Genomic DNA, 576,716 nt, shown 5'->3' on the forward strand with positions numbered 1-576,716 from the left:
AAGCTCAGAGTGTTGTCCAGCGCCGTCGACGATGCCTGTAAAGGGTTCTTTCTGCAAAATTTTGCAGCCGGAAGGCGGTGTAGAAACTGCCGCCTTTTGAATGTCAGGGACATAAAATGTCCAGCTGAAACTTCTCCAGCGTGTTCTGATAATGACATTGTTGCCTCCATCACTGGTGAAACGTCATCCAATGCAAGCGACACCGAAGAGGAAGCAGAAGACAGCCCAGGGCCCTACCGCTGTGAAAAGTGTGCACGCGCTAGACATGTTTTGCCTGTTTGCCATAACATGGGCTTTAACTGAGCAAATGTAAACAGTTCAAATGCCTTCAAGGCTCCACCACTAGCTGCGAGGCCGCTTTAGCAGCAGACAAAATTAACGAATTTCTGTGGTCCTACATGAATAAAAGCATCCGTATGTGCCTTCCTTCATGGAACACCTCAGGTATCATCATATACCAGGTCAGCAGATATATTTAAGCTGTTTTCGGTTAAAGCATACTGCAACTTTCCCCGTAGTTTTTTCATGGTCCTGCGAGGTACGCCTTAACGAGGTTTCACTATCACTGCAGCAAGACAAAATACATACTGAATGGGACCAAAAAAAGTGAGTAAAAGTGGCAAGTGTAAAGTAGAAAGGTGTAAGAGAATAACCCTCTCACGTGCTGCATATGTTGCTCTCATCCAACCTTTCCACCCTCCAAAAAACCATCCAACAAAAAAAACATGATATAACTAGAAAATTTATCACTGTTTTGCATAAATTTTTACAGCATGCATGCCAGAAAACATGAGCGTCGTTGCCAACAGTAGCTTATAACACAAAGCAGCAATGAACCCTATGCTGCCGCAGGCAGCATGCTGCATCATGACTCATGTGTGGCTCTTCACACATTTCATTACTCCTGAACACAAAAAAAAAAGGTTGCTCTTTCCAGTAAGACCAACAACTAATTACACACAACAGGAAGGCTAACTTGCACAGGTACCTGCTGGTATAACCAGCAATATAAAACATCGCTACACTTGTGTTAACAGCAACAAAAAAATGCAATGCAGACACCGGCACACACACGCATACAATGCACTGTCTGCACATGTTGGCAGCAGGAGTGCCTCAGACTAGGAAGCACGCAAGTTTCCAACACTGCACCACACACACCAGCCACTATTTCTTCTTTCGCTCACTGGAACATTTTGGACAGAACCATTTTCCCTTTGGTTTGCTTGTGAGGCCAACACAGGTGAAATGGAACCACTCGATAGGGCACTGGAAGAGAAAACAAAGAGATGATTAGGAGTGAGTTGTTGTCTGTGCATAGTAATAAACTTGTGAACTACGCCCACACAAATGAGTGCATCTGGCATGAACAACATGAAAAAGACTCTACTGCTTGCTGGAAAACAATAAAGCTGGAGTATTCATGCAAAGATCTATCAACATTACACGTGTGCACATATCACATCAAACCACGAAGAAATTGTCATGCGCTAGCCAAACAGCTTTGCTTTCTAGCCCAAAACGAAACTGAAGTGGTAGTGAGCGCGCACAAAATCCGCACCTCAAGTCTCGTGCTTGCACTTGCACGAACTTGGCTTGCACGATAACAGCTTATCTTTTTGTCCGTGCCAATATCACAGGCTCTTTTCTGAAATGCCAAACTGCCGCTGAGCAGCCATGTTGCCACTCACTTCGGCGAACTCTAAAACTTCCTTCTTGAAAGCCGCTGTAAACTGCCTCCGCAAGCCTCTATTCATTGCTAACAAGGGATGCACATGAGGTTGAATGAAACAGCGCATGCGCAAAGATAAGCACGCCAGCAAATGAAAAAACAAAACAAAACAATGGAAGTACCGTATAAACGCGTGTAAGGGCCGCACTTTTTTTCCCAGATTGGGGGGGCAAATTTCGGGTTGCGGCCCATACACGCGATTTTCGAAAAAGATTTTTTTTTTTCAAGTGAAAGCAAACCAATCTGGAATGCGCGGCATTTATTTACCGTTCAGGCATCACTCACGGAGTCTTCAGACTCCGAGCTGGTACTGTGTTCAGGTAAATGTTCAGCCCACAGAAAGTCGTTTTCGGTCCCGTCTAAACTTTGAAATTCCGGTCACTTTGAAACTCCGGGTTACAATGTCGGTCGACACGGAATTCCACGCGGACAAAATCCATCCAAGCACAGTCGCGAGCGGTGCCCTCTTAAGCCGCCCTGTCGGCGTCTTGTCGTGATTGCCATTGGCCATCCATTCCGAATAATGCCTTTGAAATTCAACCTTAAAAGGCCGATTGACGCTTACATCCAGGGGTTGCAGCATGCCGGTGAGGCCGCCCGGTATCACGGCCATGTCTGTGCGGATACCGCGCAGGCGTTCCTTAACCCTACTTGTCAAGTCACCGCGGAAGCTGTCCAAGACGAGGAGCGATCGTCGGGCCAGCATGGCGCCTGGGCGCTTCTCCCAAACGCTTTTTACCCAGTCGAGCACAAGCTCATCGTCCATCCAGCCCTTTTCTTGGGCGCTAACTACAATTCCTTTGGGGAAAACGCCTTTAGGAATCGTTTTTCTTTTCAGGATGACATAGGGGGGCAGCCGTTGTTCCACACTTCCATTGAATAGCATAGCAGCTCTTCTTCTAGCTCAGGAAATTTGCATGGCTTGCTTCGGAAAGCGCGCTTTTTGGAGCTGGTATTCTTCAACGCATCCCTTTGTCCGCACCACCGTCGGACACACTTCTCGTCCACGTCAAATTTTCTGCCCGCGGCACGCTTGCCGTGTTCGAGAGCGAACTCCACTACTTTCAGTTTAAAGCCCGCCGTGTAGCTGTTGAGGTGCTTGCCCATCGTGCAACAGTGACAATGCTCGGAGGCAGTGCATGAAAAAGTGAAGAACGACAGCGCACGAGAGCAACAACTATGCCGAGCGACCACGCTAACACAACCACCAAAAAACGCATGCTTTGACAGCCTGAACAGAACAAAGTTAGACCTGGCGATACCGATGCCGATACGGATAGCGGCAGTACAGTAGCAGAAGCTCGCGGCAGAAGAAAAGATGATGATGATGACCCGCGGTCTCGGGCGCCATCCATGGGCGGCACCTCGAAGCTCCTGTGCGCATGTATTTCGAAGGCTATTCTTGCGTGTTTCCTGGAAAGTTTGGGTGCGGCCCTTACACGGATTTTTTTTTTTTCAAGTATTTCCTTTGGGAATACGGGGTGCAGCCCTTACACGGGTGCGGCCCTTACCCACGTTTATACGGTAATCACGTTTCGATGTCGATGTGGCTTTAGAACTCCCTTCACGAGCAAGCATAGCACATGTTCCCAGACTGTGCCTGACATTCTGCTAAAGACCACTATACAAGATGAAGGGCGACTTTATCTTGCTTTTTCAAGAAAAAATCTCAACTTATATTCCTGTTTATATGGTAGCTGGCAGTATAGAGGCTTGAGCGAGATGGCGGCACATCATTCTTGAAACATCACAAAAAAAGACAAGGTTGCAGGAACAGACGTACACACAGGCACTCACTTATACCTCAGGGTCAGCACCTGTGTGTATGTCTGGTCCTGCATCCTTGTCTCGCTAGCACTGTTTCAACAAGGAGGTAGCTGATATGCAGAGTGGGTTGAGTGCACTTACTATACTCACCAACAATGCACACCAGCACAGCTTTTGCAGTTCAACCAGGACCACGATGGCCTTTATAACATAAACCAAAGAATAGAGCAACGAATCGCAGAGGCATGCAGACCTTCTAGCTACAGTGCACGTAACCAACAGTACAGTGGTGGAAGGACAAAGCGGTATCCTTCCGAACAAACCAATCGACTGCAGTAACATGCGCTATGGGCTTGCCAAACTCACTACACTAATTACCAATACATCATGAAACATTTTTGATGAGATCGAAAGTACATCTGATAATTCACCAAGTTGCTCTTGACACTGGGCTCTGCAAATCCTGAATACAAACACTGCCTGCCAGCCAACAAGAAAAATATTACAAGGAAAATATGTGCACAATACACAAGAGAGCTAGCTAGTTTTCTCTTTCTGTACCACCATGCATTTTAAGTTATTTTTACCACGAATGTGACAGCACTCTAGTCAGAACTACAGCAAAGTTGCTTTTTTCCAGACTGTTTTGATAAGAAGCACTCTATGATGGTGGGCAATGCTGTTGAAATCAAATGCCATGATTTCTGCACTACAATACTACCTCCAGTTCTCATAAACTGAATGTGTATGACTAGGCTGTGACGAGAGAATACTCTAATCATTCTTCACTTCATATTAAGAAAGCACTACTGAAGCTGCTCAATGATTAAACACCACAAGCAAGCAACGGTGCAAGGAAACTCGGCTCTAGTATCACTTCCAATTCGTTTTGTGTAATTTTCAAGGTGGGTTCACACTGGCTAGTCGCGGCAGTCGCGTGACAGGTTTAGATTGATTTGTTACGCTCGCTCCTCACTTTTCTAGTGCTTGAGAAACCGTAACTAAATGACCGAAATTCTTTGTGCGACGTTTCCGACTCACCAGTACGAACCCACCTTCAGTACTCCCTGACATACGATAAAACTGTCCTCGTGACATTACTGTCTCCCTGCATGCTCAGAACTCCCCTCACACTTTCAACATGAAACAAATACAGGTTAACAGCGTGACTTTGACGAACTAGTTACCTAATGGTTAGCATATGAACCACAACAAGCGATAAGGAAAACGAAAACAGGGCAATCAGTAATGCAAAACTTACATCAGGATTGTCACAGCCAATCATTTCGCCGTAAGACACCTGATGGCAGAGGCAGTAGGTGGGCTCGTTGGGGTCCACAGGCATGTCGAGGACATCAGACGGGTGTGAGATGCTGATTGACTGCAACAAGGGCACCTCCGCCGACCTGCGCACATAGCACAAGGCAGCTTATTCCACGTGCTCATGTCGCAAGAGAGCAAAAGAGGAAGCTCATCCGTCCAACCACACTAATACACTGTGAACTGATGCCACAAAGGTCACAGTTCAAGACAACACTGCATACAGCCCAAGGCATTGCTGGACTTGACCACTCTTGTCCAATCTGCTACTTCAACCACTCTTTTACAACCAAATAGGCCCATAGTCAAGTGCAAATACTGCCTGGGGTCAAAAATATGCTGTGCACATATGCTTTCTTATTAATGCTGTGTGTTGGCACCTTAAACAAATGTACTATAAAGGCAGATTGGGATAGTTGGTATGACATAGGAATGGGTAAACAAAAGTGATATATTAAAGCCGTTGAGTTCAAGAAAATCCTTCACATTATGTGCTTTATGATGAATGCACTTCTAATATATAAGAGCAGAAACAACATCAGTGCTCCAATAGTTCACCTCACATGCAAGCCCTGGTAGAAGCATCGAGAATCCACAATTTCTTTTTTAAAGAGCACTACGTTGGTGTTTGACTCTTGTAAAAAAAAAAAAAAATTCAGGGAAAAGGTGCCACACAGTTTCAAATGATGAAGTTTTTTGCCACTGCTTTAAAAAAATAAAAGCATTTTCTCATTAAAGCCCTGTGCAGCAGGGGTGAGACAAGCAACTAGCACCTCCCCATTTTTTTACTCACTTTTCCTTTACAATATGAGTACAACCAGATAGTAGTGCATGTTAGCCAAAGCAAGAAGTTTCCAAGTAGAACCAAAAAGCCAGTCAATGCCTGTTGGATATGAAAGCAACTTACACGAAACTGCTGAAAAAGAAAAAAAATTCTATCTTTGTACATGACCAGTGTTATGGGAAAACGACTTTTACTGCGCCCAAGTGGAAACCTATTTATCAAGTCTCTAAGCTCCAGCCTGCAGGTGCGGGTACTAAACTAGTGTGGTTCATGCTTTAGGCTAGCCTGGTATTGCAGAGAACAAGAATACTGTTCAGTGGACTTGCTGCCTCAGTTAGAGGAACAATGAGTGGCTCATACCCCTAAGTGCTAGCACACAAAAGCCACATAATTTGAAAAGCATTACACTCCTCAGGTGCACAGAGCCGTAATATACTGCCATGGGAATTACATTGCCTCTAAACATTCCTCAGCAGTGGCTACTTGCAATCTCATGCTCACAGCTGCTCACAAAATCAGAGCACTCCAAATGTCAGTTGTCGTGGTCTGCCATGTTGGACATGAAATGGAGAGGCTAGTATAAAATTAAATCATGTCAGGACTTGCATTATGAGATGTACAGAGATCTACTGACGATGCCCTTGGTGTCTGCATGAACTATACAGTGTATGACAAAAGGTCAAATGTCACGGCTGTCATAGTGGCTAAATTATATTGTCAACTATTGAAACCCATGCTGTTAGCCAAGCCAAGACCATATTGAACAATTCAGACAGCTTCTATTTGTACAAAAACAATTTCAAGCTCAGTAAACAGGGCTTTTACATTGGCCACACAGATGACGAATACGAACTACTTTATGAAAGGCATTTTTCTAGCCAAAGAGCAAATATTAAAATATATATGAAATTAAGCAAGCACAACAAGCACAATCAGAGGCTCCATACTCTCAAAGAAAAAACAAATGATTCACAAAATTGTTGTCAGTGCTCTCGCAGAAAACTTCTTTTCTGAAGTGATAAGGCCCACAAAAGGTTAGGGAATCAACGCAAGGTTAGTTTCCGTGAACTGTTGAGCTGCTAACAAGAAAAACCTAAAATAAAGTAACGTCCATTTGTGAATACAGGAGTCAGTACTTACTGGGAAACTTGACCTTTAAGTTTCTTGCGAGACGGCTTGGGAACCTCATCATCCGAGGACATAGAACGTCCACGCTTGCTTTTTTTCTTCTCTACTTTCTCTTGTGTTTTTCTTCCCCGCTCTGGAATATGGTGCGATGAACACATAAGCCAGATGTTAAAAGGACACTGAAGATAACTCCATCCAATTTTTGCTCTCAGTACAAATTGATTGCATGGCTCTTTCTGGCTATGTTGATATTTGTCCTACAGCAAAAGAGGTAGTATGTATTACTGAGGAAATTGCATTTAAAAACTTTCCTATCAATCAATCTAAATTTATGTCAACACCAAAAAGTACTCTGCAATCTCTGCTATGAAGTGAATGGCAGTGTAGCATAGTCTTTGTGATACATGTCCAAAAAACTGTGTCAACACATTGCAGTTTACTTGCAAAATCAGTCAGTGAAGGTAAAACCTGTATTTCGTTCCTCAGCCTTTTCTAGCTTACAAAAGCTCCATTTTTGAGTGAAAGTAACGTCTTTGTCAGCAGAACGCAGCAATCCATCAACACAGGCCACCTTCAATTGGTCTTCAGGGTACTTTTTCACAAACTTTGCACAAGCCAATCCTTCCTCAGGCCCCGCTTTGTCAAATTCATTAGATGCCTAGTCAACTAAAATTTAACTAAATTAATTTAAGTAAACAATGCAAAAACTGCAGCTAAACTGGGCCAATTTTTAGGTTACAGCCTGTGTAAGCGATGAGTAAAAAATAATTTTTTTAAAGCAAAAACAACACACTAATCAGGGAATGAGCGGCATTTACTCTACGCTCTAACTTCGTCATTCACTGAGCCTTCAGACTCCAAGCTGGTACTGTTCTCCAGTGCAAGCTCATCCCACAAGAAGTCGTCTTCAGTGCCTTTCAAAAAGTCTGAGATCCCAGTCACCTTGAAACTGAGCGATACAATGTCCATAGGCACAGAGCTTCACACGGAAAAGATCCAGCCAAGCACAGTCATGAGCGGTGCCCTCCACACCTTTTGGTTGCACCATTGTCGAATGCACTTCTCAACCACATCAAGTTTCCTGCCCACTGCATGATTGCTGTGTTCGACAGCAAACTCTGTGACATTTAATTTAAAGCCAGCAGCCGTGTAGATCAAGGTGCTTCCCATCGTGCTAAAATTCCAACACTCGGCGGCAGTTCATTAAAAAAGTAAGAAACAGAGCTAGAAAGTCACACTACATGTGTGGTTGACAGCCACGAAAAGCCTGGTGATACTGATGCTGCTTTGGATAGCCGCAGTTCGCGGAGCAGGAAAAAGGTTGGTGATGATTATGACGACCTGTGGCCTTGCATGCTATACGTGGGCAGAACCTGAAAGCTCCTGTGCGCGAGCATTTCGAAGACTATTCCGATGTGGGTTGTAGAAAGGTTGGGTACAGCCTCACAAGGGTCTTTTTTTATTTTTGATGTTTCCTTCGGGAAAACAGGGTGCTCCCCATACACCGCAGCAGCCCTTACATGCGTTTATACGGTAATATAACTAACAAAGTTACTGCCTTACTGGTTGTCACTGAAAATTCCTGCCTTTCACCAAGAAACTGAAATAACCTAAGCAAATGAGATGCACAGCCATTCAACTCACTTTTAGTCCCACTCTCTGAATCGCTCCCTTGGAGAGTCAGAGCCTTGTCTTTAAGATCGGCCTCAAAGCGTGCCAGGTCAGCATCAAGGTGCCTGATGTGTTTATCAACCTGCAGGGACACCAAACACAATTTGACACACTGGTAGTAACATGAACAACTGTGTCTGAAAGCTACAAAACCAAATAATTAGAAGGAAAGATAAGAGAAGAATAGTTGAGGGAACAAGCTAAGGTAACTGCAGGAAGGGTACAGTTCAAAATAACTGAAAGAGGTCTCTCTCAAGCAGTGGATATGATGTAGCTACAATTTGCAAAGATGATGCAATGGAAAAAAAAAAATCAAACAACACATTCACAATACTCATCGTGCACTAAGTGCATCCATTGCCCAAGTTAAGAAAAAAATTCGTCCCTTACAATTTTTCTCACAACATTCTGCTTGCTCGAAAATTAAAACCGAATGTTGGCAAAATATTTTAAATCGAAAAGAAAAGCAAAGTTCAGTTACTGTTATGCCAGGCTAAACAACAAAAGAGGACCAACAGGATAATTCCCAAGTAGTAGTTAGTGCGAAAAATGCATTGCGATGATCAGACATCATGACAAGTTACAATTACAACAAAAGCTAGTGTACTGTCAGCATCAAATGAAATGCGAACAGAATAGATGTAATAAAACATACACCTAAAAAAATATCAGCTGCTGAAGTAGATTAACACTTCCACGCAGCAATCTTTGCATGCATAACTGAAGTAAATATCAAGTGAGCTGGTGTCCTGCTTCCCTCAACTAAAACCTAATTTTGCTGTTCAGCTTTGAGCGGCGCCCTTTGCATTTTGTTTGACGCTAACAGTGAAGTTAAATTTCAAGTCAAGGATTAGATGAACAGCACATACTAGGCCGAAAAATTGAATAAATTACCTACCAAAACAGTAATCTGAAAAGCCAAAACCTTTATAATGTCCTTTATCAACAGAGATAACTAGATGCATTACCAAGTAATGTCATCTTATCAACCAAGCAAATGAGACACAGAGAGGACAACAAGATGAGAGCCTAAAGAATCTGTAGTATCTGAGCTAGTTGGTTCATAGCTCAAACACAGCAACAGCCAACAAGAAATAACACACATGGTACTTGAGGTTTAAAAGAGTATACACATCTTACTTTTAATTGGATGTTTTCTTCGTTGTATTGATGCTTGAGACATTACTATACAAGGATAACCACAAGATAACCGCTAAATAATCTATATCATTTCTTTTCTCTCCTTTCAGTTTCTTTTTTCAACAGCCAAGAAATGGCTATGACATCAATGATGGGTATAAGTCATGTCAGGCATGAAGAAAACTGAGATAGAATGTCTGCTTCAATGTTTCAATTCAATACGACACTAAAGCAAGCCTGCCACAAGAGCTGGAATCACTACAAGCGAAGAAGCAGTGATTATTTTGCAGTTTTTTTCACGCCTCATGCGACCTATACAGACCCTTGGCATCATAGCCACTGCTGAGCTGTTGAAACCGAAACAGGCGAGAGAAGAAATTCAACTATTACTTGGCGATTGTAGACAAATACTACGTTGTGATCATGTATACTAATGAAAATCATTGCAAAGAAGAAAACATGCACCCGAAATATGGTGCCGATACTCCTTTAACATCAAAGAATGACATGGGCTTTGAGGAAAACTGTAGTGGAGCGCTCTGGATTAATTTTGAGCACCTGGGGTTTTTCAACGTCCACCGACACCGCACAGTACACACGAGTGATCCGTGTTTCCCCTCTACTGAAATGCTGACGCCGAGATCGAGCCTGCATCCGCAGGACCAGCATTAAAACGCCCTAGCCACTGAACCAAAGCAGCGGCGCCAGGAGAAAACATATAGAGAGGAGCACCCGACACAAGGTTGAGTAAATGAGCACTGGTACTGCACAACTTACCATCTCATACGTCTGCATGGCCAACTGAACCTTGTCATCACCGTACTCTTTTGCCTTTTCAAACATCTTTCGGATATTTTCGAGATGCTCACACCGTTCTGACGCTGTGTAAGTCTTAGCATGGTTCATGTATGTCTGTGACAACTTCTCAATGTTCTTTGAAAGTCCCAGCACCCTTGTGTCAAGATCACGCATCAAGTTGAAATTCCTCTGGAGCTCAGATGGCAATGTCTCCAAACCTGAAAAGAGCAACGATATGCAGGCATTATACTCAATCCACATGTAAGCCCATGAGACATCCAAATTTCTCTATTTTGTTCATGCAGAGCGAAGCTTACAAGGCGATTTTGATGACATTTGCAATGTCATACAACAGACTTCCGAAAAATAAAAAACTGGCACTTTGAACACTTAGGCTCTTGAAGAGTTACACCATTATGGCTCTCTGCACAGCATAAAAAATAAACCGCTGCGGCAATTTTCACTATATTTTATATACATATTTTTTTTATTCGCCAACAGAGGGTATTCGCCTGGTTTCACTTTCACGTGGCTCTTTTTCAAATACAAAACATAAGCACAACGCTATAAGAGTAAAACACAACAGGCGGCCGCACGGTTTCGCACAGTAACAATGTCACGACTTCGCGGCACGTACTGCCTGTTGACTGAAAGAAAAATCCCTAACTGCAGTGGTTTGCTGCTCTCTGAAATGTTGCGATCCGATCCGAAAGTAAGGCAGCAATTCGTCGCCCCTCGAAGTTTACTAGGGTAGCAAATCGAAACGTAATAAGGCCGCAACAAACTGCGTTATGAGCATGACGCCAAAACACTGCAGTCACATTTTATAGGCATTTCTTTCAAGAAAATCTAGTTAGGACAAGAGCTGCCAGTTTTCATATCCGGTTGTTCTAATGCACTACACCAAACAATGTATACAGAAAAACTTCTCAGCGGCTAATATTAACTTGCGATAAATTGTCTGTTCCCACAGCAAGACAACGCAACAGCAGCACCAAAAGCTATAAAACAAGCACAGCAATACACGTAAACAAGGACTGGATCATGGATGGAGTTGCCGCCAAAACGATCCCTGGCTGATGCATTTAGCGTCGCACGCATAACCACAAGACGACATAAAATACTCGCTACAAAGCAATAACCCCACAACCACAATATAGATAAACTAATGAGAACATAACGGGGCACAATAAACACGTACTGTCAAGGTAGTGCTCCAAATACACAGCCGTCGCCATGTTTTCATTCCTAGATACCGCTGCTGCGGCTGGCAATGGAGCTGAGGCTCGTTATACGAGGCGACGGGGCTTGAGAAACCCATATGCCTATATCCTACATGCCCATAAGTAAAAAAACTCTGACCCACACATCCGAAACAGTACGACGGGGTGGAACTTTGTTTAATACAGAATTAATTTTTTAATTCCTAAGTTCGTCTTGTTTCGCCCGCTTTACGAGCCGAGCGTAGCCAGCGTGAGTGAAGCCAAAGAAAGGATGGTACTAGCCTCTATAATGGTACTAAGGTGGCCCCTCTAACCACCTTAATAGCACTAGAATATTGGATAGTGCTAAGGTGGCACCCTAATAGTGCGCTCACAGGCACAGCTTGACCCGCCGCGGTGGCTCAGTGGTTAGGGCGCTCGGCTACTGATCCGAAGTTCCCGGGTTCGAACGCGACCGCGGCGGCTGCGTTTTTATGGAGGCGAAACGCAAGGGCGCCCGTGTGCTGTGCGATGTCAGTGCACGTTAAAGATCCCCAGGTGGTCCAAATTATTCCGGAGACCTCCACTACGACACCTCTTTCTTCCTTTCTTCTTTCACTCCCTCCTTTATCCCTTCTCTTACGGCGCGGTTCAGGTGTCCAACGATACATGAGACAGATACTGCGCCATTTCCTTTCCCCAAAACCAGTTATTATTATTATTATTATTATTATTATTATTATTATTATTATTATTATTATTATTATTATTATTATTATTATTATTATTATTCACAGCTCGGGGTGACAGATACGGGTAGAGGGGCGAGGGAGGCGAAAGCAACGGAAATCTTGAGTGGCATGTTTGCCGGATGCCTGCAGTTTTTCCACGTGAACGCTTCGCGTTGTGTGTGTGTGTGTGTGTGTGTGTGTGTGTGTGTGTGTGTGTGTGTGTGTGTGTGTGTGTGTGTGTGTGTGTGTGTGTGTGTGTGTGTGTGTGTGTGTGTGTGTGTGTGTGTGTGTGTGTGTGTGTGTGTGTGTGTGTGTGTGTGTGTGTGTGTGTGTGTGTGTGTGTGTGTGTGTGTGTGTGTGTGTGCGTGCGTGCGTGCGTGCGTGCGCGCACGCCGAGAGATAAAATTATGAGATGAGAGACTTAGACACTGAATGTGATTGCGGAAATTCAATTCACTTCATCCTAAACTTTTTTTTAAAAAGATGAGAGTATCAAACACTTCTGCAATAACTGATTTGAAGAAAAATATGTGGCAGCATATAACTTGGCCTCACTTAAAACTTTCCAAAAATTTACATCCTGAACGAATTGCCCTTCAATGTGCACAATTCAGCCAGTTTGGATATTCACATTTCTGGCGCTCTTTTTTTCATCAATAAAAACTACTCGAAAAAAAATTTGGCCGTGGTTTAGCTCTGGTTAATCCTAGTTGCGAAAGCTTCGTTTCCTCGGCACGTCGTCTACACAGCTACAATGCTCTAGAGCACTGTAACACAGCGTCTGATTCCGACACTCTCGAGAACTCGAACCGGTCTCTTCCGCAGTTTAAAAGTCACTTTGGGACGTGGCACGACTTCTAGCCATATCTTCGCTACGAAGCTTCTCGAGTCGTGCAGCGCGTTCTGGCGTCTCTTCAGCGCGTTGTCTCTTCCTCGCTGCGTTTGTCATTGTTGCGTCTCTCGCGCGGTGACTACGACGGCTGCGGCAGCAGCGACCACCTACGCTCCGCGTGACGTCACTCGGTTTCGCGTATGCGCAGCTGTGGCAAATCTGTAGTGTGGCTCACGCGAAGCCGTTGACGAGCCCTAGCGAAGCTTTCCGCTTCAAATTACATATGTGGCATACAGTTATCTGCATGCATAGCCTGCAAGCTAAGTTAATGAACTTGAAAACTGCTAGAAGAGGTTTTGAGAGAGAGAGAGAGAGAGAAAAACTTTATTTGGGTGCTTTCAAGGGCTTGGCGTCTCGAGGCCTCCGTCGTCTTCACTGCGCTGGCGACCTGAGGCCTCTTCTTAAGCAAGGTTGGGCCCCTATTCCAGGGCTCCACTGAGCCTAGCTACCTCACTTGCGTGCTGCACTAAAGCCCTTTGGGCCGTGAGCTCGCAGCTGGTGAGCCGACTCTCCCATTGCTCCGCACTCGGGTTATTGTGTTGGTGGAATGTTTGGTTGCGTTTACATTCCCATGTGATGTGGTAGAGTGTGGGTGCATGGCCCCGCACCAGGGACAGGTATCTCTGTACTGCGTCGGGTACATTTTGTTTAGGATGTATAAATTTGGGAAGGAGTTTGCAGTCTGCGCCAAAACGTTGCTTCCTCTTTCGTCAGGGCTTTATGCGGTGGGGGTTATTTAGCTCTCGTCCCCCTGTGTAGGTTTAGGATGTCTGTATATCCTCCCTCACACGCGCGTGGGCGATACTCCGGGGCATGCGACTGCCCGGCTCGGAACGTGATTTCTCGAGCTAGGCTGTCTACCCTTTCGTTGCCCTCTATGCCTGCATGTGCCGATCTCCAGATTAACTTGTGTGTAATTAAATAGTTTTTAGGCGCAAAAAAGGACAAGACACATAGGGTAGGAGACAGGACGAAGCGCCATCTCCACGTTTCATTGATGATTGTATCACATGTGTCGTCGCCAACACCTGTCGTGCAAGAACAGTCGCCTTTTGCATGTGTGTCATCTCCACGTTTCATTGATGATTGTATCACATGTGTCGTCGCCAACACCTGTCGTGCAAGGACAGTCGCCTTTTGCATCAAGAACGGCTTGGTCCCCGTTGAAGTAAGTGCGCTTTTTCGCCCTGTGCTGGCGCTTCGTCCTGTCACCTACCCTATGTGTCTTGTCCTTTTTTGCGCCTAAAAACTATTTAATTATGAACCAAAACCAACTAGCCCAGCAGCAAGTGCTCTTAGACCATAACTTGTGTGTAATGTCTCTCCTGGCGAGGCAGTTAAGGAAGATAAAGTACAAGAAGGGGGTGGGGGTGTATTCACACCATTTACAATTCGCGTTTTGCACTGAACAAGGGGCTGTGTGCAAGCCATTTAGACATAACAGTGACTTCATATCTATTTGTAAAGCCATGCAGCCATGGACTGATTTTTGAAACAAATGAGGCAGATTTGTCGCCACTGCATATATTTATGCTCGCTCATTTTGCCTCTTTTTCCTTCAACTTGTTCTATCACTTCAGAGCAGCAGCGTTATCAACGGCTCATTTTAAGGTGCTTCGTCCGTTTGCGTTTTCTGCGTTTTTTTTTAATTAACTCGTTTCACATAGCACTTCTTTCTGCAGTCTATCTTCTAACAACTTCCAACATATCAAGAATGCTTTCGGAATATAATTCATTGGAGCTAAAATATTCTAGAAGAGGTTTCCAAATTTCAACACAAAGCCATAAAGCAGCGCAGATTGGTACGTACAGTAGTCCACCGCGGTCGCGGTATTTTGTCAGACTCGCAAGGAAAAAGTTCAATCGTGAGACTGCATTGGCCCAGTGCGGCCCAGACTTCTGCATCACTGAACATCTCGTCCGGCTGCGGGTTTGGTTGTCCCGAATATGATGGGCAGTGGCGTAAATCCATGCTAACTTCAGGGGCTCTCCAGCCTCCTCCCCCTCTCCGGTGGATGCTCTCCGAAGGGGGGATATCTTATCCTGCATTCTACGAAAAGCTGGCTAACTGAAGACACTGTGTTTTCGGACAACCTCTGCGCAACTCACGCTGATGTGACCCTTGGCGTTTCGAATTCCTCTCTTCGGATCTGGAGAGGCTTTGAACATTATAAAGCTACCAGCGCTGTTCGAAGGGGAGCGCTTCTTGTTTGAAAACGATATGATTCCATATTTAAATTTCTCAGCGCTATATACGAAGTCTCCTCGCCATGTAAGTAAATCTGCGGGAGCCTAGAAGCAAAAGCGCCTATTTATCGGGTGATCCCCTGACCCGCTAGCTGAATCAAACCCAAAGTCTGCAAGAATGCGGTAGGACGCAAGCAGCATAGTGCGCTTATCAGGGCAACAGGCAACAAATCTCATCCGCCCACCTAGCTTTTTCTGCCGCCCCCTAATATTCGAAAAAAAAAATCGGATTCTATAAAGATCACTGCATGCATTCTTTTCAGTGACTCGCGACCACGGAGGAACACATTTTTGCTCCGTGCTCGCGACACAGCACTTTAGGAGAGCAATTTCTAAAAACAGCCGCTTTAGTTCAAGCGGCGACACGGTGGGCGCAGCTGGCAAAGGACAGGGTTTATTGGAGAGACATGGGAAAGGTCCTTTGCCCTGCAGTGGGCGTAGTCAGGCTGATGGTGATGATGCCCTACTTGAGAAGGCACTCGTCGCCGGTGCGAACCCGCGGTTGCCCTACTTGCTTCCTTCAAATTTTTCACCTGCTACCCAGATGTTTGTTTACTGCTCGTTGTTTTTCTTTTTTTCAAGAGCGAAGTTTCGTTATCAAAAGCAAACGAACCAGCGCAGGCACCAGACCGGGTCGGTCATTAGAAATTGATATCGGGCCGCAGTCGTGTCCGGGCCGAAGAGTCGTCGAGTAAGGCCGGGCTCATATACCGCCCGTGTAGACCTCTAGCACCGAGTATAAAGTCAAGTTTTGTAGCTTTCCTCGAATCTAAACAGGCTTGGTTTGGTTTATGGGTGTTTAACGCCCCAAAGCGAATGAGGCTATGAGGGACGCCGCAGTGAAAACCTCCGGAAATTTCGACCACCTGGGGTTCTTTAACGTGCACTGACATCGCGCAGTACACGGGCCTCTAGAATTTCGCCTCCATCGAAATTCGACCGCCGCGGCCGGGATCGAACCCGCGTCTTTCGGGCCAGCAGCCGAACGCCGTAACCGCTTAACCACCGTGGCGGCTAACCTAAAGCCTGCGTTGTGCCGGTTAAACAGTTCAGCGGTTGTGCTATTTCTGCAATGAAGTGAAGTAGCAGTCACTGACCATAGTCGAAAAAAGAAAGAAAGGGCCACCAGATCATTCAACACGCCGAAAGAAAACTGGTACTTGCACGTGTTCAGGAATGCCGGCAGAAGATAAAGCGCCTCGAGACCGACTCGTTTTTCGCGCGGAGACAGCTCGAATACATTGTCCAAGAGCGCTTTCCGGACGTACAACTGCACGCCAACTACACGGCAGCAGTAAGAGAACGGCATTGCAAGGCATCGCATGAGAAGAAGATTGATGCTCTTCGGATTCCAAGGAAAGAGAACAAAAGACAGGTTGTGGTGAACCTCTCCTCCTACAAGCCAAGCGCCGCAGAAACCTCTGTCCTCTGCCGCGGTTTGAGCTTTAATACAGATCGCCCACCAGAAAAGAAAAAGGTAATCTGTGCGGTTGAGCGTGCGGTAAGCCTGCTACCTATGAACGTCCGAGATGAAGCCCGCACTCGCGCCATTGGCGTTCTCTCGAAGTGGCGGCATAAGCCCCTCTTCTCTGTGGCTGAGAAACGAGCCATACGAGACCTCAGAAGGAAGCCGGAGATTGCCATCTTACCGGCAGACAAAGGGAATGCTACCGTCCTGCTCAACCGCAGTGAATACAATGACAAGATGATCGGTTTACTGAACGACGGCACCTACTTCTCTGTACCACGCGATCCTACGGCCAGATTGCAAACAAAATTGCAAGAACTGCTGGCGGGCCTATTTAAGCTCGTGCCCCCGGATAACAAGAAACTTTACTACCGCCTCCTATGCACAAATGGTTCGGCTCGTGCTATATACGGTCTACCGAAGATCCACAAGCCTGGAGTCCCCCTACGCCCGATAGTGGACTTCACAAGGTCGCCACTGTATCGACTTTCGGGGTACCTCCACGAAGTGTTCAGCCCTTTATCCGGAAAGACTAGGACGTACATCGGGAACTCTTCAAATTTTGTTCACAAACTGCATGACATGGAATTGGACGCAGAGGACGTAATGGTCTCCTTCGACGTCACGGCACTCTTCACCAGTGTCCCGGTTGACCTAGCCGTTTCCACGTGCGAGGAAGCATTGGAGAAGGACCGCAATCTGGCAAGTCGTACGCCCTTCGACGTTCCAGAGCTGAGCACACTGCTACGGTTCTGCCTAAGCAATACGTATTTTTCCTTTAATTCAAAGTTCTACAGACAGACCCAAGACACTGCGATGGGCGCTTCCATATCGGTCACCACAGCAAACCTCGTCATGGAAGCACTAGAGGACAAGGTATTGAATGCTTTCACTCCAGCACCCAAGGTCTTCTACCGGTATGTCGACGACTGTTTTTGCATATTAAGGAAAGAGGACGCGCCGCGGTTTCTACAGAAACTAAACAGTGTCGAACCAAGCTTGAAGTTCACGGCCGAGTTTGAGCAAGAAAACCGCCTTCCCTTCTTGGATGTCCTGGTCGAGCGGAGGGACAATCGCCTTTCGTTCTCTGTGTACAGAAAGCCTACGCACACAGCACAGTACTTAAATTTTCATTCAAATCATCCAGTTGCGCACAAAGCCTCCGTCGTCACATCACTGACCAAACGTGCGACACGTGTCTGCAAAAGCCAAGAAGATCAAGAAAAGGAGTTAAAAAGAGTGCACGAAGAACTGTCAGCCAACGGTTATCCGAGCCGCTTCATATCAAAGATACAAGAACGAGCTGCACATCCAGCTACCACTGATTGTAGGACGTATCGAACACGAGCAGGCATTCCATACATGCCTGGTATCAGCGAAGCGTTGTCTCGTGTGTTCTCAAAATACGACTTACGCGTGGCCCACATTCCTGTCAGCAAGCTGCGGAATCAGCTAATGAATGTGAAAGACCGACTACCAAATGAGCAGTTTCCAGGAGTCGTCTACAAAATACCATGCCTGAACTGCAATCATGCCTACATCGGTGAGACAGGAAAGTTCTCAAGACGCATAAAAAACAAAAAGCATGCCACAAATGCGCTGGCGGGTCATGCACACGACACTGGCCACCAGATTGACTGGGGCAATGCCTCCATCTTATCTAAGGAAAGAAACCCGACGACGCGCCTTCTGCTGGAATCGCTATTCATCCAAACAACACAAGCAACATTAAACAAGAACGCTGGCCCCATGCCAGGCATCTACGCCCGATCTTTACGTCACATTCTCCGGATATAAATGCGCCACCGCTCTTGTCCTGCTCACTGTGAACAAGAAACCCGTACGGGTTTCGAAACGTCTTTTTCGACTACGGTCAGTGACTGCTACTTCACTTCATTGCATCACCATGCCTGACCAGACGGATTTCCGTCGAACTCTTGACTACTTGTGCTATTTCTATAGCATTTAACCATGCAGCATCGCTTTCTCAATCAATCAATACATACCCTTTATCTTATTTCATTTTTGGCTCATAGGCGTGGGCCCGAGATGGTTGAATTAAGACATTCGCAATTTTCTGATCAGACCGCGGCAGTTTAAGAAGCTTGAATGACAGTGGTGGACATTGCTCAACGTGTTTTACTTATTTTCTTTTTTAAAAACAATGATGGCCAGCTGACATGAAGCAGTTCGATGCGCGCCGCAAAGACAAGTCGCCTGTCTCGCGAGCTGTTAAAACGTACCCCAGGTCTGAACAAGAGATAGACCTCGAAGAAAGCTTCGAGGGCTTGCGTGGTGCCGACCCTTTAACGCGCATGACTATATACCCTTTAACTTTGAACTCTGAAGAACCAGCGCAAAAAGAAAACGGAGAAGTAGAAGGATGACCTGGACGGAAGCACTGAACTAAAAACTTTTACTCTAGAATAAAGGGAACAAAGATCACGATCTTTCATTTATGTCACCGTGTGTTTTGCCGTGTTCACTGTTGGCCGTTCTTCTTCACAACCTGTTTTTTTTTTGCCTTGATGAATCATAGAAAAGAGCTTTGCAGGATTTGCTGGCTGGTGCCTCTTTTATCGGCGCACACAAATTTTTCCTACTTTTCAAGCTGTTTTTGTTTGCTATGACGTTTTTCATATAGAAATGGTTCTTGCCTAGCTTTTGTGGGGTTTGAATTGGGGAGATAAACCCGTTCTCCCCACTCAATCGCGGCTGACACGGTTCAAAGCCGCCCGGACCCCACCCCGTGATCGCGTACGCTACCGAGTGCTCGCCGACCATGGCGGGCCTTGCTCTGAGGGAACAAAGGAACGACACATTGGCTGACACAAACAGGCATTTATTGCTACAGAAACAATAACGCCAACTAGCAACAAGGTACGCTAATGAATCAAGGTCGTCCGACTCACCAGCAAGATTCCGAGCGAATGTTCGCCCGCGCTAGGGCAAGGGATATATACTCCGAAGGCCGGACGGGACGACTACGGGAGCCTGTCTCCCCGTCGCTTCCTCGCCCCGCCGGCGAAGAGCGGAGCCGCGAGCGGCACGTCCGGTCGCGCCGACGATCCCAGCCCAAGCCCCTCTCCCGCGCGTGGGCTTTGGCAGTCTCCGCGCAGCGATGCTGGCGCCCTCTCTTGCCAGTTAATGTAACTCACAAGGGAATGCGCTCAGCCTCGAGGTGAGACCGCCGCTGCACGGTGCCTCGCGGGAAAGCAAACTCAGGCGGCTGCAGGGCAGGTCCCCACACTTTCTACGTCTCGGGTCCGGACTGGAAACTATGTGTTGTCTCCGGTTCTTCTGGAATAAAGGTTGTTAAGCGCTTCTATCAACATCGTCGTTCTACTTGTCCTTCGTCTTCTTGCGCTGATTGATCAAAGGTAATGGAAGGCCAACTAGCCCAACAGCAAATCTTTAACGTCTCTGTCTCATTCAGATTGACTCGATGCAGAAAAGCGGAGGGTTGAAGTAAAATTAAATACAGTCACACGTAGCCATGGCATGTCCTTTGGTTGTGATTATGACAGCAATGTTTTTTGAACACGTGCTTCTGCTGAGCCATTCTGTGGCATGGAAGAGGCCTCCTCGCTCCCTCGGCTTTCCTGTGTTGCGTGTGCTGCTGTTATCATTCGATGCCGACCGAGTAGTCCCGGGACGAATCTCGGGGGGTGGGGCATCAGGACCATCCTGTCCCCCAGGATTTGCGCCACAGATGGTGGGCTGGTTACTCCGTCGTATGCGGTGTTTAGGTATTTGTCCTGAGGAGGTCTTGTTCTTCCCCGGGTTGTTGATGGATGAGTGGAGCGAACTGTCCTTGCGCAGCCGATTTGGACTGCGTGGGGTCGAGAAGGTGACGTCGAGCAGGTACCACGTCCCCTTACTCCCATTTATCACCTTATGGAGTTGCCGCAGGTTTGATACCACTGTTGCCGGGTGGGTTCTCTCGCATGCTCAATTTCTCTTTCGACTTTACGAGTGTTTCTTGGCTCCCACGTATGCCAGTCTCTAATCGAGTGTTCAGCGTCTGTTTGTATTTCGTTCGTGTGCGATTTTATATTTTTACATATGGATTGGACCCAATCTTGTATGTCTTTGATTGCAGTCGGGGCCATTTAATCCCTTCCTTCCCTGAATTTGTCCCATTCTATGAACTGCGATGGTTTCCATCCCTTCTTCTGACTCGCGGTGCGAAGGTATAGCGTCCAACATGTAATGGTCGCTGTTTAGAGCCATGCTGGTGTTCCTGTTATTTAACAGTACCTCTTGCGGGGCTAGTTACACTAACATTGTGTAACAGAAGTAAAAACAGCGCTAATTTTTGCACAGACCGCACAGAAAGACCATACAGGACAGGCGCTGACTCACAATGGTTGGAGTCAGCGCCCGTCCTGTCTGGTCTTTGTAAAAATTAGCACTGTTTTTACCTTTGTTACACAATGTTACTGTTATTCTAGGCGGAGTTTGTCTCATTGAAATTGAAAACTGAATCGGTGGATTGTTGGCTATCGTGAGGTCCGGGGTGGTGTCTCCGCTAACGCTGTTGCCAGTTTTGGTCGCTGTGTAAGGATAGTTTAGCGTGAGACCCGATAATTGGATGTTTAGCGCGACAGCGTTAACGGCCCCGTGTCGTCGGCGGCGTTGGTCGTGAGCGAAGAATCCCAGAACCATTAATAAAACAGAGTAGGAAATTGGTCGAGATGGGGAATCGAGCCAGGGCCTCCGGAGTGCGAGACGAGCTCGCTAACCACTCCGGTACGCCAACTCGATGGTTTGGAATGAACGAAGGCGCGTCTATTGAATACGGTGCTGTCTTAGAAGGGCGCGGTTTACGTGTCCAAGGGATCCATGGCGTTCCATGGATCCCTTGGCAACGCTGCAACACGCTGTCGCATCCTGCTTTTTAAAGACGAAGCTTAAACGTAATCCAATTTTTGTTCCCGAGGACGTTACTTTTCTTGCAAGACTTGCATTCCCACATGACGTGCGGCCCGTTTAAGTTGAACGTAATCACTAGCAGTCCCTTCTTGGCAATGCCGGGACTTCTCTGGATTGATCTTATGGGGAGCTGTATGTCAGGTGTTTCATGGAAGACTACGAAATTCTAAAAAAATGATTTTTGAGGTAAAAATATGGCTTTTGCGGCATAGTATTGCCAAGGTTGGCGCACACCAGAAAACCGGCGAATCAAATTAACCATTAGGTACCTGGTTGGATTTAGATTTGTAGTCAGCCATGCCCGTTTTTAGAATTTCGAAAACGCGATTGCCCTCGGCGCTGTGGTTCGACAAATTTCGGCTATTTCGACCAGATACTGCAATAGAGGGGTTGCTTTGCCTGCATGATCTCCGAATGCGCATGCATTTTGGCACGATGTAGCCAAAGAAGGGAGTGGCCGCCATGTGCACAGAGGACGGTGCGCAAAAAGGTGTTAGCATCTAGCACCACTGCCACCATAGCGTTGCGCAGTGGCAGTACTCGCGCAGTTCATCGGCCAGAGTGGAGGGTATGGTGCATGTGACGAGGAACGGGTAGGACGTGTAGGTCCGTCGAATGAAGTCCGAGGTGTCTCCCATGCCGTTGATAGAGCGATGCCAGTGTGCTCAGTTCGGATAGGTATTTATGTTGACGGAGGCGAGGTCCTGTTGAAGGTCCACCAACGCCTCGCCAGATGGTGCATACATCCTGCCTGCATGTTCCCAGGCTTCTTTGAATCGATATCAAGACATTTCTCCAGATGTGCTTGACACGACGCACGGCATGGCGAGGCGCAGTGCCGGTAACAAGCTTGGAACGCTGCAGCCATACACAAATTTAGTGCGGGTCTCCGTAGGAACGCTGCGAAAACGCAGGGCAGTGGGTGCGCTAATAAATTATCATGGTTTTGACCTGGTTAAACCTGTTAGTGAGAAAGCACGGGCAGCATTACTGGACGAAGACCGTGAGCAATGCACAGCGCGACCCTTCGAAGCTATGTTCGCGCCGCTGCGGGTTCGACCCCCAGTCGTGGATATTAGATTTCTTCCTTAACCTAACGTGGACTCGTTTTTTGCTAGGCGAAGGCACAAAATCCACCACAGGTGAAATGGTGGTTGGTAGGTGTTCGCGAGTCTGCCTTTGCACTAAAACTGCTCCCACCTCGCGCTTCTGGCTCGTAATTTAAGGGTCGTTGCTCTGAATTCCGCTTATGAATTTTTTGCCTTTTCTTTCAACCGATACGTTTACATTGGCATACATGGGGCACCCCGCTGTATTCGCCCACAACCGCTAATGTGTAATTCAATGTCTTAACGCTGTTTCGGTTCCATCAACCGACGGTGGCTGCGACCAGATGACGAAAAAAAAAAAGCCGTATAACTGCTAATGCGTCGTTTGTTGCAATTTTAGCTATTGCAGCAGGCTGGTTTAAGTGCTTTAGTGACCTGCAACTAAAGCATCCAAGTTTATATCCATTTTTCCGTGCCTCACGTGGCCCAAAATGAAAATTTGTATTTGAGGAAAGGAACTGGCGCAGTAACTGTCTCGCGTATCTCGGCGGACACCCGAACCGCCACATAAGGAAGGGATAAAGGAGGGAGTGTGCCGCAGTAACGTCAACGGATTAATTTCGACCACGTGGAGACTTTAAACGCGCACTGGCACCGTACAGCAGACCGGCGCCCTTTGCGTTTCGCCACCATAAAAAAGGCGGCCGCCGCGGTCAGGTTCAAACCCCGGTACTGCGGCTCAGTAGCCGAGGGCCACACCCTCTGAGCCACCGCGGCGGGTCACATAACCCAAAGTTCAACTGCACGTCACAGCCATCCCTAGGTTGATGAAACAAACAGCACGAGATTATTAAATTACCACAGATCCATGTATCGTAATGTCTACCGCATCAGTTTAAAGAAAACATACACTAAGTCAAGTGTTAAACACATCGCGAGACTTCCGAGTTCGGCGCACCGTCAGCGCGTTCGTTGCGAACGGCCCAGCGGTCAACCAATAGGATTTCAGGGAAGGCTGGCTGCTCGTAGTTTCCCATCAGTTAACGAGCACAGAAACCGAAATTATTTAAAATTCATGACGGCTCAACACAATTAGTCACTATACAAAAGTGTAACAAGGAGTTTGACAATGTACATTCGCCAAAGCATTTCCTACCAATGAAGACGCTCACGCCGCACAAACAGAATCCGTTAGCATAAACGGCGGCTGCGATTTGCCCCGCAACAACAGATTTAGCGTAGCTGGACAGCCATACGGCGAGTACGGTAACGCGCTGCCGTTGCTAGGCTTGCCAAGCCACATTTGCCGTAGTTAGTGTTTACCGTACGGTAGACCTAAAGCTCTCTAAACCGACTGGGCCGTAAAGTTGGAAACCCCAGGTGCGTGAACCCTAAACCTTTGATGGAGCACCAGCAGCGACGCTGCTGACGAAAAGACCTAGCATGCGGTGGTCCTTCCACTACTTCGTCACACTACGGTCAAACCCTACAATTTTTTTTCGTATGTGAAACCGCCTTTAATCTGATAAACCGTGGAGTCACCAAAATCTGTCTACGCCAGGTCATCTCCCGCTTTGTTTGAGGTGCATCAGACTAGTCCGAAGGGCCAGCCAAAATATAAAGGACAAAAACGAGTAGAGTATAAAAATGAGGGTACGACGCTGACAAGCCAGAAACTTGTACTGCAGTCCGGTTGCCCGCCAGTAAGGTTCGCAGTGGCACTGTGCAACTGCCAAATTCCGTCTTCAGTGTTCCATTCGGGAGATTTTAGAGAACCCAGTTATGAAGTTGCTGCAGAGAAAAAGTGCCTGGAACAAAATTTTATTTAACTGGGGAAATTATTAGGCACCACAACATTACTGCGTTGAGTCTATCTGTAGTTTCAGTGCAACTCGCGGAATCTGAAGCTAGGACATGAAGTGTGTTCACAGGCCCACAGCCCGGTTAGAGTTTATAAAATATCCCACCTCCCAGTATCAACTAAACCACTTTGATCTGCCAGAGTGGTCCAGATCTGTGGCGTACTGGTTTATTTGGTGCCAGGTGTAGACATCTGAACTTTGTTGTGGCACCACCCTGGTTGGAGGCACAGTTAAAACCCAGCTTGGAGGCCAGACTAAGCCCCATACTTCACAGTGTCCCAAGTTATACAAAAGATGCCAATGCTCTAGCTGGAAATATGCCCAGTGAAGTCTAACTGACCTTGAATGTGGTATAATGACACTTGCAAACAGACAAGCTTCAAGAGCATGCATACTACTGTGAAGTGCTATGCCACAGTCATAACATCCTGAAAACAGCTTGCTAGCAAATAGCCACCGTTCACCTTGGAGGACGGGAAACAGTTTGCGCAGGTGAAATTGTGTAATACAAATTTATTAAGCCAAGAGACTCGTTGAGTCACTCGACACCACAACTCATCTGTTTAGTCAACACACACTTCAAAAGGACACGGGAAGGAGAAACCCTAGAAAAACATGGCTTCCAACCAAGAAAAACCCAAATTTAAGTGTTCCAATCCCTGAGAGCACCCAGTAAGAGGACTGCAAAGGGGAAGAAAAGTACCGTGTTATAAAAATTTAATTCCAAATTAAAACATTCAACCTTAATGTAACAATGTCGAAACCTTCACACACTAGAGCTTGTTTCACTGATGACACGTCAGTAATGCAAGTGGAAGCTAAAAAAAAAAAAAAGGTGGGGAAGGCGGAGGGGGAACCAAGAGGGTGAGGTAAGAACAGTCATACACACACAGCCTCAATTTGTTGTCCTAGGGCCCACAGCACTCTAGCGAAGAGTGCGAGCACAATGAAACCCAACCCTCGTTAGCCCAAGACTGCACCCACCCATCCCAAGCCACCAGGAGAGAAAAAAAGCTTTACAAATAACTACAAGAAAAATTTAAAGCTAGCAGGCACTCTCACATTTCCTCACTCGCAGACAAGATGAGGTTGTGGTGATACGCAACACTGTAAACACCTTGTCGTTCAGAAAAATACAAGTTTGTCTCAAAAAAAAAAAAAATTATGCGTGAAAAGAAAATGACACGCTCAGCATAAACAAGAACAATAATGTGATCAGATTTCTCGCCGCAATGCCTTCCTGTAGCCTATTCCAGCCTTTAAGCAGAGGAGCAGGAATTTCTTCCTGGCACAGGTTGTTTGATGCACAATTGCCTCCGCACCCTTGTGTGTTGAACATCATACAGAATCTGTCCATGACATGTTTTTTTTTCCCATCTTTTATATGTGGCAGCGGCTACACTTCATTGCTCGGGCACATCCCCTCTCTGGCCGATGTCTTCATTAGTTAGCATTCTTGCATGCGATAATGCATTCCATGCCAACAGCACTCATCACGGTCACCTGCAAGAGAAAAAGAAGCAAAATGAATACTCCAAATAAAGGAACTGCACTAAAAAAAGCCAACCTGTAAGAGAAGAGCACAGCTACTTTGTACACAGTGACCCCGCAGAACTAGTCGCCAAATGATTTTACAGACTCAGCGGGACCCGGAAAATGGTCCAAATAATCCGTGAACAAAACAAAAAGCTTTTTTTCCAGAAAAAAAAAAAAACCAGCTTAAAGAATAGCGAAACTCGCCACTCCCCACATTCTACATGCAAGTGGCAATATTAGGCCATCTGAGCCATAGTCATGCTATCGTCATATCCGCATCACCTCGCGTCACAGTACCAGAGAGTGCGACAAGATCGCAGGTCATGCTGCAAAAAAAGCACGTGCTGCACGAAGGCTGTGAAGTAACCCAGCGGAAGATGTGGGCAGAAGCCAGCGTCTCTGAATGCACCCCCTCCTCCTGCATTTGATGACCTGCACCACAGGTGGCGTCGTCAAAGCTGGTGGACGCTGCAGCTGTCCTGTTGCCGTTTTCAACACGATCACACTTTGTAGGCTACCTTGGCAGCAATAGAGGAAGTGCCATTCTCTTGAATGGCAACGAAGAAAAAGCTAAGCCAGTCCCGTCAGCACCCGCTGAGTACGCTTAAATCCAAAATGGTGCCTTTCAAGGCAGCGGAGAATGGGTGAGCTGTGACTGATGCCAGCTTACATCTATATTAGGCAAAAAAAAAAAAAAAGAAAGATCTGCACAGTATTGCAAGTCTATTTTGGTCCGAAATATTGGTAGTGAAAACTTACAGTGGTGGTCAAAAGTTCGCAGGCCGCTCTGACCGAGCCAGGAGCGGCTGCTCTCCGCTCTCGCAGCACTATCGCTCGCGCGGCTCGGCGCGCCTCAGCAGCGTGGGTGTGGATTCCCCTCTTTTTTGTTCTATTTATTTATTTATTTAGCAAATACTGCCGGCCTGTGTTACAGGCCTTAGGCAGGAGTGGGGTACAAACATATTGATAAAAATAACAAGTACATTGCAAAAGAAGCAGATAGCGAACAGAGCAAAAACCAGTACATACAACATAAAATCGATTACAAAGACATAGAACATATAATGACATCGATCCTGGCAGCAAACGAAGGCATCGGACTTGGCCCAAAACAAGGATACATAAGAGCCCTATACATCCTTCAGAGCTTGTAAAAATAAATCCACCGATTCGCAATTGACAACATCAACAGGTAAACCATTCCACTTAATGATAGTATGGGGAAAGAACGAATACTTAAATACATTAGTTTTGCATGAAAACGCGGCAACTTTCTTGGTATGGTAAGAGCGTGTAGGGTGTCGAGATTTGTGCTCAACTAAAATTCCTTCCTCTATTGTTAGTTTATTGTGATAATACAAGTAGAATAACTTTAATTTTTCTCGATGACGACGCATGGCCAGGTGTTCAAGTCCTGCGGTTTGCAGTAGGGCTGTTGGGGAAATATTCCAACTGTAACAATTAAAGATAAATCTAGCAGCTTTGCGTTGGACATTTTCTATTTTAAGTTTGTTACTTTCGGTCCAGGGATCCCACACTGCCGCAGCATATTCCAAAATTGGCCGAACAAATGTTTTGTAAGCTAAAAGCTTTATTTCTTGTGTGGATTGTGCCAGCGTTCTTCTCAAGTAGTGCAGTTGTCTTAGAGCTTTTTTTTCTATATACGATATGTGCTCGTTCCATCGAAGGTCTGAGGCTATCTGAATTCCTAAGTATTTAAAAGCGTTGACAACTAAGAGGGGCTCATTGGCTAAGCGGTATGTAAAACTAAAAGGATTCTTTTTACGTGTCACAGTCATCGCTACTGTCTTGTTGGAATTCAAAGTCATTTGCCACGTGGAGCACCATTTTTCTACTGCAGACAGTGAATCGCTTAAAAGGAGTTGATCTTCAGGGCTAGAAATTTCTTGATAAAGTATGCAATCGTCTGCGAAAAGCCGTATTTTAACATGTACGTTGTGAACTATGTCATTAATAAATACTAGAAAGAAAAGGGGACCCAAGACTGAGCCCTGCGGAATACCGGATTCTACTGGGACAGAATCAGAGAGGACACCATCAACAACCACACTTTGGCGTCTATGCGAAAGATAGGCTTCGATCCATGAGAGTAGGCACTCGTGTTTCAGTATAGGTTTTAACTTCTGCAGTAATTTTTGATGAGACACACGATCGAATGCTTTCTCGAAATCAAGAAAAACAATATCAACTTGATTATGCCTATCTAGTGCTGCCGCTAAATCGTGGACTGTTGCAATAAGCTGCGTTACTGTGGAGAGACCGCGACGGAACCCGTGCTGGCGATTATCAAGGACGTGGTTCTCCTCGAGAAAGTTAGTCAAGTGTTTACAGATGATGTGTTCAAGCAATTTTACTGAAGTGCACAAAAGAGAAATTGGCCGGTAGGAAGAAGGTGCTGATTTGTGTTGGTCTTTGGGAATCGGGGTGATTTTTGCGTGTTTCCAATCACTTGGCAATTCAGAGCAGTTTAGTGATTTCCTAAATATTAAAGTTAAATATTTGGCGGACCATTCAGCGTACCGTACCAGAAAGGCATTAGGTATTTCGTCAATCCCTGGTGACTTTTTTGTGTCCAAGTTAAGCAGAAGAGCTAGCACACCTTCCTCAGTTATGCAAATGTCACTAATTGGTGCCAGATCATCAAAGGAAGAAAAATGTGGCTTGCAGCCGTCATCGTGAGTGAATATCGAGCTGAAGTACTGGTTGAGCGCCTGCGCTGTTTCTAACTTGTCGTGCATACCCGCACTATCTGCAGAAAGGCCAAGAATCAATTTCTTGCGTGGCGCGAGATATTGCCAGAACTTGCTTGGAGATGAAACAAGGAAATTTTTCATACGTACAGTGTGGAATTGGTGTTTGGCTGTATTGATAGCGTTCCGCAACGACAGGCGTAGCATGGAAATCTTATCTGCAGTGGCCGATGAAGGATGCTTTGAGTGTTGTTGTCTCGCTTTCTTAAGCTTACGTCCCAGACGCGCAATATCTTTTGTCATCCAAGGATTGCTAGTGCGCAAAGTTTTCCGTTTTCTTGGCACAAAATCGCTTATACATCGGTGAACTAAGTTTTTGAAGAAGCACCACATGTGCTGAACAGAGGTACTCTGTGTTTCGTACAAACAGGAAAAGGAAGAAAATGAAGTGTCTAGTGCATCTAAGATATCGACATCACTTGCACGTGAGAAGATCGGGATAGTTGTCTCTCTCTTCTGAAGCTTTGATATAGGGCGCAACTGCAAAGATAAACTTGACATTTTATGGTCTGATATTCCCTCTAAGACAGACACACGTGGTGTTCGGCGTAGCAGGTTGTCAGAAACAAGAAACAGGTCCAGAACTGATTGAGAGTCGTTTTGTACACGGGTGGGCTCAGTGACTAGTTGTGTCAAGTTATGAAAGAACACTACATCGAGAAATAGTTGGGAGGCACCAGTGAGAGCCACCGGAGTATCGGGCAACCAATTTATTGACGGAAAGTTGAAATCACCCGTCAATAACAAATTGGCTGAGCGGATTTCGTTTCGGCATAGGAATTCATTAAGCTTTTCTAGAAATATGTTATTCGAATTCGGGGGACGGTAGAATCCTCCAATAATTAGATGACATTCCTCAAGGAATACTTTGAGTATAACACTTTCTAACCCCTCTATGTTTGGCAACCTTGAGATCCGCAGGGACTCTTTGTATATTATGGCAACGCCACCACCGCGACCATCTCTGTCGCTCCGGCAAATGGTATAACCACAAGGTGTTATTTCACAATCAGAAATATCAGGATGCAGCCACGTTTCTGTCACGACTACAACGTGAGGATTATGTGCCAGGACAATGCTCTCTATGTCAGTTAGTTTATTCAAAATGCTTCGGGCATTGACAAAGCCCGAAAACAAAGCCTGAAACAAAGCCATAACAAAGCCTGAAAAATGCTAGTGTGCTGTTCGCTCTTCACATTCCGCTGCGGCGCTTCGCGTGGCATTGCAGAGGAGAGTTTGCCACGAAGTGACGCGCCATACTAGCAGCCATATTCAGACTGAGTGCTTCTCGTACTTTTCGGCTTCCTGCCGTACGAAATAACGCGTTTACATACACATGAGCTGTGTTCCGGCTCTCTCAGCCATTTGTGTGATTTCACACGTGCCATTTCGGCGCGGACATTCCGCGACACCCATTAAGAATCTTCTCCGATCTTGTTTGTGCCGATACCAAGGCTACGCCATGTCGAGTTTAAAAAAAGCATGACACGTAGTAAAATTTAAATTCCACCCGGCCCAGCCCGAATCGACCGTGCCAAATACGTTGGTGATTTCCAATTTGGCATTTCTTCTCTGCTTTCACACACTCCTTCATCCCTTCCTTACAGCATGTTTCGGGTGTCCGCCGAGATATGCGAAACAGTGCGCCATTTCCTTTCCTCAAAAACCAATTTACTCACCTCCAATTTGGCACGGGTCATTTCCAAAAAGTGGCCCGGTCCAACCCTGAAATTTGACCTTTGATAATTTGCGCCATAATCGATGTCCAAGCTTAACTGAGTGTGTCATATGTGACGGTAACCTCGAAATTTGGCATGGGTCATTTCCGAAGTCGCCCGGGCCACCCCGAAATCTACCTTTGCCAAATTGCACCAAAATCGATGTCCAAGCATAACTGAGTGTGCCAGACGTGATGGTAACCACGAAATATGGCACTGGTCATTTCCAAAAAGTGGCCCGGGCCAACCCTGAAATCTACCTTTGCTAAATTGCACAAAAATTGATGCCCAAGCTTAATTGAATGTGCCAGACGTAATGGTAACCTTGAGAAATGGCACTGGTCTTTTCCAAAAAGTGGCCCGGGCCAACCCCGAAATCTACCCTCGCCAAATTGCACCAAAATCGATGCCCAAGCATAACTGAGTGTGCCAGACGTGATGGTAACCTTTAAATATGGCACTGGTCATTTCCAAGAAGTGGCCCGGGCCAACCCCGAAATTGACCTTTGCTAAATTGCAGCAAAATCAATGTCAAACTATAATTGACCTTGAGCGGCATGATGGTGGCCTTCAAGTTTGACCCGGGCCACTTTTTGGAAATGCCCAGTGTCGAACTTCGAGGTTACCATCACGTATGGCACACTCAGTTATGCTTGGACATCGATTTTGGTGCAGTTTGGCAAAGGTAAATTTCGGGGTTGGCCCGGGCCACTTTTTTGAAATGACCCGTGCAAATTGGAGGTGAATAAATTGGTTTTTGAGGAAAGGAAATGTCGCACTGTTTCGCATATCTCGGCAGGCACCTGAACCACGCTGTAAGGGAAGGGATTGGGGGGATGTGAAAGAAGAGAAGAAATGTCAAATTGGAGGTCCCCGACGTATTTGGCACGGTCGATTCGGGCTTGGCCAGCTGGAATTTAAAGGTTACTACGTGTTATGCTTTTTTTAAAACTCAACATGGTGTAGCCTTGGTATCGGCACCAACAAGATCGGAGAAGATTCTTGATGGGTGTCGCGGAACGTATGAGTGCTCCATGGCGAAATGCCACGTGGGAAATCACGCAAACGGCTGAGAGAGCCGGAACACAGCTCATGTGTAGGTAAACGCGTTATATCGTACGGCAGGAAGCCGAAAAGTACGGGAAGCACACATAGTCTAACTGAATATGGCAGCTAGTATGGCGCGTCACTTCGTGGCAAACTCTCCTCTTCAATGCCGCGCGAAGTGCCGCAGCGGAATGTGAAGAGCGAACACCGAAGGCGGACGGCGCACTAGCATTTTTCAGGCTTTGTTATCAATGAGAGCAAAAGGGAGGGGAACGCACACCCTCTCATCGCATACTCTCGCAGCCGGCGCACGCCGAGCTGTGCGAGCGATAGCAGCCACTCCTGGCTAGGTCAGAGCGGCCTGCGAACTTTTGACCGCCCTTGTACATGTTCCTATGAGGTATGGGACTGTTCCTTAGCGAAGTACGAAATACCGTGCAAGTCCGAAAAATCAGTCTGCTACTGTACAAGCTTAGGGCACCTTCTGGCCTCTTAGTGTGTTCTCGTTAGAGCACCGTATTGAAGTGGTTCTTTCAAGTGCACTGGATCACCATGGGTACTTCCCACAACCAACTTGACCGACAACGTGTCCTACTTGTCACCAATCTCAATGCAATGCCCCTGACGAGAGATTGCACGATGACTTGCGGAAGCAGCTGTATGACAGTATTTCAAAGTTCTTGTACAACGTTTATCAGTATACGTCAGAGTATCAGAACATTCCACCACAACTGTGCAATAACACTGATGACTGCACCAGTGGCACTGCACATATGAAAATAGCTTGCACTCAGGCAAAAAAAATTTAGGTATGGGAACACACTGCCTTTAATCTTTGCTACTGTAATATATTACTGTGCAACAGTTAACACCTCAACTCAGAGCCCTTGCAAGCAAATCTGCTTCATACATAGGTCGGCGCAGCAACAAATGAAAAGTTCAGTAGGATTAGACCAAGGATTGACAGTATTGTGAAATAAATATACTTGCACAAACAGAGCTAGAAGGTTCTCACAAAGGAATATTTTGCTACCACACTAATAGCACAAATGCAGCAGCAGCCACCACCATCTCGTTGGGGCACGCATGATGCCACTGTGCATGCAGTGGGAAGAGTGGGGGAGAGTAAGAAGCACCCGCCTCCTACCGCTTGTGTAGCCACTGCTGCCCTAGGAAATGAATTGTATTTGCCTCATGTCGCCGGCACTATCCGCCCGTCATACTCTCTGTTTGCCCCCTGCTTTCAGCATGAACACTGCATTTCAACATGAACCTCTGTAGCGCTACTTAACAAAGTGCTGCATTTGCCACGGTAAGGTGTTGATGGCGCTGGAGTACAGCATCGTGATTCAACTGTTTGCTTGTTGCAATCGTAGGCATTCCTCTCATAGCAGTTCTGTAGTTGAGGGGGGGGACACTGGTCTGAAAAACCATCTTCCCCACATTCCAATGAAAAAAAATAAAACTGCATGCTTACGCAGTTTTGTGCAGATTCCAAAAATGCTGTTATTTTTATGCAGACTGATTAGTTCTTAAGGTAACTACAAACAATGCTCTAAAGTGTGAAAATGAAAACTACTAAACAAAACCTTGTCAATATATTGCTAGATACTAGACAGAATAAGGAACTATGTTGCAAGCACTTTTTAACAATTTTTTTTATGCCACTGCACACTGAATTTCAGTGGTCAAAGCATGCCAACTGAGTGGTAATACAAATTGGCATTCTAGAAAATTTCTACATGAAAATAAATGTCTGCTTGCAACATATCTGACCATGCTGAAAAAATTAAGCTCTACCTTCAACAGATGTTCGGATAGCCAGTTGACAAACTTCACAGGAGTCCAAAAATCACAACACAATAGCAATTTCATAGCAGAAGTGAAAAATATAGCACCCTGAAATGGCCAAACCCCAGGCATGTAATATGACCCGACTTTTTGTGCCCACATGGCACTTTTTTCAAGCTTGATGCCCGTCATGTGTGCAGACACCTTGCTTCACTGCATTTACTTGAACATGTTCAATTTTTATGAAATTACACAGTCCCTTCTAGTTTTTAGAGCTAATTTCAAATATACTATTACTTTTGAGGTAAATCAATAAACTCATGAGATAATTAAAAACCACTGAATTAAAACCTTTGAACCACATTAGGAAAAAATGGCTGTCCAATTTAACCGTGACACCATAATCCTATCCACAGGATCTCTACTAGAACTCTGCAAGTGGCCCTTTGAAGGTTTCACACATCCCAGGTAACATCAGCTGATGTTATCAGCCGCTGCTGACAGCCTCGACAGCTGAAGCATCCTGGTCGCACCACTCGGGCGTAGGTGCCACCGAGAAACTGGCAGCATTGTCAGCTTTTTCTCTTGAATCACGTGCCGAAAGTGCTGCCAATGAAAGCCGCAAAGATCCGTGGTCGATGTTGTCGGTTACCAACTTCACCCGACTGTGTGCAGACGAGGCGGTGCATGGTCTAACAACATGCTACGCTAATGCGCATTGTGATTGGCGCCGACAATTGCAGACCATAGTTTGCCTTTGCTCTGCAGCCTATTTTGGTGCATTTATCGACGTTGCAGGCTCCCCACTTTGACTTTGCCATTGTTAGAACCATTGAATTTACAACATGGCGGCACCCAAATGAGACACAGTGGCAGCTAGCCAATAAAAAGCGCCAATTTCGCCACTTGGTACAAGGGAGCCAATCTAGAGGCCGTTTCTCCACTTTCGATTTTGGAGCTTTTCTTGGGTTCGAATAGGCTCTGCGGATGCGAAACATAGCTGGAGGGTTGCACTATCAAGCGAGACCAATCAGAGTGCATTAAAGCAGCTGGTTTTGAATTTCACAGCATAGAAAATGTTGTATTTTGACACATCCTCGAGAGTTCCTGCGCCACAGCGGCACATTTATTGGAGTATTCCTCAAAAACTACATACACGAGTCCCAAGCTCCAAATTGCACCTAAGGGTGGAAAAGAAACTCTAGAATCCGAATGTGACAAAATTGAAAAATCATTATGTATGCAAATTTTCGGCTCTTAAGGGGAGATGCGGGTCGAAAAATCGCATTTTCCCCCCCAAAATTTTCGACTTTTTGATTTCGATTGTTTTGAAATCTTTGAACATTCTGCTTCCTTGTCTAGAAAAATCAAACTGAAATCTGAACGAGAAGCTAATAAAAAATGCTTCCAAATGAGTTGCGGTAGTAGCTTGAGAGTCCGCAGAAATGCGCGAAAGTTGCCCATCTTTGAGCCTCGATATCTCGAGGATGCTTCACCGCACGCCATTGCAATCGCTTGTGGAGGTAAGTCTAGCCTCAAGCTCGCTCCTACAACAGCCGTCAGTTTCGTATCTGGGAGAGAAAAAAAAAAAAAAAAAACGCGTTTTTCAAGCCCTTCCAAGCGTCTGCACTGTCCCGTGGTACAATCGCGAGGCAGCCATTGGTCGCCGCGGTGCGGGGCTTGTGGTGGAGCCTGCTGACAGGTCAGCATCTCGCAGACCACAAACCCGTCGCTCGCCGTTGCATCTGTGCCGCTCTAGTTTTGGTTCAGTATGACCAGTCCAAAGAAGCACGATTTCCGCGATCGTAAATACAGCACGAAAAACAAGTTCAAGGGTAGGCGCAAGGCGAAGCGGAGAACGACTTCTGCGGGAAGCGTCCCTGACCTGCTAGGCCTAACGACGACTGCCCCCGACGAGATCGACGCAGCGCTCAGCTTTGTCAGCGCTTCCGAAAAGAAGATTGCATTCTTCGAAAAAGATGAAAGGCCAAGCGACCACGGCTCTGCAAACGTTGTGGTGTGCCACACTGGTGCGTTGACAGCACTAGTGAACGGTGCACCGTGCCCAACATGTGGGGAGTCCCGACTCGCTGTCCGGGAACCGGTCAGCAAACGAAAGGGACTGGCATCCTTCCTTGAACTGCACTGCGAGAACGTCGCATGCCCTGTGACTGTTCTCTCGTCAACGTATACGTCGAGGCGAGTTACAAGAAGCGGCGACGCGAGTGTGGAGCATGGCTTTGACGGCGGGAGCTCGCGCGACGGTTTTGCCTCAGACGTGAAGGCAGTGGTAGCTGCTCGCGCAATAGCAGGTGGGTATGAGCAGCTCGTACGTTTTTGCGTGATCATGGGCCTCCCGAAGCCGATGCACCATAAGACATTTAATGCTATAACCAAGAAGGTCCATGCAGCTGCCATGAGTGCTGTTGTCAGAAATCTGGAGAAGGCCCGAGAGGTAATGAAAAAAGAAGTTGGTGGCATGGATACAGCAGTCATGTTTGACGGTACATGGCAGAAAAGAGGCCATAAAAGCCACAATGGAGTGGGCACCGTAGTTTCTTTAGACACAGGACTCTGCCTTGATTTTGAGGTATTGGCAAATTATTGTCATGGATGTAGCCGACACAAGGAGCTGCCCAGCGAGGAAGAAATCTGGCAGGCTTTCCATGGCCCTGTGTGTGAAAAGAACGTTGACTGTTCCTCACATGCTATGGAAGCAGAAGCGGCACGTAGGATTTGGCAACGAACTCTCTCCTATGAGACGCCCCTCCGCTTCACGGAGTTCCTCAGCGACGGAGACAGTAAAGCGTACATTGCCGTTTGCGATGCACAGGTGTATGGTCCTCTGAACATCGAAAAGGAGGACTGCACAAACCATGTTGCTAAACGTTTAGGAAGCGCTCTCCGCCAGCTAAAAACACCACTGCCACGTGGACAAAAGCTGAAAGAATCAGCTGTGACAAAGTTGCAGACTTACTACCAGATAGCTGTGACTAGCAATCGAGGCAGCATTCAAAAGATGTATTCTGCCATATGGGCAAGTTATTTCCACTCCTGCTCTAGTGATGGGGCTAGCAGCCACAAGTTTTGCCCCGAGGGACCAGAGTCGTGGTGCAAACACAGGCGAGCTGAAGCCCTCTGCCAGCCTGCACCCAACCACACGCCCCTCCTCACTAAAGCCCAAGGGAAGGCAGTCCCTCCTATATATAAGCGGCTGACAGACGAGAAGCTCTGGGCCCGCTGCATCCAAGGCAAGACACAGAATGCGGCAGAATCTCTGAATAGTAGAATCTGGCTGCTTTGCCCAAAGACCAAGTTCGCGTCACGGACGGTTGTTGAGATGGCCACAGCACTTGCAGTGCTATGGTTCAATGAAAGGCATGCACGCTTTCAACGGGTGTTAGAGGAGCTTGGTGTGCTCCCAGGTCACCAGCTGCTAACACTTACTGCCTCTCGAAATGAGAGGCGGATCAAAAGGATGTCTGCCTGCCAGACTGCTGAGGCACGAGCCCACCGTCGCAGTATGACAAAAAGTGCTCGTGGTGAAGACTCGAGTCGCAAGGACTGGAAGGGTCTTACGTACAGTGCTGGCCAGTTTTAGTGATGGTGGACATTTGCAGGACAGCCAATTTCTCATTTTGGGAAAGTTTCATGCATACCCAATTGATTGTAAGTAAATACACGTCTCAAACTTTCAATTGCTGTTTTCTCCTTTTGCAATTTTTGGCGATTTTCAAAGTTTGTGCACACATTTTTCCACACTTCTATCACACTTATTCTTTAGTATGTACAGCACACTGGTATCTATTTATAATAACAATATACTTATGATATCATTATGCTAATTGGAACTAACTTATTAGATGCACAGAGAATAGAAGCATTGCAAATTCGCAAATTTTTTTTAGCTACTGGCTCCTCCCAAAAGAAAGTTGTGGCTAGTTTTCAGTGTTCTACAGTTATTATGGAATAGAATAAGCCGTTTTTCCTTGTTCCTTGTGAAAAATTAATATGTGAAGAAGTGTGCACAAAAGTCCCTTTGTTTTCCATTTTAGGAGAACTTTGAACAAACTATAGTAAAGCTACAGAAAAACTAATTAGTGTTTTGGAAAGGGCAGAAAAAACTCTATAAGCACACAAAATTTCATTGCTCGACAGCACTTATTAAAAAAAAAAGTGTCTTCGAGTAGCATCTCCCCTTAAGGAGGGAGCCTGGTCTTGCAAAGAAAAATTTTATTAATGAAGTCAGTTTAGAAACCTTCAGGGAACATGTATTTTTGTCTGCAGATTCTAAATATTTCATTTAATTTCATGTAAAACAATTCCTTGAGCACTTGTGTAATTTTTATGCATGTACCTTGTGAAGAGCTTTAAAAAAAAATTTGCTGCAGGAAACTTGCCGATATGTATGCCATTGGGTTCTTTTGATACTAAGGAATGCAATAAGGGTAAAATTGTCTCCCTGCCTAACATAGAACTTAAGTTATAGGGTTTTAAAGCTGTCGCTTCAGAAATGTGAAGTGTGTATTTTCGTTTCTGAAGTGGCAGCTTCAATACCCTATAACTCAAGTTTTATAATGGCCAGGATGATAATTTTACCCTTAGTGCATTTCTTAGTATCAAGACGACCTAATGGCATACATTTCAGCGATTTTCCTACAGCAAATTTTCTTCCAAGCTCTTCGCAAAATAATTGCATTAAAATTATGTATGTACCCCAGAAATTGTTTTACATGAAATTAATTTACATATTTAGAATCAGCACGCAAAAATACATGTTCCCTGAAGATTTCATAATTATTACTACATTAATAAAATTTTGTTTTCAAGACCAGGCTCCCCCCCTTAAGACCAGTGTCCCCCTAAAATTTGCACTAGCAACATCTGATTATATCTAGTTCATGAGCAAGCCCACAGAGCAATGGACTGCACTGAGAGCAGAGACCACGCAAGGAAGCCCGGCCAAAACTTACGATGACGCTTGTGTCTTCCTTTTGGAATTCGTCGCGGATCCTCTGGCCAAGCTCCCCGTCTGGAAGCTTGAGGTCATCACGTGTGTCTCCCTTGTCATTCATTAGTGTGGCGTAGCCATCGTCACTGATGTCAATCAGCTGCACACACGATACAAGACCACCGTCCCTTAGAGATGGTGCCATCAGACAAGATTACCAATTCAAACAACTGGCAGTCACATCACTTCTGAAGAAACGAGTAAGAAAGCGATTGGCACAATCATAACATGCAATTGAGTGTTGGCACATGTGTGGTCCACAAGTACTGAAACATTCAAGAAAGTAATCATTGAGGACTCGAAAGTGAGACTATGCAAATCATCAGAGGCTGTTGGTGTATGCACATTTATCCTGAAAAAAGTGTCAGATAATCAGACAAGAGAGCGTTTCCCTTAATGGCAGTACCACATATGCACCCCCTTTTCCTTCACACAGCTTGCTCAAACTGATCCATACATTTTGATTAAAAAGTGGCAGCCACTGTGAACATGTTCAAGCCAAGCTTTGCACGCAAGCTGTATTTAGTTATGTGTACATGGCATTCAAACAGTATGCCGCAGATTTGTGACATTCTTACTGCCGCACAATTTTCACTATTCAAATTTTCCAAATGATCCGAGCAGCTTACTGGAATTCCCAAAATAGGAGAACACTGTGCCAGTTCTTTTGTGTTTTAATTACGGTGCACAAGTGGCTAACCTATCGCTACCCTGTGTAAGGCCCCCATATTTTTGCGGCAAAAAATAAATTCCTCATTAAGAATGAATGCGCCATGAATAAAGTAGTGCTTGGTATTCCTTTCACTAGAGTTAATGCTTGCTTGATATGTTACCACAATAGCGATGAATAAAGGAGTGCTTGGTATTGCTTTCACTAGAATTAATGCTTGCTTGCTTGTTATGTTACCACATACCACAACAACGATGAACTGATGACACAGAAGAGCATAGTCCCACACCTGCTGTGCTGACTGTGCCCGCGACGCAGCCGTAGAAAAAACTGGCACGCGCCTTCCATTCACTTTCCTGCCTGGACAGCCCTATGTCGCTAAAAGAGGTAGCCCCGGAAGAAGATTCTAGGCATTACTCAAAACTAAACTTGTTTTGTAGCGATAGCTACACTACAGCATGTCTGCAAGCCTTCAGCGTGGCCATCCCTGGTCACGCGGTGCGAAACAGCCGCTGCTGCCAAGGTGAAACTGAGCTGCAACTGCTGTGCGCATGCGCCATGGCAAGTGGGACGAAGATGAAGGTACACCCAGTGAAACTGAGCGGCGAAAGACTGACTTTGCAATTCGACTGAGCGAGTTCCACTCGGCCAGATGTAGCTATCGCACCACTCCACGTTTAATCGGAGCTAAACCACAGCCATTTTTTATTTCCACTACTATACAAACTGTTTGCAAAAAGCACAATTACAATGACTCTTACTGTAGGAGGATGATTAAAGTGTTGCTGGAAGAGCCGCCATCTGAGCTAGCTTGCCAAAGCGTCAGCACCAAAGTACCAGCAGAATTTAATTACCAGACTCAATGCAATGCTCATTATGGAGACTTTCCTACCAACACGTGCAAACATAACAAAAATTTGAGTGCCAGTGCCTACACACCCCAGTTTTATGGGGCTTAATGTTCCAAAGCAACTCTGCCTATGAGCGACGCAATAGAGGAGTGCCCCGGATAATTTCGACCACCCTGGTTCTTCAACGTGCACAGACATCACACAGTACATGGATCCGCACAAATGACCCTTTGAGTAGAGGTCAGATCACTTCAATCTGACCGCCTACAGGTCCAGAAATATGCGCCCTGCCGCCACCATTTCGCTGTAGTTCAAAAAATGAGATTCAGGTTGGCAAACATGAGCGCCCCCTTGAAGCAAAATAAGAAAATTGCACAAAATGCACGCTATTGGTCTCTCAATGGCACATGCCTAAAATGGTGACGTCTGGTTTGCCAACAGTGTCGATACTTGACTGTTGCTACTCGGACGCACTTCTCTGTCACATGGCCAGATATACTAGGGTTCACTGCTTGGGTGCGAAGGGAGACTTCAATTTGCCATTGCCCAACCCCGTTATCTAAAACTATGAGCGAGATATTGACGTCAATTTGCACTTTCAGTGGCACTGCTGGCATTCCTGGTGAAATCAAAAGTGTGCACAACTATGCTATCTGGTGCTCGACTGCCTGCGATGGTTCAGCTGTCTGTTCCAACTCCATGCGGGAGACCTGCGGCCGATGGTGAGAAACTGCTTCAGGCTGGCAGTTTTTCCGCTTGTTTTGCCAATGAAAACACGACTTAAATGTGAAGTGATTGTGCCACCTGCCGGCGCACTGGGAAACAGAGGATTGGTTACAGGTTGCGTTCCTGATGTTGCCAGCTGCCCAAAGCAGAGCATTTCTAAGAGCATGTGACCCGAGCGCATGCGCGCCTCACTGATGCTGGAATGCTTGTAAGCAGGATGGAAAAAGGGGGCACTCTTACAACAAGTGCACAAAAAAAAATTCATAGCCAGTGTGGCTGGTGTGTATGGTATTAGGCGAATACTGTTTCCGATACAGTAAAATCCTGTTAATTCAAAGTCACTGGGACTGCGAAAAATATTTAATTAACTAAGAACAGCAAAACAATGGGACCCAAGCAAAATATTTCGCTGCGCGAACACGCTGCCTTTACGAACAAGGTTGGCTGCGAATATACCGCATTTTCTCGCATACAAGCTGCACCAAAAATTGAAAAAAAAAAATTAAAAAGTGGGGGTGTGGGGGGTCGGCTTCATTGCAACGCGTGGCGTGCTGTGCAGCGTTCGCATCCCCATTGACATGGACGTGTGGAAAGACAATAAGAGGCCAACACAGGTCATAGCCAGATCCACGTCCATAGTCAAACTGCTTATTCTACAATGTCGCGCTGGCCACGCTTTTACCGTATTTACTCGAATTTAACGAGTTTTTTTACCGAAAGTAGAAAGGAAATGTCACCCCCCGCGTTACAATCGAATACTAGGTTTAAAAACGCTATGAAGAGCACCAAATACACACTATTAAAATCGTTTCATGTGCCGGACGTGTGCGTTGATCGTACTGGTCATTCGTAATCACGCACCCCCAACTTGAACCACAGGTCACAACTACTAGGACAAAGTGGCAACCTGATCGCTAACACACACACACACACACACAAAAAAACGATGCCAGTGAGAACAAGCCAACAAGAGTCGACGCCAGCTAGAGTCACTGGTGCGATGAGAGGGCGCCACCTCTTGGCGAATGCTCGCAACCTGTAGAGAGGTTGTGTGGCCTCCGTGACCGCAAAATAAAACAGCCATCTCGGAGGCACCGAGCGCTTGCAATCGCCGCCAAGATGCCAGCAAAGGAGTGAGCGATCTCACTGCCATCTGTCTGTTAATCCTGGCAACTGATGCAAAAATGTGGCCACGTGACGAACAGGCAGCAGGGCATGGAGCAGTGCGCTTTGTTCGCTCTTTCTCGTGTTTGGTGCCAGTGCGTGTAGTTGTGCGTTCCGTGCTTCGAGTCTTAGGCCTATCTCCATCAAACGGGCGGAATGGTGTGCTCACGCCAACGCTATTCTGCTTGCTGAGAAAGTGGGAAATTCAGCGGCTGCAAGACGCCTGGACGTCAACGAATCGACAATCAGGGGATGGAAGAGACATCGCGAGGAATTGTTTAACTGCAACAGCCTGCGAAAAGGCTTTCGGGGGCCCAAGAAAGGCCGCTTCCCGGAGTTGGAGAGTCGCCCTGCAGAGTTCATTAGCGAGCAACGTTCCCGACTACTTGGAGTAAGCATTGAAATGCTTCAGTGCAAAGCACAGGAGCTTGCGCGGGACACGGGTTTGACCCAAGACCAGTTTAAGGCATCACGAGGCTGGGTGCGGAAGTTTATGCGAAAGGCCGGGTTCTCATCTCGATGCACGACTTCTATTTGCCAGAAGCTGCCCGGGGACTTCGAATCAAAACTTCGAGAGTTCCAGCGCTAAGTCATTGATCTTCGTTGCTCTACCAACATGCCACTTGGTCATATCGGCAATGCCGATCAGACCCCCGTGTATCTGGACATGCCTATGTCCAGAACAGTGCACAAGTCTGGTGAGCATGAAGTCCACCTTGGAAGCACAGGCAACTAAAAAAATCGGATCACCGTTATGCTGGCATGTTTGGCTGATGGCCGCAAGCTCCCTCCATTCATCGCTTTTCGCCAGAAGACGACCCCGAAAGACGTTATCGTGCGCTGTCACGAAAAAGGTTGGATGGACTCCAAATCTTGTCGTAGATCGGATTCAAAGCGTGTGGGACCGAAGGCCAGGCGCATTGCTGCACCCGGAAGCAATATTGCTTCTGGACTCTTTCCGAGTGTCAAACAAAAGCTACAGTGTGACCGAACGCATCTCGTTTGTGGGGACCTGCCCTGCAGCCCCCTGAGTTTGCTTTCCCGCGAGGCACCGTGCAGCGGCGGTCTCACCTCGAGGCTGAGCGGATTCCCTTGTCAGTTACATTAACTGGCAAGAGAGGGCGCCAGCGTCGCTGCGCGGGAGACTGCTGAAGCCTGCCCGCGGGAGATGGGGTCTCTTGGGCCGGGATAATCACCCTGGGCGGACGCGTCGCTCGGGGCTCCGCTCTTCGCCGACGGGGCGAAGAAGCGACGGGGAGACAGGCTCCCGTACTCGTCCCGTCCGGCCTGCGGAGTTTATATCCCTTGCCCTAGCGCGGGCGAACATTCGCTCGGAACCTTGCTGGTGAGTCGGACGTCCTTGATTCATTAGCGTACCTTGTTGCTAGCTGGCGTTATTGTTTCTGTAGCAATAAATGCCTGTTTGTGTCAGCCAATGTGTCGTTCCTTTGTTCCCTCAGAGCAAGGCCCGCCGTGGTCGGCGAGCGCTCGGTAGCGTACGCGATCACGGGGTGGGGTCCGGGCGGCTTTGAACCGTGTCAGCCGCGATTGAGTGGGGAGAAAGTACTTATCTCCCCATGTCAAACCCCACATCTGGCAGCCCAACGTGGGGCCTGCTCTTGGAACATTGGACGACTGTCGGTTCGGTTCGAGGAACGCTCTTTGTCCGGACTTGACAAGTGCTAGGCCTAGAGTGAATTTTGATCGCTAGGACCTGCGGCATGCTTTCTTGAGTGCGAGGTGTATTGCGCTGCAGCATGTTTGAACTTTTCGACATGCTCAGCACATTTTTTTTCCCTGGAGTTTCTTCGTGAGAATGACTTGGTCCGCATCGAGGGAGTTCGAGGCCTAGCGCCCGCGGAGTCGCCGAGCCCGAAGCGAGTGAGTACGGAAGCCGCGTGGGTGGTCCGAGTTTCTGTATATATTTTCTCTACTATCTCCTTTTCGACTCTGGGAGTCGCGGCTCCGGGAGCCGGGTGGCCTGGGGCCACGGGTGCCGCTACGAGCTCGCTGGTATTGCAGCTCGGCACCGGGCGCTCCGACACCGTCCGATACGGTGGGCGCCGACCGCTCAGAAGCTGCTTTGTGCAGTGAGCGGGGTAGGACCACCCCACAAGGCTGATGTCTCCTCGCGGCTGCGCGCACAAAACCCGTTTCGGGTCTTTGTTGTGGTCACGGTCGTTGTAGGAGTGGTCGTTAGGCCTGAGGCTTTTCGGAGCTGCCTGCACCACATTAAAAGAGACATGACCACCGGACCGTGACGCTGAGAGGGGGCGCACTTTGCTGCCCGTCCGTTTTTTTTGCAACCTCGCACGAACTGAGCAGTCTCGTTCAACTCAAGAAAGGGCTTTGTTCACTCGAACTTTGCGTTTGCACAGCCGCCGACACGTTTTGCTAGCAAGTTAGGCATTGTGCCACGAGGCCCTTGCGGATGCCGTTTCCCCTCCCGTGACCTACGTTAAAGGCACGCCGAGAGCGTTTCGACAATTTTGCAGATCCGGTGGAGCCACCCAGGCTTGCTGACCGGTGCACATCGTCTCGCTGCCACCTGCTGCGACGGAGCGGCCTGAATCCTGTTCGCCGCATCCATCCGGGGCAGCTGTGGCGAGACCAGTCAGCAGTCACCTCCGGCTGCTGCTGCCCTGGCGACTACTGCAGGATCCTGGCCTGCAGTTTTCCCACCGGCCTTCGATTCGCGGGCCTGCGGACACGGTAGTCCGCGGGCCATACGAGTTGTCCCAGCGAAGACCTTCACGCCGCCTTCGGAATACCGCGGAAGTCTGCGTGGACGCTGTCGGCGTGACCTCCGCTGCAAGACGTGCCTCAAAGACATGAAGACCAGGAGACTCCTCCATAGCATGTACTTTCAGGCGCGTGGGTCTATTTAAGGTTGGGGGGATGTGGGGACCTGCCCTGCAGCCCCCTGAGTTTGCTTTCCCGCGAGGCACCGTGCAGCGGCGGTCTCTCCTCGAGGCTGAGCGGATTCCCTTGTCAGTTACATTAACTGGCAAGAGAGGGCGCCAGCGTCGCTGCGCGGGAGACTGCTGAAGCCTGCCCGCGGGAGATGGGCTCTCTTGGGCCGGGATAATCACCCTGAGCGGACGCGTCGCTCGGGTCTCCGCTCTTCGCCGACGGGGCGAAGAAGCAACGGGGAGACAGGCTCCCGTACTCGTCCCGTCCGGCCTGCGGAGTTTATATCCCTTGCCCTAGCGCGGGCGAACATTCGCTCGGAACCTTGCTGGTGAGTCGGACGTCCTTGATTCATTAGCGTACCTTGTTGCTAGCTGGCGTTATTGTTTCTGTAGCAATAAATGCCTGTTTGTGTCAGCCAATGTGTCGTTCCTTTGTTCTCCAAGAGCAAGGCCCGCCGTGGTCGGCGAGCGCTCGGTAGCGTACGCGATCACGGGGTGGGGTCCGGGCGGCTTTGAACCGTGTCAGCCGCGATTGAGTGGGGAGAACGTACTTATCTCCCCATGGCAAACCCCACACGTTATACCGGGCGGCATGACCTCCATTCTCCAGCCTCTGGACGTTTGCATGAACAAGCCCTTCATGGATCGCTTGCGACAATAATACCGGGAGTGGATTGAAAGCGGATCAACAACAACACCTGCAGGTAGGCTGAAATGCCCAAGCGCGTCTACCGTTGCCCACCGAGTTTCAGCAGCCTGGTACGGACTGCCTCATGATTTGGGCTACCGCGCATTTAAGAAATGCCCAATTTCAAATGCTCTAGACGGAAGCGAGGACAACCTGCTGTGGGAGGCAGCTAGCGACAAAGAAGAGTCAAGCTGTGATGATGACAGTGACAACTTCCGTGAGGATGAGGGTGTATAGGAATGCCTGTTTGGCTTGTATTTCAATAAAGTTGTCTTTGACCCTCACAACTGTGCGACGTCGGTTCCTCACGTCACATTCAGGTTCTTTCGGTTTTTCTGTTGCACGCCCGAAGTCTACCCTCGCGTTACAATTGTTTTTTTCCCTCCCCTTTTCACACCCGAAAAATCGACCCTCGCGTTACAATCGAGTAAATACGGTATATGCTGTGGAGTCTGGCGTCCTTTCTTGTACTTTGCACTATGGCTAGCTTTGTTTAGACATCATGAACGTCTCGGCGGAATCACTCATGGCAAAAGAGAAACTGAAAATTATATTTACTGCTGAAGATATCGGCAACAGGCCAGCTGAGAGAATCTCAAAAACAAAACAGGGACAGATGAGCGTTTCGTTGCCAGACTACTGCAACGTATTGCCACCTCGAGACGCAGCTTGCAAAATTCAATAAAGAGCGCCACTCCAGTGTGCCTAAACAAGCTCTGCTCAAGGCCCATGTGAAGCAGCTGTATGCACAGTGGATGGCTGACTGCCTTCACACCGATGGGACGCATGCGAAGGCCAGATATTGCACCGCTGTGCCAGTGGATCAGAAAGGCATGGAATGCGATCCTGGCCGACATCGTGCGCAAGCTTAAAAAAATGTGACATAAGCACCAGCTTAGATGGATCTGAAGACGTATATTAAGTCTTTGAGAGCAGTGATGAAGCCTTGGATGGCAGCAGTGACAACACTGCGGAGGCCGTTTTGAAATAAATTTGCTTTTCAGGTAAGAGTGTGGGTTATATGAGAAAAGACTAATGATGCGATCACTAGTCTGAATTACGCCAATGGCGATTAACAAAAAAAAAGGGGAGGGGGAGAGGCTCCATCCTGCCTTCTGCACTTGCGTGCGGCCTGAATGACTAGCAGCAGACGAAACTGCAAGCGGTCCAGTAGTTCCGGATTCCTGCATGACACACGCCTCTGAAATTAAGTTTGCTCACACGCTACCTATTGCTCGTCTGAGGGAAGCGATTGCCTGCGTGAAAGAGCCTCTTCTCTAGCAGTTCTTTTAGTCCTCTAGCAGAACCGAATTGCACACGAATTAACATTTTATGACTCACGAACCCCACCTCTGCGCCCTGCCAGGATCAAGCGCTGGCACAAGGTGCATACTACCCGCTGCTCGCCCAAAACTACTTTAGACGCCCCCAAATGGAGAAACAACTGCAACCTAACCCTCTAATCATGGCTCACTACTAGTGCTGTCCGGCATTGCACACAGTCAACCATCGCAGGACAAGCGCAGAAATGCGTTTTGGCAGTCAGCATACCGTACCATATGGTCACCTCGATTTGGCCGCACTTTCTGCATTAGTTCACAAGTGCAGCGCCAGTTCTTGCAGTGCGAGTGTAGCCTGACACTAGTGCTCTCGATGCAGTGGCCAAATAGAGTGCTAAAGTGCAGAAACACTCAGTCTGCTTGTTGCATGTTTTGACATGTGCGGGATTGTGCTAGCTGTATTGAACGCTGAGCATTTGCTCGAAGTGGCACATCTTGTGGAGCGGCTATGAAATTTGTTAATTCCAAAAGTAGTGAAGAATTTGACACCGTCCGTTGCGTTCTACAAAGTGGCGCAGGCCGGTCGACAGTCACCGATTCAACGGGTACTTGAGGCAACAAACTGAATTCGAGAGGTTATTCAGACCTCCGCTGAGACAATCTTTTATAGTCCATACGCGTGATTTAGGATGTTTCCGTTCTATCGAAAAGTGATTATGGTTGTCTGCCAAGGGTTGCCTGATAACTTGAGCTATATGTGAACTTAACACTTAGTGTTCACTTTCAGTGGACGGTGACGGCGACGTGACCATCAGACACTAAATGGCCAGTGAAGGCATGGGCCTAGAGCGGCCTTGGAAATGCTCTCGAGACAGTCCAGAATAAAGCAGCGATGTCTCAGCGAGTCCACCTGCTACGAAGCGCGCCAAGCACCTTGCACGAGAAGAGAACTCGCCGGGAGGCTAGCGCACCAGTGCAGAAGAACTCGTGCAGCACGAAGTCAAATAGGGTGCCGAAGTACAGGTGGCGCTAGGTGCACTGTCAAATTGAGTGCGAGAGTGCTGCACCGCTTGAACTAGCGCAGAAAGTGCAGCCAAATCGAGGAGGCCCACAGACTGGTTTTTGTGCTGGGAGTACTGGAGCTGGGACACTTCTCATATCAAGCATTGGCATCGCTCGGTGGCACTGCGTCGTGGCTCCGAGCGGCGGTCGCTTGACTGGTTTGTGGCGAAAACAGAAACGGGCATTTCAGCATAGCATCTCAGATCTTTGAATTAACCGTTCAAATTTGCATTAGAAATTATGGGACCACAGAATATCGAAGCTTAATTGTATCCAGAGTACCAATGAAATTGCATAGCTGATTTATAAATGGCAGAATAGCAAAGCTGACAGACAACATTGCTCATCACGAACTGTCATAATATCCAATTCAGCTAAATTTTTTGCGGGTCCAGTGATTTTTGTTGTAGCGGGATTAGACTAGGATCTTATCATGAAATCAATTTTCTAACCAGGCTTCTTCTAAACAAAAGACACTCCCCTTATCCAAAACTGTCTCCAGCAGAAAAAAGTAGCAGTGGTTTAGCTCTGGTTAAACCTGGAGTGATGCGATAGCTACAGCTGGCAGAATGGAACTTGGCCACGTTATCATGAACCAGGTGATCAGCCACGGCGCCATGCCAGTGGCAGCTGCTCCGCACCACGAGACCAACCATATGACAGTGTGGTGGCGCCGCCACGCTGAAGGCTCGAAATGCTACCGTAATGTAGCTATCGCTACAAAAAAATGGTTTGGGTGCTTCAAAGCACTTGCTACGAAGAGAGAACCACCCGACATTAGCAACATTAGCTTGGAAGAAGGCTAACATTATGTATTTCACAAGAAAGAAGACGCAAAGTAACAGTGATATTCTATATCTTAAGGGGAGACGCTGCTCGGAAACATTTTTTTCTTTAATATTGATGCCACATAAATGAAAATTGCACCAGTTATAGAGATTGAACTCCTCTTTCCAAATCTGTTTTTATTTCCAAGATACCTTGTGCTTTCATGTTCCAAGTACCATGAACATGTGAAAAACTGTGCTTGCTAAGACACCTGCTGGACATGCCAGTGAGCCCGAGAAAGCAGTGTAAAATAGTTTCTTTGTTCCTAATACTCCACTGAGTGCAAATAAGCAAGGAAATGGTGCAGCTATATCATGCACGATTTTACCGGAATTTAAGCTCATGCTTCCTTTTCAGAAGCCAGCGCATAAATATTTTGGGACCTTTCATACTTATGAACATTACCAATTGTATTGAAACCTAGATACTTGCATTCTACATACCTTAAAGATAATGCATGCCAAATTTGGTCTTGATCAGAGTACAACAAGTACATAAAAGGTTGCATCCAATAGCCATTTTCGGTCCAAAATAAGAAGTTGAGAAAAACGCGATTGAAAGTTGCAAATGTTTACTACTGTTCTAAGTACATTTGCATGAAAATTGGAGACAATACAGGCCAGAGCATTCTCCTAGAGCATACAGCTTTAGAATAGGCTTGCACCATATGCTGGTCCCTCAGAGCTTTTCTTAGCAGCATCTTGAAGACAAGACTTCTTGGCTAGACGGCAGCGACAAGTCCTTGCCTCAACTGTCTGCTTTGTGGACATTCTTGTCACAATTCTTGCCCAGAGTGAGGAGTTCTCGGTTTGGGTAATCCAAGAATTGCCCAAAATCGGACGAGTAGGTTGTGTCCTGCTCCAACAGCGCGCGCCGCAACCACGGCCTTGACGTTCACGGCGAAGCTCTCCCTTGCGCTGGCAGATGGACGCGCTTCACCGTTGTAGTCGCCCGCCGCAATGAATATGTCGACGAAACAACGGATAAGGGACATGCTTCATTGTTGTAACGCAACTCCAGAAACGACGCGAGGCCTTTCAGCTTCCCAGCCAGCTCGTCGAGCGTAAGCTCGCATCGTCCGCACTCCGGGCATGCTACGCAGCTCACAAGGTCATTCACGGCGCCGGTCTCACAGATAAAAGCACTCGCCGACTCTTCACCACCCCTATCTTCATTTTCGAAGAATCCCATCTTTTCTGACGCACTAACGAAGCTATCAACGCTTTCAATGAAGTTCGGAAATGCAGCCGGCTTCGAAGCGTTGCCTTGGCCGAGGTTAGGCTTAGCTGCCGCGGGCATCTCCGTCGCACGCCGCTTCACCTTCCTGAGAGTTCCCTTGAATTTATGCTTCGTCCAAAACTTGATACGTTTCTTCTCGGCATCCATACTAACGAAAAGCAGAAATATTTGCAATAGCTTGCGGAGCACATAGCGAGAGGTGCGTGTCGCAGAAGAGCAGAAGCTAGCCGCAATGGCGCTTCGAGAGCTAGGAGACAATGGCGTGGCCACGACTGAACCACGTGATGTGGAAGCGATTGGATTTGGCGCTGGAAAATGCCGTTTTATGATTATTTCTTGGCAGTTTGCGCAGCGGCAAAGCCCGCCTCCGGGAGAAAAAGCATAGGCCGAGCTCCATGAAAGAGGAATGCTCAAGTTTACTAAAGCAGCCAAAAACACAAGTGATTTTTTTACTTAAGGGGGGAAGCTGGTCTTAGAACAAAAGTCTGTATTAATGAAGTCTCAATTAAGAAATCTTCAGGGAACATGTATTTTGACGTGCTGATTCCAAATATTTAATTTAATGTACAACAAGTGTTTGAGGACTTCATGCAATATGTTATGTAACTTTTTGTGGAGAGCTTTAACGAAATTTTGCTGCAGGGAATTTGCTAGAATGTATGCTGTCTGCTTGTCTTGGCAACAAGGTATGCAATAAGGGTAAAATTATTATCCTGCCTATCACAGAAGTTGAGTTACAGGGTTTTGAACTTCGTACTTCACAAATGGGAAAAATTTGTCTTCCCGTTTCTGAAGTGACAACTTCAAAATTCTATATCTCAACTTCTATGACAGGCAGGATGATAATTCTAGCTTTATTGCATAGCTTAAGGGGAGAGGCTCCTCGAAACAACTTTTTTTTTTATTATTTGTACCAGAGACTTATCTAGTAAAAAAAAAAGTGTTCAGTTATTGGAAGTGGGACAAAAAAATTGACACTTCCATCATTGTTTTTTCCAGTTCTCTGAAACAGCTATGTACTATTGTAATTACTGACGATTGATAATAAAATTTCAAGTAGATATCAGCATTCTACATGCCTTCAAGAATATGTATGCCAAATTTTGTTAGTATACACCAATCCTATGAGTACAAAAGGCTTCCCGGAAAACAAGAAAATATAAAAAAAATTCAAAACATTCTATTCCTCAAAACGCAATTGTTTTCACTTGAATCTTGTTCACACTCAAGAGCAGCTTTACAGAAAGTACACAAAGTTTCTAGAGTGCTCCTGCGCTGTAGCTTGGCCTTTCCCGGCTCCTACGGTTGGTCTCCTCGGTGCAAGCCCTTTTCACTGCGCTCCGACGGTACGCCCTTGCTTCTGCGGTTCGCTTCATGTTCATCTTCTTTATGCGCATGTAATCAGAATGGTTGCTGCGTGTGACCAACTCTTCTGGGGGAAGTACCCCAATCTCTTGTAGGACTTCTTCAAAGCCGGCATGGCCTTTATTATACCACAACACGGCAATAGCCGTGGCTGTCTCCACAGATGTCCGGGAAGCAAATTTTGATTTTGGACACAGCAGCCATATCTTGCTGTTAAGTGACTCTGCTGCGTTTTGAGTCTTGCCATGAAGGCACAGAGCCAGGAGCTTCTCATCGGTAAGGCGCTTGTATATAGGCATAATTGCCAAGCCCTCAGCTTTTGTCAACAAGGGGGTGTGGCGTGGTGTAGGCTCCCCCAGTGCTTAAGCACGCCTATGTTTGCACCAGGAATCTGGTTCAGCAGGGCAAAATTTGTGGCTGCTGGCCCCATCACTGGAGCAACAATGAAAATAGGAGGCCCATACAGCAGTGTACATGCTGCGCACGCTGCCCTTGTTATTCATTATGGCTATTTGGTAATATGTCTGCAGTTTTTGGATGGCTGTGACTTTTGACCTCGTGGCAGTGGCGTTGTCATATTTCGCAGAGCAGTGCCCAGGCGTTTTGCAACGTGGTTGGTGCACTCTTCTTTTTCAATGACAGTGTCACCGCACACCTCAGCCCCACAGACGGCAGTATAGGCTTTGCTGTCACCGTCACTCAAGAAACTTGTGAAGCGCAGTGGGGTCTCGTATGACAAAGTCCTCTGCCATATGTGCACTGCTGCTTCAGGTTCCATTGCATGGGATGAACATTCGGTGTTTTTTTCGCATACAGGGCGATGAAAGGCTTGCCATAACTCATCATCACCCACGGGCTTGCGGATACTGCAAGCAAGACAGTAATTTTAAAGGACTTCAAAGTCCAAGCAAAGACCTGTGTCCAGGGACACAGCTGTGCCCACTCTGTTGTGGCTTTTATGGCCCCTTTTTTGCCATGTGCCGTCAAACATGACCGGCACATCGCTGCCGCCAATGGCGTCCTTCGTCACCTTTCGTGCCTGTTCCAAGTTTTGGCGAACAGCTTTCATTGCAGCACCATGGAGCTTCTTAGAAATAGCATGGAATGTCTTGTGATGCAGCGGTTTTGAAAGGCCGATGATTGCACAAAATCGCGCAAGCTGGTCATATCCAGCACCTATAGCACGCACTGCCAAAACAGCTTCCACGTTTACGGCGAAGCCGTCGCACGAGCTCCCGCTGTCTTAGCGAATGTTCGCCCCGGGGTCACCGCACTCGCCGGCCGATATGATCCGCTTCGACGTGAGCCTGAATGAAAGCACAGATTCAGGGCAGTCGGGATTTTCGCAGCGTAGCTCCAAGTACGACAGGCCTTTGCGCTTCTCGGACGGCGAGTTTCCGTTCGCGGCAAGTGGGAGATGCCGAACCTGCCACCAGTGCCGTCAATGCGCCGATCTAACACAACACCGTGCTAGCAGCAGGGGCACCGACCGACCTTAGTTCACTTTTGAAGAATTCCATCTTTTTCTGCGATGCACTGACGAAATCCACAGCAGCGTTGATTTCACAACTGTCGCAGTGACCGGTGTCTGCAGTAGGCCTAACCGACAACGGAGCGTCGCGGGCGTCGTTTTCTTAACTGTCTTGCGCCGTTTCCCTCGGTACTTGTGCAGAGTTCGATACTTCCGGGCGGCGAAACTGCACTTTTTCGGGCTAGGCAGCTCAAGAAAACGCGGAGAGAACACGGGAAACTGTGCGGCTAGCGAGAACGCGCAGCAGCGGTGGTTCGGCTTCTCTGCACAAAGCGAGCACCAGCGTCCAATGGCGGCGCCGCACTGCATGGCGCGCAATTCAAAACACGCGACAGTCTCGTCTTCTTTCTCGTTTTTCTTTTATTCTCCGTGAACATACACGAGACTGACAGCCATTGAACCTTGGAGGAAAGGGCTGATACTGCATGCCCCGATGATTGCAAATGGCAGGTGGTGAGGCTCGATTGCGTGAGAACGATGCAAACTGCCCGGACTTTCTAAACTTTCTCGTGCGAATTTCGGCTTGATATTTACAGAAATAAAAGCTTATAGACCAAAGATGACAATGCAGCTTAAAACAAAAAAGTGATTTGTTTTAGAAAACCTAGAATTTTCGACCCGCGTCTCCCCTTAAAGGGCCGCATGAGTGGTTTCACGTCTTTGGAATGCTATAATACATGAATTACGCACTCTTTTTCCACAAAAATTCATAGATAGCTGCACAATGACCTCAGGACCGTGAAAATGAAAAGATCAAAAGTAGATTCTTTAACCATTTTCGGCCGCAAAGAGTCACGTCCTCCCTTAACAGTTAACGATGTCCTGGTCGCAATTGAGAGGAAGAAATGGGCATAGGCAGCGCATGTAATGCGAAGGCAAGTAGCCGCTGGTCCTTCAGGGTAACCGAGTGGATTCCAAGAGAAGGCAAGCATAGCGGGGGGTGGCAGAAAGCTAGGTGGGCGGATGAGATTAACAAGTTTACAGGCGCACAGTGAGCACAGCTGGCTAAGGACAGTTATCGGAGAGACATGGGAGAGGCCTTCCTCCTGCAGTGGGCAGAAGTCGACGGCAGCATGGCAACACTGATGCTGCCTACCTCACAAGATGTAATGCCGTCTGGAGAGTGCGCAAAAATTAGCCTGCTACATAAAAGGATGCGCAATAATGAATTCGCATAGGCAATGCAGGTGCAATCCTCTCCCACCAGGTGGCAAATGTGCTTGTGTAGAGATATATGTTTCAACTATCTCCCATGTTGTCTAGTCTTAGTGTTTGTACAACACTTTTGTGGTCCTTTTCTTCTGCTCTTTGTTTTTTGCAAAAAAAAAAGACAAACCAAAGACCTTTTCGTGCAGTAAAATGCACTGGGAGCATAGTCTGGCTACATGCTGGCATAGTGCTGCTTTAGCAAGGCCAAGTGAAGCTGCTGCTTCTTAGCACAACACGTGTAATAATGCAGTTCCTTTTCTTCAGCTCTCCCGGAGCCAGTTGCCGCCACACTGAACTGTCGAAGAGTGCGGCTTTTTGTGCCAGCAGATTTCAGCCTGTCTAACCAAAGCCTGCTCATGTCACTGGTATGAGAGGCACAATGTCAATTGGCAAGAGACTGCAGTCTGCACAAAAAACATTGCCGTATTGTGCCAATGATGCGCCATTAACATGTGCTTCCGCCCTCGCTCGCTTTCGCACAGCAGAACTACTACGTACTTCTCAGCATGGTTCTCATGTTATACAACCTCTGTCCGTAAAGTTTCGAAACTGATTTATTTTCTTCTCTAGAAATGATTCCCCAAACTAAATGTTGTTGCGCATGCGTAGCATCATCTTTTTGGGCTAACCTGAGCTATTCATGTTAATTGCTGTGGCGGCTGCTAGATGGCACGACATGCAGAAAAATGCGTCACTAGTCTGCACATTCTACTGTGAATGAATGCGGAGATTGACGCCCACCTCGAACAGCGTGCAAACATAAAATTCTCTGTGAAGCTTGGCAAAACAGCCTCACAGACTTACGAGCTCCTTCGCAACACTTACAGCAACGAGACATTATCGCGGGCGCGAGTTTGAGTGGCACGAGAGGTTCATCTCGTAAAGCACGTCGGTGGAAGACCACACAAGGCAGGGGCGCCCTACAACCTCATGGAATGAAAACAACGCGGCTCAGATCAGGGAAATCGTCCACATGCTATCAGATGCTCTCGAAATTAGTAAGACAGCATGCCCCCAAAATTTGCGTGAGAACTTGGGGAAACGAAAGCTGAATGACAGACTTGTACCGCACTCCCTCGCACAAGACCAGAAGGGCAAGCGGGCATCAGTGAGTGCTGATTTGCTCTCCGCGGCAGAGAGGATGCTGCATTCGTCGACAGCATCATTGCTAAGACGAAACATGCTGTTTGCAATACGATCCTCAAAGAAGCAGAGTGCCGAATGGTGGTCCACAAGCTCTCCGGCGTTGAGAAAGGTGCGGCGACAGAAGACCAAAACAAAGACGATGCTGATAGTTTATTTTCGATGCCAGAGGTGTCATATACCACGAGTTCGTCCCACAAGGGCAGACTGTAAATAAGAGGTTTTATATCTGCGTGCTCCAACACATGCGTGATGCACTGCGGCATTGTTGCCCCGACTTATGGGCATGTGGACAATGGAGCCTTCTCCACGATAACGCAAGGCCGCACACTTCTCTCAGCGTGACAAAATTTCTCGCCAAGCACACAGCATTACTGTACTTCCCCATCCGCCATACTGGCCTGACCTCTCCCCATGCGATTTTTTCCTGTTTCCTTGTGTGAAGAGAGCCCTAAAAGGTCGCTGGATGGGGAGCGTTGAGGCCATTCAAGAAGCCACGACAAAGGAGCTGAGAGCCCTGCCAAAAGAAGCATTTTCGAACTGTTTCCAAGGCCCCAAGAAGCGGAAGCTTTGTATAGACTGCAAGGGAGACTATTTCAAAGGGGTGCTGCACAAATGATTTCAATGTTAAACGCATTTTTTTAATGGACTCAGTCTCGGAACTTTACGGACAAAGGTAGTACTAGCGTGGCCAAAGGAGGTCCAAATGGCGCCACAGGGCACCCACTTTCAGAAGCTAGCTCGGCAACCAATTAGAGATGCCATTTTAATAATGTGCCATAGCAGCCGAATAGCAAACCGCGCTGCACGTTTTTTTTTGTGTTGGTTGGTTTATTGGGTTTAACATCCCAAAGTGATGCAGGCTATGAGAGACGCCGTAGGGAAGGGCTTCGGAAATTTAGACCACCTGGGGTTCTTTAAGCTTGCACTGATATTGCACAGTGCATGAGCCTCTAGAATTTCGTCTAAAGGCTCGAGTACTGTGCAATGTCAGTGCAAGTTAAAGAACCCCAGGTGGTCGAAATTTCGTGAGTCCTTCACTACGGCGTCCGAAGATGGCACGCACAAGGTATTGCTCTGCTTGCAAGAAAAACAAAACCGAAAGCATGCGCTTTCGAACAAGACCAAAATGGCCACAGTGGAGCGCATAGTTTCCAAGCACACGACAATCAAAAATAGGCGTCGTTTGGCAATCTAAAGGGCAATAGGTGTAGTACTGCATTTTTGCATTTCTGTAACATTGTAATTAAGATTAGACTCACCTGGAAGTCTGAGCGGTTGACATTGGGGACGTCAATGTTGTGAGTTGAGGGGCACAAATCCTCATGCTTTTTCGCAGTGAAAATGTCCAACCCAACTAGATGCACCTGCAACACAGTAATATGTGACATCACTACTGTGAACACTATCCTTGCCGTCATGTCTTTATCGATGGAGGCAAAACGAAGTGCTGGTGTGCTGGGGGATTTCAGCACACATTAAAGAGCCCCAAGGGCTAATTAATCCAGAGCCCTCCCCTACAGTATAGCTTTGGGACATCTACTGTAGGTAATATCTACAGGCCGCTACCATATTCTGGACGTGTCCAATGTCTAAATGGGCGTTCCCTTGCCCCCAAGCACAGCCTTCGAAACAGCTGGACGACTTTTTCTACTTCTGAATGCTTCAATTTAAGTTTTAAGCCCACAGTTTTCTTTTCAGCAACATTCACTATTACCATACGTTACGCAGCTGTTACCTCCACAGTCGGGGCTACTAATAAGCACGGACGAAGAGGACAGGTCCACTTTTCCAAGCATGCACAAGGCTGCAGCCAAGTTTTAATGGGAACCTATTGCTGCACACCAGTAACCCTACAGCCAAACAAAGCCATAGAGGTCATTTTGCAAGGCACTGTATTTTGAACGAACAAACAATACACCGACTTAATTGATTTGGGCCATACCAAACGACTGCCGACAAAAAGAATAAAAATTCGAGAAGTGCAAAGTATCGAGTCTCCAATGCTCAGCAATTTAAACAGGTGCTGTTCTTTTCCAGCACATTTAGAGATGACGTGCTCGAAATATTGCAACCACTTGTTATAGCACAAGAAAATCACTTAAGTACATTGGCCAAGGGCACGAAGACAGACTTTTGATCCGTTGTTCAAGAAAACATGGCTGCCTTCAAAACATCTGCAAACAAGTCCCTAGGACTTTGCCAAGTTTCGCTGCCACCAACTACCATCATGCAAATTTTCAGCCATATTGGAACATGCCAGTCACCGAAGCCTGGTTCACTCAGATCCAAAATTTGTGTCCTCAATGATTTTTCAGAAGACCATCGTGAATTTGAAAAGATCATCACTGTGAACAAGACAGCAGGTGAGATGGCTAATTAGCACTTCGACTGCGACTCACAACCAATGAATCACATACCACACGTTTTGGGGAAGGGGGACCTGCATAGGGCACTGTTGCCAAGTGTGGAGAACACAAAGGCTTCCCAATGTGGAATTCAGGTCATGCACAACACACAGACCCAGCCAAGCAATGCACATGAAACAATGCGGCTCTGGTCACACCAATAATTGCAAGCTGTCAGTTTGCCAGAGGCATTAATGAGAATGGCTTACTAGAATGATGAAGTGCTGCTATTAACTGACAAAGCTGACATTTCTGATTTGGTTTTATGGGTTACATTTTCTCTTAGGCGTTTTGCCCTTTTCTCTTACTGAATTGGTTTGCTGCCTGCGGTAACCTCGGGTTCGGTGTGGGCTTCCTCCTATATTTCTTTAGAGCTTTATAATGAAGGACTAAAGTGACTAGCTACGAGAGACAACGCAGTGGAGGGCTTCGGATAATTTCAACCACCCAGGGTTCTCTAATGTGAACTGACATCACACAATACACTGGCCTCCACTGCAACAAGACTGCTGTGGACCCTCTTGGAAGACCGCTTGAGCATACCTGCATGATGCTCCTACATGTGCGCTGAGGTAACAAGAGACGAAGCAATGTTTGCAAACTATGGCTGGCACACACTGACACATCAGCTGGCCCCCAATTCTGTCACGAAATACTGCTACTGAGAAGATTCCCAGCTAGGCCAAATTGGGAGAAATATTTGACAGCAAAGGCATGGCCTGCCCTTCCCCCATATTACTGAGCAGCAAAAACTATGAAAGGGTAGTATGCACTACTGCAAAAGCACATCTTATTACTTCTCTAGGCTGGAAATGCCAATATAAAGGGCAGGGCTGTTTCTTGCAGCATATACATGGCAGATTCAGCTACTCTAATGTACCAGCTCCACCAGTCTCCTGTCACCAAGCATGGCTGTAAACCAGCCAAATGTACAGGAAAGCAAACAAAAAGAAAAGATGTACACCTACCCATAACATCCGCAACAATCCAACATATGAACAGTGCCAATATTGCTACAAACTTAAGGCTGGACGACTATAGTAGGATACAAATAAAAAAACAGCAGTTGTTAACGCTGGGCCGCGTTCCGCGGCGTACTGTGTAATTCCGCTAGCCACTCACAAAATTAAACGAAATCAGCTGTTTAATGTTTGTCTTTATTAAACAAGCCAGGTATCAAAAAGTTCCAGAGCTTATCACCTTTTTCCCGTGACTAGCTTGTTTCGGGGACGAGAAGATTTAACAGAGCACTTTTTGTCGTGGAGGAATTCTGTGCCCCGGTCCCAAATGTGGGCGGAGCTTCACTGCAGACAAGCTATAACTGACTATAAGACAAAGGTGGTGAGGTGAGAAGACAAGTACCTTGGCATGCCCGTGCTTTCCAGTCTTCGAGGTGGTCATCTCTACGATGCGGCAGGGCCTACCCTTGAGCATGACAAAACCATTTTTACGCAGGGAAGAGCACTGCACAGGGTACGTCTGGGATGCACCAGACCCCGCCGCCTGGTACTGCTCAGTATCCTCCATGATGACCCCTCAGTACCACTGGAGAGAGGTAAGAGTGCACACGTTCAGCAGCAATTCTGAGAACTTTCAACCACACCTATGCTGGAAACATCCCTGGCACTTTAACTGCGCCCGGGACGCATAAAAGCATCAATTCACCGATGCTGATAAACGAAACCAAGAAAAGATACTGGTCAACTCAAATTATGAAATTAATTCAAAATCAGTGGCTAAGGCATTCGAGGGCCACAGATGGGCGACCGAACATTTTCGCTGTCTAAAACCGAAATCAAAAGCACGTGTCTGCCGCACGGCACCATGCCGGGCAATGCCAAGATGATGCCTGCCTGTGCAAAAACGAGGCAACGTCTACCCGCGCGATGACACATGCACAGGAAAATGTAGACGTCCGCTAAATAAACGTACTCACGACGGTACACGCAATCCGCGATTTCGAACTTTGCCAGCGTTCCGCACTGTGACCACGTGTCAGAACCGCCCGGCTAACCAAAGCGGTGGTCTTGAAAGGTGCAAAGAAGCCTTGAAACGCGGTCAAGGTGATCGAACGTGCTTGCCACACAACGGGCGGATGGTTCGACCAATGATGACGCCGGTCAAAAATTCCAGCAGCGTGCAAACACCAAGCCACGTAAAACAGGGTCTGCCGCGGCGCGGACTATGCAGGTATGGCGGCAACCAGTTCGGCAGAAAATTAGCAATGCACCCCCTCGCCCGGAACAGCGCTGGACAATTAACTGAGACTACCGCGTTTTCAGGCACAAGGAATAAACCTGGAATCGGAACGGCTTGCGTTTCTCGGCGAGGATTGCCAAATGAAAGGGCCACAACGAGACTAGTCGGAATTGCAAAGCGAACCGGGGTGCCCGACGCACGCGCCAAATCGAACACGGTCTGGACGATAAGCCCACGCCCCCGAAGCATGCATTAATCACTGCTGCGGAACCATACATACTCGCCTCGAAAACAATACGCTGTGACCCTTTCACGCCGATAGGGCTGACCGAGGGGCCGTGCTGGATCGTCGCCCGGGCACGTCACATTCCAGATGCCGCAAAGAACAGCACGGAACGCTGAGTGGCAGCAGCAACTAGGAGCAAGGCATCCTCAAGAAACGCACGTGCCGCAGAGACTCCGATTGAAGTCGGACCGCAGGCGCTGTCCGGGACGCACCCCCGTCGCCGAAACCGCTAGTGGCAGCGGCTAGGCACTCGGCGCCAGTCGAGAGACAAAGACCCTGCCCCGCTTGGCACCACCGATTGAACAGACGCACGTTCCTCGGGTCCGCGAGCGTCACGGCTCCATGACACGATGCCGGCACCAGATGCTGCCAGCTCACGCACGAGACAGCTCGGGGCCCGTCCGCGAGAGCCAAGCGTCACTCGGTCCGCGCGTAAACACTACGAACAATGAGATGACCGAAGACAACTGCACAAAAACAAATCGGGGCCCGCTTGAAAGAACAAATAGCAAACGAAACCGACGTGTAAAACCGTAGCCCTATTAGGCCTAAGCTTAGTCCTCCACACGTCGGTCCGTCTGTGCAGCGTTGACAAAAGACGGCGCCAGTCTCACACACACGACCAGCCGGCGAACCGAACGGTCATCCCCCGTACTGTAAGGTGGCGGGAATCTAAATATAAACAGTCGGCAAGAGTCACTCCGACAACTGTTCGTATCGGTCGCGAGCGGACAAAAACGGAGAATTCTGCCGTTGACCGCTAGCAAGAATGAACACCGAGATCTCTAAAACAGGCGCAAACGAAATTGTCACGGCGCGAGACACCGCCTAGGCCTAATTTCGCACAGCCCGTATATTCAACAAAACGCGCCCGAAGTACGAATAACGAGCACGTGAGGAACAAACCAAATCAATGCGCCAAGGCACAGTAACCCTGAGATGACTGCTCTAAAACAATACGTGCGAGATCAGCTGCAAAACCAAACCCCATTGATAACTTACATGCGACTCCTCCGACTGCTTTTAGAAAAGGAAAAGGGATAGCTACGATTTCGCTCCACGTTTTCGGAAGAACAGCTCTACGTAAAAGGTGAAACGAAGCGGCACAACCACTACCTCTTCTAAAAAATAATAACATCTTGTAAGGTGTACCCCAATATACCCTTTGATTTAAACAATACTCTCACTTTTATGGTTACTGGTGCAACAATTATAAATGGTAATGCGTAACTTTTGATTTTTTACTTTTATTTGGCTAGATACGGGAATGCGGCTGCCGAAAAAACGCTCTTTAAGCAGGCTTACTTTTTGTGTTGCTGTTTTGATCCTACGTCATGGTTCTTTGGGCCAATCATGCAAAAGCTTACCGGCGTTCTATGTGCAGCGTGCACGGATAGAACTGGGAAGGGAGAACAAAGTAAAGGACGGAGTTGTTCCATCGGCGCTGGCGGACGACGGCCGGTACGGAGTGAATAACATCGTAGGACGGGAACGTTTAAAATCATGGCGGAGACCGAGATCGGTTCGGAGGAACCAGTTTCAAGAAAGAAAAAGGAAGTGCTAGGTAATGTATACACATGCGATCCTCATGCACTTTTTGCTGATAAAGCTTCTCACGCATCGCGAATGCATGATTGGCGGCTGCACACGCTTGATTGACACTCGCCGCTGCGGCACGGACGCATTCGTCGGTGCAAGGATTGTCAGCACCGAAAAGAGCTTTTGCTTCTCTCATGCATCAACCCGGAGCTCTGGTGCAACGGCAACGACCGCGCGCATACGAACTTGCAGTACTTAAGCCTAGCTGCGGTGTGTGTTTTTAGGCCTAGCTAATGCACGCTACCGTCTTAAAATTTATAAATAACTCGCTTGTTCCTTGCGTGCTGTTGGTATTTCATTAAGTGTTTGGGGTGCTAGTACAGTTTCTGTGCAGGGCTTGATTTGAATTACGAATGGCTACGTAATTGCATAGGTTGTTGCTGAAATAACTAACCATAACTCTCTGGTGACCGTCTTGCGACTGCAAGCGTGCGTGCGCCTTTTCTTGCGCGCATTGATGCTGAAGCCATGAATCGAAGCATGCTTCGTTCTCGTCAAGTACGCAAAAATGGTGCGTCTCGTTTTTTAATTCATGCGTCGCACACCGGTGCTGTCTGCTTTCCACAAAGTGTCATAATAGGTTCTCGCGTGAACTTTTTCATGTGCGTTTTGAGTCGTAGTATGGAAGGCGTGGCGCTTCCCTGCCGGCCTATCACATGCCTGCGGCATTTGTTACGAGAGTTGCCAATGGCGAACCGGTTTTATTGAATATATTGAAATAAAAAAACGGTCTTCTGCTCTGCACGATTGTAGCCTAAGTGAAACGCGCGACGGTTTACCGCCGGGCTGCTTGCTGCAACATTAATCCACGCATCCTGTCTCCTTGTCATTGCACTTTTCAGCCGAAAGAGTTCTCGGGACGGTGAAGTGGTTCAATGTGAAGAATGGATACGGATTTATAAACAGGTAAAGCAAGAGGTTCAGCTTTGTGGTTTGCAATTGAGGACTAACTTTTTTGTTTTGTTTTGAGGACTAACTTTTTTGTTTTGTTTCAGAAATGATACAAAAGAAGACATCTTTGTTCATCAGGTATGAATATATTGCTTGTTACGGTAGTTGGTGCATTTGCATTCAGCTGCCTGTCTGATCTCAGCTTGGTTTAGAAGGCTGCATCTGCCAAGGTTGGGCAAAAAGTGATGCATGTTGCAGAAAGCATCAATGAGGGGCATTTTTAATAAGCTTGTTTGGTGCTGCATTACTGTGGCTTATACCGCTTTTAGCTAAGTGCATGTTATGGTCGAAGCCGGCATGTTGCAGGTAGTGCTGTGTGTTCCTGTACATCTGTGTTCTATGGTCACATGTGCCTTTTTTTGTTTACAGACTGCAATAACAAAAAACAACCCCCTTAAAGTTGTCAGAAGCGTCGGTGAGGGGGAAACTGTAGAGTTTGATGTCGTCGTCGGTGAAAAGGTGAGCTGCGTGGTATCTGCACATATCCTCTGCTTAGGAAAGGCGATAATTTTGTTGCACAGTGGAATTGGATTAAGTGGCACTCGAAATTTGCAGGTTTCCTTGAAAACTTTGAAAAGAGAAATGTGTCGGAACTTATTTCTATCCAGTAGGTATGGCCTCACTGGAACTGTTCAAACCACAGAAAAAAAATTACCTGATTTTGGTAGCTTTTTTTTTTCATGTTTCTTTTCACTAGGGAAACTTACTTTTCTATGTGCTTTTTGAGCATACAAATGAAGCTGAACAATCGAAATCTGGAAATAGTCAAAATGTGGCACACATTACTAGGTAAAGATATTTCGATAACATGAGAAAAAATTGATGTTTTAGAATATACATGATGCTGCTCAGTTCAGCGTCAAAAGCCTTTACAAAGGCATATTATGGCGACATGAATTAATATGCCGTTAAATCTGCTGACCCTTCTGTAGAGCAGCCGCCGCGGTGGCTGAGTGGTTACGGCGCTCGGCTGCCGGCCCAAAAGACGCGAGTTCGATCCCGGCCGCGGCGGTCGAATTTCGATGGAGGCGCAATTCTAGAGGCCTGTGTACTGTGCGATGTCAGTGCACGTTAAAGAACCCCAGGTGGCCGAAATTTCCGGAGCCCTTCACTATGGCGTCCCTCATAGCCTGAGTCGCTTTGGGACGTTAAACCCCCATAAACCAAACCAAATCTTCTGTAGAGCAATTTCTTCATGCGAGTATGCAACAAGTTTTACTGAAGGCATTTGTTATCACTTGGTACATTTTTGCTGTAAAAAGCAGACATACCTGAAATAAATTGCATATATGATTAAAACTGGCTGTGGAAGCAAAAGAACAAGTGGTTACATGAAAGTAAAATTCAAAGATGCACTACTGCCGATATCCCGGCCTGGTTGTCTGAGCGTACTTGTTCGCATGCTAGTGGTTCTTGCTGAAGGGAAATCGACTGTGCAGCATGTCTGCTGTGCTGCTGTAGCATTTCCCAGATAAGATTTGCTAGTAGTAACGATGACCATCTCATATTCTTGGTAGCCTGACTGCCGCTTTAAAGAAGGTGCAGTGGGTCATGTGTGCCATCGTGGCCAAACAAATCCAGTCAGCCTGAGAATTGCTACTGTCTTGAAATAATTGTGTTGCAAATGCAAGAGGTCGCATAATTTGTGCATTAGGCTGTGTTTGCTAGCTGCCGATAAACATGGCCCATTTCATGATGATGCTTGGTTGGCAGTTCCATTGCTGTGATGCTTCACTACTTACTTGCGTTCAGTGAAGTTTATTTTCGCTCTCAGTGCAACACGAACGGGACACAAGACGAAGGACTAGCACAAACAGCGCCTGTTTGTGCTAGTCCTTCGTCTTGTGTCCCGTTCGTGTTGCGCTGAGAGCGAAAATGAACACTTACCAACTAACTCGCCGAAATTTCCGCCTCAGTGAAGTTTGCAGTGTTCTTGGTAGCATCCAAATACCACTATCGCAATCGTAGTATTATGTAGGTTTGTGTTTGCTGATCGGCATGCACTGTCCAAATTTCTCCTGTATTTTAGAAATGCTTTTATGTTCTTATTTAAGATAAAAACTAGTTTGTATTTGTTTCTTCATAGCTTAGGTTAGGACCCTTTGCCAGTGTGTGTTTAGGATGGTCCCAGACGTTCATTCATCCTATCTGTATCACAGAAAATGTTGAAATGCAGAGCGTTAGTGTTAACATGAAAAAAATTTCTGGCATGAGAGGTTCGAGGAACCTTGCCGTTTAAAGGGAGGTGATGCTGCTGTATATTTTCATTATTTGCTTGGCGTGAGGTGTGATGATTAAAAAACAGCCTGAGCTTGCTTGTGTTGTGGTGCAGGGCAACGAGGCGGCCAATGTGACCGGCCCAGAAGGGGTCCCCGTCAAGGGCAGCCCCTATGCGGCTGACCGCAGGAGGGGACGCTTCAGGGGTCGCTGGATGGCTCAGCGCAGGAGGCCGCCCCCAAGGCAGTCCACTGGGGTCAGTGTCACTTCATCTATTCTATAGCTGGAGCCCGAAAGCAAAGATCTATTGATGCCTTCCTATGGGTTGTGAAACTGTGGGCAAGCTTTGTACACCACATAGAAGTGATTGCATCTGTGACTACAGATGTGCTGCGAATACTGGGTGAAGGTGCCTTCTGTTTAGAACAGCTGAGCACATGCTTGTGCAGCACTTTTGATGTAATTTAGTGACCACCTGCATGAATTAGAATAGATAAGTTTCCACGTGCCATCACGGGCGTCATCTTTAGACACTGTGGATAGCTTACACAATGTATGTGGGAACAGATTGGTGACGGGTGGGTTATCAAAATGTGAGGCTTTTGCTGCGCTTTCCAGGCCCACAGATGGCAGCCGCTATGACATCAGTAAAAACTACATACAGTAATCCCTCACTATAACGAAGTCAGCGGGACGGTGAAAAAATTCGTTATAAGCGGTAATTCTACATACGCGACCACCCGAGAAAATCTAAAGCAGTGAAACTTTAATTGCGCTGCAACTGCGAGGAAGTCAGAATACAATGTATTCAATGAAGCAAAGCATTATTTAGGTGCAAAAAAGGCAGTGAACTTTGGCTGTTTCAAGTTCTTACTGGGTGCGCGCAACCCCTGCTCTAATCTGACCAAGCATTGCACGAGGCCGTGGTCGTCGCCCATGCATTCAACCTTCAGGGTATTTTGAATTACAAAGGCAGTGGCCGCTTTTATGGGGGCGGGCCGCGGAAATGCCATGGCTCGAGTCTGGGGCTGTGTCTGTTGTGCTCAAAAAACGATTAGCCGCTCATTGTGGGTACGCAGCGAAACTGAATGCTTCTGCAGTAGGCGCTTTGCATGATTACTGGGCAATTTTTTTCCTGATGTGTGCAGCTATGAAGTTCGCAAAACGAGAGTTTTCGGTGCACTGTTGTCGACGACTGTGCTAATTCTATGATTCTAGTGTCGGTGTTCGCGCAGCGTCACGTCCGCACCATTGACAGATGTCTAGGAACAAAATTCAAAGATCTTAACGCGCATTTAGACCATTTGTCTAGTCGGATGGCGTGAATCGTGCATGACCGGCTGGAGAAAATTGTCGGGGAACACCGTGGTTGCGTTGACACGCCATGTTGACGGCCTGACTCTCCGCTGGCGACGCTCTGATTTTTCGTTTCTTCGACAAGATATCGGTCTGTTTGCACCGTCAGAAGTGCAATGTAGCTAGGGGCGATGTTTTATAGCGATGCAGGCCGATTATTCGAGCGGCAAGCAAATTTCTAGACCTTTCCCAAAGTCGTCTTGATTTGTTAACGTAGCTCCTCGCATCGAACACTGCAAAGGGCATGTGACCAGCAGTCACTTGCGACCAGGCAGCAGCTCAACAACACCGTTGTTCACACATGCAAGCGCTACCTGCGGGTCGCCTTCTTATTTGAAGCGAAGACTCTCGGGAATGACGTTCGCGTGCTTTCAAGAGTTTCGTCTGCTTTGGCCGATGTGAAACACTTAGTCTTAGCGACGACTACGGCAGCCAAGGAGCAGCTCAGTTCATTGCCGGAAGCTCAGCTCACTCGTGACTCGCAAGTGTGAATGGGCTCATAATCGGAGGGACACTTCTTTTGTGCTCTTTGGCATGTTTCAGTGCCAGAAGTGCTCTTTAGAGCGGTAATATTTTGCTCACCGATCGCACCCCATGGAAAGCTACGGCGCAAGTCTGCCCGCGGTCTTTTGGCCACTTTTCGGCATCCAAAAGACCATGGTTTTCTGGCATCGCAAAGCTTCACGAAAACTTCATTTTCGTTTGAATTCTATCATGGGGGAGACCAGCGATGCGACTGCAATCGATTCGGGCGCGGTGCACTATGGAATTTGACAGTTTCCGTTCACTCTGCTGTAAGCAGCTGGGGACACTCAGCACTCGCTTGGTACTCTTTACTAGGAAGGTAATCGGTCGTAGGTTTGGTACTTTTGTGGCCTGATATGTGCCTGTATGAGACTAATTCATCGGCGGTATTAATTTGGCACTGCATGCGCAAAAGGAGCGGCGGCGGCAATGCCTCTGCTCGCCACTTCGCTCTAAGCGGGTCAAGCTCTTTGTGCGCTTCGAGTAATGCAGCTTAAAATGCATGTGTTTGGGTTGGGACTAGAAGAAATTTCGAGTAAAGTGATTTCGTTGTAACGAGCAATTACTGTAGAAGAGGTATTATGTCTGACACTTCTGTGGCTGAGCATGTGGTGACTGCAGAGCTTGTGCATACTTGTAATGCTGGCAACCAACTTCAGTGTAGTTGTAGTGTGGAAATGTCTGGTAAAAAAATTTTGTGACTTATTTGCGTGTTCACCTTATTGGATGTTCTTTGGCAGGCTTATTGCTGCTGTTGCTTGTGTGCATACTTGTAATGCTGGCAACCAACTTCAGTGTAGCTGTAGTGTGGAAATGTCTGGGAAAAAATTTTTGTGACTTATTTGCGTGTTCACCTTATTGGATGTTCTTCGGCAGGCTTATTGCTGCTGTTGCTTGTTGGAGCGGCAAAAGAGCAGTCAACCTAGCTTTAGCACATTTCCATGGACCTGGCCTTTCCCGCTACACTCCCATGGTCTGCTGTATTGCCCAAGTCAAATACAAGAGCTGCTGCTTGTAAGCCTTAAGAATTAAGTGGGTTTTCAATTTATCCAGAATTGATGCAAAACATGACCAGCTGCTTGCTGCGCTTTAGAATTGCTACCATTGTGTAGAGCATAGCTGTGATGGGCGTTTAACAGTTAACTCCTCCCTCAGCAAGAACTCGTTTGAACTCATTCTGGTCACTGTGCCAGTGCCGGTAAACGCCGGTTTCGGCATTCACAGGACATGTCCATGCATCTCTTTTGATGTAGTTCAGTGATTGGCAAAGCTCTTTGCCGTTCACCAGCATTTTTATACTTTGACATTCTTGCCTCGTACAAGGGAGCAGGTGCAGAGGGACTTGCATTAAGAGCAGCAGTTAGTTGTAGAGGAGCAACAAGAAGCGGGAGCGCGCAGTCCGTCTGGCCAATCCAAGATTTAGTGCCATGCTGATTTTGATTGTGTATTTTGTATTGGCGAGTTCACCGTTGCTGAATTGCGGCCAGACACCAGCTTATTGGAGAGGATCGTCGGGGGTGGTTTGGCTGGCATGAAATCAGTGGGCCACCTGTTGTATGCGTGATGGTGCATGAAGTATTGAAGAGTCAGATTAAGCATTGCGCTTTTTAATGTGGGCTCACACTCCTTTTGGTGCAACGCTGCACTATCAGCCGAATTCGGGTGTTCCCACAGAGTATCACAGGTCTTCACACTAACCAAGGCAATGCAAGCTGGTGGCTCGAATTATTTCGTAAAATTTGCATTAATAAAGTATTTGGGATTTAAATTAACTGAGGTAGAATTATCAAGGTATGCACTCTCTCAAGACTTGGAAGATACTGCAGCAGAAAGTGAGTGAAGAAAAGATGGCTAGAAAACTAATGTGTGTGCAACATGTGTCTTGTATGCTTTTAACGTGTGTGTGGCCAGTCGTGGTCTATTTTTGTGCAACTGCTGTTCACACAGAGAAACTGCAGTTCATTGAGGCAAGTGGGAAATGAGCACTGGGTGCAATTTTAGGATGATTTCCAGGACCAGGAGGACAGCGAGGGGGCGGAGCTTGCGGGTGAGGATGATGGCGGCGCCACCCGGCAGCCCCGAAGGGGACCCCCGCCGCGGAGGCCTTTCTACCGACGCTACTTCCGCAGGCCGCGGGGCATCCCACGCAACTCGGGTGGAGACCGGGGCAGTCTTCAGGGGGAGGCAAGTGGGCGGCATTTGTCGCCTGGCATAGCCTGTGCACTCTCTCTCTCTCTCTGCCGTGGCATGCTGACCTTTTTTCTCTTCGGCCACTCGTGTGCGTGCACAATTGTCCGCATTCCTTGGGCACTTGCTCACACACCTAAGCACCATGGTAAAGGGTACTCACACTGTTTCCACCACTCTATTCTCATCAGTTTTCTTCTGTCATTCTTGATGCATTGGGGGTTTTAAAAAGCACTTAGCGGACTGGTTGATGCTGTGTTATTTCAGAGGGCTAGCACCTTGGGAGTTTCTTTACGGGTTGCAGCTTGCCCATCATCTGCAGCGGCACACCCTGTAGTGTTACAAGGTAGCATTGTGTATAATTCCTTTTGCTGCATTACCCGAGTAGGGGAGGCAATATCCTCTTGAGTGACTGTGTTGTTATGTGGACCTGCCTTGCATATTTGCAACAATGGTTTGGAGGCAATGTCAAAAAAAGCTATTTTGTTTCTTCGCACTCCTTTTTTTCTGCAGTATTACCTGCAGCTGCCTTTCTGTGGCTTGACAATAGGTTACAAAGACAGTAGGTTTAGTTGCTTGCACTTGCGTAGGTGTGAGCTTGTAGTGTGTACGTAATGTGCCTTACATACCTTGCTTGTACGGTGTGGCAGAAAGCTTGGGCAATATTATGGCTTCATCACTGTTTGCGCATTCCACTAACTTGACCTTACGATTCACTTATTTTTCTGTTCTGCATGTGCTAATAGGAGTGGCACCCCTAACTTCCAGCTTCTGTTTAAACTGAAATAATTACAAGCAAGTTCTCGTTATGTCACGTAGCATATTTATGTTGAGTCTGAAATAATCTGCTGCATGGAACTTATTACAATGTGTGATTTATGCAGACATTAAAAAATGCAAGAAGTGTAAAAATGTCCTTTCCTGAAGTTGAAGGGATGTGGGGAGTGGAGGGTTCTTGTCATTTTATTGAGGTCATATGTGGCGCAGCCTTGTTGTGCTTACTAAATGCCCGCACAAGCCCATGCAACATGGGCCGGTGGTGGGATGGACCACTTGTGAAGGAAAGTGTCAGTCGTGCTGAATGTAAGTCGAGGATCATTTTGAGCTTCTATATGTCAAGTGGAGGGGGGTAGTTGTGACAACCACATCTAATTTGGGTGGAAGCTAAAAGCTCGTTATGAAAGCATACATGCTCAATGTAGTTTCCTCTGCCACTTTTGCTGTTTCTTGCACAGTCCAAATGCTTTCCTCACTGGTCTTGTTTGGACGGCTCAGGGCAGCATCATTCATTGTGGCTTTCTCTCTGCCCTTCTAGTGCTGTGGTAAGGTGCACATTTCAGCACATTTTGTGGTGACATGATGTGCAGTCGCCGTCTGTTTATTCGGACCTACAGGGACCACTGAAAAGTCCGAATAAACAGGTGTAGAAAAAACTGATTCAGCAGTTATCCACAGAGTGGTACCTTCTGGTTTTGCAATTTCCTGTTGATTTTTCGAATGTAGAAGAGCTGTGTGATCCATGCTTTTGTGTTGGCCTTACACCACATGACCAGTGACTTGACTTCCTTGAAACACCTCTGGCTTTTGGACTTTCCAATCACAAGAAGTAGAAGCTTCTACGTCCCCGACAGGCTGCTGCCTACCATTATTGTGATGCACTCTTTACTGTGCCTCTCTCGTGGCAAGGATCGCCAGACATAGGGTCTTTTTCTAGCAGCATCTTTAAGAGGGCTGTTTCATCGCAGTTGAAGACATCATCTGGTGAAAACTGGTTCAACAGTGACTCCGGTGTGTCAGAGCAGTAATTAGCTACAAGGGTCCGGTTGATGGTGGCACCCTCTCCACACATCCTCTTGAAAACGAGGTCATACCTTTTTTTGAAATTGCGGAGCTACTCTTCACTCAACATGAAGCCCTCGATGTTCATCTGGTGAGTGAGCGTCTCTGCCTTCTGCATCAGAAAGTCCCCAGACAGGAATCTGCTTCACGACCATAACACACTACCACATGTGAAGGGCTTCGAGCTTCGGGTGGCCGCCGTCTCTAAAATTTTTTCTTTCTAAGATTGAGGAAGAGTTGTTTACTTGATCTTGGTCTTGTTTTTCATATACAGTCGCCGACCGATTTCTCGGACTCGGAGGGACTAAAAAAATGGTACGAATAATCGAACAGTCCGCAAAATCCGTGAAGTACAAAATCACTTTATTGAGATGAAATCAGCTTAGAAATGTCACTGATTTTAACTTGCGGAAAAATTTTTCTTGGTGGCGACGATTGGCGCCAAAGTTGTGCTTTCACTGTACACGCTAGATAGCAAGGTCATGGCGTTTAGTTGAACAATTCCCACGCTTTTTTGACAGACCCAGCGACACTGGCGGGGCCATGTTGTCCACAACCCCAGTGTGCACCACACCGCTCGTCAAATATACGCAGACAAGGCACTTTTCGTTCAAAGTTGTGGTGCCGCCGGTTGCAATCACAAAACGGCGAACGGATGTAACATTGTGAAGACTGAGTGCCACTCGGTTGATGCGGTCGCAGAAAACCAGGTGACGAAATGGCGAACGTATATGAGATCAGTTGCAGTGGCTCAGTGGTTAGGGCACTCGGCTACTGATCCGGAGTACCCAGGTTCGAACCCGACCGCGGTGGCCGCGTTTCGATGGAGGCGAAACGCAAAGGTTTGTGTGCTGTGCGATGTCAATGCAGGTTAAAAATCCACAGGTGGTCGAAATTATTCCGGAGCCCTCCACTACGGCACCTCTTTCTTCCTGTCTTCTCTCAGTCCCTCCTCTATCTCTTGCCTTAATGTGCGGTTCAGGTGTTCACGGAGCAGTGAGATAGCTACTGCGCAGTTTTCTTCCCCCAACAACCAATTTTTAACGTATGGGACAAGCGAAAACTTCCATGGCAACGTCGGCGACAAAAGCAAGTTGACGGCGATGACAATCCGACTGCCGCCTCGAAGTGTCAGAGATCGCAGCGACCTCTACTGGCAAAAATGAGGTACCGAAAGTATGTTAAGCCAATCCAACTGCAGCGTAAATCCAAGATGGCACCTTCTGCGCTTGTGAAAAGCCGATAAGGTAACCAATTTTGGCCCGCAGGCGACTGAAATTAGTCAGAAAAATTGGAACTTTCAAGTCCGAAATATCCGTCGCGAATATGTATGCGCTTCTACGAGGTGGCTGACGGTGCCTCATCGAGGTCCGAAATATCCCACAAGTCTGAATTATTGGAGTCCGAATTACTCTTCGGCTACTGTAATCGGAGACCGTTCGCTTCGAAGTATTATATTCCCAGGCAACTGCGCTCCGAGACCGGCTGCAAAACATAAATGGCATTCAGCAGGCAAAGAAACTGTTTACAAGATGCAGTTGTCAGAAATGTATGCCTTCGAGGGCAACGCTTGCGCTGGTCTAAAGCACAGCTAGCTTCATTACTGTCCTTCGACTGGTGGCTGCCATTTTTCATTAGCAATTCTTGCATTGCTCTTCGGGAGCTGTGCTCTCGTATGCTACAGGCATGATACAAAGGTCTGCATGAAAAGTAGGTTTTAATTTTTTTATTCGACAAGTATGCCGCTCGGCAGTTTAGAAAGGTGCGAAGGACGCGCGACTGTTTGGCAAGTGGTTTGTACAGTTCGACCATGACATGGCGAAGACAAAAATGATGGACGATTTAGCGTGATTCTGCGACCTTCGTGACTAGATGTGCTAACACTTTGGTTTTTACTGTTCTGGTGCTTGAATCCACTGCACTTGGATACAATGATGGAAATGCTGCTGCAGTTGTGCCAAACAGGCATTTCAGTGACAAACTGCACCAGACCTGTGCCACAAGAAGGGATAAACAAAAAAGAACCCATTTTGTTGAAAGAGTGTCGTAAAACTGAGAATGAGAACGAAAGCACGCCATAGCACCCAGCCTTTATTCCGCACTCGCAAGTGTCCGGCCATTCGAGTAAGGTGTCCCTTTGCAAGCTGAGTGGTGTAATTGTGGTGAAAGCTACCTGGCTGGGAGTTTGCTCTCGAACACTGCAAGCGTGCGGCGGGAAAGAAATTCGTCATGGCCGGGAAGTGCGTCTGACAATGGTGCAATCAAAAGGATGTGTTGAGGAACACAAGTTGCAAAAAGTGAGATTTCTTAGGCAAGCCATGCAAGTTTTCTGAACTGGACGAAGAGCTGCGCTGCTGTATGATGGAAGTGCGGAACAACAGCTACGCGTTGACAACAGACATGTTGTGAGACTTCTTGTGGGCTGAGCATGCACCAGAGCACATCACCAGCTCGGAGTCTGAAGACTCCGTGAGTGACGATTGATTATGGGCTAAAAAGCTGCTCGCAGCCATGGTGTTTTATTTTAGTTTCACTGAGAGACCAGGCTTCGGACAAGCAAACACACAACGGCTAAATGCTGGAAATAGGTGCTAGGGACAGAAAATGAAGTTCCTGCGCGTACTCTATAATTGTGTGAAGCACCCTGTGCTGCCTTCCCTGACTGCAGTGACCTCCTGTTGCCACCGTATGTGATGAGAAGACTAGGTGCTCGGCGTGTCCTGTCGGTGGTGGACCACAATGCATGCTAACGAAATTGACTGACCAGGAGTTTGTCCCTGTTAGGATTTTATTTATTCAATACTGCCAGCCTCCATTTGGTGGCCAAGGCAGGAGTGGTACAAGGATACATCGTACATCGCGACAAAACAAAGCAAGTAAAAATGCGGATAAAGAAGCAAAAGCTAACACACAGGGTTTTATAGAAAGACAAAGAGCAAAGTTAAATGCACTCGGTTACCTAAAATACAAAAGAAAGCAAACAAAAGAGCATGAACGAATACACTGCACTTAAAATGATGATATGACAGCAGATAAAAGACTTCTGGTCTGTCAAACGGACCACGTCACACGGAAGCCCGTTCCATTCCAATATCGTTCTTGGAAAAAAAGAAAACTGATACGCTTTCGTTCGGCACCGTGGCACCATGATTGTCAAATTGTGTTTATTGCGCGTTGGTCGTGAAGTGTTGTATGCCATGTAGGTCTCAAAATGAATGTTTGTTAAGTTATTAACAATCCCATGCAACATTTTTAGTCGGTGCAACTTGCGACGAGATTGAAGTGTCTGCAGTTCAGATTCCCTCAATAGATTAGTAACCGAAACGTGCCTTCCATATGCGTTGTAGATAAATCTAAGCGCCTTCCTTTGAACGCCTTCAATGCGCTGTACATCTACTTGGGTGTGCGGATCCCAAACCACATCTGCGTATTCCAGTAATGGCCGTACGAGTGCAGTGTAAGCTGCTAATTTAGTTTTAGATGTGCAGTGCTTTAGACGATTTCTTAACAGCCAAAGCCTGTTGGACGCCTTTGAGACTATATGCCCGATGTGCGAACTCCAACTCAAGTTGCTATTGAATACAACCCCCAAGTATTTGTATTTGTTTACGGGGGAGACAGCTGCACCGTTTATTGTGTATGTGTAATTAAGAGCGCACTTTTTACGCGTAAATGTCATTTTTGAGCACTTAGACGTGTTTAGTGACATTTGCCAGACTAGGCACCACCTTGAGACCTCTGAAAGGTAGTCATTCAGCACATGTTGATCCTCCGCATTTTGAATAGGCAGATATACAACGCAGTCGTCAGCGAAAAAACGGCACCGTACAGGAGAGTCGAAGTTTAAGTCGTTTAAGTAAATAAGGAACAATAGTGGACCGAGAACAGAGCCCTGGGGTACTCCTGAGAGAACTGGAGCTGGCACAGAATTGGAACCTGAGATCTGAACGTACTGGGGCCGTTCAGAGGTAGGAATCTAGCCATTGAACAAGACGCTGATTTTGTAATAGATGTTTGAGCTTTATTATTAGATTACGGTGCGAAACGCGATCAAAGGCCTTCGCGAAGTCGAGATATATTGTATCTACTTGCCCACCCTTATCAATGCATGCCAAAAGTTCATTGGTTGTGTGAATTAGTTGTGTTACGGTGGACAGGCCACGCCGAAACCCATGCTGGTTACTAGAAAAGAAGTAACTACTTTCTAGAAAAGAAATCAAGTGCTTGAAAATGAAATGCTCCATAACCTTACCCTAGGTACAAAGGAGTGAAACTGGCCTGTAGTTGTTTAGACAAAGTTTGTCACCCGATTTGTGGATAGGGATGACCTTTGCAGTCTTCCAGTCAGCCGGAACTTCTGAATTTAGAAGACTTTCATTGTAAATGATGACAAGATATTTCGCGCACCATTCTGCGTAGCGGGAGAGAAACGCATTTGGAATGCCATCGGGCCCAGGAGACTTCTTTTTGTCTAAACTGAGTAGAGCTGAAAAAACTCCTTCGACAGATATTTGCAGGTCTGGTAAGATAAGGCACGTGGATTGAAATTCAGGCTCCTGCCTACTGTCAGTAGTGAAGAAAAGTAATTATTGAAAGCTGATGCAATGTCGTAAGGATCCTTACTTTCTCTGTTATTCAAACGAATTTTACTAACTGTATCCTTCTTCTTTGTTAAGTGTATCCAAAATTTGTGTGGGTCTGTGGTGAGAAAGTTATGCATTTTAACGTTAAAAAAGTGTACTTAGACTGTTTAATTTTCATGCGCAACTCTGTGCGTAGTGACTGTAGGGAAATGTGCCCTGTTTTAAATCGCTTGGATCCTAGACGCTTGATACGTCGCTTGAACTGGAGCAGTTCGCGAGTAATCCAGGGACTACTGCGATTCATTTTTCTAAGTTTAGTCGGCACGTATCTTGTGATACATTTGTGTACAATAAACTTGAAGTGCACCCATAGGTCATTAACTTTCATGAGACCAGCCGCGTGTTTCTCAACGAATTCATCGTAGTCTTGTTCCAATAAATCTAAGATACTTTCGTCTAGGGCATTGTTGAAGTCAAGAAATGGTTTTCTTAACTCAGGGACAGGCGGTCGCATCATGTTACTTTTGAAGAGTACAGCTTTGTGATCAGAAATGCCTGGTATGATTTCAACGGAGAAGCCAAGTTTTTCAATAGTATCGGTAACAAACACAAGGTCTAGAAGGGAGCTTGAACCTGATGCAGTACGTGTCGGCCCCTGCACGACCTGCTTTAAATTAATTGCAAAGGCGATATCAAGCAAAAGATCAGAATGTTGACATGAAGCTACAGTACGCAGAAGTTCCCAGTTGATTTTTGGTAAATTAAAGTCACCACACATCATTACATAAGCATATTTTTTACCATGTTCTAACAAAAATTCGTGCAGTCGTTCTAGAACAGAGACGTCTGCATCCGGGGGTCTATACACAGAACCAATAAAAATGTTCAAATTGTTAAACCGAAGCAATATCCAAACCATTTCGATGCCTGTATTATGAGGAATAACTGTGTAATCTAATCCCTTTTTTATAGCTATGGCTACGCCCCCTCCCCGTACTATCTCATCAGTGTTGGGTATTACTTCTGAATCAGGAATAGCTTCGGTCAACCAAGTCTCGGTTATGATTGTGATGTCAGCGTTGTGTGTGATAAGAACTTCTTAGTCATCGCATTTATTCCATATGCTTCTGGCATTAATGTTCAACAAAGAAAAAGGGCCCGCAGTGGGGCGGACTTTGAGGCATTGGTTGGGTAACTTCACAGTCTGCGCATGTCTGTGATATTTGCGAGCGTCCGAACAGACTGGTCAGGGATCATTTACGGGCACTCTTTCCTCGAGAGTTTCGTCCCATCGGAACAGTTTTCCGTTGATCTTTATCTTGTCAAAAAAGAGCCCGACCTTCGCACCATTTGCTTTTTGCTGTTGGGCGCTGTTCCAAAGCTTCTTGCGTATCGACTGAACCCGTGGCGAAAAGTCTTCCGAGATGACGTATTTCGTGTTTTTTAGCTTGCTGCAATTTTGAAGGATCCTTCCCTTGTCCCTTCCGTTCAACAGTTTAAAGATTAGTGGGCGGCATTTCTTTTCCGCAGGTCTTCCAAGTCTGTGAATTCGCTCGATAGCTACATTAGGCACCTTCAGTATGTCGTTGAGAATTTTTTCAGACACAATTGCCTCTAGGTCCTCGTGCTGCTCTTCATTATTTTCTGGCACTCCGTAGACAATTAGATTATTTCTCCTGCTTCTGTTTTCTAAGTCGTCAACCTTACGAAGCAAAGTTTCCACAGTTTTTTGCATCTCGTCGACTCTCTGTGAATAAGATGTAACAGTAGAAGTCAATCCGTCCAGTTTTCCTTCGATAGCAGCTATCCTGTTATTTGTTTCGCCAAGTTGTTGATGTACTGACTGCGTGGTTTGCTTTAGGACATTCAGTTCAGCCAGAATTTGTGTAAACATAGTTTCAGTGCCACGTCCAGGATTAAGTTCGATGTCACCACAAGAACAAAGCAAGGATCTCTTTGTTCGCTGCCGTAGAAATGATTAGGTGCAGCTTTGATTAAACTGACTGTTGAGTGCATCACGGCTTGCTGCTGTGAGGGAGAATTTATGGATCCGGAAATGAGGGAGAACGTAGTCACACTTGTGTCCAGATGTTCTTGGATGGTCATTGCACTCAACGTACGATCACTTCCTGACCTGCCAATGGTGAAGACAACACGTAGGCCGGCCTACCTACCACCAGGTGCCGTGAATGCTTCAACCACAATTAGTTACGTCGCATTTCGACAGCTACTTGTTGGCAGCCTCAGCAAGGAGCACGTGACCATGTTGGACAGCTCAAAAAGCACAGTGAAATGTTGTACTTTAAAGAAGCAGACACACACAACTGAGAAACCGTCAGGTTGCTCATAACTGCGCTCGCCTGTATACAGGCTAACTTCAATTTACCATATATACTCATGTATGGGCAGCACTTTTTTCCACGGTTTTAGCGGGGTGCGGCCCTTGCATGGACCTGCATTTTTATTCGAATACAGCGGAGCTCTGATTATGTGTCCATTTTTTATGCTGTGAATCACACTTTTGTGACAAATTACCAAAGTTCTGGTGACTCCTATCATGCACTGAAAGTATGCATGATAGGACGCACGCGCATGCCTGAAGACCAGCGCCAATAAACCGCAAAAAGTGATGCAGGTAGCTAGATAAGTTTACTGGCAAACGCCACCCGATTCTAAGTTAAGATCAAGATCCTCCGAAGCTCTGGTGCTCGGCTGACTGACAGGCAGTAAAGAAAAATAGATTGATTTACAATCGTGTAAATACACTACCACCTGTGATGACTGCACCCATTTTTAGCTGCTGCTGTCGGAAGGCATTATGCCACTGCTTTGTTAAAGGCCATTATTTGGAAATGTTAGACGTTTCCAGTGCCACTCTCAAGGAAAGCAGTGTGTTCCATCATTCAGCTGCGTCTGGTCATCACTAGTGGTTTCTGGCATTGCTTTCCATGTATGTCACTGCTATTCAAGTGTCCGTCCTTGATGCATCTACATTTTCTCTCCATGCTCAGTTTGTATTAATGCAAGCTTTGCCTAGAAAAATGACAGCTTGAACTTTGTACTACTGCTAATGAGGGAGCATAATTTGTTCAGCTGGAGGCTGATTATAATTTGAAGTTCCACGTGCAGCTTATACTCAAAGCTTGAATGCCATGTACACGGGAGATTTGTTATTCCACCGATGCGGTTTCGAAATGGGGACATGAATCATTGCCGCTGCCTTTTGGGACTCGGCTGTTTGTCTGGGCAGCAAGGTAAGACTGGTCGCTGTGCCAGAGCCAAATGGCACTCAAGAAATGGGGCCACAGGAGCAGTGTGGGTGCTTCCCTGTAGGACCTGGATCGTGGGGATGACGAGGATGGTGACTACTCGGGTGGCCGCGCTGACGGTGGCTCTCGGAGGCCTCCCCAACCCCGCAAGTTTTATGGCCGCTACTTCAGGCGCCGGCCGCGGCGGCCACGCAGCGACACTGAAGGCAGTCAGAGCGGCCTCGACGGGGAAGCGAAGGTGCGGTTCTCTGTCGAGGGTACCTTTTGGCCTGACTTTTGTTGCTTTTTTTTCCTTTCCTCCGAGGCCATTGTGTGGCAGCGATGGCTGTGACCACCGACCACAGTGCAGGACAGAAATTGTACATTTGGTCAGAGCTGTCTCAGTGACAGCATCTGCAAGAGGCTGCAGACTTTTATTATTATGAGAAGGCTACCATGAAGAAGTCGTCAGCCTAGCGGCAGCCACCTTTTCAGCGTTTGCTCAGATACTGTATAATCATGTGTAAGGGCCGCACAAGGTATGGGTCGCACGCTCGCTTTTGGACTACATAATTGAGGGAAAATATAGCTACTTTTTTTTATTTGTGTATGGGCTGCGCGCCTTCAAAATTCACAAAAAGTGCGGCCTTTACTCGAGTTTATACAGTAGTTGAAAGCTCTGAAATGGCTGCCCTTTGTTGCAGGAGGGGCAGTGGTGTACCACTAGGAATTTGTTATTCTTTTTCTGAATTGTAACTTGGTGAAGATGCTACGATTCTTGGGAGAAAGAAAATGAAAAATCAGCTGCTGTCGCATGTTTGAAGTGTGACAATGCTATGATGCCAGAGTGCATTTGTCATTGAATGAGTGTGCTATTGTAGTTTTCGTTTTAATAGCACATTGAGGGAGTAATGCTGGTTATGGTTGTGCTTGCCCTGCAATATCTATCTACAGCTGGGCAGGTCAAATTATGCCTGAGCATATCTGTGTTGTAATTTATGGCTTTATTTTGGCACATGGTTGTTAATGTCAGTTGTCTACCTTGTGGCCATGCAGAAAATCTGATTGTGTGGATCGTTTGAACGTTTTTTCAGTGAAATGTTTGAACTAGTTGCAGAGTGACTGCATGTCCAAAGACATGCTTGTGGCAGGGGCTAAACGTGCACAGGTTTTTCTGTGCATGCTTAGCACACCCTGCAAATATGCAACTATAAGCATGCAGTCCATTGTCAAAGATGTGCTGCCAATGCTGAATTTTATTGCTGGATGTTAAATATTTGTGTGTTTTCCTGGGACAGGAAACAAGTTTGGTGTCCCAGGCAATATTTCCCTCAGCTTGTCATTGTGTTCGAAATACATGGGAGTGAAGCCATTTATGATCAGTATGGTTGCAAAGCGCTTGCATTCTTGGCGAATATGCACTTGCATGGACTGCATGTCTTTTTTTTTTAATTTGTCAAGTTTTTGCTCCTGTTGCATGGCATGTTTCGGTGATGAGGCCTGCACAGTTCATTCTTCTAATTGTGTGCCACAAATAAGTGAAGCTTAGTGGTCATTTGCATTAAAGGGCTGGCATCACTTAGTCCCTCTGCTGCACACACGAAGCATGAAGCGTGCTCTTTTCATCTGTCTATACTGTGAGGAATTTGTAATGTAGGTGTTTGCCTTGTCAATGGTTAGGGGTCACACTAGTGGGCTGTGTGTCCTGTATTTTGATGCACATGTAAGCACAGAAAGCACGAGTTGTTCACTAGCTTTTGCCGTTTGACTAAAAATTTGCTGTGTTAGAATTGTGGGCCTTCACTGTCAAGTGGCTTGTGTTTAAGAAAGAAGCACCCAGACTTTCTGCTCACCCCTGCAAAGAATTGAGATACATTTTGGAACATTCACCCAAGACCCATAGGTGCTGTGCCTTTTTACATATATTTTCATCGGAGAGCAGATGAATGTGGTGAGTTTTCACTTGCAGCATATTGTGCTGGTGCTGTCTACCCAAGAGAAGGTCCCATAGCACTACTTTCATCTTGTATTGTCTCAGAAAGACTGGGAATGCAGCAGTAACATTGCGCACCATACAGAAACATGTGGAGCTTGTTTTAGTTTTGTACCACATATTGCGTAGCAGCGTGTGAGGTGGATGCTTGTGTGTGTTGCCTCAGGAGAGTGAAGGGGAGACCCAGCCAGGACCCGAAAGGGAGCGTGCTGGCCAGACGGGGAGCCAGCGTCGGAGACCACCCTTCCGCCCCCGACCTCGGCGCCGTGGACAGCGCCCGGGATCCCAGACACAGGATGACGATGGCGCTGGGTCACCAGGCAGTGGTGGCGGCGGCGGGCAGTCTCGTGATGACAAGCCCCCCAGGGACAAGTCTCGGGAGGAACGACCACCTCGAGACAAGTCTCCTCGAAGGGAGTCTGCTGGGAACAGCAGGCAAGGAAGCAAGGTGGGTGTGCCTGTAGCTGCACCTTGTGTCCATTGTAGTTGCAATGACATTCCTGTGCAGTTGAGATTTTTGCAGCTTGGTAGGACTCTTAAAATGATGGAACTAAGAAAGTCGAAAGGTCCTTGTGAACTTTTCCTTCAGCTTTAAAAAAAAAATTACTGACAGCTTGGTACAGTCGTTTATTCTGTATTGTGGCATATTCTACCCAGATGCAGTAAGCAATAATATTGGCTTGCATTTGTGCCAGTCATGCTTTTTAGGCATGTGCAAATAGCGACTATTCAGTTTGAAGTGAATAGTTTGCCACTAGAAATGTAGTAGCAAAAAAAAATGCAGTTCATTAGAGCGAAATAACATACGCTGAAAAATGGGGTTTGCAGAATTCACTAAGGCAATTGAAATAAAAATTTGGAAACAAAAAATGTTTTCATACTCTTGTTGGGCAATTCTCAATCAGCAGCAAGTTTAAGCATCATAGCCCCAAACACTTAGTTAGATTCGTTTCGTGCTGCTGATCTTAAATATAAATGTTGCTGGCAGACTTTGCATACGCTGAGATCTAGGACACTATTCATACTTCAGAGTCCTTGCCGAAATGCCAAGCCCTGCAGCCGTCGAAGGCAGAATTTGTGGATGCGGTTGCCGTGCACGTGCCGATATCCAGAGTGGTGTGATCTCGCGGAAGTGTTGGAGCAAGCATAAAACTGTGGACTCTTCATTGAGCAGCTTATTTTCCTAGATTCTTGAACTTCAATATACAGTAGAATCTCGTTACAACGAACTTCACGGGACCGCCGAATTTCAATCGTTATTTTGAAATATCGTAGTACTGAAAAACCATTATTTTCATGTCAGTAATGCATCACAAGAACTAAAATTAGGTACCTTTGCAGCAGATTTATGTGTTGGTAAGTAAATAATAAACGATAACGCTGGGCACAGTTTAACTTCAATTTATTGCTTGAAAAAGTCTTATCTTCTTCTGGCGAGTAGACGACAAACGCTGCAGGACGAACGTCTCCACATCCTCGACCTTCCTGTGCACGTCATCGGGGACATCTTTGCAGCGCCCGAGGAATGATCGGGTCTTCTCTAGAAAGACTAGGACATCCGAGCTGGAAACAATCTCTTCCTCTTCGTGCGCTGATCCAGTGTTGGCATCGTCTTGCTCACGCACTTGATTCACGATGTCTTCGGTGGTGAGCTCCGCGGATGTAGCCGCCGCGCTGTCGCTATCCACATAATTCGAAAGTCGCTGTCCACGGTAGTTGCCCAGCCGCAGACGTTTTCTTGAGGGAGCCAGCTGCGACACTCGATGTAGTTTTACGATCTTGTCCCGATCTTGGAACATCGTTGCTATTGTTGACGGTGTAATGCCAAGCTCCCTGCACAAGTCCGCTTGCTTTTTTCCAGCAGCTGCGACAGAATGTCCGCTTTTTCTTTAAGCGAAAACTGGCGTCGCTTCTTTTTAACGCGGGGGCCAGGAGAACTCATTGTCAGCAAAGCTAATGCACAACACAATCACAGCGCCGATAACTTCGCAGATCCTAACGTTCGCTGTCGACGTGGTGACACTGCGCTGAATAGGCTTAAGACTGCTGCGCAGTACGTATGTGACCACACGCTGGGTGGATGATAATGGCCTTACCCTTTGTATCGGGCGGCAGCTCGCGCCGCCTCGCGTGATGGCGATACCGCTGGGGCTGTATCCGTTGCAACGAGTTCCCCAGCGCATAGCTGATGCTTCGGATGATGATGACAGGCGTCAGCTTCAGGGATTTGGTACGGAACTTCGTAATAACGAAGCGTTTTGCGACGAATGCGAGATTAAATTACATACGTTATTCTGAAATATTCGGTAATTTGAAATTCGTAGTACTGAAAGTTTTTTACATTGAAAGTATAGGCATTTTGGCGGGGATTTTAAAAAAATTTGTAAATCTGAAAATTTCGTTAATCTGATGTTCGTAGTAACGAGATTTTACTGTACTTTGAAAATATTTGAGGTTTTCGAATATTGCTATTCGCTTTAAAGCCCGAATCAAATACCGCATTATTCGCTTCAATATTCTAAACTTTCGAATAATTTCACAATCCTAATGCTTTCTAAAATCCCTACCACACTGCATGCACGAATACCGAAAGGCACGATAAAATAATAGCCCTCGTTAATTTGGCCATCTCAAAGCATTGTCAAACATGGTTATTTATATGGCACAGTAAACTGCAACAGTTACCGTATATTTACCACAGCTTATGTTTGAAAATTTTCACAGCGAAATTGTGGTGGTGCTGAGACATTGGTGCTCAGGTTGTTTGACCAACTCGCACTGCATGTTCCTCAAGCTTGTTGCACTAAAGAAGTGTTTCTGTCCTGGACTCGCAGACAGCCAGCGGAGGCAGTGAGGCAGCCACTGGCAGCAGCAGCAGCAATGGTGCGGCGGCGGCCCCCTCCGGGAGCCTCGAGTCGTCGTCCTCTTCGGCAGCCGTGGAGGGCACCGTGTCGGCCTGAAGGTTGAGCCTGGGTGGCAGTCTCTGTTTCTCCCGAAGTGCACGCTCCCCTCCCTAACCATCACACCACCAGCCTGCGACAATGACACGAGGGGACGCCCCATCGCTCGGAGCGTCGGCAGCACGGAGACGGAGGAGAGAGAAAAACACGCCTTTCGACCAGAGATCCTCTTTTCGCATTTGAATGTGTGTGCGTGTGTGCTTAGTCGGCTACCAAAGCTTTCCGTCTTAGCCAAAGGGGGATGATCAGGGGAAGAGAGAGTCCCACTTCTCACACACCCAAGTGTACTTTTTCTCTACCAATGATGAACTGCTGGTATCGGGTGGGCTGCTGGCTGCTGTATTTGCACCTGTTTTTGTTTTGTCATCAGTCGACGTAAGTGCTGGAACAAGGTGTTTAAGCGCCGTGGTTCTGTTTTCCTTTCTTTTCACTTAATGAAATGGAAATGGCAGATGCAATGGGTTTTGCACAAAGTCTGGACGATAATGCTAGGCATGTGGGGAAGCAAGGTGAAAGGGAGGTTCTGTACTCGCCAGGTGTTTTTTTGTTTGGTGTGCCTGTGAGAGCTGTGTGTGCTTGGAGAGGACAAGCGTGTTTTTCCCGTGCACCAGCCCGACGCGCTGGGTCCCCAGGCCAGCTTGCTGGCCTTCTGTCCTGTCCTCCCTCCTGCCTGGCACTCGAGTTTTTTTTGTCCAGTCTGGCAGTCACCGCCACCAACACTTCCTCCTCCCCTCCCCCCTTTTGGCAGTTTTTTTGCCATCGCAACGAGTTGTCTTTTGTCACGCTAACATCCGACGACATGCACATGTTTTGTGAACCATCCACAAGTGAAAGCAAAAAGGGAACCATCTTGTAGAGAGACAACAGCAGGAAGTGTGACAATGAAAGCACTCCCCTCCTCCAAAACGAAGAGCGAAAACGATGCAAAAAATGAGACCAAAATGCAGCATGCAGCTGCTGCTGTGAAGTGGCAGAGGCGCCAAGCGCCACGCCACAGTGAAGAGCATGGGAGAAGAAAAACTTGCCAAAAATGATTTTGCCACCTTGCAAGCCATCCTGTTTTGTTTTTTGTTTTTTTTTCTCACAGGGTGAAGAATCTAGAGCACGTTATATAAGAGCCTTGTACTGCCTTCTTTTCTCTCCTAGCACTGTATTGTTTGTGCAGTGTAGGCAGACCCTTATTGATGGTCAGTTTATTGCGCGTTTGCATGTATTTGACATCTATTGGTTGGAGCTGTTTGCATGTAAACATTTGTTAACATCCTTTTGATGGCATGCATCAGTTTGTGGCTGGTTGCCTTCTTTTGTACTGTGATTTCAGTTGGTATTTTGACAGGTGGCACTAACTTTGTACAGGTACAAAAAAAGTTTCTAAAAACATGTGCAGTTGCAATAAAAATTTTCCCTACACTTGTAGCACCTGTACTGTGTAAAGCTCTAGAGGATGCCAGCCTCCGAGCTTCTGTACTGCCAACAGGGCAAGCCTGATGGCCAGGTTATTGCTTCTCACCACCTACATTCCCAGTGTGCTGCACTCTGAAATGCCTGTGCACTGACTGTGCTGTAAAATAGAGTACTACAGCTACTTTTGTAGGTTAGTACTGAGCTGAACCCACTTTATCTAGCCACCGTGGTGGCTGAGTGGTCATGGCACTAGACTGCTGACCCTAAACACTGGTTTGATCCTGGCTGCGGCGGTCACTACGGCGTTCCTCAGAGCCAGAGTCTCTTTGGGACGTTGAACCGCCATAGCCTAAACCCACTTCTGTAGTATCTTGCAGTAGCAAACTGTTACAAAACCTTGGGTGAGTGGATCGTGGATGTTTCCTTGTACTCTCAGTTGGAACTTGAGATGCATCAGCCATTTCATTCCTGTAACGTTTCATGCAGCAAGTGCACTACTGTGCACCATTGTTCGGCTCTGTAAACTGCCTTTTCCCTTGTGGCATGGCTGGCGTGCCTTGCTAGGGCTGTTAAAACGAGTATCATTTGGTGACCACGAGGTACGGGGGTGGAACGACTGAACTGCACGTAGTGAGTAGTCTGCTTCAAAATGGCCATCGCTGCCAGGGGGAGGGGCGTGGAGCAGATAACTTCAAATTCGAACTTATACCCAACTGAAAAAGTTCATTGGTTCCAACTGGGACCAGTTAGGCTTTGGACACACACAGGACACTCTTCCAATTCAAACCTCTGTAACCGATAGGAATGTCCAATTGGAATCTCGAGAACTACTTGGATTTATCCAGTTGGATAAGCTGCAGCCAACTGGAATCCAGCGACTGAACTGGTTCCAGTCAACATCAGTTGGCAAAACGAGCAGGACAACTGCTGCCAATCCGCCTTGTTCACGACTCGACTGCGCATGCGCCTATCCCCTGGCGGCGGTGTCGCGCAACATATTGGAAGGGTCGCGCACTCCACTCGAGACCGGCCGTGGAAGTGTAAACAAACCGGCTTCCTACGCGGGGTGCGTTGCTGCAGCCGTCGGGCGTTCAGCGAGACGCATTTGGCGATACCTACGAAATGTGTTGCATACGGCAGCAATGCCCAATATGTAAAGGGAAGTAAACTGATTTTTTCGCTTTCCGAGCGCTTCCCGGGACAGCCTTCGACGCGAAGCGTGGATAAAAGCAGTTCGCCGGCTCGATGATCGTGCTGCCCTTGGGCACCGTCAAGCACGTCAACACTGCGGGAATCACTTTGTGACAGGTGCGGACGAGGTACTGTGTTTAAATGCGTGTGCAGTCTATCACGAAGTGTTTTATTCATGGGCAGGAAGGCCTCGAATGTCACCGCGGCACTCAGACTTCGTTCCGACGTTTTTTGCTTTCTCAAGCAAGAAGGCCAAATGGGCAAGCGCTGTGAGCCGCTTTCAACGCGCGATGGAGCGGGCAACGAAAAAGAAGCTACGAGAGCATTCACGCATGGTGCTAAAATTTTGTCATAATCTCCTATGGAAATTTCCTTGTTTATGCCACTACACCCTGGCCAATCCCCCCCGTGTGGGTATGTGCCATGTATTAAGAGGCAGAAGAAGAAGAAGGTGCGTTATGCGTGTGTTCGAATCATATCCACGATGAGCTCTGCGTGGTATCGCCGGAATGGATTAATGTGCGCCTCTCGCGCTCGTCTTTATGGACGCGCATGCTTGTTTAACCTATGCAGCGGTGTGTTGTGGGAAAATACAGTGTAATGCTTGCAGAGCTGCTTTGTTGCGAGTACGCTTGTGCTTTTATAGCTCGTGTAGCCATTCGGCAGCGCTTGAGCACAACGACTGCTTGTGGAAACTGTTGTCCCCAGTCGTTTTCTGTACTACGGCGTGCACGATGTAGTATCCACCTTTCATGAATGGCAAGCATATACAGCGGAAAACGCCAACCTCACTGATCGGGGATATTTCATTGAACATTATGTTCCGAATGTAGCCTTCATCTCTGAAGCGGCGGCCCTTGCTAGCTGGTGTTCGCATCGCATGCCGGATGATCTGAGATACTGAAGAATTTGCTCTTCGGTGGGCACTACAGCCTGCCTCGGACTTCACACCAAGCCATCAGTCAACCCTAGAAATCCTCCAGGTACCAGGTGCTGCCCAGGACACGCCATCGTTGATAGATTCCAACAAAACGTGCTCCGCAGCGGCACTCAGTTCGACCGGGTTGGGCGCGCAGTACCCTACCAGTGAGCTTCCAGCGTTGTACGCGAGGTGGCAGCACAGGAAAATGAGAAGGGCGGATTAGAATCCAGTAACTCCAATTGGTTCGTTAACGCCAGTTGGACAAGCTGCTGCCAATTCGATCCCAGTAACTCCAATTGGTTCCACTTAATACCAGTTGGAATTACAATTGGAACCAATGGACTTTTTTCAGTTGGGTGGCTTGAATGTGCGCATAGTTCTCTTTTAAGTATGCATAATAGCGTCGTGGCTAGTAGCTGCAACGTAAAAGCACGATTTGTTAGTAGACCCATGTCATGACCCCCTTAGGACGGAGCTGCTTAAATCGTTTTTTTTTTTTGTAGCCCCTCTGGCTGATCAGCTTTGGGAGTTATTACAAACCTCTTGCAAGAAAAGCTTGTTTATTCGGAAATCCGGCTAATTCAAACTGCCAGCGCTGTTCAGGCCAGTACCCATGCAAGTCTATGGCTACCAGTCTCGTACCTATTAATTCAAACGGGCACCTAAAGGGAGACTGCGTCTAGTAATAACCGGCACAGCAAGCAGTCATCAAAATAGTTCTGCTCAAATCTGAATTGCATGCTGCAGAGTTGCCCGCCCACCTCTGACGTGTTCGCAGCAGCAAGCGCGACGAGAACGCATAGCCCAATCTCAGAGTTATATCTGAGAAGTGCGAGACCACATAGTGTCTGTGTCATTTTTCTGACCTACGTCACTACATTCTATAGTAGGATACAGCTAAAAAAAAAAAAGCGCAGCAGTTGTTAGAACTGGGCCATGGTCTGTGGTGTCCTGTATTACTCCGCTAGCCAACCACAACAGTAAACGAAATGAGATTTTTAATGTTTGACTTTATTAAACAAGCCAGGGGTCAAAATTCTAGAGCTTATAACTTTTTCTTGTAATTAGCTTATGTTTAGGTAACAAGAGAGGTTTTAACAACTAACTACTTTTTTGTTGTAGAAGAATTCCGTGCAGCGGTCCTGAATGTGGGCAGAGCTTAACTGCCAACTTAAGTTGTATCCAAATATAGCCCGCAGCGATGGTGGCTATCAGCCGCGCATCGGCTAGCCAACCATGGAGAAAGGAAAGAATTTAGGAGTGGCGGCTCTGTCACTCGTGTCTTCGTGCCAGCTTGCATTTGTGCAATTATGTCTCGTTACAACCAACTAGCTCAAAAAGTATTGCTAGTCACACTTTAACACGAGAGTGTTAGTACCCCCCATGTTGGAAAAAAACCATAGCCTCACAGCCGGCCAGCTGCTCCACCTTGCTCGAGAAGAGCAACCTGGGCCTCGCAAGCCCCATCGATGGCAGGACCTGCTATCGCAGGGCAGTGACGCATCGTTTACGCACTGCACCGCTGCGCCAGGAGTGGTATGAGGACTCCCAACAATCTACAGACTGTTCCACACTTGAAATCCGCACCGTAGAATGCTACTCTCAGCTAAGCTGGCGAATCGTTTCAGCTCAAATTTCGCACAGAAATGGCAGAATTGTTTTGTGCTACAGTAGTTTGGGGTACCTGCCTGAATCGACCAAAAGAATGTCAGCTGTTCGCATCGTCTGCGGTCACAGCGAAACAAACCAAGCCGTTATTTCGGAGATTGCACCAGTGGCACAATCTGTTTTGTCAGCTGTGGATATTCAGCAAAGGAAGTGGTAGGGGTGTTCTGCGGAAGGTTTGAAAACGCTTTTTCACAATAAACATAGTTTGGCTAATCTCCACTAAATTTCAAGTCTCGTAAAAAAAGCCTTCAAACCTCTCGAAAAAACCCCCCTCTGCTGAATCTCCACGGTCGACAAACGAGATGGCACCACCGGTGCAGGCTTCATTGAGATAATGGCTTGTTTTGTTTCGTTGTCACCGTAGACAATGCAAATATCCGACTTTTATCCAAATTTTGTTGATCAATTCAGGCAAGTACCCTAAAGAACTGTAGCATAAAACAATTCTGCTGACCAAGTGCCATTTCTGTGCGAAATATGAGCTCAAACAATTCACCACTTCAGCTGAGCGAAGCATTCTACGGCACGATTGCGGAACATGCTGTATGAATGTAAAGTTGAGAATGACCCATAAGGAGGAGCTTGCGTGCCTTCGTTCTTTGTTTTTTTTTTTTTTTAAGCAGGACATGAGGGCTCCCCCCTTGGTTGACTGACGTCTCAGTGTGTTTGCGCGTGCGCAGCCGACAATGCAGGCTTTTATAATAGGGTGACCCTATTTGTTGGTGGCATAGGGGAATAGCAGGGCACCAGTGCACAGGCGCAGGGCAGTAACGCCTCTCCGGTCATTCCCCTACACCCATAACCAATAAGGTCACCCCATTCTAAACGTCCCTAATGAAGAAGACGGCGCTACTGCACCCAACATTAGGACTGCCTCATCAGCCTAGGGCTCCTAGCAGTCCTTGCAAAAGCATGCAACTCTGGCAGACTTTTCATGCAGCTTGGTTAGCGAGGGCCTCTCCTATGGTTTCCTTCCTCCATGCTGCATGCATGCATGCATGGAGGAAGGTTGATACAGGGCACTAGACACCTTGATACTAGCATTCTAACTTTTCCCTGCAGTACAATACAAACCTGCATTTTTTTAACTGTGATGAGCCTGAACACACAAGATTCACTTCAACGCCTTGGTTTATCCATGTTGGATAGGTATGCCATGAGAAGTGATACATTTCTGTTCTCCAAATTAAATGTTGATACTAGTGGGTGTGGTTCCAATGGGGCGGCAGGCGACCAACGGGTCTGCGTGGTACAGTATGCTGTGGCCACAAAATACCACACACTGTCTGCACTGCAGCATGCCAGGTCTTGCAGACATTCAACGGCAGCCTGGAAAGAAAAAATGGTTTGTCACAACTGTTGCCATACTTAAGTGCCAAGCACTAGCTTTTTCCAAACATGGACTCTGCAGAATTCAAACTGAAATCACATAGATGGGGAACTTAACCCAGCTATCAAAGGTCACTATGCTGGGTGGATTCCTCCAGCGTAATCTTGGAACTAGTAGACGAGAGCAAAGGTAATTCACACATCTGTCAACTTCTGTCAACTGCAAGTGACAGCTGCAGCAACTAATAAAACACATCCTTTCTACAAGGCCAACACACAAGTTTTAATTCAGCACATACAACTGCCAGCTGAAGCTATTGTTCTGTGCATGCAAAAATTTGCATGTGGAACAATTACTTCGCCCGCCATTTGTATGACTTCATCTAGAGTCGTGCCCCATTAATAGGACCCTTGTTAATGTGGACATATCCAATGCATTTACATCTCATTAATATGAAAACTTCCTGTCCGGACATTGGACAGCGTGAAAATGTACAGAGCCCATTGGGGCACATGAATTTTTTTCACATTAATATCGGCAGCAATAAGAACAACACCTTGACTGTAACAACGAGATATTTTCTTTCTTGTATTCCGAGTGCACGATACCAGTGAAACGCAGTGGTAATGTGCAAATTGCCTGAGTGATGGTGCAATTTCATCCTATAAAGTGCCAAGGTGATGTGACCTACCATTTGGCATACTGCATGAATGGCTGTATAGAAAACTTTCTCTAGAGCTAGTGCTACACTTAAAACTGCATCCAGCAGGTGTCAGCTGCCTGGGTACAGACAAGTTCAGGTACAGTCGTCGTCCACACACCTGTCTACAGTGCTCAAACGGCGCACCGGGGAGTACACTTGTGTCAAATGAGTGGCCTAAGGCTCAAAATGTCACCCTATTATGCTTACGCATTTTGATGGGTCGTGTTTGACTCCTTGTGTCTTTACTAGCTGTACTGGGCCGACCATGCAGTGGCAATTGTCATAAATGCACTATAGAGCACCCCATTTGAACACTCTATAGACAAGAGAGTGAACGACTCTACAAGCGGTTCGAGGTATGTGAACAGTCGTAACAGAAGATGCGGCATCACACTGCATAGACCCATGATGTATCTCATAGACCACTAGGCACTTCAAACTGCACTATGTTATTTTAAAGACAATGGCAACTTGCCCTCACTTGGAGCTCCCAAGATTATTTCCCCTTGATGCCCACCACTATGCACAGAAGCAGACCTTAGTAACGTGAATGTTTTTTCTGATTTTCTTTTTCCCAGTTCGCTATTACGGGCAACTTGCTTCATGGACAGCTTTGCTTGGAAACTGAAGCGTCCAGATTAACAAGGCACGACTACTGCTAAAATTGCAATTTGCAATTGCACATTATAATTTGGTGCACATTAAAAGAAGCAAGTCTGGTTCTGATAATCACAGATGTCACTTGACAATGCAATCGCCAGCCAATTGGCCCAGCAGAAATATAAAGAAAGTTTCCGACTTCTGCCCCAGAAGGTAATAAAATTTTTTTACTACGACCAATAGGGGAAAATATGACAGGAGTATGGACAGCACAGCATGGAGCAGAAAGTGCCAGTAATGCCGCAAATCAACCTGCTGGGTGCCAGGAGCCTCGAGCTGATGCTCCCCTCTACAACAGTGCCTTCTGCACTTTCCAGTCGTAAATAAAAAAGCGTATAAATGTTAGCATTATATTAACACCAATGTAAACGTCAACAAGTAGGGAATACAATTTTCTAGCAGAACTTTCAGTACTAGTAATGAAGCAAAGGTACAATTTCACTTGCCACACTGTGCGAGTGAAAACCTTTCATTGGGGTTAGCTGCAGCTATTGCCTTATTGTACACAGTTGGAAACCCGAATTTAATTTCACCAAACTATAAAGCATAGCACCACGAAGCCTGCAATATGTCTCCAAAGCAGCCAGCAGGAAGTGTGTCAGCTCGGGTATCAACTGAACTCACCTCTTGCAACCTGGGAGGCTGGGACAGTTCCAGGTAAGGCACAACAGCTGAGGCCAAGAGAGCAATGCCTTGTTCATGAACTTTGAGCTGAAATAATTTTTAATTACTCCAATCAAATCTCGGTACATGCCAGGCTACTTTTCCCTATATACTTCCTCAGGCACAGCATGTAGCCGAGCATACCGGAAACCAGAGAAATAAATTGCGCACATTTCTCAAATTGAAAAGTCTATTGATAATAATACACACCAGGCAATTCATATCGTGGCCCAGTTTCACAATCCTTCAACATGTTTGCGAACATTAGGCACAGTTTTTCGCGCTGCCAGCATTAGTTTTCGGTAGCTTAATGGTCAACAAACACAAGCCTGCACTGAATGTTGCTGCCTGTTGCACATGCCTATACCGGTGCCCAGCAATGCCTTGTGGTGAACAAAGCTGGGATGATGATGAAGAGGATGCCGGTTATGACGTGGCAGCTGAACATGTTCCAGCTTTATTTTTTTGCTAAGAAAAAAATGCTTCAACTCAGAATAACACAACAAAACAGGATAGAAGGATGCAAAAAGTGCAAACCCTGTCATAATGCAATAGCTGACTGGGGTTGCAAAGCTGCAGTTGCACATGGAAATACAGTGTGCCTATTTTATTATAACAAAAAGAAAAATAATAAAAAAGGGCAACTACGACAACAAAGCCTCTTCCTTATACTTGCAATAGAACATCCCAGCAGAACTCAAACAGTTTCCAGTTTATTAAAGCAGGAACTGCTCTCGCATTGGCTCATTAAGCGAAAACCCGCCGCCGTCAGAAATCCGTAGCAGAAAAGCAGCACGCGAATGACATCATCACTGCTCCTGGAAGTGTCATCACCGTTGCCCCGGCAAGAGAGGAAAATACTCCTCCTCACACTGTGGAATGCGCTCATCTCCTCCTAGAAGGCCAAGCTGGCTTCCGCGATGAATGGAAATAGATTTGGCGGTGCCCATCCTCCCCCCTGGGGTGGCTATGAATACCCCCTCAGTCTGATAACAAAGCAGTCTGAGCTCAAGATAAGGAGTGGCTGGCCCCCTCTGCCACATGCACTGGACGAGAGGCCCCTGTCCCACCTGACTGATGTGGTACATTTAAACAGTGATGTGTCACCTCCGCGGGATAAAGAATCGACTTGGTGTTTGAGAACATGCCACGCACAGTGCACAAAATAATGTACGCATCAACATTCTACTCTGATCACAAAGCCATGCTAGAGTTGATCAACTTGGACCTGCATACGCTGTTGCTGGAGCCCATGGACGATGACGACGAAGATGAAACGCACTTCAGGTACCCGTCAGACAACAACTACGACATCCCCCAGAGTATGAGGTGGAGTTCGCCTATGAATCCCATGGAGAAATGTAATGTCAACACCATGGTGCCACTCTGAAAAGTACTGTCACCGCTCAGCAAATTGGTGTCATTGTGCTGAAAAGTGATGTGATTGAGAAACAGCACTGAACGCAATATGGATGAAGCACAACTTTAATGAGAACTCTGCAAATAAAACTCAACTGAGAGATTGCAATACGGCTGGTTTGTCGAATCGTGTTCTTGCGACCTCATAAGCAGCAATATTGCACTCGGAAACATAACGCAGCAGCACTAAACTCGGCAACATTTTGTTGCAACACTAAACTCAGCGACAAGTAATGCTCTCGCATTTACACATCGCAGGAATTGCTTGGGTGCCCCCATCATTTCTTCTCTCCAGCATACTACAAGAAATTTGAAGCTAGCTGTAATACTTACCTACTACAGTGCAAGGAATTTCACATACCTAACTCATGAGGGTTACAACAATCACATAGCCATGAGTGCTTGTCTTTTTTTAAGCAGATAAACTCGAAACAAAAAACTATGCGCAATGTAAAGGCTGTCTTCTTACCTGACAACACAAATGTCCCAGACCTTGAAGGAGAGCTAGCTGGTATTTGAAAGCAGCAGTAACCTCATAGGCCTTTCCCTTGTTCCTGCTACAAGATAATCATAACCATTTCAAACAAAGCAACATAGCAGACATGCACAAAAACAAATGCAGCACCAACCAGGCCAACACCGAACAAACTAGTAAATACTGAACATAATGCACATCAGTTCTGATACAGATACCATGCAGATAAATCTTTCCGCAAGACTACAATCAATTACATCACCTCGATATGCTTGGAGGACATTCCCAGGAGTAACAGCAGTATGCGACGTACTATGCAGGTATTTGGGCAGACAAGGGAAGGGAAACGAGATTCTCGTTATGATGTACATGACGGAAGCCAACAGTCTGCATACTTCGCAACCACATGCCGCCGGCGGGATCCGAACCCATGACCCCTGAGGATATGGGTTCGGATCTCACCAGCATCATGGGGTTGTTTTTTCTTCTGCTTTCTTATAAATTATCTTTACAATAATTACACTATTATTCAAATCATATATATATATATATATATATATATATATATATATTCGGAGGTTGTGGGTTCGGATCCCACCGGCGGCATGGTTGTTTTTTTCTGCTGCTTTATAAGTAATTTTCTTCAAGCGATAGATTAATCGAAGTATTATTATCCCGCTGATCAGCACTACACATTAATAAAAAAAAAATTAAACATTCCCCTATACACCTTGGTTACGGTGACTGTTGGCTCCATTCAAAAGTTTATCAAACGAGCCCCTCATTTTCCTGAACTTTGTCTGTTAATAGCTTAATGAGGGTCTCGGTTCTGGCAGTCTTGATGCCATAGGTAGCATAAGAGGGCTCTCGCACAGTTTCCACCCCCGCCGTTAGATGACGTTCCATGTCACACTCGCGGTAATACAGGACGTGCTACGTCCGCCGCTATGGACGAGGGTGGCGCTGGTGAACACTCTCAAGGTTCGCTTACACCAAATAAACATAAATACCCGCGAGAGCAGCAGATTGGACAGCTGTCGTCGTAGCTCAGTTGGCAGAGCACTGGACGCGATATTCGGAGGTCGTGGGTTCGGATCCCACCGGTGGCATGGTTGTTTTTTCTGCTGCTTTATAAGTAATTTTCTTCAAGCGATAGATTAATCGAAGTATTATTAATTATTATCCCACTGATCAGCACTACACATTAATAAAAAAAAAGAAAGTAAACATTCCCCTATGCACCTTGGTTTCGGTGACTGTCGGCTCCCTTCAAAAGTTTATCAAACGAGCCCCTCATTTTCCTCAACTTTTTCTGCTATATATATATATATATATATATATATATATATATATATATATATATATATAAAAGAAAAATAACATCCCCTGTGCTCCTTGGTGACTGTTGGCTTCAAACCCCGAGCAAGCACATTTGCTCTGCTACTGCTCAAACAAATGTAAACAGGAAAAGGAAACTTCAGTTGTCATGGTGATCGACTCTGAAGGAACAGCTAAAGTGCCTAGTAGTGGCTATAGTGCTGAAGACTGCAGTTCTAGATTCTGGACAGATTCTGGATTCTTCCAAATGAGAACAGCTTTGCTGCATACAGAAAAAAAAGAGTACTAATGCCAACATACACCCTGCTCCTCGCACACGTTCCCACCAATTGCGTAGAACTGATATGGCAGCTGCAGGTGCGCTTTTTTTCAACAGCATCCAATACACCGGATTCCCTATCAAGCCTTTTGTTTTGGCAGGGCACTTACAGCACCCTCAAAGCTCAAGATTTTTGGAGAGTGAGCGGACCTTTCATCCTTACCATCATGGTGCTCTTGAGCTTTAAACGGCCATCGGGGACAACTCCAAATAATTTTTGTTTCCAGCAAAAGGTGATTCTATGGCTATGCTGACGTTTGTCCGGCAGCGAACGATGCATTTATTGATGACTAATTTGCATTAAAAAATTTTCTGGCCGCTTGACGCAAACTCATGACATCAAAACCCAAAAAAGACTCCGTAATCACTGTTGTGAGGAGAATGGCAGTAAAGCATGGCCTCTGGGATCCGCAGTTAAAGGCACAATGCACTACAGTTCATTTGTGAAATCGGCGAGTGATGGCGACACCTGTATTTCATTTTTTGTCCTTTTATAGCTTATAAAAGCTCCACTTTCAGTGAAAGTAGCGTCTCTGTTGTTAGGAGGTAATCTATTGATGCAGATAAACTTTAATTTGTCCTCGGTACTCCTTTAAAGGGCCTCTGAAAGGGGCTCTCAATAAAGTTGCAACATGCCTAGGATGTTAATGGGCGCCGCATCACAAATATCCTCCAGCAAGGATTTTTTTTATCTGTTTTGTGGAAGCTGAGTTATGTATGCCTTTGCGCCTTTCCCTCTCCTATCATCAATTTTTGCACGCTGAAATGTTGGTGTTCCTCTGCCAGCCCCACCCACTCAGCCCCTCCGCTAGCTCTGCCGGCTGCTGATGCATGCGGGAATTCTCCAGGAGGGTGGAGCTTCCTGACCAGCCGAAGCAGCCGTGGCCATATTAGCTGCGTGTCATCTGAAAGAGTTGGCGCACGGACCAAAGATAAACTCCAGCTGCTGATGTCACTGGCATGACATGACATCGTATGCCAGGTTTCCTGCGAAAGTCCAGCACTGCTGGTCGCTGCGACGTGCGGAATCAGGAATTTTAAAAAATGTAATGAAATTTTCCGCATGCGGCATGAATGCTTGGTCGCCTGTACTCTACATAAAGCAAGCATTTTATAGCCAATCTCCAACACCCTTTTCAGAGAACCTTTAAGGTTATGTTATGTTCCATAGGGCAGCAAGAACTCGGGCGAAAAACACTAAGGGTGGCCTTAGTGCCCTTCTACACAGCTCAGAGCAAACCATGCGGGCCGCATTCTTTATATAGAGACTGTAAATGTGAAAGGGGCAGAGCTGCTAAAAACCAGGCAGCAGCACCCACTTCCTAGAACACAGAAAGCCTATTCTCATAAAAAAGTTTGATTTATCAAGGTTTTACAGTTTGTACTCTTCCACAATCAAAGGAAGTTGCACAAGTGTAGAATGTAAAAAGAAAGATTGCGACATGGCTTGATGCATGCAAACCACCTATCTGTCCTGTACCCATGGTGGTATGTTTACAGGACTATTTTCTCTTGGACTTTTTCTCATGTTTCACCATAGAGCAAGATTAGCAACAATCTTGCAGCTTGCATAAAATATGCCTTCTTACAACATGCTCTTTTTTGATATGGTGTTAGAAAGCACCTGGTTGCCTCAGTATGGGCACATGTGGCAGTTATTACCTTTAAACTAGCGGAAGCACTCAGTTCTCCTTCAACTTCCACATATACACACAGTACTAAAAAATTCACGACCAAAAGAATGGAAAATTATTGCCTTTCACTTGATCTTCACTTATCTTTGAGGTAAGTGATAGCATACTCATGCCTATGTATCTTCAATTAGTTTTTTTCAAATCCAAGGACAGTGCGCTTACCTGACTGCATGCTGACTATGCAGAAAACCTGCAAGCCTTGGCCAAACCTCCAGCAGTGTTCGTTCCCGGATAAAATCACGTGCTGTCTCTGCCAGAGACATTACAGTCTCAAATGCCTACACGTGCAACAGAACATCACTCAGATTTTGCACCAAGCAACAACTAAAGCATGTGTTTGCCAAGTAAACCACGCACCTTGACTGAAAGGTTCCAGTCATCTTTCTTGAAACGGGCAACAAGGGGCTTCCAAAGCAAGTGCACAACTGGCAGAAGCTCATCTACAGCAGTTGAGAAAACATAATTCACCCCTGATTTGGCTGAGTAGACAATTATGCTGCATTAAAGGAAGGTCACTTTTTTGATAAGCACTGAAGCGTTGCCAAGAAGAGGTAGCTTAAAACATTGTTTTCCATAATAAATGACAACTCACTTGTTTTGTAAACACAAAGGATAACAGTCAACAAGGAATAGGGACAGACACAGAAAGGCTCAGGTAAGCACAAAACCAGTGCTGCCAGTCCTGTTCCTTGTTTTAACCGTCTTCTCTTTCACCACAACAAAGGCTTAATAACATCAGGCTGCACCACAAGCTTCTCCGGGTTCAATCTCAACTGCAGTGGCCGCATTTCGATGGAGGCCAAATGCAAAAGGCACTCGTGTGCTGTGCAATGTTAGCGCTCGTTAAAGAACCCCAGATGGTTCAAATTAATTCAGAGCCCTCCAGTACGGTGTCCCTCAGCGCCCATGAGTCAGTTATGGACATTAAATCCCACAATTCAATTTGCTTCTCAGACATTTTGTGTGGATGTCGTTGAAATTAGTTCCCTAGCTTAGGCAATCGCACATGCATCCAAGACTGGTTCCTCTCACTCAACTATCAAATGCAAGAAAGCCAGAAGCAGAGGGTAATAGAAGCAGTTGCATTCTGGAGGTGGCAGTATGAACTCTAATTCTATATCTGATGTCTTCTTCAATATAATAGATATATTATATATTATCTTGTTAATTTCCATACACTTGCACGTGTATTGTCTAAGGAGCTTAGTCCATTTTACCTGACTTATTACATGTAGGCTTGACTGCGATGAACACTGTGCCTAACCCCTGAACATTACAAATACAATGTTTCTAATATAGAACATGTCCAGTGAGAAATCAAGACCAGCTCAATACTGGTATTTCAACCTACCATTCGTCACCAATCACTGTCGTCCAGCAATATCTAAGTGCTCGCCCTCACCAAGACGTCAGAATTTAATGGCTAACAGGCCATCAATGTAATGGAGCGAACTTGAGCGTACACGTGCTCTCCTGCACCATATACAATCTGCAACCTCTCACTCGGTTGGCCTCAACACTACTATCCAAGTGAAGAGCTCCCAAGCCCAACATGCAGCATCAAGACGGATGTTCATGCCACTTTACCTTCACAGCGAGACAGTGGCATAACTGCCTGGCTAATGATGCTTAGCACAACTGTTTGAATGTAAATGTTAGAGCTTGACTGCAGATGCATGCATCTTTTGAGCACCTGAAGAAGAAGAAAAAAAGAAATCACTTCAAAAGTCTGGAATGGCACATTATACCTAAGAAACACTTCTTTAGTGCACTGCTTCTAGTATCATATTTATTCTTTGAATACAAGGATTCCATTTATTTCTGTTCTGCTGATTTGAAGTAAGTGTCATATCTAACAAGGTGACATCATGTACTTACGAAGTAAGCAAGCATACTGAAACTTCACAGTGAAAGCAACTTAAAAAAAAAATTCCAGCATTAAAGCAACAATAGGAAAATGATAGGTGTAACAAATGCATGTTAATGACACCGTAACCGAAATCAAGACTAAGAAACTGGCTTGGGCAGGGCATGTTAATCCTGCAGGCAAGATAACCGATGGCCATTAAGTGTATTGGACTGGATTCCAAGGGAAGGCAAGCGTAACAGTGGGCAGCAGAAAATTATGTGGGCAGTCGAGATTAAGAATCTGGCGGGGATAAGGTGGCCGCAGTAGTTACAGGACAGATTTGATTGGAAAGAGGAATGGGAGAGGCCTTTGTCCTGCAGTGAGTGTGGTCAGGCTGCTGCTGATGATGATGAAGCTTCTTCCAACATGCTGAAAGTACTGAGGTGTGACGCTCAAGGTGTTAAAATATCAGAATTTCATTCTAGTCTCAGAGCATGAAAGAGGTGGTTCATCATTTGGGTGTTTTGTAATGCTCACCATGAGGGCGATTGTGTGTCCATCCCCATCTCGGGAGCCGACGTAGCGGGTAGGCTTAGACCACTCTCACGAAACACCACGCTTGCGCTTGCCAATTCTCGCATTCGCATTTAAAAACCTCAGACCCAGATCTGAAGCTTCGGCTTCCATCCGGCCTACCACGACGTGAAGAAACTTTGTTGTGTCTTAATAAGGTATGGCTGAGAGCCCTACATGTGCCATCTGCGAGTGTGATGAGGCTATAGCCTACATTCTTTGAGAATTCCCTGCCTACAGCGCTGAAAGGCAGTCTCTCTGCCGTGCACTGGAGCATCTAGATCCGCGCCCACTAACTGAAACGAAGATTCTCGGCCACTGGCCGCGGTGATCGCCGGCAGTGAAGGCCTCCAAGGCACTGCTTCGATTCTTGAGGACTCCTGGTATGAACGATAGACTGTGTCTTTACTGAACGCTGTGACTTTGCATACTGACTTCAATTTCCTGCAACTCTCTTTTCTTTTTAATATTTTTCTCCCTTCAACCCTCTCCCCCCCGTGCAGGGTAGCAAACCGGTTATTCTTCTGGTTAACCTCCCTGCCTTTCCTCCTCCTCCTTATAACGCATTCAGTCTCTACTGCTTCAGCATAACTGTTTCAAGAAATTGGGCTTTGGGTTTGTTTAGGATGGTCCCACTTGAATATGAACTGCACCACAAAAGACAAGACGGCCAAACAAGGTGCCAAGTGACAACAATATCTCACTATGAAAAGCTGCAAACTTGCACATCACTGTTAGAATAATGTGAGGAAAATAATATTTGTTGATACATGTTGTGCCTTTTAACCCCCACTCCCCTCACTCTAATTTGCTAAGCAATGTAGCTCTATCTGAAGGTACAACAGAGGCCCTTGCAGATGCCCGACATGCCTAGTCTATGTCCTTCCTTCAAGTGAAGAAGGTATGCGTTAGCTGACGACCATGTTTCTGTAGAATGGATCCATAAGAATTGTGAAGTATATGTCAACAAGTGCACTAGACCAATGTTTTCATGACCACTCATTGTTAATGCGAAAGCATTATATGGCTATGTCGCGTTAGCAAAAAGTGTCCGCAAATTTTGTCCGCACGATTATGTCGTTCTGTGGAGATAAATGTGCAAAAGTTTGATTGTGTTAGGTAGTGCCTGAGTAGATCTTGAAATGGGAGAAGTTTGGTTAATGAATTACAATTAGTTAATTAACTAAATTGAATTAATGAAAATAACTGCTGTGTTTGAATCAGGTTTTGTGTGACTGACTCGATGAAAGACGATATAAATGGGTGAGAAGGCTTACTTAGTATTAAAAAATAAAGAAATAAAATAACAATAAAAACAAAAATACAAACAACCAATTTCAAATAATTAAAAAAATAAAAATGGTGGGAGAAAGGGAAAAAGGAAAATGCTTTTGCATTTCCACTCTTAGGCAGACTTAAGTGTAATCCTGTAATTTTTATGCTAACATGGCCTTTGATTAGGACAATGCCTGCCCTTGTGCAAAGCTTTCTGTACAATAAAGCATGTCACACAAAGCATTGTATACATGTGGCATATTAAGACTGCGAAATTTTCACTCTTTTCAGATGAAAAATGGTCCCTTACCTTTTTTTTAGTCTTCACTGATTTTTAGATCGCATATGTGATTGAATCGGGCCACGTGATAATATACTGGGTGTCCCAGCTAACTTGAGCCGAGGGTTAAAAAATACATTATTAGAGACAGGCGAGTGAAACCAGTAGCGTATTGGTGATAGTGATCTTGCATACCACAGGCAATTTTTTGTTATGTAATTAATTAATAGTTTAATTAGGTTAAATACCTAAATCAATAAATATTGACTTTAGACCACAAAATGCATTTTAAGAGTTGTTGAGCACCTTCAGAAACCCCCATTCCATCATTTGCGATAAGGAAACGGTCACGTGTGTCTTTTTTTTTTCCAGTTCCAAAGAAAGCCGGCGAAATACAAAATAAGCCACATGACTAATGCACTTGCGCGCCAAGATCGTGCTGCTCTCAAGCTTGGGTTGAGCAAACGAAATCACCTGCAGCCTTGACTCGACGGCCACGCACCAGCGGTAGGCCGATACGTTGGCAATGGATTCTCGTCTTCGTCAGCCAGTCTTCGTCAAACCACGCTTGAGAACAGCACGATCTTGGCGCACAAGTGCATTAGTCACGTGGCTTCTTCTGTATTTCGCGGACTTTCTTTGGGGCTGAAAAAAAAAGATGCTCGTGAGGGTTTCTTTATCGTAAATAATGGAATGGGGGTTTCTGAAGGTGCTCGACAACTCTTCAAATGCAATTTGTTGTCTAAAGTCAATACTTATTCATTTAGATAATTAAACTCAATTAAACTACTAATTATTTAAGAAACAAAAAATTGCCTGTGGTGCACAAGATGGCTGTCACCAGTATTCAAGTGGCTTCACTCGCCTGTCTCTAATAATTTATCTTTTAACCCTTGGTTCAAGTTAGCTGGGACACCCGGTATAACTGGGTTGCATTTACACTGTATCATAAAAACTAGAAAAAAAAATAAAGAAAAACACTGAGAAGCACGGGCAATGGTCCAAATAAACTCCAAGAACTGAAAGATAGTTGGGAGCCGGCACTGCCGTTATCCAAACAGCTCTTATTTTAAGTGTTTTTTACTCTGAGCATGGACGACCACCACATTATGAAGCATGCACATTTTTCACCTGTACGAGAAGCTTCAAGTGTCCAGGCACAGGTGGCTTCTCATCTGTTTCCATACTGTAAACATTTTCTTCAGGCACTTCACTGCTTTCAAGTTCCTCGTCAGTGAGCTCCACATCTGCAGACAGCATCTTGCAGTGATGAAATTCTTCCACAAACTGCACAAATGTCTTCTCCATGGTTACCTTTGTATCACCACCACTCTTTGATGTGTCCTAAGTGATAGAACCAGATAAGGCAAACAGATCTAAGGTCAGAGAAGAGTGAAGGATACTTCGAGGCTCCAGCAGGAAAAAGCAACAGCAATAAACACACAAGTGCTAAGAGATCCAATACATCAAGGCCTCTTTTTATGCACCTACTGCAGCAAGAAATTCAAGAACTGATGCATAGGGTCCTTTTAAAGGTGCACTAAAAAGGAATTTGAACTCATCTTTTTACCGCAGGAACTCTATCTACACATTCCGGGCATTCATGGAAACTTCGAATTATTGTCCTGTGCGGCCGATTGCCCTAATTAAATTGGATTAAACGTCCCGCTCCCTCCTTTTCTTGAACTCAACGTGGTAGGTAGGCGGAGTCAACCAATGCGTGGAGTGCCTTTCAGCCAGTCCAGTGGCGACTCCGCTCTCGATTTTATTTTGTTTTTTAGGTTTCTGTGAATAAACAATTTCAGTCACAGACAATATAGCCGCAAATTCGTCATCATCATCATCATCAGCCTGCCTACACCTACTGCAGGACAAATGCCTCTCCCATGTCTCTCTAATTAACCCAGTCCTTTGCCAGATGCGCCTTGCCTATGCCTGCAAACTTCTTAAATCTCATTCGTCCACCTAATCTTCTGCCGCCCTCTGCTGCGCTTGCCTTCTCTCGGAATCCGCCCCGCTACCCTTAGAGGGCCACAGAAAGGGGTGTTTGAGCTTGACTTTAAAATGCTTGCACTATGTAGAGTACAGGCCACCGAGCGTCCATGCCGCGTAGGAGACCTCAGAAGCGGGCGGGAAATTTACAATACATTTTTAAAAATTCCAGCTTTCACACCTCGCGGCGACACGCGGTGCCGGGCTTTCGCACGAAAACCTGGCAGACGACGTCACTTCTTGCAAACGACAACAGCAGCCGGGGGTTATCATTGGTTCACAGCACCAAACTCTTTCAGACGTCACGCGTTACCACGGCCGCGGCCACTCCGCGCGCGCCGCAGCCGGTGGAGGTAGGGAAGGGGCCGAGTGAGTGGGGCCAGCGGAGGAGCGCCGCCGTTTTGGCGCGCGAGAGGAGAGGAAAAGGCGCGAAGACGCAGCAGTTCAAATTTTGTCTGTATATAACTCAGCTTCCTCAAAATGCATTAAAATAATTCTTGCTGGGGAATAAATATGAACCGTCGTCTTTTATCATCCCAGACATATCGCACCTTTATTGAGACCCCCTTTCTGGGTTCCTTTAAGGATCAGCAGTTGTCTTGCCTTCTAATCACATGCCCTGCCCAAGCCGATTTCTTCCTCTTGATTTCCACTAGGATGTCGTTAACCCGCGTTTGTTCCCTCACCCACTCTGCCCGCTTCCGGTCCCTTAACGTTACACCTATCATTTTCCTTTCCATGGCTTTTTGTGCTGTCCTTAACTTAAGCTGAACCCTTTTCATTAGCGTCCCCGTTTCTGCCCCGTAGGCGAGTACCAGCAAGATACAGCTGTTGCACACTTTTCTCAACAGCCACTACTTCTGTTGTGCACTTTCCTCTTGAGCGATATTGGTAACCTGCTAATGATGATCTGAGAGAATTTGCCATATGTGCTCCACCCCATTCTTAACCTTCTAGTTATTTCCCTCTCATGATCCGGATCAGCTGTCACTACCTGCCCTAAGTATACCTTAACCACTTCCAGCACCTCACTTCCAATTGTGAACTGCTGTTCCCTTGCTAGGCTGTTGAACATTAGTTTTGTTTTCTGCATGCTAATTTTAAGACCCACCGTTTTGCTCTGCCTGTCTAAATCATTGATCATGGTTTGAAATTCATCTCGTGAGCCGCAAATTAGGCCCACGGAAATAAAAATACATGCGGACTCTGATTTACATATCACTCCGCCGATGGCAGAGCGGCAAGCTGCCACAGGACTGGCTGATGCGTTGGTCGACTCCTCCTATCTATCGCGTTGAGTTAAAAAAAAAGGGCGGGAGCCGGGACGTTTAATCCGATTTAATTAGGGCAATCGGCCGTACAGGACCATAATTTGAAGTTTATAAGAATGCCTGGAACGTGTAGATAGAGTTCTCACGGTAAAAAGACGAGTTCAAATTCCTCTTTAGTGCACCTTTAAGCATTTCATGCTATGGTTTCCATCACTTAGTTAAGCCTACAGCAAGGTAGAATGCAGCGATGGCATAGAGGTAGAGCATCCGCCTCGTGTGCAATAGGGCCAGGGCTCAAATCCCGGTGCCGTGCAATTCTCCAACGGGTTTAAAAAAAAACTCCGCGTGTCAATGGAATTGCATAACCAGGCCTAGGGTGCGGACTGATCTCGGTGACCAGAACCGACAACACACTCCCTCACCAGAGCAGGACTTGACCACCCTGGTGTAGTATTAGGCCACAACCTTCTATGAACAAACCAATTAGCCCTTGGCCCTCAGTCCCCAGCGGCGACAGAGCAACTGACCAAGGCGGCGGTCGGACCTGTGACTCAGCGGAGGGTGCTAAGAATCTCTGGCTCCGGACAGGCCGCCATTGGAAACTGAACCTGGCAATGTTTAATGCTAAAACGTTATCCAGTGAGGCTAGCCTAGCAGTGCTGTTCGAGGAACTAGTGGGCATTAAACGGGATGTCATAGGGCTCAGTGAGGTTAGGATAGATGAAGCGTATACAGCACTAAGAGGCAGGCATGTGCGAGGTGCTGGAAGCGGTAAGGGAATACATCTACTTAGGGCAGGTAGTGGCCGTTGATCCGGATCATGAGAGGGAAATAACCAGAAGAATACGAATGGGGTGGAGCGCATATGGCAGGTTCTCGGGTCATGAATGTCAGTTACCAATATCCCTCAAGAGAAAAGTATACAGCAGCTGTACCTTACCGGTACTCACCTATGGGGCAGAAATGTGGAGGCTAACGAAAAGGTTTCAGCTTAAGCTAAGGACAACGCAGCGAGCTATGTGAAGAAAAATGATAGGTGTAATGCTAAAGAGACCGGAAGTGGGCAGAGTGGGCGAGGGAACAAAAGTAGGTTAATGACATCCTAGTCAAAGTCATGAGGAAGAAATGGGCTTGGGGAGGGCATTTAATCCAAAGGCAAGATAACCGCAGGTCCTTCAGGGTGACGGAGTGGATTCCAAGAGAAGGCATAGCAGGGGACGGCAGAAAGTCAGGTGGACGGATGAGATTAAGAAGCTTGCGGGGATATGGTGGCCGCAGCTGGCAAAGGACCGGGTTAATTGAAGAGACATGGGAGAGGCCTTTGCCCTGCAGTGGGCGTAGTCAGGCTGATGATGATTATGATTCATCATCATCATCATCATCAGCCCTACTACACCCACTGCAGGGCAAAGGCCTCTCCCATGTCTCTCCAATTAACCCTATCCTTTGCCAGCTGCATCCACCCTTTGCCTGCAAACTTCTTAATCTCATCCGCCCATCTAACCTTCTGCCGCCCCCTGCTACGCTTACTTTCTCTTGGAACCCACTCCGTTACCCTTAAAGACCAGCGGTTATCTTGCCTTCGCATTACATGCCCTGCCCAAGCCCATTTCTTTCTCTTGATTTCGACTAGGATGTCATTAACCCGTGTTTGTTCCCTCACCCACTCTGCCCGCTTCCGATCTCTTAACGTTACACCTATCATTTTTCTTTCCATGATTATGATTATGAAGGCACAAAAAATTTAAGGGTGATCAAATGGAATGATGTGGAGGAAATACGATAGCATTTTTCTTTCACTCTCCAATCTATTCCAATTCTGATTCCATTCATATTTCATTTCTATTTGTAATCACTTCTTTTATAGAGTCAATCTTAGCCATTTTCATTTTTGCTGAGTCATTCTAGGTGTGGCATCTTTCCTACAAGTGGAGACAGGGAGCGGAAAGGAGAATGGTTCACAGGCGATGAGAGGAAAATCCCTCCGAATGCCCCCTGCCATTGTTGGGAGGTGGCGGCTTAACAGAGGTTCCACCGCTGCAAGGCAATTTTCGCCTTCATAATGCTCCTAATGCTGACGCATTAAAAAAATGAGTAGAAAGTAAATCTGAAAAATCATGGGCAGGCGGACATGCAGGGGGCCGAGGATAAAAAAAAGTTCACACTCTTTCTAATGCATGTATAACAGCAAACATAGTAATATCCTGTGAGGGTAAACAGAGGATACATTTAGAGCAGCTTTGAACAAGCACGGAAACAAGAAGCATAGGACAACCATGAACTAGACGTGCACCTGTTTGGGCATTCCAGGAAACCAAGTGTTCAGGTACATCACAATGCTTGCCAGGACCTTCAAAAATGGCAGCGCATTATCTCTGTGACAGAAGTCAAGCGCGTTTAGTACCTGTAATAAAAGATTCATGTTGAGCAAACGTGAAAAAGCCAAAAGTTAGGGCGAGGCAACATGTTTTGTATACACCAGAGTTGCCCTGGCTAGGCCCACACAATAGGCTTATTTGTCACTGCGGCCAACAAAGATTGACTGGATGTGGCAATTACTGAAAATAATTGCTGAAATACTTGCCTCATGACCAACGTCTTCCAGAAGGCCGGTGGCACTGCTGTCGCTGTGCTTGGCCAGTGCTTGTACAATTCGTGTGACATCAGAGTGAGAACTTGGATGTCTAAGCTTGAACAAGACTGCGTTGGCAATGTAGTCAGCATTCTGCTGAATAAGTTCTGAAATAGAACTGAGAATGGAGATTAAATGCAGACAATGATGCGGCTTTGCTGCCATTTAAACTTATCAAGACAAAAGACGATGTTGGGAGCAAGTAAGGAGGCACATAACAGGTAAAGTGTATGCTTGCGGTTCATTGATCCTCGACACGAAGTCTTTATGTTGCCAAAATGCACGTAGTGGTATGTGATCCAGTGACACCACTGCATCAGGAACTGAACCAAGGGGCCAGGTTTGCTCTTAGTAAGCACATGCTCACATTCTGACAGAAGCAAGATGTCTAGCATTAAAAGCCTTTATAGCACTGTCATTTCCTTTGTGGACACAAATCTAATCTATCCCACCTTGAGGTAAGGCACACTAGGTCACCTTTGTTTCAGGAAGAACCACAGCAGGAGAGTGCCTGCTCTAGGAACAGAACACATTCTTGCACATGGGCTGATCAACTGTCATGCTCTAGCACATACAACTAGCGACTTTGATCAGCAACAGCTTGAGCTCAAGTGTCTACAGGTATTGTGAAACCAGATGCAAAGTGCCTGCATGGCCACAGTGACACAAGCAAAGTGCATGAATGTCTCAAGCCAATGGCTCTTGAAACAAAGTCTGAAAAGGTAAACCCTTTAGTAATCGGAAATATTGGCAACATGCAGCAGCAGCTATTCAAAGAAAACAAAAAACCCAAAGCAAAGCTCATTAATCACCAGTCACGTACCGGTAACCACTGGCAATTGACACTTGGAACAAAGTTGTGCATGCTACGTGAGAGACCAAGTGGTTCTGGCTGGCTGCTTTCTCCAGCAACGGGCAGAGACAAATCCTCAGCAACGGCCGGAATGTTTCCTTGGACAGCTGCAAAGAGAATACACAGCTGTAAAGTTTGCCTGGCATGGACTTATCTACCACTGTTTATCGACAGTTGCAAAGAATGAGCATTTGAGAGCCATCATTATATTCAAGGGAATACACAGCTTGTAGAGGCAAAAAACATTAACAAAACTAGGACACCCAAGGAACTCAACTTGAAGGATTAAACTACTAGACTACAAAATGTTTATCAGATCAATACCAGAATATGCTGTATCAATACACCATGCATATTTCGAAACAAAAACAATAAACAAAACATTAAATGAAAGGCAGTAAGAATCATTTTCAGGAGCCATTAAAAGCATAAATATCAAACCTTTTCTTATTAAAAGTTAGCCTGAAAGAAACGGTAACTAGCTTTGGTAACAAGAACAATAACAAAAAAAAACTTTCTCTTTCTACTTGCTCTATTACAATAAATGATGGTACATAAAACTACCTGTGCTCAGGCCAATTATCTAATGCCAATGCACTTTTTTCATTTGGAAAAAAAACTGCTTAGTTCTCATACAAAACTTATCAATAAAAGAATCCGTGTTTTCTGGAATTTCAAGACTGTCTTTACTCTGTAATAGACTCTGCCTTCTTACATTTCCCCTCTATCGCCTACTTTTTCCTGAAGCCAGACATCTGGGCCAGCAATACCTACTGGATGAAAGAAGCAACATGTGAACAAGCAAAATGGTGACACCAGCCAGAGACAAAGAAAAAACGAGTGAGAGCTAATAAAATATCAATAGTACGATTCCTCACCCAAACAAACATTAACAAAGTTCACAGTAGAAACCACTCCAGCAAAGTGTGGCACAAATGAGAGTATTGTTCCTTGTGGCCTCTTACCTGGGCAAGCACAGTGACCCCTTCAAGCAGGAGACAACTTTGTAAAATGTTTGAATTTATTTTGTCTAGGGGCATGGTTTGAAGTAAACATGCTTGCATTGCATCCACCGGATCTTCCCATTCTTCTGAACTGGTCAGGGGTAAACTCCACAGACTCTTGCAAACAAAGTACTCCAGCAACGACCTGGAAGGAAGCCTACAATTTAGCCACAGGCAAACAGTTATTCCTTTATGTATAAACACTCTTCCTGACTAAACTGTATGTCCATCCCCAAATTTCACAGAGGCTTGAATATACATATTTAACCCAAGCACACAGTGCCTGTTATGACACCAGATAAAAAAATCAAAATTTCACACAAAAAAAGCATCTATTGCTAGAAAGGATCACCACCAGGTGGCAGCATACTCCATAAAAGTTTTCCTGGCCAGGACGTATGCTAGTCCTAGCGTACGTCCTGTGTATTTGTGTTCTTGTCCCTTGTGTTCACCAAGCGCTAGAAAATATGAGTTCAGGCATTACAACCACAGCGACATAAAAGTGAGGCCTCAATCCAACTTGGCAACTATGAAAAATTTTCCAAGTGTTAACTTGTGTTAGACAGGAACTAGTCCCACTTGGGAATTCAAGATAACTGCTCTGCAGGTTGCTCTCATCATAATAACTACCAAGCTTCTGACATAGCATAGTACTCATTACTCTACCCATTTCATGCAAATGAAGGAAGTTTCAAAGACTAATACTGGTGCAGAAATTTTTTTTCTCTGAGTTGCACTATGAAAAACCAACTAGATAACTTCATAATCCAAATGTGCCTCAATCTAGCTAGACAAGTAAATTATTACAGACTTGCAAACTCTTTCATTCAATACTGCCAGACGACTCTTGGCAGCCAAGGCAGGTTATTTCAATCAAAAGCTTTGTTTTTAGTGACAGTTTTACTTGTAATGAATTGATAACACACACTGTACTATTTCAATAACTCTAATTTCACTTCCAGAAGAATCATTTTTCATCAACAAGGCATTTACTTATTTCATTGTTGACATGCTACATTGCAGCAAAGTTCCTGGATTTTTTAATTCACACTTGTTTGGTAAGTATAGTGTGATAAGTAGTGTGACAAGTACACTGCACTGATCAACAGTCGTAAGCTCCTTTTCATTTTGGCATCAGCAGAGTACTCACTGTCTAGCAAGGCAAACCTGCGACAATTGTTAACAGCAACACTTACCCAATGAAGCCAGAATGCTCAAGTTCGGCACATGCAGAAGGTCTAACCTCTGCAAGTGATTGCAGTATGTTGTTCAGTACCAAAATAGCTTGCTTCCTGTGGCTGGCTGATTCCTGCACCTTCTGGTATAAGATGTCAGTTAGCATGGTCACATCACCTGTTGCAAGATGAATCAAGCAGAAACAAGAGCAAAAATGCAATCAGCTTATTCCAAAACTCTCATTCAAAGTACAGCAATGAGACATGATGTTTGTAACATAAAAGTGTCTCCGAACCAGCAACACTGCACTTTCCCAGACATGCACGGTCCACTCAAAGCTGTACTAAGCATGCCAGTGAACTCAATAATCTTTTTATTTTGTATGGCTACTTTACGGGCAACTTTTTAATTCTAAGCATAGGTCTGAGTTTTCTTTTTAAAAGGAGGACAATCAAAAATCTTTCTTACATTTCCTATTTGTGCTACTTCTTCCTGCCGACGGTACACCGTCTCACTGGTCTTTTGGCCACAAGAGTGATTTATCTTCTATTTGATTCCTTGACGTGACTGCTTTGTTTGCAAAGGAACACTATCATGCCTGCCTAATTATACAATAATCCGGACTACTTGAAATTGCACACAGTTTGTCTAGCAAGTTCTTTTGACATGCACGGCCCTTTTAGATACCATTCGTCACTTCTATTGAAATAAATTTTTCCTGCCTAAACAGTCTATGCAGGCCTCAAGAAAACAAATTAGTCAGTTTTGCAACATGAAATACCAACTGTTAATTTTCTACAGGCACGGCAATAGGAACCCAGAATAAAACTATATTATTAACAGTGACAAAATCTGTCTATGTCAACAAACATGCTTTCAAGGTCACTGCTCTGAGAACACCATTTACTGTCTTCACTAGCTAATGCAAAAGCACCGAAGTTGCAGCTGAAGAATGTTAAGTCGTTAAGGTGTGAATTTGGGCTTGTTGGCTATCCATGAAAACAGCTTAGCGCAAGAAACAGGACGAGAGAGGGACGCACCACGAGTGCTACTAACAGCAGACTTTATTGCAACGAGGCAATACATAAGAAGGATGTACGTATAAAACAAATAAAAATAAGGAGTCACAGCCACAGCAGTCAAAAGCTACCGGCTATCTAAGAATGCTATCTCTTTGGTCAGCAGACTAACAGATGGAGCAAAACTTAGTGCTCGTCTAGTTGGTTAAGCATTTCTTTGAAACAGGTCAGCGCTAAAAAAGGCCAGGCCGTGTGTTTGTCTTTCTTTAGCGCTGACCTGTTCCAAAGAAGTAACAGATGGAGCACTAACACAATCTGCACCTTTTTTGCTGATTGCGAAAGCTTCTATAATCTCCCGCGTGAGTTGCGTCCTGTGCTTCGTCAAGATTTTTCAGTGACTCAGGATGCGCGTTCTTGGCAATCACAGCAATGCAGCGCGAGGTTGCTCTTGGGGTTTGAAGATCTTAACAACTCAGCATTCTCTCTCTGGCGATCATTTTGCATTTGTCCACATGTGCTGCACTTGCGACGACTCAGTCTCTCGTCATTCCTTAGGCAATCTTGACATTCAGGTGCCGCGCTGGGTTTGAGTGCCGACTTCATCGAGGCGGCATGCTCCCGCATGCGGTCATTAACACAGTGGCCGATTTGGCCAATTCTGATATTCCGCTCTCATACGGCCAGTCGTACATTGGCCAATCCGGCCGGTGTAACAATGACCGCATCCGAGAGCACGCAGCCTCGATGATGTCTTTGGCACCCAAACCCAGTGCGGCACCCGAATGTCAAGACTGCCTAAGGAGCGACAAGAGACAAAGTCATTGCAAGTGCAGCACGTGTGGTTGAATGCAAAGTGATCGCCAGAGACAGCATGCTCAGTTGTTCAGATCTTCGAACCCCAAGAGCAACCTCACACTGCATTGCCATGATTGCCAAGAAGGCGCGTGTGAGCCAGACCTGAGTCACTGCAAAATCTTTATGAAGCACAGGACACAACTCACGTGGGAGATTATAGAAGCCTTTGCAATCAGCAAAAGAGGCACAGATTGTGTTAGTTCTCCATCTGTTAGTTTGCTCACCAAAGAGATTGCTTCTTGGATAGCCAGTAACTTTTGACTGCTGTGGCTGCAACTCCTTATTTTTTATTTGTTTGTGTGTACATCCTCCTTATTTATTGCCTCGTTGCAATAAAGTCTTTGTTGTTAGTAGCGCTCGCGGTATGTCCCTCTCTCGTCCCATTTCTTGCGCTAAGCAGTTTTAATGTTAAGTCCATGTGAAATCCCCACTAGCTGTAGCACACTCAGAAAAAAATCAGAAGTGCACTGTGTACATAACCGTGCACATAACACCTGAAGGGAGTTAAGTGCAGACAGCCAGAGGCACTTGCCAGTACAGCTGTTGAGTTCCCTTCTTTTGTCACAGGCGTAAATCCGCCTAACAAACATAACTTTCCCAACTGCCCTGCCCTGCCTGTCACTGCTGCCATGTCCCAATATCATATGTGATTTACAGTAGAACCCCCTAAAAATAGCTCCAGGTATTGTCAAATTCCACTTTCTGATTTCACTCGAGTGATCTTTAGTTGACACAGGTGTTAATAACCAGAAGCTCTCCTGAGCCCGATACGTGAAGATATAGCAGGCTCTGTCTGTCTGTCACACACACGTGTGTGTGTGTGTGTGTGTGTGTGTGTGTGTGCACGTGTCAACAAGCGGTGCAAAGACATCACCACACCTGAGCTACTGGATGAGGAAATAATATATAACATTTGAACAAATCCAGATAAAAAACACAAGTGGTGCTTCAATCCATTTCTGACAAGCAGCAGACCTGCAGAAGCCTAAAACGAAGATAGGCGAGCTCCATCATTTGCTGCCAGCCAGAGGGAAAAACATTTGGCACGGCAGAAGGCCTCTACAAGGCATTTTATAAAATATCAAGCTTCTTCTAGGCAATGTGGTCAACTCTTTTACAGCACAGTTATTTCTTGACTGGCTAATCAATCCATTGTTCGCCTCAGACACAATGTGACTGAATGAGGTGGTTTCTACTGACACCATTTCTAGGAAACTTTCTGGTATCAAAAACACTTTGTCCATTTCTGACTGGTTCACAATAACAGGTTTCTGCTGGATACCACATGCATGGCTAGACTTTCAAAATGTGCATTATAAATAAATTGTTGCAATAGCAGCCAATGCTAGAGATTTTATGCACACAACAAAATGTTCATTCCTCAAAATTGAGAAAATGAAAAATAAATTTTGTAAGCACTCAACTCCACCCTTGTAATTTTTGACACAACAAGCCACAAATAGAGCACCTACCATAAGTTCCAAGCAGCTTGCATATAATGGTGAATTCCTTAAATATTCTCATGTCAGTGAAATGCATAAATTGATTGCGATAGCAACTACCAACAAGATCAGGAGCATTTGGAAAATCTGAAAGAAGAAAACATTACTTCTCTTAACCACCACTCAATAGCGAACAATACTACTGCAAAATGCATGAGTGTAATTCAAACCCACATGCAACCTCATCCTTAAGCAGTAAAACCATGATAATCAAATTTGCGTTAATTCTAAATTCCGATGGATTTGCAGGATTTCTGCTGTCCCATAATTTGCAATGCAAATTTTACATAATTTGAACTGGAAGTTGGCATTGGCCCTGTTAATTCAACGACCTGGGATGCTACGCACAAACGGCTGAGTTCACCGAAAAGACGATGAAACCCAACACCGACTGGTACCCAGCATCACTCCACTTATAACAGGCACATGAGCCTTCACTAAGCAATGCGATACTTAACTGGACTACGCGCACAGCAGCGACATTCTGACTTGGCACAGGACATGATGACATTACGCAAACATTTTGACTGCATTTTTGTTTTGCTTTTATTTCGGATCAATTCAAAACCCCAGTTAATTCGAATATTTTATGCAGTCGAAAGGGTATTGATTTGTTGAGGTTTTACTGTATGTATTGTATATGTGGTATCAGTAAATCACAACATGCATAACACGTGTAACGAAGCCAGAGTAATATGGAAAAAATGAGCAAAAAGAGGGGTTCTCATAACCAGAAAACCCTGCTCTTAAGAGAAAAGCAAACAATTTTCACAAACTTCAATTTTTCCGGTACAACCCTACTAGAAATCTTCACGAGAGATGTCTTAGAGGTAAAGAATTTTTGTAATTTGTGCAATCTCTCATTCATACATGGCACACACTGGAAACACTGGTTACTGAAGAACGGTAATTGCATGCCAGCAAAATGAAAATAAATATGGCCCTAGCCTGAGAAGAAGGTGGCTTTCTTTGACACAACATGATGATCATGGCTGCAAAAGTCGTTCAGATTTAATGGAATGCAGTAATATTTTTAAATGCTAACATGCTGCTCTGTCAAGATACAACATGCTGATGAAGAACTGTACAGAATTACACACGCAAAAAACCACTGCCATGTAAGTTGATGATGCTAGGTTTTTATGGTGCAAGGGCATCTAGGGGCAAAGAGCGCCAAACACGAGGTTTTTGGTCGACTCAAGCTAAAGTATGTACATAAGTTAAAATCAACACTGGGTGTATAGGGCCTAAGAGTGGTGAGTGTGTGCATGATTAAAGTGTGTCAAGAGGGTATATAAGCCTGATGGAATGTCCGAAAGTGGTGTATATCATCTAAAAAATTGTTATAAGGCACGTTACATATAAAAGACACAGCCAGGTAGCCTGAACCAGAACCCTTGCTTCAGCAAGAAGGGCGAGGCATCTGGCAGCTAAGGCTAAGCTTAGCATTCTCCTCAGCAATGAGGAGGGGCTGAGGTTACCTGGAATAAAAGATCTCTTGTAAAAAACCTACACGAGACAAAAACTTAAAAACTTTATCTGATGAAAACATGCAGTCATCACCAAAAATAAAGACGAGCGCATTGGTGTGGGGCGCACAACAAATCTTCAGAAGATTTTTGAACGCGGTGCGTCAGACAGTGGAGCGCTGCGTGTGCCAGCCCAGCGTTACACGTGTGCACGTGCGAATGGTGTGTGTGAGGCGACGACGACAGGGAGTGTGGCGAGCATGAGGAGCGGAGAGCCGACGTGTCAGAAAACCGAGGTGTAAAGGAAGACAGCGCAGCGGAGGTCGGGTCATTAGAGCGTGGAGGTGGCAGCAGTCGGACGTTGGGTCCGTGCTGCGGGGACCTTCTTTGAATCACCGATGCAAGCCTCCTGCGTTCCTTGCAAGCCTGGAGGTGGCAGCCGATGGACTGAGGGTCCGTGCTGCCGAAAGGCACTCTTAGATAGCCTGCGTTAAGCCTCCAGCGTTTCGTGACGCCGTCGACGGGACCTGGCTACGTTTTCCTGCTGCTGCAAAGTTTCTGGGACTGTTGACTGGAGACTACCGGCATTTTCCTGCAGTTCTCTCCGCTCCTAATAGCACCTGGCTCTCTTTTGTTGCTTCCATCGATGCAACGCCAGCGACACGTCGCATGCCAGCGCTGTGTTCGTCCTTCTTCTTTTCAGTCTTCTTTTCTTTGGCTATGTGCCGTTGTGCTGGAATACTATGAACGTGAATCAAGAATACCAGCTAGCCCAAGAACTGACTCTACTGAAAGACAAGTCGCAGTTCATCAACCCTTGTTCTGTCCTGTCTACAAGGCATCCCCGCTTCACCTGGGACGCTCAGTACCGGGTGAACTCTTTCCTTCATTCTGTAGTATTGTACGCATGTTGAGTGTGTGTTTTTCTTGTTTTCGTTTCGTATCAGCTCTTTTCCTTTAAATTATAAATACGGCTTCGTTTTGTTTTGTCTGTTCTCTTTGTTGTTTTGTTCGAACCTGCACGCGATAGCGTTCCCCTTCGGAAAGTCGGGGACGTGTTACCAATTCGCGACAATTGGTATATTAAATGTTTATAGTTCTGGGAAGTGCTGTCATATTTAGGTCTCCAATCTCAGGCACTTGATTAATAATATCTGAATGACTGAGGTGTGGGCTCCATATCTCGAGCATTGTGGTGTCGGTGTATTTTTTAAAAGATGCAAGTGTGTGATGTATGTATAGCTTATCTGAAGTTTGCAGAGAGCAACTTCTTTGAACCTATTTTGTTTTTCTGTGGCATACCTTCCAATCTTTGGTTTTATTGTGTGCAGTTTATGGTCTGTTTGTTCGTCCCCATCCTGGTGCAACTCTTTGCGGAGAGCAGTTCTAATATATGGCCTGAGGTCCTGGTATGGAAATTGTTTTATATTCATCTTACTCAATACGGCACCTGATGCTGCAAGCCTATCAGCTTCTTCATTTCCATCTATTCTGCAGTGACCGGGTACCCAGCATACTGTAATTTTAAGGTTCAATGTGCGTGCAGACATAAGGCATTACAAGAGGGAATTCATTACAGGGTTTTTACAGGGCTTCCCAGAAGACAGGGTCATAACCACAACTTAAGGAATCTGAGTAAATAACAGAGCTTGGCACTTTCTTTCCAAGAATGAATCTAGTAGCCAACAGAATACCATAGCATTCCACAGTAAATATGCTTGTGTGTTTATTCATTGTTTTTGTTTCAGAAAATTGACAACTGTGAACTGCACATGAAACTGAGGATGACTTTGAGGCATCGGTATAAAACTCTGTGCACTGATTACTTTGCTTGTAGGGACAGGAAATACTGTTTTATGCCAATTGACGACCCATGCTTGACAACCTCACAAAAATATGTGTCACAATCAACTTGATGCACTTCCCAGGGAGCAATTATTTCTTTAGAAGAAGTCGCCAGAATGTTGGAGACTGGTACGTTCATATCTTGGACAAGTGTGGTGACTCTAATGGGTAAAGGTGGGGTTTCAGACGGTCGGTTGGAAAAGAGCTGCATACTGGTTGGGTTTCGCAACAGCGCGTTGCATGGATGGTCAGCACGAGCTAATACGTTCGTAGCGTATGTTATACTTGTGTACTTCCGACGTCGTTCAAGTGACCATTGGTTCGCCTCAACGTACAAACTGGCAATTGGGCTTGTATGGAAAGCACCAGAAGACAACCGCAGACCCAGGTGGTACACAGTGTCGAGCATTTTTAAGGTGCTTTTCCGTGCTGACTCGTACACTACTGAGCCGCAGTCTATACGTGATAGAACTACGCTAGTATTTAGAAGACTCAGCAGGCAGTCTCGATCTGTACCCCAAGATTGGTGTGATAGGATCTTTAGAAGGTTCATTGATTTCATGCATTTAAGTCTTAAATGCTTAATGTGTGTAATGAATGTAAGCTTTCCGTCGACCATGATGGCAAGAAATTTGTGCTACTCTTGGACACCAATACTCAGCCCGTTAAGTGTGATGTCGGGTTTAGGCCTAACAGCACATTGTTTAGTGAAAAGTACACTGACTGTCTTTTCTGTGTTGACTTTAAATCCATTTTCGTCTGCCCACTTTGATACTTTGTTTACTCCTAGCTGAATTTGCTGCTCACAGATGGGCAAATAACATGACTTGCAACTTATTTGTACATCGTCAACATAAACAGAGAAGGATATAGATCTAGGCAGGACGCTCTTCAATGAATTCATTTTCACTATGAAGACAGTGCAGCTAAGAACGCCGCCTTGAGAGACACCATTCTCTTGAGTAAACGGCTTCGATAATGAATTCCCTACACGGACCTTCAATATTCATTCAGACAGATAACTTTGAATAGTGGCCAGCATATTCCCCGAGATCCAAAACACGAACAAATCAAGGATGATACCATAATGCCATGTGGTATCATATGTGTTTTCAAGATCAAAGAAAACAGATAAACAGTGCTGTTTATGCACAAAGGCGTCCCTTACGTAAGATTCGAAGGCAACGAGCTGGTCAGTGCTTGACCGGTTAGCCCTAAATCCAGCTTGGTGCTGGTCAAGAAGACCATTGAATTCAAGGAAATGCACAAGACAACGACTTCTCATTTTTTCAAAGAGTTTACATAAACAGCTAGTTAGGGCAATTGGTCAATAACTGGCCACAAGTGCAACTTCTTTGCCTTGCTTTAATACTGGGATAATAATCACTTCTTTCCAGGCTTTTGGAAGATGTCCAGCAGCCCATATCTTATTAAACAGGCACAGGACAATTTCAAGGGTTTCTCCATACAGGTGTCTGAGCATTCCATATGTGACCCTGTCAGGGCCTGCTGCTGTTGAGTTGCCACATGTGCCTAAGGCAACCTTCAACTCTTGTAAAGTAAATGGACTATTGTATCCTCCCACAGATGACCTTTTGTTTACAACTGGTTTCCGCTCCTCGAATAGCTTGTATCGCAAGAAAGAAACTGTAGAATGCGCTGAACTAAAAGTGTATTCAATGTGTTTGCCTAGTGCATCTGCTTGGTGCTCCAATGTATCACCAGCAGTGCTAACAAGAGGAACTGGATGTGTACTATGCCCTTTAAGTGCTTTTAGTCTACTGTATACTTTATGTGTATCTGTGTAAGAATTTACAGAGGAGAGAAACGATTGCTAACTTTCCAGTTTAGATACACGTCTAGTACACCTGCCATTTGCTTTTGCATGCTTAATGTTTATTAAGTTGTCAACCGCAGGGTAACGACGAAATTTTGACTATGCATTACTTTGGTTCTGACGAGCTTTCTTGCACTGCGAATTCCACCATGGTCTTCGTTCGTTTTTTATTTTACCTGATTCCTATAAAACGGATATTTGTGCAGTATCTATTATATGCAGTGTGATCAATGACTGAGATTCATCTATGCCTAGGTCTGTAATTGATGAACAGGGCAATGCTGAGAGCTGCCGAGACATCTTCCAATCTGCAATCTGCTCTTTAAACTTCCTAGGATTATTTACTCTCGTGTTGATATTTTCTGTGTATTTTAAAGGCATGGGAAAGCGGTCACTTCCATAAAGACTATCAACAACAGCCCACTCTGTAGCTGCCAAGAGCAATGGAGAGCCAATAGCAAGGTCTATCATGTGTATGAGTTGTGAGCTACATTAAAGTATGTTGGTTCTTTCCTATCGAATATGCATGAGCCAGACGACAACAGGAATTTTTTGATTAGCGCTCCTCGAGAATCTCTTCTTGTAACTCCCCATAATGGGTGGTGTGCGTTAAAATCGCCAACCAGCAGGAACGACCCCGGGAGATGGTCAATGAATTTTCTGAGTTCAATGGATAGGCAATGATCTGGGGGGATATATAAGGAACATATGGTTATTACTCTGTCAAGAGTTAGTGCTCGTATTGCCACTGCCTCTAAATCAGTAGCCAGTGGAAGACATTGAGAGGGAATTGAATTTTGAGCCACAATAGCAACGCCACCCGATGAGTGCGCACTGCCTCGCCTGTCTTTCCGATATACTACATATTTTTTAGAAAGTTTGTATGTGTCGGGTTTAAGTGCGTTTCTTGTAGGCAAAGTATGTTTGGTTGATATTGGGCGAGTATTTTAAATATGTCATCCAGGTTCTTAAGTAGACCTCGGCAGTTCCAGTGGATAATGCTATCGAACGCCATTGTTCTTAGTGAGGACGCGAAGATTAGTGGGAGATTTAGATGTCGCCCCCTTTATCAGGCAGCTTGACTGGATGATGTCTTTTTGGTTTGAGGCGGTCTAGGAGACTCCACCTCTCTTTGGGGGACTCCCTCAGTACCTCCGATGCAGAGGATGCCGGCATAACCTCCATTGCTTCCAGTGAAGACACGGAAGCAGATGGGGATTTGTAAAGAGGAAGAGACTCCCTCTCACTTGTCTGTGTTTTCCCAGAAGTCTGTGAAAAGTTGACGTCTGGGACATGGAATGTTGGTGCAGCCAGTGAGGGGCCAAGGTGGGCGTGCATCAGCGATGCTGTATTGCGTGCCCACCGTCACGAGACGCCGCCTGGACCCCGGCGCACTGCGTCAGCGTAAGACCTTCCAGAGAGAAGCGAGAGCTTCTTCCGGGCTTCCGAGAATGTAATGTTTTCTGTTACTTTCACCTGAACTACTTTCTTCTCATTTTGAAATGCCTGACACGATCGTGAGTACGCTGCGTGTGGCCCGTGACAGTTTGAACATTCTACTTGAGCAGCATTGCAGTTTTCAGTTGGGTGCTCATGGGCACCACACTTTGCACAGTTGAGTTTTCCGTGGCATGTTTTGGATCCATCTCCATATTTTGGACAATTGAAACATCTTCTCGGGTGTGGGATATAGGGACAAACTTTGCAGTGGATGAACTCTGCTTTCACAGCATCTGGAGGACAGGACCGTTCAAATGTTAGCATGATATGGGGTGTCACCACCTCTTCACCTTTCCGCTTTATGGTGATGCGGTGAAGGGCAATGACACCTTGATCTCGGAAGCCTTCCAGGAGGTCACTTTCTGTTTCTCGGATCATATCTCTTTCTGATATCACGCCTTGCACTGTGTTTAGACTGCGGTGGGGAGTGATGGTAATAAGGAGGTGAGCAAACTGCTTTTGCCTCAGAAGGATGTCAGGTTGATCTTTCTGGGACACTTCAATAAAAAGATCACCAGATGAAAGTTTTTTGTTTTGTACTTTTTCCTATCATTTTTTCAATGGTTCTAGTGATAACAAAAACTGACATTTCGGCAACTGGGTCATTTTCTACCAGAGAATGAACAACCAGGAAATGGGGAAAGTGGTCACAGTTAGGTCGGGTACTGGTGAAGGTTTCATCAGTGCGGTTCCTTTTCAGGGACCGATCAGGATTTTTGGAAGAAGAATTACTCATACGATATCGGTGTGCCAACAGTTCCTAAAATGTCGCCTGTGGTTCACTGTTTTACTCACAGGGAGGTCCCAGAGCCCCCCGACTGGTGAACAGACAGGGAGCCCTTCGGCCGGAGCTTGACCATGGCCCCGACCGCCACTGTTCATGGTTTCTACCCTTCAGCTTACAACCTATCGCCACGGTGCGGATGACAGCTTTGGTATGGAAGCTGGGGTACGTGGTGTCGCCAGGCGCTAACACCTGAATACTCAAGCTGCCCCTGCAGGGCACTGCTATGTAAGTTAGTGCCGCTCTTGCTCCATTGCGTTTCTTGTTGGGATGATATAGCAGTGTAGTTTTTCAGAACAACCATTCCTTACATGAAAAAAAAAAAGGCTGCACTTAAAGTATGTAACTGCATAAACAAAAGTGACATTTTTACAAACAGCACAGTGCATCTGACAGCAAAATCATGTGCACTGATTAGCAGCCAAGTAAAGTCACACAGTGAAAATAGGCATTAAATGAAAAACTGCACGGTGGCCCCGGTGCAGGGGGATGCGCAGGGTGCCACCTCCTGGCACCACTCCCTCTCCTATGCCGTATTTACGTTGTCAGCCAGGAGCTGAGGAGGTCATCACTTTCACAATAAGAATTCATGGCAAAAAAAAATAAAGAGGGGACACAGTCATGGGCACTGCGCGGAACATCAGCTTCAATACTCCTAATTTAAGCAAAAATAATTTGCCTGATTCTATTAATAGAAGAGAAAAGCCCTTCATTTCCACAGACAAGAGCATGCGGTCTTTGTCTGTTCTTGGCCTTTTTAAACTCACATTAACTTCTTCCTTGTCACTTCTATTAAATCAGCAAGAATTACAACAAAAAGTATAAGGCACCAAAAGTTAACAAAAAATACATGAGTATTGCAGGGAAACAAAAGTACATTTCTGTTTGCTTGACACAGCCTGTGATAAGGGGTTGTAGATTTAGGTTTAAACCGAATAAATAAATAAATAAATAAACGTACGCCAAATTCAATTTTTGAAATTCAGTTCTAACTGAAAAAGGTCAGCATCCTTGATTTCAGCCACAGCTATTGAGCACAAGTTACAAGTGGTCAAGAGACAGATTAAGCGAAGTGCGGAAACCAGTAGTGGGATAAGACAACAGGATTGTTGTTCCAAAACGAAGACGACTATCACAGAGGTCTGGTTCCATCTGTCTAAGTCACACAAGTGTATGTGTGTGTTCCTCTGCCTGCAGCTTTCATTTTTTTTCTCCCTAATTTGATTTTTATGCAACCTAGTTTTTAGAAATACACTTCTATTTCGTTTTTGTCCTATTCTCCGATCACTTCTTTCGCTCTTACTTTTTCTTATGGCGGTAGCATTCTATACTGCAACCACTGTTCTATACATGACCATATACATGTTAATTACTGATACATCAACTGCTCTTGCTAGAAAACAAGCTAAGATAAGCTAATTGTGATTTTTGACTGCACAGGGGTTACACATAAACCACCGAGAAAAAAATTCTAATTCTTTTATGGGAAAATAATATTTACTAAAAAAAATGAAATCTGCGTCCTTAAATAACTGCTGAAAAAAAAAAAAAAGACTGCCAAATTTTTAAAAAATACAGACCAAAGTTCGACGCCTGGCTATGATCTAGGCCTCTAAGGCACAGTGAGAACATGAAAAATGGACACATATGGCAATGGCAGTTCACATTACCTATCCCAATTCGCTATACTTTACTCAAGTCAGCCGATTCTTTGTTTGTTTTCAACTTTTCAGCAGAACTGAACTTGCAAGAACTGAAGTTTCCCTCTCTTTTCCTGCCTTTTTCATGGATCTGGTGCAAACAAGTATGCCTGAAAGGTTTAGGAGCACATACCTAAAGGTGCTGCCTGCTCGGCAAAAAGCTTCATGTCTCTTGTTTCAAGCTCAGTCAGCAGAAAAAGCACACCCAGCAGCTTCTGGGAGACAGCGGTTGACGTGAGAATCTTGGCAATTTTATCCCCTGCATCGGCAAAGTAGTGTCACCATCTAGCATTCATACATCGCATATAAAAAGCCGAAGAAAGGCACTGAACTGTTCTCAACAAAAGTTCTAACATCAGATTTTACTCACGAAAAATTTTTAGGTACCCGCAAAGCAACTTGACCAAAGTTAGCTTTTCACTTTCACCTGAAATAAGAAAGATTAATTTATTACGCACTACTTCAATAAGCATAAAAACCAACATTACGTATATCTTTACAACTTACTTAAAAGCACTGCTAGGGGTTAGACCTAAACAGAGTACAATAGGTAACATAAAATGTGCGAGTTCTATTTTTTCAATTTTTATGCATAAATATCGGCCCAGAAATCATGACATGGGACACCATTTCCTTGGAAAAGGTAAGTGCCCTGTGCAGATGCAATTAAGCAAGATAACTGCTACTAGTTACTAGTTTATTTCCCATAAGTACTGCTCGAAAAGTGTTCTTATCATCTGCACCCTCCTTCAGAACAAAAAGTAGATGGGAAGTAGAAACTTCACTGCTAAGGCATAACATACTGCAGATTATTCATGTGTGAAGAGACCAGGGAATAAAGACAGAGGGCTGAACTTACTTCCCATGCGCAGCAATCGTGGGAATCTGCTCAAAGTTTTATGGAAATCTTCTTCAAGAATCTCAGTCAAGGACAATGAGTCCATAACCAGCATATGGTTTCCAACCTCATCAAGCACCAAGTGGCTTTGACTTGACACCCTTTCACTGTCATCAGCACACAGTGATAGGACCATTTGAAGGACTGAGGGAACTAATATCTCCAGTGATCTAGAAAAAAGAAAGCATATAACAATTTAACACAAAAAACACACAGGAGAAAGCATTGAAGTAACACGGTGGTTTGGGCTAGTTGGTTGCAGGTTAGTTGGTTGGTTGGTTACTTCAACGTATTTCTTCTACACTGGGCTCTTTGCAGCACAGTTCTGTTTTGTTTGTTCCTTGTCTTCTGTGCGCGTTTTATTCATGCTGCGACACATGTCTCCATTATGAAGGAGAAAGCACACCAGCAAGTATTAAAGAAGACTAACAAAGCATTAATTCAGAACAATACAGAATAACATCAGCCATTAATGATGGACACTCAACAAAAATTTATTGGCAGCGCTTTCCTCAAATACAAGTGCAGAATTTCACTACAAAAATATTTGTTCGTGGGGAGGCTAGGAGAACTGAAGACAAGCAATTTGTCACATACACACTAGACAGCCCACTTCTATCTTCATGACTATAATGTATTTGACTTAAGAATGCTGGAACGCTGCATCACACAAATATGTGCATCAAATAAATAAAATTCATTCAACGTTCTTCTGCAGAAGTGGCAAGAACTTGGTAGAACTTGTACAGTAATTAAGCAGATGAACAAGAAACGAGTGACATAATGTCAAAATAAGTTAAAATTTAATGTTGTCAAAAGGAGTCCCTCAATCAGAATTTAACATGGAAATTTTTCTGCAGCTAGATCGATCAGAGAAAGCTGCACAGGTTTCAGTTTCAGCAGCATGAGTGCATGCCCTCAGGTGGATGAGTATTCCACTCAGTGTCCATTAGAGGGTTTTTTTTCTTCTAGTGGTACCAGGACATCCAGGAATGAAACTGAGCGGCTGATGGGTTCCAAAGTTTTGTAGGGCTGCACCGCAAATGTGGCAATGGTCACCAAAGCATCACGTGCAGGATTGTGCATCGGGGTTTTACCAGAGAGATCATTCAGTCGACGTGAGGGTATTGGGTCAAGCAAGCTTCATTTTTCAAGTGAAAAGGATACCAAGAACTGCCTGGCACTGAACTGCACAAGCCCTTTTCAATCTAATGAACATATTGTCATACCATTCGTTCTTCGGTTAGACTTCATTTCTGTGCCAATTGCTGGCAGCACCTGCTCTCTAGATAGGTGAAGAGGTGACCGTCTTTATCTAGGGTAGGGATCCGGAATAATTTTGGCCACCTGGGGATCTTTAATGTGCACTGACATCGTATAGCACACGGGCGCCTTTGCGTTTCACCTCTATCGAAATGCTGCTGCTGCGGTCGGGTTCGAACCCGGCAACTTCGGATCAGTAGCTGAGCGCCCTAACCACTGAGACAATGCGCCCGTGTGCTACGCGATGTCAGTGCACGTTAAAGATCCCTAGGTGGTCGAAATTACTACGTCAACTCTTTCTTCCTTTCTTCTTTCACTCCGTCTTTTATCCCTTCCCTTACAGCACAGTTCAGGTGTCCGCCGAGGTGCGAGACAGATACTGCGCCATCTCCTTTCCCCAAACAACCAATTTTCATTTTATCTAGGGTAGGGGCACGTCAGTTTTCTCAGTTTGACCTGTGGCACTTTTACTACGCAATACTGACAAAAGGCATCGCAAAAGCAGCGTGCTACCAAATGGCATACAGTATACATCACCTTTGCTCGCGACAGTACATTTAAAGTAAGTGAGGCATGTTTAAAAAAAAAGGTATATTTACTTTATATGTGATATAATGTGTCCTGTGGAATACTGCAGATTTCTTACAAATTCATGAACTTTTTCATTTTACATCGTTAAGTTTCCATCATTTTCCATACAATTAGGGGCCTTAAGAATGACACAAGCATGTGGTAGCCAGAGTCTCATCTGTGAGAATCTTACCACTTCTAAAGTGGAAGCTGTGACAGAAGTTCAAATGCTGCCACAAGTGGAAAAGAAACTTTCAACTACCCACAAAAAAATCGTCTAGTTATACTATCAGCTATTTTTGAAAGTATAATCTTAAGTCTAGAAAGACGGAAGACCTTAGATGTAAATAGGATGCAGGATACTGAAGCTCAAAGCCATCCTGAAAAATGGCATTACTGCCAGCCTGAATCAAACCAAGCTCACTCAATTACACTAAGCATATCAAGAGACGACTTCGAGGAATGTTCTCTGATGGCAAAGGTGTTCTCAGTGCTTGCATAACAATCAAAAGTTTAGGTAAACCTCAGTGCTTTCAAATGTATATAGCAGGACAAGAAAGAGAGAGAGGAACAACAATAGTCCAAGAGCAGGAATTGCAGATTCCACTAGCAACAGGTGAAAAGGCATCTCATATCTTTTCAACATGTCACGCTCAAGCAATTTGATGTTTTAACATCATCACCGCACAGGTCTTCATTAGTGCAGACGTGCAGAGGTGACCGATAAGGTCCGAAAAGAAAAAAAATTGGAGCTGACAAGGTTCATGCAGTGACAGCATCTGAAGAGTGCATTACAAGCTGAAAGCAAAAAGTGCAAAAAGAAAAAAAAACATCTCAAAACTTTTTTTTTTTTATTTTTCTCTCAAAACCACTTTGCCAGCACTTTTGAACAGAGATCCCCTGTTTCAAGGGGCATCTATTTTGGTGACACTTTGCAACAAGTGAAACCGAATCCTGATCTCTGCCTCCATGGAAACTTTTTCAGGTGTGATAAACTGGGTAGGTTTATCATAACATTTCACACACAGCATCGTTCCTAAAGGAGCCCTCTAACAATGAAGTGCACCTACACTTATCACACAGAGTCAGCGCTGGTTTAGTCAACCATGACACACTTGATCTCCCGGGAAGCCAAAGTATCCTTGATCTCACTCACCCACTGCACTGCAAAAGAAGAGTGCGTGCCCAATCCAAAGCAGCAATCTTGACCTTCTCTCCACATTGGGCAAGAGTAGGCAGCACCTTGTCTACAAGAATGATCAGTTTCTCGGCAGTTGACTTGGCCCACTCTTTGTTTCTGAGGATGATTGGCACTTGTTCCGCTGCACAAGAAAAAAAAAAGTGTTTTGCTGCCAGCTGGTTGAGCGCAGACTGCGCAACTGGAGGTAAACAGATGGCATGTGAAACGCAAAAAATTTTTAACCTTCACATTTTCAAGCCTAAACAAAAGCAATTAAAACACTTTAGAATTAAGTGAAATAAACAGAAGTTAAAGAAAATGAAATAGACCACACTGACAGGATGCACTTATTCCGCATCAATCTTCTTTCCAAGGTAAGTGCAAATTCAAAAAAGAAAGTTCTTGAATTCCACAAGCAAAACTCCAGCAAAAGTTGGACCTGGAGTAATGTAACATCAGTGTCAAGGCATTGTGCACATACTTCTCACAAGGCTATTCAGTGGCTTTGCCAACTTGATCAGGGCTTGAGGTTTTCATCGCAACACTAGAGCTTACAAGAAATCCACGCAGCTCTTGTCAGTCTTTCAAATTTTTCTCCCTCTCAACGGTTGTCAAAATCAAAAACAGAGAATAGGGCTTACCTAAATTGGCCACAAAAGCATGCATAAAGCAATCTAGGCACACGTATGCCGACTGCCAAAAAACACTTCTTAAAAAGCTTGAAGGATGTATCTAGCCGTCATCAACTCAACGTGCAAAATTTGGCCCAAATCTTGCAATTATCTGCATCACGCATTTGGTTAATTCACTCAGAAAGGAGCTAATGCTGTGACGATATATTTTCATGTTCTTTATGAAACTGAACATTACAGCGTAATGACTGCTATCTTTTCTTGTAATTAAACATTTTTCTAATAGCACCTACAAAGTAGTGTTTGGGTGGCACAGATCAAACGGTACTTGAGTAAACGTGATGACTACTAACACTGCATGTGCCACAGCAACAAGAAAGCGGCACTGACAAGAAGCAGCCATGCTGTACACACATTACATTCCATCATGCTGAAAAGGCACAGGTAGCAGATGGTGCCATCGTAACCCTCACAGTCATTTATACCAACAGCCTGAAAATATGCACCCTCACTCCTTTCAACAAATTAACTGGATAATCCCAAACAAAGACTGCAATATGCACACAAGATGACTTGATAGTTATGCAGTAAAATTTCTTTGAACAAACCCCTTTACTTATTCAAAACATATTGAATGACTGCATGCATGCATGACACAAAACTGAATCTAAAGAGCAGCTCTTTTTTTTTTTTAAGTCAGGCCTTGTTATTCTATTCTTGCAGAAAATATACTTGGCAGACATAAATAATCTGTTAAACAATGTGACAAACTGCAAAAATAGAGCCATGACCTAGTTCTAGACTTCTCATGTAATCAGAACAATACCATTCATGAACCCGCATTCTTTCTTTTGCAGATTTTAACCACACGGACACCGATTGGCAGACCACAGCTAGTTCCACAATAACATGTATACAAAGGTGAAGAACTTCATTGATATCTATTTAAATTTTAACCTTACTAAATTAGTCTCCCAACTAACTCGTGTCTCAGGAGGATTAACAAACACCTTCGACCTTCGACCTAATAGTAACCAACAGCCCTAAAAACTGAGAATCTATCAGTTACCTTCTAAGAATCAGCAATTGAAAAGTCATACGTTGCCCTATTCGCATTTACCACTACTCAAAAACAGACATCTGATAAAAACAATACATCTCTGTGATAAGGGCAACTATAATGCAATAACTGAGGGTCTTAACGCCTTTCTTTCTTAAAACAAATCTGCACTTCACACTAGTTCATTCATGAAAGTTTGGTTTGGTTTATAGGGTTTAATGTCCCAAAGCGACTCAGGCTATGAGGGACGCAGCAGTCAAGGGCTCCGGAATTTTCGACAAACTGGGGTTATTTAATGTGCACTGACATCGCACAGTACTAGGGCCTTTAGAATTTCTCCTCCATCAAAATTCGACCGCTGCAGCCAGGATTGAACCCGCGTCTTTCGGGTCAGCAGCCGAGTGCCATAACCACTGAGCCAGCGCAGCTTAAATCATGGAAAGTGGTTATCTTCAAAAAAAAAAAACTGCAGTTGAGCCTACTTATAATGGCTGCACTTATAAAGAACACTCACTCATTACAAACAAGGGTGCAGCTACTATCAAGATATGTACCAGACTATGGCACCGTCTCTCAGATAAAACGAACAACCATGGTTGCGCCACTTGTTTACGTCGAACAACAAGCCGCCAGACAGTCGCCTTCACAACCAAAAAATGCACGCTTCCCACCAGCGCAGAGACTGAAGAGCATCTTCCAGCTTCCGTGATCGCCTCGCACCCCCCCCCCCCCCTCCCCCCCCACCACCCCTAAACACCTTAAAAGAAAGTGTCGGCCCCCACAAAGAAAGAAATAAAAAGGCAGCACTGAAACTGCAGTTAACCGCCTGCCAAGCACACCCCTACAGGTGCGCGCGTGTGTGGCAACTGGGCAAAAGTTTCTAAAGTGGAAGCAGAAACGTGGTGAGCACAAGAGAGGGGCTGCGTTGAAAGCTAAACTACTACACGTGGCAGGTGATCAACCAATGACAGTGATTTTGTAGATCTGAATACCAGTTTGAATACCAGTCTGACTACTGATCGCTGGCCCACCCGGTCACGTGGATTGCATCACCTGCCCTGTCGGATCTCTGCCTTCTGCACTACTGTCGCGTGCAGGTAGCATGCAGACAGCAGTCAGCATAACCCTTGTTTTGAGTGGTAGAGAACTAAGCACTGAAAACTGGAATCAGAGAGCAGCCAATGGTTTTTGGTTAAAGCGTGATAGTTCCCACTTGGTCTGTATGTCTAAGCGGCTCTACTTCCACGCAAAGGTTACTTCAAGAGTCTAGCAGCTAAGGCGAGGTGCCTCCCTATTTGGAGCCCAGTCCGGTGCTCAAGAGCTTTACATGTGGGTGATACATACTGTATGTCTAGCACATAGGCTGCACTTGCGCATGCATATGCGCTGTGTTGGCTTTGCCGCTACACCCTTGTCGAGGATAGAAAACAACGGTGCCAGCCCATCAACAGTTGCCATGAATGCCTCAATCACTACTGGTATTATCGCATCCCTAAAGCAGCTCGTCTGCAGCAAGTGTCTAGGCCAGGAGCATATGATTGTGCTGGAGAGCTTATAAAGCAGCCTGATAAGGTCTGCTTCGAAAAAAAAGTCAGCCACAATGGACTTTTTAAAAAAATATACACCACCTTTGTCTGATTTTGTATTTTTTGTCTGTAATAGGGCAAGTCCACTCACAACAAACTTTGGATACAACAAATGCAATCTACGTGATTGTCAGGTTCTTTATTAGTGAGCTCAACTGTGATATGTTTATCCGAAGGATTACTTTTCATGCTAACCGCAATGAACCATGGTTTACCTGGCGCCTAAAGCGAACGGAAAATAATACGACAATTGTTTTGTACCGCCAAAACAACGGCACACCTGCTGCACGGAAAAAATACTTCGAAGCTGAAAAATCATACTTTCCATTTGTAACACCAAATGCTCATTTTATCACAATGACTTACCACACTTACTAATCAGCGCTCTCAAGCCATTCTGGCAAGTTTTAAATCCTATGCATCCTTCAGATATTACATATTAAAGGGCCACAGAAAGGGGTGTTTGAGCTTGGCTTTAAAATGCTTGCACTATGTAGAGTACACGCCACAGAGCGTCCATGCCGTGTATGAGACCTCAAAAGCGAGCGGGAAATTTAGAATAGATTTTTAAAAATTCCCGCTTTTGCGCCTTCCCGACGCGCGGTGCCGGGCTTTCGCGCAAAAACCTGGCATACGAAGTCAAGTAGTGCAAGTGACGTCAGTAGCTGGGGGTTATCATTGGTTCACAGCGCCAAATTCTTTCAGACGCCACGCGCTACCGTGGCCGCGGCCGCTTCACACGTGCGCCGCAGCTGATGGAGGTAGAGGAAGGGCCAAGTTGGTTGGTGTGCGAAAGAAGAGAGAAAGGCGTGAAGTCGCGGAGGCTCAAATTTTGTCTCCATTTAACTCAGCTTCCACAAGACGCATTAAAATAATTCAAGCTGGAGGATAATTATGAAGCGGCATCTTTCAACATCACCAGACATATCGCATCTCTATTGAGAGCCCCTTTTTGGGTCCCTTTAAACTTACGAACGACTCGTACAAGGCAGTTAGTGACCATGAATGTGCGGTAATATTTAACAATGCATTCGAATCTGTCTTCACTACTGAAGGTGACGTGTCTTCACAGTAAACATACTTCAACTTAGAAGGCTTCATGCAAGCTGTCACCTTCTCCAAAGAAGGCATTTCTTCCATAATTCATAATATGAAGCTATCATCAGCTGGTGTGGACCTGATTAATTCAAAACTGCTGAAAAATGTGGAATCAATTTGTACAGCATATTTATGTCTCATTTTTTTCACAGTCACTCTGCTCAGGAGTCATTCCAGGTGAATGAACGGGAAAAGTTGTTCGACAAATCAGGTACTAGAGACTCGCCACTGAATTACCGCCCCATTTCATTAATTAGTGTGCCCTTAAAATCATGGCACACGTCATTTACTCACAAATCACAAACCTCCTGGGCCCAAATGAATTTTTTCATCCTTTAAAACATGACTTTCGTTAAGGCCTTCCTTGCGAAACCCAACTAGCGCTCTTCATTCACAACTTGCATGCTAATCTTGACCGTAACATGCAGACCGACACCATCTTTCTAGATTCTGAAAAACTTTTGATAAGGTTCCTTACCATCGTCTATTACTAAAACTTGCAAAGCTGAACCTACATCGTAATATTCTTAAATGAGTGAAGAATTTCTAATTAACTGTTCTCAGTCAGTCTGTCTTAATGGCCACCTGTCAACACCACCAAGCTACCTCAGGCATTCTGAAAAGAGGTCTGTCCTAAGTCCTCTCTTATTCTTAATATAAATTAATGACTTCCCCCAACATGTTACCTGCAGAGTTTCAATGTTTGCCGATGATTCCGTCATTTATTGCGCCAGTAGTAACTGTCATGATCAACACACTCTTCAGACAGATCTTAACAGCGTACTAAATTGGTGCCAATAATTGACTAATGTCCCTCAATCCTAATAAAAGTAAACTCATGTCCTTCTCTTGTCAAAATCCCTATCGCTTTCATTATTCAGTTTCCAACACACCAGTTGAGCTAGTACAGTACAATCATATAGATATCTAAGAATCACAATCTCTTCCAATTTATAATGATTCACTCATATTAGTAACATCCTTTCAGCATTGAACAAACCACTAGGTTTTCTTAAGTGCTACCTTCATCTTGCTCAACCAAATGTAAAATTCATCATGTATAGATTCTTATAATACCAAAATTAGAATATGCATCTGCCATCTGTAGCCCACATCAAGTGTATCGTATCTAATCACTGCACTGGAAGCAGTTCAAAATTGTGCTGCCCAGTTCATTCATTCTGCATACTCGTACGACATTAGTGTTTCATCTATGAAAGCAACATCCAGACTGCCACCCCTCTCCCTTTGTCGCCACATGGCAAGCCTCGCCTTTTATCACAAGTTTTTTGTTCTTCCCTCAATCAAGCACTGTATATCACAACCGCAACCGCAACTACTATGTTTTCTGCTTCATTCTTTTGTTTTTTTGAGCATCTACAGACTGAAACGGCCTATCCTGTGACATTTATCAGCACTTTGTCAACTGCTTTCCAAGAATGTGTAACTGGTCATCTTCAATGTTAAATAATCACTGCTTTTTGTTTCCTTATTCCGAGTTTTAGCCCACCTCTTATGTAACACCCCCTTAAATAGGGGCCTTTAAGGAAATAAAACCAAATTGAACTGAAAAAACATACAGCTGTAATAGTTTGAACAGTACTGACAGCAACCAGTACATAAATTTCTAATAAACAAATGCTTGTTAAAGGTGCACTAAAGAGGAATCTGAATTCATCTTTTTACCATAAAAACTCAATCCACATGTTCCGAAAATTCTTAGAAACCTCTAATTATTGTCCTGTGCGGTAGATTTCCCGAATTTAAATTGGATTAAACGTCCCGGCTCCCACCTTTTTTTTTAAACTCAATGCTGAAGGTAGGAGGAGTCAACCAACGCATGCATGGAGTGAGTGCCTTTCAGCCAGTCCCGTGGCAGCTTGCCACTCTGCCATCGGCGGAGTGATATGTAAATCAAAGAGTCCATGTGTATTTTTATTTCCGAGGGCCTAATTTGCAGCTATGTTGTCTGCAACTGAAACTATTTATTCACAGGAACCTAAAAAAACAAAATAAAAGCGAAAGTGAATCTGCCATGGGACTGGCTGAAAGGCACTCCACGCATTGGTTGACTCCTCCTACCTTCAGCGACGAGTTCAAAAAAAGGCAGGAGCCGGGACGTTTAATCCAATTTAAATTAGAGAAATCGGCCTCACGGGACAATAATTTGAAGTTTCTAAGAATGCTAGGAATGTGTAGATCAAATTCCTGCGGATGAGTTCAGGTTCCTCTTTAGTGCAGACTTTAAAACGCAAAGAGAAAGCCAGTGATTTGCTTCTTATAGACAAGTTGGAACATACTAAAGTCATCTTTCCTTGTGAACTTGCATCTGCAAGCTTGCTAGGAAAGATGAATTTAGGAAGACATTACCAACTCATCCAATATAAAGCATTAATGAAGTTGGAACATACCCACATTACCAGCTCACAAAGGCCCTGTCAGTGGAATGCTCCAAAGCAGGCATCTGTAGAAGTTTTTTTTTTTTCTTAGCATTATAACCACACAGCCATGAACTGAAAGATGTGCTGTGCACTGCCCTGAGCAAATCATGCAGTGCACCTCTCAATATGAGGCCATGGCTCCAGGCAGTGAAAAAAATTCAGCTTTTCGGTGGCTTCTGTGCTCCAGGAACTATCGCGGACATCTGTGCACGCTTCGGGCATGCACTTTGACTAACAGCTCCCCCTCTTTTCCCTGCCTGCAGTGGAATCTTGCCATGTACTTTACACAGCCAGGAACTGGGACAAAGCATGGTGTGCTCCATGTGAAAGTAGAGCAAATCTGCACTTGAAGGCCAACTAGAAGTCATGAAATAAAATATACCTTAAATCACAATGCAACTTACGAGGACTTTTCTCGCCAAGTTTTGCGACTTCATCATCTGGACTTGCAGCCTCCAGGTATGCATCACCAAGAACCATATCAGTAATAAGGCCCCAAGTTTTCAAAGCATGGACAGTTACATTCTGAAAACAAAAACAAGAAAATCAATTTATGCTTACCTCAGTTATGCCATGCATTTAGCCACAGTTGGCACAAAACATCACCTGACTCCTGTTTTCAGCATTCAGTATCACACGAGTGAATGCGAGAGATATGCCTGGGAAAAAGCCTGCAAATCCATCTCCAACTTTTTGGAATAGAATTTTACTCTTGAAGACATCTGGAAGAGAAACAGAAGATATGGAAAATGAGTTTGAAAAAATGGCATGAGTTAAACAGTCTGATAGCTACAACCTATTAACAGTAGCTTAGCGGAGACAAATAGTAATGCTACTGTAGGTTAAACTGCAAGCCAGTTTGACATTACGATGAAATTTATTCATTTTTATTTATTTACCTACATCGAGCAATGTGGCGTTATTGTAGGGGGAAATAATAGCGGCAGAATCAGAGCAATAAAAAGTTTTGTGGTGCTCTTTCTGTTTAATACAAAATAAACCAGACTATGCCACTGTCTACACATCGGCACTATATATGGAAAAGAACTATGACACCTACTGCTTCGAGCACAGTCAAAAAAAGAAGAAATGGAGAAGGCAAGCAAATAATTTGGTCTCCTATTGACAAATGGCAGTTTGCATGTTAAGGCACAAAAATCTAAATTTTTGCTTAAAACACTGATGGATCATCTTAGTATTTGTTTTGGAAAAAGCCAACATGTACTGCATGTAATTAAAAACACATCCTTATACAGCAAGAGCTGTTACGGGGCTCCACCCTCGTGAAGTCATGTAACTAAAGCTCGTTGTAGTTGCAGCAGAAATCCCCATGCAAAGGCAAGCCAAGAGAGAGAAGAAGAGGAAAAAGGTAAAGAGAAAGAATAGAAGGAGACGGGGCAGAAAATGAAGAGACATCACAGTCTGTCCAGTCTTTTATCCCGTCAAGGTTTCTTACAAAGCTGGAATTTTATGGTAGCTCCGGCCTAATACCTTGCTTCATGACGGCATGTACAAGTGATGCCAAATGTAAATGAGGCATATAGCTGTTCACCTAGCTGCTAACATTTGACCCAACAGAAATTTGAAAACGAGTGTTCATGCTTAGCACTTTTTCCCTATCACAGAGATTTATCCTGTAATATTTCTATACAAATGTTGTGTATTCTTTGTACCCCGTGCTGTATATATAAACAAAAATTAAGCTCCGCCTTAAGGGCATGATGCGATAGCGTTAATTAATACCCATACATGCGGAACTGGCTATTCCTGACTTTACATTCAGATCCCTGGGAGTCATCATACTACTCCTGGCGCAGTGGTGCAGGAGTTAAGCAATGCCCCACTGCCCTGCAATGGCAGGTGCTGCCACTGGTGGGGCTTGTGCAACTCAGATTGCTCTTCCTGAGTGACTGATCCTTAATTTAGTTACCACCTGCCACTGCAGTCAGTCTGCTCACAATGTGGTGGGCAGGTTGTGATGATGCCACAAGGTCACGTGACCTAGGTGGCCGACCTGGTTGCTTTTCCGAGATTTTTCGCTCACAACACCGCCGTCGCTGGATTTTCTGCACAACAAGAGCTTTAACACTGTCGCATTAACAACTGCAAATTCCTAACTATTTCTTATGAAGCCAAACACGATAGCATTAGAAGTCACTCAGCCCTCCTTCGCAACTGCAAAAGCACCTCTACGCTATGCACACACACATCCGTCTTGCAGCCTCTTTCCTTTTACACAAACTGACTGCTGACACTATTGAGAAGTGCTCCTTCTCCTCTCCTCTACTCCCACAGCCATGTCACTGACTTGACGTGCCAGCCACACAGCAACGGAAACTTTCCACACGCTCAGACTGGTATGCAGGTGGCACTGCACCAACACCTCACATGTCATCCACCTTGACATCTGGTGAGCGGTGGTTGATTTTTGTGTGACGTCATGACCTTTGCTTTTCCTCCGAACATCTGCTCTAACGCTGTCTCATTAATAACCACTTTGCATATAAAAAATTGGCTAAAGGGCAGTGCTTGCAGTTGTTCGTTCTCTCTTCATCTCTATTTTTTTCTTCAAGCTTGGAATGCCATGGAACAAACTAAAACACTGCTCTATTCCACAATTTGTCAAGAGAGAAATAAAATAAATGCAGAATGCACAATGTGCAAGAGAGTAGGGACATGCCTTCCAAGAAGGGATGCTACTATGATGGAACCGAATTTCCTGAAGCATTATTACAGGTTGCAGCATATATTTACTTATCTGTGACATGCTTTTCGTTCACATATCAGACAAAACTTGCACAAGACATGGCAGGAAAGCATTTGCATCAAGCGAGAGAGAATATTCCACTCCACAAAAGTTTACACACACATTTGGCAGCAACACAATGCGCAAATTACTACTTGACTAATTCCCTCAATGGCACAAATGTACTAATACAATACTTGGTTTTCTTGGCGCAAAGGGAATAGAAAATTGGTGTGCATCATGTAAAGTGCAATCCGCCCAAGTGATAGAAACATGAATAAATGCGGACTTCAGACAGCAGCACAAGTAAAGAAAGATTTCTGAATATAAAATCAAAATGGAGGATTCACTAAAGCAATAGTGGGATCACAAATGTTCATGGCTGGTGTAAAGTGTGCATACCATCGATGTTGTTGCAGGCAAGTGCCGCTAAGCATTCCATGGAAGCAACTTGGAGCTGTCTGTTTCGTTCTTTCTCAGCTAGCTGGATAAGGATAGTGACAGCATGACTCAGGCGCAAGCGGAAGCCCACGTCGTACAACTGTAAAATCACACTGAAGAAAAACCACAAAGTTAGGAGACGTCAAAGGTTTCACATAAAGCGAAAAATAAAATGGAAGAAACAGGTCTCACCGTGGCAGTGCACTCTTGACGAGAGTTTTTAATGCACTGCAGAATTCAAGCTTCAACTCTTCACTTGTGGCCGAAACTATCATAGCACAAAATTTGTCACAAGTCAATACATCAATGATCGAAAGGAGAGAAACGCAGGGGGACACACTGCTCGCAAAATTACCTTGCAGGGAATCCTTAATTGTGGTAACTACGATCAACAACTGGAGAAAAATGTCGTTAAAAAGTTTTTCGTCGTTCACGCATGTCTTCTCCAAAACAAAACGGATGGTTGCAATTGTCTCAATAACCAATGTTTCACATCTGGAAAATAGAGAAGCAGCGGTGCAAGGCAAAATAGAGAAAGCAAAAACACATTCTCGCAGGCAAAAGACAAAAAACAAATAAAAGCTAGCTTTATTATGCACACAACGACAAGATCACACAAGCTATTCTGCCTGAGGTGTACGGCATTTGCCATCACTGGTTGCTCGAGCTGCACTGTCTTTTTTATGTCATGACCAGTATCGGAAGTGCACTTTGAACAACGTGAATCACAAATTAACACTGCTTACGTGTTTTCTTTTTTCAGCACTAACGCTAGAGGCAGGAGAAGGTACTGATGGAGCTCCTGACAGGCGTCATCAGACAGTTGCTCGAGGGCGCGTCGGAGAATAGTTACATTTTCTTTGGACTGGTTCTTTAAAAGCTGTATGCAGAGAGGCTTCACTTCGTGTAGCGCTTCAGAAGTGCCGAGTTTGCCACTGCTAGGCATTTCAACCTTTCAACTGCTCACAGTTCAAATTATTCTAAACCCATTCCTGAATGCATGCCTGAACGGCACGCAGTTTTGTTGACAAGCAGACGTGCAGTAAATCGCCGCCAGGCGCTTCGTCAGCGCAGCACGCCACCGATGCCACTCACGTGAATACATCCATGCCATCTATCCGTCCCGCACATGTAGCTCATAGCTGCTCATAGCTGGCTAGCTGCCTCATCGGCTCATGTGTTATAGCTAGATGGCGCGTCGGAAATTCTCGAGGGCAGCAGCACCCCTTGAGTAGCTCTCCGCTATCTCACAGTAATGCTGCTTTTTTACGCGCTATTTTGCTTAATTACGTCTACTTGTGTTTACTGTGCTCTTGTGAATCCGTATGAAACGCTTGGTGTGCCCCGCACAGCAAACGCTGCAGATATCAAACGCGCTTACAAGCGGCTGGCCAGAGAATGGTAAGTGAATTTGTAGTTGCGGTTCTAAGGGATGGCTGGTTTACAACTGCGCTTGCTACTTGTTCACTGCTTTAAAAACAGCAGTCGAAGCGCATAACCTGCCTCAGAGCCACGGGAAGGATTTGCACAGTATGATGAAGCCAAACGCCATCAGAAATGATGTCAAGCGTACCTGCATTGAAGGAAGTGTCTTCGCAGGCATCCATCAGTCCTCCTGAATATTCTAAGACATAGTCATGCAACCCGATGTGACGAACGCGTTTCATCTTGTTTTCTATGCAGAGTAACGGTTAACGAGCTGCCAAAACGTTTATTTCTTTCTGTCGTCGCAAATAAAATGGACAGGTTAAGATCCTGGCTGTATCTACATAGTTGCGGCGGCGCTTTTAAATGTTTTTGATGCGATAGCTGCAGTCGTCGTCGCTGCTGAGATCTTTCTTACATTTTCCAGGCATCCTGACAAAAACAAGGACCCTGTGGCATCCGAAAAGTTCATTGAGATTACCAAAGCTTACGAGGTGAGAAAGTGCATCGCATCCTCCGAGACTTTGTACCGCTCGTTGCATGTAGTAGATGTAATTTGCGCTGTGCTGGAGGGGAGGGGCTCCTTTTTTTTTTATTTACTGCAGACAAGACAGATTTAATACATACCCCTCGTGCTACACTGACAAATTGGTTTTTTTTTTCTCCTGTATGCACTACTGTTCTCAAATTACCGTACAGGTACGCCTGTTAAATCGAATGAAGGCACGAGCTACACTAATCCGTTTGCCAGCCAAATTATTCTACGTGCTATGTTGTCAAACCCAAGTACCAAACGCTTAATCCCTACGCTAGTGCAGGTAGTTCGAGCTCCAGCCAGTATTATGGGCGCCGATTGTGGCACCAGCCGTTTTAATCTTCTTACCTAGCAGTTTATTCCGAGTTCGCTAACCGAAAGTGCTGTGAACTAAGTGAACCAATTCATACAAATGCATTACCTCTGTGATCCTGATGCATGAAAATTGTCACTTTCATCGCATTTTTGTAGCCTGCTGTTTTGTTTTTTTCTAGCTCTCCTGGCGTTCACGTCAAAATGTAATATCTCAACATTGCAGTGCATGCAATTTGCTTGCTGTGTGGCTGCCACACAGCCTACTTCAGTGTGTATGCCAGCTTGCTCTGTGATAAGTCATAACTGGAACATATGAGAATGACAGTTTTGTCAGAATATCTGTTTTGTCAGAAATCACTGATTAGTAGTGGACAACCATAAAATCTTCCAACCGATGGAGTTAAAGAACAACTCCATCCAGTCTTTGTTCGTAGTAAAAATCGATTCTGTGGTTCTGACTGATGTCGGTGATCGTAGTTTTTTTTTTTTTAATGGTGGTGTAGGCTAGCCTCCGAGATCCGCACCCAAAATATCTGCGTCAACGCCCCTTAGTTTGCAAAATCTTCCAGTAATGGTGACACCCGCATTTCGTTTTTGGCCTTCTCCAGCTTATGAAGCTCCATTTTGTAGTGTCTTTATCTTTAGAATGTGGTTGCCTGTGGGTATGGACAAATGGGGTAGAATGGGTTTTTGACCCACCATGGTGGCTTGATGGAAGTGAAATTCTAAGGTGGAAGCCCATGTGCTGTGGGATGTCAGTGCAGGTAAAGGTCCCTAGGTGGTAAAAATTATTCTGGAGCCCTCCACTTTGGCACCTCTCTCTTCCTTTCTTCTCTTAGTCCCTCCTTTATCCCTTCCCTTAGAGTGGCAGGTGTGATATGTGAGACAGATGCTGCGCCATTTCCTTTCCCCAAAAACCAATTTTTTGGCTACTGATGGGGAGTTACCTGGCTCAAACCCCACTGCAGCAGCTGCGTTTTTATGGAGGCAAAACCCTAAGGCGCCCATGTGCTGTGGGATGTCAGTGCAGGTTAAAGACCCCAGGTGGTGGAAATTATTCCCTCCACTCCAGCACCTCTCTCTTCCTTTCTTCTTTCACTCCCTCCTTTATCCCTTCCCTTACAGCAGGGAACCATATATGAGACGGATACTGTGCCATTTCCTTTTCCCAAAAGACCAATTATTATTATTGCAATTTCTTTTTCAAATTTTTTGCCTTGCTTTTAAATCACAGCATTAAAGGGACACTGAAAACTCATTGAAGCTTGCCTGTATTGATCGATTACTACCTTCTTATCACAAAGGGACCACTCTCACCAAAAACAAGGCTTGTATAAGCTGGAATAGACCAATAAACAAAACACAGGTGTTGCCACCACTGCCATCACACCAATTTTTTCAGTGTGGATCCCTGAGACTAGCTGACATTCACTTTAAAATGGTGGTCATGCAGCCTTTTTCTGTGTAGACATCACAGTTTGAGTTGAGTGGCAAGAAAATTTTCAAATTCAATTTTCTAGCAGTGAATGTGTCCTTTGTTGCGGAACAAGTATCAACATACCCAGAAAAAGCCATAGAGTTACTTTTTACTGAGAATAAAATTTGGATGGAATTGTCTTCAGTGTCCCTATAATGGCTGCCGCATCCTGTGCATTTTTTTTTCATGCTTGTAATATTGAAGGCTACATTTTAGCACGGTGGGGTTCTGCGTTTGCACGCAGGCTAAACTGACTCACACTCATATTATTGTGTTAGGATTTGAATTAAGTGCACTGCTTTAAGAATATAATATTCATAATGTAGATTAAATACCATGGCATCCACTTTAGAATGCATGATGCTTGGATTATTTCACAGGTGCATCGACTAAATTGATTGACATAACCTCACTGGCACTTTCGTGGTGGCATTGTTCAGATGTGTAAAAGTAGATAAGGTTTAATTGCTGTTACTGACACCTCAATAAGTGCCTACTGTCTGAAGCTTTTGTAAACAGTTCTAGGGTCATGCAACCCAAGGAGGTGACTCTGTGGTTAGTGTGCTTGGCTGCTGAGCCCAAGGACGCGGTTCATTTTCGGCTGGATGGCTTTGTTTCAGTCGAGGCGAAACACGAGGTGCCTATGTTTTGTGCATTGTCAATGCATGTTGAATGACCCCAGGTGGCTGAAATTAATCAGGAGCCCTTCACTGTGGTGTTTCTCATAACTTATATGTCACTTTAGGACGTCGAATCTTATATACCGTACCATCAGGGTGAGGTATCATTAAAATTAAGATGCAGTCAGGTTGTTTTTGCCTTCCATACTCGATTGTCTCTCCACCCTTTCCTCAGTCTTCTGGGTGTGTTCATTTTTCTGTCTTGCACAGTGCAAGGCTTCTAAAGTTGCTGTATGCTGATTGCAGCTCCTGACTGACCCTGAACGCAAAGAAAACTTCGACAAGTATGGCCAAACCGAAGACACACCAAATTTCCGGAGGCAGCCTGATTACAGTCAATTCAATAGATTTGATTTTGATCCTTTTGAGTCTACGTTCTCTAAAGGGAACATGAAGTTTAAGTTTAGTTTTAACCAAGGTTCTGTATTCCACAAGGCTACCATCACACTCAAGTAAGTCGGAAATTGCTATTTGCCATTAATGGACAATGTTTCTAAATGCAAAACAAAGGCTTCTAGAAGCATGCCTGGATAACTTGTGTGCTTCTTATTCTTTTGCTGGAGAAATACTCTTCCAATCTTGAACCTTTCTTGAATAGCAAAAAGTGAAACTTTTGAGTAAACATGTTCTTAGCTGGAATAATTGTTGTGACGAATGCTTCCAGTGCAAGCGAGACATGTAAAAAAGATATAAACATATTTGATTTGCATGAAGTGGTTACACTGAGACCCTGAACCCATATATGCCAAACTTAAAAGGCTCCAGAAAGGGGCTCTCAATAAAGGTGCGGTATGTCTGGGATGTTAAAGGACACCAGTTCATATTTATCCTCCAGCAAGAATTTTTTAAATGCCCTCTGTGGAAACTGAGTTATATGCAGACAAAATTTGTCCGCGTCTTCGTGCCTTTCCCTCTCCTCTTGCATGTCAAAATGGCGGCACTCCTCCGCCGGCCCCACCCGCTTGGCTTCTCCCCTATCTCCGCCGGCTGTGGCACGCGCGGAGTGGCCACGGCCATTGTAGCGCGTGACATCTGAAAAAATTTGGTGCTGTGAACCAATGATAAGCCCCGGCTGCTGACGTCACTTGCACGACAGGACGTCGTATGCCAAGTTTTCGCGCAAAAGCCGGGCACCGCGCGTTGCCGTAAGGTGCGAAAGTGGGAATTTTTAAAAATGTATTGTAAATTTCCCGCTCGCTTTTGAGGTCTCGTTCGCGGCATGGACGTTTGTTGGCCTGTTCTCTACATAGTGCAAGCATTTTAAAGCAAACTCAAACACCCCTTTCTGGGGCCCTTTAAGGAAGGAAACTTAAAGAAAATGTTTATTTCACTTCAGAATTTAGAATAATTTTTATTGATGGAAATATTTTTCTCACCCACTTTAGGGCCATCTTACAATGTAGGATACTAGGCAAATGCACGACCTGTTATGTGTAGAAAAGCTTCAAACTTTTGACATAGACTTTAAATCCACTGTTCTCATATGCGCGGTGGTCCTGTTATCACAACACACAAATCTTATTTGTTTTTCTTGCATAATCGTAATGTAGTAGATGCGGTTGAACCTGCTCCCTGCTTCCGGAGAAGATTGGTAGCGTTTTCTGAATGCACACAATGCACAGAACTAAATGCACATAATCCAATGCCCTCACAGGAAAAGTTTGAAGCCTCTTGAATCTATGCTAGCAGGTGCAACCTTTTACACAATGAAGCTTTACAGTTAGAGCACGAAAATACGATGCTATACATGCTACACGTAGGATGCTAGGTATATATGGATTAATTCCATAAAACAGTTCACCTTTCAGAAAGAAGCGATATCCAGCAAAGCTTAATCTGCATGTATTTGTGTAAATTGATCTGCATTTATCTGTTTCCCTCAGGGCTTATGAAAATAGGGTGGTCCCAGACAGTAACTTCAAGCCATACCTGATCCTCTTTTATGGAGACCTTTGCTTTCCTTGCCTTCATGTAGAGCCGATATGGCAGCGTATAGTCCAAGAAATGGAGCCTCTAGGTATGTACCTGCCTCCAAACATTGCGTGTTTGTTCCTTGTGCATGCTGTAGTGACATGATGTTTTATAATCGTGTTTGGTGCAAGGTCATGATAATGCTATGTGGCTGAATAGCATGATATTTTATGCACAAAAGAACTTTTCCTCTCAGCATGTTCATTTGTTGCCTCAATCAGCTTTGGCTTATAGTAGTTAAGACTAGATCCTGTACTGGTAACTTTTTCTGACCTGAGAGTAGTAGATGAATGTGTTAGTACAGCAATGCATCAGCTTTTGTAAAGGGGAGAATTCTTTCATTGAAAGGTTGTAAAAGGCATTTCATTATGTTTGCATTTTTGTTACACATGCAGTCCATCACTTTCAACAGGCGAGGTACCATACGAGTGGAAAATTGGAAAAGTTATTCCAATTTTCAAATCCGGTGACCGAACTGACGTTACTAACTATCGCCCAATATCTCTGACATGTATATCTTGCAAACTTCTCGAACACATCATTGCATCTAACACGGCATTACATTTAGAAGGCAACGGTTTCTTCTTTTCAAAACAACATGGGTTCAGAAAAGGGTTATCATGTGAAACACAACTACTCGAATTTACTAATGAGCTTTTTCACGGTATGGACGAAAATCTTCAAATCGATTGTATATTCCTAGACTATGCTAAAGCCTTTGACCGCGTTCCACACTGTCGTTTAATAGCGAAACTCTCATCATTGCGCCTCGATTCATTAACAATTTCTTGGATAAGAAACTTTTTATCATTTCGAAAACAATTCACTTCTATTGATAACCATTCATCCCATTTAATTGATGTAACATCAGGCGTACCGCAAGGTAGTGTAATAGGCCCGTTACTTTTTTTGATTTACATCAATGACCTCCCATTAGGCATTACCTCAACACTCAGAATGTTTGCAGACGATTGCGTTATTTATCGCAAAATCCGCTCCTTTAATGACCACATCGCCCTTCAAGAAGATCTACATCGCATTAATAACTGGTGCTCATCATGGCTAATGTCCCTTAACACTGATAAATGCCAGTTAATGACATTTAGCCGTAAACGGTCTAATTACCTTTTCACTTACTCGCTTAACAACAGTCCAGTCACTCTTGCGTCATCGTACAAGTACCTTGGCGTTCACTTTTTATCTAATCTCTCATGGAAAACCCACATAGAAAAAATTGCTGCCAAAGCTAGCCGTACATTAGGTTATTTAAAGCGTAACCTCAGAGGTGCGCCTACTTCCACACGCCAGCTCGCATATCAGACATTCGTCCGTCCTCAAATTGAATACGCATCTTCCATTTGGTCACCTCACCAACAGTACCTAATTAATTCCCTAGAGCGCGTACAAAATCGTGCCGCTCGCTTCATTTCTCGCAACTATTGCCGACATTCCAGTATAACTAACATTAAGGCTTCGTTATCCCTTCCATCCTTAGAATCTCGCAGAACAATAGCACTTATCTGCCTCTTCCATAAAATTGTTTACAGCCATCATTCCTTCACACTACCCCTTACAAAACCGGCCCGCACATCTCACCGATTGCATAATCACCTCAGTTTTAAGCGCCTTTCGGGAAGGACCACTGCATTCAACTCATCAGCCCTGCCCCGTGCAATCATTTATTGGAATAGTCTTCCTGATAACATTGTTCACATCTCAGATCATGTTATTTTCAAAGAAAAAATAAGTAGCATTTTCTTCTGAAGTGTGTTCTGTAGTGCGTTTTTCAATTTAGTTTTTCAATTTAGTTCTATTTTCTGGTTGGTTGCTTGTTCTTTGTATAACGATGTTAAAATAACCATGTTCTACTTGCTTCTTTTTCCCACCCCAGTTATGTAAACCCCCTCACATAATACTCCAGTCGGAGCCCGTGAGGTATTTGAATAAAAAAAAAAATAAAATAAAGTATGTATTGCTGCATTAATTGGAATGGGGGGTAGGTGAATCACTTGCTAGATAAATTTTTCCTGTCTGTTGTTATTGTATGTATGTATATTGAAGCTTTATAACACATCTTCAGCATTAATAATGCAATAAACCAGAGACAAATTTTAATAAACCTTTCAGGTGCCATTTATCATTTGGGTTGAAAACAAATATTTTTTTAATAAAAGGTCTTTCCAGGCATCAACGAAGCCAGTTTGTTAGTTTTTCAATGGAAACCACCACTGGTTAATTTTTTACACGCACATTGAAATTCCTTGCAAAAAATGAAAATAGTTGCAAACTAACATTAAAACACTATGATTTATGAAATCAACACTTTAGGCATTGTCGAATCATTTTCTATTTTGAAGATGCACATGATGCAAGGGATCCAGGGGAAAATGGTGACATTAGTATCGGTGGTAATACCTGTCAGCAAGAAAATGGCGAAAGACATGTTACCAAGCTCACTGTTCTGTAAATAGCTTTTGCTGCGTTAACTAGTTGGCTTAAAAAAGCATCCTGCTTGCAAAGTGAAGGATGCTAAATTTGCCTGAAGCAAAGATTAGTGCTAGCTAAAGCACACTTCGAGGAAAAGCTGCAAGTTTGCAATGTGCACAATTGTGTACAAGGGATTAATTACCTGCAGCTTGGAATTACACCTGTTTTCCACATGCCGCCATTCCTTTATTGTTGTAGGCTTGTGCAGCTGCTTGCCTCTCAAGCATTTTTTTCTAGTAAATACTGTTGCAAGTGATGTTACCGGTGCCGTCTTACTGTAGATGACTCGTCTTGCGCTTGCATGTCCGATGATGTGGTCTGGTGTCTGCTTTGCACAAGCATTTAACATGTTCCAGCGGGCCGAGTTCAGCGTGCTTTTAAAGGTTGTAAAGGTTTGGAAGTGTCAGATATTATTTTTCTCATCTGGTCTTGTTTGCATTTTCTTTGGCAGGTGTAGGTTTTGCTACCATTCATGCGCAACATGAAGCTGGCCTAGCACACAAGCTGGGTGTTGGCAGCCTGCCATATCTAATAGGCCTGGTGGAAGGGCGGGTCGTTCACTATCGCCAGGACCAACTGAGCTTGGTGAATGCCATTGACTTCTGTCGTCGCCTCTTTCCTAGAGACACTGTTACTGTCCTGGAGGATATGGCATCTTTCGACGACTTCCTTTCAGGATGGTGTGTTTGGCCTTCTATCCATTTTGTCTTGAAGTGTAACTCATGTATCAAGCTGTGCTGTAGCATATGTGCAGATTTCTGGCTCAATAGTTTTCTGTACATTTTGCAAGATTGTATTGCAGTTACAAAGGCAGACAGTGTCTAATTGTGTGTTATGAAAACAGTCTTATGCTGCTAGTTTGTAGAAAGAAGCTTTTTTACTTGTGCAAACTAAGCAGCAGGCTGCGACGAGTGTAAAAAATGTGACTCAAACACGCATATGTTTTTAGAGCGAAGAAAAATTGGAACATAGAAAACATCTGTTTTGGAGACATGAACTCAAGGAAAGTAGCTGCTGCGGATGGGACTAGCTGCTGAGCAATTCAGCGTGCTTCTGGTGGATTTCTTCTTATTCTGTGCGAATTCACTCGAACATCACACCACTCTTCACTTCGAAGATATCAGCATGTATACCTCTTGCTCCTAGCATTCCCCAAATAGAGAGAGGAGGTGTAAAGAAATTTGCAAAAACAGCCTAATGTTGACTGATGAAAGCTTCTCTTCGCGTGTATACACATGCTGCCAGAATTTGAACTTCTCAACTTCTCAACACTCTGGCTTGTACAGGTGCAAGCAGTATGAAGTTTGCACTCCACAATCAAATTTGTTTCTATATTTGCATTCACCTTGAAAAGGCAAAAGGAGTCATGCATCCAGAGGAAAGCCCATTTGGAGGGTAATGGTTGGCTGCAAGCTAAAGCTAAGGAGGCATTCTCTTTCGCTTTGTCTGGTCTGCATCAAAGAGAGAGGGACATGTGGCAGGTTACCATAACTGCAACATGTGCACAGTTGTAGTTAACCTGACCTTATCATGTCATGTGCAAACTTTGAAAGAAGTACATATGGTTTGACCATCAGCACACTTTTGTATAGTCAGAATCTTGTGCAGTTGCATCAGTATGTACGGTATCGACCCGAATGTTATGCATAGGCAGACTTTGCGGGTGTGAAATGCAGGGGGAAAAAAATGTGCACGAGTGTAGTGCAAGGGTCGCTTTTTCAGGCGTGTAACAGGACAAAAAAAGAAGAAAAAGCACACAAATGTACTGTGAGGAAGAAGGTCGCAGTATGCTGGAAGTTGGGTAAAAGTTTTTGAACTATAGTAATTTAAAAATGGTTTTCTTGTGTTTTTTTTGTATTAAGTCAAAGTTGTCATCAAAGGATGGTAGTTGCTACCACCTTTCCCGCATGAATGGTTCACACCCTTTATTTTTCAAGAGAGCCATGCAACATGTCAACCGTGGGAACTGTGCCCTTTAGATGCCTTGTTGTAAAAGCGAAGCTTTTCCCAGTTGCCCAACACTAACTATGCGGCAAGTCATACCTCCCGAACATCAGTGACTGTTCTGGACAACATTTAAGCCGCCCGTCATCTTATGTACAGAGCCATCGAAAAATTGCGCGCCAGCACACGAGTTTGATGTTGCTGAAAAGTGCATCCGTGATGCCATACCTTTCAAGCTTTACACAGATTAGCGGTGCTGCGGACATTAAGGATGTTTGCCGAATGTGTCTTGTGTGTTCTATCATGCTTTTCGCAGGCTGGAACCTTGAATTTGCACCTAATATGCCAGTGAGCAAACTCGGTGACAAGTTTTTTACTGCACCGCTGCTGCTCCAATTTATGATGCAGCATGCTTGTCATCCTAGTCGAATGTTTGTGGCTGGGTGGGAGCTTCTGTTGGTCGACCTATGTGGCGTTCAAACTTTTTTTTTGTAGTGATAGCTACATTACGGTAGCATTTCACGCCTTCAGCGTGGCGGCGCGCCACCCTGTGGCTGCCACGCTGTCACGTGGTTGGTCATGAGGTGCGGAGCAGCTCCCGGTGGCGCGGTGCCGTGGCTGATCACGTGGTTGGTCACGTGGTTGGTCACGTGACCAAGTTCCACCCAGCCAGCTGTAGCTATCGTGTCACTCCAGGTTTAACCAGAGTTAAACCACCGCCAATTTTTAAAGTGAAAGCTTTACTGGCCGCGAACTTTACTTTACTGCGATTTCGCCGTGGCGGTGCTCCGAGGAGGCACATGACATCACAACGTAAGCCTCGCCGCAGAGCCGATCGGTCTGGTCGAGCCGGCGGCGGCTGTTGTACTTGGCGCGAAATAGAGACATGCTCCAAGTAAGCCTCGCCGCAGAGCCGATCGGTCTGGCCGAGCCGGCGGCGGCTGTTGCACTTGGCGCGAAATAGAGACATGCTCCAAGTCTCCGCCAGTGCGGTCAAGCACAGTTGGAGTATAGAGGGTCTCGCTTTGGCAGACGTGACACCGCCATGCAGCGCACACCCGTTACACCGGAGTATAAACGCGCCTTAACAGAGCCTGCGCTTAACTGCTAACCAACGTATTCGGTGGCAGCATCTATGGGAGTCACTGAAACTCCCCACACACTCACTGAATAAAAAAAAAAAAAAACCTGTGCCGAGGCTCGGATTCGAGCCAGGGCCTTTTGGCATTTGAGGTGGAGACGCTACCACTCCGCCACGACGGCTCAAGCATTAATGATGAATAAAGGCGCTTCTAGTGAACGCACTCTACCGATGCAGAAGTCGCCACGCTTTCGCTACGTATATCCTAGCCTAACAGAGCTAGGCCATCAGCAATTTTTTTTCCCATTTCCTAAATTTGGGAACGACGAATACAATGCATCAACCTGTATGCGAATAGATACGGTATAGTGTGCCTTTTACTCTGCATAATAATAAATTACAATGCCAGAAATGACTGCACGCTTCTGTTTTTGATAAAAAAAAACGCTACATTTTTGTAAATACAGTGTGTGTATGTGCATGCATGCAAGTTGTTTATCGCCAGTTTCTATATTATCATTTCAGCCTTTATAGAAAAATTTATTCATTATACCTATGCACTTTGTAATGTGTGTGTCATTCATTGACGTGCTCAATTCAGCATTGTTGCCATTGGCTCAGTGTGTCTTTACCCCTCTGCCCAGGTCTGATAACCGGGTGCGGGCAATTGTGTTTAGTCCGTCGGTGTCGGTGCGGCTGCGCTACCTCCTGGCAGCCTTCCAGTTTCGGGAGCGTGTTCGCTTTGGCTATGTGCGGCTGGGGCAGCCCGAGACAGAGCCCCTGCGTCGGCGCCACGCTGGTGTTGGTGTTCGCCAGGAGTCCCTGCTGATCTTCAACGAACACACCAGCACCCCTGTGGCACTCCTTAGTATGGCTGAGCTGGACCCGCAGTCTCTCCGGGATGTGTTAAGGGCAAACAGGTGAGTCTTGTGCATCTTGCAAAGCGGGCAAGTTTTGGAACTTCAAGAAGGTTTTGTGGGCTGGTGTGCACAAAACAGGCCGGATATATTGCAGTTTCAACAGCTGCATTGTTACACTAGTTCATAACAGCACTGTCTACTGGAAGGATTTATTTAATCAACATCATCCTTTGAGACTGTACATATGTTGCTCTTAAAGGAACATTAAAAGGAAGCAAGGTTAGCAAGAGGTTATACTATGCTTGTAGATTACTCTTTGAAAACTCTACCAGCATTTTTCTGTGAAAAATTGACTTTTTATCTGGGGAAATCTTAAGTCCCCTATTTCTTTCTTTATCTACACCCATGTGTGCTTTCTCATGCAAACTCGCCTGCAACGCAGGGAGTGCAACACCCTTTGGGTTTTCTCTGAACTGAGAAAATGAGTGAAAACAGTACCAGCTTGACCCTGCAGTCAGAAGGGCCTTTTGTTACGATATGTGTTGACAGATGGAGCAGCCATACTGTGCTCCACTATTCATGCTGTGCCTTGCCCTCTAAAATATGTGGTGGCCTCGCCATTTTGAAAAAACAAGAATGACCCTTACAGCTTTACTTTTATGACGTTACTGCGCATGACAACTTCACATAGTGCAAGCAGAATGAGAAGTGAGCAATGCTTTGCATTCTCATATCTCAGTAGTACCCGTCACACTGCTGTCACCCTCTTTCAGCTATAAACCCTGTCAAAGTAGTGTTGCGTGATAAAGCGGTGAACCAGTCGTGGCCAGCAAGGAGTGCAGGCGTCTGGGTGCAGTGAATGGAATTTGAGAGGGATTGTTATATGTCCACCACTTTTACTTGAATTTTGGCTTATCAAAGCTTTGCTGCCAGTCAAAATGCTGTATTTGCTACCTTGGGATACTAAGCACCCAATCCAGTTTGACTTAGTATTCCCATTTAGTGTCCCTCTAACATAAGGTTGGCGACGCTTCAGATCAGCCATATTAATAATCTTAATTCATGGTATGCACAGGGCAGCTTAGTTAACTTGGCAGTAGTTTTCCTCAGAAACCAACTTGCCTTTGATCCCAGCTTCACAGCATTGTCTTGAGTTGCTAAAGTGCTGTTTTTTCTTATGTATATTGAAGCACTATTGATGCGGAAATCAGTAGGACTTTGGGTGATTATCCTTGCGAAAGAAAAAAAAAGACATTAATAATTTTTGTACCCAAAAGTTAACATAATGGCAGAGCTGTGGAATCTAAATTTCATAGGTAGGTGTGAAGGTCCTTTTCATTAAAAACATTGTTGGCCCCATGCATGCTGCAATATTTTACAAGCATGCACCAGCAACTCTTACAGCATTGTCTCCAAGGTTCTTCGTTCCATTTATTTGAAGTCATTTTATTTTTAAACCAACACCGATTTGTGACATACTAGTATTTTATTGGCAGCTAAGGCAGCCGAGAGATGAATGCACACATGAAATATGCCAGTTTTGAAACAGTGCCAACTCTTCTGCACTCTCTTTTGCTTGCTTGCCTGCTTGCTTGCTAATTTGTTTGGCGATTTTTGTCTTCTGTAGCTACTTCATAAATGTGTCTGTGTTGCATTCTTTTCCCACTATGTAACATAAAGCACTGTTTTCTTTTCTAACATCCCTATGTTTTCTTGTTTGACGGTCTTGCTTTCATGATCAGCAGGAAGATGAAAAAGAAAAACCTGTCCTTTAATAACTAGTTATTGCACTGTTTGAACACTGGGAAAATCACAGAGCTAAATGTTCACCTGCACTGGATATAGAAGGTGCTGAGGAGTTCAGTCGTCTGTGCTCTCACCTGTGTAGCTGTCGTGCTAGTGTCGTCATGTGACCACTTTATCTGCAGAAATGTGTGCTTGGGTGTTGGGCTCATAGCTTGCCTATTATGTGCTTAGCTAACTCATCTTCCTTGTGCAGGTTCCTGATTTTGCCTCGAGTCTCATCCCAGCTCCTTTTCGATGAGCTCTGCCCACCTGAAGCGGTCCGCACACGCCGTCGTCTCTGCGTGGTGCTCATTACGGGAAACACTGCTCTGCATGACCCAAATCGAGCCCAACTAAGAGACTACATTCAACAAAAGGGATTCCCAGTAGAGCGCGTCAGGTAACATGGCTTCTTTTTAGGCATGTAAGAATAGTGAGTTTTCAGCTCGAAGCAGATATGAAGCGAATATTTATTTTGTCCAAATAGTTTCGTAGCTAAGTGAATATTAAGCGAATAGTTTGCAACTGGAAATGTAGCTGTAAAAAAAAAAGAAGGCAGTTCATTAGAGCTGAATAGCATATGCCGAAAGACAGGGTTTGCAGAATTCACTAAGACAACTGAAACAAAAATTAAACAGAAAAAATACTTTCAGACATGCGTTAGGCAGTGTTCAATCAGCAGCAAGTCGAAGGGCACTAGGCATCATAACCTCAAGCCCTTACCGTGCGATTCGTTACATGCTGCTATAATCTTGCATATAAAAGTTGCTGACAGACTTTTCTGGCGCTGAAGCTTTAGACAGGATTCATACTCCATACTTGCACGGCACCGAGTCATGCATCTCATAGAGTTCAGTGTACAACTATGGCCGAAAATTTGGATGCGTTGCATTTGATGGCGCAATTCTCCACCCTCATTTGCGTAGCATGTGGTCACGTGACTGCACTGCACACTCGTGATCACACGTTCATGCTACTGCCGCAGGAAGCTATGGCCAGAGTTGTCCGTTGCGCAAAAGTCTAAAAGTCTCAGTAAAGGCACTGCGCACACGGCGGAAGTGGAACACAGCACACAGCATATTGTCGTATACCATTCAGAGGACGCAGCACTCGGGATTTTTATGGTGGGTCCTTTCATAGAGTAACCTCACAACATTGCGCATTGCGGTGCTCCAGAGAGAGACGTGCTTTTGGCTTGGGCGAGCATGCCCTCTTCCTCCGCACTTATGCACCGCTGCACAAAGGTGCGGGACGCACCTATCCTTGGAGAGAGCAGGTTCAAAGTATTATTCTGAGGCGAGTACTTTAGTATTAATACACGAAAAGGGAGCGGAGAAGCGAGGGGAGGCGTACCTCTATGCCAAGATCGTAAGCCAAAAAAATGGTGATGCTCTTCGAAGCGAAGACCGTGGACCTGCATCAAAATGCTTTGCGGTGCTGGCTTTCTCACTGCAGTACTTAAAATACAGTAAAACCTCGTTGAAACGTTTTAAAAAGTTGTGGGAAAAAAAGTATTATCCGGGAAAAACGTATGATCTGAACCGCCTAATTTTGAAAATGTAACTGTTGAATGAGGTACAAAGAAATATAGTGTAACTCTAGGAACATTTTCAATGTCCGCGATTTTGAGCGTATGAACCAGGAAATCATATGAATAGGGAACGTATCAGTGAGGTTTTACTGTAACTGGCGTTTCACCTCTCATCTAATTTCAACGTTTGAAACAGTAAGGTATCGCCAGCTTCGAAATTGGTGTCCAGTGACATCACAAATATGAAAGCCAAGCTGACGATGCGCCCTCCTCGATCGTGCTGGTAGTTCTGCATTTTTTATCTTTTTCGTCATCTTCGTAATTCGGGCCCTTCATGCGGTGGGTGCAGCACAGTTCCAACTTCCAGCCGTGACGTGCTTGCTTTCGCATCTGGGCTTTGTCCCATTATGCATGCTCCTCGGTGGCATACCGAACCATGCAGCCATCGAAGGCCGAGTTTTTGGACGCGGCCGCTGCACTGTATGCACAATCGCGATCGCACGGAAGTATCGGAGCGTACATAATACCATCGACTGCTCCTTTCAGCAGGTTACTTTCAGCAGTTCTCGAACTTCGAAATGCTTTGAAAATGTTTGAGTTTTTCAAATATTGCTATTCTCTCTGAAGTCTGAATTGAATACCGTATTATTTGGTTCGATGTTGGAAATGTTCGAATATTCGCAAAACCCTTCTTTCCTTTTCTTACTTGCGTTTGCTTCTGAAGCTGTGGTTAAAAAGGAAGCTGATGGTTGATTAACCCGGAGCCTGCGCCAAAGTCATCTAAATTTCAGCTGCTTATGGTTTCTGAACAGAATTAAATACACTTCCTGGAAGGGTATTTTTCTGTGGTGCAAAGTCTTTTTGGTGTCGGAACAGCAGTTTGATTGGCAGCAGAACGTTGGCCCAATTAACCATGTTGCTGCTTGTGTGAACAGCTTGTTGTTGCTAGTTCATCTAGAAGACCTCTTTAGATGCACAAGCTGGCGAGTATTGGGCAGGTGAGTGGCTCATTCACTGAATAAACCGAAAGACAAAATCGTCACTCGAACTAAAGGGAGTATTGATGAATTGTAGGGCTTAAATTAAGGCGGAAATCTTTTATATGTGTGTGCTGTATTACTAGCCTAAATGACTCCGCTTTTTTCCAGAAAAGTTGACATCAATTTGGGGGAGGGTTTATTACGCAGGGGGAAAAAAGTTTGAACAGATTTTTTTGTGAGTCGAAATTTCATGTCGTATGTCTGTTCGCCCATCCGTCTATCCACCATCAACAAAAGCACGTCGTCAGACACATTTGTGTCACTGGTGTTTAGTGTCGTTCACTTCAAAAAACGTTTGCTGTATCGTGGAGCCGGCCATTTGTGGCGAGATAAAGCAAACATGCCAAAAACTGGCCCTGAATGTCAGGTGCGCGTTTTTTTGCGAGATTTAAAAAACTCGCAGCACGGTTATGAGCGTGTAGGTGAGGCATGTATGATGAGGCATTTTCGCTCCCGATCTTGAGCTCTCCAAATTGCTTGGGAGTCTGAAAAGGTTTTGCTTCCTTTATAGCATTTCAGTATAGAGGATGTTTTATAGTGTTCTGGTTTAAACTGCTACGCTCCTCCCCAGTGCTGAAGTTCTCGCTGGCTTTCATACATTGGTGTTGCCGGTGCTTCTATCAAGGGCACACAGTGCCTTGGTGGTCTGCCAAGTTCGCCAAGCGTGCCACCACCCTTGCAGGGGCTCTCGTCAAAAGATAAAAAAACACTCCAAACAAACAGTGCACAGCATCTTGGTGCACAGACACGCTGTGAAAAGCTAACGGTTTAAAAAAAATAAATTCTCAACGACTGAAGTGGGGGGTGGGCTCCTTACGAGAGCGGGTTCATAACGCGAGTATGTTTGTCGCGATAATTGGTAACGCTTCTCCAACTTTCCGAAAGGAAGTGCTATCGAGTGCAGATTCGAACAAGAGGACAAAGAGATCAAAGGAAACAAAATGAAGCCGTATTTATAATTTAGAGGAAAAGGGGCCAATAAGAAACTGACACGAAAACAAGAAAAACACACACTCAACACGTGTACAACACTACAGAATAAATAGAAAGAGTTCACCAGGGCGAACGCAGGTGGTTGTAGTGCGGCGCGTCGCTGGCATTACGTCGAAGAAAGCAGCGGAAGGGAGCCAGGTGGTGGTAGGAGCGGAGAGGAACACAGGAAGACACCGGTGGTCTCCTGTCAAGATCCCGAAGAACTTGGCAGCAACAGAAAAAATGTAGCCATGTCCTGTCGACGGCGTCACAAAACGCCAGAGGCTTAAAGCAGACTATTCAAGAGTGCCTTTCGACAGCACGGGCCCCCAGTCCATCGGCTGCCACCTCCACACTTGCAAGGAACGCAGGAGGCTTGCTTCGGTGATCCAAGGGAGATCACGGCAGCACGGACCCCACGTCCGACGGCTGCCATCTCCACGCTTGAATGACCCGAGCTCCGCTGCGCTGTCTTCCTTTACAACTCGGTTTTCTGACACGTCAGCTCTCCGCTCCTCGTGCTCGCCACGCTCTTTGTCGCCGTCGCCTAGCACACACCCTTCGCACGTGCACACGCTCAACGCTGGACTGTCACGCGCAGCGCTCCTCTGTTCGACGCACCGCTGTCAACGCACCATGTTCACAAATCCTCCGAGGATCTTTTGTGCACCTCACAATATGTGGCATATTGACGGTAGAATGAAGGAAATCGAAATAAGACTAAATACTATTGGCGGGTTGCATGCTAGCGTTATTGGACTGAACAGTAGTTTTTTTTTTTTTTTTTTTGTCATCATGGCAATATCTGCCATGGCAGCAGCTCTGCTGCTCTGCTTAGCAAAAGAATGTCTGCCTTATCCTTAGAGCAGCTTTGGCTTAATAATACTTAATGAGGATACATGGAAAAGACTAGCTCATGTTGTCCCAGGAACAAGCTACCAATGCTGGTGCTCTTTTTTTTTTTTTTGTGGCTCACAGGTTTATGTTTGTATACAAGGAAAAGCAGAAAGAATTTGTGAATACCCTGAGCTCGGGCGACGATTCACCTGAAGACCCCATCCTTCACATGGTCATCTTGTGGAGGAAGAACCAGAACTTAGTCCAATACCAGTGGATTGACGCTCCGTGGCTTGATGAGCCCCAGAAGGTGAGTTTGTGGGTCTCATTTCTTCTTTTCTATGTTTTCTTTAGGGCTGCTCATTCTGAGGAGTTGTGCATAAAATAAACGCTGGAAAAGCAAGAACTGCCACTTAGTCATTAAGCAAAAGCCCTTACATTCTTGAAGTCTTAAAACCTGACGATGCATCTACAAAAAGCAAGCCGCTTATTTGCACATTTGTTTATGGTCTTACCTGCTTAGGATTTCAGCATGGATTTGAATGGAATAGGTCAAGCTGATGAAAAAAACAATAGCAAGATTTCTGGGCTGTTCTAGGAAGTCGTAGCTTAGTTTAGCTTATGTTTTTTTGTCTGTCTGAAATGGGTGAGAAAAGTCTATTGAGTGTGGGGGCCTCAAGTGCCATTTTCACTACCATCATACCATGCCCACATCATAGGATCGCATTATTGATGCATTGGTCTGTACAAACTGTGCTAGTTTTCATCCTGCATCTTTCGAAGGAAAATTTGTCCCATATATTGGATGATGTAATCACAGGTGTGGCAACCATGAAAGGAGGTTTTTTTTGCCATATAAAAGCTCTTTCTCAGCTACCTGTAGAACCTGTGCTGCTATTTAGTGAATATGGCCAAAGCTACATATTTTCGTTCCTCTTCCAGCACTCTCAAAAAGAGGCGATCAGTGTAAGTTTTGCGGTGGTAAAAAAAACGCAAGGGGATTCACATACATTTTGAAAAATGGTAAAGCACTTCTAAGCATTCATTAACACAATGCAGCCGATACACATGAGCACATATTTGAGTGAAGAGGGGCTTCTGTTTTTCATTTTGGAAGTTTTCTCTTTATTGGACATTTGCCAGCACATAGCCGAACATTTGAAATGCACCAAAATCTATTACACTTGTTTTCTGGGACCCTAATTGTCATATCCTGAGTGTTTGAAAAAAAAAAAAAAAAAGTTGGCAGAGACATTCAAGACTGCTTATGTGTGAGAAGGCGTAAGCCTGCCCACTCACTTCGAGAACGCAGTCACCGCGTGCTGCGGCGTGACATAACCCGGTGCCACGCAACTGGAAATTCTACCTCTGCATGGATGTACATAGACGCCGCCACGACGCCGCCACAGCCCTTCTGATCTGCGCGCCGACTTCATGAAGCCAGTCACTGCCCTACTATGGACCGCGCCCCACGGCCTCCTCCCCTCTAAATGCCGCAAAAGGTTGCATTCGGATGCACTGACTGTCTGCATGAAGTCATTCTTAACTTTACCCATATAGATCCCTGGGAGTCCTCATACCACTCACTGCGCAGTGGTGCAGGGGTTAAGTGGTGCAGCATTGCCTGCCATTGGTGGGACAGTAGACTTTTTTAGCATACAGGAGACGTATTTGCGGAGACATATACCGGGTTACCAGACGCCAGCAGCACGCGCACAATGGTTCTGCCTGAACCCAACAATGCCACTGCGCATGCATAGCTCCCGTGCGTAAAACTAGTATACATCTCCGCTAGTACATCTCCGGTATGCTAAAAACGTCTAATGTGTGATCCAGGTTGCTCTTCCCCACCAACCTCGCACGACCAATCATTATTTTACCGCCACTTGCCAGGTTGCGTGAAGACGCCATCTTCAATGGGTATGATCAAGTGTTAGCATGCACACACGCACTCAGACTGACAGAGAGACAGACAGACGCAGAGAGAGACCAAAGAAAAACTTCATTGTTTCATTTCGCCTTTGAGGAAATTAAAACATGGTGCATGCCAAGCCAATACTGCTGCTAACTTTTATTTGGATGTCGAGTTCTTGGATGCCTTTGGAGATGGAATACTAGTACAGTGTGCCTTTCACGTTTGGGCTGCTTGTTTTTGGTTCATAAGATTGCTTTTGATGCTCATTTGCCTGTGGAAATATTTGTGTTTTTGGTTAACCTAACGGCAGCGAGTTTGGCTGTTCAAGAACTGAAACAACATGTGCTGGGGCATGCATGCACAGCTGAACGAGAGCAAGCAGGAGCTCGAGAATGCCCTGTCGCGGCTCCTGCACTCGTCAGAGGCCCTGCCGCATGATGCGCGCCTAGGTGTCCTGGTAGACGAGCATGCCCGAGGCCTCCTGGGACGCATCCTGCGCCGTCTGGTGCTCATGGGGGACGCTCTGCGGGACCACCTGACACGCTATGAAGTCCTGCCCGCCCTCTCAGTGGCGCTCTCCTTCGGCTTCATCGTGCTGGTTGGCTACTTCATGTCCTACCTAGTGTGAGTGTCTTTACCTCCTCCATGCCACTGGCATGTCCTGCCAAATGGCACTCAGGGTTTCATTGCAGGGGACGCTTTTAAGGGCTGCACCCTATGGTTTCCTGTGGGAAGATTTTGATGAAAAGTTTTCGAAAATTCCAATTAAGTGTTCGCAACTGGTACCTTCACCTGCTACCAAGAAACATTTTTTTTTTTTTTTTTTTTCAGAAAATGAACAGCACGCATTCCTCCGTATTACTTTCTGGATTGCCGTATTTACTTGAAATGTAATGCGACTTTTTTTTTACCAAAAATTGAAGTGAAAAGTCATTCCTCACATTATATTCGAATATTACGCACAGACAAAAGGCAATATGCTGTATTCATTCATTCACACATTGGTTGATGGGTTGTGTAGGTCGGCCCTCAATTCGGTAAATGAAAAGAAAAAAAAAGTTGGAATGCCGCATTAGTCGATCAATAGAACCTCTGAGCCACAAATGCCGATCAACACACATTAGAGCAGTGGCCAAGTAGTGAGAAACTCCTTGCTGGAGGCACCGCACTTGCGTAGCAAGCGTGGATTTCATGCATTGTCGCGAGGAATCTCAATAGAAAACAAGTGACTTGAAGTCGTCAAAAGGCCTCCGTTTCTTTCTCTGAAAGTTCGGCAGACTCCCTCAAGGTTTGCTGCACCACTGATGCCGCACGCTAATGGCAGTAATTCGCTTCGGGAGCATGGAAAGCTTGCCGATGCTCTCGCAACTTTCTTTGCTATCGCTATCTGACACACTTTTCTGCAACATCGAGATCGTGCAATTTCCTGATGGCTCTGTGCAAAACGACGGCTCGTATTTCCTGAAATGTTTCCAAAAACGACCACCGATGTTTGGGAGGCATGACTTGCCACTCGGTTTGGCGACTGGGAGAAGTTTCGTGTTCATGGTGACGCGTCTAAAGCGCATGGTCGATGCGGTGACGGCATGGCGGGTCTCCATGCTTATCTTCGTATTGGCCTTATCTTCTGTGTGGCTCACTTGAAACAAAAAGGGCATGTGGAAGCCATTTATTGAGGTACCTTTGTTCGTAAATTTCTACTCATCTTTCATACACTCCTGTTTCTATAGACTCACCTTACATTCCTGTGTAATTTTTTTCTTTACATTCCTGCATATTTGACCCTCGCATTAAAATCGTGTAACTTTTTTCCCCGTTTTGCGCCCGCAAAATTGACCTTCGCATTTAAATAATGGACGCGTTACGTTCAGGTAAATACGTTATATTGTATTGTTTTCGGTGTGCTCATGTGTTTAGAAGTGGTTAAAAAGAGTGCTGGTATTTGAGGACACGTGAAGCGCTGTGAGCCTAAAGCTGTGGAGGTATACTACAGTATTTACTTGCGTAAAGAACCCACCCCCTACTTTCATAGTTTTACTTTTTTTTTAGCATTACCTTATCTTAGCGTGTTCCTCAGTTTGGTGCCGTCCGCAGTCCTGACATTGGCAGCATGCCAAAATGCTGCGCACCAAGAACATCACGGCATGTTGGCAGTGGTGGCTTGCTCAGCATGCTGCTGTGCGCCGCTGTACGCTTAGAAAGCTGGCGACTGCTTGAGCATCAGAGAGGAGCATAGTAGTTTAAACCAAAACGCTATAAAACATCCTCTACACTGACGTGTAATGGAGGAAGCAGAACCTTCAGACCCGCAGTAATTTGTCTAGCTCGAGGTCAGGAGTGAAAATATATAACCCCTCTCACATCACAGCTAATGCTTAAACATTTGCATTACACACATGTAACTACCGTGCGAGTTTTCTTGGCCTTGTGTAAAAAGCGTGCACCAGACCTTCAGGGCCAGCGTTAAGCATGTTTGCTTTATCTCGCTGCGATTGGTCGGCACCGCTGACTGTCAAAATGTCACAAAATTATCAGATCTTGCCATGATACAGCAAACACCTTTTGAAGCAAACGATACTAAACAGTGGCGACATGATGAGCATGGCTGACCATATTCTTTCGTTGTTGATGGATGGACTGACGGACAGGTGGGCAGATGCATCGTATAAAATGTTGATTTTCACAAAAAATGTGTTAAAATGTTTTTGTCTCAGCGTAACGATCGCTCCCCTCAAAGTGACGTCAACCTTCTGGAAAAGGTATGGGTGCATTACAGGACTAAATATGGTATTGCTTCATCAGGGCACAGAGGGCTGCTCACACCCCACTTTTTATTTCTTGACAGTGGTACATTACTTACTGCCTTCGTGGCATTTCTCTGGCTGCTTTCTTGCACAGTTGTGATGAATTATGGATTTTTGATTGCATTTTCGTTGTAATTTTGTCTCTTCAGGCAAATGGAAGAAAAAAGCATCCAGGAGCGCTACAGACGAGAAGGAAGGGTGCCTCCTTCAGCAGCTAAGCCGAAGTGAGTCTCTCAGCTCTGCTGCACAGGAAATGCTTGCAACTGTCGAATGGGGGAATGTGCCTGCTGAATAACCGCTCTGAGAGGTACAAGAGAAGAGCCTTGTTCTCATCGGCGTTTTGCCTCCCGTGGCCAGATGCTGTCCTTATTGCTATTCTTGCACTGCGAGATCAGGAATCGAAGGTGTCACGGGATTGTTAGGCAGCTTTTTGTTCTACTTATGGCCTTTGTCACCAGATGCTGTGAGATTTGAAGTATTTTTTTTCTCTTTTTTTACCTTTGAAGCAGTAAAATTTTTCTTACGACCCTTGGTATCACGGGACTAAATTACTGTTGGGATCCTTTGATGTGAAGCAAAAACAAACAGTGCTAGAGCGCCATTAAAATTTTTTTTTTTTTGGTCATGCATATCTTATTATTTTAACCTTTGTTCTCCTGCGTATGACTAATGTGCCAGGAAGTCCTGACATGCACCCACAGGTTCATGATTGCCTGTGTTGACTGCGCACTGGGGGCATTTTTTCCTTCACTTACATGCATGGCTACCTCACGGTCTAGCCAAACTGAGCAAATTCTCTGGATTCTTGTCATTTGCTTGCAGGCCCGAGTGCAAGCTGACGATCCATGAGCTTAGAGGAGAAACCTACAATGGGCTTGTAAGACTTCTGAAACCGGGCTGTCGGACCGTTGTCTTACTGGTTGACCAAGAGTCCAAGCCCAAGCTGCTGCCACAGTTCTTCCGGGCTGTGTTTCCATACCGCAAGTGAGTACTGCCATTGCAGGCAGCATCGCGCATCGAGAATTGGCTGGTGTAGGAACTGAATATCGTACGGACTGCATTCAGTGTGTATGAGTACATGGAACTAAGTTCTCGTAGTTGTTCAGCTAGTCACTAGGCATCGTACTTTAATAATGTCAGATCAGCTGCCTTTCAAAATTTGTAGATATGACCGCGACAGCTTTTAGAACAAGAACACTATGCAAAAGAAGCTGTAATCTCTTGCTCCCTTTTCATCCACCAATTCCGAGTTGCAGTGGCTGGTCGCACGTTGCACCTATCATTTTGTTTATGGACATGTTGGTTAGGATGTCTGAAATTTCCATAATGCCTTTTTGCAAAACCTGTTGTGACCTTTTGAGGATAATCATTAATCATGTGGTGCTGCACAGGGACAAAGAATTAGGGTAGAAGTGCTCACTTTCAGATGAGCCATTCAGTTATGCTAGTTATACTGATGAGCGAAACACATAACAGGAACAGGCATACACTTAACAAATAAGCATAATAGACATTGATGTATGGCTAAGGCAAGCAGTCAGCGGCGCGTCTTGCAACCTGGGGGAGTTACCATGAAATTTGATGTCAGTAACCTTGCTTGTTCTGCTTTAGGAAGGTTTTTACCTCTGCAGTTATGTGTTTAAAAGATTATATGGAAGAGCCACCTAAACCAAAAAAAACTCCCAGTAGCACATTGTTGGCATCAGAGCTAGAGTTCAACTCAGTCCCTCCCTCCTGGAACTGTCAGGTCCGACATAGAGCCAATCGGGGAAGTGCCTCAACGAACACTTGTGGGGGCACCCTTCTTCACTCATTGTCATTAGTAGAACACGTCCGCCTGCTTGTGAAAAAAAAAAAAAAAATTATCATAAAGAGCAATATTTTAATTGCAAGGGAAATTAGGGTACCAACGATTCACAGGTCGGGGAGGAAGGACTGCATCAGTGTGCCGTCTGTTTTGTTGGTAGACAAAGGAGTGCCTCTTTTCCGCCTACTTTGTCACTAAATGCCTTTAACAGCTGTCCTGAATCTCATGTTACACAGTGGTAACTGTCCTGTCTTTTTATCTGCTTGAACTTTGAAAACTTGGCTTCATAGGACTACTTGCCATAGGCATGTGCTGCTGTTGCTGGCACCTTTTAGTCTGCAATGCCGCTCGTTTCTTCGCATGGTGACATGCTTGTTTATGTTGCACTCATCAGAGCTAACAGCACTGATAACTGGTGTTATGAACACCTTATCTGAAAGTGAGCAGGTTTTCTTTTCTGGTTTGCTTAGTGTGCGATGCATACCCTACTGAAATGTCAGAGAGTGTTTACTGGTGGCTACTTATTTTATTACTGGATGCTCATGCTGCCTCCTGTCATCGTGCTGAATGTTTTTCCATATGTTAGGAACAAGACTCTCATGTTTGCCATGCTCCTGCTGGAGAAGAATTTGGAGTGGTACCGCAAGATCCTCGCTCAGACTCTGGCTGTTCGACGGCCGCTCAACATCAACCCAAAAAATTGCATCGGTACCGTGTTATCCCTTAATGGGCATCGCAAGTACTTTTGCGTCTACCACGCCAAGCACCTAGAGCCAGCAGTGATCAAGAAGGCAAGTGGCTTTTTTACACACCTCTCCTCCTTTTGAAAGCGCGTTAGCATTCTGATCACGTGATGACAGCAGGGTGTGTTAGGGATGTTGGGGGTGGTGAACTTGGTCAAAAGAATGTCCTTTTGGAGTAACAACAGACACACAGTTAAACCAATTGGCAACTGAAGAAGACCGGCAGATTGGCAACTGCCAAATGTTGCTTGTATGTGAAATTCGAGGACGAATGCTTGAATGTGGGAAAAGCATTCATGCCTGTAAGTATCCCTGAGTGATGCAGCATCTTCGACTGAGGTTTCAGAATAAATTCCTCGAGTGGTTGTTTGCATCAGATACTAGTAGAACCTTGTTCCTGGTTTACAGACTCAAAATTGTCAACAGTAGGAATGACCCATAAAGGTCGCTAGCACTTATAGTGGCCATTCCCCGTATTTGGGCGTTGAGTGTTTGTCAGTTTGTCTGAACCCAGTTTTGTGGCAGGCTGCTTCCCTGCCCACCGGGTGGTGGGCAACCTACCCACCGTGTCAGGTTGCTCGTGAAGAGCAACCTGGGTTACAACCCAACCCAAGCAACCTAAGTTCCAGCAATGGCAACACCTGCCATAGCACCTGCCTTGTGCCACTGTGCCACCACTCAGCTGCCCACCGGGTGGCTTGCCACCTTGACCTAGCAGACAGAGCACAGCACCCAAAACACATCATGCTAGCGCACTTATCCGCATTTGGCCTAATTATCCAAATCGACTGGCATTTTTTCTTCTGGTTAATTCATTCCTGGATAGTATGATTTCCTGGAAAGCACATTCATTATTCAACAAATTCTGACCATCACCTGTAAGAATGTTTTTTCTGAAATGATGACGTTAATAGGGCCAAGCATTTGAAAATGATAATGCTGACAAATCGAGATTTAACTGGTACTTTCCCCTTGCTGTCGCCGAACTGGACATTTTGTGATGTTTCTTTTGTGCTAACGACTGCGAAAATGCAAACAGAAGTGTACAAAAAGTGCTATGCCAAGGAAAACTCTTCATGCCTTATGCCCAAAAGTACTGACCAGTCTGTTATTAAGTAAGAGTGTCAATAAGTGCGCTTGTGCTTCATTCTTATCACGTTTTTCAATATCTTATTAGTTTTAAAAATAACACTTTCCCTGATAATGCACTCATTTCTCCTGGTTTTAAAAAAATGTATCCACAAGGTTCTGCCTTACCTACCGATTATGTTCTCTTACCAAGGCATGAATTAAAGCTGTTTGAGAAAACAGCAAAAAGCAATAACATCAGGGTTGGGTGAAAGATAACGAAAAGTGGCAGCTTCTTTCACTCAATCACTGGGGAAGAATGCAAGGGATAAAAAATGAACAGCTGACAGGAAGTTAGGCAACAGTGAAATAGTACATACAGCAGTTGCCATGTACACCACAGTGCCTGATTTACCTCATTCTGCACTGGTTGTACTAAGTATTACTTCTTCAGGAATGTCTCGGAGATTGCCTTACATGATTCCCAGTGCAGAAAAGAAGCTTCATGCAGCCTGCATTTTTTGGTAAGCAATAGTAGTTATAATTAGAATAGTGAAGATACAAACACGGTCGATATGAATTTCAGGACGGTACGAATACGTAAAATTCACTGGCCAAAGCACACTGTGTACAATGTGCAGAACTTTGGACGTTCGAACACTCTCCTGTGCCACTGCGGATGACATAAATGATGAGCCACAACTGCAGCCTCAAGCACTAAGCGCTGCCTGTATATTGCCAATGCCGTGATCACAAGTTCTGCGGTACGCATCGTGAGCAATGAGTAGCAATGCATGGCCCACACATAGGCAGTGTCGTGATCACCAGTCGCACTGTACGCACTACGAGTAGTGTGCTGTAGCTATGTGGCCATAAATAAATCCCGTCAGCCGTAAACAGGCCGCTGTGAATGCATTTCCCATGCTCCAGCATGCAAATTTTTGTTAAGTTTGGATTATATGAAATTCAGGTGGTGCATATTTTTTTGCAACCCCATGCAATTCTTATCATTGAGATTTTAATTAGTATAGTAATAGTATTTGGGTCATAATGGAATTGTGGCATCTGAGGCCATGTTGCATCAAATGCAAAATGGTGTTAGTCATTATCACAAAAGACCTTATCATAAAAGATAAGGTCTAAAATGTGTGTTTAAGAAAGGCTAAAATATTGAAAGTCGCTCAAAATGCAAGTAAAGCATTTGAAGGATGCCAGTGCTTCTGGGAAAATTACAGTTTGTCGACATGGCATAAGCACACCATGCTGCAAGGCTGCAGGGCTTTGAATGAGCTTGATTCATTGGGATTAGTGTGAACATTCTGCCTTCTTTTTTAACTCTGTTCTGTTCTCACTGTGCAGAAGAAAGAGAGTGCTGGAGACTTTGTCGGACTCGAAGACTCGAGCAGCGGCTCCGAAACGAGCGACGTGGAATCGGGGCGGCTACTCGCACGGTCGGAGGAGACTGACTCGGACATGTACGGCAGCATTCTGTTTGAGGAGCACTTGCTGGACGGCCTGCCCAACTGGCTGGACAGGCTGTTCGAAGGCACCACAAAGCGCTACTACATCCAGTACTGGCCAGAGTGCATGAAGTAGACTGTCTCCCCCCACAAGTGACACTCGTGTTTAGCTGGTCTGTCTGTTTACACCACCACACTCCCGCAGCCTCTACAGCTTGGTCCTCTTGCTCTTTATGCTGAAGTATGCGTAGTCCAACATTACGGTCCAGAGAATTTACTTGCATCTAAACCTTCAAGCTTAAGCTTAGCTGGAAACCACCATAAACTGTTCCAGGTGCTGCTGCTCTGCTTGCTTTGTTTGCGCGGGTGATTAAATAGTCATGCTTTCCTGCCGTTAGCAGTCCTGCCATCACACTGTATGTGAAATTGGGTACACCACGAGATTGAAGCATGGGGTGACTGAATGGCTCTAATGTCAAGTGCATTTTGCTCGTTTTCTTGAGGAAGAAAACTTTACACAGAATGGCGAGAAAGGGCTGTTGGGTTTTTTGGAATGTTGATTTAGAGTACTCCTGGTGTTTCATCCCAGCACCCATATTTGCGACAAGTGAAGTTGTATTAGAGCCACTTTCACATACCAGGGTAGTCTACGTCTGCACTTCCATCTCTCATTACTGCTGTGGACTCTTTTTTTATGCATAAATACAGTGGAAAGAGACGACTGTTGCCACTGCTGGAGATGTGACGCATGTTTGTTACACATTGCAATAGTACATTCAACTTGTGCATGAACTTTGTATGAACATTATGCATAGGGGAGGCGTTTGTAAGCTTTGGGGCCACATGGATTCAAAAGTGAGAAATTTTGGTTCTGGATTTGCTGTCTTCAGCGTAACTCTGGCAGGCAGGCTGCAGATTTAAGTAGCAGTGTAGACTTCTAACCTCTTTCCAAACTAACATTTTGCGGGTGCTTACTGGAGCTCTTGAATGGGCTCCATGTTGGAAGACCTTAGGAAAAACAGCACTAGTTTTATTCAGTGCAAGCTCAGTGCTAGCATCTAAAAATGAAATTCTGAAATAGCATCTGTACACGTGCAGCTTGATTGGCAGCTTGATTGGCAGCAGTGGTTATGCATAGGTTATCATGCTTCCATCATGCTTCCGTGCCCTTAGAACTTTGACTGCAGTGTTTTCACATGTCGGCAGTTACTTGGAATGGGGGCAAGGCAAAGCACTCCTTGAGTCGTGGTGTACAGCTGACAGCTCACACGTGCTCCTTTTTTTGGAATTATGTACACTTTTCTCTTGCATAACTAGTTTTGTTTGTTTTTTTGTTGTCATGAGAGACATTTTTGTGTGTCAAGTTAAGGATTGTCCAGACAGCACTTGGAGCAACATAAGCAGTCCAGCCATTTATGCCCGTTAGCAGTGTTTAATGTCTTTTGTCTGGCTGTTGTGAACATACATTTTGAGTGTTTCCTTCTGTTGCCTCTTTAATTTTTGTTAAACGTCTCTCTAGCCATCTAGAATAGAATGCTTACTTTTCTGGACAGGACATGTTCCGGAACAAGTGTAGAAACTTAAGTACAAAATAACGTTACACTGGCTTCATTTTGTGGTAGCAAAGTGTTTGCATGTGTTGTGATATACAGTGCTTGTAGTGACACGAGTATCATGCTTTCATCAATCGGACTTACCACACTTTGTTGTTTATAGCATGATCTTATATCTTCCTTGTCGCAACGTTGGTGCTTTGTTCAATTGCACACTGACCTTGTCTGTCTGTGAGCACTCGTGGGGTAAAAAATATGCCCGCTAGAAAAATACTCAAGTTGCTGCAAGTGCTGTCTGTGCAGATCCATTTCTCTGGTCATTGGATGGTTGTTATATGTGGCCAGGATTGCAGTACCTCTTACTTAATTTTTTGAGTTGTGATAATCAGACGCGATGAACTTTTTTGTGAAATGTACTGCATAATGGCAGTTGTTGTTCCGAGAACTGCCGTACTTGATGTTTTGTTTGTTTGTTCCTTTGAGAGACAGTGCTTACTATTTTGTTGTGACCTTGTGTCTGCTTCACAACAAGCCACCGCCACTTTCACACCCAACCCCGAAGTCATCACATCGCATGTTGCCTGTGTCTGTGATTGCTAGTCGCAAGGCTGCCACCGGGAGCACCTTCGCCACCAGTGTGAGTGTATGTGTGCATCTGCTGCCCCAAGGATCACAACTAAGACTGCGCATCTTGTGTCTCTGCACTGCGGACATCTCGCGAACTCTCTGCTCCTAGTGCAACACTTTTCTTGTTTGGAAGGAAGGGTGTGCTACTACTTCATCGTTGCATTTTTTTCCCCTCAGGTTATAAACTTGTCATTTTGCTGTTGTTTCAGTGGCATTATTTATATTGTTAGAACACACCCACTGAAGTGTTGGGTCTCATGTTTTTGTGACTTAAGGGATAATTTGCCTTGTGTGTGTATGTGTGCACCAACAACACGTTGATGCGGAATTATGAAACTTGCTAGCAGATTTGGATGGTTTTGGTTTATGGGGGTTTAAGGTCCCAAAGCGGGATTGAACCCCATACTTTGGGTCAGCAGCCGAGCACCATAACCGTTGAGCCACCGCAACAGGGTGCTAGCAGATTTTGAAAAGTGGGCAAACCTTATACTGGCACTTGTGCCATGTGCAAGGAACCGAGTCTTACAATACTGGCAGTGGTGGTAGTATGGCTGCACGAATTCAAAATTGCTGAGGCAGCTGCGCCGGCGCCCCATGGTTGTGCACCAAAGATTATGCAATAGGCTTACAATTGTAAGTCTGAGCAAATCTTTGTGTACCACTGCCTTCCACGTGTTCTGCCTGTGCTTGTTCAGTTATGCCACTCACTGAGAAACCCACCTCAGTTTGTTTAAGAGGAGTGTTTTGTGTATGTTAACTCGAGATGAATATAAAGATTATAGTTGTGTTCTGAATAGAAATAAAAGAACATGTTTGACACCAAACTTCTGGAACAATTTTTATTTAAAATATAAATGATCAGCAAACATTTTAGCAAAATGGCAGCAATGTTCTGATGTAAGCAGTTTGCAGTAGTGACATTAATTTCCAAATTGCATAACACTTGAGATTCTCTGACTTTAGTTTTCTAATGACGAAGCTTATGGCTGGTGCAACAATGTATGCAGCATTGTAGCTGAGTACAAGGTAGCATGTGGGCATTGATGTGCATCTGCTGTGATTTTGGGTACTGCATGGAATCTATGAGTGACAGAATCTCAAACCAAGTTTTATGAAGCACATTCATCCTGCGGACGGGTTCTGCAGGTACCTTCAGAAACGAATATGCCTGGCACTAAGCATGACAGACATTCACTGACTGGCTGTGGCTGATTGGGTCTGAGAGCCCCTATAAAAGGTACAAGCCACATGTGCTGATAGCGAACTATTTTTGCAGGTATAAAAGTGGCTCCATAAACGCCACTGAGGGCTGAATCCCCTCTATATTGCAGCAGAATGACCACAGGATTTGTTGCAAGGCTCTCGCATTGGTGGAAGGCTTAGGTGCATTAAATACAACACAGTCGGGCTAGAGGTGCACGGCAATAGGAAGCGCTCTGTCCAAACAGTTCATCACTGTGCTTGGTCTTTCTGTATTGCCGGCCACAAAAGTTTGCGGGATCTGCGGTGCGTGTCAGAGCGAAGCAAAACTACATTGCTGTGCCATGTGGTGTCGAGGCTTACACTATGCCTGGTGCAGCAGTACTGCGAGTGAGCCTCGACAACAGGCTCTGTGACGGCAGATGGCGCAGCAATGCGGTTTTGCTTCGCTCCGACACATCGCAGATTTCGCAAACTTTTGCGGCCGATAGTATATGCCAATTGCCACAGCAACTAACGCAATGATACATCAAGGCCGACATTTTACAAATGAGCATTGAATATGTGTCTTTAGGAAAATTGCTTGCAAAAAAATGCTGTGCAATATTGTAGCAAACACCACGGTAGTGCTGAGCAGAAGCAGCAACAGAGCTATTAAATTAAAAAATGAACCAAACACCAATAGCCCACTATAAGAAAGTTGGGGGTCCAGCATAGCTGAGCAAGGTTTAACGTGGGCACAGCTCCGGTCCCATTCATATGCATGTAGAAGACTGAAGTGCTCTCATTATGCAGCCACTGTACTGATTTGGATTTAACTAAGTTTATATCTAGTGACTAACAAAAATGATAGTTATTTGAAATTCACGTTTTTGAAATTAACAATTGGTATAAAATGCAAAATACCATTTTGCTTTCAGAGTTCTGCAGTAAGAGGTACTACAGTATTTTTGTGAACTGCAGCTATCTGCGCCTTCAAACTGGACAAAACTGTGACATCTCAGATTTGACAGATTTTCAGAAAGATTCAAAATTCTCCTATCTGATGCACCAATTTCTCATTGTAATTTATACTGTGTTTTAAATGTTCAAAGTGCGCATAGTTTGCTGGATTTTGGTTGGTATTCATTTTTTTCAAAGCTGGAGAAGTAAAACTAACATCCGATCTTAAATCATGAACACTGAGGCAATTTTTACAAAATTTGAGCTCTAAATTAAAATGCTTCTTCTATCGGTCACTAGAGTCGGAGTTTTCCTTTAATATGCAACAAATTTCATCCAAATCACTTCGGCAGCTGCTATATTGAACCATTTCTTCATTACTACCTATCTCCAGGATACTAATGCTAACACTTCCTTTTGAATGTGAAGACAAACTGTATTGTCTACTAAGGCAAACAACGTATATAAAAATGTTTGAACAGGCTGATTTGCCTTAAAACTATGCACTTAATTCAAGGAAGCATCACAGCTCAAAATGTTATGGTGTTGCTTTTGTGCTCGCTTCGTTGCCATTATCACAGACATATATACACAAGTTTTTGTACTAGTATCACAGTAAAAATGTATTATGGCATACTTGCATATTGCTCCTAATCAGATTGTGCCAGCAATATATGTTGGGACTGCATGTAGTTCTACCATCTCTATATGTACACAAATGTAAAATTCACAGATATAGTTGTTCTATCACCTTAGGAAGATAATACATGGAAGTTTTATATATACACAATCACGAGAACACGCCACTAAAAAGTCAGGATACCGCCCACTCGGTCTTCACACTGCTCTGCATTAAGAAAAAGGACTGACGGTCTGGCCAAAAGCATCTTAATTTCAAGCAGCTACATAAGCACTCGAGCATGCCCCTATAGCTGAAGAGCCACTCAATGCAGAAGGCCGCTTATAGTATCACAAATGGCTGTCCTTTCACTAAAGAATGAGAGAAAAAATAAAAAGTGCAATAAGGAAAGCAATTGTAAATGCTCCGGTAACCAGAAATTTGCATTAGGTAACAGTAAACAACAAAATTTCTGCACGGTGTGCAAAGTATTAAACTTTAAAATACGTAGACATCAAATAGAGCACATTAAAGTAGAAAGCACTGTGAGCTATGCATATAGTTTTTTTAAAACGTCAAACACTTGTGGCTACCTGTCGCAAAACTGTTTTCACTTCTTTGGTTTTAACAATGGCTTTGGAATTGTATTTATGTGTATGAAGCCTCTGAGTAGCAAGTGTAACTGGCTCACTGGGTCAGTGACACCTCATTCACACATTACTTATAGAGTCCACCTGCAAATTAAGGCAGTTACATACTTTGCTTTTCTCAAAACTATCCCAAGGTTTAGACTGTTGATTTTGACGAAAGGAAAAGGCATAACTGACACCATGGGTCAGTGGACACCTCATTCACACTTTGAGGTATGTGGTGGTGGTGTCCACCTGCAAAAAACCGTGCTTTTGCACAATATTTTATGCCTAGCTTTACTAAACCACCGGCCATTTTTTAAAATTTATTCTGCGAGATGGCTGGCAACAAGAGCATGTGTGCTCCTTTATGGCCCCATAAGTCATCAAATGGCAAAATGTGGGGTAGACACTTTGCGGTAAGTACTGACATCGAATTCAAATAATCAGGCACTTGGCACACAAAAACTGCAACAAATACACAACTGTTCTCTTCAGTTTCATAGTTTCATTCTCCCTTATTTTCAATTATTGACATAGCTAGTGAAGAGTTCGAGCCACTGAGTACAATTCAGGTTCCTATAAGCTGGGCCCCCATGCATTAACACACTAATTAATGGTTTTACAAAACAGGAGCCTTAAATATGTAAAACGCTGAAAACATGGATTGACACATTGTTAACCTTGGTCATAAACCTGAACAAACCAGATCATAGCAGAGGTGCTAAGTAGTGGACAAAACATAAACAATGGCGGTGACAGTAAAGGGTAAGCAATAACCTCCCTCACAGCACATCTGAGTGCAGAAGGCCTGGCGCCGTTGTAAGTGAATACCGTCCAGTTCCAATTTCTCAAAAGCATAAGTAGTACAGTAGAGACGAAGTTTTTATCAAAACTCGTCATGGATGTTCTTAGCTGTGTTCACCATTTTGCTCCCAAGGAACACGTCCTTTTTGGCAAGCACCTCTTCCAAACTTAGCTGGTTGTCCCCATCACTATCTGCCTCGAGCACCAGTTCTCGTGCTTCACTCCTTGCATGAACAGGGTTCTCAGGGTCATTGTACATCTGCAAAGCACACAAGATTGATAAGCATAGCTAACATAAAGCACAGACAACAAATTTCCTATGAGTGTTCTTTCTTTGTAGTGATGTGTATGACACTATTAATCATAAATTGCCATATGCAAGTCACCTGCAATTGGCAAATAATCTATACAATTTTTTCTCCTGTGCTGTTTTCGTTTCACCAGCCAAATGATGGTTATGATGTCAAGTGTAGCTGAGGTCACGTGAAGCCTCCAAAAACAGCAATATTACAGCTGCTTCTTCATTCATTGTCATTCCAGCTCCTAAGGGCAGGCTTGTGTAAAAGGTGCAGTGAATTAAAATGATGACACAGCAATTATATCCTTTCTTATGCCTCAAATGACTCAGACAAAGAGGGATAGCTACCATTCAGCTGTTGAAACCAAAGCAGCATGAAAGAAGAAATTAAATTATAAATTATTTACTGGGTACAGGTGAATTCCATGTGGTGATCCATGCACATTAATGTCTTACATACCACTCCAGAGAAAACACACACCACATTCTTTGTGTTACTGCAGAACCTGGAATCGTTTTAGTATATTATGTCTTCTGCAGTGTGTGTGCAGGGTATTTCTTTTTTTTTTTTACGTGGGGTGCGTCCATGTGGGCAACCTGTTGATGCCCCGAGTGTCCTAGTAATTATTCCTGCGCAAATTTCTCACACAAAACAGTCAACGATTACAGATCTTTTTCAAGAAACAACGGTATGCTGATGAGAGACACTTTACTATGGATTTTTCGAAATACCCCCCTCCCACTCCTTGATAATTCGACATTCGATTAATTCAGACATTTTCTCCAGTCCTGTGAAATCTGAATTAACAGGGTTTTCTTTCCTTGCACACAAGCAATGAGGTTGTCCAAACAAGCAAGCATACAAAAATATGAAGTCTTTGAACACTGATTTCGCAACCTTATACTGTCTGCCAAGTTTGGGTAGCCATAAGGATACAAAATTTTACCAGCAACTCCTGGCGACTAGCCTGTCCATCTCCATTGAGGTCAATGTTTTGTTCAAACTCTTGAATGCGTTCTTTCTTCCACTCCTCCTTGGTTGTGTGCTTCATCTCATCAGGACCAAGTTGTGCAAACTCATCCTTGGAGAGCTGTTCATCTCCATTTTCATCTACAACAGCAGTGAGCAAAGCGTATGAGACGAATGTGTACAGCAAAGACAACTCCACACTCCTTCATTCACAGTGCTTGAGCTTATTAAGGGGGGATAATAGGCAGAAGAGTCAACTTTTGGCTTGAACTGCTGCACCAATTTTGATAAAAGTCTCTGGGATGGTTTAGACTATATTCTAAAATTTCATTATCATAGCACAAACAGAAAAAAAAACGTATCGGTGTCATACAGGGCAATTAGGTCTGTCAGCTTAGAAAAATTACAATTTCAAAAATGATGATATACTAACTGCTTGTGATTAAATTACCTTTTAGGTGGTTTAGAGTGCAAGATAAGGCCAGTCACGTGTTTTTTATGTCGTTTCTACAAAAATGTTATCACATTAAAAATGAAGCTTTTTTTGCTGTCATTATATGTCAGACATCTGATACTTTTTTTTGTATCAGAAAAAAATTTAGATATCTAAGAAACACCTCATCTTGTTCCTGACAAAACTTAAGTATAGAAACCATCTTGAAGGCAGCTTTTTGCGAAGCAGTTTGGAAATGATAGTTTGCCGAATGGTTTTGTTTTCCCAAAAAGTGCAAACCGAGAAAAATAGGTTTAAAGATTTCAGTAACTGCTATTTTATAGTCCAAAATAATTAATCAAAGTGCCCTTCTGCATAGGACTGGCCCTCCTCTTTGAACACAACGCTGCTCTGTGGCAATTGCTTCAAGTTTTCTCGTTTAGTGTGCCAGCACTAAGGCTTCCAATCTCGAAAAAACCTGTTGGCTGTTTGTCTGAAACGTGACAACTGCAGAAGTGGAATAAATATGGCCATGACTTGGTTTCGAACCCGTGGCAGTGCAAACAGATCAGCTTTGCTCACACCTGGAGGACAAGAAAGCACTGTTGCAACGGGCGAAACATGCGGCCTATCCACAGCATGAGAGCACTATGCTGTTGCCACAACTGATCACCCCTCATGCTTAACTGCCACTCTCTTGCACTGTGCGTTGCATGTTGTTGTCATTTACATCAACTTCCATGCGTGTACAATAAATCCAGAACACACCGCAATCACAGTGCCCTTTTAAGGTGTGTTAAGCGGTCACGAATTTTATAGTGCTCTACCACTAAGGTCCCCAAACACTGATTTCGCCAATCTTTGTGTAAAGCCTGACTTTGAAGTCCTAGCCTCGAACATAAAGTGAAACGAAACGTCACATGATAGCGCGCATACCTTGCATTAGACCAAGTAAGCCAAATTGGCTGTAATTTTTCAATTTCTTTTTTTCAGCTTTAGAGCTGTGCAGAGCCCTTCTCTGCACTCATAAAATGCTTTCCTCTGCTGCTTTGTTGGTTGGAAAGATAAACAAATAACCAGTGTCAAACAGAGCCAAAATGAGGTCCGACTTAAAGAGACTCCGAGTGGCACAAAAGCAGCATTTGAAGGTCACTTTCTGCCAATCCAAGCTTCTGTTTCGTTCTTCCAGCCAATCTGCAGTTGCCACGGCCAAAAATATGCTTTCTTTATAGTTTTATTGCATAAGTCTGGTGCACTCTCGACAGAAGGCATGTCACAACTAAAAAGTGCAAAAAACAAACTTTCTAACATGGACATTCACTTCGTGTTCAGTTTCTTGCCGCTCTGCAGCCTCATCTTCAAAAAAGCATTCATAGACACTTGCAATAGCGAACACACACTACCATCTCATGAAAAGCATTCATAACCTTCTTTTCTACTGCGGAGATAACAACCAAACTTGGTGAGAAGTTTCTTTATTAAGTCAAGAATCCAAAACAACACAAATTTAAAACACTTTTTTTTTGGTGAAAATCGTAATTTTAGCCCCGCAACCCCTCTTAAGTGAAACTCCCAAAAAGGGCTTACAGTTTCTTTGTGATAAGCTCTGGAAATAAGTCTTTCAAAAGTCAAAGAACTGCACCCTCAAATGCCGATGTGGCCAAAAACATTTTGTGCCTTGCTGAGAGATTTCATGTACTAATATCTTCTACAACACGACTTATTATACCACAGAAAGTATTGGAAAGAGTTGGATTTGCAACTGAAATGAGCCATCCTCAACATTTCAATATCTGAAAGGCATTCTCAGCTATGTTCCTCAAACATGCTTGTTTGTTTCAAGCAGCCCACAGAATGATAAATTTAGGCCAAATGTCTTTTTCTTTTCTGCTCTCAAGCAATGCAGATGGACACCATGCAGAATAGTAGTATTCAGAAGACTCTGTTATCAATTCAACCAAGCAACGGTCAGCAGCACCATAATTTCTTTTAATGTTACTTTGTTCTTAATCACTGGTTATGCATCACCCTTGTACAATGCCCTTTCGGCTTTTAATGACATTATAGTAAATTAATAACATTATACAGTGGCACAACAGCGGATATGAGGAAATACAAATTATAAATAAGTGCTATCTGGCTTTACAGAACAAGGAATCTCTCTCATACAAAATTGCACAGTAGATAAGAAAATGCTAAAGCCAGGAGACTAATCTATATGTGTAAACACGTACTGTGGCAATCATATCATGAAGGTAACAAGCAAGACAAAGACAAAACTTCATTACTCAACATGCTTCTTTTACAATTTATAACCCGAAGGTAAGATTTTAGCTGAAACAAACAAAAAAATATTACGAGAGCTGGCATATGGAATCCATTTAAATGCGTTGAAAATAAAGCGCTGCAGTTTGTTTCAGACACCTGTTTCTAGGTTGACTGCCAAGGCATTAATGAATATAATCACAGAAAAATACAAAATCATTACATTTCATGAGTAAAGAAACTGAGCATCAGTTTTCAATATGCCATGCTACCTGAGGCCAAGATAACGTTTCAGTTTTCCTTCATCCCTGAAACAATTCACCCAGATGTCTCTATTAAGGAAATATAAATGAAAAATATGGAATAATATAAAGAAGCATGCAATGAAAAATTTGTAGATTAAGTTCATGTATTGGCTGAAAGGAAGTTGTTCATGTGCAGTTTTTCTATGCTTGATTTTATCTTTTTACATTTACAGTGCAAAATCAGAATCCAGTTTCCACCTTATGATGACCTCTGGACCATAATGGAAGCGTTAAATTTTATTCTTTATTATTTTAAAACAGCACCTGCTGCCTTACATTTTAAAACTAACATATATGAGCCAAGAAAAAAACATGCAGCAAGGACTGCAAAACATAACAGCAAGCAGGAGTTCTCAGTGCCAGAACCCAGATATATTAGAGATAACTATGATTTTACACCTTTTTGAACAAACAATTTCATCTCCTAGGCTGCACAGGACAGTAGCCAAAGGCTGAAGTAAAAGCTTTTACAGCTGTTAATGAAATAAGGGAGTCCGGGGTTCGAACCTGGGACCACCGCTTCACCGGTGCAGTCGCTCTACCAACTGAGCTAACCGCAACGGCAAGCTTATGGTAGGGCGAGAGCGAATTGATCAATAACTCGAAATGGGAACAGTGTTGGTCGAATGTTTAAGGGAAACCCCCAAGGTGGAGTAGGATTTTTCTTTAACGAAGTTTGAGAAGCTGTATAATTATCCTCTGTAGCCGTATGGCTGCGCTTGAGTGGATGCCAATGAGTAATTGCTCCCTTATTATAAATCTACTCCACCTTGGGGGATTCCCCTAAACATTTGACCAATAGCTATTAATGGAAATTACAAAAGTGCAGCCAACAAGTGCAATCTCAGTCAGTTCCCTGTTAGAAGCCAAGAAAGTGCAAGCAAAGGGTTTAATCGTGACCTTCAGGTTAAGAAACTTCACAAACAACTCTGCACAACAAATGCACCTTCATGAAAGCTGCAAAAGTGCATCACATTTAGGCAATGCAACACATCATGTCTCACACAAAGGTGGTGGTGCCCTAGTGAAATGCCAGAAATAGTCAGGCATTCCCTGTCCCTGGCAGTGGGTACTGGAGCAGTGGATGAGAATTCAAATGCTGGGGATAACTCCCCTGTTTCAACCTGCTTTGACATAGAAGATTAATGTACCGCACCACTGCAGTGCAGTTTGAATCCCATTTCTGAGAGCTGTGGGCTTGAAACTTGGGTGAGCACAAATGTCGCATCCAGTTAAACAAGACTATAAAAATGCAGCCCTCTAGAAAGTGCAATTGGTATCCTGTGTAGCACTGGAGAGAATAAGAAGCTGTAAAAACTATTGCTAAGTAAATACTGGGCTAGAGGAAATGATAGAAAAATAATTAAAGCTTGGCTTTGTAACCAAAGAGGAAGAATGCGCGTCAATTATTCTGTGACATTTTCGGTCACCTTGACAACACAATGGCCTAAGTGAAAAGACGGCCATGGCGCACAAGACGTGCTCCAGCCTGCAAGAACAGAAACAAATACTCCATAAGAGTGAAATGCGCTGGCTGAAAAGCAGTGCTCACCAAGATTGCTGATAATGTCATTCACCATCTTGATTAATGAGACATGGCTATGCTCTGGGTGCCGGAAGGTAAGGAACTCATCAATATTCAAAGCATCAGGATCAGAGTTTGCTGCTTCAAACCACATGGCTTTGTCAAGCAGAATCCTTTCCTTCACTGAAACCAAATCATAGTGACAGCAGAGTAAACATTTCTGTCAATTTTTCCTCTGTGCTGCAGCAAATATGACATAATGTGTGCATGTGAAGATTACATTTTCATATGATACCTGCAAAACTGTGTTCAAACACAGTGCTACATGAAACTGTCTTTAATCCTTTAGTTAGTGTGCCTAAAAAGTGCAAGTTATTTACATTATTACAAAAATCCACTAACTAATCGCAGTTATTCTTTAAATTCGTAAAGAACACCATTAGTAAGGCGCCTAGTTTCTCGTAATTCGGTGAAAAAGCATGGACTTAAGGATTTTGCATAGAAATGTATGTCAGTAATCACATTTTTTTTTTATATCGTAAAAATAACAGAATGATGAGACTGTGATTAATTCATTCAGCTGAATTCTCTTGAGACGTGGTATGTGGTAACAAACAAGGTCCTACTGGTGCCTTGACAAGCTTTGTCCCACATCCGTTCAAGCAAGCTAGTGCATCAGGCGCTGCTGCTATTGGGTGAGTCTCGATACTGGCGTCTGTCAAAAGCAGTATTACCGTATTTATACAAATATGATGTCAGCTTTATTTTCATGAATAATCTGCTTCCAAGAGCACCACGCGTTATATTTAGAACCAAACTGCAAATATTGACCATTTTTTTCGCTGGTCTTCCGAGACACCCACAGCAAGCTCACCCACCAGGCTCGTGAGCTGTAAAGAAAAGCCAGCTTCTCAAAGACCTTGGGCCGTTGAAGTGAGCAGCGCGGCCGATTCTACGTGAAACACTGCAAGCATGCACGGGAGACTTCCCGCGGAGAAATGCAATTCTTTGTTCTCACTCTGTGAAAAATTTAAAATTTTCTGCGGCAGAAAATTAGGCGCTCTAATCATTATGGTTTTCCAGAGTTCACCAAAATGATGACGTAGACCCATTTGTTTCCCAGTAAAACCTCATTTTACCAATAATTTACACTCTGCACAGATTCTATAAAACTATGGTACAAGCAAATTTCTTACAAAAGCCCCTTCCAAAAAATGTAGTATTCGAGTAGAAAAGCATGGAATCCAGCAGCTATTTCAAACCTACTGAAGACCGGTGCTTTCACTTTCTAAATACAGAGTTTAAACTTCTGTTACAGCCTGCTACCTGAATAAGCTCAAGAAGCTGTTAGAAGCAAGCTGCCAGCATACAGGCAAGGACCTAATGCCAAACTGGAATCATTGTCTCAAGTGCTACCCAAAACAAAACTCCACTCAAAAAGACTCATGCATTATGAATGGCTGCTGCAACATTGAGAACAACGTCTGTGCAATATGCACTAAGCCTGGCGGATGTAGAAAGGCATGGAAATGCTCTAGTTGCATAAGGCTGCAATGTATGCAACGAAATCAAAAGAGTGAAAAAAAAGAAGCATCTATTTTGGGAAGCAGTTTCTAGGTGCAACAAGTCAGTTATATCATCAGGTGTCCCACCTAAATGCAACCAAGTTCTAAAAAATACACAGCGCCTTAGGTGAATGAAACCAACTCATTGCTGTTTAGAGTCATATGGCCCAGACTGCAGCATTTTTTTTTATTTATGCAAAGTTAATTAGTTCAGACAAACTAGTTAACATTTAGATGCTTGCTTTTGGAAAAAGTGTCAGTTTGAAAGCTACAGAGCACCCTCAAAAACAGGAGGCTAAAATGTTTAAAACAAAGTAATTTTTTTTTTAATGGCCTTAAAGTAAAGTGCACGAAATTCAAAATCTCCCACTTGACAGTAATGTTACTCCAACACTCCGAGACACACTGTCAGAGAAAAAGGTCCACCTATCTGCAAAACGCTGCCTCCGACAATGCTTTGTGTTGGTAATGGACATGATATGTGTGATAAGTGGATCTTTTCCTCTGAAAGCACATCTTGGGGTGCTTAGTGACACTGGTGCCAAGTGGTAGACTTTGAATTTCATGCACTTTTTATTAAGGTGGGTAAAAGAAGGCTATGCAAAAAGTACCCTGTTGCAAACATTTCAGCTGGTTGTTATTCAAGGTGATCTAGAACGTTTAAATTGTCACTTTTTTCCCAAAGCCGATCTTTAAAAAGATAGCTAGTTAGTCTCAGCTAATTAACTAATTTTTCAGAACAACAAAAATGCTGCAGTCTAGACCACACGACTTTCAAAAGCATTAAGTTGGTTTCAGTCACCTAAGGCACTCCATCTTTTATAAAAAAAACTCGTTAATATTTTCGGGGCACCAGGTATATTGTACATGAAATTCAATTATAAGCCAGAAATATAGAAATAGACCACTCTATGGGCTGCATAAAAGAAGTGGCAGTTTTTGCAAAATAAAAAATATTTTTATTTTTGCCGGTTTTAGTGGCAAAGCTGGCACCTGAATTTCAGGAAAAATAAAAATAAACTAAAGCTTAAAACGAAAGACCCTATATAAATGTTAATGTTCTAAAACTGTTAAGGCTATATCTCACCTACAATGAATGCTTGTGTCAAGCCCGTGCATACAAAAGCAAGCGCATCACAAATATAGATAAGTGGAAAAAAAATCAGCAATGAATGTGTTGTTTTTCAAAGCTGAGCAATGGAAGGAAAGGAGATGGGATGCAGTCCCCTTTTCATATAAATCATGGAAACTTTCAACTGAAGGCCCCCCTGACCAGCCCCGCATCCCCCAAATGCCCTCACTAAGGATTGCCTATAAATGTGCCCCTCCTTGCAGCTTCTCAATTTGGACAGTATCTTTTGATATATTATGCATTCAGTATTTAAAAAGTGACAGCATGCACAAGAATCAGCACACATTTCATGAATCCATTTGCGTGCATGCAAATGTATACACAGAAGCAAAAAGAAGCATCTGCATACTGGAATGAGAAAATTCATTTATACAACTGTCAATTGGCTCGATAATAATGAGCAGAGAGATTCAGACACAACTGTCTCTCTATGCAGCATTTGAGATTTTATGTCTGGCACACTGAAGATGTTACAAAAGATAGAGAGCAACTATACAAAATAAAGAGCGAGTTCACAATACAGAAAGAGCATAACTATAGGCAGCATAACAAAACTGCAAATACTTACAGTCTCTGTCAAGTGTCTTGTGATCCTCAGGGTGATTCTTGGCATACTTGTCATCAAAGCCTTTTTCTATCATGAAGTTCACATGATATTCTTCCCACGACACCCGCCCTGAAGGGACAGAATAGGGAGAGGTATAGAATATGAGAAAATGTTACAGGGACAACAGCTTAGCATGCAGAAATGGCAGAGTTGCATTCTGATGCAACCACCAATGGCATTACATTTCTTTCTCTCATCTTTAGCCACACTAGAGGTGCCTAGGTCGCATAACCAAGCACAAAAGCATTAATATCAATAAAATTGAGGAACAGCATGAAAGAGTTACCGTCATGATTTTTGTCGAGTGCAGAGAAAATCCAAAAGTTGTCCCTGACGGCCTGAGCATAGTGCTCTTTAACTTTAGCTGCAATCCACTTTTCCAGTTCTGAAATAGTGAGTTGCCCATCATGGTTGGCATCGACCCTGTGAACATAAGTAGAGTGATGAATTATATTTTTGAATGTCATGATGACAGCACATATATCTGGCAGTGCTAGACACGAAAGCCCATGACCACTTGACATCAGCAAGAGATTACGGTTCACATAAAAATAACAAATAAAAGTGAAGGCCTTGGCCTCTGCCACAGCTGTGGTGTTTCAGCCCCTCTCAAGCTGCCAGAGTACTACAAGCGAAAGTAGTGAACCTAGACGTGCACAGAGGGGGAGAGGCAGCACAAGTTCGTCCCCTTTTATTCACTTCTACCTGGAAATCATGAACACGCGCTAATATGAACTGTGGCCCTATAGTAATGAAGCCTTCAGGCATTATAGTAGTAGACAAAAATCGGACTCGGGGCATACGTACGTATATGGCACAAAACTCTCCTTTCACATAAACATGCCCACAGATTCGAAAATCGGGCGAAATTTGCAATGCTGCTCAACTAAACAAAAGAAAATCGCCGCTCGGCAGTCAGTTTACTGCCGCTAAGAACTAGTTTGCCCAATTTGTTCTGAGTAGTTTCGTGCACTACATGGCGCGCTTGTGCTTGCACATGTTACCGGTGACGGCGCACAAAGCGTTTGTACAGCTAAACGCTGGTCCGAAAGATTTCACAATGTTCGTTGCACAATTACAGGAAGAAAATAAACCTTCCGGACCAATTCCGTAGCAAAGACAGCTTTGCACACAAGTGATCAAAATCTACGAACTTGGCGAACACAGCACGTAGGAGGACTTCATCTGCTTCCTGCTTTGAACTTTCGGCTCCCAGCAGTACTTCCTTTCGGTACTGAGCGTTCAGCTGTCCATCCCTTTCCATAGGCAGTCCTTCAAGGTGGTCGGGCGGTTTGATTAGGCTTGCATTGAGGTCAGCGGGGTTAATATTTGCAAACCTACTCTTGCTGAAATCAGTAACCTTTTCGTGAATACGTTTTACAGTTAATCCCGGAAGAGGCTGACTTGCGTTGAACGGCAACGGAACGCTCCAAACACCGCTAATGAGGAAGGATGCCACGACGACGTTCATTACAGCATAGCCGATCTCTCTGCACGCCTTCTTGCTCATCGGGACTTGCGTGTACTGCGCAGAAAGCACTGCACATCAGACGAAAAATGAACTAGCATTAATTCACCAATGGGACATGGCAAAAGCATTTCCCTTAACCGCCGAAGGCGCCCACGACAAACATCGTGCTAGCGGTGCTGCGGACGGTAGTTTCCGTTGCCACCACAACGGTTACCATGGCAGAACAGCAGCAACACATGCAACAAAATGGGCGTGTATGGAGGAAGTCACGTGATAAATAGCTGCTTTGGGCACTAGCAACGGCGTTGTTGTTGCTATGAAAAGTAGGACCATACTTTTAGCCATTCATGTAGCAACCCTAGCCGACATAGGCCCTAGCTACTTTTTGTTGAAATATATTTGATATATTGATTTATAATTTGTTCTTCAGTATTTGTTTTGTGCAATACCTCTCAAAAGTTTTGATTTTATTTAGCCTTTAACGACGTCATCAAGTCTTTTTAAAACGCGGGAAATACAAATGTTTTGCTTGAAACCCAATTTTAGAAGACTGGGAGGGGGTAGGAGAACCCATTGGTCGCCATCATAATCCGGCCACTTTCAAGACTGGCTTTGAAGGGTTGCCTCCCAGCGCTCATATGTCGGATCGGGATTGTTGTCCAAGTCTGTTTTTTTTTTTTTACACTCCCAAGCTGTATGAAAGAGTATGTCAACTGCCCCACAGAAGGAGCAGGACGAATCGTGTGTATCTGAATACCATTTTCTCATCAAGTAGGGATTGGGCAGAGTATCAGTTTGTACTCACCTGATTATGTGCTTTTCAAATTTGCTAAGGGTTCTGTGAGGAAGAAGACATTTCCGTCTTATGATATCACAATACTCCGTAATTTCTGCGTAGCATAGAAAGGGTGAGGGGTTAACTGCGTCAGAGAGAGGCAGTATTCACTGGTGGCTGACATTGCCAAATGCCCCCCTTAAATCGAGCGCAAAGATGGCCTTGACCTGACACCTTCCGGGGTTGTCCAGAATATCCTCTGTGATACGAAGGAGAATATCCTGTGTAGACAGCTTTTCTCTAAACCCGTACAGCGTGTCAGGGAGAATATCATTATTCCTCAGGAGTCTCTTCAGTCGGGCGTTCAGGACCCGCTCGAATAGTTTACCCATACACGACGTGAGGGAGATCGGTCGCAAATGATCAATATCGCATGGCTTTTTTGGTTTGGAAATAAACCGTACTATAGCCAGTTTCCAAGAGTCGGGGATCTGACCCTTGTTCCAGCACTGTATGTTAAAGTATTTCTCTAGTTTTCCTAAGAAGGTGTCGTCCATGTGAAAGAGCATGTTAAGACAGTGCCTCCTCCGTTAAGAGCATGTTAAGAGCTGTTCAGGCCGTAGAAGTCGCCACCAACTTCTAGAATATAGAAATCGGCAGGAGGTCATGCCCGGATTTTGATTTAGCGTTTGTTATAACCGATAAAATATTAATTTAACTCTGTGAACGAATGCAATTAGCTGATGGGTGAAGCACACTAGAGAATGAATTTAAATTTGGTTATTTCAGCTAGCAGTGCGGTTAACAGTGCAGAATCGATCGATTCTGCCTCAAGTCGACGCATTTCATCATCATCATCATCATTTCATTTATTAACCCTTAAGGGTCCCGTCAGGGACATTACATAAGGGGGGGGGGGGGGTGGTACAGGGGTGTTCAGCCGTCATACATGAATATAAATAGAATGAATATAAATATAGAAGGAATATAAAAATACAGAAAAATATAGAAAATATAGAATATAGAAGTAGAACAAGACGAAAAAAAGACTGAAGTAACAAATTCAAATAATCACGTCATGACAGAGTGTAGCAGAAATATAAACAAAAACAAATTGCAATTTTGGAAGTAGCACAAGATGGTCAGTTAGCAGGGCTTGGAAGCTGGCATAGGGTGCAGGAAAAAATTATTTGTCGTTGAGATGGTCGATTAGGAGCTGTCTGAATCTGGAAGGATTAGTCTCAATGACAATGTGTTCAGGGAGGTTATTCCAGCTTTCTATAGCACTGGGAAGGAAAGATTTATTGAAATAATTGGTGGAGCCGTGCAAACGCTGTATGCTTAAGGAGTTAAATAAACGACGAGATGATCGTACCGGAGCTCGTAGAAGGTTTTCTCGAAGTGCTGGAAAGTTAACGTACAGTTTGTGAAAAAGACAAAGAATTGAAGTTTTCCTGCGAAAGGCTAATGACTTGATGCCGAGAGATGATTTCAACGCTGTGATGCTGAGCTGAGATTTATACTGTGAGGTGATGAAGCGTGCTGCCCGATTCTGGATGGCTTCGAGTGAACCTATCAAGTAGGCTTGGTGAGGATTCCATATTGTTGAGGCGTATTCTAGTTTAGTTCGAATGTACGTTTCATATGCTAGTTGTCTGGTGGCTGCGGTGGACATGGAAAGTGATCGCCTGATGAATCCGAGTGATCTGGAGGCACTAGCACATAGTTTCGTGATGTGATTAGCCCAGGTTAGGTTGGTTGTTATCTCGATGCCGAGGTACCGGTATGAATTAGTTTGAGACAGCGCTATGGAGTTCAGGGAGTACGAAAAATGAAGAATCGAACGTTTACGTGAGATGTGCATGAACTTACATTTAGAAACGTTGAGCTGCATTAGCCAGTCGGAACACCACTTCTGAATTCGGCTTAGGTCATCCTGTAATAATTCCTGATCACTGCTATTGTTGATGCGGCGATAAATGACGCAGTCATCCGCAAAGAGACGGACAGATGATAAAATACCAGATGGCAAATCGTTGATGAAGATTAAAAAGAGTAATGGAGCAAGAACCGATCCTTGGGGAACCCCGGAGATTACGCTAGTAGTTTGAGATGCATGACTGGCGATGACGGTGAATTGCAAGCGGTTGGTTAAGAAACAGTGGATCCAGGATAAGACAAGCGGGTCAAGTGACAGAGCTGAGAGTTTGGAAAAGAGACGCTGGTGAGGGACGCGATCGAATGCCTTGGCGAAATCTAAATAAATTATATCGGTTTGGAAGGCGGAGTCTAGATTTAGGTGAAGATCAGTTGTAAGTTCGAACAGCTGAGTTTCGCACGAAAAACCTGCCCTGAAACCATGCTGATTGGGAAAGAAGAAACGGTTGTGGTCAAGGTGAGATGCGATGTGCGAGTATATTATATGTTCGAAAAGTTTACAAGAGATACATGTCAGTGAAATTGGTCGATAATTTGAGGGGTCGGAGCGATCTGCACCTTTGAAAACTGGGACAACTTTGCTTAATTTCCAGTCGTCTGGAATCTGACTAGTGTTAAGAGACTGGGCAAAAATGAGCTATATTGATGGAAGCAGGCATATTTCGAAGATCTTATGACAGAGCACAGATTAATAACCATTGCGAAGAAGAGCAGTAGCCTAGCCGCACTGCCATTACTCTGGGTGAGAGCCTGCTGACCCTGTGTTTTCGCGGCCGTGGTTACCACTCTTGACCTAAGCGCTGACCTAAGCCCCCGTTACACCATCATCAACAACCACAGTAATCATAACAGTGACAAAACTAAAGCGAAAATTAAAAATGAAGTGGCCAATGTCACAGACACCAGGAAGAACGAACCTGCAGGGCAGCGTCAACCGCTTGCTCTAAGCGTTATGGTTTTGCACAAATCGGCTGTCTCTGTTTTGAAGGTGCCTTTGGCTTTAAAGGGGCCCTGAAATGATTTTGATCGTCCCCCTCCAATGCAACAAATCTGTAGAAGTCGTCTGTAGAAGGCCGTCCCTACATCGATGACGTAGAGTGGGCAATCTGAACGAGCCTTCTCATTGGGCGTGCTCAGTTGACGTGGGCGGGATGGGGCGCGGCAGGGTTGTTGTTGTTGTTGTTGTTGTTGTTGTTGTTGTTGTTGTTGTTGTTGTTGTTGTTGTTGTTGTTGTTGTTGTTGTTGTTGTTGTTGTTGTTGTTGTTGCAGTCCTGACCTGTTTTCTTTATTTTTCTCCTGGCTCGTCGGCGTGCACGTGTGTGAGTTGAGGGGAAGAAGAGCATGTTTTCTAACTGCCGATATCTTAAGCATTAATGAAATTAGTTTAAGAATTTTTTGCGGTGCAGTGACGAGTCATAGAATACAAATCGCCCGTGCGGTTTTCCTAACGTCAGTACATTTCATGGCCCCGTTAAGGTGCTTGTGTTCCCTTAGTGTTCCCCACTGAATGGTTCCCCGCAGCGGGGTCGATTTAAACACGAGCTGCAGAATGTCATTTTGCTAGTAGGGCTTCAAGGACGCTACTGGTATAGCTTTTGTCCAAAATGTACAGTCCAGGGGGTTCTATAGAAGTCTCTTTCTATAGCTCCTTTGAAAGTCCTAAGCTACGCAGCGGTGAGGACGAGAGTTGCTTCCACCTCCAAGAGATTTGGAACGTTGCCGATTTAAAATGAGCTACAGTGCACGTCCCAGAAGCAAGCCCAGCGGGCTGTACATTTTCGACGAACTCTGTGCCCGCGTTCGCTCGTATGCGTGAGCTCTATGACGGGACCTTCCTGCTAGCTCATGACGCTGACCTTGAACTGCGTGTTCTGTTTCTGGGCTCAGCCTGTAGCAGACATGCTTTTAGAATGGCAGCTTAGTCCTTCGCTTGAGGTTGTCCACATCGTTCTATGACCTTGTACTGAACACGTGCATCTTTAGCATTTCACTAGCCTATTACTCGTTTGTTGAAGGATTAGGTTCTATGCTGGCGATGGGATTCGTAGTCGCCCCTCCTCAAATAGCCGATGCCTCTAGACGTTGAGCGACTTCTAAATTGCAGTTCTTTACGCTTTGACTGCTGCTAAGCTTCTGCGTTCCTTGCGCACAGCTTTCGGCTGAAAACTTGTCTGGATTTATCGGTTAGCGTCGTGCAGCTGGGAGACCTGTTGCGGGGTCGAGTAAAAACTTGCTCTGGACCGTCGCGGCCTCACGAGCCAGACAATCGTGTTGTTCGGCAAATCTGATAATGACCTTAATAGGATGCTTTTCTGTGCCAACCAGACAGTGCAGTAAATATTATTTACCAACACAGCCAGCTTGGCCAGGTGCCCCGCCTTTTTTTTTATGCAGAAAGATATTGAGAGCATTAATAATATCAACTTCGCTTTCTTAGCGTCGTGTGTATTCTGCGAAACAGAAATGATTGCTCGATATTTCAGGTGTTTATCTGACAAATTCTAATATTTTGATACCAGTTTCAAAGCACTTTGTTGTGGCTCTTTGCACGAAATTTTTCACATTCTTGAAAAAAATAATAATAAACGTTGGCGCTTTTACATTGCAAAGCACACGAATTGGCTTTCTTGTGGTCTATATATAACATTTAGCTGGAATGTGTGAAGGAAAGTTTTATTTTGTACAGCCAGTGACGGTGGGTGGCTCACCATTTCTATTGGACTCGGCTGCCGCTAGGACGCTCGTCACCAAACCTGGTTGGTGCGCATGGTCAAGGATTGGTCAGCGCGCCCTCCCACTGCTAATGCAAAAATATTTGTTTTGAATAGAAATGACGATCGGCGCTTGAAACCTAGGATTCAACTGTGTAAAATTCACAAAACAAGCTTGAAGCTGTACACTAACGGCCGGCTACGTATCTTTTTAAATATCTTGTAGTAGTTCTTGGTCACTGATCAAGTCAGCAACTTCACTGCGTTCAGCGGCATGCTGCTATAGAGGAACTAGAGGAGAGAAATTGGCTGCATACAATCACCCTGACAATGCCCTCTGAAGCCAAAGAAAAAAAAATCGAAATGTTCTTTGAGAGGCTACTGCGGATTGTTGGACTGTAAGACAGTTCATTGAAACAACCAAAAGCCATAAACGTAACCATTTATTTCACTTCCTCCAAAGAGCACGCATATAAGGAATATCTATCATAAACACGAATAATAGGTATGGTTTTCTTAGATTTGAGAGGACACGCAACCATGTGCAAGCATGGACATGATGTTTTCAAACCTTGCGGCAGTGTGTGTTGAAGCGCCCGTCCAATTAAAAACATGGCAAGTTCAATGTGGTCCCAGTTTTCATTGCATAAAAACCATGCGGTGCAGTCGCGTCTTCATTTGCTGTCGCTTAAATTGATGCGTTTTTATGGAAAGGTTCCGCGATTCGATTATACTGCGCGCACACACACACGCACCATCCTGGTGCTGTTTTATCTTCACTTCCCCTTTTGTAAGTTTTGTTCGTTCGATTGCTGCTCTTTATCACGAACTGCTACATCGCAAATTACGGCGGCTGCAATAGACCTGCACCAGGTATTGAGTTTAAGTAGAATGTCGACCCAACTCCTAATCATGTTCTGTAATTTTACACATTCTTATTAGATTCGTTACGTTGAGTCCAAAAAAAAAAGGCAACGCCTCCGCCTGCACCCCTGATATAAATGGCTTAATCCAATCACAGTGCAAAAGCAATCTAGAGATGGCAACGATTCCCGGTTTCCCCTGGGAAAATGTAGGAGGTAGCGTGCGCGTTATGTGAATCAGGATGGGAATATCGCGTAGAGTCAGAATGGGAAGAATATCTAGAGCTGCTATATTTCTCGGGTATCCTGAGTGGGACCAGGCACAGCGAACAGCATCCGGGTCTTGGATTCCCGATATTTTGTGGCGCGGCATGATCCTACCTTTCAGATCTTGAACAAACAGCGCGAACAAAGACGAGCACAAAAGACAAGAAAGCGAACGACACGGCGCTGACTAACAACTGAGGGTTTATTGCTGATCACACAAGTATAAATACATGGATGTCGGCAATGAGAGAAAGGTTTACAAAGTGCAAAAAACCAAAAACAAAACGTAAATGTGACAACAGCAACATAAGCACGCTAGAAATCAGCTCATTAAGAGGGGTATCATAGGATCCTGTTTGAACAGCTCATTAACAAAATCCTGCCACCACAGAATGCATTCCAGCGTATCACACCAGGTAAAAAGATTGCTTTCGGCAGGGTACCCACTAGAACTTATCACGTCAGTAGCTGAGTCGGCCCTAAAGAAGAGCAAGTCAGAACCAGCTACACGAGACGACCAGGGTTCGGACAACAACCGCAAACGTGTCGCTGTGATTCCATATCTACATGGAATTTCACACTCCCTGAAAAAAGTGGGGAAAAAAGCAGGTGTTGATGTTGTGTTTTCCGCGCCTGATCGTCTGGCCGGTTTGTGCCGATCTGTTAATGAGTTCAAAGGAAAAGTGGCGAAGTGCACAACTAAGCACCAGTCACGCTTCGGTCCTTGTGATAAGGGGGTTGTTTATAACATCCCTCTGCCTTGTGGAGGGCAGTACGTTGGACAGACGGGACGTTGCATAAATAAAAGGCTGAGCGAACACAGCTATAAAGTGTCAAAAGTAGTTTCAGGTCATCTCGGCATTCATTGCCGGGATTGTGAATGGGCAAAGAAAGAGAAAAAACAGTGCGTACCGCTATATCATGAAACCAAGGTCATTGCCAAAAATCGGGAAAAAACTGCGAGGGAAATTATCGAGGCATACAACATATTCAAGCAGGGAAATGCATGTATAAGTACCCCTTCGCTAACACTTCTGCAAAAAGAGCTGTCACTCCTGGGGGTTGATAATCTCTGCTGATTTCTAGCGTGCTTATGTTGCTGTTGTCACATTTACGTTTTGTTTTTGGTTTTTTGCACTTTGTAAACCTTTCTCTCATTGCCGACATCCATGTATTTATACTTGTGTGATCAGCAATAAACCCTCAGTTGTTAGTCAGCGCCGTGTCGTTCGCTTTCTTGTCTTTTGTGCTCGTCTTTGTTCGCGCTGTTTGTTCAAGATGCTTAACCAACTAGCCCGCCAAAACGTGTTAACGCTACCTTTCAGAATTTCTTTACTTTTAGTAAATTTCAGAAGAGGCTCGTAAGAAGAAAAAAATCCGTTTCTCGCAACCATGGCTTCGCAAAAAAAAAAAAAACCCGAAATAACCTGTACACCCGCCAGATGTCCTCCAGAATGGCTGGCGTTGTCCAAGGTGATAAAGTCGTTTTCGTTGTAACACGCCACGACACGTTTTTCAATAAACGTGTGGCGAGCCGAACTGTAGCCGTGCAAATTGGTAGGTTTTTGTTTCCTAATTTATAGTCCCACTTCCATTTTGCTGCTATCGTTCAATTTAAGAAAAAGCACTTCTTTTTTGTAGTCGATGGCACGCTAGTAAAAACAATCTGACTTGTCTTCACGTTTCTCCGCAGCCAGAACGTTCCGTTCGAAAGTGAAATATCTGCTACTATAAGAGAGCTACGGTGCGTCAACAGAGTGACTGGACAATCGAGCTATCTTCGTCAAGCAACTAGTGAGAACGCATGATTTTCGTACGCCTCCTAGGTGTTCTGTATGACGTAAAGAAGAGACAAACTCACCCTATAGCTGAGATCGTTTTATGACGCATTTCTAAAAATGGCCGCAAGAAATTTGAATCGAATCTAGCTTCGTTTTCCCGATGCTTTCGCGCCTTCGGTGTTGATGATTTGTATGTTTAAAGGCACACAACTTCTGTCGAGTTCTTCAAGATAAACATAAAAATGCGTGCAAAATGGACCTACTCCCAAAGAGAACGGTACAATGTCTTTAAAAGGATTTCACGGAATAGAAACCGCGCGCAGAAAAAAATAGAAAAGAACACACTACCTTCTAAGTGTAAACTGGCCGAAAGACGTATTTAGCAATAATTCTTTTTTAGGTTCATTACATATATTTCCTTTCTAGCTATTGGCAAATGTCTCCTGTGGTTTCAACGTGACGTAAGGTATGTAACTAGCAAGCTGTTCCTGACGGCGGCTCCACAAATAAACGCCGGGGCAGACCTGCAGCTATAGGCGAGAGAATATAATGCGAAAAGAACCGTTACGAATATGACCATAGAATCTTAGTTCGGGAAATTGTGCTTTACTCCGATTTTCGTTTTTCGTCCGGAAAACGCACACGCCTATATCTGCCTATATACACTAGTGCAGGCGTGCCTGTTAGCTTGGCGTTGTAGTCACAAACGTTTCGTGGTAAAAACCGCTCAACAAGTTAGTTCTGCTCCATAAAAAAACAGCTCAACATTGACGCCAAAACAGCATGAATCCATGATATTTTTAATTACACTGTGTGGTGCTTCCAAGACGTTGATACTCTAAGCGCCCCCTTTTTTTTTCCTGAGAGTTACGCGAGTGAGCTGTACCAGACGAAAAGGCGAATGATTAATGAATTTTCGCCCACAGCTTTATTCTTTAAGTACAGGCTTCCTCGGCTCCTCGAATGACTACCTCTCCTTGGTGCATGAAATATGATGTTCAAGGCTACGCATATGCATTTTGAAAACAGGGTTTCATTTGAACGTCTTCGAAGTCAAGTGCGAACCAAACACCGTGACGTGAAATCAGTCGTCAGTTACATGCGCGTGAGCGACGATCATAATATTACGGGCCCAACAAGTTACTGATTGACAGCAGAGTTGAATTTTGAAACTATAGCCGAGTTGTCTACATCGTGCTCTGTGTGTCGCTTGAAGGATACTCTTCGCGTTCAAACTGGGGTCTGTACAAAGCATGGGCGAAGGTTGCGCTTGCCGCCGGATCATCTTCGCGGCCATTTAGCGAAGCGAATTCCAAATACCCCGCAGAATTAATCTTCGCGCTCGTCACAGAATAAAAAAAAAGGAGAAAACACAAGTGCTTAAAATTTCTCTTCTCTACACCCGCGCTACCAAATAAAACATAACGCAGAGTTCACGGTAGGCGCGTCACGAAACGATGCAGTCAAAGCGGTCTCGTTCATAATTACCAAGTGTTTGTTCTTTGAGAAGGGAACGTCCTCCCAGTCCCCCAATACGGTTCCCTCAGAACGTCCCTGATAGCGACGGGACCGTTCTCCCAAGCAAGAAAGTATTGCTTTCGGGACTTGCGCTTTTTACGCCTGCGCAAGAGACGTCGTCCCATAGAGAGAGAGAGAGAAAAAAGAGGGGGGGGGGGGTACGGCCCGAAGTTATATGAGGAGCTGGACGCGCATGAAACAAATGGGACGCGTCAGCTCAGAAGACTATTCTGTAGTCCTCGTTCAAGAGAAAAGTGCCGTTGGTCGGGTCTCGCTGCAGGCCTCTCAAGGACGAGTTTGTGCGTAGCGTCTCCAGCTGGTACCCCATTGTGTGAAGTTTCTGGAGGATGACCTGCAAAGAAGGGAGGGCAATATAGACACCCTCTATCGCTGGGCACGTCGGCCATGCAGTGAGAAAACCGAAAGAACTGCGCGGATAAGACGGGGAACTAGACGTATACCCGCACGGCTCCCCTTGGGTCGTGACAACACTAAAGAAAGATGGACACAAGCGTGGATATATATGCAGCAGCACTATACAGCTCACCCCGGGGAACTTGTACTCGGCGTAGAGCACGTCCGGCACGAGCGGATGGTGCAGCCTCGGGGCGTCGATGGCCTGCTTCAGCGTCACGTTCGTGTGCAGCGTCCTCCACAGGAGCTGCACAAATGATGCGCCAGCGCGTGGCCTTCGCTTATTTTTATTTTTCCTCCCTTGCAGAACCGGAGCCCAATCAATCAATCAATCAATCAATCAATCAATCAATCAATCAATCAAATATATCACGCAACAGTCGTGAGGCTTTTATCCCTGCGAATTCAGGCATGACACACAGGGATGTAATATTGAACTAAACACCGAAAAAAAATCTGTCCAGGCTCATATTCCAGGTGTAAAAACATGCACTCATGCGCCATTATCCAGCCATGCCCTCTCTTATTCCACGTTGCGGTTCTCGACCTTTGGATTAGCATTTCACGATCATGAACCGGGCAGTGTTCCCAGCATGAAAAGTGCCCGTCCGACTAAGCGTCACTTATTTCTGTCCTGCGTCAACGTGGCTGTCCAGTTCTAACGGATTTTATAACCCGACTCTCCGCCACGTTTCTCATCCCTTGGTATGCAGACCACCGGTCATCTGTTTTCCTCATTGCATTTCCTGCTCAAGTCTATCTCTTTCTCTTGACTTCAGCTATAATTTAGGCACTCAGCTTTAGCCTAAAAACCGAAGTTTAGATAGTCACTCATGCGAAAAGACAATGGAAGAACTTAATTGGGATGTTCCTGCTGCCTTAGGAATCCTGGGCCTCTTAAAGCACTCAAGAAAACAAAATTCCGAGGTGCCCAGCACTACCTGTAGGAATAATAATTGCCCCTCTACTGAAAAAAAAAAAAATGTGTATAGGTTTGAACGGGTTCAGAAACCGGGATTATGGACCAGGACCTATATCCTAGATTATTCGGGGGTCAGGATTGGAGCCCCCGAATTGAATGGGGCCCCCGAAATGAATGGGATTATTCAGGATTATTCAGAGCCTCGAGGTTATTCGGAACATCTGTATGGGACTCGTCTGGGAGTTGGGACTCGTCTAAATCATGGCCAGCATTGTTAGTGTGCGTTTTACACCATAGTACAAGTGTTCCAGATTTAGATGTCTTTCTAGAATGTAGTGCAAACTTGAGCTGGTTGGTACATGTTTAATCCAAATTTATCTGGTAACAACCACAATGGCGTTGTGCTGGCATGATATTGTGCAGCTTCAGTCGACAGTCTCAGGCAGACAGTGCATCTACACACACATAAAACATATGTATTATCATGGCGGGAACATGAATCAAGTTCGCAAGGAAATGCATAAAGCACAAAAAAAAAATAAGCCTACAGCAGGAAAGTGAATGTCCTATATAATGTCCGCTACCTATAAGAACCTAAACAGACCTATTCGCTCCTATTTGCTTCCTATAAATACCCGTCTATACCTTTATGATCCTTACGTGTTTCTTCAATAGGGCCAGGATAGGCAGATATGCAACAGGTAACACGACTTAGGTTACATTTCCCGCATTTTGCCGTGAAGTGCGCTTCACACATCGACAGAGACCATTATTGCCAGATGTGCCTTGCAGATCACACGTAACTAAGCCGTCGAACGAGATGGAGCAACAAAAGCACTCCTATTTTTCTTCCCATTTACGCAATTTCCTGACTCATTTGTTTTTTTCCGCCGCGGTGCCCGCTTGTCGAGTAAAGCGAATGATTTTACTAGAAAAAAATACAGGAGATAAGCTACTGCGCGGCGGCTGCGTTTTTATGGAGGAAAAACGCAATGGCGCCCGTGTGCTGTGCGATGTCAGTGCACGTTAAAGATCCCCAGGTGGTCGAAAGTATTCCGGAGCCCTCCACTACGGCACCTCTTTCATCCTTTCTTCTTTCACTCCCTCCTTTACCCTTCCCTTGCTGCGCGGTTCAGGTGCCCAACGATATATGAGACAGATACTGCGCCATTTCCTTTCCCCCCAAAACCAATTATTATTATTATTATTATTATTATTATTATTATTATTATTATTATTATTATTATTATTATTATTATTATTATTATTATTATTATTATTATTAAGATACTGTAATGAATGAAATCACCCTGCGTGTCAAAGAAGGTTGGCCCATTCAAAGCAACTCGAAACAATGGCATTTCGACAGCAGCAACGGCGTCGGTGTAGGTTTGAGTGGCACATAGTTAAGCCCCGAGTCTTGTTAGCTTTCCGGCCCGTGGGATTGGGCCAAGTGGGTGGGGGGCGCCGACCTGTATGGCCGCCGTGAGCGACTGGTTGCCGGGCGCGTCGGCGGTGAAGAGCAGCTCTACGTCGCCGGTGTTGGAGACGACCATCGCGGGGGCCGCCGGGCTGGGCACCCGGCCGCCGGGCCTGAACAGGGAGTGCTCGTCGCCATGCGCCGGCACGGGGTACTCGCCCAGCGCGCCGTTGAATATCACGCCCGTCAGGTTGGATAGGAAGTGCGAGCCGAATCTGCACACAACCGCGGCGACGAACACATCAGCGGACGGAGATGAACATGCTGATGTTCATGATCAATCAATCAATCAATCAGTCAATCAATCAATCAATCAATAGGTGAGTGCTGCGAGCTAGTGAATGCAATGAATGACTCAATTCGACGTCGCATTCAAAACCCTTCACATGCCAGGCGAAAAGGCTCGTTCACTGCATCAGTTCACCGTAAATAGCATTTTTACTCTGCAGCAGCTTTTAGAGTTTCTGCTGGTTTTTCATGATTTATGAATTTTTGGCAACTAACTGATCATTCCCCATCAGAAAGCTAATTATAGCGGCAAACGTTATTGTCTGCTGAAATCTGTACGCCATTTGTTGTCAGGAGTGTCTAATTTCACAGCGGATCTGTTTTGGTAGAGGCAATAGCACTTCAATTTTATTATATCCGAAGTTCGAGTTGAAACGGTCGAAAAGTTTAATTCCAGTACCGGCGTGACTGCGGTTTTGCATAAACAAAACTCGAGCCACCAGCAACAGCACGCAGGATACCATATAGAAGCGTGGCGTTTGCGATGATCGGCACCCGCGGCCCTTGGTGCGGCGCGCCCTTCCCCGTCAGGGCGACCGTCAAGGCGACCGTCAAGCACAGCGTCCACCACTCGTCACTTACACGCCGTGGAGTTCGCTAACGATCACAGCGATGTCTCCGGCGCCGTCGACCACGGCGACAGCTTCCGGTACACCCGGATCGCTGAGGGCGGAAGTGACGTCGCCGGACAGAGGCTGCAGCGTGTCGGCTCCCGTCGCTTCTCCCTGCAGTGATGCAGAAGACTTGCGGTTTATGTCCGCCCGCTGCGAAAACGAAACGCGTCACGTTGGCTAAGCCCTATAGGTGCAATATACTGGTGCCAAAGTTGATTCTAAAGTAAATTGCTGAAACCTGAAGGCTTCTGCGTAGGCTGAACGAAAGATTTCTGACATCTGCCACAATTTCAGGTCTCCATGGCGCCCGCCCAGTAAACCATGTGTCACCAAGAGACTAAAGAGGCCTCAAGCCGTAAGTCACGCTAGCATAAATGCCACTGCATGTTCTCAACTTCGTGAATTAACCGTGCTCGCCCCAAACGGCGCTGCGACATCACCTGCGCGTCGGCCGCCGTGGCGCCCATGCGTCGTGCGAGGCTCTCCTTGAAGATCTCGACGAGCGATCGGAACTGGGAGGGCAGCTCCTGGCCGCGCATCAGGGGCCCCAGGGTGCGCAGCAGCGACGCGGCCATGGTCAGCGCGGGCCCGCCGCTGGGCGCGCCCGACGTCAGCAGCCATGAGTCCGCGCCGCACGACGCGTTCGAAGGGACCGCCTGGCGGGCCTCGTATCCAGACAGGTCGTCGGCAGTCAGCAGGCCGCCTGCGCCGCCGGCAACGTCATCGTCACCCTAACTGTACTTGCTGCAGGACAAAGGCCCCTCTCATATCTCTCCAATTAACCCTGTCCTGTGCCAACTGCGGCCCGAAAACTTGCTGCCATCAAGACCACGTTAGGGAAGTAATTAGGAGAATAAGAACGGAGCGGAGTGCATTTGGCATGTACTTTCAGGTCATTACTGGCAGTTTACTAGTATCCCTCAAGAGGAAAGTACGTAACAGCTGTTTCTTAGCGATACCCACCTAGGAGGCACGAAAAGAGTTGCACTTAAATTGAGGACAAAACAGCGAGCTATGTAAAAGAAAATGATAGGTGTGACATTAATAGATTGGTTCGGGGAAAAAACGCGAGCAAATTATGTCCTAGTCGAGATGACGAAGAAGAAATGGGTATGGGCAGGGCATGTAATGCAAAGGCCAGCCCGCTACAATAATTTTTAAATGGGTTTTTGAGGTAACTGGAAGATTTTTGCTGTATTGTAATACCAGTGTTGGCGGATTTTGTAAAATACGATTGCCCTCCCCGCTGTGGCTCAACAAATGTGGGCCATTTCTCGCGCCGTTTGAAAATTGCGTGCCTGCTGGGAACGCAAAGCGGCGTCCATCAAATCGCGTTCCTCCGTGGCAGACATGACACGTGACCCTGCCCTTGCTGGAGCAGCGAAATGGCGAGGAGCGGAGAGCCCGCAGCGCGGAAGGGGCAGGGATTGTCACGTGGTACGTCGCCACTAGTGTCGTAATTTGATGGACGTCACTTTGCGGTTATCGCAGGAGCGTGGTTTTCGAACGACGCGAGAAATGACTCAAAACTAGTTGAGCCACAGCGGCAAGGGTAACCGCGTTTTCGAAATTCTAAAAACTAATATGGTTATTACTAACGGCCAGCTACAGCCCTCTTATTGCAATCAGACGCCTTTCGGTGATAGTTAAAAGGTTAACTGCTATAATTTAGTGAATAATTTTAATAGTTAACATGATTCGCGTGTTTTTTTGACGTCTGCCAACGCTGATATTATGCCGCAAAAAGCTTCTCTTTACCTCAACAACCTTATTTTAAAAATTAGTAGTGGGCTTCCCTGAAACACCTGCTGTACCAATGGTGACTAAATTGAGCCTAATGACCATCAAGCCTCATCGGGACCACATTCCGCCTTTTGAATGCACTGCTTCCGCCAGCTTCCTTTTTTTTCATATAACGAACGCAAGAAGAGCGCAAACGTGCACATTGTTACGTCTCGCCTACGACGCGCGGTCGCGGATGCAACGGACGCCGCGGCTTTGTTCAAAGCGGCGGTCATTTGGACTCGTTCATCGCTGCCGCAACGCCTCCCGCCAAGCGCGTCCAGGCAGGTTTCAGTGCCACGTGTCGTCGTGCGTGCGTGTGTGTGTGTGTGCATGTTGGTGCCCACGCTTGTCAAAGCGCGGCAGCCGGGGAGAGGAGCTCCCCAACTGGGAGGCGAGGAGGTCTGACCGGCGCCGGCCTGGCGGACGCGCCCGTCACGTCTGGACATGTTCAGCGTCGCCGTATCGGACGCCTCTTCCCAAGCCGTTCCTTCTTGCCCTCGACTCCGAGGGTATAAAAGACAGCTGCCCCGGACGCCGAGGGAGACTTCGATTCCTTCCTTCGAGTAACGTGGTCGCCCTGACCGGCTGCTCTTTTGCGATGCCAGAATAAACAAGTTCTGTTGCCAGTCGACTCATCCTTTGCCGGGACCTTCGGATGTTTCCAGCTTTGCCCCAGGCCGCCAGGCCAACGCTACCCTTGGGGCTTGCAACCCAGATGCAACAACTGGTTGCCAGCGGTGAGATCCCGACAACGGAGGCCAGCAGCGAAGATATGCGGTCAACTGTATGCTGAGCAGCACAACGACCATCCGGGAGCAGTGCAACGAGCCCTGTGTGATGACTGGTTGCCTGCAGCGGAACGACTGCGCTGAATTCTTGGCTGCAAGGTTTGGTGAGTGCGGGACTTTCTTCTTCTGAGTTTTGCCAGGCTTTTGTTAGTGTCAGAAACAGAGCTGGTAATTTTGGTTGTCGTTGCTGCCGGGTTAGTTTGCGGCAAGACAATAGTAGGCAGTAGAGAAAGCAGCATTCGGAGCAGCCATGGATTTGAAGTCGTTGCGCAAACCGAAATTGCTGGAGCTTGCAAGAGAGTTGGGTCTGGATGTCTCAGACAAACTCAGAAAACCAGAACTGCTAAGGGCTATTCTTGAGTTGGAGGCTGAGGATGACGAGCTGTCGGAATGCCTTGAGACCATTGAGGAGAGGGAGCAAAAAGAGAAAGACGAGCGCGAACGTAAAGAACAAAAAGAGAAAGAGAAAGAAGAGCGCGACCGTCAACACGCTTTGGAAATGAAGCGTCTCGAGGTAGAGATGGAACGCGCTCGTAATGGAAGTCAGGCACACGGTGCAGGAGAACGGGTATCGTTCAAAATGACTGACCTGATGCGGCCGTTTAAGCTTGGAGAGGACATTGGTTTGTTCCTGGTTAACTTTGAGCGAACGTGCAAGAAGCAGGGGTTCTCTCGGGAAACGTGGCCACAGCGCTTGCTCACTTTGTTACCCGGCGAGGCGGCCGACGTAGTCGCTCGCTTGAAGAGAGAGGAGGCAGAGGATTTCGACCAAGTGAAATCGAGTCTGCTAAAAAAGTACAGGCTGTCAGCGGAGGCGTTCCGTCGGAAGTTTCGGGAAAATGAAAAAGGCAGAAATGAGTCATATACAGAGTTTGCCTACAGGCTTATGTCAAACATGCAGGAGTGGCTCAAAGAAGAGAAAGCGTTTGGTGACCACGAGAAAATTCTGCAGTGTTTCGGGCTGGAACAGTTTTATAGTCGGTTACCTGAGAACGTGCGGTACTGGGTCTTGGATAGGCCAGACGTTAGTACAGTGGCTAAAGCCGCCGAGCTAGCCGAGGAGTTTGTGACGCGTCGGGCTCGCGGAGCTAAGGACGGTCAAAAGGGTGAATTTGGCTCCAAGTCTGAGAGGCCGAAGTTCACACCCATGAGAGCAAGGGGGGACACGCGTAGTGCGGATGCGAGTGAAAGCAGTCCGACCGAACGTAAGGAGACGGCGGCAGCCGAAGCCGAACGCAGAAAGCGGTTCGAGGCGAGGCAAGCGCGCGTGTGTTATACGTGCCAGAAGCCGGGTCACTTTTCGGCGCAGTGTCCAGAAACAAAAACAAAAGTCGTGTTTTTGTCATTATGCAGCACTGACGAGAACATGAAGCTTCTCGAGCCTTACATGCGAGACTTCCTCGTGAACGGGAAAGAGTGCCGAGTGCTTCGGGATTCCGCAGCTACAATGGATGTAGTTCACCCCTCTTACGTAGAACCCGATATGTTCACGGGCGAGTGCGCATGGATCAAGCAAGCCGTGGAAGCTCACAGCGTGTGTCTGCCCGTAGCAAAAGTGGTTATTGAAGGACCTTTCGGAGCAATTGAGACGGAGGCCGCAGTGTCATCTATGCTGCCCCCCCAGTACCCATACCTATTTTCGAACCGGTCCGATCACCTCCTGCGCGAGAAGGGTCTTTTGTTTGGTGAGGCTAGCGTTCAGGCCTTAACCAGATCGAGAGTTCGGGAGCTCGCTGCAAAGGCGGTAGTTGCGGGGCCGACGTTGTGGAACAATGAGAAAGGGTCGGAGGCGCAGCAAGCTGATATTCAGAGCACGTCCGAACTGGATAAAATTGAGCCTGTAGCGTTGAAGGCACCAGGTACTGGAGAGGAAATTCCCGACAGGGGAAAGTTAGAAGAGCTTCCGGTCGAGCTTCCGGGACTAGGCTCAGTGACGAACAGGGAAGACACTGATCAGGTCATTAGTGACTTAATCATTAAAGCACCGCTGTCGGCTGAGCAGAAAACCGAACTACACCAACTCTTACAAGAGTTTCAAGGTCAGTTCTCTGAGAGGCCTGGTAGGACTTCTGTCCTTACTCATGATATAGAACTTACCTCCCCAGAGCCAGTACGATCCAAGGCGTACCGGGTGTCACCCCGTCAGCGCGATATTATGGAGGCTGAGGTAAAGAAAATGCTACATCTCGGTGTTATTGAGGCGGGTGAGAGTGATTATACCTCCCCTTTGATTTTAGTTGAGGTACCGGGCAAGGAACCTCGTCCTTGCGTCGACTACCGCAGGCTTAATTCCATTACTAAGGATCAAATTTATCCGATCCCTAACATCGAGGAGCGCCTTGAGAAAGTTAGTAGCGCTCAGTTTATTTCCACCCTAGATCTTGTCAGGGGTTATTGGCAGGTTCCACTTACAGAAGAGGCTAGTAGGTATGCGGCGTTCATTTCACCAATGGGAACATTCCGTCCTAAAGTTTTGAGTTTTGGTTTGAAGAACGCGCCATACTGCTTTTCAAGCCTCATGGACACAGTGTTGCGGGGACAGGAAGAATTCGCTTTACCGTATTTAGACGACGTAGCGATATTCTCCGCCTCCTGGTCTGAGCATATGGCACACTTGCGGGCAGTGCTAACCCGCCTGCGCGAAGCGGGCTTGACAGTCAAGGCTCCCAAGTGCCAATTAGCACAGGCCGAGGTTGTCTACCTCGGTCACGTGATTGGACAGGGTCGTCGCCGCCCCTCTGAAATAAAGGTGGCCGCTGTGCGAGACTTCCCGCAACCGCGCACGAAGACCGATATTCGGTCGTTCTTAGGTGTCGCCGGCTACTATCAGAGGTACATCCCCAGGTACTCCGATATCGCGGCTTCCCTGACGGATGCTCTAAGAAAAACAGAGCCCCAAACAGTCGTCTGGAGCGAGACAAAGGAAAGAGCTTTTAGCGCCTTAAAGAGCGCCCTAACAAGCCAGCCTGTGCTACGATCGCCAGACTACACAAAAGGGTTCGTTGTTCAGTGCGATGCTAGTGAGCGAGGTATGGGCGTTGTACTGTGCCAAAGGGAAAATGGAGAAGTGGAACACCCCGTCCTGTATGCTAGTCGTAAGCTGACCTGTCGTGAGCAGGCGTACAGCGCCACTGAGAAAGAGTGTGCGTGTCTCGTGTGGGCCGTTCAGAAATTGTCATGCTACCTAGCCGGCTCGAGGTTTATCATTGAGACGGATCACTGCCCTCTCCAATGGCTGCAGACCATATCTCCCAAAAATGGCCGCCTCCTGCGCTGGAGCCTCGCTTTGCAACAATATTCCTTTGAGGTGCGTTACAAAAAGGGGAGTCTCAACGGTAACGCCGATGGCTTAAGTCGAAGCCCCTAACGTAGGAATCCGCCTCAAAGTTGTTGGTTACTGATGTTTTCTTCCTGAGGCAGGATTTTTAACATATTGCTTTTGTTTAGTGTTTCAAAGTGATTATGTGCTTTCTAGTGCAATTTTCCAATTTGTGGACGCGTTCTGAGTGCTGCTTGACTACTGTAAGGAACTAGGCAGTAGTATAAAAGGGGAAAGAGCCTGGCAGAGCTTAGTGAGGGTTGTCTCGTGCTTGCTGACTGAGCGGTTGCGTTTCGGCGTAGTTCTAACGCTTGCTGGGAACGAGCACAAAAATGGCAACTCTCCCGAAGTGACTTTGCAGTGTCCTATGTGATCCTGAACCCGAGAACGAGGCCTTCTCTGTGCGCTGCGCTCAAGCAACGTCGAGGGACGACCGGTTTCGATTACGAGCATCATCGAGCGACATCCCTCTGGACAGCGGATGCAGTCCCCTGACCATCGGGATCTCCTTCTCCCGGCGGGGCGGTCTGTTACGTCTCGCCTACGACGCGCGGTCGCGGATGCAACGGACGCCGCGGCTTTGTTCAAAGCGGCGGTCATTTGGACCCGTTCATCGCTGCCGCAACGCCTCCCGCCAAGCGCGTCCAGGCAGGTTTCAGTGCCACGTGTCGTCGTGCGTGCGTGTGTGTGTGTGTGTGCATGTTGGTGCCCACGCTTGTCAAAGCGCGGCAGCCGGGGAGAGGAGCTCCCCAACTGGGAGGCGAGGAGGTCTGACCGGCGCCGGCCTGGCGGACGCGCCCGTCACGTCTGGACATGTTCAAGCGTCGCCGTATCGGACGCCTCTTCCCAAGCCGTTCCTTCTTGCCCTCGACTCCGAGGGTATAAAAGACAGCTGCCCCGGACGCCGAGGGAGACTTCGATTCCTTCCTTCGAGTAACGTGGTCGCCCTGACCGGCTGCTCTTTTGCGATGCCAGAATAAACAAGTTGTTCTGTTGCCAGTCGACTCATCCTTTGCCGGGACCTTCGGATGTTTCCAGCTTTGCCCCAGGCCGCCAGGCCAACGCTACCCTTGGGGCTTGCAACCCAGATGCAACAACATGCAGACCACAAGAAAGTGGACATGTCAGCGCTCTTCTTATGCGCAGGCTATGCGCCAACAGAAAGTCAGCGGAAAAGGGGAGGGGGAGCGGGATGATGCAGGGCGGAGAAGGTAATCAGAAAGTGTTCCAGTTGGCTACGCTGCAACAGAGGAAAGGAAAGACGGGATGTAAACGAGAAATAAAGTTGATTCAAGGGCTAAGGACGTCAGCTGAGGACGTGCCAGCGGCAGAGTCATAATCTTTCCCGCAAGAAACTAAGACGCCATCTGGAACTGCGGAAGAGCACCCAAACAAGCCCAACATAACAACCTGCTATAAAAATAAGTTGGCCTCCTTTATAAATGCGACCTCACGACTCAGACAGGAGAGGATGAAGTAAATTATCTCTCCAGAGAACATAAATAGCGCGTCCAGCTGGAGTGGTGCACTGTGTGTACCCACCGGCAGCCGCGATGTCCTGCAGCATCTGCTTGGCGATGACGCCCGTGTAGAACTCCTTGGCGCCCAGGTTGGCCACTCGGCGCAGGGTCTCGGACAGCGACACCCGCCGCAGCAAGTCCCCTTCGCGCAGCAGCTCATCCTTGCCGACTTCGCGCACGAACTGCGCCCTGAAAAACACGACGCCGTCGGTAATGGACGTCACAGCCGCCAGGGGTCCGCTTCCAACCATGTGTTTATAGGTCGCATTTTGTATTCCTGCCAGTGTGCCTAGGATTTAAACCATTGGCAATGTAAGTTTAGAAGAAAGTTTTTTTTAAAAAAAATGGCAGTGGCTTTACTGGGCTAACCCTGGACTTCAATGAAAAGCAAGGACGATTGCTAAATGTCTGAGGCTCATCCATGGCAGCTCCGCTACACGCTCGCGACAGCCGTTCTATACATACCCAAACGACCACGTGGCTATGACGCGGTATCACATGGTCAAACGACACCCCCATCGAGTGCCACCACGTGGCTTCACATCACCCCATCGGATGTTCTTAAGATCAAAGGTCAACCCAAAGGTCACCAAATGTCAAAGGTCAACAAAGGTCAGGGGTCAAGAGTTCGGCACCATAACTGCACCGCGTATGGCCATACACGGCTATCCTTGGTTGTGCTGAAGGTCGTTCATGGTCGCTGAGCTGCCTACCCGAAGTCTGCTTTACCTAGCGCAGTGAAGCTTTTCGCTTCAGAAACATCCTCTGTACTTTTCATAGTTAAAAACAGTTCGCTCCATTAGTATTTCCGCTTTCGGGTCCCTTAATTCCGCAGTTCTTGATCCTTGATACCATAGCCACATCTCCCGTGCAAGTCACCGAAGTTCCAATAGTAACTATTAAAAATGAAAGGAAGGATAAATTAAGAGAACATAAATTTAAACGGGTGTCTCGAGGAAGGCTGTCATGATAGAATGAGCCAAGTATTTTTCGGCCAGAAAGAATGTTTGCTAGTAAAAATTATATTCATTCTGTGGAAGTGGGCCCAGGGTACATCAAGGCTTAGAGACTGACCCGACTCTTGTAAAGTGAGCATTTAAACTTTTAAACATTAGATGATATTCGTGTTTCTTTAACGGAACAGCTGCTCCTACAATCAGACACACTTCTCGTGAAGTTTATTTCAATTAAAGCTCATGTACCTTTTTCATTTGCCGAGTATAGCTAATTTTCCCATGCTGCAACCTGACGCATTAAGGCTGCAAAATAATGACGTGGCAAAACAATCTCTCCATTTTTGGCCCGTAACAATACGTTTATCCACATGGCAATGTGAAGTTCAACGAGGGCGGTGCGAAATGTTGATGCCAGTCGGAGTGATCTCGGTAAGTGTGTGGGATGCATGTCGACTGCGTTCCAGCTTTGTACGCGATTTTCAGTGCCAAATTAGTCATAAACCTTCGTTTCTTGTATATTGGAGTGCTCAATCCTTACCGAAGGAGGAAAGATATTTTTATTTCCCCCAAAATGTTATTATACGTTTTGGTCAGTGATTGGTCTCTTTAAAGCGGGGGTCGTCCTGCGTGACAACAGCAGCGAGGAAAGCGAGCAATGGAGAAAGCGAAAGGGAGAGGGGAGCGGAAGGAGTGAGAGCGCGGACGGCGCCAACGACGACGTTGTGATTTTGCCGAACGCGCCACCTACAGCTGTCGCTGTGAAACCGAAAAAGACGGTTCCTGATGCGTTCTGCACGGCTTTAGCCACACGAGTGAAAGTCATTGGAAAAGAAAAAAACGAGCTTGTTACATGGTCTTGCTAATTGCCGACCGGCTAAGCGCTTCATGAGAATGTAGCAAGCATTTGACCGATATATTGTATAAGTGGCGCTTGGCATTTTCTCCGACCCCGGTTATTCCGGAGCCGTCGTCCGCGCAGCTCACCGTAGGTCCGGGTGGTTCCACAGGTCTCCGCTCTTGCCGGACAGCACACGGCCCAAGGAGTCGGTGACGTTGAAGCCCCGCTCGCACAGGTCGGCGACGGGGTCCACCTTGTAGTGCCAGGCCAGGCGGCCGAAGAGCTTGTTGGCCAGCTCGAGTCCCTTCAGGGCCCCGGGAACGCCCACCTTCTCCACCTCTGCGCGCAGTCGAAGCAGCAGAGGCGACCCATTCCTTCCAAGCATGGGATTTTGCATTCACGAACTACGCAATGAAGGCTGGCTACAAACATCGCGTCCAACATTCTTGGACAAAAAATTTGAACATTAGAAAACTGTCAGTTATTGGTATGAAAATATTGAAGGTAATGGTCCATTATTCCGATAGGCAGCAAAATCTTTCTTTCACAGCGTCTCCACCGCTCACATCGAGCAGTTAAGACTGTCATAGAAAACCAATTTTGGCGGTAGCAATGCAAGCCTGCTGACAGGAGATCTGCGGATATATTGATTTTTACAGTGAAATCTTACAATATATATGAAAATATTGCGCTCATAAACTCTTTCATGCTCAAAAATGCTTTTGTACAGAACTGTTGGGAAAAGAGTCAGGTGGAGAGATGAGGTTTGCTGAGATTTCAGGGATGTGATGACCGTGGTTGGCGCATGGCAGGGATAGTCGAAGATCAAGGGGGGGGGGGGGGGGGGGGGGGGCCTGCCTCACATGGTTTGGTCAAGTTAGAGCAAACGAGAATGCGCAGGGCTCCTATATATATAGGATGCGTCAGCAGGGAATCGGAACATATCGCCGCGAGATTCCATCTGCGCTGTAGCTTCTACAGCAAGACGAAATCGCGGACGTATGTTGGCGCTAATAGCAAATGGGATTTACAGCACTTTTTACAGGCAAAAGCATCGCTTGTTAAGCTAAGTAAAAAAAAGTAATGAAAATAGAAAGAGAGAAAGAGAAAAGGTGCACACTTGGAGAGCCAATCCGAAGCAATGTCCAGCAAGAAAGGAAAATATTGGCCATGGACCGTTAACTTCGTTCAGCAATAGAACGAAGGTCGTCTTGAAAAAATGCAGGCGCTAATGTCGAGGCACAGACACAAGAAAATCACAGGACACGACGCAACAGTTGCGAGTAGCACTGTGTCCGGTGGTTTTCTTGTGTTATTTTTTCTAGATGAACGGGTATACTATATAACTAGCTCAACTTTTTGCTCTCTTCTTACGAAGTTTACCTCATGCTTGGGAATTATGAGATGTAAATGATGAGTGACAAGCACTCCTGTAAACCTGTCCCCATCTTGAAAACTGCGGAAAAAAAAGTACGACAAAGAAACAGAAACTACAAGACAGCTGCAGCGCCCCATCGAACAATTCTAGGCAAATTAAGCAGACCAGATAATGAAAAGAGGTGCTCGTTATGACATACGTATATGACGGAAGACAATAGCCACTGAAACCAAGGAGCATAGGGATTGTTTTTTTTTAATTTGTAGTTTTTTTCTGGACAAAAACAGTTTTGAACGGGAAAGTGTTTATGAACACAATTTTTTCAGATGTTGTATGATTTAACTACAGCAATCAATACATCCGCAGATCTGCCGTCGATAGACTTGCATTGTTTTGCTATTAACATTTTTGCTATCGTCAAAAGCGTTCCCCATTGGTTTTCTAAGGCAGTCTTAACTGTTCGATGCGAGCGATGGAAAAAGTTTAAAAAGAAAGATTTTGCTACACATTGAAAGAATGGACCATTAGCTTCAATATTTCCACAACAGTACCTTTCCAATTTTCAAAATTTTTTTCCAAGAATGTTTGGTATGTAGCCCCGTCATTGCTGTGTTTCTTCTTCTTGTTGTTATCACGCTACTTTAAATTTTGAAGATAAGTAAGCGACCGTACCGCACCGAGATTTTATTTGTGTTAATTTGTTTTGCGGGCCCTCCTTTCGTTGTCCCTAAGCAATACGATAGAGTTCTCAAGGGGGTAGTGCGGCTGCAGCTTCCCTTATTGTAACCAAAACACAGGAGTTGTTTTCAGGAAGTAGATATATGCTGTCTTGGGTATTTGTTAACATCTGCTTCCTGTCTGGAACAAAATGGCAGTAAAGGTCGGTAACATTTTCGGGGAAAGAAATCCACGCATCTGCAGAGGTCAACGCCCTTGCCACGATAATCAAATCGCAGCTGTCTTAACTGAGGGTCCCCATTCCCTCTACTACAGCTAAGATTGCAAAAAAAAAATATTTGACCGTCCATAATTTTCTGCTACAAACTCCCGCGAATTGACGATTTATCTTCGTGCGCAGGTTCAAAGCATGCGTATCTATACGGTGAAATCCTAGCCTAGATATTACACGTCAGAAAAAGAGTGGCCCTTGAAGAAAACCTGACAGCTTTTCGGAAAAGCATCTTAAGAAAGCATGTTAAAACGACATATAGATCCGGACATTATGTCTAAAAAAATGGAAAGAGTACTTAATGATAGTATAGAACAAGTTTTGGGGCAAGTTAGTGCATACCTTGAGTAGGTGAAGCGCACAAAACACAGCACACAAAGAATAACACGAGACTACTCACCTGTCTCGTGTTATTCTTTGTGTGTGTGCTGTGTTTTGAGCGCTTCATCTACTAAAAAAAAAATTTAATGACGATTAGCAGTCTCCGTGTATAAAATGCGTAACCTGTAAAGTAAACTTTTTTACCTTTTGTAGCACAGTAAAATATTTATGTTTAGGAATATTGTGCACGCCTGTACGTATTCAAACAAATGGTCAGTGTTGGGTTAGAATTCTGTTCTTTTTTTACTTTTGTTCTGTATGGGTTTGGAACATGGGAGCCTATATATATGTCGGATGTTAATGCAAGCACGTAAGTTTCTCGATCTTGTTTGTTAAGTGCAGTATGCATGTTAAAAGTAGTGAGTGGTTTATTAGAATAATAATAAAAAGGAAGGGAAAGATTTTTGCTAGCCCCAGCATCTTCCATCGATACTAGAGCACCTGTGCTGGGGCAGCGGAAGTAAAGGATAGCAGGCAGAATGGAGAAATGAAATGAAAGAGGTGAGGAGACAGGACGAGAAGATAGCGGGTAGATGTAATATACACAAAAACTATTCACACAATAATAAATGTGTACAAGAATACTCTTTAGGATTTATACAGACGAACGTCTCGATTTACAGTGTGAAAAATAATAGAAAAAATACGCTGTAAAGAAATGCGGACATTGTCAGAGCATGAGAAAAATCATATATGGGGTTGTTTTCCCGCGCACGATTAGCGTTAAGTGAGGGGTAAACGCGTTTTCATCGCGACATGCAATATTTCAAACAGGAAGGCTCAAGTGACAAGCGCGAAGCCACCACCGGCTTCATTTATTTTGCATCCCTCTCACGGTTAGACTTAAAGACCCTCAATGAATAGTTCATTGAGGGGATTTAGCTACAGCCGATGTGGTCTGCATTCTCGGCACCTCATAGTGACGGCTCTGCCATCGACCTTGAGTCTTCTATGGCACTTTCACTTAATTGTGCACGCGACCTTTGATCCGCTCCTTCTATAATACGCCGGCGCACATTTACACGCCTAACTGCTGACACCTCGCCAGATGCACACAGGTTGCCACGGCTTAAGCCAAGGCTCGTGCACTGCGGAGGGGGCAAGGGAGGGCGTGTGCAGCCCTTGAGGAGCAATACTCGCGCACAAGCGCAGCCGAATCGAACCGAGCAGCTGCTCTTGCGCACATGTGCTGAATGGGCGGTTACGAAGAGAGGAGTGCTCGCTTCGTGCGGAAAACGTTGGATTGCATGCACTGTGCAAGATGTAAAAATCGTGACCTTTTAGTCCGCTGTGCTGTTTCTTGAGAAACTCCTCGGTGGTGAGGTTCCGGGGTGCAGAAGACAGCGCATCAATCACGTGAGCCTGCTTGGTCGTCCTGAAAAGGGAGCAAAGATATACGCTGAGCAGAGAAACACTCAAAAATTGTTTATTTAAAACGACAAACAAATCGATCGATCGGTTCAATCAATCAATCAATCAATCAATCAACCAATCAACCAACACTCCATGAACAGCCGTGATGCCGTCGCATCATGATATGCTGCTTATATGCGATATACTAATTTAGAAATAATGCACTGAAAAAAAATTCACCGGACGTTCACCCTTGGCGTAATGGGAATTTCAGCGACAGCTGAGGCTGCGCGAAATGCTGGTGCCACTCGAAGTGTTTGGCAACTGTGGGTAGGGGTGCGGAGTGTTAGGTGATACGGGTGTGGGTAAGACGTGCTTCACGCACGGTCGCTCATCGTCCGACGTTACAGGTGCCCCGAAGAAGAGTGGGGTGCGCGGGTGTGGACGCGGCATTGACAGCGTTGGAGTAACAGTCATGGGGTGTGGGAGGGCATGGGCTGGAGACGCGCGTGGACGTCGACGACACCACAATTTTCTCAAGCGTTGCCCATACAGCTGTCGCTGCAATATACTATTTTCCCATGTGCCGATAACAGCAGATGTTCCGCAATTTGCAGTGTAGAACATCGTGCATAGAGCCCTCAGGAATTCCACAGAATATGTGCTGGTAGTTATGGCGGTTTCCAGACATTTGCAGCTTTGGCAGCCCTTGCCTCTTGCGGTATAAACAACATTTTGTGCACGAGGAAAAATTTAGAACTCGTTTAGTCCTTGGAGCGAGCAGTGATAAAGTCCAAAGGTTCCTTCGTTTCAAAGGCCGCTTCCACTTGCTGTAACAGAAAACCAAAACAGCGCAAACAAAACAACGACGAGAGAGAGAGAGAAAGGCAAAAACACGCGCTGACTCTGTCATCTTTCTCTGTCGTTGTCGTTTTGTTTGCGCTGCTTTGGTTTTCTGTGAAGAATCAACTAGCCCGAAATGCCACTCTTTATCACTTGCTGTAAATAGCTTATGTTGTTTCTGCTGGTATAGGTTGTTGACCAATCTTATTTTACTAGCGGCTTGCTTCTAGTGGATGATTTTCATTGCACGAAGCAACGACTTCTGCTGCAAATCTGCAAGTCTTTTCTAGTGGATTGGAGAGAAAAAAAATTGCGCCCCAACAACCCTGCAACAGAAAACGTTCTGACCTTATAGGCCTTTGCGGAATACAAGTTGCTATTTAGTATTAGATATTTATTAAAAAAGAAATGGTCTGCGATGCGCGAAAATTCCAGGAACGAAATAATCGAGCTTTCGAAAAAAAAAAAGGGGGGGGGGGGGGTGAATGGCCGCTCTTCCTTAGGTATGAATGATTCCCTCCTGATTCCTTCCTGATTTCCGACTGTCTTGGATGAACTTGCATTAAATAAAAATGGAGGGTTACCTTAGAGTTGCATTCGCATTGTTGGCTGAATTTTCTAGCTTGTTCCCTTTTGAACCGGAAGCTACGCTAGCGAGCAAGACTACTTCGACCATGATCAGCGCGAAAGGACATAGACAGAAAAACATATACACACGGGGCCAATTTTGTCCGCGTATTTATGTGCATCTGTGTGCGTTCCTTCTCGCGCTCGTCAACTCTGAAGGGTGCGGCACAGCCAGCTATTTTGTTCTTGGGGAAAAAATGTTCCGCTATTCGCTCAGAGAACTGAATGCCCCTGGGCGGCTTCAGGCCCTTGTAGAAACTAGTTTCGAGAAGTGGGTGGACAGAGAACTGGGTGGACAGTCTACAGGCGCGGGTGTCACTCGAGAATGCCTTCGCACTGGGTTCCCGCGCACTCACCTGTTGTAGATGAGCAGAACGAGTCCTCCGCCGAGGCTCCACGTCTGCGGCCTCAGCGCCACGTTGCAGACGCTCAGGGAGATGGCTGCATCGACGGCGTTTCCACCGCTGTCCAGCAGATCTCTGCGGTAGGAAGGCGTTGCGATAAAGACCACCCGAACAGATTGTGGGTACCCCAAACAGCGACTAACATTGTTTGACGCGTTTTTATTTATTTATTTGCCATCAAGCTAGAAGTGGTATTCGGACGTCGAAAAATTATATACCTGCGGTGTTTTGTAAATAAAAAAAAACAATGGCGTTACAAATGCAGTGATTGTGGACTGCAGCAGCGAGAGGTTCCAAGTCATTATAGACCATAGTTGCAAAAAAAAGAATTTTATCGTTCTTTGCGATGACAGCGCAAAGACCGCTAAGCGAACGAAAACAATTCGGAGACCTCCACTGCGGCGTGGCTCAATACCACGTACGCCTGCCTGGGCCAGAAACAAGAAAATTAATGCAGGTGTCCTTTCAGGGATCAATTGCATTGCCACAGCGATCAGTTACTCAGAGAGCAACCACTACCTGGGACTATAACTGTAAAGGGGCACCAGCCAGAATATAGCCTCCCCACGGGCTAACCATCCGCTGCCAGAGTTAAGTCGTGCAGTTAGTCCTAATTCCACAGCCCTAAGAGCAACAGCCTATGACACACTGCGCAACACAAGGGCGAATTTTTGTGCTCGGCACATGTGTAATTAGCTAGCCTGCATCAGTAAGTTTGCACTTTACACGTGTTTTAGCTTAGAGTGTATACCACTGCTATTGTAGATCGTAATAATGGAGTAGTTGATCATTGACGTCCACACTAGCTAAGCCATGCGGTTACAAATCAAAACTATGCAGAAACTTCGTACTTAAAGGAAGATATGTCTGCATTGTTTGGGGTTCGAACCCGGGACCACCGCCTGATCGGGAAGTCGCTCTACGAATTGAGTGACCCGGAACGGCTAGCACACCGGCTGAGCGACGGGTGTACGGCCGTGTACCGACCGTGTACGGCCTACAGGAAAGAGCGCAGGTATGTATGTGTACCGAGCGAGCAGCTTGCAGGGCGGATCCCAGGCCAGCAGCACGGGCGGCGCGTCGACGACCAGCAGCGGCGTTGGGCTTTCGGGGATGCTGGTGTTGTAGAAGGCGAGCCGCAGCTTCTCGGCCTGCGGCAGCATGCGGCTGAGCGCGAAGTACAGGCCGATCGCCGACACCGCCAGGTACACCAGGATGATGATTAGGTCGCTCCACCGGAACACGAACCTGCGGCGCCACGCGATGCGAGACCCTTTCCTTTACACAGGGCAGCCACTGGCCGTGAGTTCTCTCGACGTTGCACTAGGCCGCAGCGTCAAGCGGCCAACATCGCCTCCTGCCTTTGGGAAAAGGACATTGACTCGAAGGAAAGAAGCAACTCATGTCGGAGGAGACTGGAAGTTCCGCGTCCTCCAGGACGGGTGTTATACAGTTTCCTGGTGGAGCATCTTGACGTTACCTTAGGATAGCACCGGGGATAAAAAGAAATACCGCGCCCTAAGTCGTGACTAGTTTGCTTATTCGTTTATGCGCTCATGCCTTCTTGCCATCAGCTAGCCCAACGAGCATCATTAAAATTGGTCGTGAGGTTGTTATAGACGCCGTGCATCGGCACGTACAGCCGGCCAAATCTTTAGCTGGCGTGCGTGACGGCTGCGTTTTTCGTGCTCATGTTTCTTGACAGAGCAAACTCGCGAAAATATCAAATCTAAGCACAGGCTCACTAAGCCTAAGTTTGCTTCGTCACAAAGCGCAGGAGCGCAGAAAAGCGGCCGTCGCGCACGCTATATCTAAAGATTTGGCCGGCTGTACAATGTTTGTACACAATCGCGTTGCGAGGCCTGAAATCAGCCAGTCCTTTGGTAGGTCCTGGAGTGTAGAAGGGCGGGCAGAGTTTATATCGCACAGGAACGAACGTGGTGAGAGGGCAAGTAGACGGGCTGGATCCTGCAAACACAAAGTGAATAAGGCAGGGGAAGGCCTCAGGGAGCTTGCCAACATTCCGACAAGAGGACTTGTCTGCGTCTGGGCAAAGCGTTGATCACTGGCGGGCTTTAAACAGGGCCTTCACTCCGAGGAGGAAGGCCTGGCCAGTGAGAGGGTCACTGAGACGATTGCATTTCATTCTACTGTACGTAAAGGGAAACAATACTAGGACATCGCGTTGAAGTGTACGGTTGAAGTGTCCACTGAGAAGTGAGACAGTTAGTGCTCCATCTCCTTTCCCCCAAAATCATTACCCACTAACCTCCGACAGTTCATGTTTTACGTCGCAATTGCCAGGTTCGGGGCTCTCGCGAGGCGAAAAGTGCAATAGAATCGCTTAAAGAAAAACGCCAATAGTTAGGAAGAGGCCACTCTTTCTGCAAACGCGAAAGTCATTCAGTCGAAAGTAAAGCAACTAAGCCGCTAGTCTTGCGACAGTCATTTTTCCCTGCTTGCGTAGTGTTCGTCGGCATAAAGTGTCGGGAAATGTGTCAACGTGGGTATGCGCAGCGGATGCGCGCAGTTAAGTGCACAACACCTAGGCAATGACTGTCGAGCTGCTAAAGTTTGAGTGGCGCGGAAGTTTTAAATAAAAAAGATTTTGCAGTGCACCTGGCGCAGCAAAAACAGGGACAGTCTGACGCAGTGAAAGCTAGCTCGGGCGCGTGCATTCGCTAGTTCGTCGGCTCGAATCAGAAGGGGGCACCCAGCGCATCGACCGCATTACCTTTCTCTCTCTCTCTCTCTTAGATCCGGGTATTCTGCCAACATATACGCCCGGAGGGGAAACAGCGTCGACAGGAAACGGCCGATTTAACTGTCGCGAAAAAAGAAATACAGTCGAGCCCCGTTATGACGAACCTGATGATCACGCGGATGGTGTTCGTTGTATGCGAAGTTCGTGGCCAGGGGACTTATATTACAGCCAGAAATACCGAGTACGGCCCATCTACGTCTCCAAAGCGGACGCTTTCGTAGCGCTTTCCTAAGTATTCAGATCGGTAATGTTCCCCTCGCCGAGGTCTTCGCTGCCAACAATCTGCTTTAGGGACAAGATGTAACTAATCGCGGTTGAAGCGTTCACGGCAGCCATTGGCAGATCGGCCTCCTTAATCAGATTCTTGGCTGTCGGAGAGTGCTCGTACTTTGCATACAATAACTTCTATTAGAGTACGTCTCCACGATGTCGGCGCCCCCACCAACGAAGTCATCCGAGGTGACATTAAAACAGCTGTGCATAAGAGACGCGCTGACTCAAGTCTCCACGAGTCTGATCATGTGGGTTTGAGACAGACTCATCTGTCGTTTCTAGCCCAGTGCAGCGACGAAGATTGAACGCAACGCACGTGCGCACAGAACGTATCCGCTGCACTGCGCTGAATGCCCGCGGTATACCACACATTGAGTGGAGAGCGTACGAGGCAGCTGATGTATATACCACATGACCAGCGGGGCCAGCAGGGCATTTAAACTTATCAGGTCGGCTTATATTAACGTTTTCTTCTCATTTCGCACGTTTGGTTCTGTTCGCATTGTGATATTAATATTTATTTGTTTAATTCAATAAGCCACACATGCCAGGTCACGAACGAGCGTTCAAATTTGAGAGAAATTTACGAAAATCGTTGCAGTACCTGATTGCAAGCAGAGTCGGGACGGTGCCATGTATTCATCGCGTTTGTGCGTTAATTGCTTTTAGCCCGGCATCGCACAATTCGCAACTGCGCAGCCTCCTCCGATTCGAGATATCTAGTCCAGTTCGAGTAAATCAATCTGTCAAATGTGACTGGATAGCCTCTAAACGCGAGGAAGCGGAGAGCGGCGCAGCTCTTTGCCAGCCGACTGCAATACTTTGGCGCTCGGTTTGCGCATGGGACACGGGAATGGCGAGATGCAAACAGCTGCGCAAAACACAGACAGCGTATACCGCGGCGAGGCTCGCCGAGTGGATACGAAGTCTGTGCGGAAAGTATCCAACAAGGCTTGATACATTGGTCCGGCTTGCACCTCATTCGGCCGTCTGCATGCTAGAGGGGTCTCCACTGCGCATGCGTGATTTATCGCTCTCGCTTACCTCTGCTCGACCGGCAGTGCGACATACGCCACAGAACCAGGGGGTTTGCAGAGCCATTCTATCAAGGACGGAGAGGCGACTTGATAAACGAGCGTTTCGCGTTTCCAGCTTTCTGCCTAGACATATCGCTTTAGAAAAATTACCGAATGATTCAAGCACGCTGTGTTCTGTGGCTGTCGGTGGCTTGACGCGCTGGCTTGGACGAAGAGGACGCTGATAACTAAAAAAAATTTTTTTCAGAGCTAACTTAGCAACGCTTAACGGAATAATCAGCGAAAGCGGTTATAGCTTTGGTTAAGACACTTAGCGCCACATTTAATTAATTAATTAATTGAGCAATGCATGGTACTGCCCATGGGACAGGACAAAGGGAGGTAATTAGTCTCCCGATGAGGCTCTGGCCCCACTGGCCGCAACAGCAGCGGGTACAAAATACATGTAGACAGTGCATATACAACTAGGTACAACAATAATCACCGTACAAAAACACACAAGAAGCCCGTGTAAAAAAAAATACACCTGCTATCTATGACACTTTGTACACAAATACAAAATCAGAACGCATTATTATAGCGATTACATGTCTGGGTTAGTCGCATGCGTTTGACTCTCTATTTGAAGTAAAAAGATAATGTATTCTGCATTTGCAAGTTCGCAGATTTCCGCATGTTCTAGTGATCTCGAGGATGTATGGATAATTCTAGATAGCTGAATAGCTCTCTAACCACTGAGTCACCACGGGGGCCACGCCATATAGATTTCACGGTAGGATGCAGAGCTATATCGCTGAAGCAAAGCTGTAACAACTTAGGTTCGGTTAGCTTTGGTAACCAAAGCTATAACAGATATAACAGTTGTGTCAGGACCTGGAAATTTTTTTTATCTAACTTGGGGATTTCGTGCAGGTTTTGTAAGCGTTGCTGTGCACCTTCCGTTCTCACAGCCTTTGCAAAAGCAAGACCTATGGACGAGCTTTCCATTACAGCAAAATATAACTTAGTTTCGGTTTCTAGGTTTGGCTCAATTTGAAAAGTAAGCTCCTTAATTGGGGTTTTCCTGTATTGAGAGATTAACACATTCTGACTAAAAAGAGCTTGCTTTCATTTCAGCTTTTATATACCCTGTAGAAGGCTAAAAAACAAGCTTCATCTGTGGTCATCATCAGCCGGTTTCTCACGCAAATCGCGTGCGTCGGCTCAGTTTTTGTGTGCGCATCCCACATGCTACGCTACGCCACCATTCACTCGTAATGGCGATAAAAAGTCCTTTCCGGAGTACAAGTCACAAATTTGTAGAGTGGCGGCAAAAATTTAAATGCAATTTACTCTGCAATAAATGCGTCTTTCGCTACAGATACAAGCATCGACCTACCGCGAAAGAGCCATATAGTATCGATTTTAATCAAGAGCAGAAATTTAATGGCGTTATCCTCTTTGTCTCTTTAATCTAAAGTGGAACGGCTTCCAAGAGAAGAAAACCGAAACAGGAGACAGCATTGTGTGCAGTGGGGGAGGACAGTAAGAAATGCTTTAGGATAAGATAAGGTGCCCACAGGTGGTGTTGGAAAAAGCTAATTGGAGAACAACGGATGAGGGCTTTGTCCTGCAGTGGATGTAATAGGACTGATCATGATTATTATTATTTTTTTAAAAACCCTGGAGCGACTGTTAAGGGCGCACTGGAAAATTCTCGGCAACCTTATGTGCCCCCTTCGATTGTTTCCTGTGGTAAACTTGTGCTTGCTCGCATTTTCAATAAAGAAAAAAACTATCCATAAGAAAGCGCGAGCGTTGCACACCCAAGTGTTTTTATATAAGGGACGCCAACATTGCAATGAGCTAGCTACGATCTTTAAGAGTGACAGATCTGCATACCAAGGGAAAGGGAATACAGCGAATGGTGTCAGGAGAGGGGATAGAGGGATGTCCTCAGGACGTCTGGTGGGAAAGGGTAGCCAAGGCTGGAGTGACACAAGGGCAAGTAGAAATCAGTGGCAGGGATCAGCACGACTCACACACGGACAACGACGAGAAAACACATAGAACGCAGATTGTAGAAATTTGATTATTTCCCAAACGGACAAACCCTCAACTTTCCAGTTTGTGTGTTTTTCTTCTGCCACCCAAACGGTTTGAGGCTCAGGATATTTCATTGCTATGAGAAGTTAATGGAGGGATGGCTTACACATTGGTCCCCTATTCAGTCGATATGGAGGTCTTCCGCAATCTCTCGCACAATTTTGTGTCTGGGATTAGACAAAACGATAACGAATGTTTTTCCTCGTCAACAACAAACAAAAGTACCCGTCTTCGTCGAGGACACGGTGGTCGTTTTGTAGCGACAGCTACATTACGGTAGCATTTCGAGCATTCAGCGTGGCGGCGCCTCTACGCTGTCACGTGGTTTATCACGTGGTGCGGAGCAGCTGCCGGCGGCGCGGCGCGCCGGCGAAACCGAGCTGCCACAGCTGTGCGCATGCGCCGTGTCAAGTGGGACGAAGATGAAGAATGAAAGTCCAGCCAAACGGAGCGGCGAAAGACTGACTTTCCAGTTCAACTGAGCAAGTTCCACTCGGCCAGCTGTAGCTATCGCGTCACTCCAGGTTTACCAGAGCTAAACCACCGCCAATATTTTTGGCTCGAGTTATATGAATGCTGGTATTCAAATGCGTCAAGAAAGACTGCTGTGATCACTAGGCAAGCCACAGCTTGCTTAAGCCAGGAACGAAAGCTCGGCTCTCACTTACACAGAAGCACAATTACACAGCTCAAACACAATTCCCTTATGATAAGCGCGAATTGGCGCAGTCTTGCGCAAATAGTCTCAGCACGGTGTTTCCCATAGTCGTCGATTCAAAGTGGACGAGGAGCGCGAGTGTCTCGTTAGTAAGTCTGCGCAGCGGATTGCACTGACGGCGCGCATCGATGACGTGTGGATTGAGCGCGACCGTGGCAGGTCACGCAGGCGCATCGCAGTGGCGATTCATCTTCTCGAAGCGGACTCGACACGTACACTCTCTCAGGGCTCACAAAAATGCGCGTCCTTCGAGGGCTGCCTCTGAAATGCAAAGTGCTACTCAGTGAGCAGTACGTATACGCACGGAGCGCTGATTACAATTTCAGGTTGAGATAAGCAGCACTTGGGAGAAAACCGAATATGCAGAAGTGGGTTAAAGAGCATTTCGGTGAATTAACAAGTGGGAAGTTTTTCTCTCTTTTTTTTTCGAAATTCGCAGTGTACAGAAACCGGGACTAAGTCAAAATTTGTGTAATGGACAGCGCATCATAATCTTACATTTTCAAAAACTTTGAAAATGAAAGCCAGCCAGTATAACGTCCACATAAACCTGCGCGCCAATCATATGTAAAATCAGAAGGCTGGAGTGAAGCTTAAGCTCCGCCTTTAAAGGTATATGCGACAGCGGTTCCTCTTGCTCACGCAAACACGTACACTGCTCTTTCACAGTCACAGTAATCTGAAACACCATACGAGATGCATACAGAGTCCCGCTTTAATCAAGTCACACTAACCTGCCTGCGTGGCGTATACCGGTATGTCCGACTCGCAACCCGTGCGCCGCTGGCGTAGCTGGCCTTTAAAAACCTACCGGTTTTTAATGGGTACATTATTTCCCCCGGCCTGGTGCTCGGCTCTTCTGGGTGAGATGCTTGGGAAAAGGGTCTTGGCCCCAGTTGCTTTGACAGATCAGCGATAGATACCGCCGTCAACAACGTTAAATCCGCCACGTGCGGTATAGTAGCCCATTTGTGGCCCTTTTTTGACCACAGTTGCTCTGACGGATCAGCGATAAGTTCCGCCGTCAACGATCTTAAATCCGCCTGGTGCGGTAGAAGCCGATTTGAGACGAGCCCAGAAGAGCCGAGCACCAGGCCGGGGGAAATAATGTACCCATTAAAAACCGGTAGGTCTTGTAAAGGCCAAAATTTGGACCAATACGAATTTTTTCGTCACACCGAATTTTTTCGTCACCGCTGGCAACGACGAAGCCGTTTATTCTGCGACACGGGGCACTTACGATGTCGCGTAAAATGAGCAAGACCAAGCAGGTGTACCGATTAAAATCAGCCATATCCACTGGTGCGTACCTCATCCTCCGCCCTTGTTTGTTAGCTTCAGCCTCATAGGTGGGACTGATTGGATGGTTGTTTCATTTATTCCTTGCCTAGCGCTACTTTCTCACCGAGTGCGAAGGACATGAAGAGATCGGCGGAAGATTTGAACCTGGAAGACGACGATCAGTGAACTACTGTGAACTCTAAAGCGGTGGCCCACCACGTTGGTTTGGCATATATGCGCCACCATGGCCTACGTGACTTTGCTCTAAAGCTTTTAAAGGTCACAAACAGAACTACACTGTATACCCTCTTGAACACCTGGCATATGAAGCTTTCACTTGAAAAACAAAGTGCGTGAGTGTACAGCGCGGACAGTTACCAAAGAAAGGCGCATGCTGTGGAAAAGGTGGTGGTGGAAAACATTTATTGCCAAGCAATACAGAGGGAATGGGGGTGGGGGCAAGCAGTTGGCAGTGGATTTTGGCGCCAAAGCATTACTTCACGATGTCTAACCCGCTCACCGAATTCGGGCGAAGCTTGACCTCGATGGTGACCTTGGCCAAGTATAAATAAATAAATATTGCCGCGACTGGGATTCGAACCCGCGGCGGCGCGAACCGATCAGCTTCGCTGGCCACTGCACGAGAGCACTAGGCTAGCGGACACCGCTGCCGATTACGCCTCGTGTTAAACTGCAACACATTCACGCGCTGTGCATTGCACATCACCTTCTTCATCAACTTCCATCTGCGGCGCGAACGGATCAGATCAGCTTAACCTGTCTAATATCCTCACCAGAGGTGCCAACCACCCAGCAAAACAAAACCATGAGCCAATCAGGCTAAACATGCATGTTTTCGCTCGTCTACTCGGTTTAGCTACGCTGAGACCCTACCACTTATTCAATTCATTATTACAAGCGTAACGGCAGAGGCAGACAGGAAACGACAATATTAGCCATTGTCCTGTTGTTTTGCGTCCTGTACGCGTCTACCATGTCGCTACTACTCATGAATAAAGAATGCTACACTGAAGCAGAATATACTCTTGATCCCATTCATTCTAGGTAGTTTACTTTCCCGCTGTACAAGTTTGAACACTATAAAAGAAGGCTTTCACGTCAGTTCCTGCGATAGAAGCCTGCTAGTTGCATTTACTTGCTTGTGTTGAAGCATAGCAGTGCGCTTGATGGCACACAGTGAATGTTCTAACTGCTCTATGCTGTATTCATCATTTTCATAAACAGATCTTGAAAACAACTGCAGAGAGAAAGTCTTCTGAACAAAACTCTGTGTCGACTCAAAGTTTCACATCGGAACCCAAAGTTACCATGGTGATATTGACGAAATTATTTGCACAATTTTTATTAAATGGCAGTGTAGATTTGCCCTAGCATGTTAAACATTTCACGTAACAATGCATACAGCGCTACGGTTGGCGCGGATAACAAACTTTCGCGATTTCTCAATTTGCATTTTGGGGGATTTGGGTCATTTCGAAAGAAACTCAATACAAGTTTCAAAACTAAAGTAAGAGACGATTAATTATCTGATTGATTGATTGATTGATTGATTGATTGATTGATTGATTGATTGATTGATTGATTGATTGATTGATTGATTTATCTTCTGCGAAACATCTGTGCCCCGCCGGTGACCAACCCACATTAGGGTATGAAGGGCTGCGAAGAAGTGACTTTGCGTCCTAGCTCGCAGTCGACGAAGCAGTACCTGACCTGTCCGAGTCTGTCCCGCCTGCCCACATGGATAACACTGGACACATGCATAACACTCTCATCGACTCTTTTCACAGAGTTGAGGTCGTTGTTGGCTACAGGTGCCGTTAGCCTTGCGTTTGATCGGCCGACATATCGCTCCACCGTAGGGACGCATTAAACAGTAATTAAAGGCAAGAGTTGGGGGCACAGTTTTGAGACCTAGCCAGGTACACAAGCACCCACTAGAGTCAAAATTTCACTGTTATCATTGGGAATCCAACTAAGTATCGTGAACGAACTGTAGGAGAATGTGGAAATCCTCCCTCCTAATTGTCCGGTTCCCAGTCGGATGAACAACGTCCTGAGGAAGTCTGTGACGCACCCCTGCCCTCTTGCGGGAGGCGTGCAGGATCAGCCGCTCCGCGTCATGATTGGGGCAGCACATGTAAAGCCCCACAAACACCACAAGGGGAACACAGTGGAGACGATGCCCGTCCTGTTTTATACATTCGCACTGGAGAACGAGCAGAACCTGTGCGCATGCAGTGACGCAGAGTTGCTTCAGCCCTTTTCATCCCCCTTGGCACACAGGGTCGTTTGCAAGGACAACACCGGAATTTTAATTGGCCTATCACTGCATTTTGAAGAATGCTTTTCGCGACGGTTCGGCAGACCTTCCTCGGTGAGGCTGCCAGCCACCTGGTTTCCCAGCACGCCTGTATGCAGTGGTACCCTCTGAAAACACGTACACAGGATGCCGTGATGTGTCCTTGCTCGACCAAACCCAACAAGCTGAGGCAGAACCTTTCAGAGGGGAAGCCACATTCAAACCCCTGAAGTGCAGATTTCTAGCACGTCATAATTGCTATTGAAGCGACCTTAGTAAAGCACAGGTCGTTCGCGATTCACCTGAGCCGAATAATTGACTCTAATGCTGGCTTCCCCCTTGCTCGTTAGGGCACACTTTTCAAAAGAAAAAAAAAGACCAACTTGCTCGCTTTAGCGGGAAGGATTGCTAATGTATGAAAAAGAAGGAATGGAGAAAAAAAGGTAATGTTTCAAGGGCACTTCGTACCGGTGCGTTTATGATAAACGAAGTGTTCTTGAGCCCTTGCGCTCAAACGATTTGGCCACAACCCACAACGAGATAAGCTTTACGGAACTACGCATACTACCACTTCAAGCTGAAAAATTTTATTGCATTTCCTGCCTGAGTAGCTCCAGCGAAAATCCCTTCGCCATGTACGAACGTATCAAAATTGCTTCGCCGAAGCACAAACAAGTGTGCAGGATTGCCGGCAGCTGAGACATGTCCGCAACATGTCCAGCATTGTTGGACAAAAAAATTATATATTGAAATATTGTAAGACACTTTTTTGAAATATTGTAAGATAGATGGTAATTGTCCATTCTTCCGATGCGTAGCAAAATCTTGCTTATAGGCAAAATTATGATCAAAAGAAGTTTGATGTCTCTGGTTTTTTTGACAAAGTCAAACTTTAAAAACTAGATTTTTTTTTTCACTGTTGCAACTGGCCAGCGGAACAATACAGGACACTGCGGCCTGTGGCCGGTGTTACCAATCGCTTTTTTTTTTTTAAGTTGAAGCTTCATGAGGGACTTCAACGTTGTCGACGCGTATAGTTCGCCGAAAGCCAGAACTCGAGCGTTCTTCTGGAAAACGGCCGTAGTACTACTCGAGTGGACCTGAAGCACGAAAATGCTGCGATGGGGGAGAGGGCGCTGCGTATACAATGCGCCATCTTTAATCACCTTGTTTGGAGGTCGTGCGAGTGGACACTTTCGCTGGGAATGCGGTATCGCTTTTTTCATTCCGGGAAGTGGGGGAGAGAGAAAAAAAAACGGCTTTTTAGACCCCACTCCAGATGTCTCCACTGCTAAACATTTCAACTCTCGCGGGACAACATTTTTAGCACCGCAGCTGCACAATAATACGCGCAACGGCAACGAAGACCGTAAATTAAAATTTTGTGCCTCGCTGTATGAAATGCAAAGAAATGTCATGAATATTCCATCACGAACTTTGAGCCTTGGCTGTCAGGCATGTTTCTTTACGCATGCGTCTCTTCACCCATAGTGCACGTGCACTCTTCGTGGTGTGTGATACCTAAAAGAGTTGACGAAGCAACAGCCATAAGGAAGAAACCTGGGTCCTTCACCTTTATGATCAGGTTTAACTGCATTTGTGAAACGTTGCAGCGTCCTCCTATTTTGCGACGACGAGGACAGCTATGGGCCGTGCTTGGGGCACTAGAACTGTATTTATGGATACTTGCCAGATTCACTTGATTCACTTGCCTGTGTAGCTCTAAAACTGCCTTTCTGTCGTGCCCACACGGAACACGAAATTTTATAAGCCAAATTGTCCGTGGGGTTAGTTGGCGCAAAAACTAAAACTGCCGAAAACATGCATAGTGGCATGATGATGTCTCTTGCTGTATATACAACGGAGCCAGATATAAAAGAACAAACGTAACAGTGTGTTAAATGTCACCAACTGCCGTTAAACTAAATTTTGATGAAATGAAATGACGAGGCTCACTTTTAGCAATACATCATGGCCAACACTGCTCAAGGCCGCTCAGAGCCATGCTTGAAACGTAATTGCTACACTGGGGTGCGCACACAGGAAGGCTTTCTAATTGTCCGCTAACCTCAACAGGACAGACATACGAGAAAGTTTCAAATTGCGGCTGTGAGGTGTTCAGGGACATAATTATTAGCGAAACAGCGCAAAGGCACGAGGCCGAAAGGAGAAGACGGGACGAGACACAACTCGCCCAGCGGTTCGTGTTGTTTAGGGGCGCCCCCCAGTGCGTAAATGCTGAAGGCGCTGGAAAATGGGCGCAGCGAGTGTTCACCGACCGTATGCGGGCCTTCTTGTCCTTGTCGTTGGCCTCGTCGGCCGAGTCCGAGTCGCTGTCGTCGTCCCAGACGCTCTTGAAGGCCCCCTTGCGTCGGTTCACCAGCGTGGACTCGACCGTCCCGTAGGAGACGCCCGTGGTGGCCGCATCCTTCAGCTCCATATTGTCGGGCATTCTGCCGCTCCGTCTTCCGTTCACAGACTCAAGCGTGTGTTCAAACCCGCGCGCACAGACAGACAGACGGAAACCAGAGCGGCAAGGCTGGGTACAAGATCCAGAGGGGACGACTCCCCACACACCCCACTCACACGACAGCCGCGTAGAGACGGTGCGGCTGCGCTATTGGGGCTCGCTTTACCGAGAGAACGACAAAATAAAAAAAAAAGAATGCAAAGTGGAAATGGATTTTTTTTTTCCTGTCCTTATTAGAGGGAGCGGGCGTTGAGGCCAATGCAGCAGAGACGGCCGCAGCAGCTGTTGCTGCGCGCGGCCAAAAGAGCGCAGCGGATGACGCGCGGCTGTGATACGCGTCACATCCTGCCAGCTGTTTGGCCCGTCCGCGGCACGCGCATCAGGACCTGACCTCGGCATGGCGTGCTTCGAGCGTGACGCGCCTCGCAGACGCAGTGAAAATGCCACAGAGAGGCAAGCACACCGGCGATGCGAGCTCTTAGGTGTCGCAGAGGCAGGTTGAAGCCTCGAGAGGTGTGCAACCTAGCTCTCTGAGGCCGCAGTACACCACCACCCATAATGCACTTTGGTGTTCAGTACACCCGCGTGCTGTGCGATATCGTTGTATTGAAAAACCCCATGTGGTCGAAATTGAACCGGAGCCCTCCACTGCGGCGTCCCTTTCTACCTGCCTTCCTTCGCACTCCTCCTTTATTCTAACGGCGCAATTATGACGACCGCAAAGAGAGCAAGGCAGTTTTTTTCGGCTCATGAGCGCGAATGCACGGTATAAAATGCCAGCCGCGGTGGCTGGAAGGTAGGGAAGAAGAAAGAGACGCCGTAGTGGAGGGCTCCGGAATAATTTCGACTTCCTCTCAGATGGCGGAGGAAGCGGCAATAGCCTTAGCTATAGCGAACACGCGTGCTGATATTATATTCAGCGACTCCAAAACAGCCATTCACAATTTCGCGAGGGGCCGTATCACATCTACCTCCCTCCGCAAAACACCCCACTTCCGATTAGAGAAGTTGAATTGATCTGGGTCCCGGCCCACTCGTCGAATCCGGGGAACGAGGCGGCTCACGTGCAAGCCCGAGGTTTCGTCGATAGGGCAGTGAGCGCGCCCTCCGACCCGAATTTCACGAGGGACAGGTTTCACGAGGGACATGACCTCACCCATCACTTTAGGCTGGAGAGGCGCGCATATCCCCCTCACCACAAATCGTTAACAAAAGCGCAGGAAGTTACTTGGCGCCGACTGCAAACACGCTCCCTTCTGAATCCGGCAGTGCTTGCCCTCATGTGCCCTGGCCAGTACGACCCAAACTGCCATAAATGTGTAGAAAGGGCCACATACGACCACATTCTCTGGAACTATACGCAAATGATCCGCCTTCGGCGGAGTTGGTACAGCTCCCTTCTCCCGAGCGGTGGGAGGCCGCGCTGGACAGCTCGGACCCCAAGATTAAGTACGGGCAATCGAGCGGGCCAATGAGGTCGCCGCCAGCCATGGGCTAGCGGCCATCTAGTATGTGTCTCCTGCAACCTGCTCTCGACGCAATAAATGTTTTACGATTCAATCGACCACCTGGGGATCTTAACGTGCACTGACATCGTACAGTACACGAGCGCCTTTTGCGTTAAATCGATTTTAAATTTGCCGTTTCTGGCGGCCTCAGGTTTTGAGACTTATAATAGGTGACCTCAGGCTTTTTATGAAAGAACTCATTCGGAGTCGCTACTTTAGCTATTAAACACGCGTGCGAGTGTTTTTCTAGTAACGTTTTTATCAGTTACGTGCTCTTTCTGCTGAAGCAAAACTGTGTAACACAATTGGAACACTAAATTTCATTATTTTTTTCTCCCAGGGACTACACGTAGGATCACTATTAAGGTTTTTATTCTCTATGAAATCAAAACAGTTCGTTTCATATGATTAATTTTGGTTCAGTATATCGATATGCCATCATATAAAGTAAAGGCACAAGAATTGGCTTTCTGCCTCGTCTCTTTCCGAAAATAATGATACCATTCCAACAAAAAAATCTTGTTTTGAGATACATGAGTTTAAAGTAAAAAATTTGTTTCATTCAAAATGTTTTCCTCTCGGTCAACATTTCCTGACCGATTAATTCCATACGCACAACCACCGCAGTGATCATCCAACTAATCATTGTGTTCTTTTACCAATCGTGTCGCTTCCTAGTGTTGCTTTGAGACCTGCTGTGCTGCTGCAGTCAGCAAAACGAATCTTATTGGTCAAGAGCGCTTAGATACACAGACGGTGTTCCGTCAATGTGTATAAGCGCTGTTGACTAATATGATGGGACACCAACTAGCCCGACAACTTTCCTTGTTAAAGCAAATCTGACGCCGATCAAATTCTCTCAACAGCAGGAGAGTGTTTTGGCTTCATGCTAGTCCCAAAGGCTTCTAGAAGCTTGGCTCGCGCTATATATGTTGCCGCCGTTGAATGTTATAACAACACCTAAAAGTTGACATCCTTTGAGCCTCCACTCTACAACAGAGACATTTTGTGCAGCTTGCTCCCAAGCGATGTGACTGAAGGACCGCTAACTCCATGGAGCCTGAGATCTCGAAGATTGCTGCCAGATATGTTTTTACTCCAAGTGAAATAAGGAAGTTTCAGTTCCGGTCATAGGCCTGTGTTTCGAATGGCAAATAAAACACTGTCTCCACAAAGAAAATGGACCTGGCCACTCGCTTCCTACTTTTCAAAACTATTTTTTTTTTAAGGTAAATGTACTCCGCAGGATGAAGTGCGATACTGGAGAAGATGTAGACGAGAATTTACTTTAAAAAATGCAACAACAGAAAAATCCCCCCCCCCTTTTTTTTTCACGTGTTTCTTGCATATCCTGTTTCCATGGTTCTGCCTGGTATTTTGAAAGACGGTTTGTTGTGGCGTAGAGAGGGGGCTTAAAAGTACGTGATGTGAATATCAACTCAAAATGCTCGAAAAAGCCCCGGGAGTTGCCGTTAAGCAAGACGTCAAGTTGCCAACATGAAAATACAATGGCATTTTCATTGCTAACCTGTTTATGAAAAGCATGCGCGGAGAATTGCCAAGAAGGTCACAGCTCGGTGACGCTAGAAGCGAAAGATTTGCGCTGCACTGTATCAGCGTGTGGTAGGCCCCGACCTTTTGGAATGTGAGGCATTGAAACCGTTCCTTTCGTATTCGTTAAAGAGAACGAACAAGTAAACCTAAATTCACAGGAACGTTAAGCCGAAAGGACATCACATTGAGAGCCTATAGGGAGGCGCTGGATAACGCTACAAACACTAAAAATAACGCTACAGAACGCTGCAACGCTACGAAGAGTAAGGGTAACGCTACAAACTGCGCTCAAAAATCATCTAGCTATAGAGCACCGGACAATGGGTGTGTCTTAATATGTTGCTCCCTTAATATTTGCATGGCTTATTTCGACTTTTTATGGATTTGCTTAATTTTAACTGACTTACCTTTGTTGATAATAAGCCGAGCACCAGACCAGGGGAAAGCTTGCACCCATTGTATCCCCGGTGTGTACCCGGAGGCACTGGGCATCAAAGCCCGCACCTCCCGCATGCAATCCAAACTTGAGGCTCTTCAGCACGCGATAATGATGGAAGCATTTGCGGCGCTGCAACAAGCGCAGCGCTCGCAAATGCTTCCATTGGCAAACCAATAAGTTCGAGCACAAGCTTCACACGCTGAGGACGCCAGGGCTGTAGCTCACTCTCGCTGCGTGCATATGCTGCGGAATTAATTCGAGCTCCATTGCCTTTCTTGGGCGAAACGTGGTCGATAGATCAATCCTTGTGCATTAGCTAAATAGGACGTGCAGCTGGATGAGAAAAGTGGGGTGGGTGGGGGGGGGTGGGGGGGGTTGATGAGCTAGCTGCAGAAGGCATATTATGGAACCCGTTTTTTGAAGGCTCCTTTTTTCCTCGTGATGTCTTGTGCAAAGTTTCGTAGCCGCGGCACTGTGTCAAATTAACTCTCAATTCATCCTTGTTTGACATTACTGCAGCGATTACTATACAGTGAACCCTCCGCTTTAACGTCACTAACATTATCCGCCCTTTGGGCCTCGAGAACAAGGAGAAAACGTTAGGCTTGTTCTCGGACATTTCAGATACTTAAGTGACTTAACGGTTGGTTCGTCGCATGGACGATGGAAAGGTTTTCCTTCCGCGTTCGTCGCTGGCCACCGCTCGTTGTTGATGATGATGATGATGACGAAACTTAATTTCCTCAACCATCGAATAATTGTCAGATCTTCGAGTGGCGTCAAGCCTTTTCTTCTTCCCGATGTACGGCCTCGATGTACGGTCCGAGCTGGTCACTGTGTCCTCCCACTCCGCTTGGTTAGAGGGACCCGTGGGAGCTAGGTCCCCAGGGCATCCGCATAATGCAAGCGTTTTGACTTTAATGTTTATGACGTCATCACTGGTGGCGGTGGTAAATCTTTATTGTCATAAAGACAAAGGATGAGGGGTTAGGGGTCATCTTGCAATATCCTACCTAGGGCCCTCACGACGGCGACAGGTGGCAGGATGTCTGTGTTTACGGGCGACCTCTATAGGGACCAGCTCAATAGCCATAGTTGTCTCTTCGAATCCGGGGTGAGCAACGCAGTCTCCCACTGATTTTAGCTTGAGAGCTGGAGTGGAGTCCCTGAGGGAGTAACCCATTAGGGCACTCGTATAGGTTGTGATTTAGATTGGCTTTCGAATAATTGCGTAAAATGCAGCGGGATTGATATACCGCGGGGAACATAAGGGAATATATGTATATAGGGGATTCGGAAAGGTACGGGTTTGCAATTGCCTCCAGGCAACTTATTGCTCCGGTTTGGTTAGGCATTTGTGCGGATTGAGGGGGGGGGGATATTTTAATCTTTCATTCTGGTAATGGAGAGTGATCTCATGATACGTGACCATGCGCTCCGTCGGCGATCGCAGGAGCGGGTCGCTCACAGCCCGGTTGATGAATCCTCGGGCAAGGTTGCGGGCGAACGTGTTTCCCGGATGGGAGGAGTGGGCAGGGACTCATATGATGCGGATTGTCTATTTTAGCGGTTTAGCTGCGTCAAGCGGTGCAATGCCTGCGGCCGCCGGTTTCCTCTTTCCCGTCGTTCTGAAATACTTTTTTTTTGTCATTTTGACAAACTGCTTTAGCGACGCAGGGAGGGAGATGCAAAGAATATAATGCAATCAACTAATCATCATCAGCCTGGTCATACCCACTGCAGGGCAAAGGCCTCTCCCATGTCTCTCCAATTAGCCCTGTACCAGCTGTGCCCACCCTATGCCTGCAAACTTCCTAATCTCATCCACCCACCTAACCTTCTGCCGCCCCCTGCTACGCTCGCCTTCTCTTGGAATCCACTCCGTTACCCTTAAGGAGCAGCGGTTATCTTGCCTTCGCATTACATGCCCTGCCCAAGCCCATTTCTTCCTCTTGACTTCGACTAGGATGTCATTAACCCGCGTTTGTTCCCTCACCCACTCTGCCCGCTTCCGTTCTCTTAACGTTACACCTATCATTTCCCTTTCCATGGCTCGCTGCGTTGTCCTTAGCTTAAGCTGAACCCTTTTTGTTAGCATCCCCGTTTCTGCCACGTAGGTGAGTCGATAAGATACAGCTGTTGTACTTTTCTCTTGAGGGATGTTGGTAAACTGCCATTCATGATCTGAGAGAACCTGCCATATGCGCTCCACCCCATTCTTATCCTTCTAGTTACTTCCCTCTCGTGATCCGGATCAGCTGTCACTACCTGCCCTAAGGAGACGTATTCCTCTACTACTTCCAGCACCTCGTTGCCAATTGTGAACTGCTGTTCCCGTGCTAGAATGTTGAACATTACTTTGGTTTTCTGCATGTTAATTAATATACCCACCGTACTGCTCTGTCTATCTCAACCCAATACGTACGCAAAAAAAAAAATCTGAGTTGCTTAAAAGAGGCCCTGAAACTCGCTCTTTCGCGCACTTCCCGTCTACTCCTTCCCGTCTACGCCCGTTTAATTTCCGCAGTACTGCCGCTCTTTTCATAAGAAAATACCTTGGAACGGCATCACTCGTAAGACGTCCTGCGTTTGTCCAAGGCGTTTGTCGCAATCGACAGTTGAACTTGTAGAGCATCGCTCTTGAAAGGTTTTATACATCCGGCTGACACGATATATTCACTTCACCAGCTGCTGTCTGTGAACGCACCAAACGGCGCCTCGCTTCTCCCAGCTTCCAGCCGACGTGCGCATTTGCACATCTCGCCCCTGCAGGGACTACACGTCACTGTAATGAAGGAATGCATTCCAGGCCTCCAACATCAGTTTTCAAGCAAGCAGTTTACGTCCGCCCTAAGGATTAGCTGGATGATAGTAAAGATTTTCTGGCAACGGTCAAAGACCAAACGAATTTAGAGAACAGTAAACAGCGCCTATATATGTATTCACAAGAAAACAATGCGTGCATGACTGCCTGTAGGCGGCTGCAGGCGACGCCAAATTGAATGTTCTGTGGTAGTGAAGATCCCCATGTGGTGGAAACTATTCCGGAGCCCTCCACTACGGCACCTCTTTCTTCCTTTCTTCTTTCACTCCTTCCTTTATCCCTTCCCTTACGGCGCGGTTCAGGTGTCCAACGATATATGAGACAGATACTGTGCCATTTCCTTTCCCCAAAAACCAATTATTATTATTATTATGGTAGTGACGGATGGTTGTGGCGGCGGCTAGATGAGGCACTGATCAGCGCGAGAGTTTGCTTCCAGCTTACACCTGCCAGTCTTTCTAAATTCCTACCGGTACCTCCCATATACCCCCGTACTCTCACCCCAAGACCACCCTTACCCTTAGGACTAATGTTCAACTAGCCATGTCCTTCGCCAGCTGGCCACCGTATGTCCCAGCGATCCCAGAATGAAATATTGAATCAAAAACTGATAAACAAATACTCGTATAAAATTTTTGTGATCTTGACTCGGTGGACCGGAGTAAGGGGCATCTGCGTTCCGTGCTGTGATCTGCCTATTGGTGTTGGCCTGGTGCTCTTAGAGAGTATGTTGAAATGCGGACGATCGAGCAGACGTGAAACAGCTTGAAAGTACAAGATCAAACGAAAAACGAAAGGCTGAAAAAAAAACTACGAATAAGGCAGGTATACTAAAAAGCGGCGCCATACATTTTTTTTCTTCCAATTTATTTCTCGTCACAGTTGTTTTTCAGCGCGGGTGTCACCCTCTCTCATCCTTCCCCGCCACGGCGTGAAATACCGCTGTTGCCTTTCTCCCTTCCCCAATGAGGGGAGGACGGCATGGAAAACGAGGCCATCGCTTTACTTTGAACGGGCAGGTGTTACACAAAGGTAGTTTAGCACGGAAAAAGCCTGGTTTTTAGCTGTGCTCACGTCGCGACGTTGTGGCACCGCCGCCCCTACATCGCTCTGTTCACTTTTAATTTTTCTTGCTCGCGGCGAACCACAGTTGCCCGCAGAGCAGATCTCACATGGCATTCTGTAAAAAGGCACCATGGTGCAGACATGGCCGTAACTGAATTCCGGCGATGCGATTGCAGTAATGCTATTTTGAACGCTATTAAGGAGCTCGAGCCGCGAAAAATCTGGCGTTGTCGTCGGCGTCGTTGACCGTGAGCCCCGTTAGGCCAGGATATACGTAGAGTAAGCGCGCCGACATCTGGTTCGGAAGAGTTAATATATGAAAGGCGCGCATTCACTACATGCGCCTTTATTCACGGTTAAACCTGGAGCCGTCGTGGCGGAGTGTCAGCATCGCCGCCTAAAACGCCAAAGGCCCTGCCTCCACAAAGGGTTATTTTTTATTCAGTGAGTGTGAGGGGGGGGGGGGGGCACGTGGTCGGTCACGTGGTGCGGAGCAGCTGCCGGCTGCGCCATGGCTGGTCACGTGACCAGTCACGTGGTGCAGTTTCCAGAGGATGCGCAGACCGGCGAGGCGCGGCGGCGGCTTCAGCACGCCAGCTGTGCGCCGTGTGACGTCACTGCTCCTCGCGCATGCGCAGCACGGCTCTCCAGGAGCCACGCGAAACTGCTCAGCTTCGGTCAGTGTAGCTTACGCCACAAAATCCCCAGAAAAGCAACCTAAGAGGCACGTGGGCTAGGTCATGTAACCTCATGGCGTCATCACAGCCTGCCAAGCGGATCGTAAGCAAATTGCGCACCGTGACAGGCACCAGTTAAATTAATGACTGGTCGTGAGACGCTGCTCGGAAAGAGTAACCTGGTTTACACAAGTCCCGCCGCTGGCAGCAGCTGGCATCGCAGGACAGTGGCGCATCGCCTAACCGCTGCACTTCTGTGGCAGAAGGTGTATATGAGGACTCCCAGGGATCTATGAATGCAAAGTAGAGAATGACCATTTCTGCTTACATTGGCATTAAGCCATTTAAGCTATCGCTTCACACCGGGGCTGAATTGTCCCCTTCAATTTTTATCTTGTAATAAATTACTTTTATCGTGCAATACATATTACTTTGGAGCAGTAATTTCGAGACAAAAGTAATTATTTACGAGTTACTTTCATTCGAATGCACCAGCTGCTCGAAAGAAGGAACTCTATGCAGCTTCCTTTGTAAGGGTGGAGACACCCACTGTCTGATCTAGACACCATTTTGATTCACAGAGGTTATGCGAACCCTTACAATGCAGAGAAAGGTGCAAAAATTTATTCTGAAATAAGACTTCAATGTGTGGCAGCAGTATTGAAAGCTCTCATGTGCCAAACATGCTGAATTCCGGAGTTTCGGAGAAATGTTTTGATGTGGCTAAATGAGCGCAATTAAAAATTTTGATAGGTCTAAACGAGAGCGTGATTCAAAATGGCAGAGATGGTACCCCCCTACCAAAGGCAGCTGTATCAAGGCACGCAATGCCCGGCAAGCCTGAGCCAGTATATAAGGGATTGGCAAGCATAGCCAGAATTGACTAGGGCTGTGCGTCTTTGTTGTCGAGTCGCTGCCTCCAATCACTGCCTCCAGGAGTGCATACGTCATTGTCCCTGAGACAGCCATATGTAAGGCAGCGGTTGGGGCGCCGAAGGGGCAGATGCATTTTGGAGGTAAAAACTAGTGACGAGCGCGCAGAGATGCTTCCAAGGTTGTGTGTCGGCTGCCTATGCCGGCTAAGGGCATAACGGTGCTTTGTTTCGCATGGGGTGTTGGGGGTGATTCCTGGGACCACCGAAGAAATAAATGACCTGCTTCGGAGTCTTTAAACAGTGAAGACAGCTTCTGGCAGCAAGGTGTAAATTGCTGGGTTCGCCGCTCATTTTCAGCCTTGCACACATAAAAGAGAATTGGCAGATCACAATTACAGCTAGCTCGCCTGAAATGTACAATCTCCAAAAGTAAGTGAACAATTAAAAAGTAGTAGTCGATTAAGATTGGTATTTTCCTTGCCACTTCTATTAGCGCAAGACATACGCACACAAACTATGTGCCGGTGTGACTTATTTGATCTGCTCGCTTAAAATCATATGTTAATTTTCACAGCCAGCTGCCAGTGCCATGTGTCTGCAAAAACGCTGTCCGCACTAATGCATGAGCTGAAATCACGATTGAGCGAGAGGGAGCCAGTTATGCACCCTTCCTTTCCTCAAAATCATCGGAGTCTGGAATGTTGTCAACACCAACACCATTGAACACAATAAACGCAGACAGCTTTTGTTTTGTATATCCTGGATTAGCTGAGCTAATCCACAGCCTTTTTTGCATACCATTCCCAAATGGCCACCTAGCCAGCGATTTCCCACCCCTCAAATATTGTTCCTCGAAATTTCCCTTTTCCCTTTTAAAGTGTTCAATTCGACAATTTTTAGAATGAAAGCTCTACTTCTCTCGTACAAATCTGAAGGTCATGTGGCTATGATTTGACCTTCAGACCAGGAGGAGCAGAGGCTTTGCTCTGACGTCATGCCATGTGACTCACCACAGCTCACCAGGGGCTAAGGAAGAAATAGTTTTGAAGCCTGGGAGGTGCTGTTGCAGAGCGAGGACCCCAACGTGCAGCGCAAAGCAACTCGCATGGCTGCTGAGGCCGTGAAGCATCAGGTATACACCGTCCTCAGCCGACCGCCTCTCCTCCTGATCGGACTTAGGCTTCAGCCGAGCCTGACAGCGGGTAGGGAGACTTATCTGCCCGAAATAAAGTTTTACTGCACTGGACAGCTGCACACGTTGAGCCGACGGCGCTCGCTCACCATCGCGACTATCGAATCACGTGACACTCAGTGCCTCGCCACAGCCACGTATGCGGAGCTGACTGCGCTCTCGCAACTGCCGCAAATCGCGAGACGCGCCGTTCGCTACATAAAAGCGTGTGCTTACCTGAACAGAGCTTTCACTCATCTTACTAGGTTCAGCCGGGTTGAACCACAGCTAATTTTTCTCGCTTCCTCCACCAATCTTCTAACCTCCCCTTTGTTACAGTCGTGCTTTTCTCATCCATTTGTCCGCCCTGCCCAGTATGGTGCCTTGCTACATCGAGGCACCCTACTCCCCAGCAAACCCCAGCACCCCCACCTTCTGTCGCAGTTTCCTCGGGAAGGGTGGGTCAAAGTTCTGTGCACCTCAAAACTAAGTGCTCATGGTCTCCGTTTCAGTTCTACAGGCAGCTCATGAAAACTACCGGGCCACTTGTCTGCTTATGTGCTATGAATGCGAAAGCATTGTGCATTACTGCTGTTTCTGTTGATGGGTTTATGCAACTTAGTTTGTGTTGATCAGCAAACCGTGCATCATTCGGAGCTCAGAGGGGTGAATTTACGAAGAGTCCTCATGCCACTACCAGTGCAGTGACGCAGAGATTCAGCACTGAGCCACTGCACTGGCTAGGTGTCTGCTCCTGTCACGTAGAGCGAAGCATGTTGCTCCTTACCAAGCAACTTCTCTCACAGCTGGCATGACGCTCCTCCAAACTTATCCGAGCTACTACCGAGTAACTGGTAAGGTTGAGTAAGTGTCCACACCATCTGTACACACATTCTGTGGTGCACCACATGGCTGTGGTAATGCTGCACTTCAAATTTAGAACTGTACATTTTCATTCTCAAAACTTCTGTTCTAGCTTCGAAAAGCAATGAACTGCCCCACGAGTTATTAAATGCTCGTTATGTCCTGTTTTCGCACCCAATATATACTCCTAGCACCAATTTTCCTTGCAGAATTTTTTCCTCCCACGTCTTTGTCTTCTTTACCTCCGTTTCCACACTAGTATTTTGCTGAGCTACATCCCTCACCTGTAGGTATTGAATTCTTAGCTTCAAGTTCTGTTAGTCCATTTTGAACTGAAACTTTTCGTGTATAGATCTTGTACACCTTTTTTTGCCTACCTTGTTTCCTCCATTTTGGTTAATCTCTGATCGTTTTCCAGTTTGCCAATTGCATAACGATGCCCAGCTCGTATGTCCCCCAGGACTCCCTCGTTCGGTGTGTTCCCATGTGCACCCAAGGCTAACCTGCTTACACTTATTTGTCCAATTTCTAGGCTTGATTGTGCTTATTTCATGCACAGGACTGTATAACAGAATGTGAGGCCTAGTACCATAATTCCTTTCCATGCACATCTAACAACCACATACCTATTATAGTTCCATAGTAGTGCTCCATGTTTCATAATGTCTGAATTCCTTTTCCCTTTGTCCTTCATGATCCTTTCATGTTCTTCCAGATATTTTCTTCCCTTCATTTAGCCATAAGCCTTGATCTTATGGTTCTTCATATGGTCAATCTTAGCGCCTTGTATTTCTAGCGGGTCTCCATCATTAGACTTACTCAAATGTAGTCCTAACGTGTCGGGACCTCTAGAAAGATTTCAAGTCATGCACCTATTAGTATACTATGCAGAAACATTTCTTGGCAATGGAACAAAGCCTACAGAGCCAAAATGCGCCCTTCCTACATAGCAGAACACACTGCAGTTATAGTTTCCTCTTAAAGCACAGTAGTACATACTACTGCTGGTAATACTCATTATTGAAGACATGTTTCCAACCACTAATTTTCAAAGTTCAGGACAAAAACAGTTTGCTTGATTACAATAGATTCTTTAGGCAAGTCCAGGTATGAGAAGCTTCTATACATCGCGCCAGCTACACCAGCCATGGTACTATGCAACTGCACAGCAAGCAAAGCGCCATACAGCCAAGGTGCACTAACTATTTGGTGGAGTGAGACATTTACGTGCTCTCCGCTTCTGTAGCTTCCCTTCACTGCTAAGAAAAGTCCTTGCTCAGCATGGTTCATCAGCATGTGAGCATCGCACTGCTAGCAATGAACACCACAAATGTGAAAACACATACATGAAAACAAGACATCAGTCAGCAGGCTGAAAAAATAATTTACTATATATATTTTTTTTATGGTATATAATCAAGGAAAACCTTAAATACACGTAAAAATCACGAGGCTCAGCTGCCGCGCGCCTTCATAAAGACGATTAAAAAGATGGTAGTGAGTGCAACGCTGAATATAAAATTCAGGAATGGTTTGTTGAAAACAGTGCGGCCTGTAGATGTGCAAGAGACCCAATAGGACACTCCCTGTTCTCCCTTCTGTACATGGGCTCGCGATGTGCTTCGCACAGCTTCTTGATCAGTAGCCATCTATGCTGCCGCCTTTCCTGAAGTCCATGTTGGCAAAGATGGCACCATCCTCGAAACGTGTGATGCCCTGGAATGCTGACTCCTCCACTTCCGGCCTCACCTTGTGCCCGAATTCTTGTAGCTTGTCCAGAATAATCTGACAGAGAAGGAAGTCATTAGGGAACGATCAACTGAAAGGGCAGCACGCATTTGTAGAAATCAATGAGTATGTAATGACATGCCTTAAAGCCAGCACCTTCCAGATCCTTGGTTGAACAAATAATTGGCATGCATATTTCTAAATATAAACTGAGAGCAAATTTTGTTACCTGTTTTGGTAATGTGCTCATCTTTTGTGCATATGCCCTTTGGTTTCACTACAATTTCTAGGTGCCCTAATGCCCAAATACAAGGAGAAATTATGGCAAATGAGAGGTTAACATCCCTACAGTTGTTGCTGCGGCTTTCATGAGCGTCAGCTTACTTCTGCATGTGTAGGGAAACCTTGTATTAAGCGCAAGAGTCTTGAGAGCAATTGATGACCATTTGGCAGATCACATGGTACTAGCATTCAGTTGGACAATAGATGACTAGCACTGATGCCACAATGGCTATCATGCTGGTGAATCGCAAGCAAAGTGAAAATTGGTGAGTATGTCTAATGCTCTTGTTTGCCACCTACACTTGAAGCTCAGTGAAGGGTGCATGTTGCTCCACGACAATTACAAATGGCTCACTGGTACATACCGGCGGAAAAGACTTCTCGTAGAAAATATGGTTCGGGTAGAGCTGGTGGTGGATGCGAAGGTCATCGATGGCCATCTTGATTGTCTCATCAAGGTACAGAGTCTTGAACAGGACCTGCAAAGCAACATGGTAAAAATCATACAAGACACTCAGGCCATAAAAGGTTTACTGAAGAGATGCTTCCTGAGGTTATTTACCAGTTACAAGAGAGGGGACCTCACAAAAGGCTGATGACAGCAACACAAAAAGGTGGATAACGTTTCAGTCAAACAAGATGAAAAAAAATTTAAAACGAGAACTACGAGCAAGTGCGATCAAATTACATGCACTGCACTGCACATGACAGCTAGATCATATGGTATTGCGGCGCTATGTCTAATTTCAAGTTTCAAAGCTCTGGAGACCACCAGAGTGAAAGAATTACATCTGTATACAGACTGTTGCAATGCTAAACGCACACCACGTGAAAGCTGCTTGTTATGGGGGGTCACCAATGGGGGGTCACCAACACGGTCTTATAATCAATTCTGATTAAATAAGATAAGTACATCAAACAAACTTAGCACTAAAAAACCAAAACTCTCACTGCCATCTCTGCATCAAATTCCAGTGCGAATAAGTGAGTGGTTTAACAGAGAGAAGCATTTTACGGCACACATTTAGCGTTGCAACAGTCTTTACCATTTACACGTCTCAACAATACAGACTGAGCAACTCCTTAGATAAATCGAGTGCCTCGCTTTGCAAAAAGGGGCATGGCCTTTTCATAAAGAATTCGTATACTATCCATCAAAAATTACTACAAATTTAATCAGGGCATCAAGGCATTGAAGATCACCAAAATAAAGAAACTTTGAGTGCATACCAGCTCATCTCAAGAATGTGCTGCATGAAAAATAAGAGGAATAAATCTTCACTGTACAAGCATAACAATCATATAGGATGTGGCACTAATTAGAAAATGAGCTTCAGATATTGCGCTATCACAACAACCTATATACAATGCTGTTATTTATTAATTATTCTCACAAACATTACAACTCCTGGAGTTAAAATAAACGTGCTAGCAAAATTTGCACGCTGAGCTAGAGTAAAATAAGGATCTTTTAAACCAGCAAGAAAAAGCACAATTGCTACTGGTGACAGCTGTTAGAGCACGTTAGAGGCAACTTGAAGTGGATAGTAATTCGCCAAGAGTGCCAGTAATATTACTGCAACAAGCAGTAACTATTTCCATGTAGAGCAGCACATATATGAAGACAGACTGCATCACTTGTGTAGAGCTCTCTAGCAGCACTTTTCTGCATAGAGAGACACCTCGTTGCAGCTTCTAGCTTTAGAGGCAACGCTTTCGTGGAAGTAGAGCCACACAGACCTGCAAGCAATGTGGGCACAAGCACCTTGGCCAGAAATCGTAGGCTGCTTTCTAATTTCTAAGGGTGGCACATACTGCACAGAAGATTTCCAGTAAAATGCTACCAAGAACTAAAATGTAGATTGTAGGTTTTGGGACTGTGCAACTTGCAGATTAAGTTCCTTTCACCGAAAAAGATGTCAGAGGTGGTCGACTAAACTTTAGTAGAGTAAACCACAAAAGAGCAATGTTTCAAGAGAGTCAACCTTATGCCTCTACTTGCAACCTTTTAGCAAGTAAACAAAGCAGCCAAGCAACTAGAGAGTAAGGATTGCAGATACTTCAACGCATAAAATTTTTTTCCATGGATGAACAACAGCAGACCACCTGTACTTAGGCTGGACTTAAGATCAATAGCAATTGTGCGGGGTATCTCACCAGTGCTGTGCCACTGGTTATCCGGGAGCCACCAGCACCACCGATCACTGTGTGCACTGTGCCAGAGGAGTCTGTGACAATGGTCGGGCACATAGAGGACAGTGGCCGCTTGCCCGGAGCGATGAGGTTGGCTGTTGACCACTCAAGGCCAAACGAGTTGGTTGCATTCTCCACTGAAAAGTCGTCCATGCCGCTATTCAAGACTATGCCCGTCGATGGGGAGACCAGCATCGCTCCGAAACTATGAAAGAAACAAGTCAGAAGATATCAGCATGCAGCTAAATTAAAAAAAAATGTCCAAAATGAAATGTACTCCATGCTCATATCTTAACTTGCAACATATCAAGCCTCAACATTCTTACTAGCATGGACTTGCGATTTACGTGCACAGACTAAGGAGTGCAGGAAGGAAGCAAAGGGTAAGCAACTTTACAAGCAAGTTTAGGCATACTATAAATATTTGTGTACTTTGTGACAAGAGTTAAAAAACAACTGATTAAATTTCTCTACATTCTCTGCAGAAAGACACACAGCACACATCAGATCAAACCAGGTTTATTTAATTGTACAGAAGTGGTTAGGAACGTTAAATGAAGCCCAATAGTTCATGACTGCACTGGGGCAGTCCACTGGAACCCCTACATCAAGATGCTCACAAGCTAATCATGGACTAATCCTGCTCAAGTGTAGAAACAAGATACATACATGTACACAACACACCATGTGAAAGAAGCAGTAACAGGGCACTCACTATCTGTTGACAGTGCTGGTGGCTGATACAGCATCGCCATTGGGTGCCAGCACGTTGACATGCGCCGTTCCTTTGTCGTCAACAACATGCGTAGCAGGCTCATAAAAGCTCGGCTCATGGGTCTCGAAGTCGGAAATTTTAGATCGCAAGGAGTTTGCATAGTCTCTTGACAACATCAATTTCACGACCTATGATGGAAAAAAAAACAAAACAAGGGCATCAATATGACATTCAAAGCACCTCTATAGATGCGGTTCAAGTAGGTATATACATTCAACATTATCTGACAGGCGCTGCATTAACTGGCTCATATTCCCTAGCATGGGTCAAGCCAGGTAACAGCAGTAGAAAGGATACACAATTAATACAGTTTTGAAACACCATGCCACCAAAATAACATTTCTTACCTCATAATTGAAGGGAAGGTATATTAAACATGCAAAGATTACATCAGTTAACAGAGCAGTAAACATTAAGTCAAGGTGATAAAAGTCCAGTTTTACTAAGAGGAGAGGCTTGGTAGGCTGGAAGTTTATGTAAATTAGAGAGACAATGCCATTGCCAAAATATGGTACAAGGCACATGTTGAAGCCTAAGCTCATCTATGTGTGCATGAGTAGCTAAGACTATTTTACCAACCAATATTTTCGCTTCTCCCTTTCCATATAGGCTTGAGAGCAACCCCAGCCAACAACTGTATTCACTCACTCATCAAAATAAACGTTTATGAACTCAATTTTTTGGCATTTATCGGTCAATCTTGCTTCTAGCAAGGACCACCACAACAGGAGGAAGATAATGTGATCAGGAAGTTTAAGTAGCATGCACAAATAGAATAAATCTGAGTGCCTTATCTACAAGGCTTAGTTATTTGTGTGACTTAATTTATGTATAGTAGTAGTAGTAGTAGTAGTAGTAAAGACTTTTATTCGACCATAATTTATAGGCCGAGCATGTCGACCGCCTGGGCGACCAGAAGCCGCTGTTCTTCTTCCCCTTCAGCGCCAAGCCAGTCGAGCCAGGTGGTGATGGATAGAAAGGGTGGGGGGAAGGAACCCGACTGCTGAGCAGCCGGGCAATAGAAGAGGCAATGGGCCAGGTCCGCATAGATGCAGGGGCAGTTGGGACAGGAAGGGTCCGATCGATAGCGATAGAGGAAGAGGCGGGACGGGGTGATAACTGCATTCATCTGAATGTGCCGAAGAAGGCGAGACTCCGGCACCGTGAGTGATGGATGAGGAGGAGGGTAAAGGCGTTTGTCGAGGCGGAGCTCAAGGTAGACCTCTTTTATGGTGCGGCGAAGGGTGAGCCTAATTTTATAAAGTATGCAGAAGTTGTATGGCCAGAATGACACTTCGAGCAACCAAATCAGCACTAAAACTGCAAATGTCAATTGGCTGTTTTACATGTCTAATCAGTCAATAGGCTTTGCTCAACCAAATGGAACCCTGCAGTCCACCGGTCATTCTAGGTAAGATCCACTGCTAACAGGAGAAAATACTGAGACCAATAAACAGCCATTAACAGAAATACCTATAAGGAATTTAGAATTCGGAAGGCTACACCTGCAAGATGCTGTCATGCCAAGCAATTATGGAGGTATAAGCTGTTATGCGCATCTCATGTTTGGGCATAAATCACAAAGTATCCTGTCTCTATACCTATCGTAAGTAATCAACGCTGACAACTGTCGATTTTGTAACTAACTTCTCTGCAAAAGTACCACACAATATGGGGTTGTTCTGTTTTGGTTTTTCACTGCTCTATTTCTCAGGTTTTCCCCTTCTGACCGTAGCCATCGGATTCATAAAAAGCTGTGGAGGCCAATACACTGATGGCTTGTATTTACTGCATCAAGGTGCATAGTTGGGCAAGTTGGTGAGACAATCTGTAGGAAAACAGCGCACTTTCTGAGTCCTTTGTTATTTGCACTGTTTTCTTACAGAGTATTTACTGCCACACTGCATAGTGAACTCACATGGGGCAATGAGGTATGGGACTTCTGTCGTGGAGTTTTGCCACTAATCAAGTCCCCCCCCCATTCACTTAGGAAAAAGCACTAGGACAATGCAACAGTCATCTGTCAGTGTTATCCAACTTAATGCTTCCAGACAGAGTTCCCTCAAGCAAATTAAATCCACTCCAAACCACATATGTGAAGTTACCAGGTTCCTAACAGGGACACCTTATAAATGGTGCAACAGTAGTGAAAGGAAACAAGGAATGCATATCACACAGAGCTGAACTGCTCAGATATCAAAATGTTATTAAATGTTTAACATATATTAAGAAGTTAAAGCATTAGTTTATGCAGTTAATATCCTCTAACACATCATCTGTCCTCTCAATGAGACTCACGCAAATGCCTAAATAAAACACTTCATGAGCCTAACTTACGTCGCTTGTGTTGACAAAAGCGTCATCACCAAGATATGTCCGCTTCGCATAAGCAAACTTTAACGCCTCCACGATGCGATGGTACATAAGGGCGGCATCATCCACATTGCTGGTGGCATTGCTTCCACTATACCCATAGCCAGCCAAAATACCCAGAGCCAAAGAGAGGACTGGTCCACTGCCAGGTGGGGGCACGCTGTACATGACGTGCTGTCCAAGCAGGGTGTATCTGGTGGCTGGTTTCACATGTGCCTGGTAAGTTCTTAGGTCCTCTTCTGTTATAAGGCCACCTGTAGAGAATCCCAGGACGGGCAAAATTTATGCAAGCACCGCAGCCATTATAGAAAAACACCAAAACTCATTCATATGCCAGGAGAATATACAGGTGTTCCAGAAATAATTGTCAAAAATAAAATAGAGAACTGTTAATATAGCAAAATCAGTGAAAATTTTTGCGGATAATTAGAGCTTCATTACATCAAGTTTCAACTGCAGCCTGTATTCATTCTCTTAGCCAGCAGCTGAACACAAGTGTTTCTGATGACGGTAATGCCATTTATCTCATAGAAACACCCCTTTCCAGCGATCACTGTAAAGCAATGGATGCTTTTTTACAGCAAGCTTCTATAGCAAAATTCATGCCTCAGTGATGAGCCAATGAAAGCTTATGTATGAGAAAAGGAAACTTCAGTGTTTGATGCTGCATGTTTAAGAGGCAAGGAGGAGTTTGTAAGATCATCAGTGCTAGCATCAGTGCTAGCATCAGTGCTAGCATGAGTGCTAGCATCTGTGCTAGCATCATGCTAGCATCGTTTCTCATGTCCTCACACAGTGAGTGATCACATGGCTACGCTGCTAACTTCTCAGAGGCAACACAGCAGCTGATAAAAAGCCCAGTGAAGCATTACTGCTTTTAACACCTGCTGCATTTCACTAGAGAAAGATTTCCATAAAAAAAATCGCCACTAACCAATTTGCTGCACATCTTTGACAAACTTTTTTCCGAGCTCGCCAGAGTAGAATTCTTCAGCTCCTTTCTCGGCTATCTCCTGGAGCGTGTTGGCAAACAGTGGCCGCTTAAGGATCTCTCCTTCTTTGAATACTTCACTGGTGTCATTGTTGAAAAATGATTCCCTGCACCACACAAATCAAACCAGTTATCCGATGATAAAACAAGTCTGCATTTCAAAACAGTGGACCGGAGAGGTTCTTTCTGCAAATCAATTACCACAATCCTTTATCACTATTTCTGCCAGGTGACAAAACAAAGAAACAAAGCACTATTACTGTGAATTGCAAGAACGCTTTTGAATGTTTTAACAATGCTTAATCACAGATCAGGGTACACACACTAGTCACAGGTCACAATCTACTGCACACCTAAAAAACTAGGTAGAAAAAATTTTTAAAGTTATTCTGCAAGATGCTATGAATGCGGCAGTACACCGTGGCAGAATATGTGCATTCTCATCTCATAGCAACATCCATATGTATTTATCATAATCGCACACACCCTGCACAGAGGACTGCACTAGGTAAGTCCATAAGCAGCTGCTGCCACCTCTGCTACTTCACTATGATACCTCCACAGAGGTCTTGTTCCCCCCCCTCCATAGTAATGCAGAGGCACACTTCCCAAAGCTCCCCATCTTTTTGTGTGCAAGTGTAAAGATAGAAGAGGTTTATTCCCATGCAGCTTGTATCAGCTGTCAAGGTCACTACTCTACACTCTGCTTCGCAGGCATTGTAAACAACTGATTACACCCTGGCCTTAAGCATGGAGCCACAAGAAGAGAGCTGAATGTCTTCCTTCGCATCTGCTCCGCTACTGCAGCTCTCCCCTTCTATACCTACCGACAGTGCAAACTAATATATTCTATTGCTGCAGAGAGTTTTTTCGCTTGATGTAACTGCTATTTGCGAAAAATAAATGCCTCTTGTGCCAGGCCTGTCTCAGACCTGTGTCTGTACCCTTAGGCTCCAACCTGCCACTGTTATTGCTCAACACACTGCAAAGTGGGGCCACAGCTCAAACTAAGGTCTAGCGTTGGTGCCCATAGGCCTACCGGTGCATGTCACTGCTGGCTGATTTTGTATTACATGACAACTTCCATATGACAGTGGAAGAGCTTCCTAGAGAACCCGAAACTCTCAATGCGAAGCATTGACAGCAGTATGACACTGACAACAGAATATGTGACAAACTTACTTTAGTGACGGCTCACTGAGGACACCTTCCCGCTTCTCTTGAAGTTTCCTGGCCAGGTGCTTGCCCACTGGAAAACCATCCCTACAGAGCTGAATTGTAGGTTCAACAAGCTCAGACCAGGGTAGCTTGCCATACTTTTGGTGTGCTGCATGGTAAGCTTTCAGCTCGCCGGGAACAGCAATTGACAGGGGACCTGCAGGCCATGGTGGATATGAAGCCAACACGGGGTACTACACAGCTATTACTTCGCCACAGTAAAAAAGTTCTGAGCCAAAAAAAGAATGGTACAACTATAAATGCATAGAGACCAACAAGCTTGCACCAACAGAACTGAATAATTCGATTTCAGCCACTTTTATCTCCCTGTTCAATGTTAATCCCACCAGAGCACTGCACAAATATATTGGCACACAAGGCAACCATGCAATATCACAGCCTTATCTTGCCGTGTATGCCAGATATAATTAAGGCGAAACCACAAGGTTCTTTACAATAAACTCTTTCCTCTACGGCAATAATTATAGCATGAGCCGACATGTTCCCATATTGATACCAGCAACAAAAAGTATTAAAAATTCAATATTTTCAGTGGTTCAAAGGGACACTCAGGACAACTTCATCCAATGTTTGTTCTTAGTAAAAACTTAGTTTTATGGCTCTCTCAAGGTACACTGAAGTTTTTCCAGCAGCAAAACTGCACTAACTGCTGAAAATAATGACTTTAAATCTTTCTCGCCACTCAATTCGAACTCATAACGGCTTTAATAAAAGGAAGGGTTGCTATCGTTTTGAAGCGAATTGTGTAGCACAGACTCTCAGATCCGTGCCCAAAATCTACGTCGACGCATGCATTTTACTTTCAAAATTGGTCGATGATGGCAACACTTGTCAGTTTTTTAGTCTTTCCAAGTTTATAAAAGCTGTTTTCAGCAAGAGTGGCATGTAATCAGAATGTGATAACCTAATTGTTCAGGCCAACTTCAGTTGGTCGTCAGTGTCCCTTTTAAGTTCCAGAAGAAAAGCACATCTGCTTGCCTGATCTTATAAGTGAGCTGTTCCCAACAAACATTTGGGCAGTCGCAGCAAGGGGAGCAGCTTCTCTGCCATCGATGACTTCAGCAACACCAGTAGCACTGCAGACAACCACAAAAGAGAAAGAATTATAGTGAGCCAACATGTATTCTAAAACAAGAAATTTTGAAGGACATGATTTTATGAATTCCACACAGCAACGTTTTGAAGTCAGTGAAACACACCAAGTGAACCAGAAATTTGCACCAGTGCAGCAGCTGTACGCCTCTCAGTTCTTACTGCACTATAAGGGCACAAGGCAAACTGCTACTACATGAATTTAACTTGGGTTAAAATCATTTACCTGAGATAAGCAATTTTCATGATATGTGATGCGTATACAGACAGCAATTCTCATGTACCAGCAACACCATGAACATTGTACATCAGCTATTTCAGTTCTCTTTCTACCAAGGTGGTGACCAGTGGGAGCAGTCTGGAAGCCTCAGGTGTCATTCACTCAACTAATTATAAGGCCGGTAGACAGATTCCAGAAGCAACACAGACATTTGAGTTAGTTGGTACAGCACCTAGGAAAAAACAGCACAAAAAGACTACTGATTCCACCCAGCTCGCTGCAATGTGCACTGTATGTGGCAACTATGATTATGCAGCATGCACAATAATGCATACGTGATAATCCTTTTCCAGCCGACCAGCAAGTGGAGCCTATGCCTTTGGAGCATGCAAATGTCAGAAAGGACTAACACATCCTTATGCGACCAGACTTCAGCTACCAGCTGTGTACCACAGTGGCATCAGCCTCCCCTCCCCAGGATGGGCAAATTTAATCCTCAAAACGTTTGCGGTACAGCATGACATGTATGTTATAAATGTGGCTGGAAGAACACACTGTGGTCAACAATCATTACACCAGGCATAAAGAGGCTAGTAGCACTCACTTTGTGTAGACTGTGATGAACACACCTCCCCCAAGCCCCATGCTCTGTGGATTCACAGCGCCATTGCAAAATAGGAGGGCAACTGCGGCATCCACTGCAGATCCACCTTTTTCTAGGATCTCTCTGCAGAAACAAACGGAAAATAAAGGGAATGACCTCAGTAGCAAGCACGATAAGTAAAATGAGCATCAATGCGCAACCTAAGCACATATATGAACATATCCCTATCACTGAGGCGACGAACTGTCTCGAATCTATAGTGATTTCTTTCTCTTCACCACTGTCATCTCACTAGTTGCGTGCAGTGCTGTGGCAGCTAGGAGCCCCACATCACCAGCTCCTGGAAATGCTGTTCCCTCATGGGAGCGTGAGCCCACAATGCAGAGCCAGAAAGCTGGCGGCACATGCTCGTAGCTCCCAAAGCGCTGCACGAAACTAGCGAGTGGAGTAGAACATCCTCGCTTCGAAGGGCACCGCTTTTGTCAACACGCATTCTAACAACAAGAACACCTTCCCAAGCTGGGAAAGTGAATAAATTTCAATACAGCGTTTAGTGCGTGAGAAGGGGGATAATTCAGCACGAAGAAAGGGGACAGTTCACAGATGTGCCGCACGCCGCATGACTTGCAAACACACCTGTCACGAGCCGGTGAGAGGAACAAGTCCATTCAATGATGGAGGTGTGGCAAATCTGCCATTTGTCGCGAAATGGAGCACGTAATGTCAGGAGTGGCAAGGGGGAGGGGATAGGTACCAATGAAGGGGAAGCAAGAGAGCAGAGATATCACAGTGCGACGTTGCTAACGTTGCATTCGGACCAGTCTTGGCTTGGATATACATGAAGCTGTGCGAGACTAGCCGAGACTAAGTCAATTTCCCATGACTAACCTGTGATTTTCCCCAACTTTTACCGGTCTGCTGAACTGGCATACGTTCAGGAGAACAAAAATCTGCAGATTGTGCACATTGCAACTAAAATCTAATCGCTATATTATGTATGTAAAAAATAAGGCACTAGATTTCACATTTGTCGCAGCTTCTGTTGAAACTTCTGTGTGTTTGCATCGGTGTCTTTGCCATCAACCGCCATATTCAGATGGCTAGCTACAGCAGCAGGTATTCATAATGCTGTGATGTTGATACACTTTTTTCTTATTTTTGATTTTGATTCTCAATGTAGCTTGCTGCCTAGAAACTGTAGGTTGCTCCCAACCCAGTGGGTAGGTTAATTGTGATGATGTCATAATGTCCCGTAACCTATCGACCAATCAGGGTGGCCCAGCAGAGAATGTTTTGATGATGTCACAAGGCCATATGACCTATTCCGGCCAACAGCGAATTTCATCACACCGGACATCGGCGGGGTTTTGGTGACAACAATTCTAATGCTATCACATTGAAATAGTGCAGGAGTGGTGAACTATTGCAACGTGCATAAAATCTATGCAATGTCGAAGTGCTGTAAATATAGTTAGCATATTCCACAATCAACCTAAATATTTTGTGAGCTACACATATCATTCAAAATGTCCGATTCAGAACTCATCTCCGAGGCTAGAAGACAAAGCCAGGTCAATAATCTTGTGTTCACAGTGTCACAGTTAAGCAGCAACGACTGCATGCTCATACCGTACCACTTTGTTTGTTTCACTTTCGTTTCCTTAATTCAACACTGCACCCACATACCTGCCAATAGGGGCGCAGGGCTCCCCATCGACGGTAACGGCTGCCTGCCGGTACTCGCCCAGCTGCGAGGGTGACGAGCGGAACGTGAAGTTTGAGTACCGTGCTCGCTTCTCGCTGATCAGCGGCAGGCCCAGTACCAGCGTAGTCACTATGGCCACCAGTGCCAGCACTGCTACCACCGCGACAATTATGCAGTCCCGCTTCGTGAAGCTCGTGCTGCACAAAGGACAGGGAAGAGATATTTCAATGAAAGAAAAAAATGTTTGTCCTCGGGCTGTGCATCATTTCACGCAACTTGGACCCACCACAGCGGGGTCAGCAGATTGCTGAATTATGCTACCTTACTGAGCAATATCTGGATGTGTTCTTTTGACACTGCACCTTCCCCATCAGAAAACAATACTTACCGAGGGCAGGCTACAATTAATCATTGCTAATTATTTCAGAAATGAAAATACAGCTTGCAGTAGGCTGCCGCCCATATTACTGCTTCCAGCAACCCTGAAGTGCGTGTCAACTGTACTCACAAATGCGTCACAAACATATGCATCATAAGAATGCCTTCAGTTTGTCAGCAGACGCCGCAAGGACAAACATTTTCGAGACATCCTACAAACGTCCAGTCACAAGACATGTGGCATGCAACTGAAATGAAGTCAGCTTAATCTCGTACACATGACTCTCGTTCCATAGAAATTTAAGGTTTAATTAAAAGAAATTGGCGTACAATGGCGATAAAAGAACCTTTCTATAGCATATAACTTGCGTGAAATTTGTGCAAAATATGTTTCCAGTAGAAGCAAAAAGCAAGCTGTTGAACAACTAGTGAATGTTGCCTAGAATAAGAGCCATCTCATGTTCTCTGCACCACAGTGTCATCTCACGTCCGGAAAAGAGACCGAGAAGGTTCTCTGCATGGTGTAAGTAAGATGTTCTGAGGGCATAGGTTGGCAAACTCGCTCACGAGTTGACTTACTAGGCCTCACTCATTCAAATCATGATCTGAGCCGTGAGTGAGACCGAACTCACATTAAGGTCATGATCTGAGTCGTGAGTGCACCCAGGCTCAGGCTCAGATCATGGTCTGTTTTCGTGACGACGGCGTCCGCTTAATTTGGTTTTTCTTGTACGTCTGCTGGCAGTGGAGGGGAGGAACGATCGATTTCCTGCCACGACCATGCAGCTTGAGGGCAAGGTAGCTCTGCAACGTCGTCGGAGGGGGACTGAAGGTCGTCGGAGGGGGACTGAAGACTCCGCGAAGTTTGCAGTAATAATTGGTTTTTGGGGAAAGGAAATGGCGCAGTATCTGTCTCGTATATCGTTGGACACCCGAACCGCGTCGTAAGGGAAGGGATAAAGGAGGGAGTGAAAGAAGAAAGGAAGAAAGTGGTGCCGTAGTGGAGGGCTCCGGAATAATTTCGACCACGGGGATCTTTAACGCGCACTGATATCGCACAGCACACGGGCGCTTTAGTGTTTTTCCTCCATAAAAACGCAGCCGCCGCGGTCGGGTTCGAACCCGGGTACTCCGGATCCCTAGTTGAGCGCCCTAAACACTGAGCCACCGCGGCGGGTCGAAGTTTGCAGTGGCGCAGGACGAAGCGCTCGCGCTATGCCAGCGGCCATTAAATCATCTCTACCATCGTTCATCGCGGCTCATTCTTCGGCTGGTCGCCACATAGCATTTGGTGGAGGTGCTGAGTAGCATTTGGTGGAGGTGCTGAGTAATCATCACCATGCGTCCTGGTCCCGGAGCTTCGGCGTCCTCCGCCTGCCGTGGCCATCGGCCGTGTGCACTTGGTCCGCCCCGCCCCGCCCGGCTGTGCCCCACCCCGTATGATCTGCACCGACCTCGCCGCTCACCCCAGCACCGTTCCCCGCCCCGACCACAACACACGACGACGTGACGACGCTGCCGCGACCCGAACCCATGACCCGACTGACCCTCGAGGTGCTTCCCACACGCGAGGACACAGCCCCCCTGCCCATGCCGTTCGGTACGTCCAAGGGCCTCGGCGGCGGCCAGCACTTCATTCAGCACTTTCTCCTTACTTTTAAACCATCCCCTGAAGCTCACCACTTAGTGCGTCTCTTCGTCAACGACAGGGACGATCGCTCATGGCCCCGGGTATAGTGTTACCAACACGACGACGTTGGCAGTGGCGCGGGACGGAGCGCTCGCGCTAGGCCAGCGTCTACCATCGTCCATCGCGCCTCATTCTTCGGCTGGCCGCCACGTAACAATATCACCTTTAGTGCCCTTAATCTTACTTTCACAAAAAGTTCAAATGTAATGGCAAGCAGCAAAATTACTATTTCAACACTCCCCCGGTCATCCTGACAGGCGGGATCCACCTAATTGGTGCCATATGCTCAACCATCATCCAACGCTTGAAAATTAATACAACTTTCTTCTCACGTGTACCCCGATCAGATGCAATTCGACTTAACCTTTGACTACACTATTGTTGCCTTTTTGCTTTCTGACGATACGCGTAACACGTACGGCTTATATGGGCCCGCTACCCTGGCAGGCAGCTGCGCGCGTCGAGGTTGAACACGCGTCTGCTGTGCTTTCGCAGCATAGCGAACAAATTCAATACAAAGCCACAACCTAGAGCTGCTCCATCAGCTGACGATTAGCAGTGCTGCTTACATAGCCAAACTCGCTCGGTTAGACAAAGTTAGAACAATGGGCAGCCTCAGGATGCCAAGCCACGCAGTATGCTCCCGCGATAAGCTGAAGCGGACAGCTACGGAATGGTGGAACGGGTATTCGGCGCCGCTGCAATCAGATAAGGGGCATATCTTAAGCTGAAAGGCGCCCACGCCGCTGTATTATATTCTAGCACATGGAGAACGTTATTCGAACAGCGCACGAGAAATCCGATTATATAGACGGGTTGTAGCAATTATTAGAGCAGTGCAGCAAAAAACACAGGCGTATTTCGAGGTATTTGGCACAGCTCAGAATTCAACAGCAGCATCAGCTGCTGTTGAAAGCGCAGCGCAACTGTCATGATTCTTAACAGTACTTGGATAGTCGACAATTTCGACAACTCAACCACCGGCGCACACAACAGCGTAACTACCGCCAATGCGTACGGCAGAACTTGCTTCAAACATGGCCACCTGCAAGATGCCATGTTGTCAACCGTCAGCTCTAAGAACCGCGAGAAACGTCGGTAATATATATGTACAGTCGGGGACAAAAGTCTCTCGACCACGCGTTCCTCACACGAAGCCGATAGCTCTGCTATTAGCTGCGGCCGGCTGGAGAACACACTTCCGGAGGTAAAAGTAAATATTTTGGTCTTTCATCTCCACAAATGTGGACTCCAGCCGCCGGCTAATAGCAGAGCTATCGGCTTCGCTTGAGGAACGCAATGTCCAGAAACTTTTGTCCCCGTCTGTACACACACTATAAAGAACGGTAGCCTCGGTAAGGGCTGTGCCAGTCGTACACACACTATAAAGAACGGCAGCCTCGGTAAGGGCTGTGCCAGTCAATTTCATTTTAACCCGAGAGCGTTACGGAGCTCGTGAGGCAGAAAAGCCGGCGTCGTCGTTGTCGCCCCGTGGCGTCGTTAGTGCGGGAAAAATCGTGAGCAAGCTTTCCACTTCTCGCGGAGGCCGCCAGGAGAGCTGCGGGTGAGTGTGACGTCACCGGTCGTCCTTGAGGAAGCGGAGTCAAACGTTTCTATTGCATTCGGGCGGCCTCTAGGAGCAGTGCGGATTCAGTCTAGGGAGCCTCCACGTAGATGGAGGCTCCCTAATGCTGTCATGCGGATGGTACAAAGAGCGGGCGCTACGGCAGCCTCGGTAAGGGCTGTGCCAGTCAATTTCATTTTAGCCCGAAAGCGTTACGAAGCTCGTGAGGCAGAAAAGCCGGCGTCGTCGTCGTCGCCCCGTGGCATCGTTAGTGCGGGAAAAATCGTGAGCAAGCTTTTCACTTCTCGCGGAGGCCGCCAGGAGAGCTGCGGGTGAGTGTGACGTCACCGATCGTCCTTGAGGAAGCGGAGTCAAACGTTTCTATTGCATTCGGGCGGCCTCTAGGAGCAGTGCGGATTCAGTCTAGGGAGCCTCCACGTAGATGGAGGCTCCCTAATGCTGTCATGCGGATGGTACAAAGAGCGGGCGCTACCGCGTTTTATTCTTAAGGCGGAGCTCAAGCGTCTCCCGCCGCCGCGGTGGCGCAGAGGTTATATGGCGCTCGGCTGCTGACCCGAAAGACGCGGGTTGGATCCCGGCCGCAGCGGTCGAATTTCGATGGAGGCGAAATTCTACAGGCCCGTGTACTGTGCGATGGCAGTGCACGTTAAAGAACTCCGGGTGGTCGAATTTCCGGGGCCTTTCACTACGGCGTCCCTCATAGCCTGAGCCGCTTAGAGACATTACGACCCCGTAAACCATAAACCTTAAGCGTCTCCCAAGTTTTGTTACAATAAGCGATTGCTGCAAATAGATTCCGGCTTCGCATAGCTTGCGTCTGCATTGCTTTCGTGTGCTCTTTCCATATTTAGCTTCGCTGCAACTATCTGCTCTTGCGCCAAAAATAGGCCTCATTTGTATGTATATCTCCCAACGTGTCTTTTCCTTCCGCTGGACTTTTTTTTTTTTTGTAAGCGATGCTGTTCAAGTATACCAGCAAAAACCCACGACCATTCGCCCCACTATAGTCCGCACTTCTCGTGTTTCCCCACGTTTTAATTATAAGTGCGCCAGTATGACCATCGCGGATAGCAGGTGCAGTAGATGAGGGGCGCCGCAGAAGAACGACGACTCCACATTACGCACATACTATATGACAGCAATGGACGCATTGTCTGATAACACGGTGGGAAAGTGAGCTATACTGAGCTTTGTCCTTTCGGCCCACCTAATATCCAGGTGTGTCGCAAGTGAGAATACTCGATTCGCGACAAATCTGGACTGCCCGACAGAATGAAAAAGAAAAGAAAACGATAAGTGTATGGGGCGGATAATCGTGTGCACGGGGTGCAGCGATTCGATAACACTGGATCACGCACAAGTACGTATGCGCCCCTGGGGAACAGCGTAACTAGAAAAAAAAATTAAGGGGCCATTCTTCTATTGGCGCTTCGGGATAAAACAAAGGACTGATAAGATGTAGACGTTCGGATATTTGAGAATGAGGCACTAGAACGTTTGGAGCATGCACACTAGACCATAAAATCAGGCGATTATTTTATTGCATCAGATATAGAACTAGATCGTTAGGCTTGACGACCTTGCGATATTGCGGATGATGACTTCGACGGTGCTTTACTTCATATTGAACTACCAAATAAAATCCTCAGCAAAAATGAATGACGCGGCTCTCGGAAGAGAGGTGACAAAGGCCTAGTAATCGATCTGTACGCGGCCTCGCTGATCCCAATTCGTGACGACAAACGAACTTCTGCACGTACGCGATCAGTGAAAAGTGAGTCAGTTTTCACAAAGCCGCTGGTTACAGAAGCAGGTCACCACACGATAGAGCGTGCACAGACGCGTCAAGCTACCGTTGTGAAATCACTCGCGACAACGTCGTCGCCAAAAGCGAGAAGAGTTATCCTCAATACGCAGACATTCGACGTGACAGTTATCAGCCTACGAAGTCGTCGATCACGGCTCTGAAACTTCAGACCAGTTGACAAGAGGCCGCGCATGTTACACGACTGGACATCGTACATCGTCAACTCGATTTTAAATGCAGCAGTTTAGGCGGTCATGACCGCTTCCACAGTGTCTTAAACCGGCGCAAACGCTTATTTCCCGAAAAACCAAATTAAAAAGAAATTAACGAGTTTTCAAAGCGGCTGGCTTTGGCATGATAAAGCCACTACGTTGAACGACACCCACACTGAAACAGAACACATGCGAGCTCATGCCGAATTCGTGTTTGCTTCTCTTTAGGTAGTACTCCATATTTAATACCTTCTCTTGGTGAATTCCCTTTCGAAGCTCTTTAGCCATCGCCGAAAAACCTGAACTGGAATAACGCGCCCGCGTGCTGCGCGATGTCAGCGCACGTTAAAGATCCCCAGGTGGTCGAAATTATTCCGCAGCCCTCCACTACGGCACCTCTTTCCTCCTTTCTTCCACTCCCTTTAACCCTTCTCGAGATATGAGAGACAGTACGCCATTTCCTTTCCTAAGAACAATTTTTTTTTTACATCCATTGCCACACACCTCCCGAAATTCTACAGGCGACTACGTCATCAACCGAGCGAACCGCGTTGACAAGTCCACTCCCATAATCTTCAATAGTCACTGCGCTGCGCCTGCCGTGACGCTTAACACCGCCGAATTTCGAAATGGCATCCCCGACGTTTTCTGCTGTTTCCATATCAGAGGCAGCAGCCCGTAGGCAGGACCCACCTCTTAAAGTGCCACATAAGTTGACGGTATAGGATTTCCAGGGAGTAACCAGCCCTGGTTTTTGCAAGTTCGGAATTTACTTTTAAGCGTATAGTCGAACCTCGCTATAACGAAGCAGTTTATAAAGAAATAATGGATATAAGAAAGGAATGACGACTCCCCTTTAAAAGCTCGGTCAAAACGGGCTGTAACGAAGCTAGGGCTATAACAATCTAATCTCCAGGGCCCTTCAACTGCGTTATAACGAGATTTAACTGTAGTTTTCAGTTTATCAGGGCGTTTACGTAAACACACTCTTTGCTTTCCTTTGCTCGAGCTGCAATCATTTTCACCACTATGCATTGTCTGCAGGCGAACAAAAGAGACGCCAGATAGTTATCCTGCTGCGATAGGAAGCGGGCTGCTTCGAACTACACAGAACGACACGAACGCGGATTTTAACACGATATATGCTCAGCTCACTCGGCTCACGTGGCTTCGACTGACTAGCCGGTTAATTCAGGGCAGTTGGGCACCAATCGCAACGTTAACTGTTCAGCTGCGAATGCTACGGAAAATCCCGCTATTCAACAGAGCTGGTCGCAAAGGTTGTTAGCAACTAGCAACTCCCAACAACCCAAGCCGCGAGGGTACAGCAGATGAGGTAAAGCGGGGTCCAAGCCGCCAGCGAAAGGCTCGATAAGAACGGGTTCGACACATTCCAGATAGAGCGGAGAGATATTGCGCTATTGTCTCAAGCCAGACGCATGACCACGGGACGCGTGGACGCGGAGTAACCTTCGCCGATTTCAAGGCACCCGATAAGCAACGCCTGGGGAACAATCAACGGAGCCGAGCTGCCCATGACGCTATTGCCGATGGCCCGACCAGCGCGGGTTCGAAGCGGGCCGTCGTCCCCCGCAGCACCATTCTTGGGCCCCCTGTACAAAACGTACGCTTGGGTGAGGGGCGCACGGGTCATGAACAGGGCACCGTCAAGTGACGTTCACAGAGGGCAAATCTTTCCAAGCGAATGCTGGCAAGCCTCCATTCCCGCTCAACTCAGTTCCTGCTCTAGAAGACCACTCATGGGCCGGCGCACTTTTCAAATGCTACGAATATGCACATAAATTAACAGCGGCGTAGCAAGGCGGTCGCCGAGGAGCGTTCAATGTATTACTCACGCCGCAATACAAGCTAATTTTAACGAGTCGGAAATCGAATGGTCCGCCGAAAAAAACACACGCAATCATTACAAGCCAAAGTACAGAACCACACTCAGATATACAGCGGCCTCCAATGATAGAGCTAAGCGACAGCGCTGATGGCTCCCTTCAGCGGTTTCTCTTCACACAAAGTCACAACAGTCATTACAAAACAGTTTCCACATTCTTGCTTTTGAACTCTTCCACACTGCAGTTTGTGCACGCAACGTTAATCTAATTAGTATTTCACTAATTGGCACGTATTTAGTTCACTCCACTAATTACCACACTACTAAGCATCAAATTAAGCCAACGCCACACACACAACGCCGAAAGTGAAAGTGCGATAGCAAAAGTAAAAAATAAAACGGATGATCTATCAATCTAGACTGGAGGGAGCTAAATTACTCGTCTTAGGTCGAACCAAGCGGTGAACACCGACGAACCCACACGGCGGCAGAAAAATTTGCCAAAACCCAATTGATAAATGTGCGCCACAATGCGGTTTTCGGAAGTGCGCGTTGGACGGCGAAAGAAACAAAAGCAGACCTGAAAAACATTTACACTAAACTGTTGTGCGATCAATTTTCAGAGGTGTATACAGTCGAACCTCGTTATAACAAAACGGTTTACAACAGAATAATGGCTATAACGAAGGAATGACGAATCCCAGCGTGGAATATCGGGCACGGGCTTCGGTATAACGATGTTCAACTGTATGATGATGATGAACGAGTATCTGCTGCGCTGCCATGCACGCGAGAGATAGTGCACACCACGTGCACCACGCCCAGTGCACAAACTCGCCGTGGCGCAGTTGAGGTCGAAAGAGGACTGGCGTACGCGAATGTTCGCATGTACCCGGAGGCACCGCTGCGGCTAAAGAAGTGGTCGATGGGAGCAAAGTCGAAGGAGGAGGCCGAGTTTATCGGGGACGCCAGGGACGGATAAAAGCGACCTGTTGGGACTGGGCAGTTTTCAATTTCTAGGAGGTAATTTTTACTTCATCCTTCATTCGTTGAAATGGACATGAAACGATCGCATGAGATGAAAATGAAGAAAGAAGAGCCGCAACGAGGCAACGGATTACAGCGGCCAAAAGTGCATGATCACTGTCCACTCGAGGACAATGACCTCTCCCGTTCAGCTCCAGTAAACCTTGACCAGTTGCTGCCCACACGTGGCTTCTTTTTGCCTGCTCACTGCTATTTTTAGAGCTTTTTGTTTCATTGTGAATCAATGATTCTGTTTGATGAATCCCCCCCCCCCCCTCTTTCACTTATGTAATAGCCACAAAGAAACTCAAGACATACAACGTAAAAAAAATCATCATTAGGCCGACTACGCCCACTCCAAGACAAAGGCCTCTCCCATATCTCTCCAAATAACTGTCCTGTGCCCAGCTGTGGCCAGCTTACCCTCCAAACTTAATCTTATCCGTCCGCCTAACCCCCTGCCGCCACCTGCTTTCCCATTGTATCCAGTCCGTTACCCTCAAACACCATCGGTTATCTTGCATTCACGTTACATGCCTTGCCCAAGTCCACTTCTTCCTCCTGATTTCGACTAGGATGTCATTAACCCACGTCTGTTCCCTCACCCACTCCGCCCACTTCCGGTTTCTTTAGCATTACACCTATTATTTTTCTGTCCATAGCTCGCTGCGTTGTCCGTAACTTACGCTGAACCCTTTTCGTTAGCCTCCATGTTTATGCCCCATAGGTGAGTGCTGGTAAGATACAGCTGTTGTATACAAAATTTTCTCTTGAGGGTAAATTGCTGTTCATGATCTCAGAGAACCTGCCTTATGCGCTACAGCCCATTCTTATTCTTCCAGGTATTACACTCTTGTGATCGGGATCTAGGGTCACTTCACTGCCTTAAGGAACGTAAAATCGTTGCCCTAAGTAGACGTATTCCCTTCCCACTTCAGGCACCTCGCTATCGATTGTGAACTGCTGTTCCCTTCCGAGACTGTTTTACATTTTGTTTTCTGCGTATTAATTTTAGACCCACCGTTCTGCTCTGCCTGTCCAAGTCATTGGTCATACTTTGCAGTTCACCCCTGAGTGACTTAGCAAGGCAATGTCATCAGCGAATCGCAGATAACTAAACGTATTCTCCATTAGCTCTCATCCTCAACTGTCGTAATCTATGAAGGCTAACTGTGTAGGGGTTGGCTATAATCTGCGTATTTCTTTATCACCTGACTGATAGTGTGAAAGTGGTTTATTGCCGGTTAGCCTTTTCGAAAGCCTGCATATATCATGTGGTCGACTGAAGTCTAAGGTTGTCCTGACTATTAGCGATTACCTTAGCAAATTCCTAGTAGGCAACGAGCAGTAAACTGATCGGTCTAATTTTTCAAGTCCTTGGCGCCCCCTTTCTTACGGATTAAGACGATGCCAGCGTTCTTCCAAGCTTCTGGTACAGTCGAGGTCATAAGACATTGCGTATACAGGGTGACTACTATTTCTAGCACAATCTCCCCTCCATCCTTCAACAGATCTGCTGATACCTGATCCTCACCAGCTGCTTTTCCCCTTTGCATTGCTCCCAAGGCTTTCCTTACTTCATCTTTCGTTACTGGCGGGATGACGCATTGCTGTGCGCTAATGTCTCTCATTAACGCTCTGATTACATTGGCTACTGTATATATTTGTGTAGAACTCTTCGGCTACGTTAACTATCTTACCCATATTGCTAATGACATCGCCCTCTGTCTCTTAGAGCAAGCATCTGATTTTTGCCTATGCCTGGTTTCCTTTTCACCGCTTGTAGGCTAACTCTGTTAACTAGAGTATGCTCAATTCTCTCCATATTAAACCTCCTTACGTCAGTAACCTAGCGCTTATTGATTACCTTCAATAGCTCTCCCAGTTGTATTCTGTCCGTATACAGGTTAGACGCTTTCATGCTTTGGTATTCCTTAATCAGGTCATCTGTCTCCTGGAGAGCTTGCCGCGGTATCCCGTCGAACCATCCTACCGCCTACTCTTACTGCGTGCTCCGTAATGATAGTTGTGTGGTCATCGTTCATTGATTTGAACATTTCGCCGTCCTCGGTTAAAGCCTAATATCTGTTCTGAAGCGATATCCTGAATTCCTCTAAGTTTCCCTCTCACTTCTAACTCGTTAATGGACTTCCTCTTCACTAGTTTCTTCCGTTCCCGTTCAAGTCTAAGCTAATTCGAGACCTTGCCATACTGTGGTCGCTACAACGCACCTTTGCGAGGATCTCCACATCCTGTACGATGCTATAGGGTGGGCGCACAGTACGAGGTCGATTGCGTTTTTAGTGTCACCATTGGGGCTCTTCCACGTCCACTTCCTGTTCTCCCGTTCACGAAAGGTATTCATGATGCGTAAATTATTCCTCTCTGCGAACTCTTCTAATAACTGCCCCCTGCTATTCCTAGAGCCTATACCGAAGTCGCCTAGAACCTGGTCTCCAGCCTGTTTCTTACCTACTTTGACACTGTAGTCGCCCATCAGTACAGTGTACTGTGATTTTACTTTATTCAGTGCCGATTCTACGTCCTCATAGAAACTTTCAACGGTCTGGTCATCATGGTTGGATGTAGGCGCGGAAGCCTGTACCGCCTTCAGTTTGTGTCTCTTATTAAGCTTAATTAAAGATAACCTCCACCCTCTCCTTAATACTTTAGAACTGCTTTATGTTTCCAGCTATATCCATAAGGAAACCCACACCTAGTTCTCGTCTGTCCGCTAATGCACGACAGCAAAACACGTGCCCGCCCTTTACCACTGTTATACTCCTCACCTTTCCTAACCTCACCAAGCCGCATGGCATCCCAATTAATTAGCCGCTAGTTCCTCGAACAGCACTGCTAGACTAGCCTCACTGGATAAGGTTCCAAAAATAAATAAATACGCGACCTCTCATCAACAATCGCTGCGGCCTTTTCAGACATTCGCTACAGACGAATCTTTCCGGAAAGCAAGGCGGCAACTGGAGCGCGTTGGTTATACACAATGGATGTTTATTGCATTGACACTGGGAAAGTACACTTTCCCAGTGGTATCAGTATTGTCTGCGGTGTTGCACGCGCAAGCGTGCGATTAAAACATACAGGCGATGCAGCAAGAATGCGTACGCCTGCTTGCGAACCGCAGGCAACGAGTGCTATTGTTCCTTGGCGCCAAACACCCTTTGCCGCGCAATCGAGTTGTTACGTTGTCCCAGTTTTCTTCCAGCAAACCTTTGACTGGCTGCAACGAGTCCTACAAGTCCCAAGAACGCTATGGTGCATTGCGAACGTACCACACGGCATGGCGACGAAATATAAGCGCACTTCTACTCTTTACATTTTTCGCACGATGGACACTGCTACAGAGCGTAAAGTACAAAATACGATAAACAGCGCAAATACAATTGAAAACTTGTTGCTGGGCTAGTTGGTACATGGTTTTCCTGTCCACCTTTCTCGTGTCCGTTTCATGTTGCGCCTTCTTATGACCAAAAAAACGTAAACACACCGACGCGCTGCTTATGCATGCATGGACTGACAAGTTCACAAACTCCGCGTTTCACACACACATATATTCACACGCACGTAGATGCGTCTGTATATATCTGTGTGCGTTTGTAATAACGAATATTCTGGCAACCTTACAACTAGTCCGCTTACAGAAAAGCGCAGTGTACACCGGACTACAATGGTTACGCGGCGTACAATCCACTCATGCGCACATATCTAACTTAGCCTCTTCACCAAAGAGCGCGCTTGCATAACGCGATGATTTCTCTTACACATTACCAATAGTTGCGTACGATTCGTGCTGAGGTCAAGGGTCATCACGTGCAATTTGACGGCCTGAACCCCCCTCTCCCTCTCCCCCTTTTCTTTTAGTGAAGTACCGAGCTCGGAGGATACCTGTAGGCGCTATCTGCAACAAGTAGCAGCGTTACTGGTGAAGTGCAGAGACGGTTTAGATAACGCCATACAGATTAGATGTGCGCAAGCATATTTACGCCGAAGCGAAACTCCTCGAACGAGCCTCTACCGAAGTGAATGTTCGAATGTAGTGCAAACCAAGTTTAACGCGCTCGCAATTAATAACTGAGACATTGATAACCATGGCCCTCGCTATATATGTTCTCACTACACCAGCGCTTCACAGACACGGCTTTTCACTCTCGCCTTATCTCGTAAATGCGTGCTTCCGTGACCCGCAGCCGATAGGGCTAGCGGCAGGCGCGCCGATCATATCGTGCACCCTTGCAGGCTTTGCAGCAAGAATTCGCGCGATACCACGGGAAGTCGTCGTCGCCCAGGTGAACAACGAGAAAGTCACGTCAGATAGCGTTATCCGTTGGACCGCTGATTAAACCATCGTCCGTTTTTTTTTTGGAGCACGCCCCATGGAAAGGTGAGAAGAGCAATGGCGGTGCAATTCCACCCTTCGTCCTCGCCAAATTCCATCCAAATTCCAACGAACGAGCTTGAACTCCACAGATCACTCTTCCGACGTGAGGCAAGCGCAAGTGTTTGGATCGAGCTTGTCGGGAAAAGAAAACCACGCGAATTTCACCCTGAGCAGCTGAAGCTTCCACGCAAACATGAACATACGGTCCACTGTTTCCAAACTCTGGCCGCGCTGCCGCAACTGCCTGATTTACAATGCTACATGAAATAAAAGTCTACAAACTATCAATTAGACAAATGAAACCTGACAGCGGTATCGCACACAGGGTGGCCATTGCTGCGTAAATAAGAGCTGCTAGTCGCAAAAAAATAGCCCATACAAAGAATTCCGCTGCAGCACTGTGCACTGACCACGCTCCGCCGAGGAAAAAGCCGCTGCACAAGTAGCAAACAAAATGGCGAAACTGAATGGAAAGGTCCGCATCCTCTGAGCTTATTTCACCATACACGTAACAGAGAAGAGAAAAACAGAATGCACGAAATAAGTTCTTGAAATGACTACAGCGTGAGGCATCTGCGCACCTCCTATACTCCGGAGCAACTTTATGGACAAGCTTTTGTGCGAGTGACCGGGCGACGCGCGCTAAGCGCGAGATATTGCGCAGCACTGAGTTGCGCTAGTGAGTCACGAAGGTCTCAGTCGGCGAAGGCGTATCGTAAGGTAACCAAAAAGAGAACTTCTCCCAAGATTCCCAAGATTAAAATCAGGGCACCGCTGTATGGGGCTCCTTCGCTCGCAATCACCTTGAGAAACAAACGCGCACAAGAAGCCCAGTAGAAGACTTGCCAAGAAGACAACCGCCGATACTCGATCAATATATGGCGGCGTCTCAAGAAAGACCTCGGCCGAGATGCAGAGGCGAAACACCAAACGCCGGGCTACGCGGGAAGAACCGCAAGATAACCGCGCCGAGACCCTTGAGAAGACTCACCGAGACAGCGCGGTGATAACGTCGAGGTGCACGTGAGAGCACGGTCAAGAGAGCGGTCCACCATACAGGTGGGAATCGCCTGCACCCGCGGCGACACGCTGCGCGAAGGCTGTACGCTTACTAACAATGTAACGAGCAGTTTAGAGCTCTTTATGCGGGTCCTGTCCTGCGTATAATTTAAGACAGTACTGAGAAAGTCTACAATGTACGCATAGAGCGAAAAAAAAAAAGAGCTCCAGGAAGGCAGTGCTTTCGAGTGCTCAGGTCTCAACCGGAGAGAAGGGGGAGGAAACTGCCGCGGGAACCGAAACTCACTTGGGCTCGGACAGGTCTTCGGCGAGACCTTTGGGGCCGTCGACGGTGCCGTAGCCGCCGTTGGACGGGCTCCGGTTCAGGAGCTTAGTCTTCTCGCTCATGGTTCCAGTAGCGGGAGGAGGAAGCGAGCACCGCAGCCCAGCAGCAGGGAGCCCGAGCACCAGCGAGTCACTCCCCCCGACGGTCGGTCGCAACCAACGGCAAAGCGCGAGCGGAACCGCGACAAGCAGCACGACAGCAGCGCGGCACGACGAGCTTGCCTGGAGGGCCGTCCAGTGCGCGCGCGGCCAGTCCTAATCTGGCGTCGCTGCCACCGAAGGCAGATAAGGCACGCTTTTGGCCGCCGCCTCCGCGCGGAACCTCGCATCTATCGGGCAGACAAGATCGAGTGGCAGCGTCGAACAATCGAGGGGGAAAGCGCGGACATTTTCGCGCGTGGCGCTGCGGATGCCACACGGGTCAACATGTGCAGCAGACCGGCGCATTTTCCGTGTGAGCGCTCACCGCGAGATTCTGCCGGCGCCGCAACTTTGATCCGCAACCGGGGTCCCCCTCCCACGACCAAGGTCAGTCGGCAGAGAAGGCTCGCCGAGTCTGTAAATGCATGCCCGCAATGCTGTCTCTCACAAGTGTTCGTCGTACGCTTAGTGCGGATCCAATTTGACGTGGAATGAGTGCCTTCTAGAGGCCGATGTACTGTGCGATGTCAGTGCACAGTAAATAACCCCAGGTGGTCGAAATTATCTGGAGCCCTCCACCACGGCGTCCATCATAGCCTGGGTCGCTTTGGGACGTTAAACCCCCATAAACCAAACCAAACACCGACATCTGATTAGAATTGACGCTCCTCTAGAAGAGTGGATCGTAGTGTGCAGTCTGCACCAACCGTGTGTAGAGCGCTGGACTCCCAACATAAAAATCGACACCTCCTCGCCGCTTCTATAGCTTTTAGAGGGAACGCTTGCGCGGAAGTCGAACCACATACGCCTGCAAGCAACATATGAACAAGAGCACTTCCCCCTGAATCCATGTCCTCTCTCATTCCTTTTTAATGCCTGATGTACACTGCTCGACCGCTCTACACAACGGCGACGGAGGCTGCAGCACATTCCTATAGCGCCAAGCTGCACTCGGCGCCCTCAGTGGCTGGAGATAGAATCCATGCGTTGTCAGCCTTCGAAAATTCGGGCACTAAGTGCGACAGCCATGTGATGTCGAACAGTGTCAAGAACAGCGGATCGGCCAAATTGCTACAAGTCCGGCAAGATATTATAGCGTGATGCGAAGGAAAACTAAAGATTCGCGATTTAATTGAAAAAGAAAACGAGACGCAGCTATGAGGATGCGTTGAATTCTAGTGAGAGCGAGAGAGAGAGAGAGAACAACTATCTGCCACTTGAGGGCTGGGAGTTAGGGCAGGTGGGCTAAGTGTGGCCCCCAGGTGGGGACGACGTCTTGAGCCCACGAGACGAGTGCGAGCTGTATCTTCTTGTCTGGTCTTGCAAGAAGTTGGATCCAACCCTCCGCGGAGGGAGCTGACAGTAATCTTTGTGGGGGCGGGTTACCCTCGCATCCCCAGAGGATGTGTGCCTGAGTGGCAAACACTACGTCGTCGCAGTTAGGACAGACGGGGTCATATTCCCCGTCAGTGATGAGATATAGCCGAGAATGACTGAGAATCGAATCGGTCTGCAGTCTGCGAAGCAAGGTGGCTTGCGCTCGGTCGAGGTGGGGAGGCGGGCACACGCGTCTTGTTTCCTTGTAGAAGTTGGTGATTTGCGCATAGGATAGGGCGCCTCGACGAGAGCATCCGGGTTCGAGGGATCGGCTGTCCGGCTGGCAAAACGGTCGACCTCTTTGTTCCCAGAGTTCCCCGCGTGCGCAGGTACCCACACTAAGCTTACAGTGCGGTCGAGAGCGTGCGGAAGTGTACGTAACGCCAGCGTTTTAAATATAGCGCTAAAGAGGAATGTCCACGGTTAAAGCGCCCTGGCGATATAACAGTGTCGCGCCGAACTAACCGTCGCTGCATGTTAAGAAGCGCGTAGACCTATGAGCTTCATAACATGTGGCGGCGGTTAGTTCGGCGCGGAACTTATGTCGTGGAGGGCACGGGCAACAAACGACATGCAAGTAGCAAATACACGTTACTTGTTTCGGTACAAGGGGAGAGCCATGCAGCGAGTGAGCGGAAAATTCACAACTACACTGGACGAGGGGAAGGGGGTAGTGCTCATCGCGGCTAGCCGTCTACCCTCTACAGCCTGATCGCTCGTGTTTGATAACACCTTAGTGGTACAAAGACCGACCAGATTGTGAAGCAAGACTAGCTGGATACCGAGGTTCTTTCGACATGCAATATCAGCGAGTGTACGGAGAAAAAAAAGGAAGAGAGATCAGAGGACGAATGAGGGCTGCCCCGGCGTGATTTTGCAATGCCCGATACCACAACGTCAGCAGACGGCACGCCTTGAGGGCGCCAGGTGCCCGGCAGCTGCGCGCATGCCTGCCGCATCGGAACCAATCAGAGCGAGCGTAGTGGCAGTGGGCGGGCTTATATTCGGACACAACTCGAGAACGAAGCAGTTTTTTCCCCCATCAAAGCCAATGGAGTCGGCCGATTCTTATGGCCCTGCAAGCGTGACAACGCAGGGAGGGGCTATTGCCGACCACGGAGGGAGGGGAGAAGGCACTTTCACCTGTTGCTCCTTGCATTGCCACGATAGCAGCGTCATGAGAATCGGCCGACGCCATTGGCTGTAAGGGGGTCCTTTGATGTGGGGAAAACTGCTTCGTCCTTGAATTGTATCCGACTGCACACGGTTTGCTAAAGGTGTCTATTAGTGTTCTCCCAGGACGGAACAACCGCTGCCGCTGATGGGTATAGGCTGTTCCGAGCGGGTGGCGTGATCCGGTCCATCAATCGCCCTGTGATCCGCCGTACCCCGATTCCAATCCATCGACTCAACTCAGCAATCACTGTGTGACAGACCAAAAAATGTTACACGCCGTACTCCCTCTCCCCACCCGTCGCCTTTCCTCTCCGACTATCCCTCTCCCTCCTCTCCCCCTTTCCTCCTCTGAACAAGGGCTTCACACGCCAATGCCGGACACCTTTAGCGATAATAGACTGTATAATGCTAATGCATTACAAAAAATAAATGCTGCCGCCGAGATATGGTGGACACAGCATGCCTCAGTTTAAAACCACCCCTATCAACTTTTCAACCGTGAGGCCCCATGATGACGGAAATAAAGTTCATTCATTCATTCACCACTCATTCATTCATGCACCTGGAAAAGTTATCCAAGAGAGGTGTCAAATAACTGGGACCGGGCATGCCTCCTTCACCCGCGCCAACGTCGCTCTAGTCGGATACTACTATACAAGTATGCAGTGTAGCCCCTCCCGCATTCATGACCGCCACACAATACATCCGCGATAAAGTATCCCTTTGTTAAATCTTATTACCCACAAAAGAAGCTGACCATGGGACAAATTCATAAGCTGAAAATTGTTCGAGGAGGTTGTTTGATATAGTCAAACACTGAAAAGCTGATTTTGTTTACTGCCGTGATTGGTCAGAGCAGTAATACATGGATTTTAAGAGAGTTCGCTGCTGGGCTAGCTGGTTTTCCGACATAAAATAATTTTAGCGCCAAGTCTACACACAAAGAAGACAACACGGCCGTCTTTTTTGTGAGCAGTCTAGGCGCTAAAATCCATTTGTAATATCTGACAACCAACCAATCCAGCAGTAACGCTTTTTAAAGAACATTTCTTCTACATCGGGCTCGTATGCATTTCTTCATTCTATTGCCCTAAGAACATCTATCCGCCCCTGACAAACCTCGTGTTTGCGAAATGACAGGCAAGATACCCCGGATTCTGCGTCAGGAAGTACGTTGCACCGACGGAAGTGTGTGCATTATTTGGCCCTGTGACATCCTCAAGGGGTCATCTGAAACGTGTTTGCAAGATTTGGCCACCACAACTGTGGCGACAAGTTCGTTTTGCACAGGCTGGCTGCGTGTTGCCAGTTTTGCCTAGTACCCGGGATGGACTGCTGAATTAAGGTTCTATTACCTTAGAAGCGAAGCTGCCCCTCTTACAGAGACCTGCTGGAATTTGGAATGACTTCGTAGGGAAACAATGAATAAACAGCGTTAAAGACGAGGACGAAGAGTGAACAGGACGAGCGCTGACTCGCAACTAACGTTCATTGAGGAAAACACAGAATATATCCAAGCCAAGCAGCACACGAAGCCACACAATCATCAAAAACCATAACCATGTCATGACAGCCCCCTACACATGCCCTGTTCAAGAAATCTAACCCTCATTATCTGTTAAAGCAGTGGAAGGATCACAGACACATTCTTCCCCTAATCGCATGATATGTCTGGCCTCAATGATTTCCCGGTTGATCTTTCCCGGATGGGCATCTAAAATAACTGTGTGAAAGAAAAGGATGGCAGCCTTTACACCCCTTGCAATGCGTAGCCAGGTTTGACCCCCTACCAATCTCTAGTGATCTCTCGTGCTCCCGTAACCGAACATTGATACATCTGCCGTTGATACATTTAACATTGATACACTGGGCATTGATACATCATAGGGAAAATCGAAGACGCAGGAACAGGAAAACAGTTATGGGTGGTAAATCCATTCACTCCAACACTGCCAGTCTTCTTGACAAAGGCCCTTAGTATGAACTTGAGCGATGTCTTCCTCCCCACGAGCCGATGGTCCTCAACAGGCTCGCGGCGAAAAAGGGCCCATAAGATCAGGTGCATTGTCTACTGGACGCAAATGATTTTCTCTGCAATTAATTTCTAGTTTTTAGCGAAAGAACAATGGGGTCTTTCACTGTTTTCCCAAGGAAAATTTCTCGCTTGCAGGGAAGCCTCTCCACTCACCACTTACATCCACCCTCGGAAGGACGGAGCACCGCCGAGAAGGTCATTTGCGCCGAATAAAACAAGCGCGTGGTGAGATCCGGCATAGCCACAGGCTGATTCACAACGCGAACTGCACCTTGGCGCAGAAGTCGCGGCAGGATGCATGAAAGGGAGTGGAATTTATCGAGCTGAGGAGAGGGCGGGGAATCAGTTCCTGCGGGGCCAAAGGGACACACACAGTCAGAGATGCACGCGGACAATACCCGCCCTTCTCCTCCATCCGCTGAGAATACATCCGCTGGGAAGGTGGCTGGAAGTAACTGCGCCTCGGTTCATTTACCTACACGGCACGCATGCGCACATCGAAGGTTCTGGACACCAGCTGAGCGATCTATCGCACACACCGACACGCTTCACGACAACGATGCCCGCTGCGTCAGGTGCAGGCTTCATTCGACTCGAAACTGGCTGCCCCACATTACGGCTGTGTTGAAGCCTTTTCATTTTCGACCTTATAAAAAGTTTTAGCGCGAACAGACAAAGACCACGAGAAAGACGACACATTAGCGCTAACTGACAGCTAGTCTTATTGGCGGATGGCCACACATTATACAGGCCAAAGTATTACGCGAGAATGATGGCAAAGATGAATAATAAGCTGTCGCTACGGAGACAAGCGCAAGCGCAGGCAAGCAGCGGGCGTAGCACGCTAAATCAGATTTTCCTTAGTTTTTCATTTTATATGGTTGGCAGTTAGCTGCTTCCAAAAAGTCAATCACAGCCACAAACAAAGACTGGTAGCTAAAGCACTCACAGCCAAATTTCTTTGTGTCAGGAGTCTAGACTAATCCGTGCCGTCTTGTCTACTCTTACCAAGAATCTGTCCCTTCGAATCTGGCCACATACTCTTTGCATTTACTGACGTGCGCAGCTAAATGTGAGCACTTGTCATCTAAGTTCTCATTTTTGGGAGTGCTTTCGTAAATGGTCGTTAACACAACGTCCGTCCAGTTCAGCCGATGCAGAACTCTCCACATGACATGGGAATAGAATATACCACTCCAGTGGAACACTTGACAAGAGGCGTTTCATGATTTTTGAGGAATTTAATTATTTTGACCTTGCAAATACGTGGGCATAACTTTACCAGGTTATTGGGAGCCGAAAAAACAACAGGCACGCCGCGCCTATATACTTGCCACATTTTTGAGATTTTGCGACTTTTTTGGATGTAGGGCACAACCACAGGCTTTGGGTCCTTCCGATGATCTTCAGCCATTTTTCTTTCTGTTCAAAGTTTGAATTTTTGAAGGAGAGTTTCCACAACAGCAGTCAAGACCAAATAGGAGAACTCTGCAGCCAAAAGACGGCTTATCTGATTAATAAAGCACTGGAGAATTTGACTTGGGCACGATTTTCGGAGAGCGGGTTCCAAACACAGCGACGCTAATCCTCTTAACTGTCTTGGAGTGTGCCAAGTTGTAGGGCTACAACTCCCGTTTTTGTACGCGGGTATGATGGCCGAATAGGGGAACCATGCAACCGACTTTTGGCTACAGGGCTGAAAGGGTGATGAACTTTCGAATAGCCACGGTGATGAGTTTGCTTAGTAAGTGCCGATGCGGATATGTGACACGCAAGGTTTTGCCGCCGCCATCACCCTACGGGCGTAAAGTCTTGCGGCCACGAAGAAATTGTCCCGCCGAATAACGGGAAACCTGGCACAAGCAATTATGTTACTCGAGGCTCCAAGGAGAGATAAAACTACATGCGTTCTTTGAAATGTATCAGCGATGGACAATTCGGGGCAGTAAACTTTACCCCAGTTCTTTTATGAACTGCACACTGTAGTAGAAATTTAAACTGACCAAAAAGTGCACCAGAATCTTTCATGCAAAACATGAAGAACACGATGCTCTGACATGCGGAAAACAAAACGAGGTCCAACCATCTGTACAACAAGTTTAGGTCCCGTTCCCCCTTTTTTTTAACAGCATGTAGTCAGTTGTCAAGCTGCGCCTCCTGCCAATTTTGATCTGTGTAAAAGCTGCCTTCTTGCGCGCTTCTAGCGCTCTTCAAGTGGAGTAAAAAATAACGGGGAGCACAGAAAATGTAGCGCTGCCTCCCGAGTAAGCGGCCTTGCAGAGCACGGAAGTCCTCTTTCGTAAATTTCATGCGATCAGCTTGCGTGACTGCGCTGAAATAATTTTTTCTCCACACCTGCATCGTCCGTTATCCACCAACAGTGCTCAGCGCACGCATGACATGCGTGCCTATATATAGCATGAAACACTTTCGGTTCATGCAAGCCAAAGACACCGCTCAGCCGCCGTGGTGGCCCAGTGCTTATAGTGCTCGGCTGCTGACCCGAAAGACGCGGGTTCGATCCCGGCCGCGGCGGTCGAATTTCGACGGAGGTGAAATTCTTGTGACCCGTGTAATGTGGGATGTAAGCGCACGTTAAAGAAAACCAAGGTGGTCGAACTTATTCTGGGCCCTCCCTACAGCATCCCTCATAGCCGGAGTCGCTTCGGGACATTAAACCTCATAAACCAAAGACTCCTCTCGTCCGATGTGAAGTGCGTGGTGCAAGTGAAACAGTCTCCGCCCACACACACGCCGCGACTGTCGATGCACTTCATACCGCACTGAAGTTATTTTTTTTTCAGCTTCTGATAGTTGTAACCACAGCCGCCAACAACGTCGTGATAGCCGTGCGACCTTTAGCTCAGATTCATGGTGATATCTAGACGGAAAATGCTTTGTAACTCGTCGCGCAAATGACTGCGCAGCACACGCGCACACTGCGTACCATGCCTTGGTGTCCCCACCGCCGACGCATACACTGCAGAGAGGAGGAGAGGCACTGCGCACGCAGTTCGAGCCGCGAGAACGGTACATTTGCGACGTAAAAAAAACAACAACTGGATGCTAGAAAAATCACAAAACACCGTTTGACAAGTGTTCCCACATGACACAGAATACACCGGTCCAGTGGAAGTTGTACATCGGCCAATCTGGACGTTATGTCAATGACCGTTTAGGGCAGCACGGTAGAAAATTAAAAAAGAACCTTAATGACAAATAAGTACATTTAGTTGCGCACATCAGTAAATGCAAATGGTGTGTGGCTCGATTCGAAGGGACAAAGATTCTTGGTAAGAGTAGAGACAAGACGGCGCTGATTAGCCTAGAATCCTACCAAAAAGAAACTTGGAAGTGAAGGCTTTACCAACCGGTATTTACCTCTGTGACTGAGATTGACTTCTTGGAAGCGGCTAACTGCTAACCAACCGAAATGAAAAACTAAAAATCCAGTTTTGTGTGCTACGCCCCTTGCCTGCCTACGCATGCGTTCTGCTATTGTTGGCTGTGTCAACGCTACTTATTATCCATCTTTTATATTTTCCTTGGGCAACACTTCAGCCTATATAAGATGCGACCATCCGCAAATAAAGCCAGCTGCCAGCTCGCTCTGCGTGTTTGTGTCGTCTTTCTCGTGGTCTGTGTCTGTTTGCGCTAAAACTTTACAAGATCCATATGCACCAACCCGCCCAAAAAGAAGTTTTAATGCTCTATTTTTGCCGCGAAAAAAAAATGGGCCCACGGGGAACCATCGTGACACCACAGCGGTGCAAAAAGCACAGATGCTGACACAGGGCTTTACGCAAAAGAGGATGCATTGTTCACGGCAGACGCTGCAATTGGAGGGCAGACGAACGAAAAAAAAAAGTACAAAACCGCCGATAACCGGTCATGTGAGCGCTTCGAAGAAAAAGCCCACTGAAAATGCAGTGAACAGCAGATAACATGACGAGCCGAGGCAGGAAGCTCCATCTGCCGGCAGCTGAATCAACGATGGCCCCTCCGGTCAGCGCGACGTTAGTCTTTGCGTGCTCCTTTCCAACACGCGGCGGTCTGGGCGAGATGGTTATGCAGCTTTGAAAGAGGACAAAAAACAGCGCAAAAAAACTGGACTAGGAAAGAGCCATTCCATGTCATTATTCTTGCACGCAGTGTCTTCATGTTCTGTTATGAGCCGTTCTCTTGAAGACAGCACTTAGCACTTCGCGTACAACCATTACCGAGCTCTGTATAGTTAACCAAACAGTTAGGACCTTTCACAATTGAGCTTCACTGCTACTAACCCCACTGTGGAAGCGCGGCCAACTCAATGAAATTTCAATGACAAGTGCGGAAGGGTTCACAGCGCTGTCATACGTGCACTAATGACATTAAGTGATCTCCTCCCTACTTTATGAAAAACAAATTAGGAAACAGTGAAATTCGGGGTCGACTAGGCAAAAAATAAAAAGAGGCCGCGCACAGCACAAGCTCCGTCAGAAACCCAATTCCACATGAAGCAAAAGTCATCCAAACACGTACAGTCGTCATTCTCTCCGTTCCCCAAATCTGCAATTGGTGCGAACTCCAGTAACAATAATAACCGATCAAAGTCAAGAGAGCAGCGTAATTAGCGAGTAAGACAGCCAAAATAGAGGATGATGAATTTTTATGGCGGAAATAAATGGACAGGGAGAACATCGCGAAGTACAGAGAGGAGCGATAGCGAGAAAAGGACCCTGATTTACACTGTTTACAAACACACAAGTGCCAACTTCCGGACTAAAGTCCGCGGACTACAAAAATTTAAGAGCTGGATTTTTGCGTCATGCGGACTATACACTTATTCTTTCAGACCGTTTGTCAAAGCCGGAGAAACCTACCGGTGGCTATGAAATAAAGAAAAAACGTGCCCCGATTGGGGGGCCTATACAACGTGTTACCGTGCTAAATAGCAGCGAAACAGCTCCGATATGCAATCAACTTCGATACGCAAGAAAATGCTGTCGCGGTAGGGAATAGTGGCTGCTTTCATCCCTGCGGACTATACACCGCGTACGGACTATCTAAGCAAGAAAAATGTGCTTTTAGCCGAAATTTGCCCCAGCGGAGTATACACCGGTTGCGGACTACAGTCCGGAAATTACGGTAAACATGTTCACCAACCTGGCATCTGCCACGAAAGGTTTCGCAAATATATCGCGAACGATCGAAACACTACTTCAGTAAGTACAGCGACTCAGTTACAGCGTAGAGTCCGGCAGCATTGGCACTACATCGAACCCAAAACCGCACGCTGTAAGTAGGACGCACCGTTCAACAGCGCGTGTTAAAACGACCCCGAGGGGCAACGTGTCGCGATGCACGGTACACCTACCACACATATACAGGCGGGAGCGAACAGCTGGCACGATGTGCATGCGCAGCAAGAAACGGAGGCTGTTTTCGCCAGTGCACGCGCACGGTGGAAAGCTTTGCACAACAGTGACCGCCGCTTACGCATGAAAAACTGCGGGCACTAAACAACTGGGAACTCAGAGTTCCCCCAATCCAGCATTTTTTTTAACCTTTACTTTAGTGCGCGTTCAGCTTCATGTTTCACACGGGCCAGCATGCCCGACAGCCGCAGCCAGTGATGCCAAGTTTTGCAACCCACCCGTGACAGCAACAACCCACGCATCCAATCAGCACCTCATGCAACACTGGTGCTAATATTACGGGTTTTTGGGGAACAGGCGCGAGCGAGCAGCCAAGGGGAAGAAGCAGTAACACTGGAGCGGTGCCGGAACCATCAGGCGGTGCTGGGCTCACGACATCTGTTAACTACGTCTTCTGCAGGACAAAGGTCTCCCACTAGTTTCCAATCAGCTTTCTCCTCTGCCAGCTGTAGCCCCCGTATCCTCCCAAATATTCATTGCAACTGCCCACCTGACACTCAGCCGCCACTACTATGTTTTACCTAATGTCGGAATCCATTCCGTACTTAAGATACCATCGGTTACCTAATCCTTATACCTCCTACCGACTTTCATTTCTTTATTTCAGCTAGGATATCGCGTTTAGCCCTAATTCGCAATTTTTTCCGCAAACCTCGTCGTGCCGTCCATATAATGTGTACTCGTGGCACACACCATCTTGTTTTGACAAAGCCAGACACAATGCGCATACAGCAAAAAGACAGAACTCACCAGCAGGGCATAGAACAAAGAGCGCGAACTGCATATAGTGGCGCAGAAGGATGCTCGAATCGAGCAGCGCCGCTGAGCCCTGTTTTTTTTTTCTTATCTGTTTTAAAGTGGTGCCACCTGTGTGTTTTCCCTTTTTGCTTGTAATAAATTATTTCCCCGTAAACACACGCCACCCATTAATTATATCTATGGGTGCTTTCACGCTCACGTTCCTTTGAGAGCTGGCTTCCGTGTCCAGCATACCTCAGCAAGTCACACACAAGTCATACAACGACACGCTCAGAACGCGATTTTATGATGCGTTTTTTGTATTATAAATAACCCTTGTAGAAATAAAAAAAACTCAGTTGTTAGACATCGCTCGTGTCGTCTCTTGTTTCTTCCACTACGTCCTGTGTTTCGCGCTGCTTTAAGATGAGCATGCCGAGAGCCGACTATAAATATCAGTGGCGTCGGAACTTTCCACTGTGGAAGCGAGAAAATGCTGTTATCACAATAATCATCCCCGAAGTGCTGCGACAGATAAATGGCTTTATTTCCAGAGCCCGGAATCCAAAAAGAGGAGAATGTCGCCGACTAGAAGCGAATATCGTGCGATCGTAAAGCATTTTGGCTATAATAATAATAATAATAATAATAATAATAATAATAATAATAATAATAATAATAATAATAATAATAATTGGTTTTGGGGGAAAGGAATTGGCACAGTATCTGTCTCATATCATTGGACACATGAGCCGCGCCGTAAGGGAAGGTATAAAGGAGGGAGTGAAAGAAAGGAAAAGAGGTGCCGTAGTGGAGGGCTCCGGAATAATTTCGACCACCTGGGGATCTTTAACGTGTACTGACATCGCACAGCACACGGGCGCCATTGCGTTTTGCCTCCATAAAAACGCAGCCGCTTCTGAGAATAAACCCGACTTTTCTGGCGGCATCTGGGGCTCAGCAGGTACCCTTTGACCGGGGGAGACGTGCTACCTCACTTACAAACAAGGGGGAGCCGTCCCCCTGCATCCCCTGTTCCGGCAGCTCTGGTAAATATGCATAGTTATTCAATTAATGCATGAAATCTTGATTATGAAATAATGAAGACATGTTAACAGACATTTAGCAGGAGGTCCCATGGCATAAGCTGTGGGGGTACCTGCAGAGCTTGTTACGTTTCAGTGATTATTACCGCCGAAATGTCCAAGACACCGACGACGACCCAGCGAAGCCCAGCTAAGGCACACCGTTCAATGAGTTTATTCACTTGATCAGGTCGTTCACATAACCTCCTTGGTCGTACATCGATTTCGATTTCTGCGTCACTTCCGGTGACTGGAAATGGCCGCGAGTTTATTTTTTCTGTTTCGGTAACAAGACCGATTTTTATGGGCCCCTCTCAGCGAGTTCGCTCGCATTTCGAGAGCGGCGCCTTGCACGACACAATTTAACTAGCTGTACAAGCCTACAGCAGTCTTTCATTCAAGTTTGCCTTTCAAGGAAGAAATGAACGCAGGCATAACACGTAGTACACAGTACTGACGGCCACAGGTCTTGGTTTGGTTTACGGGGGTCTAACGTCCCAAAGCGACTTAGGCTATGAAGGACGCCGCACCGAAGGGCTCAAGAATTTTCCCCCACCTGGGGTTCTTTAACGTGCACTGACATCGCACAGTACACGGGCCTCTAGAATTTTGCTTCCATCGAAATTCCACCGCCGCGGCCGGGATCGAACCCGTGACGACCACAGGTCTTTAGCCTGCAACACTGAAGCAAACTACGATTTGTTGCACGAACACCTTCGCACTCCGCAAGCGCACAAAGATATTGTACGCGCGTGGTTATTTTGTAGCGAGAGCTACACTAAGCCAACTCTTCGAGCCTTCAGCGTGGCGCCCCTCGAGCTCCGTGGCGGCGCCATGGTCACGTGGTGCGGACAGCTGCTGCCGCCGGCGGCGCGACGCGCCGGCGAAACTGAACTGTGCGCATTCGCCGTGTCGAGTGGGGGGTGGGGGAGGGGAGTGGAGAGGGGGAGAAAGTGAATCCACGTCCAGGGACGAAGATGAAGGACCGCCCAGAGAAACTGGAAAGACTGACTTTGCAATTTGACAGAGCGAGTTCCACTCGGCCAGATGTAGCTCTCGCGTCACTACTTTTAAGCAGAGCTAAACCACAGCCATTTTTTTTTTCTTAACGGGCTGCCTCAAAAGAAAAAAGGGCCCCCAAGCCGAACATATACCTGAAACATCTATGCAATGTAGAGTATTTATCGCGTGCCGTTAGCAACAGAACTGATAATTAGACGAACGAGTGGCGTCACCAAGTGGAAAGATTACAATGCACAAGTTAGCAGCGACACCACAGATGGCGCCACTATCCTGTGTTCGCAGCTGATCTGCTCCACTTTTCACATGCGTCACACCCGCTTTATCTAATCTCGCTCCCATGATAAATGCTGCGACGTGCAGCCTTGAACACTTCAGTTTTGGCCGCATGCATGCAGGGATGTATCTCCGCACCCGTCCGAAAAACAAAGCATTTTTTTCTGGATAATCCGCATCCGCACAATTCTTGCTGACAGTAGAACTGTCTCAGAATATTCGCCAACGTATTTTCTAGTCTCGGCTCGCGGACATTATCCTATTAAACTAACGGCAACTGACAGCATTATCCTCGATGCGGCCCTTTTCACAGGGTTGAACAGCCCAACGACATTTTGCAGGAGACTGGCGCAGAACTTCAAATCAGAAACCAAAGCCACTAATTCCGCTATTTCTCCTTTCACTTTGTTCTGCGTCGATGCGTGTTTTGACCCGAGGGTGTTAAATCGCAAATGCCCGAGCGTATTGCCGGAAACTCCGCCGTCATCTTTGTTGAAGCTATTGCCTGCTCTGTGCGATTATCGTTGGCTGCGGGATGGTCAGTGTCCTTCTCGGTTGAGTTCGTCACACGTCATTCCTTAGTGAACAGTCTGGCAAGGAACTCGGAAGGGGCTCGTCTACCTTCGCTGAACGAGAAAGTTGACACTCGATACGGGTCATGCAGCGAGGAAGCGGAATTCTCAAGGGACAAAACTGACCAAGGGACAAACCTCGCAGAGGGAAAAAACCTCACAGATAGACAAAAAAGTTCCCACTCCTCGAAACGTTGCTCGTCAGACCGAGGCCTTCATCCGCGCCCTTGGTTCAAGTTTGTGCTCTCAAGAATTCCACCTCTCTTGCTTTCTAACCAAGGCACACCGATGACGGCATAGTTGCGATAATTACGGCGCACCTCGCATCAATGCAACGGTTTTGTGAGCTGTGTGACTGACCCGTGTAGAAGGGCGTATCGTCTTCTGTCACGCGCCGCAGTGCCAGCACGAGGCCGACGGAGCGCGCGGCAGCGGCGGGATAGCGCGTGCCCTGCCGCTGCCGCTGCTGCAGCCGGTGGCCCCAGAGTCTCCGCATCACGAACTGGTTTCGCACACTTCGAGCGATGTCATGCAAAACACAGCAGATGCACGGCTTCTTACGCCAGGTAACTGAGCGAAAGGAACTATACTTCGGAGTCACGCCGCACGAGAACTTGTGAGTAGTACATCTTCAGCTGGAAGTAAGCAGGGTGTCTAAAGACTCCTCGAAATTCGACCCAGCACACCAGACAAGAAAGACGCACGATACGAGAGCCGGGCCGATAGAATATAACGTTTCATTTTCGGTTCACCGCTTTTTGTGCTCAGCTCGAACGAGGACATTGCCCACACCATCAGTGGGCTTCGTGGTGTGGCTCAGCAAAGGACGGTTCTTTTTTGCTGGTGAGAAACAGTGGTCACTACTGTATAAGGCGGAGGTATAAGGACTGAAAGCTCGATGGCCAGATAGGACGTGACGTGGAAAACCTGTTTACACGCTGCTTCAAATTCGACCTTTCGAGCACTTCAACTCTAGCCGGGACGATATTAAACCGCACTGAATTAGCAGCATATACTCACTATAGCGACAGTGACCGGAAAGACAAATAGAAGTATAAAATCCGGAAAAGCACAAGAGGAAAAACATCCTACAAGGCTTTTACGCGGCAAAACAATACTATACAGGCTGCGGGGTATGTCGTAATTAGAGGAGCGCTTAGAATTAATTTCGATCACCTGCGGTTTTTTAACGCGCTCCGAAAGCTCAGTGCTACACGGGCGCTTTCCCAGACCACTTCCACCGAGATGCGGCCGGGATGCAAACCAGGAACTCATGCCCAGCACCATCATGTGTCAGGGGAGAGCAGCGGCTGGGCGATGGTATAGTATGGTAGGTATAGTCAGTGTTGTATACTGCTCTAACGACCGGTAAGCTAGCTAAGTTCCCTCCTGGAGGAAGCGGTAGCAGTGACGGGAGCGCCATCTAGACGGCTACGCGGTGCCGGCGGAGGAGAGTCGCCTACACTGAAGCGACATCGGAGAGCCTCTTCGGTATCTGGCCTGCGACGCGAGCGCATCTCCAGCGGTTGTGGTCGCACGCTCTCGTCGTCTCCAGAAGCGGGCGCACGGGAAGATCCAGCGCCCTGCCACTGGACTTCCGCCTCCGGGCAACGAAGTGAGCAAAGCAAATAAATGCGCTCTCTCACCGCCTCCCCGGCAAATTCCCGAGGTTGGCATCGCCCCAAGAATACGGCGCGCACGGGAAGACCCGGCCGCCGCTCTCGGCGTGTGCTACTTCGTTCGCCGCCGATACCGCTGAAATTGAGCCCTTGCCTCAACCCGCCGTGGTGGCCCAGTGGTTAGGGCGCTGATCCGGAGTTCCCGGGTTCGAACCCGACCGGGGCGGCTGCGTTTTTATGGAGGAAAAACGCTAAGGTGCCAGTGTGCTGTGCAATGTCAGTGCACGTTAAAGATCCCCAGGTGGTCGAAATTATTCCGGAGCCCTCAACTACGGTACCGCTTCCTTCCTTCTTCCGCTCCCTCCTCTATCCCTTCCCTAACGGCACGGTTCAGGTTTCCAGCGATATATGAGACAGATACTGCGCCATCTCCTTCCCACAAAAAGCAATTATTATCATTAGGGCGCTCGGCTACTGATCCGGAGTACCCGGGTCCCAACCCGACCGCGGTGGGCGCGTCTCGACGGGGGCGAAACGCAAAGGCGCCCGTGTGCTGTGCGATGTCAGTGCACGTTAAAGATCCCCAGGTGCTCGAAATTATTCCGGTGCGCTCCACTACAGCACCCCTTTTTTCCTTTCTTCTCTCACTCCCTCCTTTATCCCTTTCCTTACGGCGCGGCATCCCCCCCCCCCCCCCCATCCCAAATTTCAATCCCCAGCCAATACACAAGTCTGAAGTCCTCCTTACGTAGCCTTCTCGCTGCGAGGAATGCCCCGTGACGTTTTGTAGCTATAGCTGGCGCGCGCTCTGTGTATTATTTGCAAGTGTAAAAAATAGCGAGTGTATATACGCCTTGCTGTCTCTTCCTTTGTTCCAATCGAGCACGAACCCCTCCGCGGATAGCCAGCGCAGACGCCGCATCCGTAGTGCGGGGCGGAAGACTGCACCCCCATATCGCCACCCGCTACAGACACCGCGACAACCCTTATCTCTCCAGGAGAACATCGCTGGAGTGGAGCCCACAGTTGCAAACGTGTACAATTTCTCACACGCTTCACAGGATCAGATTAACACAGCGCAACGGAACGAGACAGAAGGAACATGAAACGCGGGACGTTCCGGTGCGCTGTGTTTAATCTGTTTCGTAGAAAGTATGAACCAACTATAGCCCGCACCGGAATCCTCTTTCACGGGATGCGCAGCCCGAGATCCCATCAAGGCTGGAATCCCTGGCGGTCGTTCATTGGGAACGCAGCACAGAGAACGCCTGACGTCCGCGTTCGATAACGAAAAGACAATAACAGCGGAGATTATGAGATTCCGAATGCGTAGAGCGACCTTTGAGACAGCAGGAAAAGCGAAGCCGGCGTTATCGCAATCTCTGCACTCGGTACAGAGTCGCCACAGCGAAAGTTACGTGGCTACGCGCACACGCACGCACTTCGAGAGGCCAACTGTGCACGCACACTCGGTCACAAAGCCTGCATGCGGGACAGAGAGTGTGGACTTTGCACGGCATGCCCGACAGCGCTCGGTGCGACATGGCGGCAGGTCGCTTTACAAACACTGGACACAGAGTACGCATGTCATGTCGATGTGTTTGACTGATAGGGGGGGGGGGTGGGGGGGGGGGGGGGGCGCTGCTTTTACAGAAGGAGGGCGGGAGAGGAAGCGTACACGGAATTTATAAATTAAATGTCACAATGAAAAAAAAAACACTAAGCGTTCCGGCCACGGGGCGTTTGCGCCAAAATTCGCTATTTCCAGCATAACAGAATATGATCTTGGTAGACTCTTGTGAAATATTTTTTTTTCTGGAGAAGCTAGGCATACAATTAAATAATAAAATGATTTATATAGCTCCCAGGTATTTCTTTTTTTTTTGCACTCAAAAGCATAATCGCAAACTTGACACATTCCGGAACAGTGCCCAACTAGACGCTTTCTGCTTCGCACGTAAGGAGGTTTCATGGCTGGAAGAGTTTACAATTAAGACGTTTTCACAGTTATGCCGTTATTTAATGAAAACAATTTTAACACTGAAAATAAAAAAACGAAATTAACGACACGTATGCTGCGTATTCTGCCAGTTCAGATCAAATGAAAGAAGACTGGTCACACTGATTTTATTTACATGTTTTCTTAAACAGAGGTAGCAATGCACCGAATCAGACTGAAAAAATAAAAAAAGGTAAAACGTCCGCGTCTTAAATGCTACAAGCCAGACATAAGACCGTGCTGCCATCACTTATAAGAGTGGAGAGTCAGAGCGCTGCCAACTGCAGCCACAGACGACATCCCCAAACTGACAACACAACGGAACGATGTTCTTTAACGTTGTCTAGAACACAGAAAGAGGTTTGCTCTTATTACATGCAGCAGCTTTTTAAGCACGAGCTTTTCGAACTTTCGCGCTCATTTCTCGCCCGAATTTCAGTGCGGTGCTGCTCAATTTTCTTCCACGTGCAAGAAGAGGTACGAGCTACATGAATGCAGAAAGGCTGCGAGGAAAACAACGGGCATGATCTGCATTCCCTGCACGTGGCACCCAGCCCGCGCGCTTGAGGCAGAATCCGGGCTACCGTGGCAAAGGCCGGCTCATTCAGGGCCACTGATTTGTTACGCGACAACGAAGGCATCGGGAAACGCCAAAAGCAGCGCACCCGGCAGCGCCAAGCTTCTCGGGAAGTGGGACGGCCCTTACGACGTGAACGCCTGCGCTGCCAAGAATCACAAAATCGCCAGAGACTCCCTCCTACTGCGGCACACTTCGCTTGCTCTTGAAACATACCCCCTCCCATCCCCTTCTTACTCTCTACAGCCATTTTTTTTTCCGGTCCTGCAGGTAAGGGGAGAAAAGCAGCTCTTTCCGCCGCACACAGTTCGAGCGGACAGCGCACGTATCGCCCCGTGCGCACTCATCGCGAAATTGGACACCGCGCGGAGGCCGTCCGGAGCCCGGCGCGTGCATCCCGAGTGTGTGGCCGCCGCGTGCACGAGCGCATCTGGCCGCCGTTTCGTACAGGCAACGATCTCGGCGCGCGCGTCCCTCCGCCGTCTATCTCCACGCTTCAGGGGACACCGCCGCGGTGCGGGGAGAGACTCTGGGTGCACGCGTTCCCGGAAGCGGCGGGGCCGGTCGCGCTTGACCGCTGCCCAGGGCGCCGAGGACGTCCCGGCGGCCGGCAGCGCGGGGTCGCGTGGCCGCCGCACCCTCGGACGGTGCCACGCTGCCGCGGACCGCCCACCCCTTTTGTTCCCCGCGGCCGTAACGATCGCTACCGGCCGTCGGGACAGTTTTCGGTCTCCTCGCTGCTGGAAACGAGGCAGCGACGGACGACGTCCATTTGTATGCCATATGCGCGCCGCCAGTGCCGCTATACGGACGCCCAACGACATTTCGCCCCGCTACGCGCACAGACGGCAACTGCTTTGAGCAAACACATCGGACTGCACGGGCACTGCACATCGTACAGCGAATACGTACACGTGCATGCCTCGGGGGCCGCAATATGGCGATAAAACGGACGACAGTAGGGCCCCGCATTCGCTCAATAGAAAGAGCAGAAAAACACGAAGGAAAGAATGAACGAAAGGAACCACCGAAAGAAATCGTACGAAACGAACCAACAAGCGAAACAAGGGCGGTCTGGGACCCGCCGCGGTTGCTCGGGGGCTTTGGCGTTCGGCTATTGATCCCAAGGTTGTGGGTTCGATCTCGGCCGCAGTGGCCTCATTTCGATGGAAGTAACTACAGAAATGGCCATGTGCTGTGCGACGTCAGTGTACGTTAAGAACCCTGGCCAGGTGGTCGAAATTATTCCACAGCCCTCCACCACGGCGTGCCCATAGGAAGCTTGGGGACTTTAAGCCGCACAATTGCTCATTTTCCCGCATCTCTTCCATTCACGCGCCTAGAGGAGCCCCAATCGGAGTCTCGATCGGTCCTTGTGAAAGTTGGCGATTCAGCAAAGGAAAATGCACGTCGTCGCATGCCACTTGTGCTGCGAACAGTCGCAAATTCGTGCCGCCTCCATAAAAAGAAAAGTTTTACCACAGCAAGAGCGCGCCTGACCATGAGAAGAACAATGGACGGGAAGAGTGCGGAAGAGCGCTTTCTCTTCGAAGGGCTGCGATGAAAGGGAGCCGGAGAGGACGCTTCCGCTCCGATTTCGGGCAAGGTCATTCACCCCACGCGTGCAAAGTGGGCAGTTGCCTTCATATATGCATAGTACGCGTTATGTGGGGTATGCAACGTTACGAGGGACACCGCACACGGAACACAAGCTGGAGTTTCCCTCCGCGACGGCAGCAGCAGTTCCCCAAGCGGAGAAGCGCGGCCCTAAACGAACCTGAAATTGAAAATTGGTTTTTGGGAAAAGGAAATGACGCAGTAATCGTCTCACATATCTCGGCGGACACCTGAACCGCTCCGAGGGAAGGAATAAAGGAGGGAGTGAAAGGAGAAAGGAAAAAAGACGAAGTAGTGGAGGGCTCCGGAATAATTTCGACCACCTGGGGATCTTTAACGTGCACTGACATCGCACAGCACACGGGCGCCTTGGCGTTTTGCCTTCATAAAAACGCAGGCGCCGCGGTTGGGTTCGGACCCAGGTAATCCGTATCAGGTGTCAGTAGCCGAGCGCACTAACCCCTGAGCCAAACCTGACGGCTGTTGGCGTGCGGAAAGCTTGCGCGCTGATGAGAGGGTGGGTGGGGAATAATTGGTTTTGGGGGAAAGGAAATGGCGCAGTACCTGTCTCATATATCGTTGGACACCTGAACCGCGCCGTAAGGGAAGGGATAAAGGAGGGAGTGAAAGAAGAAAGGAAGAAGAGGTGCCGTAGTGGAGGGCTCCGGAATAATTTCGACCACCTGGGGATCTTTAACGTGCACTGACATCGCACAGCACACGGGCGCCTTAGCGGATCAGTAGTCGAGCGCCCTAACCACTGAGCCACCGCGGCGGGGCAAGGTGGGTGGGGAATAACGGCGCTTTTCGCTAAAGTGGGCTTTATCGTTTGTGTTTTTGGATTCCTGGGCTCAAAGCGTCCATCTGGAAACCGGTTTGATTTCGCTGCTCTAGGAAGCGATAAATTAATGACTAATATGCGTCGGTGACCTATTAATCTCGGTGTTTTACTTTTTCCCTCATTTCCCCTTTTCATTACATCTTCAAGCATGAACCAACTAAGCCCCAGCAAGATTTTTACTTGAGAGCATTTTCGAAAAGCTCGTGCGGGACGCGGAACAGAGTTAACCTGGCGTATGAGCCTTGGTTGAAAATGCCCTTTTGTTTTCTAATGCAACAGTTATAATTTAGTCAAGATCGCGTCTAGACACGTACGGCGACACAAACAGCTAATGTTAGAAATTGCGAGGTGTGAGTGCCTGTATACACCGTAAAGAAGAATCAAACAAAATAGGGGTTTAAATGGTTGACGACAACCTTTATACTCCATATGCGAAAACATTTACTCCATCTATATGGAGTAAAAATGTTCTAAATTACTTATTTTTATTTTACTCCCTGCACTAAATAATGAGGTACAAAGGAGGATTCCCCTCCTTATAACTCCCATTTTTATATGGAGTTTTTTGGTCTCAATGCGCCCCAAGTCCCCAATGGAGTAAAAAAAAAACACCATTTTGTGCCATCCGCCCCGCCACCTAGCGTATCGTCTGCTTCTGGTCAGTCGTCTGATAATGGCGGTGAGTGACGACCCCCTGGTTACCATCGTCGCTGGATCTCTCCTCACTTCTGCGCCTGCCGCGGTACAAGATATCGGCATGTCGCCGTTTTCCTCTACAGTAAGCTACACGATTGAACTGCTCTTGTGAAGCCTCGAGTGCTCTAACCATACCTGACTTTTTTTTTTCTTAGCCACTCCGTTACAGCCCCGGTTAGGCCTAATTATCACAGCTTTTTTCATTGTGGTTCTCGCGGTGCGTTGTAGCAGATTATAGTGCGCTGCATAACACGGAACTTTGATAGAATATAGTTTCAACGCTGAGCTCTTGAATGAGCTGACGAGGTCAGATTTTTCCTCAGTCATATCGAAATGCCAAGCCTTAAAGAGGATATGAAAGCTAATACTGCCATACCAAGCTGCCTTCAGGGGTGCTTTCATTTTCAACTTATTCTGCTCTGGTTTTCGGTCAAATCAGAGCGATGCATGACCGTGAAAACTTCTCCGCGACTCCTCCTCAGTTTTGAAATACTGATTCTAATGCTGCATCCCTTTATCTACCAACACAGCAAACCAAAGCTTGTACAGCAAAACCAGACGACAGGCAGACGATTCCTGCCGCCTCCGCCTAAGCCGCCGCTAGGGCTTGCAGACGGAGAAAAGAGCGCACGACGCTGGGTCACATTAGGGCAGCGCAGTTCCCAAGTTGGGTTGCCGGCGGCCCCCGCAGCTACAGCCCATTTCCGCCCCTGACACTGCTGAAAGAATGAGCCTGGATGAGGATGAATAAACACGACGCCATTTTGGGCACCATTTCAGTGGGTAGTAAAAAAATTACTCCATTGTACTCCTAAATAACTCCCTTGAATAAGGACGTAAATAAGATACTCCATTTATATGGAGTAAATAAAACCTTTCGGGTGTGTGCTAGAGGACAAGCCATTTACTCCCACTTGGGTGTTTCTTTGTTAACAGTGTGCTAAATGGCCTATTTTATCCCCTGCACTAAATAATGAGGTATAAAGGATTCTCCTCCTTATAACTCCCATTTCTAAATGGAGTTTTTTGGTCTCAATGCGCCCCAAGTCCCCAATGGAGTAAAACAACACCATTTTGAGCCATCCACCCTGCCACCTAGCGTCTCGTCTGCTTCCCGTCAGTCGTCTGGTAATGGCGGTGAGTGATGGCCCCCTGGTTACCGTCGTCGCTAGATTCCTGCTCACTTTTGCGCCTTCACGGGCGCCTGCCGCGGTACAAGATATCTGCTCGTCGCCGTTTTCCGCTACAGTAAGCTACATAATTGAACTGTTCTTGTGAAGCCTCCAGTGCTTTAACACTACCTGACTTTCTTTTGTTAGTGTCGCCAGCCCGTTAGAGCCTCCGCTTAGGCCTAATTCTCACAGCTTTTTTCATTGTGGTTCTCGGGGTGTGTTGCAGCACATTAAAATGCATTGCATGAGCATGGAACTGTGATAGAACATAGTTTCAACGCTGAGATCTTGATTGAGCTGATAAGGCTCAATAGACAACTAGCTCGAACAGCAAAAGCAGACGACTCCTGCCCCCTCCGCCTACGCCGCCGCTGGGCTTGCCGACGGCGAAAAGAGCGCGCGACGCTGGGTTACATTAGGGCAGCGCAGTTTCCCAAGTTGGATTGCCGGTGGCCCCCGCAGCTACTGCCCGTTCCCGCCGCTGGCACAGCGGTAAGAATGAACCTGAATGAGGATAAAGATGACGCAATTTTCGGGCTCCATTTCTGTGGGTATAGTAAAACATTTACTCCCTTGTACTCCTAAATACCTCAATTGTATAAGGGAGTATATCAAATACTCCATTTAAATGGAGTAATTAAAACCTCGTTTTGGCTGTGCGCTAGAGGACAAGCCCATTTGGGTGTATTTTTGTTAACAGCGTACAATGAAAAGCTCGAGGTTAGGTTGGTCAAACGCAATTTGAGGCCAAGCCAAGAGAGAGGCACAGTAAAAACAGGTGCCCAGTTGGGTTGGTGCTGTATATTTTTTAAGGCTGCGATTTGGTTTTTCACAGTTCTTGATGATTACTAGTATGTTTTTTAGTTTGGTTTTTGTTACGTTTTTTTTTTCTGGAAATGAGAACTTGTAAGGACCGTTTCTCCGAATAATCAGATGCGAGTCGGGGCTTATGTTGCGTGTACTTTCGAGTGTCCCGTCTCCCCGAATTATATTTTTTAACGCGTTAGCATTAGGTAGGTGTGTGCAAGCGGAAATGGCAAGCGCCGTCTATCAGAAGCCAGTGGCAACCTGCCCACCGGGCTATGAACGAACCTCGTACACTATCTATACGAACTTAGTATACTTCCTCGGATATAATGAACCTTTGTACGCCACCTCGCTTACAACAACCTTCCGTGTATTAACTACAATATACCCAACCAGCCACCTTAGATACAGCGACCTCGGATACAACCAACTTTCACGTATTAACCTCGGATACAACCAGCTTTCGTGTATTAACCTCGGATACAACGAATATTCGTGTGTTAAGCTCCGATATAACAAGCTTTCGTGTGTTAAGCTCGAATACAACGAACTTTCGTGCGTGGATTTCGGGTGTAACGTATACTTTGAGTGTTGACCTCAGATATGACGAACTCAAGTGTGTCAAGGTCGGATATAACGAACCTCTGGCTGCTAACACATTCATTCAGACGATCCACTGAGGATCGCCCAAGTTTTATCCACTTGTTCGCTACCCAGCAACGAAATCAGCCGCAGTTTTACCGGCGCGCGACGCCGTCTCAACGTTGCATTTTCAGCATTTCGTGTGGAGGATGTCGACACTGCTGCCTTCGAACGGAGAGCGGGACATCAGAGCCAAAGTGACCCATGGCTGAGCGCGCAGCACGGTGCAGGCAAGGAAAACAAATGCAAAGCGGATACCATTTCATCGAGCTGATGGCCCCACAAATAATGAGGGGGGCGTTTTGTGCTCCACATGGAAAGCACGGCCGCTTGCGCCCGGGGAAACCGGCTCCGGTGTCAGCCTTTGGTTCATAAAATGTCTTGTCACGCTGCATGGCAAGAGTTGAAACAGCGTAAACCCCTGCTGTTCTGAAATTAGCCATGGCGCAAAGGGCGTGAAATGATACAAGACCTGGACATCGCTTGTAGCCCGCACACAACCAGGAGGAAGCGAAAGCCAGGAAGGCGCGCATGTCTGTCCCGAACACAATGAAGCACAAACAAGCAGAAGCTTGACGCTTTGGCTGCAACACAGCGCCGTGTACACGGACGAGGAAGGTCAATGGGCTTCTCTGTAACTTGCGAGCGCTACAAATAAGCTTGGCCATTGCAACACTTTCCGCCTACTTTTCCGATTTCTTGTTTTCCCAAGAAGTCGAGGACTTGGGAGAGCTATCGCTTCTGTACGAAACCGTAAGCATGCCTTCAGTAGACCTGGTGCGAAATTTTATTAGGAAGGGGCTATGCGTTGTTTACCGTTCCTCCCAGCGAAAAGTTCAAATTTCTTTTTATGCCTACTGAGATGCAAAACATCAGTAATGGCCGTACAACGTGTTTATTACAGAGAAAGCTAAAAATTGCCAATATGACTGCACATACCTCGGCAATGAGTACTCTGGAATACCATGTACAGAAAGCAACACAGGCGGAGATGCGACAGCCCGGCGTCCACTCGTGCTTTTCCCAGGCAGCATTTGAGGGAACCGACCAACGGTTGCAGTGGGTGGACACAACGGTGGCCGCGCAGGGCGGTAGGGAACCGCTTTGGATAAATCCGCGGTGTACTGAAGTCAAGCGCAGATTGGATGCGATGCAGCCACGGATGCAAAGCGCTCACAAGCCGCGAGTAGACGGTTAGGGCTACAACGACCGCAACGAAGAAAACTAGCAGGATGCTACGACTATGTAACGCGAGATTCAGCGATAGCTGTTTAGGCGTTTAGTTTTGGGGAATATTTTGAGGTACAAAACACACTGACCTCATAGCTCACCCAGCTCTGCGTACACGCCTCTCGCTGCGCCTCGGAGGCTGCCGCGAGCCTAAACGACCGCCCCCGCGGCTAGCAGACCCGAGAGAGGCAGAAACACGAAGTCAGACACGCGCGGTGCATCACGTCACGTCGCGTCTGCTCGAACGGCGGCGCGACTGTGAAGGACGCTATGCATTTGCGACGGCGGGAAAGGTTATATGCCCCGCTTTCTTTTCCCTTTCGTGGGTCATGTAGCTTTACAAGCAATGTCAATACTGTTGAACACACGCCACAGCGGCTTCCCTTCTTCAGTGCGAAACGGCTGTTTGAAATAACCGTTGGTGTATATCTATCGCCCTTCACTGTTTTTGTTCGGTATGTTTGAACGGGCCGGGCAGATTTCCCCTTTCACACCTAAACGAAAAAAAAAGATAAACGTAACGAAAGCACGTGATCGGCACAGCTACATAGCGCGGAGCCAAACCTTAGTATCGCGCTGAGTGACAGCGGAGTGGGACAGAGAAACTTGGGACTACAACTTTCCTATAGGCTAATTGATCCCAGCATATTCTATCACCCACCCATGGTGTGATTACTGTATGCAACCTTCTCCACGTCACAAAAAAAAAGCGAGCAGGAAAACAACGCATAAGCATAAAGAACGAGGCAACGATGGAGTTGTTCTCTCCATAAGTAGTACGCGTTCCTCTCCCGATGGTGTTTACTCTTGCGAAAATGCATTACTGGCCCAGTAAGCCACGCACATTCAAGAGCGCCGTGTTCCAATTCGTTGCGCTTGCTGAGCACTTCTTCCACAACTTACAAAATAGGAGAATCTCTAATTCAATTCGAAGGGCGCACAAAATTCGTTCGAATTATTCAGAGTTCGGATTACGGGGAACTTAGGCTGTGCTCCCCTCAATGCATGCAATGTCGCCGGTACCAAAACGTCCGTTCAAATAAACCGGAAGTTGGAATTCAGCGAGTAGGAATTGACGGTGCTACACTGTGTAGAACAAAAAAAACAAACTAAGCCGCAGGCTCCGAGGCACGCAGTTGCGGAAGGCTAGACCAGCTATGCCATTTCATAGCGGCCAATACACGACATGCGAGAGAAAATTGCAAAGTTCGCTTCGGAATTCTAAATAATTTTCAACAACAATTACGCAATGAGTGCTGTGGTCATACATGGCAAAATTACTTTGCAAAATTAATTAATTTAGATTACCAATTAATGCTCACAAAAAGTAATGTCAATACATTACAATTACTTTAAATGAGCAATTGGAATTACTTTTATATTATTTTACTTTTAATTTCCACGCGCATAAAAAGTACACTGCATGCAGCTCCTACAGCGACTACAGATTTCTCAACTTACTGCATCGCAGGAGCAGCTGAGCTTTTAAGTGGGCGTCGAAATGTTTGCTTCTTAAGACAAGTTGGCCTTCGCCATGCTGAACAGCCGTTCTGCGGATGCATTTTTTTACCTGCCTTGTGCATGATGAAAAACTTTTCCACCCTTGGGTACAACTGAAAAATCGCAAAATCGCGCGTCGACATGTCTGTGTTCGTATGAAGCGCCAGAAGCTATGCATCTCTTTTCCTCGCGCGCATTAAACTTCGCTGGCTGGCTGGCCAGGGCTTTGCGCGCATCAATCCTGCTTTCGAGGTGCACGACCCGGCAAACGAGAGATCAAATCTTTGACGGCACAAAGAGCAGTGGCATATATTTAATGAAATTAATTTCGATAGTAATTAGTTACTTTCGCTCCCAAACTGCTACCCTAAAGTAATTCATTACGTTGCGAATTAGCGATAAATGCAATTAAATTATTGCGACTGCATTACAGTGCTTTAATTACTGCCACGTATGACTGCAGTATGCTGCGCGTCCTTCTCTGCCCGTCATCTTAGCGCCGCTTCAGCGTCTCGAATCTCGGAGCAAGCAGCACAAACAGGTATTAGGGACACCTTCAGTGCATCCTGCCAGAAGTGCATCCTACCTTCAATGCATCCTGCACTCAGTACAAATTGCAATCATTAAAACGCAATCTGCCGGTCCTATCAAATCAACACAAACAGGTAGCTTTCAAATCCCCAAAAGAGCTACAAGTACACTTTTCTCAATTGTAATTGATAAGAATCTATTGTTGTGATAAATCTTGCAGCAGGTCTGATTTTCTGATGCCTTCTACTACTCAGTGTTTTGTAATTAATGTTAGCGTACTCTGCCACCAATGTCTGCTGCCGCTTTGTAAACGGCTCCAGGGCCCCAGTCAAGTTGTAGGCAGCAACTTTTAGCCCTGGAGACTGTCCAGTTTTCTGGTGAACAAAGAATTGAATTGAATTGAATTGAATTGAATTGAAAAGTTAGGAATCTCGACCTGCAGCCCAAATGCACACAAAGCAGGGCAATAATTTTCAACGCAATGAGTCCGCCGGCAGGGTTGTATCACAAACAGAGAGCAAAGGCGGAGGGATACTTTGCAGCGTTCAACGAAGCAATGTTTCATACGCATCTGCCGAAGGCTTGCGCTTAGGTCACGCGCCGCCCAGGCGGAGTAGCGAGATCGGGAGAGTGCACTTTCTCTCATCCGGTCGGGGCCGCTGACCTCAGCCAGCCCCCGCCATCAGGCCAACTCCTCCTCGCCTTCCCCACGCATCGATGACTTTGAACGCAGAGCCGCTCTGACAATAACTCGGTGACACGCGTCAAAGAGAAACGCCAGAGGGAAGCGCTGTAAAAGATTCGCTCATTTCCAATCTCGGCATTCTCTTTCGTTCATAGAGCCAGCGGCTAACCGTTCACACGACCTGCTGCAACGGCTTCAGACCTTCGACGTTGAGCTAAGACGTGCGTTTTAATGATTTTGGAGCGGGAGCTCCAATTCTCGCATGCAAAGCTGAAGGTTAAATGACGCTTGGATTTGACCTCTAACTGGAGGCCCGCCACGGGTGCGGCTATGACGTCATACTGTAGCGAAGAGAAAGTTGACGAAGAGAGAGTATACGGTTCTATGCCGCATCGGTGACCTGAAATATGAGGTGCTGCCCGAAGGAATGCGACCGTCATCTCGTCGTTACCCCCGCCCTGAAATTGTGCACGTTGTTCGGCTTAAGCCGTATTACGTGCGATAATCGCCTACACTTCCCACTGCTTTCTACATCGGCCAGCAATATCTCTGGGCCCCTGTGTGGTTTTCCGCCCGGTGTTTTTTGCTCTCGGGTTAGCATCGGGACGATGCTTCTTTATAGGGGGAGGTAGTGTAGCGAAGAGAAAGTTGAAGCGCGATCGCCGCGTGCCGATGACGACGCTGCTGCTGGCGTACCTGCCTGTTCCTGAGTTCCTGTGCTCCTGCCATCACCACCTGTGCTCGCCGCCGGACTCTACGTCAAGCAAGCCGTGACAATACCACGTGACTTGTCGCAACTGTTACCGCTCGTTCCGCCGCTCCGACAGCTCGCTCTCGCCAGCCGTGTCACGTGACTCACCACGTGAATCGCTCTTGCTGAATCAAGGGCAGCGCTCGCCGCCTATGCGGTACCGCCGCTGCGCCGAGGCTAAACCATGTCTAACCATGCTTAATCGAGCTTTCGCTCCGCATAAAAGCTAGAAGAGAAAAAGAGGCACAGGATTCGCCATCATCGGCCGACTTCACAAGTAAACAGCAGCTAGTGCGTCGACATTTTTTGGGGGCGCGATTCCCAGAGGCTAGGCTACACCGCCATTCACTTTGAAACGAAGATCACGGAGTCGTCCTCGGTATGGACGTCGGAAGTCTAAAACCGAGCGGCGGGAAAATTTTGTAAAAATGTTCTCCACAATAATTGCGTGTTTTGCTGCCGGACAAGCATCAACATGGCTAAAGAGAGGCCATGCAATCGATTTTTACGGAGATTAGAAACTGTACGAAGCTGTCCTCAGCGTCCCTTTACAGCGCACACTGTCTACATGTCATGGCCCGGGTAGGATGCAAGGCAGGCTTATGCATGCTATCCACGACAGTTGGGATGAACAGGGAAATCGAAAAGAGGAAGCTTTGGCGTGAGCTCTGCGCTTGCATCTCTGTTCATGTGCGAAGCGGCAAGCATTCACAGAATAAAATAATCAGCCTCATACTTTCTGCTGTGACAATACTTTCCGCTGTGGTAATACATTCTGCTGTGTCTACTTTCTGAAAAAAAAGAATGAAAATTAGTTTTTGAAGAAAGGAAATAAAAATGTAACTCATATCTTTGTGCACACTTGAACCGCGCCGTAAGGGATTAAGGAATAAAGGAGATATGAAAGAAGGAGGAAATATGTGCCGTAGTGGAGGTCTCCGGAACAATTTCGACCACCTGGGGATGTTTAATTTGCACTGGCATCGCACAGCACACGGGCGCCTTTTGCGTTTCACCTCCATCGAAACGCGGCCGCCGCTGTCGGGTTCGAACTCGGGTACTCCGACTCAGCAGACGAGCGCCCTAACCACTGAGCCACCGCAGCGGGTGCACATACTTCTGCTGCGCATACTTTCTGCTGTGTGTGTAGCGGACTAAGATTGCCTCGATAGTATATTGAGATTTCTGCGGGGAATCGCTACGAATGCTCTTGCCAAGGAGTTGCACTGAGAAATTCACGTGCGCAACCGCCAATCTTTTTTTGTTTATTTCCTGCTCGACAGCCAGCAAAGTCTAGTTTCAGCGAGAAAAAGGGAGCAAAAAAAACCGGTACAGGAAAGAGTCGGCAGAAGCGCAAAAACAAAGTTTCCGCACGCGCACAGGCCTTCGTGCACCGGCACGGGAGGCAGAGCGTAAACACGCAGGGCCATATAATCGCGTCTTCTGAGCACTGGCGCGTTCCCACCGCGCTGGACGGCGAATATTTTATGTTTCCGCTCAGATGAAGGTCGAGACACCGGAGTGTTCTTTACTGCGTACTGTACACTGCTCGACTGCGACATGCAGGTGCAAGCAAAGCTGCGAATGCTGGCACCCTGGACGAGAAGTGACGTCATAAGACCGCATACTCTAGCGCCATCTTTGCGCGCTGCATGTAGTCAGTAACAATCGCACACACGAAACTCGGCACACGCCTGGTACATGCCATTCTCCGACCTCGAGCGCCGTTCGCGTTTCCCTGGTGCACGGCGAGTCTCCGCTGTGCTAATTAAGGGCTCCTGATAGTCCCGTTGGCACTGCTCACCAGCGTGCCACTCAATACAGCTATATATCCTTGCACCCCGAAGAGAAAAACATGTGCATACAAAACAGGGACAGAAAAAAAAATTGCAGTGCAGAAGGGACCTAGTGAGTCACATCGTGAAAATGTGCCACAGAAAGGAAACGAAAGGAAAAAAAAAAGAGCGTAAGGAATGAGCCAATTGAGGTTCGATGCACCTTCACCAAGTGGCGCTAGAAACAAAGCCCGACAACGAGCGGATGGTAGAAGTGTGCTCGAGAAGGGAAACAAGCCCTTCGCGACAGGGCAGCAAACCTAGAAGACCACAATAGCTCCGTTTGTTTTCCGTCCACTCGAAGACAACGCGCAAGGGGTTGATTAAGCAAGGAGACTGCAACCTAGCTTCTTGCCGCAGCACGCAGCTCAGCACGGAGGGACAGCGTCACCTGCCAGACGGCACAGAGCGGCCGCAGACCACTTAGTCCCAGCCTGAAAATGTAGTCTGCACCACCCTCAACGACCCACACTTAAATGTCGTCAGCAAGTATACAAAACAACAAAAACGGCTCATAAATTGCATGCTGTGGTTTTTCGAACGACTGTCGCGGCACGTAAGTCGATATTTCCTCACCAGAACTTTTTTTTTTTTGTAAAAGACTTCCACAACTGACCCACTATAACTAGACTTGCGACTGAAGGTTACGTCTTCCGCCATCGAAGGCCAGCACCTGCTACCGGAAAGTTATAGCGACGTGACCCTGATACTCAGCATGGTCTGGGAAGTTACAAAACCAAGATTTTATCTATAGAATGCGCTCACTTCGACTTCGCTGATTTGTATAGACTTGTCCTTCCATATTCAGTGTTCAGAGCTCCCATTTACTAATAAATTTGCTCTTTTTTAGCATGCGGAGCATACGTGACGACAGTCTGCTTCCGTCATAACTGAAGCGGACTGCAAGTGAAGAGCAGTCGAAATCAGATGTGTACCGCTATCCATGCCGTACACAATGCAAAACTAGTAACAATATAAGACCCATACCGCACGAAAAACGGCAGAAAAAAAAAAGGTAACCCAAATCTGCAAACGCCTGAATGTGAAAGTCAGCTGTTGCCATTCACTGTACGACAGCATTCGTTTTATAAAAACCGGTTGTCTCGGGCTTCGCAAAATTTACAGGAGAAAAGGAGTCGGGTACGGAATGATGCCGATTAATTAATTTCAAAGCTTAAAATTAACGAAACTCGCGCCTTATCAGAGCGTACTCAAACTTACGGCGAGTTTCGGTTCAGAGTTATTCAAACCTGCGACGTGTTTTCGCTGAGCATCCATGCGGCTCTCCGTCCCCACGAAACGCTGATGTGAACGACGTAAATCTAAATTCGCTTCTGTTTCAAGAATAGAGAATACGTGAACTACGGGGACCGAGCCGGGCAGCAATCTTTCGTCGCAATGCGGGCGCCAGCTGAGCATACATTTCTTTCGTCGATAACTAACTTTTACTCGGACGCCCCGGATATGACACAGCGGGGCCAAAAAGCACCCACGTAGCAGAAGAACCACGTGCTTCGAGCTCGACAACAGTGCGTCAGACAGCGAACCAAAAGCCACTATCGGAAACCTCGTGGCACATTCCCACGAAACTTACTGCTGTCTCCACTTGAGCCTGTTTATCGAAGGTTTTGCTACTGCCAACAAAAACATATACCCCCCCTGCGATTTAGAAATCACTGACAAAGACTCTGCGCTATCAGTAAAAGAAGAACGTCTGCACTTTTAATGCTGTCAGCAACCGTGACAACAATTGGAAGAAACCGCACTTATTTGCCAAAGCCTGTGGCATGCTAACGACCCGTGGATACCTGTCCCGTACCTGCGACAAAATATCGAGCTGCAGCATAGCGCCACAGGTAAATACGCTGAATGAACGTTTCTTGCTTTTTATTTTCTGTTGTTGTCTCGCTAGGAGGAAAAGCTGCACTCGTCACGCAAGGTAAAACAGAGCCCCTCCTACCACCACACTGAGCGTCGCGACTAGCGTTTGACAACACAGACGAAAAGTTGTGCGAAACACTCACGTCTTGAAGTTTGCTCCAGCTTTGCGTTCGTCGTTGCTCTCGAACGTCGGCACCGGTGTGTAGTCGGCGTCGGTCATTTTCGAGCCCAAAGCAACGGCGAGGCAGCCGGCCAGCCGAGACGGGAGCAATTTTTTTCTACCTTTCCGGCGCCACACACACCTCGACCATCACCGGTCGCGACAGGCACGGCAGACGCTGGAGGCCCACGTGACTTCCGCGCTGCTTCGCCTCTCTGCCGCTCCGAGAGCCTAGCGCTGCGATCGAAACAAGAAGAAAACGAAACCAGAAGCGCGGCGTTTAGTAGATGTATAGACGTATAGAGTAGAAGCGGGCCTATCGTTTGTGAAGTTCTGCATTGGATTGTGGGGTTTTAACGTCCCGAATCGGCTTAGGCTGGGTGGAACGCTGTAGTGAAATGCTCCGGATTAAACTAGACCACCTGGGGTTCTTCAACGTGCGCCGACGTCGTACAGCACGCGGTCGTTTTTGTATTTCGTGTCCATCGAAGTACGGCCGCCGCGGCCGGGATCGGACCCGCGACCTTGGGATCAGTCAGCAGCCGAACGCGAAAGCCACTGAGCTACCGCGGCGGGTATTCGTAACGTTCAGCTGTGCTCGATCTCCGTACATGTACCCTTTCACGTACCGAAACCCCCGCAGAAATTGCTTTCAGGACACGAACGTTTTAAATAAGCACGGCTGAGACCGTTTTCTGGTTCATTCGTCATTCATAAATGGCAGCAAATGGCAGCAAAGCGAGAAATGAAAATTGGTTTTAAGGAAAGGAAATGACGCAGTAACTGTCTCTAATATATCTCGGCGGACACCCGAACCGCGCCGTGAGAGATGGGATAAAGGAGGGAGTGAAAGAAGAAAGGAAGAAATAGGTGGTGTAGTGGTCATCTCCGGAAGGATTAAGACCATCTGGGGATCTCTACCGTACACTGACATCAAACAGCACACGGGCGCCTTTCGCCTCCATCGAAACGCGGCCGTCACGGTCGGGTTCGAACCCGGGTACTCCGGCTCAGTAGACGAGCGCCTTAACCACTGAGCCACCGCGGCGGGTACGATAGAACAGCAGTTCCCAGATCACATGTACTCTAGCTCCGCTTGTGCCAAGTAGTTAAAGACGTAAGGATCAGCTGGCAGAGTGACGGCCGCCATGTTTCGGGTTGTTGGGCTGGTTTAATTTCTGGAACGTGACGCAATTTCCAACTCGGCGTGCGAAGTGTTGTTGTTGTTGTTAGCCTATCAAAAGATAGGCTAGTGTAGACGCTACGAAAATATCGCGCACGTTTTCGTCGGCTTCCTCCGCATAAGTATGCGCTCACTCAACACGATAACGCTGGGCCTTACACGAGTCCGGAGATCGACGTCGCGTTGACCGAGCTACAGTTGTAGATCCCTATGCCTCACCCACCTTGCAATCCACACCTCGTGTCAATGGACTTCTGACCGTTTTCGAAGATGAAGGACATGTGCTCTTCCCGTTCGGCGAAGAGGTTGTAGTGGCACTATTGTTATTGTTGTTGTTATTGCCAGTGGCGCTGATGGCGAAGATGAAGCTTGGAGCGCGACCTCGCTCGCGCAGAAAAGAACAGATTCGGCAACCGTCCTGGTCGGCAGCGTCGACAGCCCGCTCCGCCGGCTGACCAGCCGCGGCTACCGGGCCCACCTTCAATAAATGCGGATCACCTTCCACAGGGTCACCCATTCGGTGCACCGCTGGTGACGTCAACAACCTACGACGCGTTTTTTCTACCAAACGCACGCCAGAGCTACATCGAAAGTGATGCGTGTGCGAAGAGGACGCTTCAAACTTTAATTTCAACTGAACATCTTTCAGTTATGTTGCAAAGGACTAGAGTGCAATGACGAAACACAAGGCAAAACACACAACAAAGTGTTGTTGTTGTTAGCCTTTCAAAAGATGGCACATACCCACACTCGTGGTATCGGCCAAGAATCGGGAGGCAGTGGTTGCTATACACCTGTACATAATAAATGCAAAAAGAAAAGTACGCGGGAGAGCAACTTCGTTGGATTCTACCTCAAGGAGGGCATGAACTGAAAAGGAATAAGGGTCTGGATGAAAAAGAAAAAAAAAGGAATAAAGTAGTTTGTTGTATGTGGCTTTTCTTTTGTGTCGTCGTTGTTGTGCGCTGGTGCCTTGCAGTGAATCCTTACCAACTTGATAATCGTTCCACAATAATTTCAGTTAAGCTCCTTAACGAGGAAGTTACACGAGAAGACAAAGCTTACTGAACCGTGTTCGCGTGAAGTGCGTCCCAAATAAATATCCGCAACGTTTCTGGCGTTCGTCACACCTTCAAAGTTAGCGCCGTGCGGGGCAAGGTGCAAGTTACCGAAGCAAGTTTTAAGTTTGGTGCCGGGCAAGTTACGAAGAAAAAAGGAAACCCTGAACTATACCAGCGGCTATATTCAGAACGCAGTCGACATGTGTGCGAGTATAAACTTATTGGCTGCTTCCAAAGAACTGTACATCTGTTCCTTTTCCCACAAAGCTGGAAGAGAGGCCAGATTCCATCCTGCATGCAAGTAAGCACCTGATATAGTTTGAATGTCACGCTTACTTTTGAGGTAAGCACAGGTTCGAAAGCAGAGTGAGCTGAATAATACGATTGTTTAACGTGCGACACCAGCAGCTGTAAGCAGGCAGAGGAAGTTGCATAATTCTCGCTCTCTCTGCGTTCCTTCGTTGTTATGGTTCGTACAAGGCAGTCCCGCATCAGCAGATAACAGGCATGCCGCTCACGTACACAGTTCAAGAACCTGCTTGATGAAGATATCTTGAGCTCTCAGGCGGAAAAGAAAAAAAAAGGATGTCATATTGCTACTGTGAGCGCTTGCGTTTGATTTCCACGTGGCCTTGTTGTTAGAGGAAAAAAAAAGTTTGCTGCGGATAAAACATGCAATGTCCATCGCTTGTCGCTATTCAGTGCAAAGAGGCGTCAATTCTTTGTGACCGTGAAGTGAGCCATATCTTCCTCGGTTTTTCATGACCTATTGATACACTAGGTTGATGTTTGCATACTCCGTGAACTTAGAAAGTTTCAAAGAGCTCGTTTGTTCACAGAGAGTGGGCAGAGATATGGAGCTTGACGAACACCTTTCGATTTCTTCTTTCAGAAAACCTTAAATCAGCGAAGCAAATAAAAAATAAGGTGCAGAAGTCATCAACGAGAGGGTGAAAGTTTCAGTCATGCACAGCATTGTTCGACGACGCTGCCAACGTTGCTCGCAGCCCGCAACCGGTTCCTGTATAATGCGCTCTTTGTCTGATGACACCTTTAGCGAGGACAGTCTAGAGTTCATGCCCTTGAGTCGGTCCCCTGCTGAAACATCCGAAAACGACAATTAATACAATGCAAGCGCGCAGACGGCGACAGGGCACTATATCTAAAGGTGAATTCCAATCGCAGGCCCGGAGCGGTCTGCACGCTCTGTGACGGAGCGCCTGAATCCGGCGCAGAGAGCGCGACCTGAAATTGCGATTGCAGTACACTTGCTCTGGCCAGAGCATATAGGGCGCCGCTATCGCCGCTGAAAAAGAACGTCACGCAAACTTCCGGTCGGATCCGCTGATTTCAGCGGAGCAGTCCCGACTGCTCCACGGAGAAATCTCGGCGCGGCAACCGCTCCCTGTCTACGATCGGAAGACGCGATCCGTGCCTCAGATCTGCGTTTGGAATACAGTTGCTCCGAAAAGAGCAGGGAACGTTGCTCCCGAAGTGCTCCAACTCTGCGATTGGAAGTCACCATAAAACGCACAGTTCCGCAGCATCGTTCAGAAAGTCATGGTTCTGACACAAAAGAAAAATACGTTAAATGAATTAGATTTGGGATAGAGGCCCTTAGCACAATGGTATGCCTACCACAAACAGGAAGAGCAGTTGCGGAGAGCCACGAAAATTGCATGCGTGCTGCAAGGAGCTGGTTGGTCTGGCATGACGGAAAGGGACAGCGTGAACACGCAGATGAACGACACGGAGCCAGTGTCGTTCATCTTCACCGTCACGTGATCTAACTGCTCCTTTGTGTCATTAAATTTACTGAAGGCTGTAGGTTCGGGGAGCACTTAGGCACTTGGAAGGGCTCTGCTACTCCGCCCTTGTGAAGCGAGGTCCATAATGAAACCATGCTGGTACGGAGAACGCATAGCGCCGAAGCACCCCAAAACATTCCTAAATTCAGCTGGCCGCCTGTTGCGCCGCCAATTGCAGGTTTTCTTTGATTTCCAACATTCAGGTTGTCTTTTTGTAACTACATTACGCTAGCATTTCGAGCCTTCAGCGTGGCGGCGCCGTGGCGGTCGCCACGTGGCGACGTGGTTGGTCACGTGGTGCGCAGCAGCTGCCGGCGGCGCGGCGCCGTAGCTTGTCACGTGGTTCGTCACGTGATTGGTCACATGACCAGCCACATGGTTGGTCGATTTCGCCGGCGCGGACCAAGCTGCAACAGCTGTGCGCATGCGCTCTGTCAAGTGGGACGTAGATGAAGGAAGAATGCCCAGCGAAACGGAGCGGCGAAAGACTGACTGTGCAATTCAACTGAGCGAGTTCCACTCGGCCAGCTGTAGCTATCGCGTCACTCCAGGTTTAACCAGAGCTAAACCACCGCCAATTTTTTCCGTCTTCCTCGTGTGATAAAAGTGCGTCAGCGGTTTCAGAACAAACCTTGTATACTTCAACATCCAAACGCGTAACCTTCAGGCACTTGATGAGGGTAGCTAATTGGGCAAGTTGGTTGTTCACGTTTGTCAACCTCAGAGATCCGTGGCATTTTCGGGTGTTTCGTCATCGCGCTTGCACTTGCGAGATTGGCCTGTGGCGTCGATACCTGTATTTTAATTCTGGCTCTTTTCTACTTTAAAAGAGCTTTGTTTTCAGACAGAGGGATTTTTTTTGTAGTTAGGAGCTGGTATTAGATCGATACAAACCAACTTCAATTTTTCCTAAGTATCCATTTTGGTTACAGGGATCTCACCTGCGAAGGCCTTCAGTTGGTAGACCAGACTCAGCTACAGCTGGTATGGCATTAGAGCCAAGCGCAGCAAAGTCAGATCCAAAGGGCAGCAGGGAGAGTAATCCCCAGTTTAAAAGGTAAGCAAATAAAAACATAGTAATGAAAAATACGTAAAAACTTCAGAGAAGCTAAAGGAAAAAACAATGGCGAAAAGAAAAACCGAGGGAATGGCAGCAGCATGGCCTTTCCCTGGAAATTCCGCTGCTTAGCCGTTGCAGCATTCTTTTTTTTTCTTTTTCACACGTGAAAAATAGCGGGGACATTTTTGTGCAACATTCTACTCCCGAAGGCCACAGTCAGCCCAGTCGGAACCCTTGGTACTAGGAATGAATTGGCATGTGCCACAAAATCCTTTGCAGATATCAAGTATGCCGCCGCAAGATAGCAGGCAGGAAGAAGCGTATATTGGATTTGTACTAACCTCGCTTGATTGATCGATTGCTTGGTTATTGATTGATTGATCCGGAGGACGGCTCAGAATTTGCCTATGATATGACGCTCTTGTACTCACCTTTGTATTTCCTTGGTTGATCATAGACCAGTACCAAGCACACTTCGCTAGGTCAGAGACATGTCAGCGAACTCTTAACGCTTCTGGCGGTTAGTATACTGGCGACTGCTTGTTTCTGGCGCTTCGTATACTCTTAAGGTCTACCCTGTCTGCCACAGACTGCTTAAATCGCCCCATCTCTTAGCGACAGCTAGATGTAGCTTAAGGGCGTAATCCTGCCGAAAGGGGCGCGCACATCGCGCCGGCGCTCAACAAAAAAAAAAAAAATTCCGCGGGGTATGCTATCGAATGGTTTGACGTCGCAAACATCACATTTGATGTCACGAATATGAGCAAGTGCGGAGCGTTGTACGGAAATGCTCGCTCAATTACACCCTCATGATTCTATAATAAAGTAAACTATTTGAGGTGAACAGTGAAACACCATTGGCTTAATCCTAACGGGGCTCCGATAAATACATAAACGCTGAGGAAAGGTTTCCGTAGGCGTAAACAGAGCACATTACTCCTGTTCGTGTCTTAGTCCCTTCTATGTCTGCCTCTTCACTTCACACCTCAGGAGTTCTGCGCGTGCCATCAGAATTACGCCTCACAAGAGGCCTCATGCGGAATATGCCGCATATATAGTACTGCTGTGCCGGTGGGACTATGTCAAGAAAAAAAAATAACCCACGACGGATATCTGACGAGAAACATATTTTTCCACGACTAGCATGTATATAGGCATGCCACGAAACCTATATGTCTGATCATAGCCATGATGACCGCGGTTAGTATAATCCTAGTGCGTAGTGCTGCAAGCCGCTGCTTTCTTTCACCGTTGACTGCCACCTTTAGACCACAAGAGTGAGAAGCACCTTTCGAAGCAATGGGTTCTGGTTAGAACCTTCATGAAGGGTGGCAACCAAGCTGCGTTAATCTTGTAGTAATTAGTGGCACCGTAACTGAAACACTGATCATGTTGGTGTTTCAGTCACATTTACGTTCGTTCTTAGCGGTGTAAGAAATAACAAAACGCCGTGAAAGGCCCATATTTCTTGGTACTCATTCGGCTCCACGAAAATCGAAGGCAACGTTTCTGTTACGAGCACCAAATGCGCACCAGATCACGTGATGATGAGCAATGTGAGCACCATTGCCAAGTGAATAATTTTCCAGTTCCAGACTCAGTAATAGCTGAATAAGATAGACGAGTGTGATCACGCGATACAAAGTCACAGCTGAACTCTCCAGAGCATGCGCACAGTAAATGACAAGCCGGAGTCTGCACGACAGTTTTCATTGAGCTTACTTTAAGCACGACATGCTTTTATTGGTCACGGAAATTGGCGTCACAACAGTCAACTGCTCGAGCTCAGGGTTACTAGCGCGAGAACGATATGGCAGTACATCCCACACTGGTTCAACGTAAACAAAAACAAACACTGCACAACCATGGAATCAACACAATTACAAACAGCACGAGACTCCACAAATGAAGGTCGACAAGCACAGATGAAGAAAAGGTGCTTCAGCATATATGTACACAACATCCACGCAGGTTCGCACGCGACATCATCGTGGTAAGCGAACTTCGGAGAAGGACCTCACGACAGTTCACAACATGGGAAGGACTATGCTCGGTTGAGTACAAAACAGCGAACGCCGTGTAAAGGCATTGAGTCAACGTCGCCTCTTCTCAAAGCATGCCGCTAAGACTTTGCCACTGGTGACTAGATAAAGCAAGCAGTACATATTTCGCCAAAGAGTACGAAAAACCTGGGAACTGCAGCTGGCCACACGAAAGCTCGGTGAAAATTGACGGATGAACGCATATATGTCGCCGCGACACCTCACTTGGCGCCATTCCGCCGCAAAGCTGGTCTTCCGACCCTCGGGGAACATTGAAACGGCTAACCTTAACAGCAGCGCCATCGCGAGATGCGCGGCACTGCAGCAGGCTTGCCCAATTTTGTTAAGAGGCGGTCGATAACACGGGAAAACTGCATAACTGACACGGTTAAACCTGCCTCAGGAGTGCAGGCGCCGCGCCGATAGTAAGCGCCTAGTACGAGGTTACACATACTATCACGGGGTCTTCGCAGGTGAGAACACAGCAGGGTAAGCGTAACAAGCTCGTAGAGCGGAAGTTGTCAAAGTTAAGGTGAAAGTGCGTCACAAAAACCAGCTGAGAATTTTTATTTTTCACTAGCACCACAGCAAGTCCTCTTCAGTGCTGCTGTGGATACTGTGCGTAAGTTAAAGGGAGTCCTGCCTTATAGGGTGAGCGATATTGTTTGAAAAAATGCTTGAATACTTTAGCTCAGACACTCATAAATTAGTAAGAAAATAAACAAAATGATTCGACCTTCGATCAGCAGAAATTAAACGGTTTACAAAACGGAGGTGCTTCTCAAGCTTTCAGCAATGGGAGAAACAACAGGCTTTGTAACCTAATCACATTCTGCCATGTTTGTACAAAACGCAACATGTCGTAACTTGTTGAACCACGCTATCGTGTGTTGCATTGTTAATTTACGATTTGCCGATAAGCGCGGGCGATACCCCGTCGTGTTACGGTTTGTCACGGCAGCTCATGCTGCTTCGGTCGTGTTGTATGTGTATGTGTCAGATTAACTTCTAGAAGGTCAAGAAGAGCGAAGAAGGACAAGCTTCGAGAGAGGGACACATCACCAAGCTCTGTCAATCGACCATATTTTTCTTCAGCCATCTCCTACAGCGCGGAATGAACTTATAGCAACGATTTTCGGGGATGACCCCCCCCCCCCCCCCTTAAAAATATGCAACTGTTTATTTGCTTTTTGTTCCCTATGAACTTTGCCGACTACGAGTTGGGCCATAGTGGAGAGATCCAGTTTTAATTTAGAACACCTGGTGTTCTTCATAGCGTGCTCCGAAACACCCATACAAGGGCGTTTTCGCATTTTGCCTCTTCCGCAATTCGGCATCTACTTCCGGGATCGAAACCGGGAGCTGGCGCTCAGTAGCCCAACGTCATAGCCACTGAGCCATCGTGCTTCTTTTTTTTTTTAACCCGTGGGAAAATCTGCACAACACAGGCGTGGCGCAAGCGAAATGAACCTGGTGCGATGAATCGGCGGGCGGGGATGCGTGCTCACCTGTGGCGTTCGTGTGGGTATCCGCCAGTTGTGAGAAGCGAGCAGCCGGCAGCCACGAGATCACGCGCGCGCGTTGCTGCGTCCAGCCCCCGTCGAGCACCGTCCCTACGATGAGGACGTCGCTAACGCTGCCGCAATTAGAGCTGCACGGCACCTCCCTGAGAGGGCGCTGCCTGCCGCTGAATGACGTATTGCTACGCGGGCTTCGAAGGCGGTGAGGAGAAGGGGGCAAGAAGAAAGAGCACGTGGGGCAAGGGGCCCGGAACGCCACTCGGGTAGAAGGAAAGAAACAAAAGAAAAGAGCGACATTGTGGCGCACGAATGGAGGTCCTCTCTCGGCGACAGAAAGACGTATAGGAGCGATAAGGGGGCCTTGTCTTTTGTCCGATGCGCGCAGAGATAGCGCGAAACAAAACTCTCCCCGTGGTCGCGGCCAGAGCGAGATGAGAGACAACATTGTTCGCCGGCAGTCGTCAGGAGCGGCCGCCGGTCGCGAAGACAAAGCAAGGAGGAAACGTTGTGATGGGCAATTGCGTTTAGTCCCGCAAACAGGAGCGGAACTAGTTGGTCACGAGAGCACCCGCGCCCTCCATGCAGTGGAGGAGGGCTACGTTCGAATAAAAAGGCCGGACTAGAACACGCCGTTTCTCAGCACGCAGGGTTATTTTGCGCATGATTTCCGTTGCCAACGGTACGATTCTCTGCTAACTCAATAGACATACAAGGCATCCAAAAGAGCTGACGTTCCCAAATAGCAATTTGCGAGTGTTGATTTCTCGCGCTTCTTCAGGAAAAGAGGAAAACAGAGATGCGGAGGTGGGAGGCGAGCTGACTAGACTATTTTGGCAAGAAAAGAACATCTAAGCTAACCTCGCTTGCGCCTTAAAAATTAATCGCTACTACAAAAAAAATTCGAGAATTGTTTCCATACCATTCCCTATTAACTTTAGACCTTGCATAAGTAGTCGATTGATTCAAGTTCAAGATGCCAACAGCTCGTTAACAGCGCCACGCTAAGCGACAATCCTTATGTACGTCCTGGGACCAAGTGTGAAGATACTTAGAGAAAGGCTTGGGCCTGAGCTAATTGCTTTGGAACCATTTGTTCGGGCCAGCTCGAACGTTCTGGCGCGGGCGGCGTAAACACAAATAAAAAGCATAGGACGCACAGCCACACTGTTAACGACTTAGTCGTTTACTTTGTCAGGGAGTTAAACTGTCGGTGGCGAAAAAGCAAAAAAAAAATAAAAATGGACGACATGACACCTAGTGCAAAAAAGCAAACAAACCTCTTTTAACAAAGCCTATGTTGTGTGGCTGACATTATTCACGCACGAGTTTTCTTGATCCGACAGCGCAACTGAGGCTTCCTATAACGAGGACATCTTCATTATTGTCGATAACTTCTGTCTTCAGTGCCAGTCTGCCTTTCTTTTTCCTCATTTCGTCGAGGCGATAAAGCCCTACAATGACGATAATGGATCGCTAGATGATCTGATGCTGATGTTGATTTTAATAATGCTGCGTGTTCTCTGTCCCTTTCGCTTATGCACCTGCCTGTTGACCCTACACAAAACTTGCCGCACTTCAAAGCATGCTATAGCATGCATATGATGCTCTTGTCGAAGGTCGCGTCTCTGGTCTGGTAACTTCTTTTCTTTTCTGTTCGTGTTCGGGGCGGCACGTTCTAGAGCTTTGTTCAGAGCCAGGAGAACTTTCACCCGTGGCCCAGCAACAATTTGCCCTAGATTTTGACTTAGACACAGAGAACGACATGTCAGTTATTTCCGGTCCATTGCTCTTTGTTTCTCGGAATCTACCTTCGGAAGCGGCTTCTCACACATAGAAACCAGGATGTTCTCAGTGCAGTCACGTTATTTGTGTCTTCTTACTGGACTGTTAAAGCCTTTCCCTTTTTGACGTTAGAATGCCTTTTCCAGCGCCGTTTTCCAAGTAATATCGGTCAATGCCTTCCTAAAGGGCTTGGAGTGCCTTGGCTCGAAAGGAAGAAAACCTGTGTATCTTAGAGGCCCGTAAGGGGACCAAACATATCCTTTGCCCGCATGTAAAGAGGGGCCCGGGAGTCTGACGTTTCTAAGCGCCGCAAGCTCGAAAGTGGGCCCAATGTATCCCGTCGTGTTTTTTGCCATGTTCGTCGAAATGTTCAAGCTGGGACGAAACATCGATACTAAAAACATCAAGCGGACGAGGAAGAGAAGAAAGAAGAGACGGAGGGACATAAGGTGCTGGCAGAAGCGCGCGCAACGTTTCACCCAATACAGTACTGTGCCTTATATGCTGAGTTCTTTCCAGATGGATGATTACGTCATGCAATATTGGTCAATGATACTCAGGTCCGAAGTTCATATACTTTCGGGACCGCTTACAATGACTTTCCCAATGGGGCTATAGCTAGCAGGATTGATCAGAAAAACTAGCATCGACGACAAAAACTCGGCCCGGTGCATGCTGACTGGCTATAATGTTGGGCTGCCGACCCTAAGGTCACGGGTTCGATCCCAGTGGTGGTGACTGCGTTCTTTTTTAGGATAAAATGCATCAACGCGCGTGTTTTGCGAAGGCAGCGTGCGATAATGAGCCGCGGGTGGATGAAGTTATTCTGGCGATCCCTTTAAGGCTTGATGCCATGAGTGCTCCTCTCACTCGCAAGAACGCATTCTCTATTAACCAGAAACAATAGAAATCTTGGAGAGGCCAATGTCCCGCATTCATGGGTGGTGCTATACTCTGCTTTGCTGGCTCCTTTTGAAGGAAAATATAGTCTTTCGCTGGCAACTGGCCCTGGAACCTTCGTACTCCATATTAAGCACGTGTCTGCTATTGTTAAGCGTGTGGGCGCGCCACCCATAACTGACTAACTGATCACATTGTAACTGAAGGTCACTGTTCGGCAACCGTCCATTTTTGTGTGTGTGTTTCAGATATAAATGGAGCGGCTTATCACCTCACCAAGACATATCGTAGCGATATATGCCCCATGACTGAAGATAAAGTGTCCGCACACGTCCGCGACGCTTGCAACAAGCCTTAGTTTTAACGTTGATGTGTGGAGAGTAGACGAGCAACAAGCAGTGCTCGCATAGCTGACATCACTACTCTACCCCTGCACAAACACACAGCTCACAGACCACATTCAAAGTCGGGAAGAACACACCTAAAAGCGCGAAAATGCAATGCGTGTGTAAAATAGAGCTGCACACAGCATGCACGACACTTACACGTGGCACCCGCATAAATTAATGAATGACACGGGCTCCAAAATGTGCTTAACTAAGCGGTTTCTCGCTCACGTGTCACTGAGTGCGACGTGCTGACTATACAGTGTAATGAAAAAAAAAAATGTTGAGCTGTGCGCACCGGCGGCTTTTCTTGCATAAACGTGGAGCCTTGACGGAGCGTACAGCTGCTTATACAGATAGCGAGTACGTTAACAAAATGCACAATACCCTTGGGCCGCGACAGGACAACCGCTTCGTCGAGTACAGACTCCTAGCTGAAAGCGGCGAACAGTAACACCCAGCTCCTGTAATTACGCGGCTTTTTACCCGTTTTCTATTAAAAGACGACAGCGTAAAAGACTTTGATAGAGGGCGTGTAAATTTACAAGGGTACAGGCAGCGAGGTATTTTGTCCAGAGCTTGCATACATTCTACGACAGCTTATAAACCTAGAGAGTCTTCAGACTGGTAGAGACATGTTCAGAGCTTTTTGCTCGATATTGGCGTTGAGGCAGCGCTGTTTTGTTTTTTTTTCACACCAAGAAATAGATTAAAGCGTCTTATTAAGGTTGAGCTCATTGCCTCAGCCTTTTTCGCCCGGTGTTCAAGTTCTCATATAGCTGTACGTATACGCCGCTGTGCTGGGGACCGCCTGAAAACCCGCGAAGAAGGAAAAAATACATATTTGTACTGAAAACGTTGCACTCAAAGCGGCGGTTTTAGCTTTCGTTCGTTTAGAGGCTGCTTCGTAAGCCATGGCTTTTTGCAGCTTGGATATATCGTGTACGAAGCCAACTTGTTGAACTATTAGGAAGCGGGAAGACGCTCTTCATTGAAAACCAGAATGTGGTTAGCGGCGTTTACACGTCCGCATCTGCACGCGGCTTAGTAGTGTTAGTATAGGTCACGTAAGCACGCACAATGCACGAGACAAGTGTACATCAATGACTATATATACTCTGTTCAAGGATGAGATTATGCATCTTTTCTTGCCTATTGCCCTGCCCGCAGAGCACTGTATACGCTCTGTTGGATGAGATTATAAACATGCACAACTGCCTCTGCCCTGGAAGCGGTCAGTGATCAGAAATACAGTGACGATTTCCGCCAACGCTTGGAAACGTTGCAAGACAATTAGCTACACTCACGCGCGGTAGCTGTCCCTACGCATTGCGGGCCCCACACATGAGACGCACGAAGCGGCTAAGAACATGCGTACACATGCATTTGCATACGAGTTGGGGATCCTTTAACGAGGCCCCACATGCAGTCGCTGTATACCTTACTTCAATGTCCGAGGTCAAGGACAACTGTCCTTTCGCAGCAAGCAAAATCATTCCTGCCGGCTAAACGAGTGAGAAGTTGCGATTCCCTCAGCCGTTACCCCATTACCAATGTCCCGTACCAAATAAGCTTACAAAAAAAAAATAAGGTTCGGAAAAAGATACAGATGGAGCACTTTTTTTCCCGGCTGCTGCATAGACAGCACAGCATTTGGATTAGTGCCTCGTCGCACATCGGTGGGTGCTCGGCTGCACCCAAGACGAAGTGGGGCCATTCAGGATGCAGCGCACGCAACCAAGAGTGCCACGATGCGCATGCAGGTACATAATCCTTCGCCCCTCGGCGATGGACACTGGCTCGCCGCAATGTCCTTCCTGGACGTCTTGGGACGTGCAGCCACCGGTACCGGCTACTGATTCTTGGCATAGGCCTCTCTATAGCTTTTTGAGAAAGCTTTCGAACGTGTCAGCGGAGAGAGCGGCTGGCCTAGCAAGACAGCCGTGACATTCAACCTGGCGTATTGCTGAATGAAGTGAAACGCTAGTCGAAGCTGAGCGCCAACAGTTTCAGCGAGACCCAACTCTTCACGCAAAGCTTAGCTGGCTAACGCCCAATCGGCCCACCCGTAGCTCTGGCTTCCGCTGTGGCGAAAGCGGAGCAGCGCTTCTTGGCACGTTCAAGCTGCTGTCGAGCTGAAGGCCACAGCCGAGCAGTCGACGTCATCATCGACGTCGAAGCTTGCTGGGAGTTTGCGGAGGCGTGGGTAGCGTCAGTGGTGCGTCCTCCTCCACGTACTCAGCGGGCAAGACGAGGTGGCGAGTCGAGCGCATCCTCGTCAATGTCGTCGCACTCCTCCGGCTCCTAGACGCTGACCGGAGGCGGATTCGACGCCAGTCTCACGCTGGCGTCTTTCTTCAGGTCGCACTCTTGGTCGCGCCACGGCGTTGTTAGCAGTCGAAGCCGCTGCGAAAGACACGCACAAAGGCAAATGTTCGCTAATTTGCCCTCTTTCCCCTTCCCCGCTTGCCTCCTCACTCTCTTACACGCTGCAGACAACATTATCATCATCAACAGCGCCATCATAATCATTACCAGCAGCAGAAATTCGGAGTTCATTGCAAGACACAGACAGGCCTTTCCCCGTGACCTCCAGTTATTCTTCTGGCAAATTTGGTAAGCTTGTCACTCCACATGTCTTTGGGCGTCCTGAATAAGGTTTTCTTTCTCTTGCTACACACTAAGACACAGTAATGAACCATCGACCTAGGTCCCCTCTCTTCCCCGAGTCCTCACCTGGGCCAGGGTGCCGGGCGTCCGGGCCAGGTTCCACACGGCGAAGGCGGGTATGCAGAGCACCGACGAGGCGGCCACGCAGATGCCCACCGCGTCGGCGCTCCACGGGTACTTGTACTCGTTGTACGACAGCCGCTCGTAGTTGACGAGGCCGCTGGCGATGATCACCTGCACCGAGCCCACGCATACGCACGCCTGAGCTTCCACGTATCCCTCCCTACTGTGCAGCGACATCCTCACTCCGTTGCTTCGTCGCTCTTTCGTGCCACATTTGAATTTTTTAACTCGGAATAGTTGGACTACAACCGACCGCTAGTCGCGCTCGCGGCAGCAGCCAACACTTCCATCCCGTCGCACAGATACAGGCGTATACAGCCTGCCTCAAAAATTGACAGTGCGCCAGGTTTACTACTGGGATTTTGACTCTCCAACTATATACATTTTTTGAGGGCGAGAGAGTTTACCTTCTTCCTCTATGAAGTGGTTAGGAGCCCTATAGAGATGCTGCAAGAGCCCCGACTACTGGTCACCTAATACAATGAACCCAGAGGCCCTTTTTTTGACAAAAGGCATATCTGTCTCAATTCTTCTAATTGTTCTAGTAATATCTTGAATTACATGCAGGTGTGAGAACACTAACGCCGTCGCGGTGCTTTGTGAACTGCACGAGCAACTGCGCGAGCTGGCAGTGCTTGTGCTGGGTTACCCGAGGTACGTGTAAAACGGTAGTGCCAATCGTAGCATAGAAACATCCAAGCCATGGCGGCACATGAGGACCGTAAGAGTCCCTCTTGTAGATAGTTGACTTTTTCAAGATAGTTGGTCCAAGACCAGTTGTCTTGAACAAGTGTAGATCGGCCTCAGTTGGCGCCATTTGCATTCAAGTCAACCGAGTGATAGTTCTATAGTGGTAACTGGTCCTATTTACAGTGAAATACCATCCGGCACAAGTTCCAACAGAAAACCAAGTGAGACCCGGCGACAACGCAGGAAGAAAACGCGGAATATTAAAGCTACCGACTGGCAATGGCAAAGAAGCAAACAAAACGTTATGCTAAATCTTTCGCAACTGGCATGGTTTATTATTGAGCATGGATTGAATTCATGCGTCTGTAGAAAGACAAACGCGCTGAGAATCACTAAAACCCGCAACCGCGACAAGAATACGGCCAGGAAACTCACGCTACCAAGGGACGCGAGAGGCAATAATTTTTTTATAACAAGACACGTATACGTTTCAGCAATACTTAACCAAAAACATGTGTACTGTGTTTTTTACATATTCTAAAACTGAAAGAATTATTTCTTTAATAATTTCACAAGCCAGGCTCATAATAATGATTCCTTCGACTAAAATTATATTTGCAGATGGCAATATTGTCTAATAGAGCTGCTCGAAAAGGCAACAAGGGCCCTGGGTGGAGAAATGCTTTTCAGGTGCTATCAGAGTGTCTGGCTTCCTGCTCCGTATGGAGATGTTTGGGTGATAACTGGTTCCCAGAAGTACTTGCAGCGCCAGCCACTTCGGCCTTGGAACAGTGCTTGCACAGAGGTAGTATATACTTACCCTGAGCTGTCGCAAGCCTCTTGTCCGCTGGACGACTCGCTATGTTTAACTCCTGTCCTGACCATGTTCCATGTGCCAGAATCTTACAGTGCTACACACTCTTACAGTGCTACACACCCTTTGGGCTCAGTGCCAGCGCTATCAATCGAGGCGACGGATCTGCACGTTTGCCCTGCGTCCTAGTTTGCGACCGCTAAATGTAACAACGTCCCGTTATGTCATCGTTGGTGGTTCATCGCCGCCGGCACGCGGTCTTATCGCTTCCTGTTCACCGTGCGAGCCGAGTTATCGTGCGTGTTAGTTCCCAGACGCACTCACAGCTTCGAAGCGTCACCGGTCCGTCGCAGAGGGAGTGTCCAAAGACGCTTCTCTCAAGGATTTCACCCCCGAAAAGCAGGCCGAGGACAACTAGTGCCCATCGGGAAACAGTTGGGTATCCGGTGGCACCGGCACCTCCCAAATGCTAGCAGGATTCTCAAACCACTAGGTCACCGGTATACAGTCCACAAAAGTATCGCAGGCAGGCGCAGACTATTCACGATGTTCTTTGCTGTAATCAAGGTTGTGAGAACGCTATGCAGAAAGTTCCGGATAATATTGAAATAGCTAGAGCACGGCCGTCGCTTTGCACCCGATCCTGACAACTGCCAACGGCGCGTGGCTATCGCCTTCGCAGTGCTCTGTTTTGTGCAAGCACAACTTTTTATTTAACGAACAGTTCGCTTTTCAATGCGGCTATCTGCATACTTTCCTGACATCCGCGACCTGCAACGCGGCAGTAAGTATTCGTCCCCTACACCCGTTCCATCCCTTCCCTTTTAGTCGAAGCCCACCGGAGGCATTATTAGGTTCCCGCAGTCCATAACTAAATCATCATTAGTCCAGTTAAGCCTACAGCAGGACAGAAGCCTCACCCATCGACCTCCAATTAATTTATTCTGCGCTGTGCCAGTTGTGACTCCCCCCCATGCCTGCAAACTTCTTAATCTCATCCACCTCCGTCCTGACTGTCGCCACACCGAATGTGCCAGTTTTGCCTTACCTTGGAATACACTCAGTTACCCAAGGTAAGGTGTCTCCAAACTCTTCAGACAGAGGGCCGGGTTACAGATTTCTCAGGGCAATGGGGACCAAAAATAAACAAACAGATATTAATGATAATAAATAGAGTAATACTAAACAATGACAGCCCTCACGGTATGAATGACTATTTTTGCGCCACTTTCAACACTTTCATTCCACTTGTCATGGCAGCAGTATGCAACAACTGTGGCACAGAACGCTCCGCTGAATTATGCATAGAAATACAATTGCAAATCCCTTGCAATGCAAATACAAACACACTTGCATACAAAATAATCTTTCAAATTTTCCTCATAATACATTATGATGAGCATTGGCGAACAGCAGGCCTTGAATCACATCGACATGTTGCCAGTTACTCAGGCTGACAGCATATTCGCGAATGATGTCTGAAGCCTAATGAGAGCAATTTCGTAGAATCCCACGCCTCTTTAGCGAAGGCTGCATTCTGTCTCGTCTTCACCCAAGCCCAGACAACTGAGCATCGGTCGATGGGAACCAACGGTGCTCAGATTACGTTCGCAGTTGCGATCTGTGTGAATACTTCAAGGCGCGCGAATATTTGCTCTATATACACAGACTAGTTCGACGTAATATAATCCGCATGCGACGACAGTTTTTAGCAGCTCGTAATGCACGTTCCTGTTTATGGCAAACCACGCAGATCACGATACGGTCATTCCGCGCCAAATGACCTAGACTTTGCGCTCGGTCATCTTCGATTTCTTTACAAAAAATAAAGTCAAGGTACATGTGTTACTGTGATAAACACTTTCCCTGCTGGTTTATGGCGGAAAAATTGGCACTCATACGCTCACCAGCACCGACCAAGAACCGATCTTCCGTTCTTCCGATCTTGTGCCGTTGCCTAGCAAACCGAGTTACTACCCGAGCTTATCCGAGTAGCTCGGGTAAGTCCGGAGGAGCTTCGCGTCGTGATAGAAACTGATGAGGACTCGCCGCCATCCGTGAATGTTAAGCACAGTATGACCCATGCTGCATATATGGGCATTAAACCACCAAAGATATCACGTCATACTCTTAAGGCGGAGCTTAAGAGTCCCCTCCAGTTGAAGAATGAACACCCACTCTCGCTCGTCTACTGGGTTTAACTACGTTGAACTTCTACCAATTTTTTTGTGCTGTGATCGTCATCTTGATAGTCACAATCTAACAATGATCGTCTAGCAAAAAAAGTACAAATGTAACTTTTGCACAGAACCGAATGATTTTTATGCGAATAAAAGACATTTTGCTGTTATAAATAAAATCATGAATTTGTCATTTTTCGTCAAATATGAAACGCCGAGAAAATACATAGCCACGGTACTTTAAATGTTTTGATTAGTTTTTACATTAAAAAAGAAATCATTCGAACTATCTTCTTACATTCTGGAGAACTCAAAGAAAGTGATAAAAAGAAAGAAGTGCAAAGAAATTAAACCGCGTCAGCAAACAAAAATGCTAAACATGAAGAAAATGCTTTTTGTGGCATATTCAGCCGTCAGTTGCATAGTGAGGGGTTCAAATAATAACGTGGTACGTTGCGCGGTGCTGTTTAATGACATCTATTCAGGGAACTTTAATGGGAACACTTTCTGTTTTAAGCGAAGAGCTAATTTTGTAGGTTGAGCGCCCTGCTCCGGCGTCACTCCGTGCTCGCCCTTGATCACTGCAGAGTACTACGCGGTCGCCGGAGCTAAGGCGGAGCAGCTTCACGGTGCTCCAATTGAATGTTTGTGTGTTGAAAGGCCCGTTGACGTGCTCATCCATGTTTCGACTCTCCGCGTATAGGACGCAACTCTGCAGCGTGCACAGAGAGCTGAAGACTCGGTGTGATGACACTCCCGTGTTGCTCTCCAAAGTAACGCTCTTTCAAACCAGCCAGTGAGTTCACTACATTTTCTTGAGTAATATCTTGTGGAAACCAGAGAGGTGCAAAAACCCTAACATTTATACGGAAATACAGACTTAAAACGACCAGCTGACTCGCCTTGACGTGTTTCTTCCGTGGTCACTGCCAAGCTAACGAAAGATCCGACTCAATTTCCCCACTGGCACAAGACACGATGCCGGTGTTCACTTTGCTTGCGTGCTGAACGCAGAGTGCGCTTGTTGTTGGAAGGGCAGGTCTGGATGTTTACATTACGGGCTCTATACTGGTTACGTTTACCGTTTACGTGGAGGAATGCTGGCCATGGTGGAGAAGGTGGCCACGGTGGAGAAGCGAGGCTGCGTGCAGCGATCTTTGCTCGCCATCTCAGTTATCATGCGGAGTGTCATGATGCTACTGCTTCGGGGCGACTTCGTTTTTATTTTCCACAATCGTGCCAATGGGTTGATCGTCCAAGCCGCAATATATCGCACTCGGACAGTGGAGCGCTGCTTCTCTGCTAGGCTCCGGCATCTGCGTGCGTGCACTGCAGTGAAGAGCGAGTACGTGTACCACCGGAGCAGCGAAAAAATAAAATAATAATTTCTCGCTTAAAACAAAAAAGCGTTCTCATTGAAATTCCTGAAATACATGCCCTTGAGTGGCACTGTGCAACGTACTACCTTTCTTGTTTTTAATTGGATCATATCAATATACAACTGACGGCTGAATATGCCGCGAAAGCTTTCACTCCCTTCTTTATCCCTTCCCTTACGGCGCGGTTCAGGTGTTCAACGATATATGAGACAGATACTGCGCCATTTCCTTTCCCCAAAAAACCAATTATTATTATTATATTTTGCAAGCTTAGATTTTTTTTTTTTCTGACACATGGCTTACATTCCTTGCGCTCCGGAGCATATTTATCGGTTTCCGTGAGTTCGCCAGAATGTGAGAAAATTGTTCGAATTACTTCTGTAAGAACACAAAAATTAATATAAAAAGTCACAGTACAATATTTGTACTCCTTTTTATGTTGCATATCTTTAAAAAATTCATATCAACTATTATACGTGAAAGAACACTGTCTTTTATTTATGTCAAAAATTTTTGCATAGCCATGCGTGTGGAATTTATTTTTTTGCAATTTCTTTTGTTAGACAAGGTTTTGCTATCATTTGAGAACTGGTAGTCACGGCACGAAGAATTTTTTCCTCAAAAACGAGCCGCGAGAGTGTTTACCACAGTCACAGCTTGTGCCATGTTTTTTTTTTTTTTATCAAATCGAAGACAGTCAAGCGCAATGTCTGAGTAATTTAACACAGAATGATCCAAAAGCAACTCCTTCGGCGAAGAAAAATCTGAACCACATGTTTCAAAATTAGTCACGCGCCGGTTGCTCCTGGCTGAAAAACAAGCAATAACTTAAAACGTCTCACTTAAGTTGCACATAGATTTGTCATCACCTAAAATGCGAACGAAACACAGCACGCTGCAGGGTATCAGAATATGACGTCATGACGAGTACTCGTCAGTTCTATTGTTTCGCCTCTACATTGCGACCGCCGGAGGTGGGATCGAACCCGCGACCTAGTGCTTGGCAGTCTCGCACCGTAGTCACCGAGACATCTTGGAGGGTGTGATACAGCTAAGGTAAGGGCGTCCCAACCAAGGCAGCATATTTCTTATTTCCGAGATCACACGTGCCAACCAAGGAGGCAGCGGAGACCGGTGCTCACCAGAATGAAGAAGGGTGCCACGACGGCCCAGCAGAACTTCCACCAGGCCCCCACGGGGAAGCCCAGCATCTCCTGGATGTCCTCGGAGAACCGTCGGATGCCTGCGTGCAGCGACGGTCACGCTGGATGACGCGACGGGCAAAATACACTTGCCTCTCTTGACTCCATGTTGGTAGTGCTGCTCGCCTAGCCACCGCGATTCAAATTTAAACAAAAAATCCGATTTCTGTTCAGTGCTTCCTATTTTTACGCCACCACAACCAGGCCGCCTTGCTGAAACACCATTCCCGTCGTTACTGTCTCCATTCAAAGCAACAAAAACTCGGACACAAAGCACAGCTCAGTATCACGAGTGCCTTCAAAGATGTCCTGTTTCCCTTGCGCGGGGGTTCCAAAAGCGACCACTGAAGAGGGTGGCCCGGCTAGAAACGCTTCATATTGAATGTCAGGCAAGGACCTTTTTATGTGTAAGAGTCACGCCTCGTAATTTTAAGTTCCAGCAGGCAGTTCTTAACCTATTTAATGTCACTTCATGACAGATTGGCGAGCCCCTCATGACAGTTCTGAGCCGCGTCGTGCCACTCAAAGTCGACTGCGCTGGCTGCATTCCAAAATGGTAATTCCGTTCTCGTCACTCTGGACTCTCGAGTGGCTCTTTTTGAACCAAATTACAATGAGGGCTTTCGACTTCCATTCTCCCTTATCGCTTAGCACGTGCTCCTGTCTTCACTTGCACTCATGCCTCTATTACTGGTACCTTTGGGCTGGGTATCTGTGTCTGAAACATTCACGCTCTCCTGCGCACTGTGAGATAAGGGTGCTTAAAAAGATTTCTCTCTGGAAAAGCAAATAGAGCGCGGAAGCTCAAATGTAACTCGGTGACACTCACGTGGAATGCATATAAGCACCAGTAGGGGACGGCTAAGCAGCTTGAAACATCCGATGAGGGAAGCGGCTGAAGAAACTACACTCTGCGCTTTTGCTTGTAATTCTTCTTTGCATGTATTTAGGGAGATGAGACATGGGCGCTTTGCTATAGACACGTTTCAATGCTTCAAATAATGGTAGTAGGCCATCGCTTCGAGGATCACAAAATATGAAACGCAACTGCGGGGTAGTGATGGTGGAGTTAAGGTGCAGGCGCGATTGGATTTACTGCGTATACATTACGCCGTAAAAAAAAGGGAGAAAGGGGCAAAATAAACTGAGGGCAGCACAGCGAGCTACGGAAAGAAAAATGGTATGTTTGACGTTGAAAGACAGGAACAGAGCAGAGTGTGTCAGGAAACAAACGCGGGTTAATGACATCCCAGTCAAAATAAAGAACATAAAAATGGGCATGAGCAGGGCATGAAATGCGAAGACAAGATAACTGATGTTCACTAAAGAGACACTGAAAGGGCAAGTAGAAGTTGGCCTGCATGAACAGGGTACAGCGTTCGAAAGCTAGCAAACTAGCTGTTTGTGATTAAAGCGCTGCAGTCTATCAATACAGATAAACTTTTAATTGTCCTGTCAATGTTACTTTGAGAGTAACGGAGTGCACTGCAAGAGACGGCAGGTGTAGTACACGTCGGAAGAAAGTCAGGTCGGTGGATGAGATTGGCAAGCTTGCGGGGAGAGGGTGGCCGCAGCTGGCACGGCATAGGGCTAAATGAAAGGATATGGGTGAGGCATTTGTCCTGCAGTGGGCGTAGTTAGGCTGATAAATATGACACTTTATTTGGCTACTGCTATGTGCCACGACTGCGCCAAAAGCCATTGTCCTCAAAACCTAACAACTTAGCTCCGCTACCGCGACCATCTAGGATCGTGGCATCGCTGCCGATCCGTGAGCGCGGCAGTGAATACATCCCACCACCATCCGAACGCGGCCAAGCATCCGTCAAAGACGGGCTTTGATGCATTGCTTTCGTGCATTGGAACAGAGCAGAGTATCGGGGTACTAACAGAGTAACTGCTACGAACTAACGGCCGGTGCAGCGGTGCAATCGAGGCGCCGATTCTCACGCACATCGAGATCGGCAGCAAGCCGACTCACCGTAGATCCAGGAGACGGCCACGGCCTCGAAGAAGACGGCGATGAGGATGGAGTAGCTGGCCGCGTAGCGGTCCAGCATGTTCACCACGTACACGCCGCCCTGCATGGAACGAATCAACCACCCCTCCTCTCATTTCCTCAGTTTTCAAGCATGTGCGGCGACAACAGTGAAGCGACACTTGGCGGCCACATTCACTGCGGCTGCCAAACTGTTTCGCTATATAACCGTCAGTAAGCCTTTGTAGGGGGATAGTTGGTTGTACATACTGAAACTGGGGACCGCTATACTCAAGACAAGGGGACAACACCACATAAGAACACCACAAGACACGAGCGCAATATAACGCTATATAACGCCTAAAATATAGCCCATGTGCAAGGATTGGTCAAAAGGGCCCAGGTCACGCCGCGGGGTCTGTTTTTGAGCGTGTAGCGCAGCATTTACGGCACCCGCTAAGGTCAAGATCTGTGGAGTGGGAAGAGGAGTCTGATGACCTTGGCAGCTTCGTACAGGCGAGTGCTCGATGCTCGACAGCGGACGCGCTGCGACGGATGCCGTAGGCTCAAGCTGCCGTGCTCCTCCTCCTTCAAGGATATCCTCTGCCTCCCGGGTTCGTCTATCAGAACGCGCCGCGCCCTCGGACTGGTGTTAGTTTACGAAGCGGACGCTAACTTGGGCGCGCTGTTCTACCTGCTCGCGTTCGGTCTGCGCCCTTGCTGCAGCGATGGGATCTGCCAACCTTGCCCCTGGCCTTCCCCATGCGTCCTTTCCCCCGGACTCGCTCCCCTGTCACTCTATCATTTAATTATTTTCCCCTGCGAAGCGCCGTTGCGGTGATCTCTATAGAGGAGACATTTATAGAACAATTACCACGCAACCCCCCTCCCCTCTAATTTAATAGTAATCCGTACTACCCTCCCGCATCAGGTTTCTGACTATAGTGCTCAAAAGCAGACCCTGTGGCCTGAGAACTTTTGACCTGCCCAGTCGTTAGCTTATTACTATAGTAATACTGGCGAAGGGCACCATTTACACCTGAATCCTTGCTTTTTTACAGCGATAGCTGTTAGACGCCCGTCCCTGGCTTTCGCGTCGTAGTCGTCCGCCGCCGTCGGCGTAACCGGTGCCACCCGTAGGCTTATGCGACCAAAGTTGACCGGTTGCGCCGCCGGTCAACCTGTGTCGCATAAGCCTACGGGTGGCTTTGTTTGGGACAGCCGCCTGCCAGTGCAGAGGTGCATCACTTGACCGCTACACCCGTGCACCAGGAAAATATACCCAAAACTGAATGCCTAAACAGTATCGCTAAACCTCGCGTTACACAGTCGTAACCATCCCGCGAGTTTTTTCTTTTCTGTTGCTTCCTCACTCCCGCATCGTTTTTCTGTCAGTGCGTAGCAAATGCTGCCGATTCCCAGACTGAGTGTGCGTGATGAATGGCCTTACAGTTAAGACTCTGCCAATAGGGAGGCTCGAAAGGGCACGAGCGAACTGTGCGGACCCTCGCATCCGCCCCGAGTGACAGCGTACCTGCGTGCAGCTGGCGAGCCCGATGATGTAGTACAGGGTGAAGAGACCGGCCACGAACAGCTCCCTGTTCCTCTTGACGAAGGGGTACTCGTCACTGAAGCCCGTGATGACCGCCTCGGAGCCTCCGAACTGCGCCCGCGAAGCACACCGCACGGAGTTACGAGCTTAAGCCAATGCAAAGCGACAGAGTTCCTCAGAGGAATAAAGACGTCACGATTGCTTGCGTTTCGGTTTCGAAATTAAGCGGCGTGTAGCCGCTGATTGTAAAACGCAACATGGAATCGTCAATGAGAGTTATTCATATGAAAACGCTGTTGTTACTTTTCTTTCTACACGATGCGGTTTACATTTCTAACACTTTCAAACGCAGTGCAAACAGCGCCAAAATTTTTGCAAACACGCATTTATGACGCCAGGCTATCATACACAAAAAGTGCTATCTGCCCCCTATACCCCAACTCGAGCGCCACAACTCGACCGACCTGTGGACTTTAACATATTACGAAGTCATGCGGCGCGTTCAGCAGAAAGTGGCTAAATGCGCACGCCGGAGATTTTAGAGCTGCTGGCTATTAGCTAGTCAGGGATCTCAGTTTTCTGCTATATGTTCGGTGCGTTTTTTTTTTTTTCGTCGCAATGAGCACCGGACTTGTGTCAGCTTAAACCGAAACCGAAAGAAAATGAAAGCATTTCCAAAAAACAGAAAATCAAGCAGCGTGCTTGGAAACTTATTACGGCTGAGATGTAGGCAACTTCCTGGGACGTGGTGACAAAAGAACCTTGAAACAGCTCCACATAAGACGAAACGACTCACGCATACAAAGCTGGACTAGCAACTAAAGTTTATTGAGAGCACACGCAGTATAAATATGCGTGCCAGCAACCGCGCACGAAATCGGAAAAAAAAAAAAATTTAACCTGCCTCGATGTTGAGAGTAGGTGCAAGCATGAAATGCATGCAGGAAAGGCGAAGCTAATTATACGGTGGCTCCCTCCCGAAGACGTTAATTGGCATAGAGTATGAAGCATCCAGTATGACGCGCACCTGCCGCGGTGGCTCAGTGGTTAGCGCGCTCGGCTACCGATCCGGAGTTCCCGGGTTCGAATCCGACCGCGGCGGCCGCGTTTCGATGGAAGCAAAACGCTAAGGCGCCCGTGTGCTGTGCGATGTCAGTGCACGTTAAAGATCCGCAGGTGGTCGAAATTATTCCGGAGCCCTCCACTACAGCACCTCTTTCTTCCTTTCTTCTCTCAGTCCCTCCTTTATGCACTATTCATTTATTGACGTGCGGCGTCTGTTCGTTGCTTAGCCCCAGGCTGAAGCGCGCACAAACACAACCTTGACACCTGAGGCACACAGGCTTCCGAGCGATGCGGAGGGAATCAGCGTAGCAAAGAAAGAACCGCGCTGCCGCCGGTAACCCGATCTTCGCCGTAACTCCCCAGCCCGAACGACACGCTTCCTCTCGCAGTACGCCGGCGTGTTTAGCGTGCACCAAGCTGCAGACCATCGGGATGGAAAGTTTCGCAGTGTTCGCCTTATGTTCGGCGTCGTCTTCGCCCTCAGGTTCGCCGTGGCGTTAATTTGCGGGGAACAGCAGTTTAAGGCATCTCAGACGAAGACCACGCTGTGGCCCTTAACCTTATTTGTAAGTTCAGCGCTCTATGTGTGAGTCATTCTGTCTTGTGTACCTGTTTGTCAAGCTTTTTCTGTTTCTATGCCTTGCAACTTTATGTCGGATTCAATGCTTAGCGCAGACTCTTTTAGGCCGTTTGAATAAAAAAAAAACGAAACAGAAGCGTGCACTGAAAAGATAGGTTCCTCTACTTCGTGAGACGCGCTCTCACCGAGCTGTCCAGTCCGAGGGTGAGCAGCATGAGGAAAAAGATGATGGCCCAGAAGGTGGAGCCGGGCATGGCGGCGATGGCCTCGGGATACACGATGAACACCAGGCCGGGACCTGCGCGCATATTCGGACTCGTCGAACACTCACCTACCACCAAAGGGATGAAATTCTGGCAAAAGTGCTTCTTTTTTCAGAATTCGTGGTTCCCACTGCTACCAGTAGTTGCGGCACAACAGAGCAGTGGTGTGCCGTCATAATGAGGTCCCCTATTTCCGCACTGCAGCGCTGATGGTACAGAGTAAGCAGGTTTGAATTGCCACTTCACGCGTGGAAAGGAGTGGTTTGCGCAGCCGCAGGTGCAGTATATGCACAGCGCTTGCCTTCGGTGGCCACTTTCTCGATGGGGATGTCTGCCCGGTGCGCCATGTAGCCCAGCACGCTGAAGATAACGAAGCCAGCCAGAAAGCTCGTGGCGCTGTTGACGGCGCTCGTCAGCAGCGCGTCCCTGCGAGCGTCGAGCGGGTTAGTGGGCGAGAGAGCGCATTAGAAAGCCACTTTATTCAAATGGTCAGTCAGTTAGCGAGCTAATAAGCTGACGGTTGAGTTCGCGAGTGAAACGAGTTCGCATGCGAGCAAGCACATGGCAGCAAGGGATATACGAGAAGGAGCAGAGATATATGCCGGAATTTACTGGCAGTGTCGTGGAGGTCATAGCAAAAGGTGGTGGTGTTGCTTACCTGCCACGAGAAATGCAAAAGACCACCCGCAGCTGCACTTAACAAAAGATGCGACGTTATGAATGACGAAACACGTCAGCGAGAGGGAAACAGAGCGTGAAGGGTGTGAAGAAAAGCCCTAGATCAGAAGCCAGAAGTAAAGTTTGGGTTTGTGTTTACTTACAGCGGATAGTTGCCAGTAGGATTTTGATACGCTGTAGGCGCAGATCTGATGTGCATTTAAAGCTGATGCTATGTGATCGAAAAATAAATTATGGGCATATAGGAGACCTTCTCATCGTCCTTTAATCAGCATGCTCCAACTCGCCCAGTAATCAGCCATGCTAAAATGTTTTTTCATTGATGATAGAACGTGTGCGTACTGAATGCCTCATCCAACCACTGCAGAAAACATATCTTGTAATGCAAATGCGGCCGTGCGTAGTGCGACGTCAGTGGACATTAAATAGCCCCAGTTGGTCGCAAATAATTGCGAAGCCCTACATTACGGACCCTCTTTCTCTCTTCCTTCCACCCCCTCTTTAATCCCTTTGCTCACCAACCCTATTCGGGTGTCCACCCTTAGTGACACTGCGCTTTTCCTTTCCACATTATTGAACCAACCTGAAGATTTTGTTTAAGGACCCCAGGAGCATAAAAATTAATCTGGAGCCCTCCACTACGGTGCCCTTTTCTCTCTTCCAACTTTCTCGCAGTCCTTCCTTCATCCGTCACCTTCACGTTACGGTTTAGGTGCCCAACAAGAGTGGGACAATTATTGGGTTTTTCCTTTCCACACAGCCAATTTTTATTGCAAGTATAAGAATGCATCGGAACGATCACTCGATGCCTCGAATAATATTACAAGACGACGACGACGCGGGTCGCGTGGACCAATGCCAGCACTGTAATAAATATACGTCCGTACATTTACTCAGTTTACTTACTTAAATAATCTTTTCGTGTGTATTTTAATACCAATTCTACACTCCTTGACCTAAACGCGAGTAACGCGAGCCAAGACCCAGCACTGGAATGAATATATGTCCGCATGCTCAGTATACTACCTTTAAACCATCCTCTAATGTCTACTTTAAAGGGACTCAGAAGGCAACTCTATCAAATATTGTTCTCAGTAAAATGGAATTTGTGGCTCTTTCTGGCTTTGTTGACGTTTGTCTGGCAGCGAAATACACCTTTATCGGCGAGTGAATTGGACTTAGAAAACTTCCCAACCGGCGGTTCGAATTCGTGACGTCATCACCAAAAAGGACGGGTTGCTGCCGATTTGAAGCGAATAGCGGTGTAGTGCGGCCTCCGGGATTCGTGAGGAAGTCAGGCGTCGACGCACGAATTTTGCTGGCAAAATTGGTCGCTGATGGCGACATCTGTACTTCGTTTCTTTTTTCTTTTCTAGGTTATAAAAGCTCCGTTTTTGTTGCTCGTGGCCTCTTTGTGTCTGAGCGTGGTACCCTACCGGTACACGCCAACATCTACTAGTCCTTAGTGTCCCTTTAAGCCCGAATATGCGCAGCACGACTTATACAGATCGCAAGGAGACTTATTGGCTCCCAGTCTTAACCACGCTTTACGGACGTGCCAAATATACAGCCACATTTTTTTCTCACGAATCATGCCCCCCCCCCCCCCCCCCCCAAGTCTGTCCAGTGGGAAAAAAATAACAAAAGTTAAACCCTGGCGGCCTACCTCATGAAAATATGTGGTTGCTTACCTGTAGACGTTGTTGTGGAATTCGTTGTAGCTGGAGAAGGCGAGAAGGACGCCGAATCCGGGTCCCAGGGAGAAGAACACCTGAGTCGCAGCGTCCACCCAAACCTGGGTCCAAATGTGGGGCGTCGGTGATTCACCTGAGCTTAGCGTATAGATTTTCTGTGACGCGTTTCAAGTAAATACGATTCTACCTTTTTTTCCACTCAAATGCATTTCGGGACTGACAATCGTACATTTGTCACTATCAAAACGTGATGAATATTTAACTTTCTAACTACTACTGTTCGGCTCCTTAATTACTGGGAGGCGTGTAGCTCACCGTAAGTAGTATCCATATCAGTCTTTAGAATCTCGTAAACGCGGTTACGCCTGGCGCTGTCACCCAACAAATTTTGGATATTTCGACGAGTTACGTGGAATGGAGAGGTCGCTTTGCTATCAACCTTCTCGAAAGCGCATGTATTTTGGTGAGATGCAGCCAAAATAAGTTGGCCACAGCGCCGAGGGTAGCTGCGTTTACGAAATTCTAGACTGATATGAATATTACTTGTGGTGGGCTAGACGCCTCTCAGTAATTAAGGTGCCAAAAAGTAATAGTTAGAAAGTCAACTATTCAGCATTATTTAACCAGCCTGCTAGTTAGCAGGTCTTAGGTGTATTACGATATACTACCCCGCTGACATTGCTACGCCGAAAAAGCGCTCTTTTAACACAAATAGCCTATTTTTAGAAGTGATGTAAAATCTTAGGTGAAACACCCTGTATAGTATTAGCAGTAGCAACATTACTGGCAGCACCCCCCACCCCCCACCCCCTCTTTAGGGGACTTGTTGTAAGTCATTCACATTGGCCTTCTCGAAGGCGTCGCCTCCGCGCTCCTACTTTACGCTTCGCTGCAATCGAGCTGCGAAGTAAGTGCTGCAGGAGCTTCGGGACAGACTTTGCGAGCAGCCTGTGCAAGTTGCAAGAAAAATGTGCTGCTCACTCTTGGGTTGGCCAGCACGCTGAAGTCGGGCGTGAGGTAGTAGGCGATGCCCTGCGCTGCCCCCGGAAGCGTGGTGCCGCGGATGAGCAGGATGAAGAGCACGCAGTACGGAAACAGCGCCGTGAACCACACCACCTGCATGTACAACATGGGGAAGAAGAGACAATAGGCTGCTGCACAGTGGGAGTGACGTGAAGAAAGACCATCGCTACAGCCCCGCTCCGAGAACCCATACGCTGACTGATCGATCGATGAATGATTGCCTGTTCGATTGATTGATTGATTGATTGATTGATTGATTGATTGATTGATTGATTGAGGTTACATTAGCGTCGATTGGTGTATAAAGTAAAAGCTTCTCTTTCATTCCCCTATTCTTTTCACCCTCTACCCTTGTAATGATTGGAGGTTATAACAATGAGTATGTGTAACACAACATAAAAGTTTGCAATTATTGTCTGCAATAACTTATCAACAGGCAGCCACTGTAGACAGCACCCCGCCAAAGTAACCATTGGCGTCCAACAGAAGGCAATGGCAGAGCGCGCGACTAAGGTGCTCCTGATTTCTCGATGCCGAGGTTGTGCTGTTTGCAGTTTTTCCTCGGTGAACATAACCCCACTGCAGTGAAGTAACATTTTCCGGCACCGAATGCGCAGCGCTCACCGAAATGTTTAGTGGTCTGTTGAGACATGGGAGCGTCCGCGACAACTGCTTCTGTAATAATAAAGCCAGAAAAGTTAGATATGCCTCAGCAAACGGGGGCAGTCGGTTAAGTGGTGCTTGCCGGAGTGGAATACATGAAAGATGAACAGTGGGGATTTCCCATTCAATGGTGGTTTTCGACGCCTACCGAAGGGCACATTCCTCGAAAGCAAAAATAAAAAAGAAAAGGTGGCTAAAAACAAGCGTCGGTGTTGGCCTTTGCGGGAAATGGCGAAAGGGAACGAGCGAAAAGAAGGCAGCGGCCGTATCATTGAGAGGAGCCGCCGTGCGGTGAAGCAACAGGTTCCGGAGCCGCTGGGGCGAGACGGATAATGTGACCCGCCTATATAGGGCGTGGACGAAACGGTCCCCAATCGGTGACACTGCACGCAAAAGGACTGAACGAACCACCTCGGGCCATGTGCACCAAACGTTAAAAGAGAGGCACACAACAGAGGCCCCAAGTTTTTGTTCGAACCGAACAGAATAGCTTCTCTCCTCTTGAAAGGCATCGCAGCTGGCTATCGTGGAGCCCCTAAAGGTCCGCCAAGCGTATCGCCGCTCTCTTCCAAAGGGAAGGGTGATCTCAGCGTTGACGCTAAGCGGCCTAGCGGTAATGGTCATCCCCGCTTTCATATTTTGACCTCTCTCTCTTTCTTTCCTGCGCTTTTTTTTTTTCTGCAGTCGACGCCAGCTTATGATGCGGTAGCCCTTCGCTTCTTCTTTTACGATAAGTGAACTATTTCGCTTACTTTTTCCTTCCTTACTGGCATTTTCTCTTTCTGCTGCCTCCGCGTTACTTTTTTTTACGTTTGTGCGCCGTCTAGATGGATGCAAGGAGGGGCCCCGGCGACACGAAAAGCCACTCGGCGGCAGCGGCCATATTGGATTTGGCCCCTTCGCGTTGCCCCCCTTTCTCTGGCGCGCCGTCAGCCGACCCTCCGGACCGCACTTCCGGCGGCTCTAGCCAATTAGCTTTTAACCGGAAGTGCACTGTCACCTGCACACCGGCGCCCCCGACGGTCAGACGGGGACAGTATCGACCCCCACCAGAGGGGGGTCGCCATACGCCACTTGCCACGAAAGCGCCGGCACCAGCGAGCAAGGTGCCCGAGTGGGCTTCTAGCTGCGGGTTACTCCCCTTTCTCAGCTCCACTCTCTTCGGAAGCCTTCGCAGCTTGTTTTCGACCCGTTCTATGACTGTGACTCCTGCTTCATGCGCGGTGCACACATAAGGTATTGCGTAGCATGTATATAGAAGGTAGCTCCAAACATTTTTCATGCTCACTTACGCCAAAATAACTGTCCCTGTTGCTGCGTTTGTGGTGGGTGAACCACATTTATTGGAGTCCTGGTAGCCACGGCTGATGAGCCACCGGAGCGGGCTGTTGACGCTGCTGCCCGGGCCGGTTGCCGAATGAGTTCTGTTCTGCGCTAGGCAGGTCGTGCCAACTTCATCTTCATCAGCGCTGCTACATGTTTTATATGTTGATGTGTGATCATTTCTTTTTTTTTTCTCGGTAGTTCTCACACCTCACTTTAGCATAACTTCTCCATCGTCTGTTAGTCTTATTTCCACTGCGCCGTAGTCTGATTGATGTGTTCGCTTTTTCGCGACTATGTTTTCGTTCTGCCGCCGCGGTGGCTAAGGGGTCATGGCGCTCGGCTGCTGACCTGAAAGATGCGGGTTCGATCTCAGCCGCGGCGGTCGAATTTCAATGGAGGCCCGTGTACTGTGCGATGTCAGTGTACGTTAAAGAACCCCAGGTGGTCGAAATTTCCGAAGCCCTTCACTACGGCGTCCCTCATAGCCTCAGCCGTTTTGGGACGTTAGACCTCCCCACACCATAAACCAAATTTCTTCGTTTTGGCGCATTCTTCCTGCACAAGAGTGCTTGTCTTTTACCCAGTACCGATATTAAAGTTTTATGACTGACATCCACAGTCTGCTTGTTGTCTCTTTTCTTTCATTCTTTCAATGGTCATTTTTGTTTGATTGCTTTGGTTTGTTGTGTTTTTGCCATTTCACTATTTTAGCTTTTTTTTGCTCCTACCTCAAGTGCTTGTAGCATCTCACATTTCTTACCTGTGGCGTCTCGCTATATGAATCTTTCGTTGACGATTTGTCTCTTTTAATCCATCCTTTTTTCCCCTTTCACCTCTCTGTCTCTCTCTATCTCACTGCCGTCTGTTTGTTTATACGTTCTGCTGCACTGCTTTCTAGTTATCACAGTGTTTCTCAGCATTAACACTTTTTACCAAATGGTTATTTTCCGGCTAGTTTCGCATCTGTCATGTTACCGCCGTTCTCTGCTTCCTCTCCCTCTGCTTTTATTTTACGCTTTTTTCATTTTTCAGCTCTTACCTGCCGGTCATCTTGTGAGATTACGTAGGTACCTTGCCTGGGGTTCCCTCTCGTCATTCGTGTCTTTTCTTTTTCTGTTTTTCTTTGCATCCCGGAACAACGACTTGGAGATTTTAACTCTGGGTTCTCCTTTTTTTTACATGAAACTGTCTTTCCTTTAAAAATGCTCTTTATTTTAGCGCTTATCTTCTTTTCGATTATCTGAATTGACTTTAGCTCCGGCAATACTCTGCTGGTGCAGGCTCCCTCTCTCATTCATTTTTGTTTTTTTCTTTCTCAGATATTTCGACAGGACCAATAAAATTAATGAGGTCTTCTTCCTATGGAGGATCCACGTTATGGAAATAGCAGCCAAGATCCTCGCATCCCTGTCTCTCTCCTCCCCGATCCTTTTCCGTGTCACCCTCGTTTCTCACTTTGTCAGCCTCAGCACCCGCCAGTCTCGTTGACAAGACTGGAACCTCCCAACAACATTCTCCGCAATTTAAACTCTTCCCCAAATACAGGTAGCTGCTGCCCTAACCCGAGCAAAGCCCGTATGCTCAGCCCCAAGGCGAGGCGCACCCGACACGTTTCAGCAGCTCCTGACGCGCGGCCCACATACTGCGAGAGCATGCTGTGTACTTGCAAAAAGTTTCTAGGCGTGAGCTCTTATCCTCGGCCTCCACGTCAAGGAAGTTGAGACGTGTACAAGGCAACGGGCACTTAACTGCGCTTCCCTGCCGAAGCCTCTGCTTGCCATTCGTATCGTAAACCGGAGAGAAGACACCATGCTTTTAGATTTTCCCCAGAGCGATGAAGCGAGTGTCGCCAATTTTTTTTCCTAACATGAAGGTTGAAAATGTGAGTAAAGTAACAAGAACGTGACAACGACACTCAATAGCTGCATGTGCCGCGGCGAGGACAGCTATGACGAAGACAACTTCAAGGCGTTGGCGCAACTATGTTCCTTTACCATGATCACAATCCGCGCCCTTCCCGGATGTAGTGGCGCGGGTAGGAACAATTTATTTATTTATTTTTAAGCCACAACAAACTCTCTTGCCTCAGTTGGTGCCCCTTAGATAGAACGAAGAATACACGCGCACTGAGCTTAACGCACGCTTGACTTCAATGTGTGTCAAACTTTTTTCTAGAGGGCACTTTTCAGGAAGTGGCTTATTTCTCTTTTCCCTTAGCCGCTTTTCATTCACGTATACGCTTACAAATATCCCCCCCCCTTTATTTTTCGGTTAAATATCAATGTGTAACAGAGCCGTGAAAAGCTGCCTGCAGCGGTGGGCGGAAGAGACGAACCTTTCCTGATGTGGAGATCCCTTTCCAGAGGCTGAAGTAGCAGATGACGTAGACAGCCAGAAGGCAGAGGGCCATGTCCCACTTGACAGAGCCCAGGTCGTCGATGCCCGAGCTGTACTGAAGCTGCAGCAGGTGGCGCCTGCACGAAGGAACGAGTGATGAATGCGATAGTCGGACGCGTACATGACGTTTTCGCCCGTTCTATATTTATTAAGTACACTGACTCATTGGGCATTCTCGGATGGCAATGAATTCGGCCGTGAGATGTCACAGAAGCGTAATCTGATATTTTACACGACGTGGCTCATGAACTGTGTACGCAGTCACGAACATTAATTAAGACAAACAACGAAAAATATATGTTCGTGATGCATGGAAGAAAAAAAGAACTGAAGCATCAGCCAGCGCACCTACATTTATGAATTGCGTTGCCGAGGCGGCGCATCCGAAGTGAACGTTTCCGCATTCTTTTTCTAAGATATATCGCTTTCTGACATTGTCGAGAGAAAGGAGGGAGAGGGGGAGATGGTTCTTGACAAGACAAAACAAAATGAATAAGTGCCCAGGGGAGTCTTAGGCCGCTAGCAGGCCGCTATAGCCAAGACTGACATGGTATTTCAAGCGTAGTGCTCAGCATTTTTCGTTTTGTTTCTTTTCGCTGTAGCGAAATAAAACAAATAAAAAAGAATTTATTTATTTATTATTTACGCATGTATTTATTTGTTTATTTATTTACAGCATGCCCAGTGAACTGCTCTAGCAGGAGTTAAGGCTCAACAAACAAATACGCTTGTGAAGAATAAAAAAAAACATTTACGAGACGTTCAAACGTCTTACGGGACATTTCCTTGAAAGCAGATGAATTTAAGCTCGATGATTACTTTGATGTTTTCACTAATGAGTGTTTTTGCTCTAAGCCGAGGCTTCACACGTGCGACAGAATTTCTTCTGGAGTGTGGAGTGGTATGGGTCGAGGGTGACGGCCATCGGAGCGCCACTGCTCTGGTTGAGTGCAGCTTTGATGCCGAAATTCTGCCTCAAGCGATCGATGTTTCAGCGGGATACCATCGTGTGCACTCACAGACGACAACCAATAAACCCTACAGAGCAGGCCACTGTGTACTGGGCTTTAAAATGATTTCCTTTCGTAATGCTCGCAAAATGATGCGACCCGGAATGTGGGCAACGGTTGGGGCGCAGCGTGATTCCGTCGTCTTTGTGACATGTCGGTATATGGACGCAGTTCTTGGATGCTTGTGCTTGCTTAGCTTTTGAGGATCGCATTCACTGCAAATACTTGCTCTTACCAGGGTATACTAAGTTAGGCCAGTTGGTTAGCCGCAGATTCAACTGAAGGCCGCACACAAGACTGGGACCAATGCGCTGTCTCATCATCGCCCCTGTCTCATGTGTAGCATTCAGTGGAATCTTGTCCTTACGCTGGCACGAAGCGGTTACAGAAAGCATTTTAGTTTCGCGCCATTGAACTGCTTAAAAGAATAGCTGTCAGGGAAATTGCACAATATACAGAACACTGTCCTTGTGAATGCAGGTAAGCCGTCAGGGGCATGTAAAGTTTTGGTGCACTGGACTATTTGTTTATTTTCAAATCGATCCTGCTGGCAGCGCTAGCGATATTAGCCTAGTTTGCCCAGGCTTCGCGTCGCAGTTTCGTGCGCATGCCCAAGTCGTCGGCTCGCAAGCATGGCCGCTCAACCCTGGTCTCCACCTTGCGGGAAAGGCCAACTTGGGCAACCGGATTCGAACCGAAGGCCCGACCTAAATGCCAAGTACACTTCCCCTCAGCCACGAATCCGGCCAGTCATTCATAGACTACTACGGCTGTCCCTCCGTGCCTGTTCAGTGGCAGTTCAGTGCCAGTGGCAAAGGAGCCCAGTTGTAGTAGAAGTCATTCGTGGCGTCATGGGTGTGTTGACCATTTCGGGATCCAGCTAGCGCAGATCACTCGCCGTAGCCTGAGTGTGAACCGCGGCTGCTGTAATTTTTGTATTTTTATTTTCCTTCAGTACTGGTGGGATGCTTTGAGCATGGCGTGAGGAAGTGCAGAAGCACGGTTTTTTGTCAAACAGCACCATGCTCGTTTCTGAATGAGCTGCGAAGACGCATCCCGTGACAAGAACGACCTCACCCACCATGGCGCCAGCGCACTTGCAGACAGTCTATGTTAGCATAAACGGGGAACAGATTCAGAGATGCACTGTCGGGAACCAAAGTCAATAGGACAATCGGAATCTTATAAGGTCTATGTTATTCAGCGATCACACCATTTAATTAAAGTACGTGATTTTGACTTTCGCCTCCACAAGTGGGGTATCGATTCGGCGGCTGATATCAGAGGCATCGGCTTCGTTTGTGGCTCGCGAGTCCTAGGGACTTTTGTTTCCGACTGTACGTGTGCGGCGGACTGCACAGCAGGGCGAACGTTGCAGACGAAAGCGTGACGAATAGGCTGCTGCTGCTGCTGCTGAACAACCATACAATAGAACGTAAACATTGTGTAAGTATTTTTTGGCATTTTTCGAGGCATGCATCTTGTGAGGTGGTGCTAGCGGAACACGTCAAGCAAGAAAGCAGAAACACTATACGTGCAGTGAAGGCAGCAAAAGAAAGCGAACTCAGTGAAGCACAGCCTCGGAGAAAAGCACCTGTATCGAGTAAGAAGCACGATGACCCAGCCCCGTATTCCAGCGAATTAAAAAAAATGAAAATAGAAAATTGGTCGGTGGTGCAGGGACTGGTGATAAAAATGAAAGCTGCAGCAGTGCCCCCAAAACGCAAGCAAAGAGTAATAAAAATTAAAATCAGGAATAAAGGGAACGGGAGCGTAAGGCTGGGCGCCAGCGACGAGAGAAGCGTTTGAGCACTTTGGTGACGCCAACCAGAACGCATCCATCTATCATTCTCGTGAAGTTGAGCATTACGTAGCGGCAAAGTAAATACTCGCAGATGGATATATCCTTACTACACGCGTGATGGAACGACGGGCGTAGGGAGGATTTCATGGGCGCTGCTGGGAAGAGGCGCCAAAAAGGAAGCGATATCGAGCGAAGCAGAAGCGCAAAAAGAGAGAGATAAAAAAAGAAAGGAGGCAATTCCATCGTCGTCGACGGAAGTGCGCTATACGTCAGACGTGCAGATGAGTGTTGGGAAACGGGCCACTCTAGCGCTGGGGATTGGTGTATGTGGCGAAACCGGGAGTACACAGAGTGCATGTGCCAGAACTGGGCACGTACTTGCGTCTCCGAATCGCGCAGAGGTTGGTCCGTGGCACAGCACGACCATGATCCAATTTCGCAAAAGTGCCAACTCAACAAAGACGACGCCCTTTCGCTGCAGCATTCAGTTGAGGAAGCCCAGCCTTGCAGGGGATGCGCTTTGCCTCCTTTGCTTCAAAGCAAAGTTTGCAATGTCCTCTTTCCCAAGAACAAAACATTTTTTGATGCGCGGATAGAAGTGAGCGCTGCACAGTTCTTGTTTCTTTATATCCATATCTGAAATTTATATGTCGTTAGCTTTTTGTGGTCTATTAAATCATGCGTATTTATTCTTGCTACCATGCATTGCCTGGTAAATTTCAGTTAGTTGCTAATTAGGAGGTCCCCCTGACAGTTCTTCATTTTGGGACCTCCTCACGTTATACTACACACGCACTGATATTTCTTCAGTAACAGATTTCCGAAATAAATCTCCAGTCTAAAAGGAGCCAGTTCCACCACCATCCCTGGAGAGATGATGGCGATGAATTTCAGGAAGCTTGGGCGGTGGATTCCGGGTCGTTCTACGGGTTTAGGGAATGAACTGGCACATGCCTCGACCTGAAATACTATTTCGGATTCATGCCTCCTATGGCCCGACGACTCTCAAAGGCAACGAAACTCCATTAGGAATCAGCGCAAGAGAATCCTGGGCGAGTCGGCGACACAGTCGAGGCACGTTACCCGCAACACCCTACCTTTCCTTCTTGCCCAGAGGATAGCATGTGCCGGCGAGATGCTCAAATTAAATACCTCATCACAGACCACGGCAAGCACTAGGTCCAAAACTAACCCCCCCCCCCTTTTTTTTTTCTGTGGGGTAATTACGGACAATTTGCTTGCCTGATGCAACTCTTAAAGCCAAACAAAAACGGCGATATTCACATAAATCTGCAAATGCCTGGCAAATTAATAGAAACGTTTCTAAGCAATCTGTACTTTCAAGTTAGCTCCCAATCTGTTTTATAAAGAAATTCCTAACCTTTTTGTTGCCTTCTTTCATGCTTACTCAAGGCGACTGTCAAGCACAAAGATTCACAACTCTGGCCTAAACTGGGCCTCTCACAATAGAAAATACATAACCTGCAGTTTGTACAAGCGCAGATTTAAAGCAATCAAGAAAGTGCCAAGCAGCATTATTCCCTAGACTAATTCTTTACACACTTGTGTCTAATTCACCGATTAGTGATACCAGACATAGCTGACGATGACGGGTTTTTATGGCGCAAGGGCATCTGTGGCCAAAGAGCGCCATGGCACAAGGTATTTCTCTTCTACTCAAGGTGGGGTCAAACACCCATTTCCCAAGCCTTTCACCCTGAATACGCCGAGCAGTAGGCCAGGGAAAAGGTTGTACCCATTGCATCACCGGTGGGTACCCGACGGCACTGGGGATCGAACCCCGCACCTCCCGCATGCGAGGCGGATGCTCAGACCACTAGGACACCGCTGCGGTCACGAGTCATGGCTAACAAAGTTAATAATTATCCTTACGACTAATTGCTTCAATTCCAAACCCTGAGCGCTGTGGCAGGTGCATATACGAGTGGCCATCGCCGTTGCCATGCGCGGATTGTTTGAAACTTATTGCGCGCCTCCAGATGGGTCCGGCGTAACGAAGCACGTCGCCCACGCGTCCTGCGTCCGCCGATGCGGGCACCGGTGATCGGGGAAGGGCTCGATACCAGTTGCGTGCAGCGCTGTGTATTATGACCAGCACACAGAGTTTCTCAATATTACCTATCGAGGAAAGGTGGCACTGCGATAGGTCACCTACTACGGAGATGCGCAGGAATGCTGGGAAAGACGTGGTGTCATATTTTTCCTTGGCTATTTTTGGGCGCATAACATGGATTCAGTCGCAACAATGCGACTCTTTTTAAGACAAACTTCCAAGAAATGCTGCGAAAGTTTCTATACCAGCGTAAAACCTATCACTGAAGTTGAATTTACTAACAAGTGAGAAACGCGCGATAATTTAGTGTGAGGATAGCATCGCGGCGCAGCTATCGATTCTGAGGCGGTATCCATATTTCCGGCTCAACACCACCCAAGCCAAATACGAAACTCCATCTTCCTGGCATTCCCGCGGTGAATAGCATTCTTTGAGAAACTGTCATAGACGGTGGCGCCATTTCTCCCTCTATAGGTAATCTTGAGAAAGTGTATTCGGTCACCGTGCACATTCCACTGGTGCCCTCAGCTGGTAAGAGCAGCGCTTCATCCACTGCAGAGAAATGCCGGGAAGTATAAGCTTCGTATTTGGCTTGGCAAGTGCTTTGGAGAAATCACATTGCATTCTACTTCTAAAAAATAGCTGCGCCGCGATGTGCGTAGTTATTTTGATGGCATGTTTCTCACTAGTTTAACAATCTTTTTGGTGTCTATATGTTTGGTATTAGTCGAGAACGGAAATTAGCGAAGTGTTTCTGGGGCGTTCGCCTCGAGACACGTCGCATTCTTGCGACTGAATACGCGTTTTCAACGGATTACGAGCCAAGGAAAATATTACAAGCAAGGCAGCAATGTGGGCTAGTTGGTTATACATTTTGGTCCTTCGTTCCGGTGTCGTTTTGTTAGTGTGTAGCGCATTATTCAAACCAAAAAAGAAAATATGACGCTCACATCTCCCGGTGTTCTCGGTATGGCAGCGCACACTTTTCCTTAATAATAATAATAATAATAATAATAATAATAATAATAATAATAATAATAATAATAATAATAATAATAATAATAATAATAATAATAATAATAATAATAATAAATCAGTTTATTATTAAAGTGATTTATTATAATTCTTCTCTGTGTTTTTGAGAAACTCCGCAACAGAAAGCTTCTGTGGTTGCTGGAGGGTTCCCATAACGCGGAGTGGACGGCGCAGTTGCTGAGGGTGATGGTTCCAGACGTAATGCGCGCAACTGCGGCGCGTCTCCCGCGAGAACGGAGCCGGGAGCGCGGCGATATTCGCGGACCATCGGTAACCGTCGTGACAGCCGCAGGAGGACCATGGGCGGCCGACTCCGCGGTCACACTTGGTTGGCCCCAAATGCAGCTCCCCGGCCCTGACCACACCGCGTCCGCCTGGGAGCGGAGGCGCCCCCATCTTGGGCCCTCGGAAACTGCAGCGCTTGCTATGGCGCACCTGCGGACGCCCTAGCGTCATATTTTCCTCGCCCTTTTCCCCCATTTCTCCCTTGCCCTGAAAAGGGCACGTTTTCTGAGTCAAGAACATGGCGCAAATAAAGTTGTTAGCGTTGGTCGAACGCAAAGAAAATGAATAACCACGCTGTGTATCACATTTTTATCGTTTGCAATTTATCTACGCTTGCAGAAATCGTTGCTCTGCAGTTACTGAACCTTGCTTTCCATGGTACACAGGCATGCTTTCTTTTTCTTTTCTCTGTATCTAGAGTTCGCGCAATTGATACAGATTATAAATATGCATGTAGTACCTGAGAAAAACTGGTGTTCACTCCATAATTGCCTCCCCTGATCGCTCCCAGCGAATATACCAAACGGCCCTCAAAAGGCATGAGGATCCATAGCGCACAGAACACACAGGACACAACAACACAAGCGCTTGTGTTGTGTCCTGTGTATTCTGTGCGCTATGAATCCTCATGCTGATTACCCACTAGCCCGAACCCTGACCCTTCTAAACCTCAAAAGGCAACTAACTGAAAGTACTTTATGGAGAATGACGCAAGCCGCACCTTTTCTGGGCTCAGAACCGAAGACACTTTTGGCTACCAGAAAGACGTGAACTTGATAGGCCTTTGTCCGCATCGGTGACAGTGTCCTACAGTGGACAAAACAAAATTCTACAAATAACTTGCTGAGAGCGCCTCCAAGTTTGGTAACTTGGACCCTTTCAACATATATGGTATCTGAAGATAATCTTTTTTTTTTTTGCGTTTACCTCTCTGTCATCTTTCTAACCCCTATCCCCCATCCCCAGTGTAGGGTAGCAAACCAGAGACTCACATCTGGTTAACCTCCCTGCGTTTCCTTCATTCTCTCTCTCTCTCTCGGGCAAAGAGAGACGAGCAGCAACGCGTGGGGCGTCCACTTACGTGAAGTACTCTTCGGCCGGCGTGGTGTAGTTTGCCCTGACGTCGACGGCGAGCGCGCTGTCCAGCTCGGTGGCCAGCGTCGCGTTGGCGGCCTGCAGGTCCTGCCCCGTGGCGCCCTCTTCGGAGCCGCTCTCGTTGGCGGCCGCGGAGGGCAGCCTGAGCAGGCGCTGGCCATACGCCAGCTCGAGGCAGTTCTCCGTGTTCCACGAGTTGTTGCAGTTTGTCCAGGGCAGCTCGGAGGTGAACGAGGCCACCAGGTAGTAGAGTGCCCAGGCGATGATCACGTTGTAGTAGAAGTCCACGTAGAAAGCGATCATCACCACCGTGTACCCCACGCCTGTCCAGGGTGATGAGCAAGATCATGACAAACCCATATCGGCGTAGCCACTGCAGCTAGACTAGGCCTACTATAAGCGCGACATTCGTTAGAAGAACAAGATCAAGGTGCTTCGATGAGTGTACAACTGAAGCAACGAAAGAAAACTCCGTGCGTGTCCTCTCGTTACGACGACTGATGGCGCCCTTGAGGTGTCGGTACTTTCGAATCAACCCGACAAAAAAATTTACTAGTGAACCAACATGACCGCATAGAGCACATAAGAGCCGGGTTTTTTAGTAAAGCCTTCAGTGGACAAGGCTTCCGTAAGGAAGCCGAAACGTCGTTTATTGACACAAGCCTTTGGTCGGCGATTCATGTATTTTTGTTTTCCTATGACGCTACTACCCGACCAGACGAGATTTCGTCCAACCTTAGACTTCAGCACATAATCGTGTTCCCGAGCATCAACTTGCCTTTCACACGGGGCCTTCCAGCCAATGGCGTCGACCGCGGCGTCATGAAAATCGTTCGACAGATAGCGAAGAAAGCGCGAGGAGGAAAGCGGAGGCGGAGGAGGAGCGGTAGCGTGAAGGCAGTTTACTACGTGGCGGCGACCAGCGGCGCCGTCGTCTGCTCCAACGTTTTTATGATGACGTCATCGGTAAGGTATGCATCGCCTGCCAGAGATGGCGCCAGAGTAGCGCGCGCTGAAAACGCGCTGGCCGTTCTCTCCAGACGAAGCTCATCGGCGGCGGAACGCTGTGCGCGCTGCCCGAGTCGAAACCTAGAGCCGCCTCCATTCGGTACTGGGGGTTCCGTATGCGGTCGCCTACGGTTCGACACACCCTGTCACGCCGCAATAGATAAGCCGTGTATGACGCCACATTGATTCAAAAATGAAGCGCTTAAGGGGATAAAATTTTCGAAGTTAACGCATTTTTAAAAAGTTAATTTCGAGCCGAAGTTTTGGGACAGAAGATTTTTTCAGCGTTTTCTGAGGCCTTGTAATAGCATTGTTTGCGTTAAAGTCGATAGCAGCCTTTGCGTTTTTTTTTAATTTAATTGCGAATATCTCGATTTCTGCGAAAACTGCCACATTGAGGGCCGTAAAAGATCATGTAGGCAGCGGCGCACGATGTTATGAAAATAACCAAATGGTCAAGGAATTTAATTAGTTTCAAATGTAAAAAAAAAGTCGAAAAAGTGTTTTTTGCAGTAGGGGAGAAATAAAAAAAAAGCGCGTCACAAGTTCTTTTTGTGACTGTCTTAATGATATTCATTTTTTTTCACCAATATCTATAATGCCAAAAAATTGGCAGGGCTCCTTTCGCGTGGAATGACTCAGTCCAGATCCTGACATTCCCTCTGTTCACTTTACTTCTCTAACATGCATTTATGTGGCTGCTGTACAAACACAAACAAATCACGCGAGAAAAAACATTCTTTCCTCTCATTCTTCAGATCCGAAGAGACTAGAAGACTGTCTGAGAGCGAATCAATCGTTGATCAGCGTATAGCAGTCTTCCGCGCAGTCCTCTCACTGAGACCGAGGAGGAAACGAAGAGAGGAGTTTGCCGCGTTTATTTCGCTCCACTCTCCGAGTGGGCAACCTAAGGTGCTCCCGACGAAATTCGATCACCGCATCACACCTTCATTCGTCGCTCATAGATAGTTAACCCTCCAAGTGTGAGGTCAAACACAGCGACAGAAGGCGAAGTAATAAAGTGGCACGAAGGAACAAATCTATTAGACTCGCACTCGGCTGGCTCTCTACCGTGGCTCGCTTATAGGTGTGCGTCGTAAGGATTATCACTCCATTGTGAAGCGGGGAAAATTCGTTTAAAAAATAGCTGCACGGTGCTGCTGTCACGGGCAAAAGCACAAGTAATAATGCAAAGCGGGCCACTCTGTGCCCTGCTATTGAACGGCTATAGTCAGTGAGAGGAGAAGCAAGGAGCTCGCGTGAAGACACGCGCGAGATGAAAGGGTGGGTATGCCTTGAAGGCGCGAGAACACTGGCTCTCTCTCTCTCTCTCTCTCTACAGAAAAAAATAATTACCAATCAGTAGGGGCAACAAAAGTAAAGCCAAGTTGGGGAGCTGCGGCTAGCTCTAAGAGCAGGGATCCTTCAACGCCGGGCACCGCCAGCCGGCGGATTATAGACGAGAGGGGATCGCCGGAAATTCATTTTCCGTCCTCCTCGCATTAGTGACGCCTCGAAGGTTCTTCTGTTTCCTTTGTGCACGCTCGTCGCAGGAGGCACAAAAAGTTGCCATAGATATCCATCCTGCTGCCCCTCCGGGAAGCCATTCCGGCCTCCTGGAAGCGACGAGGCATATAAGCACTCCTTCGATATTGTGCTCAGCGTTGTGAGTGGAAGAACCGGTCATAGCCGTGCTTTCTGATCGCCCCGCTAACCAAGACGTCAGCGAGGCGGCCTAAAAATGGCGGCCAGTATCTCTCGCTGTGCAGAGTTGGGAACGAACTGTGGCGTCAGAACAGTATTCTGAATGCAACCGTCCAGTTATAGGACAGCGCATCGGCTTTCATATCTGGGCACGTTACAAATGTGATTCTACGAGCTGCACTTTGGAATAGTACCACAGGTCTTCGAAAGTCAAGAAAACGTTTTGTTCTTAAAATTGGCCTGAAGTCAAGACCCTGATTTGCGCTACGTTATTAGGCTTGCCGACAATTTTGTCGCTTCGGATCACCCATTAGTCTAATATGAATGCGCTGGGAAAGTGAAAACCTGCATATTACCTCGGATCCTGGTCACCGGTCTACAAAAGACTTTCCGACTCTCGACGAGTCGCGGTAACGTGATGACACAGTGAGGCGCGATAACCTCCTGGTCCTGCGTATACGATATCGCTCGCAGTCCCGTTAGGTCTTGGCCCTGTTACAGTGGACTAGAAGAGACAATACAGCCCGCGGCCGCGACTACGCATTGGACGCATGACCCCGCCACTGGCGCTGGAGCCGCCCACTACCGAACGTGGTTTCCGTAGCGTTGCCGAGTTCGTCGGCAAACAGAAGTGTTAGCTAGCGTTGAACCCCGTGCGATGCATAAAACGACAGAATATTTGATTACTAATCCTTGAGCAACCATACATTTCTCGATGGAGCCCATTTTGCCACCGAAGCTGCTTTTTACGTCCTCGCAAACTGTTGCTCGGATCAAATTATAGGCTACATGTTGGCCTCATACGTCTCTTTTCTTTCTTTTTTTCAATGCAGACGTGCAGTTCAGGACTGGCACGCCACTCTTGCGTCATCACGTCGCGGTAGCACCTTTACCTCGGCATTGCTTTGCTTGATAGCCAATACGAATCGAAGCTAAAGTGATTAACAATATAAGCCTATCCAATTCTTTGAAAGAGAACACCACATGTATACGTTGTCGCCCATAGCGTACTCTGCACAAATGGCGGCTTCGGCAGGAGGATACATATATTTTCCATGATATATCCTGCACGCGCGCCCATGGAAACACGTTCGCTGCTTCTATTTAAATGTATTACGCCGCTATATGACACAAAGACCTGTGTGCGCGCTCGTTAGTACACAGCGCGCCGGTTCATGCTCTGTTCGCACCGCCCGTCAGTCCCCGCAGTTTACGCAACATGCTACCCCTTTGCCTGTCTGCTCTTCCTCATCCTCATTTTTTCGCTTGATTCCGTCGTACAGCACAATTGCACAAACGCACAAAAGCTAGCTGCGAGTATAACGAACCCTTTACCCTCAGCACCCTTCAGTGGACAAGAAATTTCTGAAAATGGTCAAACAAATTTTCTTTTTAGTCTAGACTTTCACGACGTTCCGCTTGCTTTCTTTCAAACTCAACAGAACCTATCTTCGCGTCTCATCTTTTTTTTTTCACAACGATGCGTTGCTCAATCATCTAGATTATTCTCTTTCGACGCTGGATGTCACAGTTCAGTTTGCAAACCGCAGGCACGTGCGTTTCGCGCCACTCAAACACATGAACCAGGAGTATGCAATAAGGACGCAGTAGTACATGAGCAGAAACCAGAGACAACAGATTATGGACCTGTTGTTTTCCACGCTGGTAACAAGCAGCTGGCACCTGTGCGCAGTCTCTGCTACTGTGCTTCGTGGAACCGCATCGGAAGCAACCTAGCTGTTCGTCTTGCCCCCGTGGACTCGTTTGTTAGGTGAAGGAGCACACTGGTAAAAGTCGATACATTTATTCCAGCATCTCTACCACACTGCGCTCGTGGAAACACGACAAGGGCGAGGCGAATGCGGGACGCGAGAGACATGAGCCGCAGAGAGAACAAAGATCCCCCATCCCTTGTCAGGCGCCTGACTGCTGTGTCAAGAACAGACTGGTGGCGGCCGACGTCTTTAGCACAAACAGCAGCGCAAAACACCACACCAGTCAGAAGATGCTGGAATAAATGTATCGACTTGGCAGCGTAATCTGTAAACCTGTGATATGCCTGACAATAGTCGGATATAACTTAAGTCTGCTGTGAATCTCCGCCCACATTTACTGCCGGCGCACAGAATTCCTCCACTACAAAAACGTACCCCATTGTTAAGACTTTTCTTGTCCCCTAAACAAGAAGCTAATCACGAGAAAAAATTATAACCTCTAGAATTTTGACACCTAGCTTGTTTAATAAAGTCAAACATTAAAAAGCTGATTTCGTTTACTTTTTGTGACTCGCTAGCTGAGTAATACAGTACTCCTCGGATCGTGGCCCAGTGTTAACTGCTGTTGTTTTAAGTTTTATCATACTATAGTCGATAGAGGATATTACACGAGCAGTGCTTTCGAGCATAACGCCGCAAGTGATGGCTTCATTGATAAGCATCCTTGAGGCATGCCGTGTGGTGGAGTGTACCCTCAGGGAATACAGTCACGTGCCTTTGAAGAGAGGCACCAGTCGGCCCCAGCAGGTGATGGCCCCCTTGCGGTGGTACTGGCCCAGGGCGAGCTCCATGAAGAACAGCGGGATGCCGCCCACCGCCAGCATGATCAGGTACGGCACCAGGAACGCCCCTGCACGAGCAGCACGCGTTGCGTCAGGCGCAGTAGCAGCCCTACGAGCGAAGAAAGACTGCCCTATTCGGACCCTAAAGACTGGAGTGAGCACGAAGTTCTCCAAGAAATATTGCTGCGCAGACACTCCGAACAAGGTTCCTTATTCTTTAACTTCAGTGCAGCGGTAAGCTGGACTAGTTGGTTGACGTTCATCTTGCAAGAAGAGGGGGGTACTGCGTTAAAAACACACAGACAAAAGACGAAGTGGACAGGGACGCGCGCAGACTCAGAATTAAAATTTAATTGGTGAAAGATGACACATATATACATCGAGCAAAAAGACAACATCATGCCCTGAGGTCATCCAAAAATACAGTAACGCTGCCGTCACAACCTTGCGACCAAAAAATTTCACCTGACAATCAGCAAGTACGACCGAAGGGTCTCTAACACAAACGCGGGTTTTTTTCCTGATAACATACGCCTTGAAAAGCTCTCGTGTGTGGCGGTCCCTATGAAGGTGTAGAATATTAGTTTTGTCAAGAAGCGGAAGGCATACCACCTTATACACCGAGAGTTGCCAACTTATGGCCAGCCTGGTGCACAAAATTCTGCTCAGCCTTGCGCAACCCGCCGCTGTCGAAAAAAATAAGCCGATCACGTGACCTTGTATGTCATTCTAGGTCACGTGGTCTTGTGGCATCATCACAACCTGCCCATCGGATTGTGAGCAAACTGATCGCTATGGCAGGCGGCAGTTAAATTAATGATTAGTCGCGAGAGGTTGCTCGGAAAGAGCAACCTGGGTCGCACAAGCCCCACCGATGGCAGCACCTGCCATCACAAAGCCGTGGCGCATCGCTTAACGATTGCGCTAGCAGTGGTATGAGGATTCTCATCTATGAATGTAAAGTGGAGAGTGACCAATTTCGCATATGGACCTCCTTCACCCCGCGACGTCACGAAGATGCGGTGGCGCTGATGTTAGCAGCGACTTTCGCATGGTAGGCAAAACAGGTTCCGCTTGCCCGTGCCTACCGCAGCTGCCGCAGCTACCGGCGGCTGCTTCAAGCCTGTGCACTGCAGAAGCAGCATGTATTGACCAGCTGCGTCACTGCTGGATCCGCGTAGTAGCATAAAAAATATTAAATTAGCCTCGATAGGTTTCTCGCGCATAAATGCCGCATTCGGAAACTGGCTAACAGGCATTGGGCCACGGTAGTAAAGCGCGAAGTCTGGGAGTCTATAGGCACTGCCACTCAATGCACTTAATAGCATGCAAGTTACTGCGTTCATTCACCTGAACTTCAGGATAGTAGGCTGATAATTGCTCAAGGAAAAAAAAAAGACATATGCAGCTGCACACGTACTTATCACCTTGAGCCGGAGTGCACGGGGCGCCGACAGGTTCACTCGCCCCCAAGGAATGCGTTTTTTTGTTAATAACATACCATGTTTTAATGGCGCGTTTTATGACATTTAATATTTACTTGAAAATGTTTCTTGATATGACAACGTAATTATTTCATTCGAGTAGAAAGAACTCTGTTAAGTTGTGTCAATCTTGCGCGGTCGCGTTGATGTGCTTAGAATAGCGTACCTTAAGTATGCTAAACGCCATATGCTTTTTCATTGCATCATGCATGTGTCATGTTTCATGAGGTAGTACATGATCGCGAAGCTTGTTTGGAAAGAAGCAGCCGCAGGCGTGCTACTAACAGACACGTGGCGAGATTGAGAGGGGACGCGGCAATGAAAAGTGTTTTCGTTATTCATGCATGTGATATGTAACTAAACTTGGTGCAAATATGAAATTCCTACGCTAGTTTCAGTAATTCCTTTTATTTATAGCTATACCTGGTGAAGTTCTGGGTAATTATAATTAACAGCGTCGTGAAGTCCCCCCAAGGTCTCAAATAATTGAGTAGATAGTGCGCAGTTTTTTTATGCCAGCATGTACATAAAGCCCTGTTCTGTACGATGACGCGATTAGTTCTTTTTCTATATGATCAGTACTTATGCATGCATAGTTACATGAAAACGTTTCTTACAATAACTAACAGTACTGCACGTGTAGGGAAAAAAAATCGAGAGATTTATTACGCTCCTCAACGTCTCAGGAATAGTTTGCGACAAATAGAATCATTTGATTTTCATGCGAACCACGAAGGTGAGTGATCCAGTCGCAGAAAATGTGAGAGGTCACGAAACGAACCTTAAAGTTTATTCCCTCGTTTATGGCATCTTCGCTTTCGCTTTGGTCAGAGAAATGCGGCACTGAAATCAAAAAAATTACCTAACAATTTTTGACGACCACACTTCTAAAAAGCGTAATTTATAAATTTGTACTCAATATTTTGCTATAATTTTTCGTCACGAAACTAGACTTCAGGGCTAGGAAAGAAAATATTTCTAGAAATCAAAAATGTTCACCAAATCGACCAGCTTAACAAGACAAGTCGGCCTGGCTGGTGCGTGGTCATGCGGCTAAAAACAGCGGTAAGCGAGACAGGAGATCAGGGACACGACGCTGTCCCCACTTTTCGCACAGCGCGACACGTACGTATGTCAGCAGACGATGAGCGCATGTCTGCTCCGACGAAACAAGGCCAGCGCTTCCCCTCACTATTTTCCTAGTGCAGAAGGCAAAACTAGTGCAGTGACACTAGTGCAGAGTGTCAAAACTTGTTTAATTCAATGCCTAGCGCATAAATAAACGGCAGGAACGCTTTCTACATGTTCACTACTAACCATATATACAATACAGTGGCAAACTATTTCTCTTTATAGGCCGCACGTGGCCAACGCGAGCTCGTGTACTTCGACAAATTACTAAGTTGGAAGCATCGATTCGCTATGATTCGCAGAAACTGGAATCGCGCCTACAAGCCTTGAAAACCCGCGCTCAACACCTATCCGCGACGCCACTCCCCGACCTTTTGCCTACCACGAGCTCGCTAGCGACTGCAGCGCCACATCGTTTGCTTACAAACATGCAGGAGGTCTCTATCTGCATTAACCCATGAACGCTAACGCGTCATACCCTTAAGGCGTAGCGTCATTGCCCCCCCCCCCCCTTTTTTTTTGTAGTGAACATGCAATGAGAACGAAGTATTTGAAGACTGAATATTTATCTATGGCAATTTTCCTGAACTAGAGTTCTTGCTGTTTTTCCTGATGTGGTCCCGGAAGCTACCTCGGCCGCGTCGATTCGGCATTGCCAGCGCTTCCCTCAGATATCAGTTTGCCCTGTCTTTCTTCTTATATGTCTCTGCTTCTTTAATGTATAAACATCGCAGTAACACAGCAACAACAATTCATAAAACTTCATAAAGGGCAATCTCACAAAAGACTGTGAACTACGCGCGCTAACTTATGTGGTTCCGATGCTTAAAGAGAGGGAGGCGTAAATAGCAGTATAGCCAGAGCAGCAATTGCTCGCAGTGAGTATTATTAGCGTTGCATGTCTGTAAGATAGCTCCGCAAGGCTTTCCTTGGCACCGGGCGTTTAAACCCTCCTCTCCTCGCTGACACCCCCTGGCGCGTCCGGATGCGTGAAAGCCGAGTCCGACAGCCGCGTCCATCATCTAATTCGGACAGAAAAGCGCCTCATTCCCGTCTTTCGACGGGCGCTCGCCGGGCCTCGTGCATGCAGGCAGCGCTCGGTGGCCGAAGCTCGGTGCGCCGGCGGAGTCCGTGAAGCAGCCTTATCCCACCGAATGCCTTCGGCGGACAATTGGGCGGTGAACGTCGGTCGGAGCGCCGAATCTGTGCCGTCGTGCTGGGCAGAGTGATCAGTCAAGCGAGACCAACGCGCTTGACGCGGGCGATCTGGGTCGCGGCCTTTGCGTGGCAGATGACAGAGCGGGCAAAAAACAAGCTCGTGTATTTATCTCGATCAAAACGGTAAATGGCGCCCGCTGGCCCGCTGTGCATCACTGTGTGCCGCGACCACAAAATGCGAGCAGCTGCTGGCGGAGAGATGAGAGACCTCTCATTCCTACGCAAATGTGTACCTATGTAGTGTGCAGCGAAACGGGGACATGGACGAGGCAGAGAACAGCGCATGCGCATGAACTGTTACCTGCCTTGTTACCGGCGCGGTTCAGATGTCCGCCGATATGAGAGACAGATACTGCGCCATTTCCTTTTCCCCAAAACTAATTATTATTATTACTATTCCGGAGTCCTCCACTACGGCACCTCTTCTTCTCTTCTTTCACTCCCTTCTTTATCCCTTCTCTTACGGCGCGGTTCAGGTGTCCGCTGAGATGTGAGACAGATACTGCGCCATTTCCTTTCCCCAAAAGCCATTTTCCAATTTTTTCGAGGTAGCGAATGTCCGGACCCCGTAGAGTATCTGTTACGGGTCCAATTGGACTTAATTTTGGAAATGTGGCGGAGAGTTTGAAGGATGCTTCACTCCCGCCACCGGTTGGCCCGGTATTGCACTACCTCCGGGATCGGCCTTGTGCGCGTCTTTAATTTCATTTCTCCATTCTGTCTGCTATCCTTTATTTCCGCTGCCCCAGCTCAGGTGATTCAGTATCGATGGCAGATGCCGGGGCTAGCAAATATCTTTTCCTTCCTTTTTACTATTATTTTAATAGAAAAACCACTACCACCACCAACATTTTTTCGCTACCCGCCGCGGTGGCTCAGTGGTTAGGGCGCTCGACTACTGATCCGGAGTTCCCGGGTTCGAACCCGACCGCGGCTGCTGCGTTTCGATGGAGGCAAAACGCTAAGGTGCCCGTGTGCTGTGCAATGTCAGTGCACGTTAAATATCCCCAGGTGGTCGAAATTATTGCGAAGCCCTCCACTACAGCACACTTCTCTTCCTTTCTTCTTTCAGTCCCTCCTTTATCCCTTCCCTTACAGCGCGGTTCAGGTGTCCGCCGATTTGTGAGACAGATACTGCGCCATTTCCTTTCCCCCAAAACCAGTTCTCGTTTTCATTTTTTTTTTCGCCACTACCAGCTGTTTCCGCAAGAAAAAATGCGGTACATCAAGGAGGTTTCCTTTTCGCGAATCCCTGAGGCTATAGGCTACAAGTCTCTCACTTCTAAACGGCGATCACGGAGTCCTTTTTGTTCTTGGCGTTATAAGTTCGAATTTATTGAAGGGAGAAATGGCTTCATTTTTATGTCCAAATTTCTCAGTGTTTTCTTCTTTTTATCCGCTGGACGAACATCAACGCAGCCAGAAAGAGCCGTATTTACTAGGATGAAAAATTGGACGAAGCTGTCCTCACTGTACACCTTTAAAGGCCTTTCCAATCCTTGGGCTTGTAGGCTTCATTATTCCCCTTTCGCACGGCCGGTTTCAACTGCCGATGAAGTCTGCGGAAGTTGAAAAACGGCTCACTTTGGACACCGAAATGCAGGAAGCGAGCCTAGACGTCGACACGATGACAGAACTGACATCCCACTACGTCGAAAGCTGGGGTCGAAGTCTAAGATTGCGGGGGTGAATACTTTTATCGGAAATAAAGGCGTTAAGTCCACGCTGAATTTACATGAACTCGGTGGCTCCAGTCTGTGTCCTCCAAATAACCTCATGGCCTCCTCTCCCTTAGGCTCTCCATTGTTACCGTTAAGTGAGCGCCTGACCTCTCTGGAATTAAAGCAAATGAGCTGAGCCGCAGCAGAGCATTGTGGTCGCTTGACCGAATCCCGACCGAGGCGGCTGCATTTCAACGGAGGCAAAACGTGAAAATGACCGTGTGCTGTGCGATGTCAGTGCACGTTAAATTAAATATCTCCAGGTGGTCTAAATTACTCCGGAGTCGTCCACAGCGACGTCCTTCATAGCGCATATGCCGCTTACGGACGTTAAACGCACATTCCGCCACCGCCTGGTCAAGCCCACAAGGCTATACATAGTACTTGAATACATCAAGCTGTGACGAAGCCCTCCTCACACAAGAAGCAACGTTACTCTCAAGTGCATGACAGCAACCCCCCCCCAACTCGAGTCTCCATCCCCCACGCCTGCATCCTCCAAAGAATACAGCTCAACAGACTCCTCTCTGAAACTCGACCCAACCTGTCCTAACTGCCCGTACGCCAGCCTCCAACACTCCCTCTTGCAAAGCCACTCTCCAGTCTTCCACAACCCCCTTATCAGTGCGTGTGTACGGGTGCTCAACTGACTGATAAACTACCACGGCAGGGAAACGACGCTTACCCCGCCGCAGAATGAAGTGATCCTCTCTCTGTCTTCGAATTTCCTGTTCAGGAAGCTGGCGCAATCTAATTTGCACAACGTATTTCTTGAACTTTTTTCGTCGGGAAATTGGGCGTCAGTGCGGTTTTCCAGCCCACCCCTTTTAAAAATGGTCTATGGACAGTTCATAGACTCTATTTCCTTGCTAAAGATATTTATTTTGTCTATTCATAGTCAATACACTGTCTATAGATAAAAGTATACTAAAAATTGGCAGTGGTTTAGCTCTGGTTAAACCTTAAGTGACGCGATAGCTACAGCTGGCCGAGTGGAACTTGCTCAGTTGAACTGCGAAGTCAGTCTTTCGCCGCTCCGTTTCGCTGGGCGTTCCTTCATCTTCGTCCCACTTGACACAGCGCATGCGCACAGCTGTGGCAGCTCGGTTTCGCCAGCACGCCGCGCCGCCGGCAGCAGCTGCTTCTCTGCGCCACGTGGCTGGTCACGTGAACAACCACGTCACCAGCCCCGGCGCCGCGCCGCCGGCAGCTGCTCCGCACCACGAGACCAACCACGTGACAGCGTGGTGGCGCAGCCACGCTGAAGTCTCGAAATTCGATTCAATTCAATTCTTTATTCACCAGAAAACTGGACGGTCTCCAGGGCTAAAAGTTGCTGCCTACAACTTAACTGGGGCCCTGGAGCCGTTTACAAAGCGGCAGCAGACATTGGTGGCAGAGTACGCTAACATTAATTACACACTGAGTAGCAGAAGGCATCAGAAAATACCTGCTGCAAGATTTATCACAATAGATTCTTATCAATTACAATTGAGAAAAGTGTACTCGTAGCTCTTCTGGGGATTTGAAGGCTACCTGTTTGTGTTGATTTACCGTTGAATTGCAAAGCCAGTCTTTCGCCGCTTCGTAATGATGATGATGATGATGATGATGCTGTCCTCGGGCTGAATGGCACGTACCCACGGCGGGGATTGTCCATGTGCATTTCTGATACAAACGCACACATGGGTAAGGAGTGGAGTAATTGGATAATTTTGTGAAGAAGACTCGAATTTGGATTAAAAGATGAGGATCGGAATAGAAAGAGGTAGCCCCAGTCGAGCGAGGCGGATCTCCAAGTATGTTCTATGGAGAGAAGCGAACCGCCGGCAAAAGAGGAAAGTGATCTATTGACTCAATTTTGCCACAAAACTCACAGAGGTTGGCCAGCGATGACCCTGATCGACATAAATAGAGATTTAGTTGCGGTATTCTGCAGCGCAAGAGGGTCATGGACACCTCACATTTCCTTGAACTGCACATCCGCACACTCCAAGGAAATGCCAGGTGTTGAAAATCACCACTCCGTTTCGCTGGGCGTTCCTTCTTCACCTTCGTCCCACTTGACACGGCGCATGCGCACAGTTGTCGCAGCCCTGTTTCGTCGGCGCGCCCCGCCGCCGGCAGCAGCAGCTGCTCCGCACCACGTGACTAACCACGTGGCTCGTCACGTGACCAACCACGTGACGAGCCACGGCGCTGTGTCGCCGGCAGCTGCTACGCACCACGTGACCAACCACCTGACAGCGTGGCGGCGCAGCCACAGGGTGACGGCGCCGCCACCGCCACGCTGAAGGCTCAAAATTCTACCGTAATGTAGCTATCGCTACAAATAAAAAAAAAAGCGACCTGCGCCGCGAGCTCCCAACGAAGTTTCAGGATCACGACTCCGGGACCGGCGTTTGATGGATTTAGCTACGACGCTCTTGTTGTTCTTGTTCTCTTTTGCCGCAGCTGCATGACCGCCTCGAAGTCCGTAAGTTCACAGGAAGGAACTTGGAAAGACCACGACGCTCTGAACTATTTCTCTTATCTTTGAGGGACGATTGATCGATCTGTTGTGTAGCGAGGACGGCCAGAAAACACGACGCAGCAACAATGCCAGGCTATGCCTATAGCATTTCTATACTGTTTTGTTGTCGTCAGCGCTCTTCCAGGAAATGATCTAAAGAACGTAAATGCTTACGCATGGAAATTAGCTCTGCATAGACACTGAGGAAATGAGAAGAGCACGAATGAACTAGCTGGATAAAGATTAAGTCGAAGCCTGCCCTCCTTTCATCTCCTCACAAATACCTAACAGTTAATGTGATTGCATCAAGACTGCCCTCAACTTTCGTAAATTTGCTCGCTTGCACAAGGACATCCTGTTATATCTCCTGGTAATCGCTTATCACACCGCGTCAGTCGTTCAGAGGCAGTCTACCTCATGTGAGTAATATACTATGCATTCCACATAAATTCATTTTTTATTCTGACAGCCAGCGAGTGCCGCAGATGTCGTGCTTCTCCAGTCTTTCCCAACTAGAATTATTGATCAAAGAAGTAACAATTCGGCTTCAAGGTAAATAAACAACTATGACTCGCAACAGATTGATAGGCTGAGGTCGCACAGAACAGAACACATTAACCTGCAAGCTGTGTCTTTGTCATCTTTGTTTGTCGAGGTCTATGCAATGACCAGCAGTTGTCGTATAGACACCCAGGCATTCTGTGTTCAGAAGGCGGCTTGTACATGGGAAAAGAGAAACAGTTTTGTTTAGCAGCCGTGAAACCGAATTCAATTGCAAAAGTCCATACAAGAAAAAAAAAGTTACTCTGCACGTGGTGACTGACGGAGGCAGATTAATCACTTGCACGTTAAATTTCCTGCAATATTTTTAAGAAAACTGCACAATGTCGGAATTTTTATTTCTATTTAGCGATCAGCGTCGCGACGAAAACCGATGTGCAAACTCTGTGAACTGCACCTGTCATTTTGTCCGCTTGTTATGCTGTACGGTAGCGTTACGAATCTGCAAGATTCTAAGACTGAAGTTTAAAGTCATCCATGCTCTGTCAATATGTCACAAAAAAAATGGAGCCATGAATAAAATTCCTGCTTGCATTAGCCCCTTCATTTTGGCAGTTTTTTCGAGATCAATGAATCTTTTGTAAATTTTCGTCTTGGATGCTTAAAAAAGCGTTTCTGCGTCCTATTATTATTATTATTATTATTATTATTATTATTATTATTATTATTATTATTATTATTATTATTATTATTATTATTATTATTATTATTATTATTATTATTATTATTATTATTCCACGCATTTTAAATCGAAAATGAAAGCTTGGCCGGTGCTAAGGCTCCCGCTTAAATACCACTTATCCCAGCAGTTTTTTAGTCCCAATGAAACCAACTGAGGCCTCCTGAGAGTCGCGTGGCCTAGTCTGTTGTATTTTTTGTTGAGTCGAGTTCAAGTGTTGAATGCTACAGGTTGGGTTAGCCTGGCTTTATCGGCCGGCAATTGCTCCACCGTGGCGTCCCTTCTATGTTCATAATGTCCTAAAACCTGTCGCATCTACCCCACTACGCGCACAGTCTCTTACAATAGCACACATTCCTCTCCCGCAATCACCATCTATGCACACAATCACTCCACACAGTCCACATCACAGTCCACTCCAGAAGTCACCATCTATGCACATATTCAGTCACAGTAGAACATAGGTCATTGCAGTGCCACAGTCTATACACACATTCACTCACAGTATAACGTAGTCCACTCCAGAGACGCCGTCTACGCACACATTCAATCACAGAAGGACATAGTCCGTTCCTGCTGTCACCATTTAGAACCAAGATCCGTGTCCTGCAGAAATGTTAAAAGAAGGCGTGCAGCCTCCCTTCTGCATGTCTGGTTTCCACTCGGGTAGACAATGTTCTGGCAATGGTGCAGCACTCCAAGCGAAGCAGCGCGACTCAGTGGAGCCCTGGACTAGGGGCCCAACCATGCTTTGAAGGTCAAGAGTCTGCAGCGATGAAGACGAAGACCGAACGCTGAACCCTTAATATACCAAATAAAGTTTCTTTTTCTCTCTCTCTCTGAACTGTACTGTGAATAGCTCCTGTCTTCTTGAAGGAAGCGAACATCACATACCTTTCTGCGTTGTATTTTGGGCAGTACATAATATAATGTTCGATATCCCCGCACACACCACACAAAGAACAGAGCGGAGACGATGCTATGCCCGTATTGTGCATCCAGGCAGGAGTGCGAGCAGAGGCCGCGCGAATTCGATGTAGTAGAGTCGCCTGAGACCCTCTCAGTCCCTTGGTCACACATTTTTTGTTCTCCAAAGTTAATAACTGAGTAAAGAACACTTCAGCTAACTTTTGAATTATTGGCTTCAGGAATAAAGAGCTAATTCAGAAGTTGTAAATCGTCTTGAAGAACACCTGGCTGAAACGTTTGCACAAGGTAGAATTTACTGAAAGATGCTGTTTCTACTAGACTTAAAGAGATGGCTCGCAGAATGCAAAGGCTTCCACATGACAGGGGTGCTGATGCTTCAGCGTTCCAAGATAACAAAATCCACTTTTCCCTGCAGCACTGTCCCCGAAGGGGCTTTGCGCGTGCACTGGGCGAGAGATGCGCCAGCAGCTGTCACGTGGTCGCTTTCATACAAGGCCGGTAAATAAAGTTGCATAAGGAGGAAGCTCCATGTGCGCGAAAATGTGAGCAACGCGACGAGGCGGAGCCTCGAAGACCGCGAAAACGCTAGCGAATACTGCGCGGCGCAAAAACCTTTTTTGAGTCGTCGCGGTGATCCGGAGTTCCTGGGTTCGAACCCGACCGCGGCGGATGCGTTTTTATGGATGCAAAACGCAAAGGCGCCCGTGTGCTGTGCGATGTCAGTGCACGTTAAAGATCGCCAGGTGGTCGAAATTATTCCGGAGCCCTCCCCTACGGCACCTCTTTCTTCATTTCTTCTTTAACTCCCTCCCTTATCCATTCCCTTACGGCGCGGTTCAGGTGTCCGCCGATATGTGAGACAGATACTGCGCCATTTTGTTCCCCCAAAACCAATTATTATTATTATTAGTCGTCGCGGTGGCTCGAGCAGCCAGAGCGGCGAGGTTCCCACAACTTTGAAATTTTCGCTGCGACGCGCCGCTCAGTCGCTTGCATGTGAGCCAGCCTTTAGTGAGCAACAAGCAAGCGAAGGCGACATGCACAGCGGTTTCGATGCTTGCGCACTCCGGCTTATTAAAGACCCCCTAAACCTCCCTTGGGGATCAGCCGCATAGTGCAGGCAAAAAAAAATTCTCTATGGCGGCGTTTTAGAGGCATAGCGGCGATGACCAATCCGGCGCGCTTGCGAAGGCCTTAGCCTTAGACCTTACAAAAATGGCCCGTAGACAGTCTATAGACGCCTTATAGGCTCTATTGTCGACCTAGAGATATTTCTTTTGTCTATTCATAGTCTATAGACAAACGTCTACTAAAAGTGCATGATGATAAATCTATAGCTTGTCTATAGACTGTCTATAGGATTTGTATTGCCTATAGACTGTTTTCTAGGGCTTGTCTATAGAGAGTATATAGACTTTATAGACAGAAGTCTATGGACAGCCTATAGACTGTCTAAAGAAATTTTTGTAAGGGGTACAGTTAAAGGATTCACGGGGAGGTGTGCTTTCGTTCGGTGCCTGCGCGGTTCGGCTGCGTAAACACTCCCGTAAACTGTTCCTTCGACCTGCTTGTAAGCGAGCAAACTATGCAAGTGAGAATATGCGCCGCGAGTGATTGTGCACCTACGGCCGGAGCGCAGCGGCCGCACCCGGGCTCAACACATATATCTCGCCCTGCAGTGCGCCTGGTCGTGGCCCGCTCCAGATGTTGTTAGCCCTCCGCTATGGCTGAAGCAGATTGTTCTCTCTATTTAGATGTTACCGGTCTGCCTAACACCTAGAGCGAAAGAAATATTTTATCTACGATGGCGGTGCAGCTGCCGCGGCAATGGCCAAAACGACGCGCTTGTCGAGGCGAAGACAGGCCTCGGAGGAGGATACAAACCGGAAGCAGCCAGCTGGGCTCTGATCGGCTAACCGCGGCAGGACTTCCGGGCGACAAGCGAAAGACGAGGCAAGCGACGCGGGCAAAACGCTTTATCGAAGCGGTGAATCAAATGCGCCAGCGCCTTGCAACTGCACCGAAGAGCGACCGCCACTATACCCTCTCCGACGCCTTCCGCGGTGTGAGCGTTGTGGCTGAGCTTAACAATTCGGCCAACGCGACTCACGCGCGGACAAACGCATCGCGCCAACTAATGTGAACGCAATCACACGCTAGACTCGCTTCGTGCGGATTCATCGACGCAGCTTCATACGACAGGGCTTCATTAACTGCTTCGCACGTTGTTGTCCCCTCCGTGACCTTTCAGACGCCCCAGGAAATATACGACGCGGTCTATTGCATTTTTCTCCCGACAGGAAACAAATGGCCGTCATGGCGGTCATAAACACTGTACACGTCGGGGTAAATGTATTTTCCTTTCGTAAGCGAAAAAAAAGACATTTAAAAATTGAAAAGTTAATTAAGCGATCGCGCAGAATGAGCGAGCCTTTTTGGAAAGCGGGGCAGCCTTAAGTAATCTCTTCTTGATTTTTCGAGCCAGCATGACGCATTACGTTGAAATAGTATGCGTTTTTATGAAAATAAATGCAACATATATGCCGCTCATTTTCGTGATTAAAAAAAACAAATAAAGGAGACCAGGCAGTAAAATAATAAACAGGTCATTTAACGTTCGTTATCAGAATAGGCTTAGAAGCATGCAAAAAGCTGGGGCCAAATGATTCTCTATATAAGCATCCGCTTCGCTGAGAAAATATTCGGCATCATAGCTGTAATTCACAATTCCTAACACCGTTCGAGTGGGACGCTATATGTATAACTCGATGTAACAGTGATATCAATGAAAGGTTGTATCAGTGCCTTTATTTTCGCGGCCAGCTTCCAGAAGGTTCGTTTAGAGCTTACCGGAGAAAAACTCAACCGTGGATATGACACGCGCAAGCGTCATTTTATCTCGGCCAGCTAAAGTCCTGTCATGCCCCCCTATATCGGCAGCGTTCCTCTCCTGTCGTTATTTTCCCACTTTCCCCCCTAGTGCCTAAAGCGATCAACTTCTTGCCAACGAGGGTGAAGCACTGACCCGTTCAAATGCATTCCATTGCGGCCACCACTGATTTATTGCTACTGATCCCTCCGATCAAGCAGCTCGATGGTCGCACTCAGCCAATCACTGCGTGTCTATTCTCTCTCACCCGGGCGGACGCTGTGAGACAGCTTGAAAGTCTCGCACGCTCGTTCTTGTTGCCGGAGTGGGACACACCTCTAGGAATCCTGACGTTGTTCTTAAGATTATCGCTTAAGCCTCAGCCTCCTTCAGCGCTCCGCCGACGCCCTGGTCTCGGAGTGGACTTCACGAAAGGTCAGTCTTGTCAATAGAGGAGTGCATTTAAAGTTGGCACCTTCGTCTCACCGCTACCACGAGTTTTTGACCGGTCTGCACCATTAAAACTCTTGAACATAAAATACCCAGAAGGAATTCTCACACCAACTGGGTCTCGAACCTATATATGGCCATTGTGTACGTGCACAGCCGGAAGCGTGTGCAACTCTTTAATCAACTTGGCCATTGCCGTAAAAGATGTGCACAGGCTTCTAAGAGGCATTCCCCCATGCAAAAAATTAGCGCTCTACGTTGAGCATTGAGAAGCGTGGGCTTTATGGCAGAAAAGAAGCAAGTCAGAGCAAGAAACGTAGCCGAGACACAAACGCAGAATGGAGGCTGCACTAACGATAAGAAGTTGGCCGCGTCGATCAAAGAAGAAGGGATCAGAGTTCCTGGCCGGGGCAGTTTATGCCTTCGTGGCAGAAAGGTAGTGCGCAGCTTCTAAGAAACGAAGCCGAGAGACACCGACAGAGGATAGACGCCACATGCACCCCGAAAAAAAAATTAAAACTGACAGGATGAAACCTGATGCGACAATTTTTCGATAGCAGTAGGATTTATCCTCGATGATTACTTGGATGCTTTTACTCCAAGCCAAGGCTTCGCATCAGCGACAGAGTTTTTCTGGGCGGTGCAAGTAGGCGGAGGTTGGTGGGCTGGGTGGCGCGCTTTTAAGGGGTCAGAGTGAGGTGGGTCAAGGGTGGCGGTGGGTGGTGCTTATGAAGGGCAGCTGGCTTTCCCACTGCGTCTTTGGATTCCATTTCATCGGTGCCTTTAACGTTGCGAAGGCCACGTTCACCAGAAAATCCGGCGCCGGCGTTGTGAGCGAAAAATCACGAGCACGACTCTGGCGGATGGTACCCAGAGGAGGCAGGTGGGCCACCTAGGTCACGTGACCTTGCGGCGTCATCACAACTTGCCCACCTGTTAGTGAGTAAACTGCCCACCGTGGCATCGCTTAACCGCTTCACCGCTGCGCCAGGCGTGGCATGAAGACTCCCAGGGATATATGAATATCAAGTAGAGGATAACCAATTCTGCCTATATGGGCATTAACCCATTATTGCAGTTGCGTCATACCCTTAAGGCGGAGCACAGGTGTCCCCTCCGCTGCTGCATATGTTAGCTTCTAGTGGGTGGCGGCCTTGTGGAGGGTGGCGGCTCCACTCGCCGACGCTTCGCTCAAACGACGCCGGCACTTTCGCCAAGTGCCACTGGTGCTGCTGCAAGAAGTTGGCAGCGTCGACGAAAGAAGAAGAGACCAGGTTAAGAGGTGAAAAGAGGCTCGAGGGGAAATTTCGCTAAGCACCACAACCTCCGGGACGGAGCAGCAGCAGGCCGGAGCTTCCGCCGTGGCGAAGCGGTAGCAAAATCACGTTCGCAAGCAGGGAGCGGGAGCCGAAAACCGACAAGCATCTTAAGCAGCGGTGTCTGCAGCATTTACTCCAGCCAGGCCTTCAAGACGCCCTTGAACCCCGGCCGCGGAGCAAATTTGATCGACGGACGAGGTTTCGCTGGTCACCGTGCTGGGCGCTGACACGAAAGACAAGCGCAACGTAGCGAGTGCAGAATGGCTTTCTTCTCAGTGACCATGCTCGGTGTGTATACAGGAGAACAAAACACGACACTGCATGCGCACATTCTTACAGTGAGGCATTCCAAGCGCACCACGAATTAGACCGCTATTTTTTTTTTTTTGCCATATATCGAGCAATCACGTAACCGAGGAGTGACGTCATCACTGGCTTTTCTGCCGCGGAAAATATAGAACTATAGAACGATCACCACACTGTGTATAGTATCCACAAGGCCTAGCGGATGCATCTAAAACTGAAAATCCAGCGTATGAGGCAGCAAAACGCTTGCTCATATATACGCTGGTGCCCGTGCGTGTTCTGGTGCCATAGATAAGTACACGCGATGCGTGCATGACGAAGTAGCGCTGTGCACGCTGACAGTTATGGTAGTCGGTGAACAACTTGCATTTCGAATCCTAAGCGGGTGTGCTGGACGTCCCACAGCAACAGGATTGCGACGGGTGCGGCCCGTAGGTGGGGCTCCACATTCACTGTAACCACAGACTGTTTTCCAACACGCACCGCGAGAACCGTGACGGCCGTTCCCTCAACTCGCTGCTGTTTCCGTGCTTGTGTTCCCGGCGCATGCTTCGTGCGCAATGCGTATCAGTCTATACCGCACTTCTGGGTTGCACGTGCCATGTGTCTATAAATATCCAGCGTGCACCGCATGGCGCAATAATGCTTTTGCATTTTGTCGTCACTAAAGTACGTCCACTCGCTTGCCGTCAATCGGACCCGGAAGCGATTATGCCTTGTACAGTATTCCGCAGACCTGTCTAGAGCGCTCGAACTCCGTGCCGCCTGCGCTCCGCAGCGCGCAGAGCGCCGCCTAGCGGCAGCGCCTGGTTCGAGATAGCGCATGTCTGATGCCCAGGCGACACTCAAAGATGCGCTATCTCAAACCAGGCGCTGCCGCTAGACGGCGCTCTGTGCGCTGCGGAGCGCAGGCGGCACGGAGTTCGAGCGCTCTAGACAGGTCTGTGGACGACAACACCAGAGCGCCAGGTGCCGCAGTTCTCTATTCCTCTTGCTTGAGGTTCGTTTATGTCGTCCTCGTCTAAACACGCAGCTTCAGTTTCCGCAGAGTCATCGCCAGTCGCAATGTAGCTGTCACAGAAGAAAATCGCGAGTGCAAAGCATTTTTTCTCTGCACACTGCGGAAGTGGTAAGTTAACGGCGATCGCAGCCTTGCGTAGTGAGGAAAAAAGCCTTTTAACAGCAATCGGTCATCATCCCCTCACCAAGCGAGATGGAATTACTGCACAGGAAACGAATAAAGGCTGATTGAGGGTCCCACGGTAATATTTCCGGTGGAAGATCAATTCATCAGTCTGGCCGGAGTGAACACAACCATTGCAGCCGAAGATCTTAACTGGAGTGCCGCACAAGGCTCGAACAAAAAGGTGTTTCCCCGCTCTCAAAAATCTACTCGGAAAGCACTGGCGTAATCGCTGCGCATTTGATTCAGACTTCATGCCAGCAGCTCGTTCCCCTAACAATTAAGCACTCATGCTGGGCAAGCGACCGGTCTACGGCTTCGACCTACAACGAAGCCGCCGCCTCGCGGGCCTAAAAATGTTCGCAGGCAGCCTCGCAAAACGTAATGCTAGTCATGCAAGGCGGAGGCCTTATTAAGAACCAGCGCTATCGTTCGAGGGCATTTAGTGCGTTAGCATTAGAGTTCAAGTCGCTGAATGGTCGATAAAGGTCACGTGACCCTGTGACGTCAGCATAACTTGCCCGCTGGGTTGTGAACGCCGTAGTTTTTAGACAGAGAGCTACTACAAATAGAGGATCGAAATCAAGAAACAAAAATGCGAATGTTGGCACCATCACAGCATAGCGCATACCTGCTGCTGCAGCTAGCAGTCCGAATATGGCACTTGATGGACCGACAGTTGAGAGTAAACTGGCGCAAACACACACAGAAGTTGCAGCTGAAGCTCCGACAGATCTGAAATCTAATGTCATCGCATTTCCGCATAAGAGAACGTAATTAAGCGTCACCACAGGTTTATTGTCAGCTGGAGGCATCTGGCTTTCGATCAAAGCTGCGCACTTTTTTTTTCTATATGTGTACACTCTATAGCGCGGCTTGCAGATCATCACAATCGATCTGTCTAAAACGAACCAACAAATTTTTACCAGCGATGCGGTCAACTGATCTGCAGCAAGCATGGTGGTGCAGGATAGAGGAATCCAATCGGCAAGCCTAGCTCATGAATCTGCTGCAATCTTCTCGTGAAACCAAACCGTGTTGCAGCAGTTTAATCCGAGTAGATTAACCTGAAGTGATCACCTGTCCATGTCACTGCACTCCTTTAAACGCATTGAGCGCATCTTCAAATTCACGCTGTTGGACTTGTGAGAAGCACTGGAATATATTTTGGGGACACATCAATCACCGTGCGGCGCAAGTTGTCCGCAGATAAATAGAACCCCCAACTCCTTGTTCCATTTCCCTGTGAGCTTAACTTTGTTTTCTGACATTCCGCCTCCATCCCTAACCGTGCCACCTACACCTACGCCAGCTAACGAACATTCGCGTGACGGACTCGTCACCGTCCTGGAAGTTTTTGTTTTGTTTCCAGAGTTCTTGTATTTGCCGTCGCTCGCACGCAGGCGCATCATTTCTCGTTTACCGGGCGGGGCGCGTTATAGTTTTACTTCTCGCCAGACGCGGCCGGGCTGGAATCGTGATCACACGCGACAGTTCAGAAAATGCGTCTAGCTACTCGGAAAAAGAAAAGTTTCTCGCCTCAATGCCTATAGCTATTCTTTTCGAGATGCTCCCTCTCATTCGCAGATGAGACGCCCTCCCTAAACTGAGGAAAACAACAATGAAACGAGGCAGTAATGCATGCTGAGCCAGTTCGTTGCCGAGACAGGAAGATACGTCGTCTGCCTAATCACGACAGAGCGACCAGCGCATGCTTCATCGACCGTCGTGCGCCATGAAGTATCCGTGTTGTTACACGGTGGTCGAAAAACAACGACTTCGCGCGCCTGGCACTGCATATCACCAGCTTGTCTGCTTGAAGCAAAGAAGAACATATGGCTGGGAGCACGAAAGAACGCGCATGCGCACACCAAGATCTCTACACCAGCGGTGCAAAGCCAGATGGCGCAGCGATGCAGTTTTGCCTGTTTTGCCTAGAGTTACTATATAGGCGAATTCTTATATTAGTAAGTCTATAGTTTCGCCTATAGAGTCACCTCCCACATGAGTTTAGTTGTGCCGGGTTTTGCGGGCTGCCGCGTGCACCGCCATACTTTGTAGCCGTTTGTATACAGGGGGCAGTGCATGCCGATCACAATGGCTAGGAAAAATAAAAAAATAAAATAAAATTGGTTTTTAGGAAAAGAAATGGCGCAGTAACTGTCTCACTTCTCGATGGACACCTCAACCGCGATATGAGGGAAGGGATAAAGGAGGGAGTGAAAGAAAAAAGGAAGAAAGAGGTGCCGTAGTGGAGTGCTCCGGAATAATTTCGACCACATGGGGGTCTTTAACGTGCACTGACATCGCGTTTTCGCCTCCATCGAAACGCGGCCGCCACGGTAGGGTTTGAGCCCGGGTACCACGGCTCAGTAGCCGAGCGCACTAACCTCTGAGCCACCGAGGCTGGTCTAGGGAAAAAAACAGACAATGGAATAAGGCGACGCGAAATCCCTTTATTGTTGCACAAGGCTACCACTATAGACCTCAATGTTCTTGAGGGAAATAACGCGGACCAGAAAAAGAAAACATTGAACTAAGCAAGGTGACACTCATGGCTAACGGAATGATTTATCTCCGTAAATCAAACAATACCTTTGAGTGAAAGTAAAGGAGCCAAGAGTAACAGGGCGAGACTAAACATTTAGTATTTTTCAATGGACGACAGGTATTTGATCTGCTCGTCAATTAAAAGAAGCAAAAGTATCGCACAGCTCTGTGTTTTTTTAGGGGTGGGGACAGACGAGAAACACGTGCGTTGGTCACTTTACTACTTTTTTTTTGCGTTACCAGGTTGTCACAAAAAAAGAAATAATAAGAGTCGCAACTGCAGCACTGCATATTGGCGGTATTCATGGTGCTGGCACCTTCTAACCATAATTTCAGTTAAGTCTACAGACCACTCCAAATGAGGTTCATTTACTTCAGTTATATCCAGACCGCGGCTAAATTGTTTCCTTAATTATTGTCATTCCGTTCGGCTGTGGCGCTCCGATTGTGTTCATTTGCTTCGCATCGGATCCGCTTGGTGTCATTATTTCCTTGATGTCTTGTTTTTAATTTCAGCAAAATTATATGGCCAACTAGCGCTGTTCCCATATCCGTGTTGCCTATTTTTAACGTTACACCTTTAATTCCTTTTCCATCGCTCGCTGCACTGCCCTTATCCTCACAGCTTGTCGTTAATTCAAGCGCCTTGATTGCCCCACAAGCGTGCACCTTGTCAGGTATGAGAGCAGTTTCGCACAAAACACCTGTTGCGCTTTTTGTGAAATTCCTAGCGTGCCTTTAACAGCGCGCTCTCCCAGTGTGCCCTTCGCAGCTAAGCTTTCGACAAATGGCGTGAAGCTTGAGCGGGGCACATGAAATAACACGGACGGCAGTTTTTGCAGAGAATTTCATTAAGGGACAGGATAACCGCGCTATCGTGGGCAACCTTGGTTTTCCTTCCTTGTTCTCCCTCCTTGAATGTGTCGTGGAGTGTTTGGCAAATAGGTCAAACACACAGTACTGCGTTTTTTTATATTAGTATTAAAAAATCACGAGATGTCATGTGTATAATGAAGGCGCTTTTAATCGTTTCAGCGAATGGTAGAATCCACACTTTTTTCCTACACAGTGTCGCAGTTGTTTGTACTCCTCGCTTGCAATTGTAGTTTTCCTTTACGTACGGTGTACTTTACGTCACTTTGTGTAGATTTAGTTTCCCTTGTCGGAATGCTGATATTTTTTTGCCCTGAGGAGAAAAGGTTTTTGTTAAGTGTGAGCGATACCTTCAGTCTGCTCTCTGCTCTCCACAGGTTTTATAGTCTAATGGACATGCGGACAAAAATAACAAGACAAAGTGAGACCAAAATAAAGCTTCACCTTTTTTCTTGCGTGTATCCAACTTTTCACATACATGTAATCAAGAAAAGTTACAGGGACTAGCGCACACGCTTGTCACGCGTCAAAAGGCACACAGTTGGGCGAGCGCATGCGTTCCTTTTGACTTGTTTTACAGCGTGTCGGTTGGTATGTTGGGTTTAACGTCGCAGAGCTGCACATGTGCTACGAGAGACGCCGTACTCAAAGGGTCCGCATGGATTTCAACCGCCTGAGGTTATTTGACGCACCTTCCCTTATAAAAATGGTCGACGAACTTTCCATAGATTTTCTACAGACTCTATCGCATTCCTATAGTTACTTCTTTCTGTAGTCTGCAGACAACACCCTACTAAAAGTGTATGGCCATTCATCTATAAATTGCCTATAGACTATATATAAGATTTGTATTGTCAATAGACTATTCTTCAGGATTTTGTCTATGGAAAGTCTATAGTATTCATTGACAAAAGTCTGTGGACAGTCTAAATAAATTTTTGCAAGGGAGCTGACAGGGCATAGCACAAAGGTTCAATTATACTTCGACTCCATCGAAATGCGGCCGTTGTGACCCTGATTACCCCTACGCGATCTCCCTCTCCCTAAACTATTAAGCATTTGCGCCCATCTCTCTCTGCTTACGCCTGCTCGGCTGCACAATACGCGATGCGCTTCGAGCCAACCAGGACCTCTTGGTTACCATTCGGCCAGCCCGGAGTCTTGAAAAGGGCGTGAACCGTCGATTCAAAGAAAGACGGTGAATTCGTTGAAGGAAAGCTCAGAAATCACCCCCAGTAATTCAGAGATGGCCTGCTACTAAGTGCGATGAAATGGAAATGAAACACGCGGTAGAGAAAGGTGGGTGATGACGACAACGGAAACAAAGGCTGCATAACAGGCACACGCGACACGGAAGCCCGAGTAACGGCCCCACCGACCGCAATCCACCCCGTTACAGACTTCCGGATGTCTGTTCTATGCATTATATTTTCCTTGCAAGTCCATATACTCTTCTTTGTTGGGATACCATTGAGTAGAGTTTGTTTTCTAATCCACTTTGTCTCTCAACGCTACCCTTACCCTTACCATTTTCATACCACTCTGCACTCTCTTTAGTCAATCTTACTTCAGGCTTTTTTTGCTGGAAATAAGGGTTGCAGTGCGCGTGTGAAACGGTACAAAATAATAGGCCGTGCAACCCTATCTTAAGAGGTGCACAGCCTGCCCGGACTAGCCCGAACCGATGTCATATAGTGTTTTTCATTAGTCTGCAAGTTTCTGCATTATTGGTGATTACTGGCAGGATATATGAGCAGGATATCAAAGCTATAACCACTACAATTAACGAGTCTCTGGGAATCCCACAGGAGGGAGTCACGGACCAGGACATACTCTAGTTTCCGCCACTGAAATTTGAAAAATCTGTGGTTTTTATTTGCAACCCCGAACATTCGCAAAGCCGTGATCAGATTTGCCTTATTTCCGAAGGCGTTATTGAAGGCCTTGCGTTGGCTACTTTCGAATCTCAAGCCTACCAAGCCCTGACAGCTCTACGTGTCATGTTTGGTGAGCAGTTACTTCAGCATTTCTTGCAAACTGCTACACACTTAGATATATACCATACAGCACTAAGAAGGCAGAAAATGCTGTCCATGAATTTAAGCGACAGCTCGCCCTCTGTGCATATCAACCAGGCAATCAAGCGGACTCGTAGTAGCCACAGTATTTAGGCCATAGACGGCAGCGAGGAAGGTACGTTTCACGATCGTCCTAATTATTTCGTATTGACCTACACATTAAGCTTTGACACTGCCAAATGTGATGAAAATATGGTATGATGTATGTGTCCTGCATTGATTTCCCACGAAGTGAAAAAATATGTCAAAATATATAATTCTCGTCTTCACGACCAGGTTTCAACAAGGGTCTAGCTGGTGCTGTCAGGCTTCATAATGAGCCAAAATGTTACTTAGCTCCACCTAACTTTTAAACGCGCCATCAAATCTATCGGAAATTTAGCTAAAAGCCCCCGAGACTGGTCTTCTGAAGCAGAGAAAAAAGTTTGTGAAGTAAGCCTTGGTGGACGAGAAAACGGTTGAAACGAAGCGAAATTCTGCACAACACTCTTTTCTCCAGTGTGCAGCGCATATCTCTCCGAATGTTGCGCGCATCGAGGCAAATCAAATGGTGGCAGCGGTGGGATTCGAACTCGCGCCCCCGGAGGGATCTCGACGGTTACCTCACCGAATGTTGCGCGATTCATGAGAAGGCCGCGGAGAGGATCAGACAGTAGTAAATTATGTATTAGAACTACTCAGCCGTCTTCAGTCATGGTCGAAGCCGACAGGAAGTGTGCTCAAGAAAAGGACAAATTGGACTACGACAGAAAAGCTCGAAAGAGAGCTTTCGCACCCGCCGCGGTGGCTCAGTGGCGCTCGGCTACTGAGCCGCGGTACCCGCGGGTTCGAATCTGACCGCGGCGGCCGCGTTTTGATGGAGGCGAAACGCAAAGGCGCCCGTGTGCTGTGCGACGTCAGTGCACGTTAAAGATCCCCAGGTGGTCGAAATTATTCCGGAGCCCTCCACTACGGCACCTCTTTCTTCATTTCTTCTTTCACTCCCTCCTTTATCCCTTCCCTTACTGCGCGGTTCAGGTGTCCGCTGAGATGTGAGACAGATACTGCGCCATTTCCTTTCCCCAACAACCAATTTACCAATTTAGAGCTTTCGCAGCAAATAAAAGGTGTTACTGTTAGGAACATCACGGAAGAATAAGTTGCAGGTACAGCGGGAAGGTCCCGCAGAGGTGGTGGAAAAGCTCTCGATCGGACACGAACTATGTCGTTAAAATGCCGGGGCGGCGCAAAGAGGTCGAAATCTACCACTCGAACCCAATGAAACCATATGAGGAACGCGAAGCAGTGGTACAACTGGCGCTAAGCGTAGCCGAGGAGGAAGCAGAGTTTCTATACCCGGAGCAGAATCGGCAAAGTAGTAGCAGATATCGAGGAGAATCCAAATCTGAGCGCCCAACAGAGACAGGGGCTGGGGGTGTTAGTACGCGAGTTTGAGAATTCTTTTAGAGACGCGCCATGAAAGAGTGTGGCCTAACAGAACACGACATAGAATTGAACTCTAACGAGCCGCGGTTCTGTCCAGACAATATCGTTTGTCTCCCAGACAGAAGGAGGTCATGGAGAGCGACATCAAGTGCACGTTACAGCTAGGCCCCCGACCTCAGCGTTCCTCTCCTAATACGTACGGGATTATTTATTACAAATAATGAATCGTACATAGGTTTGCTCAGCGCGTTCTCAGAGAACAATTATTCTATCAGCACGCTACAAGTTGAGTAAAAAGCGACATCGTTGTGTTCTACAGGGCCTATATTAACAATAATGACTATGTTACCCGCATGCTCCAAATTTAAGCAATGCCTTCCTTTTCGCACTCTCTAAGAAGGCAGGTACGTAAAAAAAGAAAGCACTGGTTGCCGAAAGGCTCAAAGAAGACCGGTAGAAAGCATGCAGAGCCGGTGCCGCCGAAGGTTCTGTGATGTCCCTAAAGACGCGCTCCAGTGAAGAAGGCAGTGGAAGATGGCGAAGGACAAGAACTGCGCAGAGTTCCTTTGGGATCTAAGCGGCGCACTTTTGCCAGCTATTAAGAACGACTGCTTGCACAACCCAGTGTAAGCATGGAGCCAGCTCTGTTTGGTCTCTGGGTTCGATCCCGACGGCGGCGGCTACGTTTCGGTGGCGGCGAAATGCAAGGCGCCCGTGTGCTGTGTGATGTCGGTGCATGTTAAAGAAACCCCAAGTGGTCAACATGAATGCGGAGCACTCCATTTCGGTGTCCCGCTTAGCCTGCGACAGTTTAGAAGGTTAAATATTTAACGTAGCATAGCACAGCGTCTGTTCGGGCTGACGTGCAACCAAGTCCAAAAACTGTTGTTCACGCACTGGAAATCGGGCAGTATCGCGTACGCATTCGACATAAACTAAGCACAAGAGCGAAAGCTGCGACGCTAAAACAGAAAAAGCTGCTAAGAAACATCGAAACTCAAAAGGATCGCGTGCACAGGCTACACGCTAAGCCTGGCTGCATACCGTAATGTGCGCAGCGGGTCATGGAACAAAGCAGTGCCGAGTTTAGCCTGGACATGCACAGTGTCTGTCATGCAAACAGGCTCACGAATATCGCGTCAATGCCCCTGGAGATAACTTCGTGTGCATTCGGCGCAAGACTGAATAATCTCACTTTATCTGAATAATCCCCGTGCACTGCTTCTCATCTTGTAACGGGTATAGTGGCAAAACGCATCTTTTTGAACTTTCTAGCATCATAATTTTTTTTTTTGCGTTCAACTTCAGGTGGACTTTTCATTTTTACTGATTGCAATGCCAAGACGGCAGCAGGAAATCCTGCAATATTATTTTTAGTTGATATTTGTGAATAAGAAAGAGATGATTGGCAAATTGGAACAGTCATATTGCCAATACATGCTCATCCTCCTACAGAAAACTTGGGAGTTCTTCGCCACAAACTTAAGAACGCTCCTTCCCGGATAAAGCAGTTAGCATACTACAGCCTCATAAGACCCAAACTAGAGTATGCTTGCACAGTCTGGGACCCTTATACCAAAAAGAATATTGAGGCATTGGAGGCTGTACAGCGGAAAGCAATGCGCTTCATCTTTTCTAATTATCGCACATCTGACTCTCCTTCCATTTTAATGGAAGAAAATGGCACCCCACTACTGCAAATACGTAGAAAAATCCAGAGACTAAAATTTCTATTCCTGCTGAAAAACAAACTCGCCATGAGTTCCGATGTTAACCTTGCAACCCTTGAAGTCGTCCCACAAGGCATCATTATGCACATTCTTTAACGCCGTATCAAACTAAAATTAATGCCTTTAAATATCCTTTTTATCCACGCACTATCGAGGAATGGAACAAGCTGCCTTCTGATGTCATCATGTCCGTTGATTCCATTGACAAATTGTTGTCGTCTACCTCATAGTCGTGTTTATGCATGTTTTATTGTAAGAGTTGAACATGTCTCAGTGTATTTTACTTACTTATGTTTCGCGCGATGAATTGATATTCAAAATGCTGTATTTTTTTTAGCCCCTCCTGCTAGGGCCCACTTAGGGCCTGCAGTATTTGCTCAATAAATAAAATAAATAAATCTATGTCACCTTTGCCCCGCCCTGTCCTACTTTTGCGAGAATTGTGGACGTGTTTTGTCCCACCGATTCCTGCTCTCTACGCCACCAATCTTGCAGGCTGGAGCTGTGAAACTCTCTAAAAAGTTGTCATCTACGCCACCATCTGCAATGCAATGCGCGCCCAGGGAAAATTCTTGAAACATAATCTCCTGCTTTTGGGTACCCTAAAGTCAGAACTAGTCAATTCTGTCATCTGCACAACACTGTATACGTGCGATAACCTCATAGGGGCCTTTTAGCGCGGTAAGGAATGTCTTCGGTGCAAAAAAATAGGGCCTCCGTTGATATGAGGTGATAGAGAACTCGCGACGCCTCGACCGCAGGTGCGCGTCTAATCTGTTTTCGCTCTTTGTGGGGGTTGCATTGCGGCTTGTTTGTGCGCCTGATGGCAGCAGCCCACATGGATTTCAAGTCCTATAATTCGAATGGATTCAAGTGCACATAGATGCAAAAAGAAAAAGCGGCGACCTCAAACGCGCTTATTCGAAATGGTTCGCAACTTCTTCAGCAGGCAAAATATATACAGAGTTGCACGTGCCCGTGTAGCTTACACATGCCGGTGTTGGTCACGTAACAAAAAAAGAAAGAAAAGCCGGCAGAAAGGGGGTGCGAGGTGTTTCGCAACTAATCTATACGAGCGCATAACCAGAGTGAACTACCGGCGAAATCACTTTTTTTTAATTTAGCGCGTGGCTAGGGAGATTAAACGGTCGTAATGTCAAGCGTGAACGTGTCTTCGCTCTAGCCGCCGACAGCGACACGGTTGAGTAATTACCGTTGTGACAGTAGTAAATAACGGGTCTACTTCCTGAAAGGTGGCACTCACCTCCGCCGTAGGCGTAGCAGAGGTAGGGAAAGCGCCACACATTCGACAGGTCCACGGCGAATCCAATCACGGACAGGAGAAAATCGGCCTTCTTCCCCCATACTTCTCTGTCAGCCGACTTCCGGCCCAAACCGTCCGTCGCATCTTTGGCGCCGTCGGAGCGGGGCGTCAGGCAGACTTCCGTCAGCGCCAGCGATCCCGAGTTGTTCGCGGATGACTCCTGCCGCTCGGAAGCGAGTTTGCCGCGCAGCTGACCGTCCCCGGCGGCGAGAGAAGAGTTCTTGGGTTCTCCCGCCAGAGGCGAACTTTCCTCCGCTTCCGCCATATGCCGTTCAAGAATGCGCGCAAGTCGTCGGAAAAACAAACGAGCTCACGCCGGGCACACCTGTTGCTTGACTCAATGCTCAGTTTAAATGTCCGAGTGATCGCTGCAGCACAGCTGAAAAAAAAAAAAAGTGAGCCTATCGGCGTTGGGTCCCGATCTGCTGCCGCACTTTCGCTGTTGGTCGGTCGCCGTGATCTGGTTTTTGTTTCTACTGCTTCTTGTAAATCGGCTCCACGACGAGCCTAGCAGACGACGCGGCGGCACCGCTGAGCAGACGACGCGAGTGCGCTCCCGTCTCGTGTCAGACCCTCTTCGCGGCGCACGTGATCCCAGTCAGCCAATGACGTTGCGCGAGTGCCGTCACCTCTGGCCAATGGCGAGCGAAGTTCTTGAGCAAAAGAAAAAGGGAAACGTATGAGAGAAAGTTCTTGCTGCTTTTTTTTTTCCCTCCATCCCCCCCACCTCCGTACGCTGCCCTGCTTGGGGCGAAAAAGTAACGCCGGAGACCAATAAAGCACTGCGCCGAGCGGTTTGCGCTCTTGCAGAAACCGCGGCCGCGGTGCGTCCTGGCGCGGTTGATGGATTTTTGCGGAGGCAAGTGGTCGTCCAGCGAAAGGGGAGCGCGCCATCGGGGCCGGGGGAGGAGGGGAACGGCGCCGCTCTCTCGCATCGGACACCTGTTGATCCCGGCCACCTCCATCTATCGCCGGCGGGAGAATGGGCGAAGTCCAGCCGCCGCCGCCGCTCTGCAACAGGTATGGACGTTTTAAGGTCCGCACTTTATGTGACAGCACTTAATTGTGCCGTCTCGCGTAGACTTATTGTGGATAGAAATATAGTTTAGAGAATTTGCTGCGCTGTCAAGACTGAACGGTGCCGTATATATAAGCCGGCACGCGTGTGTGCCTGCCCCTCGCTTCGAACGTCTATCATTTGTCGGGCTTATCGAGCGATTATGTTCTTTCTTTCTTGCTTTCTGTCGTGGATGACGTCAACGGTGACGGTCTTCGCAGTGTTTTATACGTACTATCGCCGGCGGCCTGTCCAGTCCATCTACACGATTCGGTTCCAATACGGCGCGAGTCGAGAGGCGCAGTGTACTGCGCTTCGGCGACTGTGAGAACAGGAACTGCACCACGTCTGGCTGCTGCTGCGAAATGTTAACCATATTCGTTATGAGGTATAATATTCCCTGCCTCTTGTCGGTGGGGCGAAGTACAACCCCCATCGGTGCAGTCTATAGTGGTCTGGACTAAATTACCGTCCTCCATTACGGCTGCCGCGTTGCGTATATGTTGCACTATAACCTGAAATACCAGCGAAATTGTAGCATCTGTGACGGCTCAGCACGTTGCGTCAAACGCTGCTGCGATTTACACGGGGGAAAAAAAATGACTGCCTCAATCGTCGCATTGTCCGCGAAGTACAAGAGCAGTGCATACCTTGCGTTATTAGTGTGGACAATTTTTTGCTCCCATTGTTGAGCGTATACCTCTTATTTGACACGACGAATTTCTCGTTGCAGCAGGATTCGAACACTAGCTGTGACGGACTTGGCGCGAGCACAACAAACATTCAGAATCGCGTCCTCCAGCCAGATACAAAGCCTTTATTTCTAACACTTATGATAAAATACAATGGTTGCATCGACCGGTCGTGCAACGCTGTTTTACGACTAACGGAAGGTGTGTTCCCCGGCTACGACAGCATATTTACATGAAAAAAAGTAAATTAAATGACTGAACCTTTATTAGAGCGTGTATATACATAGAGCGGCGCTGCGCATAGGACACGCGCTGAGACAGGCTGTTTTATTTGTTGGCACGCAGATAACAGTGCAGCAACACAGCGCGCGTATAGCTAATTACGTTGTCACACGGGGGTGGACTTCCATGGGACTACGAGATTCAAAGAGTTTCACGCTCCACGTGATCATGATGGGCAAGCACACACAGCCTCGCATGAGGCTATGGCTGAAGGAGATAAAAACCCACAAACAGACGGTAACAATCATCAGCATACGAGGTAGTGCAAAAGCGCAAGGAAACGCGCAGTCAAAAAAAAATACAGTCGATTTGCGTAGTTAATCAAATGCGAAGTAGGTGTGCTAGTACTGCTTACCCCTGCTCTACTTTTCTGTGCATTTTTACTCTTTGTTATGCTTTGGTATTAAAGGTTCTCATGCACGGGATGCGGCGAGCGGCGCGGAGCCGAGGTCGCCGCAAGTGCACGTCTGCTGGAGGCTGAGGTGTGAATGACGCAGGAGGATAGGACAGACAGGCACGGGGTAGCTCCGTTCCAGAACAGTTGTGGTGTGTCGGCGGGATGTTTGCAGGAACGGCTCTCAACGTACCTGAAGTCCACCTTCTCCGTTTGGCAAGGCACAACTATGATCCATAAGAACGGCACCTGTATCGGCTCCTGTGTCGCTACGGTTTTGAGCGATGCTTTTCTAGCCGAACGTGACCGAGAACTCAAACGCAGGGTGGAAGGATCAAATGTTGTGAGCGTTTTCAGGTACGTTGATGATTTCCTCGTCATAAGCGATGCGCGAGGTTCTGTCGCTCAGGCAGACACGTTGAACATCTTGTCTGTGTTCTCTGGGTGCCTCCATCCGCTCACCTTGACGTATGAAGTTGCTGTAAACAAATTCATCAGATTTCTGGACCTGGGACTTTACCTACTAATCATGTTTGCTGAGCTACACGTGCAGCGAGGAAACAAACCCGCATTCCCTTTTCGCTCGGCCCACTCTAAAGTAGTGAAAAGGGCAACTGTTAGGTCTTGCTTTTCTAATGCTCTCATTAAATCGTGCAAACATCGACTTGAAGAGGCTTTCTGCAACCAGGTTGCGCGGCTCAAAGGCTATCCATGTTCGCTCCTGATGTCTGTACCTGAGAACATGCTCAAAGAACGCGGTAACCGACGCCCAAGCAGCGGTGGGGCTGACACAGGTCACAGCAAAAAAAGTAACTGTGATCCCGTGCAAGCATACGCTTGCTCACAATCTCAAAAAAAAAAGGAAAAAAGGCCGGCATATAAGTTGTATTCTCCGCTCCGAACAAGCTTTCGAAGCTGTGCGAGAAGGGGAATTCTGAAGTCGCCGCAAATGATGACTGCTCTGTAAGGCACCAGCAACCTTACGTTGAGTGCGCAGAAGACGTCGTATGCTCGATACCTTTGCCCTGTGGCCGAACTTACATCGGCCAAAAGAGAAGATGCCTGAACGAAAGGCTCGCGGAGCACAATAACAACGTCAGGGGGTCTCGTCACCTAGGCGTGCACTGCCTTGATTGTGACAATGCAAAGAACACAGGCCCCCTGTTAGCAAAAACCTATATTCTTCATAGGTACGCGCACAGATATAGCTGAGGCTGCGGAGATTGCGAAAAAGGCAGACGACTGTGTCGGTACACCATCGCTGTTTTTAAGTGAAAAAGAGCCTATTTTCTCAGGATTGCAACGCGACAGTTGATTTGTAAGGTCTTGAGTTGTTGTATTCGCCATCGTCTCACTATCTGGTGGTGGTGGTAGTGGTTTTATTAAAAATAATAGTAAAAAGGAAGGAAAAGATTTTTGCTAGCCCCGGCATCTGCCATCGATACTGAAGCACCTGAGCTGGGGCAGCGGAAATAAAGGACAGCAGGCAGAATGGAGAAATGAAATGAAAGAGGTGAGGGGACAGGAGTAGAGGACAGGGGTAGAAGTAATATGTACAAACTATTTACACAATAAGTAATGTGTCCAGGTTGTGCGCGTGATTAGTTCAGTTTAGAGAAATTAAATCACACACGCGCACAGCACTGTGTAGGTTACAACTGGAGTGGGGCGTCCAGTTATTAATCGTTCAAGGTAGAACTCGCGGAGCGTTCGGTCACTGCGTGTAACTACCTGACGGAGAACAGACGGGACGTCAAGCCCGTGTGTTCGAGGAATGCACAGAGGCTCACCAAAGTTCGCTCACGAGTGCGCGCACTGCCCTGCGGCCACAATAGCGTCTTGATGGAGTCTGGTAGTATGCCCTGCGCCCTATAGGCCGCGAGCATATCGCGACGAGCATCGGCGAACGCGGAGCAGCGAAGGAGCAGATGTTCTAGTGTTTCCACTGCACCGCATCCGTCACACACATCACTCGTCGCGATTCCGTGACGCACCCGTCGTTCCCCGGGCCACACGCAGCCGATGCGCGCGCGGAGGATCATTGCACGTTGCGACCGTGTAAGTGCGCGACAGCCGGTGACACTCTCGATGCGCTCACCTCCCGCGATGCGTGGGTCGGGGTGCTGCTTTCGGAGATGGTCGTGAATTACCGCACGCACGTCCTCCAGCGCAAGGGGCAGATCGCTGGCAGGTAGTTGGTGTGCAGCGGTCGCGAGGTCGTCAGCTTCTTCGTTGCCGGCGATGCCGCAGTGACCGGGCACCCACTGTGCACGCACGGCACAGCCTCTCTGCGCGAGGCGCTCGATGCGCGAGCGAATTTCCCGCACTAGTGGGGTACCGCGGCCGTTAGATTGCAGGCGGCTGAGGGCGGCGCGGGAGTCGCACAGCAGAGCACTCCTGGGCGGCGGAGGGCCGAGGGTGAGCAGCAGGTCCAGCCCGAGCCGGATCCCCATCAACTCCGCCGTGGTGGAGGAGCCCAGGAAGGTTGCGTGTTGCTGGCTGTGCTGTCGCAGGGCGGGGATGGTGGCCGCCGCAGCAAGGGAGCAGCTGTCGCGGGCCACTGAGCCGTCGGTGTACACGAGGAGATGGTCCTGGAGCTCCTCGTGTATGACGGCTCTGGCCAGCTGCTGCACAGCGCAGAGGGGTGTGCTCCGCTTTCCCGCGATGCCGACGATCTCTCGCTGTACCTCCGAGGCAGCAGGCCAGGGCGCGCAGGAGCCGTAGGGGGGTGGGCCTTGGGTCAATTGCTCATACTCGAGCAGCGCCGCGCCCATTCGTGAGCGCGGGTGCGAGCGCATACGCTGCAGCAGCGAGCCGCCGTCCGGTGCGCGGTGAAGCCGGTCGATGTGATTCAGTGCCCTGCGCGCTGCTTGGAGCTCAAGGGGCCACGCTCCTGCCTCAGCCAACGTTGCGGCGCACTGCGAGTTTTTGGGCAGGCCTAGGCACACGCGCAGGGACTTGCGGTGCTGAAGCTCGAGCTTCTTCCAGCACGGCTTGCGCACCGTGACGAGCGGCAGCGCATAGAGCACCGCCCCCAAAGCTGCGGCATTGTATAGACGCAGCGCGGCTTGCTGGGAGATGCCCTGGCCTCGAGCGGTGAGCTTGTGCACGGCGGCGGTGATCCTCTTCATCTGCAGACAGGCCTTGGTCGCCGCGGGGCGGAAGGAAAGGCGCCAGTCGATGTCCAGGCCAAGGTACCGCACCGATTTACGCCAAGGAATCGGAGTCCCGTCCAGTGACAGTGGCGCAAGGTGCGCGCGCGAGCGCGAAACGCAGGCCATGGCCACCGATTTGTCCGCGCTCAGTGACAGACCAAGGCCGCGCAATCTGGCATCGATTGCGGTCAGGGCTCCCTGAAGGCACCCCCGCACGCGGAACGCCTCGCCCGGTGGTCCCCGGCACCACAGAGCTATGTCGTCTGCATATATGGACATGTACACATGGTGTCGCCCGCTCGTGGGGAGGGAGGCCGGCACCACCGACATGGCCACATTAAACAGAAATGGTGATAGGACAGAGCCCTGCGGCACGCCCATGTCGACCGGGCGAGGCTTGGAGAGCTTACCCCCTACTCGTACGCGCATGGTGCGCCCGCTCAGGAAGCCATGAACGTATCGCAAAAGGCGCCCGCTCACACCGGCCCCCTCAAGCACCGCGAGAATTGGTGCGCGGTGAACGTTGTCAAAAGCGCCCGAGACGTCCAGTAGCAGCAGCAGCGCAACCTGGCCTGCTGCCCTGGCATGCTCCAGCGCTGTAACAACGTCCGATATAGAATCAGCCGTGCACCGCATCCCACGGAAACCCGTCTGCCGCTCGTCAAACAAATCAGCCTCCGCAGCCCGCTCGTTCAGACGCTGCAACGCCATATGCTCCATGAGCTTACCTGCCGCCGATGTTAATGCCACTGGCCGGTATCCGCTCAGCTCCGTAGGTGGGCGCCCTGCCTTTCGGATGGGACAAACGACCGCGGTTCGCCAATCCTCCGGAAGCTCCCCGCGTTCCCACACCAGGTTGATCTGCTGCAGGAGGATCTGTCGTTGCTGCGCATCCAGGTTTCGCAGCATTTGGTATGTCACCCCGTCCGGTCCGGGCGCCGAGCGGCGGCGGCAGCGCTGCAGCGCATTGTTCAATTCCGCCGCGGTGAACGGCGCATCACATGGACCTTCCGAGGCGACGGGCGAGGGACTGGCGTCGCTTCTGGGGCTCTCAGGAGCAGCTATGTTAGCGGCGTTTGCGGGGCTGGGCGGCGCGAACCGATCGGCAAACCGCTCTGCCAATTCTACAAAGCTGAGCCCGCTGGAGATTGCGAGGGCGGCCAGCGGTTGACGGTTTGCCTGTGGTTCGGTGATGCGCCGCAGGGTGTCAAACAGCCTCCGCGAGCTGACATCTTCCTCCATCCTTTGGCATAGTGAAGCCCACTGCCGGCGGTATAGCTTGTTGGCGTGGCGGCGCGCTGCTGCGTCCAAGCGGTTGTAGACAGTCCAGTCGGCGGCTCTGTCAGTCCGTCGCGCCCGTCGCTCTGCGCGATCTCTCTTCTCGCGCAGATTGAGCAGCTTCATATCAGGTGTGGGCTGCCCTGCCCTTACCTCTGCTCGTTGGGTGGCTGCGAGAGCGCTTCGGACTAGACTTGAAAAGAAATCTGCGCCAGTGGCCGCCGCCTCGTCGACCGCCCGCCTGAACGCACTCCAGTTGGTAATGGAGTAGGCACGTTTGGGGCGCGCCTCCATCGCAGTGGGTTCAATTAGGATGGAGTAATGATCCGAGCCCCAGAGAGATGGTGATCGGCGCCATGTCGCCTCGATGCCTCTGGATGCGAAGGCAACGTCGATGCAGGAGCCGGTTGTTCCGCGTCGTCGAAAGGTGGGCTCGCCGGTGTTCAAGGGGGTGAGTCCCAGCTGCGTTGCTGCGTCGTGCAGGTCGTCTCCCCGCGCGGAGTGGCGCGCACTGCCCCACGCACTATGGTGGGCGTTAAAATCACCACAGATGATTTGGCGCGGGGCACAGCACGAAGACACAGCACGAAAACACAGCGCGTTCCACGCGACAGCTGGACGCACATAAACACTGGCCACCGACGTGTCAACACCACCGACGCGCACTGTCACCACCACGCACTCCTGGGCATCAGATGTCGCCGCCGCCGAGCCGACGAGGGTGTGCTGGACGTCCTGCCGCACGTATATCGCGCACCTTGATTTCCCGGGGCGATGAGATGTGACACAACAGGGCACTGCAGCACAGGTGGGTTCCTCGCACGTGGTGGCTGAGTGGTAGCCAATGTAGCCAGGTAGCCGCATCTGGGGCTCCCCGTCATGTGAACGTACGTACGTCTCCTGCAGCGCGATAACTTCCGGCGAGTCCTGTGCGATGCGAACTCGCATTTCGGCGTACCGCGCCGCAAGTGAGCGCACGTTCCACTGCAGGATGGATGGTATGCGGGAGGGAGTCCGGCGGCTAGCCATCATGCTGGCTTATCTGTGCGGGAGCACCCGCTGCTTCTAAGCAAGCCCGGTGTCCATCGGTGCCCTCCGGGAAAAGTGCGCTGAGGGCGCGCAACGCCAGCTTTAGGCGCGCGATCTCCGCGTCCCGTGCGTCAGGGGGCTGGCCGTGAGAAGCGGCCGCAGTCTCGGGCCGCGCTGCACGGGACGCCGGGCAACCGGATCGCCGCTGCCGCTGCCGGCGCTGCCGTTGCTTCTGTGTCTGCTGCTGCTGCTGCTGCTGGGGTGTTCCCCTGACGACCTGCGCATAAGAAAGAGCGCGCGGCGTCTGCTGATGTTGCTGGGCTGGGGCCGCTGTCTCAGCCTGGACGACGGCTCGGACAACCCGCCTGGACATCGGGGCCATGGATGTGGCCATTAAAGTGGCCACGTGACGCTCTCGCTGCCAGTGCGGGCACGCTGGGTCAATGGCTGCGTGCCGCCCCCCGCAGTTAATGCAGCGGGGCTTGCTCGCGCAGGTACCAGGCTCGTGTGGCCCGCCGCAGCGCGTGCATCGGGCAGGAGCACGACACACCTCAGTGGCATGCCCCAGGCTGGCGCACTTGGCACACTGGAGCGGCCGGGGACGGCAGGGGCGGACCGCGAGCCTGCGCTTGAATATGGTGATGAACGCCGGGGGTGTCGGCGCCGCAAAACGGAGAGCTAGTGTACTGCCCGACAGAGACGCCGACACCATCGGTACCGTTGACTCCGCTGCCGCTAGCAGCTCCTCCGCCGTCCTGCGCCCGTCCACACCGAAGACCAGGCCCGAGCTTTGATTCCGAGGAGGAGGCTCCTTGGCGCAGACCGGCACGCCGCGGATGACGGCCGTGGCTAGCAGGGCCTGGAGAGCATCGCTGCTCCCCGCGTCCACTGCCACCACATTCCGCCGCATGTTTACCCGGACGGCGAGGACGCCCGGGCGGGATCCGATCTCCTCGGCCAACTCCCAGCCCTGTTCCCTGGTGAAGGCGGTGCCCCGGTTCGCCGGCCGAAACAGCACCGTCCCCACCAGGCTGGACGGGACCTCCACGGCAGCCGCGGCTCGCTCCAGGGCAGCTCTCCGACGCCGCTGCGCCTTGGTAGTGATAATGCGCCACGGGACCAGGCTGGCCCCAGCATCAGCGTCGCCGCTGCCTGCGGGGCATTGCTGCGGCGCGCCGCGGAGTTGGGCGCGCTCGGTGCCAGCAGACGAAGCCCCAGCCGCAGCCTGGTCTCGTGCGGCGGGATTTGGTGAGGTCGCACCCGTTTTTCTTCCGGACGCCGTCGCCCCACCAGCAACAGCAGCAGCATCAACAGCAGGCTGGAGGTGGGCTCCATGGGGCTCCTGCTGGGAAGGCCCTGCTCCTTCGAGTGTGGAGGGAGAGGGAGCAGTGACGGTGGGGGGCCTTCGAGCTTCCCGCTTGGCCACCGCGATGTCCCTTTTGGTTTCCGAGTCCCTCTCCTCCTCGGACCCCGTTGAGCGTCGCCGTTTCCGGAGAGCAGACTCGTCCATTGGGGTGCACATGCTCTCCTCGGCTGCAGGTGTCCGCGGTGAGCCCGCAGCAGCAGCATCAGGGGGAGAGGGCATCACAGCTGGTTCCCCAGGAGCAGCAATGGCGGCAGGAAGCGCAGGGGTGGCCGGCAATGGCGGGGAGGGAGCCGCCATGGAGTTCTGCGTCTGGTGAGCGAGCGCCATGGCGTCCCGCAAGGCTAGAACGCGTGGGTCCGCCGGCGACACGTCCAAGGTCCCGATGACGGACTCGAGGTTCTCCGAGGTGGTGATGAGCGCCGCCGTCAGGCACCTCACCGTGTCCCGCAGATCAGCGATCTCGGCCTGCATTCGCCGAATGGTGCTGGACGACCTTCCTCTGGACGGCGTTCGTCTCCGTGATCGTGAGCGAGAGCGGCCTGCCCTGCGTTGCTGATTGTCACCGCCAAACACAGGCCTTCGCTCGTTCACGGTGTCTGTGGCCTCCATGGGGAGACCCCGCAACGCCGCGAAGCCTTAGGCCCAGCGTCCGAAGGAGCAGAGAGCTAAAAAACACGTCCGCTCGCTTCGAACGCCCACCGAAGAATCCTCACTATCTCTATAATTTCGGTTTTGTTTGCGGGTGTTATGCATGTGCCACGTGTGGGTTGCTGCTGCAGCCGGAGATAGCGTCACTGTTTGTGTTTCTTTTTCTTCGCGTGCACGCTAAACTGTATATATGTAGGCTCAGCGCGTGGCAATAAACTTGGTTGCAGTCAGCGCTTTGTGGTGTCCCTCTGTCGTTTTGCGCTGCGTAATAAGAAGACGATAAACGCCCCGGCGAAATATTTCTACTTTTTATTTTCCCGCACGTGTTTACGCTTGTGAAAAGACAGAACACACTCCGGCAGAGGTAGCGACATATTTTCGCAATCTGAGCTATTCCTGCTGCGTATTTATATACTACTGTTGTTGGAATTTTCAACTTGAATAATAAGACTCCATTGAATTATGTAATATCAGAGAACGACTTAGTATACCGTACAGTACTGGGGGAAAATAAATGGCCATTGCATTTTCTCCCGAATAAATTATATTTACAACATGTTACTGTACCATGTTCTAAGTTTATAACAAATGCATTGTTCCATTGACAAGGAAAGTTTTCGTTGTTGCTCATACCATTGCATTTTTTTAAAACAAGAAGTGAGGTGAACTATATTTTTACAATGTACACATGGCTACCGGCTGTAAACTCGGAAAGGCGAACTGAGAGCTGCAAATTACATAGCGTACATCCCTACAAGAGGAACATTTCTATTAGTAGGCTGTGCGGTGACAGTTGGATGACCTATGCAATCCCATGAACTGCTCTGTTGTAACAACGGCAACGCAGAAAAACGGAGAAAGGCGCACCACTTCGAAGGCTGAGAGCACCTAATTCAGTAATAAGAAAATGCACATCTATATATGCGCCCCGACATGAAAAATTTGCGACAGTAAATTTCCTCGCGACTTGCGTAAGCGGCCTGGAAGTGACAGGCGCGCTGAGGTGTCCCATGGAAAGAGTAAGAGGCTTTAATGAGAATAGTGGTAGTCAGGTCGACCTGACGAAAACTGGTTTTTAGTAAAGGAAATGGCGCAGTAATTGTCCCAGCCTTAAGGGAAGGAATGAAGGAGAGAGTGAAAGAAGGAATTCAGAAATGAGCGCCGTAGCGGAAGGCTCCGGTATAATTTAGACCACCTGGGCACATTTAACATGCACTGAGACATCGCACACCACGCGGGCCCCTTTTACATTTCGCCTCCGCCGATACGCGGCCGTGATGCCGAGTAAAATAGTGTATGGACTAAACGCGGTAGAAAGAGAGGGAAAGGAATTGTCAATGACATCGCACGGAGACATAGCGGCGGGCACTGTCCAAACTTTCCGCCCGAACGTTATAATACGTGACGGCGAAGAAACGTCCCATGCAGTCGAGTCGTTCGGAACAAGACGACTATTTCCGGCAAGGATTCGCGAGACGCAGATATAGCATGCTAGCTCCTCTTAGCGTGCCTCCTTCGTCGGCCCAATTTACTCGCGCCAGCAACGACGACGTTGGGTGTGTTTCTCGGCCCCCGCGCTCTGCATTGCCAAAGTGACGACAGCATTGACGTGTCATTTTCTCGAGCGGCAGAGCGCCGGCTGTGATTGATGGCCTTGCGGACTCCGCGAGACAATCACCTTGTTGCTGTTGTCGCCCGCGCACGCAACGCGCTTGGCAGCGGTGCTTCTTAGGTCAGGCTATCTCTGCACCCGTGCAGAGAGTTTGTCAACCTTTGTTTTTCACCCCGCGCTGATTTCGCCGCACTACCGAGGTCCACGCTCATTGCATTCTTTGTTGTCATGCTGCAAAACGGGATCGCGCCTCGGTTGTCGCTGCAGCTGCAACCGTCGCGCAGTGCGAGAGCTCTCGCCCCAGGGAGACAATTAATTGTCTTCCGGCACTGCCACTTTTCTTTCATTCCTGCAGCTAGTGGCAGCGAGTACGCGTGCTACTAAGCGTGTGTACGTATGACTAATGCGTTTCCGCGTGCCAAAAATACGGCTTGGCTATGTTTTGGTTTGGTTTATTGGTGTTTAGCGTCCCAAAGTGAGTCAGGCTATGAGGGACGCTGTAGTGAAGGGCTCCGGGAGTTTCGACCACCTGGGGTTAATCTTGAACAAGCACTGACATCGCACAGTACGCGGGCCTCTAGAATTTTGCCCCCATCGAAATACGACCGCCGCGGCCGGGGTCGAACCCGCATCTTCGGCTAAACAGCCGAGTGCCATATAACCAATGAGTCGCCGCGGCGGTTTATATAAGGCTGGGCTATGAGGCGTAAGTATAGTATAAAGGGGGGTGTAAGGTATAGTGAGGGTGTAAGTATAGTATAAAGGGCATCGAATCAGCCTCACTGCGATTCTTCATGGTGTTCACCGAAAGTTCGCTATATATGCTTCCTCTTTTAAAACAATTATTTCGGTGTAACCTATATACTGCGCAGGCGAACGGCCGCCAAGGAAAGGCATTAACCGGGCAAGTGTGTAGAAACATTTATTGTGGTAAATCAAAATAAAGCCGAAGTCTTCTGCTGCGGGTGGTGTCCTTATTTCAGGACTCCAATGGCCATGGCTGTTTCTCTTGCCTGAGACACCAGGCTACTCTGGATCGTCAGGCAAGAGCTGGCCAGAGCGACCTACCGCTGCTCCTTCGTGTAGTGTGTTTGCAGGTTGTCTGCTTTTTCGCCCCTGCAGCCCCACGTGACGTGGTAAGCTGTGGGTCTCTAACCGTGCCACGGGCACGCGTCTTTGTAGTGTTCGGGGAATATTGCGCTGTATTTATGTGAATTTGGAAATGTGTTGGTTTGGAGTTGCCTCCAGTCCCTAGCCTCCTGTACTCCCAGCCCCTTGTGTGGAGGGGGGGGGGGGATGAAAAACTATTATTTGGTCCTGCAAGTAGTGATAATTAACCACTAAGCGGGCCGCTCCCACGTCGACCGAAAGGCCAAGCGAAGTTGACGCCAAGAAGGCCAAGTTGACGCATTGACCGAGACTATCGTAATCTGGCGTATATAGTAGGCCATAGATACTCATGTGGCGTCTATAGTTGGGCGGCGTGAGTCTGTGCGTAGCCTGCTCGGTTTGTATGTCGTCGAGCTATGCTACTTACGACCTCGTTGCCCTCGAGTCTTGAGTGCGCTGGTATCCGGGTGGTTTGGTGCTTGAGCGATGGGTTAGAGAAGCTGCTGCAGTTTGTTAGTCTGTGCAGCCTCCTATGTATTCTTCCTGCTAAGAGGAGCCTACATGCCGCCTGCAGGTCGGTGATTATGTGCAGTTACTGGACGAGAGAAGTACCCAGGGCAAATGCCCTTCGAGCTGCGTGCAAAACACTTTTTCGCCCATGTCGCCATTACTGTGCTCGAAAATTCATCCTTTGCTGGGCCATAACCAAATATATAGCACAGCATTGACCACAAAGAGGGTCACCCAACTGGGTTCCTCGAAGCCGAACTTGGCTGCTGCAGAAAAATGCATAGGCTGGCCCAGGATTTGGACCTGGGACGGAGACCACGGCGAGAAGCACTTGTATTCAGTAGGTGAGAGAGATGTGCTTAGCAAGCATGCGAAGCTTGCGGGTCACACATGCCGCAGGTTTCGTCCAGCGAATTCATCGATACGAATAGCTTTGTGCAGCAAGAGCTGTACAGGTGCGGATATAAGGACGGGACATGCGATTCCGTTTTACTTTCAATCGCGCTTTCCCGACCGGAAATGAAGAAACATTCTTTATCCATGAAAAAGCGCACTGGGTCCCATAGCTTCCTGAACACACTATATATACCTGGCAGTTTCAATTAGGCAACGCGTGAAAAATTTTAGAAGGCATCAGCGTTCTCCGCTTACTTTTGTCCGCACCTGTACCTGCCACACTCCGAAGGTATACGCGAACAGGAATACGTGAATTTGCGTCTCGATGGAGGCGAAACGCAAAAAAAAAAAGAGAACAGTACACGCATTTGCGTGCGCTTCGCCTCCATCGAAGCGCAGCCGCCGCGGTCGGGTTCGAACCCGGGAACTCCGGATCAGTAGCCGAGCTGCGTCACTACTAAACGGAGCGACGCTGTTCAAAACATACTGCTTGATGCAGCCGTGCCGTCCGGCCGGTAGCTGCGGCGGCAAGGGCATAGACCTTTTCTCGGCCTGATTTCTGGGCTGTGGGGAGAACGTGGGGGAGCTTAACCCTCCATTCTTTCCTGTACTACGAGCACAGTCCAGTTCTCAATATGGAAGTGCCCGTGGCACGGGTGGGCGTCGCCTGTGTTGCCTACCGTGCGTACGTCGCTACTTACATCAACGCCACCGCACCTTCGTGACGTTGTGGCGTGGACAAGTGCCCACCAAGCGTCCTATAGACGTCCGCGTGGTGTGTGCCGTGTTGCCTTTCTCAGACCCCCCCTCGCCTCGGCTCTGAGTAGTGATCCCCGCAGAGGAAAGAAGAAAATAGAGCCACTCCCTCCCTACATTGAAGCGACATTGGAGATGTGCATCGTCTGCTTCCCACGATAACGCGGCCCTAAAGCCGTACGCGGTGCTAGTGCTGCGAGGGAGTCAGGTTCAAGTCGCGTGCTTGCGCATTCTGCTTGAGCAGCATTGGGGGAGATGGCTCACAGAGTGGGGTCGTCTGCTTCCGGGGTGGCGTTAAGTGAATATTCACGATGGCGAGCGTTGTCGGATCGCATGGATGGCTTTTGCTTTGTTTCCATTGGCATTTCTTTGCGAACGGCGAGCCACCATGGTACAAGCACTCTGCCCATCCATGGTATATTCTAAAGCCATGGTACGGACATATTTAAGTTTTTGTAAAAACAGCCCTAGCTAGTAGCACTGGTTATGCAGACCACCAGCATCTTGGTACGCTGACGAAGCGGGCGCGCCGAGCGATGTGTTTGCTAACGTGGAGGCACGTGCAACATTAGCTGGCCACAGGTGGTGTCCTCGTCGCATGCGCGTCCCGCGGCTCGCACATCGTCGGAGGAGCGCTTAGAGGGACATTTGGGTTTCCTTTCCTGCTCGGAAACGAAACGAAACGAAGAAAAAAAAATGAAACCACGTGGGCACGTCAAGCGCATAGCCGCGAAGCACCAACACATACCGAAACTCAGCGCCACCAATTAATTCGTTTTTTTTTGGGGGGGGGGGGGGAAATGGCGCAGTATCTGTCTCATATATCGTTGGACACCTGAACCGCACCGTAAGGGAAGGGATGAAGGAGGGAGTGAAAGAAGAAAGGAAGAATAGGTACCGTAGTGGAGGGCTCCGGAATAATTTCGACCACCTGGGGATCTTTAACGTCCACTGACATCGCACAGCACACGGGCGCCTTAGCGTTTTTCCTCCATAAAAACGCGGCGGCTGCGTTTTTATGGAGGAAAAACGCTAAGGCGCCCGTGTGCAGTCGCCACCAAGCATATGTTTTCTTTGGTTTCCAACGCTCAGGTTGCCCTTTTTTTTTTTTTCAGTCTTCCTCGTGTGGTAAAAGTGCACTTGCGTTTCAAAAGCAAACATACTTTGATATTCACACCTGTAACCTTCACACACGTTTTGTCCGCCTCAGAGCTTCGTGCAGTTTTTCGGATATTTTGTCATCGCTCGTGTTCTTGCGAGAGTTGGCTGTGGCGGCGATACCTGTATTGCAGTTCTTGCTCTTTTCTACCTTACAAGAGCTGCTGTATTACACGTTGTCCATATTAACCGGTGACTCAAATTAGTGGCCCTAGTGAACTAATCGTTCCTGTAATGTAAGCCGTCTACTGTGCGGTTTCACGTGCTCGTGCAAGACCTCCATTCATCCCACTGAATACGCATTCTTCAGCGGTGTAGAGGTATACAGCGTGCCCGGCTCCTGATCCTAAGGACAGCGGTTCGACTTCGCTCGACGACCTTTCTTTCTTTGATCCAATCTGCTTTTCTACCTCCTTACCCTCTCGACCAATCAGGATACTTCGGTCACGCAGACGCCGGGTTTTCCGCCGAACGGAACATTGAACACTATCCCGCTAAAAAAAAAGAAAAGAAAAAACACCAGCCAGAACATTATGAAACACGCATTCTGAAGAACAGTGGTAGCAGCGAGGCTGAAACAGCCTGCGAGTTTCCGTCGGCGCATTTGAACGCTGCTGAACTGCTGGCCACTGTACTCAGCCAGTGCGGAAGGCTCACTAGTATTGTCCCATTTGCCTTTAGCCAGTCCATTTTTCTGAGCAGATCGCGCTCCAAGCGGCGTATTGGCGTGTCAGGGTTCTACCTGCCCTTCTTTTCTCAGAAGGCTCACAGGCCGTTTGCAAGAGCAGAACTTGCAGACTACTTCTCTACATCTTCGCTGCTGTCAGGTCAGTGTCCAGGGCAGTATTCAGGTGCGCTGGCGTCTCGAGGAGAGTCCGTGAGCCGTGCAAAGTTTACACGTCGTGTCAGAAGACAAGCACAAAGGTATTTTTATTACCTTAATCAACGGCGTAACAATTTCTGGTCATGAACTATTATGAGAGATTGAAACGCATGAAAGTGCTATAGCAGTGCAGTCCAGCACCATACAAATGCAACTGGTTGGTTAACTATCCGTAAATGAGCAAAAAAGAAAAAAAGAAAAGAAAAACCCTATTTGAGAGAGACTGACTTCAAGAGTATTGTGTAAGTTGCGTGTCCGCTGAACACTGCAGTCTTATTTTTTTTTTCTTTTCTGTCTCGAAAGTCCTTCCTCGACAATTGTATGCGTACAGTGAGCACCGGCTAGGGCCCCCAGCAGTGCATGTTTCGGGGTCAAAGAACCGGTATACGCTCTTCTGGTCGTTACCGAGGGGGACAACCATGCATGCACGCGCTGTGCTCCGGGCACTGCACTGCACAAGGGTGGCGGCCATCGCATCCCGCAAGAGGGCAGGACTGCAGCCGACGTCTCGCCGGCAAATTGAGCGTACTACGCGATTGGGAAAAGCGTGGCTTCGATCGCTGCTCCCTCCCTGTGCCGCGCCAGATACGTCCAGCCGCGCATTAGGGGAGCTGCTTCACCAACGGGGCCCAGTCACGTGTTCCTGTCACCGCGGCAGTCTTTTTTCACTTTTGCGTTCGAGCGCAAGACGACGAAGGACGACACGAGCCGCGCACCAGGACGAGCCCCGTCTGAGTGAAAAGTCGGCGCTGTTTTCTTAGATTTTTTTGCTGCCGGAGTTCTGCTGTAAAAATATATCTTAGGAGGGCGGTTACATAACGTTTCCACTATAACGATATAGAGCTATAAGGACCACGCTCGGTTGTTACGAACGAGGGTGGTGCCACCGTCAAAATACGCATCAAGGCAATGGCAACGCATCTCAGATAGAAGGAACTGTGGCCGTACCACTCGGTTATAGCGAACGAGGAGGCGCCGTAAACTTGCACCCGGAGTCGAAAAACTCTCGCTTCGTGCAAGTGCGGAGACCGAAGAGCATCCCACATCACCCGTGACACCATCCCGAAAAGAACATGGCGACCCAAAAAGGCATAAAAAAGGGCGGCACTGGGACTGTAGATAATCGGCCAAGCGTGCGCTGATGGCCTGCAAGTCGATCGTCTCATATGAGCCGGTTGGGAAAAATTGGCAGTGGCCTAGCTCGGCTACGCCAGGATATACGTAGCGAGAGATACGTTTCCCTGGCTGAGCTTGTTGTGGTCACTGTATGTTTAGCAATGAGAGGCATTGGGTATACACATCTTTTATTTGTTTTGCTTGACGGAGACAAAGACTGCCCGATGATCTGTGAAGTAGCTTGCAGCGGTCTTAATTTTGTCTACACAGTATTTCGATTTGGTAGAGCCTCTTTAGTATACAAGCTCTATAGTAGTTCCGATTGTGTAGTCTGGACGTGAGGGTCCGAAGCTAAATTAAAGTCAAACTTATCTTTCATGCACTGACTAAGAGAGTCCTGTTTCCTATTGAAATCACCCAGTCACACACAACTGTCAAACCGTGCCATAGGCTGGTATACACGTGGCAACCACATCAATCGTCTGCTTGACGGATATTGCCGGTGCCACGTAGACTCCTTGGATGATAATGCCGCTTTCCAGAAGCCGAACACTGCAGGCATCACCGTTATTTATCGTGATCGAAGGGAGATCTCTGACAGCGGTGGTACCTTATTTCACGTACATGTACATAGACTCCAGCGTTCTTATTTGGTTCAAGCCAACTGCCAGGCGGCAACCTCAGGATCGGAAGAGTTAATCTCCTCTTGTCTATACCGCCGCTTTGCAGCGGCTGACTCTCCTTCTTTGCATGCATGTCAAACGTTGTGATACAGGCGCCCACTACGTCTCCGCCTTTTATACGCAATCCTGCGCATGCGACGCGGGATTCGGGTGATAAGAGCGGCGTGCGGCGGGGCGGCGACGATGAACGCGGCGCAGCTAATCTAGCCACCTTAGCGCAGCTGTGGGGCCTCTCCCACGCTGTTCTCTCTCTGGCTACCATGGTATCGGCGCATACGCACAACTGCTCATCCGCGTGACGTCACGCTCGGCTTTGACGGTGGAGCGGGCGCGCGGCCGCGGCGAAGAGCACGCCGCACTTCGCTCCTCTTCGGCTGCCATGGTAACGGCGCATGCGCACAACTTTCCTCGCCCAGGAACCGCGAAATGCTCGACTGGTAGCCCAGTGTAGCTCTCGCTACAAAAACGCCTAAAGTAAGAGCAGCGCGGCGGACACGAGACAGGGGCAGCGCCGAAAGCGACGGTATACATTTCGCACGGTAGGAGATCAATCAAAAGGGGCGATTTGAAAAGTTGCAATGCCTCGCTGTAATAGTAGGTCACGTGGTATGCGACTCCTGCTCCGTCGGTTGTCTTTTTCTGCTGTGTGCAGAAAGCGCGCAGACAATAAACAGTGCAGCTGATACACTCTGTGCCAACGCACACCGCGATATACCTTCGTCGCTGCATGGAACCAGAATCTACAGATAACGCTATCGAATGTCCAGGGGATCAGAAGCACGTGGATTTGTCTCCACGCGTCTTTGATGCACAACTAGCCGGCTATCTCATGGCATGACTTCATTGGTGCGGACGCCAACATTACAGAGGCGAGCTGTAACGAAGCTATTCTACGTGAAGTACGAGCATTCCCTGAATTTGATTAAGGTGGCTGAACTAATAATTAATAATAATTGGTTTTTGGGGAAAGGAAATGGCGCAGTATCTGTCTCATATATCGTTGGACACCTGAACCGCGCCGTAAGGGAAGGTATAAAGGAGGGAGTGAAAGAAGAAAGGAAGAGGTGCCGTAGGGGAGGGCTCCGGAATAACTTCGACCACCTGGGGATCTTTAACGTGCACTGACATCGCACAGCACACGGGCGCCTTAGCGTTTTTCCTCCATAAAAACGCAGCCGCCGCGGTCGGGTTCGAACCCGGGAACTCCGGATCAGTAGTCGAGCGCCCTAACCACTGAGCCACCGCGGCGGGTAAGGCTGAACTGCCAGCAGCTACCGTGAGCGCTTCATCTACGATTAGATATATGCTATAACACGTTCCTAAAGCGCATTGTTGGTAGCAAAAGTCTCCGCGAGAACATGACCGCTCTGCACAGCTTGGAAAGCACCGCGACAGGGTCAGCTCTGAAGTATAGACGCACAAAACTCACTTTTTAAAGAACTAAATGCCACTTTTGTCGGACTTGGCTTTCTTGGCTGTGATATGAGAAATCCATTTACTACGAACTTCGGATACAACGAACACCACCCATCAGGTTTGTTATAAGTGGGCTCAAGGGTAGAACGATAGAGAGATGGATTTTAGCTTTCTTAGCTGTAATATGAGAAATCCCTTTACTACGAACTTCGGATACAACGAACACCACCCATCAGGTTCGTTATAAGTGGGCTCAAGGGTAGAACGATAGAGAGATGTATTTTTGCTTTCTTAGCTGGAAAATGAGAAATCCCTTTACTACGATCTTCGGATACAACGAACACCACCCATCAGGTTCGTTATAAGTGGGCTCAAGGGTAGAACGATAGAGAGATGGATTTTTGCTTTCTTAGCTGTAATATGGGAAATCCATTTACTACGAACTTCGGATACAACGAACACCACCCATCAGGTTTGTTATAAGTGGGCTCAAGGGTAGAACGATAGAGAGATGGATTTTAGCTTTCTTAGCTGTAATATGAGAAATCCCTTTACTACGAACTTCGGATACAACGAACACCACCCATCAGGTTCGTTATAAGTGGGCTCAAGGGTAGAACGATAGAGAGATGTATTTTTGCTTTCTTAGCTGGAAAATGAGAAATCCCTTTACTACGATCTTCGGATACAACGAACACCACCCATAAGGTTCGTTATAAGTGGGCTCAAGGGTAGAACGATAGAGATATGGATTTTTGCTTTCTTAGCTGTAATATGGGAAATCCATTTACTACGAACTTCGGATACAACGAACACCACCCATCAGGTTTGTTATAAGTGGGCTCAAGGGTAGAACGATAGAGAGATGGATTTTAGCTTTCTTAGCTGTAATATGAGAAATCCCTTTACTACGAACTTCGGATACAACGAACACCACCCATCAGGTTCGTTATAAGTGGGCTCAAGGGTAGAACGATAGAGAGATGTATTTTTGCTTTCTTAGCTGGAAAATGAGAAATCCCTTTACTACGATCTTCGGATACAACGAACACCACCCATCAGGTTCGTTATAAGTGGGCTCAAGGGTAGAACGATAGAGAGATGGATTTTTGCTTTCTTAGCTGTAATATGGGAAATCCATTTACTACGAACTTCGGATACAACGAACACCACCCACCAGGTTCGTTATAAGTGGCTCAAGAGTAGAAAGATAGAGATGGATTTTAGCATTCTTAGCTGTAATATGGGAAATACATTTACTACGAACTTCGGATACAACGAACGCCACCCGATTGATCATCAGGTTCGTTATAAGCGACAGTAGAACGATACAGATATGCATTTGTGGGGGGCGGGGAGAGGGCACGTCTTTAAACGCGCAGCATAGCGTAGCGGCGAAGCATGTGAAACGAAAGCTCGCGAAAGCTTCGCAGCGCCGCGCCTCTGTTCGCTGAATTCGTCGAATCGCTTGCATGTGAGCCAGCCTCTACGCCATCGCCACAGCCTAACACGTTAAACTGTCAGCTGAACTCTTAACTCGAGAAGGTGACCTCGCGCCAGCTCTAATCCCGTACCTTTCTATCCCCAGCTTACCTTGCCCTTACCCATCCCGGCCTTTTCTAAACTGAATGCGCCCTCTGCGGGGCACCCAGAGCAGCCTATCCCCCGAACTCACCGGCATAAAGCGATGGGAGATCGCGGTGTCCACCTCGGACCCGGCTGCACACAAGCAGCTGGTGGGCTGCTGAGAGCCACAAATAAGCTCCCGGCCACCTTACGCGATATCGAGCCGACCCATCAGTAGGTTGTAATCATAAGGCTCAAGAATCAATAAATGTTTTCACCACCACCCCCACCTATGGGCTCCGTGCGCTGCAGTTTGGCGCGCGCGAGTGGCGCCACCTGGTTAACAGCGGTGGCGAAAGGCGGACGCAGCGAACGCAGCTCTCTGGTTCAGTTTGCAGTGAGCGAGGCGAGCGGTTAGGTGTTTCGTCCGAAGGCGAAAACAAACTTGGATAATTATGGGTGCTCTACCTACTGCTGTGTTTACTCAATGTCATAACAGCTATAAAAACACTGCAGTCAAAGTACCGAATATATTTAAACGCTTTTCTTGGACATCGTGCATGCTCGCTCATGCACAGAGGGTATGCTGGAAATGAGTGCACTGTGGAATTAAATTCATGAGAGTGAACTGGGAAAGGGTTTACATTGACTGGGGTGTTTAGAACGTGACATCATTGGTAGGAGCTGCTTTATGTCTTTATGTAGATCGAAGGAAATGCGTTCAGTCAGTCACAGGAAATGGTCTACGGTGAAGTTCTTGGAGCTACCATCTGAAGTTTAAGTCTTCGTTTGTTATGCTCATCTGTGGTTCAGCGTGTCAATTTTGTTTCCAGTTTTTTTTGTGCGTGTGTGTATGCAGTGGGAGCGATGTCGTACTTCTGAGAGTGCTTATGTCGTTTTTCACATTGTTTCACCTAAGCTTTTGTGTATTTATTTACATCATTTCATTTCCTTCAGTGGTTTAAAATTTTGTATCTTTATTTGCTGCATTTATGAGGTCTCAAATCCTGTTCTAGACGAATAAAAAGAAAAATAGAGAGTGGTTCAACTTTCTCTCTATATATATTTCTTGGATTTCACAACATCACTATACCCTTAATTTTGGGAATTAATCTTTTTATTTTAATTAGGTTTATCGTCTCAATGCAACGAAGACTATAAGGGGCGCCATAGTAGGAGGTTCCAGATAATTACAACCACTTGGAGTTCTTTAACGTGCACTGACATCGCGCAGTACGCGGGCCTCTAGAATTTTGCCTTCACGGAAATGCGACCGCCGCAACCAGGATCGAACACGAGTCATTTGGGTTAGCAGCTGAGCACCATAACCACTGAGCCACCGCGGCGGCCTTTCTATAGTTAAGTATTTACCAAAAGAGAAATACGACCAAAATAATTCATGTAATTGGTGTCTTCATGAAATTCCTGAAATGAATGTCCTGTGGAAGACACTTAGCAAGAAACGCATCGTCTTTTCGTATGCTTAGAGCTATGCTTCTCTGAGAGGAATACACAAAGTAAAGAAGTGTCGATCCTGCAGGATGTAGAGCACTATCATCTGATATATATATGTGTAGTAAGTGTGCGTTTTTCGCATTTCTAGCCGACCATTCACATAGTCGATGTCACAGTGGATGTAAATTACATAGCTGATTTCATTATTTGGGTCAGAGCCTTGTTTCTCAAACTGTAAAGGTACTTAATTAATCTCAATAAGCTCAACTGCGCTGCCAGATATTGCAGTGCCGTCGGGACTGCAACACAATCATGGTTGCTCGGAATCGGTGATCAGCTCAACCTGAAAGCAATTGAAACGAAATGCAGCAGTGGTGGCGTCAAGGCTTCCAATGCGTTGAAATCCGCAGAGAAGAAGGCGTTGACTTAGAATGGCATCGCGGTCAGTGCGCGTCTGCTAGGCGGCGCTGGCGATGTGGTCGCTGCTGGCGCCACCATACCAGCGCACGGAGCCCATAGCTGCGCGTTTCCCGGCCACCTCTGCGAAAATCAATGTTGCTGGCAAAAATATGCACTTGCAACCGGTATTGGCGGCGTGCAAACACCAAAAACCGTAATATATAAGCGATATTTTGTCACTTCTCATATTTTATTTAAATAAATATAAATCGCGTTTCACTAATTCACAATTTGTTAAAAAGCTCGCGTGACATCTTGTCGGTATCACGTGCAGCAAGGAAGTAAACCCTATGCGCAGTGCCCCGTGGCAACGCTGGGCCGTCATTAGTCCAGAAGCGCTGCCGCCGCCAAGAAATTCCAACTTGTCCGCACCTCGCCGCTAGACGCCGGAGCCGCCGCCGCTGCTCGAGACGGGTATCTGCGCCGCGGCGGCAGGATTCGCGAGCGTTTTCGCTTGCATGTGAACCAGCCTTAGTAGCCTAAAATAATGCAGCGGACAACAAAGCTGATCAGCTCGCGTCGCCGCGCTATAACCGCGTGTTCGCATCCCGCTCGTCTCCATTAAAGGGAAAATTGGGAGAAATTAAAGTTGGCTTGTATACCGATAGAATACCAGCTCCTAAACACAAAAATACCACTCTTTATGAAAACAAAGGTCTTGTAAGGTAGAAACGAGCAAGAACTAAAATACAGGCATCGCCGCCACAGGCCAATCTCGCAAGTACAAGCGCGATCATGAAGGAGAAAAGGACAACAGATCTCCGAGGCTGACAAACGTGCATGAATGTTACGTGTTTGATCGATATACTTAAGTTTTGTTTTGAAACGACTAGCGCACTTTTATCGCATGAGGAAGACGTAAAAAGACAACCCAACGCTAAGGCGCCCGTGTGCTGTGAGATGTCAGTGCACGTTAAAGATCCCCAGGTGGTCGAAATTACTCCGGAGCCCTCCACTACGGCACCTCTCTTTTCCTTTCTTCTTTCACTCCCTCCTTTATACCTTCCCTTACGGCGCGGTTCAGGTGTCCGCCGATATGTGAGACAGATGCTGCGCCATTTACTTTCCCCAAAAAACCAATTATTATTAGTGAATGTTGCAAGTCAAAGAACACCCGCAGTTGGCGACGCAATAGGCTGCGTACCGAGTTTCGGCATGTCTTGCGGTGCTTGGCCGCTGTGCGTTTGCGTGCCCGGCATGGTTTCGTTATGCGCCTCGATTTACAAGGGCGGAGCAGCAGAGGCCCTCCAAATGCCTAAGTGCTCCTCAAACGACGTTCGTGCAACGGAACGCAACTGCGACAAGGAAAAAGCCAATGTTCAACGCGCCTCCACGTTAGCAAACGCACCACTCGGCGTGTTCGCTTCGTCAACGTATCAAAACGCTAGACTGCATAGCCAGCCCTACGAGCACTATTATTACAGAATTTAAATATGCCCGCACTTACCAGTCGCTACACATCAGTCGTGACTCGGTGGGGACAACGACGCTGGACTTTCTTTGCAAGACCCGCCGCCTCAGCCCTCAAAAACATCGCTCGCTGTGTGGGGTTGAGATCGCTGAATGCAGGCCACAGTTCTTAGCGAGAACTTTTGTCGGAATCGGGAACTGGATCCATCGTAACGTTGGCTCAAATGTAAACGAAGCGACGACGGCTGATAGAGGCCTCCCAACGTCCGACGGCAGTTGTTTTCCTTTTGGTTTCTGCTACGTGGGAGCGCAGCACTCGGCACCAGCAATCACGGAGTCCTCGTTTCCGTTGCTTTACGTCGCTCTTCTATTTCGTCATTAATCCCGAGTTTGAACCGTAGCGGCGGGAAAAAGTTTTACAGCGATAGCTGTTAGGCGCCCGTCCCTGGATTTCGCGTCGTAGGCGTCTGGCCCACGGCTCAACCTGGGTCGCATAAGCCTACAGATGGCTGTTTGGAACAGCCGCCTGCCAGTGCAGGGGTGCACCACGTGACCACTACACCAGTGGTCGCGTCGTAACAGTCCTGCGAGTTTTTTCAACTTCGAATCGAAATCTCATAGCAATAAATGCATCTTTCGCTGCTGGACAAGCGGCATTAAAGCCACAAAATGCCGGACTATCGGATTTTTCAAAAAAAAAAATCGATACCGTTGTTCTTTGAAGTGTGACATTATTGTGGTGGTCACGTGGCGTGTGGTCACCTTCTGCGTTATTTAATCAGGATTTTATGTGACGCCGCCACACGGTCTCCGCCGGGTTTCCGCTCAAAGGCTCCCATGCTTCGCGTGAGAACTTTTCTGGCTCTTGTCGGTTATGTTTCGGCGCTTCCCGGCAGCAAAAGATAGTCATCGTCCAGAAAACTGGATTTAGAGATCCTTCCGGCCCCGCCGCGGTGGCTCAGTGGTTAGGGCGCTCGACTACTGATCCGGAGTTCCCGGGTTCGAACCCGACCGCGGCGGCTGCGTTTTTATGGAGGAAAAACGCTAAGGCACCCGTGTGCTGTGCGATGTCAGTGCACGTTGAAGATCCCCAGGGGGTCGAAATTATTCCGGAGCCCTCCACTACGGCACCTCTTCTTCCTTTCTTCTTTCACTCCCTCCTTTATCCCTTCCATTACGGCGCGGTTCAGGTGTCCAACGATATATGAGACAGATACTGCGCCTTTTCCTTTCCCCTAAAAAAAACAATTATTATTATTATTATTATCCTTCCGCCAGTCCATTCAGACTCGTGACGTCCTTACTGAAAAGGATGGGTTGCCACCGTTTTGAGAGGGGAATGGCGGTGTAGGGAACCATCTCATTTGGAAATGCCCCGATTCTCCCGGGCATATTGATGGAATCACAGAGAAAGAAATCCGAGATGCTCTCCTCCGGGCTCCGGAGCAGCAAGCTCGAGCAATCCGTCTGGCACGGGACGCTTTGCGAAAGACGTGCCCCTGCGGGGCTCCCTCTTCATGTGCTCGAAATTATTCCGGAGCCCTCCACTACGGCACCTCTTCCTTCTTTCACTCCCTTCCCTTACGGCGCGGTTCAGGCGTCCGCCGATATGCGAGACCTCCCCCTACTGCGCCATTCCTTTCCTAAAATAAACAATTTTTCCAATCACTGCTTCTAAAACTGAGAATTGGTTTTTGAGGACCCGCCGCGGTGGCTGTAGTTAGAGCGCTCGGCTACTGATGCGGAGTACCCGGGGGTTCGAACCCGACCGCGTCGGCCGCGTTTCGACAGAGGTGAAACGAAAAGGCGCCCATGTGCTTAAAGTCACGTTAGAGATCCCCTCCCCAGGTGGTCGAAATTATTCCTGAGCCCTCCACTACAACACTTTCCTTTCTCTGTCCCTCCTTTATCCCTTCCTTTACAGCGTGGTTCAGGTGTCCGCCGGGACAGTTACTGCGCCATTTCCTTACCCCCAAAACCATTTTTCAGTTTTATTTTTGAGGAAAGGAAATGGTGCACTATGGGTGTCTTTAATGTGCACCTTTTTTCACTACTTCACTCAATGTGATTCCAGTTCTTGGGGCAGGATGGCTTTAGCCTTGTAGCAGATTTAAACCACCTAGCTGTCAGTGATTACATTGCATTTTTTTCACACCTCACGTGACCCATACCAACACAGCCATGGCTCGCCTGTTGAAACCGAAACACGCCTATCAGGACTGTGCACCTTAACTCGCACGGTGTGGAACAGATAACTACAAATGTATTGTGACCAGCAGAAAAGTAGCAAAGGTACTCATCTGCTGGTCATGAAACCGAGAGTGGCAAAGTACGAAAGGTCTGAGGCAACACAAAGTTGACGACGAGAAGTATATATTATCATGTGCTACTCTTTCACTGCTTGCTGCTGCATTTCTTACACAGTAACTGCCATCCCACCTAGACCTCAGCAGCACAACAGCAGGATATATCGCCATAATGCCAGCGATGAAATCTGATCCCACTCCGCATTAATAAATCCAGGATATAATGTTTGCACCCAACCTTTTTTTAAAGAAAAATTAAGACACAATACTTGTGCACTATACCTTTATCAAACCTTCACACACAACATATTTCAGTGTGTTGCATATTTAAGTATAAAAAGCACACAATAAAGAACTGTACAAAAGGCTTGTACAATCTCCAGAATAAATCATCCTGCTTATTCTTGTAGCGCACAAAGACAATACATACTACACACTGCGCACAGACAAAATGTACAAAAAGTGCACTTCAGCTTACTTGAGCCAAGGAACCGTTTTTCTTACAAACAGCAGTACAAGTCGCTTGCATATAAAGTGCGAGGTAATATGCAAATGAGGAACAGAAACAAAGATGAAAAGGCAGGACAATGCTCTTTGGAACACCTTTCCTCCAGAAGCAGCTGCAAACACTGTAGGCAGCTATTGTACAGGGCTACATGAGGTATCAGGAATAGTAGTAAAAATCGTCTGGTGGCTTTGCTCTGCATGCAACACCTCACCAGTTGTTGCATAAGAGAAAAAGAAAGGTTATTCATTATATGTGTTTGGCTGCATACATGATAATTAAAAAAAGTGGGAAGAAATGTGTGGACTGAAATGACTATCTCATATACCAAAAAACCATGACCTTGTGAGCTTCAGCTCCTGCGACTAAATTTGAACGAGTGTTGTGGCAAGCACCCATTAAAACTGCATGCTAATGACTGCAAAAATTTGCTGAATAAATATGTCCCATAATATTTCCATGCACCTATATTTATAGGTGCCAAGTACAACAAATGTCACCAGTTCCCACTAATATGTCTAAAAAAACAAGGGGCATGTCTAACAAGTTGTCTTCCTGCAGTTTTTAGGTTACGATGAATTATGCTAAATTTCTGGTTCAGCTAAAAGACGCAATATGCTTTCTCAGCATCAGTTCAGTTTTGGTGTCCCGTTTTTGCACCGATAAGTCTCTTGTCTATGTAGGCTGGCCACTGGCCTCTTGAAAAACTTGAGGCTACTTGTATATAACCCAAAATATCTGCTTCAGAATTCCGTGGCAGCGACTATTTTTATTTTGCATGTTTTCTTTGTGTACAATTTGCTGCCTGTCTCCTTCCAGAGGCCTCTCCCCCTAAACCCCTTCCCAAAACAGAGCACCATGCCAGTTTTAAACATCCTGCTAAAAATCTTTGCTTTTTATTAAAATGCTATGTCTTTCATCTGAATAAAAAGGAAACGATGAATGTCTACTATAAACTTATGCATTAAAATTCACCCAATTCATCCATTCAAGCCAGGCACGCTATATATATATATATATATATATATATATATATATATATATATATATATATATATATATATATATATACACGGCAGTTGATGTGGCACTTCGAAAAGAATGCATAAGAAATCTTACAGAAAAATATGTGTGAAAGTGTGAGCTTACTTTATGCTATAAATGTATCAAAAATGTTCCTGAAACAAGCAAGATACAAAAAATATGGTCATTCACAATTTAGTGACTGAAGCACATCTAATGGATCAACACTTCCTTAAAGCTTAGCTAGTTCTTTAGAGCAGCAATGAAAGGTGCTCAATCAAAAAAATAAAACACCTCTGCTCGATTATTTCCTTTCATGTGAGTTTGACAAAAGAAGTCAAGCGACAATTCAATTTTGAACAGTCCATTGAATGCAAAACATAGCAGCTAGCAAGGGGAAGAATAGCTTAAACGAACCTTCTTAACTAATACTAATATTGGTCAAAACAGGTGGGAAAGTTTCCCTAGTTAAGTGCTAAATACCAAAATATACCATGTTTTCCAGCAAAAACTCAGAACTGCCATAGTTTCAGATTTTACACAGTACGAAAACGAATAGAAAACAAAATACTGTTATTCTGGGCAAAACTATGTCCAGCATATAATAAAGCAACTTAAAATCTGGTTTGCAGTGGGTAAGATGACATTAAAAACTGTTCTAGGATCATGCAAAATGTGACAAGAAAAGTAATGCAGATGGACCATCGACGCACGGCAAGAGCTGCGTAGAACACAGCACGCACATATTTCGCAATTAAAAAAAAAGCAAGCATGAATCCGAAATACCAATACAATGCATAAAACCTTAGGCATGTGTTCCTTCTACGCCAACCAAAACAGCACACCATATATTACACATACTACATTCAATTAGAGCTGCACTTTGCCCCAATTTATGAATCAATGTGACTTGTCAGCATCTACTGTAAGCTGCCTTTTCAACACTGCTAAGACAAAGCTGTGCATGAATTCATGAATTCCCTTAGCATGCATGCTGCCCAGCTAATGAAGAGTTTTCGGCTGATGCTCCTTTACGTATTCTGTGCATCGAATTTTGCCCATAGTCCCATTTTATTCCCCGTAAAAATGTCCTACAAATCTAATTTACGCAGCACAAAAGACAAGGCGGCATACAGTTGATGTTATAAATATGCTTAATTTCATATTTGGCTTAAGTAAAGTTTCACACAGAGAAGGAAGAGCAGTTGTGCAGTGAATGAGAAATAGTCAATTTGAGGCAACATTACGAAAAGAAAAACACGTCAGCACTAGGAAATTTTAGCTTCAGATGCTCCCAGTTGACTAGACTGGAAGCAACAGCAAGACTAAATTAACTCAATTAATACCAACAGAGAACATGAAATGATCTGGGTGACCTAAAAGCACGTGGCCAAAAGCCTGCTGCACCTACATGGTGCATTATGAGAACAAAAATGGAGTAAAATGCAAATAAGTACAAGGAAATTGTCTTGAAACAGCTGTTTCAGAAGAATGCTTACTACTTGGACATCAAGTGATGACTTTCCTCAAGGACAGCAGCATCTAATAAGACTATTATACAGGAATAGCAGGACAAGTGCTAAATCACTCCCAGAATGCTTGCATGGTCCCAAACCTCCTTGGTGCATGAAAATATCTACTTCCATCTCTTTATTTTCTATTTGAAGCACTGCTTTACTATCTGCTCTCGATTTTTCCACAAAAAAGACCCAAAGATATGCTTCGAAACAAACAAATTGACACACTGCCACAGCTTGTGCATTTTTCTTGTGTGCTCCTTTCTGAAAGCTGCGCTGGCAACTTGCACACAAAAAGTCATGCAAATGGCATGCAGGATAGCATGAAGCACTATGAAATTTTGCCACCAAAAGTTACCACGAAAAAGGAAAGCTATTTGACCACAGTGACATGCTGGCAGGTGAGCACGAATTCTCACAAACCCTGTTCTACAGGCATCGCAGCACAAAGAATTGCTGTGAATGTGCGCGGACTGGCTTTGCTTCCAGACAAATACCTTGGCTGCCACTTGCAATTCTAGGCTGAAACTCGTTTTCAAAATGCTTGCACATGTCGCCAGAGCATCCCATTCGCTCCATCATGCAGGGTATTTGCACTGCAATGCACGCCTTCGTACAATGACAGGTAGCCTGGCCCCTCGGCATGGCCCCCCTGTACACACCACGAGCACGAGAAGGTAAGACTCTGCTACAACCGGAGACAAGGACACGAACAAGGTCTGTGATGGTGCCCTGCATGACACGCCATCCTAGCTCTTCATGTTTTTCTTCTTTTTTTAAGGGCAGTAAAATCTTTTTGTGCCCTGGAGAAATCGCCAGCACCAAGACCCTTTAGCATGGAACTCTATATACTTCTGTATATATTCTACAGTGAATATGCCCGTGCATATTATTTGTTTTTTTGCACAAGAACAAAACCTTGATCACTTACGTACAGCAGTCCGTGGCAGTCAAATATAGCAGAAGGCGGTTCATTTACTGTGCACAGATGTACAGAATTGTTTACACACATGACTAGACCACAGCCCTGTCACGCCAGGGCACAAACAACACCAGCTTATACTAGAAGGTCACTCCCACAGTGCAAGGCAGAAAAATGCAATGCCTCTGCTGGTATCACCGAGCCTGATCTCTGACAGCATTAAAGCAACACAAGCGAACAGATCTTCCTTTCTTTTCTTTGTACAAAAAAGAGGAAAGAAATGTGAAGCCAATCTAGCAACAGTACATAAGGCAGACGACAAGCCAAACTGAATTTCTTTTAGAGAATTTCACTAAAAGGCATCAACCAACTTGTGCACATAAAACAAAATGTTTACTGATATTGAAAATGTGCAGTGAAGACAAGCATTCGTTTTCATACGCTGCAAAGAGCTTCAAAGACACAGCAGAGTGCAGGCACTGTGAAAGTGACTTTGAGGCAACCATAATAAAAGTGACACTTTCACTTTCTGTGTGACAGCTGTATTAAAAACAATACAAATGGGCTCATAAATAGATGAAGCACGTGACAATGATGCATGCTGCCCACTTCAGGACGCGATATAAGTGTGCGAACAACATGTGCTATGATAAGAAAAAAAATACGAGAGGAGTATTTCAGACAAATGTGCACACACACATGTATATACCTTGCTCAGGCAAAAAACGCGTACAAGAAACTTGAGTAAGAAAACGTGTTGCGGAAACAACAGCTGCTATCCTCCCTGTCCTGCCTCCTCCTATGCTGGAGCCTTGACCACTAAACGCAAGCTTAATCTGTTATGAGGAAATGCGTTCCAGGCTCCTTGCCACCGAGGTTCAAAGAAACAAAATACTTTGAAAAGAAGACTGCACGAAGGCTCCTCCTCAAAACTGGCATTCAGTATAAACAAGCGCACCTCTAAACTTCCCAGGCAGTAGTACCAGCATGATGGAGAGACTGAAAAGGGTGTACATGTCCTTAAACAATACTGTGAACACTTCTGTGGGCTGCCAAAAACAGGCGTCCAGTTTTACACCACAGGAAAGAACTGCAAGCCAAGATGCCATCTTTGGTGTTTTCACCCAAGGTGGCAAGCTGATAACATTTAAGACCACTGTAAGCACACAAGCTCTTTTCATCTTAGCAAGCATTTGCAAGGCCAGCTGGCTGAATTGATACCACACCACTGCAAGGAATGCTGTGGCTGCTAAGCTACAGAGATTGTGGTGACAGCACCACCCACTGCTCTTACGGCAAAAATCGACAGGTCTAAGGCAGGGTAACACTGATGAGAAAAACAGCAAACATAAAACTAAAAGCAATAAAGATAGGGTTAAGTCCCTTTTGTCAACAACACGTGTGCGCATTCCTTTGGCAGAAGTACTACAAGGCTGTGGTCCATTTGGGTCCCCTCAGGTCTCAAAATGCTTGTAGATGGACGTAACGTAAGTCATGATAGACTGCCAGTCAGGGCGCTCGAGGCATATAAGTTCATTGACATTCTGCAAGAGACATTAAAAATCACTGTAAATTGGTGTGCATGCCTCAAAAGAGGACATGCTTTTGACAGCTTGCTCTGAAGGACAGAACAGGCACTATACGCACCAAAGTGCTGGGGATTCCAGCTGATTCTGCTGCTTCAAATGCAATGCTGAAGTTTCTCCGCTGAAATAAAAAGAGAAAAAGTGGAGGATATAAAACAAACCCAAGATATAAAAAAGGAAGGCTTGCAGAAATATGTCAGTGTCAGTCACTCTGACAGTGCTGACAGTGACCGCTCAATAAAATAACTGTGCAAAATGGAAAACAAGTCACAGAAGCTTGCCTGCCTTTTTCAAACATTGGTCACGGGTGTAACAAATTCGAGAGCATGCACATTTCATCTTTTACCTAAAGAAGCTTTGACCAGTGTTGGCTATTGCCATCACTATACCGCAACTGTGCAGTCAGTATGTGATGCAATAAAGCTAAGAGAACTAATGCACAAGTGCTACTCAGGCACACTACACCTAAAGAAATCTTCACTTTGCACCATTTTAAAATGCTAATATGAAGGTTTGCCAATTTAGACACAAAGTGAAACTGTTGCTGCCTCACCTGACATCTAGTCAAGCCTTTTAAGAAACTCCACTCCATGCCCGACATACTCATTACAAGGTTGAGCACCCTTCCTGTTGCCTGTGACTCTCTGTTCGACCATAAATGCTGTGCACCGAGTTCATGACTCTGCTCCCTATCTTTACGCACCTCGTCATCCACACATAGTTTTTCAAGTTTCAGCCAGGATTTGCGACATGCCACCTGGTACTAACATGTGCATCATTCAAGAAGCTTGCAGCACTGTATGCTCATGTATTGAGTTGTCTGCAAGACACTTTGGTTCTTACCTTCTCACTTGACAAGAAGACAAGCACACAAAAGACATATGCACACAACAACACATGGCATGGCATGAAACAAAGCATGGCATGCAACAAGGCATGGAAGAAAAGTCTGTAATATCAGCCATATATGATGATTTGCTATGACATCAAAACCACTGAGCAAGGTTCTTTTTTTTTTTTTTGGTGGCAAGATGCACATTTCATTGACTGACATTACAGGATGCACGTTTGTTACTTCTTGAGCAGCTCTTGGCTCAAGTGCACTGGCAGAAGGGATAAATAGCGCACGTGTGTCCCTGCTCTGCGCGATGGCTATTTTTTTTCTATTAGTTAAGCTGAACGCTGCAACCTGTTGAGCATGCACATAATTACTACTTTGCTTTGGTATTAGCAATTCCTTCATATCAGGAAAACCACACTTATTTGTTTGATGGCTGCACCAACCAAATGCACGTGTCAACGATTGCACCCATCTGTGAAACTCTCTTGGCCAACTGAATGGCACATGATTGTCTTTTTCAAGACCTCACCATTGTTAATGGTTGCCCGAGGAAGCTATTCAGAAAACACAAACTTCCTACTCGGCAAAACCTGCTGCTTCCGCAAAATGGGCCAAGCATGGGCCAAGCAGCCTCCCCTGCAACTGACCTTGTCCTTGCTGTCCAGCTGGTCGTAAGGGATCTTGTCCCCGAGGTAGGTGTGCAGGAGGGCACAGAAGGCCAGCCCATCATTCCAGCTGCTACTGAAGTTGGTGATGTCTATGCCCTGTTCCAGGATTCAGGGCATGGGGAACAGAATACAGCCATACAAGGTCATAAATAACGAACGTGTTCAGTACTTCATGGCTGCATGGTAATGAAGGTGCCGAAATTTCTGCAAGCATTAGCAGACCGTGTGGTAAAGGCATAAAAAACTGAAGCTGGAATGAACATGTCGGGCTGTCCCAGCTTTGCCAATGCTCATCTCCTTTTGCTCATCAATGTGAATGTGAATGAAACATAGGAGTGACAGAATTTAAGCATTGGATGCCTGGTATATCCTAACAAGAGGAAAATCAATAACTCATTTCATCAGTTATTCCCTCACACCTGCATGGCCTTAAAGATATGTGGCTACACAAGAGCCAAAAAATTATGGCGCACCTAAGCCATTCAGATAACGTATAAATGCGAGAGCATTGCTTGTCGCTAAGTGTGTCACTGAATTGTTGGGGGCTTGGGGGCTGAATGCTGTTTCGCTGCAGCAGCTCGCTTCGCACGTTTCGCTGCATTGCGATGGTCACATACTTCATAGGCAGTGAGCTGCCACCTCCGGCCACGCTTTGATGTCTCACCGGATGATGGAGATGAGAGCGATTCAACTTGGGCGAAGAAGACTCCATAGCACCACAACCTCACTCTCCGAAAGCTGATGGCCAACTGGCGGTGGCAGTGAGGCCTTTCCCTTTTGTGTAATCTCAAGCCGCGTTTACATGAATACAACAGTGGCGCATCGTATTTCCTAGCTGTTTACATGTACCACATCAAATCAGGCGGGACAGTGACATCTCGCCCAATGCATGGTGCAAAGCGGGCCAGCTGCTCCCATCATGAGGGCGGTCTGCTTTGTTATCCAAGTGAGCAAGTATTGTATAGTGACCCAAGCGAGGAGGAGGGGTGCCCCCGAACCTGTTTCCATTCATCGCAAAAGTTGAATTGCCCTTCTCCCATTCCGCAGTGTCAGGAGGAGTGTTTCCCTCTCTTGCCTGCACAGTGGTGGGTGGCACTCCATCCCTCCAGGAGAGGCGATGACATCACTCGTGTGCGGCGTTCCTGCCACATGTGCCTGCCATGGCTTTCTGACCACAGCTCTCTGACCACGGCAGGGTTTTTGCACGAGCCAAGTAATGCTCTCGCATTAAAAGCTTACACTACATTAGTCCAAATTCTGAAGAAAAAGTATCAAGCAATTCTTCTGTCTTCTTAGTTCAGGAAGCAACTATACGCTCCTACACGTAGGACTGTCGGGATTTTTTATTAGCAAAAGTTAAGCGCAAAAATCGAACTGTAATTTTTGGAGCCTCAAATATGACTTCTGTACTCTGTCCCTGCATTAAGAAAATTCAAACATACACAGCAGTTGCCGTTCCTGTATGGGAGTTTACATCCTTCAATACAGTAACCTGCAACGACTCTGCTTCTCCATTACAATGCAGAAATTTCCGATATCCCATTTATCATGAACCAATAATTTGAAGGGTAATTACAGCTAAATTAGTGCTGCACTTTAAGCTGGATATGTTTCATATTGTGCAGTAACAAAGAGTACTTCTTTGGGAAGCCTGTTATGATTTCAATACATTCCACTAAAAGGGGGAGGGGGCAGAGTCCCCTGACTCGTATGTCCATCTCTTCCCCTCTACGTTTGCCTGGCTAACGTTGTCCTGTGAAGCAGATTCTGGTTTCGTCATGAATTCTCCAAGCTTTGAAGTTGGGAGCCAACTCAGTGCATCTCAGCTGTCGACCCAAAAATTGTGTGAAGTACAAAGCAGGAGAGAGTGGCGCATATTGTACTGTGCTAACATGCACTTGCTCTTTGGTTTGTGGAGTGGCTCGCAGGCCAAGCAAATCATTGGCTGATAGTCCTTCTACCGAGGATGTAGAGGTCATGCTTTGAGGCATCCAAATTCATCATGATAACCTTTTAACATAAACAGTGAAAACAGAGTACTATTTAGAGTATGTTGTACACCTTGAAAAGCTTTCTACTTGATATTCCAAGATATATATGCTAGTTAAAGTTAATGAAGGCTCACTCTGCAAAGTGCAGCTTGGTGGTGCTTCGCAGTTCAGTTTTTTGTGATTGGCAGGGTCCAATTCAGAAACTACAGTCAAACCTCGACGTAACGAACATGAATATTACGAATTATTGGATATATCGAACTATTCGTAAATATATTAACATATGTAATCTTTACTGTATATATTAAACGCAGTTGGCCATGAAACGGATATATTGAACTTCCCACCACCAAGCGATACTTGTTCAGGCGGCAAGTGACAGGCTTCGCAGCACTACACAAGTGACTGGTGCCAAGGTTTGAGTTTTTATCTCGCAATCGCAAACGGCGGCATGAAAGATGCAGCGGCGTGCAGGGTTGTATTCCGGTAGACAATTACGCGTTCACACCCTTCGAACCTGTCGACAGTGCCCTGGAAGCAATGGTGTGGATGTTAGTAGGCCTGCAGTAAGCCACCCTGCACTCACGTCGTCTGTCACAGAGGTGGTGAAAACAGTGACAGCGGTCGCTCTGACACACCGCTTTCCATGCGACACGGCTGTGATGCGGGAAGCCACCCTAGCTGGAAGCCAACCTAACTGCCGTTCCGATCTTTGCAGCCCCCAGATTCGTCATGAGCACCTTCAAAACGTCGCTAAAACCTAGGAGAAGGCCTCTCCAGTTCTCTAGTAAGGATTGTCTGAGTTGCCGTCCTTTCGATGACTAAGCTCCGCTGCTATTGTATTAGTTTCTGACATAATTTTATATTACGAATTTCAGCTATATCAAACTATTCTATGATTTTTTACCTGTTCGCTATAACAAGTTTTCATAGTAGTATGAGGGCAAACCCCTGCCTGCAGTACACCACCAAAGATGGTGGGGTGGGGTTGTGCCTTGTACCTTGTAGCCCATGGTCTTGTTCTGGCACCACTTCAGCAGGGCATTGCGCTTGGATCCCCCACCCTTGACCAGTGACGCCAGTGGATCCTTCTTCTCGAAAGACAGGTCACTACAAGTGGTCAAAAATACCACCGCACACACACCTAAAGCAGCTGGTTCAGGTAGCAGAGTCAAAATTTTGACACATCTGAATGCAAACATTCTCTTTTTGGTGACAGCGCAATAGAAAAGCAGTCAAGTGCATCTTTCTACTGACCCATAGGTTAAGAAGCATTTTATTTATGAGTTAAATCCTCCTTAAGCACTGCCACATACTTTTTGCAGAACAGAAATGCTGAACCTAAACCCCGGGGTGTATGCCAGGCATATTGCAAATTGTGTGAAAGTTAATGTCCTGAACAAACACATTGGCTGTGAGGGACATCGTAGTGGATGGCTCCAGATTAATTTGGACCACCTGGGATTCTTTAACATGCGCCGACATCACACAGCACATGGGTGCCTTTTGAGTTTCACCTCCATCGAAACCTGGCCGCCACGCCCGGGATTGAACCTGGATCCTTAGGCTTAGTAGCCGAGTGCCTTGATCACTAAACCACCGCGGTGAGGCTTGGAAACAGTGCCACTACAAGGTCAATGAGACAACACCAGCAATGACTATAAAGTAACACTTATTTCTTTTCTGACTCAGGTAGCACCATTTTTACTGGCATAATGAACGCATTTTTTCAGAAAGTCCTCTAAAAATGTAGGGGGCGTGGTCGTTACATGGAGTTAAATATTAAAAAAAATTCTAAGGAGTAAAGACAAGACAAAAGCTAGATTGGTGGAATAAATACTTCATCCAGTATGATTCACCTTCTAAATAAAACTAAATACATTCTTCAGCACGGTTTGCGGACTCATAAGCATAGTCAAGAACTTTTATCTTAAGCTAGCTTGTATAACTCTCGTAACGTTTCATAACACTGTCCAAAGAAAGCACAACTAAGGGTCACTCTAGCACATCATTCAAAGTGAAGTCCAGCTGCAACAAGTTGCTACAGTCACTAATATGGCAGGTCACAAAAAGAAACCCTCTGTAACCAGGCGTGGTTGCTACTGGTTCTCATGTAACATTCTTGTTGGACGTTCCTCCTGTACACTGATGTGTAGTAGTATTAATCGAATAGATGGTGCATCATAGCACTGCATAGCATTTTCAGCGTTCAATAAAAAGCGCCTGCTACCATAACCTATCACCATCAGAAGCACACAAAAATAAAAAGCTGCATTTATAATATGAGAGAAAAAAATGTACTTTTTGACAGCCGTAGCAAGGCGGTGCATTAATGATGAGAGTAAGTACCGTGCAGACCTCTTATAATGTAAGTCGCGGGGGCCGCAAAAATCTGCACTGTAACACAAACATTGCTTTTTCAGACCAAAATACCCGTTAAATGGGCAATGGGTAACTTCCTGTTCAAAAACGCTTTATTTATCATTGAACAAAAAAAAAAAAAGAAAAGCAACCTACTAAGTCTGCTTCATGCTTAGATTACCTTTAGCATATTGCACGCAGCGCAACTGCGGAGGTTACCGCAACTACCAGTGTGGAAATACGCATACGCTTGTTATCAGCGCATGCCCAGTTCCACGAAGGTGGTCACACTAACCTCCGCGGTAGCGCTGCACGCACTATGCTAAAACATTTGTTTTTGAGGCACGTCATGTGCAGCCGGAAAAAAAAAACAACAGTTTTTTGGCCTGCCGCTGCCTCTTCATGGCATTACGGATTAGTTCCTTTTTCACCAAGCAAAGGCACTTCAACACTTCCTCATCCAAGTCATGCCTCGCGCAGTAGGCTTGCATTTCAGCTAAGGACTCTATTGCGGCCTTTACATGAGACTTACGGCTTGTCGTCTTCATTGTCGCCTGAATCATCCGCTACCCTTCCTGTTCTGCGCAGTCTCCGAGCGGATTTCACACCGCACTGTAACTGGTATTTCGCTTTGCATGAACGCATATTAAGCAATATGATTTTACACTGAGTCCTATGGGAGGCATACCAACCAATGGTCAGCAAAAACCACACTGTATCCCGTCCTGCACTATAAGCGGTTACGTTATAAGTGGTCTCCAATGTACTGTATTTACTCACATAATCTGTGCCCTCATGCAATCAGCGCACCCCTAAAAAACATTTACTCGCATATTTCATGCTCCCTGATACACAAGCGCAACCACCATGCACGCAGGTGCACGCAGGACACATTTGGAAAGATCGGTGTGGCCATGTTGCTGCATTCAACTCCGAAAGGTAAGTGGTGTCAAAAAAGTTAGTCGTATGTTTGGAAATTCGTTCTGGTAAAAAAAAGTCAGTTGTGCTCCGTTTACCCGGCTCACTCACCAGCGGCCAGTTTTCTGTACAAACGGCTGCGAGAGCAAACTTCCGCTAACCTCCGCAGCGTGCGTTGCTCCAGAATCCAAAACTACTGAATAGTTGGCTGTTCTGCTTGCTGCTACTCAGCCGGGACGCATGTGAGAGTACCAATTTTGTTGCCTTGTTTTGCCATTTGCCTCTGAATGCTAGCTTTGCGACTGTATCATTCCATGTTTATTGCTTTGAGCTGCACACACACGCCGTCAAGCTACCAAGTGGGGAACCACATAACCTGGGTCTTGGCAGGTCAGGTGCAGGGGGGGGGGGGGGTCAACTTACCGTAAAAACCCGCGTATAATATGAACCCGAATATAATATGAGATGAAATTTTAGAGACGCGAAATAGAAAAAAAAAATTATCCGCGTATAATACGAGTGAGGTAAACCAGGTAAGCACGAAGAAAGGCATTTATTGCAATTGGACACCGCACTTCAATCGCTCTCATCCTCAACAGCGCTTTCTTCGGAGATTTCTTTGTCGGACAAATCTTCCCACAGGCACTCATCTTCTGTGCCATCGAGGGCGTTTGATATGCCACACTTTTTGAAAGACCGACGCACAAGGTCCGCAGGAATGCTCGCCCACGCATCCACAATCCACTTGCACAGCGTGGCTGGCGATGCCGCTTCAGCCTCCCAGTCGGCGTCACTGCAGGCTCATCTGAGCGCATCCACTCAGCGTAGCACCGCTTGACCGCGTCCTTGAAAGGCTTGTTTACGCAAACGTCAAGTGGCTGCAGCTGGGAAGTCATTCCGCCTGGGATGACGACAAGTTCAGTGCCGCAATCGCGTAACACTCTCTTGACCGAGTCGGCCAAATGGCAGCGAAACGCGTCCAGCACGAGGATCGACGGGAAGGACAATAGTGCACCGGGCCGCCTACACCACACGGACTTCACCCAGTCAAGGACAAGACCCTCGTTCATCCAACCTTTCTCGTGGCATCTCACGATAACATTCTTTGGCAGCTCCTCACCTTTCGGCATTGTTTTGCGTTTGAACACGACATAGGGTGGGAGCTTGTGGCCGTCTGCTGTGCACGATAGCATGACCGTAACCCGAGTCTTCTCGTTGCCGGTAGACCGGACGCAAACTTGTTTGGAACCCTTCTCGTGCACTGTGAGGGGTGATGGCATGTCCAGATAAACTGGCGTTTGGTCAGCGTTGCCTATTTGCCCTAGCTGAATGTTCTTGGACTTCCGTAAAGAAATAATGTGGCGCTGAAAAGCCACCAGCAGCTCTTCAAACGATTCGGGCAGTTTTTGGGAAATCGACGTTCGCCGCCGTAACGAAAACCCAGCACGGCACATGTACCGGTATATCCAGTGCTTGCTCGCTTTGAAGGCGGTGCTTGGAATACCTTTTTCTCTAGCAAGCTCCCTAGCTTTTACCTGCATGAGCTCCACGCTCACAGGTAGATGTGCGGCTAGCTGTTCTCTTACGAACTCCGTCAGGGCCAGTTCAATTTCTGGGTATGACCCATTCTTCGGGCCGCGAAAGCTTCTTCGCGTTCCGCTGCAGGCGAAAAGTGCTTCCTTTTGTCGTCGCCATCTGCGGATGCTTCCCTCGGTGACGCCGAACTGCCTCCCGGCCGCACTGTTGCCGATGTTCTCGGCAACTAAAATAGCATTTCTCTTGAAAGCAGCCGAATACTGTTTTCGTGGCCCTGACATCGTGCTCCTCCACGGCAGAAAAAAAGAACCTTCCCTTCGCGAAGCGTGGTTTATGCGTCGGCGCGTACGCTGTCAGGAAGGCCACGCTAGCCCTAGCCACGCCGTCACGGGTAACGAAGCCAAGCCGTAGCCACAAATCAATAACAAAGCCAAGCCGTAACCACGCGGCAATAACGAAACCAAAACTTCGAGCAAAACTGAAATTTTTGTTCGGATCCGCAAATAATACGAGGCGGAAATTTGAGGTGCTAATAATAGGAAAAAAACCTCGTACTATACGCGGGTTTTTACGGTATGTTTGGTGTCAACTTTCCTGTTTTTTTTTTTTTGCCTAGCGAGGGGCACGAGTTGCGGGGTCCACTTATATGGGGAAACATACAGTATACATTGCATGTTACGACCTTCGTAGAGTTTTTTAGGACGTTTATGCAAAATCTTTGGGTAATTTGCACACCCCTTTCTGAAGCCTTAATTTTACGAAAAGAAAGTGGGCAAATTATATGGTACATGTAGATTTAAGAAATGGTAACACAGAGGAAATAAAGATACAACTTTCCTGCTTTTGCAGCTACAAAAACAGGCTGCTCGTTACAATAAGCCAACCTGGCTCCAGCAATTCATGCTTGATTTTCAAACAAATGAAAGAAGAACAGCACAAACAGTACGTTTTGCAGTTTGATGAAAAAGGAAAAAATAAACAAAACACTCAGCTTGCTCGCTGGTATCAATGCACATACGAACATCTCACTTGCATTTGGATTTCTCAAAGATGCAAAGATTATAAATGATAACACTTTTAAGTGTTCAGCTTGTTTCAGCCTTGGCAAAAAAAAAAAAAGAAAGGTGGCATGTAATAATCCTTGTTTTTACTTCATAATAGCCTCAGTTTCTTGAATGCTGCTGCACCTGACATACCTACGAATAAGGAATTCATTTAAGTGAGATGAACTATTAAGACCTGCACACATCATTTATAGGAAAGATTTCATACAATCTGTAGCAATGGAAAGCCGGTAAGCCAAGTGCCTAAAATACCTTCAGGTACAAGGGGACTTGCATGCACCATTTGCTGGCATCAATTTCATGTGACTAAGGAGGCAGCACTACGAAAAAGTTCTTCCCAAACACTTTCATCCCGTAAACTTTTGCTGCCAACTGTACAGACCAGAAGAATGCATGTGCCAAGCACACCTCTCGTTGTGCATGAGCTCTCCCCACAAGAATGGAAGACCCGGCTCCAGCCCAACAATGAATGCCTACCTGTAGCTATTCCTCCTGATGGGTTCCAATTTGTGGGCCAGGATGGAGACTGGGTGCGTTTTGTCGGGTTCTGTGCGGATCGGTGCTTCGGCAGCACTGTCCCCGCCAGCGTCACTGCGCTGACTTGGCTGCTGCGGCGAAGGCCGCGATGAGAGACGCACTTTTTCAGGCACCTTGAATGTGCTCTGCATGTCCAAGAGTGTGGTGGAACCCACGTCATCACATTTCATTTGTGTTACAGTGAAGGGATGCACAGATGGCTGAGATTTGAGGTCAACTTTTGCAATTTGAGACAACGCACAGCATGCCCCCCACAAGATGGCTTCCACGCACCATCGCGCAAAAGTGTGGGTAAGTCATTCTGCAGGAACTCATTTCTTGTGGGGAAGTCTCTCTCCGATGCAGAAAATGGTCAGATATCAGCACTGCGTTCGAGTCATATGCAGCGCATTGCCTCCCACAGACTAAAAGGCGTGCATGCAAAGTGCACCTTTGGAGCTTAAAAACTCCAGGGCCACATTTTCAACCAATGCAGCACCACAACACGCTATCGCTGCGCAGGGATGGCCAGATATCAATGCCGCACGCATTACCCTTGGCATACAAAAAGGTGCGAGATAAGAGAGACGCACGGCTACCTTGCCGGGAACCTTTCAAATGCTCGGAGCAGGATGGAAAGAAAAATCAGAAAAAAAAACACATGAACAGCAGCTGCTGTGGGATACAGTGAGAAAAACCAAGGATGAAAAAAAAGAAAATTTCACCAAAATTTCACCATTTTCAAGCAGGATAACGTGAGCCTGTTTCATGCTCTCAGTCTTCAGCTCACGTCATGCATGGTGCAATTATCCTCTCTTTGAAAGGCTGTATTTTTCATTGTTTTCATGTAACATATATAAGGACATACAGTCGAACCTCGTTATAACGAACACTGATATAGCGAATTATCGGTTATAGCGAACTAATTACGAATTTTGGTTGGTCATGCTTCATTTCAGTGACATTTATTCTTTTATAACGAAACCGAAAATGCGAGATCCGCCGCGATATCGGCTGTAACGAAGAAATATTTGGTTTACACGAGGCTCAGAACTTGAAAGTAGCATAAAAAAAAACAAAAACCAAAATGAAAATCGAAGGCCGATACACAGCTGAATTTTTTTTTTTATCGTTTGAAAAAGTTTTGCCGTCTGGCACAAAAATCGCGTTTGGATGGTCGCGCCACCTGTGAACAGAGCGCGAAAACTCTGAAAGCTCATGACATGACAGAGGGCCGAAAGGCGGCGCCACTTGTCCAGCGGTAAAGAAAGGCAAGCGCAGCAACATTGGCAACTTTGAGGCCGGCGTTCTGACATCAGCACAGCGGCCAGTCTTGTTGTTGCAGCACTCGAAATGGCATCGAAGAGGAAAGCGATCTCGCTCCAGACAAAGCTGCAGATACTGAGAGCTGTGGACAGTGGCCGCAAGAAAAAGGATATTGCTTCGGAATTCGGCGTTCCTCCAAGTACGTTATCCACCATTTTGGCCACTAGAAAGAAGATTGAGGGCAACACCGAGGACGCCATAAAAGCCAACCGTAAACGAGTTAGGCCTTGCCATCACCCGGACGTGGAAGCGGCTTTGCTTTCTTGGTTTAAAGATGTGAGGGCGCGAAATTTGCCGGTGTCGGGAGCACTTCTTCAACGGAAGGCCCACAGCCTGGCCTGCGTACTGGGGCATGACGATTTCTGTGCAAGCAGCGGTTGGCTGCAACGTTTCAAAGATAGGCACGAGAGCGCGTGCCACACTTTGTCTGGCGAAGGGTCCGCTGTCGACATGGAGACATGTCAAACGTGGCTGGAGAATTTTCGTCCTCTGCTCCAGGAGTACGACGAGTGCGACGTATACAACGTCGACGAAACCGGCGTGTTTTTCAAGTTGTTGCCAGAGCGGTCACTGGCGATGAAGAACGAGACCTGCCATGGGGGCAAGAAAAACAAAGACCGGGTGACTGTCGTCGTTGCCGTGAACATGGACGGCTCCGACAAAAGACGGCTCACCGTCATCGGCAAGTCGGCACATCCGAGGTGCCTGAAAGGCGTCCGGAATTTGCAGGTTCAATACACGTCGAACAAAAAAGCGTGGATGACGACCAAGCTTTTCGAGGACTGGCTGAGAGCGTTCGACCAGGACATGGAGAGGCAGCACAGGAAGGTCCTGTTGCTTTTGGACAACTGTTCGGCGCATAAAGTTTCGATCGTGCTGAAGGCAGTTCGCTTGCAGTTTTTGCCACCGAACGCAACTTCTGCTTTGCAGCCTTTAGACAAAGGCATTATTCGTTCGCTTAAGTGCAATTATAGGAAGCGTTTGGTGACGCAACTGGTGTTTGACATCGATCGACATAGATCGACAACAATAAACATCAAGACGACACTCGAAATGTTGTACGGGTCGTGGAATGAGGTGAGGCAGTCGACAATAAGGAACTGTTTCGCGGATGCCGGTTTTGTTCTGCCTGCCGACGAAGAAGAAGTGCAGCCCGAAGACCAGGCAAAGCTGGACAGAACTTGGGATCGGCTGGCAGTCCCAGGCGTCGAATTCGACGATTTTGTTTCGGCCGATGAGAACTTGGCCGTGGCGCCAGAGCTGACGGATCAAGAAATTGTGGATCGCGTTTTGTTGCCTGAGGATGACAGCAGCAGCGACAGCGGTGAGAGTGAACGGGATGAACCAACGATGAGCAGTGCGGATGCCGCAGACATGGCCAGGAGGCTGAAAGGATATTTGGAAAAACTCCCGACGACGAAAACTGCTGACGTAGAAAAGGCCCTCTTGAGCATGGACAATGTAGAAAACTTCATTCTGCGCAGCGCTGTGAAAAGCCACCAGACGAAGATAACATCTTTCTTCAAATGAACGAATGCAAACCTGTTTGGCTGATCCCGGGCTGGCGTTGCATATGTCTCCTCGCCCAACGCCGCCTCTCCTCCTTCTCTTCTCGCCCAACGCCCCCTCTCCTCCTCCTCCTCTTCTCTCAAAGCTGCTTTGGCAGCTTTTTTTTTTCAACGGTCCCTCTCGGGGCCACCAATCGCGCTTCGGCAGAGCACGCAGGCGCGATGGTTCCCGCTGTGTCTCACTCGAGTTCCTCTCTCTACACCAAGTCGCCTATGCGCAGACACATGGTGCAGTCGTTTCGCGCCACGCACTTTCACATGCGCGGCGACGCAAGAACAGTCGTGTCAACCTTCCCATATTCCGGCCTATTTTGATTGAATGCCACAAGGAGACAGGTAAGGATTACCACGTTTGTAGTGGGTTCAAAGCCAAGTATATAATGCATTTTAGTGTCTAGAATATTTGCGCGAGCCAAATTACGAATTTGTCACAGCCGATATTTATGTCTACTGTTACAACGAATATCGGATATAACGAACTGATTTACGGTCCCGATGCTACTTCGTTATAACGAGGTTCGACTGTACCTAACATGCTCACACATCTTTTCAGGGACATTTCTTTTAAGACGAACTTCTGATAAGACGAACAAATTTTCTGGTTCCTTCAAGGTACTGTCAAGACTGTTGATGCAGACAGACACAAAACTGGCCAACTGAGTAAAGCAGTATCCAAGTCCTCACCTTCGACAGGATGTCGCTGGCATTCCCCAGGAGAAGAGCATTTGCTGCTGCTACCGCTGACCTTGAATCTGAGGCCAGACTGTTGAGGCTGCTGGTGGAAGAGCTCCTGCTACTAGGACCTACAATGAACAGCACAAATCCGCAAGGCATCTCAAACACTCATTTACGCTTGCTTAATTTAAGAGCTGAAACAATCTGATCATGCCATCTGGACTTGCACCGAAAACAATGGTTTCGAGACCGTACTGCATGCACAAAGAAATAATGCATGACTAAATGGTGCATTTTTCAGTGCCTAAAGTATCAGGCGATGCTTTATGCAGAAAAAAAAGAAGAGAAAAAAAGTAATGCTAGGCCCTGCCAACTTTCACAGAAGTTACTCTACAAACCAATAGGTCTACAAACCGAACAGGACCCACTCGTGCTCTTGACGACATGGCAGGGCCGTGGGTTCGGATTCCACAGGCGGTGCGTGGTTGTTTTTTTTTCTTCTACTTTCTAATCAATTATCTTTAAGCTAAAAAATAATTACGGCATTATTTTCCCATTGGTTAACACCACAAATATTGGTCTACTTATGAAGGAAGCCAGCAGTCACCGAAACCAAGGAACGCACAGGGGAATATTTCTTTTTTTTTTTATGGTTCTAGGCAGTGCTAGATATCGGCACTGGAAGCGGGGAGCCGTTTACAACAATCAGATGACCACGGAGCTTTCCGGACTTTTTTCTTCATGGCTTGAAATTCTTTCAGTCGGCTCGAGAGTGGGAGCGAGCCCAGCACCAGGAACATAGAGAAGCATGACCCTTTTTAACGCTCGTCGCAGCGCAGTGTGGTGCGGCACTGGGCGTGCAGACTCAAGGGTGCAGTAGCGGCTTGCGCGTTCGTATCATCCATAGTGGTGCAAGAAGAGTGCGGAACATCCAAAATTCTGTGCATGCATAATACACTCTGGCTGGAAAATTTTTCGAATTCGTATCATCGTAAAATCTGTATCAACTGTGGTCGTATCACCGAGATTCTACTGCACAAGCAAAATTCCTGCCAAATTGCACTTAAAGGGTCTGACAGCTGGATTTAGAGATCTAAATATTTTTGTTACTACGGAAAATTTTACGAGCAAGATGCCTAATTCCGTAACAGCTTTGCAAAAAACGCTGCAGTGTAGAAGACTATCAAGATTTTTTGTACCAGTGGATATGCTTATTTCTATGTACCCTGATGGTTATGTATCCTGATGTTGATGATCAATTAGCGCAATGGTGATTGCCCGCAGCAAAAGCGAGGTATTTGATTAGCTTCTGCCCAGCAACTTTAAATCAAAAATAGGTCTTATTTAGATATGCGACTTGTGGTTTACTGCTTCAACTTCTTACTGCATTTTGTTGTGCCTAGCACCATCTCTCAGACTGCACAGTCACTACTCAATGACCATTGAAATTTGCTGTGTAGCAGCGCTGTATCTCGATGGACCTCGAAATTTTCAATGGCCATTGACTCAATGGGCACTGAGATTGGCCGTGTAATAGGGCAGTAATCGAAGGCACACAAGGCTCAGGTGGAGATGACTTAAACTGCAAGCCAGAAGGCATCAGCACAGGGTCTGTACAGCAAAAAGTGGGTCTATACAGACTTTTGTGTCTGAAATGGCGACCATCTCCTCATGCAACATTGCCTGAGCCAGGAGTGCCATGGAGGCCAGCTCACCTTTGGCCTGCTTGGTGGCATTTTCGATGGACTCGATAAGGCTGCGCACCGAGTGCTGGGCACTGCTGCTGCTGCTACTGGGGCGCAGGTCGCTCCATTTGGACAGCGGCCGGCTACTGCCACCACAGCTTCGAGGTGGGGTGCTCAACGCTGCCCCATCCTGTGGTGTGCCATCAGCCGCACCATCACTCGATGAGGCGTGGGTCTTAGGGGAGAGCTCCTGCTTGCTCTGCGTGCAGAGCATCAATGGCTTAAAAAGACTAAACTCAAATAATGAAAACAATTTCTTTTCAGCACAAACGAATTTTCATTTCTGTAATGACTTTAGCACTTTAGGGCTCATACTCTGCACATCTGTTTTTGCAATAAGAAGCCATCACACTATAAGGTATTTGCCGCATCAGGTTGTAATAAAATTGATAAAAATCATGTGATAAAATTGATGTATATCACCATATAAAGTCAAACCTCAATATAACGAACACAAACATTAGGAATGATTGGCTACACTTAACACTCTGTAAGTACGTATTTTAAAGCAGTTTTTAACAAACACATGCAATTTATGCTTTATATATCGACTGCAGTTGGCCATGAAACAGATACCTATATCGAACTCCCCAGCACCAAACGGTGTCCGTTAGAAGGGCAGGTTGAAGGCATCGCTAGTAGACAAGTGACTGACTGTGGGGCAGCAAGCATGCGTGCCTAGGTTCGTGCTTTTATCTCGCACAGCGTCAAGGAAGGTACAGCGGCATGTAGCGTTGGTAGTCTGGCAGTCAGCATGCGTTCACGCCTCTCGCACATGTCCACAGCTCCTTGGTAACAGTGGCATGGACGGTTGTATCCTGTGCTCATGACAGGGTCACAGTGGTGGTGAAAATTGTGCTAGCTTTTGCTCTGCCGTAATGTGTTCCACGCGACACAGCTATAATGCAGGAAATCCACCCAGGCAGGAGTATAGGCATCTAATTTCGGTTGTGTGTATTCTTCTTTGTAATGATGCACAAGACATTACTACAGTCGAGCTCATTTATAATGAACGTGACGGTCACAGGGATTGCGTTTTGTATTCAATGTTTGTAGTAAGTGGACTTCCCCTGTTATAGCGAAAAATGCAAAGTCAAGCAAAAGTGGCGTTAATTTCATGAAGCAGTTTGTTAAGCACGTCAACTTCTTTGTGCAGACACTGAACAGTTCTTTCCAAGCTGTCCAGAGTGGTCATGTGCTTCTATCTGAAATAATTTCTGCTAACGAGGTGATTTAGGAAGGCAGTATTACTAATTACAAAAAGTGCCTTCGAAACGTCGCTAAAACATGAGAAAAGGTCTCTTAGTTTTCTTAGCATCAACTCAGTAAAGTATGCTGCTCTGGCATGCATTTCTGAAGAAATTTTATACAGTTAAAACTCGATTTAATAACATGAAGAGCAGCCATGAATTATTTTGTTAAATCGGGAAGGTATTTCTCCGGCCTTTGAAATCTAAATTGTATTGCAGCCGCACCCAAAAGCTACCGCGGGATTGCATCGGCCGACACTTGCGCCTGTGCGTTTGACAAGTCCGCGAAAGCAGCCCAAGTCACTTGTGCATAAAAGCGCCACATGGTAAAATGGATTCACAGCCAAGGTGGGAACCCCCGCCAACAGCAGAGTCCTCTGTTCTGTGCAGTGGCGCAGCTTGCAGCCCCGCGCAAATGAAACCAGGGCCGTGACTTCGGCGCCTCGATGTTATTTTTGGTATGCTGCCAACAAGCTGAGAGACATCATGGGGAAAATAAGTGAAAAATCACCTTTTTTTTTACTCAGTCATTCACAGAAAAACTGTTAAATCGGGTTTAGCAGTCGTCTGTTTCGTTAATTTGGGTTATTGATAATACTAAACCCAATGAGCACTTGCCGGAGAATCAAAATTTGTTCTTTAGAGAGGGAACTTTGTAAGATCGAGTTTCGTTAGATTGAGTTTTAACTGCATTAAACATTTCAGCAATACTGAACTATATTACGGTTCTTTACCCATCTGCTATGATAAGGTTTGACTGTACTGTTCAAAAGATCTTAGAGAATGCTTTTGGGTGTGGTATATGGTGTGTAATGTCCCAGAGCTGTACGTGGGCTACAAGAGGTGTCGCAGTGGCGGTGCTCTGGATCAACTCTCACCACTTGGCGTTCTATAAGGGCACTGACATCATACAGTACACAAACATTTTTGCATTTGTAGGAAAGAGAGGGGGAGGCACATGCACACACCTTGAGCTTGGCCAGCTGGGCCTCCAGAGCCTCAACCTTCTCCTGCAGCTGTTGGTTGTCACACTGGAGCCGCTCCACCTCCTGCTGGGCCTCCGTCTTGAAGTCGTTCGCTACACGCACCGTTGTCAGCAGGTCGGCCTCAAAACGCTTCCATTCCTCCTTCTGCAGACCCCACAGCATGGGGCACAGGCAGGTAAGACCAAAGCAAGCACCTCACCTTGCATTCAGAGTGTTTCAAATGAGAGAGGAGCAAATTAGCCACTGTTTTTACATTTCGGTGACATAGCACGGTATGGTACACTACAGTACGGTATGGTATGGTAAGTGAGGTTTAAAATCCCACAGCTGCATGTAAGCAAAGGGTGAACGTGATTCTGGCACCAACAGGGGTGCTTCTCATGGCGAGGAGCACACCTGCTGCAATCCAATCGCGGTGGTGGGTGCTGCTGTGTTCTCAGTTTTAAGACTGCCAATTTTAAACATAAATCGTTGCGCTGTCGACTGCACAGGTATGCACATGTCATATTTCACCAGGAACTTAGTTTGATAGCTATAGTCACTTGATTACATTTGTTCTGCGGCAAACATTGCATCCTTTACACAAGCATTTGCCGATTACCGAATAATGAATGCTGTGAATGCAACTTTCATGCAACAACACTGGAGATTGGCTTCTTACATACTTTTCGAGAATATAGAGCAAGCATTTTGCTGACGGTACGAAAGCAAATGCAGAGACCCACCTGCCTTATCACTTGGTTATCTTGTAAAAACGAAACTGGCGTCTCGTTATGGGATCATTACAAACCTTTATCGCTGTCACTGCCTGCATGACAAGCAATGACTTTGTCACATGCTTTTGCTTTTTGCCTACTGACTTTGTGGGGATTCGCGCAGTCTCGAGGGCAGCCCTGTGCTGTTCCCTTTCGACTCCTGCGAAACCCCATCCGCTAACGGAAGAGTGGTACGGCTCTCTAACACTCTCTAAAAGCAGCCAGAACTCTAAGCCCACAAGATACAAGCATTTACTATGAGCAAGTATGGCAACGTGATGATAGTCGGGGGCATGCATTTTACAGTAATCTCAGAGGTGCCTGACAACATCAATTCGCTGATGTCATGTACGTGTCCTGCTTCAAGAAAGCGTACGCCAATTTTAGATTTCCTCTGCAGAAACAAACAAAAAAAGAACTCATAATTCAAACCTCTAGGCCACGCAATGGTGTCCAAACAATTATCCGCACATTTCGTCTTGTGATGCCTTGGGTCTCTCACTATGCTACCCAGTCTGCAATGCCGGCTTAGCCAGAGTAATCCTGAGATACTCTCACTACTGTTTGCTGGGAGGTGCTGGCTGCTGATTGTTTAATGTGCACCGACATTGCACAGCACACAGGTGCCTTTTAATGTTCCGTTTCCATCAAAATGTGGGCGCTGCGGCCTGAATTTCATCTTGCAGCCTTGCAGCTGAACAGCAAAAAGACTAAGCCATCGTGGCATTTTGTGTAGACATAGGCAGCAAGCAATATTTAGCTCAAACAGAACATTCAAGAGATAAAGTATGTGCAAACAGTCCACTTGCTGGCTGTCCCCAAATTGGTTTGGATATTCTGCGCATGGTCATAATTTAACCATTTGCGGACTGCACAGCTGTGGAAAGATTTTTCGAGACATAAGCAGCCACCAAGCCCACTGTACACATTCTGTGATGAAAAGCAGCGCACTCTGTCCACCTGCCTCGAGAAGGTGCTGTGAGTGGAGGTCGTCGAGGTCGCGGCGTGCGGCACCCAGCAGGGCAGAGTTGTCAGCCAGGCTGTTGCTCATCTCAGCCAGGGATTGCCGCAGCTGGCGTTTCTCTTCGAGCAGCCGCTGGCAGCGTGTCTCTGCCTCCTCACTCAGCTGCGCCTTCTCAGCCTCCAACTGCTCCACACGCTGCTCCAGACTGGCCACCTGGCCGCATTCAACATGCACAAGGGAAAAAAATGCAATCATTCAAGTTCTCACCAGTCTCATGGCCTGCAATACAGTCTAGAAATACACTGCAATTTGGCATTATTGTGTCCTTCTCTGCCCCAACATTATTCTGCATTTCAGAGGCTGTTCATTTCTGAATTGAAGTCCAAACTGCTGGCATGCAGACCGAGCTTTCTTAGTAAAGAGAAAAAAAGAAAGAGAAACTGCTACAAGTTTTCTATGTTCCATTTCAAACAGTTTAACCCAAAAGGGTGCTCTCTGTACCTACAGCTGCTTTATTCACGCTCAAAACGTAAAGACAGCCAAGAGGAACTTAGGAAATGAGGAGCTTACACAGTGAACAAGACCAACATTCATCGGCACTGCCATTAGCTTTAACTTTCCTGTGTGCGTCAATAACTCAGCTAGCCTCTCTCTACTGCTCGATATGTAGCCACATCACCAAGACAGGGCTGCCTGTAGCATTAGTTTTCTTTTTTTGTCTGTCACTTCCCACCTGTGTGTGGGCTGCCTGTGTCTCCTCCTGCACCTGGGACAAGAGCTGCGAGAGGCGGGCGGCCTCCCTCTGGGCCACGGCCAGCTGCTCTTGCAGCGCCTGCTCCCGCTCTTGCTCCGCCTGACTCAGGCTATCCACCACGTAGGCGGGTAGTGGGGGGGACACCTCCAGGTGGTCTGCGGAGCCACTGCTGCCATGGCAAGGACAGGGGTGGGGGCCAGAACATTCGTCTGAGCACACGGCACTTCACAGAGCACAAGGGCTGAATATGAACAGACTGATGCTCAGAGCATGCATCAGAAAGGGTCCTCAATGAAACTTGGTGGAGGGAGACATGCAAGTCAAATCAGGCAGCATCAAGGCTTAAATAACAGAGAACTGACCAAAGGCCAATGCAAACTCCTAGTTGTAAGTCTATGACAGACAGCTAACTGTACAGTGGCACACATGTTAAAGAACTAGAAAGAGCGAAAACGGAAAATAGCCTGACCAAAGGGCTCATGAAGAGAAACACGCATTTTCGGGGGCCGACTAAGATTCAGCAGGGATGACTACTTCCGGGGAGTAGTCTTCTCTGAGCAAGAAGCCAAGTCAGCCCATGAGCCCTTTGGTCAGACTATTTTCCACTGCCTTTCTTTCCAGTCTGTTTTTCGACCAGACAGATTGCTGTGAAAATGTTCGCATTCCGCACAATAAAGATGACTAGAAAACAAGAGAATGGAACGAGGCTTTGCTCCAAATTAGTTGAAAGTAGATGTCCTCCTGATGAGTAGCCACCCTCACCTAGTGCCTGCAACTCACCCCGTTATCGCTGTGTCCCCAGGTGCTGCCGCAGAGGATGCCTGTGTGGCTTCAAGGGCGGCCTGAAGGAGGGAGACTCGGTGTGCCAGGCCTTGCAGGTCCCGCTGGTGGTCCTGGGCCTCACGTGATGCCACCTCCAGAGATGACTGCAGCTGTTCCACCTGACCGCGCAGCACCGTCTGCTCCTCATGCGCTTTCTGCGCAAAGACATCCGCCAAGCATGTCAACTCTGAAGTGGAAATAAGACCATCAACATCACCACCACCAGCAGCAAAACTACATCCACTGACCCTGTCCTGCTCCAGATGCAGCAGCCACCCCATCCACACAAGCTCCCTGACCTCATTTGCCCAACTGACTCTGCCTTACCCTGCCTTGCATTTGCCTTCCTTTGAAATCCACTCTGCTGCCTCAAGGGACCGTCGGCCATCTGCTCTCTACATTAAATGCCCTATCCGTGCCCAATTCCTCTCCTAATCTAGGCTAGGATATAAAACCAGAATAACCCGTGTATAATGCAAGAATACAGTGTCACAAGATAGCACAGTTCCTATAGTACATTGCACCTTTCCACAGTAATTTAGTTCGAGCCGCCCCGCAATATTCGCCAGCCTCTGCTATGTGAAGAGGTGGGCCTGCACTAGATGAATACTCCTATTTTCCCTGACCATTTACAAGCCTTCCAGTGCCTTTTTGTTCCTAGAGGACCTGCAGTAATGAGCACAAAGAATTACCAGCTGCACCAAGCTATACTGATGCTTACTCTAGACATAGCACTCCTAGCAGCTAACGATGTTTCTCACAGAGAAACTCGGAAGAGGAAAGGTTTTAAAGACTAGGGAGAAAAATGCATAGGTCACAGTAAAAGGAAATGCTTTGCAAATGTTTCCTTTTTTTTTTGTACTGCCTGCATTTTTGTTACTTTAATTTCCTCTCTCTAGTCTGCACAGGGCCAATGTGGGCCGTACTTAAAACCCCCGACTGATTTGTACCTAACCTCTGCTGACTGTCAGGGCTGCAAAATTTCAGTATACCGGAAAACAGCAGATGCAAAAGGGCTTGTCTAAGGGCATATGCCCTTTTTTACTACATCAGTGAAAACACACTCCATACGCCACGGGTTTCTACACAATGCTTAGAAATTTGGCTTAAAAGGGCCCTTCAACACCCACTTTTGATGGTTGAACCTCTGAGGTGAGGTGCAACAATCATGCATATATGTACGGCATATTTTTCACTGTCCACCTTGAACGTATGTTGAGGAAAAGGCTGTCCTCTACTAGAAAAAATTAAACTATCCAATTACGTCATTTCATTTTCTGTGATGTATGCAGATCACCAAAACACTCATGTAACCCGAGCAGGATAGCAAGAATATTAGGGGAAAGGAGTGCGCCAATAAAGGTGCTACAGGACTTCACCCCCAACCCAGGACGGGACGCCTCGAGAAGGCAAGGGCAACCAGACCTTGAGTAGTTCCACGTAGTGCTGCTCCCTGGACAGCTGTGGAGCCACTGCTGCGGTAGAAGATGAAGCCTGCCCGGCCACAGAGGCCGCCTGCCCAAAGAGCAGTGCCCGCAGGTGGTCATTGTGTGAGCGGCACTCTTCCAGTTTCTCGGTTTGGGAGCACAGTGACTCAAGCAGCAGGGCCTTCTCATCCGAGCACCGCTCGTTTTCAAGCTGAAGGTCTGTCAGCTGGTCCTGCAGGTCTGTCAGCTCTTGCAGCGTGGCCTGGAGCTCCTCATTGGTGCTGCGTGGGGCGCAGACCACCAGGGGTTCATGCCACTCAGTCAGCTACACATGAAAGCACTAAACAGACACTTAAGTGAAGCACCACTTGACTAAAAGTGTTTAAGAAACAAAGGGCAGAACAGAAACAGGAGCACATGAAAAACAAAACTTTTCAGCTAAATCAGCATTAAACGGCGGCTATAAGGTCGAACACAAATGGAATATTCAATACTGAAAAGTGCATTCACAAAGTGCATTTACGTCAAAAGTGCATTTACGTCACACGGTGCAATACTTTTAAGTTTTCTTTTTTTCCGTCGTCCGTAGAGATTTGGAATTCTTTGCCGGGGGATGTTGTTGACGATGATTCTGTGTCTAGCTTTGTCAATAAGGTAGAATCTTTGTTTCACTCAGTGCCATAACGCGGAAGCTTTTTTTTTTTTTCTACCGTTTGATTTTGGTTGGAATGATGTTCTGTTTCAGATAACAATTTCTAGTGTTAATATATTTTACAAAGTGTTGTACATTGTGAATACCTTTGTAACCCACTGCCTGTATAGGCCTGTCAAAGGCTTACAGTATTGCTAAATAATAATAAATAATAATAATAAATAATACTAATGAAGAAAAATGAAATGGGCTTACACCCATGTCACACACCTAATTCGAAGGCCATGGAACTGATCAATCTACTGACTCAAAGGCCAGTTAACAGCTGCAACATGGGCAGCGTTACCCACCATCAAGCCAATATTCAGTTCAGCCAGTGGAGCAGTGCGGAACTCCATCAAGGTTTTGAGAGCCTTCAAGCGGCGGCAATAGACACTGCTGGACATAGGGCATTCTCTAATATACTCATTTTATATGCCAGGTGCAATGCTGTGAAAGACACAGAAGCAGATCGCATGAAAAAAATAAAGGGAGGTATGTTATTCCGCACTTGTTTTGTGGCCGAATGGTCAAACGCACGAGAAAGAGACAGTGTCGTCAGCAATAAGAGTGTATTTAACCAAGCTCACGGCAAATGTATCATGTAGGGGTGTGCGAATATCCAAATACGTATCTAATATGTTTGATATTCGGTTCATACTATTCGTATTCGATAAATTGATATTCGAGAAATTCTGATTTATTAAAAAGTCCAAAATATTCGAAAATTTTCGAATACAGTTGAATCCCGGCACAACGAATGCCACTTCAACAAAGTATTTTTCATTCCCCGCGAAATCCCCATAGGAGTTAATGTATTAAAATTCCCTCGAAAACAAATTACTTTGTGAGCACACATTCGCTTCTACGAATTTTTCGCGAGCCTTCACCGGTCAGTGGCCCGCCTTTCTTCAAAAGTTGGGTGCTGTACGAGATTATTCCCTGCTAAAGCAGTGGCTTGGAGCAGCTAAATAATGCACGGAATGTATGTTTATTACATTTTTATGCATTCTTCATTAAAAAATTTGGTTGGAAGTCGTTTATTCGTCATAGGGAAGCAGCGAGGGGACTTGTTGGCGCCGTGCGAAGGCCACCGGCCGTACGAGGGCCAAAGACGAATCCAAATCCAGTCGCCAGCCTCCCCTCCCGCCTTCTCCGCAGCCCTTGCCGCCATTTTCTCGTGTGTCGGTGTGTGTTGATCGTTGATCTCTCGCTGCAGTCTGATCTCGTCGACTGCCTCTGCCATGTCACCGCCAATGAAGAAGCAAAAGTTTATTTCACTAGAAGAAAAGAATAGAATTATCGCCAAAGCGGAAAGCGGGAAGAAGAAGGCAATTATTGCCGCAGATTTTGGCATCGCGCAGAGTTTGCTATCGAAGATTTTGAAGAATAAGGACAGCATTAGGAAGTCACTTTCATAGGGCACTTCAGCGCAGCACAAGAAAGTGGCGCAACCAACGTATGAAGAGCTCGACAAGGCTGTCTATGCTTGGTTCGTGGATACGCGAGCAACAAACATGCCCCTGAGCGGTAAAATTGTACAGCAGAGGGCCCTAAATTATGCTTGTTTGCTAGGGCTGAATGATTTTAAGGCAAGAATAGGATGGCTGAATCGCTTTAAAGAAAGGCATAACATCGTCGGCAAGGTTTTGTGCGGTGAATCGGCATCTGCGGACGTTGACGCCGCATCAGCATGGGCGGCAGACAACATGACTGACAATGAGCAGTTATGCTCTGTCTGATATTTATAACGGAGGCGAGACGGGCCTCTTGTATGAGATGCTGCCAGCGAAGACGCTTGATTTTAAAGGGCAGTGTTGCCAGGGAGGCAAACATAGCAAGAAAGGAGTGACAGTGCTGCTGTGCACAAATGTGGGTGGGTCAGACAAATGCCCCCCGTTAGTTATTGGCAAAAGTTCAAAACCGCGCTGCGTCAAGGGAAACTGGAGCCTACCTGTCAAATACGTGGCAAACAGCCTGTCGTGGATGACCCGTGCCATTTTTGCTGACTGGGTGGTGGCACTTGACCGCGACATGAGCGGACAAAATCGAAAGGTTTGTTTGCTCTTGGACAGTTGCTCAGTGCACTGCATTGACGACGTCAAACTGTCAAGTGTGGAGCTGAAGTTCTTCCCGCCGAACTGTACCTCAGTCATTCAACCCCTGGACCAAGGCATCATCCGGAGCATGAAGTCTTCCTACCGGGAAAGGTTGATCCAGCGGCTTCTGCTGAACACCGACACTGGTGGGGAGATGAAAGTCGATCTTTTCATGGCTTTAAAAATGATGGCTGCGGCATGGAGAACAACACGGTGCAGCGTGATCCGCAACTGCTTCAAGCACGCCGGGTTTGTTGACAGCAAGGCGACCAGCACGACTGCAGCCGCGGAAAGTGTACCATCATGACGTCATCGACCCCGGGGATTGACGTTACTTGGAAATCGCTCCAGGAACCTGGAAACGTCCCTGCTGACATAGCGCTGGAGGATTTCCTTGACGCTGACGCGGACATGATTGTCCACGAGGAACGAAGCGATGAAGACATCATCAAAAGTGTTCACGAGCCGGAAGAGCCGTCCGATCATGAAGACGACTCCGCTCAAGATTTACCTGCCCCGGCAGCCTCACCGCAGGTACTGGATGCCTTCGACGTTATTAGAAAATTCCTTGGCACACACGATGACGACGTTGCGATGTTGCTGTTAACAGAGTGCGAGAGTCGCGTGATGCCGCTGCTGGCAGTGAAACGCAAGCAGGCTAAGCTCACAGATTTCTGGCAATAAAACTTGCTAAAGTTATTGCCTTGCATTTTTGGTTAATTTCTCGACAGCGAAATTTCTCGCGCGTCCCGTCGATTTTGTTGTAGCGGGATTGAACTGTATTCACCAGTGAGATCGTATGCCGTGCCGACTTCGATTCAACTCAACCATGGCAAAACCAGAGGCAAATTATCCGACGAACGAGTTTATAGTTCCAGGAAAACAATACAAATGCGACCCCTTCGCTTTCTTCTCAGATGTTTATCACATGGACCAATTGCACTAGGGCGCTGCTAGGCTTGACCTCGTGTGAAATTCCGCAAGTGGGCTTTCCTACATATGATACCTGACCAAACAATCACAGCAAGAAAGCGCAGTTTTTTTCCTTTATTCCTTCCATAATGTGTCACATACTTAATGCCCACACCCATGTCGATCGGCCTGTTGTCTCCATAACTATCCTAGCATGAGGTCCGCCATTTTGTTTTGGTCAATTATGATATGCGAGAAATCCCACTTGCAGATATTTGCATGAGGCTTCCGAAGGGGCGAGTTGAGGCGTCACAGCAGGGCAAGCGATTGTGTAAAAATTCTGCATACTGCACGGTGCATCGTAAACTGCGCATCTTTTAAATGTGTTCAACAGCAGGCATGACGACGATCGGAGAGCCCTTGCGTGCGATAGCCTGTGTGCGAGGTTTCGGTTTATAAGGTTCGGCGCTAGCCCGTGCTGATGGCAGCTGTCGGCCCGCACATTCACCGGTCATCCGAACGCAGCTCCGTGGCACTTTCGGACACTGACTGGCACGTTGCTGGTTATTTATTTTTCCTTTATGAAAGCAGTCTCGCCATTCGGGCACCAATCTGCATTCCCCTTGCTGACATCCGTGTTCTTACAGCACACCGGAACTGTGCGCTCGTCATGGGCTTTTCTGTGTTTGTGCGATGGAGCTTCCTCATAAGGCTTCATCACATTTTCAGCATTTTTTTTCAGGGGTGCGAAGCATTCTAATATCGACCTTCGGATAATCCCTGCATTTCTTCTGGTCCCTTGAAATCCGAATTATTAAGGTTTCACTAGCCATCATGCTATCTTTAGTTGCCAGTCATGTATCATTTCATGGATTTCATTTTGCATGACCAAATTACAGGTTGCATACTGTTATGCTGTGCAATCAAGTAGTATAAAATTCTGTGCACATTTTTTTATATGGTGCTGAATCAGTTTACCTTTTATTTCAGTTGCAAAGACCATACACCATATTGAAGAAAAAAAATAAGGGAAAAAAATTTGCTAGTTTATCATTTTCTGAAATTTTTCTCATACTGAATAGATATCCGACTCAATATTCAAAGCCATTTTTTCCTTCAAAATTTGTATTGGATTCCTATTTGAAAATTTCAATATTTGCACACCCCTAATATCATGCAATAAGCTAGCAGGCAAAGTATTTATTATTTTTTGCTCACCCCCAAGGAACAAGGAACACACTACTTTTGGTTTTGAGGAAAAGAAAAACACAGTAACTGTCTCACTTCTCAGTGGACACCTCAACTGCCCCATAAAAGAAGGGAGTAAGGTAGGAGTGAAAGAGAAAAGAGAGGAAGAGGAACAAGCCAGCTTTGACAGCGTTGGGCCTGAGGCACGAAACGGAGTATACATACCAAGAAATAAAATTAGGGTAGCATAATAGTCGAAAAGATTACTGAAACACACCCAATTACCCCCCCAAAAAATTAGCAAGACCAGGAACACAAGCAGAGTACCAGTGTTAGCATTCATTTAAAAATACCTGACAAGTCTTCCCTAGAAGGTGCACAAGTGTTACTACTGCATGCCTGAACAGTAAAATCAATTTCACAAGCAATTAAAACAAACATCTTGTTTATTTTTACATTTTAGGGTAAACATGCAGGCTGACTGTTCTCAACTGGTGGGTGCACCGCAAATACTTGGCATAAGATAAAGCAGCCTCTCAATCACAGCTAAATTTATCTCTCATACGCAGCAGCAGCTGCACAACTCCTTTGAGTTCAATCACAATTGAGACTCTCAAAGGCCCACAATTTGACTATCAATTGAAACCACCTGTGTGACACAGGTAATACACTCCCCCATATGGCCACCTATATCTTTTCTGGCAGCATAGTCATTAGAACAATCAAAAATCATTTCAGAGTTTTTGAAACACTAAAATTGGCAGGGTGGCAACACACGCTATAGAATATTGTCTACTGCCTCGATCCAGGCTATGGATCGAGGCTATGGATCCAGGCATACTGGCTACGGTTCCAATGCAGTAGCCAATGAAATGCCCAAGAGAAGGAAACACAACAGTGATTGAGAGAGAAGGTATGGTAAGGTATATAGCGTTTCATGTCCCAAAGCTGCTGATGGGTTAACAGGGAGGCCGTTGTGGAGGACTCCACAACGGCCTGGGGTTCTTACGGCCTGAGGTTTTCAACTGCCTGGGGTTCTTAACGTGCACCGACATCGCACAGCACACAAGTGCCTTTGCATTTCACATCTATCAAAATGAGCTTGCTGCAGTTTGATCCCACCTCCTTGGACTCAGAACCGAACACCACAGCCACTAAGCTACCATGGAGGGCAAAAGAGAGAAGGTGTAGAAAGAAGGATGACCCATCAAGGGGCAGGGCAGCCACCACACCTGTAGTGAGTCTCCTCCATTTGCATGATGCGGTCCTGGAGGCAGGCAACAGACATCTCACTCAGGCTGCTGGTGCTGGCCTTGTCCCAGTCTAATCGGCTGCCACTGGGGCAGGCTTCGTCCGAAAGGGCACCATCCAAAGACTTGGCCTATTGTGGGAAACAACACATTGCCCAATGGTCAGGAACCTATCCGGTCAAACATGTACACGACCAAGGCTCTCAAAGAGAGCTAGCCCTGCAGAATGCGCACGATACTAAATCAAAGGTTAGTATCTTTAAGCCAGCAGTTTCCTGGAAAGTGCAGGTACTTGCTTCATATTGAAGAAGTCTCTTCACAATGAAATCGCATTGTGTTTGGCCTGCCAGAAGCACTTAAAACTGTGCACTGTATGCAAGTGATTTGTGCCCGCTGAAAGCTCGCTCATCACCTATCTAAAGTGAGCACCTAAGACTCACAGCTAAGGCATCTCAGAAGCACGATTCTGTTCTCACAACCACATAGAACTACAACAGATGGATGAAAGGTAAGGGCATTCACTTTCAAACTAAGTAGGGGCACGGGGCCCCAGCTCAGAACTTCTTCTCCCTATTTATTTGATGTTTTTTAGCCTTGTTTAACAGTCTCCACAAAATTCCAAGGGATACTCTAAATATAGTCTTTCAGAATGCACCTTGCATTATATACAGAGCCAAGGTATAAATATATAGTGTGAATTTTTTCTTTCAGAGCTTTTCAAGCCTTCACCACTAGAAGAAGCCAACTTTTTAATGACCTTAGGACAAAGCCTGTGCTGTGCAAGTGCAAAGGAGACAGTGGCTGCACATACAGTTGCCAACCGAAAATTTGGATGCCTGGTTTTTGGACATGCTTGATTACAGCCACCAACTGTTTTTCTGGACTCGGCGGGACACGCAAAATGGTCCAAATAATCAAACAGTCCGAAAATCCGTAAACTTAAAAAAAATAATTTTTCTGTGAAAAACTGGCTTTTAAGATCGCAAGCTTCCTCAGACGAGCGATCAGTAGCTCAAGAGCAAACTCCAATAGTCTTACTGTAAGTGCCTACAAAGTTTCAAGATCTAATTCCACCTCCAACTACTTAAAACTCTGTATATATCTGACGCCTGCAAAGTGCCTAAATGGCGATTTCGGAGAAAAATGCGGCAGAACTTAGTGCCCGCCGCTTCCCACATCCTCGATGGCATCCTCGATGGCCGCCATTCTGGTCTTGCTTGAAAGCTGGTGCTCTTCCCTACATCCTTGCATTACTCCCTATTGTAAACCTCTTGGAACATCTGCCTTCTCCCGTTTTTCTGAGGCCTCTACAACGACCTCCAACTGGCTGGAGCATGCACTTCAAATGAGATTTTCTCAACTTCGTGTTTTTTGCCACTATGACCAGCCTTACGGAAGTTTTCATTGATTTTATTGTGAAATTTCAATTAATCTTATACAGCTGAATTCAGAATGAGCGAAAGTATGACTCTATGCTATATTTTTTATGGCTCAGTCGAAAATAAATTTTGCGGACAAGAATGTCACCTAATTATATTTCATAATTATGGTGCTTTGACATAACATTTTTCTATGATGACGTACCTCAGCCACAATATAAATAGCATAGCTCTAGATTTTTGCCTACAGCTTCATTTCTCACCACATGATTCAATCTTGGTCGTCTACACCGAAAAGGATGGATGCTGCCATTTTGAAGTGAATGCCAGTGTAGCATAGCCTCTCGGACCAACAACCCTATCGGCATCGAGACAAGTAATTTACTTGAGAAATCAGCCAGAGATGGCAACACCTGTATTTCGCTTTCGCTGAGCGTGGTCTCTCAGTAATTAGAATGTCGCAGTCTATCGATATAGGCCAACTTAAGTTTGTCCTCAGTGTCCCTTTGAGAGGCAGTGAAAACGTGCACATGAGCAGAGAGATCATGATGCGGACTGGCACAGGGCTCACCTGCTCTCCCCGTGCACCATCCAGACTGCCAGCCGAGGCAGACCTCTGGAGGGGGTCCTTGTCGGATGCCTCTGCAGGTTCCACACCCAGCTGGACCAGCCGGTCACGCAGGCTCTGATTTTCCGCCTGGAGAGCTTCCAGCTGGCGGCCACCACCAAAGCTCTCCTGTGGACAGGGCATGCCTCATTTGTACAAGCTCCAAACAGTACAAGTTGCATGCTCGATCCTAAGTGAACTATGGAGGTCAGCCAAGGGTTAAGTTAAGCTCTTGATTGATGCTAGTCAGCCTTCTGATGCATATAAGACAGAGGCAGGTCAGAATGCACAGGGCTGTTTTCAGATTACCTCAGGGCTGCTTTCAGATTACCGCATTTACAGTCACAGCATTTACAGTAAAGCCTCGTTAATTCGGTCCCCATTAATTCGGAAATCCGTATAATTCGGACTGCCACCGGAGTCCCGCCAAACACCCATGCAAGCCTATAGCATCAGAAGCATGTTTATTCGGACGTCGCGGGGCTCACATCGGTTAATTCGGACGGCCCCACAAAGAGACGCCGTGTCAAGATATGACTTTCATGACAGGCGATCGTTCAGATATTCGTTTGCAGGCCTGAACTGCATATTACTTTGTCTCCCGCATCTCTCCGATGTATGCGCAAAAGCAAGCGTGTTGATAGTCGGCAGGTTCCCGTCAACAAGAGAAAGTCTGGTTGCATAGTTTCGTTTTTGGAGCTTTGTCACTAGATCGGGGTGATGGCGGCTATCTGCAGCACAAATCAGCAGGTCAGCCAAGCCGCACATGGTTTTTTACGACGACTGCCTTATTGGTGATTTCTTTGTTCGTCTTTTAAAGGTGTCTGCCACTCTGGTGCCAATGCGTGCTTCTCTCGCTGCCGTCCGCGTGGTACTTTAGTTCTTCCAGCTCGCTGAAACTCCACACTCGTCACATGCTGCTCACCGTTTGTGCGGCGAAGCCTCCCCTCATATGTGATGCCACATGCAAAGAAGCTCCAGCGGTAACGTTTCACACTTTGAAAGAAGCCGTGGTGACCTTTACCACTGTGAAGCAGTTCTTCTTCCCCTACTCCCGATGGCGTGCATGAATTAAAATATTTGATGGAAATGCGAGAAATCGCTGTTGTTGCGCAGTTTTCTTAAAAGGAGTTAACAATTGCCCAGGTTCCCTCAAAATAAATTTTGCTTCCACGTGAACGATTCCTTGCAGTTTTGGGGGAGGTCATTCGATACTTCAACATTCGGATAACTTGATGTTTTTTGCCATTCCCTTGAAGTCCGAATTTACGAGGTTTTACCGTACTCACAAAATGAATGTAATAAAAAAAAGTGGTGATTTGCTAGGTGCATCTATTATGTGGAGTAAAATTTATACTGCGTTCAATTCACATTTTCCCAAATGTTAACGAGTAATAATGTATGGTATGTGTTCATTATATGTGCAAATACATAATCTCTCAAAGGACCATGTATAAATTATAAGCATTACAAAGGCTGTTATATGGCAGAACGAACAGTCTACGCAGATACAACGCATTTAATTATGACTTCTTCAAAGCATACCCTGTGGAATAATGTCTAAGCTGCTGTGGACTCAGTCCGCACACCTTGGCTTAGCTGCGAAGCAAAGGTCGTGCACAGCACCCAGGGCAAACTACAGCACACTTTGTACCCAAGTAGACATGGCAAAACATGTCAAGCTTTCTTCTCACATGTTGCCGCCACTGTCACATTACGACCTAAACAGCACCTTAGACAGTCCATTCAAGGTTTTAACTTAATAGCTTTGCCTTATTATGACACAGTCATGGTGATGGTTAGTTTTGTACAGTGGCTGGTCATGACAGGTGCATAGCTAGCACACAATGCTCTCCATAACACACTGTAAAAATTACGCGGAAATGACTTTTTTTTTTAACACATTTTTTCTGAAGCAACATTTCTTGTTTTTTCCCTCAGGCGTGAAGTTGCGCTTGTGAACAAGCAACCAACTTTTCATGGAGCCGCCATTCTGTTTCATAACAGAATCAGCTGTATAAACACCACTGCCAATGCTCGAACATGTGCCAGCTAGGAAGGAGGGAAGTTGAGGTGCTCTACCTTGAGGTGCTTGATCTCCATGCGCAACGTGGCAATCTCGGCCTTCTTGCTCTCCGCATTGCGCACCAGCTCAGATACCTGCTGCTCCAGCAGGGCCTTCTCCCGTTCCAGCTGCAGGATGGTGCTGGGAGACGCCTTGCCCGCACTCTCCGACGTCTGGGTGCCCACCGTCGGCCCTGGGAAAGTAGCATTAGAAAAGCCAGTCAAAACACTACATGATGTCTCTGGAGTTAGTGACATCTGTATTCTGCATCCGACGTAACAAGAAGCATGTGAACTCTGCTGAATTAAATACTGTATTGCACTACCCGCGTTAGTTTCAAGCCCCTCAGGTTAGCACATGCTGCAATCAAAGCTGAGAGAGTCATGACATTCTGCAAACATCAAGGATGAGATCTTGGTGGCAGCCTCTTTTGCATGCCTTGTGGAGTCACTCCACAGCAAGGTTTCCTGTGTGCACCAATTTTGCAGGAAGTGGCTCTGCCCTTTTCAAGCACCGTTCTTGCTAGCTGGTGTACTTGTGGGTAGGGCATTTTCATTTTTATTTCTTCTTAGGGAGCCCAACCTAATATATGGCATTCTGCAGTGAGAGCGTGTTTGCTAAGGAAGAAGCCTACGTGGTTGTTTTCCCAAGTCATTTCATCGAGCACTGCAGTGAGACTGGTGAGGTGGGTTGGGCAACCGGGCTTCCATACACATTTCTTCAGGCCAGCCAAATGAGCTCTCCTAAGTGTTTGAGAAGGAACTTTTTCTGACTGCTAGCCTGGGCGCATCGATGACTTCCAACCCAAAAATGCCAGCATGCGTAGGTAAGCAGCTGTAGGTAAAAGAAGCTTGGTAGCGTGACTATGAGCACTAACATCTTCCAAAAACCTGCAAGAACAGAAAACATAATAGATCTGTCCACACAGTTTGCAGAATATGGCAATGAGTCTCGGAATTTTTTTTTTTCCCTATGCAAACAAAATGCTCACCTGAAGAAGATTTCTTGTGCTCTTTTGCCTGGCTATTGGAGTCCAGGCTATCCTTGCTGGAGGACGATTTGATGCTGCCAGGCTTGCGAGCACCAGTGGTACCGCGGGACAGCATGTTCTCCTTGTTCACAGGATCGGAGCGCCTGAATTAGCAAAAAGAAGAAAACAAAAGAGAAAGAAAAAGTAAAAGATGCGGGCTGTTTTAAAGCAGCCTCATTCAAGCACACATCAACACTAGTAGCTGGCTGTTTCTTTAAAGACACATGTCCCTATTTTGTTCTCCAGTGGCCTCACCACACATTTTGTTTTGCCCTTTCAACAAAGCACATGCTTGCAAAATTTGATTCCTTTTTGCCACTCAAGCTGCTCTTCAGAGCACAAGCAAGAAAGCAAAATAGAAACAAGAAGTAAAGAAATTCTGAAAAAAAAACATCAAAGTAGAAAAAGAAATGCATCAACAGAAGAGCACAAGTATTTACCCTTGAGAGACAGAATAAATACCAAGGTGACCTCACGTACTGTGGCTATGCACACCTTCCCCACAGGCAAAGGGCTGTGAACAGCTTACGTGGTAGACATGGGCCTGTTTGGGCGAGTGCGGGCTGCACCAGGAGTGCCGGCAGCACGGGTAGAGTCTTTCTTGACGGGTGTGAAGATGCTCTCCGGTCCGCCAGCACGGCTTCTCTGCTGCAGGGCACTCAGCCCCTGGGGCAGCGCACTGTTGCCCGCCGACCGCAGGGTGCCGCCCACTGTGTGCCCAGCATTGCGCATCATCGAGCCACTACCTGCTCAGAGCCCCCCCGACAGTGCTGCAAGCACCAGCAGGCAGGTGGAGCAACTGCACAGAGAAACAGACATCACTTTCATGAACAACAACAGACAGGAGTTTAGTTGAAAAGCAGAGTTTTGATGGCAGGCACAAGCCCTAATGTATTGGCACTCCGCAAGGACAGCATCAAAACACGGAACATGATAAACAAAAGCCTGAATGACAACACTATTCAAAAATATGTACATTTCTTCCATTCATAGCCTGCTTGTGATTATCCATATGCAAAAAAAAAAAAAACTTACAACAGGTCTCATATTGTCATATTAGGCCAGTGGCCATACTAGTGCATGCAAGAAACACAAAGACAGCTGGACAACTGTTTAAAATCAGATGTGCATCATCTTCACTGTTAGCACAAGGGCAGACAGGATGCAAGTTGACAGGAGGACAGAGGTAGGGTTTTGAGAAAAATGCACTGAAGCATAGTATCGCACAAACATAGGTGATGTGTACTCGAACTCGGATTGTGTTCAGCTAAGCAAAGCTGTGGGAGTAAACAATGGGAATGACAGAGAACCCTCAGCATATACCCACTTTGATTTTGATGTAACTGTGATGTGCACTAAGCAGGACCTATTAAATATTCTTTTGCCACAATTAAAGAAAGAGCCAGCACAGAAAAGTTTGTGAAAAATGTAAAGTAATAGATTGTGCCAAATTTCCATGCAAAGCAAGCTGAACAATAATTCACACAATGTGAGGTCCTTTTAAACTTTTCATGACCTGCATCTCTCAGAGCATGTTAGAAAGCTTCTTTCAGAGCAACTATCACATCACTGCACATATGACATATGCAAACAAAACTCTTGCGGACTTTCACGTTAGCCTTAAAGCCTATCAGAAGCCTTTGTCAAAAATATACATCCCAAAGGGCAGCTTGCTTCTAAGTTGTGCTGTCAGGCCTTGTGGCCCCCGTGGAAGCCCTAAAATTCGAAGTGGTAAGCACAACTGTTCCGCTCACCTTCACAAACCTTGTAGTGCTGGCAATGTGAAACAAGTGACACTGCATGTCCTGGAAGCAAACGAGGTGATCTGTATATTTTTGACAAAGCGTATACCATACTGCAAACACACTTTTTGTTTTGCCATTCATTCTGGGTATTCTTCCTCTGACCAAGATTATATTGCAGAGAAAATGCCCCTAGCAGTTCTTTAGTTAATGTGCAATAAAAGTGAAAGTTGCACTTAATGCTAGAAAATTAACTGCACTCAACTGCTCCTGTATAAGAGAGTTAACTGGTACAATGGCATAACAGTAATTAGTGAAGCACCTCCACAAAGAACTGTTAAACAAATACAAACAAATTATGTAAGGCAGAAGTTAATTGGTTTCAAAACTAGTGTAATAGTGCCCATCCTCAAAAGGAAAAGCCCTTCCATTTTCTTCCACTGGCCAAGGAAGATACCTGTTTACTGAATTTGATAAAAAGACAGAAAGCATTACAGAAGATTAAAAGAAAAAAATTGAAGTAATTTTAAAAGTGGTGAATACATGCTATTCTGAAGCTAAGTGGAATTAAGCGCAGCAATCAGCCATGCAAAAGTGACCACAGGGTGAACCACAATCCGAGCAACTACCCATCACTTATCCTGAAGGTACAGCAAACCAACGAGTTCTAACGACATAAAAGGTGTTCAAGAAATGTGACCTTGTGATCAACCTAAATGATTGAGCTGTCAGAACAAGAGGCTCACAAACAAGAATTTGCACCTGGGTGAAACGGCATTCTCCTTGAAATAGCTGCAAAGAACAGACTTCTCTTGAGCAGTGGTCAAGTTAAAAGCTCATTTCAATGAATGCAACAAATGCCATTTGAGCACTGCAAACGCCCAAGACATGCCCATAACAGCTTGACAGCCACATACTGCAAAATGTAGCATAATGACCACGTGCGACCAACGAAATTTTTTTAAAAATCTCAAAAGCAACAATGCATGCAAGCTAAGCTGTCTCGAAAAATATGCCTGATAATTTCAATCCAATGTACCCTAACCAAAAGCTCCTGTACCCCTTCAGTGCAACCTTTAACATCTTTTGTTCATGTTAATATTCTCGCAATAAAAATAGTCATTCCGCATAATCTTCGTACACTTTACCAAACAGCTATCAGCCTCTTAAACATGACCTATACTTTGCAAAATTAACGGTAAATTGAGCCTCTCCACCTATTGACGTGCGTTCGGAGTTATTTACTCAGCATTTTCTGCGTCTAGTAAAGCAGAGCAAATATCGATGCTTTAAACGTTTGCTTGAAAGCTATAGCCATGTCTGCAGACCCATGGTATGTGCCTAAAATATGCACTCCCTGAGCGCGGAGTACATGCAAACTACCCCTTGCAATTCGTCCTTTTGTGCAAAGCGCTAGCGCTACGCAGAAAACAGCAGCAGTTACTGGGCGTAGTTTGTCCCGTTTATCGCACGAAACCAATGATCACAATGCGGTCGCAAGACTCAAAGTAACGGTTGAAGCAAGATAAGCCGCGCAGTTTGTTTTGAACTCGGCCAGCGAAAGCTCGCCCCAACTGCCCAGAAAATTCAAGGGCTTAGCTCGTGAGAAAAAGCGCTCTGCAAATTCCGCTGCATGCAAGCGCAACCACGGCGCGGCATCTTTTTCCCGCTGGGCATGCGCCTGTTCACTTGGGGCTGCTCCAGAGCAACGTCAACGGCTAGTCAAGAAACCAGAAAGTTTGTCCCCACGCCAGGGGCACAGCTCACGTCGGGAACGGATGCGAACTCGCAGGCCAGGTTCGAAGCGTCAACGGTGGTGCAGGCAAAATGCAGAAAACTGGCAACATAAATACCAGCTGAAGACGCATAAATGGGTCATCAGTGGCAGAACCACACGCAGAAGCTGGCGACTTCACACCGTCTATCCGCTGGGCACAGGCAGCAGCAATGACTGAACATGCAAGCGACACACAAACGGCTCAACCGCTCAACGCCGCTGTAGAAAAGCTCGCAGCCGTTGCAACAGCGCAGTCGGTACCCCCGCCGGCGAGGAAGCACAGTTCCAGTAAAAGAAAAAGAAAAGTTAACGCCTTGAGTTTGAGGCACTGCTGCTGGGACACCGAGCAAAAGCACAAACCAAAAAAAAGTTGTGCCGCACAATTCAAAACATCAGAGCAGCGGGGATAGAGACGCTGCCAACGCTGCCTGCTAACTGAGACGGTAGCCGCTGAGGTCTCTTCGGCGCTCCAATTGGAAGCGATGTGGCCGATGCGGTTTTTCCGCTCACTGGATCATGGATCACTGTGCGCAAAACGCCTGTACTACGTGAAAAAAAGAAGTTAGAGACTATGTTTTTCCTTCGAAATTAGAGAAAAGTAGAAGCCGATAAGCAAAGCGTTTTTGACAATGATGGTACTAACAGCGTAACAGTGCCAAACCAAGCCAAACACAAGGACAACAGCGTGGACACAAGCAACAAAAATACAAAAAATGATGCGCGGTTAAATTAATTGTGATCTTTTGAAATGTCGCATTCATCCCATTGAATTGAACCGGTTAGTTAATTGTGCGATATTACTAACTACCGTACTGAACGTGTGTGGCTTTCCCCATTATAACTCAGATTTTTCTTCTGGCCCTTCACTGGAGGAAGCGAGTCGTTTATTTCTGGTTAGGTGCCTTTAGCCCGGAAAGTCTCCTTCCTAAATGTAAACCTATAAACCTTGCTAAACAAAAAGTGGTGTCAATTATTTTGTCAAGCTGGATGAAAAACGATTGCAGACTACAAGCTTGAGATATGGCTATCGGCTTTCACGCCCGTTACCAGCCTTTGCGCGCATGCACATGGCAGCTGTGCGACAAGATGTATGCGAGGAGAATAACAGTTCGTTTTTCGTAGGCCGATATGACTTTCCACCTTTCCAAGAGTTCCGCTGGCTCCGCCGTTCAGCCGGTCGCGGGGTTTGCGTACGTCAGCCTTTATTATTACATAAAAAGAACAAAAAAAATTGAAATGACGTCATCATTGACAGCAGCCAATCAAATTTTGTTCTGCGGGGGCAATGAGCGAGAGAGAAGCATGAGGGCGAGCAAGTGAGCGGCGAGGGCAATGGCGGCAGAATGGGCGAATACGCCAGACAGGCGAGGGAGCGCCGGTTGAAGGAACTGTGGGGATCCCGTGTGGTGCAATAGCGAAGCTGGCGCGGCTTGCGGCGGGCAGGTTGTAACAACGCCGAAGCCAAGCCAGCTAGGCAGCTTAGCGATTGTGTCGTGCGTGGATAAAGTATACAGTGTGCCTATGCAGTGAAACCGCCGCGATGATAGGTTTAAACCTGCGAGTCACCGGGCATTGTAACCAGGGTGGCCGCAAATACATGGAAGATGCCTTCGTCGTCGCCTATCAACAGACCAAGGACAAAGCCGACCTGGAGTACGCTTACTTCGGCATCTTCGATGGGCACGGCGGTCGCGAAGCCGCCCTGTACGCCAAGGAACATCTGCTCGACTCTATCGTGAAACAACCAGACTTTTGGTCCGACGACGACGAGCGCGTGTTGCGCGCGATCAGGCACGGCTTCCTCACAACACACCTCGGCATGTGGAAGGAAGTCGGTGAGTTTTCCGAGCCGTATTTTCCTTGTGTCCTCGGTCGCATTGGTCTGTCGCGAGCGAGACTGTTGGGTCACGGGAAGCGAGCGCGGCCTCTCCGGCGGCGCTACCCGTGATGCAACACGCCCGTGACGAGCTAAGCCTAACGTTTGTTCTCTGCAGCTGAGCTTGTCTATTGTGCGTTATTTAATGGGAAATCCCGGCTTAACGTCACCATGTATACTGCGTAGCCGACGCGATTTTAACCTACGAAAGCCTGCTTCTTAATGTCGGTTCCGTAATAGCAATTTTTGCGAAGTGTATCTCAGGGGGAATGAATCCACGGTTTTCTGTTTCACTGGGCTCTTTGAGATTTTCAACGCATCTAGTCTGATATAGATAGGATGACATTTGACTTGTCGCTTAAAATTCTCTTAGCTGGGTAACACTATAGTGTAGTGAGGTGCGCCACTTATGTGTAGTGAGGTGCGCCACTTATGATCTGGACGCGGCGATCGGCTGTATCGGGGTGTCAGTATCAGTTTGCCAGTAGTATGTGTGCTTAATGTCATGCATCGTTACTTTGCCGCACGAAGCTTTTAATCAACCTTTATGTGACCCGTGCAGAGTGTGGGAGCAAACGAAAATGGCATCGTAGAAACACTGCTTTCAGTTTGGTCCGTGTTGATCACGGACTGGGGCAATCGCGACGAACTCGCAGTGCGTGTATCGGTTTTGCAAAGAGCAATGTTCTACGCTCGACGTCGTGCGGTCTACCGGAAGTCGTTCCATGTGCGACGGCCGCGCCGTTCCTGGCGTCGCGGTAACATTTGGTCAGCACGCAAGCTGTACGACACCCCCCGAAGCTCTGGGATGCTTGCTTAATTTGTGAGCACGATCCGAGATTTTCATCTTGAAAAATGTTTTCGTTTTGTAACCGTATGGAATGAAACATTGTCAGTGCCGTCGCAGAACGCTGGCTTGTCCTGCTGTCTTCAAGGCCAACTCCGGCGTTTTTTTCTAGCTCCTCCGATTTTACTCAAAACTTACTCGGTGCATTCTGCGCAGTTTTCTGTCAGTTCTCGCTCAGCAGACACAAATTACTCAAGCTCTCACTTACAGTCGACAGTGGCCAATCAACGTGCACACGATAGTTTTTGTGACAGTACCCATGAGGTCATAAGATGGTCTATCGTGACATCATTGTTTGGTCGAAACTCAGTTTCGGTTTCCTGATTCTTGCTATTTTAAATACTTCTACGTCGTCATGTATAGAGCATTGTTCTTTGCAGAAAATAGTAACGAGGACTTTGCTACAGGTTTCCGGCCGTGTGAATCGAAATGACTTTTTTTTTTTTTTGAAGTCTATAAACTGATGGCAATGCGTATGGTCTGCACTGCACATGTCGCTTAGGGCGATATGTGAAGGAAGGAAGGAAGGCCTCAGACGTTGCTGTGGTTACAGGGGACAGCTAGTTTAGCAGACCTGTTTGTCATATTTTGATACTTTGTTTTCTTTCTGGTCATTTAGTTGGAACTTTCTTTTTTGTATGCTGAATCAGGAAAGTGGCCCAAGACGATGTCCGGTTTGCCAAGCACATCAGGCACAACAGCAAGTATTGCTTTCATACGGCATAGCAAGCTCTACATTGGCCACGTCGGAGATTCCCGTATTGTGCTTGGGTGTGAGAGCATGGGTAAGTTCATCTCCAGCTTGACTGTATTGTAAGCACAGTGTGCAACCCTCGTCTTCATCTTGCATGTTATTGCCTCACTGTGTCGTAGCTTGATTTTTATGCTTTCAATAGGAAATCTCTTACTTGTCCAGGCTGATGCTTGGTGGCACCTTGATAATATAGAGAGTGAAGTGCAGTTATAACATGATGTATGTAATAACAGAAAGGTTATACATCTGCTTAAGCACTGCATGCAGCTGGTAGGGTACTTGGCTACCACAAATCCTCACCACCTAAACTTGCTCTTGTATTTACGGCATTGTTCACATAGTTTGCCACACACATGGTGGGCGGCAGCACAGCACATGACATCATACACATTCTTTATTGAAGGTCTGCACCAATAGAATTTGTGCAGGCAGGGATAAGTTTTATATTAGTGTAGATTAGGATCCAAGCAGGCCTCGATCATGATCGTCAAGTTCCTCCTCCCAGTTCCTCCTCCCATTTCTGGGAAGCAGCCATATTCCTTTCTCCTCACCCACCAAAGATTTGGAGTACATTATTAGAGAAAAAAGAAAAAGAAATTGTGCCGGAATACGTCTACTTAGGGCAGGTAGTGACAGCTGATCCTGATCATGAGAGGGAGATAACTAGAAGGATAAGAATGGGGTGGAGCGCATGTGGCAAATTCTCGCAGATCATGAGTGGCAGTTTACCAATTTCCCTCAAGAGGAAAGTGTACAACAGCATGATCTTACCGGTACTCACCTACAGGGCAGAAACGTGGAGGCTAACGAAAAGAGTTCAGCTTAAGTTAAGGACAACGCAGCGAGCCACGGAAAGAAAAATGATAGGTGTAACGTTAAGAGATCGGAAGCGGGCAGAGTGGGTGAGGGAACAAACACGGGTTAATGACATCCTAGTCGAAATCAAGAGAAAGAAATGGGCTTGGGCAGGGCATGTAATGCGAAGGCAGGATAACCGCTGGTCTTTAAGGGTAACGGAGTGGGTTCCAAGAGAAAGTAAGTGTAGGAGGGGGCGGCAGAAGGTTAGGTGGGCGGATGAGATTAAGAAGTTTGCAGGCAAAGGGTGGATGCAGCTGGCAAAGGATAGGGTTAATTGGAGAGACATGGGAGAGGCCTTTGCCCTGCAGTGGGTGTAGTAAGGCTGATGATGATGATGATTAGAGTGGATGTTTTTGTGCACTCACTAGTCACGCTTTTTTTTCGTTGTGGTGTTGTTAAAATGTTAGTCCTCACGACAAATCTTAGTGTCGATCCACTTTATTTTATCGGCCATATTTTTCATTCAGAAATCGAAAGCTCCTGGCCGAAATATATATAATGGCCAGCTGTGGTGCTGAGAAACGCGACAAAAATTTTAAATCTAACATGGGGACATTCCTTTCTACTTTGTAAGCTGTTTCTGCAATCTTGTCATCAGAGGTGTGACGGTGACTGCCCACTGCCAAGATGATGAGCACAGCATTGACTGGCTAGTCTTGAAACATTATGAAACTATATTTTAAAGTTCTGAAGTGGTTTGATGAAACTAACATTAAAATAAGACTGGTGATATATGTCACAGATATCTGCGACCATATTCTGCCAGCAGTGCAGTTGTCAACATAGTGGCAGTCTGCTGTGTCAGAATATTTCATTGAAAGATATGGAAGCAGAGTGGGATATGATTTCTATTTTTAAAAGGAAATAAAGGCACCTAAAATATCTCCATAAATTAATCTGTATTGTGCTTGGTTCTGTTTACGTTGCCTGCCTGCCTGCAAAGCGACAAAGTTTGAACACAGCACATTGCCACCTACGCTTTTTCTTCCAATTTCAAACTTAAATTAGTGATGAAACTGCCAGTCCTGTACTTGTTTCTGCCTCCATAGAGCGAGACCTACAGATCATGGCTAAACTTTTACCCCTTACTGAATTTAGATTGACCGTTTAATCACACGTGCAGGAAGATGCCATATATCAGAATCTATATCCTGGCAGGTATGCTGTTGTGATTGGCCTAGTTCATACTTGTTATTTTTGCAGTTCATGGAAACTGGAAATTAGCCAGGCAAGAAGCACATTACTATTGCTATTATGCATTAGAATCATTCCTATACATGTCATGAACGATGTTGTTGTTCAAGTGGTGTTTATTTTTGTTTGCTTTTTAGTTCTGTTAACATTTCACTAACATAATGAAGTGAGTGGTGTGCAGGTGTTTAGTAGTGCAAAAGCACTGCCATTTATTGAAAAGTTTATTGAAAAATAACTGGGTCATTGTGAGGCATATGAGTGAATATTGCAGAGATGTTATGATGCTTGTTAAGTTTACTTTTTGTACCTCAAACTAGCTACCAAGGCTGCTGTTGAAGACTCGCTGATAGGCTACTGCGACGACGATTGCCATGGTGCAGATGGCGAGGATTGGTTCGCACGGCCACTGACTCATGACCACAAGCCAGACAATCCGCGTGAGAAGGAGCGCATCAACAGTGTGGGTGGCCTGGTGATGAACAAGTCCGGAGTTGACCGGGTTGTTTGGAACCGGCCCTGTGTTGGCCACCGTGGTCCTGTCAGAAGGAGCACCCATTTTGACAAGATCCCGTTCCTTGCTGTGGCAAGGTCTCTCGGTGAGCTTATGCTGAAATAGTATCTTGCTTGGGTTGTTTGTCCCCAAGTCAACTTCTTTATAACAATCTTCTGGTTTGTGTTTCTGCTACTAGTAAACAGGCTTCCTGAAGCTGCTGTAGGTAGTACCATATTTACACGATTGTAAGTCTACTCGAATGGAAGTCGACCCCCTCCACGTCACATTTATGAGAAGAAAAAAAAACTTGGAGGTCGTTTACGCTTGGCCTTTAATAATAAAACGTGCTAGCGCTATCCTGTGGCCTCCGTTTATCGCCAATCGCTATCGGCTGCCGCGCGCGGGAGCGCCCGTAGGCACATTCCAAAACGAAAATATATTAGTCACTGAACTACTCATCCACACTTGCGCCATAGTCCACACTTGCGCCATCGCCCACACTTGTGCCATCGTCCTCACTAGCGCTGCTGTCGTGATCGCTGCTGCGGTCCCACAGCTCATCGTACTAACATCGTCGTGCTGCAAAATCCCTCACTTCGCAAACAGCCACATCATGACATCACGTGGAACAGCTGAAAATTTGCCTTTCTGCAGCTGCCACACCTGTATCACCCGTTGCGAGCGTTGAACTTGCGGCTCGGCGCATAGTTGTTCATTTCTTCGGCATAAAGAATGGCAGCCATCTTGAATGTAGCCGTGAACGAGCGCTGGTCACCTACGGCATCCGGAGCGCAAGTGACGAATTACGAAGCACTACATTAAAAACTTGTGAAACCCGGCCGGCAGTAGTCAAATGTTTCAGATCCAAAGTGAAACTGTGCGTGAGTGGCGTCGGCTCTTTCGTCAGTTACCGACACTCCCCTGCGCCGCTGCCGTTCCGAGTGGCGGTGCCGCCGCGATTGGAACGGCGGTCCTTCCATCAACTATCGACGCTTCCTTGAGTGCCGAGTGTACGGTTGAAAGTAAACAAAAGAAACTTGGGCGATGCCTATGAAGTGTAGAACGTGAATGCGTTATCGGGCCGCCGCCGCTGCTTACCAGCAGCCGCAATCTGCAGCCACATGTGGGGAGTGGGTCAGTGCCGGTTTGCTGCTTATCAACAGGCACCATCGGCCACCGCGCGCTGGTTGGGGATGCCGGTTCTGCGCGTTGACACAGCAGCTACTCACAGCCAGCACCAAGAGTGATGCGACGGAGCCGCGCAACAAAAATGCAACCAGGCTGTAGAATGCCTAATGTCTCGTTTGTCTCGCCTTTATTTATGGTGCGATGCTTTAGTTTCAATTTTAAGTCGACCCCCTCCATTTCGGATTTTCAAATTTTGAAAAATAGGTCGGCTTACAATCGTGTAAATACGGTATGTAGACGTGGCATGATGCTTTGTTAGCCATCTTTTCGCTATTTTCATGCAGCTGCCTTACGTTCTACATTCTTTCCGCTGACACTGAGCATTGCAAGCAGGATTTAAAGTGGCACAGGTAGCACTGTTGCAGTTCCCTCTGGAATATCACGTATGCAGTCTTCATGACTCATTACATGAAATAAGCTGTTTAGCAACATATTTCTTGTTTCCTAGATGTGCCCCTCATGCAAGATGCTGTTTCTACGTTTAACAGGCGCCTTCTTCAGGAAGAGTGCTTTTTGTGCATTCCATTTATTGTATCTGCAAGGTTACTGCACATTGCGTTAGTGCTTGGGACCAGGTTTGTGTTGCTAGTTCAAACTGCCTATCCTGGGACAAAATCCTGAGACTTGGTTTTACCAAAAGCTCCAAGTAAGGTCTTGCGGAAGGTTGCTGTGGTGGTGGCTGTTGCAGTTCTTGTTAAGGAGTCATTCCGCGGTGACAGTCGCTGTCGCTCCTGTGTGGTGACTGCAGGTGACCTGTGGAGCTACAACTACTCTGCAGGCAAATTTGTGGTGAGCCCAGAGCCGGATGTGAGTGTGATGCAGATAGACACGCGCCGAGACCGCTGCATTGTCATGGCCTCGGACGGCCTTTGGAACATGGTGGACACTGCGGATGCCGTACGGCTGGTGCAGCAGGCCGAGCAGGACAGTGACCGGGCCTTCCTCGAAGCTGCCCAGGCTGGGAAGGTGAGACAGGCGCATGTATGTGTGTGTCCCTTGGAAAGACTATGATTGCATCGTAGGGCACTGTTTGGAGGCTTGGTTGCCTGTCCTAGCTTTTTAAAGAACTATAGACGCCAAATTTTTGCTTGCCTGTTTTCTTCTTCCAAGTGATGCGTTAGGCATGAGAACACATGGATCACCCCGTGGTATTCACCTACAACCTCTAAATAATTTATAATTTAATTTCTTCTTGAAGCTGTTTCGGTTTCATCAGCCAAATGATGGCTGTGATGTGTAGGTGCTTAGGTCATGTGAGCCATGAAAAAAAACGTCTACATAAGGTCGGTTCTGTTCGCCTGCACTCGCTGCACCAGTTCTGTAAAGTTCTGAAGTGGTGACACTTAGCTGCCGGGAGCATACAGCGTTAGTTCTGGCAGTTCAAGTGCAGCTTGGCACTGGCTGCTTCCAAAACGAATGGTCGAGTGTAGGCCTGGCCATCTGCTAGCCTTGGCATCGCCAGAATATTGGAGCCAGTGCCCGAACCGGTTGAAAAATTTTCAAACACGACATTGCAGCGAAGTGCTGCCACGAACCAGCCTCGATCGATGCATGTGCATCTCGCAGCAGCTGGTGTGAAACACACGTGTGTTCTTTTACTCAACACAACAAAGGTGTGCACGCGCCGAGTGACATTAAATAGCTGCGCGTCCGCCACGATGGTGACGGCCGGCGGGTGGGCACTTTCACCACTCGCACTGCCCTTGCGCGTGTCTGTCCACAAGTAACAGTTCGCAGCACACGGGCGCACCAGCACAGAAGTACTGACACACACACTGCACAGAAATCGCCGCAAGTATTTACAGGCCTGATCAACAGGTCCCTAGTGACGCTCCGTACAAGTCTGACCTTACTGGGGCACCGTTCTCGTCAATGCGCTACGTTTATCGCAACGCACAAGCCATCGTCCCGCAAGCCATTGTCAGCTTGCTTGGTGCCTGTAGCTGCACGATTTCAGCACCGACCTCTCAGGAGGTGCACAGTTTTCCTGAACTAGACCTGCACAACGTCTGCACTTTTTTGAAACGAATGGCGAAGTGCAGCACCGTGAGAACCAGTTCACGTAGTGCAGGCGATTTGAGCAGACCTATAATTGCTGAACGTCATTTTTTCGCTGATTATAGTTCAGTTTATTAGTGCTTCGTGTGAACTAAACGCCAACTAAAAGTCACAGCCATCGTTCGGTTGATGAAAGCAAAACAGCATGAGGGAAGATATTCAATTTACAGTATAAACGCGTTTAAAGGCCGCACTTTTTTTCCCAGATTTGAGGGCCAATTTTTGGGGTGCAGCCCATACACACAATTTACGGAAAAAACAACTTTTTTAAGGTAAAAAAAACTCCAGTCAGGAAATCAGCAGCATTTAATCTACGTTCAATCGCTACTCACGGTGTGTTCCCACTCCGAGCTGGTGCTGTGCTCTGGTGCATGCTCATCCCACAAGAAGTCGTAAGGGTATACATTATTTAGTGGTCATAGGTGAATACCACATGGTGAACCATGCATTCTGCTGTTTAACACGTCATTTGAAAGAAGAAAGCATGCAACTAAAATTAGATGTCTATGGTGCTTTAAGGACAAAACAAGCCAGCTGAACTTGACCTGATAGGATGAGTGCTTTATGCACCATAGTGTTGCTACTCGTGTTGTCACTGTTAAAGCTATTCTGCCTGTGGAAACTAGGTATCGCACCCTGGTTGCTTGTGTCTTGCATGCGCTTGGTCTAGGTTCGATGTTATGGTTGGGCATAAATGTTTTGACCCTCTTTGGCATTGTATCATTTACAAAGTGCATGTAGGATAATGCTTCAGTTCTCAGCTTGCTTATATTTGCGACTTATGTTCTTGAATTTGTACCTTATCAATATTTTGCAGCGTTACATTAGTCAAGCAATTCACAGCTGCCCAGTGACAACATACCTTATAAACACCTGTAAGGGCCGCACCCTGTTTTCCAGAAGGAAATATTAGAAAAAAATAATATCAGTGTAAGGGCCGCGCCCAAACTTTCCACACGACATATGCGAGAATAGCCTTCGAAATGCAGCATGCGCTGTGGCCTCCACGATCAGCTTAGGCTTCGAGCAATGGCGCGCTTCATCGCGGAGGCGACGCATGCGCACAGGAGCTTCCAGGTGCCGCCCACGGATGGCGCCAGAGGCCGCGGCTCATAATCATCATCGGAAGGTAAAACGCGGAAGGTAAAAGTTTGATAGATTCAATGGAAAACAAGCATAGTGTAGAACTATATCGATACTGGAAGAGGCAGATCAGGAAGGAAGCGTTTTATGATAACTCAAGAGGCAGTGCCCTACTCTTTGAAGCTAGGTCAGGGTGTCTTAGAATGTGCAACTACAAAAAGAAATTTAACGAAGAAGATGACATATGTGCTGTATGGGGTAAATCTGAAGAAACAATAAGCACCTCATACTAAAATGTGATGGTATCCATCCCGATGTCGATGCAGGCACAGTAACTCTTCCAGAGTCCCTAGGGTTTAGAGATAATAGCCATGTAAATAAATCTGTGGTGGAAGTTAGCAAAAAGCGATTGGAAGATTGGTGGCTCAAAAGCAGAGAGGTGACATAAGGTTAAAAGTGTGAGAAGGCGTATTTTAAAGAAAATGGCAAATTTTTATAACTTAACAAGATCGTTAAACAAAAATAAAGGAAAAAACTGAGCATGGTAACAACTGCTGTCACCCTGTTTCAAAGGGGACGCTCCTACCTTCCATCCATCCATCGTCAACTTTTTCCTCCGCCGAGAGTTCCGCCATCTCCCGCTATCCATATCGGCATCAGTATCACCAGCTCTAGCGTTTTGTTGCTGTTAGAGGCATGGGTGTTGTGGCTTTCACGTGCTGCCACGGAGCATTGTAGTTTTAGCAAGATAAGACAAGCACCTTAATAGCTACACGCCTGGGAGTGTGCTATTGAATGCAGCAAGCTTGCGGGGGGCAGGAAATTCGATGCGGCCGAGAAGTGCGTGTGACAATGGTGCAACCAAAAGGATGCATTGAGCAACACAGGCTGCAAAAAGCGCAATTTCCGAGGCAAGCCGGCATGCCAGCATTCTTGACAATGAATTTGTGCTTGACAAACATGGAAAGAGGTAAAAAGACCTGGCTGTTTGGTTGCACTGAAATACCTGAAATCCCCAGAGGTTGTACAGTAGAATATCGATCATACGAATCTCACGGGACCTTGAAAAATATTCGTGTCATCTAAAACGAACAAAAACAAAATTGTGTGCAGATTTCACGCAGATCTGTTTTCTGCTTACGGGGTTTACTTACAGCCGCGCGCCACCGCTGACTCACGGCACTGGCGATGTAGGGGCCACTCACTGCCGTGCGCAACCGGCAATCGCAGTGTCGGCGATGTATGGGCAGCAAGTACTTGCTGCTAATGGCATCGGCAGATTCTCATTGGGGCAGGTGCAGGTTTTCACCAGCATTGTAATCTTGTTTATGCAGAAAGAGCCGTTGGTGTACAACCCCTCCAAGATGTTGGTGGACGAAGCATTGTTCCGCTGGAGCCTTGTGAAGACGCGTGCCGACAACACGAGCGTGGTATGTGTGATGCTTGACCCGTCCGGGCCGGCGCGCAATGAGGTGCTCCTGCGTCAGCGGCTGTTGCGTCGACTACGGCCTCGGGGGGACATTCCTCCTTTCCAAGAGCCACTCGTGCCACAATCGCCACCATCGCCAAAACCTGCCGCTGTTGCTCCCGATGGTGAGTGGGCCAAGCTCGTCATATTCTTGCTGTGCGCTGGGTTTTAAACATTGCAGTGCATTATGGGAAACCAGACAGGTAGAGCATGTTTTCGTAAACTTGTTCGTGTTTCTGATTTGAATTACGTGAGTTGCAGGTGACCTGGTCCTTACTGTCCGTTTGACAGTAAAGATTTCTGCATCTGTTCAATTGACATAAACTACAGTATCTAACACTAACTAAATTTCATATTCCATGCATGCCTTGTTGCTTGAAAACAGGTTCCTGCCGTGTTGTCATTCCTTCTGTCATGCAGGGTATTCGGTCATTCCAGCTCCTGTAGGTGGCGCGGTGGCAGTGCGACATGGCGGACGAGGCGGTGATGCCGCCGATGCCATAGCGTGCGTCTCTATAGAAGCAAAGCGGCTTCTTGACGTTGTGGCACCTTTGATGTGATTTTTAGATTGTAAATAAGCAGCAGTAAATGATCCTTGGTTATTAATAAGATCCTATGCTTGAGTTTGGGTGCATTACAGCCTCGACAAATTTTTATCGATATGAGTATGGAATTTATTTATTTATTTATCCCTAGTTCGCAAATGCCGCGCGCGCAAAAATCCCTTTGACGTTGAAACTTGCGAACTCAGCATAGTGAAGTGTGACGAACACTTTAAAGTGTAATTTTTTGCACGTTCACTTTCTTTCGGTACTCACCCGAAAGCGGAAATCAACTACTTTAATGACCCAGACAGTCTGACGCTATATTTCGCACCTACACGAGAGCGGCCCTTACCTGTGTAGACATGGTATGTGTATTTATTGCGTGCTGATCTTATAATACAAGGACACGACTGAAAAAAAAAAAATCACCATTTGGTAACACTGGTCATGGTCCGCAGCATAATATTACAATGCTTACCAATTACAATAGAGATCAAAATCAACTTTTTAGTATTGGACTGCATCAAACAAGCCAGAAACGTCGAAATCCTTGAGCCTACAATTTCAACGCGTGATTGACTGCTTGTTTAGGTAAACAGAAAAGGTTTACCAGTGGTCTACATTTTCTCACAGAGGAATTTTGTTCGGTGGTCCTGAATGTGGGCGGCGCTTTGCTGCAGATTTAATTGTATCTGACTGTAGTCCGTCTGCAGCGTACGTTCCAGGTGGTCAGGGGGTCATTCAAGCTTTATAATACAGTCGAAATTAGCGATCAAAATGTGTTTTTGACTAGCGGGGGAAAACGCTGCGATCGAGTGAGCAGACAACAGTTGCTAAGAAGTGTTCGCAATTATTCATCCACTTGATGCATTATATCTGAGGAATGAAGGTACAACTGTGAAGTTCTTGCCATTCATATCGCTCTATAGCACTCACGTTTGTGGCCAGAAAGCCGTGTTTAATCTAGACCAGAATGGACTGAAGCGTGATGAAAAATCTGTTTTCTGCAAACGTCCGCCTTAAAATATAACCAATATACTCCATATCAGATCCGTGTTTAAGCACTGCACTGCTTTCATGCAGCTGTAATAGGCTACGTTGGTAGCATGAACAAAGCTCCAAATAGGAACGCATTGACGACACGGTGTCGTGGCGTCAACATAGTACGTCACTGATTAACAGACGGGTCATTGGGCTGAAACTCGTTACCAACCTGCAGAATGAACTTAATCACTGCTTTTTGAACTCTTTACGTGTTGGCAGAAACATGTTTGCTATTTGGAATGTTTGCAGATTGTAGAATAACAGAATATGCTAATTTCTGACGCGTATCTGAGGCTCCAAACCACTGCGATTGCACGCGCCGCGCAGAGCGATCACCGGCTCGCTGTTTCAGGAAGAGGCTGCGTGGCGCCGCCACCGTCGCTGGAACGACCGACTAGAAACTGATGAATTTTAACATGCCAAAGCAACGCTAGGGTTGTGAGCAATGTATAGTAGAGGGCCAAGGATGAATTTCAGCTACATGCATTTCTTAATGCGCTTTGAAATCTCAAGGTGTTTTTGCTTTTTGACTTCACTGAAATGGGGCTGCTGCATGGAGCCAGGAGTTGAACGAATGACCACATGTTTATCCACAAAGCACTACAGCCACCTCTGAGCCACAGAAAACCAGATCACTTGTCAGGAATTTTAAGGCACTCCTGCACGTGCTAGTCAAAGGAAACAGCAAAAGCTGTATATTGCTTGTTATTTAGCAATGTAGCTGTGTTCCTGCTAGGTTGAAGGAAAGCTGAGATAGTTGGTTAATGTTCATGTTCAAAAGCAGCGCGAAACAAGTCAGTGCTTGTCCATTGCAATCTTTGCTGCATCCTGTTTAGTGGTGCTTTTGCACACGTGGTCCTGTAGGCAGGCGAAAACTATTTCCTTTATTTATACCGTATGCAGAACAGGATTTGACTCCCCCAATGTCTCCAGAGGATGAACCTGAGTGTGAACTGCCAGAAGGACTGCGAGGCCTGCCCCGTGTGGTGATCCTGACACCTAAGCGTGTCTACCCATCACCTCCGCTTTGCCCACAGCGGGCAGAAGCTCTGCAGACGTGCAACCGAGAACCGAAGCCAGAGTCCGAGTGCAAGCCTCCACAGGAGGAGGAAAAAGAGGTCCATGATGGCAGCCAGGAGAATGATGCTGCGGTAGCCGGGAGCCAGAAGCGGCACCTCTCCCCAGACAGTGCCGATACAGAGGAAGTAGCGCCGAAGCGGCCCCATGAGGACAACGAAAACGTAGCAGCAGATGCAGCAGCTGACCCAGCCAAGAACCGTGCACGCAAGACAAGACTATGAGTGCAGTAGCTGCGCATACATTGAACCAGATTTTATTTGAGTGTGTGTGTGTGTGTGTGCATGTGTTTGCGTGTATGCATGCGTGCATGGTGTGTGAGTGGGAGAAGTGCCTCTGTGTTCCTTGCGGCCACTCCGTGCTGGTCCAGTGATTTCGTCCAACTGCCTGCCCGCCAATGCATTGTGCAGTGGCTGGCCATGTGCCGCGTCTGACGGTCCCGTCACAGTGGCACAAAAAGCTGACCTCGAGAACTCTCTTGTTTTATCTCCAAGTCGTCGCATCAGTATTTATAGCCATCGTCATGACCGTCTAGTGCTGGTTAAAAAAGGACACTACTGCAGACACAAGACTGAAACATGCCACAGTAGAACTGCATTGTGGCTGAGTGGCAAATTTATTCCAAGTGCAGGGATTCAAGCGCAGCCAAGTAACACTGCTGAAAACCATCGTTCTCATTGCCTGGCTTGGTTAGCTAGCCGTGCAGAAAGCACCGCATCCAGGTTTTGCCGGGGATTTTTGTGTACCTTTCTAGTTTACAATAGTGCGTCCACAAACGACCCATTGGTTGAGCTCATTTCAGAACGCCATACTTGTGAGTGTGCACTGTGGAACAGTGCAATCCTCCAATAGCTGTAGATGTTGGTGTGCAAATTGTGACCATTGCTCCCGACATTTTGGACGCTGATTCGTCCTCAAGGACAACGCCCCACTTGTATAGCAGAGTGGCAACTGCCTTGACCACTGCCTTTTTTAAGTCATTGTTTCTGATTATTTTTTGTGTTATCATTAAGCTTCCAGTGCTCTTGGAAGATTTTCTTCACTGTTTCTTAAAGCATACCACATGTGCTCAGATCATAGGGTGATATACTGTCAGGGGCTCAGTCTGCGCCAACTTCAGCTGAGATATGGTTTTGATTCCTACAGACAACTTGTCTGCTGACATGGAATATTTTATGCGAAGATGTGCGCATCATGCATTTGTTCAAGCGTAACTTCTTAAGTTGTGCAGGCGTCAGTAGATTTTTATTTTTTTCTTGAGATCATGTGTTTTTGTTTTTGTTTTTTGTACAACGGTACCGGTTAATTTGGCTAGAAAAAGAACTGCCATTGATAGCAGAATTTGCCTGGCTTTTAATTTCAGGCTTTCCTGTGCAGCTGCCTTGTAATGCAAGCAGAGGTGCTGCATGTTTTCTCGGCTCTTCCTTGGTGTTCCGTTCAATTTCTTCTCTTCTTGCTTGCATACCTCTCGTCTTTTACCAGCTTACAACCTTGGGGAGCGTGACCTGTTAGACATTTATGAGTTGCCCGTGCAACTTGTGTTTGCAGTGTGACTCGTACAGAGCAGCGTACTATTTATAGCCATTGCGTACTGGTAGTGCATCAATTGGGGCTAATACCAGTGGTTCTGTACCCGATTATTGTTGCAGCAATGGTCTGTTCCCCAGGACTCCTTTTTCCGGCAATGGAGTGGAAGTTGCAGAGCCGAAACACGGCATTTCTTTCTGCTGGCAGAATATAGTCCCTGCTTGCATTTAATAGTTTTCTCTTAAAACAGTACTGTGTGAATTTCGTCATTCAAGGCATATTTTTAACACATTGCCAGCTTTCAACATTGAAAGTCTGTGAAAAAAAATAGCCAACGATTACGTTTCCTGGTGATGCGATTTTTGAGTGCAGCTACTGCAGTATTCGAACCGTAAACAACCGCATACGGAACAAGCGGTGCCGAATGGAGGCAGCTCTGGGTTTCGACTTGGGCAGTGCACACAGCATTCCGATGAGCCTCGCCTCGGGCGAACGACCAGCGCACTGCTCTGCCCTTCATGCTGCTGCCTCTCCCTCTTTCACTGCGTTCCTCGTCGCACTTTCTTCGCTGTCGCCGTAGTTTGAGATAGCCTACGGAACTCTGCGGCAGCTCCATAGTTGCCAACCATCTCACTGTGGCACCATTTCTGGAAAGCAATTCATACCTTATCAGTGATATCATTGGCGAACAGCCAATGGCGCGCAGTACTCTTCTCTATTCCTCACGCTGCCGCCGTACTCTGCTTTCCTCCTCACGCTAGGCGTGCGGGCCCATCATTGTGCAGTGGAACTATTTAACGGAATGACACAGTTGCAGAAGCTCTGCCCCTGTGGCCTTCCCTTCATTGCCAAGAAAAGCTGTCGCCAAGTAGAGTGGTAAAACATTGGCCTTATATGCAGAAGTTATTGAACCCAAATCTTAACTGCTAGGCCCATATTTCGAGAGCGCTTACTAAGTGGACGTGTCCACTGCAGTCTGTAGCGATTGGTTCGACCCCCAAATGCAATGCTGAGAGCTGCGTGAAAATTGCCGACAAGTTTTTCCTGTCTGTCACCTTCGTGGAAGCTGCACGTGCCAATGCATCAGTAACTGTACTGCAAAAGTGAATGTTACAAAATTTAAAGTGCTCAAAACAGAAAGCGGCTGTGCTTGGTTTAAGCTTCTAAATAACTAAACTCAATACAAGATGGTGGCAGCGGTAGTTGTGAATTTTTTTATCAAGGAAATGTTCCCCATTTTTAGCCATATTGAATAATCGTGTGAAGTTAGTGTATGCAGTAAATTGAAGTATTAATGGCAGGTTAAGTTTGACAATGAAGTGGAGTTGCATGTCTTGAAGCCTGTCTGGGAAGTGTACAAGCCATGCTGTCATTGCACTGAACATACCTTGTACATAGCTTCATACTTTAAACCTGGAAAATGATTACCCTTGAGGAGATGCAAGTTTCAGGGACAGCCGGGGTGGTGCGAAATGCTGATGCCAGTCGTAGGGTGTATTTGTGGCCAGGATGTGGGATGTCTGCTCCCCACAGTAACCAGTTTTTGGGTGTAAGGGTAGTATGGGGGGGAGGTAGATGATGTGGCAGAACCAGGGAACATGCCATATGCAGCTGTCACACTGTCACTGCAGAACATGTTTGGAATTTTATGTCCAACATATTCCTTTTCATTGTAGCTTGCTTTGAGGGGAAAATGCAGCTGCAGAAGAAAGAAATGAGCTTTAAAAACCTCGAGTTCTGTAGCGCAAGGCACCATTCTAAACATGTATTCAACGCATGACAGCCTCAGCAACTTCTGCAGCGTAAAACCCAACACAGTGCATGCATTTCGACGTATTTTTGGAATATGAACCTCGGAGGCTCGCTTATTTTCTAACGGGTACAAACATCACCGAGCCCAAGTGTTCAGGTTGACCACTGCGTACAACGTCTGGAAAGGTTGCCACCCAGTCCTCAAACAAACAGTTGTGTTGGCTGGTTGGTGAATCTTACTTGCTCTCAAGCAACTTACAAAGGGTCACTGAGGACAGTGTGTACCTTTAGAGCATTTGGATGGAAGTGTGCACCTTAAAGGGACACTGAGGACATATAGAAATTGGCCCATATCAATGGTTTATTGAACTCTAATCACAAAAATGTCACTCTCCCCAAAAACAGTGTTTATAAGCTAAAAAATCTACAGAGAATGAGTGAAAGCACGGATTTGTGCTACGTAGAAGACGACAATGAGCAGGCAGTGCCGCGAGATGGAGCAGATTGAAGTTTAAGACCACGCTCTCCAATGTAAAGCACGAGTGTGTGGTGCAGTTTAACATGAGGCGTGTTGGCTGCAGCAATAGCCTAGTGGCCTCGCTGAGTGGCCCTTTAAACGGACTGAGAAACACTGCGTGAACAGAAGCGGGCTATTATACTTCAGGCGGATTCTTTGTCACACGATGCTGACTCAGAAAGAATTAAGGAATCGATGCATAGGAACGGGAGTTATTCAGTGAAGAAATTTTAAAATACAAGCAAACAATAATAATAATAATTGGTTTTTTGGGGGAAAGGAAATGGCGCAGTATCTGTCTCATATAAAGGAAAGGGATAAAGGAGGGAGTGAAAGTAGAAAGGAAGGAAGAGGTGCCGTAGTGGAGGGCTCAGGAATAATTTCGACCACCTGGGGATCTTTAACGTGCACTGACATCGCACAGTACACGGGCGCCTTAGCGTTTTTCCTCCATAAAAACGCAGCCGCCGCGGTCGGGTTCGAACCCGGGAACTCCGGTTCAGTAGTCGAGCGCCCTAACCACTGAGCCGCCGCGGCGGGGCTGCAAACAAAATGCTGCCCTCAATTCGATTATCACCGGGCTTCCCATTCCCATTTCACTCTCCCAGTGACTGCACTGGGGGGGACCAATAAAAACACCCTATCTGAGCCCGTCGTGGAAGTTTGCACACCATGGTTGCCTAATCGCTGCAACTCATTCTTGCCAAGGCTGGTAGCGTCATTTTCATGGTTACAACCACCACTTGAACGCCTAGTTGACCCAGCGATGCTTCACCGTCATGTCAATGGCGCAGAAGAGAGCACTGATCAGCGACGTTCCCTGACTTACCGGCCCGAACATGAACGCGAGATACTGCGACAGAGTGACGCCGTACGCAAGATACTAGATACCTTTAGGAGAGCGCATACCGCTGCTGCTTACCGCGTACCATGGCCTCTACTAGGAACGCACCGATTGGTCACGGCGAGCAAGGCTCACGCGCTGTTGGCGAGAACGTGGCGCCACTGCCCGGTAATCCTCCACAAGCCGACAATAATCACTGCTAAATGTGAAACGAATGGCTTTTTTCTTTTGCATCCTTCCTTGGGACCAAAACGAACGCTTGTAGAGTGCAATAGCTCAATCGTATCGATTCTGCGAAGCCGTTCTCAGATACATAGAGAGTAGCCATCAGTGTTGTGTGCTAGATCGTATGATATGTACAGAGAGGCGCAAAGTCCTTCGAAGCAAAAAAATAGCCGGAGCCTCTGGTGGTGTATTTTTGTTTTACTTGCCTTACAGCGCTTTTATACAAGGCAAACAAATTGGTTTTGTTGATGTGACATAAAACGTAAAAACTTGACAAAACGTATCTCTATTTAATAACAATTTGCGGTTTGTTTTTGCGAGCTAATTAAAATAAGAACTAGAGTATACAGGGTTCGACCGATGCTAATAGCATTGCTATAAGTCATTGTATGCAACCAACAGGCAAAACAATGCACTGATTATGTGTTTCAGGGCCCCTTTAAAGGGTGCCTGAAAAGGGTGTTTGAGGTTGGCTATAAAATTCTCGCATTATGTAGAGTACAGGCCAACGAGCGTTCATGCCGCGTATAAGACCTCAAAAGTGAGCTGATAATTTACAATACAATTTTTAAAACTAGCGCCTCTGCACCTAGTGGTGACCTGTAGCATCCACGCTCGTTAAGTCATGACGCGCTCGTTACGTCAGCAGTGGACTGCTAGCATTGGTTCGCGCGTGTCGGCAGCCGTGGGAGGAGGCGACTGAGAGGGGCTGGCTGAAGGGATGAGTGCGAGGGGCTGGTGGACGAGCGCCGACATTTCAGCATGCAAAAAGTGACGAGAGGAGAGGGAAAGGTGCGAAGACGCGGAAATTGAAATTTTGACTGCAGATAACTCAGCTTCTACGAAGTGCATCTAAAAAATTCTTGCTGGAGGATATTTGTGAAGTGGCGTCCTTTAGCACCCTAGGCACATTGCATCTTTGTTGAGAATCCCTTTCACAGCCTCTTTAAAGGAGATCTGTTCATGCAGCCGCAGGTTCGACTCCTGGTCATGGATATTGATCCAATTTCTTTTTCATGGTTTGACCTCTAACTCAACTGAAGGTGAAAACTAGGCACATGGTGATTGAAAAATGTTTCCCTTTCTCTCTCTTCCCAACACAGTGGTGTGACACAGCCGACTGGCTGCGGTAATGGTAGCTGCGTGATGTCAAACAATCTGACCAATAGCCATTTCTAACCCACACGACACGAAGAAGGGCGCAAGTTTGAAAATTCGCAGGAAAGAGCTTGCCAACTATGCAGCACATTTGTGGTTTCTCTGCTGCGTGTAGAGGTGCATTATATGGCTCGGAACTTTGTGAAAACATCTAGCAATTAAGCAAGTTTAATACTTTGCTCAAGGAGTGTTCCAGGGTCTCTTTAACATGTGCCAACATCGCATGGCACATTGGTATATTTGTATTTCACCTCCATTGCAATGTAGCCATCAGAGCTGGGATGCAATCCCAAAGCCCACAGCCTTAGATGCCGCGGCGATGGCTCAGTGGTTATGGTGATTGGCTGCTGACCCCAAAGACGCAAGTTCGATCCCGGCCACAGCGGTCACATTTTGATGGAGGCGAAATGCTAGAGGCTCGGGTAGTGCGAGATGTCTGTGCACGTTGAAATTATCCGGAGCCCTCCACTATGGCATCCCTCATAGCCAGAGTCACTTTGGGACATTAAACCCCATAAAACCAAACCAATTCCCACAGCCTTGAGCTCAGCAGCCGAATGCCATAGCCATTAAATTACCGCAGCAGGAGGATTTCATCAGACATCACTGCAGTGTATAGTGAGCATTGGATACAGCTGGTGGCAACACCATCTGTCTCACTTTTCACTATTTTCTAGCCTATAAGAGCTCAGTTGTCTGTGGAGGTAGCCTCATTGCTACTAAGATGTGGTATTCCACTTGAGGTCAACTTCAGTTTGTCCTTAGTATCCCTTTATAAGTGCCTTGTGCAGTGAAATCTTTCCTTGTTAAATGGCAACCTTTTGTCATTTGCCCATGCATGATGCACAAAGTGGCAGGGATTGAAGCTCCCGGCTCCTGAAGCTGAGGCGGGTCCTCTAACCTTTGAAGCCAAGGGCGACGGCAGTGCTGCCAATCTGGCGACGAGGGAAAAAGTTGCGCATTTATTGTTTTGAGTGATGGGCAAACTGCTCCCTTTGTTGCCTCATTCCAAACTTATGTTTTTGTTGGTGCTTAGTCGATCTAAAGTTCTTCGCAGCATTCAGTCATTTTGTTACAATTGTGGTCGAGCGCATTGCTTTGCTGGCTAAAAGTTCTTGCAAGCATGCACGCTTTTTTTTTTTTCACTGTTTATCGCATTGGATGTGAAATAGTATGCTTTGACTTTAAGTAATCTGCTGTGTTGTCATTATCAGTGCAGAGGCATTTTTTTTTTCAGCAATGTGAGTGCCGCACAATTCCATTCTGTCATTGGTACAGTACCCCAATTTTTGGTTGCGTCTGAAAGCTTTTTAAACAATGAGAATCTATGCTCGGAAGCATCACTGATTTGCATGCTGGTAAATCTTGGCTAAAAAAAAAAAAACTTCTGTCAGCAAGGGTTTTCAAGCTGTCACCTTGCACTGCAGAAACAGTGGGAACAAGCACTTGCAATTTTTAACTGTCCTCGTAAAATTCATATTTGCATCTAGATGGTGCGGCTTAACAGGAAGCTGTGGCACCATGCCATTGCTGGAATGGAATGTTGCATGAGCGGCATCGGCAGTCCTCTGCTATGTTTTGTGTGGCCATCTGGCAGCAGCAGAACGTCATTTCATTAGGAGGTGGTGTGCTGCACTTGAAATGACCATCTTCACTTCACCTATGACTGCAACTCTGTGTGCCTGCAGGATAGCAAACCTTCATGAAGCTGGAACACAAGCTCTTGTACAAAGCTTCAGCTTAAACGATGCCATGCACATGCTCAGGAGAAGAACTATCATTCCATTTTCATAAATGACAAAGGACGCAGTCATATAAACAGCTTTGTTAGTCACGTCTGCTGTGGTAATTTAGCATCTTCATTGGATAACATCCTTACACTGTACAGCCGTGATATTGTTTCTACTATTTACCCACTTCATAGCATATTGCAGAATAATTTGTAGCCATGCAAGTCTATGGAGCAGCCCGAGTGCCCCATATTTTCAATTGGAGTACCGTGGCCAAAAATGCGTGCAGTGTCGCGTCTGTCTGTCCACCTATCACCTTTTGTGTATGTGTGCATGAAGGTGTTGTGCAGTTGAGTTTAGGGCACATTTGCAGCTGGACATTTTTGGAAACACCCATTGTTTATTGCAATCCAGGTCCTGCTACACAGTAAGCATCTAGAAAATGAAGACCGGTGCATTCAAGGGGCCTCTGGCACCCAAGGTCAGCGCAGAGGTTAGAGTTCCTGTAATTGAGGTGAAACGATGCATCATAAAATCTACCCGATGCCACTGCATATGTAATTTTTAGTCCTTGTATGTATACTGTGATACGTACTGTGCTGTTATGTGAGCGAAATGAAAAAAAAAAATGGACAGCAAGATGTGCATATGTATGTGATGGAGACAAGCATTGGAATATGGGTTGGAAAGAATACATATTTTTTGGTGAGCTCAAGCAAAAGTGTACAGCATTTTCCAATACGTGGTAAAATTTAGTCCACTCTTGACTACAACTGTGCTGCCAGTGTTCATAAAAACTACATCTGTACATTTATCTCTGCACTGCATACATCAAGAAACATGGAAATGCACTTCGTGCTGCGTATCATGAAGCTGTCCTTGCAGTCTGTACAATGGGCTAATAAATTATCAATACAAGAATGCCAGAGAGTTCGTCCTTGGCCACCAGACACCTTTTTCTTGCAGGTAACACATTTAAAATGCTTATTGTTCTCATGTATGTTCTCTAGTAGATAAGACACCCTGTAGTTGCAAGGCACTGCAATCTGCCTTCTAATGTGTGCATCAAAAGTCTTTCACATGTTGATGACGGATGACAGTGAGGTGCCTGTACTAACTACAGAGGCATTCCATTCTCTGTGCCACTGTAGACTTTTTTTTTTTCATAAGCTCATTATTCATTTCATTTCTGAAGGCATCAAATTTTGCAAGCTGGCCAACACAAAGCTGGCCACACTTAATTCAAGCATGGTGATCATGCACTAGCTGTATACTGGCCACAACTTTGCTAACAAACCTGATACAGAGTGAGACTGAAGCTTCATGGGACATAGAACACTGCGCAAACCTCTCGCTCAATGAGGGCAAGACACCCCAATATGTTCGCACAACACTTGTTCCACATTGCTCAAAGAATAGCCTGCAGACTGATTCTAAGAAACAAAATATCGTTCTCATCCTGGCCAGCCACTTAAGTCTGTTGCAGTTGGACAGCAATGCTAACGGCGGGTTTAAAATTAACCAGTTTAAGACAAGTACAATAAACTTCACAAACTGGTAAGCTACACAAAAAGACATGGAGAAGAGATGAAACGCTGCAAATGTCAAGGTGGAATGACAGCCGTGAGCGGAGCATTTCTTACAAAAATGTACACGGGCGTGGAGGTTGGAAAAGGTGCGATTGTAACAGGTTACTCTTTTATAGACAATGCATGAAAGTGTAACGAAAAGTTTTAGAAAGGCATCCCTTGCTTGATGATTATTTTAATGTTTACAACAGCAACTACACCGTCATTATGTGATAACCATCAATCTGCCTTTCACTGAATACAGGGTAACACAAAAAGATGTGTTGCATTTGAATACCCGAATCTCATCCATCTTATTTTGCTTGTTTATGTTTTTGATATTGCCATGCTGGTGGCAAATGTCTTATGTAACTTTTAAACCCACTCCTAATTTAAATGATTTCAAATGTGCACTACTGGCTGGCGCCATGTTCAACATATGCGACACGTAGCGGAAAATGGGTGCGAAGGCACCATGACGACCTCACAGTCTACTGTGTGCACCTGCGACTGCACAGAGCATTTATCGCACATTGCCATTTCCAGCAAGTGTGTCCACATCGTGTATTTCAGACTTTTCTGACGTGCGCACATGATAGAAAGCATGAGCAGCAAGTTGTCGACAGCTGCGAAACTGCCGAGTCCGTCATGACGTGAATTGTGTGTGTTTGTGCGCAGTGTGCATGCATGAAAATAAATAATGGTTCTCAGCTCCCTTTAAAATGCACTATGTAGTTAGCTGCATAAAATCAAGGAAACCTGGAACAGCTACAACATACCACACTAATAAATCTGGACACTGCACAGTCAACCAGTATGGCAGTGCCCACCGTGTCCGTTTTTTCACTAGGCGAAGCACACGAGCCTGTGCAAGTCTCACCTAACAGGGAGGGAGTAAACTAAACACCACTGAAATGGAATTCAGCTGTGCTTAGTGCCAAGGTTGTTTACCAGGCTCTCATTCTTACTTGCCATCATGCTTCATAAAGCGATCCCCCCATCTCCACCAGTGTATTTTTACGTTAACCCATTTGCTTCCACCATTCCATCCACAAAGGCGCAACATGCTGGAAAAAATCAGCAACAACTTGTGCTGAAAAAATTGCATGCGAAAAATGTTTATTTTATTTGGCTATCAACACAATTGCAAATCTAGACCCAGCCAAATTTTTCATTTCTGAAAAATCTTGAAGCCCCCAGGTGTAAAGTTTTCTCCTTGGGCTTAGCATACTAAACATTTGTGCAATGCTGTCTGTTATTCAGTAATATTTGGTAATCACAGGCCTCTAGACACATTTGGGTTGGAGATACAGCCGGTTTCTGATGCTCTTGTATTGGGGCAACATGGCCACGTGAACAATCTTTTCAATGAGATAAACTTTCCTCATGTAGCACATTTTTTCAACACCTTTTAGGCAGAATATGAAGCTTATGTAAAAGCCCAATATGTCACTTTAACGAATATATTCTTGCAAGCTTTCAGATTTCCAAGCTGGGGCTGAAGTTACATCTGAAGTGCCAGGCTCAGAGTCCAAGCCCTTAAGACTTATCTCCACCTTGCGTATCAAGCACACTCGCTGCTTTCAATATCGTCTAAAAGTTTACGGTATTTGCAGCCAGCATCCTCCTCACTGCCAAAAAGGAGTGCATGAATTTCAGCGCCCCTGAAACTTCGCATCTTCCCATGATGCCATAGTCGTGTTCAAAAGAAGAGGGGAGGAAATTTTTTCCTGCAATATATTTCCAAAACTAGTGAGTAACTAGCCTTATTTAGCATCAAAGCTCCCATCTCATGTAGCTCCCAAGCATGTAGCACCATCTATTAATACATATTTGAAGTGAAAACTGCGAATCGCCATCAGTCGAAACAAATGGGTAAAGTTTTCCTGCAATCTTCCTGAACTATTCAGCTGTTTTGAACTTCCTGACAACTCCCACTTCTGCAGGCGGGTGGAAGATTGCCCAAAACCTGGAATTTCAATGCAAATCTGCACTATCCATTTGAGCCATTGTCATCCCAAGTATCGCCAAGCTATCGATATTATTAAGACTTACTATGCAACCGAAACAGAGTGGTTTCTCTCTCTTGAGTCATCTTGTATAGCCAATGAAACTGTTTTCCACAGACGGCCAGAAGAGCTCCAACAGATTATTAGCAAGTCAGCATTCATATATTCATAATTACATTCATTCCTGGAACCATGCACATCATGGGTATGCAGAACCAAAGCCAGACAGGCTCTTGTCCATGAATTTCCTCTTCGCAAAGCATAACCACCACTGCAAAGAAAAGAAAAAACAGTGCACCATTGACCTCCTGGAAAAATTCGTCTTCCCAAGCTAAGGCCTGGACAATGCAAACACAGCTTCAGTACACTTGTACTAACTCAACAATATCAGGCAAACCAGCACTGCAAATATTTGGTGCAAGTTCACCTTGCTCGGCTTTCCAGTCTCGCTGTCAAAAACCTTGTCACACAGACGCTGCCCACATTCTTGCCGCAGCTGTGTAAGGTAAGCCCTCATAGTCTCTGAAATGAAATGAGCAGCTATTTGATTTAACATATCCGCACGCATAAGACACTAATATAGCACACACTCTGCACTACCGTGTAGTACTTCTGCTAGGAGCTATGATTTGAAATACAGCTGAACCCTACAAGGATAGGATTAACAGAGAATGCAAATTTTTCCCATGTACTGTCCCGTTTTTCAATGGGACAGTACACACTACCGATACACATGTCTTGCTCAAGCAAAACCCTGAGGCAAAAGGAACCTCATTTCCATTTGCCTTGTTACACTTTGCTGTTTCATAGCAATATTAGAACGTCGAAAGTGTTCAAACTTTGCACCAAAAAGCCCACCAAAAACAGCACAAGAAGAAAAAGTTCATAGTCATCACCACCACCTGCTCCTCGCAGTAAGCAATGACAGAGTGACATCGCACATTTACCCCATCAGCTAGAGCACGGGTTCTCAAACTGGGTTATGCGCACTCTGGAGTTCCTTGGAGTGTCTTTTGGGGTTCTCTGAGCACGCCACGACTCCCACTTTTCCTTTAACCACCTTACTTTGGACTAACCACACTAATTGTTCATTGCAGACAGTTTCACTGTACAGCCAGTCATTATTAATTGAATTTAGGCAGTTCTTGACCTGGCATGCACTTGCATGCTCCTTTTCGAGTGCATGTTGGGCAGGGAGGAATAGAAGCCAAGACGTGGGGTCCCCAGGACCTTTGGAGAGTCGATGGGGTTCCCCAAGGTTAAAAGATTGAGAACCCTCTACGCTTGATTGAAACAGGCACATTTTAGAGGGTTTTAGTTCATATCAGGCTCAGGCACCAAGAAAACATGCAGACTGCCAATTCAGAAACTTCCATTACTGTGAGGTTGCAAGGTGAAAAAGTTTTGATACTGAGAGAAAATTAATTGTATAGATAATTTATTGAGCATTATTATTAGCATTTGATACAAACATAAAAAATTTGACTGAAAATATTTGTTCTCGTGAGATTTCGCAACTGAGGTTCAGCTGTGAATGCTACCAAATGAGGAGACGCACTCAATTTGAGACCATGTACAGAAAATTTCAAGTCAAATGCAAAAGCAATGGACAAGTTCACAGCCTGAAAAGCTTTGTTGTAGTTGCTCAGAAATAGGCTGAACAAAACAGAAAAATGTGCATACAGAAGTGTAATGCCTAGTACATGAATGCCTTATTCTTCTCAAAATTCCTTCATTCAAATGTTGCCCATATTGAAGTAAACAACACTTCAGTGAAGCAAACCTGGAGCTGGCCAGAAGTACTAACTTTATGGAAATCGTATAGATTTGATAAAGAGGTAACATTATAAAATAAGCACAGGTGCTGTTATGTGCATGACTATTTCAGACAAATATTGCTTGGCTCATTAGTCATTACTATTTGCACCATTCATGTTGAAGATTGTGCACACAACAGGCACTTTTTCCTTGAACCAAACACTAAGTGGAAGATTGTGCACACAACAGGCACTTTTTCCTTGAACCAAACACTAAGTGATGCTTAACCTAAAAAAATTCTACTAGTTTGATAGCCTTCAGCAACACCACCTTAGCACACACCTGATGGAAAGGAGCCAAAAAACATGATTTTTGTGAGAACTCGGTAACTGGAACACTTTAAAGTGCAGCTGTAAATGCTACTTTTATGCATCTACAAAGCTCAATGAAGCATTTGTGCACGACTGCACAAAATCCATAGGTACATGTGACCTCACCTGCTTCTGCTTGGGATGAAGGCTTAGCATAGACAGGATTCAAAGGGAACCCTGCCTCTCCTGGAATGTCAAACTTTGAAATGGCCAGTGCCTTCATGTCCTGGACACCTTGGTTTTTGTTTGAGCACTGTTGCACACCAAGACAAGACATGAAAAAGAATATATATAAGAAAGTTTACATGAGATACAGACAAGCAGAAAACTATATGCCAATCAGAAAACCGATAATGGCTACTGATAAACTCTTCTGCAGGCAAGAGTCACTGCCTGACATATATGCTGATCCTTCTGTCAAGTCACCATTGCAAAAAAACGAGGGGGGGGGGGGGGGGGGGGGGGGGGTTGACTTGCATATATCCAAAGCTTAAGTAACCTCTCAGTAGTATTCGTTTGAACAGCGCCTTTAGAGCTAGCATTCTTTTAAGGCGTTTCATGCCAGTTACACGTTTCCAATAAGTAACAGTAGCTGTTTAGTGTTGAATATGCACTTGCACCTTCAATGGCAGCACAGCTCATGGGTTTTGCCCTCTTCCCACTATTTGTTCTTGCTCTCAGAGTAATAAGAGCTAGTAGCAGTACAAAAACATCTGAAGTAGTCAGCACTTGCCTTCTGAAGCTTTTTCAAACACTCAGAAATGTACAGTGTCAAGTATATCAGCACACGATCGGCTTCATTCTGAAATCAGGGCAAAAGGTAATTTCAACATATCACAACAGCTGTGTAGTGTGCAGGGCCTGCACAGCAATAAAAAGTAAAAAAAAAAGTAAGGGAACCACAAATAATGATGCGCAGGCTCTTTATAGCTACCCAGATCAAACAAACAACTGTTATTTCTGATTACAAATTACAAAGATAAGTATATTTAAAATACCCCACTGCACTCACCATGACACGCATGCTAAACCCATCGATTTACGACAGTAGTCAAACATGGTACACAAGACTGGCAACACACAAAGGCGCATTCCAGCGTGCAAGTGCACCTGGGGAGAGGCAAGTTATATGCACATATGCAACTTAAATATCACTGATTCCCATAAAAATTTTGATAAAAAGAGTGCTCATATGACCTGACACTACAAACATAACATAGCAGCACACGAACCTGCCACCCTCAGATGGGATGAACAAGGCAAGTACCATCTCCAGACATGATAAACGAACACTGAGGACAACTCCATCAGATTTTCTTATTTGTAAACATCATTTGTTCGGCTCTTTGAGGCTGCAGTGATGTTTGTCCAGCAATAAAAGGTAAAGTAATTGCTGAAAAAATTGGGTTTAAAGGCTTTCTCGCCACATGATTCAAACTTGCAAAGACCGAGAGGGACTCCGTGATCACTGTTTGGGAGTGAATGGTGGTACGGCGTAGCCTCCAAGATGTAGGCACAAAAAAGCTTTCTTGACACACCTCAATTCAACCGCGAAAATTGCTGGCGGCGGTAGCATCTATATAATTTTTTTTTTACCTTTTTGATCCTGTAAAAGCTCTGCTTTCAGTGAAAATTAGCGTCTTTTTCATTAAAACACAGTAACCTATCAATACTCAGTTTGCCCTCAGTGTCCCTTTAAAGGGTAACTCTGTCAGTTTTTGACCTCCACACGTTTCACTGAAACTTTCACAGCAGATTTTCCAGGGTCTTCTGATCCTTTGTCTTTTGATCCCTCAACTACGGCATCCCTTCTAGCCCAAGTTCCGCATCGGGACATTAAACTGTACAATCTGCAATTTAGTACTTCACGACGCCATACTGTAGTAGAAATCCAGTTTCGGTTTTCTGGTTTCCATCCACTGTTTCATAATTCTTTATCTCATTATTTTTAAAAACTATTCAACGGAACTAGTGCACATCCAAGGAATATAATGCGACAGTCAACTCAAAATGCTCAAAATCCTCCACAGTTGCCCTTTCAAGACACAGTAGGCAGTGAGTTGGTATATTTCACTATGAGGCTTGTACACAAGAGTGAATAACAGCAGCAAGCATGTCCCAAAGATTTCAGAGTAATTGCACATAGCTTGGCATGCAGCGATCTACCCACCTTTATTTCATATGTTCGGAAGAAAACATTGGCCTTGAAAAAGTAGAGTGCTTCATCAATGATGTCGGTTTCATCAGCTGAAAACAAAGTTCCACTTTCATGAGCATTTCATCTTTTTTTTTTACATGATTAACAAAAGAAAACAGTCATGAAGCTTAGGAGCTTTAAAATATTTACATTTATCTCATACCAAGTCAACACTCCAAATGACCCAAAATATTAGCATCCTACATGCACTGTGTGTACGACTACAGCACTTTTGCAGCAACACCCAACTTCTAGCAATGTTACAAAACCTCAATTATATCTAGCTCCTGTCATTCTCTATGTACAATGATTTAGTTGCAAGTCTTCATATCTGCCACCACCGCTTGTACTGCGTGCTCCAGACTGGACCACACAGTGCAGTAACCTCACTTTAGCAAAGCATACCCGATGTGGCAGGAATGGCTCCAGAATAACCAGGCTGAATCAGCTACAAGGACAATGATATGCCAAAAGCGTAGCAAGTACAGCATACCGACTGGGTCCAGCATTAAGAATTCACAATTACAGTCAACTGTTCATGAGGCAGAAAATACCCACTGCTCTTTGGAGCTGGGCCCCTGTACTGAGACCTGATGGGAAGAATGACCATGTTGCCCACAGACCCTGCCGAGCCATTTGTGAATTGGGAGTGGTAGGCCTGCAAAACGAAGCAGCACAAATTACATGAGAACAGTATTTAGTTGGGGTAGCTGGAGCAGATCCGGGAACATAATGAGAAAACCGCATTTTGACATGGTGTCCTCTTCCTGTGTACCACGTTAAAGCATTGTTCTGTTATCAGGTGCACAAATACCCGTGTTGAAGTGTGGAAGTGTCAACAAAAGACACATATATGCACATGCATGTATTAGAAAATTGAAGTCTTACACAAAAGGTCATGCTTTGGTGCAAGGTTGTACCTTTAAATGACTCTGCCGTTAAAAAGATATGTTAAACAATGATGTTGAATTGATAAAATGCCAAGTACGAGTTACTGGTGCAACGTAGTACAAAGAAATTCTTAAGCGTAACTTGTTTCTTAACTGCATGAACACAGCAAACAAGTATGCTAGCACAGGATGAAAGCATAATAAGCCATGACAGTGATACAGTGTTACCTTGGTCTAAAAGTATCATGAAGGTCACCATAGCTGACATATGAAATTTAAGATATAAACAAAACATTCTAAGTTCCTTGAAGAGAGAAGTAGGCACTGTTTTACATAAGCTTGGTTAGTACATCTTGGTTAGTATAGCTTAGTATAGCTTGGTTAGTAACGAATATCAAGACAGCAGCTCTCAGAGTGGGAACATTTGTATATTTAACATTCGTAACCAATCCCCAGCGTATCTTACATACTACAATGATTCAGTCAATGAATTGATGTCACAAGCTGCCAAACATTCAAAAAGTAATTGAAAGAAGCCATGAATCATTCTAATATAATGTCACACGAGCAGCTCTCCCACAAGCACCATCATATCAGAGAAATAGTCCGGCCACGGCGGTCGAATTTCGATGTAGCGAAATTCTACAGGCCCTCGTACTGTGCGATGTCAGTGCACGTTAAAGAACCCCAGGTGGTCGAAATTATCCGGAGCCCTTCACTACGGCATCCCTCATAGCATTAGTCACTTGGGGACGTTAAACCTCATAAACTGAACTAGTAGTACCCTCTCATAGGCAATAATTCTGATGCTTATGAATTTCCCCCTTATCAGTCTATTGGAAGCAGAAATGGCATAATTGCAGGAAGATCAATTATAGTCATGCTTCGTTAACACGACCCTCATTAATAAGAAAGCGTCAAATTATGGACAATCTTTCTGGGGAACAAACTCCTTCAATGTATTTGTGCCTCGTTAGTATGTACAATAGCTGTCCGGTCAATGAATAGGGCGAAAATGCAATGTGCCCACTGGGCCCAACATATTTTTGTCATGTTCATTATGGACAGCATTGAGATCAAAAGCTCACCTATCCTCATTAGATGTTTCCTTTCTTGCATTCTTATTGTCAGACATCAGTCATAGACAGACAGCAATGCAAGGCCGAAAGAAAAGGTTTTCAATCCACACCCCCGGTGTATCGCGGGTTCAAGCCAAAGACAGTGTGAAAGCGCAAGTGAACAAGTAACAGGATTTTTTTGTTTTTCTCACTTTATACCTTACAATGTAAAAGTGACTGGTTGATGTGCTTTTCCATTCGTCAAACTGCACGGATGGCTCCAAAGGAAGCTCTCTGCAGCTTATGAAATGCGGAAAGCCACGTTTAAGCGTTGTCAGTAATGGGCAAAGACAAAGACTGTTGCAACGCTAAACGCGCACCGTAAAATGCTCGTCTAGGCTAAACCACTCGCTTATTCGCGCTAGAATTTGATGCAGAGATGGCATACGACAGTCTTGTTTCTTCAGTACCTAGTTTGGATGACGTGCTTTCCTGATTTGATTAGAATTTATTATTAATCGGCATCATCTGCAGCATTGGCGACCCCCCGTAATAAGCAGCTTTCGCATAGTGCACATTTAGCGTTGCAACAGTCTGCATGTGTACTGGTAATTCGTGGGATGTGAACTGTTGTAGCAGGAGAGATGTTATTACGCCATGTCTCCTGCACCATTAGGAGCCTGAAACTGCACTTCACGCTTTAAGAAGATGATGGCCAGGATAATGTGCTTGGAGCTACCAAAGTAGTGTTAAATTCCCACTCCACTGCACATGCCTATGCACATAAGCAGGCCTTAATCACTAGGTGTTACTTCCGATCTTTTCTTTTTTCAACAATTTGTTATTGGGGGTGATACGCTTTATGGAGAGTTTTGCTCAGGAACCAAATTATTTATATTAACGAGGCATGATTGTAAACTCAAGCAATGACTAGACACTTAGTTGTTTTTGATTTCGTTGTACAGGAAGCGTGCGCACAAGGTACGCTTGCTTTGAATGTTCATATCTGCTAAAAACACCAGTTAAAAGTGCATGCCTGGCCCAGTTCATTTTAGTTGAAAAGGAATGAACAGCTCAAAGAGCTACCGCATCACAAAGGCTGGGTCACCTGATACATTCTGAGTTTCTAATGGAGTGTAGCAACCCACCTTCCATGTCTTCCACATCCGAATTCACATATGCGCCTCGACTTGACGCTGGCAATATCTAGAATGGTCATTTCATGGTAATGATGCACAAGTTCGAAAGTGTTGCTGATAGGCTGCATGCATCAACAAAACTATTCTCGCACCTTTCTGACTACATCGCCGTCATTAACTTTTAGACTGATTAATTCCTTGATGATTCATGTAAGCAAAGGTTTGCACTGGAATGCATAAGAAGTCGTTATATGGCAGAAAGTATGAACACATGAAAGGATATTTAAAAATGTTCTAAGCGTCTAACGATTATTGCAACGTAACGAAAAGCTCTCATTTTACGCGGTTCTGCAGTGGGGCGACAATCAAGAGGCAGGTCACACGCACCATACGGGGCTTGATCCAGTTTTCTATATCCATCGACATAATGTGGCCAATATCGGTTCGCAAACAGCTGCTACAGTCGTCTTTACTGCTGCTGAGTGTTCACTTGCCGGTAAGCTGTTTGCAACTGAGACGCTCAAGGCCCGCACAGAGCGATACGCAGAATGAGTAATCGCTTATTCACTCAACCGCGCCCCGGCTTTGTCCTTCTCACGGGTCACTTGATTCGATGTGTGTACCACGCTTCACGGACGCTGCTAACTTATAAAACACTTCGCGAAGGAAAAACCTTGCTGCGTTTGTTTGGAGAGCTGGCTGAGGTGAGCAGCCAACGCAGCTACCCAACGATGACACGTTAAGGTGTGGTTTCAAAGTCCACACCCATCGCACGTGAACAAGATACTTACGTTTGTTCGTCATCCCATGCCTAGTGAAAAGAAATTAAACCTCAAAGTAAAACAGCACATTATGCAGGCCACAAAATAGCATCAACGTTCACTGCAGGGCGGGAAGCTACCAGTAACATCGGAGTGCGCTTCCGCGCGGCAGTAAACACGTACAATCAGCAGTGAGCTGCAAATTACATAAAAATAATTGCTACCTTACCGGCATGTCTGGTTTCGTTTGAAGGGGCGAAAGGCAGGTCCCACAGCGTTTAATGCGGCTTAGCTCACTGTTCCCACCCACTACAAACCCACAAACCGGACGCGAAGGAAACTGCTCCCAGTTTGATAACAATTTCGGATTGGATTGAGTTGGATAACACTGATTTTGTGCGTAGTTCTCGCTTGCATTGCAGGTTGTGGCGGTGCATTCAAATTTGGAATAATTAGCTACACAGTGTGAAGCTACATTTTCACTGATCTATGTGTTTTCCCGCTTTCAATACTCGTCTAGCCAAACAACGTTACCCAGGATAAACTACCGGATGCTTACATGTGCCTTTGATGCGATCTCCGAAGTGACTGTAGCTTGCCGCGTGCCGAGGTTCTCAAGTCACTCTTCTCTTCCCGACAGCCGAGCTTAGCTTGGCTTCTGGAGTGCTGCTTGTGTTTTCGTTTTTTAACTGCGCTGCAAAAGTGACATGCACATACCCAGTGGTGAGGAAGAGAAAAAACGTTTATTCAGCAAAGGAAAGGTGTTGATTGAGCTGGTGGCTGGAGTCCTCAGTCCAGGCGTTCTGATTTGGTTTGGGACAATCGTTAGCGATCCGACGAAACGTTTGTTCGATTCAGCCGTGGTTCTCTGCACCGCCGGCACCGGTTCACGGTGCGCTGCGCCAAAGCTCTCTAGGGTGCCTCGATGCTAGCGCCGGGTGGAGACAACTTAAGCGACGCCGCCATATTGAATCACAACTAGCCTCTCCCATGTACCGCGAAATGCTCGACTGGTAGCCCAGTGTAGCTCTCGTTGCAAAAGGCCGTTCAAGTTAAAGCACTTTGAAGCGCGCCGAGAGCATGAACGGCGCCGTTACAAACGCTAGCGCCGCTGATCTCGTGTGATCAATATGGCGGCGCCGCTGAAGCTGTCTCCACCCCGGCGGCGCTGGCATCGAGGCACCCTAAAAGCTCTCGATTCAAAGCGCCCCCTGCACCACTGCCCGCGATTGATTTGGGTACAGCCGTGGTGTCGCTGTGGTGCAAGGAACCTTGGCACCGCCCGCGAAGGAGGTGCAAGAAAGTTGTGCACATGCAGACAGCTTTGAGCAGACGACGCTAACATGCTCGTAAGTATTTAAGGTGAATTGTGGGAGGTCTTCGCTGTCGTCGACGGGTCCTATGTCATTTTGCGAGAAAATGACGCTGAAATATACGCGACAGCAGGTAACTTTCTGTGTTTTTTTGTTGTACCTGCTACTTACTTGTAACAGATAGCTAAGCCGTCCGTGTGCGTGCGAGTTCACACACACAAAAAAATTTTTTTTCAGACGGCGCAACAATGGTGCGTGGGCTGTTGGAAAAATACGCGCAGGGCGAATCGTGGGCGTGTTTTGCCGGCGCCGGTACCTCTGCCTGCTGCGCTAGCATGCTGGCAGATGCTGCTGGTTCGCCGCTGCCTGGACATTAATTCTGCTGCGGCTACGGGGATGCCGGGGCTCACGCAAAGCAGCGAGTTAGCTTTTAAACTGCTTATAAAGAGCTAAATGAGCGAGGCGGGCTCTCGACGGTAATATGTGGGCGCCCCCCCCCCCCCTATAGGCGCCGGAAAATATGAAGGGCCTTGAAGTGCGCTGAAAGTTCTTAGAACGACTCTCTAGATATTCTGAAGAGCCTCATGTATTCTAAATTGAAGTAGCAATTGCAACAGCGATTTTACAGTACTTCGGAATTCGGCTGCAATCGGTCCAAACAAGTGAGTTGCGGCAAAGGACAGCACGGAGTCGGTTTCCTGGTATTACTGTCGCAAGCGTAGAACTACTCCATAACAAAGAACTAGGTGATGTCCCCGTCATCGACCATGGTCAACTCCACGGACGACGCAAGTCTCGTTATGCACGAAAGCGACCGCACACAAAAAACACACGCGAGAACTGCACCACTGAACATCTCCACGGCGAGCAGACAGCAAGAACTGCCTGCACGCGCTCGATTGAAAGTCGTCGCACACAAGGTGCGGCGCTGCTGACGCGCTGCACCTGCACCACAGAACTCGTCCTGCACTGCGCTGGCACCAGCGACACTTCACAGGACTAGTGCCGTGAACCAACTCTGAATCGAATAAAGCTATATGCCATCACCAACTTTGCCAAAGGCCGCATCTCACTCACTGCCAGAAAAACACTGAAAAATGTTGACGTTACATCCCATCTCCGTGACACTGACCTGATATGGGTCCCGGCGCACGCCGGAAACCCCGGCAACGAGGCCGCCCACGCAAAAGCTCGAGTTAGAGCCTGCCGAGCAGCGGATGGTCTGAACCCGGACGCAATCGACGAAGCTCTAACCTCCTACCACGACAACGCCACCCATTTCAAACTCAGACGAAGGCAATTCCCGCCGCCGCACCACTCCCTCTCGAAAGAGCAGCAGCTGGCGTGGACCTCAACCCAAATGTGCATTCGCGCATATGTACTCATATCTGTAGCCCAAACTTCCGCTCCTGCAGCGCAAAAGCTACTTTGGACCACACAATCTTGGACTGTAAAGCGCATCCTCCACCCCACTACTCATGGCTGCTCCCTCACCTGACGCGTGGCTTTCAGTAAAGGCCAGCGACGACCGAGACATTCGAGTCAAGGCCGTGGAATGGGCCTATGCGATCCAAGACCTGCATGGTCTGGACTTCACCTACTGACCACCACTCTAGCGTTTCGTTCAATAAAGTTTTTACTCACTCAGTCCAGGACCCCGCTGGCCTTGGCCGACGAGCGCAGTTGGATGAGCGCTCGTTGGCTCGCCAGAGTGACGCTGCTCAGTTGTGTTGTACCTCCCACTGCTCGAGTGACGTTCCGGTGTCTGTAAATGTCGCGGTTTAGCCGGGCACCCCCATGATATATGAAGGATCGTCAGACTATAGCGCTGCACCAAGGGCAAGCGTTTCGGTATTGGGTGGAATGAGTTTTGTGGAATACTGAAAGGCTCGGAAAGGTACTTGTTTGCATATGAGGCCAGGCGCAAGCTTTCCCTGAGGTGAGGCGCGTATGTGGTGGCGGATTAATCCGGAGGTCGAGCCGCTGGGTCTCAAGGCGTGCTGAATGAGGCGAGGAGTGGGCAGCTCAACTCGGTTGGTATGATCACAAACTAAAGCGTTAACCCTCTCGTTCTCCTCGAGGCCCCCGTGGCCTGCAGTCCGCGTACTGTGATAATGTTCGGTGAGGCGGGAGCCCAGGATGATCGCGCCGCTTGGGTGGGTAGTCGGCAGGCTCGTTGAGAGTCGGTGACGACGTGGGAAGCGGTACCGATGGGAGGAGAGACGTCATCAAAGTGTTTGATAGCCATTGCCCCTGCAGTGACCTTTGCTGTGACCGGGCTCTTGGCTCGTATAGAGGCCGTCAGAACAGGATTGAAACTATTGTTCAGGGCCGCTACCGCGACAGCGTTACCATCCGGGTAGGCTGCCACATACACTGCTTCGGTGACTCGAATTGTGAGCGTAGGCGCCGAACCTTGACCGGCGGCGGCTTGCGTGCAGTTCGCGGTGCATGTCGGATCTCATGCGAGAGTGATAGTTTGAAAACCAGTGCTCGCAGGTCTTCTGCGGTGCCTACCCGTTTGAGGATCTCTGTGCCTACCACGATGGTCTGGAGCCTGATCTTCTGTGATATGAGGACTGCGCCACGTAATTCGTCAAAACTGTGCAGTCCGGATAAGAGCCTTTCATTAAAAGTATTGATGGGGAGGCCTAGGGCCGTACGGTACACAATCCGAATCACTGCATCAATCTGCTTCTGTTAACTTTTGCATAGGGTTTGAAAGTGTTATGCCCGGCGTGCCTTCCAGTCCAAATGAATAAAGACGCCGACTCCCCGACCAGGATTTCCAGAAGAACAACGTGAAGGCTATTGAGACTTCTGAAGAAACGCTGCTGACTGGCGTTCGCGAAAGCAGCGGCGACAATGGCGGCACCACGTGGCCGAGTGTGCCATCGGGTCGCAGGACGGAGCGTTGCTCTCATCAGTCACGCTGGGGTGCAGCGCCTTCGACAGAGGTTCCGCGTTTCGGACAACAGGCGAGGAAGTGCAAGGTCTTTCACCCCCTGCTGGGAAACGGCTTGACATTGCTGTGCCACGTGGGTGCCAAGTGGGAGCATTCCTGTGCAACGTGGGCGTATTCCAAACCCACGTGCGCGCCCACCTGGCAGCTGTGTTGACAACGTGACAGTGTCTTGTACACTTTCCATCGACGAGCTGAGAGAGGCATCAGCACCACCCCTTGCCGTGGGTGGTACCATCAGTGTCATCGCCTGCACGTTTGATTGGACATCATTCTTCGAACTGTATTCCCCAGCCAGGGATCTGGGCAATACGAAGGGTATTTAACGAGCTGCTGGTTTGGTACCAGAGACACCCTTTGCTGGGAGAGACCCCGATTGCGGAGAGACACTCGTCTCCTAAGACTTCCTTTTCTAAGAGGCACTCTCAGTTGCCATTACTTGTACATTATGTAAATAGTCTGTATAAAGTTTTTCCTTGCTTTTCCCTTCGTAACCACGTCTCCGATCCTCCGCGTCCCTTCTCCGGCCCGACCACGCTACCTCATAGCCAACTGGTGGCAGCGGTGGGATACTGCTATCCCATCCCAACAATAGGGGAGACCGTAGGTGATCCGGCTGATTATGAGGGCTGGTTATCATTGCCGCGAATAATGAATCTCAGATCCATAATTGTTCAGAATGAAACTTCTATTTTTATATGCTGGGGATTTAACCTTGCTGGAGAATGAACCAGAAAGCCTTAACGATAAAGCATAGTTCGAATTAGTGAGGCCAGACCTTGAAACGGCACCCTTGTTTACATGAAAACTATGACTACCGTAATTATCTTTTCATAATGGAGAGTCCAGCGATGCTCATGAGGAAAAAAAATACCCCAGGTTTAAGCCCCATAACTGTGTCTAAAAGCATAATAAGAAATGGTAGCATATTCGGAGGAAAAGAGCCTAAAAATATCACACGTGTAATAATGTAATGAGAAACACGATGTCACGAAAAATTCGCTATGTTGCTGTATCATTCTAGGTGGAGCCATCTTAGCCTTGACCGCCAACAAAAAATGAAATACTTGTTGAAAGCTCTCCAGTTTGAATCAGATATTCATGTCCTTTGAAATATTCGATATGCGTATATTAGACTGAGCTTTCGGGTCAAATACGAATATTTATTGTGTAACATTTTATTCGTACTGACATTTTTCGAATAATCGTCTCTCACGGTTGCACGTATATGACCTTTCGCATCGCGCTTGCCCCTCACCGGATTCACCACAGTTTTTATCAGCACTTCCAAATTCTACCACTTTTTCTATCTTCCCCAGTGTGAGCAGCAGGCCAGAGCGTGGCCGACCACTCCACTCTTTCTCGCAGCTTCCTCTCGCTCACCTTGGCTGCTGCTGGTGGTGGTGATGACGATGATGACCACATTTCGGAGATTTAGTCTTCATCCCTGTTATCTGTAACACACGTATCTCCCTGTTCTGTCGGAGCTACACGTAAAAAAAATTTGAAGCGACTAAGTCGAGATTCTGCCAGGCGGTTGCTTTTTTGTTTTTGTTGCCAGGAGGGTGTCATCAGTGCTGCTATGTCCTCTGTCAGCTTCCGAAAGGTCCTCGCCCCTATTGTAATCCGTTTAGACCGCGTGGCACTTGCTGTAATACAGTATTAAGGACGTTCGACGTCCGCCGCTATGATCGAGGATGGCGCTGGTGAACACTCCCAAGATTAGTTTACTCGCAGTATAAATACACTCGAAAATTGAAGCTTGCACAGCCGTCGCTGTACGTGGCAAGCGGAAGTCGCTGCTTCGGATCACGTAGGCGACGTGCGTCTTTTCTTATGCTTTTTAATTGTCGGTAAAAAATAATTTCACTACTATTTTCCCATTGATCAGCACCGCATATTTAAAGAACAAAAAGAAACATTCCACTCTACTTCCACTGTTGGCTTCCTTCATATTTATGTCATATCAAGCCGCTCATTTTCCTACCCAAATGACTTCCTCAAGACCCTCTCGAGTACATTTCGCAATTTAAAAGCGAAAGCTTTACTGGCCGCGAACTTACGGTTTCGACGTGGCGGTGCTCCGAGGAGGCATATGACGTCACAACGTGCGCCTGGCCGCGGATATTTCTTTCTCTCTCGCTCCTTAGTCACTACTGCGCATGTGTCACTAGTAGCACCGAGCCACAGGTGTTCCGCCGCTGCCCAGCGCCGCGCCTTTCCTCGAAATCCAAAATCCAACTTTCAATTTTCAGTTTTCTCCTTTTTTTCTCTTTCTACTTCACCCGCCGCGGTGGCTCAGTGGTTAGAGTGCTCGGCTACTGATCCGGAGTTCCCGGGTTCGAACCCGACCGCGGCGGCTGCGCTTTTGTGGAGGCAAAACACTGAGGCGCCCGTGTGCTGTGCGATGTCAGTGCACGTTAAAGATCCCCAGGTGGTCGAAATTATTCCGGAGCCCTCCACTACGGCACCTCCTTCTTCCTTTCTTTTTTCACTCCCTCATTTATCTCTTCCCTTACGGCGTAGTTCAGGTTTCCAACGATATATGAGACATGCTGCACCATTTCCTTTCCCCAAAAACCAATTAATAATAATATTGTTAACAATTATTACTCTTCTTTCCCTCCCTCCTTTATTCCTTCCTTTACGGCGCGGTTTGGGTGTCCACCGAGATATGTGAGACGGTTACTGACCCACCGCGGTGGCTCAGTGGTTAGGGCGCTCGACTAACAATAATAATAATTGGTTTTTGGTGGAAAGGAAATGGCGCAGTATCTGTCTCATGTATCGTTGGACACCTGAACCGCGCCGTAAGGGAAGGGATAAAGGAGGGAGTGAAAGAAGAGAGGAACAAATAGGTCCGTAGTGGAGGGCTCCGGAATACTTTCGACCACCTGGGGATCTTTAACGTGCACTGACATCGCACAGCACACGGGCGCCTTAGCGTTTTTTCTCCATAAAAACGCAGCCGCCGCGGTCGGGTTCGAACCCGGGAACTCCGGATCAGTAGTCGAGCGCCCTAACCACTGAGCCACCGCGGCGGGGCGGCGCTCGACTACTGATCCGGAGTTCCTGGGTTCGAACTCGACCGCGGCGGCTGCGTCTTTATGGAGGAAAAACGCTAAGGCACCCGTGTGCTGTGCGATGTCAGTGCACGCTAAAGGTCCCCAAGTGGTCGAAATTATTCCGGAGCCCTCCACTACGGCACCTCTTTCCTCCTTTCTTCTTTGACTCCCTCCTTTATCCCTTCCCTTACGGCGTGATTAAGGTGTCCGTCGATATGTGATACAAATACTGCGCCATTTCCTTTCCCCCCAAAAAAACAGCCAATTTACTGTGCCGTTTCCTTTCCTCAAAAACCAAACAAGACAACTGAGCCGACGGCGTTCATAGAGTTCATTGGCGTTGACAACTTTGCAAATGCCGCTCATTTTCACGAAAGGAAAGGCGCACAACCGGCTCCGTGGGTCAGTGGAGACCTCAATCTCGCTTTCATGTACGTGGCGTTGGCGTCCAACTGCAAAAGCCTGCTTTGATTGCGTTCCGCACACTAGACAGGCAGCGCTTCCTCCCTGCCACCCTGGGAGGTGGAATGCAGTTAATGGTTGGTCGCGAGAGGTTGATCACCAGATGAACGCGGCCTAACCATTGCTGCAGTGTCGCATGTCAGCCCAAATGCTGTCAGCGCTAATGCATTCAGGCCACATCTCTCTCTCACACCACCGCCACATGTAACCAGGGAGCCAATTATGCGCCCTTCCTTTCCACAAAGCCATCGCCGTCTAGAACATTGTCAACGCCAACGCCAATCAACACAGTAAACGCCGACATCTTTTGCTTTGTATATCCTGGATAAGCTGAACTAATTCACATTATTTTTTTCATTCAGTAAGTTTCGCAGAATTTCTGAATCACCGAGAAGAAGAAGAAGAAGAAGAAGAAGAAGAAGAAGAAGAAGAAGAAGAAGAAGAAGAAGAAGAAGAAGAAGAAGAAGAAGAATTTCAGCCCGAATTTCAGCCTCTGGCGATTTCCAGGTTTCAGCGGTTCCTACATATATCAGCCAGGTTACGAGATCCCCTACTAAATACCACTGACTATCAGCACTTAGCATATAATTGGAACGTCCGTTCGTGTAAATCCAGGCTGTGTGAGGTAACAATGACGCGGTTGCGGTGCAGGATTCCAAGTTTGAATTTATATCTATGCAGGTGTGGGTTGACACCGACGAACCTATGTGACGCATGTGGGAAAGTTGAATCTTTAGACCTTTTCTCCTCTACTGCCCAAAGTTCGCACTTCAGAGAAAAATTTACCTGGAGGTCCCTCTCTCCAGGTTAGGGCTCCCTTTATCTTTGCCAGTATTATTATCGTTTGGTGCGAACGCCAAGGGCATTTGCATTGGGTTCTGTTTGTGGGTTTCTCCACGATTACATAATTGCAACTGGTACGTTGATGTGCTAATTCTTTTAAAGTTCTACGAGCTCTTCTTTTTTCACCAAAATGCTGTCTGTTATTTAACTGTCAATATTGTTCTGTTGTTTTTATTCATTGATTTTTCAAAATGCACGATTGGTGCTACAATTTTGTCGTAATCTTCCATGGAAACTTCTTTGTTTATTCTACTACGCCTTGGCCAATCCCCCCGTGTGGGTATGTGCCATATACCTGGGGTGAAGAAGAAGAAGAAGAAGAAGGGCACTCACTGTTGTAGGAGGACATCGCAAGCCAGCATGACACGGAAAGCCAGCATGACACGGAGTGAAAAATACACTTCGAATATAAGCCGAAGGGTAAATATGCTTTCCATTTCCTCCACTACAGTTTCAGTGCACATGCAATGACGAATTCCGTGCACGCAACAGTCCCGAGAGGTCTGTCACTTCCGGCAAGCAGTTCGCTTCATCTGTAGGCATTTTTCTGCCTTGTGTTGATTTGCGCGTGTGGAGGCTCAGTGGGCGTGGTTTCGCGTTAGCTTACCAGATATGGTAAACTGCCGAAGTGGTGTAAAATGAACTCAACACTCAGAAGTACTTGCCACACAAATCGCGGAGCTGCAGTTGTGAGACGTACACCATAGGGGGAAGGCTGACAGAGAGTGAGAAGAGCATTAATTCAACAACAACAAAAAAAAATCAAATTCCGGACCTGTGTAGAAATCTCAAAAAGACAAATGAGGAAGGAGTCGTTCTATGCTAATTCAAGAACCGGCGACCTCCTGGTTGAATCGAGATCAGGATGCCTTAGAATACGAAGCTACAAAAGGAAATTTAACCAAGATGATGACATATAGGTGGCGCGTGGTAAATCTGTAGAAACAGTTGAACATTTATACATATACTAGAATGCAGCTGTGTCCATCCAGATGTCGACGCAGGCACAGTCACTATCCCTGAGGCCCTAGGGCTTAGAGATAATGAAGGTAACAGTAGTGCATCTGCAATAGACGTTAGCGAGAAACGATAAGACGCCACCGTTTCAAAGTGTACAACAGAACATCCAACCATCCATTTATCCTCCAGGCAGGCGTCAAACGCCTTGTTTGCCTCCGCGCATATTCGAACTCGAATGACGACGAAAGCGAAGAGCGGCGCACACCTTATAATTATGCGTGTGCACTGCTCGAGCTGCAGCACATGGGGCTGCGTACAAATCTGTTACAGCGAGGAAATGGGATGGCATCCCAGCTTCGGCACCTAATTATACAGCTGAACAGAAAGGCAACAAATAAGCTGGTACGCCAATAATCAATAGTCAGAAGTAAGCGGTCACCAGAGAGGTGATGAAATCCCGGTGAAAATATCATTTCTACGAGTCATGTGCGGAGCTGCGCAGAACGTCAAGTCACATCAATGCAGTATAAACCAAATGCGGGCCAGTCATCAGGTATGGTATGGTATGGTATGGTATGGTATGGTATGGTATGGTATGGTATGGTATGGTATGGTATGGTATGGTGCAATGAAGTGAAGTAGCAGTCACTGACCATAGTCGAAAAAAGAAAGACGTTTCGAAACCCGTACGGGTTTCTTGTTCACAGTGAGCAGGACAAGAGCGGTGGCGAATTTATATCCGGAGAATGTGACGTAAAGATCGGGCGTAGATGCCTGGCATGGGGCCAGCGTATGGTATGGCGTCCGGTAGTCCGGTATACGCTTCCGGTAGTACGTCTTCGCTATGCTAAATCACATTATCCTTACAATAGATGTCTCCATCGCTGCACCCGATTTCTGCACACCCCCCCCCCCCCACCACCAAAAAAAAAAAAAAACAAGTTTGGCCGCCATGGTGAAAGAAAGAGTTTTCGCTGTGCAGAGAAGCTGACTTCTAGAGTTTTGCTAAAGTGTCCATAGCACAAGTGAATGAATGAATGAATGAATGAATGAATGAATGAATGAATGAATGAACGGGCGTCCTGATCATTGAGAAGGAAGCAGGAGTTTGAGTCTTTGGGAATAGAACGTGTCTCTAATTCACTCGGCGGCCGTATTTCGATACAGACAAAATGCAAAAACACCCGTGTGCGGTGCGATGTGACTTATGTGAGCGCACGTTAAAGAACCTCAACTTGTCTAAATTATTTCGGAGCCCTCCACTACGGAGTCCTTCATAGCCCATGCTTCGCTTCGGGGCATTCAAAGCCACAATTGAAGCTTGAAATGCTTCAATTAACTCCGACAAATGCAAGCCTCGGCTGGGCGCAGACATCCATGGCAGGGCACGTGCCCATGACGACCATAAGCGGCGTGGAGCTGGGGAGCCCGCGCAGCCGGCCCGTCGAGTGGCACGAGTCGTTCCCGTTCGCCGGCCTCGTGCTCGTCGTGGTCGCCGTGCTCGCCATGCTGGTGTACATGCTGAGTGGCGCGCGCCAGGGGCCCCACCCTGAGCGGCCGCCGCACACGGTGTGCAGCTCCGAGGCGTGCGTCCTATACGCGAGGCTGCTCAACGCCTCCGCGGGCGTCGCCCTCGACCCGTGCGACGACTTCTACCTGCACATCTGCCACGGCGCCATGATGGCCGCCCAGGAGAGCGCCATCCTACCGCCGGCGGCCGCCACCAACGCTCCGGTCCGTAAAACGAGCTTGTACTGCTAACTAGACACGTAAAGTTTCAAGAAACCTTAGTGCGGAAGCACTACTCCGGTGGTTCGGACCCGATCAAAATCGTCTAACGTTTGCCTGTCTTTCCTAAAGCAACCCGGATCGCACATATTCCACCGGTGTCAGCACCTGCCATATCAGGGCAGTGTCGCACCGCTTAACCGTCGCACCATAGCGCCAGGAGTGGTATGAGGGCCCCCAGGGATCTATGAATCTTATGTAGAGAAATACCAATTCTGCATATACGAGACATCGCGCTTTCGCACTGGATACCAGTGTTGTAAACATCCCATCATTTTGAAAGCCATCATTTTTTGAAAGCTGGAAAAAGAAAAACGTTTCCTTCCTGTCATTTTTTTGTTCATAAATATATGAAACTTGGGAGAATACGAGAACGCGCAGTTTCATTAACCACATTTGTTTTGTAACTCAGGAATAACTCTGCAACCCAACGAAAAAAATTCGCCATTGACCGCCTCCCCACAGTCCGACAACGTGATTCACAGCCTTAACCCCCCCCCCCCCCCCCCCCCCACACTTCCCCCCTCCCGCCACGCCTTCGCATCACAGCTTTCGTTCCTTTGACCCCCTCCTCATCTCCATAATTAAAGACCCTAGCCACTGCCCCCAGTCACCCCTGATGAAGGAGCCGAACCGGCTTCGAAACGTTGGGATTAAAATAAAGTTTTTTTGTTTGGAGATGTGTAGTTTATTTTAAGTCTTCAAACCCAACCAGACGGGCAAATCTGTCGAAATGTTTAGTTTTCAATTATATGTTTGCACCAAAACAAAGATGCTGCAAGAAGTTTTTCAGAAAAAGATGGTGACATATACACAATCTACGCAAAGCGCTACATCAGTCTGACTCGTCAGCGCTTGGCATGGAAATGTTTGCTTGAGCACCTTTTCCCACGTTTAGGTTCCAGTCCTCGCACACAAGCTTTTGCACGCGCTCTCCCGCGGGCCTGATGCGCAGCTTCATGTGCACATTACCGAACTGCGACCGGTTTCTTTCACATGACGCCCACGGCGGCCGTTGCTCTCTGCGAATTCCTTGCCATCATGTGGACGGCTTCAGATGCTGAGCAGACTTCCAAACAGTTTCTTCGGACCAAGTTTTACAGTGCGCAATTAGGTGATGGTGCGCAGCAAGCTCTGTGTCGAAATTTTGGCGTTTTTTTCGTTCTTCTGGGCAATGAAAAAATTATAAGGTTTGCTTCAGGCGCTTACATGTTTACTGCTAACCCTCTGCTGAGCCATCTCGGTACTGCCAAGAATTATTGCGCAAAAAGAGACGCAGGATTAACAAACGCTGTTAAATTTTTGTACGTCTAAGCACTCTAATTTCAAAAACACACCGTTAATCCTGCCCCACAGCTACGCGGTAATGATATCCGTCGCGGTACCGGCTGGAATCGAGTGATCCGGAAAAGTCGTCGTTGCCAGATTATTACACCCCTATTCTTGTTCCCAGAGATGGCCATCAATAGGTTTTGCCATGATGGCTACCACCGTATAGTTAACGAGAATATGGAGAGGTTTGCATGACAGTGCAGCAACAGGGTAGGGGATATGGGTGCATCTTGGAGAGGGCGGTTATAGGGATGCAGAAAATGAATGAACGAATGAGTTTTTACTTATGAGCAAAAAAAAAAAAATAGTGAGTGGAATCCTATGATATTTACACAATCTATTTCTTGACTTCCTTCGCCACCAAATGTCTTTTTTTACTATATTTATAGAAAACATTTCTCAGTGTATCAAATCCATGTGTCAACTGTATATTGGCGCATGCAGGACCGAGTGTCCATGCTTCTGCCGCTGCTGGAGCAGTCGCTCATGAACAATATGCCCCGCAAAGGCAGCCCCCAGAGCGCCGTTCAAAAGGCAGCCGCCTACTACGCCTCCTGCCACGAGTTCGCCGGCACGGTGAACAGCAGCGGCCTCGGGCAGCTCAGGTGACTGGGCCCAGCATGGCTGAGAGGAGGAGACGCGCCCGCCTCATTTGATAAGATAAGGGGCTTTCGAGCGAAGGGTTTCGCATCCCGCTACGCACGGCCTATGTCAAATGCTTCTGGCCACAAGGTTTGCTCTTTCACCTTGCAGTAGGGTGCACCCGCGTTTCCAAATCTTCGCATTAAAAGGCATGCCTGGCCTAAGCTTTCGTCTAGCCCGGACTGCACGATGCAACTTAATTTCTTGTACTGCCTGTGTGATGTTAGCAGTTTAAATCTCTTGTTTTGCTTCGCATTTTATGTTTTCCATATTCTGTTCTTCCTTTTTGCGCAGTTATCTCGCTCTGAAACAGGAACATTATTTTGTCCTCTTCTCACATAGACCCACTTGATATAGACTTGCTATTCCGGCTGCATATGCGGTTCCGGTCCTCAGACACAGCTGAGACGACACAACGAAAGGCGACTCAAACCTAACCTCTGGACTTTCTCTACCGGAAGTCTACTCCATTAATCATTGCACGTCCTTTTCCACGTGACCTTATATCCCCTGGGACCTTTTTACCCCACATACGTCTCATCACGAACCAGATGCTTGTTGCAGCAAAGTTTAAAAAAAAACTCGCTTTTCACCGCGTTCTTCGAGGGGGAAAAGTAACACGGATAGTTGCATCGCTTCTTGCCCCTCGCAATAATAATAATAATAATAAACGCCCGCTCCGAAGGTCCTCTGCACGACAACATGTCCCCGGTGACGACGGGCGCAGGTCGCTGCTGGACCGGAGCGGCCTGACGTGGCCGTACCGGCGAGAAGTGGCCAAGGGCGCCCTGTTCGCGCAGCTGCTGTTGGCCGCCGAGCGCGTAGGCCTTCCGGCCCTGGTCAGCGCGCAGCCCGTGACTCCCGAGACCCTGCGCCTGGCACCCGCGAGCCGACTCGGCAAGCACCGGCTACGCCTCAAGTTCATGGGCCGCTGGCGGTTCCGCGACTACTACAGCCTGCTCGCAGACATGCTCTCCCGCCCATCGGTGCGTGTACCTTCCCACTGCGTACACGCAGAAGTCAAAACACCACCTGCGCTTCGGACATTTGCGGGCAGATGCAAAAAGCTCTTGCTTTCACCTCCCCCGTGCTTGCGCCGGGTGCACATAACAGCCTTGCATGCACTGCGACTCGTATAGGCAGCTGTTTTCACGCGAGAGCAATAGGAGGGCCATGACGGCGACAACTGTCCGACGTCGTCGGCGTCTACGCGAAGCCTAGCACCTACCAACCGTGGCAGGTGGTGTTTAGAGGCCCCTCTCCAGCTGCCGCATTCCTACCGTTTCCTCTCCCCTCCTTCCTCTCCACTTATAGGGAAGAGGAGGGAGACGCAGGAATGAGAATGACTCAGCAAAAATGACTAAGAAGAAAAAGAAAACGAGTACGACAACAATAGGCCTAAGTGTAGACAGCCCTCGAGTGAGTGAGTGAAAACTTTATTGGATATTTCAAGGGTTTCGCAGTTATGAATTCTCCGTCGTCTTCTCTGGCGCTGGCGACTTGAGGCTTCTCGTCAGCAAGGGTGGGCCCCTATTCCAAGGCTCCACTGAGTCGTGCTGCATCATTCGCGTGCTGCACTAAGGCCCTTTGGGTCGTGAGCTCGCCGCTGGTGAGCCGACTATCCCATTGCTCCGCACTCGGGTGTTCGTGTTGGTGGAATGCTTTGTTGCATTCGCACTCCCACGTGATATGGTAAAGTGTATTGGCATCGCACCAAGGGCAGGTGGCTCTGTATTGTGTCGGGAACATCTGATTAAGTATGTGTAGGTTAGGAAAGGAGTTGGTCTGTAATCTGCGCCAGCCGGTAGCTTCCTCCTTTGTTAGGGCTTTGTGTGGTCGTGGATATCTAATTCTAGCCCCCCTTTGCAAGTTCAAGGTCTCTGCGTATCCCCCCTCGCAAGCCTGTAGGCGGAGCTCCGGAGCATTTGACTGCCCTGCTCGGAATGCGTTACCTCGAGCTAGGCTGTCTGCCCTTTCGTTCCCCCCTATGCCCGCGTGGCCCGGGATCCAGATTAGGTTATGCCTGGGTTTCTCCTCGGCGGAGGTTACCCCGCCGAGTATTCTAAGGGCTGTTCTGCTGATCCTGCACGTCTCCTTCGAGTCCGTCAGTATGTTGAGATATCGGCCCGTATGCCGAGAGATCGGCAGCCGGCGCAACGGCAATCTCTTCGGCCTCCGCTGTGCCGGCGACCTTTGCCGTGGCACACGTGATCATGTTTCCTTCCTTGTTTACCACTACCGTCGCGGCTACGCGTTCTCTCTCGCGCGGATATACGGCAGCGCCCGTGTATACGGTGTTGTCTAACTGGGCTAGCGTTCTTTCTACGTACTCGGCCCTCGCTTTTCGTCTGGTTTCGTGAAGATTGGGGTCCATGTTTTTCGGCAATGGTCCCACGTTAATGGTTTTCCTAAGGTGGTCCGGTACGTCCACGTATCTGTCTACTAGTCCGCTCGTGTCCCGACCCAACCTTCTTAGGAGCGCTCGTCCCGTAGGGGTGCCTCTGAGTCTCGTGGTTTGCGTTCCCAGCAGAGCTTCGGCGAGCTAGCTGAAGGTGTTGCTGATGCCTAGCTGGAGCAACTTTTCGTTCGACGTGTTCTTGGGTAGGTGCAGAGCAGTCTTGTACGCCTTCCTGAGACAGGTGTCGGCTTGCTCTCTTTCCGCCTTGGTCGTCGCGTGGTACGGCAGGGAGTACGTGACTCGGCTGACAATTAGGCTGTTGACTAGCTTGAGAGTGTCTTCTTCCTTCATTCCGTATCTCTTTTGGGAGACTGTTGATCATACGGCCCACCTGCTCTGCCGCCTTGCTCAGCAGGCTGATGGTGTGGCTGCATTTCCGGCTTCCTTGCAACCACATGTCCAGGATCCTTATCATGTTCTTTTCCGGGATGTTCTGTCCCTCGAGAACTACCTCCAGTGTCGCTTGGGTGGGATGCTTGCCGACCCTTAGGAGTTCCGACTTCTCCGTCGAGCATCTTAGGCCTCTCTCTCTGGTGTAATTTTCTACGCAAGTTGCCGCTTCCTGTAGTTTTTCTTGCTTCTCCCCGAGTGATCCTTGGGTGACCCATATCGTGACGTCGTCGGCGTACATCGCGTGTTGGATGCCCTGGACCTCCTTGAACCGTCTTGCGAGTCCAGTCATTGCCACGTTGAAGAGGACGGGCGATGTGACGGATCCTTGGGGTGTGCCTTTGCACGGCGTGGGGAAGACGTCGCTTCTCAGCTCGCCCAGCCCCACGGTCGCCGTTCTGTCGCTCAGGAAGGCTCTGACGTAATCGTGCGTTCTCCTCCCCCAGTCGGTGTTGTTGATGCCTTCCATGATGGCCGCGTGGCTTACGTTGTCGAAAGTCCCCTTTATGTCAAGGGCCATGACGACGTTTTCGCCCGCCTTCGGCATCGTCTCGAGCACTTCCTCCTTGAATTGGAGCAGCACGTCTTGCGTAGAGAGGTTGGCTCTGAACCCGTACATGCTGTCCGGGTACCATTGTTCGTTCTCCAGGTGCGATTGGATTCTCTTCGTGATCACTTTCTCGTACAGCTTGCCCAGGCACGACGTTAGAGATATCGGCCTGAGGTTTTCGATCTGGAGCTTCTTGCCCGGCTTCGGAATCATCACGACGACGGCGTGTTTCCACTCCGCCGGCACTCTTCCCTCTTGCCAGAGCTTGTTGAGGTAGGTCGTAAGCTGATCTATCGCCTCGTCACTGAGGTTCCTTATTAGCGAGTTCCGGATCTTGTCCGCCCCCGCCGCCGTGTTCTTCGTGGCCGATCTTATCGCCTCGACGACCTCCTCTCTCGTGATGGGTCGGTCCATGGCCGGGTTCTCCCCGCCACGGTATTCTTCTCGGTAGCTGTCGACCTGATCTTTGCCGTAGCACTTGTTCGGACCTCTTCGAGTAGTTGTTCGTCCGTGCCTTCGTGTTGGTGCACCAGCCTCTGTATCGACTTGCTGCCTTCGGCTTTGTGTTTGCTCGGGTCCATGAGGGCCTTGAGGATCTGCCAAGTTCTGACCGTGCTGAGGGTGCCGTTCAGCGAGCTGCTCGCTGAACGAAGAAATCGGCCTCGAAGAAATATCTGCGCGAAAGTGAGACTTGCAGGAGCTATTCCTTCTCTGCATTGCCCGGGAAAAGCAAACTGATTCTCACAGAGCCTCGCCGATGGCTATGTTTGAAATAGCCATGTGGCGGGGCAGTGGTGCATCGTTTAACCGCCACTGCGCCGGTAGTGGTATGAAGACTCGCCGCGATCTATCAATGTGACACGTTTTGCGTAGTTGCCACACCTGGAGTTAACAAAATGGGGCGAGTAAAAAGGAACCGCTAGAGAGAAAGCCAAATTTCTCAGACAACAGCTGGTCTGCGTGTCGTATAGACAGCCACCCGAATAACTATCTCCACTTGCCCTTTGCTATACAGCCGGATCGAGCGAAATACCTGCTATAATGACACATCGGCGATAGCAACTGGTAAGAGCACTTCGGAGACAGGTGATAGTGATTCGGTTCTACTGATGATAGTGGCTTAGCGAGGTAAGAAGTAGCGGTAGTGGTAGTGGTCGTATGGTCCTATAGTTCAAACTCCAGGCTGCAGAACGGTAGCCCAAAGGAAGGGAAGTAATAATGTTCTTCTGCTTCCTCCACATTAATCCACTTGATCGACCCTCAATTTTTTTTTTTTTGCTCTGTTACACTACTAATAATATGGTTCAATGTTTGTTGGAAAATATCGTCAATGTGGCCAAAGAGGTGTACTTGTCTCTCGTTGACGTTTTTCGTCCCCCTGTTATCGTGTCTTAGCGCTATTCTGCTTCAGAATTTTGCTGAACCAGTACCAAATTTTATTTGGAAAGCGATATGAGTTGAATTCCGCTGTTGTGCTACGACACGGCCCATTCGTGTCTTCCTCTGTACTTGAGATCTCCTTTGGTGCGTGTTCTGAATCAATATGAGGAAATGTGGCGCCAAAACACCCGAAGCCAGATGATAGTGACCTGCATGAAAAATATCTGCGGCTAGTTTGTAGTTTTACGGAAAACAGCGACTTTAGAGCGTGCATAACTCAATGTACAGCTTCTAGGTGTGCAATAAGATTCGAATGCGATGCACACCGTGGTGTTCTTTTATAAACGACGGGAGAGCCTTACACACTTTCCCTGGCAGGGCATGCACTCCCTCAGGTCAGGTATATGCGCCGCTGGAGCGCAAAACTTCAGTTTGCATGTTTTAAAAATAGAACTTATAGGCGTAGTCTGCAGTGCATTTTGATTCGGCTGACCGGTTACATATTTAAACGTTTTTATTTGTTTGCAAAACAACAAAAGTTTTTGAAAAAGAAACAATGTGTTTTAAACGCAACAAAATTATACAAAAGTTCCAATATATTGTAAACTGTGGGGTTTCACGTCCCGAAGCTACACATTTGCTATGAGGAACGCCGTATAGTGGAGGGCTGCGGATAAATTTAGACCCCTTTAGCTTCTTTAATGTGCGCTGACAGCGAACAGCACACGTACGGGCGCCTTTTGTGTTCCATCATGCATTCTGCCGGTGTTCACACCCGTGGGGACGAAACTTGAAGGCTTAAAAAAGGCTTGGAATCAGACTACTACAGGCAGCGCGGCAAGAAAAATGACGGGGAAACGCTGAGAGACTGATTACCGAATAGCTCACGATGGGGCCCCTGTGGGTCCCACATGGACAAGTGGGGTTAGGGCAACCCTTCTTACACCTACGTCAGCTCCCTGTTGGGGATAAGTGGGACAGCCAAAATTTTGCTTGCCCCTGCAGATTCTACATAGGTCCCACATCGGCGTTGCGAGGGCTAACCCACATTGGTCCCTTGTCGGGTACTTTATAGGGCAGATTAAACGTCAGTGGAGTATCATGCTGAAAAAACCTCTTCTGGTCCAAATGGAGCTGTTCACATGAAACCGCTGAAGGTCCAACATTGACCATGGCAAGGCTGAGAAGCGGGCGTGCCCCAATGCTGTCAACATATCGGTTCATTGTGGGGCACTTAAGGGCACGTACAATATAAATTAGGGTCCTACGAGCGAAAAAAACCTCGTCAAGCATAATTGGGGCTGGACACACAAAACCGCTAAGGTCCCACATAGGCCGCGCCGAGGCTGGAAAGCGGACGTCCCCACATGCTGGCCGCATCAGCTCCCTCGGCCAGCGTCTCGAGCGTGCGTCTCGGCCAGACGCACGTTCTCATCGCTCCGACTGTTTGAAGCTTTTTGGCCCGGACGTCGTTCGGACGTCGTTGGTATAGGCTCCCAAAAATGGATGGGCCACCACCATCGTGTTCCTCGCCACCTGTGGACAACGGTTTCAACGCTTCTGCGTCGAAGACCGCCCCAGCAAATCATCCCGATACATCGGATACGTCTACCGCCGATGCCGCCAACATGGCTCCCGGACAGCCTCGGCAAGACGCCGCGGCAACATCGCTCCGCAGCGTCACAGATAACGCGGCGCAATCTATCGCTGCGCATTGACGCCGACGCAAGCATGACGGATGAGGGTTCCAGCCAAGTGGGTGCGGCGATACCTGTCCCCAATCCCTTCTCTGTTCTTTCCACGGAAAACATGTCTGGAACTAACCCTTCTCAGGTAGGATCTTGCACTTTTCCGTTTTCGAAATTTGCCAAGCAACCCAGGATGGGGTTAGGCACTTTTGAGATAGATAAAGAAAACGCTAGCTTTGTGAACAAACGACACCGTGGCCGCTCGCAGGCAGCTAGAAATGCTTGCTACGCAAATGCGCATTTTCGACCGCGGGGCTCTGCCTCGGCGCCCATGGTCACCACAGGCAGAATCGACCACTTGCTGATAATGTCCATTCTGAATAGGAGTATAGGCAGCCTGTTAGGCGAAAGAACAAAGCTACAGCTGGCGATCCAATCAGTGTTAAACACACTGTGGTAATTAAGCTGGACAGCTAGGCACACTCCCTGTGCACTGCCTGCTCGGAGCCATTGCCGATGAGCTTTAAAAAATTCATTTTCACTCAGGCTTCCATGTACGGCCTCTGGAAAGAAGCAGTCAATTTGCAGTCGACGTATCGCATACGCATGCCAAGGATCATCTTCTCGGACTGCAGTTTCTCGTAATTTCTGGAAAGGCGACGCCTATACAGGCTTATGAAACCATTCGCCCCGGCCAGATCCGTGGTGTCGTATATCGCGCCAACGGATTAACAAGCGAACTGCTCATGGCCAATCTCACGTGCTACTCGTGCAAGATAACGCCAGGCCCATGGACAAGAACGGAGTAGCTCTCGTCACGTTTGAGGGCTCCAGACTTCTCCGCAAAATCAATCTATACAGTATGCTCCTACCGGTAGCACCTTATCACCCCGAAATCGGTCATTTGTGAGACCTGTCACAAAAGCGGGCGCAGGACGAACTGATGTCCACTAGTCGACCAACGTCGATGCCTGTTTTGCGGTCGCCCCGCACGTGGCAACCTCGAGGTTTGTCCAACAGAACCACTGTGCCGAGATTGCTGTGGTATATATATATATATATATATATATATATATATATATATATATATATATATATATATATATATATATATATATATATATATATATATTAGCAGACAAGGTAAAGGAAATGAGGGGCTCGTTTGACAAACATATTAAGGAAGCTAACAGTCACGGAAACCAAGGGGCATAGGGGAATGTTTTTAATCTTTCTTTTTTTTATTTGTAGTGCCAATCAATCGGTTTAAAGAAAATTACTAATAAAGCAGCAGAAAAAACAACCATGCCGCCGGTGGGATCCGAACCCACGACCTCCGAATATCGCGTCCGGTGCTCTTACCAACTGAGCTACGGCGACGGCTGTCCAATCTGCTGCTTTCGTGGGTATTTATGTTTACTGCGTCTAAGCGAACCTTGAGAGTGTTCACCAGCGCCACCCTCGACGTTAGCGGTGGACGTAGCACGTCCTGTTATACCGCGAGTGTGACGTAGAACGTCATCTAACGGCGAGGGCGGAAACTGTGCGAGAGCCCTCTTATCCACAGACCCGAAGTGCCCTGCTCGGCGACAGGCTACCAAAACCCTGAGGAACGGCACTGTCCGCAGTATCCGAGTATCGCGACGAAAAAAGCGCGAGCAACAAGCCGAGCTTCTACGTGGCAACCAAATGTTGTCGATGACTGGGCACTACTACCAGTAAACAGCAACCAACCTCGGAACCAATTGCGCTTGTTAATGAGGGCTTCCCTCAAATGCAAAGTCAGCCGTTACCGTAGACACGAGGCAGAGAACATAAAACTCTATAGGGGGCAAGATGCACACAAACGCTCCACACAATCTGAGGGCATCGGTCTAAGGAAGGCCGCTCCTTCACCCCTAACAACAACTTCTGAGCATCCTGCGCCGGCACCAAAGCAAGCATACATACACTGGGCTTATGCTGAAACTCTCCGTGCTACATACACAACACGGCGCAGAAACGCATCATACGAAAGATCGCTCACGCGCGGTACACTTAGATGAAAACCAGCTCAAACACATAATCGAACTGGTCACTGACGAGGTGACCAAGCGCAAGCTTCCACTCACAGGATTGACACAGGTTTCTCCGAATCAAGAGCACGGAATCGGACACAATCACCTTCACTTCCACGCACCTTCCAGTTTAATAGTAGCGGGCATTAGCGCGAAACCTCATGGTACATTTACTTCGGACTCTTATATGGTTCTTGCAATGGAACTGCAGGAAAACACATCGCAAGCAAGCAGAACTTCAGAGGAGACTGTCCATCACGCCGACGCTTCCTCTAGCTATCCGACTTCAGGAGACTGGCACTAATAGGCCAAATCTAATAGGGCACAAACCTTAGTGCACCCTTTCTATACACCAGTTTCCACTCACTTGTAAATAATCGGGATGTTTTTCACCACCACCAAAACCACAGAGCACCGACGTCCTGGGCCAGGATCGCGATCTACAGATACAGAGGCCAATGGGCAGGCACGCGTTCTTGTCCTCTCGCGCGCTGCCCACACCGAGCTTGATACTTCGGCGGGGGCTGGATGCCGCATCGGGCGCCCTAAATTGAAGCCACCGGAAGTAAGCAGCCTTTTCTCGGAAGTCAGCCTTTCGCAGTGCACGAAATCGGATTTCAGTTTCAGTTTTTGTTCTCCACATTTCATCTTTCTGCCGTCCTCGTCTTTCTCTACGACAATGCCTGCCTGTTGCGCGGTCAACTGCGTGAGGAGACCAGCAAAGTCTTCAGGCAAGAAGTTTCAAAAATTAAGGGTCCAATGCATCGAAATGGGAAGACACTAGCAGACGACAGGACATCGCTACACACAGCGTCTACGGAGCCTCGTCTGCTCAGCTCTGTGTCGGCCAGTTGCGCTAGCATTGCTAACCCTGCTCTTTATTGTGATGCAAGTTGTCGCGCTCTAAGGCATAGTTATACCATCAATGGGGGATAAATTTAAGAAATAGTAGGTGGAAACCTTCACCAGACAGTCGACTTTGCAGTGACCGCCTTACCGAATTATGTTTAGACCGAACCGAACCGGAGCGAGGGCGAGGCCACAATCTGGTGAGGTGCCGTCGGTGCTCTGGTGGTTCACATTTGCGCCCCCAAAAGGTATGGTACTGCTTTCTCGACAAAGTGTATCATGTCCTGCTTCGTACTGTAGCAAATTATACCTGAATGGGTTTTTATTCATGATACTTGGTGCAGTCGACTTCTAGCAGAGATTGTCACGCGCGCTGCAGCATTCGTCATTCTCGTCAGTCGTTTCTCACGCGCTGTGCAGCTTACACGTGGCTGTGCAGTGGAGTTAGGTTAAAAGCACGTCTGGAAGGCAAATGACACCCTAAAGCGATAAACATCACCTGCCATCGATGAGAAGAGACATCGTTCGCCACCAACTCGGAACTGAAACTGTGTAAGCTGTAAAACGAGTGGCAGGATTTCCGCGCCATCGTTCGCATTTCATTTGCTAAATAATAATAATAATAATAATAATAATAATAATAATAATAATAATAATAATAATAATAATAATAATAATAATAATAATAGGTTTTTTGGCGAAAGGAAATGGCGCAGTATCTGTCTCATATATTGTTGGACACCTGAACCGCGCCATAAGGGAAGGGATAAAGGAGGGAGTGAAAGAAGAAAGGAAGAAAGAGGTGCCGTAGTGGAGGGCTCCGGAATAATTTCGACCACCTGGGGATCTTTAACGTGCACTGGCATCGCACAGCGCACGGGCGCCTTAGCGTTTTGCCTCCATAAAAACGCAGCCGCCGCGGTCGGTTCGAAACCGGGTAATCCGTATCAGTAGCCGAACGCCTTAGCCACTGAGCCACCGCGGCGGATTCTTTGCTACACGAAAATTCGGTTTTAGGATGACCTAGCCTCACCGCCATCGTACTACTTCTCCTTATTACGCTGGGAAGACGAGAACAAGATAAGAATGCACGTACCCTTTTGCCGCGGCAGGGCGAGACCTGCATGCCTGTTCGGTTTCTCTGAAATTACAGGGTTCCCCAAACAATGCACACATTTCTCGCGTTGAACTTGCTTATTCCTTTGATATTACACTTGACGTTACACGAAAACAACGCTGAAAGCTGAGGATGGAAGGGCGAAAGACGCGACTTTTTGCATTGAAATACACAGCAGACACCGAACTTCCGGTGTCTTCACTTGAGCGCCCACTTCGGAAAGCGAATGCGGCATCCAGTCGCCTAGTGAAGGTCAGTGAGTGCGCCCTACCTTAGATGGTGACCAACAAGCCTTAGTTTTTTCTGTCTATTCCTTTCCGATCGAGCGATTAGTATAGTGGGCATAAGTAAAAAAGCGATGAAAATGCAAACACAGCCAAAACCAAAGCCGAAACCATTTTCACGGCTTCCGCAAGAAACGAGGAATTTCTCGATCATGATAGTTCCTCTTTCGGCCGCATCTTCTTAGTAGGGCAGCACAGAGTAATGGCGTCCTCTACGAGCAGACGCCGCGGGGACATGCTCAGGTAAATAATCTCTTAAAATTTTCTCTTCATGCAGTTCAAATAAATAAAATCGTGCGAGTTACTTAAACTCCATTTGAAACAATGTGGTTAAAAGTTTGTCCTATTTGTGTGTAGTTTCTTACAATGCGATGATGTATTTTACGTCCAGCGTACCGGTCACTAGGATTCATTTCGCTCGTATTTTTCAAATCTCCGTGCAAGCAGACTATGTTTAATTTTCAATATTTTTGGCACCAAAATTAGATAACTCCTAATGTCGTTCTAGAACGTCCTGATGTTTATTTGCCGTGCAAGTAACATGATTTTGAGCATCATTTGGTTTTATTCGCCAAAAAAAGACGCCCACTAATTGAAATCCAGAAACTTTTTTTTTTTTGGAGACGAGTCAGACCATGGTGTCGATTCGGACTGAGGCGAAGAAGCGGAAAAATTCCAGCCATAGTCTGTACTTCATAGCGAAGAAGCACAAACTTTTGTGCTCGCGCACAAAAAGTTCGGGATGCAAAGGATGCCAGATCGTTCGGTACTTCGACATATCTAGTGGATATATCTTTTTTCGAACACTTCTCAAGGATACATCCCCACGATCGCGTTATTGTTGGGGGAGACTTTAACGCCATGCATACCAGCTGGGGATATCATCACTTAGATGCTAAGTGAAGACACCTATGGCAGCACATTTTCAAAGCCAAACTGACCATCGCCAACGAACACACGCTACCCACTCGCTTTGGCCAGCACAGAGGTCAGGTCAAAAAGACACTTATCCAGACCTGGCACTTGCTTCCCATCCCAGTGAGATCCTCTGGTCACAGACTGATGATGTCGTGGGCAGTGATCGCTATCCCGTGGTGGTGTCATGGGCCACTCGAGGGCTAAAATCACTTCAGCGGCAACAATGCCACCGAATAGAGTAGCACGTCTCATGGGACGATTTACGTAGTATGATCGGAGAGGTGAACGTTCCCACAGGATTAGACGAGCTCAATACTCAGATCTACGATGCCAAGAAGAAAGATACAACGAAGCTTTCGGTCAAATTCGTTGCCCCGAAGCCAGACTCCCATCTTTTGAGTATGTGGAATCGTAGGCTTCGTGCTCTCAAGGCGTATCGACGATCTGGCCGAACATCCCATCGTAGGCGCGCACTCACTCGCATGCTCAAGAGGTTGAGCACTATACTATGCACCTCGCTCTCCTAGATTGGCAGCTCCTGTACCACTCGCTTATTAGAGCAGTTAACTTGTCGAAGGCCTGGCACATATTTCGAGCTACCCTTGGACGCAAAAGGCCGATTTCTCCTTCCCAGGGAATGGCCCTGAAATTGAACGTCTCCCCGGATGAGCTAGCTATGAAAGCAGGGAATATCTTTTTTCCCCAACCTGAAAATGTAGATGCCATGCCCGCGGACCCCCTATCAGACACATCGAAAGATTGCGACGTCCCCTTCACACCAGACGAACTGGAGGCAGCTAATCCCCAAAGGCGCAAAGCTGCCACTAAACGTCACGAGAAAATTGCATGCAAGCTAGCCCAGGAAGAGGCCGTCCAACTATGCACAGAGCCGCTCATTTTCAACATCGCGCCGCCATAGCTTGTCACGACTCTGAGTCAGATACCACAGCAGTTGAACGGCTCTTTGAGGGACACAGTGTAACTAATCTCGAGCTCATTGCCATACGCATTGCCATTACTCGAATAGTAGAAATACAAGATCCGGCTTCTTGCACCTATCATGTTTACACTGATTCACAAGCAGCGTACACCGCCTGTCGTACAGGGGGAGCACACTACGCCGTTCTTAAAGCCCGTCGCTTGCGAGAGGAGGTGTTATCGAATGGATTCCTGAACACGATGGAATCTCTGTGGAAACGAAAGGCACACCAGGCAGCGCGCGCTGCAGCTCTTTCCACGCGTTTGCCTGGATCCACACCCGTTTGCGCTTCTTGGGCCCCTGCTGACGTTGCCCATATCCGTCGTCGCCTCCTATGGATAGGGCCGAGGCATGGTATCGTGCACAATGTTATCGCCGCAGTGTTCTCCAGCACTTGGCCAATCCTGAGCAAATGTATCGCCGCCCACCTAGCACATTCCGAAGGTTAGAGGCGATGCTTCTTCGCCGAGCACAGACTGGCCAGCTTCTGTCAGCAGCAAAGTTGCACCTCATCAACCTGCACTCATACCGGACCTCCCAGTGCCCGGCATGTCCGGCCAGAGGCGCGGCCGAACAACTTCTCAGGCGTTGCCCAGCCTTTGACGGGAGGGAGCACTTCAGTCCCTGGGCGGGCACCGCCCTGGCACTCTGCAGGAATGATTCGATCCGCCATCGCGCACCCTGGCTCTGGCGGGCTTTTCTTCAGTGCTTCAAGGAAGGGCCCGGGCGTTTTTTCGCGGAGCCAACCTCGGGACACCCCCCCCCCCCCCCCCCCCTGAAGAACCTTTTTCCTGCCTCAGGGTTTTGGCCTACTCAATGCAGAAGATAAAGGCGTATAAAAAAAAAAAAACCTCGCAGTGTGCACTTGCGAACAAACTCGAATAAGTGATGTCCTTGCGGAAATGAGGAGAAATGAAGTGTACAGTGCGGAGAAAAAGTAACCGAGAGTCTCTCAGGTTAATAGCGGGGACTCCCGAGGAACAAGAATGTTCCCCACGTGCGGAAGTAAGTCAGACTCTCTTTGCAGGGGGCTGTACTCTACGGCCTGCGTATTACATACAGCTGATAATGCTGGACAGGATGACGTCGATTTTTTTACATTTTAGCAGCGCTTTTGATTGCGCCATGCACAGCTACCTCATCTTTAAACTTCATGATGTTGATAACACTTGTCAAATAGATTCATACTCATCTTTCCAACAGAAAACAGTTCGTTGATGCAAAAAATTTCGTTCTTGTGTCTTGCCGGTTATTAATGGGAAAGCATTAGATGGCTATGTTGACGCCGGAAGTGTCCGCAAAATGTGTCGCCGGAAGTTGATCCCCTGTGACATCACAGGGGTCCTCGTTCACCAATTATGATAGCGATAGTAATAGTTGGCTATAGTGGTGATGATGACAGTGACGATTATAGCGATAGTTATAGTTGGTATAGTGATGATAGCAATAGTGATAATCTGTGATATCGATTATGATTATAGCGGTGATGTTAGTGGGGATTATCGTAATGGTGATGATAGCGATAGCAATAAAGGTGGTAAGTTCGAGTCCCGCAAAGGTCGTGGATTCGAGTCCCGTGAACGCCGTAGGTTCGAACTCCGCAGAGGTCGTGGGTTCGATCCCCCGCAAAAGTCATTGGTTCGAGTCACGTGAAGGTCGTGGGAAATGAAAGACGGAGGGAGAAAGAGGAAAAGGAAAGGCTTTCGCATTTTCGCTCTTATGCAGATTTAAGTGCAATCCTGTAATCACGCTGCCTCAGCGCAGCGTGCTTGGACCTATCTTATTTCTTATTTATATAAGTGATTTGGTTGCTTCCGTAAATACCTCCGAAATTGAAATTGAACTCTTTGCAGATGATTGTATTCTTTTCAAAACCATGAGCAGTGCTACAGATCAAGAATGCTTGCAGTCAAACCTGACTGCCGTTCTAGAGAGGTCTACCTCTAGTCTATGAAAATAAGTAGTGGCCAATTTGTCCTTCTTCGGATTACAAATAAAAAGACGTTATAAAGCTTTTTATAAAATTTACAGTCGTCCAACGGTGCACGTGAGCTAATATAAATATCTTGGCGTCATCATTGCTAATCGCCTTTCATGATCGAATCACATAACCAATATTTGCTCGTCTGCTTTAAAGAAGTCTTCACCTTCTAAAACACAAATTCAACTAAGATCCATCTGAACTTAAACTGCTTGCTTTCAACTCCTTAATTTGTCCGAAACAAAATTATGCTTGGGTTGCATGGGATCCCTTCTTAAAAAAGCATTGAAGAAACTCGAAGTGGTCCGAAAAGCCATCCGCGTCATATTTAACGCTAATGATAGTTTAGCTCTCTATCTCCTTTTTTTTCTGATGGCTATCAATAACATACCCACTTTCGAAAACGGGAGAGCACTTGCAGCACTCAAGTTCCTTTACTCAGGGTATTTCATCCAATTTAATATTAGGCGTGCATTTTATCTAAGTTGCGGATCCACGCGAAAGATTCGCTATAGCAACAGCCATAACCTTTCCCCATACTTTGCGCGTACCAACACATTCAAATAATCAGTTTTCCCCAGAACAACACAGTGCGGAATGAACCGCCTGCAGATGTCTTTTCGTCCGGTGGTGTTGCTGCTTAAAAAAAAAAGTGTTTTATGCTATGCGTTGGCTGCACACCCTATTCCTGTTTCTTTCCATTTATTGTTGCTTCTTGTTATTGTCGCCCTGCTTGGTCTGTATGACTGCAGTATATGTGTGAGTAAATAAATAAAAAGCTGTGAGCCCTGCCACTGTTCTGTGACGTTAGTCGTGGTTGCCGACTGGATAGCACGGTGCTGTCAGATTCTCTTTGTTATTGTTAGCAGCTCGGATATAAGAATAAATGGCACCGTTTCGTCACTGATGATCATCTCCTCTGTAGAGTTAAGGTCACATTGTGAGCTCTCGAATCGACGCTACCTACGCAACTTTCGTTCATCAATGGGCTGTCGTGTGTGTTCTCCAGGACGGCGCAAAGCCGGTGTCTTTCAAGGAGTTCGAGGTGGTGTACAGAGCGGCCGACAGGAAGCTCGAACCATTTCTCGGGCTCGGTGAACCAGAGATTGAACAGGAGGAATTGATCGCCTGGAACAGTGCTGTGAACGCCACTTCTTCACCACTGCCGGAACCGTGGAAGCAGGCGGTTATTGGCTACTTGCACAACTCCACGGAAAGGTACGTTTGCGCATGCATTGGCATACGACTTGTATAGGCTTCAGCGCCAAAGCATTCGAGAATTTAGCAGTATAGGTCTCCAACCACAAATGTGGACGAACCTGGATGACCAGGCAGCTTCACTCCGTCCTTGTGGTACTTGCAACTAAGGTGTGTCACATGATACTGAGGCTATTGAGGGTTCTGCTCGAGCAGTTGGAGCTAGAGCAATCCTTCTGATAGTTACGTCGGCCTCAGTACGGAAAGTGTGGGCAAGCCCCCAAATGGGCCGTCGCCTCTTATCTGCCCCGTATCGGTAATGTAGACGTGGTCCCGGTTAGCCGTTCTACTACCGATATTGGACTGATGTGGTATTGATAAGAGATAGGGCTTGCCCCTGGCAATCCCTCAGTAATCTCGCAGCGGCTCTAGGGGGGGCAGGCGGGCCCTCGTTTCCGCAACCTACCTGCTTTGGCTCCCTTTCGGCTTCGTGACGGTGGTCTAGACCTCTAGATGTGGGCTCCATACAGGATAAATCTCGGCAAGCCCAAATGGGGCTGTCGGTGCAGTGCCGCAAATGGTCTCACATCGGGCACGGCGGGGCTGAAAAGCCGGCAGCTAAACATCTAAAAAATGTCGGTCCCCTGTTGGACACTTTAGAGCAGGTTCACCGTAAATTTGAGCAGTGCAACCGGCGACAAAATAATTCGGGGCACGCGACAGCCAGCAAAAACTCACAAAACTACTATGCCTCGATGTAGCGCAGTGCACCCTATAGGCAAAGCTTGAGTTACTATATAGGCTTTTGTAACTCTTGGCAAAGCCAGGTCGCCGCGCCATCTGACGTTGGACTTACACATCTGAACCCGTTTCGCAGCTTCCCATGCCGGCCAGCTGTGGAAGGTGGCCCCAGTGGTGGTTACGAGAACTAACAGCACTGTAGTCGAGTCTTGCTTCCGGTCAAGCGCTGTTCCGCGCTACAGCCTACAGCCTTAGCAAAACAAAGAAATGAGGGGCGGAGTAGCCATGCTCGCGGGACGTTTCCTTTTCTGTTTTTTTCCTTTAGCTCACCTCTATTCGACTATGAAGCGTAGTGTTTTATCGTAAGTATATTTGCTCTCAGCTCTGGCTGTGAGCCTAATGTCCGTTTTCACTATTTGTCATTCAGGGTCAAGGACGTGTTCTCTTGGCTGTTTCAAGCAGGTGCAGAAAGCTGTGGTAGTCGCACATCAGTGCTTAAAATAAATTTTATAAATTTAAGGAACTGCCGAGTTCAACCGCGGATTAAAAAATGGCACGGAGGCGCTCAATGAGCCCTCGTGCTCCTCGGTTCCTGTACACCGGCTGGTAATTCGCGTTATGACCGCCGTGGAAATCGCGAAGATGCAGAGAGCTGCAGTTCGCGTGAGTGGAATGTGTGCATGAGAGAGCTGCCGCTGTATTGGTTTTAAAAGCGCGTGCTCACTGTATGCCCGCGGCGCGTATAGGTCTTCTTTCGTCTTACAACGAGCTTCTATGTGGATCCGCATGTAAGCATTACTAGTAAAAGTACCGGATTAGCCTTATGCAAAGATGCCAAATCTGTCGTAAAAGCTCCCACGGCAGGAGTGTGACGGCAGTCCTACGCACATGTTGCCGAGATAAGTTCGGTAGCCTTGTTTGCAGGAACAAATAAGCAATAGTGTAATTCCTCCACGACACTCGCATTCCCAAAATCAGCTGGTGTCAGAAATCGAGTGTCCTCTACATTGCTCGCCTGACTGGAGCTTTTGCCTTATTTGTTTGCAACCCATTCCCACTACGCTATAATATCTGCTTCCATGCCAACTTTGGAACCGTTCCGGCACAAGACAAAAGCTATTCTGATACCTTCCGTTTCTCTGAATGCCTGAAATGAACTGCGATGATCATTTTCTTAAATGTTACATGTAAACTTGCATTGTAAATTCGCGCTGCATGACTTGTTCTCTCAGAGATGTCACCTAGGCATCCGATATTTATTTCAGCATAAAGCTGCAATGGTGAAGGGAGGAAGATGTTATTTAACGCGATAGCGTTAAGGACCCCGTGTCGCATAAAAGCCGACGGGTTGCTTCATCATGAATTAATCACGCGCGCAACCTGTACATATTTATTATTGTGTAATAGTTTTGTGCATATTACCTCTTCCCCCTATCCTCTCTTCCTGTCCCCTCGCCTCTTTCATTTCATTTCTCCATTCTGCCTGCTATCCTTTCAAGTGCTTCAGTATCGATGGCAGATGCCGGGGCTAGCAAAAATCTTTTCCTTCATTTGCATTATTATTTTAATGGACCACTTACTACTACTACGAAAAATTCTCGAAAAATCCCACGAGGAAACCTAGGGGGCAGATGGGCCACCTAGATCACGTGACTTTGTGACGTCATCACGACCTATGGACCAGATTGTGAGCAAACTGCCTACCGTAGGAGGTGGCAGCTAATGAATGGTCGCGAGAGGTTGGCCTTTCTCACAAGCCCCACCGGTTTTCCTGCCATCGTAGGGCAGTGGTGCATCCCTAGACCTCTGCACTACTGCCCTGCAGGACCGGTATAAAGACTCCCAGGGATCTATGAATGTAAAGTAGAGAATGACCAATTCGGCATTTATGGCCATTAACCCATTAAGGTTATCGCGTCATACCCTTCACGTGGAGCTTGTGTGTCCCTTCTAGGTTTTTTTGCTTCGTTTTTAACGTGACAACGTTAAGGATCGCGTGTCGCAGGAAAGCCAGCGTCGTCGTCAAAATCAAAAGTGGCCACCTGCCGTAGTGGAGGGCTCCGGAGTGATTTCGACTACCTGGGGATCTTTTAACGTGCACTGACATCGCACAGAACACGGGCGTCTTAGCGTTTCGCCTCCATCGAAACGCAAAGGCGCCCATGTGCTGTGCGATGTCAGTGCACGTTAAAAGATCTCCAGGTGGTCGAAATCACTCCGGAGCCCTCCACTACGACACCTCTTTCTTCCTTTCTACTTTCACTACCTCCTTTATCCATTCCCTTACGGCGCGCTTCGGGTGTCCGCCGAGATGTGAGACAGATACTTCGCCATTTCCTTTCCCCAACAACCAATTTTTTTCACCTGCCAGGGTGGGCAGGTGGCAACTTGGTGACCGTGGAGGTTTCCACCACTTAGATCGACTGTAAGCGACCTTACGGGAGAGTGTGCAGAGCAACCTTTGTCGCACAAGCCGCAGCGGTTGCTGTGTTTGACACAGCCACCTTCCGGGACAGTGGCGCACCGCCCAGCCGCTGCACCAGGAGTGGTATGAGGCATACCCGCCATTCTGAATCTCTGACAGAGCACTTTTGTAAAGCGATGGCGTTAATCCTGTCGCAGAAAAGCCGTCATTGCCGTCGTCTTGTTTAAAAGCAGGTTGTTGTCTGCATCAAGAGCACGAGAAGCAAGTCGTTGTGAGTGTGTTGAGTAGCCGATGCGAGCGGAACCCAGCAATGCTATCGCGTTCTTTTCTCCATGGCGAAGCTTAGTGTCTCCCCATTTTTTTTTTCGCTGCTTGAAATCGGAACAAGTAGACATCGTCACGAGCGTTCCTCACACTGCTCTTGCATTATTAATTATAATCTCCTTTGAATGGATGAGTTATTTTGCTGCTAAGCGTCAATCCTCGTTAGTGATCACACGAGCTGAAAGTTATGCGTCAGCAATTCATACTAAACATTGGGAATTACTTCTACGTGCCTCTCTCACGGTGGTTTTGTGGGCGAAAATAAACTTTTGACTGGAGATAGGGGCAGACGTCTGGCGCCAAGCACGGATGCGCTTCTTGACGCAATACGACATTTTCCGACGAAAATTGAACGCCGAGTAAACGTGTATTGGCTAGCACTACCGAAAAGCACGGTGAGAGAGCATCTTAGCTACAGTATTAGGAGGTACAAGTGCGGTTAAAAAGTAAACGGAACACGCTTTTGCACGTTGGTGCGCTTTCTCATGGACAAGCAATGTTGCTTCATTTCCAGTATAGGAAGTCGTTATCGCACTTGAACCGGAATTGCGTGCCTCGTTAACTTATGTCCGCACCTGTACAACTTGCAACCTTAATGTAGTCTAAATTGTTAATTCCTCGCAATAATCTGCTTATAAGGTGTCTGTGCTTTCGAGAGGAATTTCATTTGGTAAATCAACAATGACCGAATATCTACTGTTTTCTCACCAACAGTCGCTTTCCGCATCGCGACCTTGCTTCAGGGACAGAATCAGAGGGCTGGTCTCAAAAGCCTGATAAGAGCTCTGAGGATGAGGCCTTAGCAAGGGCCCTAACGCGGTGGCGTCACGACTCGCGAATAAAGGAAGATCAGTCATGGTGGGAGCGCGCTGGAAGCTTCAGAGGAGCAGTCCAGTGTAGCTTACTCCGGTGTAAAAAAGGCGACAATTCGACCTTTTGTATCGCGGCAAATGGCCTTGATGCACAGCAGCGAGCAGATATACAGCGATGACGGTAACCAAGTGGACGTCACTCACTGCAATTGTCGCTCGACTGACCAGAAGCAGATGAGACGCTAGGTGGCAGGGCTGACGGCGCAAAATGGTGTTCTTTTTTTTTTTTTACTCCATTGGGGGCTTGGGGAGCGTTGAGACCAACAAACGCCATATCAAAATGGGTGTTAAAAAGAGAGGAATCCATCTTTATTCTCCATAACCAGTGAAGGAAGTAAAGTGGGTCGTTTGCCACATTTTTGCTCCATATTTATGGACTAAATGTTCCGACACATGGAGTTTGAAGGATGACTCCAACCATTAAAATTCCCATTTGGGTTGATTCTTGGTTACAGTGCACGTATCGATAATTCTCAATAACGAGACCAAGAGAATTAGTCAAGGGCTTCGAACACACATGCACTCCCCACTTCCTTTCACAGACCACTACGAAGCAGACGAAGCCTAGGAGGCGGTAACTTACCTTTGTGTCCTGTAATTCCTTTTGTTTTTGCGTTTGGCTGCAGTGAGGTCTGTCCAATAGACAAACAGCACGCGTTTAGCGCTTTGTCTAAGTGAAAATCGCTTTTCTTTTGGTACAAGCCACTCTTTTGGCCAAGGGGGAAAACTTTCGCTCCTTGCGACAAACCTCAAGTGGGTCGTGGTACAAAACCGGAGCTACCTGGGCGCCTTGACGTCCTTGGTCGAGGAACTGGGCGCGCAGTCGGCACACCTGTACGCGGGCTGGATGCTGGTACAACACATTGCACCTCTGCTGAGCAGACGGCTAGCCGGCCTGCTGTTCAGCGGCTGGGAGATGAGCGACCTACTCGTGCACCGGCTCTGCCTCGAACACCTGGACCTGACCTTGGGCTGGGCCGCCGTGGAGCACGCCGTCCAGGAGCTCGCGTCGCCCAGTCCTGACGTGCGACAGCTGGCCGCGCACGTGATCGACCTCACCGAGAAGCTGCAAGACTGGAAGGTGCGCGTGCAGCGTAGCCTCGCAGCGCGAGTCGCTGCTCGCTTTTTTCAGATTGGCGAGTAGATTGAGTCGCGCTGGCTGCATGCGCCGCCTCCTTGTACACACTGTTTCACACCACTTGCAACAGTACACTAAACCAAAATGGGGCTAACGGCAGCACTTACCCTCCGCGACAGATGGTGTGCCATGATCCCTTTGTGAAAACTCTCTCAAGTAATAATGGTTGGCCTTATAAGGGAATAATGGCTGTGACAGCGCAGTTATCTCTCAAAGACTAACCCATGCGGCCCTTTTAGTCCCTTGTGGCCACAGCGGTCAAATTTCGATGGAGGCGAAATTCTAGGGTCCCGTGTACTGTGCGACGTCAGTGCACGTTAAGGAACCACAGGTGGTCGAAATTTCCGAAGCCCTCCACTACGGCGTCCCTCACAGCCTGAGTCCCTTTGGGACGTTAAACCCCACAAACCAAAGCAAACCTTTCTGGCTTTGAGTTCTCGAGGGCTTCCCGAACCACTGCGAGACTAGCGGCGCTCAAGTTGCGCGTTTAGACCTTAATTTTGCAGTGCAATCGAAACCGCGGTGTTGTGTGCTCCGATCCATTGAGTTACCTTAGAGCGCAAACCCCAGCGCGACAAAGTTGCTGGTGCAGTCTTATAGTTTCTATTCGAGGTCGATGAACGGCACCACCGATGCATCATGTTCGTGTCCATGCAGAAGACTCCCCTGAACGTCTCGTATCGGCTGGTGGGTTTTTCGGACTTGATTCCGACTGGCGAGGCGCTCGACGACGCCTACTCCTCCTTCGCGGACATGCGCACCGACGCCTTTCTGGACAACTGGCTGCGCGCTCTGGACGGCCGCCGGTCGACCTCCTGGCCAGGCCGAGCGGCCGTCGGCCTCTCCTACCTGGCACGGCTGGTCGATGCGCCCTTCTTCGACATGGGCCGCGAGTGGCTGCCTCAGTTGTCTCCCCGCGGCGCCAGAGGCGCCAATGGCAACCGTCTGCGGCAACTGCTCGTGGTGCGACCCCACCACGTCATCTTCCCCATGTTCGGGGACAACGTCACCACTGCCATCAGGTGAGGAGGTTGTGAATTCACACACCCTGCACTGCAAACACTCCAGCTCGTGGCTCACAGACATGTTCATGGAGGAGGACATGAGGTCGTGCATGAGTCTGAGTTGCATGTTGCAGGCAGTTGCGTCGGTTCAAGCATGACGGAAGAGCAGCCAATTTTGGTTACCCGAAAATTCGTTAAATACTGACATTGCAATGGCTAACTATCGATAGGTGTATTATGTTTCTCTCTCTCGTTTAATCGTATTTAAGCGCTGCAATTTTTGTTGGGCAGCAAACCATGCACTGTACTTCGGTCGTCATCGCATGCGGAGGAGGAGCACTAAATGCGCCTTCTCTGTTTGATGGCAAATTTTCAGCCGGTTTGAATAAGAACAAGAATAATGAGCCGTGACTATAGACAGTGTGTCAGGTATCGCGGGTCTCTAAGAGACAGTCGCCGTTACCTTAACAGCCCCTAAATAAAAAATTGGAGGACGCTTAAGCTTCGTCTTTAAGAGTGAGACGCGACAGCGTGTCGCAGCGTTGCCGAGGGGTACACAGAACGCCATCGCCCGTTCGGCGCGAGGCGTGGCCCGTTGGACAATTTAAGGAAAGGACGCCTGCCTCACGTATCTCGGCGGACACCCGAACCGGGCCGTAATGAAATGAGCGCGGTGGCTCAGTGGTTAGGGCGCTCGACTACTGATCCGGAGTTGTCGGGTTCGAACCCGACCGCGGCGGCTGCGTTTTTATGGAGGAAAAACTCTAAGGCGCCCGTGTGCTGTGCGATGTCAGTGCACGTTAAAGATCCCCAGGTGGTCGAAATTATTCCGGAGCCCTCCACTACGGCACCTCTTCTTCCTTTCTTCTTTCATTCCTCCTTTATCCCTTCCCTTACGGCGCGGTTCAGGTGTCCAACGATATATGAGACAGATACTGCGCCATTTCCTTTCTCCAAAAACCAATTATAATTATATATAATTGCTTTTAAGGAAAGGAAATGACGCCTCTCTCACATTTCTCGCTGTACACCAGGTTCGCGCCGTAAGGGAAGGAAAAATCGATCGATCGATCGATCGATCGATTGATCAATCAATCAATAATCGATCAATCAACCCATCAATCAATCAATCCATCTATCAAATAATCCTTAACGCTATCGCGTTAAAATTCCTACCCTTACGACGCGGTTCAGGTGTCCACCGATATGCGCCATTTTTCGCTCACGGCCAAAGACGCCGACGCCGACGACACCGGCTTTTCTGCGACACGAGCTCCTTTACGCTGTCTCGTTAAAACAGCGGTACGAAATAAGCTGTCATTCACGGTAGACTCTCGGGCCCTCCTCTCGCACTACGAGCCGCTTTTTCGGGCGGTATGAAATTAATAACAATTGGTTTTTCGGGAAAGGAAATGGCGCAGTATCTGTCTCATATATCGGCGGATACCTGAACCGCGCCGTAAGGGAAAGGATAAAGGAGGGAGTGAAAGAAGAAAGGAAGAAAGAGGTGCCGTAGTGGAGGGCTCGGGAATAATTTCGACCACCTGGGGATCTTTAACGTGCACTGAAATCGCGCAACACACGGGCGCCTTAGGATACACTTCCTGGGGAACACACGATTGTTAATAATAATAATAATAATTGGTTTGGGGGAAAGGAAAATGGCGCAGTATCTGTCTCATATATCGTTGGACACCTGAACCGCGCCGTAAGAGAAGGGATAAGGAGGGAGTGAAAGAAAGGAAGAAATTTGAGGTGCCGTAGTGGAGGGCTCCGGAATAATTTCGACCACCTGGGGATCTTTAACGTGCACTGATATCGCACAGCACACGGGCGCCTTAGCGTTTTTCCTCTGTAAAAACGCAGCCGCCGCGGTCGGGTTCGAACCCGGGAACTCTGTTTAATCAGTTTTGGCCTCCAAGACTGTAACCTTTTATTTAATGCGATTGTAAGGTGTCACGTTCAAGTGAAAGCCTGGTGTGATGTGCCCCTCTTTCCGAGGGGCACATTACTTTTTGACAAAGTCTCCGCAAGCGATAATGTGTTTCCTCCACCAGGGCACTATTATAAATCTTCCATGCCGTTGCAAAAGTGTGAGGACCCCCTGTTTTGCTTCACCGACATTACAACCCGGACCTAGCGCGTTCTTCAAGATGGCGGAATATTTAGAGGGCACAAGCTTCGCTTCCGACGAAGAGGTCATTAATTCAGGGAGTCGTTTGTGTGCAGTAGCCACCATCATTCTTCCATATGGCATTGTGCAGCCTGCGCCGGTGACGCGGTGTGCCGACTCTGGTGTGAGCTGTACATCCAAAGGTGATGTGTGCTCCTTCGAAAGAGCCCATTCCAAACTTCTATTTGAATTAAGATATCTTGCTTCTTTCACATAATGAAAAGTATGTCGCGTGGCACGTGCGCCATGGAGTGACGTCATCTGCTGGGCGCTGCAGCGCGCGGGATTCCTCCGCCGGCTGTCGAAGTGATCGGACGTGCGCCTGGCGCGCTCCGTCGACAACGGGGGCTGCATCGCACTCAAGGACCTGAGTGTGGGCGAAACTGGTTGGGTTCAACGACGGAAGAAGTAAAGACGGTGGACCGAACGCTACAGCGCAAGGTGGGCCGTACTTTTTACGATACCGAGCCAGCGAGGCATCAGGAGAGGCGAGGAGAGCTAGGCCTAACGAGGCCTAGCGGCAAGGACAAAGAGGGCTAGGCCTACGGCCACGCCTAAGCGACCTCGTACATCATGGAGGTGGTGGAGGGGAGAGAAATGGATCCCGAAGCACTGAAGATTCCGGGACAGTGGTTCAGAGCGAAGAGAAATGGGAAAGCAATCCCAGAAGAAGCGGAGACAGGGAGCCACGTGGACGGCTCGAAAGGCGGAGGTAGAGCGACGGAGAGACGCGAGGGAAGAAAACTTGCGGAAAAGTCCGTGGAGAGACAACAAATGAGGATTCCGAAAGGATTTGACAAGATCATTCTGAGTCCCCAAGGAGGACTCGAAGGGCTGATGAAATATGGGGGAGCCTTCCTGGCTGATGCAATCAGAAAAATGGCGGGCAACGAAGGTGGAGGAGCGGGAGACGTAATCACGTTCAACACGAAGCAGCAGTCTATACTCGTGGCGACGGGACATGCGTAGAGAAGAAACAAGTACGCGTCGCTCACCGAACTCATAGTGGGCGACGTAAAGACGACGGTAAGCGCCTACGTGGCAGAGCCGGAAAACTGCGGAAAAGGGGTGATATATGATGCACCGATTTTTTGGACGGAGGAAGAGATCCCAAAGAGACTCGAGTACTTTGGAAACAAGAACCCACCCGTATTGAGAGTGATAAGACTTAGGAAAGAAGCAAAGGCAGTCCTAATTCTTTTCGAGAGCAACAAGGTCCCGTGGCAAGTGTACCTGTCGCCCGCACCATCCAAATGCGTACTATACAAGAAACGCTTCGAAGTATGCTACGCATGCGGCAGGATGGGCCATAGGCAGGACGTATGCCCGGACCCAGACAACAAAAAGTGCAGAAACTGTGGGGAAGAAAACCCACAAGGAAGTCATCAGTGCAAGACCAAGTGCCAGCTCTGTGGAAAGGAGCACCCATTGGGAGACAGGAAATGCAAGGAGATGTACAGAACACCGTACGAAGTAAGGAAGAAGATATGGGAGAAGAAACAATAAGAAGCACAGGCCCCAAACACCACGAGCAGGCGAGATGAAGGAGCGTCGCAGGGACGACAGCGTCTCGAGACTGGAGAAAACAAGAGCAAAGACTAGGCAACACCCGGGGCCCAAGCGACGCCGAAAGGGACAAGAAGATCGAGATCCAGGGACCCAAAGAATCCCTGGGGCAGGAGACAGAGCAGAAGCAGGACCCCGACCAAAGAACCCAAACAAGTAAGCTTTGTAGAAGGGTCTTCCCAGGCTAAAGAGGATAAAGATAAAGAAATAGAACGGTTGAAAAAGAAAGTGAGTGAGCTCCAAGGGTTAATAAGTAACCTTACGAAAGCAATAAAGGAAAAAGAGAAGGCAGCGCCCCCTCTTCCTCGCATGCTACCTATACAGCCCGTGCAGGCAGCACAACAAAGTACCCCCTCGACACCTAAGCGGCAGGAAACGGTAGAGGACAAAATGCAGCAGGTGTGGTAAAAGGGGAAGCTACCAAAACAATGGAAAGAAGCAAGCATCATTCTTATTCCCAAACCTGGAAAGCTCTTGAAATTGGAGAACCTCAGACCAATTTCCCTCACCTCATGTGTAGGGAAGTTGATGGAGCATGTAATCCAAACGAGGCTAACCAGATACATGGAGGACAAGAAATTATGTCCAAATGAGATGGTCGGATTTAGGCCAGGCCTAAGTACTCAAGACGTTATGTTGAGATTACAACATGACATCATAGACTCTCGGACTAAGGACACAAAGGCAATCTTGGGATTAGATCTTAAGAAAGCTTTCGACAATGTAAAACATGAGGCGGTCCTATCGGAACTTCAGGAGATCGGTGTAGGCGGCAAGATATACAACTACATTAAAGACTTCCTGTCTAATAGGACAGCAAAAATAAGATACCAGGACCTGGAGTCAGAAGAAAGAGAGCTAGGCAACAGAGGTACACCACAGGGATCTGTCCTATCCCCGCTCCTCTTCAACCTATCCATGAGAGGCCTCCCAGCGAAACTGGGAGGAATCGAGAACTTACACTTTAACATGTATGTGGACGACATAAATGTCTGGATAAACAAAGGCAGCGATGCAGAGATAAAAAACAAACTTCAAACTGCGGCAGACACAGTAGTGGAGTACGCGGCAGGAAGGGGGCTAGCCTGCTCGCCAGAGAAGTCAGAACTATTAATATACAACCCGAAATCTTTAAGATTAAAAAGGGATAGCAATCTTAGCATTATGGTAGGAGGCAAACCGGTGCCTAGGATTGACAAGTTAACAATTTTAGGCCTTTTTATTCAGGAAAATGGATACAATGATGAATCAATAAAGAAACTGGAAGGATATGCAGCGCGAGTAACTGGAATATTCAGAAGAATAGCGCTCAAAGGGAGAGGACTCAAAGAAAGGAGCCTAATAAAATTGGTGCAAGCATACATAATCAGTCGACTCAGCTACGCTACACCATACCTTAACATCCGGGCCCCAGAAAGAGATAAGTTGGACTCAATAATTAGGAGATGCTCCAAACGAGCGTTAGGAATACCCATAAGCACCTCAACGGAAAGACTCCTAGCTATGGGGATACACAACACGTGGAAGGAAACGGCCGAGGCGGTCAGAACAGCTCAGCAGGAAAGACTTAGCCAGACATATACAGGCAGAGCCATTTTAGGCATGGTAGGATTGCAGGCAGACAGAGGCATGCAGGAAAAACAAGACATCCCGAAGGAGGTCAGGGAACATCTCAGAATAGACCCACTTCCGAGAAACATGCACCCCACCTTCAACAGTGAGAGGAGGGAAAAGAGAGCCGAAGCCCTCACGAGACGCTTCAACGAAATGAATAAGGAGACGGTAGCATACACGGATGCGGCGAGCGGTAGACTGGGAGCAGCTGTAGCCTCAGTGGTGGATGGCAAGGGTACAGCAATATCAGCAGCTACGATACGCAGCCGCAATTCGGAAGTAGCAGAAGAGGTAGTAATAGCGCTTGCTTGCGTGGGAACAGAGGCAAACTATATAATAAGTGACAGTAAAACAGCCATCTACAATTATGGAAGAGGTAGAGTCGCATCAGAAGCGGTGCGGATTCTAACGGGGAAAAAGATGCATAGAAAAATTAGCCTAATATGGGCACCAGCTCATACGTCAGTACCAGGCAATGAAGCGGCGCACCTTCTAGCTCGAGATCTCTACCTCCGAGCAGAAGCGCAACCGCCAGATTGCAAGGAACTCGACGAGAGACTACAAACATACACAGAAATTATAGAGAATTACAGACTGCAGAGAAGAACTGTCCCTCCTCCGGACAAGGAGCTCGGGAACAGAGAGGCAGTAACCTGGAGAAGGCTACAGGCCGGAAATTTCATAAACCCGGTATGGGCGTCACACGTCCTACAATACGAGGACATAGAAGATAAATGTAAAAAATGTGGAGAGAGGGGGACCCTCGACCATATAATTTGGCAGTGTGTACACTCCCCAGGGGTGAGGGAAGTAATAGATATTAGAGAAGCCTGGGAAACCCTTCTGCAAAGCGCGGACCCCGCGACCCAGAAGAAAGCCATCCATCTGGCGGCAGAGGCCGCGAAGAGCCAACAACTCTTTGCCTGCATCTAGTCGCGGAGGCCCTGGCCTCTGCCCCTAGGCCTGCGCGCCAGGGGTAGGGAGTAGAGGGCCTCCATTTCTGATGGAAATAAAAGTTTTTGGAACCGAAACTGGAAGCTGCAGCGCGCGCGCGTGAGGGAAGTCCGAAATTCGTTGCGCCACAGCGCCGCGGAGGCAACCGCGGTTTTGAACTTCTCAAAGGGGCTTTGGCTGTCACTAACGGCCACCTTCAAATCGCTCCTCGCAGCTGGGTTCGAAATGTAATAGTCAAAAATTTCACTATTAGGAATTAGTTAATGATCTTACTAGTTAACATGCTTGACCCATTTTGCGATATCCACCAAAGCTCGTATTACAGTACTGCAGAAGCCGTGTCTACACCTCAGAGAACTTTTTCTTATTGCCCAGCAACACAGCTTAGTGTAGCGAGTACGAATGCGTAGTTTCCAATGGTGTTGCTGTGAAAACCGCTAGGTGGCACCATGAACACTACCCCGAGGTCACGTTATCCAATAGGTGATCGTGTTGAAGGATCACTCGGGAAGGGAGGCCTGGTTGTCTTGATCCCCTCCTCTTCTCCTCACGATCGCCTAACTAGTGTAAAAGCCTCGGCATTTATTTTACGTGTCCTTGAAGTCACTCTTGCGAAAAGTTCACTCTGTGCGCAACACTGGTTTTCTTGTTCGTACAGCTATCGCTTCGTGCACATGTTCATTTCTTACCTTCTCGACAGAAGGGCTCCAGAGGAAAATGCTGTGCCCGAAAGGGCATGAAGTTCAGCAGGCAGGAGTCGACCGACGTGTTTATGGGATGCCCCAGTGTTCATTCACACCTCCGTTCAAGCGTAGGTGTTCGCAACGCAAGTCAGGTGGCCTCCTTGTATGATTTGACACCACCGAACAATTGACACTCGATCGCATTCTTGATTCTCGATGACAGCTTAGAGTTCTGCCCCATGTGTTTGAGTGCCTGCAAATGACGGGGTGGATAGCTACAGTTATGGAAGGAATGTTTGTCTTTCATGTTGCCCTTTCCACCTTGAAAAATTTCCGCGGGACTGATTTACTTTAATAATTTGACGACACTGTTGACGGAGCCGCGAGGTTTGCTGGTGTGTCATAAGTGTAGTAACTTAGCAAACATGTCTGGCTCTGCCATTTGTTCAGATATGATGACGCTGTTGCGTGTACGTGTCGTCGTTTTGTCCAAAATTTATTTCAACGCAGTGCGTCCAACGTACTGGAGGGTATGGCATAAAGGCATGGTAGAGTTCAGATTAGCGATTATTTCGCTGTAGTTCGTTTTTCGCGACTCAAATGTGACCACCACGAAGCAGGTTCGGCACCCTGGGGGCCCAGCTGGCCTGGGCGCTGGCCGCCAGCGTCGACGGAGGCGCCGAGGCGGCCGCCGCCGACCAGTGCCCTCGCTGGCTGCGTCGGATGCGACTCGTGCGCGACGTGCAGTTCGCGGCGCTCGAGGAGCGCGCCTCCGAGGCCGAGGAGCGGCTCAAGGACCTCGAGCGGCTCTCGGAGGCCGCGCAGCTCTTCGCCGTCGGCTGCCTGATGATGTGCGACCGCGACCCCTCCGAGCAGCTGGTGGCGCTGTGCAACGAGCCGCTGGCCGGGGACGAGCGTTTCGCATTGGCCTTCGGGTGCGCCGCCGGCAGCGCCATGGCGAGCAGTCGCCACAAGTGCGGAGCCGTCCAGTGAACGCCCGCTAAAATGCCGCGTACTCGCGCACGGCGCACGCAGTTTTCGACACGAATTAATGGCCACTAAGGTTACGACTTATTTTACGCAATAAATATTTCATTCACAATGACACTTCTCCACTTATGTAGTACGCCACTTGCAGCAATGTGATGCAGCGCGTAATAAGCCAGAGCGTTTAACGTCAGTTAACGTCAGGGTATGTGAACTCCACGATGCAACCTCGCTACGCCCGCTTCGTTTTCCAGGGGGGTTACAAATTATTTCATTTATTGTTGTAATCAACCTTTAATGTAGTAATAGCCTCTGTATTAGTGTAACATGAAATCAGACCTCTTAATATGATTTCCCAAGATTATGTGAAGGAATAATGTGAAGTGGAATTAATTCTCGCATTGCTGGTGGGTTGTAAAGAAAACGTTACTTTCTGGAACCTGGACGCCTGATCGTGTAGCTATAGCCACCGCGAGTTTTTCTCTGCACTAATTGCCGACACCGACATGCAAAGGATGGCAAAAAATTGGCCGCAATGCTACCAGTATCCCGATGCGCGAAAGCGCGCTTTATGGACTCTGCACCCCAGAGAAGCTGGAAAATCGTTTGATGGTGCTGTGTCGGTGCAGGTTGTCGGTGCAACGGTTATCAAGCCGGCAGAAACCGAAATCGCACCCGCCGTGGTGACTCAGCCTGGAATAACTCAGCGGACAGGTTGCTGAGCATATAGTGACCAGCTCGATAGCTTGAGCGTCCCCTGCTCCTGTTGTGGCAGAGTGTGATGAGCCCGTGCTCTGATATTTGTGCATGCGATAGAGAACACTACGTGGTATAAGTTTTAACCCACTGCGGTGCCGTTAGCTTGTCAGTTTTCCGCTACGGGACGTAATAATACGCTCCTGTGTTTAAAAAGTCTGAGGGCACTTATGTCTGCTTACGTGCAGGAAGGCGAAAGCATGGAAGTTTCTATAACGCGGGTTTATTTCCACGGCGCCTGTAGCCACCGCATTTTTAAAATTATGTTTTAAATTTTTGTCCAAATCTTTTTCTTTCATTAACTTTACTATCGTTTTTTTTTAATTTTTTTGTACTTATTTTTATTTCATAAACTGTTTATTTATTTTCATTTTAAACTAAATACTAATCAACGCCTACTTACTAATTACTGTGATTAATAATCGCACATTACTAAGTAATTGCTAATAGTATATGGGTTATAGCAGTTCTGCCATTGATGACGTCATAGTGTGACAGCTTTCGCGTACGAAGGGACGGTCGGACAACGATGACCCATTAAAGGCTATCGCGTTAAAAATCTCAACAGCGACCCGCCACGGTGGCTCAGTGGTTAGCGTGGTCGGCTACTGTGCCGGAGTACCCGGGCTCGAACCCGACCGCAGCGGCCCCGTTTCGATGGAGGAGAAACGCTAAGGCGCCCGTGTGCTGTGCGATGTCAGTGCGCGTTAAAGATCCCCAGGTGGTCAAAATTATTCCGGAGCCCCCCACTACGGCACCGCATTCTTCCTTCCTTCTTTCACTCCCTCCTTTATCCCTTCCCTTACGGCGCGGTTCAGGTGTCCGCCGTTATGTGAGACGGATACTGCGACATTTCCTTTCCCCCAAAACCAAAGTTAAATTGAATTAAATTTTCTCTTTAGGATATTTTTTTCATGCTATGCAATTCCATTACTGACTTGAGTTAATGAAATGATAGCGGAACTTTAAGAGCGGGAAATGGGCCGCTTCGAGACGTGTAATGCAGAGAACAGATAAGCGCTGTGATATCTCTTGGGTTTGCAGAATTTACTACACTTGAGGAGAAACGTGGCAGGGGGCGCCATATATTCAAGTGGGCGGATGAGCTAGTAGGAAATTTCGCGGAATAAAGTGGTCACGACTGGCGAAGGACAGAAGCATTTAGAGATCATAGGGAAAGGCTTTTGTCTTAGTGTGGATGTATGCTGGCTGATGATAATTATTTTGGTGTTGGTGATGAGTTTACTCGAAGTGTGTTCGCTAACGATAAAGGAACACTGGTCAGTGTGCCGACGCAAGCTGAACTCGGACTGCAACTTCAGGGTGATTTTTTTACAGGGCAGCTCTTACGCGCCCGTTCCTTGCTTCCGCGTCGTAGTCGTCGCCGTTGTCGGCGTAACCGATTTTGGATGGATGGATGGATGGATGGATGGATGGATGGATGGATGGATGGATGGATGGATGGATGGATGGATGGATGGATGGATGGATGGATGGATGGATGGATGGATGGATGGACGGACGGACGGACGGACGGGGGACGGGGGACGGGGGACGGGACGGGGGACGGGACAGGACGGGGGACGGGACAGGACGGGGGACGGGACGGGACGGGGGACGGGACGGGACGGGATGGGATGGATGGAAGGAAGGAAGGAAGGAAGGAAGGAAGGAAGGAAGGAAGGAAGGAAGGAAGGAAGGAAGGAAGGAAGGAAGGAAGGAAGGAAGGAAGGAAGGAAGGAAGGAAGGAAGGAAGGAAGGAAGGAAGGAAGGAAGGAAGGAAGGAAGGAAGGAAGGAAGGAAGGAAGGAAGGAAGGAAGGAAGGAAGGAAGGAAGGAAGGAAGGAAGGAAGGAAGGAAGGAAGGAAGGAAGGAAGGAAGGAAGGAAGGAAGGAAGGAAGGAAGGAAGGAAGGAAGGAAGGAGCATCCCCTTTGAAATAGGGCAGTGGTAGTAGCCACCATTCTCAGTTTTTTTCCCTTATTTTTGTTTAACTCTGCTGTAAGTTGTTAATAAAATTCGCCATTTTCTTTAAAATACGTCTTCCTACACTTTAAAGCTTATGTCACCTCTCTGCTTTTAGGCCACCAATCTCCCAATCGCTTTTTGCTAATTTCCACTGCAGATTTATTTACATGATTATTGTTATCTCTAAATCCTAAGGTCTCAGGAAGAGTGACTGTGCCTGCATCGACATCTGGATGAATACCATCACATTTTAGAATGAGGTGTTCTATTGTTTTTACCGATTTACCACACACAGCACATGTGTCATCTTCTTCGTTAAATTTATTTTTGTAGCTGCGCGTTCTAAGACACCCTGACCCAGCTTCAAAGATTAGGGCACTGCCTCTTGAGTTATCATAAAACGTTTCCTTCCAGATCTGCCTTTTCCAACATCGATATAGTTCTGCACTATGCTTCTTTTCCATTGTATCTATCCAATTTTTACCTTCGTCGTTTTTAACCTGTCATTTAATGCTCTTTCTTTCTCCTTTCTCGTCTCTGGCAAACTTACTGGCCAGCTTTCTAGTTCGTTTCCGCCACTGTGTGTCAACGCTTTTTCTGTACAGGCATTTAAATACCTTAGCTGCCCACCTGTTATCGTCCAATTTCCTCAGGCGTTCTTCGTATAGTACTTTACTCTGAGCTTCCCATGCTTCGAACGTTGCCCAGCCCATACCCCCCTGTACCGCCTCGTTTGTGGTTTTCCCGTGGGCACCTAGTGCTAATCTTCCAACAGTTCTCTGATTTACTTCTAATCGCGACTGAACTGCATTCCTTCAGCATAGAACCGCATTCCCGAAAGTAAGCCCCGGCACCATTATTCCTTTCCAAATACCTCTGAGGACTTCTTACCTTTTGTACCCACACAATGCCCTATGTTTCATTACCCCGGCATCTCTTCGCCCTTTTGCTTTGAGAGACTGTTCTTGCTTTTCCGTGTATGCATATGCCCTTTGTTTACCCATACCCCGAGATATTTGTATTCGGCCACTCGGGGTATTTCATGGCCTTGTATTGTATTGTCGAAGTAGCTGAGCGAAGCGCCACCTGGAAGATGGCCGCCGCGGGAAGATCCCGGAGGGTGGCCAGCAGCGTAAAACGGCACCTGCCAGCCGCGAACAGCTTCGCTCAAGTTTCGCATTGCAGGCTGTCGTAATCGTCTGTCAATTTTTATTATTCGCGTTTCAGTTGAATTAAGCATTGTTCAAGGCTCGCTTTCACAACATCCTTAGGTGATTGAAAACATCATAAATATCATTTTAAGTGCGTTGGCCCATCGTATTTCGTCCCGTACGGTATCAAACGAGTTCCAATAGGAACCATGAATAACTGCGCAAAAAGGGCGGGACAAGAGAGAAGAACCACACGCTTGTCTGCGCTTGTCTCGTGCGGTTCTTCTCTCGTCTTTTTTGCGCAGTTATTCATTGTTCCCGTAATGTTGTACCAACTATAGCCCCTCACCGCACTCTTCGAGTTCACGTCCGAAAGGAACATGCACAGGGTACAGATTGAGTGGAAATCAGAATTCGCACAACATTATGCGCACTTATTATATATGTATACCGATACATATTACAACATAGTGTCAACGCAATATCAACACCACTTGCACATATAGCAATACACTTTACGACACGTTGGTCGTGCTAGCTTGGACAAGAAGTACGTTCGTGTGCGATGCGTAATGTGGTCAGCTTGGCAGGCAGTTATGTTGACGAAGTATGCTTCTCTGAAACTGGCATACAGGAGTAAACAATACTGTGGCACTAATGACAGTAAGTCACGCACATCGAAAAAAGTTTGTTTCCAACGATCACAAGTGCATGCATCTTCGTGGAGGCGGCAAAATTACACACACGACAAAGACAAATGAAGGAAGCTAGCAGCCACTGAAGCCACCACACGTTCTACTGCAGGTTGCGCAAACATAGAAAGCATGATTCTGAGAATGGCAATGATTCTGAGAATTCAATTGCCTTTAAGGTTAAAAATGGTCACACTACTAATCTCCCATTGATCAACACTACAAATTTAACAATATGAAAACATTCCCCTATGCTCTTCTTTGTTTCAGTGACTGTTAGCGTTCTTCATATGTGTGTCGTCACGAGCGCCTCAGTCCCCGATCCTTGTCTGCTAACACACGACAAAAAGCAATGTTATTATTGCGCTGTCTTGTAATGGTACAACGGGAACAATGCACCACATGCACTATACTGTGTATACGTTGCACGAAAATACAAAGCTTGACCCTGCGAATGGACAGTTTTAGTTTGTCACTGACTTCTTAGGACTGAAGAAGTTGGAGGATTGAAACATCACCTAATCCAAGAGCCCCGTACCGAAAGTTTCACTCGTACGTCTATGCATAGAATGTCCTTCAAGGATTTATTCATACAACAGAGTAGTGCAGCAAAATGCATCTGCATGACGCGAGAAATGTTCACGCTTCTTGGTTTCCTCTTGCCGCGGTGAGATTTATTTCGGTCCTGAATAGCGGTGACTATGCCTCGGCGTAGAGTCAGGACACAGCGGAGTGTGCCCTTCGCTACCGCTTGCAATGTCTTCGGCCCCCACGCGTCCACAAGACCTTGAACGCAAATACGGTTTTATGCAGGCGCACTATTTTCCTTTGTTCTCTAGCGCTCACGAAAATGAGGAACTGAACAAAGTAGAAAGTCTCACTCGCAGCCGGTAACAATGTTTCATCATCGTAAAATAGCGCGCACAAAAAGGAAAAAGAAACACAGGGTATAGAACAGCACAAAACAGGAGCTTACTAAAAACTGACGCGAAATGTGCAAACACTCCCCTCGGAAAGCAGGCGTGCCTCCTTTCTGCACGTGTCAGCAAGCAAACAAAAAAAAAAACATTATGAGGCTGTGTGTTTGAGGTAAACGGAAAATAATAAAAATAGAAGACAGAAGAGCGGCGAAAGACACGGCTAAATGTTCTGGCATGTGGTTCGCTTTTTCACGATTACTTATTTCCAGCTGGCCCAATGTTCGACGCTACTGGACAGTTTATTACACGCAGCGTCTGAAACTTGTGTGCTGAATTTTACAAATCGAGCGAAACTCCTTTGAGTACGGAAACTGCTCGTTCATTGGTGCAGCTATAGAAACACTAAATGAATCGGAGGCAACACCCTCCCCGTCATCTGCGTGCAGCCTGAAATTAATGCATAAAATAAAAGCAACGAGCAAGAACGGAAAGGTTTGGAAGAAGCTTGGATATCATCTTGGTAAATCAAAATGTGACCGGTTAATTAACGCGCTTCCAGGATAAAAATGGGCAGATAAGGATAAGGAGAGGATGATGATGGAGGCGAACTGCGAGTGGTGTCGGAACACAAGGTAACCTTTTGTTTTCTTCCTTAATGTTTCCTTTCGCACAAATTGACCGCAGTACAGCTTACAAGACAGAGAAACGGTGTCGGTGCTTCAACCCTATGCGACCCGATCAGTACTGTAGCAGCCGCTGCTCGAATTGTTTTAGGCGCTGTTTATTTCCTCAATCCTATCTGCGCTAATGCGTCAGTGCAGGTCTATTTATGACCAGTACTTGCACACAGTCTCGCAACAGCCCGACAGCGCATGAGGTGCATGTGCGACGCCCCAATGCGCCGCGGGGGGCACGGGTGCGGGGTTCCGGAGGCGCTTGCTCTACAGGCCCCACCAGAGCAATGCGCCGAGTGCGGCGACCAGGACGTCCAGGGAAGCGGCCCTCGAAAGTCGAGAAGGGCAGGCGGCGTTCGCAGCAGGGGTGTTGTTTGCACTGGGGCCGATCGTGCTGGCTTGGCCGCTGGAAGTCGCAGAAGCCCCCCGCGTGGTCATGACGGCGGGACTGGACGCCGCTTCCACCTGCGCGTGCGCAGTGCTTTTTTTGGATGGGGGCGTAGTGACAGGAAGCGCCATGCTCGAAGCATTCGACGACGAGGTTTCAACTGGGTAGCCTGTCGTCCCGTTGCGGTCTGCGGACGCGCCGTTTCTAGCGGGTGTGAGCGTAACAGTGCTGTTTGCGTCAGAATGCGAGGCGCCCTCAGAGGTCGAGTTCAGCGAAGTCTGCGCGTCCCTTGGCCTCTTTGTCGCAGCATTTTGCGAACCATCTGGAATACTGCCGTTCGTGCTGCTGGTTTCACTCCCTGTCTTCGTCGGTCGAGCACCGCCAGGTTCTGATTGGAGCGTGTTCTGCAAATAAAAACGCATGCGCATCTCTGTAGCGTATTGGTTGCGTCTGGCATTTGAGATTTATCGGCGAAAAAATGGAGCTGGGAGATAAGTGGCAAAAAACAAAGTGTGGAAGGGGGTGCAATAACTTGTCAGCGCATTCCTCCCTGGCACTGTGAGGAAAAGATAACGCGAAAGACAGGTATCTCACTGCAGCGTGCTGTGCACTTCGTGTTCTCATGGCTTGCAGTGTACTGAATTAATGGAACGAAGCGTGTATGTCTAGCCCTCAGAAAACGAGCTTTTGCTCCATTACTCTTTGTAATGCAGAACAGCAAACCTGAAATTTAGGACTGCGTTCGCCACCTTAGATTACTGCACCCCCATGAATTCACTGATCGCTGACCACAAAACCGAATCCGCCTGCGCTAAATTATTGGAGATTGCTTTTAGGCAGTGAGGCGTTGGTTTCTGAATTTCTGTAATCATTCGACGGCAGTACGACAAACAAGAGCCACAAGTGGGCTTCTACCGCACGAGACGGATTTATGGTTGCTTGATGCCGAACTTATCTCTGATCCGTCAAGGCAGCGGTTTGGTGCAAGACCTTTTTCCCAAGCATCTCACTTTAGTAGAGGCGATCACCAGGCAGGGAGAAATCTTGTACCCATTAAAAAACCGGTGGGTGCCCGGCGGCACGTGGGATCGAACCCAGCACCTTCCGAATGCGAGGCGGATGCTCTACCACAAGCGTTTTAATTATTTCCCTCGCAATACGTCGGTATATAACGTCAGTAGGATCTGCAACAAGGGTGAACAGACAGTCGCTCCGTCTCCTGTTTCCGTCGTTGGCTGCTAGAGAAGTCAGCGAGAACAGAAGGCAAAACTGACGATCACAAGATGAGCCAAGACTGGCTCTCGCACCCCCCCCCCCCCCCACCCCCTCGTTCCCCATCGCCTTGACCGCGCACACAATGATTTCCTATTTGTTTGCTGACCTTTTATTTAGCTGTTCCTAAATATCGCTATGGTGGAGAGCGAACCGTGGAATATGTTTTGGGAGCACATCGATAACAGCACCAGTGTGTGATGCATTCGTCGATTTCGTAATATTTGAGCATTTACTGTGCCGGTAAAGGAGAGTCGAGACACTAGAATTTTTTTGTTGATTTTAAGCAACAAATTCTATCTGCTCTATCTCCACTTCTGAAACGATAAAATGAGAACTAGGATCAAATTTCAACTCTATCGGAGATCGGATTTTTATAACATCCTGCAGCCACAGATCGCAAAAAGAAAAAAAAAACTAACCTTATTGTAGCGTTCAGAAAGCACATCTTTCTCTCTCTCTCTCTCTCATAGAATTATTCCAGCGGAAGTTAAGCATAGGGACGCACGGCGGAGAAGAATCGGGCCCGTGGATTGGAAGTAAACAAAAGTACAAGTGGTTTACTGTTGCACGGGCTCAACACCAATTCGCATGGGGACCTACGTCCGTTTATTGGGATGCGTGCGGCATGAATTCAAGACTGCGTAAGCGATGATAAACGCATTGCGCCCAAGAGAGCTGAAATTGTGGCATACTGGTAGCGTCGCTTCATGATAGCTCTAGGTCACACTAAAAGGTTAAAAGCAGAACAGCAGCGTGCAGTGCTCGGTACTGAACGCGCACTAGACTGCTGCGCTCGTTCAGTGTATGTCGCCGCCATTTTCTGTACGTTGTTTGAGCGTCTTTTTACCTCTGAGCGCCGCTTAAAGTTATCGCGAAGCACCACGCTCACTGATGGCTCGACCACTATATAGGGTGCTTCCTTTCCAGCGGCATTTTCGGACGCTGCGACTCCGGGACAAGAATACGTACCTCGGAAATCTTAGGTGTTGTTCCGAGGCCGGTCGCACTTGTAAAGTTTGCTTTACGTGGCTGATTTTCCTCGGAACTGCATTTGGAAGCTGCAAATGGGGAGAAAGAAAGAAGACACGGGCAATTCTTCTTTCGTTAACGCCGGACACTGAACTTTCTGGAAGCGAGAAGAACGCAGAAGGAGCAGCCTTACCAAAAAGGAGCGAGGCGCAGGCCACTGAGATGAGGAGCGTTGGATTCATGGCGGGAACCGGGGAGCTGTTCTTTTGTCCGCCTAGAGGACAGATCGGAAATGACCGGTGAGGAGATGCAGCCGAGCGCAGTGCGCGTAGGGCACGGTCAAGATTCTAAGCGAAGTTTCACGAGGAGCGCGTATGCGTGGCTGTACGACACTGGCGCTGCTCGCAGTTAGCCCTTGAACATCGACTACGTCGCTGTCAGCACCCGGAAAGAGGTGACCCGGGCTCCTGTAAACGCGGGCGACTGAGGCGCAGCGGTGTGTGACACCAGTGGCTCGTGCGCTGGAGAGATTATGCGCGTAACCGTGTACACACAGAGAGGCCTGTGTATGCTACGGTCCTGTAGCTGGACGGGGCATTGCTCAAGAGCGCGGCTGGCGCGCGGCTTCCGGTGCCGACGCTGTTTCCTGGAATGGCACGTGCCCGTCACACTCTCATGGCGTGCAGATCGAGTGTCCCGTTGCATTTATAGCTACCGGGTAAACATTATCGCGGGCCACATCACCTACAGCGTGGGCGTAACGCGATCGGTCGACCGTACTAAAGCCCCAGCGCGACGGCTCCTTTTTAGCGTTTGTGGGCTGAATTCCCGGTAAACCACAGTTTTAGCTTGTTTTTAGTGTCCATTTTCCTGTTGTAAAATTGCAAGGGCTGGGACAACGGGACCACTTCTTTTCCAGCCCGCTGTACCATCCTAGCCAGTCACCTCCTCCCAGCCCCGTTTTAAGCATCGTCATTTCATGAGCAATCGCCGAGTGACTAGCAACGTATGGAAAATAATCAACCCTAAATGAAGCTGGAATGATGTAGCGTTTACCCGCCATGACGCACGTTGAAACGCCTTAGGCAGCCATTATACTGAAGACAGAACTCTTAAATTTTAAGTTTAGAACAAAGTAAGTCGACTCAGTCATACTAAATGAGCGCAGCTTGATTGATCATCCCAGCTAACGCAAACTATTGGTAGTGAATCCCTAGATCGATGCAGGGAGAATGCACGTTCAGTTCTTTGCGCACAAATGTGTGCGTGCAACTCCCCAGTGACTTGTCTAGGTACCCATTAACGCCCATACGAGCCAACCAGGACAGCTAGCATGATTTCATCCCCTTGCGGCTTTCTCCACATCTACACACATTCAGAACCTTTCCCCGTCTGCGTAATAATTGCGTATAACCACGCAGAACTTGGTAGAACTGCGTAGTATGCACTTTATACATAACAATACGCTTGTGTACAATTTCTATTCATTCGTTTCTTTCTGGCGTCCACCTCTTTAAAACTCGAAGGATGCCTCCGACAATTCATTTGCTACTTAAAGAGAGGTATATAGAGGTAAGCAAAAACACAAGGGTTTCGAAAAACTACTGCTCATTTTTCACTTCCGCATGGTACCTAAGCTTTTCCCCCCGGCTCCTTGTTTGCGCGTTGTCTATTACCTAAGAGCTCATAGCTTGCTGCAACTGCCAACAGCACTTTTAATCTTTGTTTTTAAATGCTACAGGGGCTGCTTTTTCTAAAATCAGCCTGAATTGTAGCTGAAGCAACAACAGCCACCAAACAACGTGAACCAGCCTAGCCTCAAACCGAAAAAAAATTAACGGTGTTGCCGTAAATTTTCGCAACCGGTTCAGTCCTCCCTGTGAAAATTTTAGCTCGCCAAGAAATAAGCTAACGCTCGGCGCTACGTGGCAAGGTGACTTGGCTGCAAAAATGCTATGTACAGTCTGTCTTTCAATGAGGTGTACAATAGAAAAGTGTGGACGCTTACGTATGCGAAATAGGGGAAAAGCTGACGCACTTCTTTGCCGTTTCATGAAAACAGGAAACATTATAGGACCCATACGTTTGCAAGGAGCCGTAGTAAGCTCGTCGCGGTGGCTTGGGGGCTTTGACGTTCGGGTGCGTAGCCCAAGGTCGAAGCACACATCCGTGGTCGCACTCAAAGGGGAGCCTATGCCGCTTAGACGCAGCCTTGGCCGATGGCCTTAAGAGAGCAGAGTGAATTCCAAGGCAGCAGGAAAGTAGCCGGGAATGGCAACGCGTCGTGTGGGGGGACAAAATTCGCTAGTATAGAGTATAGGCGGGACAGGGGCAGGGCATAGCTAATTGGAGGTAAACAGGAGAAGCCTTCGTGCTGCAATGGGCGTGACGTGTCTGATGCCGATGATCGTGATGACGAATATAAAGAAGGCGATGGTGTCAGGATCGGTGTTTAGAAACGTCCTCGCCATTATTAATGCGTCAGCATTAGGGGGGTCAGTACAAGCGTAAACTGCGACCGCCGTCTGGAAGTAGCCGGTGACAGGTGGCAACCTGCCTACCGGGCTACGAACGCAATTAGTATACTGCCTATATTAATTGGGTATACTACCGCGGATATAACGAACCTTAGTATGTCACCTCGGAAATAACAACCTTTCGTGAATTAACTTCGGATATTACGAACTTTCGTGTTGGGACCTAGGATATGTAAGGAACTTTGTAAGTTAATTTTGAATCAATCAGTCAATAAATAAATAAATAAATAAATAAATAAATCGTTCGATCACTCAATCAATAAATCAAATTTCAACATCGCAACGTACATTGCAACGCTGCGGGTGCAGGCAAAAAGCCTTCTGGAGGTTTGACGAGGCCTATACCCTAACGAATCCTTTTAAGTGTATGACACCTAAGATATAACGAACTTAAGCGTGTCATGCTCGGGTATAACGAACATTTGGCTTGCAACGCATTCAAACGATCCACCGATCATCGCCTGGTAGTTTTTTTTTTTTCGGGGCTGTTGCATCGACAGCCAGAGAGAAGAGGCACGAACATTGTGTTCTGTGCCTATTTTGTTGATAAAAAAATGAGACTGACATAGTGGAAGAGTGGCAAAGCAAGGCCGAAAAGAAAGACGTACTGGACACGTGTTTACAAATTGCGTACATTCTTGAAATTTTAACTTTCCGAAATAAATCTCAGTTGGGAGTATTTTTGGTTGAGAGTGTTTCTATTTTAAAATTATATAGGGTTTATAAGAGAAGGTAGATACCTACCACTGTGCTTAATTTGTGTCACCATTTTTTTGCACTTCTTTCCTGTTGGACTCCACGCTGCTCGTCATTATGCATGAATCTTCCTTTCCAGCTGCCAGACCACTTTCGCTGTGAGCCCAGTGGCGAAAGATTCCGGCAGTGGACGTGACCGAAATAAGGTCCGGACGCGAGCTCCCATTTTATCAAAACCAACGCGAGGTTACAACCTTTATCGATTTCGGGTAAATGTTTCGATGATAGGAACAGTCTCCGGCGTCCATATTTTGAAGCAGTCAAACATCACTGGCGTTTCTGCGAATCATGAGCGCTTCTACGCTGGCCCCACAAACGAGCTCTGCTGCGGTTTCATCGCAGCTGGATCGCATTTTTACGCACCGCTAAACTGATTCGGTTTCATTTAATGGGCTCGGGCTATCACACGCGTCGTAGTGGAGGACCACCCGAGGTTCTTTAAAAAAGCTGCCTAAGTCTTTGTACAAGTGTTCTTTTTTTCTTTTTCATTTCGGCCCCCAAGAAAAGTAAGCACCACAGCCGAACTCGAAACTACGGCCTCATGATCTGTAGCAGAATGCCCCAGCAGCTTATAACCATTGCTAGGGGTCTCACATAGCCCCCCAGGGCATTATACTTCAAGCGCCGTCGTGAAGGGTGGGCTGCAACGTGTCGTGTTCCCTATGAAATGTGCGTTCTCTTGTGTTTAATTTTCAAATTCTTTCTCTCCATTCTCGTTTGTTTTGCCTCTTGGGGGTGACAGTTTCAAGCCTGTTTGTTATACTTTGGCTTGCACTGTTCTTAAATGACAAATAAACAGTGGATGTGCGTTCCAGCACCGCTCTCGAGGCCGAAATAGGACTCGGCGCCAGTACACGACCACGTCATCAAAAGCGTCGTGACCTCAGCCAATACTCCGTAAACCGCGTCATGGGAAAGTGATGCAACACTAGGTGCCACCTTTGTGGCTGCACGGCTCTGCGTTTCTGGGCAGCGGACTTCTCACTACGCACGTCCGCACATTACGGACATATGGTCGCAAACCGCGGTGGATGTCTTTGCTGCCGCAGTGCATATAATCGTCTGTTTGTTGTTCTTGACCTGAGCACGCTAATGACTCATATCCTACCCACTACAAAGGCTTAGCCGAGAATTGCGGACGAGGAGGATAGAATAATAAAAGAAGGGGAATTAATGGCGGGAACAGATCATAGTGTAGAGATATCGAGGATTGATTACAATTCCAGCAAAGCTGCCTTGGGCATGGAAAAGGAAGTTCTGTCCAACGAGCTCGCGAATTTTGATGACGTCGTTGTCGTCGTCATTTTGCCGTGTGGACGTGACAGTACCGCGAACCCGAGCTTCCTCAATCCCTAATCTTTCTAATCCTAACCTTTCTTCTAATCCTAATTCTAACACCGATCCTGACACCATCGCCTAATCTTTCTTCTCTAGATGTTATGCTGCAACTCAAGGCAGACATAATAGACATGGAACGCAGCAGAGGAACTAAAGCCATATTAGGCTTGGATTTGAACAAGGCGTTTGATAATGTCACGCACGATGCTATCTTAAGGAATCTCTCGGACATCAACCCAGGGGTTGGTTGGTTGGTTGTGAAACTTTATTTCCAGCGGATATAGAGGAGCGACACGAAGTCGCCCCCCGCTTAAACGGCGGCCGCTATCCCTTGGGCAGCGGCGGCGTCTTCAGCCAGCTGGAGGAGCTTGATCTGTATCCCCGGGTCGGGGCTGAGCAATAGAGCCTCCCAATGAGCAGAGTCGGTAATGAAGTGACTCGCGGGTAGGGACTGCGGGCAGTTCCAGATCATATGATTTAGATCGGCTTTCGCATCACAATTTTTGCATTTGTTTGAGTAGAGTCCTTCCGAATAGAAGCTACACAATTGGGGATTTGGATAGGTGTTAGTTTGAAGTTTACGCCAGGCTTTGGCCTGTTGCTTGGAGAGCGTTTTATCTGCTGGGGGGAATCTGAGTCTTGCAAGCCTGTAGTGCTGCAGGATTTCTCTGTAAGAAAACAACCTGTCCTTGCCAGAGTATAGGGCGGGTGGGCTGCACGACCCTGCTCGGCGGGACAATTCTCGAGCTAGGTTATGAGCCGCCTCATTACCAGCAAGGGAAGCATGAGCAGGCGTCCAGATTAGGCGAATGCGCCGCGTGGGCTGATACTTTAGCAGAATCCGTGCTGCTTGTGGGGAGATTCTTCCAAACGTGTAGTTACGTATAGCCAATTTCGAGTCGCTGACAATGGTTTCTGCCGAGGATCCCACAATGGCTAGAGCGATGGCTGTTTCTTCACCAACATGTGTGTGCTGAGTGCGTATAGTGCCCCCAGTTATGAGTGTACCACGTTCCGTGGGGACCACAGCTACCATCTTGTCAGCCGAAGAATCTGCCGCATCTACATATACCACAGAGGTATCATTAATAAAGCGTTTGCCTAATGATTTGGCTCTCTCTGTACGACGTTCAGCGTGGAAATCTGGGTGCATGTTGCGAGGTAGTGGAGGAATGACCAGAAGCTGGCCTATATGTTTGGGAAGGTCAGTTGTGGGTCCGCCTTGTCGTTCGTATGTTATGCCTAGTGTGGACAGAATGTGTCTGCCAGTTAGTGTGGCCGATAGTCGTTCGTACTGCGAGACGGTTACCGCTTCAATAATCTCGCTTAGGGTGTTATGAAGACCGAGACCTAACACTTTCTCAGTCGCTGTGTGCATGGGTAGCCCAACTGCCTGTTTGACGCATTTTCTGATTATGGCCTCCACTTTTTCTTTTTCAGCTGATTTGAGATGTAGGTAAGGGCATACGTAAGCTATGCGGCTTATCACAAAGGCTTGTACTAAACGGAGAGTATTGCTTTCCTTCAAGCCCGAGTGGCGGTTACTAATGCGACGAATGAGTTGCATAATTTGCTGCGAGGTTCCCTGAAGCTTCCGAATTACGTCACCATTGAAGCCGTGTTCTTGTAGAATTAGGCCCAAGATTTTAATTTTGGGCACTCGAGGAATGGGGACTCCGCGAATACTGAGTTCGATGGCCGGTGGGGTTTGCGCAAGGGATCTGACGTTGCGGAATATGAGAAATTCAGATTTGGCTGGAGAGCACCGCAGCCCCCTAGGGTCTACATAGTTCCCCACGATATCTATTGCATGCTGTAGTCTCTCCTCGATTTCGGCATCATTGCCCTCGGCGGTCCACAAGGTGATATCGTCAGCATAGAGGCTGTGGTGGAGTTGCGGAACCTGCGCTAATTGGTGTGGAAGTTTCAACATTGCAACGTTGAAGAGAAATGGTGATAGGACCGATCCCTGCGGGGTGCCCTTGTTGCCGAGGGGGAAGTCATGCGAGTGGAGACCTCCTACTTGAAAATGCGCCTTTCTACCTGAGAGAAAGTCGCGGATATAGTTGAAGGTGCGGGCTCCCACCCCGAGTTCATGCAGGTTCTCCAAGATCGCATCATGTCTGACATTGTCAAAGGCCTTCTCCAGGTCAAGTCCAAGAATTATTCTGGTGTCCCGCGTTTTTGCCTCAATAATCTGATGTTTGAGCTGAAGCATTACATCCTGCGTAGAAAGTTTTGGTCGAAATCCAATCATGGTTGGAGGGTACAGCTCGTTCTCCTCCATAAACCGGTTCAGGCGGGTATGAACTACGTGCTCCATGAGCTTACCTACACAAGACGTGAGCGAAATCGGCCTGAGGTTCTCAAGGCTGAGTGCCTTCCCTGGCTTTGGGATGAGAATGATCTCTGCCGTTTTCCATATTTGTGGGATGGAGCCCTCCGACCAGCATTTCTGCATATACTCAGTTAGTAATTGTAGCGACACTTCATCCAGGTTGCGGAGGATCTTGTTCGATACTGCATCTGGGCCATTGGCGGATTTGCAGTTTAGCCTGGCAATCTCTGCCCTAACCTCATCCACAGTAATGGGGGAGTCGAGCTGCATGTTTTCCGGACCAGCATAATCTGGGAAGGCTTGGTAGGAGCATTGCCAATATATCTATCTTTAAGTTCAAGGAAAAGGTCCTCTGGTGGGCCTGCATACTCATGCACAAGCTTCTGCAGGTTCTGCCTCTGGGTGGTTCTGCTACCTGTAGGGTCAAGTAGATGACGGAGCAAGTGCCAAGTCCTAGAGACTCCCATATTGCGATCCATTTGGTTGCATATGTCATCCCAGTTTTGTTGAGTAAGTTTAGCTGCATGATCCTCGATCTCCTTGTTTAGCCTAGCTATTCTTCTGCGCAGATTGCGGTTCCACCGCTGTCGTTTGAGTCGGTTCTCGAGTCCTCTCTTTGCCTCCCATAGGTGAAGAAGCCGGCTGTCCGCAATCTCCAGGTGGTCAGCCTGGTCTAACGTAAGGGTGACTGCTTTGGCATCTTGACAAAGATCCTGTGCCCAGATATCTATGTCTAGTATTTCGGGGGTATCAGCTTCTCGGGCGGCTCTTTTAGCGCGGAACGTGTCCCAATCGACAAGGGTGGGGGCTCGAGCGCTACGACGTTTGGGGCCAGTTGAGGTCACTATTTCCAATATGTAGTGATCGCTGCCGAAATTTTGTTGAGTGTTTATCCATGTTGGAGTGCCCGAATTTTTAGCAAAAGTCAGATCGGGAGACGTATCCCTGGAAACACTGTTACCGCAGCGGGTGGGGACTAGTGGATCTGTAAGAAGAGTCAACCCACACTGTTGTGCGGTGAGCCACAGTTTTCTACCTTTAATGTCCTCCTGTGCGTAACCCCAAGCCGAGTGTTGGGCATTAAAGTCTCCCGTGAAAATGACGGGGTGATTGCCTGCGAGCTTCAGGGTCGCCTGAAAAAGCGGGCCGAAGCTTGCTTTCCGTAACTTTGGGCTGCTATAGACATTCAGCACAAACAGACTGTGGTCGGGTTTCCTAGGCGGAATTAATTCGACTAGCACGTGTGTGACATTTGTGACTGGGGTATCGTGCTGTACTACCGTAATATTTCGTTTGACAAGAGTCGTGACTCCAAGCGTTCCACCCCCCGATGAAAAGGATTGATACCCAGCTAGCTTGCTATTAGTTTGTGTCTCTTGTAGTGCGATTAAGTCCGGTCCGTCCCTATTGTTGAGGAATTGTTGGAGTACAGCTCGTTTGCGGCTAAATCCTCGGCAGTTCCACTGCCAGATGGTGTAATTGGGTTGTGGCGCCATGTTGTTGCTAGTCGGATACCGCTTCAGAAGAAGCGGGTTTGCGAATTTTGTGAGGAAGGAGCCTGCTCTCTGCTTCCTGCTGCCAGCTGCCTAAGTTAATTAATTCCTGCCGGTGTCTGCATAATTCTTCCATGATGGAAGTCATTGTAATCTGCACTTGAATGAGGGTGCTGTTAGTCTGCGTTTGCGCTTCTTCAATTTTGTGAATGGTGTCGGCTAGTGTTTGGCCTTCGGACAGGGAATCGCCTGCTTTTTGCTTAGGCGGGGGTGCCCGCGTTGATTCAGCATGCGTGTCCGCTCCGGCGGAGGTTGAGGGGGTAGGGTTATTGGCGCCATCGGTCGTAGGCGGTGACCCAGCCTGCATTTGTTGCTGTTTTAGAGCGGCATTTTCTTTCTTTAGGTCCTCGACCTCACGAAGTAATTTCCCTACCAGCACTTTCAGGTCTGCTAGCTCAGAGGGGTTGGAGTTAGATTTCTGGGAGGCTTTATCTGCCCAGCCTACCTTTTGCCTGCCGACGGCGTCCTGGTTCAAACCGGGGTTCCGTGGCTGGTGTGAAGGAGTCCTGGATTTGGAGGCCGACCGGCCTCTCGGTTCCAGTCGTGGAAAGGAGCTGGATCGATTTGTTCGTCCCCTGCTTCTGGAGCGGCTGCGTCGCTCTTTATACTGCGGCGACTCTTGGCTATGCTGGGTCAGATGTTGGCGTTCCTGTTCCCAGCGGCGTTTGCTGACAATGTATGGAGTGCGGTAGATTTCGCGGCATTTGTTGCTGCCCAGTTCATGGCCCTTACCGCACAAGGCACACTTAGGCTCGCAGCTATGTGTCTCAGGAGGATTGGCCACGCCGCATCCGCGGCAGCGAGCGTTTTTCGGGTCCGGGCAAACGTCTCTGCGATGTCCGAGTTGTCCGCACAAAGAACACACTTCGTATTTTTTTTTGTAGAGGCAGCAGCGAATCATGCCACCACCGAAGCTGATCCAACGGGGAACTCGCTCACCGTTGAAGAGAATGAGGACCGTCTGCGACTGCGCACCCATGCGCCGGACTCCACATATTGGAGGATTCCTTGGATGCTGAAGGTTCGCAAGGATGTCAGCGTCCGATAGATGTTTCGGAACGCCTTGGATCACTCCTTTACCACTGCCATCCGGCGTGGCGACATACGAGGTGATGGTGATCTTGTTCGCGCCGTAGATGAGCTCCTTGATGTTTAAGTAGCGTTCCACTCGTACCGCGGAATGGGTGGCCACCAGTATGGTGTGTTGCTTGAAGTTCAGTAGCATGCTGTCTTCAGATGATTCTGCCAAGGTGAGGCCCGTGGCGTCCCGGATGAGTTGAAAGATGCCGAGTTGGCCACAGCTCTCGAGTATACGGAGGCCGCCCGATGGCCGGAATATCACCTTGGTTAGGCCCTTGGGTAGGCGAGGTAGGTTCGACGCCACCGATTGTCGAGCAAGTCGTCGGCCAAGCTTTTTCGCAGAGGAGTCGGCAGAGTGCCGCATGCTGCCCTGTACCTGCGCGCGATTGGTTCCATTGTGTGCCGCGGGGTTATTCCTTTGGCGTTCGTGACCGGAGCGTTTCGATTCACCGAAGGTGAACCAACCATATTGGTGCGAAACATCTTCGGGGCTAATGTCAGTCCCCTCTACGGTGACTTCCATGTCCAATGTTGGAGGAAGATCCCACTCAGATAATGCGGCACAGCCCCGTCAGAGCGGGGTCGCTAGGACTGGCGTGGGCCTAGCGGGCCGTGCGTACCGGCGAGAGCCAAAACGCAGAAAAGTCCGCAGAAACAGGCAAAAAGGGACTTGCCGATGCGTCCGACGGCGTTATCCGAGCTTCGAAGAGGAAATCCAGGCAACAGCGGTGTTGACCGTCGCTGAATTCAGCGGTGGGCATGGGTGAAGCGAGGAGCGTTCGCGCGAGCGTCCGATCCACGCCACGTCCGAGCCAAGGAAAGAAATCAACCCAGGGGAAAGAACTTTCCAGTACATCAAGTCATTTCTCAGTAACAGAACGGCAGAGATAGCAGTGGGAGAGATTAAATCAGACTCTATCTCACTTGGAGGTAAAGGAACGCCACAGGGCTCAGTCCTGTCACCCTTCCTTTTTAATTTCTCACTAATTGCAGATGATATCACTTTATGGACCACAACTGGCAGCGATGGTCAGATAGAGGATACCCTGCAACAAGCTGTAGACATAATACAAGACCTGGCGGGTAAAGCAGGGCTAACCTGCTCGCCGTCAAGTCCGAATTATTTCTAATCAGATACAAACCAAGGGGCCCTCGAGCAAAAAATTACAAACCTCCGCCTCCACTGAAAATCTGGGTGGAAGGACTCCCTGTAAAGGAAGTTCAAACTATAAGAATCCTAGGACTCTTCCTTCAGTCGAACCGGAAGAACAAAGAAACACTAGAAAAACTCCAGACAACCGTCAATATGACGGTAAGACTAATTAGACGAATTGCTAGCAAAAGGAAGGGAGTGAAGGAGACAGAACTTTGCAAAATAGTACAAGCATTTGTAATAAGCAGGCTTGTCTACGCACTCCCATACTTAAAATTAGACAGTAGTGAAAAAGCCAAAGTAGAGTCTATGATTAGAACAGCATACAAGGTAGCATTAGGGCTACCGAACTGTACCTCCACCGAAAGGTTTCTGGGCTTGGGAGTACACAACACCTTAGACGAGCTTACAGAGGCACACTTAACAATGCAGAGAGGCCGGCTTTCCCGCACCAAAGCAGGAAGAACCATACTTGATCGTTCAGGACTAGGCATACAGTTGCCACCCCAAGATACCAAAACACAGATACCTAAACGCATCGCTAGGGTAATAAGAGTTAAGCCACTAGCTAAGAATATGCATCTTGCTCACCACGAGGAGAGAAGAAGGGCTAGGGCAAAAGCTCTACACAACATATACAACCAAGATGAACATGCAGTATATGTAGATGCCGCAGAATATCCCCAGAAACAAGCGTTCGCACTAACGGCGGTGGATACGCAAGGCAGACTGATAGTCTCCGGCACTACCATAACGAAATCCTCGGAAACGGCAGAAGAGGCGACAATCGCCCTTGCTATCGTTAACACAGAGGCTACTACCATACTCAGCGACTCTAAATTTGCCATACGCAATTATGCGAAGGGCAGAATTTCTCAGGCAGCAATAAGCATATTGGGTCAAACCAAAGACTTAGACAGAATTATTGAATTGATATGGGTCCCGGCTCACTCGGGGAACCCTGGTAACGAAGCGGCACACATAACAGCTCGAGGATTCGTCAGCCGAGCAGGGGACGCTGTCGTTGCTGAGAGTTTTTCGAAGGACGGCCTATCATCTTTTCACGATATTACTAATCATTTTAAACTTGAAAGGAGGATATTCCCTCCTCCAGACAAAGCCTTTAATAAGGAGCAGGAGACCACTTGGAGGCGACTCCAGACGCGAACCTTCATGACGCCTTACCTGTTGTCAAAATTCTACCCCGGTGAATACGACCCTGCATGTACATTATGTGGTGATTTAGCCACTTATGATCACCTATTGTGGAATTGTAAAGAGGAGCCGCCCCCGAAATCTCTAATACAGGTTCCTACTCTCGAGCAGTGGGAGGCCGTGTTGGTCAGCTCAGACTTCGGAGTTCAAACCCGGGTCATTTAATGGGCTACCCAGGTCGCTGTCAGCCGTGGACTGATAGCCACCTAGCACGGATCGTCTGCATTCTGCCTTTTCTGACGAATTAAATGTTTTCCAATCCAATCCTCAATCCCGGCTTACTACTCAAACTCGAGATGTCGCCACCATGGCGTTCTGAATGCGCGGGCATAAAGGCACACTAATTCTGGTTAATTGTGGTCGGCGAATCTCGCTACTATACGTCGCTTTCACGCTATACCTGTGGCAGTTTAGATAGCTGTTTGCAAAAAAACGTAGGCGACAGATAAGCTCCGCGTTAAGGGTATGACGCGATAGCGTAGTGGGTTCATTCCCATATGTGCAGAAGATCATTCTCTGCTTCACATTCATAGATCCCTGGGAGTCCTCACACCACTCCTGGAGCAGTGGTGCAGCGGTTAAGCGATGCGTCAGTGCCCTTCGATGGCAGGTAATGCCACCGGTGGGCCTGGTGCGATCCAGGTTACTCTTTCCGAGCGACTAATCACTCACTTAACTGGCCCCTGCCACGGTGGGTAGTTTGCTCACAATCCAGGGGCAGGTCGTGAGGTTGCTGTCTGGGCACTATCCGCCAGATCCATGCCCGTAATTTTTCGGTCACAACGGCGATACCGGATTTTCTGGAAAATTGGGCATTTAACGCTATCGAGATTTTTTTTTTAATCTGCTGCATAGGGAACACTAGCGGAAATCGATTCTTAAGACGACGCCATGGTTTTATTTCCTCGCGCATGCTCTTGAGCCAGCTACCTTGGTAGTGGCAGTAGCGGAACGTCATACTTCTCATCACTTATTTGCTTTCCTTCCCTCAATCCCAGAGGCAATAAATATGACAAAGACAGAAGTAAAAATTGGTATGACTCGATAGCGTTAATTTGTTAATGCCCATATATGCGGAATTGGTAATTCTCGACTTTACCTTCATAGATCCCAGCGAGTCCTCACAACACTGCTTTGGCAGTGGTGCAGCGGTTAAGCTATACGCCGCAGCCGTATACGATGGCAGGTGCTGCCTCCATAGGGCTTGTGAGACCTAGGCCGCGCTTCCCGAGCTACCCCTCACGACCAATCATTAGTTTGACTGCCACCAGCTGCCACGATGGGCAGTTTTCTCACAATCAGGTGGCAGGTGGCCAACCTGCCTGCCACCTAGGTTGCTTCTCTGGGGATTTTTCTTGGATTTTTCGCTCACGGCCAACGACACCGACGACGATGCTGGCTTTTATGAGGCACGGGCTATCGCTTTAAAATGAACTTCACAGCCTGCGGAGAAAATTACGCGGGACGTCAGGCAGCATGCGCAGCGTTCTTGTCTGCCGAGTTCGTGTTGTGTTTCTTTTTTGTGTGTGCGTTTGGATTGAATTCAAAAAGTTATAAACCTTAGCTAAGTTTAAAAGAATGTGCGTTTCACCGCTCTAACGATCTCATTTTCCTGTGCCGTTTGTCGCCGCATATACCTGTAACCGAAAAACCGGCGTCATGACAATTGCATTATGATGTTGACTGTGATAATGATGATGTGGTGGTGGTCGTGGTGGCGGCGATGGAATTTTAACGGCGAAAGGAAGTTTGTCCAAAAAGCGCTATGGCGCAAGGTGTTTTTTCTCCACTCAAGGTACGGTCAAAGACCCGTTTTCCAAGCATTTCATCCCCAAGTGGCCGATCACCAGGCCGAAGGGGAAGCTTGTGCCCATTGGAAACAGATGATCATTGCAGAGGTGAGGAAATCATTGTGCGTACGTACTGTATCCCCCCCCTTCCCACGCTCGGCGCGGCCGGCATTAAGCCAGCTGGACAGCAGACCGTTCTGGGAGACGAAGATATTTTGGCCATGGCTTCGTCGTTTCGCCGGTACACAAGACCCTTCGGCTGCTGCTTCAGTATAAATAACCTGCTCAATCTGCGTTGAAAGGTGTCTCCAAAGAAACTGTGACCTATTCTGGATGACAGCCTGTCATTGTACCCGGCTTCTGGAAGAAATTGCTCTGTGTGCAAAGTAGAAAAAAAAAATGGCCTGAAAGATCAGAATCGATGATTTTGCGGGAACAGATGCAGTTGCAGATAGAAATGGTTACATATGAAAACATTATTTATGAAATTTAAAAGTGCAAGTGCGAAAACTGGTGCCATGAACGTCGCAACGCATGACCCCAGTACAATAAAACGTATCGTCAAGCGAAAGACATTGCCGGCCCAATGCTTTTAAAGGAACCCCCTCAAGGTGGAGTTGATTTGTAATAACGGAGTAATTACCCATTAGCATCCACTCAAGCGCAGCCATACGGCTACAAAGGCAAGGCAGCTTCCACAGGAACTTCGTCATTAAAGAAAAATTCGTCCTGGCCCGGGATTCGAAACCGGGACTACCGCTTCACCGGGGCAGTCACTCTACCAACTGAGCTAAGCGAGATGGCTGGCATTTCTTTAGGACGAGAGCGAACTGATCAACAGCTCGAATTGATCAGTAACTCCAACTTTCAGTTATCGATCAATTCCCTTCGCCCTACCATAAGCTTGCCGTCCCGCTTAGCTCATCTGGCAGAGCGACTGCCCGGTGTGGTGGTGGTCCCGGGTTCGAACTGCGGAGCTGTAAGAATTTTTGTTTAATTACGAAGTTTCTGTGGAAGTTGTATAGCTTTCCTTTGTAGCCATATAGCTGCGCTTGTATGTACGGTGATGAGTAATTCCTCCCTTATAACAAAAAAACATTCGTGAGTGCATGTTAATGCAAACTACTGTGCTAGTTGCAGTGCAATGGCTGACGTCTAGTTGCAACTAGTGGAAGTTACTTTGCAGCATTTTAAACATTCGCTTCTGGCACCCTGTCGAAGGCTGGATTTTTCGGTGTGCCATGTGTCTATTGGAAGGACCAATGCAAGTATCTGCGCGAGATATATTTACCAATTTGATTCACAATATATCTCCGGGAGCTATAGGCGAGTGAACGGAGCGAAAGGTGTCCTAAATTTGGGACGAACACATATATATCCCCATACGAACACCTGTCTATCCCCCTAAGAAATAGAAAGTCCACTCGAAGTTCACATGACAAAGAATCAAACCAAGCCTGGAACAATGGGCTCGGAAGCGTGGTCGGTTACAGCCGCTCAGTATGGAAGGCCATTGAAGCGTTGCCTTTTGACTAAGGACCGAGTCGGATGCTACCCGTGAGATCAGGAGCAAGTCGGCGCCACCCACGTCTCCACGCGCAACGCCGTCTCCAGAACATGTGCGCGCCGTAGCGGGCTGGTTGGAGCACATTGGTGGAAGCCGATTGAACAGCGCTAACAGATAGGGCCTAATACAAGAACACAGACACAAGCGCTTGTGTCTTTGTTCTTCTCGTACGTCCTGCCTGTCGGCGCTGTTCAATCGGCTTCCATCAATGTGCATAGCACTCGTACGGGACGACAAATGTTGACGATGTTTTGCACGCTGTTGGACGTATAATCCCGTTTCTAACTCTTTTGGAGAAAAGGGATCTCTTTCTTTCTTCCCTGAGAAAGCAGGATCTCTGAAGAATTTTCTTAAGGATTTCTTCCTTAAGGCTGCTTTATTCCCCAGGAACTTTTTCCCGAAACCATTTTTTTTCTGGGTCATTTATTCCTACGCCTCATTGTACCAGCTAATTTTGACGGTCCAGCAGGCCCAGAAGCAGCCGACTTGGAATTTTTTGTATAGGTGGGTTCTCTGTCGTGGGCATCCTCATAGCTGCCTTTTTTTGACGTTTGACCGTGTGTGCGCGACTGGAAAACACAGGATAATCCCGCTCTCTGTGAAAAGTGTGTGATATGCTATTAAGCATATTTCGTGAACTGAAGTGTTCGTTATCAATCAAGAAAATTGCAGGCGGCTAGAACATAAATATCGCGAGCCTCGACACTCCCTGGCTCCCCAGAGAGTTCCGAGACTTACGTAGTAACGAAGCATTAATGCATTAGATTTGTGTCGCAAACTGTTTTATAGAGCTGACCGCGCAGCACCACAAGCATATAGACTCCATTTAGGTAGGTATGGAAATCGATTTCGAGCAGGAAAACTGATTCAATTCCTATACATTTAGGATATGTACATAGTGTCACATGTGGTCGCAACCACATTTACTGCAGCATCAATTTTGTGGATACTTTTTTTTTATTAAACGTGGAATAAAACAAATTAATTGATGCGTGTGCGAGTCGAATCTCGTTGACTCGTACGTGTACTAGTTCCGGTTTTCGCGCATGTTATGCGCGCTTAACCGCGGAGTCGCCCAACACACGGCAGCTGGCCTCGCATCTGCACGCAAGCATGCCAACGTCAGTTCGACCTTCTGTGGTCGGGAGGAACAGCTGTCCAACCAGAATGTTCAGCACCGAATCCGGAGTTACTTGTACCGAAACTAGTCATGTTAACCGAAGGGAGGCGTGTACTTCAACGCGTGCAATAAAAAGAAAAAAAATCTGCCAGACCTTTTCCTCTTCCGCATGTAGAAGGAATATGATGGTTGGAGCGCCGCTTTTTTCTTACATGTAGGGCGCACTCACAAAAGTAAATCACGTGACCTAGGATGGCGTATTCTCGTTTGACATGTTAGCACAACCATTTTTCATTCTCATTAGTCGGGTTGGGATCACGCACCCTCCGCAGTGCCTCAGAGGCTTTGACGTTCGGCAGCTGAGCCTAAGTTAGCGGGATCGAATCCCGGCTGCATTTCGATGGAGGCGATATGAAAAGGGCGCCCATGTGCTATGCGATGCCAATGCACTTTAGAAAAAATAAAGTTGAAGGGAACACTTGAACTCGGCCTTAACGGTATGTATGACGCGATAACGCTAATAGGTTAACGCCCATATATGCGGAACTGGTGATCATCGACTTTAGGTTCATGGATCCGTAGGAGTCCTCCTACCACTCCTGGCCCAGTGGTGCAGCGGTTAAGCGACGCGCCACTTGCCTAGTGATGACAGGTGCTGCCACCGGCGGGGCTTGCGAGATCCAGGCTGCTCTTCCCGAGCAACCTATCGGCGGCCATTCATTAAACTACCACCTGCCACGGTGGTCAGATTGCTCACAATCCGGTGGGCAGGTTGTGATGATGCCGCAAGGTCACCGGACCTAAGTAGCCCACCTCGGTTGCTTCTCCGTGGATATTTCGCTCACAACGCTGTCGGTTGCTCCGGATTTTCTGCACAACAGCAGCCTTAACGCTGTCGCGTTAAAAATTTAATCAGGGTGGCTCTTTCTTTTGACTTTCTTCTGCTTCCTTCATCCGTTTACCGGCTGCGGGGCTCAGGTACGCGCTGAGAGTGCGGCAGTTACTGCGCCTTTCGTCCCTTCCTTCATAAACGACCTGCATCTGCACTAGCAGACTGACTCATCGCGGATGCTGCAGGCTCGTCGCAACTCTCGCGCGGAGCTTGAATGACATTTATGTCCATCCTGTTTAGCAAAAGGAGAGCGACGTCGGATATTCCCTTTGCACCGGTGCCTGTCTGACTCTGCTGAGGATAACCCTGAGGCAGGCGAGGGTATACGACAAGCCTGACTCAGGCGTCATTATTTCGCTGGGATTTGTCGCGTACCGTCATGAGCTGCACTCGGGAGAAAAAAGCGCCGCCATTTGTCACGGATAAGAGGATTAGGGGTGCCATTTATTTCACCTCGCCCTCCGTTTCTCCAACACGCGCACAAAGGAAATCACGGCCAAACGGAACCTTTGCACCCACGCACTACAATATCCCCGTGCATTGCGCACTGTAGATGTATTCACACTGCAGAAGAGCCCGCTCACCTCCGCTTCTTCCCGTCTAGGCAGCGATTCGACAACCGACTGCACGCGAGACCAAAGCGGCCAAGTCTCCTGCGCAGCCAGCTTCAATGGTGAGAGCGTGCCTTGACTTTCAATTGGTTGAATGCCTTGTGTATACGAGCACCGGAAACGCTCGGCCCACAAGGAGCAAGAACGAGCATAAATGATTGCGGAGCAACGCGTGGTCTCGTGCCCCTTACCAGTTGCATCGCTTAAACAAACACTCTGCCTGTAGACTTAATCTCAAACGCGCCGGAACAAAGCTGATGGCGGTGATGCTCCCACCTAATCATCTAAAACGCAGTCTAATTGGCTGAGAGCATTGGCAGCTAGCGGCCAGTAACAAAGGCTGTTCTCTGCGCGCGGTGTTCAACTCACGTGATCATTTAGGCGTCTGAACGCTTGAACCTTATCGCGCATTTTATTTTATTGAAATACACAGAAAGGTGCTCCATAATAAATCTTTTCAAGAAAGCCCGTGCAGGCTTGATATCGGGTTTTTTTCTTTCCTTCTTCCAGCAGCCGTGGATCTTTAAAAAAAAAGTAAGCTGCCGTATGCCTCAGGAACACGCGTTTGCCTGTAGTTCACATCAGTCGTCAAGCAAGTACGAAATTATCATAGTTGTAAACAAATGTCATAAATAACGCGGTGGTTCATGTTTTCATGCATTTATTCTCAGCCTTAATATTATCCACGTTTCGTCAAATGTGCGAGGCTGTTTGTCTTTCGACAACTCAGATACTAACGGGCTTCAATGCACGAACTTATGCAGATCGCCTAAGGTGCTCCGCATACAGGTAATACCTGACCGTGGGCGCTGAAACCTCGCAGCCACGCCTTTCGTACAATGCCGCCGCGGTGGCCAAGTGGTTACAGCGTTCGGCTGCCGGCCCGAAAGACGCGGGTTCGATCCCGGCCGCGGCGGTCGAATTTCGATGGAGGCGAAATTCTAGAGGCCCGTGTGCTGTGCGATGTCAGTGCGCGTTAAAGAACCCCGGGTGGTCGAAATTTCCGGAGCCCTTCACTACGGCGTCCCTCATAGCCCGAGTCGCTTTGGGACGTTAAACCCCCATAAACCAAGCCTTTCTTACAAGTCAATGCGGTGTTCTGCAACAAAGCACACTATCGAGAGCTGTATCTTGGTCCTATCTCCCGGATTCTATCTCCCGGATTTTGTCACTGACTAGTTAATTATATAAAACCCAGTTTAAACTAAAGGATTAATTATTCAATATTATCAAATTCCACTCAAATGGAGGAGTTCCTCTAAAGAGACGCCTCGCAGTCACTGAAAGTTCCCGCTGCGTTACCAGTCATGTAATCTGCCCATTTCTGTGCATGCCCTCAGCAATGGCCTCAGTCTCCTATCTCAGATCTACAGAGAAAGAATATGCCTACCTGCAGCGTGTTACTTGGGCCGATGGATGTTCCGGATCCGACAGGTCTCCGCATAAGCGGCGTAAGCTTTTTATGGCGTTCTCACTTTGGCACACACGCAAGACTCCTACTTCCCTCCCCGCTGACCTCCTCTCCCTTCCCTGTAGGCGCAAGCCCGTGGAAGTTTACAACGCGAAACGGTCCCGTCAACGAATCTGCATTGCCGGCTCAGACTCAACGGGCGAACGTAGTACGCTTAGCGCCACTTGATCCTGGGCTCGCCCCGCGCGTATACACGTGCGTGGCCCCAGCAGCACGCAACGATGCTAGCTCAGCTCCAGCGATGAACAACGCCTCTGACGCACGTGCGGGGCTTTGTGTCGGCTCTCTTGGTGGAAGTAGAAAGGAGCTCAGTTTTCGATACGCAGTTCGAGGCGTGATTAATGCCGATCTCTGTGAAGAGCGGCGGCTCTCCGGCTGAAACCTTTTTTGAAAACGAAAAACGAAAAAAAAATCAGCGCTCGTTAAAGAACCCCAGGTGGTCTAAATTTCCGGAGCCCTTCACTACGGCGTCCCTCATAGCCTTAGTCGCTCTGGGACGTTAAACCCCTATAAACCATAAACCATAAATCATCATACCTTAATAAAAGAATACTTATTACACTTACGCGTCAGGGTCGAATGCAAGTATTGCTAGCTGTAATGCTCTATTTGAACAACCACGGTGTACAGAATATTTACGATTTTTTCCCCTTATGACAACAGCGCGATGCGTAGGACCGGGCTCGAATCTTCCCGATAGCGGCGCTCGTCGGCCTAAACTGTACGGCGACGTCGACGCCTTGTGAAAGGCATTTATCTCCCGCGGAAATGAATTAACTCTGGCTCGAATAATAATTTCAGAGAATCGCGTTACGCGCTTGGACTCGGTCGCCGACCTCCTTTCGGGTTCACTCGTCTTGCAACGGCGGTGTCGTGTTTTGTTAATTCGGTCGACACCGAAGCCAGTAGATTTGAAGCCAAGTGAAGCATTTACTGAAAATTGTCGCAAAGGTGCTCAAGAAAATTCTTCATTTGAACTGTCCAAAGGAGAGTGTTAATTGGAGAGACATGGGAGAGGCTTTTACCCTGCAGTGGGTGTAGTCAGGCTGACGATGATGATGATGATTTCGTGTAAAGACGCGAAGTGTGGAGGGAAGAATGGATTGTGAATTGTGGGTTCTAACTTCCCGAAGCGACACACAGGCCATGAGCGACGCCGTAGTGGAAGGCTGTGGATTAATAAGTTAGAACATCTGAGCCTCTTTAACGTACGCTGACATCGCAACAGCACACGGACGTTGTGTCGTGTTGAGTTTTTTGGCACATAAGCGACTGACGCTATCATGAGCCAAGCACGAGATAGCGCGCTAGCACTATAGGGCTTTCACTCCGCCGAAAGGACGTTGTCTGTCTAAAGCCTGCTTCTGACAGGTGGCCCACCTGCCGCAGTGGGCAGGTGGCAACCTTCCCATCGTTGTCCCGTTGTCTGTCCGTCCGCTCCGTGACCTAAAAGGGCTGGGTGCCAACCGCCTGGGTGGCAGGTGAGCGACCCAGCTGACATGAACTTGTGACGTCACCACAACCTGACCACCGGTTTGTTATCGAACTGCCCACTGTGGCTGTTCAGTTAACGATTACTCGCGAGAGGTTGCTCGGGAAGAGCAACCTGGTTCTCACAAGCCCCACCGGTGGCAGCACCTGCCATCGCGGGACAGTGGCGCATCGCGTAACCGCTGCACCACTGCGCCAGGCGCAGTATGGGGACTCCCAGAGATCTATTAATGTAGAGAATGCGCATTTTACTGCAGTACAAGTCTAAATTGATGCAATATCACGCAGACTTGCATCAAATGATATATCACCTAAGGTAAGCCAGTCCAAATCAAGCAGAACCATAGAAAGTCAACATAAACCATGAAAAACCCGGGCTATCCGTGCTATCGCACGACAATTTTTGATAGCCCAAGCTATACCCCCCGTGGTTTCTTTTTATTCTTTGTCTCAATCGAAATACGCCCACCGGGGCAGTGATCGAACCCATGACCTTTGGACCAGCGGCCGAGCACCAAAGCAACTGAGACACCACGAAAACTTCATTAGCCACTAGATCGGCTTTATTAGAGACCCCACCTTCTCCCCGTAGTGTTTACTCTTGGTGTAGTCGTAATGTTTAATTTTATGCTCTTTGCTAAAGCTATCTGGTGTGCTAAATAGTCAGTAGAGTTAGCCACACAGCTGCGAGGGCAGGGAGAGATTTTCTGTTCCTGGTTTTTGCAATGAACATTTTTCATTCGGCAGCCCGATAAGATATGTAAGGGGGAGAAGTGTATAGCTCATAGCAAAATTTACATGTTTGCTGTTGCTTCAGCGGGGAACTGAACATTGTGTGATATCAGAGAGAGAAAAAAAACGAACATTCCTGCAGTTGCAATGCTGCTATAGGGATATCCGTGCAACAGTGCTGCTGTGTCGCTAATATGTTCGCAGTGTCATACCTGGGCTCCAATGCTGCCTTATATACGCCGCCCGCGAGTGGTAAATCGCAAACAAGAAAAACTATGTGTTGGGATGGTGTCAGATACGTCGTTAATCCTCCTTGCGGGTTTTCACTGAACGCTGACCGTTCATTGATAGTTTATTCAATTTTACACATGATGAATACTTTATGAGAACAAGTATTGGGCAAATGTTTAGGGGAATCCCCCAAGTATGATGAGTATTTCGGATGCTCATTCATCAATTGGTCATGCATAGCGTGATGAGTTGAATGGAATGGATCATTCTGTATGGTAAACACGGCAACGCATAAGGGAAAAGGACGCTTAGATCGTGAAAACGCTCAAGAAGACAGGGACACCGAAAGAGACGGACACACACTCCTCCTCTTTCTGTGTCCCCGTCTTCTTGAGCGTTTTCACGATCTAGACATGACTTGACGCCGCCGCTGTGGAAAATGACGGAGCGGTTCGCCCGTACCGCGTCCTCCACTTGCTCTGTTCGGGGCTCATGTCGCTGTCATCACTTCTACAGCTAGCAGTTACTGGTTTTACTTTACCCTCTAACATGCTCCACGTTGGCGGAAATTACTAAACGCGCACTTCATGGCGCGAACTTTGAGTGAAAGAAAATTTTCAGTTAGAGCAGTCGCATGGAAGAGATGTTTATTTTGTATCAGATTATCGAAGTAAATTCAGCCTTCATTGAGCATCCATCATGTGTGGTGTGCTTGCTCCCTTTATTGTCGGGAAGAAAACGCAAATGCCTTCCGCATATACGATGCACTTGATCTTCCCGCGCCGATCATCTCCAGCGTCTTCTCGAACATCGCGAATCTCCAAACTCGGGGCGCCGTTGCGCAATGCAAAGTTGACCGTCCTCTCGCGTCCGTGCGGTTTCTCGGTTCGAGCGGAGCGGCTAGCAGACGACCCCAGGCGGGCTGCTCCTCGAAACAACGGCAGCGGCGCAGCGAATCGATCGCGCCCAACCAGAGCCAACATGCCGGCGTCGCTAAGCTCACGACAACGACGTCGGTCGCCACAAGAGCCACCACTCTCGGCCAGACTGCTTTCACGTGAGTGTGTCCGTGCAACGTCGCCGTGACCGCTATACTTGCGCCCCTAGAGCGCTGCCGTCTGGGCAGCTCGCTTCTTTTCGTACGGGGCGTAAAAATAGAGCGGCGGAGGCGGTGCTAACGCCAGCGTTCTTGTGGGGCTGTGCGAGTAGGATGTGTGCGAGACGGCGACGCTGGCCCCGATCCGTTGATTCGTTTGATTCGAAGCGTGCTGTGCGCCAGCGCCTCTGTTGCCTTTGGGCTCATATTGTTTCGGGGAGTCGTCCCCTGCTGAAGCGCGTCGAATGGGTGTTTGTTTGCGCATAGACGCACCGCGTGTTCTGTATACGTCGATTTGGAACAAGACCGACCGAGCGTGCTTACGTAAGTGCACCTTCTTACGCCGGCCCACCTGGCTGTCCGGTCAGTGCTCTGCAGTGTCGGGAAGGCGCAGAAAAGAAGAAACCTTTGTTTCCTCGACGCGGGCCTCGGTGGCTGTGTGACTCATTCATTGACTCACGCCTCGTTCAACGGCAATGCGACGCCGGAGTCAAAAACCGATTTTCTTAGCCTTGATCACAGTAGGATTAGGTTGACAGAGGTCATTTAGAGAGGCTTACCATGCCGACAAAGGGTTACTAACGCGATTAACATATTCGCAGGTCTCTTGCAAAGACAGCTCTTTTTCGCCTGTTCTGATTATAAAAGTGGCCATTTTTCTTCTTGTTTACACGCTATATCTGAGCGGACAACTAGGCACCACACATCGTTATCGAAATGCCTAGAACTGGTTTGTGTCGTCACACTGCGCGCGAACTACCGCGTGTTCAATTGTAGTGGCGTCATTGTCCTTCATATTCATGCTGTCGCATTTATTTAGGGCGGTAGTATCTAGTAGCATTGAGTAAATGAGGGGGAAGACGAAATGAACCGCAACTGGCCGTCTCGTAGATTTCGTTTTCACTCACGGCATTTCTTCATCACACGGCTGGGCCGGTATTTTACTATTAGGTTTGAACTGCATGTTTCAGTATATGACATTTTTCGTTATTCTTTATCGGAACTAGCGCTGCCCTGCAGTACTCATTGCTGGAACAACCCAATGAGCTCCGAGGTATATGCGAACTAAAAAAGGCAAAACAGAAGAACTCATTCTCGATGCCGCCAAGTTTCCAGTGAAACCTCTGACAATTCGGGATAATACTTAGGCACATCGGCCAACGTTCAGATTGTGACCATGTTTTCCGTGAGGCGAAAAAGCTCGCCTGGTTCGAACACGGGCGGGGGCCCTCATTTTTTATTATTTCTTTCTCGTTGGTTCAGCGTAATATTTGTCCTGGTACGAAGCCTGCTAAACGAAGTGGCAGTGGATGGAGACGTGTTTCTTTCGTTCACCGAGAGCATAATATGTGTCCCAGTTATAGTACGGGTCTATTGCTTGATTTTCAGGAGGTAGGATCTTTATTTTATTCAAGGTTCCGCCTTTGGGCGTGGGAACATTATATGTAATGCCTCTGTGGAGGCAGGAGTGCGAAGTATATTGTTTTTAATTAGTGTGTTGTTTTCTGTAGATGATGTTGTACAGATGGTCCAAAAACGTGCCGATCATTTGCTCGAAAATAAAGCAAAGAAATAATTCATTCATTGGAGACTGTCGAGGTTTAATCGACGATCTGCAGCGGCAAGCTGGTTCCACAATTAGACACAGGAAAGATTTAGAAGTATTTGAAGTTACCGTATCGATCGCGTTAGCAGATAACTAAAGCTGGAGGCAAGGGCTAGCCTCCGCAGTTTACTACAGATGGCCCATTTCGTCGCCAATCACTACAAAAAAGAAGAAAAAAAAATCGCTGAAACGGGATGCAGGGACGCGAAGCAGTGTGAATCAGGGATTGCCGTGTGTGCTACGGCGTCGATGGCGCAACGTTTTGTCCGCGACGCCCACTGACTCCGACGTCTGTGACGTACGTTCGTATGCGCGACTGTGTGCGGGACAAATCGAACTGAAATTAGCGTGGCAACACCTGGCGTCGTGCCCACTGCGCGTACAGGAAGTATAGGGGTGCTCGGCGCGTTGTTTTTCGTCGTGTCAGCAATCGTTCGTTGCCCCGGCAACTCTGGCGCGCGACACGCAGGAAAAGACGAACGGCGCGCGTTTCGAGGCTGAGGAGGAGGGCGATTTGGGAAACGAGGCAAACATCATAAAAACGGCGGAAGAAAGGAAAGGGGAAGCCGCGTGGAAATCAGTCTCTTACTGTCCCCGTTTCCCTCTCCTCCTCCTCCCCATTCTCTATCTCCTCCCCATTTCCTCGCCTTCCCGAATCGCCGTCGCTCGCGTCTCGGGAGGAGGGGTCGAGGTAAAAAATGATCAGCGGAAGCCGCCGCCGGATCGTCCTCTGGCCTCAATAAAACGCTCGCTGCGGCGCGCGAAGAGGAGGCCGAGCTGGCAGTCTGGCGCTGGCCGACCGCTTGCAATCCCGCCTGCCCGTTGTCAAGCGGTCTGGGGGGTCGCGTCGTTGCTCAGAGGAGCCGGTGCAGTATCCGCGCATCGCGTTGTCATATTGCGGCGCCTCTGCTGGAATCCAATTGTGCGGGTTCTGGCGCTTAACGAGATTTTCCCTTCTCCCTTTTTTAGGCGTACTCTTCCGTTTCCTTCCGGCAGTGTAGCACGAGACGCAATAAAGAAAGGCTTAATTGGGTCTGGCGCGCTGCTGCTGACGAGCGCGGGGGGCTTTGGCGCCGACTGGTAGCGGGGCTTAAACACTGGAAGGAAAATCCAACGCGGCATTCTCGGCTCGGGCCGACTTTTTGCCACGCTCTCCAATTTGTGTGCATATCCTGAAGCGCTGGGTCTGGGCGTGCGGAGGAGGAGGAGGAGGAGGAGGAGGAGGAGGAAAGGCAGAGAGGTTAACCGGAAGAATGCCGGTTTGCTACCCTGCAAAGGGGGAAAGGGGTGAAGGGATAAGAAGGAGAAAAGAGGGTAGTAGGAAATTGAAATCACGACGCGAGTCACAGCGTTCGGTACAATCACAGCCTATCGTGCAGGCCAAGAGTTTGTAATCTTGTTCTGAGCAGAGAGGAACAATCCCATAACCTACAGTACATGCTTGCCTTCCGCCCGCCGTGATAATCGCAGTATTTTGTCTTAATTGGGGCATCTTCGCTTGTTCGGCGTATCCGTTTAATATGTGCTGATGATTTCCCTTTTTTTTTTAACTGACCCCGTTACTTCGAAGGTTCACCTTAATTACTCACTTGAATTCCGAGAGGCTTGAATTTTGCTAGCTTTGCGTCGCGAACTGCTAAAAAGAGAATGTTGCTATTGCAGGCGAACAGAGGACCGAAAATTTGTTCGGGTTATGCGGAGTGCGAGTCAAGGTAAGCCCAATCGGGCTGCCCTTAACACACGCGATCATAGCGAAGCCAAAGATTTGGTTAGAATAAATCGTAAGTTTTAATTACGCGAGCTGAAATTGAGGCGATTCCGCAGTATTAATTATGTCATCTTCATTACCATCCGCATCAGTACTGACTGCATGGAAGGAATTAAGCAAAAAAAAAAACCCGAACTGGAAGCTCCTCACGTGCATCTATAGCTTTGCTTTCACTCCCATTATCCCGCCTCCAGTGTGTCAGATAGCCAACCGTATATTACGCCCGATCTAACCGGCCAATTAACTTTTTCTTCTGTCTCTGCTCCACCCTCATGTGTCTTCCTCTCCTCCTGTTGGCGCGAGTGAATCAGACTGATTCGCGGTGCCCACGGGTCATGGGAGACGCTCTGCGCACGCCCCTCCCCGTTCCTTTCCTTCTTTTCCCACCCAAAGATAAACGCTGCCAGACGGCTGCTCCCGGCAAAAAAAGTAAAAAGTTGCAACTACATATATACGCCGAGTGCCGACGCGCAAGAAAGACCGAAGCGCATCTGTAGAAGGCCACTGCGCTGAACAATAAATAGATTAGGAGGGTGCCAGTGAACACGGCATGCAGAGGGGGGAACGCCAGCCGACTCTGGCGTGAGAAACGCATTACCGCGAATTCGGGACAGCGCCCGGCCGGTGCCGCTAAGCCTAGCGGCCTATCACGTTCTGTTCTGCAGCCACTCGACCAATCACCCCCTTTCTTACGTCGCGTATGGTGTCAACGCACTATATTTTAATGTCTAAAGCAATGTGCCTCATGCTGGCATCGAAGGAAACCAGAAGCGCTTGCCCCGATTTCTTGGTAAGGATCGTAGGTTAATGTCCGCCAAGTACCAGGAGCAGCCGAACGAATAGGGCCGCCGGCGCTCCAGGAGGAGTTTCCTCCTCGCCCACCTATAGGGTCCTACGAGACCTCCACGTCACTATACACAGCCCAGCAGTAAGCCTGGTGTTCTTGGGGCTTTGGAAACGGTTTGGTACGCGCGTGTTTCGTTGTAGTGATCTACATTTCGAGGTCGTTACGAAGCGTATACAGTAATGCATCATAACAATCAATATATCCGCAGATCCCTCCTGCAGGGGGACGCTTATAGTTTTCTGCTCTTGACTTTCAAAAAATCAGTTATGAGCTCAGGGCAAACTTTAACAGCAAGATTTTGCTACGCATTGGAAGGTTCCCACCAATACGTGAATAGCAGTATCTTACAATATTTTAGTTTCCTCACAATTAAAACGGATGTCCAAGAAAGCTGGGCTCGCTCGTACTCGGGCCGCCACAAACGATCCTGGTGGACGCATAAAGTAGAGCGACAAGTGCGCTGTCATGTGCCGGCAGTCTGCGGGGCTGTATCCGGCACTTCGGAGTTCTGAGAGCTCAAAGGCTTGCTACACGCTGCACTCCCAGACTACGTGGGTAGCGGCCGCAGGGCTACGCAGCAGTGGCCACGCATCCGTTCGCCGTTTTGGAATAGCTTGTGTCTCGGGGACGGGGATGTAGGGGCTGTGCTAATTGTTGCTATTAGCCGGGCAGCGGCCTGAGTGACCCCCCCCCCCCCCCTACTCCCCATTTCCTTTCGACATTTCAGCCCCCTTCCCCCTGCGGTATCGATGGAGTGGAAAACGCTTGCTCACTTAAAATTCATTTCCACTCGCTGCCGTCTCGCATGAGGCAACAAAGGTGCGAAAGAAACACAGATTGGTAGTTTTTGAGGGAAGGAAACGACGCAGCACTGTTTCGCATTTCAGGGAACACCTCAACCACGCCCTAAGGGAAGGGATAGAGGAAGGAGTGAAAGAGGAAAGATTTGGCCGTAGTGGGGCCCTCCGGAATAGTTTCGACCACCAGGGGATCTTTTACGTGCCCTGAAATTGCACAGCACACGGGCGCCTTTTGCGTTTCGCCACCACCGAAACGCGGCCGCCGCGGTCGGGTTCGAATTCGGGTACTCCGGATCAGTAAGAAACACTACATACAAGCACATTAGAGACAATCATAAGCATCTAAGAATTCCTTCGAAAATAAGGCAGTGTTTAATCGGGACTGCAGCAGGGTATTTGATTCGCCATATTTGTAAACGTCAGTTCGTGCACGCACGCACTGACCAGAAAAAAAGAGATTGACGCAGACGCAGGTGTTGAATAGCAACCGTGTCTTTTTGCTGCCGTGAACTGTGCTTATATGCGCCATAATGTGGACAAGAAAACAATGAGTGAAAACAAGAAACCCTAGCATGTGGCGCCAGGGTGACGTCCAAGGTTATATGGCATGCTGAAAAGCCAGTATTTAAGCATGTCATTGGGAGAATTGAAAAGAAAAGTAGTTCATGGAATATTGCTGTTGATGACGGCTTAAAATCGACTCGCGGGGAGTTAAAGTGTGTAAGAACTTTAAACGCTGAATACCAGGAAATTTCTCCCGTTCTGCCGCGAAAGTATCGAAGGGCTTTTGCAGCGTCGCTTTTTAGCGATTTCTTTGCATATCGAGTGGTTGAACGGGCGGTTCTCTGTGCCTGATGGCATCGTAAATGCTGTGGTACAGACGCTGCGGTTCGTGCTCGCGGGAGCGCGTTGCGTTTGGTACACAATCTGGCCGCGTGCAGTGCCTAAAACTACAGAGATGATTTCCGTTCCGACCACTTCGTCATTTTTTTTTTGTCTTCGTAAAGCCACGGGTATGAAAGCAAACAAAAATGGGCCGACGCGGATGCTGTCACTCAATGACGAACGCGGCATCTACACAAAGGGTCAGCCCTATACCGGCGCTGTGTTTTTAAGTGAGTGTGGTAAGCAGTGCTACAGATTGTGTTACCCCACACGTTTCCTAATACAAGCGCCTCTTCGCTTCCTTGTGCACGTCTGTTTACCAATGACTCGTTTCCGTCCGCCATCCGGTGTTTCTGAATGCGCTCGCGGAATATGACGCGGTTGTCTGACGTCACACTCACTGAGTGTAGCACATTCATTCGTTATGCCTGCGGCGCTACGGAAGCTGTCAGCGCGTGAGGAACTCGGCCGCTAAGGTAATGCCAGTCGATTCACTCGGATTCGATTCGGACTCCCGTTTGAACTGGCTCGTGCTGTACATTTTTGTGCATGCTAGTAAGCTGTGATAAGGCACTTCAGAGTGAATGAGAGTGAGTGAGTGAGTGAGCGAGCGAGCGAGCGAGCGACAGTGAGTGAGTGAGCGAGCGAGCGACAGTGAGTGAGTGAGTGAGTGAGTGAGTGAGTGAGTGAGTGAGTGAGTGAGTGAGTGAGTGAGTGAGTGAGTGAGTGAGTGAGTGAGTGAGTGAGTGAGTGAGTGAGTGAGTGAGTGAGTGAGTGAGTGAGTGAGTGAGTGAGTGAGTGAGTGAGTGAGTGAGTGAGTGGAGGTCACGGCATGACATGACGCTCTACTAATTTCTTCTCAGAAATGCAGTCCACCTTTCGGCCACCATTCATCATTACATCATTATCAGCTTGACTGCGCCCACTGAAGGGCAAAGGCCTCTCCCATGTCTCTCCAATTTGCCCGGTCCTTTGCCAGCTGCGGCCACCGTATCCCCGGAAACTTCTTAATCTCATCCGCCCACATAACTTTCTGCCTCACTACCATTTCACAATTACAGAAGTGAATTTCAGCCAGTGCCCTTTTGAGTCCGAGAAAATTAGACAGAGTTAGGGCGCAAGTGACCTTTCTTTATAGGTGGCGTTAAGTGTTTGGTGGTCATTAAGAAAAGAAAGGCACACTGTCACTCATGGTTGGCAGACAGCTGAACCGCGCCGTTAGAAAGCGATAACGGAGGAAGAGAGAAATAAATTAATCAGTTATGGGCTTTAACGCCCCGAACTGACACTGGCCTCTGAGGGACACCGTGGTGGAGGGCTCCGGATTAATTTGTACCACTGCCTGCGGTACTGTAACGTGCGCTGATATCCCACATCACACGCGCGCCTTTGCGTTTCGCCTTAGAGTCGACGTAGTGCACTGCTGCGAATTAATTACGACTAGCTGGTGTTTCAGGCCCGTGAACTTGATTGAGCCCAATCGAACCGGAGGTCGGGGATAATCCCGTGCCTCCGCAAGCTTATCTGTACCAGTTGAACTGAGTTCGAATGAATAAATCACACTTTTGAGTCCGATTGATAAAATATTTCTCGTGAGTCTGCACCACTGTAACGTTTACATCAGCGAGTTCCAAAAAGAGTGAGCCATCCCTAAGCAAGCACGGTAAAGTGGCTCCGAGCGAGGCTTTGTCCGTCTTACAGCGACAGATGTTAATGGGAGGAACCCGTGATGCACGACGTTGGCGTAGGTGTCCTCACAGTGAAGGAGTGTGAGGGGGAAGGAGGGGTGTAGGGGAAAGGAAATAGCGGATTTTTGATGCAAGAGGGCACTGCACTGGTGGCACGGTGTGGATGGGGGTGGTGTTACGTCATCATCATCATCATCCGCCTGGCTACTCCCACTGCAGGACTAAGGCCTCTCCCATGTCTCTCCAATTAACCCTGTCCTTTGCCAGCTGCGCCCACCCTATGCCTGCAAACTTCCTCATCTCATCCGCCCACCTAACCTTCTGCCGCCCCCTGCTACGCTCGCCTTCTCTTGGAACCCACCTCGTTACTCTCAAGGACCAGCGGTTATCGTGCCTTCGCATTACATGCCTTGCCCAAGCCCACTTCTTCCTCTTGATTTCGACTAGGATGTCGTTAACCCGTGTTTGTTACCTCACCGAATCTGCCCGCTTCCGGTCTCTTAACGTTACGCCTATCATTTTTCTTTCCATGGCTCGCTGCGCTGTCCTTAACTTAAGCTGAACCCTTTTCTTTAGCCTCCACGTTTCTGCCCCGTAGGTGAGCACCGGTAAGATACAGCTGTTGTGCACTTTTCTCTTGAGGGATATTTGTAACCTGCTATTCATGATCTGAGAGAACCTGCCATATGCTCTCCACCCCATTCTTATCCTTCTAGTTATTTCCCTCTCATGATTCGGATCAGCTGTCACTACCTGCCCTAAGGAGACGTATTCCTTTACCACTTGCAGCACCTCGCTGTCAATTGTGAGCTGCTGTTCCCTTGCTAGACTGTTGAACATTACTTTGGTTTTCCGCATGTTAACTCTTAGACCCACCGTACTGCTCTGTATGTCTAACTCATTGATCACGATTTTCAGTTCATCTCCTGAGTGACTCAGCAAGGCAATGTCATCAGCGAATCGCAGATAACTGAAGGTATTCTCCATTAACTCTTATCCCCAACTGTTCCCAATTCAGGCCTCGGAATACCTACCTTAATAAATACCTTCTAAGCAACGGACAGTAAGCTTATCGGTGTGTATTTTTTCAAGTCCTTGGCGTCTCCTTTTTTCATGAATTAAGGTTATATTTGCGTTCTTCCAAGCTTCCAAGGTGTTACGTACCGTAGCGTAAAAGCTAACGCTGCGGGTTCTCGCATTACGCAGCATAGCGTGAATGTTTGTCAGTCTTTTTGAGACGCCAGGTTTTCAGGGGGGTACCGTCTTGAACAACTTGGGTCGCACAATTCCAACGGGTGGCTGTGACAGGAGCATCCATCTGCCAGCGCAGTGGTGCGTCACTTAACCGCTGCCCCACTGCGCTGGTAGCGGCATGAGGACCCGCCGCCATTTATGAATGTTAAGTAGAGAATGAGCAATTCTGCATACATATGGACATTGAACCACAAAATACATCGCGTCATGTGGCACTTAAGGCGGAGCTCAAGTGCCTCCTGCAATTGAAGAATCACCACCTGCTTTCGCACGTGTGCTCGGTTTAACGAAGTTAAACCCCTACCATTTTTTTTTAATTTTTTACATGTTTAGCGAGGCAACATAGCCGTAGGTCATTCCGCGCGAGAAAGTAGTACCTCATCGTGTCGACAGCAGGAACCCGTTTCGCAGTGAACTGAATCGTGTGAGTGGCTGCGCAATCACTGTACCTGAAACAAAGGAACACAGAAAACATTCGCAGCTAGAGCCCCCCCGACAAGGTCTAGTGGCAGGGTTCTTTATTGAAGGCGTTCTTCGGGGCCGTTGAAGTACAAGCCGCATCTTTCAGGACGAAGCACACGTAATTACAGGCGCCGCAGCTTCGGTCGCACGCGAAGGGGCGGGCGTAACTGTTTTTTCCCCCTTCGGCATAGCACGTGCAGCGCCGCCGATGGACAGCTGGCCGAGCTCTCGTCACCCCAATCAGGCGGAGTCGCGTTCAGAACAACGAGGAGCTGGCAGATGCGGACATAAAGTCCGCCATTCGACGCCCCTCGACTTGTTGAGCTTGTTCCCCTGCGTGCATAATAAGCGAACTCGTTTCGCGCCTCTCACAGGTGCCTCGAACTGTACGTTATTGTTTGACTGTCTCGGCCGCCTGCAGTTCGATTTGGTGCTCCCGTTGCTCGGAAACTTGCAAACAAATTTTGCGCGAAATCATCCACCCGAAATCATCCCTCTACTTAGTGGTGGTGTTCCGGCCCCGCCGTGGCGGCCTAGTGGTTACGACGTTTGGCTGCTCAGAACGAGGTCGCTGGTTCGAATTCCAGTCTCCACGGCTGCATTTCTTTGGAGCCGAAATGCATAATAAGGTGGCCGTATGGCTGTGGGATGCCAGAGTGGGTCAAAGAACAACTCCATGATGGTCGAAACTATTCCGGAGCCCTCCACCATGGCGCCTCTTTCCCCCCTTCTTCCACTCCCTCCTTCTTCCCCTCCCTCACAACGCGTTTCATCTGTCCACCGTCTTCCCTTCCGTCATAAGGCATTCGCGCGCCTTGCACTTTCGCCCGCAGGGTGGCGTGCTCGCAGAAAGAGCTTGCACCCACCCGATACGAAGGGTACAGCCACAGATCGTCATCGTCATCATCTGCCCGGCCTCCACTCGGAATGCGCGACCACGCGTCTGTCTCGGTGGAATGCTCAACAGGTTCGCGAGCGACCCACGAAAAGCGGCCTCGCGTCTGGCGCATAGAAAGCGCGCCGCACATTCCGCGCGCGACGGCTTCCCGTCGGACGGGCCTGCGTGTTGCGCAATGCACACGTGCCGCCTTTGAGAACTCTTTCTTTATTTATTTATTTCTTACATTTTTCTCTTTGCCTCGCGCAGCAAAAAGTGAACAAGAAACGCGTGCAGTGCTTTCTCCGCAGGTTTCGTTACTCAACGCAGCCGTGCTGTTCTCTGCGTATGCGGAAGTGTATGCTGTGACGGACGCTCTTGCAATCACTTGGTGGTGATTCCACACGCAGGCCACTTTTAATTTCGAGATATCTGAAATGAAATTCATATTGTTTTCAGTGGGGTGAGATTAAATTTTCTGGAGCGTGAGGCCTCTTCAACTCGCCTTCGTATTTCCTCTATATGCGATTAATTCCGCCTATTAAATTTATCTTTATCTCTCTGGAAATCGTATTAAGTTTGAAAACTACTTCCCGTACAGCTGCTAACGCTTTTTTTCGCAATCCAAGAATATTTTTTTTTCGAACGACGATGATTTTATTTTTTTTTGGGGGGGGGGGTGAGGGGGAATAATGGGAAAGCGGAATCAAATTAATTTTTTAACACCACCTCAGAGACTGATGGTGAACTCCTCCAAAACTAAGGTGAACTTTAACAAACGTAGCCAGCAGCAATGAAGTAAACTTCAGCATGAAGTAGATGCGGGCAAGGCACTGCATACAGCTGTGACTTTCCAGCAGCTGCGGAAAAGGTTAGCACCGGGACCGCCTTCCCACGACGAGGCCGTCAGTCAAGAGCCCTTGTCGCATTTCTTCGCCGTGCCAAACTTGTCACGTGCTGTCACATCTGCGCCGCTTAATTGCGACAGCGCGCGTTGTCGCCCGCGTTGAAGTCGAGCTCGTTATGACGACCAGCTCGCATTCGCCGGGCACTAATGAGATCCAGCGCGGCCTCCCGCTTGCTCCCCCGCCCCCCCCCCCCCCCTCCCCCCACTCCTTCCCCCTGCGCGGTGTTTCGGCGCGGAATAGACGTGCGCACTTCTCTTCTCCTCGCGAGCTTAAAGCAGGAAAATTAATGGAGCCTTTTAAATTGGAGTAATTAAGTTTCAAGCGCGGAATGCGTAAAACGAGTGGGAAATGGGACGGGCTTCATCGCGACTTTCATTGTTTAACAACGACAGCTCTCTTTTCTTGAGGCGAGCGTCGCGGGAGATTGATTTCATTAGCCGCATAACTCGCCTGCTGACCAATCAGCGCTCAAGAAAGTGCTCTCTGCAGTCGCTTGGCTAAGGCTGACGTGGACCAACGAAAACACCCACTTCAAGCAATATCAGCAGCTGATTGCTTTCGTGAAGTGCAAGGAATAGGAGAAAGCGGAACGGGCGAGGGAGGGGAACCGGATGTGGCGCGAATGTCGTATATTCTTCGCTTTAAACAAAAATGAAAACCCCGGGAGTAGTATTTCGTTTGTCTTCGTGTTGGCATCGCGGCGCCTCATCAAAGAGCGAGCGCATGCAGTGTCTCATCGCCATGAGCCGCAGCTTCAGAAGCAGGTAGATTGCACCGACTGTAGGAGAAATCTGCACTAATCCAGCCGCCTGCCGCGGAGTCTAGAAAATTTTGTAATCTTATCACCTTATACATGACTTTTGGCCGCCCACTGTATACGTTTTCTTTGTCTTTGAACGTACTCTTTTTTTGTGTTAAACGTTGCCAGGTTTAGCTTCCAATGGCAGCTTTCCGAATCCGGAGATTCTTTGAACACTTTGAGGCACCATTGGTCCGACCGGCTTCTTGGTCGGAGCTCGGTGGTTATGCCGCACTTACCGTGATTACTTCCTCAGAAACCTCCGAGAAATCAGTTTCGCCTTCTCGGTTGACCTCTCCCATCTGCGTAGCGCAGGAGAATACTCTTCGCGTCTCTCCCAAGCGTTTCAGGCTCCCTGCGAGATGAGTCTGTGCCCACTTCGAAGGAGCCACTCCGGGAACCAATTTCCGCTCGGCGAAGTGGCCATCACTACGGTCTCCGATCCCGCCTGCCGTGACGTCAAGCTGATGGGAAACGTGAAGGGGAGATGAGAAAGCACGCGTCTCTATCTGTCTTTCTTTTTTTAGTGCTGTTTGCTGTTGGGAACGCGTGGTCCTATCCTGCGCCTCTCTAAAAACTCGCGCGTGTAATAGCTCTGTCGTCAGCTCTGATTCCTTCCAATTCCAAAGGGACCGGGTGCGAATGGCGACGACGTTGCTACGGGCCTCTCGGCACCTTCATTACAGTGTGTAGCGGCAATCTCTGTTCTCGGCCGGCGACACTTGAGGGTCGCGAGCCTTGCTTTCTTTCTCAGCCTTTCACTCTTTCTCCCTTCCTTTCTCTCTCGTCGCCCTTTCACACTTGCGCACACACTTAGGTGTATACGGAGAGAACCCTGGCGATGTGAGATGTCTGTATGTTTGCGCAGGTCGAAGCAGTATCACACTTTACGAAGCGGTCGGCTATTATGAGTGAAAGGCATACTTTTTATTATTTTTTGGTGATTTACCTCTAAAGCATGATCCTGTTTGGTGCCTTTTAAACTTCGAGGCAGAACTAGAAATAAAATGGGCAAGGGTGGAAACAAAGCTTTTTCTTTGGTGGTGTTTTGTACACGTACAGTGCGTTTCAGCTTAAGCTACGAGGTTTAATTTAAATATACGTTGGTTAATTCTGCGCGGAGACACTCAAGTATCACTGAAGGTCGAGTGAGTGCTGCATCGATGAATTTATCGTTTTATTTCTGAATAGCATGTTAATAAATCCGGTATCGTCGTCATCAACAACCAACTTCCCCTGCCATACCCAACAATTCTGGACAAAAACCTTTTTTAACGGGAAATAATTTATGAGCGCAATTTTTTTTCATATATTGTAAGATTTCACTATAACAATCAATATATCCGCAGATATCTCGTCGGCAGACGCTTTTGACCAGCGTTCCCAATTGATTTTATATGGCAGTGTTAAGTGCTGGATGCGAACGACGGAAACACTATAAAAGGAAGATCGAAAGAATGCTACAGATCGGAAGAATGGACCTTTAATCTTTCTGTACCAGTACCATACAGTTTTATAATATATTCAAAACTTTGTCCAAGAATGTTGGACATGGACAAAGGCCTCTCCCGTATCCCTTCAGATAGTACTGGCCTGTGGCAGCTGGGGCCGCCTTATCCCAGCAAACTTCCCGATCGCATCCACTGCGTAGTCTCACTCTCTTACGCCCCCTGCTACGCGCGTGCCCACTCTTGGAATCCACTTCGTTACGTTAATCTTGCATTCGTATTCATGTGCCCTGGTCCATTTCTTCTTGATTTCTTCTTGATTTCCACTACGATATGTCTTCAGCTCGCGCTTGTTCAATTAATACTGATTAACTGAAGATCCAAGGTTTGATAAGTTCTGATTCTGGCAAATAAAATTGCATGCGCAAAATATTTCGGTTACAACTTAGGCCTCGACCATCATCCGAAGCGCCTAAGAGCGCAGTTCTCGAAATGGCAATTTTACTGAAAATGTTTTATTCTTCTTTCCTTAGCAAAAATGCTCCGAGCTGCGCACACTACCCGGAAATGTGGCCTCCACTGAAGTCTAACCATATTCCCAGTGCGCCAGGCAACCCTGTAGTGCGTATCCCGTGGTGGTGGTGGTGTGGCACGTGGGAATACATCAGCCGATCGGATTTCGGGCGCCCCCGCTCCTTTTGTCTCGCGCCGTGTTCCACAACGGACTAAGGATACCGACCATGTAGCGGGGTCTTTGGACTCCCAAGCTCTCTTTTTGAGCATCAAAAAAGTTTTTCACCACCACCAGATGTGGGCAACCTCATGAGGTTTCGACCTCCTGAGGTCGACCTCAACCTCACGTCGTGAGGTCAGATCGGCGACGGCTCGAAATTTTGTGAGTGAGGGCAGCAAATCAGACCTCAACCTCACACGTGAGTTTGAGGTTGAGTGAGGTCGAAATTTTGAGGTCGAGACTTTTTGCAGTTGCCGCGGCTTACTCCGACGAGTGCCGCTTCCGAAGCGGAGTTGAAGCGCATCACCGCAGTGTTCATGCAATGACACTCGGTGTTCGGTTTCCCCTGTCTAAATAACAGGATGACACAGTTCCCTCTTAGCTTCCGGTGCTGCGCCGTAATGTCCGTCCAGTCCGAGCCTACAGGAAGACACACCCCTCCGGTCTTCCCGGAAGGAGTGCTGCTGTCTCAGCACGCCACTCTCCCTCCCCCTTGCCCCGCTGGCGTAGCACCCGGCTGCCTGCCGGTCGGCTCAAACTCCCTGTAGCGCGCAAAGCACGTGACTCACGTTGACTCGCAATAGCTTTGTTTGATGCTGCAAATAAATAAGTTCAGTCCAACAAGCACGCAATAAATTCGTCGCACCGCGGATGGCCCCAAGCAAGACTGCTTCGTGTTCATGCTCGTTGCCGGCGCTGATGTCATGGCTCTTGCCTTGCAGTCGAATAAAGGCGGTCCTGCTGTACATTACAAGCTGATTTAACAGAAATTGGAGTGGTCGGCACAGGCGAGAGAATGCGATTCAGGTGGTTCCTACCAAGGACACCTGCGGATTTGATTAAAAAAGCACGAAGCCAGAAAAACCTGTACAACACCGTCGAAGCTTTTGATCGGTGACTTCCCTTTTCGAATCTCACACCAATTCTGTATATTCCCGTTCCGTAATGCAAGCATATGCAAATATAATTTCACTTTTTTATCCTTCGGAATAACCTCTCTTTTGGTCTCCGGTTCCTTGTTCTTTCTCGGAAATTCGCTTATTATGCCGAAACACCGCAACACGAGGCGAACGCACCAGCATATATAGCGGTGTTGCAGCGGAGAAAAAATGCAAAACTATAATGAATATATGCTGATGTGGTAGCTGATTACTTTTCCTTTTTTTAATGAAGATGTGTGAATGGAACAGATTGCCTGCTTGCGCTGTGCTGCTTAGTCGCTGTTTCATACCTCCTAATATGACGTTTAATGGGGCACACTGTTGTTCGCTTCTCTTTTTAGTGTGCAATTTTTGTTTGTATGTTTCTAATCATTCTCTCTTTTTTTTCTCGTATGGGATCAGTTAGGTTGGCGACCTGCCTTGCAGATGACCACGCACTACGCGTTATCTTTCCTTTAACTATTTTGCAGAGACCCATCGTTCGCCTTAAATGGCTTCGCAGAATTCTCGCGCGGGGCTCGTGGGTAATAAACGTCGAGGATGCTGGCGTACCATTGATTAGTTCAGTTTTGAAGGAAAAAAAGCTATTGACTTAAAGCAGCTTCTCTCAGACTGGTTGACGAAATGGTACCCAGAATTCTGTTGAGGCGTATGAGTACTTGGGCGTTATTTTTAATCTTTTTCCCCTGGGTTGGGGGCTCTGAAAAAGATTTCGATGCGGGGAAGTTTGAGCAGAGAACCATGGTGCTCTTGACAGAGAGAGCGGTTCACGCTGCCCACTCTAGGCCAGTTGTTTTGGCCCGTGTGATTTAAATAGTTGGCACAGTGTTCGAAGACGTAACTTAGCCCTTTCTTTCAAAATGCCGCGGGTTCACCGAGTCATCGAAGAATTCCCAGAATTTCGAAACCGTTACCATCGCCACCTGGAGGGAACTGACGGAAACGGGGGGGGGGGGGTCTTGACCTCTCAGGAACACCAACATCGTCATCCTTGATTATTAGCTGCAGGTATTCCTATTCTCCTCCACAGTAAATGTCTTCGGTTGCTGGGTAATGTACAATATTTAATCAATATTCTGGCAACCTTTAATTCGATAGGGGTATATCAGAATTCCCCGGGCTCATAAGGATACACTGTTAACATCATCATCATCGCCGTCATCTCGAGACTCAAAGGCATGTCTCGTTGCATGATCTTTGCAGTATGCCATACATAAGAACTGGCGCGCTTACCTGCTGGACAATCCGAATGTCATTAATTTGGACCGGGTTGTGGGCACTCTTTGTAATGCGTCATGCGCGCATGTGTAGTAATGTTGGATCCATATGAATCTTGAAATTGGGGTGGAAGGGGGTAGATGGGGGCCTGGTATGACGAGAAATTGCATCGTTGTCACGTGAGTAGGTGTGATGTCATATTACAGCGTCGTCACGGGACTAGGTTTGTTGGCACATTACATTGCTGTCACGCGACCTGGTATGACGTCACATTCGCATAATGTCATCACTAATTATATTAATTAGTATTAGCGTCACATAAGTATATCAATTAGCACTAATTAATTATGTGGCGCCACTGTCGTCGTCGCGTGACTCGTCGGCTCGTGACGTCGCATGGCGCCGTTTCTTGCGGACACTTTTTTTTTCGGATATGACCTTGGAAGGGAGCCATCCAATGCTTTCTCATTAATAAAAGAAGCCGCTGGCTTCTACTCAGACATGAATACAACGTGCCTATGTTGGTGTACTACAGTCGCAGCTTGTTAAGTGCTTTCGAAGGCAACATACAGAGGACTGAAAAGAGCATCCTCGCTATGCCGGATAAAGCTAGAAAATCGAAATATACTGATAACCGTCTGCATAACCGTCGCATTGGAATGTACAACGATGACCAGTTTCTTCATATTCGGTAACTATTCTCAAGCCTTAAAAGAGTATCGTGAATACCTCCCCCTCGTCCCGATTTCTGGCACATGGTGTAGAAGGGTTGTGTTCGTCAGTCGCCGGTTCGTGCGTGAATGAGCGAGTATGCCAAATAGCGGTTGCCAAATATTGACACATATAAAGTACTTACCGACGTACTGGTGGTAACTTCGGAAGGGACACCCCTGCCCGCAGGGCATATACTCTCTGAGGGTTCATCCCAGATTATATGGTTCTCCTATTGCGTGCACATCAATAGGGCCTGAACACACCTTATTAAATAATACCATCATCATTTTGGCTTTCCTGTCTCTCAGGATTCTCAGAATTGTTTTTAACTGAAATACTTCTTAATCGCTTTTTGTTTTGTTTTTCGTTTGTTTTCTGAGGTCGAGCAGCCGACCTGAACCTCACAATTTGAGGTTGAGGTGAGGTTGAGTGAGGTCAGCAGTGGCCTCAGGAAAAGTGAGGTGAGGGCGTCTAAGGAGACCTCAACCTCAACTGATGAGGGTAAGGTTGAGTGAGGTCGGCAAATTCTTTTTGAGGTTGAGGTGAGGTCCAGATTTTTGAGGTCGAATGTCCACCTCTGACCACCACCACCGCACGTGCCTTAGTTCTGCACTGACACCTCCAGAAACGCGCCGTACTAACATACACAGATTAAGTGCTCATACATGGGGTGTACCACGCTCTCGCACTATGGTATATTCTAAACACACATAAAAGTGCTAAAGGCTGTAACGGAACACAGCAACATTTTGTTAAAATACGTTATTCTTTATCCGTGTATGTGCACAATAGTCTAATTTTTTGTTCATATATTCTTTATATCCAACAAGACCGATGTGTATTCCGTAAATAAATGGTTGTTTTTATTTCAGGTGTCTATTGTGCGTGTGATCGGTCATATATTTTCCTATAGCCTCGTATGCTACTGCATGTGAGGGTTTCCTGGAAACAGACAAGCTGCATGGGCAGCTTTCTGCCAGGAATCGTTCCAGCTCAATGTGGGCAATAAACTTATTGACTATTGACCGCCGGTGCGGCAGACGTGAAGGGCGCGTGGTGCACCTATGCATGCAGTGGGGGCCCATATATACGTGTATATATAGATGCCCGAGCGGGCAGGCTGGGCGCTGCATGAGTGCTTTCGGGAGATGGTTGGGCTTATGGAGGCCGTTGCCATCGCGACTGCACGATACTCATAACGGCGTAATCGACGGCCCGGCGACGCATATGACGACAGCCGGTGCCGCCTTCCGCCCTCACTTTTCTTTTCTTTTTTTGTTTTATTACTGCTCCATTCTGCGCAGGTTTGACGGGCCGATCGTTGCCGTCCGCTCTGGCGAAAGATTCGATCCGCTGGGCACGCCGCGGCCGCGTTTCCCGATCTTTTAGCGCCTGCGTCCGGGCATCCAGCACTGTGGCGGCCTCGAGAGGGATAATGGAGGCGCACTGAGATGCGTGTAGCTAACGGCGCCACTTTGGAGGTCCGCACTGCGGGGGTTGTCGGCCGTTACTCTTGCGCATGGGGGGACGACGTGATGCAACCCGATGCAGGTATGGCGATTCCTGGGAAAATTTCGTAGCCCCCCGTCTCGCCTTTTTTTTTTCTTGTTTCCTCTTCTGTGTTAGCTAAAAGGCTTTCCACGATCCCTCGATCGTTACGTGGGTTAGCTTGTGTGAAAGCGCTCCGCACGTACTGCTGTCAGCGGGAATCGCCTCCGTGTCAACGTACTAGTTTTTGAAGCACCGCTGTGTGGAGACATAAAGGCGTATTTGCAGCCGATTTAGCATTCATAGCGGCGAAACTTCACTAGAATAAGTGAAAAATTCACTTATTCACGTTCCTACGCGGCTGCTATCTCACTAAAGGAATTACGCCGACTAAATTATTATTATTATTTTCTTGTCTGTGTGTCAAACTTCGATACATAAAGAAGCGTTGTTTCGTGGAACCGAAAACCCTCACTCTTTTTTTTTTGAGTGAGGGAGAGAAGAAAGGAAAAGCGGAGAGGTTAATCTGGTGTCCAGTTGGCTACTCCACGCGTGGAGAGAGGTATAAAAGGAGTGAAGGAAGAAGGAAAAAGGAGAAGGAAAGTAGAAGTGTGCAACTTTCAAATGTCGCAGTAATGCAATCAATGGTGGCCTTCCTCACCGATGAAATGGATCTCAGATGTGCGGCAGGCTTACGCTTCGCTAAACATTTCAGCTTTGCTTTAGACTGCTTCGATGGTTTAGACGGCAATGCTGGACAAATGGTCGCAGTTCTGCCCCTCTTAATTTGAGAGCAACAACAACAGCTAAAGCGGAATCCTCCCGGATTCTGCCTTCTCCCCCGAGTGGAACGAGTGGCAGTAGAATCTGTTCGTGCCAAGGAAAACGTCAGGTTTGACACTCAGAAAGACAAAGACTGACTGAAGGAACTACGTGTATGCGCGGATGTCGGTTTGTAAGCTTTCCAGCTCTTCAGTGGCTGTGCCTCCCCTGGAGACTATGATGCAGTCATTGCCATTGAGAGTTTCTCGTGGGGGACGAAAATGCGTGCCGATTTTGCTGGAGCTCAGCTAAACTTTGTTGCAGCTATACATTTCCCAAATTAGATTACCAATCTCTTTTCACTTCTAGTTCGTCTCGTGATATTTGTGTTGACTTTTCTTAATGCATATTTTATCTATTTTCCTGCGTTATTTACTTTGCGTCCTCTCTGAATAAATGTACGTACACCTTGAGGTTTCCTAGTCGTACAACGTAATTTACGGTTGTCCAGAAGTTACTGCTCTGAATGAACGGGCCTTTTGTCCAGTTTGCGTAGCACCATTTAACTGCCTTACCCTAGTTTTTTTTACCTTGTTGCATAGAAACCGTCGCTTCAAACACTAAAAAATACGAATAAAATATGGGTCGCAAATAAAGGATAAGAGCGTGTTCCATTTATTTTTCCCCTTGTATAGAAAACGAACCAGGCCTGGAGTCTGTAGGAACAGCTTGAAAATGGACCCGGCACCTAGAAATTGTAGCAGTGCAGCGCAAATGGACGGCAACAGCAACATTTACAAATAGACCAGCAGGTCATTGGAACGCTGTGCACAAAGCAAGAAACATATTCAGCCCCTTTGCACATGAAAATATAAGCAATACAACTGATACGGCATAACACGAAATAAATAGCACTGTAATGCAAAAATCTCCCTTAGCGGCATAGATTTTCGCTGCAGAAACCCCAAGTAAATTTCGTAAACTGTCCTTAAATACTCCTTGCTCTACTCATAGCAAAGTAGGCACAGTGTAACATAGAGTATGTATGTATGTATGTATGTATGTATGTATGTATGTATGTATGTATGTATGTATGTATGTATGTATGTATGTATGTATGTATGTATGTATGTATGTATGTATGTGTGTGTGTGTGTGTGTGTGTGTGTGTGTGTGTGTGTGTGTGTGTGCGCGCGCGCGCGTGTGTGTGTATGTATGTATGTGTGTGTGTGTGTGTGTGTGTGTGTGTGTGTGTGTGTGTGTGTGTGTGTGTGTGTGTGTATGTATGTATGTATGTATGTATGTATGTATGTATGTATGTATGTATGTATGTATGTATGTATGTATGTATGTATGTATGTATGTATGTATGTATGTATGTATGTATGTATGTATGTATCCTCGTGCACGAAGTACGAGGATGCCCCGTCATTCCGTATATGTTGTGCCTGGACAACTGAAAGGCTTTTCATGTGGTTTTGCATGAGAGACTGTGAGTGAAACAAAATAGAAGCTATTTAATGAAAGGCAGATGATTTAGCGGGCGTTCAAAACAGTGTTAATATGCTAGTATGCATTGTGAAGAGGCTTTGGAACAGAAAGGAGGGAATAGAAGGGTTCGTAAAGTAGGAACGTAAAATAATTTGAAAAAGAATAAATATATGAGGTAAGCCGCCGCGGTGGCTCAGTGGTTATGGAGCTCGGCTGCTGACCCGAAAGACGCGGGTTCGATCCCGGCTGCGGCGGTCGAATTTCGATGTAGGCGAAATGCTAGAGGCCCGCGTACTGTGCGATGTGAGTGCACATTAAAGAACCCCAGGTGATCGAAATTGTCCGGAGGCCTTCTCTACGGCGTCTCTCATGGCGTGAGTCAATTTGGGACGTTAAACCCCCATAAACCAAACCAAACAAAAAATATGCGATCATTAAATTGGGGTGAATATACAACAGAGGAGAGTAGGGTAAAGTTTTAAAGCTTTTGAACAAGTGCCATGTCCTGCCGATGGCCAGACAAAAATTTCGGTGCACACATCAAATGCAAAAAGTCGAATGTCCTGGCAAATAAGCGAATAAAAGTTCAGGGCACGGCGCTGCTGCGCAGATAATTCTGGAGAACTTAAAGCGCAGTTCATCACTGCATTGTGACATGCGCATTGGTTTCCTTCGCTCGAGCATTGTCCCCACCATCTGCGCTTGTCAAGATCTCGCGAGAGAACAGCGACGGCGGCGCTGTGGATCTCGTGAGCTGTGACTGGCGAAGGCTGCAGCCCTAATTACGGCGCTCATCAACGCGTGCCCAGCTGTCTGTGAAGGATCGCTGCGCTCGTGTGCGCGCCGCTGGTCGCCGTAATGGGAGTCGGATTCCTTCGGCGAACTGTACTCTAGCTACGACACGTGTACGCCTCTTCTGTGCGCCTGGCTCCTCCGAGGGAGGATCGCTTCGCGTCGTGCGCCTTCGATCAGTTAAAATCGTCTCGCTCTTCCCCAGTGCCCTGTCCGAGTTTAAGCGGGATAACCTTTCGCTTAATGAGCCGTTGAACGTTGATTGGGTCGGAGGTAACTACGCGAATCGCTGTTCCTGCCTCTTACGGAAAAAAAAAAGAAATGAATAAACGGCGAAGGAACTTTATTTATGCTATGGTTTAAGTATTACCCTGAGAAATGAAAACGACGCGCTTTCTTAACTTTTACTTTTTTTTAAGTAATAGCTAATGAGCAATGCTCGCAAATACCGCGACCAACCGGCAGTCTGTTCAGTGAGGACAATTCCATGTGTTGAAATGTGGCTTTGATCGGCGGGAAAATTTTTAAATACAATTTTTTCAACAATAAACGTGTCCATTGCTGCTGGAAGAGCGTCAACGTACCAGGAAAGAGCCGCATAATCGATTCAAATATTGGATGGAGTTGTCCTCAGTGTTTATTAAGGCGAAAACTTTTCTTGACTCATGAGCGTGCGCGAGACCTGTCCGCAGGAATCGTGAACAAGTGCCCGCTCTACCTGTCAATCAAACGAAGTGACGAAAATTTAGAAAAATAAAAACAACGAATAAAAAATTAAAGAATAAGACATTCAAACAATAATAAAAAATGGAAATTAAAAAATATTAAATGATAAATAAGAATACACAATTAAGAACATAAAGATAAAAAGAAATAAAATTGAAAAATAAATGAAAAATATATAACAAAAACAAAGTAACAAAATGAAAAATGGAGCGAGAAACAGAGGACGGGGAAAGGCTTGCGCATTTCCGCTCCTAAGCAGACTTAAGTGCAATTTTTTTTTTTTAGTGCCGCAAGGGACGAGAAAATTCGCTAACCTCTAACTTTTGGCCCAGTCAGAGCCATGCATGGATGTCGGTACATGCGGGGCAGTTGTATAATCAGAAAAGGCTTTGTCTCGTACCGCATAATTAATGGAAACGGCGCTCGAATGACTCTTACGGAACGAACGCAGGCAATAAAACACGAACGCCTTTCGTGCGCACTCTTTGTTCGTTCCCTGCACCAGTTGAGTGCAGTTCCGCGTTCGCTCCCCGTGTGTTAAGCGCGGTTTCTATCAACTGCGCGATGCCGGCACCCCTCCTCATACAATTGCTCTAACGTTGATTTCGTTTCGCTTTGTTCAGGGGTCCGTGTCTCGAGTCATAGGAGTGCAATTTCCACTAAATAGTTCTGTTTGCACGTTGGCACGCGTCAGTGGCATCGAAGTTCATACGAGGACTAAACAGCCATCGATTTCTTTTAGTCGGGCTCAACAGACTGTCGCCCGCTGCGCTGTCTTGCTGACACTTGTCGAGATGCCGTAGACCGGTGGTGGCAGCCTTACGAATCAATCAATCAATCAATCAATCAATCAATCAATCAGCAAATTGGGCTGAGCGTTGACCGGCATGCTTACCATTTCCTCTCTTTGCTTTACCGGGCGCCCGGAAGTACGTACACTCTTGCCCAACTCAAGTCAATAATTTGAACATTATTTATGGTCATGTGAACGTAGGGCACCCAACTAAATCATTCCGGTCATGTTTTCGTGTTTCTAATCTTACGCTACCCTTGTAATAGTTTTTAAAAGATCACAGCTGGCGTGTTATGCTGCTGTTTGCTCTTCGTGCAACTGTGTCAGCGTGTTTCCTGCCGTATACAGCCGTTGCAGCTGCGTTTTCACTCATTTACATGCAGTGGAGGGAGTCGTTTCGGCCCGAGACACCACCCACACATTGCCAGCGTGGAAATAGATGTTGCAAAATGCTTGAAAAACCGGCAGCTTCTGACCGCGCCACGTGCAAAGGCGCAGGCGTGCCCAGACACTGACGTTCCCAGACTCCTGCCCCAATATAACTTCACCAGCCTATATGAGTACCCCACTAATGGGCGACCGACTGGCCGTTGTTTGCTGGGCCGCGCATGCGCTGTGGCAGCTTAGGAGCATGAGCTATATATAGCCTACTTCGTATCAACCCCACTTGTGGCTTTCGCATGCCACGCAATTTATATAGGCCTGACCGTAATTGCCTGCGCCGTATTCGCTTGGATATTTCTTGCACAAAATGCTTTCTTCACAAAATTAGTGCATCAAGCATCCCTCTGTGCCGGATATATGGTGTGCGCGAAGATCTCGGAACACTTGGGCTGCTGCTTCCAGATTTTCAGTGCTGACCGCAAGGCATTGCGAAGTACTTTAGAACTCCGTCAGGACGGCGCCCTTTGCCTGGAGCATATGCTTGGAGCCTGGCGTCATCGGTTTCGGCTGCGCGTCGAACAAAAGCCTTACCAGATTATCTTAGGGACACGGATTTGATAGACACCCTATGAAGATCCTGTGTGCTTGTGAGTGCGCCAGTATTGTGTATGCTTGATTTCATTTTTTCTTTCTTTTTTTTCTGGATATAAAGTTTTATGTCATATGCTCTAGGCAGCCATTATTTTCCAGTCAGAATGTTTCGCGTCAGCGTGTGACGAAGAGGGGTGAGGGGGAAGGGGGCGAATGTCCGACTTCCAGCACGCGTCCAACAATTCCCCGTCTCTCATTTTATGGTAAGTATTGAGGAGAAATTATGAATACATCTCTTGAATTCCGAGGGAAGGAAAGCGCAGCAGGGGACGGCAGAAAGTTAGGTGGGCGGATGAGATATTAAGAAGTTTGCAGGCACACGGTGGCCGCAGCTGGCACAGGACAGGGTTAATTGGAGAAAGACATGGGAGAGGCGTTTGCCCTGCAGTGGGTGTAGTCGGGCTGATGATGGTGATGATGATTATGATAATGAGGGTTTTAACGTAGCTAAATCGAGTAGACGAGCGAAAGCATGTGTTTAACCTGCCTGGCTGATGGTTTTGCTTTGCTGGGTCGTCAGCGCGTCTGGCGATGATGTTAGACTCAGGTTAAGCTCTTATCGAGGTTAAGCTGATCTGATCTGTTCGCGACGCAGATGGACGTCAATGAATACGACGATGTGCAATGCACAGCGCGAGAGTGTGTCGCAGTTTAACACACGAGGCGTGATCGGCGGCGGCGATAGCATGTAGTGCTCTCGCGCAGTGGCCAGCGAAGCTGATCTGTTCGCGCCGCCGTGGGTTCGAAACCTAGTCGCGACAATATTTATTTTATTCCTGCGTGAGCTGTTATTATGCTATATGTTTTGCCAAGGTCAGCTTCAAGCTCAAGCATCACACAGACTCGGTGAGCCGGTTATACCTCGTGAAGTAGTGCTTTCCCACTAACATATGTTCGCTGTCTCTGGACCTTCAAGCTGATTAGAGGCCTTCCAGATGGCCTTTCACACAAAAGCTGCACAAAACTGGACCAAATGCTAATTGTTGCTAAATGGTGACATAGCGATTTCATAAATGAGGATCCATAGCGCACAAAATTCAAGGGACACAACAGGAGCGCTCCTGCTGTGTCCCTTGAACTTTGTGCGCTATGGATCCTCATGTTGACTACCCACTAGCCCGAACCCTGACCCTTCTAAGTTATATTTCCCAAATGTTAACGACTCTAATAAAATTTTCGTATTAGCTGTTGAATGTGGTTACATTAGACAGCACAATGTGGAGCTATGACATCTTTCTTTTATTCTTTCACAATTTCTGTACTAAAGTGCTGACTGCTTTGTATGGAAGGCGGTGATACGTGTCATCTCAGCCTCTTTCACGTGTCATTGCTGTTGCCAAATTCATGAAAGTGACGTGGTTGTTTGTACTTCGCACTAACGAAAGCGCTTCGCAACAAAAGGCCTGGTCTTGCTGTAGTTGCGCCAGCGACCTTTTCAACGACCTGTAGTGGCTCTCCGCCGTGGTTATGTTTTAGAGGAGGGATGATCGATAGGTCGGGACCGGGCGCTTTGCGGTTTATTCAAATGGCTATGCGAACTTAAATATGCACGACAGAACTGAAAGAACAAAGAAGTAGTGCATAGAAACTATAGATCGAGCACGAGGAAAAAAAGTGACGTCAGAAGTTGATGACTGCGAGAAATAACGAAAAAATGTCTCAGTTCGTCGGCAGCCATTCACCAAGGGACGGTAATTTAGCTTCACGACATTGGCTTCTGCATTTACGAAATTCGCGAAAGCCACCTCGTAGGAAGGGTCATAATGACAAATTTATACGAAAGAAAAAGGGGGAAGTTGAGGGGGGGGGGGGGATGAATACCGACCTCGCGGTTGAGAGCCCTCGAAAGAGCGCCTGCGAAGCTCAGTGCGCAGCTCGATGAAATATCGATGCCTTCCAGGTTTCTGCGAATCCCTGGATGGATGACCTCGTTGTAATTCGACGCATGCACTCTCCTTCGGGTATTATAGTCGCTGGCTATAGTCGGGTACAACTCAGGTCTGCAGTGAAGATCCGCCCGCATTCAGGGCCGCCGAACGGAATTCCTCCGTGATAAAAAGTAGACCGTTGTTACATCTTTTCTTGTTACCTAAACAAGAGTCTAATCAAGAGAAGAAATTATAAGCTAAATAATTGTGATGTCTATAGCTTTTTTGACACAGTCAAAGATTAAAAGCTAATTTTGTTCACTATTGTGATTGTTCAGCGGAGTAATACACTACGCGTGGACCGTGTCCCGCTGTTACCAACGGCTGTTTTTTTTGCTTGTTTGTTTGTAAGTTGCACCCTATACTCCGTTTCATACTTAGCTGTCTACGCAGCCAAGGCTACGGTGCCTGTTTGCGATCCTCGTCCGCATCATAATATAGTGCGTCAAAAATAAAAAGTAGAAATGAATTGACAAGCAAAGTGAACAGTAGTTGATATTATAGTAGACCGATGGAAGTGTTTTATTTTGCAAATAGATTGATTTTTCTTTTATGTTTTCCAGAACCGAGTGACGCAGATTTTTCGTTTTCTCAGGCGCCGGCTGTATCAGGTTTTCGCAGCTGAGCCGGCAGGTCTGTTTGTGAAAATGGCGTCGCTGTCACCTGCTCGCTTGTTTTCTTCCCCCGCTTCGACTTCGAAAACATCTCCTGTTCGCCTCTTTTCCAAGGTGAAGTCTCCAAAGTTTTCTAAAGACTGCAAGGCGGTGATAGTTAATGTCTACGCAAGCATAAGGAAGCTCCACCCCGAGAAGACTGTGCGTGACGTTCTCGCAATTGTGGGCGAGATGACCGGAGTGAGCCCTCGGACAGTTGTGAGGTTTAAGAAAGAAGGTCTTTCTGGCGGAGTAAAATAATTGAAGCCACACTGAATTCTATCACCCCACAATTAATGATTCATTGTGTGCAGCATGCGAAAAAATCCGTGAACACCGAAAAACAGCGCCTCTCAGCACGTCCGTTGCCAACTCTCACTTCACTTTCGTTTCCCTGCGGAAAAAGTTAACAGCACGCTTCTTATTAAAGAAGTCATTTCATTTTGATAACAAAAAAGGCCACTTATATATGGCTCGCATTTAGACTTTCTATCTAGAGATTCGCCGAAAAAAGATAAAAAAAAGAACAAACCTACGCTGAGGATCGAACCTGGGCCCCCTCACAAAATGAACAAACATGCCCGCGCTTCGTACCACTCAGCCACGACGCGAGGCGGAGTGACACATTTTGTTAGTTTTTTTTTTTGACGGACTATTTCCGTACCTTTGGCTGTGTAGACAGCTATGTATGAAACGGAGTATAGTATAGAGCGCTCCTCTGGTGCACTCTAGGCAAGCTTTTTTTTTAAATTGAACACAGTCCTTTTCTTTTATTTATTTGAAGGCCTGTTATATGCACATATTGCTACTGCCTGTACAGTCGGGAACAAAAGTATCTGGACCGCGTGCCCCGTAAACGGAACCGATAGATCTGTTACTAGCCGCCGGCTGAGACCTCAGTTCTGGAGGTGAAATAACAGTATTTTGACTTTCACCTCCACAAGTGTGGTCTCCGGCCGGCAGCTAATAATAGATTTAGCTATGGGCTCGTTTACGGAAGCCTGCGGTCTAGAGACTTTTGTCCCCGACTGTATATTCATGGAAGCCGTGGAGGCTGTTTCCGTGCGATGACTTGAGCAGGCTGCAGCTCTTACTGCTGAGCCAAAATTCTCATTTGGCAAGCCAGAAGAGCGGATGAAAAGCGAGAAGGCTCGGCGACTCGGTAAACTAATTAAAAGGGCGGTCCGTGCGTTTGGGTGTGCAGGAGTTTGAGAAAAGCAGTTCAGAACAATTAGATCGGCAAGTTGGTTTTCTTTCGTAACGAGATAGTGCTGTAAAGCGCGACCAGACGAAACGCCAAAGAATAATCGGAGAAACAGACAACGTTTTGTTCAATGTTTTAGTGAGAGAACGCTACCAGCAGAGGGTGCTCATGTGAAAACCGCAATTTTGTTGTGTTACTGTGAGGCAAACATGTATCCAAGAACCCCCCCTGCGAGGAAACTTCTGGCGGCGTTCCTGCTGTGAGATTCCACTTAAATCACGTGTGACCTCTTGTGACCAGCAATCCACAAGCGAGTACCACTGAGTTGCCTTTTTTCTTAGGTAGAAATTGCATGTGTTCTCAACTAAGCGAACAATTCATTTTCCTGCTTGCACAAGATGCAACTTCCTGTAAGCACACGCGTCGCTCGTTTTTGAACTTCACGTAGCGACTATAGCGTCTTTATTTGGAGATAAAAAAATTGGCAGTGGCTTAGCTCGGTTGTGCCAGGATATATGTAGCGAAAGCTATGGCATAGCTTAATTAGCCTTGGTTAATCTTGATTGGAAGTCCAGGTTAGTCCGGTTGTCTGGCTAGTTGTGACGCGGTTGGTCACGTGACCAGCCACATGGTTGGTCACGTGGTGCGGTGCGAGCACGGCGAAACTGCGAGTTCGTGGCCAATGTAGCTTTCGCTACAAAAAATGCCTCGCACTGCAGGCTTCGCCGAAATTCTGGCAAGGCATGCTCAGATCCAGCACGCCGTCACCCGAGGCGGGTGACGTTGCCACGTACTGAGATGATGCTGGCTGCCTTGTTGCTACGGGTCAGGAAAGGAGGCGTCGCTCTGCCTTGATGCCATGTAGAAGCGCACTGTAAGGGAGCAGTCGTCAAAGACGCAAGCCAGCTTTAACGAAAATTGTTAGCATTTTGGAAGGCAAAAAAAAAAAACTGGAGTGGACACTTAAGCTCCGCCTGGAGGGTATGACCCGACAGCGTTAATGGCTTAATACCCATATATGCGGAACTGGCAATTCTCGACCTTACATTCGTAGACCCCTGGGAGTCCTTCTACCACGCCTGACGCAGTGGTGCAGCGATGTGCCACAGCCTTGCGATGGCAGGTGCTGCCACCTGTGGGTCCTGTACCCGTGTTGCTCTTCCCTAGCAACGTCTCGCGACCATTCATTAATTTAACTGCCACCTCACACGGTGGTCAGTTTGCTCACAATCCGGTGGGCAGGTTGTGATGACGCCACAAGGTCACGTGACCTAGGTGGCTCAGCTAGGTTACCGGAGCGGCTGGTTGCTCCGGCTGCGAGGCTTCAGACGGTCGACGCAGCCGACGACGGTCAGTTTTTGTTCGGCATGGGGGTTCTAATGCTTTCACGTTATAACGGCCTTCCGTTGTTATGGCAGCAGGATTGTTTGAAAAAAAAAGCTATTCAGGTGATCAGGTAGATTTTCAGGCTGATATATAGGCGGCCAGGAAGCCTCTGAAGAAGGTACAGCTTGAGTCCATGGCCGGTGCTGTCAAGAACAGTCATAATAGGTCTGTGCGCTCTGTGCGTGTGTGTATCCTCTTTCCTTTTGTATTCGTTTTATCGCGCAGATTGGAAGATCAATGATTCGCGCCAACTAGGCCGCCGGGAAACACTCGTAGGATGAGGATCAGTCGTTTTTTTTAAGAATTGAGAGTGGTAAGTCAAGGACCATTCAATCTATTTTAGAGGATTAGGGTCTACGTTTAGCCCACCGCTTTTAAAAAAGTAACTGATGTAACACTCCATTAAGTCTTTAACAAAGTCGAGGAAGATACAGTCGGTTTGCGAACCATCGTTTATGGATGACGCTATGATATCAGCAAAAGTCGAATGTTGAGGCACGCAAGGAAGCTTCTTCCGTAAACCGTGTTGACAAGAACTGAATAAGGAGTGTTTTCCAGAAGCGAAACTGTATTGGAACATATTATGTTCTCTAGAAGTTTACAAGGAATGCTTGCTACTGAATCTGACAATAGTTGGATACAACTCTAAAACGAACCGACAGATGCCCCTCAAAGGGCGCCCTCCAGCCAATGGCGTCGACCGATTTTGATGACACCGCGGTTTATCCTATTAAGCCGTGTTCATTCCCCATTCATGCGCCACCCCCTGCGGTTTCACGCTTTCATGTTCAAGGGTAGCGGTCAAAGGGGAGAATTGGTCAAGGGTTAGTACCGATCGACGCCATTGGCCGGAGGGCCTCCTTTAAGGGGCATTTGCCGCTTCGTTTTCGAGTTGTATCCGACTATAGTAATTAAGAGGAGAATGTAGACTGTCTGATTTGAAGAATGGACTACCTTCCAGTAGGCCGGCAGTGTGGACCCATCTGTGAACTGGAAGAAAAGATGC

At 47.3% G+C, this 576,716-nt stretch overlaps 16 protein-coding genes, 1 long non-coding RNA gene and 1 pseudogene across 34 annotated transcripts in view; 7 read left to right on the top strand and 11 right to left on the bottom strand.

Moving 5' to 3' along the window:
• Ing5 (inhibitor of growth protein 5) overlaps positions 1 to 11,679 on the bottom strand; it is a 14,823-nt gene extending 3,144 nt beyond the window's left edge. Inside the window, exons 1-6 of the mRNA XM_077653054.1 lie at positions 11,542 to 11,679; positions 10,320 to 10,558; positions 8,376 to 8,484; positions 6,744 to 6,864; positions 4,761 to 4,905; positions 1 to 1,269 (exon numbers count right to left, since the gene is read on the bottom strand). The exon at positions 1 to 1,269 is cut by the window's left edge and continues 3,144 nt beyond it. Of these exons, the coding sequence (XP_077509180.1) occupies positions 1,168 to 1,269; positions 4,761 to 4,905; positions 6,744 to 6,864; positions 8,376 to 8,484; positions 10,320 to 10,558; positions 11,542 to 11,578 (753 nt within the window). The 5' untranslated portion in view covers positions 11,579 to 11,679 and the 3' untranslated portion in view covers positions 1 to 1,167. The remainder of the gene's footprint in view (positions 1,270 to 4,760; positions 4,906 to 6,743; positions 6,865 to 8,375; positions 8,485 to 10,319; positions 10,559 to 11,541) is intronic.
• Positions 11,680 to 25,219: 13,540 nt separating this feature from the next.
• On the bottom strand, positions 25,220 to 61,291 carry eEF5 (eukaryotic translation elongation factor 5). 3 transcript variants are annotated; one of them, XM_077653065.1, is made up of 6 exons: positions 61,164 to 61,195; positions 60,321 to 60,600; positions 59,039 to 59,221; positions 56,531 to 56,635; positions 38,563 to 38,700; positions 25,220 to 26,229 (listed from the first exon to the last, which is right to left on the bottom strand). In XM_077653065.1, the coding sequence occupies exons 3-6, from the start codon at positions 59,201 to 59,203 to the stop codon at positions 26,170 to 26,172; spliced, it is 468 nt and encodes a 155-aa protein (XP_077509191.1). In that variant the 5' UTR covers positions 59,204 to 59,221; positions 60,321 to 60,600; positions 61,164 to 61,195; the 3' UTR covers positions 25,220 to 26,169. The 3 variants fall into 3 exon arrangements, with proteins under 3 accessions (XP_077509191.1, XP_077509190.1, XP_077509189.1); XM_077653064.1 differs by having other exon boundaries at positions 60,160 to 60,600; positions 61,164 to 61,193; XM_077653063.1 differs by lacking the exon at positions 60,321 to 60,600 and having other exon boundaries at positions 61,164 to 61,291.
• Positions 35,226 to 37,297, top strand: LOC144120538 (uncharacterized). Its single transcript, XM_077653057.1, has one exon. It carries the CDS (start codon positions 35,361 to 35,363, stop codon positions 37,188 to 37,190), a length of 1,830 nt encoding a protein of 609 aa, XP_077509183.1. The 5' UTR covers positions 35,226 to 35,360; the 3' UTR covers positions 37,191 to 37,297.
• LOC144120537 (uncharacterized) lies at positions 51,166 to 53,337 on the bottom strand (annotated as a pseudogene).
• Positions 61,292 to 61,514: 223 nt separating the features above from the next.
• On the top strand, positions 61,515 to 85,035 carry LOC144120539 (uncharacterized). Of its 4 annotated transcripts, none has more exons than XM_077653059.1 (9): positions 61,528 to 61,725; positions 62,603 to 62,666; positions 62,756 to 62,789; positions 63,081 to 63,170; positions 65,044 to 65,184; positions 68,823 to 68,993; positions 78,752 to 78,925; positions 80,826 to 81,107; positions 83,494 to 85,035. In XM_077653059.1, exons 1-9 carry the CDS (start codon positions 61,665 to 61,667, stop codon positions 83,617 to 83,619), a joined length of 1,143 nt encoding a protein of 380 aa, XP_077509185.1. In that variant the 5' UTR covers positions 61,528 to 61,664; the 3' UTR covers positions 83,620 to 85,035. The 4 variants fall into 4 exon arrangements, with proteins under 4 accessions (XP_077509186.1, XP_077509185.1, XP_077509187.1 ...); XM_077653058.1 differs by having other exon boundaries at positions 61,530 to 61,725; positions 68,811 to 68,993; XM_077653060.1 differs by lacking the exon at positions 78,752 to 78,925 and having other exon boundaries at positions 61,515 to 61,725; positions 68,811 to 68,993.
• Positions 85,036 to 88,126: 3,091 nt separating this feature from the next.
• Tti1 (Telo2 interacting protein 1) lies at positions 88,127 to 137,884 on the bottom strand. Its single transcript, XM_077653055.1, has 23 exons — positions 137,483 to 137,884; positions 137,092 to 137,231; positions 136,929 to 137,004; positions 136,698 to 136,849; positions 134,156 to 134,271; positions 133,954 to 134,074; positions 126,709 to 126,874; positions 123,681 to 123,889; positions 123,192 to 123,248; positions 122,955 to 123,080; positions 113,657 to 113,773; positions 110,331 to 110,487; positions 109,096 to 109,279; positions 108,101 to 108,237; positions 107,230 to 107,395; positions 106,939 to 107,049; positions 102,514 to 102,726; positions 98,993 to 99,098; positions 97,763 to 97,845; positions 97,568 to 97,683; positions 94,049 to 94,136; positions 92,122 to 92,208; positions 88,127 to 90,133 (listed from the first exon to the last, which is right to left on the bottom strand). The coding sequence occupies exons 1-23, from the start codon at positions 137,680 to 137,682 to the stop codon at positions 89,924 to 89,926; spliced, it is 3,138 nt and encodes a 1,045-aa protein (XP_077509181.1). The 5' UTR covers positions 137,683 to 137,884; the 3' UTR covers positions 88,127 to 89,923.
• Positions 137,880 to 168,477, top strand: l(3)80Fg (dnaJ homolog subfamily C member 16 l(3)80Fg). The gene is made up of 13 exons (XM_077653056.1): positions 137,880 to 138,137; positions 138,589 to 138,655; positions 141,415 to 141,620; positions 143,052 to 143,185; positions 146,078 to 146,306; positions 149,296 to 149,571; positions 151,511 to 151,696; positions 155,818 to 155,986; positions 157,956 to 158,215; positions 160,545 to 160,619; positions 161,218 to 161,379; positions 162,789 to 162,993; positions 165,373 to 168,477. Exons 1-13 carry the CDS (start codon positions 137,992 to 137,994, stop codon positions 165,607 to 165,609), a joined length of 2,352 nt encoding a protein of 783 aa, XP_077509182.1. The 5' UTR covers positions 137,880 to 137,991; the 3' UTR covers positions 165,610 to 168,477.
• A 1-nt stretch (position 168,478) lies between these two features.
• Positions 168,479 to 182,670, bottom strand: myd (stromal cell derived factor mayday). The gene is made up of 6 exons (XM_077653062.1): positions 182,105 to 182,670; positions 181,237 to 181,373; positions 180,912 to 181,019; positions 177,674 to 177,829; positions 173,096 to 173,259; positions 168,479 to 172,109 (listed from the first exon to the last, which is right to left on the bottom strand). The coding sequence occupies exons 1-6, from the start codon at positions 182,458 to 182,460 to the stop codon at positions 171,933 to 171,935; spliced, it is 1,098 nt and encodes a 365-aa protein (XP_077509188.1). The 5' UTR covers positions 182,461 to 182,670; the 3' UTR covers positions 168,479 to 171,932.
• A 5,605-nt stretch (positions 182,671 to 188,275) lies between these two features.
• On the bottom strand, positions 188,276 to 224,378 carry LOC144120554 (scoloptoxin SSD14-like). Its single transcript, XM_077653089.1, has 12 exons — positions 223,894 to 224,378; positions 212,163 to 212,381; positions 211,086 to 211,208; positions 209,184 to 209,281; positions 205,345 to 205,537; positions 203,427 to 203,593; positions 196,433 to 196,695; positions 195,961 to 196,103; positions 195,083 to 195,305; positions 192,822 to 192,935; positions 190,294 to 192,626; positions 188,276 to 189,089 (listed from the first exon to the last, which is right to left on the bottom strand). The coding sequence occupies exons 1-11, from the start codon at positions 224,064 to 224,066 to the stop codon at positions 192,492 to 192,494; spliced, it is 1,851 nt and encodes a 616-aa protein (XP_077509215.1). The 5' UTR covers positions 224,067 to 224,378; the 3' UTR covers positions 188,276 to 189,089; positions 190,294 to 192,491.
• A 12,047-nt stretch (positions 224,379 to 236,425) lies between these two features.
• On the bottom strand, positions 236,426 to 262,804 carry LOC144120545 (scoloptoxin SSD14-like). The gene is made up of 11 exons (XM_077653072.1): positions 262,510 to 262,804; positions 248,245 to 248,460; positions 246,559 to 246,681; positions 245,621 to 245,718; positions 244,586 to 244,778; positions 243,347 to 243,510; positions 242,377 to 242,666; positions 239,980 to 240,167; positions 239,229 to 239,469; positions 237,437 to 237,550; positions 236,426 to 236,846 (listed from the first exon to the last, which is right to left on the bottom strand). The coding sequence occupies exons 1-11, from the start codon at positions 262,608 to 262,610 to the stop codon at positions 236,700 to 236,702; spliced, it is 1,875 nt and encodes a 624-aa protein (XP_077509198.1). The 5' UTR covers positions 262,611 to 262,804; the 3' UTR covers positions 236,426 to 236,699.
• Positions 262,805 to 262,952: 148 nt separating this feature from the next.
• Positions 262,953 to 398,362, top strand: LOC144120546 (uncharacterized). Of its 2 annotated transcripts, XR_013312454.1 has the most exons (4): positions 262,961 to 263,075; positions 299,912 to 300,036; positions 368,672 to 368,881; positions 398,230 to 398,362. It is a non-coding gene; the product is annotated as an uncharacterized LOC144120546 (long non-coding RNA). The 2 variants fall into 2 exon arrangements; XR_013312455.1 differs by lacking the exons at positions 299,912 to 300,036; positions 368,672 to 368,881; positions 398,230 to 398,362 and adding an exon at positions 335,014 to 335,435 and having other exon boundaries at positions 262,953 to 263,075.
• On the bottom strand, positions 294,984 to 368,499 carry DAT (Sodium-dependent dopamine transporter). Its single transcript, XM_077653071.1, has 14 exons — positions 367,802 to 368,499; positions 341,452 to 341,586; positions 336,236 to 336,572; positions 328,885 to 329,023; positions 324,519 to 324,653; positions 323,535 to 323,638; positions 321,467 to 321,591; positions 321,088 to 321,200; positions 319,240 to 319,368; positions 317,709 to 317,808; positions 315,668 to 315,768; positions 309,406 to 309,573; positions 303,590 to 309,075; positions 294,984 to 295,164 (listed from the first exon to the last, which is right to left on the bottom strand). Exons 1-13 carry the CDS (start codon positions 368,124 to 368,126, stop codon positions 308,974 to 308,976), a joined length of 2,013 nt encoding a protein of 670 aa, XP_077509197.1. The 5' UTR covers positions 368,127 to 368,499; the 3' UTR covers positions 294,984 to 295,164; positions 303,590 to 308,973.
• spdi (sperm antigen with calponin homology and coiled-coil domains split discs) lies at positions 397,207 to 437,465 on the bottom strand. 5 transcript variants are annotated; one of them, XM_077653067.1, is made up of 19 exons: positions 437,049 to 437,465; positions 435,294 to 435,344; positions 434,069 to 434,338; positions 433,501 to 433,643; positions 432,527 to 432,702; positions 430,409 to 430,573; positions 428,441 to 428,589; positions 422,317 to 422,599; positions 420,850 to 421,046; positions 420,049 to 420,238; positions 419,316 to 419,528; positions 417,579 to 417,740; positions 415,331 to 415,559; positions 413,625 to 413,743; positions 410,008 to 410,192; positions 404,653 to 404,761; positions 401,640 to 401,756; positions 400,213 to 400,272; positions 397,207 to 400,109 (listed from the first exon to the last, which is right to left on the bottom strand). In XM_077653067.1, exons 3-19 carry the CDS (start codon positions 434,272 to 434,274, stop codon positions 400,020 to 400,022), a joined length of 2,793 nt encoding a protein of 930 aa, XP_077509193.1. In that variant the 5' UTR covers positions 434,275 to 434,338; positions 435,294 to 435,344; positions 437,049 to 437,465; the 3' UTR covers positions 397,207 to 400,019. The 5 variants fall into 5 exon arrangements, with proteins under 5 accessions (XP_077509193.1, XP_077509194.1, XP_077509195.1 ...); XM_077653068.1 differs by lacking the exon at positions 437,049 to 437,465 and adding an exon at positions 436,044 to 437,022; XM_077653069.1 differs by lacking the exon at positions 435,294 to 435,344 and having other exon boundaries at positions 437,266 to 437,465.
• Positions 437,466 to 438,374: 909 nt separating this feature from the next.
• Pp2C1 (protein phosphatase 2C) lies at positions 438,375 to 460,217 on the top strand. Of its 5 annotated transcripts, none has more exons than XM_077653077.1 (6): positions 438,375 to 438,893; positions 440,432 to 440,566; positions 442,905 to 443,183; positions 445,017 to 445,249; positions 448,744 to 449,002; positions 449,298 to 451,360. In XM_077653077.1, exons 1-6 carry the CDS (start codon positions 438,599 to 438,601, stop codon positions 449,435 to 449,437), a joined length of 1,341 nt encoding a protein of 446 aa, XP_077509203.1. In that variant the 5' UTR covers positions 438,375 to 438,598; the 3' UTR covers positions 449,438 to 451,360. The 5 variants fall into 5 exon arrangements, with proteins under 5 accessions (XP_077509203.1, XP_077509201.1, XP_077509199.1 ...); XM_077653075.1 differs by lacking the exon at positions 449,298 to 451,360 and adding an exon at positions 451,370 to 460,217 and having other exon boundaries at positions 438,378 to 438,893; positions 445,017 to 445,234; XM_077653073.1 differs by lacking the exon at positions 449,298 to 451,360 and adding an exon at positions 451,370 to 452,322 and having other exon boundaries at positions 438,381 to 438,893.
• On the bottom strand, positions 459,675 to 471,439 carry Arpc3A (Actin-related protein 2/3 complex, subunit 3A). Of its 4 annotated transcripts, XM_077653079.1 has the most exons (9): positions 471,277 to 471,439; positions 470,296 to 470,353; positions 467,758 to 467,857; positions 467,173 to 467,249; positions 465,736 to 465,804; positions 465,129 to 465,255; positions 463,301 to 463,395; positions 463,050 to 463,144; positions 459,675 to 459,799 (listed from the first exon to the last, which is right to left on the bottom strand). In XM_077653079.1, exons 2-8 carry the CDS (start codon positions 470,311 to 470,313, stop codon positions 463,073 to 463,075), a joined length of 558 nt encoding a protein of 185 aa, XP_077509205.1. In that variant the 5' UTR covers positions 470,314 to 470,353; positions 471,277 to 471,439; the 3' UTR covers positions 459,675 to 459,799; positions 463,050 to 463,072. The 4 variants fall into 4 exon arrangements, 3 of the variants coding, with proteins under 3 accessions (XP_077509205.1, XP_077509206.1, XP_077509204.1); XR_013312456.1 differs by lacking the exons at positions 470,296 to 470,353; positions 471,277 to 471,439 and adding an exon at positions 470,674 to 470,814 and having other exon boundaries at positions 462,920 to 463,144; XM_077653080.1 differs by lacking the exon at positions 470,296 to 470,353 and having other exon boundaries at positions 471,277 to 471,438.
• Positions 471,440 to 482,047: 10,608 nt separating this feature from the next.
• LOC144119524 (uncharacterized) lies at positions 482,048 to 514,749 on the top strand. Its single transcript, XM_077652112.1, has 7 exons — positions 482,048 to 482,386; positions 484,217 to 484,377; positions 485,142 to 485,400; positions 500,075 to 500,283; positions 505,327 to 505,705; positions 506,420 to 506,784; positions 514,377 to 514,749. The coding sequence occupies exons 1-7, from the start codon at positions 482,048 to 482,050 to the stop codon at positions 514,747 to 514,749; spliced, it is 2,085 nt and encodes a 694-aa protein (XP_077508238.1).
• Positions 514,750 to 520,860: 6,111 nt separating this feature from the next.
• LOC144120550 (uncharacterized) lies at positions 520,861 to 542,933 on the bottom strand. The gene is made up of 4 exons (XM_077653081.1): positions 542,874 to 542,933; positions 523,727 to 523,807; positions 523,534 to 523,622; positions 520,861 to 521,693 (listed from the first exon to the last, which is right to left on the bottom strand). Exons 2-4 carry the CDS (start codon positions 523,773 to 523,775, stop codon positions 521,169 to 521,171), a joined length of 663 nt encoding a protein of 220 aa, XP_077509207.1. The 5' UTR covers positions 523,776 to 523,807; positions 542,874 to 542,933; the 3' UTR covers positions 520,861 to 521,168.
• Positions 542,934 to 546,177: 3,244 nt separating this feature from the next.
• Positions 546,178 to 576,716, top strand: part of LOC144120551 (solute carrier family 35 member G1-like) — a 44,045-nt gene continuing 13,506 nt past the window's right edge. The window contains exon 1 of the mRNA XM_077653082.1: positions 546,178 to 546,465. The gene's annotated coding sequence lies outside the window, so the exon portion shown is untranslated. The remainder of the gene's footprint in view (positions 546,466 to 576,716) is intronic.

This window comes from Amblyomma americanum, chromosome 2, assembly GCF_052857255.1.
Source record: "Amblyomma americanum isolate KBUSLIRL-KWMA chromosome 2, ASM5285725v1, whole genome shotgun sequence".
Taxonomy (NCBI): domain Eukaryota; kingdom Metazoa; phylum Arthropoda; class Arachnida; order Ixodida; family Ixodidae; genus Amblyomma; species Amblyomma americanum.

Bases quoted from the DNA above. Each gene is read 5' to 3' on its own strand.
- LOC144120539 (XM_077653058.1), top strand. From the start codon at position 61,665: ATGGCGGAGACCGAGATCGGTTCGGAGGAACCAGTTTCAAGAAAGAAA. The intron at 61,726-62,602 runs GTAATGTATACA...TGCACTTTTCAG, and splicing joins AAAGAAAAAGGAAGTGCTAG to CCGAAAGAGTTCTCGGGACG. The intron at 63,171-65,043 runs GTGAGCTGCGTG...GTTGTGGTGCAG, and splicing joins ATGTCGTCGTCGGTGAAAAG to GGCAACGAGGCGGCCAATGT.
- spdi (XM_077653069.1), bottom strand. From the start codon at position 434,274: ATGATGCGCAATGCTGGGCACACAGTGGGCGGCACCCTGCGGTCGGCG. The intron at 422,600-428,440 runs GTGTGGTGGCTG...CGCCCCACGCAG, and splicing joins ATGGAGGAGACTCACTACAG to CACCAATGAGGAGCTCCAGG. The intron at 419,529-420,048 runs GTGGGAAGTGAC...GAATGCGGCCAG, and splicing joins CACAGGCAGCCCACACACAG to GTGGCCAGTCTGGAGCAGCG.
- LOC144120538 (XM_077653057.1), top strand. From the start codon at position 35,361: ATGACCAGTCCAAAGAAGCACGATTTCCGCGATCGTAAATACAGCACG.
- Tti1 (XM_077653055.1), bottom strand. From the start codon at position 137,682: ATGCCTAGCAGTGGCAAACTCGGCACTTCTGAAGCGCTACACGAAGTG. The intron at 123,081-123,191 runs GTGAGTAAAATC...TTGCCGATGCAG, and splicing joins CGGGTACCTAAAAATTTTTC to GGGATAAAATTGCCAAGATT. The intron at 108,238-109,095 runs GTAAGAGGCCAC...TTCTCTTTGCAG, and splicing joins GGGTCACTGTGCTTGCCCAG to CTGTCCAAGGAAACATTCCG.
- LOC144120545 (XM_077653072.1), bottom strand. From the start codon at position 262,610: ATGAGCGAGAAGACTAAGCTCCTGAACCGGAGCCCGTCCAACGGCGGC. The intron at 245,719-246,558 runs GTGAGTGCTACT...GGTTGTCTGCAG, and splicing joins TTCATCACAGTCTACACAAA to TGCTACTGGTGTTGCTGAAG. The intron at 242,667-243,346 runs GTTAGTGGCGAT...GATTCTCTACAG, and splicing joins CAAAGATGTGCAGCAAATTG to GTGGCCTTATAACAGAAGAG.
- DAT (XM_077653071.1), bottom strand. From the start codon at position 368,126: ATGGCGGAAGCGGAGGAAAGTTCGCCTCTGGCGGGAGAACCCAAGAAC. The intron at 336,573-341,451 runs GCACGTGACTGT...CACCCTGGACAG, and splicing joins ACTGGTGCCTCTCTTCAAAG to GCGTGGGGTACACGGTGGTG. The intron at 319,369-321,087 runs GTGAGAGCGCGT...TCGCGGGCGCAG, and splicing joins CCCTCGGACTGGACAGCTCG to TTCGGAGGCTCCGAGGCGGT.
- Pp2C1 (XM_077653073.1), top strand. From the start codon at position 438,599: ATGATAGGTTTAAACCTGCGAGTCACCGGGCATTGTAACCAGGGTGGC. The intron at 438,894-440,431 runs GTGAGTTTTCCG...ATGCTGAATCAG, and splicing joins CGGCATGTGGAAGGAAGTCG to GAAAGTGGCCCAAGACGATG. The intron at 445,250-448,743 runs GTATGTGTGTGT...TTGTTTATGCAG, and splicing joins GGAAGGTGAGACAGGCGCAT to AAAGAGCCGTTGGTGTACAA.
- LOC144119524 (XM_077652112.1), top strand. From the start codon at position 482,048: ATGACGACCATAAGCGGCGTGGAGCTGGGGAGCCCGCGCAGCCGGCCC. The intron at 500,284-505,326 runs GTACGTTTGCGC...TTTTGGTACAAG, and splicing joins TTGCACAACTCCACGGAAAG to CCACTCTTTTGGCCAAGGGG. The intron at 505,706-506,419 runs GTGCGCGTGCAG...GTGTCCATGCAG, and splicing joins AGAAGCTGCAAGACTGGAAG to AAGACTCCCCTGAACGTCTC.
- LOC144120550 (XM_077653081.1), bottom strand. From the start codon at position 523,775: ATGAATCCAACGCTCCTCATCTCAGTGGCCTGCGCCTCGCTCCTTTTT. The intron at 523,623-523,726 runs GTAAGGCTGCTC...CCCCATTTGCAG, and splicing joins CTGCGCCTCGCTCCTTTTTG to CTTCCAAATGCAGTTCCGAG. The intron at 521,694-523,533 runs GTACGTATTCTT...TTTTATTTGCAG, and splicing joins CAACACCTAAGATTTCCGAG to AACACGCTCCAATCAGAACC.
- myd (XM_077653062.1), bottom strand. From the start codon at position 182,460: ATGAGCAAGAAGGCGTGCAGAGAGATCGGCTATGCTGTAATGAACGTC. The intron at 181,374-182,104 runs GTTCGTAGATTT...TTATGTTCACAG, and splicing joins CTACGTGCTGTGTTCGCCAA to GGTCGATGCCAACCATGATG. The intron at 173,260-177,673 runs GTGAGCACTGCT...CTGCTGTTGTAG, and splicing joins TGACATTATCAGCAATCTTG to ATGAAAATGGAGATGAACAG.
- eEF5 (XM_077653063.1), bottom strand. From the start codon at position 59,203: ATGGAGGATACTGAGCAGTACCAGGCGGCGGGGTCTGGTGCATCCCAG. The intron at 56,636-59,038 runs GTACTTGTCTTC...ACTGTGTTGCAG, and splicing joins GAAAGCACGGGCATGCCAAG to GTGCATCTAGTTGGGTTGGA. The intron at 26,230-38,562 runs GTAAGTTTTGGC...TTTCTCTTGCAG, and splicing joins AGGAAGACACAAGCGTCATC to GTGACCGTGATGAGTGCTGT.
- LOC144120554 (XM_077653089.1), bottom strand. From the start codon at position 224,066: ATGCCCGACAATATGGAGCTGAAGGATGCGGCCACCACGGGCGTCTCC. The intron at 209,282-211,085 runs GTGAGTGCGCGG...CTCCCTTTTCAG, and splicing joins GTTCTGCTCATCTACAACAG to GACGACCAAGCAGGCTCACG. The intron at 192,936-195,082 runs GTCGGCGCCCCC...TCATTTGTGCAG, and splicing joins CGCTCACGGCGGCCATACAG to CTCCTGTGGAGGACGCTGCA.
- Arpc3A (XM_077653078.1), bottom strand. From the start codon at position 470,712: ATGTCGATGGATATAGAAAACTGGATCAAGCCCCGTATG. The intron at 465,805-467,172 runs GTGGGTAGATCG...CCCTGATTTCAG, and splicing joins TCCGAACATATGAAATAAAG to AATGAAGCCGATCGTGTGCT. The intron at 463,145-463,300 runs GTGAACTTGCAC...TTTTCTTTGCAG, and splicing joins AGACTGGAAAGCCGAGCAAG to TGGTGGTTATGCTTTGCGAA.